Source organism: Erythrolamprus reginae, chromosome 2 (genome assembly GCF_031021105.1).
Source record: "Erythrolamprus reginae isolate rEryReg1 chromosome 2, rEryReg1.hap1, whole genome shotgun sequence".
Taxonomy (NCBI): Eukaryota; Metazoa; Chordata; class Lepidosauria; order Squamata; family Dipsadidae; genus Erythrolamprus; species Erythrolamprus reginae.
Window position 1 is genome coordinate 153,401,755 of NC_091951.1, and position 576,716 is coordinate 153,978,470.

Sequence of the window (576,716 nt, forward strand, 5' to 3'; positions counted from 1 at the left end):
TGTGTGTTGAGAGGTTCTTTCCCATTAGATTCATTGCCTTCCTCAAAGGCTCTCTCATATTTCTCTTTTGAGGACCATATTACCATATATAAAATCACAACTTTATTTTGATTACATTTCTGCAGGTTTAACTCATTCACAAGGGCCTCTTTTCAATTTCAGATAAAGATACATTTGATTGTATGAATTCACACACACACAAAAACAACAACGGAACCTGGATTTAATACATTTGCTCATTTTTGCTCTTTATAGACTATTGCACTGTACAAATGCAACAAGGATAGAGGTGTTGGGGGGGGTTGTTTCCTTCTGTAACCTTGATTGTAACATTGTAGAAATCTGGTGTTTACAAGCTTGAAAACCTAGAGAAGTTTGTAATTGGATACGCCTGACAATTTTCTAAATCTAAAACTGGATAAATCATGGCTCCAGTTATGAAACTTCCTTCCTTCCTTCCTTCCTTCCTTCCTCCTTCCCTCCCTCTCTCCCTCTTTCCCTCCTTCCTCCCTTCCTCCCTCCCTCCCTCTCTCCCTCCCTCTTTCCCTCCTTCCTTCCTTCCTTCCTTCCTATCTGAGCTTTTGAAAGTTAGATGAGTTATATTACACCTCCACATCCCAGCTTTAAGTGAAATCAGTGTGTGTGTGGGTGTGTCTGTGTGTGTGCTACACATATATTCATATTAATAGCCAAATATGGCAAAGCCATATTTTGGGGACTGTTTCTGTTATAATGCAATTGTCAAATTTCCTTATGCCACAATCATACGTAAGGATTGAAAATGATGTCCAGATATGAAAAATGGAGTACAACACTCCTTAAACCACTTTATATCTAAGATGAATTTTAAAAGAAGAGCATGGAGAACAAGGACAACCTGACCCTGAAGAAGAGGAAGCTATCAAAACCTCTTTCTTGTTTGTCAAAAAATAGATGAGAAGCTCACATCGTCTTATCATTTGTCATCTTTAACAGATCTGCCACTATTCCTTGCTGCGGCGAAATGTTCACTTAAATCTGATAATAATGTGGGATGTGGGTGTTAAAATTCAGTACAGTATAGGACTATATCCTCTATAGCAGTTATGAGTTATGTGCACCTCTCTTGTTAGTTTGACAGCAGCATTCCAAAAGAATAGATTCCAAATTTAAAAAAAACCTATTTGACAATACAAGAGTTATAGGAAGGCAACTGAATGCACACTATGTAAGTATGCATTGCATTTAAATTTGCTGGAGGCAAACACTATACTCACAACTATGTGCCAGTAAAAAAAAAATCATGATGTACAGCTGGACACAGGAAGTTGTTTTTAAGAGAGTTGACACATTCTTCTATGAGGATGAACACAAGGACATAACAGAAGTAGGTCTCTTTCCTTCAAGCCACCTTTCAATCTTTTGGATGTCCTGGGCTAAGATGAGTATCTATCTCCAGCCAGCCTAACTATGGATGCTCCTGGTACATAGCAACTAATAATAGTCTTGCCAACCATTGTTCACATGCACCTAATGCTGCTGTCAGCAGTTGACAAAGAGCTGGAACAATGGGTTGCAGCCTGTTTTAATAAGGGATGAATGATTTAAAGGAACAGTTGCCTTGTGGAGTTGGTGTACAATCCAGGCCAATCTTCTTCAACCAGGATGGTTCTTGATGTAGTTGACTGCAGCCTTCCATTTTCAGACAGATTTCCCATTCCCTCACACATTTCAATGGCAGCATTTTATCTACCTATCTATCTATCCATCCATCCATCCATCTATCTATTTGACTTCTATGCTGCCCAATCCTGAAGAACTCAGGACGGTTTACAACAATATAAAAAAATACAGTTAACAATAAAAAAGTCAAGTACAAATTAAAACAATAACCCCAGTTAAAACCCACAACTCAGCAATCCAATCAAAACATGCATATAACCCACCTCTGCCGTCAGGCATGGGGGAACTGAAATATCTTCCCCAGGCCTATACTGTTTATGTATGGTATGTTGTGTGCATGTTTTTTTTTAATTATGGGTTTTTAGCTTTCTAATTATTGAATTTGTATTATATATTGTTTTCTGTTGCTGTTGTGAGCCGCCCCAAGTCTGCAGAGAGGGGTGGCATACAAATTTAATAAATAAACAAACAAACAAACAAACAAACAAACAAACAAATAAATAAATAAATATCATTCAATAAAATTTGGCCATTAAAGATGTACAATTCATGCCCTCCAGGCCTGCTAGTTATATGTATTAAAATATATGCATTTTAAGCAGTGGTGAAATTCAAATTTTTTTTACTACCAATTCTGTGGGTGTGGCTTAGTGGGTGTGGTATGGCTTGGTGGATGTAGCAGGAGAAGGATACTGCAAAATCTCCATTCACACCCCACTCCCGGGGAGGAATACTGCAAAATACTGCATGTATATTACATGTATCACCATCACTCTGTGAGCTGCATTGTCTACTGATTTGTCTCGGGAAACAATTTAAAATTATTATTACCTATAAAGCCCTACAAGGCTTAGGACCAGAGTATTTACAGGACCGTCTCCTGCCTCATATATCCCAGCAGCCTGTCAGATCTCACATGGTTGGCCTTCTCCAGGTCCCATCAGCCAATCAGTGTTGACAGGCGGGGCTGAGGGGAAGGGCCTTCTCCGTGGTGGCTCCGGCCCTCTGGAATCAGCTCCTCCTGGAGATTTGCGTTGTCCCCACCCTGCTGGCCTTTTGAAAGGCTTTAAAAACATCCCTTTGCTGGTGAACATTCTGCTGCAGCTGATAGTATGCTTGCGGTATGACTTTTGGTTGAATGGTTTTTTAATGTCCGGGATTTTTCAATTTGTATTGTTTTACTTTGAATGGCTTTTTCATGCTTAGGGTTTTGAAATTTTACATTGATTTACCTTGTACGCCACCCTGAGTCCACTGGAGAAGGGTGGCCAATAGAAAGCTAGATGGATGGATGGATGGATGGATGGATGGATGGATCGATCGATCGATCGATCGATCGATCGATCGATCGATCGATGGATAGATAAGCAAATAACAAACAAACAAATAAATCAATAAAATCTCCATTCTGGGGTAAGGATATTGCAAAATCTCCATTGCCACCCCACTCTTGGGGCAGCCAGAGGTGGTATTTGCCGGTTCTCCGAACTATTCAAAATTTCTGATGCCGGCTCTCCAGAACCTGTCAGAACCTGCTGGATTTCACAAATGTAGGTCTTTTTCACAAAACAATAGAGAAAAAATTCAGTCTATATTTTCCTTACTATTCTGTACGACTGGATCGTGGCCTTCAATTTTCTTGATGATTATCACTTGTATTATGCTGCGAGTCTTTGATTAAATTCTGCAATCTTGCAATAATGTTGTAAGTTGGTCCACATTATACAAAGCATGTAACATAGTCTATGATTTTATATTACTTATCTCAAAAAAATCAGTGCAGATAATTTATGACAGATGACAACATTGAATTACAGATTTTCTGACCCAGATCTTAGTATCATCATATCTTCCATCTCTACAGTATTTGCAGTTAGTGTCTTATTCCTAAATTCTACTTCTGTGATTTGAAATTTTAGTTTAAAAAAAAAAGTATATAGGATCTGAATCCAAATAATAGCAAACCCTAGATTACAACCTGAATTACATCAAAACACTGAATTCAACAGAATATTTCAATATTGTTGGTCAAAAGTAATCACTTATTTCCTCAGAGAGTTCTTAAAGGCATTCCCTCTGAAAACCTTAGTGAACTGTGACTAGCATTAAATAACCTTATTAATTCATAATCCACAGTTCATTAACTTATAATGTGTAATTAATTATTGACTTCTCAATTCATAATGTAACATTTATAAGAAGACTTACAATTTGCACATTTATGGCATTTATTTAACAAGACACAGTTCAAGATGAGGACTTTTTTATCCAGTCCACTAAGTACATCCTTTTGGTCTGCAACTTTACAAGACCTCTTAAAATATATAGAGTCTATTCTTGTGACATGCAGACTTTGTGTCTCTAACAGATATCTTTAATCTGCAGGACAAAGCTGATATGATTGAATGTTTTTTCCATTAAAGAAAGGCTGCATTTCTATGAAATTTGATGGGAAAGTTTTAATTTATTTTTCTCCCTGACAAATATCTGTGTATATTTGTGTATACAATTTTGTCTGAGTAGTATAGTGGGCTGGTCAGTATAGAGGAGCAATTCAATAATGTGAGCCTCTATAGGGCATCTTAAGTGGTAAATTTCAAACATACATTTAGAATAGAATAGAATAGAATAGAATAGAATTTTATTGGCCAAGTGATTGGACACACAAGGAATTTGTCTTGGTGCATATGGTCTTAGCGTACATAAAAGAAAACATTTATTTATTATTTATTTATTTATTAGATTTGTATGCCGCCCCTCTCCGTAGATATGTTTGTCAAGAATCATAAGGTACAACACTTAATGATAGTCCAGGTACAAATAAGCAATCAAATCATATTAGGAACCGGTCATTATAAATCATTATAAGTTACAGTCATACAATCTTTAGTAGGAGGAGATGGTCGATAGGAACAATGAGAAAATTAATAGTAGTGCAGACTTAATAAATAGTTTGATAGTGTTGAGGGAATTATTTGTTTAGCAGAGTGATGGTGTTTGGGAGAAAACTGCTCTTTTGTCTAGTTGTTCTGGTGTGCAGTGCTCTATAGCATTGTTTTGAGGGTAGGAGTTGAAGCAGTTTGTGTCCAGGATGTGAAGGGGGTCTGTAAATATTTTGACAGCCCTCTTTTTGACTCGTGCAGTATACAGGTTCTCAAAGGAAGGCAGATTGGTAGCAACTGCTTTTTCTGCAGATCTGCAGTTCTTGATTAGGCCACTATTAGTACCTAACAGCATTTGACACATATCACCTGATATTTACCTGCATCTTAGAACTACAGTTTATTCAGCAGCTATTTTTTAAATTATTATTTATTAGATTTGTATGCCGCCCCTCTCCGAAGACTCAGAGCGGAGAGTTATTTCTACTGAAATCCCTTACAGTCAAATCGGTTACCTTCAGCAGTGCTATCACAATAGTAGGAAAATCAAGAAGGGATCCAGTTTAACTTTGTCAGAGGAAAATTTAAAGCCCAAAGAAGATTTGCACACACAGTTATCCTTTTTCAAGGGTACAGCAAAGCCAATCTAAGAAAAGAAAAGTCGGTCACAGCAAGCATGTAGTGCAGAAGCCTTAGGATCTCATTTGGTAGCGAAATAAAGGCTCTTGGAATCTTGTGATCAGAATATTTTTAATTTTCAGATCCTTTTTCTTTCCTATCATGTAGCTTGCTGGCCCTTTTGAAGAGTGAGAAATGCAAATGAGAAAATCAAAGGACCATCATTGTTCTTTCTGGAAGCCCCAGAAATAATTTATTATTCTCCCAAAGCAGGAAGTCCAATAAAACTAAATTAGAGGAACCTAACTAGCATCTTCTTGGGTTTAAAGAAAGAGATAACCAGTCAATCCAAGAATTTGTGTTAGATTTTTTTTCCTCCTCGGTGTTTCTAAATCAACTATTCAACTTGGAGAAAGTTTGAGGTGCCATTTAGGTGGGGAAGGAAGAGTAAGCCTTGAGTAAGAGTAAGGAACTTGGACAAGAGAAACTGTAATACAGAAATAGGAGAAATGTAAGAAAGATAAAATCAAAATAACCTCATGTTGACTTTGTTTAGTGTAAGATGGGACAGAGAGACACTTTGACAGGCTTTCAAGGTTATATGATTGTATCCTACAACAATCAAGTACCATTGCTGAAATCCCCAGCCTGTCTGTTTTTTGACCTAGCTTATCTGAAGGGCTGACAGAAAGAGAGATGAGAAAAAAATATAATGTATGAATTGCTGAAAGCAAATACGGTTTGCAAGATTCAGAAAACATAGAAAGGCATGGTGTTCATGCAAACCAATGTAATCTGTCTTCTTGTCCTTATTTCTTGTAATTACTTTTAACTTTTTAAAAATTCCTTTTCTCTGTCGGAGTCGTTCAGAAGCTGCCCACCCAGATTTGTCTGCAAACTGGGCCAGCGATCATTTAAAAAAGAGGGTGGTGAGCGGTGAACTGTCCCTTTTATACCAGGAGTCACCGCCCCACCCCCTGGTCTCATCATGCTCACCTAGTGTGCTCTCCCCATGCCCGGATGTCCGCCGGCACTGACCGAGTGCCTCCGCCTCCACCGCAAACTCCGGCCCGCCTTTTATCAGCTGGCTGGTCCTTGCGGCAGATGCAGAATAAGCACACAGACCACAGAACTGTGATCAGTTTCCGGTCACAATTCAAAGTGTTGGTCATGACCTTTAAAGCCCTACATGGCATTGGACCAGAGTACCCCCGGGACCACCTTCTGCCGCATGAATCCCAGTGACCGATAAGGTCCCACAGAGTTGGCCTTCTCTGGGTCCCGTTGACTAAACAATACCATCTGGCTGGGCCCAAGGGAAGAGCTTTCTCTGTGGAGGCCCTGGCAATTTGAAGGAAGAAGGTGAGGTGAGGAGAATTTTAAAAATGCAAAACTTTAAGGCTTAAAAAAAAGGGGGGGACTCTGAGGTGGTGAAGAAGAGTACTTGCATACACCCAGCGTGAGGCTGCCTCCCATACACTGCGCCAGAGAAAGAAACCCAGGGGAAATGGCAGGAAACTGGCCGGGCCTTCATGCCACTCTCAAATTTCCTGGGAAATTTTTCCGGGCTCGGGTTCTTAAGTGGTTCTTAAGAAGAGGCAAAAAATTCTTGATGGGCCCAAAACAAAGTACTTACATCCCCACTCACGGTCACGTGTTTGCATTTCGAGGGCTTGGCAGCTGGTCTGCATTTACATCTGTTTGCAGCGTCCTGCAGTCATGTGATTGAAATTTTATGCTTTTTGAGGAAACCAATGTTTACTTCTGCTTCCCAGAAAAAAAAAAAGTCCACTGTGGATGATGGATTTGTTTAATGACTGCAGATCTGCTTAATGACCACCACAGAAAAGTTGTAAAATCAGGTTGGTCACGTGATGACTCATTTAATAACTGGCATGACTTACAAACTTACAAATTACAACTGTAATTCTGGGCTCAATTAGTCATAAGTGGAGGACTATCAGTAGTAGTTTCCCTCTTATTCAGAAATAATCCAAAGGTAACCCGAACATACATAAAACCTGTTATAATTTGAGCTGGTATCTTGGAGGAAAATGAAGAGAGAATCAGTGACTAGGATCAAAGAGCACAAAGGTCAGAGGTCAAATCTCAGCAGGTCTGGCATGAGGGGCATGTTGTGGGTTACATCAATCCAATTTGGCTGGATCCAGGAAAGAAGCCATTTCTGCAGAGGCATTTGCCCTCTGCGACATCATCCCCTACAAAGGGAGATTAGCCCCAACTCCATTAGCCCTGAGAAGTTTGTAATACAGTGGTACCTCGAGATACGAGTTTAATTCGTTCCGGACCTGGGCTCTTAAGTCGAGCAGCTCTTATCTCGAACGACTTTTCCCCATAGGAATTAATGTAAATAATTTTAATTGGTTCCAGCCCTCAAAAAACTCACAAAGTTAGTCTAAATTATGCAGAAAGACATGTTTTTAATGAAGAAATGTACATGTACATATAAATGAATAATGAAGTTTCTTTCACTTAACTTGTAAACTTTCTTAAACTTTTAAATTTACATATGTTCAACTTCTCTGCCACCCAATCCTGTAGGACAGAGGTCCCCAACCCTTTTTGCACCAGGGACCGGCTTTAAGCGATCAAGAGAGGAATGGGTGAATGAATGGACGGAGGGTGGGAAGGAAGGAAGGAAAGGGAAGGGACAGGAACAGAGGAAGGAAGGAAGGAAACTTATGAAAGGGGAGAGTAAGAGAGGAATGAGTGAAGGGAGGGAGGGAGGGAAGAAGGTGGGAAGGAGAAAGAAAAGAAGAAATAGAGGAAGGGAAGGTAAAAGAGAGAAAGAAAAAGAGCAAGAAAGAAAGCTGCAAGCACCCCCCCCCGAGCCCCCCAGGCCGGCTGCAACCTTTTAAAACACGTGCGCCGCTTCGCAGCTGTCTCCTGAAGCCGAACGCGGAAGTTAGCGTTTGGCTTCAGGAGACAGCTCCTTGGCGCTTGTATCTCGAATTTGGGCTTGTAAGTAGAACAAAAATATCTCTCCCCTCCCAGCTCTTATCTCGAGTTGCTCTTAAGTAGAGCAGCTCTTATGTCGGGGTTCCACTGTACTGTACTTAGTTCTGCCATTAGGCCTAGGAATCCCATAAGAGTATGAAGTCTGTTACATGGCTGCATTGTGAGTTTAGAGTTTTCCAGCTGTCTTTTTGTCATTGTGGTTTTTAACTGTTTAAACTGTTTACAGACTTGATTATCTTATTTGGCTTTGCTTTTAATTGTGTGAGAACCAATAAAATCATTGGAGGGGAAAAATCAGATGGGGAAGCTTCACAGGTGATAATTAAATAAAAACCAATATGTTGATAAGATGTTATTTATGATGCTACTAGAAACATAGTGCCAAAATGTAGCCTGCCAGGTTTCCTGTTATGGCCCCATAGTAATTTTAGAATTTGGGGAAATTTTACAGGGCAAGAGAAGTGTCTTAACTCTTGCCAATGACTAGAGTAAATTGGATTTAAATGAGCAGCTATAGAAATGGAATATATAAATAAAAATGCATCAGTTTCACCAGGGTGGATCCTACATGTTAAATGTTAAATTTAATTGATGACTTTTTCCTCTCTTTTCTAGTACACTATTTTTTTCTTTTGTTGCTGTTAGGCTTTTGTTAAATTTTGTTTGTTTGAATGTTTTGCATTTTATTTTCTATGGTAAAACAATAAACAATAAAAAATGCACCAATTTTACCCTAGGAAACTGCTGAAACTTTCCCTAAAGGGCCTAGTCCCTGTCATTTTAGGAATAAGGCCCTTTATAGACTGCACAAAAACTGTGGGGACCCTGACCTACTTTGAATCCTGCCTCCTCTAGGATGCAAAGCAGTTGACATGCTATTTCCCGTCACCATTTTCTTCCTTCCAGTTTTATTTTTCACAATATGCATTGACTTTGTAGGAGAGTGGTGACAAATTTATGTTGGCAATAATAATAATCATTATTATCATCACCACCACCACCATCATCACCATCATCAAAAGAAATCGAGTGGCATCTTTTCCAAGGTATTTTAATAAAAGGCAAATTATTTTTGTGAGCTGTGGGTAGGATTGACAAGGTTCCAACAGGAGAGATTGTCTATAGTTCAGAGTTTAACCGTGGGGTCCTTCCTGTTTTCTGAGCATAGTTATTGGCTTGCAGATGTTTCATTATCTAATTAGGTAATAACATCAATGCAAACTGAGTGTGGGGTTCACTCCCTGTTTATATACAGTAGCTGGCCCTACCAGTTTTCATGAGGGTATGTGTTTTCTGCTTTGTTGTTTGCCTGGTGTTAATCCCTCCTTATCTGAGTTTTGGCTGCTGGAAATGTTTTCTGCTATTTTTGTTTCTTATCTTTTGTATTGTCTCTCTTGAATGGTGTGTAAATATGATTTATTTCTACCTAACATAGCTATTGATGATTTCTCTAAATGTCAATCTTCCAGGAATTGGAACAGGAAGCAAACTCCCCACTCACTTATACTGGAGATGAGGGAGATTGTTAAGCAGATATTTAAACCATTTTTTAAATGTATGTTCACTGTGTTATTTTATACCTCTAACAAAAATAAACCTACCTTGCAAAATTATGGAAATGAAAAAAAACCACCTTGTAACAATGAGAACATTGAATATCTCACTGCTGTAGACCCTTTAATCACACCATACAGACATTTCCACAAACAAATCCATACATGAATAATATCAGAACTCTTGTACATAGTCTATTCACATAGTGTGTACCTTATGCAATTTATTTATTTGTTTGTTTTGTTTTGTCGAATAGGTATTGGTGGTATACAGAGATATAATATTTATGTACATTATACTAGTAAAAGAGAAACATTAGGACGGAATGGAAGGCACTCTGGTGCACTTATGAACTCCTATTGTCAAAACAACAGCAGAACAAGAAAACATATTGGTCCAAACAGCTTTGCAACTAAAAAAAAAGAAAAGTCATGCGTGTTTTAAAAGTGTCTCCTTCCTTTAATATACTGTTCAAAAAAATAAAGGGAACACTCAAATAACACGTCCTAGATGTGAATGAATATTCTCACTGGATATTTCATTTCCACAACTATTCCATTTACACAACAGCATGTGAAATTGATTGTGTGTTGCTTCCTAAGTGGACAGTTTGATTTCACAGAAGTTTGCTTTACTTGAAGTTATATTCTGTTTTTTAAGTGTTCCCTTTATTTTTTTGAGCAGTGTATTATATTTCCATTCTTCTTTTTTCTTCAAAGGATCTCAGAATAACTCGTTGCAGACCATTCGTATAGATTGGTCTACAATGTACAAGAGTTGCCGTCAAGGTCACCCAAATCCCGATTCGGCCGGAACAAGTTACTCGCTACTCCAGGAACAAAAATTTAGTCGCTACTCATAAATACTACAAATACCTTTGTATTTGTTATGAGTAGCTGAACGAAAACTGCGGTTTCCTAGTTTTAATTCTGCCTCCAATTTCCTTTTGAATCCCACTTCACGTATAAAAAAGGCCTGCTGCGGTTTGGGCGACCTACAGAAGCGAAGGTTGTGGTGGTTGTGGTGAAACCTTTGTAGTTTAAAGGGGAGAAGGGCGAGAGTTCTCCCTCCTCATGTACAAACCCTGCCGTATTTATTGTAAAAGCTTTGACCAGCCCTATTGGCAAGGATAAAAGGGGTGGAGGAGGAAGCGGCGGTGGGAGCTCGTCAGACGTTCAAGCAGCAAGTTCTTCTCCGTGCTTCATAGGACCCCTCCGTCTCCGTCCTTTGCTCCCTCTATCTTTCCCACCCAGAGATTTTTTTCTTTTACAAAGCACGCCGGCCTCGCTTCTCCTCACAACTTGTTCGCAGCCAGCGGGGCGGGGCGGCCATTGCAGGCCCCGCCCCTTTCCCCCGCCCGCCCCGCGCGCGCTCTCGCCGGCGTCCGCGCCGTGCGTGCTCGCGCCCGCGGTCTTTTGCAGGGTTCTCCGCTCCGCCCGCCCTCTTCTCCAGCGGGCTCTTTCCTCCGCTTCTCCCTCCCACGCCCTCCCCTCCTCCCCCTCCCTCCCCTCCCTCCCTCCCCATTTCGCCCGCCGCCTTGGAATGAAGATGGTGGCGAGCGTCCGAGTGCAGAAGCTGGTCCGCCGGTACAAGCTGGCGATCGCCGCGGCGCTGGCCATCCTGCTTATCCAGGGCCTGGTGGTGTGGAGTTTCAGCAGCCTGGAGGAGGACGAGCAGGGAGAGGTAAGTAAGGGAAGAAGGGGAAGGAGGGAACCTGCGGAGGGTTGCATCGCGCGGGAGAGCTGCTATCCCTGGCGGAGGACGCAGCGGGGACTGGGGGGGTGGAAGGAAGAGCCTGGCGCCTCCCGGGAAAGTGGGGGAGCGCTGGAGGGTCGCGGCGGGATCGGTGCCAAAGAGCAGCCGGATGGACTTTCCAGTCTCGGGGGGTTTGGGAGCTTAAGTGGCGGGGCGCATCGGCTCAACCTTGGTGCGCGGGGTAAATGGTGCTCTCTCGCTCTCTCCGGAGTGGTAAGGAAGGCATCCGTCCGCTCTTTGGGTGTTGATGATGATGATGATGCCTTCGGGGCTCAGGCGTCGCTGGTGCGTGAAGAACCGAACCGGGGTAAAAGGTGATGGACCGGGAGCCACTAGGGAATCGCACTGGGGGAATCGGGAGAGGGAGCCGCCTGGACGATGGAGTTGGGAGGGGGAGATGGATAGATGGGTGGCCAAGAGGAAATCCATGTAGTTTGGGGGAGTTGTGCTAAAAAGCAAGGCTGAATCTGGGAACTGGCCTTGGGGGAAAAGAACAAAAACAAAAACACAAAGAAAGAATAAGGCTTGTGACCCGGCGAAGGAAACGGCGAGGAGTCGCCTAATATCGCTGTTTAGGTTGAAAAGGAGGACCGGGAGCTCTTTTCCCAAAACCTCCCAATCTTATTGTGAAGTTTCCCTGCAATTGGAGCCTTGGAATTGAATGCAACTGCGGATGGGAGACCGCGCTTCTTTTGTGCTGCTCCTTCCCGAGCAAACTTGGTCGTTGGCGATCTAGACTAGAGGCACGTAAATAAGCGAGCGGTTGGCAAGATTCCCCTTAGGGATCCTTTTTGCAATTAAAGGACGTGGGATTTGAAGTCTCGGCTTCCCTTTGAATAAAGAGTGCCCGTCGGAAGCTCCCTGGTTTCTTTTTGGAACTAGTGGTCTGAAGATTTCCATGGGTTTGCTGAACGAAATGAAAGGCAGGAGGCTGGAATGTGAGATGGTGTTGCATCAGGGGAGGATTAAAAGGGATGCTAAGTGGTGTTAAATGAGCATTAAATACAGTACAGGAGGGAAAATGGGAAATATCTGGAAAATTTACAGCCTCCTCTAATTTCATCAGGAAATTAGATGGATATCTAAATATAGATGAATATAGATAGAACAGAATAGAATTTTATTGGCTAAGTGTGATTGGACACACAAGGAATTTGTCTTGGTGCATATACTCTCAGCGTACATAAAAGAAAAAGATACATTTGTCAAGAATCATGTGGTACAACACTTAATGATTGTCATTGGGGTCAAATAAGCAGTGAAGAAACAATCAATATTTATAAAAATCTTAGGATACAAGCAACAAGTTACAGTCATACAGTCCTAAGTGAGAGGAAAAGGATGATAGGAATGATGAGAAAAACTAGTAGAAATATCTAACTCATCTATCTTCAGATTTGAGATAGATAGATGAGTTTGAAGAATATCTAATTCGTCTATTTTCAAATAAATTTACAGCCTCCTGTAATTTCAAGACTAGGTTGCATTTCAAAATTGCTCGGAGTTGCTCTGTGATGCTGCTATATTGTGAGCTGTCTCTCTATATGGATTTTATTTTTGTCACTGTCGGATACAAAGAATCTCTTGGCTTGGTTATTTCCAGTGGGCATAGCAAAAATAATCTCACCCCAGGAGGTGAGCTGCTGCTAGATCTAGACAGTAATCAAGCTACTGAGAGCGAGCAGGGCCTGCGTGTGGGAGGCGGGCGAGTATCCTGAGCTGCAGAAAAGACAACTTAGTCCTACTATTCACGGTGTAGAAATATGGTGTAGAAATATAGTAGTAAGGGAAATATCTCAAGCAGGAGGGAAGGAAAATGGAATGCAATCCAAGCTAGGCCCTGGATAAAAGATTGTGCCTTGTTCTAGCTACATTACCTTGTTTATTGTTCTTCACCCAATTTTAAGAATAAAGTTGGTTTGGCATTTTTCTTTCAATCTCACTCAGGGGTATATATACTCATGTTCAGAGTGCTGAATGTATATTGAAAGATTCAAAGCAAAGGTCAACATAGCCACTTCAAGTTTACTGAAGAAGTAAAACAAAAATAGAAATAATGTATAGCATTTTTTGTTTGTTTCATTGATTTAATAAATGTTTACGGGGGTGGGGAACATCCCTAGATGTGAATTGAGAACCATCAACTTGGAATAACAGAAATGTTTGTTTTGTTACATATGAGGATTTGGAAATTGGCCACACTAAATCATTTCACAATTTTCAACATGCCTTAATCTGAACAGATGTGTGTCTGTAATGTATGTGCATATGTCTGCCTGTATAATCAAAACAGAGTAGTGATGATTGGAGTTTAATCCTTATAAAGACATTCAAGCACCAGAAGAATTTGAATTACTTGGTGCTGTGAAGTTCTCTATTATTCGTTCATGATTTGTGTTCTTCGGAATTTGCACTTTTCCCTTGATTTTCTTGCTATAGTTGGGTTTATCTTAGTATAACTTTTTCAAAACCGTATTGATTATGGAATATCCAATATATTGAGATACATGTACTATACAGGTTTTTTCCAGGCATATAAAATAGAAACATAGAAGATTGATGGCAGAAAAAGGCCTTATGGTCCGTCCAGTCTGCCTTTATACTATTTCCTGTATTTTATCTTAAGAAATAATAGCCTGGTTGTTTGAGATGTACTTGATCCTTGTGCCAACCACAGAAATTGTTGATGTGCCTCTGGCATCACATGTAGTACACTAATTGTGAAGAGATTTATGTTTTGCTTTTTTGTTTGGCAAGTCAAAGGTAAGAATACATAATACAAATAATAGTAATAATAATAATAATAACAACAATAATAACAACAACAGAGTTGGAAGGGACCTTGGAGTCTTCTAGTCCAACCCCCTGCCTGGGCAGGAAACCTTACACTACTTCGGACAAATGGTTATCCAACATCATCTTAAAAACTTCCAGTGTTGGAGCATTCACAACTTCTGGAAGCAAGCTGTTCCACTGATTAATTGTTCTAACATCTTCTAAAAGCCAAGGGAAAAGTTTCCAAATCTTCTTAACATAGTTGAGCACATTCCTGCTGGATGTAGTCCTTGACTTACAGCCATAAATGAAATTAGAATTTCTATTGTTTCTTCATTGCTTATTTGACCCCTAGGACAATCATTAAGTGTTGTACCTCATAATTTTTGACAAATGTATTTTTCTTTTATTTACACTGAGAGCATATGCACTAAGATAAATTCCTTGTATGTCCAATCACACTTGGCCAAAAAAGAATTCTATTGTATATTGATAAGCAAGTCACACCTGATTTTATGACTTTTAAATCCATTGGCTTTGCTTGTTGGAAGCCAGCTGGGAAGGCTGAAAATACTATCATGTGACCCCTGTGATGCTGCAACAGTTTTAAATACCTGCCAGTTGCCAACCTCCTGAATTTTGTTCACATAACAGTAGGGATGCTGCAATGGTCATAAGTGCGAGGATCAGTTGTAAGTCAATTTGTTCACTACCTTTGTAACTTGGAACAGTCGCTAAAGGGATGGTTGTACGTCGAGCGCTACCTATACTTGTCTTCAGCTTCTCTGACCTTCAGAAGCACAATGTTTACCCAAAGTAATCTACCACATGCTTGGTAGTTAAATTATCACTGTAGATGAAGAAGGAACAAGTATTGTTTCTCAATTCAATGCAACCAAAGAAAAATCAAACTTCTTGACATGAATTTCTGCCATTGTGACAGCCACCATCTATGGATGCAGTCAGGTAGCAATCAACAAAATTTTTGCCCTTTGCTCCATGAGCAGCTTTGCCCTCACTGGCACTCTCCATATGGTTTTTTTTACTACAAATTGCATCTCGATGTGCCAATTATGAGAGTTGAAGTCTAGCACATCTGGAGAGCAAAAGCTGGACAAGGATCTTCCAATTAGAGAACAAGTTAAGTAGATTATGCAAAAGGTAAATCAGTCATATTGGCTGGGGCCTGAAAAGGCAGTCTTGGGGAATATATGTTTCACACTTGGGGTTTAATTAATTGACTTCAGACTAAATAATCATATGGTAAAGTTACCCTAAAACTGTTATTGAAGAAGGACACGCTAAAAAGTTATATTCAACCTGGTAACTTTTGGGCTAAAGTTTCATCAAAACTAGCAAGCGTGGGTATAAGAGCTACATCTGTAATATGCTAGCTTTCTCAATTAAATTCATCGAGTCTGTCTGTTATTTTAAAATCTTGGTGCTGCCCAAATATTAGAGAGCTTTTTTAGAAGTCCAATTTGATGTCTTGTTATCTGCTGTGCTAGAGAGGGCACTTTCAGCATTCTACCAAATAAGGAACAACTTTTGCCCTATACAGTGTTTCTCAACCATGACAACTTGAAGATATCTAGACTTCAACTCCCAGAAGTCCCCAGCCAGCGAATGCTGGCTGGGGAATTCTGAGAGTTGAAGTCCAAATATCTTCAAGTTTGCCAAGGTTGGGAAACACTGCCCTATAGAACTATTAAAATGGTTGGACAAATCCCTCCGTGGGAATCTTTTTTAATAGAATTTCATGTTTGCTAACTCTCCTTCTTAGATGCTTAGGAGCTTTCCAGGTTGTTGCTTTTCCATTTTAGTATACTCTTAATAACAAAATTACTTACGTTGTGATTCATCTTGTAAAACACTTCAGAATATTCTAAAGTAGTGTTTCTCAATCTTGATAACTAAAAGTTGTGCGGACTTAAGATGTTGGCCTAAGTAACAGGAGACTGTGACTGTGATTTTAGGCCAGCCTACTTCACAGGGTTGTTGTGGAAGGAGGCGGCGGAAGTATTGTGTGTGTATATTCGCTGCCTTGAGTTATTTATAAAGGTGGGAAATAAAGAGTAAATAAACAAACATTTTAGATTGTGGCATAGTTTATTTTTGTTATCTGAATGTATCTGTCTTCTCAGTCAAGTGAAGACATGGAAGCCATCCTTCCTAAGATTTCTATTTAGCATATTTTTCAGAGTATAAAATGCACCTTCCCACTCTAAAAGAAGCTGAAAATTTGGTTGCATCTTATACTCCAAATGTAGCTTTTACTAAGCATCTTTTCATCCCTAATGAGGTGCTAATGAGTAAAGTGATCTTCCCTTTGCCTGCTTTTCCCATTGTTTGGGAATGAAGAGAAAGAGAAGTGAAGTGTATTTTATCCCCAACTAGTGGGTAAAAACCAAGCACATGGGCTCAAAACCAGCAAACTAATGTGCTGAAGCTGACCAGACTAAAGTCTAGCTAGATGAATACCTGGTAGGCAAATTATTTTTTTCCTATTTTCCTCCCCAAAACCTAAGGCACATCTTATACTCCGAAAAATATGGTAGTCTCTGATCTCTTCATTGACCAGCCCAGTATTTTTTTTTTTTTTGCAAAAACGCAGTAGCTACATTATCATGCAGATTAAAGCGAGCTAAAAAAAGAAAAAGTGTGTATAGATTTAATTGAGCCAATATAGAACTGTGATTCACAGTGCATATGAAATAATCAAGGCAAAATAATTGTACGTTTCTTTGGGGTGGGGAGCGGGGGATATGTGAATAAATTAGAGGCTTATCTTTGATCTGTTCTGATTTGATCAGGTTTGGATTGGATGGCTCCTCAAGGGACTTCTGTCAAAAAATAAACTCACAGCATTGAGTTACTGCTTCTCTGAAAAATATCCATTAAGCCAATTACGCACCTAAGATGTAATTTTAGTCAATTGCAAGCAAGATAACCTATTGATTTTGGGGCTGTTGGATAGTAGTTGGGGAACTGATACTACAGTCCTAAGTGCGTCTGCTCTTGAACTTAATGGAGTTCACTATTGTACTTGACGGAGGAGCGCAGCTTGAATTAACAGCGAGGAATTCAAAGGCTTTCCTAGTCATGCTCCAAACGCCTATTGCCAGTTGAAACTGAACTCCGATTCATGCTTCCTTGATTTCAGGAGAAATCCCACTGTTTGATTGTATGGTAGTCTTTGTGCATTTCGATATTAAAATATTAAAAAAAAAGAAATCAGCCTTTCCCAACACACCTTTTATCTCTTCGTGATATACGAAAGCACCAATGGTTGCCTGCAGCTCTTAGGCGACTTCCCTAAAGAGACAATTAGTTGCAGAATGGGTTGTTAAATCACGCCATTAAAGCAACAGTTTTGGGTTTTTTGTTTTCTGAAAACTCTTCCTGCCCTTCCGGATTTCTTCAAGTCCTGTTTGAAGACAAAGGCTTTCGCTAAGCATGGTGTTTGCGTGACATACTTTGAGAGAAGAATTTGATGCTGTTGTGGGCTGCGTGGATCAGGAATTGGGAGTTCTGGAGGAGAAAGAAAAGAAGACAGGCTTTTAAAAACAACCCTTTAAAGCAGTGGAAGGCCCCCGAGGCCATACCTTGGGTGGGGCCTCGGCAATATCATGGGTGGGGCTGAGTTTCTAGAAGTTTTCTTTAGTTTTATTTTAAAGCTGTTATGCTCCTGCTTTCATGTTTTCCTGGGCAGTAGGAAAAGCAAGTAGGAAAAGCAAGTAGGATGCTTGGCTGCACAGCTAGAGGTATAACAAGCAGGAAGAGGGAGATTGTGATCCCCTTATATAGAGCGCTGGTGAGACCACATTTGGAATACTGTGTTCAGTTCTGGAGACCTCACCTACAAAAAGATATTGACAAAATTGAACGGATCCAAAGACGGGTTACAAGAATGGTGGAAGGTCTTAAGCATAAAGCGTATCAGGAAAGACTTAATGAACTCAATCTGTATAGTCTGGAGGACAGAAGGAAAAGCGGGGACATGATCGAAACATTTAAATATGTTAAAGGGTTAAATAAGGTTCGGGAGGGAAGTGTTTTTAATAGGAAAGTGAACACAAGAACAAGGGGACACAATCTGAAGTTAGTTGGGGGAAAGATCAAAAGCAACGTGAGGAAATATTATTTCACTGAAAGAGTAGTAGATCCTTGGAACAAACTTCCAGCAGACGTGGTTGGTAAATCCACAGTAACTGAATTTAAACATGCCTGGGATAAACATATATCCATCCTAAGATAAAACACAGGAAATAGTATAAGGGCAGACTAGATGGACCATGAGGTCTTTTTCCGCCGTCAGTCTTCTATGTTTCTATGTTTCTATTTCAATATACAGAAATTATGTAAACAATACAATTTATTTATTTTATTTATTCATTAGATTTGTATGCCGCCCCTCTCCAAAGACTCTGTTGCTGTGGGAGAGATACTTGTGGAGTGAATTCTGCTCCATTTTACGACCTCTCTTGCCACAGCAACCAAGTGAATCCCAGCAGTTGTTAAATTGGTGACAGCGTTATTAGGTGAACCCGACTTTCCTATTGACTTTGCTTGTCAGAAGCTCGAAAAAGTTGATCACATGATCTGGAACCGTCATAAATAAACAGCAGTTGCCAAGTATCTGAATTTTGATCATGTGACCATGCTGTAGATGCTGCAAGTCACTTTTTTCAATTCCGTTGTAACTTCGAATTAAACAAATTGTTGTAAGTCGAGGACTACCCGTAGCAGTAAATTAGGGTCAGCATTCAGCATTAGCAGCAGGGGTGGCTCTTTCCCTGCTGCCAGCAATGATAGTGGAGGGGGCATGGAAGTTCAGGAGCGGAGAGTGGGAGCTCATATTTCTCATCCCTGTTCCAGAATGTTGCATTTAACAAATATGTAAGAGTCCAAATTTCATCATGGTGGGTTGTGGGTGGGATGGTAAGAGATAGGATGATAAGAAGTGTCTTTCTCCTAGATAAAAGTCGCAGCCTACAGGCAGAATGCATTCTGCATTGGCCACACCCACTCCCCGTTTAGCGAAGGGTGGAAAAACCATGACACGTCATGTGACACCATTGTGATGACGCGAACTTGACACCACTAGATTGTACAAGTTTGCAGCATTAAAAAAAGAGACATAGTTCATGCAATGGTTCTCAACCTGAGGGTTGGGACCCCCTTGGGGATCGAACAACCATTTCACAGTGGTCACCTAAGACCATGGGAAAAGACAAATTTCCCATGGTGTTAGGAACTAAAACTTCTATTCTGGCGCCTTGGAACATATTTTTACAATCCGACCAATCAGGCGTTTACAGTGGGAATGTCCCTCTGACCTTTCTTTCCAATCAGCTTAAAGTTCTGTTGGGAGAATTGGCTCTAGAATTATGGTTGCAGGTCACCACCACATGAGGAACTGTATTAAGTGGTCGTGGCATTAGAAAGGTTGAGAACCACTGAAGGAACTACTAGGAGATGTATTATCTACAAAAAAACATAACTTCTAAGTCATAATAACATATATGTGTATGTGTAGCTCCATTGTTGGAACAAGAGGATGTTCTTTTAAAAAGCAACATGAAATAGAATGTAAACCACATTGCGTATTATGGCTTAGAAGTAAGAGGCATGAGGGATAATAAATATTTTTGAAGGTAAGCTATAGTGGTTAATTTGGGAATAGAATTAAAATTAATTGATGGTTGACCAGGAGACAAAACGAGGTTTGGAAGAGGCAGCATCAAATGAGTAACATATACCTAGAGCAAATAATTATATACACAGAAAAGATATAAACATAATGATTATACGAGAGGCACCGTTAGTCTAAAATGTATGGCATTTGTCTGTTGAATATGAGATGAATTGAGATAAGAAGCACTCAGGGAGAGGTAAAGAGGTAGAAAGAGGAAGTAGAGAGGTGAAGAGAGGGAAGAAGGAGTGGAGGGAAACAGGAAGGGTAGAAGGAGGAGATGGAAATAGAAGGAGGGGAGTGTAATATAATGAAAGAAAACAGACTGGTGAACAGGGTAAAAATAGGTGCAAAACAGGATATTGATTTTTGATTGAATGAATAAAAATGTATGAATGTTTATGTAATTGATATTTTAAGGTATATGTATTGACATAGAAATGGAAATTGTGGATTTCTTTTTTTAAAAAAATACAAATAAAAGAGAGAAAGAAATAGAATGTAAACAGTCTTCATTCTAAAGCATACATCCAAGAAATAAAGTCCTTTAAATTCTTGTGGCACTTCAAAGTGAACATGGCTACATTCCAGCTGTGGGGTCCTCAGATGCTTGAAATATCTCTTGGTTGCGCTATTTGCTTTATTTAAAACATGCACTGAGAATTCAAATCAGAGAGATAAGAAACACCTCTATGAATACTTTATGCTAATTTTATTTATATGTACTGTAGATCAGTGAATGTCACCTAAAAGAAAATAAGAAAATTGCATTGATTTTACAACTCGAGATGTTGAACGGAGAGCATTCCAAAAGGAGTGGGGAGCAATTCAGTCTTAACAAAGTATCTCCACATTGGTCATCTAAAAACAACAGTTAAATGCTTACGACAGTTCACTTAGTGACCGTTCAAAATTACAATGGAACTGCGGGGGGAAATGACATTTGATTTGCGTTTCACTCGAATGTTGTGGCATCCCATGGTCATGTGATCAAAATCCAGACTCTTGGCAACCGATTCATGTTTGCAATATATATGTATGTATGTTTGTTTGTTTGTTTGTTTGTTTGTTTGTTTATTTATTTATTAGATTTGTATGCTGCCTCTCTCCGTAGACTCGGGGCGGCTCAAAATAACAATAAAACAGTTCAAGACAAATCTAATAATTTAAAAACATTTTTAAAAAAACGTTATTAAAGCAGACATACACACAAACATACCATACATGAATTGTATAGGCCCGGGAGAGATGTCACAATTCCCCCATGCCTGATGGCAGAGGTGGGTTTTAAGGAGTTTACGAAAGGCAAGGGGGGTGGGGGCAGTTCTAATCTCAGGAGGGAGCTTGTTCCAGAGGGTCGGGGCCGCCACAGAGAAGGCTCTTCCCCTGGGACCTGCCAAACGGCATTGTTTAGTCGACGGGACCCGGAGAAGGCCAACTCTGTGGGACCTAATCGGTCGCTGGGATTCATGCGGCAGAAGGCGGTCCCGGAGATATTCTGGTCCGATGCCATGAAGGGCTTTATAGGTCATAACCAACACTTTGAATTGTGACCGGAAATTGATCGGCAACCAATGCCGACTGCGGAGTGTTGGTGTAACATGGGCATACTTAGGGAAGCCCATGATTGCTCTCGCAGCTGCATTCTGCAGTCTGAAATTCATGTGATCACCTTTTGTAACCTTCTGGCAAGCAACTGCAGTGGTTCTTTTAATTAACTGTGGCAAAAAAAGGTTGTAAATAGAGCAAAATTCACTTAACAAATGTCTTGTTTGTTTGTTTATTTATTCGGATTTGTATGACGCCCAATTCCCAAGAGACTCTAGGCGGCAACAGAATTTTGGGGTCAATTGTGGCCATAAGTCACAGTCTATCTGTACTTTGTTAATTATTTTGGTTTATATATATTTGAGGCAGACCTGGAATATTTGTGCCCCTGGTACCTCCAGACTAAAGCGGAGAAGGCAGCAGGAAGGAATTTCCTAAAGGATCAAAACTCTCCTTAGATTTGTGAGTGCCTGACATCATGTGCAGGGATAATCATGTACTGGTGAAGAGTGTTGCTCTTCGTTCTATACAATTTGAGTAAAAACTGTTTCCACCCCCCAGAAAAGGATTTTTTTTTAAAGACCCTTACATTTCGATTTAGAATTTAGATAACTTCTCATCCACTCTGTAACTCAACAAAAGCAGCTTATGTGCTGTTTCAGAACATAATCTGTGACTCAGAGAAGTCTCTTTTTTCCCCAGTCTTCATGGCTGAGGATAATAATTCCTAATGCGTCAAAAATCAGAAGCGAAGGGTCTTTACGTTTTCGGGTCGCCAGGGTGTGGAACAGTCACAATTTGTATGCTTTATTTATTTTTCCCAGTGTTTTGTAGTTGGGCAGGGGTGGATGTCAGAATTGAGGCTTCAGAGAGATGTGTGATGACTGGGGTGAGAATTGACTTAATTATCTGAAGTGGAGTTTCCAGGTTGAAACTTCCTTTCAGGCACAGAAAGGAATAGCCAGAGAAGGGATTAACAGTCCTTTGATTGTTAGATAGTGTGACATCTCTGTGGAAAGAAATACAAATTCTAGGAGTCAGGCTTCCTGCATTTTTTAAATAATCTTTAGATTCCAGTTGATCTAGAATAGCTGTTGATCTCAGGATCCCTGCTTGAGGACTGGATTATTAGCCAGTGCCTTTTTTGTGCATAAAACCTTCTTTTGTACATGTTTCAGTTTCTCTTCTAGCAAAGTAAATGTTGAATCCAAAAAGAAAACCCCAAATAATATCTGAATGAATCTGTTGGTGGTTGTACAGTGATACCTCGTCTTACAAACGCCTCGTCATACAAACTTTTCGAGATACAAACCCGGGGTTTAAGATTTTTTTGCCTCTTCTTACAAACTATTTTCACCTTACAAACCCACCGCCGCCTCTTGGATGCCCCGCCTCCACACTTCCGTTGCCAGCAAAGCACCCGTTTTTTCACTGCTGGGATTCCTATGAGGCTCCCCACCATGGGAAACCCCACCTCCGGACTTCCGTGTTTTTGTGATGCTGCAGGGGCATCCCAGCAGGGGAATCCCAGCAGTGCAAAAACGGGTGTTTTGCTGGCAACGGAAGTCCAGAGGATGGGTTTCCCAGTGAAGGGAGCATCAGTGAAATCTCAGCATCGCAAAAACACCAAAGTCCTCAAAACCCCACCTCCGGACCTCTGTGTTTTTGTGATGCTGCAATCAGGGGAATCCCAGCAGTGCAAAAACGGGCGCTTCGGCTGGCAAAAGGGGTGAATTTTGGGCTTGCACGCATTAATCGCTTTTCCATTGATTCCTATGGGAAACATTGTTTCGTCTTACAAACTTTTCACCTTAAGAACCTCGTCCTGGAACCAATTAAGTTTGTAAGACAAGGTATCACTGTATTGGTTTTTCAAAGTATCCTTAAAGCCCAATCACCTAAAAATTGTGGATATTGTAAAAGAAATCATTCTGTACCATTATTCGGTGGTATGTGTTCTTAGATCCCAGTTAAGAGTTCATTTAAAGTAGGATAGGATAGGATAGATTAGAATAGAATAGAATAGAATTCTTATTGACCAACTGTGATTGGACACAAAGAAGGAATTTGTCTTTGGTGCATATGCTCTCAGTGTACATAAAATAAAAGATACATTTGTCAAGAAAATTAAGTGTGATGTGGATCAAAATACCAAGGAATATATGTTGCTGCTGCGTGATAGAATTTCATTTTCAGCTTCTTCTGTTTGCATTCAAATAGGTCAACATGAGACTAGGGACAGAGGCAGGAGCGTGGAAAGCCATGGTCGCAGCAAGGGGATTGGGTCAACGAATGAGCTGAGTAGAACATAAGAGAGCAAAAGTAATTGCTGCAAAAATTATTGCTTACTGGATGGAGCCTGGAAGGCTCACGGTGTGGAGTTTAAAGCCTCAGACACTATACATTGCATACCTCAAGTGCCTAATTGTACAAGCAAAAGATAAAAAGGGGAGGGGTGCTTTTTTATTATGAGCCTATGAATGAAACAATAAAAAGTTGATTAATTAGGAATAAGGTATAAGCCATATTTTGTTGGTTATATATAAGATTACCATCATCTCTTTGTCTCAGATACTAAACCCTCTTAGTCCCATCCAAAGTCAAGTGAATTCTGTATTTTAAAAAGTATCGCCTTGTCTTATTGTATGCGAAAAGCTGAAAAAGCAATGAAATACAGGACTTAAAGTAAAAGAGTAGATTATAAACTTACCTGTACTTGCACAAATAAAGTCAGTTTGGTCAGAGAAAAAATGATAAAAGACTTTTCGGAAACATTAGAAATCTTATGTGGACTTTTGGTTGAAAGAAGAATAATTATTGAATTAATAATTTGTGGATTTAAAAGGACAAAGAGATTGGGGGAAGGTTTAAGGTCATACCTTCCCTTCACACTTCTCCCCTTCCCCCCTTTCCTTATATTTAAAATTCAATAAACTTTTTTTTTAAAAGATCATACGAGTATTTACTTGATAGACATGAGGGCAAAAAGCATTATATGTATGTATGTATGTATGTATGTATGTATGTATGTATGTATGTATGTATGTATGTATGTATTACTGTGGATAGTAGGCGTCTTGCACAATCTCAGGTCCTCTACCAGAGGCCTAGGAGTTTGAAGGTTGTGCCCATTACCTTAGCGGCTTAGCCATTCCTAGCATTCTTCTGGACAGATAGAAGCGTCATTCCTGGAATCTGTTGGCACTACTCTCCCAGCTTAGAAGTCATTGCCTCTAATATTCTTGCCATCACTGGGATCATTTTGATCTTTAATTTATGCACCAAAGACAAATTCCTTGTGTGTCAAATCACACTTAACCAATAAAGAATTCAATTCAATTCTATTCTGTTCTGTTCTGTTCTGTTCTGTCCCGTCTTGTCCTGTCCTATCCTATTCAAATGCTGGTATGTCTCCAGTTACTCCTTCCCAATGTAGTCACTTGGAACGGCTACATCTATCACCATTGCTGTTTCTGATCCTTGACTACTATCATAATATCTGGTTGATGGTCAGGATCTGCCTGTCATGATTTTAGTTCTGTTATCCTCCATGACCTCCTCTGCGCCCTCCCTCTAAACATGCCCATACACTGTTCATGTGTGCTTGTATGTAATTCCAACTCAGTTGGATTGTACTGCTATTTCTGCCTCCGTCTCACACCCCGCCACGATGTCTCGGAGACCTCACTGTACAATCTGTAATTCAGGTCCTATCTAGTGTGGTAGAATCCCAATTTTAATGGTTCTGGCGCTTAGTGCCTCTTCTTCTTCTGCTAATGATCAGTGCATCGGTGCTGTCTTTTAGTCTGGCCCTTTCCAGCCACTGGTAGAATTTCCCAATGTCTGCCACCGTAGCTACCTGTCGATGGTACCTCCCACGCAGTGTTATGTTTTGCCGCGGCAATTCCTCTGCCTCTGTTTGATCTTCTTCTCATGTCTGCTGCTGCCTCAGGCATTCTCTTGGCAGCTCATCTCTCGGTGCCATTTTACTGATCCGCACCTGGATGCTCTGGATTTCATTCAGGAAAATGGCTTTGATACTCACTAGACCCCACCTGCTCTCTTTCCTGCTGGTGCACAGTCTTTGGGCATTGGACTTGGGATGAAAACCTCTGTACATTGCGAGGAGCTCACACCAGCAGGCCTCCTTTGGCCAGCTCACTATATTGGCAGTCTGTCTGATGATTGACAGGGTATAGGTGTTGATGGCATGGATCTTTTCCCCACTGAAATGGCTCTCCAGGACCTTTGATATTTTTGATGTTGTTATCTTCTTGCCTGCTCCTCATGGTTTCCATGTCTGCTATGCAGCCCGCTGGTAGTTCCACTTCATTATCTAATTACTAACTACTTTATTTATTTATTCAATTTTTATGCCGCCCTTCTCCTTAGACTCAGGGCGGCTTACAACATGTTAGCAATAACTCTTCTTAACAGAGCCAGGCTATTGCCCCCACAATCCAGGTTCCTCATTTTACCCACCTCGGAAGGATTGAAGGCTGAGTCAACCTTGAGCCGGTGATGAGATTTGAACCGCTAACCTTCAGATCTACAGTCAGCTTCAGTGGCCTGCAGTACAGCACTCTACCTGCTGTGCCACCCCAGCTCTTTATCATCATCGAGCCACATCTGTAGTATGAATGACAATGTCCACACCAAGGATTCATGTTAGATGGATCAGCAAAGTCAATGCGTAGCGTACAGCTCACTGTCATTTATCTACAGAAGGTGCTGATGGTGGTTCTACTCTTGAACTCATATCCATAACTGGTCCTTGCATTAATGTGAGTGAGGAGGGCTATGCAGAACCGCAGTGGAAACAGCAGTGCATCACGTTGGTACATGCTGCATTTGATGGCTATTGGTGCAAGCTGTTTGGAGTTGACCTCTGGTGTTGTCTTCCACAATCCCATTAAGTTCTTGAGGAAGGTCCTTAGTATGGTGCCGGGTATTCACAGACCTGTGCGCATGGCGTTGAGCCATAGGATTTCCTGTAGTCTATCCAGGTTGATCTGACTAGACTTGAATCTTGGGCGACTGCTGTATCTGTGAGCAATTGATGTTTTGAGCCTCTGCTGTTACTCCAAGGTCCTTCTGATCTGTTCTCATGGACTGTCCCATACGGGAGCTATGATGCCCACGAAGGACTTTCCATGTTGTGGGGAAACAGGTTATTGGCTGGTAGTTAGAAGGTGATGTTCCCTTGTAGGGTTTTTTTCATGAATAGCACTGTCCTTCCTTGTTTTAGAAGCCTGCTGCTGGCAACTGGCTTGTCTATGCCAGTGTTTCCCAACCTTGGCAACTTGAAGATATCTGGACTTCAACTCCCAGAAGTCCCCAGCCAGCATTCGCTGGCTGGGGAATTCTGGGAGTTGAAGTCCAAATATCTTCAAGTTGCCAAGGTTGGGAAACACTGGTCAATGCTACTAAATATTCATGACTGCTGTTAGTTTCTTTTGCCCACAGGTGTCAAAGTCATGGTGTCACGTTGCTGTCATGTGATGTTTCACGACCTTTTTCCCATTCACAGAGCTGGGGTGAGTGTGACCTGTGCGTGACGCATCCTGCCTGCGGGCCACCAGTTTGACACCCCTGCTTTAGCCAGTCAGTGTGGATGATGTCCAGGCCAGGTATTGTCCATCTTTTCATGTTCCTGGCTCATGTTAGATGTCTACTAATGTGATGGTGACTAGTTCCTAATTCTGGAGGATAGGTATATAAGCATGCAGGTAGCCCCTTACGCTTTACCAAGAAATGTGTCTTTTAACAAATGGCCAAGCAAATCCGCAGTGCACCTGTTCTTCAAGGTGTAGGAATTTGAGCTGTGGCAGATGGTAGAGCAGAACCACCTGGGTAGAAGTAATAGCATTTTTTTCTTGCTCCTTGCCAAGATTGGAGGCGCTGGATGCCTTCAGTTTGTGTGAGATGTTCTGTTCCTTTTGCTTTTGAAGAATTTGTGGCTGCCCCTTTGGTGCACTGGGCGGAGGTGATGCAAAAAGAAGCAAGCGGGGGATTTAGAGGTGGGGGTGGACATTTAATCTGGATTCTGGACACAGGCAGCGTTAGCCACGAAGTCTGCAGTACTCTTATTTCCTCTCTTTTATGATTCAAGCAGAAGAGATGGCTTTGGCATATTGTAGGTAGCAATTAAGAACCACAGAATTCCTTAAACTGGCAGCCGGTAGCAAGTGTAAAACCTGAACGGATGTGCTTTTGCCAGTCATGGTTCACATGAAGAACTTCTGAGTAAACGATCAGCATTTGTCTGTCTGTCTGTCTGTCTGTCTGTCTGTCTGTCTATCAAATCTGTCTATCTATCAATAATCTGTCTATCAATCAATCTATCTATCTATCAAATCTCTATCATCTGTCTGTCTATCTATCATCTATCTATCTCATTGTCTGTCTGTCTGTTATCTATCTATATCTATCTATAATCTATCTATCTATTATCTATCTATCTATCGTCTGTCTGTATCTATCTATCTGTCTATCAAATCTGTCTATCAATAATCTGTTAATCAATCTATGTATCAAATCTATCATCTGTCTGTCTATCTATCTATCATCTGTCTGTCTGTCTATCATCTGTCTATCTATCTATCATCTATTTATCATCTATCTATCATCTGTATGTCTGTCTGTCTGTCTGTCTATCATCTATCTATCATCTATCTATCATCATCTGTTTATCTATCTATCGTCTGTCTGTCCATCTGTCTGTCTGTCTGTCTGTCTGTCTGTCTATCTATCTATCTATCTATCTATCTATCTATCATCTATCTATCTATCTATCTATCTATCTATCTATCTATCTATCTATCTATCTATCTATCTATCTATCTGATTTCTATGTTACCCTTCTCCTGAGACTCAGGGTGGCTTACAACATATTAGAAATCTACATAAAACTGCATTCTAAAAACCCCAGTGTTAAAAACTAAACAAACAGATTCATACGTCATAATCCTACATTCATTCATTGGGTGGGGCAAGATATCAAAGTTTCAATGGCCCCAAGCCCGCCGGCAGAGGTAGGTCTTCAGAGCTTTGTGGAAGGCAGGGAGGGTGGAAGCAGTACACATCTCTGGGGGAAGCTCATTCCAAAGGGCCAGGGCAGCCCCAAAGAAGGCTCTGCCCCCATTGTCTGGCTGATGGGACCTGGAGAAGGCCAACTCTGTGGGACCTGACCGGTCGTTGGGATGTATGAAGCAGAATATAGCTTCTGTTTGAAGGCACTATTTAGAAGGACCAGCTTTAATGCTTAGCAGGGCACGGGAACAAGCGGAAGAACAGGAAACAGGTGTTTTTACAGCTGGTATTTCCTTGTCTTGTCTGTTGTTTGCCTTGCATTGAAGGCTGCTGTTGGAGAGCACTTCTCTTTGAAAAGAAGATCACAGAAAGGCAGAGGAGAATACAGGAAAGCTTTGAAGCATAGATCCTACCGGGGATTTAAATATTTAAATAAAACGATATTGTTTTGGAAAGAAATTAAGGTGAATTCATTCTGTGGTGTAGTAGGGCAGAGGCCTCCAACCTCTGCTGGCTGAGGAATTCTGGGAGTTGAAGTCCACACGTCTTAAAGTTGCCCAGGTTGAAGGCCTCGGGTGTAGGGTCCTTGCTTGCCCCAGGCTGAAAGGGAAGCTGTGTTCCTTACTTTCCAAAAGGATGGAAAGTGTCTCTTTCCTAGCCAGGATGCCTGTCAGGATGTTTGGTTTTAAAGGGGGGGGCAAGACTTCCGTTGGCTGTTTGTTTGCCAGCCTCCTTTGGCTTTCACCTCCAGAATGGAGAAAACAGGCTTGCAAATCCCTGAACAGATGGCTCCGGCTGGTGACTAATGAACTGTTATCTCTGCCTGTTCTAGCATCTCTCTGGGATGCACGTTTGAAGTAGAAACCTGAGGAAGTTTTTGATCTTTGTTTTGTGTTAAAGCTTGTTTGGAAAACAGAACTTGCTGATTTTTTAAAATTTATTATTTTTTTATTATTTTTTTATTTATTTATTTTAAATCTTCTGCAGGACAAGGTTGACCGGTCTGATCACTTGAAATGTTAAAAATATGGCAGGGGTGAGAATCAGAAAGGTGCAAACGCTAATTTGGCTTTTAGTGCATTGTTTTCCATAGATCAGAAGTGCCACTTCGCAGTATGTATGTCTCATTGGGTCGGCATTTATTTTCATCCTTCCATATTTGATCTTGGTGTTTCTGGGATCCACAACAGTTGTAGAAATCAACCCATGAGTAAGACTGAGCATCCATCCATGCATCCATCCATCCATCCATCCATCCATCCATCCATCCATCCATCCATTATATCTCTCTATATCTCTCTCTTTCTCTCTCCAATTTAATTTAATTTAATTTAATTTAATCTGCCACACATCTCAACCACAAGGTGACTCTGGGCAATTTACAGTGTTAAAAAAAATAAAACAATTTCAATTTAATAAGAATAAAACACTATAAAATGTCATAGGTTCCCCATCTGATAATTTGTATAAAATACAAATTATCAGATGGGGAACCTATGACACGCGTGCCATGGAGCCATATCTGAGGGCACGCCAGTCATTACCCTATGTCAGCTCCAGCAAACAGGTGTGCCCTGGCCTGCTGATTTTTGGCCTTCCAGAGGGCAGGGGAAGCCATTTTAGCTCTCCTCAGGCTTCAGGAAAGCATCCAGAGACTGTGGATGATGAAAAATGGACCCAAAATGGCTACCAGAAGTTTGGGCCGTTGGGCCATTTTTCGCCCTCTCCAGGCTTCAGGAAAGAATGTGCAGGGGGGTAGCACAGGAGAGGGTTGTGCGCTAATGCGCAGGGGGAGGACATTGCCTTATGGGTGTGGGCATGGATGTGCATGCTATCTTGCGTGTGTGCGCCCTTTTGGCACCTGAGGGTGGGGGAAAGGTTCACTCGTATGATGGTCTTCTGTGACAGCCCAAGTTGCTCAACCTCAGTGACCTGGTACCAGGCCATGGTGTTAGTACTATGCCCAAAACTGGTTGGGTTTGGCAATATATAAACAAGCTAACAATGAATGCTTGTATGTATTGAAGAACTAAAGCTTTATGAGTTAGTGGTAGAGATTGTTATAAGAGGGAGCCAGAAGCGTGATTCTCTCTCTATGTGTCTCTGTTATTTCTCTATTTGGTATTGCTGATTGTTAAATTGGAACTGTGTGTTCCAATTTCCTGTGTATTTGTAATTTGTACAAGTAATGCTTATTAACATATTGAGAGTTATTGATTGATTTGACTGTGTATCACTGGACTGTATAACTTGACTACGATACAGTGGTACCTCTACCTACAAACGCCTCTACTTATGAACCTTTCTAGATAAGAACCGGGTACATGTATTCAAGATTTTTTTGCCTCTTCCCAAGAATCATTTTTCACTTACAAACCCCAGCCTCCGAAACTGTAAGCGGAAAAGGCAGGGAGAAGCCTCCGTGGGGCCTCTCTAGGAATCTCCTGGGAGGAAACAGGGCCTCCACCCTCCCTGTGGTTTCTCCAATCGCACACATTATTTGCTTTTACATTGATACCTATGGGGAAAATTGCTTCTTACAAACTTTTCTACTTAAGAACCTGGTCACGGAACAAATTAAGTTTGTAAGTAGAGGTACCACTGTATTTGCTAAGGTAAATACTATTTATTTTAATGGTTTGTATGACTGAACCATTACTCATATCTCCTGACTATCTACTGGATATCTGCAAGGATTCTACGTTTCTTTTGTGCAGGTGCATCCTTGATAACTCAGGGATCACTCTGCCTTCTCCTAAACAAAGGGCTTTAAAGGTAGCTTTCCACACTGTGGCAGTGTGGCGTCTGTGAAGAGCAGTGCAGTGGGACGTCTGTAGTGGAGAAGGTTTCACATATACTGTTATACATGTGAAGACTTCAATATAAGTCCAAATTAGCAGGAATCAAGTTATTGTGTGATTGCTTTCTTGCACTGTACAGGTAATCCTCAACTTACAACAGTTCACTTAGTGAATACAGCACTGAATAAAGTGACATGATCATTTTTTTACAGTGATTACTTTTGCAGCATCCCCATGGTTAGGGCGATCAAAATTCAGACTCTTGGCAACTAGTTCATACTTATGACCATTGCTTTGCCCCAAGGTCATGTGATAGCTTTTGGTGACCTCTGACAAGCAACGCTAATGGGAAAACCAGGTTCATCTAACAATTGTGTTACTAATTTATCAACTACAGCGATTCACTTAACAAATGAGGCAAGAAAGAACATAAAATGGGGCAAAACTGACTTAACGAATGTCTCACTCAACAACAGAAATTTTGGGCCCAATTGTCATAAATCGAGGACCACCTGTAATACTAAAAGTTTAACTAAAAGACTTAATTCTCTGGCTATGCTTCTTATAGAAAAGACTCTGTTTCTATCACTTGGTAGATAAGCATATCACAGTTAAAGAATCTGTTAAGCAATAGATATAGAGTGACTGACTGGAGTCAATGTCAATTGGCCAAGGCCATTGATTCAATGGCCTTGGCCAATTTTCATGTCTTCCAGATTAAATGAAGTCTTTCCTTGCTTTGCCTGAGGAACTGCCCATTCAGATTGAGGGAAATTAGTTTTTCATGCTTAATGAGAAGATAATACATTATAACTTTTTAATTTTCGGATTGTGTGGGTTTCTGTAATGTTCTTATGACCAGAGTATCCAGATTTAAGATTTAATTATTGTCCTTCACTTTTACTAGGGTGATTTTTTAAAAACAAAATCAGTTTAGCTTGAATCAGAGGTAAGTACACCCTTTGGATATTTTTTTGAAATGGGAACTGTAAATTTAAAGCTAAACCTAGGATTGCCACAAAATTATAACATAGGAGTCATATCCCAGGAGACAGAAGTACGAATAGAATGAGTTTGTCATAGCAATGGTGTGTGCTTGGACAAGAGACAATAAAGCATTGTCTCCTGTTCAAATCCACCTTTTAGGTGGACAAGCACGTAGTTAAAATGATATTTTACAAAATGATGCAATTTTCCCCAAATATGCATTTTCCTTTCAGCTGTCCACTTAGAAGGGGAAGCTTCAAAGTAGTTTATATGTGAACTGACCTAATTTTCCATTAGTTTGTGTATGGTGGTAGATAAGAAATGGCCACTTCTGACTGTTATATCATGGTGAGTATATGGATGTTGATTTTTAAGTTGGTAATTCAAAAATATTGAGCTGGGGTGGCGCAGCAGGTAGATTGCTGTACTGCAGGCCACTGAAGCTGACTTGTAGATCTGAAGGTCAGCGGTTCAAATCTCATCACCGGCTCAAGGTTGGCTCAGCCTTCCATCCTTCCAAGGTGGGTAAAATGAGGACCCGGATTCTGGGGGCAATAGCCTAGCTCTGTTAAAAAAGTGCTATTGCTAACATGTTGTAAGCCGCCCTGAGTCTAAGGAGAAGGGCGGCATAAAAATTGAATGAATGAATGAATGAAATGAAATGAAATGAAATGAAATGAAATGAAATGAAATAAATAAATAAAATATTTAGAGCTAACGTATATCCAACCATCCATGGTGGTTCACATGTTAGCATGTGAATTCTCTTGACTTGTCGAGCAGTCTGCTTTGTTTGGCGATGCCTTCTTCCTTGGTTTTTAATACTTGCCTATACACTAAGTAATAACAAACTCCAGCATAATGTTACGATACCCATATTTAAGTAATCGGCTCGAAAAGAAGCAAAGAGTGGGAGAGGTGAAAAGACCACAATAGTAGAGGGAGTAGATATATTTTCTTCAACAGCCTTTCTTAAGTAAAGCACTTTCCCTTGAGGGGGCATCAGGCAAGATAATGATGACTTTTAATTATAAAGGTGGATAATAAAGCAGATTATATTTCAAATCCTGTATAAGCGTGGGTGCCAATGTTTGTACAAGAATGTGTTAACTGAGCAGATTTTTTTTTTGACACATCCACTTTATATTGAAACTTATTCCAGAGTGCTCTCATTTCTCAAATCTATGGTTAAACCAGTTGGGTAACTTTGCCCCTTCAATTACATTACAAGTCTGATCTTGTGAATCAAACTGAACAAAACCAGAGAAACAGTAGAGTAGCTTTCCCCTCTCTGTGGTGTCTACTATGCAGGTTGAGATCAGGAGTCTCTTGGACATAAGTAGTTGGCAATTCTGGGAGGTACATCCATACATCCCTGGAGGAACAACAAGTTCAGAGAAGATGCAGAATTGCTTCTTAACGACAGAATAGAATAGAATAGAATAGAATTTTATTGGCCAAGTGTGATTGGACACACAAGGAATTTGTCTTGGTGCAGATGCTCTCAGAGTACATAAAAGAAAAAGATACATTTGTCAAGAATCATGTGGTACAACACTTAATGATTGTCATAGGGGTCAAATAAGCTATGAAGAAACAATCAATGAAACGGGAATAATTGTATTTGTAGGAAGCTGTTCAGATGCTAGCTTAGTGTAGAAATACTAAATGCTTAGTATACAAAAATAGTGCAGAGAAGGTTGACATGGAGATTGGAGAGCCCTTTTACCCCTCTAGTACAATTTAATAATTGCCTTTGTATCCTTGATGGAGTAGTTCAGGGGTGTCAAACTCGATTTCATCGAGGGCCGCATCAGGGTTGTGTTTGATCTTGGATAGCCAGGAGATGTGTAGCCAACTCAAAGTCACTCGTGTCGGGGGTGCCTGTGGTGACCCAAGTGAAAACGGGCTCCTGAACTCCGTTTTGGGTTGTGACAGCACCCTACAACCCTCTGGTGGCAAAATTGGAGCACGGGAGCGACACCTGCGCCCCCTGAGAGCTCTATTTTCGATTGTGACGGTCTTCTGCAAACCTCTGCCAGCAAAAACGGAGCTCGCACGAGTGGCCCTCCCGAGCTTCATTTTCCCTGGCAAAGGCACCGCGGACTGGTCCTTTGCTGTTTCCCGTGAGTCAGATCTAAGCATCCCACAGGCAGGCAGGATCTGGTCCCCAGGCCTCGAGTTTGACACCCCTGGAATAGTGCATTTGGTTATAGACAGAGATGGGCTGCTAAGGTGGAACGGTGACATGTTCTCGCCCCCGTGGTTCTGAGTGGTAGTGGAGTCCAGAGCAATTACGCTTCTGCACCTGGGCAGTAGCAAAAAACTTCGCCAAAACACGGGTGAACCTGCTTGTCCATGCACGATTTTGCTACCTGCCCAGGTGCAGCAGCATAATTGCACTGGACTCAACTAGCACTCAGAGCCACGGGGGCTGAGCACACGTCACCGTTCCACCTTAATAGCCTATAACCTCTGGTTATAGATCAGCTTTCCAAACTGCCTCAGATTCAGTCATTTTCAGCGTTGGGCAGGTACTCTTGTGGGTTGAAGCATGTTCAGTGTGAACAGCCTGATCCTTCCCCCATTCCTCCTTCTTCCAGTTGCTGCATAAGGAGAACTGCATGTAAGCCAAATGAAAAACAAATTGTGAAAAGTGGGAATAGAAATGGTGGAATGTTGCTTTTGGGGGGAGCCAGCACACTTTTATTTTTTCCCTTTGTAGTAGCTCTCAGAGTTGTAAGCCTAAGTAACCATCTTCCCACAGACTAAAAAAACATTGAGTGGGAGGGACTGTATGAAAAGCTTTGCAGTCAGTTGTTATTTAAAATGAATTCAAATCTAATCATCTTTCTTCCTAATAGCAAAGTCAGCTGATGAGCATCAACAAGATTGTAGCCAGAATGGGGCCACTGAGAAATAAGAGGAGTATATCACTGTGCTCCGGGGAACCTTTGATGATTGCAAAAGTAGGGAAAAATATTTGCAGGATAGGAAAGGAGGAAAAATAAACCCAGACATCTAAAGATGGCTGTGAGGCTACAATAGGATGGGAATGAGAAGCAGAAAGGGGGAGAAAAGAAAATAGAAAACTTTGAATAGATTCACTCTTTTTTTTTTGTACATTCCAATTTATCAATTATCTATAAAGCCGACAATTATCAAAATGCCGCCCCAAGTTTTCGGAGAGAGGCGGCATACAAATCTAATAAATTAATAATAATAATAATAATAATAATAATAATAATAATAATAATAATAATAATAATAATAATAATAAAACCACAATTGTCCCAGACTGTTAGGAATAAGGAGAAAATGGGCTACAAGAATGGTGGGAGGTCTTAAGCATAAAACTTATCAGGAAAGACTTAATGAACTCAATCTGTATAGTCTGGAGGACAGAAGGAAAAGGGGGGACATGATCGAAACATTTAAATATGTTAAAGGGTTAAATAAGGTTCAGGAGGGAAGTGTTTTTAATAGGAAAGTGAACACAAGAACAAGGGGGCACAATCTGAGGTTAGTTGGGGGAAAGATCAGAAGCAATGTGAGAAAATATTATTTTACTGGAAGAGTAGTAGATGCTTGGAACAAACTTCCAGCAGATGTGGCTGGCAAATCCACAGTAACTGAATTTAAACATGCCTTAGATAAACATATATCCATCCTAAGTTAAAATACAAGAAATAGTATAAGGGCGGACTAGATGGACCATGAGGTCTTTTTCTGCCGTCAATCTTCTATGTTTATATGTAGTGCTGGTAGGAGGATTTTTGTGATGGACATTATAGCAATAGCACTTAGATTTATATACCACATCATAGTGCTTTACAGCACTCTCTGGGTGATTTACAACATCAGCATATTGTCCCCCTTCTATCCGGGCACCTCATTTCACCAACCTGGGAAGGATAGAGGGCTGAGTCAATCTCGAGTCCCCATCAGGATTGAACTCCAGGCTATGGACAGAGTTTGCTTGCAGTATTGCATTAAAACCACTGCGCCATTGGGGCTGAGTATCCAATAATGATACTGAATCTTGAGAGACCTGTTTCAGAAATACCAATTAAATTATTGTGCAAATTATTCAGAGGGTTGCACAGAAGACATTTGAGATAAAGTTAGTGCCTTGGTAAATGCTTTGTGGAGCCCTAGATCTAGTTTGAGAACCCCCCTGGTGTAATAGTTAAAGTCACTGGGCTAGATACTGAGAGACCATGGTTCGAGATCTGCCTTTCGCACAGACACCTGGGGGTGACATTCGGCCAGTTGCTCTTTCTCAACCTTAGGAGAGAGGCAGTCGTAATTCACTTCTGTCATGAACGCTGCATAGATTTGTCCGGGCAGTCATCCGTGTTCAAGGTTGATTTGAAGGCACATAATCCTAAAAACTAATTTAGGCTACTTGGAGCTATCCTTTGACCTTTCGTTATGAGCAGAATGAAGGACACAGGTACAAGATCAAGTAGAAGATTACACTGGTGCAAGCTAAAATTATCTGAGAATTGGATATCAGATCAAAAAAATCAATGGACTCTTAGCCCTTCCATTTGGTCCATACAAGAAGATGGACTGATTACTAGCTCTCCTATTCTTATAAGGTTGCATTAATAGAATCATTACCACATACTGTTACACAGGGCAGAGAAGATAGCCTTCCATAATCTGGTACCTTCCACTTATGTAAAGAATGTAAATCTCATGAAATCAGTGAAATAAATTGCTTTGACAGAGAGAGGGGAAGGGAGAGAGATTTTGTGCTTGGTAAATACACCGGACAAGGGTCAGTGAAACCTGATATCTAATCCTGCATTAAATAGTGGCTTTGGACTACTTGCTGTCTCTCGATTTGGGAAGAAGATACAGTGCTAGGAAACCACTTCCAAAACGTTGGCAAGAAAACAGCATAAGCCTTCCATAAAGTCATAGCAAATCGGTAAATTTGAAGGACTATCACCATAACAAGAAAGCCAATGGCCCCTGGGTTGGAAAAGGCAGATCTATGGTATGAATCACTGTCAATTCCCAATTAAATTGAATGGTATTCATTGGACCTACCAATTGATAAACCCATTCATTTATTTCATGAATGTAATTTGCAAAGTCAGTTTAGACCAGTGTTTCTCAACCTTGGCCACTGGAAGATGTGTGAACTTCAACTCCCAGAATTCCCCAGCCAGCAGAGCTGGCTGGGGAATTCTGGGAGTGGAAGTCCACACATCTTCCAGCGGCCAAGGTTGAGAAACACTGGTTTAGACTTTTATAGGAGTGTATTAAAAGAGAGAGAGAGAAAGAAATGGTTCATCTGGAGACTCCAGTAAAGCAAAGCACAGAAAATGAACACTATCCAAAACAGGGGTTCTATGCTTTCAGCCTCTGAAAAAAAATATTTGATAAAAATTGTAAGGACACATAATTTTGAACAGGTGTATCATTGGAAAGTGATGTGTTCTGTTTAGTCCATCTCATCCGCACAGCCTTTTTGCCCCTCTTATTGTTCACTGAGAAGGCGTCCTCCTAGTACAGTCTCCATCTTGGTGCCAACCAACTGCTTAGGCAGGTTGAAGCTGGATCAAGGTGACCCAACAGAAACATGTTATTTTCTATTGAAGGTGGGGGTGGGGGAATACTCACACTTTAACTTTCTGGAGTACATGAAGAGTAGCCATCAGAACTCCAATTGAACCACTGAAGAACTGCCTTCTCCTACTTAATTGGTGGACACTGAATATCGTATTTTTGGAGTATAAGACGCACTGGAGTATAAGATGCATCTTAGTTTTTGGGGAGGAAAACAGGTAAAGGAATCTGCTTACCAGACACTCATCTGGCTAGCATCCTTAGTCGGGTCAGCTTCAGCATATTATATTATCCCCTGGTTAGGGCTTTAAAAAAAACTTTATTCAGAGAGAGTAACAATGAAAGAGCTTGCAAGCCAGTAAGAGCTGAGAACATCATTAGCACATGGAAAGAAACATTCGGAGCAAGTTAGAGCAATGAGAAAAAAAACCTGCAAAGACTTAGGGCTTGGAAAACATTCTTTGCAGAGAGAAACAATTAAAGAGCCTGCAAGGGAAGAGCTGGGAAGATTGTTAGCAGCTAGTTAGGGCTGGGGGGAGGGGGGGAAAAGCTACATTCAGAGTATAAGACGCACCCAAATTATCGCCCTCTTTTAGGGAGGGAAAAGGTGCATCTTATACTCTGAAAAATACGGTAGTTATATTGTGGTTGTCTAATTGTCAGCTGCAGGCTGATTGTGGTTGACACTTTGTCAGCTGCAGGCTGATTCTGGCTTTGTTTTGTTTCACTCATGGGGATTCCTCTTTTATGGAAGACAACTCCATGCCTACCAAGAGGTCAAGATTCCCATCACCACCCAAATCAAAAGGCTTTGCAGGACCTGGGTGGGAGGAGGAAGAAAGGAAAGCTGGGGAGGTGGAGAAAAGCTACCCAGCAAAGGGAAAGGGTTGGATTCTAGCCCAAGAGATGTACAGTGATACCTTGTCTTAGGAACTTAATTGGTTCCGGGACGAGGTTTGTAAGGTGAAAAGTTTGTAAGACGAAACAATGTTTCCCATAGGAATAAATGGAAAAGCGATTAATGCATGCAAGCCCAAAACTCACCCCTTTTGCCAACCGAAGCGCCCATTTTTGCACTGCTGGGATTCCCCTCAGGCTCTCCTCCATGGGAAACCCCACCTCCAGACTTCCATGTTTTTGTGATGCTGCAGGGGAATCTCAGCAGGAAAATCCCAGCAGCGCAAAAACGGGTGCTTCGCTGGCAATGGAAGTCCGGAGGTGGGGTTTCCCAGCGATAGGAGCCTCAGTGAAATTGCAGCATCACAAAAACACAGAAGTCCTCAAAACCCCACCTCCGGACTTCCATGTTTTTGTGATGCTGCAATTTCGCTGAGGCTCCCCTCGCTGGGAAACCCCACCTCCGGACTTCCGTTGCCAGTGAAGCACCCGTTTTTGTGCTGCTGGGATTCCCCTGTAGCATCGCAAAAACACGGAAGTCCGGAGGTGGTGTTTCCCATGGAGGGGAGCCTCAGGGGAATCCCAGCAGCGCAAAAACGGGCACTTCACTGGCAACAGAAGTCCAGAGGCGGGGCATCCTAGTGGCGGCGGCTTGGGTTTGTAAGGTGAAAAGAGTTTGGAAGAAGAGGCAAAAAAATCTTAAACCCCAGGTTTGTATCTCGAAAAGTTTGTATGACGAGGGGTTTGTAAGACGAGGTATTCACTTTGTCAATGGTTTCACCTTTCCCTTATTTGGAAAGAATGCAAAGATTTTGGAGCTGTTATGGTAGGAGTCTTTTAATGGGAATTGGCAAGTTTGAAGATGGCAATGAAGACGGAAGATGACCAGCAGACAATGTGCTCACATGAGCAGAGACAATTCCCACTCCTGCTGTGCAAGTGAGGGATATAAATGGGTGGGGGGAGGCTCCATACAGAAGAACTAAATGCTCCCCATTACTTTGTATGCAGGCAGCAATGCTACCTGAGTCATCCTTGAGGACACCCATATTTAAAGCCACATGCTTTTCTCCTCTCTCAACATTTTTTTTTTTTTTGGTATGAAGATGAGCCCTTCCATTCTGAAATATCAAAACAGATACGGTTCAGCAAATAAGCACTTAAGCTTGATGGTTTTGATTCAGGTTTTGGACTGATTGTTATCTTCTCAGGGCTATGCAGTTCAAGAAGATAGGACACATTTATAAATCATATGTTCTAGAATTAGAACGTAATCCTTTGTGTGGCATAAATGCTATTGCTTTATTCATCTGAACGGAACTTGTTTTGGAGGGAACGCGCAAAGCATCTGGTCGTAGACCATAAATCCCTCATTCGGTAGTTCTAAATCCGAATAAAATTGTGATTGGTTTATATCAAAATGCCTTGCATTTTTATCCATTTTCACCGCAAACCCACTTTTGTCCTTCATATCCTCCTTTATCTGCATAAACCCAAGGCCACAAGGTCTTTCTGCCTCATTTTACTCTATGTAAAATGGGGATAATGGTCACTTACCTTAGAGAGCAATTCCAGAACTGGAATGCCAGTTGTGAGCTGTCTGTTCGTGTCATGAATAGCTAAGGATGTACTGCATTTATTCATGGCTAAAGGGGGGGATTTTAAAATGGGCTTATCTAGACTGAAAATAGATGCAAATGGCTATATTTTTTAATCCTGGCTTATTCTACGGACGCAATTAACAAATTCATATTGGTTACTAAACAGGGTGCATTATACATGAGGTTTGTGAAACTTTCCAAAGAAATATTTATCCAGAAAAATAAAATGTTGCTTGAAAACAACACAGCAGAGTAGCTAAGTGAGCAGTCTCCATGCTAATTCTTTCTCCATCCTGTCTGTTTTGTGTTTCTCTCCCCCCCCCCCTTCTTTCCCTGTCTCTCTCTCTCTCTCTGTGTCTCTCTCTCTCTCTTTCCCTGTCTCTTTCTCTCTCTCTCTCTTTCTCTCTGGAACTGGAGCAGATTCAGCAAAGGAAGCCCCAGCTTCTTGAAAACAGTGATGGCTCAAAGGATTCAGACAGCTCTGCAGGCCGGCGAGGCAGCTTAAGCAGGAAGCACGAAAGGTGGAAGAATCGCCTGGATAATCCTGGCGTGCTCGTTGCCAAAGTGGTGAGGGCCGTCACGGCGAAGCATGAACCGAGCCTCAAGCTGCCAGTCTACTTGGATGCCTCTAGCCGAAGGAACCGGACGCAGCTCAGGAGGGATGCCCAACTGGCCATGTTCCAGCACGGAGACACCGGCAGTGTGGAAGGGGCCCCGCAGCCAACCGAGAACAACTTCACTCCCAAGTGTGAAATCACGGGCAAAGACGCACTGTCTGCCTTAGCCAGAGCTAGCAGTAAGCAGTGTCAGCAGGAGATTGCCAATGTGGTGTGCCTGCACCAAGCTGGGAACCTGATGCCACGGTCAGTACCCCGGCAGTGCCAGCTCTCAGGTGAGAATGGAAGGACCCTGGGGAATTGTCCCCCCATGAACTGAGTGATACCGTTGAGAGAATGCGACCCTTGAATTGGGGATGAGCTTCCTTTGCATGTGCACCAGTGGGGGGGCTGCTGCTGGTGTGGGTCACTATAGAGTGGTAGTAAAATCGAGGATGCGTGCGCTGTTGCGCGTGACTGGCATACATGCTCAGGAAGTGTGAGGTCGCTCAGCCATGCGAGATTCCAGCAATATTTATTTACTTGCTTACTTACTTACTTACTTACTTACTTAATTTATTTGACTTATATGCCACCCCTCTCCATGGACTGGAGGCGGCTCACAACATTTCAATAAAAAATACAATATATAAAACAATTCTAATCCAATTAAAAGAAATAATTAATTTTAAATTTTAAATAATTTAAAAATTATCATTATTTGTTTATTTATTTATTTATTTATTTATTTATTTATTTATTTATTTATTCAATTTTTATGCCGCCCTTCTCCTTAGACTCAGGGCTGCTTACAACAACAACAACAACATAATAATAATAATAATAATAATAATAATAATAATAATGTATTAGATTTGTATGCTGCCTCTCTCTGAAGACTCGGAGTGGCCCACAACAGTAATACCAAGTACAAATCCAATGTTAAAAGCAAAAACAGTTTTAAAACCCTCAATTAAAAACAATCATACAACCCAATCAAACTATACATAAAATGGAGCAGCCAAGGGGAATCAATTTCCCCATGCCTGGTGACAAAGGTGCGTTTTTAGGAGTTTGCAAGGAGGGTGGGGGCAGTCCTGATCTCCAGGAGGAGTTGATTCCAGAGGGTCAGGCCACCACAGAGAAGGCTCTTCCCCTGGGTCCCGCCAAACGGCATTGTTTTGTCGACGGGACCCGGAGAAGACCAACTCTGTGGGACCTAATCGGTCGCTGGGATTCGTGCGGCAGAAGGGGGTCCCGAAGGTATTCTGGTCCGATGCCATGAAGGGCTTTATAGGTCAAACGTTCATATGTATATTACCATATCCTATACTACCACATATATACTACCACATTGCAGTTTTTATGCTTCTGTGCATGCGTAGAAACAAAGAAATCGGTGAAAATTGCCCAAATCTCGTGCAGCAAGCATCCTTGTGCGGGATTTGGCTCATCGCATGCACAGGAAGCCGAATCTTGCAGCCGCCCACACCCATCGCCAGGACTGCACCAGTAGTGCTGGCGGCGGGCAGCCTTCCGCCGATGTGCACAGTATTAAGGAGTGCAGCTGCCTCTTGGCTTAGGCCCATTTACTGACACCTGAAGTCATTCCGGGGTGGCGCAGCAGGTACAGTGCTGTACTGCAGGCCACTGAAGCTGTAAATCTGTAGGTCAGTGGTTCAAATCTCAAGGTTGACTCAACCTTCCATCCTTCAGAGGTGGGTAAAATGAGAACCCGGACTATGGGGGCAATATGCTGGCACTGTTAAAAAGTGCTATTGCTAACGTGTTGTAAGCCGCCCTGAGTCTAAGGAGAAGGGGAGCATAAAAATTGAATAAATAAATAAATAAAATAAATTCCTCTTGGGATGCCAACCCACAGTCCTGTCCCAGCCTTGCTGATTGGGAACCTTCACCTCCTCCTGCACAGGCCTTCCCTTGGAGTGCAGACCTCTTGCGTTTCAGACCATCTGCGATGCCATAGAGCTGTGGCCACCAACATCATAACCTGTGGCAGACACCTTGATTAAACCGTCTTCTGCCGCACGAATCCCAGCGACCAGTTAGGTCCCACAGAGTTGGCCTTCTCCAGGTCCCGTCGACTAAACAATGTCGTTTGGCGGGACCCTGGGGAAGAGCCTTCTCTGTGGCGGCCCTGACCCTCTGGAGCCAACTCCCCCCAGATATCAGAGTTGCCCCCACCCTCCTTGCCTTTCACAAGCTCCTTAAAACCCACCTCTGTCATCAGGCATGGGGGAATTGAGATATTCCCTTCCCCCTAGGCTTATAAAATTTATGCATGGTATGTCTGTATGTATGATTGGTTTCTTAAATTGGGGTTTTTTACATTATTTTTAATATTAGATTTGTACATATTGCCTTTTTACTGTAGTTAGCCGCCCCGAGTCTACAGAGAGGGTCTGCATACAAATCAAATAAGTAAATAAAATTAATTAATTAATTAATTAATTAATAAAGAAATAAAGAAGACACAGACAGTCCAACTAAGGCAGTTCTGTTGACTAAGTGAATCATAACTTGTAATGAGGTTGGTTGCTCCACTGATATTACCTCAGCGTCTGAGACGTTGCCAAACTAGCCAAATTGAGAGAGAAAAGGAGTAAGGTGTAGTCTGGATATCGCAAGATTTTTAATCAGGAAAGCTTATCTTTCTGAGGAAAGTAAAGGTAGTCCTCGACTTACAGCCATTCATTTAGTTGTTCAAAGTTAAAACAGAACGGAAAAAAGTGATTTATGGCTGTTTTCACACTTAGAACCCCTGCAGCATCCCTATGGCCCCATGATTCAAAATTCAGACACTTGGTAACTGGTTCATCTTTATTTAACGATTGCAGTGTCCCCTGGTCGTGTGATCACTTTATGCAACCTTCTGACAAGAAAAATCCATGGGGAATCTAGATTCACTCAACAACTGTGTTGGTAACAACTGTAGTGACTCATTTAACAACTGTGATAAAAAGGTCATAAAATTGAGGGGAGGGGGGACTCACTTAACAGCTACCTTGCTTAACAACAGAAATGTGGGGCTCAATTGTTGTGGTTATAAGCCGAGGACTATCTGTAGCGGTATGTGAGAAAAGGCAGTGATGTGATGGCTTATGACAGGATTACATTCTTTCACATAAACACACACACACACACACACACACACTTGCTGCTGCTGTTTCTGCCAGCTCATCTATCATGCTGCTGAAAAAAGGGACAGACAGATCCTAAGGAATTGCTTGCGGAGGAATTTGAAATTCGTTGGAAGATTTTCCATCTCCACTAGGAATGGTTCAGATGTCAGTAATCCCCAAGATGTGTCACCAAAACAAATCAAAATGGCTTTCTACAACATGATTTCCTTTACCCTTCTCCTGCCTTTTTTTCCCAGTGAGTAGAAATTGCTGTGAGGCCTCCTTTCTCAGACCTCTTGCTGAACTTAAGCCTGTTCCTTAAGCCCCAATATTTGCATTGAGATAAGGGCCCAATGCACCAAATTTGATGATTAAAAATTAAAGGCGGAACTCTCTAAACTTTATATTTGGCAAAAATAAATAAATAAATAAATAAATAAATAAATAAATAAATAAATAAAAATTGTATCAAAGTGACAGTCTCTGAGCCCCCAAAATTGAGTTTCTTTCGTCATCCTGGGTTCTGAATTTCATGAGGCCCATACGTTTTTGAACCCATGTTTGCAAATGTGTGTGGACTACGGTAGCAGAAGGGTGAGAGATGGGAGTTCTTAAACCCCAAATCCCTGCCTGTCCTGCCTTGCCTTAGAACAGAATAGGAATACACTACACTACACTATACTACACTACACCACACCACACCACACAATTCTTTATTGACCAAGTGTGCTAGGGCATACAATAATTTGTCTCCTGTGCATAAGCTCACAATGTACTTATGAACAGCAAGTAATAGGTCATGGATGATGATGATGATGATAATAATAATAATAATAATAATAATAATAATAATAATAATAATAATTTATTAGATTTGTATGCGGCCCCTCTCCGAGGACTCGGAGCGGCTCACAAGAATAATACAACATGTACAAATCTAATGTTAAAAAATAATTAAAAACCCATTATTATAAAAAAGAAAACAATCACACAACCTAACAAACCATACATAAAAACATAGTAGCTGAAGGTATATTAATTTCCCCATGCCTGGCGACATAGGTGGGTCTTCAGGAGCTTTCGAAAGGCAAGGAGGGTGGGGGCAGTCCTAATCTCTGGGAGGAGTTGATTCCAGAGGGCCGGGGCCGCCACAGAGAAGGCTGTTCCCCTGGGTCCCGCCAGAAGGCATTGTTTAGTCGATGGGACCCGGAGAAGGCCAACTCTGTGAGACCTAATCATAATCATAGTTACCATCAATCATAAGTTACAAACAACAATTGATAAATCACAAGAAATCCATAGGAGAAGTTAATAGGAAAGATGAGCAGGTGAGAAATGAAACTGCTGTGGTAATTAAGTGTTCAGCAGAATGTTCTTTGTGTCTGGTTGTTTTGGCATGCAACGCTCTATAGAGGCATCCTGAGGGCGAAGTAGAAGTAGAACTCAAAGACTTGACTTCAGTCCTAGCATGATGGCTGTCACTCAAAACGGCAGCCTGACTGCTGTTACTTAAAGTGCAATTGTCCCTGAAATCCTGCATGCCACAGGAATGGCTATCTTCTCTTTCTGTTGATAGGCCTTTCCGGCCTACTCAAGGCTGTTCCAGATCGCACCAGGCCTTAGTTATTGAAGTGGCATCGGAGAATGCTGTGCAACCCCTGCGGCCTTCTGAAAACTACACCAAAACGCACCCCACTCCAACATGATTTTTGGAGACTACAGGGTTATCCCTTTCACACATTTTCCGAAGGGTCCAAAGGTTACACGAGAGCACCCACCACATTCTGGCACAGCTTCTGAAAATTGCACAAGAACAGTAGTTAGTGCCAGGTGTTGGTGGAGGCCAAAATATCCTGGCGTGTCACTTTTGATACGCGATTGACAAGTTCACAATCACTGGCCTGGGTGCATGACTTGGCAAACTGAAATATAAAAAGATGGGAGACAAGGAATGAAATAGGTTAAATGCATTCTGTGGCTTCTGGTAAATGTCTGACTCGGGAAATCACTCTTCTCCTAGGATCAAAAGCGCAAAGTATAATTTAAAATTTTAAAAAAAGTTTTATGAGGAACAAAGGAAATGTAAGCCTCTCTTTTTAACTGTATGCCGTTAAACATTCTGTGGCCAAAGAGATAAAAATAGAGAGCTGCTAAAAATAAAGATGGGAATCGCCCATAAAAAGCTGTCACGGCAGATATAAAATTGGGAGAGATCCAAGGTGTAAAGGGCTCTGCTGCTCACAGGGCCCAGGGTATAATAACTGCCATGCACAGATAGAGTAATCCTCAGAGACAGGACAGTAGTTATCATAGGCAAAGACTGGAGCAAGCTTACACTTTACAGTAAATCAAAGATCCAATCACAGATTCTTGACAAAAAACATTTACCTATACAGTGGTACCCCGTGATACGAACGCCTCGTGATACAAATTTTTCGAGATACGAACCTGGGGTTCGGAATTTTTTTGCCTCTTCTTATGAACTTTTTTCGCCTTACGAACCCGCTGCCAATTGCAAAAATGGCACTCTGCTGGGCGGCGCTGTGGCTGTAACCTTCTGAAACAGCTGGGCGCTTCTTGGCGGCCTCCAGAACCCGAACCCAAACCCAAACTTTTGCCAAACTTCCGGGTTCGGCGTTTGGGAGAAGCACCGCCGCCCGTCTGTCACCTTCTGAAACAGCCAGGCGCTTCTGGGCGTTCTCCCAAACACCAAACCCGGAAGTTCGGCAAAAGTTTGGGTTCGGGTTCAGGTTCCGGAGGCCGCCAAGAAGCACCCGGCTGTTTCCCCTTGCACGAAACATTGTTTCGTCTTACGAACTTTTCGCCTTACGAACCTCCTCCCGGAACCAATTAAGTTCGTAAGACGAGGTATTACTGTACTACCTTAGAGACAAATGGAGTCCCTGAACTGAAGGATTTTTCTTTGCTTCCCTAGAGTTCCCCAGTTGGGACATTTAATCAGGGTCTCAGGAGCATTCTCTCCATTTAGCTCCTTTCTCCTGGCCTTGCTATGCTCCTCCTTTCGCCTTTTCTTTTCTCTCTCTCTCTCTTTTTTTAAGCGGCCTTGTTAACCCAAAAAAGGGAGGTATTAGAAGGAATGTTTTCTGGACTTTGTGAGCAAGAGCGTGTCACTCTTAGGAAGACGCTGCTTGGCCACTTGTGATGGGGATTTCCTCCTACCAGCTAGATAGATGGTGCACTGAGGATATAGCCTTTGCTCACCGCTCTTGGGGTTTCTAGCACAGCGCAAGCTTTCCAGCAGCTGCAAGTTGGATCAAAATAGGAAGCTGCCATTTGTGTTGTTCCTTACAGTGTGTGCGGATCAGGACAAGTTTTGCTTGAAATCTAAAGTTCACTTACATACAGTGGCTCTCCTATTTTTGTTTTTCCATTCAGACCATATTGATCCTAAAGTTGACCCTTTTTAAAAATCTCTGCAGGGAAGGTTAGTCCTGTGATCCAATGGGATGAGAGCAAAATGGTCCAGGCCTCCGTGGACAAGCCGGTTCGAATTGCATACATGCTTGTGGTTCACGGGAGAGCCATCCGCCAACTGAAGCGCCTCATTAAGGCTGTGTATCACCAGCAGCATTTCTTCTACATACACGTGGACAAGGTAAGGCAAGTAGTGGCATTTCAAGAGGGGAGTGATAGCATGAAATGAGCCATGGTCCACAGATCTCTTGACCATGCTACCCAAAGCATCTGTCTCTCGGCTATGGAGATCTCATTTGTATTATTTGTATTTGTATATTTATTAGATTTGTATGCCGCCCCTCTCCGAAGACTCGGGGCCACCGTTCCCCGTAGGCTGCGCGCCTGCACGCCCGCGCACCCCAAAATACCCCCCCTGCGCGCCCTTTTCCATGGGCGCGCAGTCCCCATCCCCCTGCCAGCCCGTGGGCGGGCGGGGAGGCGCCGGCAGCAGAAGGGAAGGGAGCCGCGGCCGCCCCTGCCTCCCCATGTTGCCTCCGGCCCCCTCGGCCTTTCGTCACTGCCTCCCGCCCGATCCGCCCCCTCTGCTCCTCCGCCGGATGCCAGGGATGCATGGCTGCTTCCTCTTCACTGCAGAGCCGCGCGGAGGCGAAGACACGGCGCATGGCCACGCTCCGCCTCCCGGTAGCCCGGCCGACTTTTGGAGCCGTTTTGTTTTCATGGTGCAAAGCCACATAGTCCCGGACTCCGAAATCGCTCTCTTCTCCGGTCAGCAAAGCCATCTGCCCAGGAAAGCGCCACACGTTGAAAAAGCGCGATGCTTTCCTGGGCAGCCGGCTTGCTGGCCAGAGAAGCGAGCGATCTGGGATTCGGGACTGTGTGGCTTTGCACCATGAAGACAAACGGCTCCAGAGCAGGTAAAAGTCGGCTGGGCGGAGGCGGCGTGTGGCTACTTCCTCTTCGCTACAGAGCCGCGCGGAGGTGAAGACACGGCGCCCGGCCATGCTCCGCCTCCCGGTATCCCGGCCGACTTTTGGAGCTGTTTTGTTTTCGGCTGGGCGGAGGCGGCATGCGGAGGCGAAGACACGGTGCCCGGCCATGCTCCGCCTCCCGGTAGCCCGGCTGAAAACAAAACGGCTCCAAACGTCGGCCGGGATACCGGGAGCGAGGCGGAGCGTGGCCGGGCGCCGGGGATGCCTGAGAGAGCGAGGGGGTGCATGGCTGCTTCCTCTTCGCTGCAGAGCCGCCGGGCGGAGGTGAAGACAACGGCACCCTCCACTCTCTCTCCGGCTCTCTCTCTCTCTCTTTTTCTCTCTTGCTGGCGTGGTGAACGAGAGAGAAAGAGAGAGAGAGAAAAAGGAGGGGAGAGAGAATGAGAGAGAAAGAAAGAAAGAGAGGGAAAGAAAGCAAGAGAGAGAGAAAGAGAGGGGGGAAGGAGGGAGAGGGAAAGACATAGAGGGAGGGAAGAAGGGAGAGAGAAAGAGCAAAAAAGAGAGGAAGGAAGGAAGAGAGAAAGGAAGAGGGATGGAGAGAGAGAGGGAAAGAAAGATGAAGGGAGAGAGAAAGGGGGAGGGAGAGATAGAAAGGAGGGAGAGGGGGTAGTTAGATAGGGAGAGGGAAAAGGAAGGGCTTGGAGAAAGGCAGGGGGTGAGAAAGATAGAAAGGAAAGAGGGAGGGAGAGATAGAAAGGAAAGAGGGAGGGAGAGATAGAAAGGAAAGAGGGAGGAAGACATAGAAAGGATAGAATTATGGATGCAAGAACTTGCTCATGTGTGATAGCGCACGCCCACACTTTATTTATTTATTTATTTATACATACATACATACATACATACATACATACATACATACATACATACATACTTATATGCCGCCCAGTGGCAAAGGGACTGCCGCTCAGACACTATACTTTTCCGCTCACCCCGAAAAAAAATTAGAGGGAACACTGCTCGGGGCGGCTAACAACAATATAAAAAGACAATGTAAACAAATCTAATATTAAAAACAATCTAAAAAACCCCAATTTAAAGAACCACTCATACATACAAGCATACCATGTGTAAATTCTATAAACCTAGGGGGAAGGGAAATTTCAATTCCCCCATGCCTGACGACAGAGGTGGGTTTTAAGGAGCTTGCGAAAGGCAAGGAGGCAGCTGGTTCCAGAGGGTCGGGGCCGCCACAGAGAAGGCTCTTCTCCTGGGTCCCGCCAAACGACATTGCTTAGTCGACGGGACCCGGAGAAGGCCAACTCTGTGGGACCTAACCGGTGGCTGGAATTCGTGTGGCAGAAGGCGGTCCCGGAGATATTCTGGTCCAATGCCATGAAGGGCTATATAGGTCATAACCAACACTTTGAATTGTGACCAGAAATTGATCGGCAACCAATGCAGATTGCGGAGTGTTGGTATAACATGGGCATACCTAGGGAAGCCCATGATTGCTCTCGCAGCTGCATTCTGCACAATCTGAGGTTTCCGAACACTTTTCAAAGGTAGCCCCATGTAGAGAGCGTTACAGTAGTCAAACCTCGAGGTGATTTCCTGTTTATAAGAGCTTTGGGCAGCAAAAAGGAAGAGGGGATATTTGCTTACCCACACCTTTCTTACATGAATAGTCAAGATTTGATTATGAATAAATGAATGGCTGGATAAAACAGACTTTGTGGGTCTACGGTCTTCTGGAAAGATGGACACAAAATCCCAAGCTATCTGGCACAAGCAGGGCGGGTTGGCACTGAGAATATCTAGGGGCAGCCGATGTCCACTTTTGTCCCTTAATGTCTTCTTGCAACCAGACAAAAGCAGACTAAAAATTGTGATATTATCTATGGCACTGGATGCCCTATTGCACTGGCAAGAACCTCTGGGATCCTTGCAGACCCCCCTTTTTTAAAAAAAACTGAATAGTTTTCCAAAAGGAAAAGTTTATTTTATAATATAACCCCTAAAGAGAGGACTTGAATCATTCATTTTAATTTTTCTTTATATTAGTATTTGATTAAAGCCAGAAGCTACAGTCTTTCTTTTGGGTCCCTGAGAGAGTTAGTACAATGACTCAACGATAGGTACCGGTAGTCTTTCTGTACACTGATAAAACCAACTTTTATTATCAGTATTGTGTTTTGCCTTCATCCACACTTCGTTTCCTATGTTGTCTGAAAAGCCCCACTGTTGCAAAAGTCAATGAACAAATGCTCAACAGCAGTGAACAAAATAGTTTATCTCTAGAGTATGCTGGGCATGTTTATTTCAAGGAATCCCAAAGGATGTATTTTAAATCTAAGCCTGCTTTCATGTATATATATATATATGCATTAATTCCCTAGAGTTTTTCATCAGTCTTACTCAGAACACATAAGATTCAACCTCAAGTGGAAATGTAGAGTTCCTTCTTTTTAATATTATGAAATACAGTCAAGAGGTAATGTTTTTTACCTCTGTAATTTTTTACAAATGTCAGAGAATTTAGGGAAGTGGAAGAATTTGTTGTCCTTCTGGAAATCAGCATTGCTAGGCCTCTGAGGGGGAGAATAGGATTGAGGGCTCCTTATACAAGGAACACACAGAGAAGTGCAACATAGACAGAGAAAACTAAAAGGAGGATATAGGAACTGGGTTTGTGTAGTTTAATAAAAAGTAGGACTAGAGGAGACACGATAGCAGAGTTCCAAAATCTCAGGAGCTGCCATGAAGAAGAGCGTGTCAAGCTATTCTCCAAAGCACCAAGTCTTCGGAGAGGGGCGGCATACAAATCTAATAAATTATTATTTATTATTATTATTATTACTTGAGGATAGAACCAGAAGCAATGGGTGGAAACTAATCAAAGAGAGAAGCAACTTAGAACTAAGGAGAAATTTCCTGACAGTTAGAACAATTAATCAGTGGAATGATTTGCCTCCAGAATGTGAATGCTCCAACACTGGAAGCTTTTAAGATGATGTTGGATAACCATTTGTCTGAAGTGGTGTAGGGTTTCCTGCCTAAACAGGCAGTTGGATTAGAGCAGAGGTCTCCAACCTTGGCAACTTTATGAGGCGTGGACTTCAATTCCCAGAATTCCTCAGTCAGCATAGCTGGCTGAGGAATTCTGGGAGTTGAAGTCCATGCCTCATAAAGTTGCCAAGGTTGGAGACCTCTGGACTAGAGGACATCCAAAGTCCCTTCCAACTGTATTATTCTATTTTAAATAGGTGTTCTACCTGTCATCTAGGTTAATGTTTCTCAACCTCAGCAATCATCATACTGGCTGGGGGATTCTGGGAGTTAAAGTCCACACACCTTTAAAATTGCTGAGGTTAAAAATAGGGATCTAGACAGTTGTATGCATGGGCTTCTCTTTTCTAAAGGAAAACCAGCCTCTCTTACTACTACTCTCTGTAATAGTAAAACGGTTCAAATGCTGGTTAAGAACTTTGGCAAAAATTTCCAAGACATCTTGTGGTGCATATTCAGTGGTGGGCTACTAGGCGGAACGCTAAATTGTGCTCACCGCCATGGCTCGTAATTGCTTGCGTGGCCAGCACAATTTTGCTTCTGCGCCTGAGGAGGTAGCAAAATCGCACACGGAGCTGCAGGTGTGTGTGGTTTTCAGTGAGTTTTTTTGCTTCTGCACATGCCAAAACATGGGCGCACCTGCGGCTCCGTGCGCAATTTTGCTACCTCCACAGGTGCAGAAGCAAAATCGCGCTGGCCCCGCAAGCACATACGAGTCGCGGTGGCGAGCACAATTTAGCGTCCCGGCTAGTAGCCCACCTCTGTGCATATTAATATAAAACACCAGTTTAAATATGCAAGTTTAGAGCAAGGCGTGTTTAAAATAACAAGGCCAACGTTTTGGATAGATACAGTTTCCTGATTTGCTTCCTAGTAGTCTCTGTTTGATTTGGACACAGGGAAAACCTTTGTGGAAAGCAAGACAAATCCTAAAATGTAATGCATAATCAGTGGGAGTCTTGCACTTCAGATGGTTTAGAGTACCAGTATTTACCATGCTGTTTAAGTTAATTGGCTTAATTAACCTAATTAATTAGGTCAATTACAGTGGAAGGCCTGAAGAACTTGAAAAAGGGTAAAGCAGAGACGAGGGCAGTGCAGGAAGCAGCTATTTGCATAGTTAATAGAACAACACCTTTCAAGCAAAGGATTAAAATAAAGTGGTGTCAGTTATAAGAAATTCTGTCTTTTTCTAGTAGATGTGGGGTTTTATTTTGGAGTTCCTTTTTTAAAAATAAAATGTAGATATTGTCAATGTGTTGCTAACTTTATTTTTAATGTGAAAGCCAAACATCTCAGGGTTAACCTATTCTCCAAAGCAATGTAGGCAGGTCAAAAAGCAGTGGGTGCATTAAAGGCAAGAACCAACCTAGAACTAAGGAGAAATTTCCTGACTTAGAACAATTAATCAGTGGAACGACTTGCCTCCAGAAGTTGTGGGTGCTCCATCACCGGAGCCTTTCAAGAAGAGAGTGGATAGACATTTGTCTGAAATGGTGTAGGGTTTTCTGCTTTTACATGGAGTTGGACTAGAAGACCTCTATGATCCCTTCCAATTTTGTTATTTTTTTATCTTGCAAATGAAACCTAACATGAAATTTCTGCCAAAGCCAGCATTTTTATGTTTATTTCTACCCACCCATCCATTTATGGTCTTCAATCAATCAGGTTACTCTAGGCAACTTACATAAAAGAAGATTTAAAATAAGTATCGGAATAAGAAAAAGATAAGAAGCAAAAAACCCTTGAATTTATATATATTATATATTTAATATAATATATATAATTTATATATACTGCTCAAAAAAATAAAGGGAACACTTAAAAAACAGAATATAACTTCAAGTAAATTAAACTTCTGTGAAATCAAACTGTCCACTTAGGAAGCAACATTGATTGGAAATCAATTTCACATGCTGTTGTGCAAATGGAATAGTTGTGCAAATGAAATATTCAGTGAGAATATTTCATCCATTCAGATCTAGGATGTGTTATTTGAGTGTTCCCTTTATTTTGTTTGAGCAGTATATGTTGTTCCCTTATATGTTGTAAGCTGCCCCGAGTCCTCTGAGAGGGGCGGCATAAAAGTCCAATAAATAAATAAATTATACATCTGGGGAATAATAAATGCAATGGTTGAAACAATAAAATAAACTACAATACCAGGGAGGCAAGTCTCTGTGCCACACCCCAGTATTAAGAATTCAAACTCTCAGTATAAAAGTTGAAAAGAAACAGTTTTTAATCAAAGGCAAGCCCATAAAATACATATTACCTTTCTGGTTCAACACCAAAGTAACTGTGCAAAGAAAAGGGTTCCTTTCCTAACAATAAAAACATTATAAACAAATGGGCACCTAACACGCCATCAGTGTGTGCAGTAAGAAAGAGAAGAAAAGGGAAAGAAAGAAAGTGAAGACAGCAAACTGAACTTAAATACAGTAATCACAGGTGAGAGGGATTTAGCTAGAAAAGGCAACCATTGAAACAGACATAACACCTTTCCTCAAAGTCCATACCGAGGTGATTATTCCAACACCCAGGACTTGCTGGAGCTTCCTTACACATTTGCGCAACCTCTACTATCACCCAACTTTTCCTGGGAATGAAGGAGCCAAAGAGAGAGAAGTGATCCTCATGGTATCCTAAGCCCTGGCATTCAATTTCCTCTCCCTGTTGGCATCTTCCCCTGCAGCGTTCTACGTATCTGCACCGCGAAGTGATGGACCTGGCCCAGCATTATCCTAACATCTTGGTTACCCCCTGGCGCATGGTCACCATTTGGGGTGGGGCCAGCTTGCTGAAGATGTACCTGCGGAGCATGAAGGACCTGCTGCAGGTGACAGATTGGGCCTGGGACTATTTCATCAATTTGAGTGCCACCGACTACCCCACCAGGTCAGTCTTAAAGAAAGTTGCCCAGCAGGCAGCAGAGGGTTGTAATATTGAGGTCACATGAGACAAGCTGGGATGATTTGAACAGAAGGGGTCAGAGAGTTCTCTTTCTTCCTCCCCAGTCTAATTTAATGCAGAAATGCAGGTAGGAAAATCAGAGGGAACTTCAGAGTACAGTAGAACTTCTGCTGGTGTTGGATGAAGGTGGTGCCGTGGATATTGCCTACCTGGACTTCAGCAAAGCCTTTGATATGGTTCCACATAAAGAGCTGATAGATAAATTAGTGAAAATTGGACTTAATCCCTGGATAGTTCAGTGGATTTGCAGCTGACTGAAGCGTAGAAATCAGAGAGTTATTGTTAATGACGAGTATTCTGAGCAGAGACAGGTTACAAGCGGTGTGCCACAAGGGTCTGTTCTGGGTCCTATTCTTTTTCATATGTTTGTGAGTGACATAGAGGAAGGTTTGGTAGGGAAGGTTTGCCTATTTGCCGATGACTCTAAAGTGTGCAATAGGGTTGATATTCCTGGAGGCGTCTGTAATATGGTAAATTATTTAGCTTTACTAGATAAATGGTCAAAGCAATGGAAACTGCAGTTTAATGTTTCCAAATGTAAAATAATGCACTTGGGGAAAAGGAATCCTCAATCTGAGTATTGTATTGGCAGTTCTGTGTTAGAAAAAACTTCAGAAGAAAAGGATTTAGGGGTAGTGATTTCTGACAGTCTCAAAATGGGTGAACAGTGCAGTCAGGCGGTAGGGAAAGCAAGCAGGATGCTTGGCTGCATATCTAGAGGTATAACAAGCAGGAAGAGGGAGATTATGATCCCCTTATATAGAGCGCTGGTGAGACCACATTTGGAATACTGTGTTCAGTTCTGGAGACCTCACCTACAAAAAGATATTGACAAAATTGAACGGGTCCAAAGACGGGCTACAAGAATGGTGGAAGGTCTTAAGCATAAAACGTATCAGGAAAGACTTCATGAACTCAATCTGTATAGTCTGGAGGGCAGAAGGAAAAGGGGGGACATGATCGAAACATTTAAATATGTTAAAGGGTTAAATAAGGTCCAGGAGGGAAGTGTTTTTAATAGGAAAGTGAACACAAGAACAAGGGAACACAATCTGAAGTTAGTTGGGGGAAAGATCAAAAGCAACATGAGAAAATATTATTTTACTGAAAGAGTAGTAGATCCTTGGAACAAACTTCCAGCAGACGTGGTAGATAAATCCATAGTAACTGAATTTAAACATGCCTGGGATAAACATATATCCATCCTAAGATAAAATACAGAAAATAGTATAAGGGCAGACTAGATGGACCATGAGGTCTTTTTCTGCCCTCAGACTTCTATGTTTCTATGCTCGCAACTATAATTTGTTCCATAATTTTGGTCACAACCCTATTAAGTCGTGACCTGAACCTAACCAAAATTAATGCAGTGGCCACACATGGATCACTGTTGTTTGTAAACAAACAACAGGAAATTTGGCACTTACAAACAAATCCCGATTTGATTGTGGTCAGAAGCATTCGTGATCAGAGTTCTACTGTGAGGCCATAGCCTATCCGAAGTTTTGGGGTTGAGTGGCTTGAATAATAACTGAAGAACCTTCTTAGATAAGAAGTGAAACATTTTCAAAGAAATCAAGAAAGTCCAGATGCCCTTTGGAAAAGGACTTTTGGGGCAATCATGATTTGGAAATTGAGAATCTCCATAGACACAAGAGGTTTGTCCTGTTTTGTTTTTGTTCTTTTGCCAAGGTCACTCAGTAACTAGATAACTATTGTTTGGAAGATACAGGAGACAAGGAAAACAATTACTAAAAGGTTGGGAAACATGTTGGATGCGGTTAATTGGAAATCTGCATCGATGAGAACATATTAATTTTGTTCTGTTTGCATCTGTTCTCTGCCTGCTTTTCCTGGTTTCTTCCTTCTCATCTTCCATCCCTCTTTTCCTTTTGCTTCCTTGTCCTAGAAACATAGAAACATAGAAGACTGACGGCAGAAAAAGACCTCATGGTCCATCTAGTCTGCCCTTATACTATTTTCTGTATTTTATCTTAGGATGGATATATATTTATCCCAGGCATGTTTAAATTCAGTTACTGTGGATTTATCTACCAGGTCTGCTGGAAGTTTGTTCCAAGGATCTACTACTCTTTCAGTAAAATAATATTTTCTCACGTTGCTTTTGATCTTTCCCCCAACTAACTTCAGATTGTGTCCCCTTGTTCTTGTGTTCACTTTCCTATTAAAAACACTTCCCTCCTGAACCTTATTTAACCCTTTAATATATTTAAATGTTTCGATCATGTCCCCCCTTTTCCTTCTGTCCTCCAGACTATACAGATTGAGTTCATTAAGTCTTTCCTGATACGTTTTATGCTTAAGACCTTCCACCATTCTTGTAGCCCATCTTTGGACCCGTTCAATTTTGTCAATATCTTTTTGTAGGTGAGGTCTCCAGAACTGAACACAGTATTCCAAATGTGGTCTCACCAGCATTCTATATAGCGGGATCATAATCTCCCTCTTCCTGCTTTTTATACCTCTAGCTATGCAGCCAAGCACCCTACTTGCTTTCCCTACCGCCTGACTGCACTGTTCACCCATTTTGAGACTGTCAGAAATCATTACCCCTAAATCCTTTTCTTTTGAAGTATTTGCTAACACAGAACTGTCAATACAATACTCAAGATTGAGGATTCCTTTTCCCCAAGTGCATTATTTTACATTTGGAAACATTAAACTGCAGTTTCCATTGCTTTGACCATTTATCTAGTAAAGCTAAATCATTTACCATATTACAGACCCCTCCAGGAATATCAACCCTATTGCACACTTTAGAGTCATCGGCAAATAGGCAAACTTTCCCTACCAAACCTTCCCCTATGTCACTCACAAACATATTAAAAATATGTCCTCAAGCTCAGTCTTAGTTTGATTCTTCTCAGAGTGGGACAGTCCTGCAGAAATATTTATAGAATGTCATCCTACTAGGAAGGTTCCACACATTTGGAGGACACCCAAATTGGAAAGATTGCCTTAAAGTCTAGACTTGTTTACTATGCATTTGATAGGTGCAAATTCTCCTTTTTCCAAAGAACTCTTCTGCAATCTCCAAAAAATTTCCTCTTTAAATAAATTTGTTCTAGCATTTGTCTATCCAAGAACCAGTTCACACCCCTGATAAAGTGTTTGGTGCTGCATTTCCTCTTCTGTTGTTTAAAAGATTAGTAGTGATTTCCTTAATTGAATGATTGCTTATCTATGTGCTAGTGCAGTGTTTCCCAACCTTGGCAACTTGGAGACATCTGGACTTCAACTCCCAGAATTCCCCAGACAGCATTTGCTGGCTGGGGAATTCTGGGAGTTGAAGTCCAAATATCTTCAAGTTGCCAAGGTTGGGAAACACTGTGCTAGTGTATAAACAATGTACAGTGAGAATCCTGACAAAATATAATTTCCAGTAATATGGATACAGCTTTATATCTGGTCTTCTCCAGACCTTCAAAAATGTGCATGAGTTGGAATTCCATTTTACCTCTCTCCTGATCATGATTAAAGTTTGAAGGTGTGTTGGACTAACTATCACATGACCTATCTAGCCTAAGTATTGGTGAAAGATGGTGGGTTTTGTAATCCAAAACATTTGGAGGTACTTCAGATTGCTTTTCCCAGAAAGCTTACTAGTGTCCTGTCTGTTTTCTGCTTTTTCTAATTTTTCCTTTTGATTTGCTGCCCCCTGCAGGACCAATGAGGAGCTGGTGACATTCCTAACAAAATATCGGGACAAGAATTTTTTGAAGTCTCATGGACGAGATAATGCTAGGTAATTTGGAGAGCTTTGGCATTGGAGAATAGATTAAAAATGACAAAAAAAGCCCAGGTAATCTCAGATAAATTGCTGTTCGACAGAGGACATTCTTGCCTGTGGTGCCTCAGTTGTAAATACCCTGCCTAGATCACCTGACAATTTCTGTTTTATCACTTCAGACTAAGATAGACATTTTAATATTCATTATACTATCTTTTAATTTATTGTTCTCTACATATTTATGAACATTTGAAATGCATAGAAACCATTTCTGCTGCTGTTAACCTTGTTTTCATTTTATCCTGTGCAGCCATTTTTTATTTTCTATTTAGATTTTATCACTATAATTTTAAAATGTTTGTTTTTTTAACATATTTTTGTCAGCCAGAGATTTTTTGCTATTAAGTGCTATCTATAAAAAGAGAAGAAATGAATAGCTAAAAAATGGCTAATAAGATGCCATTGGGTGCAGACTTATTACATTCCTGTCGTAGGGCAAATTCATGGAAATTGAATAGATTCTGTTGTTTTATTCATCTGAAACTGAATATAATTGAAACCTATATCTGAATCCCATTTACAAATAATAGCATTTTTCTTTGTTGTCATTTTGTTTTTTATTGAACCAAATCTTCAAAAAGAACTCCAAATGTCATAATTGTAAAAAGAAGAAAAACATTCCAAAATGTGGGAAGCTTTGGAGCTACTTTTTATTAAAGGCTCTGATTTATAGGAGTCTGCTGTTGTTGTTGGGGCAAAAATCATATGTTCACCGTATAATTTCTACTCCCAGTAATATTTTTTTAAAAAGATCTTTCAGCATCTTCCACAACTGGCTTCATTTAATAATAATAATAATTATTATTATTTTTATTATTATTATTATTATTATTATTTATTGGATTTGTATGCTTTTGTATGCATTTGTTCTTGCTCAAATAAACTGTTATAACTTGGCAGTTTTTGAAGCCTCCAAAGATTAATCAGACCAAATGGAATTTTTGCAAACAATTCAATTCAATTTATTGGATTTAAAAGCCGGTTTTCAAAATTTAGGCTGAAAGATCTAAAGGCTGTGAATCAATATGATTATGCCACTTGCCTCGAACTCTCAGGCTATGAAATCCAAAGTTTTCAAAGTGTGGTGTACTAGAGCTCTCCTTGTTTGAAATGCAATCCCTAAAATTCGACGTGGCTTCCTAGTGAATCTGAGGCATTCATCTCCACATAGGTTCATCAAGAAGCAGGGCCTAGACAGGCTTTTCCATGAATGTGACACACATATGTGGCGACTGGGTGAACGGCAGATCCCAGAGGGTATCGTGGTGGATGGTGGCTCAGACTGGTTTGCCCTAACGCGCAGTTTTGTGGAGTATGTGGTGTACACCAGCGATCAGTTGGTCTCCCAGCTGCAACAGTTCTACACATACACACTTCTCCCAGCAGAGGTAAGTCCATCAGTTGTAGAGGCTTCAGAGTGACTGGTGAATGGGTAATATTTTTGTATAAGATGGAAAGTTTGTTCCTGGTACAATCAATAACAGGCTGAGTAGTAGGCTGCCCTGTAAGTGTTATTATTCCAACATATGTAAGTAAGGAAATAATTAAGGTTTCTAATAGCATTCCTCCGCTGCTTCTCAAGTCACCATTTAATTGGTGAGATAAATGCATATAGTCCTGTTTGCATCTATTTACTTAACCGAGATAACTGCATATAGTCCTGTTTGCATCTATTTGTTTTCTTAGTGATTCTTCATTGTACTTCTCTTTGGGCTGGGACCTAGGCTCTCATATTCTGCAAACTCTGATGTTACTTAAGTAGTAATCCTTTCTAAGAAAGAATGTATTCCTTGGTTAGAAGAAAGGGACCAACCTGGTATGAAAAGCAGAACCAAATGTTGCATGCTCCGAGCAATTTTGGGATCTCACAGTTGTAATTTGGCATTAATGAAGGATTAAACAGATCTGCTTCTGATCTAGATGTGATAAGATATAACAAATACTGCTGAACGAGGATCTTTCTAACTACAGTAATTTGATATTTCTTTGCACCTGCTTTGCACAGTACTACTAGTAGTAGTAGTTGTAGTAGTTGCCAGTACTGAATGCTGTGAGGAAAAAAATGTCCATGTGGTGATTGCTCCCATTTCGATACGGTTATGGAATTAATAATAACAAAAATTTCTAAGAGGTATTTGGAGGACATAAATCAGATTTGTTTGGGGGGGTTGTTTTTTTTTGTTACTTTAAGTTGTTGACTTTCATTCATACAGTTGAGAAAATAAATTGGCTTTTAATACGCTCGCACATGCTTCTCACTTACCTTTTCTAATGAGTGAAGGATTCCTACACCAGACTTTATAAGTGCAGAAGGTGAGGCCTGAGATCCAGGTAGATCCTTCTTTGAGGAGATTGCTAATAATGTCATTGTCCTGTTATTTTGGCCACTCTCCACAGCTTTTAACCTCTTGCAAAGTGAATACAGTAAAAAGTCAAGGCCAACATCTGCTCACTGATTGAGAGATTAGGCTGGGCAGCAAGCGGCTGGCTTGCTGCCTGACTGGTTCATTATTTTCAAAATAGTAGTAGTAGTAGTAGTAGTAGTAGTAGTAGTAGTATAGTAATAATAACAGTAATAATAATAATAATAATAATAATAATACACATAGTCCTAGACGCTTGAGAAGTGTTCGACTTGTGATATTGTGATTCGAAATGCAGCATATAAATCTTGTTTGCTGTGTACAGTTTTCCCTCAGTTTTCGCGGGGGATGCGTTCCGAGACCACCCGCGAAAGTCGAATTTCCGCAAAGTAGAGATGCAGAAGTAAATACACTATTTTTGGCTATGAACAGTATCCCAAGCCTTCCCTTAACACTTTAAACCCCTAAATTACAATTTCCCATTCCCTTAGCAACCATTCAGATTATTACTTACCTTGTTAATTTATTAAAGTTTATTTCAAAAAATATTTATTAAAGGTGGACGAAAGTTTGGCAATGACATATGACGTCATCGGGCGGGAAAACCCGTGGTATAGGAAAAAAACATGCGAAGTACTTTTTAATTAACATTTTTAAAAAACCGTGGTATAGACTTTTTGTGAAGTTCGAAGCAGTGAAAATCAAGGGAACACTGTATTACTGTTTTTTTGTGAATAAAATACTAATAATTCAATCCCTTCCATTTGAGGTGCATTCTGCAGCCTGCGGCTTTTCTTTCAGAGTGAGGAAGTGGTTTTCAGAATGCGAAGTCCTTTTGGACTGGCCCTTTAAATAACGTTCCAAGTTTAGAATGAGTGTCTTGTAGGCATGTGGGCCGCGGTAATTTCTCCCTTGACCGAGCCGTATTTCTCAGGATGCTTCTCCTCTCCTCCTACAGTCCTTTTTCCACACTGTCTTGGAGAACAGCCATGCCTGTGACACCTTGGTAGACAACAACCTCCGGGTGACAAACTGGAACCGCAAACTGGGCTGCAAGTGCCAATATAAGCACATAGTTGATTGGTGCGGATGTTCCCCAAATGACTTCAAACCACAGGACTTCTTGAGACTGCAGGTACCCCCGGCATTTTCCATTTTTGGTACAGTCCAACTTTTATTTCTGCTCTCAGGAAGTTATTCGTCCTTCTTTGTTTCATTTGCACAAACCATAGTAACTCAGTACTGGCAAAATGGCGTAACAATAACAAGAATATGCTCTTAAGTCAAACTCAACTCCTGGAGACTTTTATCAATTCATCCACACAGATTTCATGGCAGCAGTATTGAAATAGTTTGCCGTTCTTTCCTTCAGGGTGTATTTTTGTTACTTTTCAATTTAGCTCACGCCCTATGTTCTGCCTGACTGGGCTCAGGCAATGCGTAACAGTCCAAGGAAAAGAAATCAAACACACACGTGCTCTGCTAATCAGCAAACTTGTATTAAATAAACAAAAAAGGGTTACTCAAAACAGTCCTTAGTGTCCAGAAAAAATGATAGTGCAAGGCTTACTTCAGCCACATACAAAAACACAGGAAAAAACAAACAAAAACAACCTGGAATGAGCAAAGACGTTTCAGGAGTCCTTTTGAATCTTTGGGAGCAAACAGCAAATCCCAGAGGTTTCACCTCCCACGTTTCTGAAAAAGCTGGGTTGAAAACTCCAAAGGCACAGAACAGAAACTTCAGAGCAGGAACTACAAAATAACACAGATAAACAGCCACAGTTTGCCTTGTGCCTTTGTTCCCTTTTATACCTTTAGCCCTCATTAAGGGAACCACACCCAGCCCTCAGTATAAGAACCACACCCAGCCAGGTGCTACTCTGATGACTTGTAATACTCCTTCAATCGTTTCCTTCTTTGCATAGCTCTTCAGCTATGCAGATCAATATATTGATTTGCAGAAGAATCCAAGGACGAAAGACTGTCTGAGGGACTGCCTGCCAAATCCCCTGGGCTGTCTGCTGAATCCTGCGAACCAGTGACCTCATCCTCCTGGCTGTCTGCCACATCTTCCTGGCTGTCAGCCAGGCTTTCGCACTCACTTTGTGCCACATCTCTCCCATCTGTGGGAGCAACGGCTGGCCCAGGCCCAAACACAACACCCTGTAATACCTTGATATTCTCCCGTCATCAAAATCCCAGCCAGATTCAGCTCGACTTCATTTCAAACCTCACGCCACGTCAGCCAGGTTGAGTCACCCATCTCCTCTTTGCTGAGCAGCTGTAGTACTTCAGGTCCGCCCCAACTATAACCTGGAATAAGATGTTGCCATTTAGCCTTTTATTTCATTTCTACATAGCTAGCATTCAGCAGTGAACTCTTTAGCACTGGGATGGAATCAAGAGATTGTTTTCATTCTTTAACTCTTCTACTGGTGGTCTTTCTCCCTCTCTCTTCCATAAAAGCAAATAAAATGCAATAACTAAGTTTAAACATGCATGAGCTGTACATGTGTCCATCATCTGACAGCAAATAATAACAATAATAATGATAATAATTAATTAACTAGAAGACAACAAAAAACAAACTCAAAGGGCAGACTCGAAAAAGACAATTTTCTATGTTTCTAAGTTCAGACTAAAGAACAAAGCCCACAATTACTATTATAATATTCATCCATATAATTCTTTTTCTTATCCTGAAGTTTTATACACCAATAGTTTGTAATTAATAAATGTGTTTATTATTATTATTATTATTTTATTATTATTTATTAGATTTGTATGCTGCCCCTCTCCGTAGACTCGGGGCGGCTCACAACAGTGATAAAAACAATACATAATGACAAATCTAATAATTAGAATCTAAAATAACAATAGTACATTTTAAAAGTCTAAAAAGCAAGGAACCCCAATATAAAAACATACATACAGTCATATCATGCACAAAAACTACATAGGCAGGGGGAGATGTCTCAGAAGAGACGTCTAGAGAAGCGATGGAGGAAGAGTAAGTCCGAATCCGATCGAACACTTGTAAGAGCTTTTATTAAGACTTACAAAGTGGCGCTCAAGGCGGCAAGATGCGCGTATCATTCCGCCTTGATTGCATCAGCGGAATCCCGCCCGGCCGCTCTGTTTAGGGTGACCCGCTCCCTTCTTAACCAGGGGGGAGTTGGGGAGCCCTTACAGAGTAGTGCCGAGGACTTTAACACGTTTTTCGCTGATAAAATCGCTCGGATCCGGGCCGATCTCAACTCCAATTGTAAAACAGAGTCGACTGACAACGAGTCAGTCGAGGTGACTGGGGCTAAACGTCTTTGCCCATCTGTCTGGGAGGAGTTTGACTTGGTGACACCTGATGAAGTGGACAAGGCCATTGGAGCTGTGAGTTCTGCCACCTGTTCACTGGATCCGTGTCCCTCTTGGTTGGTTTCGGCCAGTCGAGAGGTGACACGGAGCTGGGCCCAGGAGATTACCAACGCTTCCTTGGGGAGGGGAGTTTTTCCAACACTCTATAAAGAAGCGCTCGTGCGCCCCCTCCTCAAGAAGCCCTCCCTGGACCCAGCCGTACTCAATAACTACCGTCCAGTCTCCAACCTTCCCTTCATGGGGAAGGTTGTCGAGAAGGTGGTGGCACTCCAGCTCCAGCGGTCCTTGGAAGAAGCCGATTATCTAGGTCCCCAGAAGTCGGGTTTCAGGCCCGGTTACAGCACGGAAACTGCTTTGGTCGCGTTGATGGATGATCTCTGGCGGGCCCGGGACAGGGGCTTGTCCTCTGTCCTGGTGCTTCTTGACCTCTCAGCGGCTTTCGATACCATCGACCATGGTATCCTTCTGCGCCGGCTGGAGGGGTTGGGAGTGGGAGGCACTGTTCTCCAGTGGTTCTCCTCCTACCTCTCCGGTCGGTCGCAGTCGGTGTTAGTGGGGGGTCAGAGGTCGACCTCTAGGTTTCTCCCTTGTGGGGTGCCTCAGGGGTCGGTCCTCTCCCCCCTGCTATTTAACATCTACATGAAACCGCTGGGTGAGATCATCCAAGGGCATGGGGTGAGGTATCATCAATACGCCGATGATACCCAGCTTTACATCTCCACCCCATGTCCAGTCAACGAAGCAGCGGAAGTGATGTGCCGGTGCCTGGAGGCTGTTGGGGCCTGGATGGGTGTCAACAAACTCAAACTCAATCCAGACAAGACGGAGTGGCTGTGGGTCTTGCCTCCCAAGGACAATTCCATCTGTCCGTCCATTACCCTGGGGGGAGAAACATTGACCCCCTCAGAGAGGGTTCGCAACTTGGGCGTCCTCCTCGATCCACAGCTCACATTAGAGAAACATCTTTCAGCTGTGGCGAGGGGGGCGTTTGCCCAGGTTCGCCTGGTGCATCAGTTGCGACCCTATTTGGACCGGGAGTCACTGCTCACAGTCACTCATGCCCTCATCACCTCGAGGCTCGACTACTGTAACGCTCTCTACATGGGGCTACCTTTGAAAAGTGTTCGGAAACTTCAGATCGTGCAGAATGCAGCTGCGAGAGCAATCATGGGCTTTCCTAAATATGCCCATGTCACACCAACACTCCGCAGTCTGCATTGGTTGCCGATCAGTTTCCGGTCACAATTCAAAGTGTTGGTTATGACCTATAAAGCCCTTCATGGCACCGGACCAGATTATCTCAGGAACCGCCTTCTGCCGCACGAATCCCAGCGGCCAGTTAGGTCCCACAGAGTGGGTCTTCTCCGGGTCCCGTCAACGAAACAATGCCACTTGGCGGGACCCAGGAGAAGAGCCTTCTCTGTGGCGGCCCCGGCCCTCTGGAACCAACTCCCCCCAGAGATTAGAACTGCCCCTACCCTCCTTGCCTTTCGTAAGCTACTCAAAACCCACCTCTGCCGCCAGGCATGGGGGAATTAAGACTTCTTCTCCCCCTAGGCTGATACAATTGTATGTATGGTATGTTTGTACGTATGCTGGTTTTATATATTAAGGGGTTTTAAGTTAGTTTTTAGTATTGGATTTTTACTGTACATTGTTCATGACTGTTGTTAGCCGCCCCGAGTTTTCGGAGAGGGGCGGCATATAAATCCAATAAATGAAATAAATGAAATGAGTTCCCCCACGCTTGACGACAAAGGTGGGTTTTAAGGAGTTTACGAAAGGCAAGGAGGGTGGGGGCAGTTCTAATCTCTGGAGGGAGCTGATTCCAGAGGGTCGGAGCCGCCACAGAGAAGGCTCTTCCCCTGGGTCCCGCCAGACAACATTGTTTAGTCGACGGGACCCGGAGAAGACCAACTCTGTGGGACCTAACCGGCCACTGGGATTTATTGTTATCAAAGATCTATCAGCAAACATAAGTTAATTTTCAAAGTGCTGCTAATTCATTTTCATATGCAAATATGTGGGTTTGGGAGCTATAATTAAATTTCCAGGATTTTGCAAGAGATATTTTAGAACAAATTATTATATTGGAAAGTTTTAGATTCCAAGTGCCACACACTGCTTTCTGGTTACACTTCTGTGTTTAGTGCTAAAGATTTAGCATTGCATCCTGTTATGAAACTCTTCCCTCTGCTTCTCTCTTTGTCCCATTTTCCAAATGTCTTTTTCTTTCCAGCAACTCTCCAGACCTACATTTTTTGCCAGGAAGTTTGAGTCCACCATCAACCAGGAGGTGCTGGAAATCTTGGACACTCATCTCTATGGTAACTACCCACCTAACACGCCAGCCCTCAAGGCCTATTGGGAGAGTGTCTATGACCGTGTGGATGGGCTGAGTGGGTTCAGCGACGTCACCCTGACTGTGTACACATCCTTCTCCAGGCTGGGGCTACAGAAACTGACCTCTGCGCCAACCCAGAAAAAAGACAGGCTATGCAGGTAGCGCAAGCGTGTGACAGAGCCTGGGGTTGCTTTGAGAGGTGGGAGAGTTTGGTCTGGATTTCTGGGCCATGGGTCATTTGGCCTGAGGGGGAAAGGCATGTCCTATCCTGCTTGAGAGTTCACTACCTGATTCTTCAGTTCACCCTTATTGACAGCGGGACAGGGTGCTTTATCCTTGGAGAAAGACCAAGCCTCGTGGGATGTAGGTTTTACAAACTGGCAATCATAAGGACATAAGAAGAGCCATGCTGAATCAGGCCAAATCCCATCGAGTCCAGCATTCTGTGTCACTCTGTGGCCCACCAATTGTCCATGGGGATCTTGAGCAGAAAGAGAAGGCAAAACCCTCCCTTTCCCTTGACCCCCAACAAATGATACTCAAGGGAATCCTGCCTGCCTCAACCAACATAGAGGCGGCACAGGGACATCCGTTTCAATAACCACCGATATACTTGGCATCCATGAATCTGTCTAATCCTGCCTTGAAGCTATCAAGGCTGACAGCTGCCACAAACCCTTCTGGAAAAGAATTCCATAAACCAACGACCCTCTGGGTGAAGAAATATTTCCCTTGATTTGTCCTCGCTTTCCTACCTATGAGCTTTCGGGGGTGCCCCCACGTCCTAGTATTGTGTGATAGAGAAAAGAATTTTTCTCTATCCACCTTTTCTATCCCATGCATGATTTTATACACTTCGATCAAGTCACCTCTTAAATGCCGTCTTTCAAGGCTGAAGAGACCAAGGCGTTGCAACCTGCAATCCAAGTTTTGCTTCTGGTCTTTGCATGTAGAGGTTGCTGTCATTTGAGATACCTTAGGTGAGATGGTGGACTTACCGGCATAAAATAACTTCAATTTTTCCATGGCATTAAATGCTTAAAGTAAATAGTCAGAATTTTGAACATGACAACTCAACTTCAAATCTATCTTTAGTCATGGAAACTCACTGAATGACTTTGGTTGAGTTACTCATGATGTATCTTATTTTAAGAGTTGATTGTGGGGTTAACCTTGGAAGAGGAAGGAACTGTTATGGATATCACCTTTAGCTAATGGGAAAAGACTAGACCAAATTACTGATAGGTCTCCTTGATCTTGAAAAAGTCTATAGATGGCTCATAGATGTAGATGTGTCTGGATGTGTGATTTTAAGAACTATCATGTTGGCTAAGAGAACTGATCTTTTAGACTGGTTAAAATACTAAAACCTCAATGAAGGATAAATAGCAATAGCATTTAAGAATAGCATTTAGACTTATATATTGCTCCACAGTGCTTTAAAGCCCTTCTAAGCGGTTTACAGAGAGTAAGCATATATTGCCCCCAACAATCTGGGTCCTTATTTTACCGACTTTGGAAGGATGGAAAGCTGAGACAATCTTGACTCTATTGAGATTCGATCTGCCAAACTGCTGGCAGCCGGTGATCAGCAGAAGTAGCTTGCAGTATTGCACTCTAACCACTGCATCACCAAGGCTCCATTGAACTCACTGGGACTCAGAACATATAAGATATTGTTGTGAGTTTCAAATCTGGAAGTTGGTGGGTTGGATCTCTACTGTTAAGGTGGGCCAAAGCAAGCAACTTATCTGCCTATCTCAGTTTCCCCATCTGCTGTATGAAGGATAACAACAATGAACTTTTCAAAGCTACTCCTAATTATGCATATGAAATGTTCTTACCATTTGGAAGTGTTTTCAGGACTGTTATTACTATTGCTATTCTACTACTATGATTAATATTATTGTAATTGTTATCATATTTCTCTAGGTTTGAGCCACAGGGTTTTCCATCCAGTGTCCACTTGTATTTTTATGACGACCATTTCCAGGGCTATTTGGTGACTCAGGAAGTTCAGAACTCTGCAACTCAACAGGTGGAGTCTCTGGAAATATGGATGATGCCCCGTGGGACTCTCAAATTGGCGGCTAGTGGCAAATCAGCCAACCGTTTGCAGAATCTTGAGGTGGGATTCCCGTTTGTTCTCTCCTGGCTTTAATTAATCAAAATGCTCTCTCTGCTTCAATCAATGTATCCTCTCCCCCCCCCAACACCCCCCCCCCCACACACATTTTATCAATATGCAGCCCCGAGTCTACGGAGAGGGGCGGCATACAAATCTGATAGATAGATAGATAGATAGATAGATAGATAGATAGATAGATAGATAGATAGATAGATAGATAGATAGATAGATAGATAGATAGATAGATAGATAGATGACACCCAGAAGATGCAATAATTAATTCAGCTTCTTGAAAGAAATCATAGTGACTATGCATGGACTTCACATTGCTGAGCAAGCACTGACTCAACAATAATACGTAACAATTTCACTTGATCTGCATTTCTGTTGTATGAGAAGTCCTTTTTTTCCAGTATTTCGCAGCTTCCTCCAACTATTCTGTCTATTCCCGGCTGTGACATCCAGCAGGCCAGCAAGTGTAGACAGAGATTAGTTTTGACTCCTTGATCTTGCATGAAGCTTATGAAAAGTATGAGACGAAAGCAAAGATGACCTCCTCCACTCCAAATAAGGTCATTCAGGAATGCTTGGGCAAGAAAAGAATTACGTGGTTGAGAATGTGATCTGTGAAGAAAAGCCCAAAAGCAATATTGTAGGAGTGGGAACTGAAATAGACGTCTCTGCAACTGCAAAACTTCACTTTTTTCATATGTGGCTGTGAAGTATTGCAATATAATTAATAGGGAGGTATGATGTGTGAGGGAGCATGGTGGCATAGCGGTTAAAGGCACTGAAGTTGTCTGTTAGGAAGCTGACAATCTGGGTTCAAGGGCCAAGTGCTGCACGATGAGGTTAGCTCTTGTTTCTTGCCCAGCTCCTACCCAGCTAGCAGTTCGAAAGCATGTGAGTAGATAAATACCACAGTAGGAAGGCAACACTACTCCATGGGCCTCCGCATACAGACATGTGTCTGGATATATATGCAGAGTAATGCAGGAGAACTAGATATCAAAATATATTGTAGCAATTAATGAACCAGATAAATGACGGAAGACACATGTGTAGTAAACAATAGTTTTACTCTTCAGTGCAAAATATCTTCTGCTTCATTCTTCTATATGCAGGAACTTTACATCAGCTATATTCAGCTTACTTACAAGTAGATACTAAAAATCCAGGTTTCTAGCAGATACTAAAACAATCCAGGTTTCTTCATATCACTACTCTACTCAGTAAAACTACATGACCACAGAAATGTCTTCAGACAATGTTGGTTTCCTCAGCTAAGATAGAACAGAACAGAACAGAATTATTTGTAATCCAAGTGTGATTGGACACACAAGGGATTTGTCTTTGGTGCCTATGCTCTCAGTGTACATAAAAGAAAACAAAATACATTTGTCAAGAATCATGAAGTTCAACATTTAATGATTGACATAGGGGTCAAATAAGCAATCAGAAAGCAGTCAATATTAATATAAATCATAAGGATACAAGCAACAAATTACAGTCATACAGCCACCAGTGGGAGGAGATAGGGTGATAAGATAGAGAGATGAGCACTGTCCCCTAAAGTCAAAGACAAATAGTAAGGGGACACTTTTGTCTTTATGGTGAGTGAATTTTTCTGTCCAGATGGATCATCTTAAAAAGAATGCTGTCAACCTAGATTGAATTTCCTTGTTCGTGCTGCCCATATGGAGTATTTCCAGAGAAACATGAGCCCTCTTGTGGACCACTGAATTAAGAAAATCTTTGACAAGGCAGATTCTAAATCTTTTTCTCCACAGACAGGAGAAAGGGTTTTTTCCTAACAGCATTTGAAATAGAAATGCACAGGGCAAATGTAGTCTACCTTTGTGTAGGAATACAAGTAGCCCTCAACTTACAACCGTTTGTTTGGTTGCCATTTAACAGCACTTTTTAAAAAGTGACTTGTGAATGTTTTTCATACTTAAATGACCGTCACAACATTTTCATGGTCATATGATCAAAATTCAGACACTTGACAAACTGACTTGTAGTTATGACAGTTGCAGTGTCCCAGGGTCATCTAATCACTTTTTGAAATCTTCTAGCAAGTGAAGTCAATGAGGAAGGCAAATTCACTTAACAATTGTTTGAAAAACTTCAGTGATTCATTTAACAACTGTGGCAAGGAAGGTCGCAAAATGGGGCAAAACCAGGGGTGGGCTACTGCCCGGATGGGGGGGACGCAGTGGGGTAGCAAAAATGGAGCTCCACCCCAAAGCACCCAATTTGCACTGAAAGATGTTGAAAGAAAATGCATAAACCACGCCCACGGTGTGGTAGTAAAAATTTTGGTAGCCCTTCACTGGACAAAACTCAATAAGTGTCTTGCTTAGCAACATAAATTTTGGGCTCAACTGTGGTCGTAAGTCGAGGACTGCCTGCATTTTTCCCAAGTGCTTACTCGATGAAATGTTATGAATGTTCAAACTGTGTCTTGCCTATTGAAGAGCACGATTACCATGCCGTAGGTGGGTATTCTGCCCCCTTGCAAACGCCTCTTTTCCACTTTTACAGGTAGGTACTGAGTGGGACCCCAAAGAGAGGATCTTCCGCAATTTTGGTGGCCTGATCGGGCCTTTCGACGAACCAGTGGCTATGCAGAAATGGGCACGGGGACCCAACCTCACAGCCACCGTAGTTTGGATTGACCCCAGCTACATCATTGCCACGTCCTATGACATCACAGTAGATGCCGACGCAGAGTACACCCAGTACAAACCACCTCTCAATCGGCCCCTCCGCCCAGGTGCCTGGACCATCCGCCTTTTCCATTTCTGGGAGCCCTTGGGAGAGAGCCAATTCTTAGTGGTCCCCCAGACCTTCAATCACAAGCAGCCTCTCCGGAAAGGTAAGTGGCCTAAAGTGAGAATGCCTGAAACATATAAGGAGTGTGAACTCGGGAGAAAGATTCAGATAACAAAAGGGATCTCTACTCTCTCTGTGTGTTTCTTTCTGTGTGTGTATGAACTAGAGCAGAGGTCTTCAAACTTGGCAACTTTAAGACTTGTGGAATTCAGTATGGCTGGCAGGGAATTGAATTCTGGGAGTTGAAGTATACAAGTCTTTAAAGTTTGGGGACCTCTGTACTAGCGAGAGAGAGATCCCACTTCTCTTATTTCAAAACAGCTAAACACAAGTTACCTGGTCACCAGATGGGCAACAAATTTTATAAATAAAAAAATGAGCAACGATTAAGGCTTATAAATAATTGGATGCATTGAAAAGAAAAACCCAAAGTGAGCAAACAGAAGTTACAAAAAAAGGCAGGCACAATATTTAAGTGCAACAAGGGATATAGGTACTCTTCCTGGGGAACAAGCATCTTCCAAAAATGAGAAGGCCTTGAGAACAGGCGACGACCCAAGAAGGTACCAATTCTGGGAGACGCAGTTCCATAGTTAATGTGAGGTCAGTCTGAAGGCCTTCCTTGTTCCACTTAATCACACTTCCATTATGGGACATGGAGAAGGGCTTCTCTATCAGAGGACACTATGGATAACCTATTATAGCATTTAGCAATAGCATTTAGACATATATATACAGTGGTACCTCAAGATACGAACCCCTCGTCTTACGAACAACTCGTGATACGAACCCGGGGTTCAGAAAAATTTTGCCTCTTCTTACGAACTTTTTTCGAGTTACGAACCGGCGTTCAGAGACTGCTGGGAAGCCGCGCGGCTGTTTTAAAAGGTGACAGCCGGGCGGCGGGGCTTCCCAGAAGCCTCCCGAACGCCGGTTCGTAACTCGAACAAAGTTCGTAAGAAGAGGCAAAATTTTTCTGAACCCCGGGTTCGGTTCGGGAGGTTGCTGGGAAGCCCCCCAGCCCGGCTGTCACCTTTTAAAACAGCCGCGCCGCTTCCCAGCTGTCTCCCAAAGCCGAACACGGAAGTTCGGCTTTAGCGTTCGGCTTCAGGAGACAGCTGGGAAGCGGCGCGGCTGTTTTAAAAGGTCGCAGCCGGCCTGGGGGGCTTCGGGGGGGTGCTGGGAAGCCCCCCAGGCCGGCTGCGACCTTTTAAAACAGCCGCGCCGCTTCCCAGCTGTCGCCGAAAGCCGGTTTTTTGCGGGGGGGGTTTTGGTTGCACGGATTAATTGACTTTACATTGTTTCCTATGGGAAACAATGTTTCGTCTTACGAACCTTTCGTATTACGAACCTCCTCCTTGCACCAATTAAGTTCGTATCATGAGGTATTACTGTATATACCGCTTCATAGTGCTTTTACAGCCCTCTCTAAGTGGTTTACAGCAGTGTTTCCAAACATTGGCAACTTGAAGAGATCTGGACTTCAACTCCCAGAATTCCACAGCCAGCATTCGCTGGCTGGGGGATTCTAGGAGTTGAAGTCCAGATCTCTTCAAGTTGCCAAGGTTGGGAAACACTGGTTTACAGAATCAGCCTATTGCCCCCAACAATCTTGGTCCTTATTTTACCCACCTCGGAAGGGTGGAAGGTTGAGTCAACCTTGAGCTGGTGGTGAGATTTGAACTGCTGAACTACAGCTAGCAGTTAGCTGAAGTAGCCCACAGTGCTGCACTCTAACCGCTGTGCCATCCTGGCTCTATTATGGGACAAGGCATTTCCAAAGGTAACCCTGTTCTAGCCTGCAGTTCTAATGGGCCAAAGCACTTTGATATGTATAACACAGGGCTAGGCAAAGTTGGCTCTTCTTTGACTTGTCTGACTTCAACTCCCAGAATTCCTAACCCAATCATTCTAACTCAGGAATTCTGGGAGTTGAAGTCCACAGGTCATAGAAGAGCCAACTTTGCCTACCTCTGTGTTATACACATCATCAACCTTCAGTTCCATCCTGTGGCAGCCAATTATTTTGCCCAAAGGCCACCAGCAGTAAGGGCATGGCACGGGAGGGATTCAAGACTACAGTAGTACCTCTAGATACGAGCTGCTCCACATGCGAGTATTCCAAGTTACGAGCCACGAGGGGAGAGAAATTTCTGTTCCAGACCAGAGCTCAAATTCGGGATACGAGCCGAGCGTCCACTAGGTGGCGAAAGAATCCTTGCTTCTGGTTACCTCGGAGGGGAAAAACAAAGTCTAAAGCCATTTGTTCCAGGTACGAGTTGTTCGACATACAAGCTCCCTTCTGGAACGAATTAAACTCGTATCTAGAGGTACTACTGTAATCACTTGAATTGATTCCAGTAGAATTATACAAAATGTTCCATCATGGAATCTTCTCAAAAAAAGGTTCGCCATCACTGACCTAAACTATGGGCAGGTTTATAGGAGCCCTTTGTCTCGCTTATCTCCTCTCTTTCTGTGTTCTGACTCAGATGACGGCAAGTGGCTCCACGCGGGCCCTCCCCGCAATGAGTACATGGAGCAGAATTTCCAGGGCCTGGCTGGGATCCTGAACCTTCCCCGTGTGGACGAGATGGGGCGAGCTTCCCAGCAGCAGGCACAGCTCTTTGGCCATGCTCTAGAGAACTGGACAGACAGCAGCTGCAGCATTTTCTGGTCGGTAGCTGGACTCTGCACGGCGAGCCCTTCTAGCTGCTCGCCCTTGGAGCTTTGTAACAAAACCTCTTGGAGTTCACTGTCCCCGGACCCCAAATCAGAACTGGGGGCTACCAAGCCTGACGGACGGCTGAGGTAGCAGGGGCAGCCGGCAGCACATTCTTGGGATCAAGGAAGCGATGCCCCATGGAGGGCATGGGGTGAGGGGGGGATATGAGCCCCTCCTCTCTGCAGGGAAAACTCTTTTATGACTTCAGCCTGCGAAAATGCGCCAATGTCACAAGGGACGAACAGGAGGACAGAAACCTTTTTCCGTGGCGGGCCTAGAGGTGCAAAATGCGGTGGAGCAGAATTCCCCAACCACCGTTCTCAGGATTTGCTGGAAAGAACCGAAGGCAAGGAAGAGGAGGAGCGACATATTTATAAAGCGAAGCAACGGAAACGTTCTTGAACCAACAGACACTTAGCTCCCTGGCTCCAGCGCACCTAGGCCAGCGGGACCTCATCCATCATGGAGTACGCTTTGCAAGATCAGGACTTTGTTCCCAAATGGTTGCTGGCAAAGCATTCTGGGAAACGACAGGATGGAGTTGAGGAACACAGGAAGCCAGCTGCTTTGACAGACCTGTTTTCCATCTTCTTCTTCCTCCGCCCTTTGGGTTCTTCTTTTCTTTTCTTTTTTATAAAAGTGCATGTGTATATATAAGACAAAAGTGCAATATAGACCACAGTCATCTTACCTCTCTCCCTCTTCTGCATCAGTGTTTCCATTCTCTTCTCCAACCTGTTGTCTTGATGTTTTAATAGGGTATAAAACAAAATTGAGCCCCCTCCCAGGCGTGCCGGTTGGTTGGATCTTGCTGCTAAGATTTGAAAGTTTTCCTTCTTCTTGGGGGTTTGTGGGTGGGGGCAAAATGGAAATGAAATCCCCCTTTCTAGCCTTACAAGCAAAACAGGAGCTGGGCCCTTCTGGCCAATGTGCCAAGCTCCTCATTTAATGGAATTGCCAGTGGTGCCAAATCCAATGTACCCGCTAATGCCTGTTGTGAGGTATCTCAAGCCTTACCATCCCACCTGTCCTTCCTCTTCCAGTGTGAATTTGGGCTATAGCTATGTATTGGTAGAGCTAGGCTAATGGCACTGAGTGTTCTTTCTAAAGGGTCTCAAGCCATCTGAAGCCAAGTTTTATGTATATAGGAGCTGTGACGTTCCTTCAATATATACCAGAAAAAACATATAGCCCCTCCCTGGTACAAAGCTGAAGGGATCAGATCCTGTGGCCTAGAGGTTAATTCTCTGCCTTACAAGGTAGAAACCCCAGGATCAAATCCCAGTAAGGGTATGGCTAGCTAATGAGTCCAGAACAAGGCCGAAATAGATCACTGGACATGTGCTATCTCCTTTTACCTCTCCCTTGGATTCCCCTAACCCAGGGGTAGGCAAAGTTGGCTCTTCTGTGACATGTGGACTTCAGCTCTCAGAATTCCTGAGCTAGCATGATTGGCTTAGGAATTCTGGGAGTTGAAGTCCATAAGTCATAGAAGAGCCAACTTTGCCTACTCCTGCGGACTAACCTGTTTGCTCTCATCCTTTTCATGGTTATTTCTGTGTTGTTTCCTCTTTCCTTAATTTTCCGTTAACACTTAAGCTGGTCAGGTTCAGACAATACTGTGTCCTGCACACGTTTACATGTCCTCACCCTGTCCTCTGCTGGGAGAGCTGTCCCTTTAAGAGCTGTAGCCCCTTCAGCCAAAAACAGACTTCCCATCCTCAGAGAGTGATACCGTTCTGTACTGAATGTTGTCCAATGTCTAAACTTATTTCTTAGTCTGATCTGTTTTCTGATGCATCCCAGAAAACTGAGTGAACCACCCCCAGTTGAACTGGGGCCAACAGTGTCTGAGCTTGTCTTTTTCCTAATGGTTATTGGAGGGGAGGGAGGAAGTATTAAGAAATTATTATTTGGAATATTTTTAATGTGTGCCATGTCAGAATATACTTATCAGGGGTGGAAAGCTGACATCTTCCCAAATTGTTGAGTTCCAGCTTTCAAAAGACACTGCTAGCATAACCAGGGGTTAAAAATGATGGAAGCTGTAATCTGGAGAGCAACATGGGGGACTTAAATGATTTCATGTAGAATGGAATTATTGTGAAAAGGGATTTTAGAATGGGTCTAGCCCCGAATCTCTCATCTCCAGCTGAAACTCTGAAGCAACTTCAGAAAAATTTTAAAAGGACTCTGGTCTCAGGTTTTGATCCAAGCTTTTCAAAAACTGTTAAGTGGTTAACTTCTTGGATCAAAGGCGTAGATGACCAGAGTTGTCTGGTTTTGTTTTGTTTTTTTAAATACCCTTCCGTTTTATGGTCTGCACTGATCTAAGAAGAAACGAAACAAATGGGAATGCTCGTTGATGAGGTATGGCAGAACGCAATTGGTTAGGATCAGTTCCACCACCCATAGCATAGACCATGTTGCTGGGGAAAGAGTAGTACCTCCACCTACTCGCCAAGCTCCTTCTGTATACTGTGCTGAGAGGAATAACTAGGCAGAGTGTCAGCTGCAACCCTTTCCAAAGACTGAGTGCTGAAAAATGTGGTATCAGAGTATTATGTAAAGTTGTCTTATATATGCAACACAAATATATCTATATCTCTACCGTGTGAAGAGTGTGAATTCTTGCAGTTGATTTCCTTGACTCACTCAAGAAATATCAGACTGTGTTTTGCAGGGACGCTGGGGATCCGTAGCAAAACAACCTGCTCTAATAAGGGTATTAGAAGGCTAACACTGGGAGAGCAGGAAAAAGGTGACTGTGTTCCAGGGGCTAAAAAATGGCTTCCAAAAAATTCTATTCACCTTTGCTGCAAGGAAGAATTACTGTATTTTTCAGACTATAAGACACACCAGAGTATAAGACATGCCTTAATTTGGGGGGAGGAAAATAAGGGGGGGAAATTCTACCTACCAGCATCCATCTGGCTAACATCCTTAGCAAACAGCTTGGAACAGGTATATTAGCCTTGCAAAGTTCTCTGTTTTGCAACCTTGTAAAGCTCCATTTGAGAGGTGGTTTTCAGCCTTGCAAAACTCCTTTTTAGAGGCTGCTTTTTCAGCTTTGCAAAGCTCCATTTGAGAGCCTGGGCACATTCGGTGTATACGATGCACCCAGATTTTCACCCTCTTTTAGGAGGGAAAATAATATTCCAAAAAAGGATGGTAATCTAGCACCCGTTGACTGTTGCCATCTTAAACTCTGAACACCAGACAAACTTTGTGCTTCTAGAATGAGGATGGGATGTGTCACTCTTTCCTCCCCTTTCTCCGAGTTGTCCATACAGTTCTTCACTAGCATTATAAAGATCCCCAAATCCAGGATACATTTTTAAAAACCTGGATAATCACTGAATGACACTCAGAATACTATAGTTTTCCTGCAATCTGTGCTGCCAATGAGCGATTGTCCATATTTTTGCAATCTGGATTTAGCAGGCCTAATTTAATCATCTTTAAACAGGTAATCTAGTCCTCAGCAATTTGGTTACCTTCAGATGAGTAAACGTCAAGTCTCTGGATTTTGAAGAATCGCCAAAGTAACTTTGAACTTTGGGAAGTAATGCCCACTTATCTGAAAAATGCTAGGCTGGGGAAGATTGGAATATTAAGTTTAGTAAATTATGCTATTTAAACTCTCAATCTGCACTTTATTTACAAATCTGGATTACTTTGTAAGATTTAGACAACCCATTAAGCCCTAAACATACTGTGGTGAAATTCATTAGGCTGGATCAGAAGTTTTGAAATTATGTAGGTAATTCTTCCAGATTATCTGATCATCATATATTTCTAAATGTCTGCGAAGATTCTCATTCACCCAGGTCATGGTTGTCCCAAAGGTGCTTTATCAAGAGGCAACTGGATTTACTGGGTTTTCTTTGAAGACATTTTGCTTCTCATCCAAGAAAAGTTAATTTGCAGCTGAAGAAACTTCTTGGCTGAGAAGTGAAATGTCTTCAAAGAAAAACCAAAAAGTCCAGGGACCTTTTAGAGAAAAAAGCACCTTTGGAATGATCATATATTCCTATTCAAAAATTAATTTTATCCAAAGCAAGATTCTAGAGTGCACATTGTATGGAACAATTTGACACAGAAGCTGATTTTTTTAAAAAAATTATGCTTTTCCCTTTTTAAAGTTTCCAATTCTCATGGTTATGGGCCAGATGATTTCATCAGCAATGTGGCTAAATTTGAGCAAAGTTTTTAGCAATCAGATTCGAATGGATCGCAGCATCTGTTTTTAATTTCATTACATATCTTCCAAGTTGTTGCAAGTAAGCAGACTTGGGATAGGATTCAGGTTCATTTAAAGCAACAATTGCTTATATTGGATGCCAAATAAAATCCAAGTCAGTAATTATGGCAGTGGAGAGCTATGCAGAAAATGAAGTATTTGCAGAATCTGCTGATAAAAGTATATCAATAATTTGAAGGGGGTCTTTGTTGGATTGCAAACTTAACAGTGTTTGCAGAGTCTGAATGACTTCATTATCCTTCCATTGCAAAGGAGATGAATGAACTAATCTTTGTGGAGTGTTTAAAGGCCACTTGCATAAAAGCTGATATAGAGCTGTCAGGTGCGATTAAGCTCACCATCTCTCTTTTTGCTATCATACATCGAGGCTTTCTACCTTCTGATATTATCAGGTTCTTTTAATGAACCTAATGAGAGCTGATTGAATAAATATGGCATTGTTCCAAACCATTCAGTAAGTAGACTTTGAAACAGCATCAGGGAGATTTATTTTCAATGGCTGGCTAATTGTATGGAAAGGAGGGAAAGGAATGTTAAAAACAGGTGAGTTTGTAGCCTCCATTTGCTGTGTATATGCTCATGCCTTTAAATTGTGGCACTGACCTGTGAGAGTTGAAAGAGTTCTGGCTCTAATCTCAATGGTTTTGTTCCTTAGGGCAGTGATTTTCAACCTTTTTTGAGCCGCGGCACATTTTTTACATTTACGAAACCCTGGGGCATATTGAGGGGGGGACAAAAAAAATTATTTCTCTCTCTTCCTCCCCTTCGCTCTATTTCTTTCTCCCTCCATCTTTCTCTCCCTTCCTTCCTCTTTCTCTCTCCACCCCTCTTTCTTTCTCTTTCTTCCTTCCTCTCTTTTTTGCTCTCTTTCTCTCCCTCCCTACGTCCCTCTATGTCTTTCTCTCTCTCCTTCCCTCCCTCTCTTTCTCTCTCTCTTTCTCTTCTCTTTCTCTCTCTCTTGCTTTCTTTCTCTCTTGTTCTCTTTCTCTCTCGCTCTTTCTCTCTCTTGCTTTCTTTTTCTCTCTCTCTTGCTTTCTTTCTCTCTGAGCTTCGCGGCACACCTGACCATGTCTCACGGCACACTGGTTGAAAAACACTGCCTTAGGGCACATATAGCAAAAGTGCCCTCCGATCTCTGGGATGATTTCAGTGGACCTTGCGAAGACCCAATGCTTGAATTTGATCACATGTGGCTCTTTACTGGATTCTTCATACGGCACGGAAAACCAGTGCTTCTCCCGTTCATTGGTTCATTGCCCGCAAACTCCTAGAAGTCCCAAAGCAGGGGTGAAATGCTCCCATGCTCATGACGGCTCTCCCCCCACCGCCCGCGCTGCTACCGTTCGCCCTGAGAGTGAGAGGCAAACAGAGGCGAATGGCGGCAGTGAAGGCGTCCACTTACCTTATTTTTGTCTGTTTCCGGGGGGTTTTTTTGCTTCTGTGCATGCGCAGAAGCGGAAAAAAACCAGAAATCTCACAGGCACGTATCCTCGTGCAAGATTTGCCTTCTGCATTCTAGTAGGGCCAAAAATGGTGGCCCGCCCCTGCCCCTAGTCCTTCTTTTCATTAAATTAGACATGCCCAATTCCAGCAACCGTTCTTTATGTTTTTACATCCAATCCTCTAATCCAGTGTTTCCCAACCTTGGCAACTTGAAGACATTTGGACTTCAACTCCCAGAATTCCCCGACCAGTGAATGCTGGCTGGGGAATTCTGGGAGTTGAAGTCCAGATATCTCCAAGTTGCCAAGGTTGGGAAACACTGCTCTAATCATCTTTGTTGCTTCTCTCTACTCTTTCTGGGTTGTCAACATCTTTTCTTATATGGTGGCAACCAAAGCTGATTAGTACATTACATAATGTAAATAGCCTTTTTTCTTCCCCGTTTGTGCCTCCTACCTACTAGGCCCAACTCCCTTTTTCAAGTCATTATCTTCCGTTCTCTTCATCTTCCCTGCCCTGTATTAGCTCTCCTGCCAACCATGAGTTAGTCATGGTCAGCATCTGTAACTCTGTTATCACAGTATTGCTGTAACCTTTCCTCCCCCTCTTATCAGAAGGCTTCTGACGTTGATAACATTCAGTTTAAGTGCAACTGCCTCGTGTACGTTTAGACCTTTGATCTATCAAACTCAGTGTACAGTAATCACGGGAGATGCGTTCCAAGACCACCCGTGAAAAACGAATTTCCGTGAAGTAGAGGAAAGATTTTTTTTTTAATGTATTTAACGAGTATTTGGACTTTTAAACCCCACTGCATTAGTCATTCTGTAATGTTTCTCAGCTGGAACTACATGTGATATCCTACCGGTTTCTTTAATAGAGTACAGAAGTACTGTAGAAGAATTTTATGAATTTTTAATGGATTTAAAATTTTCAATGGATTCAATGGATTTAAGCCCCCTTTGAAAACCCGTGAAGTAGCGAATCCGCAAAAGATGAACCGCGAAGTGGCGAGGGATTACTATATATGAGATCAGTGCTCTCCAGTCTTTCCACGAGGTAGCTAGTAATCAATGTATGTGGGTAAACTAAACTACAATAGTAGTTTAACAGCAAGTTGGGAGTTTGTAACATATTTTTGCTGATAATGAAAACGAAAGGTTCCATATTGGTATACCAGGGTGACTATATATTTTCATTTTCAATTCAGCAAAAATATGTTTTACACATACACACACACACACACACCTGCCTCTAGTTTGTATCAGCCTGTTTTTCCCAAACCGGGAATATATAGAGAGAGCACTCTGCTAGCTAGTACAATCTTTTCCTTATAAAGCAAATGAATAGAAAGTTGTTTGCTTTGCCAGGCTGTTCTTATGCCTTTGAATTAGGCTCCTCTGCTCCTCTGCTATGAGCAAAGAACAGGAAGCACCGAGATGTAGTATTGACTCATCTTCAATAAGCAAACTACGTTTCTTTACTAAGAGCAAGGTCAAGGAAATGTTCACAACGTTATGCTGTCTTACTGAAGAATCTTGAAAATATCATTTTTTTTCTGTAAATAAACCTGAAGACATAATGTTCTGTATGCTTAGTAGACATTTTTTAAAAATTATTGAGTAAATTGAAGATGCTGAACTTGGATAGTTCTGTTTGGATCACCAAACTACTAATAATAGCACTTGGATCAGGCCTATTGAACAGAATCAGGTCTACACTGAGAGCATATGCACTTCAGACAAATTCCTTGTGTATCCAATCACACTTGGCCAATAAAGAATTCTATTCTATTCTATTCTATGTCCAGATATACAGTACATAAGCAGAGTAACGCATGAGAACTAGATAAGATATTAGAATCTGTTGTAGCAATTTAATGAACCAGATAAATGAATGAAGACACATTTGTATAAAACAGTAGCTTACTCTTCAGTGAAAAATATCTTCAGTCTTCTATCTACAGGAACTTTACATCAGCTATATTCAGCTTACTTACCAATAGATATTCAACCAATTCAGGTTACAAGTAGATACAAAACCAATTCAGGTTTCTAGTAGATACTAAACCCAACCAGGTTTCTTTCTATCACTATCTCAATTCTACTCAATAGGTGAAGTTGATCTGCATATTATAATGCTCTGGCCCAATCACATTGCAGTTCACACCCAATGACTCAGCATTAGCATACTTTACATTCTATTTTACCTTATATACATTTCAACATTTACCTTATATGGTCCTACAATGAAATATCACTCAGGATTGCTATTCCTAACATTCTCTTCTCTTCTACAGTTGTAGACTAGATTAAGAACTTTGGAGAAGCATTCCAAAATGCAGCGACAAACCACATTGGTACAAGTAGTCCTTGACTTACAACAGTTCATTTAATTCAAAGTTAGAGTGGCCCTGCAGGGGGAAAAAAACTGTGATCACTTTTCACATGTACAACCATTGCTGCATCCCACTAGACCAGTGTTTCCCAAATGCTGGCTGGGGAATTCTGGGAGTTGAAGTCCAGATATCTTCAAGTTGCCAAGGTTGGGAAACACTGCACAGGACAACCGGCATGTATTTATGACAGCTGCAGTGTTCCAGGGTCTTGTGATCACCTTTTGCGACCTTCTGACAAAGAAAAGTCAATAGAGGGGCCAGATTCACTTAACAGTCATGTGACTAACTTAATAACTGCAATGATTCCCTTGACAACTGTGGCAGGAAAGGTGGTAAAACGGGCAAAACCCACATAATAAATGTCTCACTTAGCAACAGAAATGTTGGGCTCCAACATGCTGGAGGCGAAGAAGATTAACAGTTAGGAGATCAGCTTCTTGGATACATGCTATAAAAATGATCTTTACTGATGGAAAAGCATCATCATGAGGAACGGCTAAAGGTCTTAGTCTTCGGAGAAGGGCGGCATACAAATCTAAATAATAATAATAATAATAATAATAATAATAATAATAATAATAATAATGCAAGATCGTGCTTTAGATCAGGGATCTCCAAGCTTGGCAATTTTAAAACTTGTGGACTTCAACTCCCAGAATTCCTCAGCCAGCAAAGCAAAGCTGGCTGAGGAACTCTGGGAGTTGAAGTCCACAACATCTAGTGCAAACATTGACTCGTGACCTTTTGCTGATGGAAGCAAATTTAAACCTTTGCTATCTATTCAGCTTTCTTTCAAACCATAATCGGCCTCTGTATCAATTATCCATCTCTGCAAAGACTGTTCCTGATCAGCAATTTTCAATCTGACAAAAGTTCTAATTTTGGTTATGATTATTTTAGCAATATATTATACTGGAGCTATTCATGATCTGCAGCTCTGAAGTCGGCTCTGAACACTCATTAATTCTATCAGGTAAATTGGAATTGATTATGTGTATCCAAGCAAGTCAGGTCAGAGAACAGAATATATTTAAATCTCTTAATTTGTTAGGGACTGATTATTTTGGAATTTTTTATATTATTTTTCTACACCATAAAAACATGCTTACAACATCATATGCCTTCGATACAATTTACAATCTTGAAAAAGAAAAAAAATCACATACCAAAGGGACTGATTATTTCAAGGACTCCTTCTATCCTTATGAAATTCTCCAGAAATTTTAGACCCCTTTAAATATGCCATTGCTTATAGATGGCCAACTGTCAGAAAACGTGAACCTTGGAATCACTTCCAAGCTATGGAGCACATGCCCTTGGAAGTTGCTTTTAGACCCAGGCCTCCTCTTTTGCTTTGATTAAATTTTAATATATCCTGTTTCCCCCAAAATAAGACATCCCCTGATAATAAGCCCAATTGGGCTTTTGAGTGAATGGCAATAAGGCCAGAGTTCAAAAAAATATAAGACAAGGTCTTATTTTCAGGAGAAAACGGTATTAATTTTGACTTGTTCCCTATGTAGTTTCGGATGGATCAGTTGGGTTCTTGGAGTTGCAGATGTTTAATTATTAATCTAGGCACCATCATCAGTATGAGAAAGAATGAGGTTTCCTGGCTGTTTATAGATAGCAGCCTGTCCTGCCAGATTAAGTGGCAGTGTGGCTTTTTCGATGGATCACTCTTGATTAAGGTATAGTTTCTTCCTTGACTCTTAGTACTTTTTCCTGCTTATCTGGGTATTGGATGCTGGAGGAATCCTATTCTAAGCTCTTTGTTTTATTTCTAGGTTTTTTACTGTAATGAGATTTATGTGTCTATTGACATTTTATGTACCCTGTTTTTCCCAAAATAAGACATCCCCTGATAATGAACCCAATTCGGCTTTTGAGTGCATGGCAATAAGGCCAAGCGCTTATTTCAGGGTTCAAAAATATATATAAGATAGGGTCTTATTTTGGGGAAAACATGGTATGTCCATTCATCTTGCAACAGATGAAGAGACCCAACCAGTTTCATGTGGGAAACGATATTTTAGATCAAGTTGAATAAAAAAATATCAGGAATTCCTGAAAACTTGGTATTCAGACAAATCAGCCATCAGTAAGACCCATAAAGCTAATCGCCACACTCTCTCACACTGATGTAACCTTGACTGGTAATGAAAGAGCAGAGCTCAGAGAGCACCAAGAACCCAACAATTGGTTTTCACTTATAGTTCATAATTCTAATTAATGTGTCTGAAGGTTTTGTGAGTCAGTAGTTCAACTAATATGAAGAATGCACCATTAGCAGATACTGATTATGTAACACTTGTTATTCTCTCCTCACTAAAAACTCAAAGTCTACCATCTCCAACACTTTGTGGGTCCAGAAAGAGTTTTAATTGTAAAAGGTAAAAGGACAAAAGTTATTTCCATTCTTAAGGATTGCAGAGCAATGATAAACAAAGTTTCAGTTGGCTTTCCATAGCTGCATTTCAGAAAACAGGCAAAGCAACGGTAAAAAGTTATCTGGACAACAAGGGGAAAACTTTTTTTTATTTATTTAAATGTAATTACAATTACAATTTAATTTTCAACTCTTATAAAGAATCTCCAAAAAACCATGGAAGGAGCTTTTTAAATTTCATACGTTTATCAAAACCTCATCTCTCTCTTTTTTAATCCCCCAAATATTGGTATGCGAAATCGATGACCTGAAGGTCACTTTCAATATGCAGCACTGTGAAAAAAGGCTGTAATTCAGACCACAGGGAAAGCTCCGTTCCTGGGTTTTTTCAATGGGGAAAATTCCTCTCTTAAATTTGGAGACTACCTTACGCTTTGTAATAACATGACCGTTGTCACTGGTTATGAACTGCATAATTAACACCAAAGACTTAATAAGACTTTCATATGTTCTGGGTTATCAATGCCAAATAAAAGTATCCCCCACTTCACATTTTTTAATTTATTTTTATTGATTTTCATATTTTTCATATCTCAGTATTCCTAAACAGATCTACATCCATACATGTTCATTAATATTAATACTTATAGAATTTATACACTGTGCATTGCTTTTCCTTTTTGCCAATTCTTATGTTTCCATCCCACATTGTCTGATCATCCTTCTTTGTCCATTCATATCGTTTAATCCATATACAGTGGTATCTCTACTTACAAACTTAATTCGTTAAGTAGAAAAGTTTGTAAGAAGCAATTTTTCCCATTGGAATCAATGTAAAAGCAAATGATGTGTGTGATTGGGAAAACCACAGGGGGGGTGGAGGCCCTGTTTCCTCCCAGGAGATTCCTAAAGAGGCCCCACAGAGGCTTCTCCCCGCCTTTTCCAGCCCTGTTTCCTCCCAGGAGATTCCTAGAGAGGCCCCAGGGAGGCTTCTCCCTGCCTTTTCCAGTTACAGTTTTGGAGGTCTGGGTTTGTAAGTGGAAAATGGTTCTTGAGAAGAGGCAAAAAAATCTTGAACGCCGAGCTCTTATCTACAAAAGTTGGTAAGTGGAGGCTTTTCTAGGTAGAAGTACCACTGTATTATGAGACTCAGTCTTTTTGTCCATTTAACTCCATCATCAATCTGTCCATTTCAGCACAATCATAAATTTTCTTTATAATTTCCTTCTCCAGAGGTATCTGAGGGTCTTTCCATCCTTGCGCATACATGATCCTTGGAGCTGTCCAGTACCAGGTTCCTACCAGTACGGTCAACGCCACCATACCGGTATAAAAAATTGAGCCGCGTGTGCAGTTCTGTGTCTCTGTCATGCGCGCACATGCGTCTGAGTGAGATTTTGCTTCTGCGCATGTGCAGGAAATAAAATCTTGTGAGGGGATAAACACATGCATGAGATTTTGGCGAATGTAATCATTGAAATCTCTCACATATTTGCAGAAGCAAAATCTTGCTCCATTGCACAGCGCAGCAGGAGCAGCAGCCCCCACCTGCCACTGTCCCAATGTGTAGTATTAGATATTTAATGTCTTTAAAGTATTATTTCCCAATGATTTCTAGCAGAAAGAATTCAGGTGGATACTCCACACACTCTTCACATTTTACACATCATTTTAACCAAACTCCCTAACCGCGTAGCAATTAGCCCACATATTACACTTTGCATTCCCCACCCCGGATAATTGTAGATACTAAAACGTTCTCCCAACTGCCCCGTTAAAGTTTCTATTTCTGCTTGGTTTGGGTACCGCCAGAAAGCCAATAACCCGGGGGAGTGAGAAATTACGTTGCACGTGAGGGGGGGGGAGATAATGGAGTGCCGGAGGAGGAGGCGAGGGAGAACGTTCCTTTGGCTTCCCCTCTCCGGGTCCACAGTTTCTATGGCGACCGCCGACACAATGTTCTATCCCGAGAATGCAAGCGATCCTCACTTTGAACCAATCCGGAGGGAGAGCGTTCCACCAGCGACCAATCAGGAGCGAAGCCTAGAAGATAGGCGCAATAAGGCGATAGTGCTAAGATCTCTCGGCGAGTCGTGCATCCCAGAGTCTAGGGCAGCGGGGGGAGGGGAGGTGCGACGGTGGGGGTTTTTTTTGGGGGGGGGGTGTAATTCCTACCTGAGCCTCTGAAATACAGTATTTGCCTTTGGGGAACACCGCTTCTCACCAATAAAAGCTTTTGATCCTCGCCTGGGAATGCCGGGCGGCCCAGGAGGTTTTAAAGCATTTGGAGTGATTTCAATGGAGATGAGTTGCACCGAACGTGATCGGAAGGCGTCGTATAAATAGAATAGAATAAAATAGAATTTTTTATTGGCCAAGTGTGATTGGACACACATGGAATTTATCTTGGTGCATTTATTTATCTAGGATCTTAACCGAATGTGAAAACTGAACTATACAATCCGTAAAAGTATCCGCGGTAGTTTGTGCCCCCCCCCCTGCTTCCACGGAAAGCAACCGAACCGGCTTGTAAAAAAGGAAACGACTGCGATGCCTTCGGGACAACCTAACCTTTTGACAGAGAAGACCAAATAACCGCTCGTTCCAAGAGAGATCCGATCCAGATGTTCTGCTATCGGGTCCGCTCCGGAGGAACCGGCCTTCAGCTTGCCAGGAATCTCCTTATCAGAAGAAGAAGCGGAGCATGCCAATAGTAGGAGAGGCGAGCGGGATCACCAGGCACAATAGGAGAGGCGGAGGTGGCGCCCAGCCGCTCCTGAACTGCACTGATCCGAGGAGCAGCCTGAGGGAAAGGGGGGGGGGGGGGGGGAACCACACACACACACACTCACAACGGAGCTAGAAGGAACTAAGGACGGACTGAAAAGACCGTAGCCGGCCGCGGTTGTTGGAAAGACAAGGCGGCGACTCGATCCGCGGGGTCCGGCAGGTGGGTCCTCCATGTGGAGCCTCCAACCTAGAAGAGAGCTCGGCGAAGGCGGAGGGGTCCGGCGATGACCGAGCAAAGCGAGGTCCAGACTTACACACCTGCCAACACGGCTTCTATGGACAGTAATATAGTGGCCATTATTATAGCTACCAGTGAGTATTTGCGCGCCTGTCCCTCGCCCTCTTTTTTTTTAAACCCCCCCCCCCTTGGGGATCGATGGATATTTGCCTTTAGGAATGTAGGAAACTCCATTGCCTTTCCCTCCCGCTTCGTTGTGTTGCCAAAAGCCATGCTGGTTCTTCTCTTCTCCCTCTCTGTGCATGCACATGGTTAGTTTAAAAGCTGTGCTCTTCTGTTGCTGCGGTGCTTGTGACTTTAAAAAACATTTTTGTTTTAGAAAAGTGGCCTCAGTAAATGCTCTCCAGGGTTATTAGGACTACAAGTCCCAACATTCCCAGGTTCCTGGTTAAAGGAATCAAGATGGAGGGGCGGGGGAGCTGAATTGCAGATACTGTATAATATTCTGTTTATCTTGGTTCCAGAAGCAAACCCAGATTTCAGAAGTAAGGCTGTAGTAAGCCATTGTATATTTGATCCTGGTTTGCTCACTAACCACAGTCTGCTGGATATTTACATGGTGTGAAGATGTTGACTGTGGCTGTTTGGCACTGAATCCAAAATCAGACCAAGCCACATTGAGGCATAGTTAGTATAATGTGTGAATTAGCTGGTATCTTTGTGCAAGGTGCTCTCTTGTGTCTCGTGTGAATAGATGGGGATAAATTTTTGTAGCTCCTTGACAGGGAATTCTAATTTCTCATATGTGACTCTGAGCAGAGTACAAAGTTAATAACACAAAAACAATGCAACAAAGCAACCAAAAGCATGAGAAAAACCTTTTGAAAAACAAGAAAAATCATTAGAAGCCATAAACGGTTTATAATATGCCATGTGATTCATTATCAAACTGTTGACTTCAGGAATTGTCTCAGCCTTTGGACAAACTGATTAGGAATCATGGAGCCATGTGTTGCTGACATATTTGCCATTGGAACAGGCTGTGCTGTATCATTTATTAAGAAAAATACCAAAATCAAATTATTTAGGGCTGCAATTAGAGCAGCCAATTTTCTTTTTTCTTTTATATTTTCTTTGCATACAAATGTATCGATGGAGACTAAGCCAAAATCAAAATAGATGCATTTATATTTTGAAAACCACCAAAATATTTCTGATTAATGGGTAGACATATTTGAAATTCAGTCTTGCACACTTCTATAGTTCCATGAGAGGAAGGAACAGGGGCAGTCGGACGGCCAATGGGATGCAGGATGTAAAAACTTGTGCTTCAGTAATCTCTTGAAGCCATACATTTATACCTCTGCTGTAACACATTGTGTTTTTATCTACACTAATTTAAAAAATATAAAGACATTTTAAAGCAAATAACAGTTAGATATTCTTCCAGTATCTAAATAATTCTGGGATCTCTAATTGTAGATAGTCACTTGCATCCTTTTTTATTGTGCCTTTTTGTTTTAGAAAGTAGAATGAAAATAAATTGATCACATTCTATTTTTTAAAAAAAGTTGGATTTTTAAAGTGTGACAGGGTCCTGTGATACTTACTCACCTAACCACAAATATTGACAAATTATCCATTCTTAGAGGTGGGTTTTCTTTGGGTTTTTTTTGTTTTTTTAGGATCCTTTCATGATTGTTCAGAGAGAAAGTATAGCTACCTTTCAATCAAAAAATGCTTCAAAATGCATAAGTCCACGGAAAGGGGCGGCATACAAATCTAATAAATAAATAAATAAATAATAAATAAAATAAATAAATAAGGTAGAAGAGCTAAGAACAGTGTTAAACACACATAATTCTCATGAAATGTTATTTTTTAAAATTTGTGCTTACTTATAAATAAAAACAAAAGGCACAGCATTAAAAATAACAATTCAAAGAAATCGATAGATAAATTGGAGAAACCTAACATGCCCAATAAATAAAGGCAAGGTAGTGATGACAGCTGGTATTAAATGTATTTCCCAGGATAAAGAGTTCCACTGTTTGAATATAGCTACTTAAAAACAGCCTGTCCTCCATTGGCACCAAATGTATTGAAATAACACTTTCTGCAGAATTTGTTTCAGAACATTTCTTACCTCAAAAACTGTCCAGAGGCCAAAAGCTGCATTAGATAGATAGATAGATAGATAGATAGATAGATAGATAGATAGATAGATAGATAATACATGGATAGATAGATCTAAGGGGCGTACATAAGTGCACCAGAGTGCCTTTCACCCCCCTGTCCTAATGTTTCTCTTTTACTAGTATCATGTACAGTATATGAATATTATTATATCTTTGTATACTACCAATATGTACTTGACAAAACAAACAAACAAATAAATAAATATTTGCCCTGTCTCCTGTCCCAGGTGTGTCCTGCAAGGCTCCCTTGTTTATTTTGTTTTATTAATCAATAATAATTCCTATTGCATCCTAAACCATCAGCTTTGAAGCCTGGGTTTGTAGAACACATGAAGCTGAAATTGAACCAGCTACATCAGAATTGAATGTGATGTGTGAATCACACTTGTGTAGCAAACAAACTAGAGGGTTGGAAGAGACCTCAAAGGTCATCTTGTCCAATGTTTTGTCGACCCGGGAAGTCTACTTCTACAGCACTTCCTGATTGGTAGACATCTATTCATAAACAGTGTCTTCGATGAAGACATTCTTTCTTGTGTTTACCTTGATGCTTTCCCTTATCATTTGAGCTGATTAAAGTTCAGACCTTTTAGGTGTAGGAAAACATTTTTCTACTTATTATTTATGTAAAACATACTTTAGAATATCTTTTCCTGGCTAAGCATTAATTCTCCCTTATTTTTTCTTAAGTCAATAGGGCCCTTGTCATGTTAGACTTCAAGCCCCAATTTTCTCCTGAAGCTCAATAGGGGATGATCTTGCTTTTGCTATTTGGAGATAATTTATTTTATTTATTTATTTATTTTGTCCAATACACAATGAGGGTTTTAGTGGGTATATATCTATATACACATAGTAAAATACATGATGAAGGTTATAGAGGAGATACTCATAGTAAAATATATCTAAGAAAGAATAGAAAAGAAGATATAGTAATAGAGCATATCAATGAAAGAATAGAAGAAGAGATATAGGAATAGACGAAAGGAATAGGAGATATAGGAGAGCAATAGGACAGGGGACGGAAGGCACTCTAGTGCACTTGTACTCGCCCCTTACTGACCTCTTAGGAATCTGGATAGGTCAACCGTGGATAATCTAAGGGTAAAGTGTTGGGGGTTTGGGGATGACACTATGGAGTCCAGTAATGAGTTCCACGCTTCGACAACTCGGTTACTGAAGTCATATTTTTTACAGTCAAGTTTGGAGCGGTTAATATTAAGTTTAAATCTGTTGTGTGCTCTTGTGTTGTTAATGTTGATAATGTTGGTTGGATGAATTGATGGATGGATGGATGGATGAATAGCATATTCTTAAACTTTGGTGCCCGAAATTGGACATAGTACTTTAGGGTCAATTGGCCAAATCCTCCAAGTGCTCTAGTTGTGATGGTACAATATAGATTTGCTCAAGTATTTTGACCACTGTATTTTCCCAGATGCATGGATGTCAATCCAGGGGCTATTGCTTCCAGACTTGGGTATCTGTTTTATCTTAAAGCAGAAATTTAATCTTGGTTGAGTTTCATGTTGATAGTCTTGGAATTGGCTTTTTGAAATAAAATTATTTGGGGACATAATTTAATTTGATCCTGCTTGCAACATGAACATAGTGCTGAGCAATCAAGTTTAAACTAATAAAATACCAATAAATACAAAGCAGGTGAGAATTCTGCTGACTCCACTGGCTCTAAATAAATACCGGGTTGTTTTTTCTTATTAACTTCCTTGATCTAGCCATATTTGATGCAGGTTATTTAAAATCAGTTTTCTTCATATGACGTCCCTAATCAGGATGCTTAAATTAACCTTTTTAATTAGAAAAACAGCCAAAAAATATAAATACTTTTTGAAAATGTTCAATTCATTCTTTTTGGACATTTGCCTCAACTGGCAAATCCAAAATTTAACATTAATTTATGAGCAATATTATTTCTGACACTACAGAGAAAAGCATAGGGGAGTTAGGATATTTATTATTTATTTATTTATTATTTAGATTTGTATGCCGCCCCTCTCCGCGAACTCGGGGCGGCTCACAACAAAGCATAAACAGATCGTACAAATCCAAATAGATTCAAATAAATTTAAATATTTAAAAACGTTTTTAAAAAGAACCCCAATATACAGTGATCCCCCGATTATCGCGAGGGTTCCGTTCCAAGACCCCTCGTAATAATCGATTTTTCGGGATGTAGTGGTGCGGAAGTAAAAACACCATCTGCGCATGCGCGCCCCTTTTTCCATGGCCGCACATGCGCAGATGGTGGAGTTTGCGTGTGGGCAACGGGGAAACCCCATCTTCGGCTCCTCGCTGCTGCCGCGCTGCGGAGCAGATCAGCTGTTGGGCGGCCGAAGGAACCTTCCCTGGGTCTTCCCGCCGCCCAGGCAAAGGGGAAACCCCAAGATCGCTTGCCGCTTGCCCGTTCACCCGCCCGCCCGGCTGCTCGCTTGCCCATTCACCCGCCCGCCCGGCCGCTCCGCTTGCCCATTCGCCCGCCCGCCCGGCTGCTCGCTTGCCCGTTCACCCGCCCGCCCGGCCACTCCGCTTGCCCGTTCGCCCGCCCGCCCGGCTGCTCGCTTGCCCGTTCACCCGTTCACCCGCCCGCCCGGCCGCTCGCTTGCCCGTTCACCCGCCCGCCCGGCTGCTCGCTTGCCCGTTCGCCCGCCCGCCCGCTCCGCTTGCCCGTTCACCCCGCCCGCCCGGCTGCTCGCTTGCCGCTCGAGAGCAAGAGGGGGAGAGATAGAGAAAGAGAGAGAAGGAAAGAAAGAGATGAGAGAGGGAGGAAGAGAGTGTGAGAGAGGAAGAAGCAAGATAGAGAAAGAGAGAGAGAAAGAAAGATGAGAAAGGAAGGGAGTGACGTCACCGGGTGGAAAAATCGCGATATAGCGTTTCGCAAAGATCGAGATCGCGAAACTCGGGGGATCACTGTACTAACAAGCACACACACAAACATACCAAACATAAATTGTACATGCCCGGGGGAGATGTTTCAGTTCCCCCATGCCTGACGGCAAAGGTGGGTTTTAAGAACTTTACGGAAGGCAGGGAGAGTAGGGGCAGTTCTAATCTCCGGGAGGAGTTGGTTCCAGAGAGTCGGGGCCGCCACAGAGAAGGCTCTTCCCTTGGGGCCCGCCAACCGACATTGTTTAGTTGACGGGACCCGGAGAAGGCCCACTCTGTGGGACCTAATCGGTCACTGGGATTCGTGCGGCAGCAGGCGGTCTCGGAGGTATTCTGGTCCAATGCCATGAAGGGCTTTAAAGGTCATAACCAACCACTTTGAATTGTGACCGGAAATTGATTGGCAACCAATGCAGACTGCGGAGTGATGGCGAAACATGGGCATACCTAGGTAAGCCCATGACTGCTCTCGCAGCTGCATTCTGCACGATCTGAAGTTTCCGAACACTTTTCAAAGGTAGTCCCATGTAGAGAGCATTACAGTAGTCGAACCTCGAGGTGATGAGGGCATGAGTGACTGTGAGCAATGAGTCCCGGTCCAGATAGGGCCGCAACTGGTGCACCAGGCGAACCTGGGCAAACACCCCCCTCGCCACAGCTGAATGGTGGTTTTCTAATGTGAGCTGTGGATCGAGGAGGACGCCCAAGTTGTGGACCCTCTCCGAGGGGGTCAATAGTTCCCCCCCCCAGGGTGATGGACGGACAGATGGAATTGTCCTTGGGAGGCAGGACCCACAGCCACTCCGTCTTATCCGGGTTGAGTTTGAGTCTGTTGACACCCATCCAGGCCCCAACAGCCTCCAGACACCGGCACATCACTTCCACTGCTTCGTTGACTGGACATGGGGTGGAGATGTAAAGCTGGGTATCATCAGCGTACTGATGATACCTCACCCCATGCCCTCGAATGATCTCACCCAGCGGTTTCATGTAGATGTTAAATAGCAGGGGGGAGAGGACCGACCCCTGAGGCACCCCACAACGGAGAGACCTCGGAGTCGACCTCTGACCCCCCACTAACACCCACTGCGATATTCCTTCCCCTAGGCCATTACAAGTTATGTATGGTATGTTTGTGTGTATGTTTGGTTTTTATAATAAGGGTTTTTAGTTGTCTTATTAAATTGAATTGTTACATGTTGTTTTTTATCATTGTTGTTAGCCGCCCCGAGTGTGCGGAGATGGGCGGCATACAAATCCAATAAATAAATAATAATAATAATAGTGCAGCAACCTCCTGTATTTTTTAAACTGTATTCACCCAAAGTCTTTATACAGTATTTCCCAACTCTCCAGAAGTGATGGACTATATCTTCCAGAATTCCTAGGAGATAGTCGTCAACTTACAACCACAATTGAGGCCAAAAATTATGCTGCTAAGTGAGAAATTTGTTAAGTGATTTTAGTCGCATTTTACAACTTTTCTTGCCATCTTAAGAGAATCACTGTAGTTGTTAAATTAGTAACCCTGTTGTTAAGCGAATCTGGCTGCCCCATTTACTTCGCTTGTCAAAATGTTGCAAAAGATAACCGTGTGACTCTGGGACACTGCAACCGTCATAAATGTGAGTCGGTTGTCAAACATCTGAATGTCAATGTGAATGTGATCATGTGGATGCTGCAACAGTAGTACGTGTGCAAAATGGTCATAAGTCACTTTTTTTTTAGTGCCATTGTAACTTCAAAAAGTCACTGAACGAATTGTTGTAATTTGAGGATTACCTGTAGAAATATTGAGAGACATACATAGACCAATAAAATGTGAAGACATCAGATTGTGAAAATGACACCAAATAGAATTTAGCTAACGTGAAACTGCTGGATTAATCTTAGTGCTTATTTTAATGAACTTCTACAAAAACAGATGACAGTTGAGAACTTAATACTGTTCCTTGTGCAGGAAGGAAATGTTATCATCTGATCTTTACAGGTGGTAGAAATCTGAGCATGCAAAAATAAAGAGAGGAAGACCACCATCCAGGCCTTTAAAAGCGAATGGGACTGCTGGGAAGTAAACATTCGGTAGAATTACAGGTTCCAAAAGCTGGAAGCTTGGTCTTCTGTGTTCAACAACCATTTAATTGCTGGTATTTTCAGTTCATTATGTGAGATACAGAAATTTCACTCAATTATTTGTCAAATGCTTCCCTCTTACTGAGCACTATGTAGAGTAGAATAAAGAAAGGCCTGCCCACGGATTTATTCTAAGAATAAGGAAAAGGGAGAGGCAGGGATTAAGGAGGGAGGAAATTGGTAAAGCAAAACCTGGTAAAAGAATTTCTTTTCTTTTCCTTTATTTTCTTCTCTCTCTCTTTCTCTCTCTCCCCCTTCCTTCCTTTCTTCTTTTTCTTTCTACATTAGAATCCAGGAATGAAGAAATAATTTGGGAGGAGGGTCAAAACCAGAGGTGTGTGTCACATACTGTAACAACCAGTTCGCCCAGCACCGGAAATGTGAGCGCTTGTGCCATTTGCACATGCCTCAAAACACATGGCAGTTCGCTCGTGCCGTCTGTGTAGGCGTGCAGTGTCAATTATCAGGGCAATTTACTCACACTTGCTTTCTGCACATGTGTGATATAGGATGGGATTGTGCCCAGACAGGTAGGCGGGGTCACCCGCAGGCAGGGGTGGGCTACTGCCTGGACGGGGTGGAACGCAGTGGGGTAGCAAAAATGGAGCTCCACCCCAGAGCACCCAATTTGCACTGAAAGATGTTGAAAGAAAATGCAGGGCGTCCTGCATACACAACGCCCACAGTGTGGTAGTAAAAAAATTGGTAGCCTTTGACTGACCGCAGATCACAACTGCCGGTTCTCCCGAACCAGTCCGAACTGGCAGCAGCCCACCCCTGGTCAAACATTGCAAACAGCAGAAATAATTTTACATTTAAGAAGAACAGTTTGGTCTCACAATGCAAACATTTTGACTGCAATCTCCCCATATATCTATCAGTAGACCTAAACCCCTAGGGCAGTGTTTCCCAACCGTGGCAACTTGAAGATATCAGGACTTCAACTCCCAGAATTCCCCAGCCAGCATTTGCTGGCTGGGGAATTCTGGGAATTGAAGTCCTGATATTTTCAAGTTGCCAAGGTTGAGAAACACTGCCCTAGGACAATGATGGCGAACCTTTCTTGGTTTACGTGCCAAAAGAGGTGTGGATGTGCTAGTATGTGCCCATATCCCTTGCCTCCCACCCACACATGCACACACACATACCTACGCTGCCCCCAAGTGCATGCGCACAGGCCTTTCTGAAGCCTGACAGGTGAAAAAAAATGCCCAAATGAGCAAACCAGAGGTTCAGGAAAACGCACTTCCGGTTTGCCCATTGCGCTATTTTTTGCACTCCGGCGCTTCAGGGAGCTTCCCTGAACCCTCCGAAGTGCAAAAAAACAGCACAACGGCAAACCAGAAGTGCATTTTTTCCAACTTCTGGAAGGCATCGGACCAGAATACCTCCAAGATCGCCTTCTGCCACACGAATCCCAGTGTCTGATTAGTTCCCACAGAGTTGGCCTTCTCCGGGTCCCGTCGACTAAACAATGTCGTCTGGCGGGACCTAGGGAAAAGCCTTCTCTGTGGTGTCCCCGGCCCTCTGGAACCAACTCCCCCCAGAGATTAGGACTGCCCCCACCCTCCTCACCTTTCGTAAGTTATTAAAAACTAAACTTTGCCGCCAGGCATGAGGAAATTAACACACACCTCAATTGTCAAGGTTGGTGTATGGTTTGATTGTATTGTGTGATTATTTTATTATAAGGGGTTTATTTATTTATTTATTTATTTATTTATTTATTTATTTATTTATTGATTGATTGATTGATTGATTGATTTTGATTTGATTTGATTTGATTTGTATGCCGCCCCTCTCCGTAGACTTGGGGCGGCTAACGCCATTGGTAAAAACAACATGTGACAATCCAATACTAAAACAGCTAAAAACCCTTATTTTAAAAACCAATCATACATACAAACATACCATACATAAATTGTAGAAGCCTAGGGGGAAAGAATATCTCAAATTCCCCATGCCTGACGGCAGAGGTGGATTTTAAGGAGCTTACAAAATGCAAGAAGGGTGGGGGCTATTCTAATCTCTGGGGGGAGTTGGTTCCAGAGGGCCGGGGCCGCCACAGAGAAGGCTCTTCCCCTGGGTCCCGCCAAACGACATTGTTTAGTTGACGGGACCCGGAGAAGGCCAACTCTGTGGGACCTAACTGGTCGCTGGGATTTGTGTGGCAGAAGGCGGTCCCGGAGATAATCTGGTCCGGTGCCATGAAGGGCTTTATAGGTCATACCCAACACTTTGAATTGTGACCGGAAACTGATCGGCAACCAATGCAGACTGCGGAGTGTTGGTGTAACATGGGCATACCTATGGACGCCCATGATTGCTCTCGCAGCTGCATTCTGCACGATCTGAAGTTTCCGAACACTTTTCAAAATACAAATTTCAAAATACAACTTTTCAAATTGTATTTTTTTTTTAAAAATGATTTGTAAAATGGTTTATGTCGTTGTGAGCCACCCCAAGTCCTCGGAGAGAGGCAGCATACAAATCTAATAAATTATTATTATTATTATTGTTGTTGTCCATTGGAGGAATTTTTTTTGCCTCTGGAGCTTCAGGGAAGCTTCCACGAAGCATTTAGAGGACGATACAGCCTTTCCCAAGGCCGAATATCAGCTAGAGGGGATATAGGGCAAATTCTCATGTGCTCTCTGATATGGGCCTGAGGATGTCCAACTCCAACCTGATGCAGTCTATATTGTTGATATCATCTGCAGCCAGCACTGGCGAAATTAATAGGCGTTATAATTTGCCATAACTAGAGGTCATCAGTTCAAAGAGAAATGTTAAAGGATATCTCTAAAATCCTATCTTCACTAAGAAGATCCTTATATCTGGATTATAGTAGGGATGTACTTGACTAATGTACAGCTGTGTACCCGTAGCTGCATTAAAGGAAGAAAAAACCCTAGTGTGACAGAGAGAGAGCTATGCCTGATTGTAGATTTTTAAGGTGGAGGATTATTTATTTGGCGGTGCATTCAGTATGACGTCTAAAGATGCAAGGCTGCATTTCGTGGTGGTCAGCTGATACAACCGGATCTCCCAGTATGTTTTGTTGGATATAGAACAGCTGGAAAAAGGAATAAAACTCGAAGTTGAATAAGAACCATAACTCTTATTTACAGACCATTACCTCAGATGACCCAACTCATATTGTGTTACAAGCAAACCTCTGAAAAAGTATGGGGTATGGAAGGGGTGCCTAGAAATGGACTATGTCCACCAAAACAGTGTGTCCCACCTGATTAACCCCACCCGTTAGACAATGAACAAGAGCAAATTCTTTTGAGATCTTAAGAAATAAAGGTCAAGAGTGAGGAAACTATGACTGTCTGGGGAAACAACTTTATTTTTTGTATCAGCCGTAAGAAAGATAGAGTTTCTGACCCCCAGGTTTTCCAGTCTCATGACTTTCTATGCAGAGCAAAACTAAATTCCTTGTTGAACCTAATGACTTCTGTTGAGTACCTGGAGATAAATTGGTCACAACATTCTTATCCTGTTTTTTTTTTTAGTACAGCAGCTCTCTGAAAATGTAGAGAAGTTTCTCTGGATGCTTAGGACATTTATTATGTCTGAGCAATTGAGTAATGGTCTGAGATTAAGGGGCTTAGAAGTGTTGCCTTTGTCATGGTCGGACCATTTTCTATTGCGGCTTGACTTCCTGGCTCCAATCCTTCCCCGCAGGGAGGCGGAACCGACTAGGTGATTCTGCCCCAGATGCCTGATGGACCCAGAGGGCTTTCAGAAGGCGCTTGGGGTTATTCCAGATACACTCGTCCACAGTTTGGCAGAGTCTCCTGCTGAGGCCTGGAACAAGGCTGCAGCGGAGGCTCTCAACCGGATTGCACCGTTGCGACCTCTCCATGGCACTAGACCCCTTAGAGCTCCATGGTTCAACGAGGAGCTCCAGGAGTTGAAACGCCAGAAGAGACGTCTAGAGAAGCAATGGAGGAAGAGTAAGTCCGAATCCGATCGAACACTTGTAAGAGCTCATATTAAGACTTACAAAGTGGCGCTCAAGGTGGCAAGATGCGTGTATCATGCCGCCTTGATTGCATCAGAGGAATCCCGTCCGGCCGCTCTGTTTAGGGTGACTCGCTCCCTTCTTAACCAGGGGGGAGTTAGGGAGCCCTTGCAGAGTAGTGCCGAGGACTTTAACACATTTTTCACTGATAAAATTGCTCAGATCCAAGTGGACCTTGACTCCAATTGGATAACAGATTCGACTGACAACGAGTCAGTCGAGGTGACTGGGGCCCGTACTTGTCCATCTGTCTGGGAAGAGTTTGATCTGGTGACACCTGATGAAGTGGACAAGGCCATTGGAGCTGTGAGTTCCGTCACCTGTTTACTGGATCCGTGTCCCTCCTGGCTGGTCTCGGCCAGCAAGGAGGTGACACGGAGCTGGGTCCAGGAGATTATCAATGCTTCTTTGGGGAGGGGGTCCTTCCCGGATCCCTACAAGGAGGCACTTGTGCGCCCCCTCCTCAAGAAGCCTTCCCTGGACCCAGCCATTCTCAACAACTATTGTCCAGTCTCCAACCTTCCCTTTATGGGGAAGGTTGTTGAGAAGGTTGTGGTGCTCCAGGGGTCCTTGGAAGAAGCCAATTATCTAGGCCCTCAGCAGTCAGTATTCAGGCCCAGCTACAGCACGGAAACTGCTTTGGTCGCATTGATGGATGATCTCTGGTGGGCCCGGGACAGGGGTTTATCCTCTGGCCTGGTGCTTCTCGACCTCTCAGCGGCTTTCGATACCATCGACCATGGTATCCTTCTGCACCAGCTGGAGGGGTTGGGAGTGGGAGGCACTGTTCTTCAGTGGTTCTCCTCCTACCTCTCTGGTCGGTCGCAGTCGGTGTTAATGGGGGGTCAGAGGTTGACCTCTAGGCCCTTGTGGAGTGACTCAGGGGTCGGTCCTCTCCCCCCTGCTATTTAATATCTACATGAAACCGCTGGACGAGATTATCCAGGGGCATGGGGTGAGGTATCATCAGTATGCTGATGATACCCAGCTGTACATCTCAACCCCATGTCCCATCAACGAAGCAGTGGATGTGATGTGCCAGTGCCTGGAGGCTGTTGGGGTCTGGATGGGTGTCAACAGACTCAAACTCAACCCTGATAAGACAGAGTAGCTGTGGGTTTTGCCTCCCAGGGACAATTCTATCTGTCCGTCCATCACCCTGGGGGGGGGGGAAATCATTTACCCCCTCAGAGAGGGTCTGCAACTTGGGCATCCTCCTCAATCCACAGCTCACATTAGAGAAACATCTTTCAGCTGTGGCGAGGAGGTGCACCAGTTGTGGCCCTATTTGGACCAGGAGTCACTGTTCACGGTCACTCATGCCCTCATCACCTCGAGGCTCAACTACTGTTACGCTCTCTACATGGGGCTACCTTTGAAAAGTGTTCGGAAACTTCAGATCGTGCAGAATGCAGCTGCGAGAGCAATCATGAGCTTCCCTAAGTATGCCCATGTTACACCAACACTCCGCAGTCTGCATTGGTTGCCGATCAGTTTCTGGTCACAATTCAAAGTGTTTGTTATGACCTATAAAGCCCTTCATGGCATTGTACCAGAATATCTCCGGGACCGCCTTCTGCCGCACGAATCCCAGCGACCAGTTAGGTCCCACAGAGTTGGCCTTCTCCGGGTCCCGTCGACTAAACAATGTGGTTTGGCGGGACCTAGGGAAAGAGCCTTCTCTGTGGCGGCCCCGACCCTCTGGAATCAGCTCCCCCCAGAGATCAGAATTGCCCCCACCCTCCTCACCTTTCGTAAGCTCCTTAAAACCCACCTCTGTCGTCAGGCATGGGGGAACTGAGATATTCCTTTCCCCCTAGGCCTATACAATTTATGCATGGTATATTTGTGTGTATGTTTGGTTTTTAATAAGGGTTTTTTAATTATTTTAAATATTAGATTTGTCATATGCCGTTTTATTATTGTTGTTAGCCGCCCTGAGTCTTCAGAGAGGGGTGGCATACAAATCAAATCAAATCAAATCAAATAAATAAATAAATAAATAAATAAATAAATAAATAAATAAATAAATAAATAAATGTTTGTATAATATTGGTTTCGTGAATAGTCTCTTACCGATAGATAGATAGATAGAGAGAGAGAGAGACAGAGAGAGACAGAGAGATATAGAGATATGATTGGATATGTGTCTTCTCCAAAGATTTACAGTCAAAAGCCAGATTATGATTTCAAAGATGAAATGTTAGCACTGTTCATCATGATATAACATAAAACTGAACTATGGAGACTGATTGATGATTTTTCTGAGCTGTGCAATGAAGTCGTTGTTGATTAGGAAGATCCAGGTTCAAGTCTCCTTTTATCATGGAAGCTTGTTGGGTGTCCGTGGACCAATCTCTTTAACTTTTTTTTCAACCTATCTCATAAGATTGTGGTGGTGGAGAATTTGGAGAAGGGAATGGTTTATCCACCACCATCAGCTCCTGGAGAAAAGGCAAGATATAAATGAAAAAAAAATCACAAATAATTTTATTTAAGGAAGCTTGCATATTTATCAGTATGAAAAAATTAGCACATCTGCTTGTTTTGTTTGAAAGATTTGTATTCCACCTTTCTCCAATAGGAGAAATCCAGGATTGGAAGACACTCAATTGTTTCAGGACTTCATGATCATTATTCCATTGGAAATTGGAAGACACTGAAATCCAGATTGAAGCCCTGAGTTGTTTCAGGACTTCATGATCATTATTCCAACCATGTGCCTATCTCAGGTCCTTGTCAATCCATGACATCTTGGATTGCTATTCATATAATTGGCTAAAGAAAAGAACCAATAGAACCAATAGTTCTGTAATCTCTTTGTCATAAACAAATGACTTCCTTCTAGTATTTAGATTTGTTAAGATATTCATAAAATGGGAGAGCCAATAGTAACTAGATCAGCCAATGAACAGGCTTAGCAACTAAATCAGTCAATGGGAGCTAAGCACTTCTGAATCTGTGCAGAGAATCAAAATTGAAGCTTAAGCTTAAAGCTGGGTGTGGCTCCAATCCCCTCTGCTCTCTGTCCTCTCTGTACTGCTCTGCTGAAATAAAGCTAAGTTCTGCTTGTATTTACTTGAAGAAATAATCTACTAATGGTATTGTAAATTCATCTGTTATGTTTATAAAGAAGTTATTGAATCAATCATCTGTGCGTGCTTCTACTTTTGATTTTGCAGCAAACTCTAATAAGATTGCTGGTGACAGATACATTCTAGAGGTATAAATTCATAATTGGAGTAGCCTCCTCTAGAGAAATAGCCTATAGAGAAAAGCCAAGGGATTCCTGGTTAGCAGCCCTGGTATCATATCAAATATCACACTATGGAAGGATGAGATGGAAAGAGCCATAAATTCCCTCGTCAGCGATGGGGAAACAGAAATGCACCTTGGGCTGTAATACACTGGGATAATGCAAATAGTGCAAATCTAAAATCAAATATAAGTAATTCTTTTGGGATGCTGCAGAGCAACTGGATAGGACTTGATAGTGATAGCCTTTACATCTCGGGTTATTTTGTGACGAATTTGCTAAGTTCTTTGAGAACGCAGCTTCAAAGTAATGCATGAGTTTCCAACTGCAACAGATGTAGACAGAAAGATGGTGGTAGTTCTGACTAGTCATGGTTTAAAGGATTAATGTAAGTTTCCAAAACCTGCAGATACAGAGGGGATGGTTGTCTCCGTTCAATTTACCTCTTGTACCATTGCATCTATTAGCATCTAGCAAAGGAGGTCTGGGTGAGTGGGTTCAAAACATAGTAACATAGTCTATTTGTATCGGGGGCAGATATTCCTGTATTGGGGAGGGGGGAAACTATCAGTGGTGAAGACTCCTCATAAAGTCATAATCTTTGGAATCTTTGCGGGTAGAAGGAGGTATTAAAAAAACTCAAGGAATGAAGACAGCAGAACAAGAAGTATTAAGGACTATGATAAAAGCTGCTCATGCAACTATAGTATATGGATGGAAGGATAAAAGTAAACGGATACTAAAACGATGGGACGATTGTATATTTGAACAAGTACAAATGGAAATAACTCATATTATCTCACTGAACTGTTCATGGGATGAAAAAGCTGAAAGGATAAGAAAAAAACTGGAAACTTTATTTTGCATGGGTGGAAAGGGCCAATGAAGACATAAAGAAGAAATTGTCTAGAACTCTGACCTGGCTGGGCCTATGAATAAGAAAGAACTAAGGGAAGGGAGGGGGAGGGCTATGGGTGAAAAGCAAGAAAATTAAAATAAAGCAAGAAAATTAAAATATGGATTATCAAACTGATTGCATTCCTATTGCGGCCTTGCAACATTTCCTATTTCAGCTGTGGGCCTTTCAACGTCCCTGCTTTTCTCGTTGACATTAGAGGTATCTTTAACCATCTTCTAGCACAGAAGTATCAAGCCCAGAGGCCAGATCTGGCCCATGGGGTACTTAGATTTGGCCTGTAAGGCTGCCCTGGAAATAGCAAAGGATTGGCTCATAGTGCTTCTGCCAGAGAAAACTGAGCTCGGGAGAGCCGCTTGAGATCCCACGGAGCTCTGTTTTCACTGGCAGAGGGTTGCAGGCGGTCACGGCAGCCGAAAACAGAGCTTGGATGCCTGTTTTTTACTGGCAGAGTGATGTCAAATTGGCCAAGCCCACCCCGGCCTCCCAATGCAACCCTCACTGAACACAACCCTAATGCAGCCCTCAGTGAAATCCAAGTTTGACACCCCTGCTCTAGGACAACAACTCTTCTCATTTCTGTTAGCAGGTCATGCTGGCTGGAGATGACAAGTGTTGCAGACCAGTATTGGGTTCCTACCAGTGTGCTTGACGCCATCACACCGGTAGCGAAAATGGAGTTGCGCCCGCCCACGCGAGATTTGGCTTCTGCCAATGAAACTTCCGCGGGCAAAATAATGCCAAAAATTGGCAACATCTCTTGTGCGTGTATGTCCCCATGCGAGATTTGGCTTCTTGCAGATGCGCAGAAGACAAATCTCGCGCGAGCATCCACCCACCAATCACCCCCACCAGTAGCAGCAGTGATGATGAGGAACCCCTGCCTGTTGTAGAACTCGGGGAAGTCTAAGCTGAAGTTGAGTCCCTACTTTGTAGAGATTTGATGGTATTTGGAAGCTGTACAAGATCATTTCATTGCATTTCCCCCTTTCCCCCCCCCTCTTCTTCTTCATTAGCAGTTTCTTCCTCGGTATTCATCGTGGCTATTTTGGTGCTGCTGCTCCTTTTGTACCACCGGGACCCTCTGTGCTGCCAATTTCTGTGCTCTTGTCGACTCTTCCAGAGCCCTAGTCAATATGTGAGTATCTCGCCCGGTTCGCCTGCTTCTTTGGGTTCGATCAGCTTCCCTTGCCCACCAGGCCTCGCTGCTCCCCCCCACCCCCCCTGCCGCCCGTTTTGTAAAGAGCCTTGCCTCTTTGTGTTCTGTAAAGCCTGGAGGCCACATGCTGCTCCCCTGCACGGTTTCTTTGGCAAGCCTCCCTTTGCATGGCTGTCATCTTGCCCTTGGAATAGCGGAGCCCGATTTTCCCTTTCTGCTGGCTGAATAGCAACTCGAGGTCTATTTACAGTTCTCTCCTGCCAAGTTAACAGCGTTGCGCACCCAGGAGCGCCTGTTTACTTCCCACTCTGTCTACAAACAAAGCCTTTTCACCTGAGCCTGTCCACGGTTGGCTGCCTTTGAGAGTGGGTGGTACTACCCAGGAGCGGGTATTGAAGCATGAGAACAGATGGGAAGGTAACACGGAGAGCAGCGAGTCCTCTCCAGGGGTAATGACGGTGCTGGGAGAACTGGGCCCCTCCTTACCTTTCTGGGCCTTTCAGCCCCAGGCCTCCTCTTCCCCCGTACAGGGATGCCAAACAACCGGGAGTGCTCCTGTAAAGAACTCGTCAATGCAGGCAACCCCATTCTCCCGTTGCCAGTATCCCGGCAACCAGCATTATACCTTTCATAGTTCACAACTGGGGACAGCCAGAAAGAGAACATTCTCCCCTTTCTCTCTTTTGCGGAGGCACAACTCGTGTGTGTGTGTGTGTGTGTGTGTGTGTGTGTGCTTTTTAAAATAATGCTCCCTTTTTTATTTTTTTTATTTTATTTTAAAGGGCATTTATTATGGAAGAGGGTTTAAAACATACATGAAAATTGATATGGAGAAGATGCTGAGAAAATTGAAGTATTATGATCTAATTAATTAGATTTGATTAAGAGTAGGAACAGCCTAAAATGGATATTGGCTAATAGCCTTTTTGTCGTTATATAAGAAATTGGAGTAATTATTTTTTGTTCAGATCTCAAATGTTAAGGAGGTAGCATTGGTTAAACTAGGTATACCGAAATCGTAAAATTGTAATATAATTAATGGTATTTTCTTTTTCTGTACACGTGATTGGAGAGGGGGGGGAAATTACCCGAAAAAAAATAAAAAAATGCTTGCTTGCAAGCCCTGAAAAGGTGGAACCAAAAGGTTTCCAGAATGAGGGGATTCATTAAACCTCCTTCCCATTCCCCCATCCCACCCCCACTGCCCCCCTCCACCTGAACCGTTAGAAACCCAAAGCTCTCGGACGGTCTATAGTCTGAAGTCTATTCTGACTTGCAATACTGTACTTATGTATTTCTATATCCAGAAGTACCTTTATATAATGTAACTTGTTCAGTTGTAGGATTGACCTTTAAAATATTTCATTTCATTTATTTGTCAAATACCTATTGGTAGTATATATATATAATTACTGTTTTTATACATGAGATGGGTACTAATAATAAGGAAACATTGGGACTGGGATGGTAGGCACGTTGGTGCACTTATGCACGCCCCTTACTAACCGTTTAGGAATCGGGTGAGGTCAACAATGTCGTTTGGCGGGACCCAGGGGAAGAGCCTTCTCTGTGGCGGCCCCGACCCTCTGGAACCAGCTTCCCCCAGAGATTAGAATTGCCCCCACCCTCCTTGCCTTTCGTAAAGTTCTTAAGACCCATCTCTGCCATCAGGCATGGGGGAACTGAGACATCTCCCCCAGGCCTATACAGTTTATACACGGTATGTTTGTGTGTATGCTTGCTTTTAATAATGGAGTTTTATTGTTTTTTAAATTATTAGATTTGTTCTTACATTGTCTTTGTTATTGTTGTGAGCCGCCCCAAGTCTATGGAGTGGGGCGGCATACAAATCTAATAAATAAACAAACAAACAAACAAACAAACAGTGGGTAGTCTAAGGATAAAGTTTTGGGGTTTGGTGATAAAATACCAGAGTCCAGTAGTGAGTTCCAGGCATTAACAACTCAGTTGCTGAAGTCGTATTTTCTACAGTCAAGTTTGGAATGGTTTAACTTTTCTGTTTGTATCGGTTGTGTGCTCCTGTATTGTTGTGGTTGAAGCTGAAGTAGTCGCTGAAAGGAAGGACGTTGTAGCAGATGATTTTATGGGCTGTGCTTAGGTCAAGTTTAAGGCGACGTAGTTCTAAGCTTTCTAAGCCTAGGATTTCAAGTCTGGTTGCATAAGATACTCTGTTGCGAGTAGAAGAACCTCTTCTGCTCTATTCCACAAAATGCCATGCGTCTTGGCAAACTACTGGGGAGTTTTCCATAATTCACATTGAAAGTCCAAAGAGGCTGCTTTTCAAAGATGTTGCTAAGATGATTGTGATGCAAGTAGAGTCTGCGGCTATTCTCTTTGTTGCCTCTACTATACTCCCCCATTTATTGCAGCAAGAATCCCTTGTAGATTTCCAGTTTAACGTAAGTCGCTTTCTCCCATAGCTATAGTAAGTGTAGAGTAGTGTTTGTTTGTTTGTTTATTGGATTTATATGCTGCCCCTCTCCAAGGACTCCGGGCGGCTTACAACATATAAAAGGAAACAATTGTTTTTAATTATTCCCTCTGTGTTGAGAACAATGGAATCATTATGTACCAAATCTAAATCACATGGAATTATGGAAGTTAGGCATAATTCTGTGTAGAAACTCCTCGAGAATAGCTGACATCTGTCTCATCTATGATTCATCCCGAGTGTTTTGTGATAAGGCTTTCTTGGGACAGCTTTTTCTCAGGAAGTTCTTTATTACCAAATGTCCCCAGGGTGAGTAAAAAGGTTGCCTTCACGCAACATTTGTTTTTCTTAAGCCCACCCCTGTTCAATAAGGCAAGACATCTTCCAGGGTGAAAGTATGACAATTAGCCTGGTCATTCTAGCTGATTTTATAGGCGAAGGCATGTCAAGGTCCCACGGTGGTTCTTGCTGTTGTTTCTTAGAAGTGCATCAGCCTAAGAACCACATTTATCTCTGTTTAGAGCTTTCAGAGTTTACAGGTTTTGTTTCAAAAGCTGAGGCCTGGTCAAACCATCTTGGTTTGGAGAGCACGTCCTGTGAGTTGATAGTTGTCCCCAAGGATTTAGTTCTGATGGTGGTTCTTGCATCAGCCTAATTGCTATGCTTGTCCTATGTTTAGAGCTTTCAAAATTCACCCATTTTATTTCAAAAGCTGAGGTCGAGTCAAAGTGTCTTGGCTTGTATGCCCTGTGATTAGAATAGATGTCTCCAAGGACTCAGTCCTCTTCTTCTCTTTGAAAATCAATTGCCTGGAAAGAAATCACCCCTGGCTTCCAACCCATCCTTGGATAAGAAATGAAATGGCTGGACAATTTCAGGGGAAACATACTGATACTTAACCATACGATTAAACCTTGCCACTATTTTAAATAAATGCATAAAACTATTACTGGTTTAGCCATTGTTTGTTGAGTTAACTACAGTTGACTGGCTTTGATCTGTTTCTAAAAACAAACGAACCACATTGAAGCAGACCAGCATAAAAAATATATATCCTAGTAACTTTTTCTTTAACCTATTGTCCTTTGTGTGCATTGGAATTTTTAGCTACCAATCGAGCAGGAATTCTTAAAGGAAAGGAAAGAGACATGGGGTGGATCCTTTAAGTTATTGCCTGATTTGGAATTATCTGGCCAACTATACTTTTGGGCCAGCAATGGGCTACGAGCCTGAATGCTAAATTGCGCTCGCCGCCGTGGCTCATAGGTTCTTGCAGGACCAGCATGATTTTTTTGCTGCACCTGTGGAGATAGCAAAATTGCACCTGTGTTTCAGTGAGGTTTTACCTGCAGCCCCGTGCGCAATTTTACTACCTTCACAGGTGCAGCAGCAAAATTGCACCGGTCCCGCAAGAACTTATGAGCCGCGGTGGCAAGTGCAATTTAGCATTCCAGCTCATAGTCCACCGCAGTTTGGGGCATGCAAACATTGGAGGGTGTGTGTGGATAGGATCTGTGTACCTATCCACACATACCCTCCAATGTTTGCATGCCCATTTACAAAGGTTTCTGAAAAATTTGGTTAGCTGAGGAAAGTAAGATTATCTTGAAAATGTTGGTCTATGGCAGTGTTTCCCAACCTTGGCCACTTGAAGATATTTGGACTTCAACTCCCAGAATTCCCCAGCCAGCATTTGCTGGCTGGGGAATTCTGGGAGTTGAAGTCCAAATATCTTCAAGTGGCCAAGGTTGGGAAACACTGGTCTATGGTGATCCTAAAGCAGTCGTGCTGAGCTGAGGTCCTGTGAATCTATGCCATGTGTCAGTTAAACTCGCAAAATCTAAAGCAGTGTTTAAGATACTGACTTTGGCTCCCTCCCAGTAGATCTTAAAGTGGCAACATCTAGTTCTTGCTTCTGACTTAAGAAGTTGTGGGAGATTCATCACTGGAAACTTTCTCAAGAGACTGCACTGCCATTTGTCAGAAACAGCAGTGGAAATAAAATTCAATAGCAGGTAGAATGGAATTTAGAAGAGAAGAGAATTTAGCCTGAAATAGAATAGAATGTAGAGTAGAATGTAGAATCGGATGAAATAGAATTGGGGTCACCCCGGAGGTCCTCTAGTCCAGCCCCGGCTGAGAGACAAGATCCAGGCAGAACAGAGTGGAGTGAGATACAAGATGGAAGATAGACCGCAACATAGAACACAACACATGGAACGCAGCACATTGTACATAGCACATGTTGTGTAGTATATAGTAGGTACAGTAGAAATTAGCACAGACTGTAGAATCGCAAAGGGAATGCAACACAACGCATGAAGTGCAACCAAACAGAATAGAAGGGACCTTGGAGGCCTTCTAGTCCAACCCACCTGCGGGGGTCTCTGCCGTTCCCCGGCTGTCCTGGGGGCGCTCTGCTTCTCACAACGCAGAGCCGTCGCTTTCCTGGCTGGTACGGTACAGTTCTATGAACTGGTAGCAGCGGTGGTGGGAGGCTCCGCCCACCTGCCCTGGATGCTTCTGCACACGTGAGAACTGGTAGCAGTGGGATTTAGAACCATCGTTGGTCAGAAATGGTGTAGGGCAGTGAGGGCGAACCTTTTTTGGTTTGCATGCCAAACGGGTGTTTGTGCATGTGCTATTACATGCACACGTGCCCACACCCATTTTCTTTCCCCTGTGCATGCGTGCCTCCCCCCCCCCGCACTGCACTTGCTCACAATCCCCCCCCATGCCCCACGCATGCATACAGGCCTCACTGAAGCCTGAGGGGGTGAAAAAATGACCAAAGAGGCAAACCAGAGGTTTGGAAAAATGGACTTCCGGTTTGCCTGTAGTTCTGTTTTTTTTGCACACCGGAGGCTTCAGGGAAGCTTCCTGAAGCCCCGGAGAACAAAAAAACCCAGCACAATGGGCAAACTGAAAGTCTGTTTTCCAAAATTGCCCGTTTGCCCGTTGTTCTGGTTTTTGCACTCGGGGCAACTTCCCTGAAGCCTCCGGAGGGCGAAACGGCCTTCCGCAAGGCCGAAAATCAGCTGGCTAACGCTGACATATGCTATGGCACCACATGCCACCTGTGGCACATGTGCCATAAGTTCGCCATTATGGGTGTAGGGTCTCCTGCTTGGCGGGGGGGGTGTTGGACTACATGACTGACAAGGTCCCCTCCAACTCTGTTATTCTGTTATTATTCTGCTTATTTTTCAAGTCCCAGATTCAGATTTCAGACCAAACTTGAAACCGTCTGATGGGTGCAGATGGTGGTTTTTGTTATGTTGCGGGTGGGTGGGGTTTTTTTGGTTCATTTGGCTGGCCTTAGCCATTGGATTAATTGGCAAAGCAATATTCCTTTCTGATAGTTCCACTTGACAAGGCTTCTCTTCAAACAGTAGGCCTCCGCACTCAAATTATGTATTTTAGGAAAAAGGGGGGAAATGCAAAATGGGGGCTTTGACCTCTATTAGTCATTCAAGCTAGTGCTTTATATTTCTTTAAAACCATGCCTGGTCCCACATGGACTACAGTACTATGTCTAATTACAATTTCCTGTGCCTTCTCCAGAGAGGGCTGCCCCATTGTTAATAATAAAGGGCTTTCAACTGCAATCAAGTGAAAACTCCTCCTCCTCAAAGGAGTAGTGGAAAAACTCTGGGAAGGACCAGTAGTAGGGATTTTACTAGGTGACTCACTTTTCTTTCCACTGTGGCTCCTTTAGTCATAGCTCCGCATGGGATCATTGTTCTTCGGATATAAGAAGTAAATATTGAAACCACATGAAGCAGGATTTGAAAACTTCTTCCTTTCCTAATTTTGACTCTCTCTTTCTTTCTTTCTTTCTTTCTCTCCCTCTCTCTCTTTCTCTCCCTCTCTCTTTCTCTCCCTCTCTCTCTTTCTCTCCCTCTCTCTCTTTCTCTCCCTCTCTCTCTTTCTCTCCCTCTCTCTCTTTCTCTCCCTCTCTCTCTTTCTCTCCCTCTCTCTCTTTCTCTCCCTCTCTCTCTTTCTCTCCCTCTCTCTCTTTCTCTCCCTCTCTCTCTTTCTCTCCCTCTCTCTCTTTCTCTCCCTCTCTCTCTTTCTCTCCCTCTCTCTCTTTCTCTCCCTCTCTCTCTTTCTCTCCCTCTCTCTCTTTCTCTCCCTCTCTCTTTCTCTCCCTCTCTCTCTTTCTCTCCCTCTCTCTCTTTCTCTCTCTCTTTCTCTCCCTCTCTCTCTTTCTCTCCCTCTCTCTCTTTCTCTCCCTCTCTCTCTTTCTCTCCCTCTCTCTCTTTCTCTCCCCCTCTCTCTTTCTCTCCCTCTCTCTCTTTCTCTCCCTCTCTCTCTTTCTCTCCCTCTCTCTCTTTCTCTCCCTCTCTCTCTTTCTCTCCCTCTCTCTCTTTCTCTCCCTCTCTCTCTTTCTCTCCCTCTCTCTCTTTCTCTCCCTCTCTCTCTTTCTCTCCCTCTCTCTCTTTCTCTCCCTCTCTCTCTTTCTCTCCCTCTCTCTCTTTCTCTCCCTCTCTCTCTGTCTCTCCCTCTCTCTCTTTCTCTCCCTCTCTCTCTTTCTCTCCCTCTCTCTCTTTCTCTCCCTCTCTCTCTTTCTCTCCCTCTCTCTCTTTCTCTCCCTCTCTCTCTTTCTCTCCCTCTCTCTCTTTCTCTCCCTCTCTCTCTTTCTCTCCCTCTCTCTCTTTCTCTCCCTCTCTCTCTTTCTCTCCCTCTCTCTCTCTCTCTTTCTCTCCCTCTCTCTCTTTCTCTCCCTCTCTCTCTCCCTCTCTCTCTTTCTCTCCCTCTCTCTCTTTCTCTCCCTCTCTCTCTTTCTCTCCCTCTCTCTCTTTCTCTCCCTCTCTCTCTTTCTCTCCCTCTCTCTTTCTCTCCCTCTCTCTCTTTCTCTCCCTCTCTCTCTTTCTCTCCCTCTCTCTCTGTCTCTCCCTCTCTCTCTTTCTCTCCCTCTCTCTCTTTCTCTCCCTCTCTCTCTTTCTCTCCCTCTCTCTCTTTCTCTCCCTCTCTCTCTGTCTCTCCCTCCCCCCTTCTGTATTCTTTGAAACTGTCAAATTCTGCTTCATGTGGTTTAAATATTTACTTCTTATATTAATTTTGCCTCTTTTTACACAAGCTTTTATGTTTTCCAAATGTAAATACATTTCTATTGACTATTTCTACTTATTTTTCTATTAGGTTTTGCCTAATAATTTTTAAAAATTATTTTCCTAATAGAATATGTTTTTTTTTAAAATCTAGCATCCTTTTTTTTTTGAACCACAGCATTGGTTGGAGTATAATTGTATTTTAGTTCATTTTATTATGCAAATTTGGCAAAGTTACATCAAACAGAACTAAATTTAAAAATAATTCTCCCACATACTTATTTAAGGCTATATTTAAGTATCCTGAAAACAACACGCCCAGATTAAAAGCAGTTGCTTTAGTGTGTTACCCAATCAAAGCCCTGTTTTTGTTCTCTCCTTTTTCTAGGAAGTAGATTACTGTAATATCATATGGCCAGGTGGAACTATCCAGACAGGTATAGTTTTACTCAAAACCACAAAAAATGTTCCCCTCAGTGAGTGAGTGAAGAGAAGTTGCTGTCTGAAAAAGAAAAGTTCCTTGCTTTTAGATTTTTAAATGTGTAATTGTTATCTTAGATTTTAATTATTAGATTTGTCAATATATATTGTTTTTATCACTGTTGTGAGCAGCCCCGAGTCTGCGGAGAGGGGCGGCATACAAATCTAATTAATAATAATAATAATAATAATAATAATAATAATAATAATAATAATAAAGTGGCCTTGCAGAGGCATAACATTTCAGCTGGTGCTGGTCTCAAGAACAATGGCACTTTGCACAGTTATAAGGAGGATCAATAGCAATAGCATTTAGACTTATATACCACTTCACAGAGCTTTATAGCCTTCTTTAAGCAGTTTACAGAGAGTAAGCATATTGCCCCCAACAATCTGGGTCCTCATTTTACTAAACTTGGAAGGATGGGAGGCTGAGTCAACTTAGAACCTACTGAGATTCGATCTGCCAAACTGCTGGCTGCCAGTGATCTGCAAAAGTAGATTGCAGTACTGCACTCTGACCACTGCACCACCGAGGCTCAGAGGAAGACAATAAGCATTTTGGTTGGTTGGGGGCTGCCTGTGAACATGCCTCCCTATATGTGAGAGGACAAATATTCTCTGGACATCTTTTCTTATCACTGTTGTATTTGAGATCAGTGTTGACCAATGCTGCTGCATTTAGACTGTTTTTTTTCCCAATATATAAATGATGTGTAGGTGCTCACAGAAGTATGCATACATCTCTAACAATCCAATCAGTTTGGGGCATTTCTCTACCCAAGCATAATGCCTCCCACTCATCCTTGAGCCAGCAGGAAATAATACCAGCTATGAAATTCATCCCCTCCTTGTGATCTTTCTCCTACCTCATTTCAAACTCACTGCAGTCACTTCATTTCACTCTTGAGTAATGAGTGGCAGAACCTAAAGGGTTTTACCGACCTGAAGTTTCCCTTAGATCAGTGGCTCTCAACCTGGGGGTCGTGATCATAGTTCCCTCTAAGCTGAGCAGTGAGCAATCGCTCACTTAAAAATCATCATCAACTCAGAGTTTTTCAAACCTGCCCAGAAGCCGAGAAGGAAAGAGTGAGAGGGAAGGAGAGAGAGAGGAAGAGAAACAGATAGAAAAAAGAGAGGAAGGAAAAGAGAAAGAAAAAGAATGGGAGTAAGGAAGAGAGAAAGAAAATCAAAATCTAGTTTGAAACTAGCTCAACTATTTAAGTGGCATTTTGATATTGATAGAGTTGCCCTATTATGAGCTCACTGTTATAGACACACAGTACAGTATTTTATTTTGAAATTCTCTGAGGCAAAACAGGGTGGGTTTTTTATTTGTTTATTTGTTTGTTTGTTTGTTTGTTTGTTTATTTATTTATTTAATATTTCTGTGCCACCCAGTCCCTGGTCGTGACCCCTTTGGGGGTCGAATAACCATTTCACAGGGGTCACCCAAGATCATGGGAGAAGATAAATTTCCCATGGTGTTAGGAACTGAAGCTTCTATTCTGGAGCCTTGGAACATATTTTTACAATCCGACCAATCAGGCTTTTACAGTGGGAGTGTCCCTCGGACCTTCCTGCCAATCAGCTTAAAGCTCTGTTGGGAGAATTGGCACTAGACTTATGGTTGGAGTTCACCACAACAGGAGAAACTGTATTAAGGGGTCGTGGCATTAGAAAGGTTGAGAACCGCTGCTTTAGAGAGATGTGAGAGAGCGGTGAAGTCTACTTACTTTCCCTACTGGTTCGGAAGCACGTACTTTGTATATGTGCCATCATCACATGCACATTTTCACCCTTTGCACATGCGCAGAAGGCTTTGCACATACACAGAGGGTTAAAAACAAGAAAATGGAGATGTCCAGGCAGGTGAATGGAGCCTCGTGCTGCCATTGCTACTGGTTCTCCAAACCATCGTCAGCCACCGCTACCAGTGCTCCTGAACCTGGTAGGATTTCACCACTGTTGTGGGAGCATAACTCCAGGGGGCTTCCATGATCAAGACCAGCCTTATGACTCTCAGTGATGGGACTACTTATCAGCTCATTGAGAGCTGCTGCTAGTTGGGACAGAAAGAAACTCAAGAGAACCAAGAGTTGGTTTGGGATGCTGCCTTAATTTAGTAGCTGTTGTTTGGGAATTTTGCGATGGTGTCCCTGCCTTGAATGTTTCTGTTAAATATGCAGAGTTGCTAAGGGCAGGATTTGAATGTTGTCTCCTGATTGGCTGTTCGTCTGGCGGGAGAATTTGTTACTATGTCAAATAAGGTTTGTTACTTTGTGAAGCCTATAAATAGGGGAAAAGACGCCACACTTTCTCTGAGAGAGAAATAGTGACTACTGTATACCCTAATTGATCTGTTTAACCTGCCTGTTCTGACTGAGAGAAAAATAAAGAAACTGCTAATCCACCAGTTGCCTTCCTCTGAGTATTTTTCAGATTCCATTTGAGGAAAGCAAAGTCAATTCTTTCCTTCCCACCTCATACGCCACACAATTTAGTGAAATATACAGTATGGGCTCCACAGAGATGATTCAGTAGACTTAGTATTTCTTGTGGACCACTTGCTCGCTTGTGTTGAGTAAAAGGTTTGCTTTTCCTATCTGAAATTTCCAAAAGGAAAATACAGCTTTTGTTTTTAATATTCTCCTCCCATCCTACAGGAATGCCCTCCTTCCTACTTCAATAGCAACCAGAGGCTTGTGGGATCCCAGTCTGGAGCACAGCGAATGGAGACAGGTGCTGCTGAAAACCCTGGTGTTCAGGTGGGAGAGCCTTTTTTAACAAAAATAGATGCATGGATCATCTGGAAAATGCGATAAGCATACATAGGGAAAAGTATGGTTGGGTTGAGCATAGCAGTGGAACTTTGCAATGGGGCCTGAAAGGAAGTGATTATGTATGTGACTAACCATATGAATGGGGTAAAATGAGTTATTTTTAAACCCCTTTGTTATTTGTATTAGTAACTCAAGACAGCAAATACAGTAATACCTCTACTTATGAACTTAATTCGTTCCGTGACCAGGTTCTTAAGTAGAAAAGTTTGTAAGAAGAAGCAATTTTTCCCATAGGAATCAATGTAAAACCAAATAATGTGTGTGATTGGGGAAACCACAGGGAGGGTGGAGGCCCTGTTTCCTCCCAGGAGATTCCTAGAGAGGCCCCATGGAGGCTTCTCCCCGCCTTTTCCGGCCCTGTTTCCTCCCAGGAGATTCCTAGAGAGGCCCCACGGAGGCTTCTCCCTGCCTTTTCCAGCCCTGTTTCCTCCCAGGAGATTCCTAGAGAGGCCCCACAGAGGCTTCTCCCTGCCTTTTCCAGCCCTGTTTCCTCCCAGGAGATTCCTAGAGAGGCCCCACAGAGGCTTCTCCCTGCCTTTTCCAGCCCTGTTTCCTCCCAGGAGATTCCTAGAGAGGCCCCACAGAGGCTTCTCCCTGCCTTTTCCTGTCCTATTTCCTCCCAGGAGATTCCTAGAGAGGCCCCACAGAGGCTTCTCCCCTCCTTTTCCGGCCCTGTTTCCTCCCAGGAGATTTCTAGAGAGGCTCCACAGAGGCTTCTCCCCACCTTTTCCAGCCCTGTTTCCTCCCAGGAGAATCCTAGAGAGGCCCCACAGAGGCTTCTCCCTGCCTTTTCCGGTTACAGTTTCGGGGGCTCGGGTTTGTAAGTGGAAAATGGTTCTTGAGAAGAGGCAAAAAAAAATCTTGAACACCCAGTTCTTATCTAGAAAAGTTTGTAAGTAGAGACGTTCTTAGGTAGAGGTACCACTGTATACCCAAGTACTCCTTCTTCCTCTTCCTATTTTCCCCATAACCAAAACCCTGTTAGGTGAATTGGGCTGAGTGAGTATGACTGGCTAAAAGTCACCCAACCTGTTTTCATGCCCAAAGTGGGTTTAGAACTTGTTCGGTGCCTTAACCACTAAACTGGTCTTAGTAGGAATTTGGATATGTTTGTGAAATTGCCAATTATCTAAATGGCACATTTAATGTAATCATCAGATAATCATTGTTCAGTATGGATCTGCAGAAATGCCACCTGCCATTATAGTATAGAATCTTTCACTAGGTAGTAAGAGAAGAATATAATAGAGTTAACATGGCTTTGAATGTAAAGATGATAGAAGATTGCCTCCTCAGTAGTACTGTGTGGTTAAGACACATTATTAAAGACTGGGCCATTTCAACTATAAAAGAACAGACTATTTAATTGGGTAGCAAGTGGCCAGATTGTTCCCTTAATATAGAACATTGCAAAGCATTTCAGTGGTTCTGTACAGAAAAGGATAGAAGGCTTACGACAGCCGTTCCTAAATCAACCTACTACCGTACCAGACAGGTTGGTTGGGCAACAGATCCAGTTACCTGCAATCTTCATAGCTACAGATCACGATTTCTGACAATTATGGGAATTATAGTGTGGTGCGGGTAAGCCTCGACTTACGATCACAATTAAGCCAAAAATTTATTTATTTATTGGATTTGTCTTTGTGGACTCCTCCTATGTTGCTAAGCAAGGTGGTTGTTAAGTGAGTTTTGCCCCATTTTATGACCTTTCTTGCCATAGTTGTTGTTATGCTGGGCTTCACGTTACAAGCCCCCAATTAAGTCCGAAGGAGAAATTCAAACACACACGTTTGTAAAGTAAACAAAGTTGGTTTATGAAAAGGAAAATACTGTCCAAAACGCACTTTTAATCAGCCAAAGTATTCTCCCACACACAACAAGCCGTTAGTGCTGTGAAAAACATAAAACAAAAGCAAAGCAGATAAAAAGCAGCTGTGAAGACGTCACAGCCACCCCCTTTCAAGAGTCCTCATGCTTAAACTTAACTGTGAATTGTTCCACAAGGTCCTTGAAAATTCTGAAGCCGTTCACAAAAGTCTTCGTAAATTTCTGAAGCAAACCACAAGTCTCTTTCTCTCAAAACGAATAAACTCCCACGCCAAGAGGCAACAACGCTGGCAATTTATCAGCAGCCCCATTAGCCTAATTGCCCCAGCCACAGGTGTTCTCCCTTATTTCCTATAATACTTGCGCAGTTGTTCCTTCCTTGACATCAACCTGCATCTGTGAACATCTATGAATGCCTCCTCTTCTGAACCTAATGATGATGATCATGATGGTTCACTAATGGGGTAATTAGCTAATGGGCTGCCTATAATTACCTCCTCCTACTTCACTAGAATCTTCCCATGACACAGACACTTCGCTGTCGGAAGTTGTTGTCAGTAAAACCGGCCTCTGATAATGTGAGGATTCTCCCACATCAACCCCCATAGTCCTTGGAGCAGGAGTTGGCCCAGAGCCAACCACAACAGTTGTTAAGTGAATTAAGTTAAATTAAGTAATCCAGTTGTGAAGCTAAGTAATCCAGTTCCTTATTGGCTTTGCTTCCCAAAAGATGATCCCATGATCTCAGGACACTGCAAATGTCATAAATATTTGCCAGTTGCCAAATGTCTGATTTTTTTTATCACGTGGCCATGGGAATGCAAGGCTTGTTAAGTATGAAAATGGTCATAAGTAATTTCTATCAGTGCTATTTTTAACTTTGAAGCGTCACTAAATGAATGATTGAAAATCGAATATTGCCTATACATACATACATTCATACATACATACATACATACATACATACACACACACACACACACACACACACACACACACACATATTAGTAGATTTTTCACGGGTATAGGTATGTAGGTCTTGGTGTATTTGGGTCTTTCCCATGTGTATATACACACCCACACACTCACATACATACATACTGCTTCTTCAAAAATAAGACATCCCCTGATAACAAGCCCAATCAGGCTTTTGAGTGCACGGCAATAAGGCCAAGCACTTATTTCAGGGTTCAAAAAAATATAAGACAAGGTCTTATTTTCGGGGAAACACGGTATATATGGAGGTGCTAGATTAAGAAAATTTAGCTTCAATGCAGTTAACTGTGATAAATGTATGGTGCAAATTGAAAGGATTCCTTTCTTGACTTAAAATTAAATATTAGATGCTTTAATGGAGTGTTATAACTACAGTACTATTATTTTGTTTTTAACTGTTGTTGGTTGTGTGCCACCCACAGTCATGTTTAGTGAAAGGGGCGGTTATATAAATCCCCTAAATAGTGTTGGGCGAACCGAACCTACATCGTTCGGGTTCGTACCAAACTTTGCGCGGTTCGGTATACCAAACCCGAACCCGAATTTTTGCAAAAGTTCGGGTTCGGGAGAGCGCCAGGAAGTGCCGCCACCCAGCTGTCACCTTCTGAAACTGCCAGCCAGTCGGGAGGCGAAAAAGGAGGTGGGGAATCCCACAAGGAGATTCCAGGGGTAGAGCTTTGACGTCAGTGAGATGTCCTTCCTGGCCGGCTGAAAAGGGGACTCCAGGAAGGACGTCTCAGTGACATCAAAGCTCCTCCCCTAGAATCCCCTCGTGGGATTCCCCACCTCCTTTTGCGCCTCCCGACCGGCCGACAGCTCCCCGGCTGTTCTGGGAAGTGCTGCCGCCCAGCTGTCACCTTCAGAAACAGCCGGGGTGCTTCTCGGCGGTCTCCCGAACGCCAAACCCGGAGGTTCGGCAAACGTTTGGGTTCGGGCAAGCGCTGGGCAGTGCCCCGGCTGTTCTGGAAGGTGATAGCTGGGCGGAGGCGCTTCCTGGCGCTTTCCCAAACACCAAACTCAAAAGTTTGGCAAAAGTTTGGGTTCGGGTTCGGGTGCCGAACCTAAACTTTTTTTAAAATTTGGGTGCCAAACCCGAACTTCGTTGGGTTCGCCCAACACTACCCCTAAATAAAAATTACATACAGCATTTTAACATGACAGCCATTCTCCACATTCATCTGAATTAGTTGGCCGTTGAACAATGAGATACAATATATATCGTCTTCATAGATACGATGGCAGTCAGGCCCAGAATTTCTGTTGCTCACTGATGCAATTGTAAATTGTGACCCACCACTTAATGATGGCAAATCCCTGCGGTTGTAAGCTTTAACTGAATCCCATGGTCATTAGTTGAGGCAACTTCCTGCCAGTTTCTCACAGCTAAGTCAGTGGAAAAGCTGACAGGAAGTCCCAAGTTCCAGGCGTCTTGCAAGCAGGCAGATGGGCTGTTGCTGAGTGGGGGAAGACATGAGGGAGGCATAGCCATGTTCAGAGAGGGTGCAAGGGAGATGCATCAAGGCTCAGTGATGGTACACAAAGGGAGAGGTGGTGAGGACCTGTGAGGGTGTGCAGAGGTACATAAGATGGACTCAATCTGTATAGTCTGGAAGACAGAAGGGAAAGGGGGGACATGATCGAAACATTTAAATATGTCAAAGGGTGAAATAGGTTCAGGAGGGAAGTGTTTTTAATAGGAAAGTGAACACAAGAACAAGGGGACACAATCTGAGGTTAGTTGGGGGAAAGATCAGAAGCAACGTAAGAAAATATTATTTTACTGAAAGAGTAGTAGATGCTTGGAACAAACTTCCAGCAGACGTGGTTGGTAAATCCACAGTAACTGAATTTAAACATGCCTGGGATAAACATAGATCCATACTAAGATAAAATACAGGAAATAGTATAAGGGCAGACTAGATGGACCATGAGGTCTTTTTCTGCTGTCAATCTTCATTGTTTCTATAAGAGTGAGAGGAGGTGAAGCTCAAGGATGCATGGGGATGTGCAAGGAAGGTGGAGTGAGGGTTGGAGACAACACACAAGGATGTGGGGCGGTGAGGCTACAAGGGAAGCACAGCAAAGACTGGAGCAGTGTTTCCCAACCTTAGCTACTTGAAGATATCTGGACTTCAACTCCCAGAATTCCCCAGCCAGCAAATGCTGGCTGGGGAATTCTGGGAGTTGAAGTCCAGATATCTTCAAGTGGCCAAGGTTGGGAAACACTGGACTGGAGTGTGTGTGCAGGGGTTCAGTAGGGTGACTCAGGCAGGGTGCAGGGAGGCGCATGAGTGGCTGGCACAGAGAAACTGGGGGAAGATATGTGGTGGTGGGGAGACTTATGCCAGCAGTCTACAGACTTCTGTGCTGGCTTTCCCATTGGTTTTCTGGGGAAGCCGGCAGAAAATTGCAAATGGAAATCATGTGATTGCGGGGTGTTGTAATGGTTGTGTCAACCAGTTGATAATTACTCGGATCGTGATCATGTGACCATAAGGGTACTGAGATTGTCAGAACTCTGAGAACTGATTGTAACCACCATTTGTTCAATGCAATCCTAATTTCAAATAAAGCTGCTGCTTCCTGAATAAATCATGGTCTATAAGTCAAGGACTATCTGTAATTGTCTGAATGCTGTTGCATAACAAAAATTCAGGTTGGACAAATTTAATTTAATCAATAAACCACTACTAATAACTGGCTTAGTAGTGGAAACACGCACACACAAATCTAAAAGCAATCTTTTCTTACCAAAAAAAAAAATCAACTGCTAATTAATCTTTATTAGCAGCTGGGGTAAGTTCAGCAAAGTCTTAAATCAAAGAACAAGGCAATTATTTCTTGTAATCTCACGAAGTTTCAAAGGCTTGGCAAAATGCCTAGAAGTCTTTCTAGATAAATAATCCGAAGCAGGAAAGCAGAGTAGAGAGTTTCTTAGACAGGAGGAACTCAGGACAGATAGACAAATACACAATTCTAAAACCTTGTTTCCTGCAGCCTTTCAGCTGCCTCTGCTGTCCTTAAGTAGTCTAGGGGAGTGGCCAATTAGCCTCCAGTCTTACTCCTGAGGAGACCTCCTCTGGAGTAACCACTCCTGCCTCTTGGCAGCTCTTCGCACTCTTGCATTAAGAAGAGGAGAACCCTCTTTTTCTTCATCACTGCCAAGAGGTGCTGGAGGTTCCAAAGTCCCCGGCTGAACCTCTGCCTCTGGCACCGAGTCCTCGCCAGCCGCCTCACTGTCCGACTCGGGTGCCAGCTGCACAGGTTGCTGGCGAACACCAAGTCAAACTTCTCGCAAACGAGATCCGCTATCAGCTGCACCGGCTGCTGGCAGGTCACAACAAATGCCTCCTTGTGTCCAGCCACCCTCCCCAAAGTCTTCCATGCACACATATTCTTTCCCTGCAATCTGAAATACAGCTCAAGAATAATTTTATTTGATGTGCATGGGGAAGATTGGCTCTAAAACTTCTTCCTTGCTTTTTTTCCTCCCTTGAAGCTGATCATTATTTGCCACAATATATATATATTGTGGCAAATATATATCAGAGTTTTTAAATCCGTACAGAAAAATGGCAACTTATAGCTGGTATACAAGTAGCCCTGAACTTTCAATCATTTGTTTAGTGACGGTTTGAAGTTAGAGCAGCACTGAAAAAAATGACTTAAGACCATTTTTCACACTTATGACTGTTGCAGAACCTCCATGGTCCCATGATTAAAATTTGGATGCTTGGCAGCTGGCTGATATTTATGATGGTTGCAATGCCCTGAGGTTGTGCGATCACCTTTTGCAATCAGCAGCCAGATTCATTCCCCCTTAGTAACATGTTACTAAATTAACAACTTCAGTGATTCACTTAACAATCACTTGGCAATAAATGCAAAACGGGGCAAAGTTCACTTAACCTCTCTCTCAACTAGCAGCCAAAATTTTGGCCTTAACTGTGGTCGCCTTTGCAAGACTACCTCTATGGAAAGAAAATTATCCTGTCTCATAAATTAGCACCAATCTTCTTGCTGCATATTGTTGGGAGCACGCCAAATACTTGCTTAGTTTAATGGATTATGCTGGTTTATAGACTCTGAAAGGAAGAGAACAATAGAGTTAGATTAGCCTTGGTTCTGGTCTTATATCAGCTTGATAAAAAACCAGTGTAAACCTAATGGGGATGCTTGCCTTCAACAGAGGTCTCCAACCTTGGCAACTTTAAGACTTGTGGACTTCAACTCCCAGAATTCCTCAGCCAACTTTGCTGGCTGGGACTTGTGGACTTCAACTCCCAGAATTCTTCAGCCAACTTTGCTGGCTGGGACTTGTGGACTTCAACTCCCAGAATTCCTCAGCCAACTTTGCTGGCTGTGACTTGTGGACTTCAACTCCCAGAATTCTTCAGCCAACTTTGCTGGCTGAGGAATTCTGGGAGTTGAAGTCCACAAGTCTTAAAGTTGCCAAGGTTGGAGACCCCTGGCGTACACGTATGTACACTAAATGTGGGGGGAAACATAGACCTACCAAATGTTTGAAAGACGACCTTTGTTCCTTTGCCTACCTAGGGAGATGAATTGTTCTGTGTTGGTAGCCCCGGTAGCTATCAGCTTCCACAATGGGAGCAGTCTCACCTACCAAGCTATGAGAGTGTACGAAAAAAGGACCGGCAACGGGAAATCCACCAGATGATTGCTGATAGATTTGGATTATGGGCGGAAGTCTCTCCAGAGGTGAGCATTCAGTAGAAATGATCTCTCGGGATGAAAAAAAAAATCTAGTTCTATAAAAATTATTCCCCTGATGAGGTATTTATAGGATTTGTTCTAAGTCCATTTTTATTGAGATAACTTGGGACTCTGCCTCATTTTTTTTTTCAAAACAATTTTTTTAAAAAAAATCTTAAAGGAAGGAACAGAGTGTTCCAGGAGTCTCCAGTGCTTGCCACTTGTTTATATTCTTTCTGGTTAATGATTCATCTTGAATCTTTTGAAAAGAAGTCATTCTGTCTTCTGAAAGGAGGTACGGCGGGCAAGAAGGCAATCGTGCATAAGAGATCTGTCCATTTAAAACCATAAGTGAGTGGGTTGGTTTGTGAATATAGGCCCGGGCCAGTGGTGAAATCTACTTACCTTCCCTACTGGTTCAGAAGTGCGCACTTTAAGTGCTTGGGGAAAGATCAGAAACAACGTGAGAAAATTTTACTGAAAGAGTAGTAGATGCTTGGAACAAACCTCCAGCAGACGTGGTTGGTAAATTCACAATAACTGAATGTAAACATGCCTGAGATAAACATATATCCATCCTAAGATAAAATACAGGAAATAGTATAAGGGCAGACTAGATGGACCAGGAGGTCTTTTTCTGCCGTCAATCTTCTATGTTTCTATTGTTCTGCTCATGCGCACACTTTTTAATAATAATAATAATAACAGCAACAACAACAACAGAGTTGGAAGGGACCTTGTAGGTCTTCTAGTCCAACCCCCTGCTTGGGCTGGAAACCCAACACTACTTCAGACAAATGGTTATCCAACATTTTCTTTAAAACTTCCAGTGTTGGAGCATTCACAACTTCTGGAGGCAAGCTGTTCCACTGATGAACTGTTCTAACTGTCAGGAAATTTCTCCTTAGTTCTAAGTGGCTTCTCCCATTTAGTTTCCACCTCTTTACTTTTTCAATCTCTGCATGCACAGAATGCCTTGCACATGTGCAAAGGCTTAAAAAGAACAAAATGGAGACATCCAAGCGGGTGGGCGGAGCCTCATTCTCCAATTCACTGGCCACCACTGCTACTGGTACACACTGATCGGGCCAAACCCCTGCCCTGGGGGTTTCAATAGAGGCATATGGTTTTATTTTCAGCTTCTCTCACTACCTTGTGCAGGGCAACAGGCCATGAAGCTTTTGCTTTTTTGCTTGTTCTCATCGCGATACAGTACTCCTTGCGGTATTTCTGAATATCTGAAATAGTGTTTTTTTCAACTTTGTCTCTGCCTGTTATCAGTCCCTGTCTTTTTTAAATTTCAAGATAAAAGATAAGTAATGCAAAATAACGGGTGAGTACAAGTGCAGTAGAGTGCCTTCCGTCCCCCGTCCTATTGCTCTCCTATATCTCCTATTCCCTTCTTCTATTCCTATATCTCTTCTTCTATTCTTTCATTGATATGGTCTATTCCTATATCTTCTCTTCTATTCCTTCTTAGATATATTTTACTATGAGTATCTTCTCTATAACCTTCATCATGTATTTTACTATGTGTATATAGATATATACCCACTAAAACCCTCATTGTGTATTGGACAAAATAAATAATAAAATAAAATAAATAAAGTAAAGCATGTGAGTCCACATTAAATTTGCAGTGTTTCTGCTGTGTTGGACCAAGTCTACCTAGCTATCCAGCCTGTATCAAAGACCTAAATTTAAGCAAGGCCCTCTCCCACTTTTACCTGAGCTCACTTTACTGCAAGGATGTGGGACCTGAAAGACATTTTCTACAAGCAGAACTGTCGCTGGACATGTGGCTCCTCTCAGCTTGCAACCACTCATCAAAGTACAGATCGGAAATTTGTGACTCTTCAGAGCTTATTAGATGATTAACTCCCTCCAGGTCGAGTTGACATGCTAGCATTAGTAGACGATGCAGCCTTTAGTCCATCATCTGGACAGCTGCATCTTCTTCATTCATCCATGCTAACGGGAGTGATTTATCAATTTTTCCAAATCCATCCTCTTCACTTATGTTGATATTCAGATACCCAGACCATCCTCAGTCAAGAGAAATTGCAATAAATGTGTAAACTGTGTGGGTTTTCCTTGACACTGAATCCAGTTTGCTTTTATTGTAGTTCTTTCCCAATTATTTAAAAGTCTTGTTGACACCAGTAAGAGTTCCAGCCTTGAGATATGTATGCAGGATGCAGCTGCCCTATGTCGTGTTATAAGCCAGAGGCTACGGGCAGGATTTGGCCTATGGGGTGTTTAAATCTGGCTCATTGGGCCAGCTTGCAAATAGTAAAGGGCTGGCCCACGTGTCTCTGCTAACAACATACCCCCCCATACCCCGTTTTCAGCCTGGATGGCCTCCTGCAGCACCCTGCTGGCCGAACCCCAACTCCTTCCCACCCCAGCTGGCCCACTGAGGAGAACTACAGTACTGATCAGGTCCTTGAACAAAATCCAGTTTAACACCCCTGTCATAGGCAGACATAGCATTAGGAATAGCATTTAGACTTATTTACCGCTTCTTAGTGCTTTTACAGCCCTCTCTAAGCGGTTTACAAAATCAGCCTATTGCCCCCAACAATCTGGGTCCTCATTTTACCCACCTCGGAAGGAGGGAAGGCTGAGTCAAACTTGAGCAGTTGGTGAGATTTGAACTGCTGAACTACAGCTACAGCTAACTACAGTTAGCTGAAGTAGCTTGCAGTGCTGCATTCTAACTACTGCACCATATGAGACTCCTTCAGCCCCCATTCAAAACCCCTATTTGGAGTTCTCACTAGTTTTAAATGAGTGTGTTAATAAACCCTCTGGTTAAGATAACGGAGCAAGAAATTGAAGGAGTGGTGGAGTGGTTCAGATGTTTGTCAGGTTACGGTTACCTTTAGCCATGGAAGTTTGCTTAGTGATTTTTGACTGCTCTCTCTCACACACACACATACACACACAAACACACACACACACCCAATATCATAAGGTGATTGTGGAGAAAGTAGAAGAAGGGTATCCTCTGTATGTCTTCTTATGTCTCTAAAGGAAAGATGAGATGTAGACAAAATAAATAATAACATTGATAAGGGATACTTTTTTAAAAAGAGCCATTATTATTATTATTATTATTATTATTATTATTATTATTAATTAGATTTGTATGCCGCCCCTCTCCAAAGACTCGGGGCATCTCACAACAGTAATAAGAAAGAGTGTAACAATGGGACAAATCTAATAATAAAAAATATATAAAAACCCCAACAATTAAAAACCATACAGCACATACATGGTGGCACAATGGTTAGAATGCAGTATTGCACACTAATTCCGCTGACTGCTGGCTGCCAGCAGTTCAGCAGATTGATCCTAAAACTTGACTCAGTCTTCCATCCTTCCGAGGTTGGTAAAATGAGGACCCAGATTGTTGGGGGCAATGTGCTGACTCTGTAAACTGTTTCGAGAGGGCTGTAAAGCACTGTAAAGCGGTATATAAGTCTAAGTGCTATTGCTATAATACAGAAAGGGAATTCTGGAAGAGGGAAGTTTTATTTCTGGCGTGTTTTTGAGAGAAGGTGGGAAAAGCTGAAGATGGAGGGTATTGCTGTGGTCTCAACCTGTCAGTAGGTCACCTGTGACATGTATTCTGCCTGCTCTTTACCCAGTACTCTAACCCAGTGTTTCCCAACCTTGGCAACTTGAAGATATCTGGACTTCAACTCCCAGAATTCCCCAGCCAGCATTTGCTGGCTGGGAGTTGAAGTCCAAATATCTTCAAGTTGCCAAGATTGGGAAAAACTGCTCTAACCCATTCAAGACATCAGGGTCTTTACTATGCCTTATAATAGTGGTGTGAGAAAGTAAACTAGAAACAAAACTAATCTTGCCTGTTCTAGCAACTGGCAGTGGGCAAAATGTTTTGTGTCTAAAATGTTTCAAAACAGGTGTAGTACAGTAGTCCCTCACCTATCGCTGGTGTTACGTTCCAGACCTGGCCGCGATAGGTGAAATCCGCGATGGGGAATTTATCGACTGATAGTACTTATTTAAGTATTTATATTGTAATTGTTTGGTAAGTTTTCATTATTTTAATGGTTTATAAACCCTTCCCACACAGTATTTATTTTAGATACAGTATTTAAATACAGTATTTACAATTTTAGATTTTTATTTTTATTTTGAAAAACCTGCCGATCGAGTTCAGCGGGCTGTTTAAATCTGCCGATCGACTTCCTCAGAAACCCGCGATGAAGTGAAGCCGCAGTAGGTGAAGCGCGGTATAGCGAGGGACTACTGTACAATTACTGGTACAAAATGTGACATTTGGAGTTCAAAATGATTGTCCCAAGCATTTTGGAAACGTTCTGGTACTACTTAGGCTATTGTGAAAATGTTCTGGCCTTGAAAACTGACCCCGAGAGGAGTGGAGCAAGATCTGAAAACCTTTAGGAGAGCTGGAACAACTCTTTTTGAACTGATCAGCCTTTAAAAAAGCCTTGCACATTTTAAATTATACTTTGGAAACATTATGTAAAACCTTCAGTGCTCACCGAAATCAAAAGTCTATTAGAAGGTGATTTTCTCCTGTATTTTAGTCAAAGAATAATGATTTGTTTCTAGCCCCAGTGAACTATGATTAAATGAAAGGCTTATCCTACTGCTGCTTCTTCCAGGGTTTCAAAATCCGACAGAGTTTGTTTGGCAGGATAATAGAAGAAAAGGAAAAAGTGCATGGCCACTTTGCAAATATGACTCCATCATATTACTGGCATTTCTTTAAAATTGTAGCCTCATAGAAATGCTTTGAAGCCCCATTTCAAATAATTTTCAGTTTGTCCTGTGCTGTGGTGAAAGAGTTAATAATCAGGGTGAAAGATATTGATCTTTCAAGGAAATAATTGCTTAGAGCTGAATACTTAACGGAGATGAAATAGCACCGGCTTCTCTATTAGGAATGTAATCTCATATATAATTATTAGGGAGCTCATTCAATTGATCTCCGTGGAATTTACAACCTGGATCTTTTAACTGAAAGTAAATGCTTTTGTAAGCACAACCTGGAGCTCTATGCTGGGATTTCTAACGGCCTTGAGCCTTAAAACTTTCATATCAATAAATAATAAGGGCAGTCAGCATCTTGAACTCTAATTACAACTTAGATTACACACTTAAAGCACTTTCTACAGATATATAAGCCCTTTTATAGTAGCACGTAATCTAGATAGCCAAACAGTAGATAAGTAAGAACTCACGTTGGAACATACATCTAGCTTCAAATCCTTGTACGCAGATCACAATTCTGTCCTCAAAATTGAGCACTTCTTTCTTCTCACCCTACCTTTTCCCTGTAATATGTTGAGTTTTATTTTCTCCATGTTGCCAAACCTGAAGTTATGAGCTTTAGAAAGGGAGAGTTCATTCTGAGACATCAATGGATTGCTTTGAATATAAATATTTGCCAAAACTTACAAGCTGAAGTGAGAAAAAAAAAAAAGAGCAGATATTTCTTAGTGGTATCTCTTGATAGATCTAGCCACCTTAACAGGAATGAACAATGCCAGGAACTGAAATTCTGTAATCTGGTATTGTGTAGTGCAGTGTTTCCCAACCTTGGCAACTTGAAGATATCTGAACTTCAACTCCCAGAATTCCCCAGCCAGCATTCGCTGGCTAGGGAATTCTGGGAATTGAAGTCCAAATATCTTCAAGTTGCCAAGGTTGGGAAACACTGGTGTAGTGGGCTTCAGTAGGCAAGAAGCAGATCAGCATAGCTACAACAGCATTTAACTCAAAACTGGAACAGCAGGCAAATAAATGCCTATAATTTATACTCTGGTCCACAGGGATTTAACCAAACATAGTACTAGAAAAAGCCCGCCCAAATATGAATGTTCTACGTTTTCCTCCAAAACAGTTTCAGTTAACAATTAGGGTCGTTTAAATATTAGTTTCACTTTATCTGGGCTTAACACAACTATATACAGAGTGAGTTCCAAAAGTAATGCAATTGTTATTTTTAAAGTAATTTAAACAGATTTGCACAAACACTTCAAAATTCTTCAAAGTACTGTCCTTGGGCCTCTACACATTTTTTCCAGTGACTCTGCCATGACCGGTACACATCCTGGAAGGCATCTTCAGGGACCTCTCACAAAGTCTTCGTCACAGCTGATTGGATTGCTTCTATGGACAAAAAATGGATTCCTTGCTTTAATCCAAGGGAACAAAAAGAAGTCTGCTGGGGCGACATCAGGACTATAGGGGGAGTGGGGCAGCATTGGCAACTGGTGTTTGGCCAGGAACTCGTGGACTCATAGCACGTTGTGGCAAGCCACGTTGTCGTGATGGAGTTGCCAGGTAGCGGAGATGTCTTTTTTCGTCCTGATGACCATTTTTCGGAGTCTTTCCAGCACATCCACGTAGTAGGCAGCATTAACTGTCTGTCCTTGAGGAACAAACTCCTTATGGACCACTCCTTTACTGTCGAAAAAGACAATGAGCATCGTTTTTACTTTTGATTTGCTCATTCTTGCTTTTTGGTGTTTGGTGGACTGGTCGGTGTGCCACTCAGAGCTTTGGCATTTTGTTTCTGGGTCATATTCAAAAACCCAGGTTTCATCACCAATGATGACATTGTCCAAATAATCAAGTTCAATTTCTATACATTGCAAAAGTTCACTTTAAATTTTCACTCGGTTGGTCTTTTGGTCGTCTGACAACACCTTGGGCACGAGCTTGGCGCACACTTTCCTCATCGCTAAATCTTTAGTAACAATGCGAAACACAACAGTAGACGACAAATTCAGTTCATTGGCAACCATCTTGATACTCAATCGACGGTCAGAGTCTAACAATTATCGAACACAAGCCACATTGTTGTCGGTTTTGCTGGTTGACGGCCGCCCAGAGCGTTGTTCGTCGTGAACCTCTTCCCGACCCTCCTTAAAGGCCTTTGATCACCTTGAAACTTGTGAGTAGGATAGAGCAGAGTGCCCGTAAGCCTCACGAATCATTTTGTTAGTCTCCTCAAGAGATTTTTTTCAGTTTAGCACAAAACTTAATGGCATAACGTTGCTCAATTGTCAATTCCATTTTTTCCATGACACGGCCGGCACGCAAAGGTTTACAATAACTGACGTCCTGCCGCTTCCACAGCATGGAAAAGAGCACTGAGACCGGTTTTGTGGCAAAGCTTAGCATCCCCCACACCTACTCCAAGTGCTTCGGTCCCACTCCGACCAATAGGAGTGGCGTGGGAAATTCAATTGCATTACTTTTGGAACGCACCTGGATACTCAATATATATCACTTGGGATATAAAAAAGGATGTTCTTCCTTTTCTTTCTTAGAAAAGATATATCCTCTGAATTAAATCGGTTGAATATGGTTGTAGGAAAAAATTTGCCCTAAACAAAGTCAGGACAGTTCATGTTTAATGTGGGTACCATTTCTTTGGAACTATGTATTAGAATTACTGCAGAAATCCAACCTAGCATGCTTATTCAATTCCAAAAATTATAGCCAGATGTACGGTAAGTTCAGCAACCATAGCATATTTGCAGTGGCCTCTCTCTCTGGTTTCTTATTAACCTTTTGACTTACAGATTCTTTTAATCTTTAGGGCATGTTTTCACAATTATATGGATTAATATATTAGACATTATCCTGAAAAGGTCACATTCTATCTCAGTGCCAAGATACCCAGAGTGGACTATATAGTTAGGAGAAAGATAGGAAAATTTAAGGCAGATGTAGCTTTTATGATCCTTGCACAAAAACAAGACAAAACTTCCCTATCCCAATGTAGTTGTGGAATATTGTATGTGCGTATCTTTGATGCAATAGATGACAATCAATTATTTCTACTTGTCTTCTTTTGTCCTATGACTGAAATGGATATTCCTTATCAAATTCCTCCCATCCTAAGGCAAAGGGGATTCATGATAGAATTCTATGGGTTACAGGACTTCTTCCAGAAATCTGTAAAATCATGTAAAAACCTATCCCGGAAAGCCTTTGGGACCTCATTGATGGGGAATTATTGTTGCCAAATATGTATCTGTGAATTACAATGTTCCATTTTTAAAATACATTAGTTGTTATTAACACTGATTCGTTGCTTTTGCTGCTATGCAAAACAGTTCTTTTAAAAATACAAATGAAATTACTTTTGAAATCTCTCACGTAGCCCGAAAACCCTCTGATTAATCAACTATTTCCTAGAGAAAAGGGCAAAGGATTATACAAGAATCACCTCTTCTCCCCTCCACCCCAAACACTAAAATTGTCACATAAATTGTTAGTTAAAATATAGCTAATAATATTTGTCAGTCCCTTCTGTTTATGGAGGGCTATAGAGCTGAAATCCCAGTGAATTAATTAATTTTGATAGGGTTTTTAGTTATTTTTAATATTAGATTTGTGCCATTATAATATTGTTTTTATCGTTGTTGTGAGCCGCCCCGAGTCTTCGGAGAGGGGCGGCATACAAATCTAATAAATTGAATTGAATTGAATTGAATCCATGCTCTTGCTGCTGACATCAGCTGGGCATTGGCCTTGCCTCTTTAAAAAAAATCAACAGTTTTTCCTTTAAGAGGGGGAAAAAAGCTGATTACGCTAACCTAAACTCTATCTTAGGTCAGAAGCTCTTTGGATGTATGGGTGAAGGCAAAGAAGTCTTAAGTTCTCTTGATCCAAAGCTTCTCCTCCCTCAGAAAAATAAGATTTGTGGGAAGAGGTGAGGGGAACAATGAAGGGTTATGTCTGGGGATATTGGTCCCTCTAACAGCAATTCTCTTTTTCCCTGGAGGTGGGGAGCAGCTTATTTTATCAGAAGGCTCCTATGGTAGATTTCCAGGAACCACAATATAAAAAACATGTCAGTCAGTTCCATTAGCGGGTTTAAAACCTTTAATCAGTAATAAAGGAGTTTATTTTTATCCACTACTACAGTGTTTCCCAACCTTGGCATCTTGAAGAGATCTGGACTTCAACTCCCAGAATTCCCCAGCCAGCATTTGCTGGCTGGGGAATTCTGGGAGTTGAAGTCCAGATCTCTTCAAGATGCCACGGTTGGGAAACACTGCACTACTATATATATATATATACTGGTACCCTCTAAAAACTAAGAATGATTCTAGCTTCAGAACTATTGTTCTTTTCTGCATGCCAAGGCACATATATTTAATTAACCGACTACATTACAGCCCTACCTGTTTACTAGAATTGCCCTTGGATTCAGTACTGTAATGTTACTCCCAGATAAATGGGTGTCGGTTTGCGGTTTAAGTCTAATTAAAGCATTGGATGACAATCCTAGTTTACATAACAAGTGTTTAAACACAACATTGACATGCCAACGGAAGACTATAGACAAGCTTCTTCTAGCAGATTGTATTACAAGCTAGATGTTTATCGTATTGCACTGCTATGCAGTTTACTTCCTTGGCTTCAGAGCAGTGTATCACTTGCTCAGCTGCTCAGAAATTTAACGGCAACAGCTAAGGAAAAATTCTATCACAATTCTTTGAAACACTTGGCGTGTTTACAAACACCCACTTCACACATAAGACATATGCATTTCCAGTGCTTGAAATATGTATCCATATCTATATATGGGACCAACCAGTTCTTTCCCCACATCTTTCCTTCCTGTTTCTAGTAAGTGTGACTTATTGCATTACACCATGTCATATTTTTATTGAAAACGTTTTTCTAGCGTAGTAAAAAAACGTAAAATAAAAACAAATCGTAAACAGTGAAAAGAGAAAAAGAAAGGGGAAAAAATAATTTATTTTAAAAGTTACAAAGAAGTATATAGGTCATCCTCAACTTCCGGCCACCATTGAGCCCAAAATTTATGTCGCTAAGTGAGATATTTGTTAGGTGGGTTTTTGCCCCGTTTTGTGATTTTTCTTGCCACATTTGTTAAGTGCACGAATCCCAGTGACCAGTTAGGTCCCACAGAGTGGGTCTTCTCCGGGTCCCGTCAACTAAACAATGCCGCTTGGCGGGACCCAGGGGAAGAGCCTTCTCTGTGGCGGCCCCGGCCCTCTGGAACCAACTCCCCCCCGAGATTAGAATTGCCCCCACCCTCCTTGCCTTTCGTAAGCTACTTAAAACCCACCTCCGCCGCCAGGCATGGGGGAACTGAAATACTTTCCCCCTAGGCCATTACAATTTTATGCATGGTATGTCTGTATGTATGTTTGGTTTTATAATAAGGGTTTTTAACTGTTTTAGTATTGGATTATTATTATATGCTGTCTTATTATTGTTGTTAGCCGCCCCAAGTCTTCCGAGAGGGGCGGCATACAAATCCAATAAATAAAATAAATAAATAATAATAATAGTAACATGGTTGTTAAGGGAATTTGGTTTCTCCATTGACTTTGCTTGTCAGAAGCCCACAAAAGGGGAGCACATGAACCCCAGTTGCTGCAATCGTCGTGAGTCATTTGCTGAGCATCCAAATGAAAATCACATGACCTTGAGGATATTGCAATAGTCGTGTGAAAAACAGTCATAATAAAACTTTAAAGTGCTGTTTTAACTTCAAAGGGTCATCAAATGAACTGTTTTAAGAGGTAGAGGACTACCTCTAAAGAGGTTGCTAGCGTGATTATAGGCCTCTGTTCTACAGAAAGTTGACCAAAAAAATGGAAATGAAAGCTCCCTCCAAAGGAAGAACGTCAAAAGTCATTGCACTGGTTTGCATTGTCCTTGTATAAAATCGTAAAGATTGAGATCCCCCATCGTTCCAAACCAGGGGTGGGTTCCTCCCAGTTGGGACCAGGTTGCCCGAACTGTTAGCGACCCACTGGTGTTGTAATTTTAACGTCACGGTTCCAGTTCTGTTTGTGACAGTCCGTGCTCACTACCATCTTTTTTCCTGACTTTTTGGCTAATTTTCCTATGTTTTGATGGCTTCTGCTCAATCTGTGCTTTGAAAAAAGCCCTCCCGTCTGCCCCCAGGTTAATCCTGACCTTTATTTCTTGGCCTGAAGCACAGCTGATCAACTCCTCAGCTGTGTTTTGTGCTAAATCCACCATCTGACCCTGCGCGGAAGTGAAATCGCTCATAAGGAAACATCGCGATGCAAACTGGTGGCGAAGGTAAATGGAACCCACCCCTGCTCCAAACTATAAACCACAAATTATTAGACATAATGAGAGGGTCTGTACAATATATGTTGAAAAAGGTCAGGCTTGTTTTAAGAGAATTGTATCAGCTTGCAGTAGTAACCAAAAAACCAGGAGGACTCGTTTCAGACTAACCTGTCTTATTCAAAGGCTTTTGTGAATTACAGCTCACTTTTTTCAGAGTGAGTCTAAATCAGTGGTTCCCAATGTGGGGCCCATGCCCCACAGGGGAGAAAGTTAATTTTTAATGGGGGCAATTGGAACCTTGTTTAAACCTAGTTAATGGCCTTTTAGGCTTTCTCCACCTGAGTAGGAGTTCACTTTTTGAATAGTAAGACTCAAATGTCATGAAGGGGTGGCATGAGGATTTTAGAGATGCTTAGGTGGTGCATGGCCAAAAAAAGGTTGGGAACCACTGGTGTAAATGTTTGCAGGATTTAAATTGGAGTGCAATGGAAGGGTGCAGGGGAGGAAACTGGGTGATTAAACACATACAGATTATTTGTGAGACAAATTACAGAAAACCCAAAGGTGCTTTTTCAAGAGGCAATTGGACTTTCTTGTTGTTCCTTGAAGACAAGAAAAATCCAGTTGTCCCAAAGCACCTTTGGGACAACTATGATAGCTGAGAATCTCCATAGACAAATGATAGAAAACTGGTTTGTTTGTCTTTTTAAATCCATTGGGCGGATTGAGGTTTTCTGAGATGACCTGAAGCCTTTTGAGGCAAGCGAGTTCAGCAGCTGCTCAGCCAATTGTGCTGGCAAAAATAGCTGGTCTGAGACGTGTAATGGAGTATCCTGGGAAGTTAAAACAGTCTTAATACCGTTTTGTTCTTGTACTGAGGTCCTGGCATCAAACCTGCGCCTATTAATTCTTTTGGCTTCGCACAATATGTGCGGGCCCCAGTCCATGAAACCTGTATTTACAAACCATCTTTTTAATAGAATCCATTCCATAATTGCCAGAGGTTTTCTTCATATCTAACTTGGCCTCCACTTTTATTATCCAGCCACGTATGCAACTGCGGACTGGACGTCCACCCGTGTAAGATTTGTTTGTAGTGGCTGGTGAATATGTTTCCCCTCTACTGATTCTTTAATGGAGTGCGAAGCTCAATTGGCAGGAAATAATCCTGTGTTCCTGATCTTCTCTCCACAGTTGCCGCCCCCTTATGAACAGGCCTTGAGATATCCTGCCACCTTGTCGAGAACCGGCGCCGGCTCAGAGCTGTCAACCAGGCAGAGCCTGCCAGATATGCTGCAAGCTTCTCCCACTTACCAGACTCAGAGGAACACTTCGGTGTAGGCTGGGAGTGAGTCCTCCGCACTCCAGGCACAGACTGGGCAACGCTTTTGTTTCTGCAGGGCGGTTGGCCAAACCTGGACGCAGAGGAAGTGGAAATGAAACTCTCTGGCATTGTTGCAAAGCCAGCCATGTCCTCTCTCTCTCCCTCCCTTACAACAATTACAGCTTTCTTGAACTAAAGGCAGAAATTGACTCATCCTAATGGAACAAATTGCCCTAGAGAAGTTCTGATCAGCTTCTCTCCACTTCGTTTATTTTTATACTTCGGACCCCAAATAAACTTCCACCAAGGACAGCCTAGAACAGCCGTTGCTCAACCTTGGTTGGCTCTGTTGTGTGGATTTCAAATCCCAGAATTCCCCAGCCTGGCAAACGTTGCCACTCTTTGGTCTAGAAGAGACTATTTCCACGATATCTCCAGATGATCTTCTTGCTGCAGGAGCAAGTCAAGCAGACACACCATTGGAATTTTAGTTTGATCCCCAGGAGCTAAACAGCAAAGTCACTGAACCTTCCCTGATTGTTATTTTAAAGAGTGGTCTGGTTCAAAGACCACCCTTGGAAAACGTACAGCAGCTCTTACACTTTTCTTTTCTTTTAAATACCTCTGTTAGAGCTGCCAAATTTTCAAGATATTTACCTGAACATTTTATTTTATTTTAGCCATCCTAGAACTATATCCCCAAGATACCATTCGGGGCTTCAAGTGACATAATGAATGTATTTTACCCTCTGGCTATTTTCATCAATCTATAACCAGTGAATGAACTCTTCGGACAAATTCTGGTGGGGTTTTTCTCCTTCTGAAGAGTGGGAGACGTTTTGCAGATCTGGACAAGTTCAGAGATTAAGTAGAAGACAAGTCTGGTACTTTTGTCTCATGTCTCCCCAATTGAAATATAAATACAAAAAGCCAAGCCATAACTGATTTTAAAAAGTGTTACCTGTCAAAATGTAGAAATCTCCCTGGAAGGGATGTTAGCTATTTTCATGTATATCAGAATTGTTTATTCTGCTTGCCAGCTGGAGCTCAGACAATCTTGATAAGTTTAAATGTAATTTGCTGTTTGGATGGAGGGGTGGGTGGGTGTTTGTTTGTGTTTGACTAATAATCACTCCAAATGTTCCTAATGCCATTATTGAAAATTAATCCAATTGGGAAATGCTTGGGATCACAGTCTTAACATGTGTTACCAGAATTTACAGTCTTAACATGTAAATTACCAGAATGAGGTTACTTATCTACCCTTTCCTGTCTGTGAGATTGAAAAGAACGAATGTGAATTTAGATATATTTGTATTCAGGTTTAATTTTAAAGACAATTGATGTAACACTCAATATGGCTAACACATAGAGATAGTTGTAGTAAATTTATGTTTCTTTGCTCCTATCCCCGTTAGAATGCTAAGGAATTATTTGTAATATTCCTAAAACAAACTTAATACCTTACTTGCGCTACTGTATTTCATGCTTAAAGGTAAGCAGGCTTTCCTTTAACAGCTAGAGTCATGCATTGCATAAACCCTGCTTTATCCATGGTTTGTTGAACAGGCCATGACCCAGTTAGCCAAAACCAAAGAAATCACACTGCTGCTTAGCATGCTGTATTTATACAGCTAATTACTGTTTTGATTTCCATAGCCTGTTGAATGATTTACATAAACTTTATTTAGAACTATGGCTACGTATTTGCAGATTTAAAAAAACCAGAAGGAAAGGATGGTGATTAGGAAGTGCTCTGTTGCTAGTACCAGTGAGCTTCCAGTTTGCTGGTTTCACACATTGCATTAAGATGTAAGAGTTTCAACTAGATTGCAGTAGGAAGCCAAGCCACCGTGATCTATTGAATAATCACTTTTTGGCTTGGTGGGATATGTGAAGTCAAGTCAGATTCATTTTTACATCAGACCTTAAAAAAGAGAAGCAAATCTGCTAAGATAACTCACTTCATCTTGGGTTAGCTGTGGCATTCATTGAGTAGAGTAGAGTACCCAAAGTCAAAGTGCAGGATTGTTTGCTTTGGGATCAGTGGGATATGTGAATCTGTTGGTTCTGCATTTGTCAATGAAATGTGAAAAAATCCATGCCTGTAATGCACATGAAAGCTAGCACTATTGGATTTCATATTCTAATGGTGTACGGACTTATTTCCCCAGTGAAGACAAGCCCTAAATTTACAATATTTTTTCAAGGAAGGAAGGAGGGAGGGAGGGAGGGAAGGGAGGAAGGAAAGAAGGAGGGAAGGAAGCTAACGAAGTATGAGACTGGCTGAGTAATACTGTATATGTTATTTAGAAAGGAACACTCTTGCACTCTTCAGATGTTTAAACTTCTTAGGTCCCAGGAAATGTAGCTAGTGGTCAAGGAAGGTTGTCACCTGTGCACTAGAACTGTATGTGGCTACCTGAAGGCACAGGCATTCTAAGTTTTCAGATTTCGTGGGTGAAAGCAAGCTGAAACACAGACCTCACCATGGAATTGCACCCCACCCCATCTATAACCTTGATTGCCTATATAGTATATTATGCTGTGGCCTGCGTCCCAGATCACCTGCTTTTTCCTTCTTCAGTAGGTCTATGACAAAAGAAATGTATTCAAGGACTGGAATTTCAATGTTGTACATTAAGGGTGTAACTTTTTTAATAGTGGCAAAAACCAGTCACCACTGTAAAATAATATCAAAGTAATGAGTCTTTAACAGAAAAATTATCTAGAATTGAAAAGTTCTACACAGGTACCATAAAAGTCAAGTTTGTAGTCTAAAGCAATCAGGTTACCTTGCTTCCTCCTTTTGTTGCAATAAAGTTTGAATTATGTATTGTTATAAAGGCTTCCCAAATAGTCATATGCTGTATAACTGGAACTGAAATTATACTTGGTTCCAAAGATTATCTATAGTTCACATGCAATGCCATACTCTGTGGTTTTCATACCACCAGGCTGGATCCACACCATGCTCTAAGCTAGGATGTCAAATTCCTATTTCATTGAGGGCCACCTCAGGGTTGGAGTTGACTTTGGAAGACTGGGGTGAGTGTGGCAAGAGTCACTCAAGTTGGGGGGCATCTGTGGTGGCCCGAGCGCTCTTGACATCCCGGCACTAAGCCAAACAAACACCAAAGAAATTAATTTTTATCAAAACTGATCAGTGCTTGATACATTGGATAAGCAATAAACTGGGATGGAATAGGAACTTCCTACTAAACAGCATCTATAGCAGCTGCACATATGTTTGGTACCTAGCAGACAACACTGCAAAAGTTTACTGTGTGCATACATTGATACAATGTGCAAATCATGACATTGCAGTGTGTACATTCTGTACCCAAATTGTGATGTGCTGAAGTTGGGAAGAAATAATTTCTGCAGGTTGACATAATTACTGGTGTATGAAATGTGTTGAGAATACTTAAAGACAGTCTTAAATTGGAAACCCACCTCCAGCATCAGCTTTTACCCCAAAAATAAAGAATTCGCTTGAGATGGTTCCTCTGAAATGAGCAGCAGTAGTACTACTGTTGTGTTTTGGGGAAAAAATGCTATCGATCTTTATTTCAGCAGCAGCACCTCAAAGGTGTATGTTAAGAGCATGTCTCTGTGTGATATGCTGTAGATGCTCCAAATATTGCTTTGTTCCCAGCTGCAGAAGAAATGTATCCAAAGTCATTCAGAAAGTAGCTCTCAGATCATGGTGATCAACTTAAAACTTCCCACATCTTCTGTAGGAACAACATTGATGAAAGTTTTATACAGCACAGCTCCTTTGGGCAGTTGGCAGATGACTTCTCGGCTTTCCTGGCCACAGGCAGGCGGTACGTAGACTTCTTTCGTGAACCTCACAATTCCATCTTCAAGAGCATACAACCATTTGTTGTGTCCCATCCCCACCTGGGTCAATAAGACAGAATCATAATTTATTAAAGTTCGTTGTGAAATAAAATCAGAAGGGCACACAGATGACTGATCCAGCTGGATTCAATAACCCTTTTTATAAACAATCAAGGAATTCACAATACCATTCCACAGAGTTCTTCAATGTAGCAACAGTTATAGGTAAACACAAGGAGGAATTACAGTGATCCCTCGATTTTCGCGGGTTCAATCTTCGCGAAACGGCTATACCACGGTTTTTCAAAAAATATTAATTAAAAAATACTCCACGGTTTTTCCCACCCGATGACGTCATATGTCATCACCAAGAGTCACTTCTCTCTCTCTTTCTCTTTCTTTCCTGTCATTCTCTGCTTCAATCATTTTCTCATTTCTCTTTTTTTCTCCCTTTTTCTATAATTTTTCTCTCTCTCTCTACCTTCCACTCTCCCCCCTCTTGCTCTCTCTCTCTTTCTCCCTCTCTCTCTCCCTCTCTGTGAGAACGCCTGCCCCCACCTCTCCTGCAGCCCCCTCGCTGATAGCTGGGACGAAAGCGCTCTCAGCTAAGGGACTGTGAGAGGGGCGGGGCGGGCATTCTCAAAGCGCTCAGAGCGGCTACCGGCCGAATGAGGAGGACGAGAAGCCGTAGCCGCCAGCGCTGCTGCAGGAGGACCCGTGTCCCAAGAAAGCCGGTGAGAGGGGTGGATCGGGCGGGCGGGCGGGCGGTAGCGGCGAGGGGGCCCGAGGCGCTGGGGGGGGCGGGGGCAGCCGACATTCAAAGCAATCTTTGCCGGCCTCCGCACTTTCGTCGCTCCCTGCCCTAATTTCAAGCCTGGCTCCTTGCGCTGCCTTGAAAAAGGGTGCGTGGGGGTAGTTTTTGGCTGTCCATAGCCAAAAATTGTGTTTTTACTTCCGCACCGCTACTTCGCGGAAAATCGACTTTCGCGGGAGGTCTTGGAACGTAACCCCCGCGAAAATCGAGGGAACACTGTAGTTTCATTTCAGCAGATTTCAGAGTGGAAGAATACAGAGTGTAGAGTATAGAGAGCAGAGTGGAGACTGAGGACTAAAGCCACATCCAGCCTGAAGCGTAAATTCAGTTTTGATTCTCTACACAGACTCAGAAGTAGTTAGCTCCTATTGGCTGACTGAATTGCTATGCCTATTCATTGGCTGACCTTGTTACCATTGGCTCTCCCAGTTCATGAATATCTTAACATAATTAAAGAAGGGAAGAAGCAGCCCCTGGAGCAGAGCACAGGCCGTGCCTATCATTGGGACTGCCAGCAGTTCTCAAACTCTGGTATAGTTGGCCAATCATGATCTAAATTAAAGCACAACTGCTTGTGCAAGAAAGACATCCCTATCACCAGAATGACACAATAAAAGTACAGATGTCAAATTGAGACTGCAGGAGTCAAGTTACTAGCAGAAATAAAAGACATTTCAGCAAATTAAAGGCAGAATCCCTGCTCCGGTAGAATTTATATTTGTAACCCAGGATGCCTGGCTTTATGGGATGTAGCAAGTAATTTGTTTCTTTGCAAGCCAATTGCTCCTTGTCCCTAGCTTTTGTGGGCACCTGCTCCTGGTGGTGTGTTTTGGAAGTCTAATAACATCATAGTTGAACCCAATCAGCCTGAATCTGGTTCCATACCCGCTGAAATAAGACATCAACCTGTGAGCCTAAAATGTTGAGTGACAGCTGATATCTTCATGTTCAAAAGTGGCTGAAGATAATTTAGGTCTTAAAGGTGGTATTCTTTAAAGGGGGGCGTTTGCACCAGTTGCGGCCCTACCTGGACTGGGAGTCACTGCTCAGTCACTCATGCCCTCATCACCTCGAGGCTCGACTACTGTAATGCTCTCTACATGGGGCTACCTTTGAAGAGTGTTCGGAAACTCCAGATCGTGCAGAATGCAACTGCAAGAGCAGTCATGGGCTTTCCCAGATACGCTCATGTCACACCAACACTCCCAGTCTGCATTGGTTGCCCATCAGTTTCCGGTCACAATTCAAAGTGTTGGTTATGACCTATAAAGCCCTTCATGGCATCGGACTAGAATACCTCCGGGACCGCCTTCTGCCGCATGACCGGTTAGGTCCCACAGTGTTGGCCTTTTCCGGGTCCCGTCGACTAAACAATGTTGTCTGGCGGGACCCACGGGAAGAGCCTTCTCTGTGGTGGCCCTGACCCTCTGGAATCAACTCCCCCCGGAGATCAGGACTGCCCCCACCCTCCTTGCCTTTCGCAAACTCCTTAAAACCCCACCTTTGCCGCCTGGCATGGGGAAATTGACTCCCCCTGGCCGTTTCGTTTTATGTATGGTTTGTTTGGGGTGTATGATTGTTTTTATACTAAGGGTTTTAACTATTTTTTAATTATTGGATTTGTACTGTGTTTTGTTGTTGTGAGCCGCTCCGAGTCTCCGGAGAGGGGCGGCATACAAATCTAATAAATAATAATAATAATAATAAATACTCCAGGAAGCCCATCTTTATATGATACCATTCTGCCCAGATGCTTCTGAGTAAGCAAGCATTTCTCATTAGAAGGCTGATTACAAAAAATATATACAAATATGTACTGTGGATCAATGTAAAGAAATGCCTAATTATTTTCCTTTTCCCACAACTTGATTTTTTCCTCCCCTCCGATGCTCAGTCATCCAATGCACCATTTTCCTATGTTCTTCTTTCTTTACCTCAGGGTATTCTACTGTGTGTGGGGGTCCTAGCTATGAGGATGGGTTTCCAGAGTATCTTGTATTTCATATTTTAACTACCGTATATTGGATCTGAATTTTTACTAAATATACAGAGGTGGTTCAATGTGAAACTCTAATCAGGGTGAGAGAGAGGTTCCAGTTACTGGTTATTAATGTCAGCACTTTTATAGCAAGAGACATAAAAAAAAGAACTTTATTCTGGCCTCGAAAGAATCTTGAAAAATGATAAAAATAATAAAAATGAGGCCAAAAGGCTTGACAGACCATAATGAAAAATGTTTAATTCCAGGATAATTTAGAGAAAGACAAGGAAACAGATGCTTTGATAAAAATGGAATGAAGCCTTAATTAAATGGTATTTGAAATAACAAAGAGAACATCTTACATGAGCTCCCGGATGCCACCGAATCACACGCTGGGTGGCCAATATGTTGCCTGCATGAACAAATTGTCCTGCAAATGAGTTAAAGAAAGTAATTAAAACCTCTTGAAACAGCTTGAATGCATTTTAGAGGAATACCAATTGAGCATAGCAGAGCAACTTTCTTTAACATTCCTTGTCACGAAATAGGACCCATTGCAGAAGAAGTCAAAGGTGAAAGATCTGAGACTCAAGCCTTGAGAGTCGTACCCCTAATTTTACTTAGTCTGATTGGCTGAGGCTGTCTAGCAATAAGATCGTTTGCACATATCAAAACTATTTTCTTGATGGATTATCAGAATACCCTCAATTTGTTAGGGATTTCCTAATTCAAACATTAATTTACATAATTACACTCCGTTTAGTGTAGATTGCCATCTTGAGATAACTAGGAAGAAAAGAAGGGAAAATGCTCCATGCATCCTGAGTCCACATTCAAGCACAGGTAGTCCATGCGCCCACAATTGGGACAAGTTACCAAGACAGTTGTTAAGTGATTTGTGCCTCGATTTCACAACCTTGTTGCCATTTTTATTAACATATTACTACCTTACTGAATAGAATAGAATATAATTCTTTATTGGCCAAGTGTGATTAGACACACAAGGAATTTGTCTTTGGTGCAGATGCTCTCATAAAATAAAATATATATTTGTCAAGAATCATGAGGTATAACACGATGATACAACACGATACCTCCAGAACCGCCTTCTACTGCACGAATCCCAGCGGCCGATAAAGTCCCACAGAGTTGGCCTTCTCCGGGTCCCGTCGACCAAACAATGTCGTTTGGTGGGCCCCAGGGGAAGAACCTTCTCTGTGGTGGCCCCGGCCCTCTGGAATCAACTCCCCCCGGAGATTAGAACAGCCCCCACCCTCCTTGTCTTTCGCAAGTTACTCAAGACCCACCTATATCGCCAGGCATGGGGGAATTAAGACATCTCCCCCAGGCTTTCTTATATTTTATGTTTGGTATGTATGTGTTGTATGGTTTTTAAATTGTTGGGGGGTTTTTAATGTAATTTTATTATTAGATTTGTTCCATTGTTATAGTGTTTTTATTGTTGAGAGCCGCCCCGAGTCTTCGGAGAGGGGCGGCATACAAATCTAATAAATTGAATTGAATTGAATTGATAGGGGTCAAATAAGCAATGAGAAAATAATATAAATAAAAATCTTAAGGATACAAGCAACAAGTTACAGTCATACAGTCATAAGTGGGAGGAAATGCGTGATATTATTGTCATGGTACGTATATTAAGCAAATCTCTGCAGTTATTAAGTGAATCATTTGGTTGTTTAGCTAATTCAGCTTCCCCCATTGACTTTGCTTGTTGGAAGCCAGCTGGAAAGGTCACAAATGGCGATCACAAGCTCGTAAACTGTTCTTGAGTCACATCTACCATCTACACCAGATCTGGGCAAGATGTGGCCCAAGGGCCGGATGCGGCCTGCCCACTGTCTGTGACCGGCCCGCAGAGGTCGGTCCAACTTTTCTAGATAAGAACTGGGTGTTCAAGATACAATATATAATAATATATATAATATATAATTATAATTATGATATAATTAACTCAATTCTACCCAATAATATACAGTATTGGATAGAACTGAGTTAATTATATTAGTCTGGCCCTCCTTGCCTTTCGCAAGCTCCTTAAAACCCACCTCTGTCGTCAGGCATGGGGGAATTGAAATTTTCCCTTCCCCCTAGGCCAGTGATGGCGAACCCATGACACGCGTGTCAGCACTGACACGCGTAGCCACTTTCAGTGACACGCGGCTGAAGGAAGAAAAGCCACGCCGGCACCTCACCTCTCCTAGCAGCCCTGGCATTTCACTTGCATGGGCACCAACTGGCTGAAGAGGTTCTCCGCGCCATCTTGCACTTTGAGTTTGGCACCCTGCTCCCGCGGGGGGCGGAGAGCAGGGGGGCGGGGGAGAGCCAGGAAAGAGCAAGAGCCGGAAGGGCGGGGAAGGAGCAAGCAAAGCGCAGTCCAGTGGGAGGCGGGGCGGGGTAGGGGTGAATGGGAGAGGAGGAGGAGGAGAAAGGGGGAGGAGCCACGACAGTGACACCTATAGATAAGATGGCGGTGCATGCCGTTGAGGTGGCATCTCTTCCTCAGCCGGGGCGATGCGCCTATTTCGTGGAGAGGAAGAAGCGCTTTTGGCAAGATGGTCCCGGCCCTAGGCAGGCGCTTCTGTGGTGAGCACAGTGCTGAAGAGGTAGCAGTAGGGGGGAAGAGCTAGGCAAACTCACTGGGCTGGACGGAACGAGCCGTTTTGTTTGTAAAATAAGGCTCCGCTGGGTTTGGTTTCAAGAAGCTTCCAGTATATTTTTTTCCGACACAGGCAGAGGGAGGGAGGAAACGCACCCTGATCAGATCGCCAACATTTCATATATGAAGAATCCACACACGCCGAGAGAGAGAGAAACAAGCATGCACACAAGTGTGCACACATGCTTTGTGAAAAAATACACTGGTAAAAAAAAATAAAGGGAACACTCAAAAAATATATCCTAAATCTGAATGAATGACATATTCTCATTGAATACTTTGTTCTGTACAAAGTTGAATGTGCTGACAACATGTGAAATTGATTGTCAATCAGTGTTGCTTCCTAAGTGGGCAGTTTGATTTCACAGAAGTTTAATTTACTTGGAGTTATATTGTGTTGTTTAAGTGTTCCCTTTATTTTCTTGAGCAGTATATTTGAGTTTCTGGTTCATCCCGTTTCACCTCGTATTTCCCATCCTAGTGTAATCCAGTGTCAGAAACTATCGTGATTATGAATGTCATTAGGTAGTCCTCGAATTGCAATTACAATTGAGCCCCAAATTTAGGTTGCTGTGAAATTTAGGTCGCAGTTGAAACCAACTGACAGATTAACAAAGAAGTCACTAAGCAGGTAAGTTAAATAATTATACATATTTATTATTTAAACTATAAGTATCACAAAATTATGGGTTTTTTCTCAAGGTGACACACCACCCGAGTTATGCTCGGTTTTTTAGCGAATTTTGACACACCAAGCTCAAAAGGTTGCCCATCACTGCCCTAGGCTTATAGAATTTATACATGGTATGCTTGTATGTATGATTGGTTCTTTAAATTGGGGATTTTTAGATTATTTGTAATATTAGATTTGTTTACATTGTCTTTTTTATTGTTGTTAGCCGCCCTGAGTCTTCGGAGAGGGGCGGCATACAAATAGATAGATAGATAGATAGATAGATAGATAGATAGATAGATAGATAGATAGATAGATAGATTTAAAAAAAACCATCCCAATTTCTCATGTGGCCCTGCGGCAAAATTAATTGCCCACCCCTGATCTACACGGAGTGCCAAGGAGGATCATATCAGATCAAGGAATCCAGTTCACAGCGACGTTCTGGAGGGAGTTCATTAGATCAATTGGTTCCACCCTCGGGTTTCCATCTGAGTACAAATGGCGCTGCGGAACGAGCTAATGCCATAGTGGAGCAGTATTTGAGGTGCTACGACACCTATCAGCGCATGAGTTAAAGGTAAAGGGGAGCCGCCTGGTCAACTTCGAAACTACTTCAGCCAAAGTCATATTTCCTTTTGCTTCGTTTCTTAGTTGCCACTCTTGGGAGTATGGGTGGAGTTAGAAAGGACTGGAATGCGGTGCTTGAGCCCAGTAGACAAAACATCGACCAGACATAGCATGTGAACCAAGATCACAGCAATGAACATCTGCGGAGGCTGTGGGGGAACTACTGCTGGACTGATAGGTTAACTTGATCCAAGACAACTATGGGGGGCGGGAAGAGTTTTTATTATTTTTATTACTCTGAAGTGTGGGAAAGTGTACGCTGAAGTCAGAGCTAGCTTCATTTTTCCAAGTCTTGATACGATGTATAGAGCCGAGTTGCCGCAATGGGTAGAGTGCAGTACTGCAGGCCAGTAAAGCTGACTGCTAGATCTGCAGATCAGCGGTTCGAATCTCATCACCGGCTCAAGGTTGACTCAGCCTTCCATCCTTCCAAGGTGAGTAAAATGAGGACCCAGATTGTTGAGGGCAATTTGCCGGCTCTGTTGAAAAGTGCTACTGCTAACATGCTGTTATGCCCTTTGTTAAAAGGGCATTATAAATAAACATTTATTATTATTATTATATTACTCAATAAAAGATCTTTCAAGCCTGAATGGAGCTTCTGAGTCCTGATTCAATTGGGTTTGTTACGTGAAACCATGACAAAGACCTTGAGATGCTGCAACCATTGTAAATAGATGCCAGTTCCCAATCATCCAAATTTGACTATGGAGATATTTAGGAGGCCGTATGAGAAAGTGTCATAAATCACTTTTTTTCAGGGCCAATTGTAATTTCAAACAATTACAGTGATCCCCCGGTTATTGCGTTCCCGACCATTGCGAACAGGATAATTTGCGATTTTTCAACCTGGAAGTCAAAACACCATCTGCGCATGCGTGCCCTTTTTTCTATGGGCACGCATGCGTAGATGGCGCCGGGCAGATCAGCTGCTGGGCAGCTTCCCTGGGTATTCCCCCTCTTGCTGGCGGGAGGGCGAAGCCCCCCCAGCACCCGCTCGCCCGCCGTTCACCCGGCCACCCGCCGTTCGCCCGCCCTTCGCCCGGCCACCTGCTGTTCGCCCGCCGTTCGCCGCTCGCCCGCCCTTCGCCCGGGAAGTTCGCCAGGAGTCAGCGGAGAAGCCACGCGCCTGTTTTAAAACGATCGGAGCCGGCCTGGGGGGGGGCTTTCCAGCAACCCCCGAGCCCCCAACCCGGGCTCGGGGGTTGCTGGAAAGCCCCCCCCAGGCCTGCTGCGACGTTTTAAAACACGCGCGCCGCTTCGCAGCTGTCTCCTGAAGCCGAACGCTAACTTCCGCGTTCGGCTTCAGGAGACAGCTGCGAAGCGGCGCACGTGTTTTAAAACGTCGCAGCCGGCCTGGGGGGCCCCCCCAGGCCAGCTCCGATCGTTTTAAAACAGGTGCGCCGCTTCTCCGCTGACTCCTAAAGCGGGGAAGTTCGCCAGGAGTCAGCGGAGAAGCCTCGCTGCTGCGGCGGAAGTAAAAACACCATCTGCACATGCGCAGATGGTGTTTTTACTTCCGCAGCGCTACTTCGCGAAAACCCGCTCATTGCGGGGGGTCCTGGAACGGAACCCTCGCAATGATCGGGGGATCACTGTACTAAACAAATGGTTTTCAGCCAACAACTATTTTTAACCCAACATATTCTGGTTTAATTTACAAGGACTCATGGGGACATCTTTGCTTTCTTTAAAGGAGAATTATGTAGAAGATAAAATTAGGAGGACTGCTAAACTAAGTGGGAAAATAGGAAGTGGGTTTTAAGACAGCACTGAATTGTTTTGTATTTATGTGAGAAGGATGAAGAACTCTGGCTGTACAACGGAATGATTATGTTGAGTAGGATGACACAAGGAAAGAGTCCACTCTGCATCCTTGCAGGGCCAGAATATATTCATGTCCTGAGGCATATTAACGACTCATGCACTTTGGAAAACACTGTAACTTGATGGTTTGGAGAGTCTTTTTTTGTTTGGGTTTGGAAATTTACGAGGGCGTAGTTTGGTTAGACCTAAAATGTTCACCTTACATCAAAAACGTCATCAAAAAAGCATGACAAAAATGTTCTTTCTGCGCCAACTCAGGAAGCTCAAACTGCCCAAGGAGCTGCTGATACAGTTCTACAGAGGAATCACTGAGTCTGTCAACTGCACCTCTATAACTGTCTGGTTTGGTGCTGCAACCCAACAAGATCGACACAGACTTCAGAGGAGAATCAGAACTGCAGAAAAACAATTGCTGTCAACCTGCCTTCCATTGAGGACCTGTATACTGCAGGAGTCAAAAAGAGGGCAGTAAAAATATGTACTGACCCCTCGCATCCTGGACATAAACTGTTTCAACTCCTACTCTCAAAACGTCGCTACAGAGCACTGCACACCAAGACAACTAGACACAAGAACAGTTTTTTCCCAAATGCCATCACTCTACTAAACAAATAATTCCCTCAACACGGTCAGACTATTTACTAAATCTGCACTACTACTAGTATTGTTTTTTTTTTAATTCATTCCTATCCCCCATTTCATCCAACCTATGACTGTAACATGTTGCTTGTACCCTTAAGATTTTTATTAACATTGTTTCCTCATTGCTTATGTGACCCCATGACAATCATTAAGTGTTGTACCTCATGATTCTTGACAAATGTATCTTTTTCTTTTATGTGCACTGAGAGCATATGCACCAAGACAAATTCCTTGTGTGTGCAATCACACTTGGCCAATAAAGAAGTCTATTCCATTCCAGTGTTTGGGAATGTAGTTCACCAGGAAATGTCAGGTGTGTAGAAAAATGTGGACTTTGGCAAACATCCTGGAGGGAGGAAAACTGACAAATCCCTTCAGTACTATTGTCAAGAGAATGATTTAGATGTTTGCCTAGCTCTACAAAAGCAACCCACCAAAAAGGCATAAAATTATTCTCCCTCCACCCTTCCACATCTCGGCTCTGCTTCAACATCTTACTGTTAGAGCAATGGTTCTCCCCCCCCCCCCCCCCCAAATCTGGACATCAGTCTTCAACATCTGACTGTTAGAATAATATTTCTCAACCTCAGACATTTTAAAGTTGTGTGGACTTCAAATCCCAAAATTCCCCAGGCAATGTACACAGTTTAAGAAGCTGAGGTTGAGAAGCACCACTTGAGAGAGAGAAAAAAGGGACTGGAGCCAAGCTTTGCTAATTTTTTTCCCCTCTTTTCATTTCCTTTCCTCCCACACTGTTCCTTCTCTCAATAAACACATGTTCTAATTTTTATGGCCATGCATATGCTACAAGGGAACCTTGCAGTAAGATAAAAGAGTAAGAAAATGTATCCTTGCACACTGGACTTTACAAAAGGCACTCTGGACATGATCAGAGAATGATAGAAACATAGGGCTGTAAAGTAAATTTTTGTCTCCTAAGGGCTTTTGGCTTGAAAGTTATTTTTGCTATCAGGGGTGCTTTTGGAGGGATACTTCTTCAAAATATGTAGTAGACAGTGTTCCCTCGATTTTTGCAGGTTCGAACTTCGCGGAACGTCTATACCACGGTTTTTCAAAAATATTAATTAAAAAATACTTTGCGGTTTCCCCCCCCTATACCACGGTTTTTCCCGCCCGATGATGTCATGTGTCATTGCCAAACTTTCATCTGCCTTTAAAAAACATTTTTTTAAAATAACTTTAATAAATAAACATGGTGAGTAATAATCTAAATGGTTGCTAAGGGAATGGGGAATTGTAAATTTAGGAGTTTAAAGTGTTAAGGGAAGGCTTGGGATACTGTTCATAGCCAAAAATAGTGTATTTACTTCCGCATCTCTACTTCGCGGAAATTCGACTTTCGCGGGCGGTCTCGGAACACATCTCCCGCGAAAATCGAGGGAACACTGTACTATATATCCTTATCTTTCCTCTGGTTTCCCAGTAACTTACCACTGGCTACAATTTTGACACAATTTACCAGTCAGGTTTACTCACCAGCAAGCAAGGGTGGCATAAAGGAAGAATCAGCAACATTTTACAGGATTATATCAATCTGATAAGACAGCTCAGTACATTTCACTTAATTTATTTAGACTCTCCCTATTGTATTTCTCCCCCAAGTTATATTCTAAAGAAATATGTACAGAATATAAGCACTAAATTTAAACAGTGGACCTACATTCTGCAATAAATAGCAGTATTCTACAGTAAACTACTGCAGTCCTACCACCTACTGGCTGTCTCATAGTTGACAGGCGTAACACAGGAATATCCAGGTGGCCGAATAATATTCATCAATGGCAAAAGACAACTTTACCTGAAACAGCTTACATCATCTTCCTATTCCAGATCCTTGGGAATCAATAGATGGCTAAAAATTATTATTATTTAATATTTAAAAATATCTAAAAACCCATTATTTTTTTAAAAAAAACATACACTCAAGCATACCATACATAAACTATATAGGCCTGGGGGAGATGTCTCAATTCAACCATGCCTGACGGCAGAGGTGGGTTTTAAGGAGTTTATGAAAGGCACCTCTGCCGATAGGCCTGGGACCACTGAATTTTAACATCTACCCCAGCCTATGATTGAATATGAAAGTATGAATGTGGATGATTGGTTTTTAAATGAATTGGGGTTTTAGAATATAAATTAAATTGGATTTTTATATGCTTTTTGTATTCAGCTTTTTAGAGTACAGTGGTACCCTTGTCTTACAAACTTAATTCATTCTGTGACGAGGTTCGTAAGTAGAAAAGTTTGTAAGATGAAACAATGTTTCCCATAGGAATCAATGTAAAAGCAAATAATATGTGCAACCCCATCCCAAAATTCACCCTTTTTGCCTTGTGCCGCTGGAAATCCCTACCTCCGGACTTCCATTGCCAGCCGAAGCGCCTGTTCTTGCGCTGCTGGGATTTCCCTGAGGCTTCCCTCACTGGGATTTAAAGCAGTGCCGGCAAAAATTAAGGGAATCCCAGCGAGGGGAGCCTCAGGGAAATCCCAGCAGCACAAGAACGGGCGCTTCGGCTGACAACAGAGGTCCGGAGGCAGGGATTCCCAGTGAAAGGAGGCTCAGGGGAATCCTAGTGCTTGGGCTGGCAACGAAAGTCCGGAGGTGGGGCATCCCAGCGGTGGCGGCTTGGGTTCGTAAGGTGAAAATAGTTTGGAAGAAGAGGCAAAAAAATCTTAAATATCGGGTTCGTATGTCGAAAAGTTCATTAGAAGAGGCTTCGTAAGACGAGGTACCACTGTATTTTAATATTAGAGTTCTTGTATGTTTTGTATTTGCTTTGTTGTGAGCTGCTCTGAGTCTCAGGAGAAGCAGAGCATAGAAATCAAATCAAATCAAATCAAATAAATAAATAAATAACACAATGATTCACTTAACTACTGTGGAAAGAAAGATTGTAAAATGGGGCAAAACTTACTTAACAATTTTTTTAATTAGCAACATAAATTTTGGGCTCAATTGTGTTTGTAAGTTGAGGACTGATACATTAGAACAGTCTAGGTCAGTGATGGAGGAAGAAACTTTTCAGCACCGAGTGCTCAAACTGGAACGCGCATGCATCTGCACATGCCGGAATGCCAGAAACCCAAAGCCCATGTTCAGGCCGTTTTCTAGCCATTTTTGATATTTTAGCTTGGCCTAAGTCATTGATCACGAATCTCTGGCATGCATGCCCCCAGAGAAACTAGAAAAGCAGCTGGCGACGGCACATGGCCACTGAGAGAGCTCTGTGTGCCACCTCTGGCACACGTGCCATAGGTTCACCATCACTGACCTAAGTTCTTGAGAAGGATTCAATGCAAATGAAGGCCAACACTAGCTAAAGAACTGGCAGCTAGGACCTCCCATTATTGTTAACAGATGAAAATAATAATCAATTAAACGTACACGTGCAACTCCCACCCACTTTAGGTCACTTTACAAATTGGTAGCAAATATTCAAAAATAAAGGGAAAAAACCAAAAAATAAATGAAGAAGAATAAAAATGGCTGTGGTGGCCGGTCCATGTCCTACTCGGCTGATCACAGATTTCAAAGATCGAGAGACGGATGCATTTTGGTATCCTAGGCCAGGAGTAGGCAAAGTTGGCTCTTCTATGACTTGTGGACTTCAACTCCCAGAATTCCTGAGCCAATCATGCCAGCTCAGGAATTCTGGGAGTTGAAGTCTACATGTCATAGAAGAGCCAACTTTGCCTACCCCAGTCCTAGGTCATAGTTCTTGGCACCCAAGTCTGAGAGTGGAGAGGATGAAGAGTTAGAGACTGAAAGCCAACCAGAGACTGTGGAAACCCCAGAGGTGTTAGTGAATGACTCAGCAGATGATGAAGAACCATTTATAGATGCAAGAGTGCGCAGAACTATGACCGGACAAGATTATTTGAGAAGAAAGAGGTTTCGGTTTAAATAGCTCTATAGAATACTTGGCCACTCCTGGTGACTATATAAGAGGAGGTCTCGCGAGGAATCCGTGCAAAGAACTCCGTGCTGGAGAGATCTGGTTTGCTTCAAGATAGCTTTAAAATGCCACAGACTGTCATCCAGGACTTCTGCCAAAATGCTGTGCGTTTTGAGTGATTAATACTTAATACATTACGTGATAAAACTTTTAATGAGTTCTTGAACTCTGGCCTGAAAAGGTCATTAGCCATGGACCACTGCCCAGTTCCTGATAACACCCCTTGCACTTTTAACTATTTAATGCTATGAACAATTTCTACCAATATATTTGGTCATTTTATACCTTTCCAACTAGTCGGGTGTGTGAACTCATTTTCTGGGGTTTCCTCACTCTTAGACAGAATAATGGCTCATGGCTTCACGGCCCTTCAAAGACTATAATCCATCTTTGATAGCAAAGAGCAAGAAAATTAAACTTTTTTTTTCATTTGGTTTTGTTGATGGGCTGTTAATAATAACATAATACACATAACAATAATAATAACAATAATAAGCAGGAAACGGAATTAAAGTGAGAAACTTACCATCAATTTTTTTGAAGCCGTACCTTTTCCCAGTTCTGTTCCCTCCACGATTTTTGGTGCTGCCTCCACTTTTTTTGGATGCAAATCTCACCACAGCTGCACTGAACGTGGGAACAGGCAAAACTGTTACAGGAACGGGGAAGAAAACAAGAGTTTCAATAATTAGTTTCATAAAAACCATGCAGTATGAGCCAGCAGCTCCCAGTCCAAAATGTGAATCAATTCTGCCATCTTCAAGACAATCTGAAATAACTACAACTTAAGTTTAGTAACTCAAACTCAAACAAAACAAAACACTAGGAGAGTTCAGTGTTCCAGATTTCAGGTGGGAAGGAGGCTGACATCCACAAATAAAAAGCACCAAATGCCAGCAAACCCTTTCTGAACCTTTCCAAGATAGCAACCCTCAGCATCCTGTTTAGGACATGGATGCTTGGACAGGTAGATTTTTACAGTATTTGATGCAAGAAATCATGCAACGACGTAGCAAAGTGTCAAACCACAGAGCTGCCATCAAACACTCAGAATTATTAATTTATAAGTTAATCAATGATTCAGTCAAATTGTTCCTAAAGTTGGCTCCATGACTCTGGGACACTGCAAACATCATACATAAATAAGAGCTTTCTAGGTTCTATCATATCTCAAGACATAAAATGGTCACCTAACATCAAAAACGTCATCAAAAAAGCACAGCAAAGAATGTCCTTTCTGCACCAGCTCAGGAATCTCAAACTGCCCAAGGAGCTGCTGATACAGTTCTACGGAGGAATCACTGAGTCTGTCATCTGCACTTCTATAACTGTCTGGTTTGGTGCTGCAACCCAACAAGACCAACACAGAATTCAGAGGATAATCAGAACTGCAGAAAAAACAATTGCTGCCAACCTGCCTTCCATTGAGGACCTGTATACTGCATGAGCCAAAAAGAGGTTGGTGAAAATATTTACTGACCCCTCGCATCCTGGACACAAACTGTTTCAACTCCTACCCTCAAAAAGTCGCTACAGAGAACTGCACACCAAGAAAACTAGATACAAAAATAGTTCCCCCCCCCCCCCAACGCCATCACTCTACTAAACAAATAATTCCCTCAATACTGTCAGACTTTTTACTAAGTCTGCACTTCTATTTCTACTAGTTTTTCTTATCATTCCTATCATCCTTTTCCTCCCATTTATGACTATACTGTATGGCTATAACTTGTTGCTTGTATCCTAAGATTTGTATTAATATTGATTGTTTCTTCATTGCTTATTTGACCCCTATGACAATCATTAAGTGTTGAACCATATGATTCTTGACAAATGTATCTTTTTCTTTTATGTACGCTGAGAGCATAGGCACCAAGACAAATTCCTTGTGTGTCCAATCCCACTTGGCCAATAAGAGATAGATAGGTAGGTAGATAGGTAGGCAGGCAGGCAGGCAGGCAGACTGAGACAGAGAGGGAGAGGCAGACAGACAGATCTCTGCAAAGGATCGGCGGCCCATTTGATTGCAGACCTCGTGCATTGAACCCCAGGAACATATTCCCCTCTGACCCAATTGCAGGCAAAGGGTGGATAGGTAAATCTTTCTCCCCACTTCTTAATTTTTGCTCGTAACTTCACACCTTGGAAGATCCACCTTCCAAACCTCCCCAGTCCCACCACTTGGCGTTGCCCGCTTTCATTCCCCCCAGAGTTCACCATCGACCCAGTCAGGCTTCCGCCCTTCCCAACCGTTCCGACTCACGTTGCCGGCCGGCCGCGGACCTTAAGAAAACACTCAGCCCGCCCAGCAGAGCCGCCATTTGACCTTGCCTCGGCCGCCCCGCCGAGCGCCCCCTCCCTGCGCTGCGACACTTCCGGGTCCGGTGAGCGCGAGATTTGAACGAATGAATGGATGGCTTCGGAGGCGCAGCGTCTGGCTGCAAAAAGATCGAAAGCGATGGCGTGATTGCCGAAGCGTTTCGTATGGTTTTGTAAACGAAGAACTCCAGACCACGAGCACCCGAGTTCATGTGATGAAAGCCGGGGTAATATTTTAAGGCGGTTTGCGTAAACGGAAAATTCCTTCCCTCCCTCCCTCCCCCCTTCCTTCCTTCCCTCCCCCCTTCCTTCCGTCCGTCCGTCTACTAATTAGGGCAGTGTTTCCCAATCGTGGCAACTTGAAGATATCTGGACTTCAACTCCCAGAATTCCCCAGCCAGCATTTGCTGGCTGGGGAATTCTGGGAGTTGAAGTCCAGATATCTTCAAGTTGCCAAGGTTGGGAAACACTGAATTAGGGCATAAAGCTGGCAAGCTGAATTCGAAGCTGGTTCTGACTTGGTTTTAATATAATAGTGCAGTATTTTATTTATCTATTTGTCAAACATGTTATAGGATAGTAGGTAGTAGTTTGTAAAAACATAAGTAAAAAGTAACGATAAAAGAGGACAGTAGGACAGGGACAGTAGGCACTGCGCTGCACTTATGTACCACCGTGTATAAGAACAAATATTAACACCATGTATAAAAAAAACACTGGATATAGGGAAAAAAAACTCTATAAGAACAAAAGTAGTTCTTTTTCTTTATTTAAAGAAAAAGAATCTGATATTTTATGTTATCGTAAGATTTAATTTAGATGAATCATTCCGTAATAGTTTCAAGATTTTAAAAAAGTTAGGATATACTTGGAATTCCATGGCATATTTTATAAATATTTATACAGTCGGGCAGATATGTTACCATAGGACAATGCTGTAAACTTTCTCTGATAACTTCTTTATTTTGTTAATAAAGAAGTTATTAACAAAATGTTGCACAACATTTTTTAAAGTCTTTTAACTGTTATTAATTGGATCAAATTGTTTTATTATGTTTGTTGTGAGCCGCACTGAGTCCACGGAGAGGGGCGGCATACAAATCCAATCAATCAATCAATATATCAACCAATAATAAATAAATCAATAAATTTCCTTAATCTTTGCAATTGCCCCATCAGTGAGAGAGATTAAGTCATCATTCTAGCTCAGTGATTCTCAACCTTTCTAATGCCACGGCCCCTTAAAACAGTTCCTCATGTTGTGGTGACCCCCAACCATAAGTCTAGCACCAATTCTCCCAAAAGAGCTTTAAGCTGATTCACAGGAAAGTCAGAGGGACACCCCCCACTGTAAACGCCTGATTGGTTGGATTGTAAAAATATGTTCCAAGGTGCCAGAATAGAAGCTTTAGTTCCCAACACCATGGAAATTTTTTCCCCCATGGTTTTAGGCGACCCCTGTGAAACGGTCATTTGACCCCCAAAGGGGTCTCGACCCCCAGGTTGAGAACCACTGTTCTAGCTGTTTTGTTTTGCTTTAAAAGTGTTATTATTGCCAACAGCAAATTGAAACAGTTAATCCTGTGTGTATGTATACTGAGCAGATCCACTTCCCTGCACTTGGCTGTGGCTGGATATGCCTCCCACTGCAATGCAGTCTATCTGTCTAGTCAGAAATGGACCTTATTCAGTTTCAATAGAGTTTATTCACCATCCAGTGTTTACAGGTTGCAGCCATAAGTTTTACATTCAAAAAGACAGCACACACGTACTTTTACTATAGACCAGTGTAACTCAACCTTAGCAATTTTAAGATAGGGGACTTAAACTCCCAGAATTCCCCAACCTTTCATCTTAAATCAGGCATTATGGGAGAGGGCGTATTCAAGGGGGGGAGTCTTTTGTTTTTTTAAAAAAAGTCAAAACCTTTAACAATCAGAAACAGCATGTGCAATGGCTCATAAAAAAGATGGAAATTCTTCAAAAAGGCAGGGATTAAGAATATAAGAAGGGCCATGCTGAATCAGTCCAAAGCCCATCGAGTCCAGCATTCTGTGTCACACGGTGGCCCACCAATTGTCCATGGGGATCTTGAGCAGAAGAGAAGACCCTCCCTTTCCCCGGACCCCCAACAAATGGTACTCAAGGGAATCCTGCCTGCCTCAACCAACATAGAGGCGGCACATGGACATCCATTTCAATAATCACCGATACACTTGGCATCCATGAATCTGTCTAATCCTATTCCCACACTTCCGAAACAAACTGTATCTTCCTTGTGTGTGTGTGTGTGTTGATTGGCCCTTTTAATGTAGGATTGCTTTTAAATTATATAAATAGAGAAGACAATACTAGCAAAGCAATACAAAATCAATATTACATGATACTAAGGTGTAGTTTCAGTGCAGTTGAATTTGCTCTGGTTCTCCAATTTTAATTGTTCCATATCCATCTTTATCACTTTTCTGACACTCAGAAGTGTCATTCTATGCTGTTTGGGAATAAATTAGATTATACAATTAAAGTTGCAGGTGACACAATTCATTTCATAATGGGTATTCTCTTTCCCTAGGAGAAATATACATAATTGGTGACAGAATCCTGCTTGTTTCACATCAAAGAAATTGTAGTTTATGAAACTTTCTCTTGTAAGTAAATTTGGAGTATATCTTAACATAAAGAGCTAGAATATATGGAGATCAATATTGTGCATGTAAAAATACAATTACAGCATGTTGATTTTGTCTGGCCAGAAATACAGGAAAAAGAAGAGGTAGATGTTGATGGCATTTGAGATCTTGGAATCTGAAGTTTCTGATCCTCGGGTAGACAAATGACTGTGGGAAAAGTGGGCAAAAGGACTGTTATGGCCCTTTATTGTAATTGATTTTTGGAATTCCCCCAAAAATGGAATTTTGGAGTTCCCCTGAAAACTTGATTCTCTCACTTTGATGTGGGCTCTATAGACCTTCCTTTTCTGCCAATTCAGTTGCTGACTTTAATTTTTTATTTTATAATCCCTGAGAACAGATGAGTAAATAATATGAATTAAAATGATAAACTATCGTCCCTTTGAAAGCGTAGAGGGAAGACATCAATGATGAGTTATTAAATTCTTGGCAGGATAATGGTGGAAATAGCCCACTCTACAGACTTTTGACTTTGCTTCTGTTGCTGATGTTTTTTGGAAGATTCCAGAATTGACCATAAGGAGGAATAATGATGATGATGATGATGATAATAATAATAATAATAATTATTATTATTATTATCATCATCATCATTATCATTATTATTATTAATTAGATTTGTATGCCGCCCCTCTCCGAGAATACTGGTGTTCCTCCCTTTCCCACATGAACTGTTTAACAACCAGTGCTGGATAACTAATTGCTCAGTTCCTGGAGACACACCACCTTTTCACTTGGGTAGCCAGACCATCTGCAACTCCTGGGAACTAGCAGGGGAGCCCACAGAAGGCTTTGAATTAATAAGTGTTGGAAAGTGTCTTCTTCCTGTTCCTCAGATCAGACCTCTTCAGTAGCATCCTCCAAATGTGTTTTTTCCGCAGCATCCAGAATTCCCATGCCACATGATCAGTTACCTTCTGAGATGAACAGTCTTCAGGTCCCAAAACTCTTAAAACTTGGACATTGTTTGTGCTGGTTGGAAATTTTAGGGACTATATCATAAACACACATGGAGAAGAATCACTTGGGGGCAACTGTACTGAATATTGTTCCTTTGATATTGCATTAGCTAAGCCCAATGTGGACACTTACACTCCTTATCCTGACTTCAGCAGTGTAGGCAGAATGAGTTTGTTCCTCATGCAGGAGTACTGACAAAATTGAACGGGTCCAAAGACGGGCTACAAGAATGGTGGAAGGTCTTAAGCATAAAACGTATCAGGAAAGACTTAATGAACTCAATCTGTATAATCTGGAGGACAGAAGGAAAAGGGGGGACACGATCGAAACATTTAAATATGTTAAAGGATTAAATAAGGTCCAGGAGGGAAGTATTTTTAATAGGAAAGTGAACACAAGAACAAGGGGACACAATCTGGAGTTAGTTGGGGGAAAGATCAAAAGCAACATGAGAAAATATTATTTTACTGAAAGAGTAGTAGATCCTTGGAACAAACTTCCAGCAGACGTGGTTGGTAAATCCACAGTAACTGAATTTAAACATGCTTGGGATAAACATATATCCATCCTAAGATAAAATACAGAAAGTAGTACAAGGGCAGACTAGAGGGACCATGAGGTCTTTTTCTGCCGTCAGTCTTCTATGTTTCTATGTTACACCGGGCAATAGAACAGAAGGGACAAATAAATGCTGAGGTCTGGTGACTTGGTTTTGATTGATCTCTCCCACAGTTGGCTTTGCCTCTTTTCTCTTCTAGCATTAGACCCTGACCAAGCATCCTTGAGGGAATGTGACTTTTGAAGAGGGAGAACTTTCTGTTGTTGAATTCAATGATTGGCTTCTTTTCCTCAGATGCCACTCCAACCCAGCGAAGTCTCTTCAGTGCATAAAGCTGAACATCATGTTCTCAGAACTGGATGAGAGTGACTGTGAGGAATTACCAGTTTTCCTTTCAGTAAACAAACCTCCTCCTGTTCCACAAAATGGCATCCGGCCTTCTTCTGAGAAACAAGTAGTTATCCTCTCCAGCTCAGACTCAGAAGATTCATTCCTTTGCTCACCTGCCAGGAAAAAGCCCTATGGAGATCTGAGCCAGCAAGTTGGCTGGCTCAGATGCAATTCGGTCAAGATGGCTGCTTCTACAGAAGTGAGACTGCAGCTCAGTAGCGAGAGTGAGGAGGAGGAGGACGAGGAAATGCTTGTCCCCTTGGCTGAAAGGCTCCAAAGGAAATTGCTGGTAGCTGGACCTTCTACCACTGCTCCTTCATTTACTAGGATCCAAACAAAGAGTGGTCAAGAGTCCACTAGGCGAAATAAGCCCTCTGTTAGTGATGAAGAATTGGTGCTTGCTTGCTGGCAGGAGCCACTACTTGCTGGCTCAGATCTCCAAGAAAATGTGGTACCCAACACTTGGGAACTTTCAGACAGTGATCAGGAGCTATCTTCATGGGATGCTAAGCCACAGTCCTTGCCCCAGCTTCCAGTTTGCATCCCTGATAACAAGATGCAGGATGCTACCCGCCAAATATGCCTGAAGTCCTTTCCTCTTCAGACAAGTACAAAACAGAACCATCAGGATTTGGACAAAGCTTGTCAGGCTGCCCTGAAGAAGAGCAAGGAACAAGGAGCTCAGAAGCAGCTGCAGGAGCAAGAGAAACAGAGGAAAGCGGCTTTAGCCCAACTTCGCAAAGCGCAAAGACCAGAGCAGTGTCTGAAACACATTCAAATGGTGTTAGACCCAGGTACGTCCCCCCCCCCCCCCGGCTTTCTTATCTGTTCTTCGCCTTCTTAGGGATCCATCTTGAATTGCAGCCTCCAATAGGTCTCTTACAGGTTAAGGGTGCGAATGAGATCCTTGCTCCTTTGCAGTCAATGGAGAGTAGCTATGTGATTGAGAGCCAAACGGTGCCCTACAGCATCACCTGGAGAAGGAAAACTGGCCTAACACAGGTAGGATAGTCTTTCCCTGCAATCTTTTGTTTGGTCATTTTGATCAAAATTAAAATTGTTTAATCTTATGAATGAATCGTGGCCACGACCTAATTGTTGTTTCTTTTTACTAGCAGTAACAGTCCTTATACCTATTTTAAATTTATGCTTTGTCTTGAAGGCTGAAGAAGACAACTGGATGGAAGAACCCAATGTCCTAGTGCTGGTGCTGCTCCCAGACTTCATTGAAATGATCCATAACAGCAAGCAGGTAAGATCACCCTAACGATGTCCAACTTAAAGCGCAAAACAAAAAGGGCTTCCGGTGATGACGTCACTGTGTAGAGAAGCGAGGGAACAGGGCTCTGTTTCCAAAGCTTGTATTTCCTCATTGGGAGGGGTGTGGGCTGATACGGCATGTTAGGTCTCGGAGGGATCGACCGGAGGAGAGGGGAAGATCCGTAGACCTCAAGGTAACTCATAATTGCTTCAAAAGGATAGGAGAAACCCCTAAACTTTGATTCTGACTGGCCTTGGCAGTGACAGCCATATAGAAGGATGAAGAAGCTTGATCGGTGAATGAAAAAGTTACCTGAAAATGAGGTGAAATTGGAAATCAATTTGAAGGAGCAACAGGATTAAAGCTCAGAACTTACAGACGCGGTGATTGGGAAGAAGGAGTAGAAATTAAAAGCAATAGAGTCACAATGACAGTGACAGTGCAAAAACACACAAAAAAAGACTGACGGCAAGATTGAAAGCTCCAAGATCCAGCGGTGGAAATAGGCAGTGAAAATCTAAAGGATGTAAAGGAGAAAAATACTTGTTTTTCTTTTCTTGCTTTTTTCTTGTGGGTAGAGAAGCAGAGATAATTGAAACAATCGGAAAATACTGCACAGTTTGAAAAGCTTCCATTAGGTCATGGTTAAAAAAAGATAATAAAAGAAGATATAAATGGGAAACCTGAATTATTTTTATTAGGCGTATTTGATCAAAAAATATAAAAGAATTACAGTATCAATTACAGTATCAATTACAATGATGTGTATGATGTGTATCAATTATAATGATGTGTTTCAATTACAATGATGTGTACAGTATACACATCATTGGCAGCAAGAATAACCTATGCACAATTTTGGAAAAATGAGGAAATTCCAAAAAATGAGAACATAAAATATTGGAATGTGCTGAAATGGACAAATTACCCTGTTTCCCCGATAGTAAGACACCCCCGATTGTAAGACGTATCGGGGGTTTCAGGGGAGTCGGCTAATATAAGCCGTACCCCGAAAGTAAGACATATGTCTTACTTTCGGGGAAACACGAGGGTATTGCCGCCTCCCTCTCATCTAGCTGCGCGCCGCCTCCTGCCTACGTCCGCACCGTCCCCCTCTCCATACGTCGCCGCATCTGCCACCTCCCTCTGATCTTAATGAGCGCCGCCTCCTGCCCACTTCCGCGCCGCCCCCCTCCATACGTCACCGCGTCTGCCGCCTCCGTCTGATCCAAATGAGCGCCGCCTCCTGCCCACGCCTGCGCCGTCCCCCTCTCCATACGTCGCCACGTCTGCCACCTCCCTCTGATCTTAATGAGCGCCGCCTCCTGCCCACTTCCGCGCCACCCCCCCTCCATACGTCACCGCGTCTAAATGTTAATTTTATGGTTAAAACAAAAAATTCGACAATTTTTTTCCAATATAAGACATACCCTGAAAGTAAGACATAGTGGGGCTTTTGGGGATAAAAAGAAAGTAAGACACTGTCTTACTTTCGGGGAAACACGGTAACAAAGAAAATAAGAGAAAAATAAGAATCCGAATATTACGTAGTATGGAATAAATCCGTGATGGCAAACCTATGGCACACATGCCACAGGCAGCACGCAGAGCCATATCGGAGGGCATGCGAGATGTCGTCCTATGTCAGCTCCAGCGCATGTGCGCACTGGTCAGCTGATTTTTGGACTTGGGAAAGGCCATTTCACCCTCCGGACGCTTCAGGGAAGCTTCCTCTACGTCCCAGAGTACAAAAACACTTCCCAATGGATAAACTGGAAGTACAGAAAACAGACTTCCTGTTTGCCTGTTCTGTTGTTTTTTGCACTCCGAAGGGTTTAGGGAAGCTTCCTGAAATCCCCAAAAACCAACAAAACCGCCCAATGGACAAACTAGAAGTTCAGAAAACGGACTTCCGGTTTGCCCATTGTGCTGTTTTTTGCACTCCAGAAGGTTCGGGGAAGTTTCAAGTAAACAAGTAAATTTTAAAACGTAAATATACATATAAGGGATAATATGGTTGTGGATATTGGCCAATACTAGGTTATTGTAAATATGGGGACGCTGTACCCCTACTGGTTTGTTTGTTTGTATGTGTTTGTGTTTTATGTGTATTTAATAAAAATGTTTTTTTTTTAAAAAGCACAGAAAGAAACCCTTGTTCTAAAATAAAACGCACAACATGTGTTTTTAAAATAATTATTCAGATTTCACACGGTGAAATAGGGTAGGGTGACTCGGAGGCAATGATTGTTCTCATTCATTATGAAAAATTGATGACTGCAAAAGTGACCAGCCTTCCTTATAGGTGTATCAGTCACCACGCTTTTTCCTGACAAATTTAGGGAGCAGCATGGAGAAAATCAGTTTTCACTAGAATGGAAAGGATTTAAAAGAAAAAGACTGTGACCTTGCAACATTTAGCTTTACAGTGGCCCATTGTAAGTTTTTATCAGTAGATTCCATTGCAACCCTTGAATTTCAAGATGCAAACGTGTTTGGGATTTTTTTCCCCCTAACTAAGACAATTATTCCTTGTAGGAAGTAATCTTAGGAAAGTCAGGAAGTAATCTAAAATATATTTATAGATAGCAGAAGAGCAAGAAGTAACCTTGGGGTTTATTATGCTATTATTTAGGGACATGTATACATGCAGCATTTTCGTCTTCTTTCTGACCTGTATAAATATTGTTCTGCCTGGTAGGAGCCTCCCAAAATATTGTTCTGCCTGGTAGGAGCCTCCCAAAAATTCAAGGGTACAAATTTCATACACACACACGTTTGAAAATTCAAAACTATGTTCTTTATCACAAAATTCAAAAGAAACAAAGCACCCTTTTTGTATTGCAAAGAGCACTCGTCCCAAAACATCCTTGTAGGCTGTACAATCCCCTTAATCAGTCCTTAAGTATTTAGCTAGCAGCTGTGAAGAAACGTCACAGCCCTCCTTCTTCCAAGGAAGTGAGACACACACACTTTGTTCTGCTTTGGTTTCAAAGGTGTGAAAAATCAACAAACAAAGTCCGGAAAACAGCAAAACACGGTCCTGAAGAACTGCGATCAAATAATCTTCCACAACGGCCAAACCAACACGCTGCTGTTTGTATCAGCAGCTCTAATTACTAGAGCCCCACCCAAACACAGGTGGCCTCTCTTATCTCTTGTAATATGTCCTCAATTGGTCTCTTCTATGCATAACTCTGCGCCTGCGTGGGTCCAAGACTTCCACATCCGAATCGGCTGAAGATAATGGAGATTGGCTTCCTGGGCTGTGTGCCAAGCCCCCCTCTTCCAAGTCACCCCCACCTTCTTCTTCGTCTGAGGAAACTGCACTGCCTGCCTCTGTCGGCAATAAAACAGGCCTATGACATGTTGATGTTTCCCCTGCATCCACCTCCACATTCCTTGGGGCAGGAGCTGGGCCAGAGCCAACCACAACAAATATGAATGAATATTTTTGTCTCCTTTTGGAGGAGACTCCTTTCAGAATGTACTGTCTAATACAGTGTTTCACAACCTTGGCCACTTGAAGATATTTGGACTGCAACTCCCAGAATTCCCCAGCCAGCGAATGCTGGCTGGGGAATCCTGGGAGTTGAAGTCCAGATATCTTCAAGTGGCCAAGGTTGGGAAACTCTGGTCTAATAAAATATTGCTATGTGCCTTCATTATTCCCTTTGGCCATTGCATTTGGTTTCCACAGGAGTGGGCTCTCAGTGGCCACCAGGCCCAGGGACTCAATATTTCCTGAATCGCACTTTTAATGTCTCCTGCTGGGAAGCCACAGTAAGAACAAATTCTAGTTCTCAGGATGGGCCAGTCAAATGCATTGGGTCAACACTGCGCAATGGAAAATACTGTACTGGATAAGAGGATCCTTTGGAGTAGTTCACCAAGGCATTTCTTGTGTTTTAGCTGGATAAATCTCATCTGAACTATGTCTAAATGGCTGGAGTGACTATGCATATTTGCTTCTAGCTAAAGGCTCTCCTTTCTGTCATGTTTTGCAGGCTAGGATGGAAGGTTCTACTGAAACACTGCAGAGTTTTGTGGCGAAAATCACAGAGAAAATTCCTGGGAAAATGTTGTCGTTGGCGGTAACAGAACTAGAAAAACACTTCAGGTTAACATTTACTTTTCGTTGCAGAGAGGGGTGGGGGGGAATGATCCTTTAAATTAGATACTTTCTGTTCTTGACAGGCCACACCACTCCAAGGTAAATTACAATGTCAGTGTTCCAAATAACATCTGAGAAATAAATCAGAGTCCAAACCTTGCCCTTCTTCCAAGTTCCAATTTATTGACAGCCATGTTGGATACGAACTGTAGTCAAACCGATATTAACTTTTCCTACAATTCTCCATTAAGGTTAAGATTCATCCCTTGTCCCCACATCCACAAGTTCATCACATGGACTACTCTGGTTCTCTCGACATCCACGATCCTCCCCTGTACCTCTGGCTGGTGCTGAACAAAGGATGACCTTGAATCATTGGAAATAATTTATTGTGGCTAGTATCTTTCCCTCTCATGCAACCACCCATCCCTAATTCCCACAGTACTTTTCTACTTGTGGCAGGCCAAAGTCTCTAACTCAAAAATGATGGCTTTGGCCTGACATACTACTGAAAACACTGAAGAAACGCCTACCCAGTCTCTGAAATCTCACAAATCGATCGTCAAGGCCCTGGGAAACACCTATAGGGTGAGGGAATCTCATTTCAGAAGATACAGTCCTGGGTTCCCATTAGATGGCATTGTTTAACTAAAGTAATCTGGAGCATACCCACCCTGCAGATTGGATTGCCTAGGCAGATACTATGATTAACCTCTCAGAGGAGGCCCAGATAAAAAGTTGCAGCTTCAACAGCAGCTGGCATTAAAATATTGGGAATCCACTTCTATTAACTAGGAAGCAGTTCTAGAGCAGTGTTTCCCAACCTTGGCAACTTGAAGATATTTGGACTTCAACTCCCAGAATTCCCCAGCCAGCGTTTGCTGGCTGGGGAATTCTGGGAGTTGAAGTCCAAATATCTTCAAGTTGCCAAGGTTGGGAAACACTGTTCTAGAGCACAGTACCACAACCCAAAAGGCCAGGGTTTGAGTATCTCCTAATCAGTAGTGAGTTCTAACACCCGTTACTACTGGTTCACACTCGCATGGACATGCAACACACATGCCCAGAAGTATCCTGGGTGGGCAGGGCCTCCTGCTATTGGCGTTACCAGTTCACAGTTTAGTTTAGTTTAATTGGATTTGCATGCCGCCCCTCTCCGAGGACTCGGGGCGGCTCACAGAATCGGGAGCAACCCACCATTGCTCCTAACACCTCCCCAGACATTGTCCATCCACAAAAGCTGAGATGGCGTCCCCGTTCCCTTGAAATGAACCCAAGGTTTATATATCAATGAATTGGCTTGTGTGTCCTCAGTTTTCAGAAACCCAAGTCACAAAAGAAGCTGCAACAAGCAGAGCAAAGTAGCAGCAAGGCCCAGGAGGAAGGCAAGCCAAGGAAGCGGAAAGAAAACACAAATCCAGTTTCTCAGTTGTCTAGACTGGATGTGGAAGAAGTAAGTCCACCTGGTGCAAAGGGTTGTGTGGCTGGCTTTCTCAGCTGTGTATGAGATTCTTCCTTGGGATTGCTTCTTCTAGTACAGTAGTACCCCTAGATACGAGCATAATTCGTTCCATAAGGGAGCTTGTATCTCGAGGCAACTCGTATCTGGAACAAGTTGTTTTTCCCCTCCGAGATAACCAAAAGCAAGAATTCTTGCGCCACCTAGTGGACGCTCAGCTCGTATCCCGAATTTGAGCTCGGAACTAGAACAGAAATGTCTCTCCCCTCGTGGCTCGTATCTTGAAATACTCGCATGTAGAGCAGCTCGTATCTAAAGGTACTACTGTAATGATGTTTTTCTGCTACCAAATCAGGCTTCAATCTCCGAGGGAGGCTAATGGTGAACCCTGAAAAGTCTCTCTTTGCGATGACATACAAACATTAAACTAAATAAGGTAGGACGTCTGATGCACAGGTTGAATGAGGTGGCTGAGGATGCAGTCAGCAAGGAGGACAGGATGAGTGGAGGATAGTTATGGAGTGGAAGCCAAGCATAGGGGATAAAAAGGAGACCGATTTTTATTTTATTTTTTTATTTTTTTTATTTTATTTTTTTAATGCCGCCCTTCTCCTTAGACTCAGGGCGGCTTACAACATGGAACATGCGTTCGGCCAGGTTTGCCTGGTGCACCAGTTGCGACCCCATTTGGACCGGGACTCACTGCTCACAGTCACTCATGCCCTCATCACCTCGAGGCTCGACTACTGTAACGCTCTCTACATGGGGCTACCTTTGAAAAATGTTTGGAAACTTCAGATCGTGCAGAATGCAGCTGCGAGAGCAATCATGGGCTTTTCCAAATATGCCGATGTTACACCAACACTCCGCAGTCTGCATTGGTTGCCAATCAGTTTCCAGTCACAATTCAAAGTGTTGGTTATGACCTATAAAGCCCTTCATGGCACCGGACCAGATTATCTCAGGATCGCCTTCTGCTGCACGAATCCCAGCGACCAGTTAGGTCCCACAGAGTGGGTCTTCTCCGGGTCCCGTCAACTAAACAATGCCGCTTGGTGGGACCCAGGGGAAGAGCCTTCTCTGTGGCGGCCCCAGCCCTCTGGAACCAACTCCCCCCAGAGATTAGAATTGCCCCCACCCTCCTTGCCTTTCGTAAGCTACTTAAAACCCACCTCTGCCGCCAGGCATGGGGAAATTGAGATACAGTGATCCCCCGATCATTGCGAGGGTTCAGTTCCAGGATCCCTCGCAATGATCGGTTTTTCGCGAAGTAGCGCTGCGGAAGTAAAAACACCATCTGCGCATGCGCAGATGGTGTTTTTACTTCCGCCGCAGCAGCGAGGAGCCGAAGATTGGGGTTTCCCCGCCGCCCACGCAAACTCCTCGCTGCCAATTCGCTTCAGGACTCAGCTGGGAAGCGGCGCGAGCGAACGGCGTGGGCGGGCGAAGGGCGGGCGAAGGGCGGGCGAGCGGCGCGCGGGCAGGCAGGCGGCGGACAAGCCGTTCGCTCGCGCCGCTCGCTCGCGCCACTTCCCAGCTGAGTCCTGAAGCCAATTCGCTTCAGGACTCAGCTGGGAAGAGGCGCGAGCGAACGGCGTGGGTGGGCAAAGAGCGGGCAGGCGCGCGGGCAGGCAGGCGGCGGACAAGCCGTTCGCTCGTGCCGTTCGCTCGCGCCGCTTCCCAGCTGAGTCCTGAAGCCAATTCGCTTCAGGACTCAGCTGGGAAGCCGCGCAGCTGTTTTAAAACGTCGCCGCCGGCATGGGGGGCTTGCCAGCACCCCCCCGAACCCGGGTGGCCGGGCGAGCAGCGAGCGAACGGCGGGTGGCCGGGCGAAGGGCGGGCGAGCGGCGAACGGCGGGCGAGCGGGTGCTGGGGGGGCTTCTCGCCCTCCCGCCAGCAAGAGGGGGAAGACCCAGGGAAGCCGCCCAGCAGCTATTCTGCCCGGCGCCATCTACGCATGCGTGGCCATAAAAAAAGGGCGCGCATGCGACGATGGTGTTTTTACTTCCGGGTTGAAAAATCGCGATTTAGCCCGTTCGCAATGATCGGGATCGCAATACCCGGGGGATCACTGTACTCTTTCCCCCTAGGCCTTTACAATTTTATGCATGGTATGTGTGTATGTATGTTTGGTTTTTTTTATAATACAGTAATGGGTTTTTAATTGTTTTTAGTATTGGATTATTATATGCCGTCTTATTATTGCTCTCCGGATAGGGGCGGCATACAAATCCAATAAATAAATGTTAGCAATAGCACTTTTTAACAGAGCCAGCATATTTCCCCCACAATCCGGGTCCTCAATTTACCCACCTCGGAAGGATAGAAGGCTGAGTCAACCTTGAGATGTGCCGGAGATCATGACATTTAGACACTAGAGAAGCAACCCTGTCCAAATAGTAATTTAATGGGTTTCAAAGTCTGCTTTTGCTTAGCATTAAAATGCCCTGCTTAGATGATAAAAGAATACTGCTTATACAGGTATATTTCTAGATTCCAGGAAATTTTTAATTCCATCCCCATTCATCCTAATCACAGAATTGTTTATTCTGATCTGGTGCTCTCTCTACTGGCCATGCTAGCTTGGAATTTGGAGAGTTGTGGTCTGAACACAACTGACAGACACGAGATTGGAAAAGTCCGCTTAATAAAACCATACTCAAAATAATATGCGGGCCAAAAAGAGAGATAACTACGTTCTGAGCTACTGTGGGTGGCGGGAAATGTTTTTGGGTCAAATGAGCTGGAAGGGTGACCATCCTGAAAGAGATAGTGCTACCCATTATGAAATAGTAACTTATATTTAGTGTCTGTCTTTTTTTAAAAAAAAGATAAGCCTCTTTTCATCTTTGCTTTTTCAGGCTCTGGTCGAGCTGCAGCTTCACACAGGTGTCCAGGTTCAAGTGCTTGCGAGTTGGAAAGCATTTGGAGAATTTGCTAGTATGTTCACTAAAGCTGTGGCTGAAGCTCCATTCAAGTGAGTGAGTTAACAAAGAGTGCATGTATGGTATCCAAGGCTATCTTGTGTGTATCAGTTGCATACATTCCTGGACAGGATTTGCCCATGGTCACTTGTACTTCAATCATTCCTGATTGGACTGTTTGTTTGTTTGTTTGTTTGTTTGTTTGTTTGTTTATTTATTTATTTATTTATTTATTTATTTATTAGATTTGTATGCCGCCCCTTTCCATGGACTTAGGGCGGCTCATAACATACAATAAAACAATTCAAAACAAATCTAATAATTCTTTTTAAAAAACCCATTATTAAACCAGACATACACACAGACATACCATACACAAATTGTATAGGCCCGAGGGGGGGGGATGCCTCAATTCCCCCATCCCTGACGGCAGAGGTGAGTTTTAAGGAGTTACAGCATCTGTATGTGTTGCTCCACTAGTAGAGCACCTGGAAGCTTCGGTTGGTCCAGAATCAGCAGTGGGTTGCTTCCGGTTTGGCCTGGTTCTGTGAACCGCTAGTGGCGGTGGCGGGAAGCTCCGCCCACCTGCCTGGGACACTCCGGCCACCCACCGGGACAGAAGTGTTGCATACACACACGAATTTAGAAACCACCACTGGCCAGAATGCAAAGATGATGATGATGATGATGATGATTATTATTATTATTATTATTTATATTTGTATGCCGCCCCTCTCCAAAGACTTGGAGCGGCTGCAGGGAGTGATTAGTGCAGCTTATTAGATCTCTGTGAATGGCTACTCCATGAGCAGCCATGACTCCCAAGAGGCTTCCAAGCACAATTCAAAGCTCTGTTTAAAGCCCTACTTGACCTAAAACCTTCTCCCAAGAGCATCTGCTCACCCATATACGCCCCTGAGGTGGCCATGCTCCAAAGACCCAAGTATGATTACTTTTAGAAAAGCCATTAAGGGCTACATTTTCCCCATTTGTGACCAGTTGAGTAGCTTCTCTTTCTGTGTTTCATTGTCGTGCTTGGTTTTTATTTTATGTTTTGGGTTGCTTTTTTAATGTAATCGGGTTTTTTATGTTTATTCTCTTTGTTGTATACTGCCTACTCAATGTTTGAGTTGGCAGCCTTAAAATAATCCATTAAGTAAATACATTCTGTGAATTCCTGGCACATTTGCCGAAATCTGCAGCTCATATCCATTTTATTTCATTTCCGATTTTCTACCGCAATCATCTTTGTCCATTTCCCAAGGAAAGTCTTGATGCAACTCGGCATTGCAGATAGATGCCTTAAGAAAGGGGTTATTGTACCTCAAAATATAGTGATTAACATATAAGGCAAATGAAGCATGCGTTTGCCAGATGTTTTAGAAAAGAGACAAGTTTGGCCCATATTGGAAATCTATCTTGTACTTAAATCTTGAAGCAATCCGATTTGTTGAAATATCGTTCTGTCATAGTACCCGACTTCAAATGTTGTACAGTGATACCTTGTCTTACAAACTTAATCGGTTCCGGGACGAGGTTCTTAAGGTGAAAAGTTTGTAAGACGAAACAATGCTTCCCATAGGAGTCAATGGAAAAGCAATTAATGCGTGCAAGCCCAAAATTCACCCCTTTTGCCAGCCGAAGTGCCTATTTTTGCGCTGCTGGGATTCCCCTGAGGCTCCCCTCCATAGGAAACCCCACCTCCGGACTTCTGTGTTTTTGCGATGCTGCAGGGGAATCCCAGCATCGCAAAAACAAGCGCTTCGCTGGCAACGGAAGTCCGGAGGTGGGGTTTCCCATGGAGGGGAGCCTCAGGGGAATCCCAGCAGCACAAAAACGGGTGCTTCGCTGGCAACGGGAGTCCGGAGGTGGGACATCCCAGCGGCGGTGGTGGGTTTGTAAGGTGAAAATAGTTTGTAAGAAGAAGCAAAAAAATCTTAAACCCCAGGTTTGTGTCTCGAAAAGTTTGTATGATGAGGCGTTTGTAAGATGAGGTATCACTGTATTTGTAGGAAGATCCCCTCTTATAGCTTCTGATTTCTATACAGAGCAACCGAAACAGATGGTTTGTTTCAATAATTTTCCACATTTCTTCCTTGTCCTTTTTTGTAGAAAGGAAAAAAATAAAACCAGCTTCTCCTTCTGCCTTGAGGGAGACTGGTGTAGAGGTGCGAAGGTGGATCGTACTGGAAAGGGATTGCTTCAGGTCTGGAAGAGACAGATTCAGCAATTCAACCGAGTCAGTCTGGAGATGGCCAATGCCATTGTAGCCCGGTACCCTTCTCCTCTGCTTCTGATGCAGGCAAGGCTTTGCATTCCTATAATAAGTTGTATTCAATGTGTGCGTGCCAATTCATATCCAGCTAGCAAAGAAAGGTAAAAATCTCATGCTGAAATTCTCAGATGCTGCAAGGAAAAACAAAGACTCTTTCACATAGCAAACCTAATTCTGGAAGTAAATTGATGTTCATTTTTAATATATTTTGCTGGATGATATTCCACTACTTCGGAACCATTGGCAAAACTATAGTCCTCAAAATACGACAATTGAGCCCAATCGTTAAGCGATACAATTATTGAGTTTTGCTTCCCTTTACATTTTTTCTTGCCACAGTTGTTTAAGAGAATCACTGTTTAGTTAGTTAACAATCTGAGGTTAGTTGGGGGAAAGATCAGAAGCAATGTGAGAAAATATTATTTGACTGAAAGAGTAGTAGATGCTTGGAACGAACGTCCAGCAGACGTGGTTGGTAAATCCACAGTAACTGAATTTAAACATGCCTGAGTTAAACATATATCCATTCTAAGATAAAATACAAGAAATAGTAGAAACATAGAAGATTGACGGCAGAAAAAGATCTCATGGTCCATCTAGTCTGCCCTTATACTATTTCCTGTATTTTATCTTACAATGGATATATGTTTATCCCAGGCATGTTTAAATTCAGTTACTGTGGATTTACCAACCACGACTGCTGGAGGTTTGTTCCAAGCATCTACTACTCTTTTAGTAAAATAATATTTTCTCACGCTGCTTCTGATCTTTCTCCCAATTAACCTCAGATTGTGCCCCATTGTTCTTGTGTTCACTTTCCTATTAAAAACACTTCCCTCCTGAATCTTATTTTAACCCTTTAACATATTTAAATGTTTCGACCATGTCCCCACTTTCCCTTCTGTCCTCCAGGGCAGACTAGATGGACCATGAGGTCTTTTTCTGCCGTCACTCTTCTATGTTTCTAGGTTAACACAGTTTCCAAATTCCCCATCGACTTTGCTTGTCAGATGGTCACAAAAGGTGGTTTACGTGACTTTGGGGCATCGCGACCCTCATAAATATGAACCCCAGTTGCCAAGCATCCAAATTTTGATTACATATGAGCATGAGGATCCTGCAACAGTTGTGTGAAAAGTGGTCGTAAGCCATTTTTTTCAGTGCTAGTGTAATTTTGAACAGTCACTAAATGGCTGTTAAGTCTCAGATGTAATTACTAAGATGTGACATTTGATTGTGCTTAATAAAGAGAGCTTATTCCCTAAACAAGCAGATACAGTATCATGCTAAAAAGATGACCTAACTTATTGGCCCCATTATTTTAATCAGCTATGCATATGTGATTCCACTACATGTCACCAGTTTCCATGGAATGGCTGAAGTTGGAAAAATTGCTGCTTCTGAGCTAGGAATTGAATTTCACACTATTTTCCTTTTCCATCTTCTGCCCGAGACATTCATCGTACGTGTCAAAACAATGATGAGGCATCCAACAGAATTTGTGTGTTTACTTATAGAAATAAATGTTTTGTGTTCCGGCTGCATCCAGGCTTATGACGGTCAGACTTCAGAGCAGGAGCGACACAACCTTCTTGCGGAGGTTCCCGTCCGCCGTGGCGATGGAGTGACGACGACAATGAGGCGAGTGGGTCCAGACCTCTCCAAACGGATTTATTTGCAGATGACTTCTCGTAACCCTGACCTTTCCCTGGACGTTACTGGTTGAACTTAAAAGCATGGTTCTCTGTAGAAGAACTCTGCTCAAGCAACTTTTAAAAACTACTTTCTCTAAAATTAAACTTTTCTGACGCTACTGCTTGGATCTCAACCCAAACTCTGATTCTTTTATCCTGCAGAAATCGTCCTAAAACCCATTTATGAAGATAAACAATTTGATGCAAAATCAAGAGTTGAAGTTCTTAATTTTGAAGTCAGCCTGGATAGCTTCAAGGCAGGATTAGACAGATTCATGGATGCCAAGTGTATCAGTGGTTATTGAAACGGATGTCCATGTGCCGCCTCTATGTTGGTTGAAGCAGGCAGGATTTCCTTGGGTACCATTTGTTGGGGGTCAGGGGAAAGGGAGGGTCTTGCCTTCTCTTTTTACTCAAGATCCCCATGTACCATTGATGGGCCACTGTGTGACACAGAATGCTGGACTCGATGGGCTTTGGCCTGATTCAGCATGGCTCTTCTTATGTTCTTTCCCTGTGTAATGTTATAAATTTTAGACAGCTCTTTTAAAAAGTCAAAATTACTTTTTAAAAGAGCTGTCTAAATTTTATAAATTTCACATAATTTATATAAAAAATATGTGAAACCTATGAGCTGGTTTCCAATAAACAAGCAAAATATTTCATTTCCTTAACGTACCATTATTTACTATTGTTTTAGAAAGTGTATTTGAAGATAAATTTGTACACTTCAGAACATAATAAGTATAGCCTATAAAGAATTCAATAAAGTGCTTTTGTCAGATAAAAGTTTTTGAACTGAAGCTCTGCTAAGTGATTCTGGAATGCCTCATCCAACAAACTGACTTATCTGCTTTACATGCGTTTTCCTCATTTTGAACCAAGTTACCAACTCTGCATTCTTCTCGCACACATTACTCTTGAAATGGATATTAAAACTATATAGTTTCTCAATGCAGGAACCTGTACTCTGTAGAAGTCTATATAAATGGAAATTACCAAAAAAAAAAGTCTGTAGGGTAGTGTTTCTAAAGTGATAGGTGACACAGGTACCATTTTAATGCTATGGTTCTCATTATAGACGTTATGGTAGTTTTTCTAACCTGCATTTATGCTCTTAAATTCCCACCATTTATCTTATTAATTCACATCTAGAAGCTTCAATGGCTTTAATGTTATCCTAAATCGACTGCTTCAGAGCAAAATGAAGTTCTGCTTCAGAGCTGAACATCAAGTAGCAAAAGGAACATTGTTGTAAGAACAGCATATAAGTTTTTGCCAAGTTCAGCCATTATATAGTTTTCATTTACCGTGTTGAGGCAGCCTAGTCAAATGTTACTCGTTCAGTAATTTAGAGATGTATCTAATAGAAATATAGAAACATAGAAGTCTGACGGCAGAAAAAGATCTCATGGTCCATCTAGTCTGCCTTTATACTATTTTCTGTATTTTATCTTAGGATGGATATATGTTTATCCCAGGCATGTTTAAATTCAGTTACTGTGGTCCGTTAACATCTAATCTTTGGGTACCATTGATAAAACTTGCCAATTTATTCTTCAACAAAATCAGAGAATGTAGATGTCTACCAAAAGATTATATTTGGGCAGATGCAGAAGTATATATTTGTTTCTATCTAGAACAGTGGTGTCAAACCCAATTTCATTGACAGCTGCATCAGGAATGTGATTGACCGGAGGGGGGGGGGGGATAACTGGGGTGTGTGGCCATTTTGACACCACTACTCAAAAGTGATGGCATGTTTCTGCTTTGTATTGGGTAGACCCAGACGAAGCCATGCTGACCTTATCTTTCCTCTTCGCATTGGATAGATCAGGACAGCCCCACAGGCTGGATCTGACCATATCGTGAGCCAGATGTGGCCCGCGGGACTTGAGTTTGACACCCCTGATCTAGAGCAATGTTTCTCATCCTAATAACTTTAGATATGTGAACTGCAGTTCCAGACATAGCTAGAATCTGGGAATTGAAATCTACACATTTTAAATGTTGCTAGGTTGAGAAACATTGCTCTAAAAGACTTTCATACCACCTCATTTTCACAGCAGTGCAAAATATATTAAATGCTATAATATGTAGGTTTAAGGTTTTGGAAGTGAAACATCACATTTTGATGTACAGTGATCCCTCTATTATCGCGAGGGTTCCGTTCCAAGACCCCTTGCGATAATCGATTTTTTGCGATGTAGGGTTGCGGAAGTAAAAACACCATCTGCGCATGCGCACCCTTTTTTTTCCTATGGCCGCGCATGCGTAGATGGTGGAGTTTGCGTTCCCCGCCGCCCACGCAAAGGGGAAACCCCGATTCGGCTCCTCGCTGCTGCTGTGCTACCGAGTAGCTCGAACCTTCCCTGGGTCTTCCCCCTCTTGCTGGCGGGCGGGCGAGCGGCGGGCATCAGCGAGGAGCTGGGGTTTCCCCTTTGCGTGGGCGGCCGGGAAGACCCAGGTTGGGGGTTCAGGGGGCTGCTGGGAAGCCCCCCAGGCCGGCTGCGACCTTTTAAAACAGCCGCGCCGCTTCCCAGCTGAGTCCTGAAGCCAAACGCCAAAGGCGAACTTCCGCGTTTGGCTTCAGGACTCAGCTGGGAAGCGGCGCGGCTGTTTTAAAAGGTCGCAGCCGGCCTGGGGGGCTTCCCAGCACCCTCCCGAACCCGGGGTTCGCTGGCTGGGGAATTCTGGGAGTTGAAGTCCAGATCTCTCCAAGTTGCCAAGGTTGGGAAACACTGCTCTAGGAGTATTTCAAAACCTCATCCACTTTTAAGATATGTGGACTTCAACAACTAGCATGCTGACTAGTAAATTGTAGGAGCTGAAGACTATTTTAAAGTAGCTGAGAAACTCTAGAGCAGGGGTCCCCAACCTTGGTCCATGTACCAACACCAGTCCGCGGCATGCCAGTAACCAGTCCACGCAAATAAGCAGAGCCCCATCCGTGGGATGAAGGCAGCATATGGAGGGGAAAAGCTCTCTGCCCGTGGAAAAAACTCTCTCCATGGAACTTGGTTCCTGGTGCCAAAAAGGTTGGGGGCCTCTGCACTAGAGAATATTAAGATCGTAGCTATAGCAGTAAGTGGGGAAACATTCTGAAAGGAGGCACTGGCAAATCATGTTGATATTCATGAAGTCACCAGGAGACAAACTGGATCTGAAGGAGTCTTTATGTAACCATAGAATTTTCTCTCAACTGTATGGATGATTTAGCCATCTGGTATAATGGTTTCCACAATGAGCATCTTTGCTAGAATGGTAATATGCAAAGGCTGTGCGTAGTAAAGCTTTTTATAACGACACATTAGCTTCACTTGATAAGCAGTTTTTTCTACAGACCAGAAGTCTTATGGTTTGCAGCCTAAGAAAGGCTCCACTCTAGAGGAAGAAGACGTTTATCAAAAAGAACTGCAAGAAAGATACAGTAAGGAAGATCTGGGCCGTATTTCTGCTGCTTAAAGGTGCCATTGCTAAACAACTGAAAGTGATTTTCACCAGAGTTTTAATTCCATAGGAATTCTGGCTATGTTAATGGAAGGAAAAAAAGCAGGAGGCAAGAGTCCTTCAGTGCTCAAACAGCATTATTGCTGTGAGTTTGGCTGCAGTATATTTTGAAAGATGTCACGACTTGGTAAAAAGGTTAATGCATCTTCATACAATGTGTTCACACTGACACAGAGTGGCTGGTGCTGTAGCTCTGTAACCCTGCAAACAGCCAGAGTGCTCAAGGCCCCTAACAGGAGAAGCAGAAACATCTTCAGCAACATTCTGGACCAAGAGCGTTCCTTTTTCAGTGGATGCGACGGACGGGAAACAGAGGGTTCTGTAAAAAGACAAACAATGGGAACAAGAATGCGGTATTAACTGGCCACCAAATAAAAATAATAATTTCCATACTAAGCAGCAAAATTAATCTCAGATCTAACTCCATAAATTCAAGGTACATCCAGTGTGAAATCATCTTGGCTATTTAAGCAATGCAAAGCATAACAAGTAAATTAATTGAACTCTTCATATTTAATTGATCCCATCAAGGCAAACACATGAGGGTTGTTAAACTCAACCCAAATGGTTCAGGGAACCTTCATATCCAGCCAAGTTCTTTCTGAACTTTAAGGCTTCTGCTGCCCAGAGAATGAGTGCTTTGATGTCAGATAAATTGGCATTTTTTCCTAATGGCTAACATATTAGCCTTGCCGATGTAAAAAATAAGAGGCTACTAATATGGCTAAATTATATAACCACAATCTACTTCTCAGTTCTGACATCAGAAAGTGATGGGGCAAATAAGTAGTAGACATGTGGATTGCTGTCTCCTTTTTTTCTTTTTTGGCCATTTTTTTATTTATCCCCCCATGGATTTCCAGCTATCTGTGGACTATTGAAGACATATAAGTGCTGGGTCGGCATATTTATCAAACTTAGCCATGATAATTTCTTCCCTATTTCAGATTATTCTTCTCTTTCTTTACACGCTATTTTCTTACTTTGATTTTCACCCGTTTCTCTTCTTTGTTGCTTTGTCATTTTCTGCTTTGCAATTCTAAGGGCATCGTACTCTCTTCTCCGACGTTCTTTCTCTTCGGCCTTCTCCCGCTTACGTAGTTCTCTCTCTTGAGCCTCTCTCGCTTGCCTCTCTGCTTCGCGCTTCTTCTCCAGCTCTGCACACCAGCATAAAACCAAAATATTTGCTTTAGAAGACTGCTCTATCCAATGAGGAGAAACAGGCGCTGCAAATTTATCTCAATGACGTAAGTTGCATTTACCAAACAGGCTCTCCTGTATTTGTATCCAGCACAATTGCAAGGCCAGTCTATCAATTTCTATGCTGTAACTTAGGAAGTATTGAGAACCACAGAGTAGCAGTGATGGCTTCTCTTCACCAGTCATAGCCAGCCAAATCAACTCTTCAATATATAGCCGTTTTGTAATATATAAATATAGGTAGACTTCAACTTACGACCACAACTGAGAAATTGGTTAAGTGAGTTTTGTCCCATTTGCCACATTTGTTAAGTGAATTACTGCAGTTGCTAAATTAGTAACACTGTTGTTAAGTGAATCCGGTTTTGCATTGAATGCGTGTCAGGTCGCAAAATGAGATCACATAACTGCGGGACACTGCAACTGGCATAAGTATGAACCAATTGTTAAGCATCCAAATGTAATTTAGGTGACTATAGGGATGCTGCAGTAACTGAAAAACAGCCATAAGTCACTTTTTTTCCAGTGCTGTTGTAACTTTGAACTGTCACTAAATGAATTGTTGTAAATCGAGGATTACCTGTACGGCATACTATCAATATATGCTGAAATGGTTGGGTCAATATTCTGCAAAAATGTTATCTGTAACGTTTATCTTTCCACAAGGCACGAAAGCCTCATTCGTCTAGCTGCTTCTTGTTCCTCTGTCTTGAGGATGTGCTACCCACAGCTTGACATTTACAGCTTTCAAACCCCCACACAATTCACACCACTGAAACTCAGGAGCAAAATGGCTGGATTTTGAGGTATAATTTTGACCTGACGAAAAGACAAAAATGGCAAGAGTTTGCCAGGAGAAGCCTTCTGCTTCCATTGTTAACTTTTTGCAAAAGCAACAGCAGTTAGATTGAAGACAAAAATTTGTCAATTCAGAATGGTAACTGGAAAGTTAATAAATATAATGGGGGCAACCATGAAGAGAACCCCTCAAATCTCTTCTGGAATAGAAAGGACATATAAGGCAATAAAATGAGCCATTTGAAACAGTCCTTCATCTGGACTATTAATGGGTAGGCATATTAATGAGTTCCCTTCTGAACAACCTGGTACATTTATTATGTCAAGGAGTTCCATTTCTGTACATTAAACACGTAAGTTCCCTATTTAGGAATGATTTAATAATGGGAGAGGCAGGAATATTTTACCCAGCACAATCATAACTAGATTCGGGTGCATTCCCCACCCCCCCAATAAGCTAAGAAGTAAAAAGGCTGCTAATTCAACAGAAAAGCCTATAAAAATAGCACTAATAACCAAAAGTAGTTATTATTTCTTTCTTTCTTTTTTAAAGCATGTACCAAATTTTGCTCTGGAACAGAAGGCTGTTTTAAGGGGGTGCTTTTAATCTCAGCTTGAATTGTTTAAGAATTGCGTAAGACTGTTAATCTCTTCTTGTGACTAATCATTACCTACTAAAGAAGTGGGAGGGAGGGAGGGATTGTGTAAGAAAATTAATTTTATTCAAGAACTTGATAACAGATTTCATTCTTAAGCATGAGAATGACCTGGATGGTGCCAGTGAAAGTCATATGAGTGCCCTCTCTGACAAGACTGGGTGAACTAGTCAATAGCTTACTGAAAGGCACTAAGCCCTTACAGGTAGCAGTCCACCACTGGTGTAATATTAGATTGGGTGGAATAGTAGCCGATGCGGAAATGGACAGACTAATGCTAAAAATAAAAGATAAAGAAGATACAGAATACTATGCTACATAGAATAGATTCTATCAATGGTTAGAAACACGAGGTAGACGTTGGAATGTAAAACAATTGGGTTAGGTGGACATGTAAAGAGATAGTATGTATTAGAATGCAGATATTGGAATGATAGATAAGTTGACATACTAGAATATGATGATCAGAAACTACTGTACAATACTAGCTATTGGAGAGAGACCCCGGGTGGGGGGGGGGCAAGGTGGCACAAAAATATCAATATTATGCTGCCAATAATGTTATGACTATACCTTATGAAAAGTGTCGTGTTCGTGGCAGACTGAGATTCTTCCGTTTCATATAAAATGATTAGATCTAAAGGGATTTACAATTGAATCATGCTAATATTTTGTCACAGTCAAATATCTTTCAGCTTGGGGGGGGGGGGAGTAATGCATTTTATAGACATTCTATTTCTGGCGGGCTCCAGGGGAAGAGCCTTCTCTGTGGCGGCCCCGGTCCTCTGGAATCAACTCCCCCCAAAGATCAGAACTGCCCCCACACTCCTTGTCTTTCATAAATTGCTTAAGACCCACCTATATCGCCAGGCATGGGGGAATTGACACACATCCCCCAGGCTTATATTATTATTATTATTGTTGTTGTTGTTGTTGTTGTTTTGTTGTTGTTGTTGTTATTGTTATTATTATTAATTAGATTTGTATGCCGCCCCTCTTTGCCGACTCGGGGCGGCATACATATAGTTTTATGTATGGTATGCTTGTGTTGTATGTTTTTTAAATAATGGGTTTTTAGATATTTTCTTTTAAATATTAGATTTGTTGTTGTACACTGTTTATTATTGTTGTGAGCCGCCCCGAGTCTGAAGAGAGGGGCGGCATACAAATCTAATAAATAAAATAAATAAAATAAGTAAAATAAAAAATAAATAACAATAGCACTCTTTCATAATGCTTTTACAGCCCTCTCTAAGCAGTTTACAGAATCAGTCTCTTGCCCCCAACAATCTGGGTCCTCATTTTACCCACCTCCGAAGGATGGAAGGCCGAGTCAACCTTGATCTGTTGGTGAGATTTGAACTGCTGAACTACAGATAGCAGTTAGCTGAAGTAGCCTGCAGTACTGCACTCTAACCATTAAGCCACCCCAGCTATATCCACAATCTTAACTCTGTGAGTGTGTGCATGTGTCTGTATCAGCTTGGAAAAAATACTGTATCTTGGAGGATGTAGCTGCCCTTTGTACTCCAGCAAACAGACTGCACCAACCACCTCTACTTTTTTTCTCTGTATATCTGTCAGCAACTGAATATAATCCTTTATATATATTATTATTATTATTTTATTTATTTGTTGGATTTATATGCTGCCCCTCTCCTAGCCACACTAGATTTGAACAAATATCAACTGCCTATCAGGTGTACTCCATTTTCCTACCAATTAGTCCAACTCAAAAGGCAGAATGACCTCAAGGACAACATAACCTGACTTCCCAATTCATGTTCTTCTCACTGATTACATAATAATGGCTTAAATTAAAGCTGCAATACCGAGGGAACTGGAAAGCAACACAAAAAGAAGAAATGTGTATCATGTTCTTTAGACATTTGCTTCAGTTACATCATTTAATTTATACAGTGCCAAGGAACTGATCCCTGATACCGGTTTTGAGATGATTCATCACAGGGTGAATTGCAACACTCCACATGTGAACACTTGATAAAATTGTTCAGCGTGGGATATGAAAGAAACTATTCTCTCAAACAGGGCAATCATCCTGGATAATCTCCATTCTATATACTGATGTAAAAAAAAATCTCCCCTTCTCAAATGCAATCAAAATAACTTTCTTTAAACTGCATATATTAATTAGCTTGCAGAGGAAAAAAATATGGTGCAGAGGAAAAAATGCCTGTTTTACCTTCCTAACCTTTGGAAGGGCAACTCTGTCATCTGGCATGGAAACACACACACCCCACACACACACAAAATATCACCCCACATTCGATCCACATTTACAAGCAAGTCAAAGAGTTAATTTGTTAAGGGACGTGCGGAAGATAGATCTAATTTGAAGTACAGATATAAGCATATTAGAAATTAAGAATGTAGCATAAGTCACAATTAATAGGAAATAATGAGCTGTAACCCAGAAAACAAATATGTATCAAAGAGCCTGGTGTTAACTCAACTTTGTGAGAAAATGCTGGCTTCACTGGTAACGAGCCCCATTTGAGTTAAAAACCTATCCTGTGTAAATGTGTCATTCCCCAAAGAAAGCCCACATCACAGAAGGAAATAGAATTATTAAATTTACCTTGTTCTTTCTGTAACTTTCGTTGCCTTTCACGATCTAATTCAGACTGGAGGACACTCATATGCTGCAGTACCTTTGAGATACACATATATTAGATTTTACAGATATATTAGGTGGTACATGTAAGTTAGTTTTTACATTTACTGAACTAGGAGCAAAAGATAGCCTCCTTTTCTTTACACACATAGAAACTAGTCTTAGGAAAGATGCTTACAAAAGAGAAGGTTAATTTGGCCAGTCCCAAAGTATTTCTTAGACCAAGACGACTTGAGAAGCTAAATGCCATTTAATCCAATTCCTCATTTCTCCACCCAAAGGCATAATCCATTAGTGGACACTCCCACATGGAGCTACATATATAGTGCAGAGTACAATGTACCTCTAATAAAGAACAAACACATGGAATAATGCCCACAGAGCAAATAATTTCCCTTAATGAAGCAAATGAACAAAATCACATATTACAGAATGGAAGGGGAGAGGAACAAAGCCCTCAACCTTGGTGAGAAATTCAATTCCAACTGAAATGTGAAGAAATTCATTTGATTCATGAGCATTTAATATTGAATTATTCTCTGGTACACAAACTTTCAGCAATAATTTACAATAGATATCTTGATTTTTGTTCTTGAATGCCAAGAAAATAAAAAGAAAGATATATGATTAAGTCTTAAGCACTTCCTTCCAATGAACACGTACTGTGTTTTCATTTCTGAAGCATTATTTAAGGATCGGAATCAAAGCCATAATACATCACATGAGCCCTCAAAGAAGGGTGGCATAAAAGATAGATAGATAGATAGGTAGGTAGGTAGGTAGGTAGGTAGGTAGGTAGGTAAACAATAATATAAAACTGTATTAGAGAACATCTAGAACAGGCGTGTCAAACTGGATTTACTTTGAGGGCCAGATCAACATTGTAGTTCTCCTCTGTGGGTCTTCTGCACTGTTTTGGCTGGCAGGGTCTGCAGGCAGCCGTCCAGGCCAAAAATGGGCTGTAGGTGGTTGCACACCAACAGTACCGTGCCCCATTTTTCCTAACAGAGGCACTGCAGACTAGTCCTTTGCTATTTTCAAGCTGGTCCCATGGGCCAGTTTAAAGCACCCCATGAGCCAAATCCAGCCTGTGTGCCTTGATGCTCCTGATCTAGAATATTAATTGAGGTATATGCTATGGCAAACACCTTTGCTTCAAAACAGATTAAATTGGTCACCTTAAAAATCAATGTATATTAAATGTAGTTTGGACACAATGGGCCCAGATGGAGAGGAACTGGAGTAAGCTCAACCTGTTTGACTGGTATCTGTCATTAACTGTTCTTGTTTAGATTCTTTAAGTGTATCCCTCTGGCAGGCTGCCAACCCCAGCAATCCCTGTAGATCCTGGAGTAAGGCTGGAATGACAGCAGGAACCATTGAGGTTATGAACTCGAATGAAAGGATGTCCAAAACATTGCATAAATGTTTGCTAGCATCATTCCCTGTACTTTTTCCAATGTCACAAGGGGTTATTTCCCAAACTCCAGCATCCCTCTTAAAGTTCTCTGCAGATGGAATGACTGATGGAATGACAGACATAGAAAACTGGTATCAGCTGCAATACCTGTGCAGAAAGAATGAGGGAACCTGTTGTTCCCTGCTAAGCCACGATTTCTGAGGAACTGAAATCGTCACTGCCCTCTCCCTTGAGGGCAACCTGGTGAGCAGGTGTCAAGACAGTTGTAAGTATGGATGAACTGAATTCTCAAGTGTCCTAGCCACATCGTCTCCTGGATGCCAAAACAGACTGAAGGGGAAAGGGCCCAGACTTGTGGAATTGCTCCTTCCCATATGCAAATATGAGGAACATCCATCGAGCCTGCTTAATGGGAGCATGCAATTCTGCTCAGCCTTACCAGCTGGCACGTGAGCCGTTGCCCTACCTCAGCTCCAGCGCACATGTGTGCCCTCCCAGGTGATTTTCAGCTCGCATGGAGGCTCTGGCAGGGCATTTTCAACTTCCAGAGGGCCTCCAAGGGGGGCAGGGGAGGGCGTTTTCACCCTCCTCAGGCTCCAAGTAAATGTCTGGAGCCTTGGGAGGGCAAAAAACAGGCCTATCGGGCCTACCAGAACAGGCCATTTGTGGCCTCCAGAGGGCTTGGGGGGGGGGGGGGAGTTATGGATCAATTACAAGCTCAATTGATTTCCCTAAAGCAGTGTTTCCCAACCTTGGCAACTTGAAGATATTTGGACTTCAACTCCCATTTGCTGGCTGGGGAATTCTGGGAGTTGAAGTCCAAATATCTTCAAGTTGCCAAGGTTGGGAAACACTGCCCTAAAGGATACTAATTCTACTATAGCGGTCCATCTGCCCATGATTGATTTCTAAGTTATAACTTTATAAGCTGTGTCACACTGCTATGTCTAGCCATATATGGCAGACTGCCTAGAGTTGTGTCTCCTGTTGTTACATTGCATAGATTTTGGTTGCATCCTCTCTCTCTCTCTTTCTGTCTCTGAATTGGGACATTTCGCACCTTAGAGTGGATTAAAAAGAAGCGAGAAAATGACCCAGAATATTAAAAAAAAGAACATTGCACCAAAAGGATAAAGTGAATTAACTTACTCTGACAGCTGCCAGTTTACACTGTTTTTCATCCAAGCAATCTCCAGCGACTTTCGCTAGTGTGGGATCCAAAGGGTTGTCTTTCAGATCAAGCCATTTCAGGTTCTAAGAAGGAAATGCATGGAAAACTAGACCCAGATCATGATCGTGATTTTCAGTTTTACTCTTTGGAAGTACAGTGGTACCTCAAGATACGAACCCCTCATCTTACGAACAACTCGTGATACGAACCCGGGGTTCAGAAAAATGTTGCCTCTTCTTACGAACTTTTTTCGAGTTATGAACCGGCGTTCGGAAGACAGCTGGGAAGCCACGCGGCTGTTTTAAAAGGTGACAGCCGGGCGGCGGGCCTTCCCAGCAGCCTCCCGAACACCGGTTCGTAACTCGAAAAAAGTTCGTAAGAAGAGGCAAAATTTTTCTGAACCCCGGGTTCAGTTCGGGAGGTTGCTGGGAAGCCCTCCAGCCCGGCTGTGACCTTTTAAAACAGCCGTGCAGCTTCCCAGCTGTCTCCGAATGCCGAACGCGGAAGTTCGGGTTTGGCGTTCGGCTTCGGGAGACAGCTGGGAAGCCGCGCGGCTGTTTTAAAAGGTCACAGCCGGGCTGGGGCCTTCCCAGCACCCCCCCCCCGAACCCTGAACTTTTGCCAAACTTCCGGGTTCGGGGGGGTGCTGGGAAGCCCCCCAGCCCGGCTGTGACCTTTTAAAACATCCCCGCGGCTTCCCAGCAGTCGCCGAACGCCGAACGCGGAAGTTCGGGTTTGGCGTTCGGCTTCGGGAAGCTGCTGGGAAGCCGCGCAGCTGTTTTAAAAGGTGACAGCTGGCCTGGGGGGCTTCCCAGCAACCTCCCGAACCCCGAACTTTTGCCGAACCTCCGGGTTCGGGGGTTTGCTGGGCAGATCCCCAGGCCGGCTGTCACCTTTTAAAATAGCCGCGCGGCTTCCCAGCAGTCGCCCAACGCCGTTTTTTTTGCGGGGGGGGGGGGTTTGGTTGCACGGATTAATTGACTTTACATTGCTTCCTATGGGAAACAATGTTTCATCTTACGAACCTTTCGTCTTACGAACCTCCCCCTGGAACCAATTAGGTTCGTAAGACGAGGTATGACTGTATTCTGAACTGTGGTGGCGCGGTGGTTAAAATGCAGTACTGCAGACTTCTTCTGCAGTTCAGCAGTTCAATTCTGACCCAGCTCAAAGTTGACTCGGTCTTCCATCAATCCAGGTTCAGTGAAATGAAAACCCACATTGTTGGGGGCAATATGCTAACTTTGTAAAATGCTTATATAGGAAGATGAAGAGGTACAGTGATACCTCATCTACAAACTTAATTGGTTCTGGGATGAGGATTGTAAGGTGAAAAGTTTGTAAGACGAAACAATGTTTCCCATAGGAATCAATGGAAAAGCGATTAATGCATGCAAGCCCAAAACTCACCCCTTTTGCCAGCCAAAGCGCTCATTTTTGCGCTTCTGGGATTCCCGAGGCTCCCCTCCATGGGAAACCTCACCTCCGGACTTCCGTGTTTTTGTGATGCTGCAGGGGAATCCCAGCAGCGCAAAAATGGGTCATTCACTGGCAACGGAAGTCTGGAGGTGGGGGTTTCCCAGCGAGGGGAGCCTCAGCAAAATTGCAGCATCGCAAAAACACAGAAGTCCTCAAAACCCCACCTCCGAACTTCCGCGTTTTTGTGATGCTGCGATTTCGCTGAGGCTCCCATCGCTGGGAAACCCCACCTCCGGACTTCCGCTGCCAGCGAAGCGCCCGTTTTTGCACTGCGGGGATTCCCCTGTAGCATCGCAAAAACACGGAAGTCCGGAGGTGGTGTTTTCCATGGAGGGGAGCCTCAGGGGAATCTCAGCAGTGCAAAAACGGGCGCTTCGCTGGCAACAGAAGTCCGGAGGTGGGGCATCCCAGTGGCAGCGGCTTGGGTTTGTAAGGTGAAAATAGTTTGGAAGAAGCGCCAAAAAAATCTTAAACCCCGGGTTTGTATCTCGAAAAGTTTGTATGACGAGGGGTTTGTAAGACGAGGTATCACTGTATATACCATATTTTTCAGAGTATAAAGCACACTTTTTTCCCTCCTAAAAAATAGGCTGAAAATTTGGGTGTGTTTTATACTTCAAAGTTACCCATGGCCACCTGCCGGCCCCTACTCTTTGCCTCTCCACATGTCCTCTTCCTGGCTACAGAGATTAGCACTGACAATGGCTTTTGTTTTAGGGCTATGGGCGTTGTATTTTCAACCTCCAAACGCTCAATGCCCAGTGCCCAAATAGGCTACCCCAGCAACTGCTGCCTTCTCTTACCCCTTCCCCACTTTGCCTACTTTAGTCACTGGAGCTCCCTCCAGAGGGTCAGCTGTGCTTTTGAAGCTGTTTTTCAGCCCAAACACAAGCTAAGCAATATTCCGTACTTTGCCTGCTTTTCTAATTGCTGCTCCCTCCAACAATCACCTGTGCTTTAGAAGCATAGCCCCAGCCATCCCCAACCTCAAAACCAGCAAGCAAATGAACGAATGTGCTGAAGCTGACCAGGCTAAGGACTAGCCAGATGAATACCTAGTAAGCAGAATTCCCCCACCCATTTTCCTCCCCAAAAACTAAGGTGCATCTTATACTCCAGTGCGTCTTATACTCCGAAAAATATGGTAAGTCTAAATGCTATTTTAATTAGTGCTGCACTCAGTGTTTCGGAGAAAGAACACTAAGAACAGATACACTAAATGCACCCTTATTTCTGGACAATAGTAAAAAAAAATCTCCAATATATTGTAGGTTAGTCTCAATCCAAGAATTATAAAAGAACATAATTACCTTGAGTTGGGCAAAACTAACAGGCAAAGTAACCAATCGATTGTTCAACAGATCCAAGTGTTGCAAGCTGATCAAGCGCCCAAAGTCTGATGGTAGATTCTGAAGCCGATTTTTGCTTAAATCCAATTTTACCAGATGGATCAAGCTGCAAAACTCTGACTGGAACCCAAGCATAAGTAAAACATGAAACCATGCAATTTCTAGGAATAAGCCTAACTAAATTATTTCTGAGCAATGATACAGAGAACTGAGCTGTTAGAGAACTGAGAAGTGATATCCAAGGCTGGAGGTTCAGACTTTAAAAGCCAGTTCCTTTCGTAAGCTATTTATAAAAGGGGAACACAAACGTTCTTATCGTGGTGTAGGGTTTCCTGCCTAAGCAGGCAGCTGGACCTGTAGACCTCCAACGTCCCTTCCAACTCTGTTATTCTACTTCTATTTCAATTATTGTATTTCTATTCTAGTCTCTTTAAAAATTGTGCTACATGTGTAGTACTGTATACTAGAAGATTAAGTAAATGGAGTAGCAATATGAATGGAATGCATATTTATTATATGTATTATTTCCTGTTCCCTCTTAGATCACAACTGGGACACATATTTCCCCACCAGGAGATGTGTCAGAATATAGTGTAGAGTCGCAGGAGGAAAGGGCTTTTTCCCAGAGGGCAAAGAGGCACCGAAGTTTGGAAAGTCTAATAGGCAGGAAGAGGGCTAAGATGGCCCTTCCCTAGCAGTTCACAGAGTGTATCTCTGGCTATGCAGATAGTTGCTTTAGTCTGGGAACACTCTATCTGTAGGTGATAAAGAAACTACTGAGAAGTAACTCCACGTGTTCTTCTTAGGACCTCACGTGGAAAAACACAATCCACTAAGCATGCTCTGAGAAACAAAAATGTCATATAAAAAGACTATTATTCTAAGATCATAGGATATCAGTTGCAAATCTACATGAAGAACAAGTTTGGTGCTGCCAAATGTCACCTTTAGATTAATATCTGCTGGCATATGATAAAACTGTATATCATTACTCTTCATCTTAAAATGAAAGCGTATACATTAAAAAAAAGATTAACTGTACGTCCTTCCAACTTATTTGATATATGGGTTTGCACCCCATTTTAAGGCACATAAGCATCTTTAATTTGCTTAGTGTATTGCATGTATCCGCCGACTGTGATTTATAACCACAATTTATGGCTTAGAAACTCAATCTGTAAATTGTTTAACACTCTCTTTTTCAGTGCTTCTTGCATCCAATAATCAATGGTCTTATCTCAGAAGGTAACAGCTAAAGCTCCTTTGGTTTTAAAACAGAAGTCCTATGTGTAACATCAATAATGAAACGTTCCTCCAAGATATAAGGTTGAAACTCACCGGTAAAGTAGCAAGATTATTACAGGACAAATCCAAAACTGTTGCCTTTGGAAGTCCTGCCTGAAGAAGAGCCAAAAAAAATTAGAATTAAAAATTGTACATTGTACATTTAGGACAATAAATCACTGTAACCTTAGTATTACATTGCGATACCAAAAACCTTCAGAATTCAATATTTTCTCTAATATGGGCAAGTTTTCATTAGATAACAACATCTCAAAAATACTCATTTCCCAGACAGGCGGTTCTCACTTAACCTCTATCCAACAATACTACCCTTTGTTCTCAAAGTTACAACTGCCATACCATCACCATCATCACCCCTGTGATGTGAGATCATATGTGATCACATTTTAGGCATTTGGCAAGCAGCTTGCTTTCCAACCAGTTGCAGCATCACACAACCATTTTCAACATTTTTTTTTTGCCAGTTTCTGGTGTTGCAGAAAATGCCCATTCAGGAGAATGGATTTACACATATTTGCTTAATGACTGTGGTGACTTGCTTTACGACCACCATAAAAAAAGCTGCAAAATTGAGTCAGATCACATGGTGACCACTTAATGGCTAACATGACTGAGCACCAAAATTCTAGGCTTAATTATGACAAGTAAGGACTACCTGTATTATAGTTAATTTCAATTTAGAATTCGATTATATTATTTAAATCCCATGAGATTTGCCACTGAGTTAGAAATGGGACTTTTGGGTTGTTTTTTTAAAACTGAACAATACGAAGCAATGGAAATCAGAAGTTGCTCAGATAATTGGAAATGTTTGCATATACTATTGTTCCTACATGCCCTACCTGATCACAAATATTTTCTTTTCACCCACTATGCTTTCATATCCCTTTTTCCATTACCCCACCACCAGCCTGTTTAAAGACTGCTGTTTCCCATGGAAGGAAACAGGAATTTCAAGACAAACTGCTGAGAAAGAGATGGGAAGCTTCATTCATCCAGTCTACTCCTATGAACTTGAGCACAGCTTTAGAGATCACAAAATTTTACAAGATGGCAAAGCCACAGAGTTTATGGATTTCTGTTTGTATTATCTGGAATTCCATAACCAGCTGAAAGATATGAAGCTTTGAGAAAATTAAAACTTTTCTGAAGTTTGACAATCTACTTTCTACAAAATAAAAGACAGCAATACCTGAACAAGAAGACACTTTCCCACAATCTACTTACAAAAGATGCACAAGATGGAATCAGGTCGAGAGATTTCAGGGGAAAATTGAAACCTCTTAACCTGTTTCCATTATGTGCATCTTTTGTATGTGTGCCGTCTCAGACAACAGCCACTGAACAACTCATGATGCTGGGATGTTGGCTACAGAAAACAAAACAGCAACAGGGCTTTGAATGTTTATTTGAAGAAAATGTTTGTGGATTGTGGGAAAGTTTCTTCTTGTTCAGGTATTGTCGTGTTTTATTTGTGATCCCCTGCTGTTAAGTATGGTTAATATCAAGAATAAATGGAAACCCTATACTTTAATTAAATCTACTTAGTATTTCAGCAGTGCAATGGCTCAACAGTTAAGATGCTGAAGCCTGTTGTCTGCAAAGCCGACAGCCCATATTTGAGAGCTGAGCATTGCACAATGGGGTGAGCTCACATGCTCAACCCAACTCCTGCCAACCTAGCAATTGGTAGGCATGAAATGTGAGTAGATAAATAGGTATTACTTTGGTGGGAAGGTAACAACACTCTACGATGTCATGCCGGCCACATGACCACAGAAATGTGTTCAGATAGCGCAGGCTCAATGGCCCTTGAAATGGAGATGAGCCCTGCAGCAATGACTTGCAAAGTAAAATCCACAGAAACTGTTTTAATGTGTTTTATAATTATGTCACAATTATGTTATACACCTGTTATTCTACAGGCCATAAAAACAGTTACCTACCAGCTCCTTAACTGGAACTTCATTCAGATCACATAAACTTAAATCCAATTCATTGCCATCAAGTTTGTCCTTCAAATTAATTCCTTTTCCTCCGGATTTTGCCATAATTTCCAATGAAGCAAAATCATCCAGTCAATCTGATAAATATACTTATGTTCCTAAGGAAATAGATTCAGGTTTCACATATTAGTGCTGTAGACAAATACCGGTATTATTAGCTGGGTACTTTATTGAAATGTTGTTGTATCTTTCATGTACGTTAATAATAAACATTATCTGTCCTGGTTAAATTAAAAAGCAAACCCTATAGAATATAGCAACCATAAGCAATTACAACTGCTTTGAAGCTAAGATGAGTCAATCCTGGTTAAAACCTGAAAGTGTGGCTACTAGGAAATGTGGGGGGGGGGAGCACCCTAGAAGGAGGCTGTGGCAAATAACTTCTCTACTATTGTTAAAAAAAACCCTGCATGAAACAGAAAGTCACCAGAGGCAAAGCTCTATTCCAAGGTGGTATGTACCATATCGACCCATAAAGCTCTATATGCATTCCAGAAATGAGAGATTTCAATTCTATTTAGAAATAGAATTCTATTCTAGAACTGTTATGGATTACACTAGTAGAAGCTAAACCAATTTCATTGAATACATGATGTACAATGACAGTAAAGGCTATTATTATTAAATTAATTCTAATTTCTAAGGGAAAAATAACATTATTACTTATGTGGGAAGCTGGTAGGTGACTCTCCAGAATCCTAGGGTCTTCAAACTGAAAAAGCTCAGGTCACTTATAACCACCCACCCTCAGGGAATTAAAGTCAGCACCAAGAGTCTGAAACTGGGCTGGAACTATATAGTGAAAAGATAAGGCATCTAGCGCCCTTTTCTTGAAAATGAGTGATCACTTGAGCAGGAAAAAGAAGTCAAGCTTAAATAAAGAGTATCTTTTACTATATCCCAGAGACAACCCTGGGATGGAACCAAAGGCAGCTTGGTTTGGCTTTGGAATTAAGTTCGCCAGAAATATTTGGTATGTCATCCCTTGCGAATTTTCAGAGCTGGTGTTGGAAAACTAAAAAGAACTGTAAAATTAACAGTTATAACTTGCAGATAAGGTTATAATCCGTTATTTTAAAAAAAGAGCAGAAGCCCAGTGCTTTTCATCAGGTGATACAAACAGGCATTTCCCCCCCCAAATGATAATTTCCAGTGGGGGAAACTCTGCAGCTGCTGATCTGTCAAGGCAGGATAAGGATAAGGAAGGAAACAGTGTGAAATCATCAAGAGTGAATCGGATATTTTTTTGAAACTAACATGATAACAAAGTTGGAAGGGATCTTAAGAGATCTTCTAGTCATGTAATGGCATGAGTGCTACAGGTGGAAAACAGTCATATCAGCCAGCATGCAAGCCTTTGCCTTTTGCTCAGCTCCATCATGCATGTGTGTACCAGCCAGCTGCTTTACAGCTAATGTGGAGGCTCTGTGAGGGCATTTTCAGCCTCTGGAGGGCCTCCAGGCAGTGGGAGAAGGAATTTTTGCCCACCCCAGGCTCCAAGAATGCCCCTGGAGCCTGAGGAGGGTGAAAAACTGGGCTACTGGGCCCACCAGATGTTGGGACGGAGGGTTGTGTGTGCATGCGACAGGGCACATGGGGAATATTGAATTATGGGTGCAGGAACACACATGCATGCAATAGTGCCTGTACTCGCACTTTCGGCACCTGAGGAAAAAAGGTTCACCATCACTGTTCTGGTCAGTGAAGGGCTACCAAAATTTTTACTACCACACTGTGGGCGTGGCTTATGCAGGTCGCTCAGAGAGGGGCGGCATACAACTCTAATAAATTATTATTGTTGTTGTTATTATTATTATTATTATTATTATTATTTTCTTTCAACATCTTTCAGTGCAAATTGGGTGCTCTGGGGTGGAGCTCAATTTTCACTACCCCACTGCATGTCCCCCCCCCCCCATTTGGGCAGTAGCCCATCCCTGGTTCTAGTCCAACCCTCTGCTCAGGCAGGAAATCCTAATACCATTTCAGGCAGAGTTTTCCAAATCTCCTCTTAAAAACTTTCAGTGTTGGAAGTTTTTGGAGGCAACTTCTGGAGGAGGCAAAGTTGCTCCACTGATTGTTCTCCCTGTTGTAAGTTCCTCCTTAATTCCAGGTTCCGTTTTCACATGTTTTGTGGCATGCAATTCTTAGCCCAGTTTAGCTAAAGTTTCCGAGATTGACGACAAAATCAGAGCACGGGCTAAGCTCACAGGCAGCAAGACCCGCGTGACGTTAGTATCAGGATGAAACGGGGTTGACAACTAGAGGGGCGCCCCCTCCAAGACGTGCGTGTCCCGGAGTCAACAGGACGAAAACGAAGCACGGAGAGCGCGATTCCCCCGCGGCCAAACAACCCGGGTGGACTTTGGACTTCTTTGCGGCGGAGGTTCGCCGCTCACGAGCAACCCTCGTCCCTCCCTCTCTCTCCGGTGCCAGAGTGGAATCCCGTCCTGTGCAGCCATTCAAAAATATGAACGAACTTTTTTGGGGGGTGGGGGGGTTAAAATGTCATTATGTCGTTTTAAACTGTTGTGCACCGCCCAGAGTCCGTAAGGAGTCGGGCGGCTTATAAATCAAATGAATTAAAAATTAAATTTTAAAAGGCCCGGTAGCAGCAGCAGCTACACCCCCTTCCGCCCACGCTGGCTAGTGCTACCTACCCACCCATCCGCCTTGCCACGCCGCGCTAGCCCATGGGGGCTGCAACGGCAGCAGGCAAGCAGAAAACCAACCGAGACGGTGGGCGTGAAACAGACAGACAGAGAAACACAGACGCCCCCACCCGCCGCAACGTGCCCCTCTGGACGCCAAAGACGGGAGGGGGGGTATACCCTCTCCGTCGAAGGAGACCCGCGCGCGGAGACGCCCCACTCACTTACGCGCTACTGCCGCGCCCGCCGGGGCCAACAGCTTCCGGACCTCTCTCTCTCTCTCTCTTTCTCTATCTTCAGGTGCCCCTCCCAAGTTTGAGAACAACCAGCGAGAGAAGCCACGTAGCAGCGAGAGCGCCCAGCGGAAATCAGGAAATGTCCTCGTAGCGTCCTCCGGAGGCTTAGTTTAAACTGGCGCTCAGTTTAACCCTATTAAACCGGATTGCTGGGAGGAATAGAGTTACCCTCGGGAAAGTGCTATTAATTAGGATCTGTTAGATCCTCATCTCAGCGAAACGTGTCCGCAAGCGGCAGTTTCTTTTTTCTTTTAATCTTAAAAGCGGAATAGAAAGTTTAGCACTCGGAAGTGTGCATAATTGTGCGTGTGTAAGTGCACCAGCGTGCCTACCGTCCCTGTGCTAATGTTCCCTTCTTATTTGTACCCATCCCATGTATATAAACAGCGTTATATCTATTCATACTGCTACCAATAGGTACTTGACGAAATAAAATAAATAAATAAAAATAAAGTGAAATCCACAGTTCGTTTTAAGATTTTTCAGGATACTTAAGCGTTAAGCTGGACCTGTTGGTGACAAGAAGCACAATAGGTATAATTTTTGATAGTGTAGATTGGAAGTGCTTTGACACTTCCTTCTACTGATCTTTTTGCAATTCTGCAAGTCTACTCGACACCCTCACGGGAGTCCCAATTAAGCCGACCTTTGTCTAGCCCAGCTCTTAACTGGCTTCTGTTAACAATGCTCTGTGTCCCTTTGTTTTTGAGCATGTATTGATTTTTGCCAGAAAGAAGAAGCGGCAGCAACAGCAGTGTGAACATTACAAACATAGATTATCCATCTATCTATCATCTATCTATCTACCTACCTACCTACCTACCTATTTGTCAAGCAGGTACAAGTTAGTAGATATTGGTATAAACATAAACATTAGTAAAGTAGGTACGGATAAATTAGGCAATAGGACAATAGGACATAGATGGTAGGCACAACAATACCCTTATGCACGCCCTTACAGACTTCTTAGGAACAGGGTGAGGTTGACTGTAGATAGTCTAAAGTTTTTGGGGTTTGGGGAAGGAACCACAGAGTCAGGAAGTGCATTCCAGGCATTGATCACTGTATTGCTAAAGTCGTATTCCTTCTAACTCCTCCACATCCCCCGCCTCTTCTTTCTCCACCTCTTCCTCCTCTTCTTCCTCCCCTTCCTCCTCCTCCACCTGGTATTGAACAGAGTGTCTCTCTTTAATCCACTGACCGGAACTTATTTTCTCTGGTCCTTTGTTTTCTGAAGTGCTGAGATACAGCCATTCTTATACAAACATGGCTTATGGCGTTTCCTAACTTTTCATAGATACAGGAAGAAAGAGCTAAAGGATGCACTAGACCTAATCATAAACTGCTGGAGTTTTCTTTCTTTTCTTTAATGTGTTTCTTTTTCATACCAACAGCATAACTTTTATTTAGAAGTGTACAAGTGTTGTATTTGAGGAATATAAAATATTAATGATTTTGACCTCTAGTAAATTCCTGAAAATACCATACATAGTTTTAAACAAAGGATCATTGAACAAGTCAACTCGGAATCCTCACTCAAGTCACAAATAACCAGGCACAAATTATCCTACTTTGGACACTTTGTACAGGTAATTCTTGACTTACAACAGTTTGTTTAGTGACCATTTGAAGTTACAGCAAGGTGACTCATGACCATTTTTCACACTTATGACTGTTGCAGCATCCCTCCATGGTCACAGGGATCAAAATTCAGATGCCTGGCAATTGACCAGTGACGGCTGCAGTGTCCCGGTGTCATGATCAGCTTTTGCAACTTTCTAACAAGCAAAGTCCGTGGGGAAGCCAGTTTGACTTAGCAATTGTGTTATTAACTTAACAACTGCAGTGACTCACTTAACAATGGCAAGAAAGGTCATAATAATGTGGCAAAACTTCATTAACAAATGTCTCACTTAGGAACAGAAATTTGGGGCTCAGTTGTGGTTGTAAAGCTAACAACAACCTTTGTGAGAAAATTTTAATTGCCTGGCAAGGTGGATAGAGAAAGAGGACAACCAGCAACAACGTGGATGGACCTAGGTTTTGACTACAAGCAGTTAAGGGCCGCTTGTCATAGGTACTACCTGTATGGCTTCCAAGGCTGTCGCAGGCGCAGGTGTGTATGAAGAGTACGCATGCGCCCATCAGTATGAGATTTGGCTTCTGTACATGTGCAGCAAGCGAAATCTAGTGTGAGGACACATGCAAGAGCGAGATTTTGGCGATTTTCACCAACATTTTTGCTTCCGCGCATGCGCAGAGGCAAAAAATCGGTGAAAATCACTGAAATCTCACTCGCGCGAGCGTCCTCACACAGGATTTCATTTGCTGCACATGCGCAGAAGCCAAATCTCATGCAGGGCCACGCATGCATATGTCAGGAGCACGCAGCTGCGCAGGCACCCCAGAATTTGCTACCGGGACAGAACACCTGACTGAACCGGCTGCTGCCCATCACTAGCTACAAGTAGTCTTCGATTTACAACCATTTGAAATTATAAAAGCACTGAAAAAAGTGACTTATGGAAAGTTCACATTTCTGACCGCTGCAGCATCCCTGTGGTTGCATGATCAAAATTCAAGCACTTGGCAACTGGCCGATATTTGTGCCTGTTGCAGTGTCCTGTGGTCATGTCATTATATTTTGCAGCCATCGGCAATCAAAGTCAATGGGGAAGCGTATTCACTTTATAGCCGTGTTACTAATTTAACAACTGTAGTGATTCACTTAACCGTGGCAAGAAAGGTTGTAAAATGGGGCAAAATTTACTTAACAGTTATCTTGCTTAGCAATGTAAATTTTGAGCTTAACTCTGACCATTAATCAAGGACTATCTATGAGTGCACCATTGGAAGGATCAAGTTGGGGATAGATTGTCGCAATCTATGTGGTCACTAAGAATCAACCCAATTTGACACATAATATATATTACTGTAGATTTTTTTCAGTGTAGTTTATGTCTTCCTAAAATTATCAGTAGACCACTTCTGGAAGTTAATTCAAATAAATACATATGCAATCATATCCCTTGTATATTGGTTTTCTGACTCATTGCTTCCTTGGATCTATGCCATAAAATCAATGTTCAGATCTTTAGAATTATGCAATAGTAAGGTCTGGTACTTATTGTAAGAGAAACTTTAGTTCATTGCCTTCTAAAGTGCAAACATTATGACATTTCTTTGAATTTCCTTTTACAGCCTGGCAGTGTAAGAGTTCTCTAAGGTTAAAAGCTACCTAAATCATTCCTCTTTACAATATCAGAAATTTTCTGCCCAAATTGCATAATCAGATCTAAGCAGAAGAAACAAATGAGAAATGCCAATAACAGAATAATAAAGTTGATTTTAGAAAGGTTCAGAAGGGACCAAATGGGAGAGAAGGACTAGTGTTGAGGGGAATGAATTGGTGGTAGCTGGGGAGAAAAAAGAACCCACAAGATTTAATCTCAATTTTGGAAATATTTTTAAACCATTCCTTGTAAAGGAAGGGATGGTAGAATATGGGAAGTCCCTGACTTATGACTGGTCATTTAGTGACTGTTCAAAGTTCAAAAGACCTTGTCAAAAAGTATGTATAACCTTGTTTTTCAACCCAGATTTTGGAAAGTTTTAAATTCATGCTGGTCAGAAATTCCAAAAGTGGAAATCCCAACACAATTTGAGGTCACCAAGTTGAAGGAAACTGAATTAGACAATTTATATGGATTCTATCAATGGGTAGTTATACTGAGCTTTTAGAGGGATTAGGCTGTTTTTTCCCCCAGCCTGAGAAATGTGAGCTTCCTTTTTCATATTTCTCCACAATGTTTATGCCAGCTGGACGATCCTGGGAATTAAAGTCCACGTTTGAAGATTCTCCCGCTTCACAAAAGCTAGTATACATCCCTTGGTATCTAAAGAAAGCTCTTTTGTTAATTTAGGAAAAATCATATTCCATCATATAATTGAAGCATATTTTTTTGATTTTGGTTTTTGAAAAGGGAACAGTATCTCAAAAGATCCTGCTTTATAATTATAGGAGTCATACCCTTCCAAACAAATTAGAAGGCACCACTTCTTTTTCTTGGTTGCCAAGATACTAAAACGTTTAAGAAACGCACACCTAAGATAAACCCATTGGTTAACCCATTACAACAAAAATTCTGTAAACATTGACAAAGCATCTTGAAGACACAACTTGCAAGAAATTATGCATATGTTCATTATGAAGCAGAACATAGACTGTCAGAGGTATAGGCTGTGTTAGGGCATGTACTCATGCTTTTCATATTCATTCAGACAAGGAATAAAAACCAGTGGTGGGGGAAGCGCCTTGTTTCTTGCAAGGATTTAGACAACAACAACACGTGCTGCCTTCTTTCTGGGTTTGGCGCCTGTTCTTCTCAGTGGAGTTTCTCTTTCCACTTTTTAGAGCCTGCGAGAGCAAGCGGGCGCTCAGCAAGTGGGAGGACACCCCGGCCTTAGGAAGCAACTTGTCCCAGGTTCTAAAGCGGAGGTTTCCAACCAGACGGGGCGACCAACCCCAGACACCCCCCTCCCCTCCAAAAAAGTACTGTCTTGTCCGGGGAGACTGCGTGGCTGGTCCCAAAGAAGGAAATGGCCGCTCAGTTTCACTTTTCGCGCTGAGCCGAGCCAGAACTTGGCCCAAAAAGAGCGAAAGCGCAACGCAGCGCCCGCCCCTTCGCCCGCCCCGCCTCAGGCTATCTCTGCGCTCCGGCTGCAGCTCCAGCCTCTTTCCCTTCCGCCAGTGTCCCGAGTCAGCACGGGGGATCTGACTGCTGCTTCTACCGCTTTTGCACCTGTAGTAGCGCGAAAGAGGGGATCGCATGGCTACCGCCACCGCCGCCTCGCTCAGAAGAGCCGCCCGGGAGCTTTTGGCCACCCTGGGGGTGGCTCGAAGCAGCCGCCGGGGCGTGCAGCGACTCAGGTACCAGCCGGGCCGTGACCCGTGAGCTCTTTGGGAAGTCCGAAGTTGAGGGGCAAAGGCAGAGGGCGGGGCGGCAGGTGGAAAGGGGACCAAAGAGATGGAGATGGGGAGGGGAGCAGAGATGTGAGGAAAAGTATTATTGGAATGTTTTGAGCGGTATATTTGGGAGGGGGAGGGGGGCACCTGAGAAGATATAAGAAAATGGCCAGCCAAGTAGCCTCACATAGAATTGCCAAGAAAAGTTTATTTTATTTTATTTATTTTATTTATATATTTCTCAAACAATTATAGAATGGTAATTTGTACAAATAAAACATTAGATGAGTAAGGATTAAAAGTAATGATAGAAGACAATAGGACAGGGACTGTAGGCACAATGATGTGCTTATGCATGCTCCTTACAGACCTCTTAGAAAGGGGGATTGGTCAATTGTAGATAGTCTAAAGTTGAAGGTTTTGGGGTTAAGAGTAGAAACCAAGAGTCAGGTAGTGCATTCTGGGCATTGATTACTCTATTGCTGAAGTCCTATTTTTTGCAGTCTAGTTTAGAGTGGTTGACATTTAGTTTAAATCTATTTTGTGGTTGTGGTGGGGGTGAAAAACAGCCTTCAGGAGGAGGAAGCAAACTGGGGTATTGAGGGGATGTCTATTCAGGAAAAGGAAGGAATGTCCTGACCTATTTGGACAGCGTTGGCAACCTCTGGCAACTGCCAAGAAGCTATCGGCATTTAATTCAGTGGCAGGTTAGGAAATGCCCAGTGTACGGAAAGAACAGTAAATAAAATACGTTTGAATTCAGTGCATGACACTTCATCCAGGATTACAGAAAATTCCCTTTGCCCCTTTTATAGCCCTGTATCAGTTGGTCCTACTGTAGATACTATAACAAGAGCAAGAGCATTTAATCTTATACAATATACTGCTTCACAGTGCTTTTACATCCCTCTCTAGGTAGTTTACAGAGAGTAAGCATATTGTCCCCAACAATCTGGGTCCTCATTTTACCCACCTTGGAAGGATGGAAGGCTGGAAGGCTTGAGCCTGGTGAGATTTGAACTGGAGAAGTACAGCCAACAGTCAGCTGAAGCAGCTTGCAGTACTGCACCACCAAGGCTCATTGGTGTTGATTATGTTCATTATGAAGCAGAACATAGACTCTCAAAGGTATAGGCTGTGTTAGAGTATGTATTCATATTGCTGCCACACTTTTCATATTCCTTCAGACAAGGAATAATGGATGGAATATACTCATATACTCTTCTAGTTGTCCTCAGGTTCTGGTGACCTCAGTGAAACATCCTGGTAGTTCTCTTGGCAGCAGTACCAAAGTAGCTTATCATCTCTTCTGGGATTTTTTTCCCCCAGCGTCCCAAACCAGTGTGAAATTTTAGGATGCCCTGTTGATCTTCCTTTCAAGGACTGTAATTCTATTTAAACTTTTTGACCTGCCAACTTTAGCTGAGGGCTGCCACCTAACTGGGGTGACTCATATTTAACCAAACTGGTGCTTATAATTGAGTCCCCGAGATATAGAACATCTCTATCCATTTTTGCCTACGGTGTAGCAAAAAGTTTGTCTCCCTTTTATCCACATCCCCAACTCATAGTGGTTAAAACGATCTAAAATTGGGTCTCTAATATATTATGGATGATAATATTGAAAGATTAGTGGTTCTACATTTTATAATGAAGAGAGAACATAAAATAATTCAAATGGAGAAATAAATAGATAGTAAGTCTGTGTAAGAATGTATTTTGCAGTCTTCCCCTGACTGCAAATCTCTTGTCTCTCTCTCTCTCTCTCTCTCTCTCTTTCTTTCTTTCTTTCCTCCTTCCTTCCTTTCTTTCTTCCTTCCTTCTTTCTTTCTCTCTCTCTCTCTTTCTCTCTTTCTTTCTTTCTCTTTTTCTCTCTCTGCCTCCTCCCCTCACTCACTCGCTCTCCCCACCAGCTCCCCTTCTCTACTTTTTAAATACTTTTACCTATTTCATTTCTATGGTCCAAGTAATGAATGTTGCTTTTAAAAATCCCATGTGCATTAGCAATCAGCCAATTTTTAATAGCTATATAGGCAGGCAGCTTGAAACAGCAAATTCTTCATGACCTTGAATTCTGCCTTCTTTCACACGCTAAATGTTTTAGGAACAGGTTGCTGCTGATTTCTCAAAGTGCTATTTGAAATTATAGTGTCATGAGGTGACAAAATCATGTTGCTGTGGAATGCAAGATAATTGCTTGGGCTGAATTTGCTTCAGGATAAGATACTGCTGGCAAAATGCCACTTGACTTCTGGCCCAAACAGCCAAGGACATTTTATGAAGTCATTGCAGGATGCTTATTTAACCGGTGTCAAGATCAGCTGAGATAGTTCAAGTATTATTTGAATCAGGGATTCCTAAACTTTCTCAGATCATGGTCCCCTGAGTAATTTTTACACATTATCCTTAAGTTTGCAGTTCACGTGGTATCTGACTAGTTCCAGCTTTCACTGTTATCACCTGGCACACTGGTAAATTTGCTGCAGTGCTCTGGAGTGGTCGCAAATTAATGCATACTTTGTGAACCACAGTTTTATAATCTAATTAATATACTGAATCCACGTCCTCTTCATCACAATTTGGACCACCACAAAAGTACAGTAACCAAGTTATAGGCGTTACACAAACATACTTGTTCAGAAACAGAAAACTGTCAAGGAAAAAAAATGCAACTTTAGTATTTGCCTCTGTGAAGAAAACGGTGCATAGGTATCACTATCAGAGGCTAAGTCTAATGAAATATTTGAAGATTACATTTGGGTTACTCATAGAGAACCTTCAAGGAAGGGACCATAATTGGGTCTCTACATGGGGCTACCTTTGAAAAGTGTTCAGAAACTTCAGATCGTGCAGAATGCAGCTGCAAGAGCTATCATGGGCTTTCCAAAAAATGCCCATGTAACACCAACACTCCGCGGTCTGCATTGGTTGCCGATCAGTTTCCGGTCACAATTCAAAGTGTTGGTTATGACCTATAAAGCCCTTCATGGCACTGGACCAGATTATCTCAGGGACCGCCTTCTGCTGCATGAATCCCAATGACCAGTTAAGTCCCACAGAGTGGGCCTTCTTTGGGTCCCGTCAACTAAACAATGTCGTTTGGCGGGGCCCAGGGTAAGAACCTTCTCTGTGGTGGCCCCGGCCCTCTGGAACCAACTCCCCCCGGAGATTAGAATTGCCCCCACCCTCCTCGCCTTTCGTAAGCTCCTTAAAACCCACCTCTGCCATCAGGCATGGGGGAACTGAGATGTTCTTTCCCCCTAGGCCTTTACAATTTATGCATGGTATGTTTGTTTGTATGTATGTTTGGTTTTACAATAAGTTTTTTTTTAGTTGTTTTAGTATTGGATTTACATGCTGTTTTTTATTACTGTTGTTAGCCGTCCCGAGTCTACGGAGAGGGGCGGCATACAAATCCAATAAATAAATAAATAAATAAATAAATGGATGGATGGATGGATGGATGGATGGATGGATGGATGAATGAATGAATGAATGAATGAATAAATAAATAAAAATTACAAAGAGTTATTGTGTGGCAAGATGGACAGCCAATTTAATTTGACAAACAAGATAGATAAAGATGAAGGCAAAGGTTTCCCTTGCCCAGTCATTTCTGACTCTACGGAATGGTGCTTGTCTCCATTTCTTACCCAAGGAAGCCAGTGTTTTCTGAAGACCCTTTCCATGGTCATGGGGTCAACATAACTATACATTGAGGCTATTATCTTCCCATTGAAGTGCTACCTATTTATCTACTTGCATTTACATGCTTTCGAACTGCTACAAGTTGGTGGGCAGGAGCTGGAGCAAGTAACAGGAGCTCATCCCAAGGCGCAATGTTCAGGTCTTGAATCCAGGCAGTCAACTGTCGAATTAACAAGCTTGCCTCCTTTAACTGCTGAGTCATTGTGTCCACACAAATAAAGGGATTCTCATCCTATTATTATTCTCAATCCCAATCTGTTAGGTAGAATTTGGAAGCACTTCTTTTGCTACTAAAAATGGAGAACTCACGCAAACATAGTTTGACTAGTAGATAGCTAATGGGATTTACAATTATATATATTCCTGTCAATCCTGAAGCTGACCTGACTGGGGACATTTTGAGACATCAGGGTTACAACAACTGGAGCTAAAGGACAGGGTAGGAGTGGAGGAGAGATAGCTGGGGTTTATAGCCAAAACCAAACCAAAGATGTTTCAACTGGCACTTGGAAGGAGGGGACTGAGGTCACCTAGCAACTGGACTGTATCCTGATTGGACCATGTGACTGATTGTTTTGAGAAAGTGAAAACTTACTTTTAATTAGGTTAAAACCACAGGAACCTTTAGAATTGGTTTTCATCAGCCCCTGCCAAATATGGTTTATCCAATAAACTTAGTCTTTGAGGAATCTACCTACCTCGGAGTTTTGTTTGCTCTGGGTATGTTACTTGGAATCCTGATAATTCTATTATATGAGTTTAGTGGTATAATGATTTTTAACATATACTTTGCTATTATTCTCATGCTAGCTATACCCGGCCACGCATTGCTATGGCTCAGTCTGGTTTGTCTGGTTTGCTGATTCTAGAACATGCGACATATAATTGTCCATGTGAGAAGCAATCTGTGTGTAGATTTAAACTGCACATGCGTATTCAAATGAAGCGTTGTGTCAAAATTTCAAAGCAATGGGTGAAGAAGGTCCTGTTTTAAGCACCTTATGTTTTTACCTGTCACAGGTATGACTTCTATATAATATAGGTATATAAAAACATGTGCATATTTGAATGCAATGTTGTGTCAAAATTTCAAAGCAATCGGTGAAGAACCTTTGGAGATTTAAGATTTTGAACAAACAAACATTTACATTTTTATTTATATAGATAGATATTCCTTTTAAAAAGCCATAAAAATATTTTAGCACTGTGGAAAAGCTAATAGCAATAGCATTTAGACTTATATACCACTTCATAATGCTTTACAGCCCTCTTTACAGAGTCAGCATATTGCTCCCAACAATCTAGGTCAGGGGTCCCCAAACTTGACAACTTTAAGACTTATGGACTTCAACTCCCAGAATTCTCCAGCCATAATAGATGGAAGGATGGAAGTTTGAGTCAATCCTGAGCTAGTTAGGATCGAACTACTGATAGATGGCAGAGCTAGCCTGCAATACTACATTCTAATCACTGCACCACCATGGCTGGAAGTAATACATCATAGTGAAGTAACACATGAGTAACAAAAATCTACTACAAAGATTATGTAATGTTTTATCAAAGCCACATTTGGTAGTTCTGCTACAAGTTGCCGTCCCATTTCCAAAGAATTTAATTTTCTATATAACAAAGACCCTCTTGCAAATTAGACATAGAGCTATCTGAATGTGTCAACTGTCTATATAACATATTCAATAAATTACCATCTAAAATCAGCTCTATAGCAAAAGAAGGATGGTATTCTGTACATTTAGGAAGCAATATCAGTCAGTCCAGCCTTTTGCATCTATTAAAAATCTTTTTTCAGCATCTTTATAACTGCAGTTTTTACTTTCTCTTGAGAATACCCGTCGATTTCTATACACTTTACAAATTAAGAAAAATAGGAGAACATTTAGTGAAATGCACATTTCTTTGGAAATAACAGATTCCTTTTTCATCCATGTTGTCATCATCTATATGCAACTTTCCTTGGGCCTCTTCAGTTTAAAAATTCGGTTACTGTGCCAAGTCAAAGTACTGCCAGTTCCTAGTTGCTTGCAATCAAGATCCCAAACTGGGAGAAAATGTGAATACAGTAGTCCCTCGATTATCGCGAGGGTTCCGTTCCAGGACCCCTTGCGATAATCGAAATTTCGCGATATAGCGGTGCGGAAGTAAAAACACCATCTGCGCATGCGTGCCACTTTTCCATGGTGTTTTTACTTCCGCACCGCCAGCCCGCTGCCCGCCACTTGTCCGCTGCCCGCCCGCTCACCTCGCCAGCAAGAGGGGAAGACCCATGAAAGATTCCTTGGGCCGCCTAGCAGCTGATCTGCTCGGCAGCGCAGCAGCAGCCTGCGCTGCCGAGCAGATCAGCTGCTAGGCGGCCCAAGGAACCTTCCATGGGTCTTCCCCCTCTTGCTTGTGAGGGCGCTTCAACGTTTCCGGACGGCAAGCTCGGACTCTTTCTTTTTCCCTCAGAGGACGCTTATGACAGGCGGCTGAGGCTTCGAGTGTGTCCCCTTCCACCGCCAAGGTCTCCCAGGAGTCCACACCCCCTTTTAAGGCGCCCGCAGATCAAGCGCTCTAGCCAGGCCCGGGCGCACGCCCCCTCTTCCCGCTTCGGTGGGCCTGCCCGGCGCGGGGGTCTCTTCCCCCTCATGGACACTCTTCGTGCCTGGCTTCCTTCTCTCTCCTCCCTTCCCCCCGCTTTCCTCCGGGCGTGTTGGAGAAGAGGGTCTTCTTCCGCTCTTATTGTCTTGGGTGGGCGGGAGGCAGGAGCTGCAGAAAGGGAAACTTTTTGTTTTCCTTCGCTCCGCCACCCAAGAGAGCGGAGAGGCAGCGGGGGCGCAAGGAAGAAGAAGCGGTGGTGGCGGCGGCTTCCTTCGGGGGCAACGCCAGCAAGAGGGAAGATGACGCGCGGGCGGCACAGGGGGGGGAGGCAAAGCTCTGCGGCTCCAGCCACTTTCAGCCAAGCCTCCCCGGCCACGGAGCCAGGGAAGCCGAGCCGGGCGTGGAACATCGGCGCAGGAGGCAGGACACGATCGGGCGACCGGAGCAGCAGCGCCGCCGCCGTCACGCCCGGCTCGGCTTCCCTGGCTGCGTGGCCGGGGAGGCTTGGCTGAAAGTGGCTGGAGCCGCAGAGCTTTGCCTCCCCCCCCCTGTGCCGCCCGCGCGTCATCTTCCCTCTTGCTGGCGTTGCCCCCGAAGGAAGCCGCCGCCACCACCGCTTCTTCTTCCTTGCGCCCCCGCTGCCTCTCCGCTCTCTTGGGTGGCGGAGCGAAGGAAAACAAAAAGTTTCCCTTTCTGCAGCTCCTGCCTCCCGCCCACCCAAGACAATAAGAGCGGAAGAAGACCCTCTTCTCCAACACGCCCGGAGGAAAGCGGGGGGAAGGGAGGAGAGGTCTTCCCCCTCTTGCTGGCGTGCGTGGGCGGTGGGGAAGACCCATGGGAGATTCCTTGGGCCGCCTAGCAGCTGAGGGTCTTCCCCACCGCCCACGCACGCCAGCAAGAGGGACACTCTTCGTGCCTGGCTTCCTTCTCTCTCCTCCCTTCCCCCCGCTTTCCTCGGGGCGTGTTGGAGAAGAGGGTCTTCTTCCGCTCTTATTGTCTTGGGTGGGCGGGAGGCAGGAGCTGCAGAAAGGGAAACTTTTTGTTTTCCTTCGCTCCGCCACCCAAGAGAGCGGAGAGGCAGCGGGGGCGCAAGGAAGAAGAAGCGGTGGTGGCGGCGGCTTCCTTGGGGGCAACGCCAGCAAGAGGGTCTTCCCCCTCTTGCTGGCGTGCGTGGGCGGTGGGGAAGACCCATGGGAGATTCCTTGGGCCGCCTAGCAGCTGAGGGTCTTCCCCACCGCCCACGCACGCCAGCAAGAGGGCGAAGACCCTCTTGCTGGCGTTGCCCCCGAAGGAAGCCGCCGCCGCCACGCCCGGCTCGGCTTCCCTGGCTCCTTGGCCGGGTGGGCTCGGCCGAAAGGGGCTGGAACTGCAGAGCCGAAGGGTGGCCTTTTTGTCTGGGAGGGAAGATGACGCGCGGGCGGCACACGGGGGGGGGGGGGAGGCAAAGCTCTGCGGCTCCAGCCACTTTCAGCCAAGCCTCCCCGGCCACGGAGCCAGGGAAGCCGAGCCGGGCGTGGAACATCGGCGCAGGAGGCAGGACACGATCGGGCGACCGGAGCAGCAGCGCCGCCGCCGTCACGCCCGGCTCGGCTTCCCTGGCTGCTTGGCGGGGGGGGGGGAGGCTTGGCCGAAAGGGGCTGTACCCGCAGAGCTTTGCCTCCCACCCCTCGCCCCTGTGCTGCCGGCGCGTCATCTTCCCTCCCAGACTCCCCCGGCAAAGTGACGTGGAGGAATGGAAAGCTGAAACCGGGCGGTTTGAGTTTCCCATTCCTTCAAGTCACTTCGCCGCTGCTCTCCTGGCTAAACTGTGTGGCAGGAGACAGGCTTTGAGTTTTTGGCTGGGGGGGAGAAGTAGAACCTTCCTAACTCCCCCCCCCCACCAGCCAGAAGGAGCGGCGAAGTGACGTGGAGGAATGGAAAGCTGAAACTGGGCGGTTTGAGTTTCCCATTCCTCCAAGTCACTTTGCCGCTCCTCTCCTGGCTAAACCGGCGGCAGGAGACAGGGTTGGGGGGGGGTACTGGGAAGCCCCCCAGGCCGACTGCCACCTTTTCAAACAGCCGCGCCCTTCCCAGCTGAGTCCTGAAGCCAAGCGCCTTTGGAACTTCTGCGCTTGGCTTCAGGACTCAGCTGGGAAGCGGCACGGGTGTTTTAAAAGGTCTCCCCCGGCATGGGGGGCTTCCTAGCACCCCCCCAAACCCGGGTTGGGGGTTCGGGGGGGTGCTAGGAAGCCTCCCATGCCGGCGGGAAGACCCAGGGAAGGTTCCTTTGGCCGCCTAGCAGCTGATCTGCCCGGCGGTAATGCAAACTCCACCATCTACGCATGCGTGCAGATGGTGGTGTTACTTCCGGGTAGAAAACTCGCGATATAGCGTTTCGCGAAGCTCGAGATCGCGAAACTCGAGGGATCACTGTATCGACTTTCCAGTATCTGCTTTGGGCCTAATAGTGAAGGGATACTAAATGTCTTTTTATATGAGGTAAGAAAGTAGGAGAACATGTATTTGGCAACAAATGTATTTATTCAGATAGATTCAAGAATGCCATGAGGTGGACCAAATAGAACAGAATCAGTTTCTAATAAAGCAGGAGACAAAATTATACATATCAGCTAGTGGATGATAAAAGAAGCAATACAGTGTTCCCTCGATTTTCGCAGGTCCGAACTTCACGAACAGTCTATACCACGGTTTTTCAAAGAATATTATTAAAAAAATACTCCGTGATTTTTTTGCACACCAAGGGTTTTCTGGGGCTGCCCGATGTACAATACTGTGCGTTTTAACTCTCCTCCCCCCCTCCACCTCAGCCGTCCTGCTTCTTTAAATAAAAGCTCTGTTTCCGCCCCAGCCTTCCAATCCCACCCCTTTAATTCTCAGAGCGTTGGTACGCTCCAATTGAAGCTGAGCCTTACTGCCGCCCGCCACCGTAGCGAGCGCAGCAAAGCCGCCTTCTTGCGGGAACACTGTAACTGAAGTTGCTGTTTGACATTTCAGGTGCAATACCATGTTTTCCCCAAAATAAGACCCTGTCTTTTTTTTTTTGAATCCCGAAATACGTACTTGGCCATATTTTGAGGAGGTCTTATTATTTGGGGGCGTTTCAAGCAAGATGGGGCTTCTTTTTCCTTCTTACCTGATTTCTAGCTCTATCTCCCTAACCCTAACCAGAGGAAATGTTAGGGACTGGCTGCGCATGCGGTTAAATATTTTGGGGGAGGGCTTAGTTTCAGAGGAGGGCTTATTTTGGGGGGGATGGCCTATTTTGGGGGAATTTGCTTAACAACTGTGGCAAAATAAAGTCATAAAATTGGGCATGGCTCACTAAGCAACTTCTGTTGCTTCGCAAAAAAAATTCTGGTCTCAATTTTGGTTGTAAGTTGAGGATTACCCATCTGAAATCTAACATATATATTTTCAACAGTGCAGCTTGGTACTGGGTTAGGAATACCCAATTCTTCTAATATTATAGGCACCACTAAATAAAATTTACAAACTTCATAAAATGAATCTAGAAGGTTTACATCAGATCTCTTCGAACTTGGCAACTTTAAGACTTGTGGACTTTAATTCCCAGAATTCTCCAGCCAGCATAGCTGGATGGAGAGTTCTGGGAGTTGAAATTCACAAGTCTTAAAGTTGCCAAGTTTTGGTGCTGCTAGTTTATATGCTATGGAAGATGTTTCTGAAAGTTTTACTTAAAGTAGACTAAAGAATTCAGCTTTAGAATGAAAGAATTCCTAAAGTTTATGGTGGCACTTTGCTCCAATGAGTAGATAAATTTATTATTATCACCTAAAAGTCAAGTATTTAAAACATTACTTATTACATCTAGCCAAAAGAAACAAGTATGCTATTTTTAAACAGAATCTAGCAAACACCAGTGTTCATTTCCTCCCCTCGTGAAGCTTGAGGCAAATGCAGTAGACTGGTCTGCCACTAGGGGGAGATTTTGGATTTCATAGAGAGAGAAGAAGGGTGGGAATACCAAATGAGGATTTGCCTGGTTATGTCATCTAAATTTATGAATGTCTGATTAATAAGATATTTGATAAGATTAGATCATTGCTTATAGGTGATCCTAGTCATCAAGTAAAATAAACAATGCTCCTTAACATTTTATTCATTTCTTTAATTTTTGACCATAATGTTTGACCATAAGAGCCGGGGTGGCGCAGCAGGTAGAATCAGTCCACTGAAGCTAACTGTAGATCTGTAGGTCAGCGGTTTAAATCTCATCACCGGCTCAAGGTTGACTCAGTCTTCCATCCTTCCAAGATGGGTAAAATGAGGACTAGGATTGTGGGAGCAATATTTATTTATTTATTTATTTATTACTTAGATTTGTATGCCGCCCCTCTCCGAAGACTCGGGGCGGCTCACAACATGTAGAAACAAATCATAAGTAAACAGACAAATTTTAAAATATTAAATATTTAAAAAAACCCATATACTAACAGACGCACACACAGGCGTACCATGCATAAATTAGACATGCCCGGGGGGAGATGTTTCAGTTCCCCCATGCCTGACGGCAAAGGTGGGTTTTAAGGAGCTTACGGAAGGCAGGAAGAGTAGGGGCAGTCCTAATCTCTGGGTGGAGTTGGTTCCAGAGGGCCGGTGCCGCCACAGAGAAGGCTCTTCCCCTGGGGCCCGCCAACCGACATTGTTTAGTTGACGGGACCCGGAGAAGGCCCACTCTGTGGGACCTAATCGGTCGCTGGGATTCGTGCGGCAGGAGGCGGTCTCGGAGATATTCTGGTCCAATGCCATGAAGGGCTTTAAAGGTCATAACCAACACTTTGAATTGTGACCGGAAACCGATCGGCAGCCAATGCAGACTGCGGAGTGATGGTGAAATATGGGCATACCTAGGTAAGCCCATGACTGCTCTCGCAGCTGCATTCTGCACGATCTGAAGTTTCCGAACACTTTTCAAAGGTAGCCCCATGTAGAGAGCATTACAGTAGTCGAACCTCGAGGTGATGAGGGCATGAGTGACTGTGAGCAATGAGTCCCGGTCCAGATAGGGCCGCAACTGGTGCACCAGGCGAACCTGGGCAAACGCCCCCCTCGCCACAGCTGAAAGATGTTGTTCTAATGTGAGCTGTGGATCGAGGAGGACGCCCAAGTTGCGGACCCTCTCTGAGGGGGTCAGTAATTCCCCCCCCAGGGTAATGGACGGACAGATGGGATTGTCCTTGGGAGGCAAAACCCACAGCCACTCCGTCTTATCCGGGTTGAGCTTGAGTCTGTTGACACCCATCCAGGCCCCAACAGCCTCCAGGCACCGGCACATCACTTCCACCGCTTCGTTGACTGGGCATGGGGTGGAGATGTAAAGCTGGGTATCATCGGCATATTGATGATACCTCACCCCATGTCCTTGGATGATCTCGCCCAGCGGTTTCATGTAGATATTGAATAGCAGGGGGGAGAGGACCGACCCCTGAGGCACCCCACAAGGGAGAAACCTCGGAGCCGACCTCTGACCCCCCACTAACACCGACTGCGACCGACCGGAGAGGTAGGAGGAGAACCACTGGAGAACAGTGCCTCCCACTCCCAACCCCTCCAGTCGGCGCAGAAGGATACCATGGTCGATGGTATCGAAAGCCGCTGAGAGGTGAAGGAGCACCAGGACAGAGGATAAACCCCTGTCCCGGGCCCGCCAGAGATCATCCATCAATGCGACCAAAGCGGTTTCCGTGCTGTAACCGGGCCTGAAACCCGACTGCCGGGGACCTAGATAATCGGCTTCTTCCAAGGACCGCTGGAGCTGGAGTGCCACCACCTTCTCAACAACCTTCCCCATAAAGGGAAGGTTGGAGACTGGACGGTAGTTATTAAGCACGGCTGGGTCCAGGGAGGGCTTCTTGAGGAGGGGGCGCACAAGCGCTTCTTTATAGAGTGATGGAAAAACTCCCCTCCCCAAGGAAGCGTTGGTAATCTCCTGGGCCCAGCTCCGTGTCACCTCCCTGCTGGCCGAAACCAACCAGGAGGGACACGGATCCAGTAAACAGGTGGCGGAACTCACAGCTCCAATGGCCTTGTCCACTTCATCTATTTATTCTGGCTCTGTTAAAAAAAAGTGCTATTGCTAACATGTTGTAAGCCGCCCTGAGTCTAAGGAGAAGGGCGGCATAAAAATTGAATAAATAAATAAATAAATGATCGATAGAGGGGCAATTTCTCACTAGATGTATGTTTTAGTTATTTAAGTAGTACAGTGGTACCCCGACATAAGAGCTGCTCTACTTAAGAGCAACTCGAGATAAGAGCTGGGAGGGGAGAGATATTTTTGTTCTACTTACAAGCCCAAATTCGAGATACAAGCGCCAAGGAGCTGTCTCCTGAAGCCAAACGCTAACTTCTGCGTTCGGCTTCAGGAGACAGCTGCGAAGCGGCGCGCGTGTTTTAAAAGGTTGCAGCTGGCCTGGGGGGCTCGGGGGGGTGCTTGCAGCTTTCTTTCTTGCTCTTTTTCTTTCTCTCTTTTACCTTCCCTTCCTCTATTTCTTCTTTTCTTTCTCCTTCCCACCTTCTTCCCTCCCTCCCTCCCTTCACTCATTCCTCTCTTACTCTCCCCTTTCATAAGTTTCCTTGCTTCCTTCCTCTGTTCCTGTCCCTTCCCTCTTTCCTTCCTTCCTTCCCACCCTCCGTCCATTCATTCACCCATTCCTCTCTTGATCGCTTAAAGCCGGTCCCTGGTGCAAAAAGGGTTGGGGACCTCTGTCCTACAGGATTGGGTGGCAGAGAAGTTGAACATATGTAAATTTAAAAGTTTAAGAAAGTTTACAAGTTAAGTGAAAGAAACTTCATTATTCATTTATATGTACATGTACATTTCTTCATTAAAAACATGTCTTTCTGCATAATTTAGACTAACTTTGTGAGTTTTTTGAGGGCTGGAACCAATTAAAATTATTTACATTAATTCCTATGGGGAAAAGTCGTTCGAGATAAGAGCTGCTCGACTTAAGAGCCCAGGTCCGGAACGAATTAAACTCGTATCTCGAGGTACCACTGTATTCAGCCTTTGTACATCTTAAACCACTCTTTCAAAGGATATGAGTTTCATAAAGACAGAAACGGAGCAGCCTCCTTTTTCCAAGAAAGATACTGTGTACTATATACAGGATACTATACTGTATGGTATCAAAGTTATGCTTCTGCCTTACATTTATTGCTTGGGGCAGGTTTTAAGAACATAAAATCTTCCAACGTTGTTAAGCTTTAATTGAAGCTGAAGCAATCTTTTTCACTGCATGTAAACCAAAAATGTAAACTAATAAGCAGGGAGAGAGCAAGAGTCCGGCACAATTTTATATTACTTTCTTTGAGCTCAGCCCAGACCAGGTTTCTGAGAAATGCTTTGTAAGATATTCAATTCCTTTGCTGTGCTATAATCGACTGGAAAGAGCAGCACTGCCTTTCCTCGCTGGATTCTTTCCCAATTCAGCAGGGGTGTCATGTTCCCTCTTAACTTCTTGTTCAATCATGTTTTGTGGGATTGCAAAACACTATTTAGTTGTCCCATCTTGGGAGCCACCCACTGTTTGGTATTAGATGAATGACTATATAAATGTTTTAAATAAATAAATATGTAGTTAACAAGCATCCCACTCAAATAGAGACAGACACAAATGTTTTTCTCCTTAAATTTTCTTCTCTGTTCCCTGAGATACAATATTGAAGGGGGAGGGGGGATATAAAGACACTCCAGAAGATTGTGCAACATAGTTGTAGCAGATACTGTACATCATGTCTATTAATCCAAGGATATTTTGTGTTTTAAATGTATATTAATTTTATTTGATATGTACATTTCAAAAGTGTACATGAAGCTGAAAAAAAGTAATTTTAAAGTGTCCATAATTTTTTATACAAAATGTTGCCAAAATTCTTGTCCCTTATAACAACAATAAAATTTCACCATTCCTTGTCAAATAATAATGGATTATTAAACTGTGTCCTGCAACAAAATTTAAGCCAGGCTATAGATGCTACTAGATCATATTATGTCATCTGTCCACATGAGTTATGGTCTCATATTTCCATTGTTTACCAATATCTAATATCTTTGCTAGAAATTTTCTGTTCATCATATATGACATTAGATTGGGGAGTTTTCTATTTTCTATTTAATTATATATAAAATATTATGAAACAGCATTTTCTAAAAATATGTGAAAAAATTAACATTAAAATTTTTGAAATAAAGATACTATTTGCAATTTCCATCATTTGCTTTGTAATATTGAATTAATTACTAGAATTACTTTTTAGAATGTGGCATTTCTTCTACATTTGGCCATGAATTTAGAACAGAATTCTTGTGGAAACTTAGACAAAAAGATTTAAGGAAAGAAAGAAGAAGCTTATATCTGTTTGAATCTCTAAAACAATTGCAAAACAAACAATTATGAATCTATACAGCAATGTATAGTACTGTAATAAATTCCAGATTCTCCAATTTTGGTATTTACTGAATATGCAATGTGCATTTTGTTTAGTACTATTCTTTGACCCTTTTCTGAATTTATGCTTTGTGTAGTATCTCACACACAAAGAATGTGAGACTGAGATAATTGTTGAGTCACATGAAACAGAGGCAGAGAAGACATGTTGTTTATGATATTCCACATAGTAGATTAGATGCAGGCATGCCATAATTAACGGCTTTCATTTATATAACTTGTAAAAACCTTACCTTTCTTTGCAAGCATCAATTCCTTTTAGCTACTTCACAGATTTCCCTTTAGCCCATACAAATTGAAGACATTTCCTGAGAACAATTGCTGTCACCTGTTGCATTTAGAGTCTGATAAGAGTTTTATTATGCAATTGCCACGTTTCATTGAGTTTTCCATATTTGTTTTTCCACAGTAGTTTCCTACTTCTTTTCAAATCACAAACTTCTATTAGAATGGATTCTTCACTGGTAACTTCTTTTTTAAAAAAAATATTTTTAGTGACATTTTCCAATTTAAAAAAACAACAATAAAACCAACAAATAATACTACATACAAAACAAACATGTACATCACATATATAGTTTTATGTATGGTATGCTTCTGTTGTATGGTTTTTAAATGATCGGTTTTTAGATGCTTTCTTTTAAATATTAGATTTCTTACATTGTCACATTGTTATTATTATTGTTGTGAGCCGCCCCGAGTCTGCGGAGAGGGGTGGCATACAAATCTAATAAATTATTATTATTATTATTAGTAGTAGTAGTAGTAGTAGTAAAATATAATTCCATTAATACAGCTTTACGCCATCGTAATTTTCTTCTCATTTCCATAACTTTTAAATAATTTCTAAGCAAGTGTATAACAACCTTGAAATATATTTATACTTTAATCCCCAGAATTCCTCAGCTAGCCTTTCTGGCTGAGGTATTCTGGCAATTGAAGTTATAGATTTTAAAATTCCCAAGGTGGAGAAACACTGTTTTAAGCGATATCTCTTGAACGGTCTTGCTTGTGTACCATGTAAGAACACATAGTAGGTGTTGTATCCTGTAATGGCTACCTTGTAACTCTGTAAATAGTTTGTTCCTCTTTCAGCGCTGTCTGAGCCCAAGCAGGAAGTCGCTCCTGATTGGCTCAGACGCGGCCGGCTCTAGCTTTGGCGGGAACCGCAAATATATAAAAGGAGCGGTTTCTCCAGGCAGAGTCAGTCGGTACTCGCTGAATTGTCACTTTACCTTGCTGAGCTGTCACTTGTTCTCTGAGCTGAATAAAAGTACCGATTGCTCAAAACCCTGTCTCTGGGTCTACTTCACTGGCGACGAACGGACGGAAGAAACTTCGCGTGCAACATGGACAAAATCCAGATCGGCCAGGCTCCGGAACTCTTCGATCCCGAGAAATCGACATGGGACGAGTACATGGCCACCTTCGAGATCTTCCTCGAGGCGGCGGGAATGCAGGACGCCGAAGCCGATCGCAGACGGGCTATTTTCCTAAACTACTGCGGCGCAGAAATCCGTAGACTTGCCCAAACTCTCACCGAACCGGAACAAGCAAGAGCCACAGCGTGGGACGTCCTACAACAAAAACTGGCGAGCCATTTCAAGCCGACCAAACCAGCCATGGTCTTTCGGCATCAATTCCACATGATGGCTCAGAGGGAAACCGAGTCGATCAGCCAGTTTACAACGCGGCTTCGAACGGTACTTGCTCAATGCAAGTTTAAAGACCCGGAAGCTCGCCTCACCGACGCCTTGGTTTTCGGCATGAAAAGCAGCACGGTGAGAAATAAACTCCTCATCGAAGAAGCCGAGCCTACAAACCGTGATTAAACTGGCGCAAACCGCAGAAGCAGCCGACGCAGCGGCGAGAGAATTGAAAGAGCACGGGAGGCGAGAACTCATTGCAAAAATCGACTCCGCGTCTCCCAGCGCCGTGGAAACAGACAACAGCCAACAAATTCCCAGCGGAGACAACTGCCTCCTGGTGCAAGACCAGCCGAGACACCTGAGAGCTACTCACCCAGCCCCCTGCGCGGGCTGCCGGGGAAATCACCAGCGCCATCGATGCCCCTTCCGAGACGCTACATGCCGCCGTTGCAACCGGAGAGGCCACATCGCCATCGCATGCAGAGCAACAGCGCCAGAGGAAACATTTGCCACACCACAATACCAGCGACCTCAAAACCAGACCCCCCAAGCGCGAGAAAGGAGACCATTCCGCAACGCGGGTCAAAGGAACTACTCAACCGCTAACCGCGACTACTATAGAGGTAACTCTCAATTTTCCGTGAATAACACGGCAACCAAAAAAGGGGCTAAAATTGTTATATCACTGTTACTCAATAACCAACCTTGCTCAATGGAGCTGGATACGGGCTCTAGATATACCATCATGCCCTGGGAGAAATTTAAACTGTATATGCCTAATGTATCTAAGGCTGACCTAAATCAAACCTCTTTGGTGATTAGAGACTTTCAGGGGGGAGTAATCTCGGTCTTGGGAACAGCAAATGTACCTATCGCATTCAAGAATGTTAAATGTACCCTTCCCATGCTTATTGTAACAGGGGCCAAGCACTCTCTTCTGGGTTTAGCATGGATGGAACCACTGGGGATCGAGATTTCGGGTGTGTGTAATGTAAACTGTTATGATATGCCTAACTTTGTGAAAGAGTTCCCTGAAGTGTTCAGCCCCACACTGGGATTGTATAAGGGGCCCCCTATATCTTTCTCTATTGACCCCAAGGTCCCACCGATCAGACTAAAACCTCGCAGGGTCCCCCTGCCGCTCCTCCCCAAACTAGACATACAGCTGGACAAACTCATTAGCCAAGGTATTTTGGTCCCTGTGGAACAGGGGCCATGGGAAACTCCCATAGTTACCCCTCTGAAGCCAGATGGCTCTTTAAGAGTTTGCGCTGATTACAAATCGACCCTAAACAGGGCACTCCAACACCACCCCTACCCCATCCCGGTTGTGCAACAACTACTACACTCCCTGGGGGAGGGAAAAAGGTTCGCAAAGATCGACCTGGCGCAAGCTTACCAGCAACTTCCGGTCGATGAACAAACAGCAAACGCTCAAACAATTGTAACGCACAGGGGGGCTTTCAAATGCACGAGGTTACAGTTTGGGGTAAGCATAGCCCCAGGAATATTCCAGAGCATTATGGAACGCCTATTGTCAGGGGTAAATGGGGCCATTCCATACTTTGATGACATCTTAATTGCAGGGGAAAACCAGGAACAAGTAAACAAAAGAATAAGGGAAGTACTTAAGAGGTTACAGGACAAAGGGTTAAGAATCAAGCCTGATAAATGTGTCTGGGGAACCAACAGTATAGAATTCCTAGGATATAAAATAGATAAGGAAGGTATCCACCCCACAACAGAGAAGCTGAGAGCAATTAGAGAAGCCCCAGAGCCACGAGATAAGAATGAGTTGCAGGCATTTTTGGGCCTCCTTAATTTTTATTCCGTTTTTTTAAAGCAGAAGGCAACAGTAGCAGAGCCTCTCCATCGTTTACTCCAGAAGGAAGCCCGCTGGACATGGGGGAAAACTGAACGTGAAGCTTTTTCTCAAATAAAAAATTTATTAACTTCTAAAAGTGTAGTAGTCCAATATAGTGCTTCACTACCCATTAGGCTCACGTGCGACGCTTCGCCGTACGGCATAGGAGGAGTCCTAGCTCACGTTCTACCTAATAAGACAGAGGCCCCAATAGCATTTTTTTCAAGAACCATGACCAGCACAGAAAGGAATTATAGCCAGTTAGACAAGGAGGCTCTAGCATTAGTGGCAGGGGTAAAGAAGTTTCACAATTACATTTTTGGAAGAAGCTTTGAGCTAGTCACTGACCACAAACCCCTACTAGGCCTGCTAGCCCCCAACAAGCCCACTCCACCTTTTATGTCTCCAAGACTAATCAGATGGGCTCTTTTCCTATCAGGGTATCAGTATGAGCTCACCCACAAGGGGGGGAAGGAAATCAATCATGCAGACGGTCTCAGCAGATGCCCCATAACAGACTTAGTGGAAGACCCTGTTCCTTCCACAGATGTGTTAATGATAGAACTCGAGGAAAACCCACTAACCACAGCAAAAGAGGTAGCTGCACACACGCAGCAAGATCAAATCCTGAAACAAGTGGTGAACTGTGTTCTAAAGGGATGGCAAAATGATGTTGTGAAACCTGAATTGTGTGATTTTAAAAACAAAAGACTTGAGTTATCGTATGTAAAAGGTTGTTTGCTGTGGGGGGATAGAGTGATCATCCCCAAAAGCCTAAGGGGAAAGGTACTCAAAATGTTACATGTGGGTCATCCTGGGATTGTCAGGATGAAGAGCCTGGCAAGGGGGCATTTATGGTGGCCAGGGCTGGATGCTGATATTGAAAGTTGGGTTTCAAAGTGTGATCCGTGCCAAGAGTCACGGCCCAGTCCCCCCAAAACAACTCCGGCTGAGTGGGAACAGCCTGCTGGTCCTTGGTCTAGAATCCACATTGATTTTGCTGGCCCAGTGGGGTCTCAGTATTTTTTAATAGTGGTTGATGCCTTCTCCAAATGGTTGGAAATAATAGCAATGAACAACATAACCACAAGTGCCACTATCAAAGTATTGAGCAGACTGTTTGCATCCCATGGTTGCCCAGATCTCTTAGTGTCTGACAATGGGCCACAGCTAACAGCCAGGCAATTCGAATTGTTCCTAGATGGCCTAGGGGTCAGGCATGCCCTCATCTCGCCTTATTCGCCCTGGGCTAACGGATTGGCAGAACGTTACGTACGGGTGGCAAAGGAGGCATTGCGCAGGTCAGGCCCTGGGGATGTGCAACAGAACTTGGACCAATTCTTACTCACCCAACACATTACCCCTAACTCGCACACACATGTAAGCCCTGCAGAGTTATTGATGGGAAGGAAGTTGAGGTCACCACTAGACAGGTTAAACCCAAGGTTCTGTGTTAATAATAACCAAATGTGTACAAAACCTGAAAGAGAAATGTATTTGGGACAAAATGTATATGTAAAAAGTTTTGATGGAAATGTAAACTGGAAGAAGGGAATTATTGTTAAACAAAATGCACCTAAGACCTATGTTGTTAAACTAGAGGATGGTCGTTTGTGGAAACGACACATAGACCACATTCGGAAGCGATCAGAAAATCAATTGCCACAAACCGCTGACATGGACTCTCCCCCTTCAACAGACTTTAGTACATTGCCCGAAATAAGAGACACGCAAAGAGACTTATCGGGCCAGGGGGAACCATCCAGCGACGCCGAACCATCCTCGTCCTCCGAAGCCTTCGTTGGGCCCGCCAGGCCAAGTCCGCCACACCGGGAGAACAGCGGCGAGCCATCCTCCACCGTCAGTGGCGAAGGAGAAATTGAACTGCGCAGGTCAGCGCGAGCTCCTCAGAGGCCCCACCGATTGGACGACTTTGTCACATGGCTTTCTTGATGGATGTGTCCAACTATGAGGGGAGGGGTGTTGTATCCTGTAATGGCTACCTTGTAACTCTGTAAATAGTTTGTTCCTCTTTCAGCGCTGTCTGAGCCCAAGCAGGAAGTCGCTCCTGATTGGCTCAGACGCGGCCGGCTCTAGCTTTGGCGGGAACCGCAAATATATAAAAGGAGCGGTTTCTCCAGGCAGAGTCAGTCGGTACTCGCTGAATTGTCACTTTACCTTGCTGAGCTGTCACTTGTTCTCTGAGCTGAATAAAAGTACCGATTGCTCAAAACCCTGTCTCTGGGTCTACTTCAGTAGGTATGTTCATGAAACTTTTCTCTCTAGTGTTGCTATCACGACTTGCTGGAACTGTGGTAAGTTCTCCTTGCTCACTAACAAAACACATTGTCCCCATTGGTGGAAGAGTACTTTGAAGATCCCAATTAGCTGATGAAAATTCAGTGGCATGTGGTTTTATGTGAATTTAGAAATGACTCTTCAACCTGCACTGTTTTACCAAAAGGAAAGGAGAAATATGATAATGTTTATAGCCATAATCCTGTGTCAACAGGAAAGACCTTGATTTGCTTTTCCTAATTCGAATGAAGGTGTTTAAATAACGAGTAAGGATAAAGTAAGACTCTGGGAATCACAGTATTCTATACCAAAGAGTCCTCGGAGAGGGGCGGCATATAAATCCAATTAAATAAATAAATAAATAAACTGCCAGAACTTTATCTAAGCTGAGTAATATATAGTGATTCAGTTCTCTCATTTATCAATATTGGTATATTGATAAATATATATATACACAGTAGTATGGAATATTATTCATTTTTTCCTCCAAATAATTTGGGTTGCCAGTATGTTCAAGAATTTAATAAACAAACAAGCAAACAAACAAACAAACAAATGAACAAACAAACAAACAAATAAATAAGATATTGAATGAAAAACGATACATGATATTGTTTTTGAGAAAGATAAACTGGAGGTTTGCTTTGTCTTTAGGGAAGGATAAATGTGGTTTCTTAACACAATTTTGCCTCCCTAGTTTTCACCTGACTATATCTTGGCTGAACTATGATTTACGGTACATTTGAGGTTGCAAATAAATAACTTATTTGAATACATCAAGTGAGAATCCATCCATAAATCAAATGGGGCCATAACCCCATTTTGCCAAACAAAGCATCTCCAACATTTGCCGCTAAAATTTAGCAGTGTAATTTCCTACCACCACCACCCTTTTTTTTTGGAACAATGAGCCTCACACTTTGAAATACCTTTAGCCATCCTTCTGTCACTGTTTCCCTAGAAATAGAACTTTGGCTCCCTTACAAAAGCAACAAAATCTTATTGAAATACTGTACTGTGCTCATTAACTAAATACAGTCCTACAGGAAATCAACTCAGACTGTCCTTTGGAAGGGCAGATACTGAAGTTGAAGCTCAAATACTTTGGCCACCAAGTGAGAAGAGAGGACTCATTGGAAAAGAGTCTGATGTTGAAATCTTCTTCATCATCATCATCATCATCATCATCATTCATTCGACTTGTATGCCACCCCTCTCTGAAGACTCGTGGTGGCTCACAGAACAAAATACAAAAACAATATGTGTACAAATCTAATAATTAAAAACTATAAACTAAAATCCCATTACATTAAAAAGCAGTCAATAACTCAATCACATCCACACATAACATTTAATGGTCAGAAAGGGGGGGGCATAATCTAACTGCCCCATGCCTGGCGACATAGATGGGTCTTGAGGCTCTTGCGAAAGGCGAGGAGGGTGGGGGCAGTGCGAATCTCCGGAGGGAGCTGATTCCAGAAATAGATTGAAGGGAAAAGGAGAAGGGGAAGCAGAGGAGGAGGATGGTTAGATGGTGTCATTGATGCAATGAACATGAATTTGAGCAAACTCTGGGAGGCAGTAGATGACAGGGGTCCTATCATACAATGGCCCATGGAGTCACATGGGCCATTGACACCGTTTAGTGACTGGGTAATAACAACAAACACACCAATGTCAATCAGAACAGCCAGTTGCACATCAACATTTAATTGTGAGATATATCCATTTGCAAATTAACTTGCCGATGAAGACAAATGGAAAATCAGATACAGGGTCGCACTGATAATGATAGTGGAACATTATATCTTTGTATAATTTCTCACATTTTTATTGGTTAGTTTGCTGTAGTTCTGTTGATCTCATGCAATAAAATCTTTGTTTTCTTTCCAGTGTGAATGATTTTGCTGCTTATAACGTCTGGTTCTTTTTTGCTGCTTTTACAGTGCTCTACCACTTGATATTCGCCCTGATACACCTGTAACAAAAAAAAGTTATCTGAATGGGCCTTCAGACATCCCGCTTATTTCCAAAACTGTGGATCAGTGCCTAGAGGAGACTACCCACCGGTATCCAGAAAGAGAAGCATTGGTATTCTTAACTGAAGGGATCCGAAAAACTTTTTCTCAGTTTAAGCAAGATGTAGGTAACTGTTACAGATTCTGTACCGCAGGTGCTGACAATTTGCTATTCAGTAAACATTGTATGTAAATAAAATAATTTAAAAGGATAGAAGGGGCAAATAAAAGTAACAGGCTGAACTTGCTGCATTTTAAAGTCAAATGAAAAAATGAATAAATAAAATAATTAGAAAAGCTGTCCACGCTCCCAGGGAAATGCATTTCAAAATGTTACAGAAGTTCTGGCCTTTGGAAACTGCAGTCTGAAATGTTGTCGTAATATGTTATCCAATAATTTCTGCTCCCACCCCCATAGTGCAATTCAGCAGAATGGACAGACAGCAGTCCCTTTCAATCAAAGAATGTCATTTGTCAGGACTGAAACAGACACCTTTTCTGTTGTGGCACCTGCCCTCTGGAATAGCATCCTCCCAGAGTTCTCTAGGGTTCCCACCTACAGCTGTAGTAGTTAAAAACATGGCTCTACCCCCAGTCCTGGGGTTAGATTGGATGCCAAGCAAAGTTTGCAGTTTTGTTGGTTTTTAAGCATGTTCGGACCTGCATGATTTTTATTGCTTCATTTTATTTTCCCTTGTATATACTGTATCAGAATCTTTGGGGGAATCAAGTAGTTATTAAAATGAAAGATAAATAAAGCCATAAATTTCAAGCTTGGTTGCTCAGGGGTACCAAGCTTTAGAGCTAAAAACAAAATATGGAAGTAAAGAGACCTTATTTAAAATAAGACCCTACTGTATCTATTAAATGCCCAAATTACTATTTCAATTCCTAATTCAATATTCAATCAGAGACTTAAATACTGTGATAAAGGCCCTGATGTGACACAGATCACATCGGTCTTCCTTCGGTTGCATGTTTTCTATCTGAATATGAACCTAAGAACATTTTCAGAAATGTAAGAATGCTGGAGATTTCCATTCAGTGATATTTTCAAATCTGGAGTAGGGATGCCAATTTCTTTTCTTTAAACACTGACAGAGGCTGCTTTATTGCATAGCACAAAGTATATTATTATAATATTATTATTGTTGTTGTTGTTATTATTATTGTTATTATTATTATTATTATTATTATTATTATTATTATTATTTAGATTAGAAGATTTGGGGTGGCATACAAAAATAATATATTCTATTATTCCTTACCTTTGGAGTTTAGTTTGCTGAGATTCCTGTTCTTTTGCAAATTGCAGGTGGAGAAAGCTGCCACTGGGCTTCTGGCCCTGGGTTTGAAAAGGGGTGACCGATTAGGAATGTGGGGTCCTAACAATTATGAATGGGTCCTCATGCAATTTGCTACAGCCGAGGCAGGAATCGTTTTGGTAAGTCCATCTCCTTTGTAAGCAGTTAGCGGAGGGCGGGAGGTTAAGTGAGGACTCCGCATAAGGCTGTCATACTAAAGAAGGGACCACACAAATCTAAATCATGTTCATCATGCACCAGGTGTAATTTTGCATAGGGTTTGAAGATCATTGAACTTGCTGCAAAGCTGAAACCAATCTAGCCTTCTGGTGTAGAATCCTGTCATCTGAAGTGTATTACTTGACCAATGTTCACTGCTTCAAAAAAGGGGGGAGGCAATTTGCTGATTCTGTAGCAGTGTTTAGAGTTCAGCACTGCAAGCTACTGCAACTAACTGCTAGCTGTAGTTCAGCAGTTCAAATCTCGCCACCGGCTCAAGGTTGACTCAGCCTTCTCTCCTTCCGAGGCGGATAAAATGAGGATCCAGATTGTTGGGGGCAATAGGCTGATTCTGTAAACCGCTTAGAGAGGGCTGTAAAAGCACCATGAAGTCTAAATGCTAAATTCTATAAGTCTAAATGCTAAATGCCATTGCTATTTAAACAGCTTGCCCCAGTACATATATTGACCATGATAATTTCTCAAGGGTAGAAGGAACACACAATGAACTGTACTTACCTCCAACGCAGCAGGAAAACAATCCACACCCATCTTTATTCTGCGCAATAAAAGTCAGCATTTTCTGACTTTTGATAGCTTGTGGTGCATGTGCTATCCAGGTGGCTTGGGTGCACCATTTTTTCTACGCAAATCCCTTCACTCTTGCTGCCTATTGTGCCCTTTGGCAAGGAACTTCCTTCCCTCTGGTTATTGCTTGCTGCCCTTTATGGCCGTGGTTTATTTACTTTTGCAGTTTACCGATACAACTATAAAATAATTTATGCATCCCACCTTAAGGTTAAAATGACTTCCCACTTCTCGCATTCCCACTGTGGCGTCTTGGGCCAGGTGTCAGATGCAACTAACAGTCAAAGTCCTGGTTCTTTTTTTTTACAAGGGATTGTACATGCAACTTGAAAAGAAGAGGAAGAGTTCTAATTACATAGCCATGGCTATACTCTTGAATATTTTTATATTCCCCCCGCCACCATTCCTTGCTGATGCCCTTCTCCTAGCCTAAGAAATAGGAAAAGTTGTATAAGTACGATGTCTTCTTCTGCTTCTTTTTAAAAGACAGTCCAGAAGGGATAAAGCAACAATTTACTCTACCAATTGAGGGCTTTGGTAGTTTGAAGTCCAGGTAGAATATCAGGCTAAAGCAGAGGAAGGAACTGAAGTCTGGAAAAATATTCCTTAAACTTCTTTGTTTCTAAATATTCACACCTTGGTGACCAGCAGCTGAAGTTCTAAAACTAATTTCATGTATGTCATTTATGGTGTTTTTGAGCCTCTTCCTAATATTGTGAAAGACAAAAAACAGGATTTTCATATGCTTGCGGCAGATTATTTTACATCAATAAATGGTTAAGTAGAAAAGTGTATAACATTGCATTGAAAATAACTGTGATTTTTGTGATACTTGTGTACTCTAGTAACATAGGTGCACAGATTTCTATTTTTAAAATGTTTTACATCTTTCATCAACCTTGGGGTAAAATTGGCAAGAATGCTTGCATTGTAGGAAACAGTTGCTTTATGTTGCAAAAGATAGAGATTGTGAAGCTAAATAATGTAGACAAGAGTACCACAGATTTGAAAAGGGTACACTTTCTATTTGTACAATATTACTGACCATATTACAACAGATACTAAAGAGGACTTACTTCATAGGAATATAGAATGTCAGAGTTGGAAACAACTTCAGGTATCATTAAATGCAGGATCATCTTTCCCCACTCCTTCTCCTCCTCCTCCTCCTCCTCCATCATCATATATTATGGTGAAATTTCCACATTGGGAAGCAGAGCTAGAGCAATAATACATATAGATAAAAGCAAAAGTTTCCTAAGTGAGAAGATAAATACTTTAAAATGCATACTACGTATGTTGTTAATTTACCTTCATGATTCTCCAAAGCCAATATTACCATAAGTTGTTTGACCTTTTGCCTTTGTTAATACTGGGCTAAATGAAGAATTGCACTTCAAGGACCTCTGCTTGCTCTGGATCAAGGCCCAGGAAACCAATTTGCATTTATTCTGTCTATTCTGAACTGGCAATCTGGGTCTTACTTAGTTCCTTATAAGTCTTCATGGCAGACTGATTTTACTTTTGATGCATTTCCAGGTGTCGGTCAACCCAGCATACCAGTCCCACGAGCTGGAGTTTGTTCTGAGAAAGGTATTAAGACTTGTTACGTCATTTCCGCTTAATTTTATCCCTAGCATTTTTGATGGAATTTTCTGTTCTAGAAATAAAATTCTTGAGATAATAGTAAAGTATGGGGGGGGAAGGACGGAGGGAAAAAATAACTATCCCCATTGTATGGGGAGAAATTGAAGTATTTAAAAGTGTTTAGCTAGGTGGTGGGAAAGACTTCCCTCTACCTCCTTATAGCATAACACTTACCATTAATGATTGGCAATAATTAATCAGGATGCTTAAATTTTATATATCCATTTTATAAGTAGAGCAGTTGTGAATGTTAGATTCTGGGAGTACTCAATAGAGAACAGTGTCACACTCACAGTTTGCTTATGAATGTCTAGCTAGAAATTTATAAATTCGGAATACCAGATTTAACACTTCTCTGTCCAGATCCAACTTAAGGGGTTCTTTTGTTCTTATTTCTTTGTGGCAGTTAATTATACCAAAGAATGGTCTTATCTTTGCATATGCTAGTGCTCTGATGCCAGTCCACAGAGAAAGTCTAGTGGATCTCCATAGAAAATCACGGTTATTGTCTGATGTAGAAAAATAAGGAGCATCAAACAATAAGAGTGTAGCATTGAAATGTAAAGCAGTCTCTATTATATAAAGTGTTAATGTTTGCTGTTCAATGTGCAATTAGCTAGTGCTTAAGGGTATTTACTTAACTCTGGTGTTTAATGTGGGAGTCAGGTGCTTTCCAATATTTCGTAATAATATACATCCTAGCTGGGCAACTCCTCGTGATCCTTGATCACAAAAGTTTAGCTGATGGAGCCAGGGGAACCATTTTTCCCAGTCAGCTGATCAGAACTGCTTCTTTCCTGCTTCAGTTAGACTACCACTGTGCAGGGAGGCCACTCCTAACTATGCCATTCAACTTTCTTATCCTTAATAGTAGAGGATTAAAACAGTTAAGGGGTTTATAAATGAAATTAATCCTGCAAGGATTAAGAAGCCTTTGGGACTTGCCTATCTTATTTAGTTTTCCAACTAAATGGCTGTAATTCATATCACACACATAATTTAAAGTAGCATTTTAATGCCAGGGCATCTCTGAATTTGCCCTGATGTCCACAGCATTATCCCTAATCCTTCTGCGCCTGCTGGAGGGATTGGGAGTGGGAGGCACTGTTATTCAGTGGTTCTCCTCTTACCTCTCCAGACGGTCGCAGTCGGTGTTAGTGGGGGGTTCGGAGGTCGACTTCTAGGTTGCTCCCTTGTGGGGTGCCTCAGGGGTCGGTCCTCTCCCCCCCTGCTATTCAATATCTACATGAAAACACTGGGTGAGATCATCCAGGGGCATGGGGTGAGGTATCATCAGTACGCTGATGATACCCAGCTGTACATCTCCACCCCATGTCCAATCAACGAAGCAGTGGAAGTGATGTGCCGGTGCCTGGAGGCTGTTGGGGTCTGGATGGGTGTCAACAGACTCAAACTCAACCCTGATAAGACGGAGTGGCTGTGGGTTTTGCCTCCCAGGGACAATTCCATCTGTCCGTCCATAACCCTGGGGGGGGATTATTGACCCCCTCAGAGAGGGTCCGCAACTTGGGCATCCTCCTCGATCCACAGCTCACATTAGAGAACCATCTTTCAGCTGTGGCGAAGGGGGCGTTTGCCCAGGTTCTCCTGGTGCACCAGTTGCAGCCCTATCTGGACCGGGACTCACTGCTCACAGTCAGTCATGCCCTCATCACCTCGAGGTTCAACTACTGTAATGCTCTCTACATGGGGCTACCTCTGAAGAATGTTCAGAAACTTCAGATCGTGCAGAATGCAGCTGCAAGAGCAATCATGGGCTTCCCTAAGTATGCCCATGTTACACCAACACTCCGCAGTCTGCATTGGTTGCCGATCAGTTTCCGGTCACAATTCAAAGTGTTGGTTATGACCTATAAAACCCTTCATGGCATCGGACCAGAATATCTCCGGGACTGCGTTCTGCCGCACGAATCCCAGCGACTGGTTAGGTCCCACAGAGTTGGCCTTCTCCAGGTCACGTCAACTAAACAATGTTGTTTTGCGGGACCCAGGAGAAGAGCCTTCTCTGTGGTGGCCCCGACCCTCTGGAACCAGCTCCTCCCAGAGATTAGAACTGCCCCCACCCTCCTTGCCTTTCGTAAACTCCTTAAAACCCACCTCTGCTGTCAGGCATGGGGGAATTGAGACATCTCCCCCGGGCCTGTACATTTTATGCATGGTAAGTTTGTGTGTATGTTTGCTTTTAATAAGGGTTTTTTAGTGATTTTTAAATTATTAGATTTGTTGTACATTGTTTTATTGTTGTTGTGAGCCGCCCCGAGTCTGCGGAGAGGGGCGGCAGACAAATCTAATTAACAACAACAACAACAACAATAATAATAATAAATAAATAAAATAGAAATAAATAAACAAACAAACTTATTCCTGTGCTGCTTAGCATAATCATAAAAATTGCTGTTACTTTTGTAGTCCAAAAACTACTTTTACACTCTAATAAATTTTGCAGGGAGCTAACTTACTGACCAATTTAATTGTGGGAGGTTCCAATCCTCTGATCTTGCACTATAAGCTTACATAGCAGTTAATTTAATTTAATTCATTGGGGCATATTTTAAAGGAACCATAGGACAAAATCTATACATACACATTGGATAGTGAGTACCATTCAAGTAAAACTGGCTCTACCATGGTGGCAAAAGAGATCATTCCTGACCATGCCAAATCTCTAAGAATACCTCAGACTTACATTTAGAGGGGATAAAAAACAACTAGCATTTGGGATGGGACACAAATGTATAGACACTGGATTCATATAGTTTTCATTTAAGGTGAGTTGTTTGCAACACAACGCATCCAATGCACTAGAGTGGAAAATGTCTATGCACATTCCCAAATGAGACTAATCCTATTTGTCTGAATAATTACTCTTGAATAAATTTCCATAGGGCCCAATTCTAGAAATAAAATTTTATTGAATAATGAGAAAGACTTCACAAAATGGAAGCTTCTTTTAATACCTATAACATTAATGCTTTCTTCTGGCCAATGAACTTGAATCATGAACTAAATATTTTGTGCACTTTAGTCTGTAGCAAGGATTTCAAACTTCTGGCCTCACAGTGGTGTCACATATTGCAGCTTTTCTCCCTTTGCTAACTGGGTGTGGGTATGGCCAGCATATGGATGCATCTAGCCCACAGCTTGACAACCCTGGTCTATATCATACGCCATGACTGCTTTTTATATGGACCAGTCTGAATTTGGTGAAGTGCCAAATTTGGTTCCACTCCATGAACTAAATTATTCTTCTAGATCACAGGTGTCAAACTGAAGGCCCATGGGTTGGATCGCGCTTGTATCCAGCCTATGGAAATATCAAAGGACCAGCCTGCAGTGCCTCTGCTGGCCAAAATGGGCCCCGTCTGGGCCCTCATGGCCTGTTTTCAGCCTCCATGGCTTCCTTCAGCACTGCTGGCTGAAAACAGGCCACACGGGGGCCTTGTGAGGCCTCCCTATGGCCCATTTTTGGCTGGCAGAGTGTGCCGGAGGCTGGGGAGCCCAAAAATGTGCTGCATGAGGATCTCGTGGGGCCTCTGCGGGGCCTGTTTTTGGCCAGCAGGATGCTGCAGGAGGTGTCTGTCCCCTCTCTCCCACAGTCCCCAGCCCGCCAGCCTGCAGAGGAGAACTTCAATGCTGATCCGGCCTTCGAAGAAATCCAGTTTGACACCCCTGTTCTAGATCAAGGGTTCTCTATTTTAATTAATATTTTAATTAATATTTCAAGAAAGTGGCCTTGCCTAGCGAATCAAACTTTGGTCTATCCAAGACAGTAGTCTACATTGACTAGCAGCTGCTCTCCATTGTTTCTACTGAAAGATGACACAAACTGAACATTACTATTCATTGAGCAGTGACCTACAATAGGAAATCCAGGGAGACACTGGTGAGTGTGTGAGTGTGAATGTTCAGGTTCTGTGTGTCTTTCTTACAATTTAGTGTGTGTACACTATACAGTGATCTCTCGATTAGCGCGGGGGTTACGTTCCAAGACCTCCCGCGCTAATCGATTTCCGCGTTATAGTGGTGCGGAAGTAAAAAACACCATCTACGCATGCGCGCCATTTTTTTTCATGGCCGCACATGCGCAGATGGTGGAGTTTGCGTGTGGGCGGCGGGGAAGACCAAGGGAAGGTTCCTTCAGCCGCCCAACAGCTGATCTGCTCCGCAGCGCGGAAGCAGCGAGGAGCCGAAGATGGGGTAAAGGCAAAGGGGAAACCCCATCTTCGGCTCCTCGCTGCTGCCGCGCTGCGGAGCGGATCAGGTGTTGGGCGGCTGAAGGAACCTTCCCTTGGTCTTCCCGCCGCCCAGGCAAAGGGGAAACCCCAAGATCGCTTGCCGCTTGCCGTATTGCAGCTTGGAGCCTTGCTTCGCCTCCTTCGCTGCAATACGGCAAGCGGCAAGCGATCTTGGGGTTTCCCCTTTGCCTGGGCGGCGCTGGGGCCATGCGGAGCCGCTCATCTAGGGGGGCGTGGACCGGCAAGGTGCCCTCCGCTCTCTCTCTTTCTCTCCCTGTTACCGGTGTGGTATAAGAGAGAGAAAGAAAGAGAAAGGAGGGCGACTTGCCAGTCCACGCCCCCCTGGATGAGCGGCCCCGCATGGCCCCAGTGCCGGACTCCGCCGTTGCCTCCGCCCTTGTTCGGCTCTGCAGCTGAGAGGCCACGTCCACCCCCTCCTCGGTGTCCCCGGCACCCAGCGTCCCCACGCCGCCTCCACCTCCCGGTAATGCGCCCGACCTCTGCCTCTCTCTTTCTCTCTCATATACCACGCCGGCAACAGGGAGAGAAAGAGAGAGAGAACTAGCGCGGACTTATAGAAACATAGAAACATAGAAGACTGATTATTATTTTGATTATTTTATTATTAATTATTTTTTAATTAATATTTTTTGAAAAACCGCGTTGCAGCGTTTCGTGCTAATCGAGACCGTGCTAATCGAGGGATCACTGTACTGTTTCCAGTGAATCTCTTCCTTCATTGTTTTCTGTGCATTGTGATTTTGTTGTATAGGCTGATCTAAAAACTATTTTCTTTCTTATGTGTATTTCTCTAGGTTGGCTGCAAAGCCCTTGTGTTCCCTACCCAATTTAAAACGCAGAAATACTATGAGATCTTGAAAAATATATGCCCAGAATTGGAACATTCTAATCCAGGAGTATTGAAGAACAAGAAGTATGTTTATATATTGTACCTTAGAGCAGTGTTTTTCAACCAGTGTGCCGCGGCACACTAGTGTACCGTGAGACATAGTCAGGTGTGCCGCGAAGCTCAGCAAGAGAGAGAAAGAAAGCAAGAGAGAGAGAGAAAGAAAGCAAGAGAGAGAGAAAGAAAGCGAGAGAGAGAAAGAAAGAAAGCAAGAGAGAGAGAGAGAAAGCAAGAGAGAGAAAGAAAGCAAGAGAGAGAAAGAAAGAGAGAGAAAGAAAGAGAGAGAGAGAGATAAAGAGAGAGAAAGAGAGAGAGAAAGAGAGAGAGATAAAGAGAGAGAGAGAAAGCAAGCAAGAGAGAGAAAGAAAGCAAGAGAGAGAAAGCAAGAGAGAGAGAAAGAAAGCGAGAGAGAGAAAGAAAGCGAGAGAGAAAGAGAAAAAGAAAGAAAGAGAGAGAAAGAGGCAGGGAAGGAGGGAGAGATAGAAAGAGCAAAAAAGAGGAAGGAAGGAAGAGAGAAAGAAAGAGGGATGGAGATTGAGAGGAAAGAAGGAAGAGAAAGAGGAAGAGAGATAGAGAGAAAGGGAGGAAGAGAGAGAGAGAGAATTTTTTTGTCCAAACCTTTTTAGCCCCCCCTCCCCCTCTCCCCTTCCCCCCCGCTCAATGTGCCCCATGATTTTGTATATGTAAACAATGTGCCACAGCTCAAAAAAGGTTGAAAATCACTGCCTTAGAGTGTCATTCCATTCCAGGATTTAGCAGTCTGATGGAAATTAATGTTGCCAGAGCATGTGTTCGCTATGACACTACAAACACTTCTGCCGCTGGTATGCATAGTGTACCACAGGTCAGAGACCCAGGCTTGTTTCAAGTGAGAGAAAACCTCTATCATGTCTTTCTTGTTTGTAAGGCATTAATTCAGGACATAGAAAAACTTTGATTGGATTCACACATGGTGCTAAACTATAAAGTATGTTTGTGTTATTGTTGGTTTTGCTTTAATGGTATGGTTTGTTATGGGATCTTAGTCTATACTAGTGATGGCGAATCTATGGCACAGATGCCACAGGTGACACATGGAGACATATCTGCTGGCACGCGAGCCATTGCCCAGCTCAGCTCCAACATGCTTGTGTGTGCTGGCCAGCTGAGTTTTGGCTTGCGCAGAGGCTCTGGGAGGGTGTTTTTGGCTTCCAGAGAGCCTCTGGGGGGGATGTGGGAGGGAAGCCTTTGGAGCCCGGGGAGGGAGAAACATGAGCCAACTGGGCCCACAAGAAGTTGGGAAACAGGCGCAGAGAGGGGCAGGGGAAGCTGTTTTTGCCCTCCTCAGGCATTGTGTTATTATGGGTGTGGGCACTTGCATCTGCATGATAGCGTGCACGCACGCTCTTTTGGCACCCGAGGAAAAAAAGGTTTGCCATCACTTTGCATTTAACTTTGGATCTCCACAGGTTCAGCCTCAATATTTATGTGAATATATACTATGCTCTTTTCAATCTAATTATGATTGAAATTTAATTCAGTTTAATTTAATTATGGTTAAATACATGTTAATACCAGTACTTCAAAAATGCTTAATGTGAATAATAAGCAAGTCAATGTTCATTTTTTGCCATTTTTTTCCCTTGAACATTTTGTCTGGATATAATAATGGGCAGAGGTCATAAATGCGCAATCCTGGTTCACTTGGTCTCTCTCATATACATTTATAATGATCGATGTATTCATTAACTGGTTCAGTTAACACACATTGACACAGCCACTCCTTTGACCTGAGGAATATTCATTTTTTCCTGGAAGGAATGCTTGTGGCCATTGCTTGTGGCTAGGGATTCCTGTTTCTTTTCTCCAAATATATTTATTTTCTTCTAATCTATTCTCTAAAGCAGTGTTTCCCAACCTTGGCAACTTGAAGGTAATCTGGACTTCAACTCCCAGAATTCCCCAGCCAGCATTCACTGGCTGGGGAATTCTGGGAGTTGAAGTCCAAATATCTTCAAGTTGCCAAGGTTGAGAAACACTGCTCTAAAGCACCTGAGGGCAGGAGAAGATGAAATGGATGGAAAATAATCAAGGAGCGAAGTAACCTAGAACTAAGGAGAAATTTCCTGACAGTTAGAACAATTAATCAGTGGAACAGCTTGCCTCCAGAAGTTGTAGGTGCTCCAACACTGGAAATTTTTAAGAAGAGATTGGATAACCATTTGTCTGAAGTAGTATAGGGTTTTCTTGCCTGAGCAGGGGATTGGACTAGAACCGTGATGGCGAACCTATGGTACGCGTGCCACAGGTAGCACGCAAAGCCATATCTGCCGGCTCATGAACCATTGCCCTAATTTAGCTCCAGGGAGGCAGGAAAAGCTGTTTTCCCCCTCCCCAGGCTGCAAAAAAAGCCTCTGGCGCCTGGAGAGGGTGAAAAACGGGCCTACCGGGCATACTGGAAGTCAGGAAACAGGAGAGCCGAGGGTGTCATGTGGGTGGGGAGCAGTTTGTGGGGGATCACATGCGCAGTGTGGGGCGTGAGCAGCAGGGGCATTGAATTATGGGTGTGGGCACACACATGTGTGCAATAGCGCATGGGCCCACATTTTTGGCCCCTGAAGAAAAAAAGGTTTGCCATTACTGGACTAGATGATCTCCAAGGCCCCTTCCAACTTTGTTATTCTTTTAATTGCCATGCAAATAATGCAACTCTTATTTTTTCCATAAAGGATAATCATAATCTCATTATGTCATATAATTCATTATCAGAAAACAATTGTATACAGGAAGTCTTCGACTTGCAACCATTCATTTAATGACCATTCAAAATAAGAGCAGTAGTAAGAAAAGTGACTTATGACCATTTTTCATATTTAAAGCCATTGCAACATCTTTATAGTCACACAATCATAATTTGGACACATGGCAACTGGCTCATATTTATAAATAGCGCAATATCCCAGGATTATGTGATCCATTTTTGCAAACTTCAGACAAACAAAGTTAATGTGGAAGCTGGAGTCGCTTAATATCTGTGTTACTCACTTAACAACTGCAATGATTCACTCAGCAACTGTGTCAAGAAAGGATAAATGGGGCAAAATTCTGCTAACAAATGTCTTGCTTAGTAAGATAAATTTTGGGCTACCCGTATTTGATTTGACCTACAGTTATTCTATGAGCTTCTTTTTATATTATGAGAGGTGGAAGAACTCTCTCATTTGTCATATAAGTGACTGAGTGTTCTTTTTCATCAGATTACCAGAGCTTTCTGTTATAATCTGTGCGGATGCCAAGCTCCCTGGCACATTCTCAATGCAGGAAGTGATGCAAGCTGGAGAGAGCAGCCACATGAAGGAGCTACACGGGATACGGAAGATGCTGATCAACAAAGAACCAATTAATATTCAGTTTACTTCAGTAAGTACTATATCAATTATTCTATATCTTCTCCAGTATTTTTTTAAAAATGCAATCCATGATGATCCAAGATAAGAAGCCTATTTTGTTGTTGCCAAGCAAACTAAGCTGCAGTAAGAATTTACTGCAAATAATTGTCAATTTTTTGTCATATGGCTCTTTATAAAACATAGCTGTTGTATATCAAGGATATGCAAACCCTCTGAAATGGGTATTTTGGGACAGGTGTGTGAGTGCAGGTAATCCTTGATTATTGTAATGCCTCCTTTATGGTAATGGTTCTGAACCTGGGGATAAGGACCCCCTTGGGGTCAAATGACCATTTCACAGAGGTCGCCTAAGATCACGGGAAAAGACAAATTTCCCATGGTGTTAGGAACTAAAACTTCTATTCTGGCGCCTTGGAACATATTTTTACAATCCTGCCAATCAGGCGTTTACAGTGGGGGTGTCCTTCTGACCTTACTGCCAATCATCTTAAAGCTCTGTTGGGAGAATTGGTGCTAGACTTATGGTTGGGGGTCACCACAACATGAGGAATTGTATTTAGGGATTGTGACATTAGAAAGGTTGAGAAATACTGCTTTATGGTCACATATCAGGGTAGTCATTGGGTTACTCTCCATTGTTGTTCTCCCCAATGAAATGTTAAGCGAATAGGCCAGTTATTAAAGGGAGTGTTGGGTGTTTCCTGGGTGGGAGGGGAACCATTGGAGGTCTAATAAGGGCCAAGCCCACCTACCTTGGCCCATCTAAGGCCTCTCTCCATCCCAAAGATGCCCCCTGCCACCTCCTGAGCCTGGAGTCCCAACAGGCCTTTACAAATGTCCTCCCAGGTCATAGGCCTGATTCCCACCCTATCGGGCCAAATATCGTTCTCACTTGCCTTTTGAAGAACTCCAAGGTTTTCCAGACCACTGAATGACTTGCTTCTTTGCCCAGATGCATAGCATGATTCTGAAAAGAGCTGCCATTTTATCCCGCCCAGAAAATGGCAGCTGCATTGGGGTTGCTGCCCCACGCCTTGGGGACAAACAACTTCATTTTGCTGCCCTAACAAAGTCTGCCCCTTGCTTCAAAAAGCTTCTGAATGCTTCATTCTGCTGCCTCAGAAAGATCTTCGCAGCATTGTAGAAGTTGTATGCGGGGAGGGACAAAATGGTGGCTGCTCTGTGGCCTCAAGAAAACTGCTTTGTTTTGCTGCCTTAACAGGGTTGATCTCTCTAAGGCAGAAAATGAAGCAGTTTGTCTGTTGGCTGCTCTTTTGTCCCTACTCACAAGGGCAGGACAAAATGGCAACTGCATTTGGATTATTGCCAGGTGACCTGGAAATACATGGCCTGTCCTCCTTCCACAATGTGCATTCCTAGAGCTTCACCAGTTAAGTGTGGTGCATAATGGACATTTGGGAAGGAGGCCCAAGTGCTGCATGGGAGGAGAGAGGCAGGGGTTACTGCAGTGACCCTGTCGTGGGTGATAAGGGTATAAGGCTGTAGGGCTGCTACTGCTCTCATAGCTTTGAAATGGGCTCATATGTAGCTTAGGTGAGACCCATTTCCTCAAAACCTCTTACCCTGAAGTTCAAAGGTAATTTAGAAGTTAGGAATCATTCCATCTATTTTGTTTCATCTGCCTCATTCAACTTTCTTCCCCCTCCCAAATTACTTGTCCCTCCTCCCTTATTCCAAAAGGCCCTCAGATTTGCTAAGCTAGGGCTTCCACCAAACCGGAGGCTTGTCCAGATAATTTCATTGTTTAGAAGGCCATTTTTAATTCTCCTTTCACCAATGATTGTATTTTGGGTTTTTAGGATATTACTACTTTTTGTTTTGCCTATTGTTGGTGCATCACCTGGAGTCATCTTCAGTGAGATGGATAGCTATATAAATTTGATTACTTATTTATTTATTTCATAATAATGCCCTAATATTTGAGAAGACTCTAGGTAATTTGTAACTTGATCAGTAGAGAATCCCAACCGAATAAAAGAAGCATTTGTAGACAAAAATCGAGTTGGGACATCATTATAACATTCTATTTTAAAGCAATTGATCTCTTACAACTTGTATAATGTGCTAGGATCATCCTTATTTGTAAATGAGTTCTCTCTTTCTTTCAGGGAACGACAGGAAGTCCCAAAGGAGCAACACTTTCTCACAGTAATATCTTGAATAATGCAAATTTTATTGGTATAAGACTGGGAGTAAATAAGCTGGTAAGTCTTATCTGCTTGCTGTACTCTTTATGTATAGAATGGAAACTCTTCAAATGCTATCAATTTGAAAATTGGTAGCCTAGCTGTTTTTCAAAGAATTTTAGAAGACTTAATCTTCTTACACACCACCAATGTGAATTTTTAATAAGATATTCTATCCTGTAAATCAGAGTATCATTGATTTCATTGAGCCCACATCAGGGTTGTGTTTGACCTCAGGGGGGCCAGGATGGGCATGGCCAGCTTGATGTCACTTGTGTCTGGGTCGCCTGTGGCCTGAGTGCTCTATCAGCAAAAACAGAGCTTGGGGGGAGCTGCGCGCAGCACTCCATTTTTGACTGGAATGGCCTCCTGCAACCCTCTGCCAGTAAAAACGGACCCCACCACCACCACCAAGCTTTGTTTTTTCTGATAGAGGGCTGCAAGAAACTGTTGTGGCCAAAAACATACATCATATATCAGAAGATGTTTCCAGGTTGGCCCCGTGGGCCATATATAAGCACTCCATGGGCCGGAACTGGCCGGTGGCCCTTGAGTTTGATACCCCTGCTGTAAATGTTTCTGTCTTTTCAATTATAGGGAACTTTTAACATGGAAATTCCCATTTTAAAATGAAACTAATATTCTGTAGAAGACTAGGAACTGAAGAAGTCCAGCCTTGCCTTCCCTACTTCAGTCACTATCCCATTCGTAACCCTCCAACTCTCTCTCCGTAAATCTCCAGTAGGGATTCTTCTTGCTTATGGAGTAAAAGATTATAAATATGATGAAGGCTTATATTGGAAGATGACTCACTTGTATCTTGTTTGTTATGACCCTAGGATGCTCGATGCTGTACCCCCGTTCCTCTCTACCACTGCCTAGGATCTGTGGGAGGCTGTATGGTGATGGCTGTGCATGGTGTCTCCCTTATTTTCCCAAGTCTCAGCTTCAATTCCAAAGCCACTCTGACAGCTCTCGAACATGAAAAGTAAGAATCTGGCTGAAGCTATATTCTGGAAAGAATATTAATATTACAGTTATTTGTATTATTATTATTTTTTATTTATTTATTTTGTCCAATACATAATACACATTGAAGAGAAAGATGTAATAATATAAGTAAAAAAAAGAATAGAAGAAAAGATATAAAAGTATAGGTGAACATATTTGAAAGGAAGAAAAGATAAATGAGATAAGGAGAGACAATTGGACAGGGGACAGAAGGCACACTGGTGCACTTATGCACGCCCATTACTGACCTCTAAGGAACCTGGAGAGGTCAATCGTGGATAGTCTTAGGGAAAAATGTTTGGGGTTAGGGGTTGACACTACTGAGTCAGGTAATGAGTTCCACGCTTCGACAATTTGGTTGCTAAAGTCATATTTTTTACAGTCAAGTTTGGAGCGGTTAATATTAAGTTTGAATTTGTTGCCTGCTCTTGTGTTGTTGCGATTGAAGCTGAAGTAGTCATTGACAGGTAGAACGTTGCAGCATATGATCTTGTGGGCAATACTTAGATCGTGTTTTAGGCGACGTAGTTCTAAGCTTTCTAGACCTAGGATTGATAGTCTGCTTTCATAGGGTATTCTGTTTCGAGTGGAGGAGTGAAGGGTTCTTCTGGTGAAGTATCTTTGAACATTTTCAAGGGTGTTGATGTCCGAGATGTGGTATGGGTTCCAGACAGATGAACTGTATTCAAGGATGGGTCTGTCAAAAGTTTTGTAGGCTCTGGTGAGTAGCGTGAGATTGGCAGAGCAGAAGCAGCGTAGGATCAGGTTAACAACTCTAGAAGCCTTTTTGGCGATATTGTTGCAGTGGGCTTTGGCACTTAGATCATTTGATATTAGTATTCCAAGATCTTTAATTGAGTGGGGGTTGGCTGTGAGATTTTGTTTATTCAGTTTATATATGAGGTTCGGATTCTTTTTGCTGACGTGGAGGGTAGAACATTTGCTGGTTGATATTTGAAGTTGCCATGTGCTAGACCAATGTGAGAAAAAGTCGAGGTCTTTTTGGAGAGTAGATGTGTTGTCCGTGGTGTTGAAAAGTTTTACATCGTCGGCAAAAAGAACACAGTTGCTTGTGATATGATCACATAGGTCGTTGATATAGAGAATAAATAGAGTAGGTCCTAGTACGCTGCCTTGGGGAACGCCACTTTTAACTGGGACAGGGGTGGAAATGGCGCTTCCAATTTTGACAACTTGTTGCCTGTTTGACAGGAATGCAGTAATCCAGCTGTGGAGGAATCCATAGATGCCATAGGATTTGAGTTTTAGGAGTACAGTGATCCCTCCATTATCGCGAGGGTTCCGTTCCAGGACCCCTCGCGATAATCGATTTTTCGCGATGTAGGGTTCCGGAAGAAAAAACACCATCTGCGCATGCGCGCCCTTTTTTTTCATGGCCGCGCATGCACAGATGGTGGGGTTTGCGTGTGGGCGGCGGGGAAGACCCAGGGAAGGTTCCTTCGGCCGCCCAGCAGCTGATCTGCTCGGTAGCGCAGCAGCAGCGAGGAGCCGAAGATCGGGGTTTCCCAGCCGCCCACGCAAAGGGGAAACCCCAATCTTCAGCTCCTCGCTGCTGCTGCGCTACCGAGCAGATCAGCTGCTGGGCGGCCGAAGGAACCTTCCCTGGGTCTTCCCCGCCGCCTCGGCTCCTCGCTGATGCCTGCCCGCCGTTTGCCGCTCGCCCGTTCACCCGCTGTTTGCCGCTCGCCCGTTCACCCGCCCGCCCGCCGCTCGAGAGCAAGAGGAAGGAAGAGAGTGACGTCATCGTGGGAAAAATCGCAATATAGCGTTTCGCGAAGATCGAGATCGCGAACATCGAGGGATCACTGTAGTTGGTCAAGGACCATTGAATCGAAGGCTTTGCAAAAGTCAATATAAATTGCATCAATGGATTTTCCTTGATCTAGGTGGGTAGTCCATATGTTTTTGCAGTGAAGTAGTTGAAGGTTGCAGGATAATTTCTTTCTGAATCCAAATTGTTTGTTAGAGAGTAGGTTATTAGATTCTAAGTAAAGGGTGATTGATTGATTTATAATTGATTCCATGACTTTACATGAGATGCAGCATAGCGAAATTGGTGTGTAGTTGTCAACGAGAGAAAGGTCTCCTTTTTTGAAGATAGGAATGACTACTGCTTTTGACCATAGCTTGGGGAGTGTGCTGGTCCTGAAGGAATTTTGAAAGATGGTGCTTAGTGGTTCGGCTAAAGCTGAAGAAAGTTTTTTTTAGGAAGTATGCGCAAAGACCATCTGGTCCGACTGATAGAGAAGGTTTAAGGTCTTGGATTGCTTTTTCAACATGGTCTATAGTGAAGTCTACTTGGGTTAGGTCGTTGAGAGAGTTTGAGGTGCAATTTGTGAAGACGGGGGATGAACCGTTACTGTTAACGAAGACAGAGCCATTCTTTGTTGTTGAGTCCAACGAGAGGTGGAATAGATCTAGAATCTTTGAGTTTGTTGTTGACAAAGTTGTAGAAGGCTCGGTTAGATTTGGTGCGAAGGAGATTTTCTTCTTGTTTGCTGTGGTAGTTGAGACATTCTGCTTTTATTTCTTGGCAAATGCTTTTGTAGCATCTTTTGAAGTTGGTTACTTGGCCTTTTTTATTTTTATGCCAGAGAGATCTTTTTTTGGTTTGTGGTTTCCTTATTGAGACAGGTAAGTTATTCTTTGTTTTTCTTCTGGTTGAAGTTAGTGGTACTTGTAGTCTGATAAGTCTTTTAACTTGTAGTAAGAATGTGTTGTAGAAATCATCAATAGTGTTGCAGCTAGAAAGTATAGTTTGCTAGTCAAGTATTGAGAGATTGGCATCTATGAGTTCGTAGTTGGCTTTCCTAAAATTGTACTTAGATGGCACATTATACAGGTGAAAGTTATCCGGGTGTAGATTGAGATTGAAGTTATTCATACTATGATCACTGTTGGAAAAAGGTTCTTTTACATGCAGACCATAGATTGCGCTTTTGCTATTACAGAATATGAGGTCAAGACAGCTGTTAAGTCTAGTATTGTTTAATACTAATTGGTCAAGTCCCAGGCTGGTGACGGCATTGTATAAGGTAGTGTGAATTGGTTCCGTGCTGCATTCATTTAAGGTCTAGTTAATGTGAGGTAGGTTGAGGTCACCAAGGAAGATAATGGGGTAAGGGCAGGAGGTTGCGCATGTTAGCAGTGAGGTTAATTTGGTTGCATGAGTGATGTCGGAGTCAGGAGCTCTGTAGCATAGTAGGAAGCGAAGTGTGGTATTGAGGGAAAGATCACATATAATGGTTTCTGGGAGGATAACATCATGTGCAACTTGGATGTTTTTTAGATTGAGTGATTTTTTGTAGAATATGGCTACACTGCCTCCTCTGCGGGATTCACGGTCAGACCGAAGGACAAGGTAGTTACTTGATGTGATGATGGAGTCAGGATAGGAATTATTTAGCCATGTTTCACAGACAAAGATCAAATCAAATAAGTTGGTGTAAAGAAGGAGGAGGAATTCAGACAACTTGTTAATTATACTTCTTGCATTGATTAGTTTACATTTCAGATTGAGTTTGGGTTCTGGGTTAAAGTTGGGCTGAGTTGAGTTGAATTTAAATTGGAATGGATTGAGGTTGGATTGAACTGAGGAAGTAAGGGGTGCACTTTCCTATTCTTGGTTGGAAGTACTAGGGATGACAATTTGTTGATGAGGGGTGGTGGGTTGGGAAGTGTGGGATGGTTGAGGAGGGATGGGATTTTTGAAGAGAGGGTTATAGGTCTTGGTTTTGATGCATTCATTGCGGTAGTCTACATATAGGTTGGTTTCACCAAGCTCAAGACGTCTCTTGAGTTCGGCCCGTAGTTCACGAGAGCAGATGTGTTGAAGTAGAGTTAGATCTGGTATGGATCTGAGTTTGTTGTAGTTGTCATTATTTCTGGAGATGGAGTTCATGGTTTTGATGAACAGTTGTTTGGCAGTTTCATTTTTGCAGACTATCCTACAGAAACGAGGGGCCTTTGATCCATCGCTGTACTTAAGTGCAGGGCCGTTTCTAGTAACCTCTAGGATGTCATCAGGGGCAAAGGTTTGTGGATGTAGACGGCATATGATGTTGCGTATATTTGTTAAATCAGATTCCCCATTTTCCTCAAGGCCAAAAAGGATGGCCTTCTGTCGCTTTTGTTTGCGCTCCATGACATCTTTTACAAGAGTGGGGATGTCAGTAGTTGAGCTTGCAGGTAAAGATTGTAAGGGTTTAGTAACTAGTTAGTGCTAATTATAGTTACCCTTAGTGTTACATACAGAAGTACAGTGATCCCTCGATTATCGTGAGAGTTCCGTTCCAAGACCCCTCGCGATAATCGATTTTTCGCGATGTAGGGTTGCGGAAGTAAAAACATCATCTGCGCATGCGCACCCTTTTTCCATGGCCGCGCATGCGCAGATGGTGGCGTTTGCGTGGGCGGCGGGGAAGACCCAGGGAAGGTTTCTTCGGCCGCCCAGCAGCTGATCTGCTCGGCAGCGCAGCAGCAGCGAGGAGCCGAAGATCAGGGTTTCCCTGCCGCCCACGCAAAGGGGAAACCCCGATCTTCGGCTCCTCGCTGCTGCCGCGCAGATCAGCTGCTGGGCGGCCGAAGAAACCTTCCCTGGGTCTTCCCCGCCGCCCACGCAAAGGGGAAACCCCGATCTTCGGCTCCTCGCTGCTGCCGCGCAGATCAGCTGCTGGGCGGCCGAAGAAACCTTCCCTGGGTCTTCCCCGCCGCCCACGCAAAGGGGAAACCCCGATCTTCGGCTCCTCGCTGATGCCCACCCGCCGCCCGCCCGCCGCTCGCCGCCCGCCCGCCCGCCGCCCGCCGCTCGAGAGCAAGAGGGGGAGAGATAGAGAAAGAGAGAGAAGGAAAGAAAGAGATGAGAGAGGGAGGAAGAGAGTGTGAGAGAGGAAAAAGCAAGATAGAGAAAGAGAGAGAGAAATAAAGATGAGAAAGGTAGGAAGAGAGTGACGTCATCGGGTGGGAAAAATTGCGATATAGCGTTTCGCGAAGACCGAGATCGCGAAAATCGAGGGATCACTGTATGTAGAAATATTTGCATGATGGCCGCTGATTGGCTAATTATGTGGCGGGAGTTTTAAACTCCCTGGCTGGCTGTCTCCAGGCAAGCCCTTAAAAGCAGCTTCCCTGCAGCCTGCCGGCATTCCATATTAACTACAGCTAGGAGAAAAATAAAGTGCTGAACTGTTGCTGTGACTTGCCTCCTCATTTATGTGTGAATCTAACACTTAATTTAGAGTAGACCTTTGCTATGCCTTTCCCCCACCCTGTCCCCACTTTCGCACCCTTTTTTCTTTTTCTGAGACAGAACTGGAATGTCTCGATCTCTTTCTTGTGTGGACCAAGCATATAACATGTGCAGGTAGTTTTTGGATACCTCTTTCCATCTTCCCTTTATTCCCTGAAATATGAATATTGATTTGAAATATTGATTTGATCTTGGAGGCCTAAGGAATAATCACTTAAATATGAGCCAGCAGTGTGCTGCAGGTTCTAAAAAAGCCAATGTAGTCTTAGGCTGCATTAACAGTGGGATAGAATCAAGTGTTAGTACTGCTTTATAAGGCCTTGGTATGACCGCACTTGGAATATTGCATCCAGTTTTAGAATAGGATGAAGCTAGAAGGGACCTTGGAGGTCATCTAGTACAGCACCCCGCTCAAGCAGGAGACCCTATAACAATTTAGACAAGTGGCTGTCCAGTCTCTTCTTAAAAACCTCCACAACTTCTGGAGGCAAACTATTCCACTGGTCAATTGTTTTGGTTGCCACAATATGAAAAAGGTGCAGAGATTCTAGAAAGAATGCAGATAAGAGTGACAAAGATGATTAGGGAATTGGAGGCTAAAACATGTGAAGAACGGTTGCAGGAATTGGGTATGTCTAGTCTAATGAAAAGAAGGACTAGAGGTGACATGATAGCAGCGTTCCAATATCTCAGGGGTTGCCACAAAAAAAGAGGGAGTCAACCTATTCTCCAAAGGACCAGAAGCCAAAACAAGAAGCAATGGAATGGAAACTAATCAAGGAAGGAAACAAGTTAGAAATAAGGAGAATTTTTTTGACTGTGAGACCAATGGAACAGCTTGCCTTCTAAGATTGAGGGAGCTCCATCACTGGAGGCTTTTTAAAAAGATATTAGACAGCCACTTGTCTGGAATAGTATAGTAACCCTGCAGAGGGTTGGACTCTGTTACTCCCTTCTGTTCCAAAACTCATGCCAATTACACGATGCCAGTTTTTAAAATTAAAATGTAGGATTTGAGATGCATGCCTCATTTTCCTTTTAATGGGAAAACAGTTTCCTATAACTACATAGGAAGGACACTTAGCCCTGTAGCAAAGTCTGATTGGAAAGATAAGTTGTGTTGATTTCACCAGCCTGTGATTCTTTGGGTTTTTCTTTGCAGATGCACCCATGTGAGTGGCACTCCAACAATGTTCATAGATATGTTAGGCCAGCCTGATTTTGACAGCTATGATCTCTCAAGCCTTCAAGGTGGTGAGTAAAGGAACCCAAATATTGCAAAGCAAATAATTAATGCCTTTTCATTCATTAATAACTTACATTTAAAGAAATGTATTTGCATATTGCACAGCCTTTGCTTAAACTCCTCAGACATGCATATTGCTAAATTCCTATATGTGCAGGCATTGTATGAGCTAAACTCTCGCTTGTCAGCCTTTGCTACTACTGAAAGAAATACATCTTTGCTATTACTGAAAGAAATGTGATTTGGCTTAATACGCATCTTATTGACTGCATTTTTCCAGCAACATTTCCTAAACTGGACTTTTACACATGAATATCTGAGCCTGACCAGAAATAAACTCTCAGGTAGAGGTGCATAAGTCATTCCCAGATCAAAGCATTCTGGGTTTCTGTTCTTGTCTGGAACAGTTCAAGTATAATAATGGGTCATTCCGACCCATCCAGAAGCATTTTAGTCTCCATCTTAAATCTTAAAACTGATCATTCCAATTAGAAACCAAATATCAAAACATTGTTGCTGGAATGTAGAAAAATTGGAACACACCCATATTCTAGGGGTTCTTAAAAGCCCAAATACCAGATAGACATGCTATTTCTTCAGGTCCACATGCAATATCACACATTGGAATATTCTAGTTTATGGGTGAAATTTTATGACTGGATAGAAAATGAATATCTATAGAAATCAAATTAGAATAAAAGAAAAGGAAATGGAGAATAAATGGTGGTAGAACCAGGTGACAAAACTAGATTTTGAGGAGGCATCATATACCTAAAATAAAGAATTATATGAAATGAGTACAGAAAAAATAATGATTTTAGAAGAGACACCAAAGTTTAAAGATGTACAGGAATATATTATCAGTCTGTTAAATATAAGATGAAAGAGGATTAGGATCACTCAGGGAATGGTTAAGAGGGAGAAAGAGGAAGTAGGAAGGGAAGGGAGAAGAGAAAGAGTGAGGGACGTAGGAAGAGGGAGGGAAAGAGTAAGAAGGTAGATGGAGGAGATAAAGATAGTGGGAGTGGAATGTAAACAAAAGGTGGACAACAGACTGGTAAATAACAGCACAGAATAAGTGCAAAATAGGATATTATTTTATGATCATCTAGATAAAAATGTATACATTGTATTCGCTTCCTTCAGTCTTGAAAGACCATGGTATCATGCTCTGGATTCCCCAGAGCATGAAGCCTGGGTAAGTATATATGGAAACTGTGGGGAAAAAATAAAGAAAAACTTTAGAAAAAGAAAAATTCAGCCAATCAGATGAACAGGTATGCGAGTTGGACTCAACAATGCAGCCTTAGGGAGCCCAAGTGGCATTTTCCATGGAAGATTTACCTTGTTTTGTTTCTGTGTTACAGTAATCCCTGGCTATTTCGGGGTTCATCTTTTGCAGATTCGCTACTTCACAGGTTTTCAAAGGGGGCTTAAATCCATTAAATCCATTGAAAATTTTAAATCCATTAGAAATTCATAAAATTCTTCTACAGCACTACTGTACTCTATTAAAGAAACTGGTAGGATATCACCTATAGTTCCAGCTGAGAAACATTATAGAATGACTTTTTAATGCAAAGGGTGGGTTTTAAAATATCTTTCCTCTACTTCACGGAAATTCATTTTTCACGGATGGTCTTGGAACGCACCCCCGTGAAAAACGAGGGATCACTGTACTTTATTTTGTTATTTCTGTTAGTGAAACAGCAAGGAGCAACACATTGGTTTAAGGAACTGTATTTATTTTTGTATTCACCAGTGTGTGGCAGTATATGCTAGGCATTTGTTGCACCTACAGTATATTCTCTATCCCTAGAAATTAAAGTGCATGGAAGCATCTCAAAGCAAATTTTTGCAAAAACAAATCTTATTTGGGAGTCTTAACTAGTTTCCCCTTCAAATAAGTTGAGTCTGCCTACTTTGTATGTGTAATCCGGCTCTAATTCCAACTCCAATGGGAAATACTATATTAGGGATACTGTGGAAACTATAAAGAATGTTTGTATTTTTAAAATCTGCAGTAATCTTGGAAGATTCCTTGAAGAAGTTTCTACTTTTTTCCCGTCCTTCCAGGGGCTATTGGAGGTTCATCTGTGCCTCCCGAAGTCATGAAGAACATTATTAAAAAAATGAATATGCGGGAGATATGCGTGAGTCACTTTTTATTCTTGTGTAGTTTCCTTCTGTATATATTGTAGATAAGCACAGGGTGTTGAGCTTGACCTCACAAAAAGCATTGCACTTTGCTGCATGTCAAGATAAAGAGATAACACGGTTTGCTTTGACAAGGTCACATTCCCTGCCTCTAGGGATAACTGCAAAAGCCAGAAGAAACTTCCTCATTTGTGCTCATACAGTATATGCAGAGAACCATCTATGGCAGTGATGGCGAACCTATGGTACGGGTGCCACAGGTAGCACGCGGAGCCATATCTGCTGGCACACAAGCCATTGCCCTACCTTAGCTCAAATGTGCACGTTTGTGCCGGCCAGCTGATTTTTGGCTCACACAGAAGCTCTGGAAGGGCATTTTTGGCTTCCAGGGAAGCCTTTGGAGCCTGGAGAGGGTGAAACACGAGCCTACTGGGCCCACAAGAAGTTGGGAAACAGGCCATTTCCGGCCTCCAGAAGGACTCTGGGAGGTGGGGGAAGCTATTTTGTTCTCCCCAAGCATTGAATTATGTGTGTGGGCACTCGCCCATGTGCGATAGCATGCGCATATGTTCTTTTGGCACCCGAGGGGAAAAAGGTTCGCCATCACTGATCTATGACCTAGAGGTGGAGCTCTTGCCTCACAATCAGGAGGTTGTGAGTTCAATCCTAGGTAGAGGCAGATGTAGGGTCTCCTGCAGGGCAGCGGGTTGGACTAGATGACCTGCAAGGTCCCATCCAACTCTATTTAAAGAACTTGAAGTTTTGGAAGTTGAGGCAGATGGCTTCTTTGGTTTGTTCTTGGCAGCCAAGCGGGGGCAGTATTGCTTCATAAAGCATTTTGGGAAGAAGGAAAATATTTGGCTGGTGCTTTCATTGAAGCAAAGCATCCTTTTAAAAAACCTACACAACTCTCCCACCAACATTACTATCTTTCTGCATAAGTGTTTTTCATTAGCTTTTTCAACTCCTATTAAATACAATCAACAGTACAACTAAACAAGGAACAGAAGATGTAGCAGGATTCTAGAGGAAAGAAGCCATCTGTGTAAATAGCTACAGGGGCCTAGGTGGGCAAGCCCCAAGAGAAAGATTCATTTGCATTAAAACATCTTGAACCTCTGGACTGATTTTAAGCTTAGTTTGAGCACTATGAGTTTGCTCCCACTTTCTCCAAAATCCATGGTCCAAACTAAGGCCAGGAATGCACATAATTTGGTAAGTGCTGATCACAACCCCAATCAAGTTGCTTCCTTTGGATTTTACACTTCCACTCTCATAGAAGTTTTTTAGAATCTGTGGGCTTATGGGATAGCACAGGGCTGCTTTTGGAAAAAGCCCTCTAATTTCTCTCTCTGTTTCTCTTCTTGGCAAGAAAGAGTTGCTCCTACTTTCTCTATAAGGGCTAGAAAGCCCATTTCTACTATTGTATTGAAAGTAGAGGGACCAAGCCTTGATAAAATAGTGGGAAGTGGTGAGATGTTGCCTTTCTCGGGGCAATTGTATAAGGAAGAAAGGGGACTCTGCTAGGATCCTTGGTTAAACTGGTGTGTAATCAGAATGTATCTTTTCTTGCTTGTACACATTAAGCCTTCCCTCTTTAACACTAAGGGTATGGATTGCAGTATAATGTATACATATTTTTCTCCTCTCAGATGAACAATGAGACTCTTTGAACTAGACTAGGGGTCATCAAACTTGGCAACTTTAAGACTTGTGGACTTAAGCGTAGAGAATTCCAGTTGAAGTGCAAAAGGCTTAAAGTTGCCAAGTTTGAAGACCTCTGGACCAGACAATCATTATAAACTCTAAATTTCAGTTATCTGACAACCAGATATTTTTCTGTGTCTACTAAATATGAGAGACAAATATAAAGAGAGATTTTGCTTCATAATATTTATACTTCTCTACAAGAATAATTTTATACAATTGGGAAGTGCTATAAATACGGGGATCATCGGGAATACAGTACAGTATAGTATTTTTTTATTGTCAGAATTAGCAGATAATTTTTCTTTACACTGCATGAAAACTTGATCACTTTGTCTTTGCAGCAAAAGCTTTATACAGAAATTGTACATAAGAAAATATATAATTTGCTTTCTACATAGGAATGAGGGGATAAAATCCCCTTGGGTGTCATTTACAATTAAACTGAAATGATATTATTGTAAAATGCATGATGATAAATCACAGTCACCTTGCCAACTATAACAATATTTCTGAGATAAATAGTCAAGGTATCATTTTCTAATGTGGCATGTCTCTGCTCTCTTCCATTCTTTAAAGGAAAAGACTTCTCTGCATCAGCCTGTTAAGATACCCTTTATAAATGGGCTGAAAATCTTATGTGGATACAGAAAGGGTGCTGGCTAATATATCTGATTTTACATTGGGCCAGTTACTGTAGCTAACTAAAGAATACAGGAAGAGTGAGTGAAGGTCAAGTTGTCTTGAAAGGCTGCTATATCATTTGTGATTGTTAAAGAAGTCTTATTCCCAAGTTGTTGTTTTTTTTTAATTTGGGAGTGGGGATTGGTTTTCTCTGTATAATGGAATTAAATTGAAATTAAATCTAATTCCATTTAATCAATCTTTCTCATCATAAGAATGAGTAGTAGTACAAACCTAATGTATTTATTTATTTATTTATTTATTATTTATTTATTTTGTCCAATACATAATACACATTTAAGAGAAAGATATGTAATAATATAAGTAAAGAACAGAAGAAAAGATATAAAAGTATAGGTGAACATATTTGAAAAGAAGAAAAGATAAATGAGATAAGGAGAGACAATTAGACAGGGGACGGAAGGCACACTGGTGCACTTATGCACGCCCCTTACTGACCTCTAAGGAACCTGCAGAGGTCAATCGTGGATAGTCTAAGGGAAAAATGTTGGGGGTTAGGGGTTGACACTACTGAGTCAGGTAATGAGTTCCACACTTCGACAACTCGGTTGCTGAAGTCATATTTTTTACAGTCAAGTTTGGAGCGGTTAATATTAAGTTTGAATCTGTTGTGTGCTCTTGTGTTGTTGCGATTGAAGCTGAAGTAGTCATTGACAGGTAGAACGTTGCAGCATATGATCTGGTGAGCAATACTTAGATCGTGTTTTAGGCGACGTAGTTCTAAGCTTTCTAGACATAGGATTGATAGTCTGCTTTCGTAGGGTATTCTGTTTCGAGTGGAGGAGTGGAGGGCTCTTCTGGTAAAGTATCTTTGGACATTTTCAAGGGTGTTGATGTCCGAGATGTGGTATGGATTCCAGACAGATGATTCCATTTTTAGGTTTTTCTTTCCATAAGATACCCTGATTCTCTTTTATTCAGTTCAATTCTTCTATTGTAAATCTCCAACTCCCTCTTTTCTTATGACTAGATCACTTTACAAAATACAGAGCCATCATTTAACTTCCTCAAGTGAAGAAATACTCTATTCAATTATTTGACCTTAGGAATAATACAGCATAAGTTACTTAAGTATATCAGGACAAAACCTCCTCATATGTCTATTTTTAGTTCTTGTAACATGGTCGATGGATTTGAAATACAAGTCTAATTTTGTTAGCCATTGAGTAACGTATAACTACTTTGCTATATACACAGCAAATCTGAACATGTAAGGCAATACCTAGCATTATTTATTAAAATGCATTTATTTTTATTTTCCCTATCAGTTTTTTTTAATAATTTGAAGATTCAGGATTGTCCTAGGACTGTTCTCTTAATTTGCTTCCAATCAAATGGCTCCCAGTAGAAATCCTTTGTACTGCTGCTCTATACATTTAAAGCTTGGGTTTCAAAAATATAGAAAGTCTTAATGAAAAAACACAGAAGGGTCACAAATGGAAGACAACAATAAGATAATGAAGCCATTTCTTAGATTAACTAACAATTAGATAATTCATCTGTTATCCAAATAATTAGAAGCACTGTAGATCAGTTTCTAGAAATGAAGTGAGCTGTGAAACTGATCATTGCTAAGATCAGAGTCACTATCTTCATGGTTTCAGGCAAATCCTGTTTAAAATTGGTTTGTGGGAAGTGAAAAAGCTATGCTTTTAAAGTCTGTGTTTTAGCTTCTAAATTGAGACTTCCGTAATATTCTTCTTTTCTCATCCTTTCATCCTCAATACAATGCCTGCTTTCCTGAGCTCAGAGACCTAAATTTTAAATTATATTTTCCCCGTAGTATAAGATGCTTCTGCAAATAACTTATACACTGCCATCTGGCTCCTATTTATCTCATTTAGCATACACTCATTGCTTTTTCAATGTTGACAATCTCTAGAAATGAACTAAACTAAACTAATGCCATTTTTTCAATTAGAATACTGACATGCTCTAACATATAAGGAGACCTTTTTAATTCTTTCTGTTCATTTCTTGGTTGTTGGAAAGCAAATCCTGGAGATCAAGTTGCTGACTGAATGACAGCAAGGAAGATGGCTATATTTTATGGGCAAGATCTCATTTGGTTTGTTGTAGCTCTGCCATGCATAGATGTATGTTTCTAAAAAGTATCATTTAAAATAATATTTATAATATGGGGGGGCGGGGAGACTGTATGGTAGATTCCACCTGAAATTTGCCTGTTGCAAGATATAAATATGTTTGAGCTTTACTGTTTCTGATGGAAGGGAGTTTTTTAGGATGAAGGATTTGGAAGGCATCAGTACTTTTCTGGTTGGTTGGTTGGTTAGTTGATTGAAGTGAAGAGTTACTTGGAGTTACTTTTCTGGATCCTGTTCATTGGAAAAAGAGACCTTCTAAGCAAGAGAAATAACAATGATGATAGTTTAGCACCTTCAGTGATTCAAGGAAGTTCACATCCTTTATCTAATCTTTAACCTTTCTAAATAATGCGAGGAAATAATTCATAAATACTGTAGATGAAGAAAAAATGAGGCTGAAGAAAGTTCCTTATTTCATGATGGGAAGTTTTGCCTTCAACCTTTCACTGATTATGGTATTCTATGCTCACAACTCCTATACAAGTAAAAAATACATTGGCATTCTAAACAGGGCGAGGTATTGAAATGGTTTGTGAGAATGTTTTTGAGAGATAGGAGAAAGAGGAGAAGGAGGAGGAAGAGATTAAGTAACCATCAAATAAGAGACAGCTTAGCCCACAGAAGAAATGGGGCAGGGGAAATATCTCAGAAGGGACCCTCCCTGGTTTCCTGGACTGTAAAAATTTTAGATTTGCAAGATTTGTACTTTAGATAATGTTAGTCATAATTGGCACTTCTTGTCTAGACCAGTGTTTCCCAATCTTGGCAACTTGAAGATATCTGGACTTCAACTCCCAGAATTCCCCAGCCAGCATTTGCTGGCTGGGGAATTCTGGGAATTGAAGTCCAAATATCTTCAAGTTGCCAAGGTTGGGAAACACTGGTCTAGACCACCTCTAAGGGTTGACAGGTGTTTAACTGAACATTCCTCAAAAACTGAATTGCCTGCTTAATGGCGATTTCCTTTTTTGGATCTCTTAGAGGGAAGTTTGCAACTACGGAGCGCAGCACTGTCTCGGATCTGCTGTCCTCGAGTCTGAGGAGGTGATGCACAGGCTGCCTCTGGGCGAGTACGAGTAGATCCCAGCCACCTAAAGAAAAAGAAAAATCCTCAGAATCACCCAAGGAGAACATGGTTAAGCAGATTTTCAGTTGACCATTCATGTCCTTCCTTTATTAATTCACTAAGTACCATCCTTCCCATCTCCCCGCCCCAACATACTTTTGAGGAATTTAGCAAGATGGGTGAGATCGGTACTCTTACCTGCGCAAAGGTGCTAACCGACAAGAACAGTGCCAAGGGTTGTTGGACAGGGAGAGTGTCTCGAGACGGGTGAATGGAAAGCTCCTGGGAAGACTGGAAATTTTGTTCTGCTCTATATGAATGTTCTTCAGTGCAGTCGTCCCAACGAATGCTTTATCTGAAAACTGAAGCAGAGGAGCAGGTAGTAATAAGGGTACATAAATCAAAATCATGCTTATTCCCTAGTTGTAGTTAAACAATCAATTTTGGGTAATGGTCCAAAATTATAGAAATTAAGGAGAGGGAAGGCAAAACCGTAGTGCAATGTCCAGTGGTCATTCTTCCTGATTTCTGTCTTGCTTGGTATTCTGTTCAAATGTTGTCAAAATATTTAGGGGATGGGAATCAGAAGAAGTAGTAGAATGGAACACTCTTTCCACCGTCTGCAACTTTACACAACTCACTCCTTGATGTATTTACTGACCCCTCACATCCTGGACACAAACTGTTTCAACTCCTACCCTCAAAACGTCGCTACAGAGCACTGCACACGAAGACAACTAGACACAAGAACAGTTTTTTTCCGAACGCCATCACTCTACTAAACAAATAATTCCCTCAACACTGTCAGACTTTCTACTAAATCTGCACTTCTATTCTACTAGTTTTTCTCATCATTCCTATCACCCATTTCCTCCCATGTTGACTGTATGACTGTAACTTGTTGCTTCTATCCTAAGATTTTTATTGATACTGCTTCTTCATTGCTTATTTGACCCCTATGACAATCATTAAGTGTCGTACCACATGATTCTTGACAAATGTATATTTTATTTTATGTACGTTGAGAGCATATGCACCAAGACAAATTCCTTGTGTGTCCAATCACACTTGGCCAATAAAATTCTATTCTATTCTACTATAAATACATTAAAAATTAATATATGCCAAGGAATAATGGCAGATCCTGATAGTTACTTTCCTAACCATGGGAAATGTTCCACATTTCCATCCTTTTGACAACAAGCACTCTTAAGAAATAAAACACCATAATATTGAATTGTATGAGGTGTTTTCTACTGTGCTAAAAAAGAAACAAGCATGGATAGAAATGTGTTAAAAGGCTAATACTTGGCAGTTTGTTAAATTCTTTACTTTGGTCATAAGTCCTTTACTGTTTTAAAGGAAAGGTGTTCTTCAACTTCTCCCATTTGTTTTTAGACATTGCTTCATCCTAAACCAGCAAAAAGGTTTTTTGGCTTCTAGAACTGAAATTCTTTCTGGCATCCTGTTGCCACATATATAGAGAGGAAAATTTGTGGAGACTCAAAAGGGCTGCAGACTTGGTCAGTATCCAGTGAACTCCCAATGGAAAGTTACACTTGGCGTTCACATAGAAGCAGCAAGGCAAATTTCCAGATGCTCAGATTCCTCTTGGTCATTCATTAGTGCTGAAGAATCAAAATGTTTACATCCTAAAGTCTTGCTTTCAAAAATTTAACTCTCCTGTGGAATTAGGATGGCAAAAATAAGGGAGTTAATACAGCTATTCCTACTCTTTTTCTTTAAGCCTATCTCTCAGTATATTTTTAGTTTGCAATAATTGTTAGAAAGATAGCACACACTCTCTTGTAAGATACACACACACACACAAACACACATACTGTATATAAACTTATTGATAATGACTTCCATAATACTTTTTATTCTGCCCACTTGATGTTTTTCCAAGGAAATGAAAATATACACAAAAGTTCTTCCAGAAGAGATTTTTAAAAAATCTTATAATCTTTCTTCCTATATGGAAATTTATCAAGGATTAGCAGACTCTAAGCTTCATAGTCTTCCATGGGCGTCCCTTGTATTTTCCTATTGCTGCTTCAGTCCTTTATCTTTTCACAAAAATTCCGATCAGGGAGGAAAGAAAATGATTGTACCGTTGATCAAGAAACAGCTTAATGAAACAGATTTCCAGAAACTCCTCTACGTTTCTGTCCCATTTTTCAAAGCACACGTCTTTAAAATATTTGGATGTAATAGAGCATTTCTCCCATTCCAGCATTTTAACAATAAAATATTCATCCCTTCCAATCTGATAGTATTGTAAAATCAAATTATTCAAAATACTGGTTTTCTGTAAAATTGAATAATGTACTCCCTGGCAATGACTACTTCACCTTTAACAACAACAACACAAGAGCACGTAATAGATATAAACTGAATGTAAATCGCTCCAAACTTGACTGCAGAAAATACGATTTCAGCAATAGAGTGGTCACCGCCTGGAACTCATTACCTGATTCTGTTGTTGCTTCCCCACCCCCAAAATCTTCAACCTTACATTATCTACAATTGACCTCTCCCCTTTTCTAAGAGGTCTGTAAGGGGCGTGCATAAGTGCACCTTTGTGCCTAATGTCCCTGTCCTACTGTCTTATTATCCTTTCTATTACTACGTTTTACTTATGTTATGTTATGTTAATATCTACTATAATACAGTGGAACCCCGACATACGAGCTGCTCTACTTACGAGCAACTCGAGATAAGAGCTGGGAGGGGAGAGATATTTTTGTTCTACTTACAAGCCCAAATTCGGGATACGAGCGCCAAGGAGCTGTCTCCTGAAGCCGAACGCTAACTTCCGCGTTCGGCTTCAGGAGACAGCTGCGAAGCGGCGCGCGTGTTTTAAAAGGTTGCAGCCGGCCTGGGGGGCTCGGGGGGTGCTTGCAGCCGGTCTGGGGGGCTTGCCAGCACCCCCCCGAGCCCCCCAGGCCGGCTGCAACCTTTTAAAACACGCGCGCGGCTTCGCAGCTGTCTCCTGAAGCTGAACGTGGAAGTTAGCTCTTTTTCTTTCTCTCTTTTACCTTCCCTTCCTCTATTTCTTCTTTTCTTTCTCCTTCCCACCTTCTTCCCTCCCTCCCTCCCTTCACTCATTCCTCTCTTACTCTCCCCTTTCATAAGTTTCCTTGCTTCCTTCCTCTGTTCCTGTCCCTTCCCTCTTTCCTTCCTTCCTTCCCACCCTCCGTCCATTCATTTATCCCATTCCTCTCTTGATCGCTTAAAGCCGGTCCCTGGTGCAAAAAGGGTTGGGGACCTCTGTCCTACAGGATTGGGTGGCAGAGAAGTTGAACATATGTAAATTTAAAAGTTTAAGAAAGTTTACAAGTTAAGTGAAAGAAACTTCATTATTCATTTATATGTACATGTACATTTCTTCATTAAAAACTTGTCTTTCTGCATAATTTAGACTAACTTTGTGAGTTTTTTGAGGGCTGGAACCAATTAAAATTATTTACATTAATTCCTATGGGGAAAAGTCGTTCGAGATAAGAGCTGCTCGACTTAAGAGCCCAGGTCCGGAACGAATTAAACTCGTATCTCGAGGTACCACTGTACTATACTTGTTTGACAAACAAACAAATAAATAAATAAAATAATAAAATAAAATAAAATAAATTATAGGGCTGCCCAAATTAGGAAATCGCAGTTTGGTTAAAATATTTTTTTAAAAAAACATTAAAATATATAGAAAAAATATAAGATGGAATTAATTTGTCACAGATCTCTCAGAAACTCCAGATATATAGTGGGAAAAGAATCCAAATGGTTATTAGAATGCAGTACTGCAGGCTACTTCTGCTGCCTACCAGCTGCCTGCAATTGGCAGTTTTAATCTCACCAGGGTCAAGGTTGACTTTTCAGGTTGGTAAAATGAGGAGCAAGATAGTTGTGGGCAATATATTTGTTATGTATTGGTTCTCAACCTTTCTAATGCCGTGACCCCTTAATACAGTTCTTCATGTTGTGTGACACCCCCCCCAACCATATGTCTAGTGCCAATTCTCCCAACAGAGCTTTAAGCTGATTGGCTGGAAGGTTAGAGGGACACCCCCACTGTAAACGCCTGATTGGTCGGATTATAAAAATATGTTCCAAGGCGCCAGAATAGAAGCTTTAGTAAGAACTGAAGCATCTATTCTGGCGCCTTGGAACATATTAGGAAACACCATGGAAAAAATTGTCTTTTCCCATAGTCTTAGGTGACCCTTGTGAAACAGTCGTTCAACCCCCAAAGGGGTCCCGACCCCCAAGTTAAGAACCACTGGATATAATGTTAAAACCTGCTACAGTGAAACTAGCCTTTAGATGATCATAACTGTCAACTCCAACTGTTTTGGAAGGAAACTTAGAACATTTATATTTGGGTGGGCTTTTTCAAAGATTATGATTGGTTATGGCCCTGTCCTTTCCCTTGGAGTATTGGTTTAGACTACTGTGTATTGGATAGCTTCACAAACCTGTTTTGATGATATTCTACTTCATTTTTTAAAAATATTTCCATTTTTTAAAAATATACCAAAAATGTGTGGAATATGATAGTGAATCCCTTTAATGGGCATCTTGGTAGATTGGATTAATAACTTTGTACAAGATCATAACCATATTTGCTAAAATCTGTCAAAATTAATCTATTGGCAGTAGAATTAATAATTAAAGAAAACTTTCTAGCTTGACTATTGTCTTGGGGCTAATTCGGACTAATTTACTGTGCTGTAGAATTCTTTCCATGTTATGCATAAAACATACCACTTAAGCTCCTAATAATTGTTTTAAGTGATTACTCCATTCTTTTTCATTAGGTCTGTCATCCACTTGTAAAATGTTGTCATGTGAAGGAAAATTCAGCTTGCTACTGACTATATGCATTGAGAACAGATACTTAGTGATAAAAAAATTGCTGCCAGAAATAGGTACTCCTTTGTGGAGTTTCTTATTGCTACCAGTTTGTCATGGAAAACTGTATATAATTGCTAAGGCAAAATAGAATAAGAGTGCAAGTTTGAAGATTAATCCTGCAGGGTAATCTAAGAGGAAGTAGTTATTTCGTATGTTATTGTAAAAATATGGATATTGTTTTATTTGTTTGCTTATATACAAATTTTATTATTTTGACAAATAACTTAAGTCAATGAACCTACTCAACATACCTTCCTCCTATTTCCCCCATAATTAAAACCCTGTGAGATGGCTTGAACTGGCTTTCATAGCCAAGGCAGAATCTGAACTCATGGTCTCTTACTTTCTAGCCCAGTGCCTTAAATACTAGATCAAACTGGCTTTTCATCCTACTGTAGTGGCCTGGAAGGTAGTACATCTTGCAGACTTCCAACACACTTAGAGGTTTCTAGGATAATGTGACCATATGTGGCTAGTACCCCCAAAAAATCCAGAGGTTTTGAGTACTCCATTACTGGAAGTTTTTAATAAAGAGATGGATAGCCATTTATCTAGAATGATATAGTGTCTCTTGCTTGAGTAGGGGATAGGAGTAGAAGGTCCCTTCCAATTCCGGTATTCTGTGCTTTGCAACTACTGTATAATAAGATTGGATGGAGGAAACAATAATAAAATGTCTTTACAGATAGAATAGGGTACTGCTTGTTGAAATCACCATATTGGGAAATGAAACAATAAAATACCTGTGAATTGCAACTCCATATTGCAACTCAGTGGTCATAATCTCACTAAACTAACTTTTGCTTCCCCATGGGTCTGCCTTGTATCTCATTCCTTTAAAAGAAAGAGGGAAATCATAATGAGATACTGAAAAAGGCAAAAGTGCTTATGATATTATGGACAGCTCCTATGTGAATTTCTTTGGTGTGCCTTTTTAAAAAAAGCTAAAAACCTATGGGGTCGTTAAGTAGCAATCTTATTGGTATACAGTGAAGTTGAAAATGTGATAAATGATTCTGTATTGGAAGAAGTCATTAGTGCGTTGCACATTTCTTAATTCTTGAGTATCTTTTTTTTTAGAATAATACTTTTGCTTCATTTTCTTTATTTTATTGTGCACTGCGCCTTTTCCCACAAAAGTCTTTTGGAAATGCTTTATTCCTTCATATATCTCTGTTATGAGAGAACTTTTTAATGATTATACTCAGATTCTCATGAATTCTATTCCAAAATTCCCACACAGTTTTCCAAAATGCACAGAATTATGAGCAAGTTTTTAAGATTTTGTAAATGAAGAAAGGGCTAGCAGCAACAACAACAATAACTTATGTTTTTGGCCTTACTATATGATAGATTAGGATGAATGTGTGTGACTGCATAGTTAGGGGTTTTATTATATTATTAATGTCTTTTTAAATGGATTTAATTTTTTATTATTAGTTTTGTAATGTATTGTATTACTTCTATGTTGTGAGCCGCCCCAAGTCTTCGGAGAGGGGCGGCATACAAATCTAATAAGCTAAACTATTATTATTATTATTATTATTATTATTATTATTATTATTATGTCAAGCATATACATTATATAAGATTACAGAGAAAGTATAAACATGGTTACGAATCATGGACATTAGGACAGGGACAGTAGGCACATTGGTGAGCTTATGCACGCCCCTTACAAACCTCTTAGGAACTTATACATAGTATAAGTTTTGGGGATTTGGGAAAGAAACCACAGAGTTAGAGAGTAGGTTGTTTGTCTCTAAGTGGAGGGTAATGGATTGGTTAATGATTGATTCCATGACCTTGCAGTTGGAGAGATATAAAGAGATTGGTCTGTAATTTTCAACTAGCTGGGGTCTCTCTTTTTGAAGATAGGGATGATTGTGGCTAGTAACCTTTAACTAGCTTTAACATCTATCATCCTACGTATGTCTGTACTTTATTTTCCTTCTGAGTATTCTAATTTACTAAGCTTTTCATTCTGTCTTCACATTATGTTCCTTGAGCTTCTGGGGGATGATTGTTTTGCTGGTTTAGTGCACTTGGACAAATTCATCATGGCACTAAAGCCATTGGAAATAGTGCTTCTTATTTACCTGGAAAGCTTCCATCCTGCCGCTTCTCTTTAGTGTGGTTTCTTGTTCCATCCGGGACATGGTATATCTGACATGAGGTCATCCTGTTTCCTATTTACAACCAGATTCTCATATATCATCCTTCTGCACGAGGGACATGATTCATTCGTTGAGAAGAAGGGGAGTATTTTCTTGCTTACCTGAATGTCCCACTAACTTTCCAGAGAGAACAGGACTTCTTTGTGAAGTGCTGTAAGAGTTTCCTTTGAGAGATGATCAATAAACAAATCCCTCTTAATAAAGTGTAAGATTGGGGAGGAGGAGAAAAAGAAGACGTGCATCCCTGTGGGTGCTCAGTTTATCTGCCTCCAGTGTTCTCCAGGTAGTACTATCATCCACCTCTGTTTGAAAGTCACTACATTTTACCAACAAGTGATCAGCCCAGTATTTCAAGAACGGAGCCCAACTCTCCACACAACCTCACAACCTCCGAGTCTTCGGAGAGGGGCGGCATGCAAATCTAATTAATAATAATAATAATAACAATAACAACAACAACAACAACAATAATAATATTTGTCTCTTTTTCCTTCCTTCCTTCCTTCCTTCCTTCCTTCCTTCCTTCCTTCCTTCCCTCCCTCCCTCCCTGCCTCCCTCCCTCCCTGCCTCCCTCCCTCCCTCCCTCCTTCCCTCCCTCCCTCCTTTCTCTTTCAATACATGTCTGTGTATTGTACAGTGTGTGTGTGTGTGTGTGTGTGTGTGTGTGTGTATTGATGGAACTTATATATTAAACTAAAACAAACCACAATGTTTAGGTCCGTTTTAGTACGTTATATGAGTTTACCCACGGTAGTTTTTAAAAAGTGATTTAAGGTTTTACATGTTGAGTCAATCTAGCCAATTGTAGCTTAGTGAAAACCCAAAAGACACTTAGGGCTCATCCTCATGTCACCCTAACTGCAGCATGAGCCAAATTCTGGTGGGGTTGCCTTCGGTTTTTTAAGGTAAGAGCACTAGGCTTGTGTCAGTTTAAACTGGGAAAAAGAGCTGGGCTCTGTCAGCTGGGCAATGCTAGTTGTATATAAATACACACACACACATACATACATACATACATACAGATGGACTCTACATATTCTCTGTATCTATTTATACATATACACATGTTCTTATACGAAGTACTGTATAAGAGAGAAAAGGAGTAAATGGAACAGCATTGAGGAGCAAAAGATAAAAAGTTATCAGGTTCTATTTCTAGATACTGTACTAAATTTATCACCTGCTAGTAAGATTTGAGCTCATGAGGACATCACAGAAAGGCTATCAGATATATTCATGCACCAATTCTAGGAATGTGAGGAAGAGCCCTTAAATAATAAATCATGATTAAACAATCTCATCTAAGACTGTAATAAAATATTTGCTTATTACAGTTAAATAAATTATACGGGGCATTAAATATAAACTCGGTCCATTTCTCTTTTTCTCCCCTCCCTCTCTCCCCCCTTCTCTCTCTGTAATTTGTTCAGAGTATATAATAATTTCCTTTATCTAGGTCAGTAGTATGCCAGCTAATATCTAAAACAAAACTGATGGATGAATGCTCACAAACAATATTTCCCAGATGGGTTAAAGACAGTAAGGAAAAGAGGAGATGAAATGAGTAGCAAGTATGGAGGCAAGTAAGAAGTTCTGAAAATGAAGGGGAAAAAACAGAATTTGTTTAGCTTCTCTTACAGCGAAATAAAAAGCCCCTGTCATTTGACTACGGAGACAGGTGGCAATATTAATCTGATAAGTAAAATAAATAGAGTAAACAAGCAAACAAGCACAATGCAAGACTACTCTATTTGCTGTTTTTTCTCTGATCAGATTACTTTAATTCCTTAGACTCTAAATGCCGAGAACCACTTTTATTGAATAAAATTCCATGTAACCCAGCAAAACCTGACTGCCAATTTGGTAATTATAAGCACTTTTCTCTGACAGAGATTAAAGGTCTTATGTACATCTCATTAAATGATCAACAACTAATACCTGTGTGACAGTAGCCTTTTGCTCCAAAAAAGACATTTCTTTTACTTTCTATCGTCTTCGTACTGTTATCTGATTACTGTTTTCAGACTGCTGGGCTAGAGAATTTTGGGAGCTAAAGTCTACAACACCTTAAAGTGGCTAAGGTTGGGAGACAATGATTTAAGGTCATCTATCCTTTTGCTTCCATCTTTCATCTCTAAAATTAGCAGAGGCTGTGCTATTGAAAAGTGATGGTCCCTTAGTCTTTCAGCTCTGATATTACAAGACCAAGGGTGAATGGAAAGGAAAGAAGCAGCCCCCCCCCCCTCCTTTTCTCAGTTCCAGTCTTCTGGGTCTCCTCACCACAAGTGTGACCAGGCATAATCAACCAGTTTGGTCCCATTCTCTTTGCTCATCAGGAGATGTCCCCAGTCTCTGAAGACAAGTACCGGTAAATAACTATTTCAAGAGAGACACAGACTTATCTGTGGGGGGAGGAAATGTGGAGTTCCTTTCTTTGTAGTTTAACTTCTGTTTTGAAAGACTCCCCTGCCCCTTTCGATTGAGAGCTATATATTTTGTACCAGTCAAAGGTCCATTTTTTAGGACTCTAACCTAAATGTAAAGTTTTAATACTTTGCTTTTCCTAATTGTACTATTCTATTTCCTCTGCCACCCTCCCATCACCCCCAAATTAGATTATAAGGAAAAACTCAAAATAATGATAGTAGTATTGATTCCGGTCAGAGAAAGTAAAACGTTGTGCTTGAAAGTTTCCCTTCGAGGCATGGACTGAATCTTTCCCACCTGTATAGAATTCATCCTTAATTATTGATTTGACAAATGGACAAATGAGTTGACTCAGCCTTCCATCCTTCCAAGGTGGGTAACACGAGGACCCAGATTGTTGGGGGCAATATGCTGATTCTGTAAACCACTTAGAGAGGGCTGTAAAAGCACTATGGAGCAGTATATAAATCTAAATGCTATTGCTATTGATACATTGCAAATTCTAGAAAGAAAGAAAAAGAAGGCAAAAAACTCTGAGACATTCTTACCTTTTCTAATCCCATGTTGTCCATGCTGAGAGTCTCCATGTACCGCCCAAAAGATTGGAAGGCTAAATCTGGAATGGACTTTATTGGGTTGTTTGAGAGCTTCAGATCTTCCACCACCCTTAATTTGCTCATGGCAGCCACAGGGTAGGTGCTTAGCTGGTTCCTATCTAAGTGGAATATGGCTAAGTTTTCCACATCATCCAAGGCCCCAGGTTGGATGGAGGAGATTGAGTTATTAGAGAGATAGAGCCAGCGAAGGTTCATAGCACCATGGAAGGTTCCTGATCTCAGCTCTCGGAGCCTGTTGTTACCCAGCTGCAGGATGAAAAGATTGATCAGTGGAGAGAGGAGCCCCTTGGGCAGGTCAGATATCTTGTTATGATCTAGGTAGAGGTAAGTAAGTTCTGTCAGGTCATCAAAGGCTCCCATCTTTATGGCACTGATGTCATTATTGGACAGATAAAGGTAGACCAGCTGCTTCAGGCCGCGGAAAGCTCCACTGGATATTTCTTTGATGTGGGAATGTTGGAGGTGAAGAGATACAAGATTTTTCATCTCTTTGAAACCGTTGGTTGGCAGCACAGGGAAATTGTTCCTCTGCAGATTGAGAAGTCGGGTCTGCTCCGCTACTTTGGGAATCCTTCTCAATCCAACATTGTCGCATATGACGTGGTGGAGGTCTCCTCCATGACAGTGACAATTCTGAGGACAGGCCTGAAGGACGGGAAGAAGGCATATAAGCAAGGCGATGAATTTGAGCAAGATGTTTGACGGGCCCATGCCAACAGAGCTGTGGTGGACCTGCAGGAGGAGGGAGAAGGTTGAATGAAAGTAAGTCTACAGCATGTTGAACACAGCCCTATTTATAATGCTATTAAAGAGCAAAATCCTTCCCACTAACCACAGAAGTAGTCAGATGCTGACTTGGAAGTAACTGTTTTCAAGAACCTGGTGTGGCTTTAACCCTTTGACACCAAGCAGAGAGAGAGAGAGAGAGGATGCCTGATTTTCTCTTTTCGCAGCTTTAGTTTTCAAGCAAATCACACACAAAACCCCCCCAATGCTCTCTATATCACTTGCAGGAATTTAACTTTTCCTTAGCTATGTGCACAGAAAATAAGGGCTGTCCCCAGCTCCTTGATTTTTTAGTTATTGTGAGATTTCTTGTTCAGTTTAAAGTGACTGATATAAGAACCATGCCTTCTGGAGAGAAAATGTTTGAATTCCCTCACCGTGCAAAGCACATTGAGGGGGAAATGTCACAATATGTTTCATCTTACAAGTTTATTGGCTTCTATGAGTGCAATTCCCCATGAATGCAATGCACATAAAGATCATGTATCCTTTATGCACTATATGTCTGCTTTTGGGGTTTGGGGGGTTGTTGTTTTTTCTGATTAGAGTAACTTCATTAATATTTTTTTCTATCCTGCCTTTATAATTTTTACAAATAACTCAAGGCAGCAAATATACAGCATCCCTTCCTCCTCCTATTTTCCCCACAACAACATTCCTGTGAGGTGAGTTGGGTTGAGGGAAAGTTACTCAAGGTCATTCAGCTGGCTTGTACGGCTAAGGCCAGAATAGAACTCACAATCTTCCACTTTCTGGCCTGCCTGTTGCCTTAACCCATCAGTCCAAACTGGCTCTCTATCGATTACCGTGTTTTTCTCGAAAACAAGACCCTGTCTTACATTTTTTTGAACCCTGAATAAGCGCTTGGCCTTATTGCCATGCACTCAGAAGCCCGATTGGGCTTATTATCAAGGGGATGTCTTATTTTGGGGAAAACAGGCTACTTAATATTGGCTACTAAAATGTATTTTTCTAGTAGAATAGCTTCAACCTGCAGAATGAATGATTCCCCTTTCCTATTGCCCCTATATGTTTTAACCTTTGGTCTGTAGAGTAGGAAATTTCTCCTGAACAAGTTGTAGGGAAGGGGGAAGATCAGAAAGCTTGTAAGAAACATTACTTCATTTTCTTCATATTGTATTGTAAGGTCTGGCTAGACACTTAAGCCCATGATGAGCCAAAAGAAGAACTTAAGCGGAAGCTTGTGAGAAAGAATCAATATTTAAATTGCACAAAGCAAAAGCTGGGTAAACCATTCCAAACATATATAAAGGAGACATGTAAGGAATAGCCACACCTTGGAGAATGTATGGCATCCTTTTATACCTTCAAAGTACCCAATTTTGGCCCCTGCTCCATGCCTTCCTTGTAGCCCTGCATTGGCTGTGCAGAAAGGAACAGGAATTGAGGGCTTAGCAACAGAGGTATTTACCTGATGTAACTGCACCAGGCGCTAATTTGTACACAAAAACAAGATAAGAGAAGTGAGCAAATGGCAAAGGCAATTCTAATTCTTAGCAAAGCAATTCATACAGAAGCAAAACAGCAAGTTTTTATTATGTCCCAGTAATTCCACCTATTATTATATCCTTATTACTATTCCCCTTCAGTATGCAAGCCATTCCAATACAACTGCTTCGTCAGATTTCCAGATGAACTTAGTTTTCTTTTCTTACATGACAGTTTTATTAAGAATTTTGACAAGAATAAGAGTTATCATAAAGTGAAATTTTAAAAAAATCAAGAAAAAGGGAATAAGCGAGAAGCTATTGGTAGAAACAGGAAAAAAACATGACTTGCAGGTTTTCTTACAGCAGATACACACAAACAAATAATCCCAATCATCTCTTTAGGATTAAACCATAACATCCTTTTTCCTATATCCATCTTTCTTAGTTCTCATATACCTGTATTATCTTTTTCCTTTTCCTTTTTTTAATCTTTTGGTGTAAAAGAAAAGTTTTTTTAGAATAGTTCATTGTCAAAATATTTACAATAGGAAATTGTGGTCCCAGATTTTTCCTATTTTAATCTTTTTTATGGCCTGACAGCCTTCCCTTATTGTTAGAGATCCATTCATCTTCTCTTTTCATTTATCCATTTACATTGATAAATGTTTCTTTAAATATTCCTCCCGCTTCTGTTGGGTAATGTTGTCTTCTTTGTATCATTTTGCATTATATTGATCTTCTCTTTCCATCTATTTCCATTTCTTTTATCATTAATATAGGCAGCTGTTGTTGTAATAATAATTTTATTTTCTTACTGTAAAATATTTCTTTTTTCAGAATGTTCTAATGCCTTTCAATGTGAATAGAATATTGAAATATCTTTAGACTGCAATACTTCTTCATAAGTGCAGTGGTACCTCTACTTAAGAACTTAATTCATTCCGTGACCAGGTTCTTAAGTAGAAAAGTTTGTAAGTAGAAGCAATTTTTCCCATAGGAATCAATGTAAAAGCAAATAATGCGTGCAAACCCTTTAGGAAAGAAATAAAAGCTCGGGATTTGGGTGGGAGGAGGAGGAGGAGGAAGAAGAAGAGGAGGAGGACAGTCGTTGCCCAGAGCGAATGGAGCATTTCTTTTCTCTGGGTGCTGGCAGAGGTTTATTCCCTCTCCAAGCGCTCAGTGAAAGGAAAATGCTTTGTTTGCTCTGAACTGCCAAAGTCTCCTTAAGTGCCACCAAAAGGCTCCTCTGGCAGCCCAGAAAAGCCCGAGATGGCTGGGATTAAAGGAGGAATGGTGGGAAACTGGCCAGGCCTTCATGCCACTCTCAAATTTCCTGGGAATTTTTTCTGGGCTTGAGTTCTTAAGTAGAAAATGGTTCTTATGAAGAGGCAAAAAAAATCTTGAACACCCGGTTCTTATCTAGAAAAGTTCTTACGTAGAGGCATTCTTAGGCAGAGGTACCACTGTATTAACTATTAGAAGTTAATCCATACTGTTGCTCTAATTTTGAGAGAAAGGTAAATGCAGATAACATATTTTACTGCTTCACTCCAAACAAATTACATTTTAAGTGTATTATTTTGATTTAAAATTTATAGAAATAAAGGGGATACTTAAGAAAACACTTGTTAAATAAGTAGTTGATGAAAATTAAATGATGTCATCAAATTTAAGCATTAGAAACAGTGTAATATAGAAATATATGTGTGATTTTCTGAAGTTACTACCGTAAATATTGTCTTTATTAAACCTTCAGAAAGAATGGCCATCAGAGAGCATGGGTCAGAACATCTGGAGACATAGTTGGTCTATCCTGCCATTATGTAATATATAAAAGTCTGTTCTTCTTTAAGATGACCAGATTATAACTTCGGTAAAGCCAGACACCAATGGGGGGGGGGGGGAGACAGACGACGGACGACTGAAAAATCTCTACAGACTTTTACCTAAATGTTTGTTTTTGTATATTGCTTCCCAGTCCGGCACTTATCAATTTATTATCTTTACCGTTTTTGAAAAGCATAAAAACAGTAAGACAAGAGAAGAGAGCAAAATAGCGTGCGTATTCTGCTTTCAGGCTGCTTCTTATACTGGAAGCAGCAGTCTTTTCTCCCCAACGCTGGAGAGGTGTGTGCTCGGTCTCTTCTCCAACCCTCCGATCTGGACTTTACTCGCTCTGGACTGTCCAGAGCAGCGTTTCCCAACCGGTGTGCCGCGGCGAGAGGCGGCGGAGGAGAGTGGGCGGATCGGGCGGGCAATGGGGCAGGGGGGAGAAGCCAGGGGCGCGTTTGGCCGGGAGTCCGGGACTGTGTGGCTTTGCGCCATGAAGAGAAAACGGCCGACTTTTCCCTGCTGCCGTTTTCTCTTCATGGCGCAAAGCCACACAGTCCCGGACTCCTCGCCCCAAGGCAGGAGGCGGCGGCGGAGGAGAGTGGGCGGGCAATGGGGCAGGGCGGAGAAGCCAGAGGCGCGTTTGGCCGGAGGCACCGTGGGGAGGCAGGGGCAGGGAGGTGCGGCAGTAGGAGTAAAGGGAGCCGCGGCTGCCCCTGCCTCCCCACGGTGGCAATGGCATCGGGAGTGCTAATAGCGGCGGCGGCGGGAATAGCGGGGGGGGGCTGCAAGTGGAAGCCTCAGCCCTGGAGCCCCCTCGCACCCATGGCTTCTCATCGATGCCTCTGCCTGCCCGATCCGCGGGAGTGCTAATAGCGGTGGCGGCGGTGGGAATAGCAGGGGGGGCGCCTGCCCGCCGCTGCTATTAGCACTCCAGCGGATTGGGCAGGCAGAGACATCGACGAGAAGCCATGGGCGCGAGGGGGCTCCAGGGCTGAGGCTTCCACTTGTGGCTGTCCCCGCCAGCCCGATCCTTCCTTCTCTCAAGCTTTTATGGGGTGCGGCTTCTTCCACAGCGGTGGCTGCAGCGGCGCTGGCGATCCGGCCGCTAGCCGCTCCAAGCGCTGTGGGAACGCCCACCCCTCTCACAGTCCTGTCCCGGGCTGTCAGTAAAGGGGCTGCTTGCTTGGAACATTCAAACTAAGGGAAACCTTCGCTGGCCTCCACAGAGAAGAAAGGAAGAGAGAGAACGAGAGAGAGCAACAGAGAGAGAGAGAGAGAGAGAGTGATAAAGAACAAGAGAGAGAAAGCATGAAAGAGAGAGAAAGAAAATAAGAGAGAACAAGAGAGAGAGAGACTAAGAGAGAGAGAAAGAAAAGAGAGAGAGAGAAAATAAGAGAATGAGAGAGAGCAACAGAGAGAGAGAAAGAACAAGAAAAAGCACGAGAGAAGAAAAGCAAGAGAGAAAAAGAGATAGCAAGAGATACTGAAAGAAAGCAAGAGAGAGAGAGAAAAAAAGATAGCAAGAGAGACAGGAAGAGGAAAGGAGAGAGAGAGAGAAATGAGAACAAAAAGGGGAGGAGAAATGAGAAAATGATTGAGGCAGAGAATGAGAGGAGAGAGAAACAAAAGAGAGAGAGAGGGGTGATTCTTGAAGCATATGGTAAAAAGCACCCAAATAATAAGAAAAAAACCCCAGCCCTCACCTGTTTTTGAAAAGAATAAAAGAGAATTAAACCCCAGCCCTCACCTGGTTTTGGAAATGGTTGGAGTGTGTATATACACACACATAAGGGGGGGAGAGAGACAGGGATGGAAAAAGAGGAGAAGTGAAAGGGAGAAGGAATGAGGGAAAAAGGGAGGAAGAGAGAGAAATGAGAAATATGAGAGAGAAAAGGGGGAAAGACAGGAGAAGTACCCATAAATGAGACAGCGGTATAAATTTCAGGAGGGATGATTGATGATTGACTGTATTTATAAGGGGATGTTACATGGGATTATATATATGAGGGGGTTATTTATGTATGTATGTATGTATGTATGTATGTATGTATGTATGTATGTATGTATGTATTTATTTATTTATTAGATTTGTGTCATTTTGGTTGGTGGTGTGCCCCAGGATTTTGTAAATGTAAAAAGTGTGCCGCGGCTCAAAAAAGGTTGAAAATCACTGGCCCAGAGAGAATAAAGTGTTTTCTTTCTCTGGGCTCCGGGAGGAGGAAGCTTCTCCCAGCACCCATAGAAAGGAAATGCTTTATTCACTCTGGGCAGTCCAGAGAAAGGAAAACGAGACTTTTTAAAAACCCTGCAGGACTCCAGACAAATTATTAAAAATAGAGACTGTCCCGCCAAAAGTGAGATGTCTGGTCACCTTATTCTACTTGCAAAGTCAATCATTTGTATTATCTGATAGCAGTTGAATTTGTAGAGCATTTTCAACAAACTATGTTCCCACCTTGAATTCTCTGTAATAAAATTAGTCTACTCCTTATAGTGTGGATACAAGAATTAGTATAACAATGTTTTTGTAAAGTACTGTGAAATGTGCTTAGTGTTCCTGTGTAACAAGGTTTTGGAAATCAGCAGATGGGAATGTAACTTTATTCTAACCTGTAAAAGGAACATAGATTGATAATACAACTACAGTTGTCTTTCAGGAGAACTCCTGAATTTTGATGGTAATTTGTAAGGAGGCTTAATTCCATTATTTTCCCTTCCTTTCCCTTTTAATCTATTTTACTTCTTCTTTTGCTTTATGATTTTAGAGTTTCTTGTCATTTTTTTCATATGTGTCCAGAATAATATAGGCTCTCCTGCCTGCTCAGGGGCTTGAGTAGGAAAACCCCCAAGGTCCCTTCCAACTACAGAGTAACACTCTGTAATCTGCCTACTGATTAGCATTAGTAATTCTCCCCTATTGATTGACCTTAGTTTGCTCTCTGCACCAAGAGGAGAGAGAAGTATGTTTTCCTTATTCATGAATCAATCTTGTATGTTGCCCATCTTGCCCAAGGCGACTTATATTTCCTTATTCCCATAGAAGTACGATTTCCGTATATCCATTTATTTTATATACAGATTATCTAAAAGCAAAGAATGGGGCATAGTATGCTTTGGCTAATGTTTCCCCCATATTTTGCCCCATATTAAAAGGCGCACAGTTAATATATGAGGCTGTTTTCAGTCTAGTGAGCAGGCATTAAAAACAGAAATATAGTAGAGAGGAATGGATGTGAAGCCTATTAGAGATGAGTAACGTTGGTATAGACAAAATGAAGAAATTAAAGTCCCCTGGTTTTTATCCCTTTTGGGATTTGTAGGTGTTGGCAGGGAAAGAAAAAGAGAGACTAAGGAAACAGCAGAGGCTGGAGACTGTAGATGGAACATTTTGGGCGGGTCTCCAGCCAAAGATTGACTGCAGCAAACTGCTGGCCACTGTTCACATACAACTGTGCGCTTGTTGAGGCTTCCCTACCAAAGCAGGCTACAAAAGCCCAGCTGATTGAGTTGTTTACGAAGGTGAAACAGGCTCAAGAAAGGGAGAGAATCCAAGGATTGGCTTGGGACACAGAGGAGAGATTATGTGCAAGAATGTCTGGGTTTTTTCCATTGTTGAGTGATGTCACTGAGGCCACCTTGTGTACTATTAGTCAGAGTGATAGCCAAGGTTGTTTTGCACAGGTACAATTCAAAGGATACTTTGAATAGGAAGGTATTTCATTTGGGATGTGTTTGTGAATCTAGGGGCATAATTCTGGGCTGCCTGGGCTGGTGGTAGAAAGAAGCTATATAACATTTCTAAAACTCTCAGAAGTCAAGTCTCACTCCCAGAGGCAGAGAGCTGGGGAGGCGAAAGACCCACAGCTTGGATGCCATCTCTATCAATTACCTCCATGTGTAGCTAAACTATCCCAAGCTACTTAGCCTCTTGCTTGCTCTAAACCTCATCCCTGTGGCATCTGTTTTTTTCTTCTTCTTCCCTTTTTGAAACCATTAATTCTTATGGTCTGTTTATTGTTTTTCTGCCAGCTTTTGGTTTGCAATCTGTGGTGTACTTCCTTACTGTCTCCCAGTCTGGAATATCCTTCGCTTGAACTGAGTTTCTGGACTTGCTGTGCTTTTAAACTCATTATTGATGGTTCTTTGAGCTCCAGCTCTCTGATATCATAGTTTCCACGCTTTGTACTTCATAGCTAATCCTCATAAGGTCTAACTCAGCATCCAGCTGGTTGGTTTTCTTTCAAGCATCTCATATTGTTTATTGTGCTGAATTTCAGTATCTGGGTCTTTGTGCTACCTGATTGCTCAGGTGAAAGATGCAAGCTACGCCCCGATACCTTGTGAAGGTTGATGTGACAAGAACAAACTCCTTCTCCTCTTCAGTCTGGCAATTCTTTACATCTTCAGAATGAGGAGAATCTTTATTCCCATGCAAATGCCTTTTGATTGAGTGGATGGTGTAAGAGTAGATCAAATGGCCTATTTTCTTTATAGATTAATACATAAAGGCAAGCCCAAATATCATTCCTTATAAAGCCAAATTGATTGACTCTGCCACGGGTGAAACTGCTAGACCTGAAGCCCAAACGTTCAGTCTTCCATGTGGTCTTCCTGTCCATGTCCTTCAGAAGGGGGGCAGTCAACCCAGTGAACATTGGAAAGCTAAGCAGTTTTCATTCACTAATGGTGGTTTGATATTTTTTTTCTTCCTCCAAGGTAAAAACTACAAGCAAAGATTCTGTTGTGACTCTCCAGAGCTCAAATAATTAATTTTTACCTTCCACTCAGAATGTATCTATTAAGGACTATGAGCCAAAACAAGATAACCACGAGAATTCAGCTAGCTGTCAATATACAGTGATACCTCATCTTACAAACTTAATTGGTTCCGGGACGAGGTTCTTAAGGTGAAAAGTTTGTAAGATGAAACAGTGTTTCCCATAGGAATCAGTGGAAAAGCGATTAATGCGTACAAGCCCAAAATTCACCCCTTTTGCCAGCCAAAGTGTCCATTTCTGTGCTGCTGGGATTCCCCTGAGGCTACCCTCTATGGGAAACCCCACCTCCAGACTTCCGTTGTCAGCAAAGCACCCGTTTTGCGCTGCTGGGATTCATCTGCTGGGATTCCCCTGCAGCATCACAAAAACCCGGAAGTCCAGAGGTGGGGTTTCCCATGGAGGGTAGCCTCAGGGGAATCCCAGCACCGCAAAAACGGGTGCTTCGCTGGCAACAGAAGTCCGGAGGCGGGGCATCCAAGCAGCAGCGGTGGGTTTGTAAGGTGAAAATAGTTTGTAAGAAGAGGCAAAAAAATCTTAAACCCCAGGTTTGTATCTTGAAAAGTTTGTATGACGAGGCGTTTGTAAGACGAGGTATCACTGTATATATATATGTGGCACTCAAAAAGACATTATTTTTCTGAGTTCTCCTTTTATCTCAGGAGCATGCTTAGCAGAGGGTTGGGCTTCAGAGTTGGTTTGGACTTGAGGGAGAGCCTTTGAACTCTTTTATGTTTGTGTCTGAACTCCTCAGTGGCATGTTGGCAGATTTAAGTTTGCACACCACCCATTATGCAGTTATTTACTGGTGATGAGTAAGAACTGGAAAGAGAAGAGTCAGTGATTCTCACATCATAGTTTTTATAATTCCTGCCAGAACTTTTCAGGTAGCATGGGGTCAGTAAGAGACAATGACTTCATTGTCCGTGAACCCTCTTCTCCACATCAACAAATCCCACACTTTCCTGGATCCCTGTTCAGTCCTTTAATTTAGACCTCCAAAGGGCCCAAAGCAGGAGGACATCTCAGGATACGTAGGATTATACACAAACTTCTCTTATTTAATCAATGGGCATTTTGTAAACATCTATTACTCTACAAAATATAAATCAAATTACTAATAATTTATGAAGATTGAATTTCCATTTGCCTCTCTACGGTATTCCTCATGGAATAAACAGATGGCCACATCAAAAATACAAAAATAGAGTATAGTGGCACTGAAGCTCAAGAATGTTTTGGAGTTACTAGTTTAGCTGTTGGTTGTCCTTATTACTTCATCTTTTTTAAAATAACTTTCATCAGTGTTAGCAGGAACAGTGCATATTTTTGCCCAACAGACGATTAATATTATCTGTATGGCTATATTATCCAGCTTTAATGACATTTTTTTCATTGTTTCACTATTATGGAACACTAGAAACTGAAATTATTCACATTCTAGTTCAAATATCCTCACCTTGGTGCCTTTGAGATGTGGACCCCACATAAGGAGGGGAAGAAGTTATCATAGATAGACGAGAATATTTGTAACTCAGGTTTGCACTATGCTAGGGGTGTCAAACTGGTGGCCCACGGGCCAGATCTGTCACATGCAGGCTGTGCCCACCCCAGTTCCCTGAAGGAGGAAAATGTTGTAAAACTTCACACGTCGACAACAAGGTGCAGTGAGTTTGACACCTGCGAACTATGGGGTCTTAGTTCTCTCTGAGCTTGGGGGTTTCCTTGCAGACGTTTTATTACCAAACTAGGTGACATCTGATATTATCTAGTTGGATAATCAAACATCTGCAAAGAAACCCCCAAGCTCTGAGAGCACCAAGTTCCCCAAAGAAGTGTATGACACACAAAAGGTTTCAAGTTTTATTCTGTCTTCTGCAAGTATGGATTGTAAGACTCTGACTTGAAAAACTAGGAAGCTACTTCCAGAATGTTAAACAATAAAAAAAGAAAAGAATGGACAATTTGGGGATGGCCATAATTCAAAAGAGATTTTGGGGGAGTAAGGACCCTTTCGGGCAGCAGAACAATGCAACAAGGGTGGGGATCTTCTCTTGGTACAAGCCAAGAACTTCAAGGGCTCCTCATTCTGCGAGTTGTAGACTCACAAAGGCAGAAAATCAATGGGGATGAAGAAATCCTGGAAGTAGAGCAACTTTACCCTAACTTATGGTAAGGTAATTGAGGGTAAAGTTGCTCTACTTCCAAAACTTCTTCCACTAAGTTGATTTTTCTGCCTTTGTGAGCTTTATTGCCCATTTGGCAAAGAGGTTTTCCTGTCCTCCCTTCCCCATAAACTGCCTATCTTCCTCCCAGTTATATACAGGTTGGTTCATTATTAGGAAAAACATTTGGAAACCCTTGATAAAATAGCTAGTCAATGTCACATGCCTCTCTGTGTCAGCTGCCAGACAACATTTCTAAAACTCAAGCAGTACGGAGAAAGATTGATGTACCACAGGAATGCTACTCATTCTGGAAATAAGTTTATACTCCAAGCCACCAAGACAGAAAAATAGCAGGAGGTTGGTTTTCAGTGGTCTGGACCTGGCTGGATGGGGAAGAAGATCCCAATTTGTGGGAGCTTGGCTCATGCAACATCCCGAGTCTTAAATCCAAGCTAAGAAAACCCACTTGCTGTGTTCACATGCTGTACGTAGGATGGCTTGGGTCATATACCTGGATAATAACTGGGTTTTCAATAAATCCTTTACGACAAACCACTTTAGTCTAGTCTAAAGTGTCGTATGAACCTAGCCGGTGTTAAGAACTGGTTCTGCAGACTCCATTGCTCCTCCTGCTATGCCACAGAACAGCTGATCAGCACACCAAGTATCAGGCTCAGCTCTGTTTTTAAAGAGTTTGCAAAGTTCTTGTAAATTCAACAATCAATATGAGCCAGCTCTAGAACACCACTGAACCCAGTCAACAAAATATGATGCTTCTAGGTGAAGTTGCATTGCCTTTACCTCTGAGGAAGGGCAAAATATTACAATGGAGAGGAAAGCTCTCTATCTAGAATCTATCAAACACCTGCATGGAACAGAAGTAAGCAGGTGGAAGGAGGAAATCCATTTCCTCTCTAGTGGTACTACAAATATAAGTCACCTGTTGAAAAGGAGCATTTTCGGAGGATACAAAAAATATTTACAGTGGTACCTCGGTTCTCGACCACAATTCGTTCCAGAAGTATGATCGAGAACCGATTTGGTCAAGTACCGAATTAATTTATCCCATAGGAAATAATGGAAATGGGTTTAATTGGTTTCCAGCCCCTATTTCCTTTATTTCCTATGGGATAAAGATATGAGGTCTAAGCACTCCAAGCTGTAGTAAGGGTGCGGGCAGTTTCGGGGAGCGGGCTCCTTTCCTCAGTGGTTCGTCTTCTTCCCTTTAAGCAGTTACACCAACTTTCTCTTTCCCGAGAGTAGCGACGGCAGCAGAGGCTTTCCTTAGAGCAGCAGCAGCACCGGGAACGTGAGATGAGAAAGGGAAGCCGCTGATGTTCCCGGCGCTGCTACTGCTCTAAGGAAAGCCTCTGCTGCCGTCGCTACTCTCGGGAAAGAGAAAGTTGGTGTAACTGCTTAAAGGGAAGACGAACCACTGAGGAAAGGAGCTCCCCCGAAACTGCCGGTATTGCAGCCGCCCCCCCACTCCCTACAGCTTGGAGCACGACTGGGAGGCTGTTTAGTGGGCGGCCAGGATGGGCGTGTCGGATTCCGACTCCCATTCCTTCTCACCCCGTCCCCTCATTTCGGATAATAAACAAAATTTTCTGTGGCTGTTCGGTATCCGAATTTTTGTTCAGATACCGAAGCAAATTTTTGCCGAAAATTTTGTTCGATATCCGAAATGTACGAGAACCAAAGCGTTCGAGTACTGAGGTACCACTGTATTCCTATAAACCTGAACTAACTCGTAACATTTATCTGCCACAAGACATGGAGATAATTACTTTCAAGATGGTTTTCACAGGAGACTAAGAAGAGATTGTGCAGGATTCATTTGATGATGGAACACCATATTGCAGCGTTTGCTCTACTTCTTAGATTCTTTCTGCAGCTCAGATTTTACAATTAGATTTTACAATTAGACACATGATGTAATTCTTTGCTTTTTTTCTTTCTTTCTAGAGCATGTTAATATGCAAACTTCAGATAAACAAAAATACTATAATGCAGTGAAGGGCTACCAAAATTTTTAAAACCACACTGTGGGCGTGGCTTATGCAGGACGCCCTGCATTTTCTTTCAACATCTTTCAGTGCAAATTGGATGCTCTGGGGTAGAGCTCCATTTTCACTACCCCACTGCGTCCCCCCTCCCCACCCCTGCCCCATCCGGGTAGTAGCCCAACTCTGTTATAGTGTTACTTTGATTTCAGATTTACTCCTTGAGTGATAACTACAATTGAGCCCACAATTTATGTTGCTAAACAAAACATTTGTTGAATGAGTGTGCTCCATTTTATGACTTGTTTGTTAAGTGAATCACCGCAGTTTTTAAGTTAGTAACACAGTTGTTGAGTGAATCTGGATTCCCCACTGACTTTGCTTGTCAGAAGGTCACAAAAGGGCATCACAGGACCCCAGGATACTGCAACAGTCATAAATACAAACTAGTTGCCAAGAATATGAATTTGTATTATGTGACCTTGGGAATGCTTCAACAGTCATACCTGTGAAAAATGGTTGTAAGTCACTTTTTCAGTGCCATTGTAACTTTGAACAGTCACTAAATGAAGTGTTGTAAGTATCCCATATCATTGAATGAATAGACATATCTGAAAAGTATTGATAATTACATATGTCTAGTCTTCAGGATCCAACGATGCTCAAATGCTGACTCTGAGCTTGGGTTCAGTTACAGATCATATAAAGAAACAACAATAAAAATGGAAAATTCCCCTGAACTTGTGTAATGGATTTTTCCTTATAATGCAGTGTCTAGTATGTTTTTTCCCAGTGATGCAGTAGAGCGAAGGGTTTTTCTTGAAGATGGAATATCTTCACCCCTGCAGGTTTGGGCCCTGCTACTTTTACCTTGCAGAAACTGAGCACAGTTGTGCCTAAAAGGCATTTACCCTCAACATTAACTTGGTCCTTCCAAATTTGGAGCAAAAGGAGACTGGTCCTTAGGGACCTGGCACATCGTCCCAAAGAACAGACTGTAAGCCAGTTGATTTTAAACAAATGAGGGCAAGATTGTTGGGGAAAGTGAGAGGAGATTGCCAGGAGACGACTGGAAAGAACATTGGTGTTTCAAGTCTAGACAAATACCCAATGTTATTAGAGGGGATAATTAAATCCTTCCCAAAGCTCAAAATGAGACCAGTTTTGGTAGCTGGCTCCATCTCTTTTAAATACTTCCTTTGGTTTATTATTTTATTCCCCTCTGTTTTTTACATAGACATTGAAGTTCAAACATTATTCTTGCTTTCTGGCCAGTATCTACTCTTTTCTCTTAAGCCAATGTTGCTTCGTTTTCCCTAGTTTTTTTTTAATTGAACTTAAGCATGGCTTTAAATATAAATATCATTTGTATCAAAGTGGCAGGCAGGCTAGTACCGTAATAAAACTTGCCTTCTCCTTTGTATCCAATAGAAGTAGCACAAGTCTTTGTAATATAAACAGAAACTGTGCCACGTTACTGCTGATGACTTTGCTAGTGCTATGATAGAAATATTTCCCTCCAATAATTTATCTCGGTTCCATTTTGAACAAACTTCAGTGAAATTACCACTTTCTTTTATCACTTTAATTCACATCTTGATCCAGGTCTTCACTCCATTATTGAACAGTGGCGCTCTCTGTCTCTATAGAAAAGTGGACCTACAGGTAATCCTTGATACTCAACACATTCATTTAGTGAGAGCTCAAAGTTACAATGTCACTGAAGACAGTGATTTATGACCAGTTCTTATACTTACAACAATCCTAGAATTTGCACACACACAAACACACAACACGTGATCAAAATTTGGGCACTTGACAACTGCTATGTATTTGTGATGGTTGCAGCATTCCAGAGTTATAGGACCAACATTTACAACTTTTCTAGCCATCTTCCAGCAAGCAAAATGAATGGCAAAATGGATTTGTTTAATGACTGCATGACTCACTTAAGTGCAGCGATTCACGTAACAACTGTGACCAAAAAAAAGGTAGTAAATACTGGGCATGACTCATTTAACAAGCACTTTGCTTAACAGTGGAAATCCTGGTCCCAATCGTGGTTGTTAGTTGAGGACTACCTATCCATCCTTAAAACTTCTGAATGCCATTTTGTCTATGGCAGAAGCTTGGGCTAAAACACTTTGCTCCTGATGGGTGTAGGACAGTGATGGTGAACCTATGGCATGTGTGCCACAGGTGGAACACAGAGCCATATCTGAGGGCATGCAAGACATTGCCCTATGTCAGCCTCAATGCACATGCACGCACTGGCCAGCAAATTTCTGGCCTTCTTTTCAGCCATTTTCACTCTCCCCAGGCTTCAGGAAAGCCCGTTGATGGCAAAAAACGGTCCAACAGCTCAGATCCAAGTTTTGTTTCTGATAATCATTTCTCTGAAGTGGTATAGGATTTCCTGCCTAAGCAGGGGGTTGGACTAGAAGACCTCCAAGGTCCCTTCCAACTCTGTTATTGTTATTACTTCTGGTTGGTCCATTAAGCTGTTTTAGGCTTTGTCCAGGCTTCAAGAGACTTTCCTGAACCCTGGGGATGGTGAAAAATAGCCCAACAGGTCTACTGGAGGTCTGGAGGCTTCAGCAAGGCCTATGTGCATGCGTGGGGGGGAGTGCAGGGGGGTTGTGTGCATCATGGGGGCAATGTGGCAGATGTGCACATGCGTGGGGGAGGGCATTGTATTATGGGTGTGGGCACGTGCACACCCTTTTGGCACCCAAGCCAAAAAACGGTTCACCATCACTGGTCTAGGACAACTCATTGCTGGACAGGAGTTACACTAATATTGTTGTAATGGTGGAATAGAATCATTAAAGAAAAGAGTCCAAAGGAGGGACAAATGAAATGTGAATGAGAAAAATTAAAATAATTATTAAATTGTCTTGTAGCAAGTTGTCCTGTGGCGAGTTTGCCATGGCAAGATGTTCCAAGATGAGTTGATTGTGGTGGGCTGGCTATTGCAAGTTGGCCTTGGCAAGTTATCCCATTCTGGCTCTTAATAGTCCTCTGCCTTCCATTGCACCCATGGTTTTCTGTTGCTATATTATGCCAATTCTGCCAACCCATCCAAAACAGACAAATTCTTGCACTGAGTTCCACAGAGAGCTTATGATTCCCTTGGCAGCACTTCCCCATCCATTCCTATTTACCTCAGGCCAAACACACCTAAATTTCTCTCTAGTCTGTAATTTCATTTCCCATCGTAGACAATCTAGCGTGTCTCATGAGTTCCAAAGCAAAGAGCGGCAGCTGTAACCCTCTTTATATTCTCCAAATCCTTAATCCTGTGGCACCCTCAAACTCCTTTTTAGTCCTTGCAAAAAATTACATCCTGCATCGATCCAAACAAGGGTGGCACCATGAAAAGCACAAATTAAGCCAATGTTTTATTTACTTTTGTTTCAATCGTATTTTGATTTGTTTCCATCCTTAAGAAACTTCAGATAAGACTCAGTTCACTGAGATGATAAATAATGCAAACTTAGATATCTTAACTAACTAAGATAGGTGGAACCTTAGATTTTGACCATTTTCCAGAAGGCTATAAAAGCGAGGACCATTCTTGCTTCCTGAGGAGGGGGTTATTCCATGGGAGCAGAGCCCCTACAGAGAATGCTTGCCATTGAGCATAAGAACAGATAAAAAAGCACGCAAATCCTGCTCATTTGCTGCCTTATATTTTTAATAAAGCAGCTATATTACTTAAACAAATCCCAAGGTTGTTCTGTCTGGGTCACTCCGGAAGCTATGACCAACCCAAAAAGATAAGCCGGTAAAATTCAAATACAGTTTTATAATGTTCAAGAGAAACGAAGCTAACAGAAAATGTCCTTACAAAGCAGGAAAACACTGGAACTCCAAATATATACACGAAGGCAATTGTCCATGCATCAATATAGGATTCTTGCTGCCAAGACGAGGCTGTAGATAACAGACATACACCTCCCACGGTTCTTCAAGACTGCTGGGCCACGAGCCAGGAACAGAAACGCCGAGAAAACAATGCAGGTTACAGCAACTCCAAACTGATAACACTCCACATGGCTTCAAGAGCTTGCCTGCCTTATAAACCCTTTCCTGCTAATGGGGACCACACCCAAGCCCTGGTGTTCCTTATTCAATGCTGATAATATTTCTTCAATTGATCCTTCCTTTGATCTAAATGTCTCTGTCGCATGTTAATGACAGCTTGTGCTTCGTTACCTAATGACTCCAAAGACTCCAAGCTACTGGCTGGGGAGAGCCCCTCCCCGGGGCTCCCATGCTGTTCTTCCTCGTCACATTCCTGACTGGACTCTCCCCCATCTGACTGCCCAGCCCCCTCCTCTTCGCTGTCAGCCTCCTCCGGGCATGGAGCCAGCAGAGACGCAGCTGGTCTTTGATCTGCCTCAGGCTGAACCATAACAAAGGTTTAGAGGTTTTCTGGGATCCCCAAATGTACCTATGGACTGTGAACAAAAGTAATGAAGTTATTTCCTATTCTAAGTGGCTAAATTGCATACCCTATGCAGATTGTACCTACAGCACTGGTATTGCAAAGCATGTTCTCTACAAAAAACATTGTCTAATTTGACTGATTAGTCAAAAACACGTCTACGTATCAGGACCATATGTCAGGTTCTTAGATGATTAAGGATAAACTTCTGTGGTGGCATTTTTCAGTAGCTAATCCCCTCAGTATTAAAATGCTTTTAAGTTTCAAAACAATTTCTCCTTTCATATTGTATCTGATGTATATGCTTCATATATCATATGACATGCATTGAGGCGAGAATGAAGCGTAACAGCTCCAGTAAGTTTTTATAGTACATCTGCTTTAGTTTGTTTCTGATTTGGGGGGAATTTCCTCCTGGTTGCCTTTGTTCCTCAATCTCATCAGTGTTTCCTTCTTTTATGGTTTGCAGACTGTGTATGGAACAACGGAAAATAGCCCAGTCACTTTCATGGGCTTCCCTCAAGACAACCTTGCACAGAAAACAGAGACCGTAGGATATATTTTCCCCCACACAGAGGTGATTGAACTCTTTGCCACAAGTTTTGGTATCACTCCTTCATAGTTTCCATTTGGATTGCTCCCAAGGCTATGCTGTACCCCAGAGAGACATGGCTGGTTGGGAAATTCTGGGAGTTGAAATTCAGAGGTCTTAAAATTGCCAAGGTTGGCCACCCGCCTTGTGCGCTTTGTCTTCCTAATCATCTCAGTTATTTTCCCTTCTCCTATCATATACATGTTGTAAGCCGCCCTGAGTCTAAGGAGAAGGGCGGCATAAAAATTGAATGAATGAATGAATGAACGAATGAATGAATGAATGAATATCATTATTGTAAGATTGTGCTTTTCTCTGCATTACAGGCAAAAATTGAGCATCCTGACACAGGGGAAATCCTCCCAGTAAACAACTCTGGAGAACTTCAGATTCGAGGCTACTGTGTCATGTTGGGATATTGGGCAGACCCAAACAAAACCAAGGAAGTGTTGGATGATGAGCAGTGGTACAAGACTGGGTAAGTTCACAGGGACTACTGGTTCACTGGAGTAAGTCAGTGATTCTGATAGTGTCATCCACAGAGATCCATCCAGTTGTTTACCATGGATTCCCCACATTCACCAGTCAAAACTTACTCCCTGTCTCATCCCCACTACAAATAGAAAATAAATACTTAATTTTTTTGTTAGTTTTTTAGTTAAGGGAGGCCTTTTTAGATGGAAGGAATGGGAAATAGACACACAAAACTATAATCATTATATTATTTACTAAAAATGGGAGCACTAAGCATTGATAGATAGATAGATAGATAGATAGATAGATAGATAGATAGATAGATAGATAGATAGATCAGTGTTTTTCAACCAGTGTGCTGTGGCACACTAGTGTGCCGCGAGACATGGTCAGGTGTGCCGCGAAGCTCAGAGAGAGAAAGAAAGGGAAAGAAAGAAAGCAAGAGAGAGAGAGCAAGAGAACAAGAGAAAGAAAGCAAGAGAGAGAGAGCAAGAGAACAAGAGAAAGAAAGCAAGAGAGAGAGCAAGAGAGAGAGAGCAAGAGAGAGAGAGCAAGAGAGAGAAAGAAAGCAAGAGAGAGAGAGAGAGGGAGGGAAGGAGAAAGAGAGAAAGACATAGAGGGAGGTAAGGAGGGAGAGAAAGAGAGCAAAAAAGAGAGGAAGGAAGGAAGAGAAAGAAAGAGGGATGGAGAGAGAGAAAGAAAGAGGAAGGAAGGGAGAGAGAGAGAGAATTTTTTTGTCCAAACTTTTTTTAGCCCCCCCCCCCGCCCCCGCCCCGCTCAATGTGCCCCAGGGTTTCGTAAATGTAAAAAATGTGCCGTGGCTCAAAAAAGGTTGAAAATCACTGAGATAGATAGATAGATAGATAGATAGATAGATAGATAGATAGATAGATAGATAGATAGATAGATAGATAGATAGATGCAAATCTGCTTAGGAATGTTAAGTTGTAAATATATGAAAACTAATAAAAATATTGCAAAAACAAAACTAAAGGGGAGCACTCATGTTTTTTTAGAAACAAAAATTTTCAAAAATCTACATAAACAGTGAGCTCATTCAGCAATGGGACTACATGCTAATTTTTTTTTCAGACACAAGGTTGGCATTGTTCCTAAATTCTGCATTGCTTCTGATGCCCAGGGGCTGCTATAGTTGGGTATCTCTTTGTCCACTTTGGCTGGTGTTCAAGCTGATATACCTTTCTGGAAAGATAAATTGATTTACAATCTACATTACAACTGTCTCACATCTTATGTTCTGGGCTTCCATTCCTTTCCATCCAAAATGCTGCATTTAAATCTATCTATCTATCTATCTATCTATCTATCTATCTATCTATCTATCTATCTATCTATCTATCTATCTATCTATCTAACTATCTAGTCCAATACACGATAATACACAATGAAGGTTATAGAGGATATAGTAGAATAGAATAGAATAGAATTTTATTGGCCAAGTGTGATTGGACACACAAGGAATTTGTCTTGGTGCATATGCTCTCAACGTACATAAAATAAAATATACATTTGTCAAGAATCATGTGGTACAACACTTAATGATTGTCATAGGGGTCAAATAAGCAATGAAGAAGCAATATTAATAAAAATCTTAGGATATACGCAACAAGTTATAGTCATACAGTCAACATGGGAGGAAATGGGTGATAGGAATGATGAGAAAAACTAGTAGAATAGAAGTGCAGATTTAGTAGAAAGTCTGACAGTGTTGAGGGAATTATTTGTTTAGTAGAGTAATGGCGTTCGGGAAAAAACTGTTCTTGTGTCTAGTTGTCTTGGTGTGCAGTGCTCTGTAGCGACGTTTTGAGGGTAGGAGTTGAAACAATTTGTGTCCAGGATGTGAGGGGTCAGTAAATATTTTACCCACCCTCTTTTTGACTCGTGCAGTATACAGGTCCTCAATGGAAGGCAGATTGGCAGCAATTGTTTTTTCTGCAATTCTGATTATCCTCTGAAGTCTGTGTCGGTCCTGTTGGGTTGCAGCACCAAACCAGACAGTTATAGAGGTGCAGATGACAGACTCAATGATTCCTCTATAGAACTGAATCAGCAGCTCCTTGGGCAGTTTGAGCTTCCTGAGCTGGCGCAGAAAGAACATTCTTTGTTGTGCTTTTTTGATGATGTTTTTGATGTTAGGTGACCATTTTAGGTCTTGAGATATGATAGAACCTAGAAATTTGAAGGTCTCTACTGTTGATACTGTGTTGTCTAGTACTGTGAGAGGGGGAAGGGTGGAAGGGTTTCTCTTAAAGTCTACCACCATTTCTACGGTTTTGAGTGTGTTCAGTTCTAGATTGTTCTGGTCACATCACAAGGATAGTTGTTCAACTTCCCGTCTGTATGCAGATTCATCATTGTCTCGAATGAGTCCGATCACTGTTGTATCATCTGCAAACTTCAGTAGTTTAACAGATGGATCGTATGAGATGCAGTCATTAGTGTATAGAGAGAAGAGAAGTGGTGAGAGTACACAGCCTTGGGGGGCACCTGTGCTAATTGTACATATATCTGATGTGATTTTTCCTAGCTTCACCTGCACTCTAGTGCACTTATGTACGCCCCTTACTGACCTCTTAGGAATCTGGAGAGGCCAACCGTGGATAGTCTAAGGGTAACATGTTGGGGGTTAGGGGATGATACTACAGAGTCCGGTAATGAGTTCCATGCTTCGACAACCCAATTACTAAAGTCGTATTTTTTACAGTCAAGTTTGGAGCAGTTAATATTAAGCTTGAATCTGTTGTGTGCTCTTGTGTTGTTGTGGTTGAAGCTGAAGTAGTCTTTGACAGGCAGGACATTGCAGCATATGATCTTGTGGGCAATACGTAGATCATGTTTAAGTCGTCGTAGTTCTAAGCTTTCAAGATGCAGGATTGTAAGTCTAGTGTTACAGGTAGAAGAGTGAAGGGCTCTTCTGGTGAAGTATCTTTAGACATTTTCGAGGGTGTTAATGTCAGAAATGAGGTATGGGTTCCAAACAGATGAGCTGTATTCTATGATGGGTCTGGCAAAAGTTTTGTAAGCTCTGGTAAGTAATATGAGATTTCCAGAGCAGAAGCTCTGTAGGATTAGATTAACCACTCTTGAGGCCTTCTTGGCGATTTTGTTGCAGTGGGCTTTGGCACTTAGATCTTTAGTTATTAGTATTCCGAGGTCCTTGACCGAGTGGGGATTATCTGTGATAATTTGTTCATTCAGTTTGTATTTGAAGTTCTGATTCTTTTTGCCGATGTGTAGGACAGAGCATTTGCTGGTTGAGATTTGGAGTTGCCATGTGTTGGACCAGTCAGAAACCGAGTCTAGGTCTTTTTGTAGAGTAGTTGTGTTATCAGTGGTGTTGAAGAGTTTTACATCGTCTGCAAAAAGAACACAGTTGCTTGTGATGAGATCGCAAAGGTCATTGATGTAGAGAAAGAAGAACGTAGTTCCCAGTAAGCTATCTTGGGGGACACCGTTTTTAACAGGGACGGGTGTGGATATGGAGCTTTCTAATTTGACCACTTGTTGCCTGTTAGACAGGAATGCAGTAATCCAGCTGTGGAGGGATCCTGAGATGCCATAGGATTTGAGTTTTAGAAGTAGTTTGTCTTAGACCACTGAATCAAAAGCTTTGGAGAAGTCAATATAAATTGTATATATAGATTTGCCTTGATCAAGATGAGTTGTCCATATGTTTTTGCATATTGGCCCCAACCCAGATTATGTAGAGGGTGGACCACATTTTTAAGTGTTTTATTACCAAAAGGGTAGCCCACAAAGCCAAGATTAAGTCCCACCTATGTTTTTTTCACTGTCAACCCAATTCTTGCTGGCAGGCAACATAGAACTGGTTTCCTGTTCTCATTGTTGGCAAGTAACAAGCAACTGCTGACAACCAGACTATTGGCTTTCAGTTCTTAAAGGCAGAAGGAAATCAACAATCTGCAATGGGTCCATGAATGGAAGGAGAAAGATCACTTTGCTTAGGAATACAAGGAAGTGCAAGGGGTAAAATCTCAGTGTGCCTGTAAGGCCTTGGATGTGTTTCAATCGATATAGTTGCAACCCCCTATCATGTGACTTTCTCTTCGACCTGAGTTATGTTCGCTCCATCCCTGCTAATGTTCCAGAGATCCCTCAAGGTCTGGTTATGTCACTAGGCTTGGGGATCCCAGGGAACTGATAACATCTTAAGATGGCTATATTATTGATATATTCATTCTCTAAGTGCCTTATGGCTTTTTATTACATTTCAGTGTTAATTGATTTATACTTTTACAATTATTGTTGTTTTTATTTGATTGTTTTATGCCATCCAGAGTCACTTCCTATGACACGGATGGCAAAATTGATAATAAACAAACAAACAAATAAGTGCCTTGTAGGGTTAAAATGATTCTTCACGTATCTGAAATAGAATCCACAGAGATCTATTCACTGCCTCCCATCTGTGTGAGACTTTGCAATATAATAAATATTTGTGATATAAAAATCTAAGTAGAAAATCTCCAGAATTATGATGGAATAACTATAATTTTCATTTCAGGGACATTGCTGTCATCGATGAGTATGGCTATTGCAAGATTGTAGGTCGCTGCAAAGACATGATCATTCGAGGAGGGGAGAACATATATCCGGTAGAGCTTGAACAATTTCTACACACGCATCCTAAAATTCAAGAAGTTCAGGTGAGAAAAGCCATCAAACTTGTTTCGATATTTAGCATCTAAAATTACATCCTTAATAGGCACCACATATGTGCCTAGGTTCCAAATAGCATCCAAAATCAAATCAGAGTCCGAGGCAAAATATTCCTCAAAGTTCCAATTTATTAGCAGAGCCTTGTTGGCACATTTGGGAGAAACCCAAATCTGAGGTTCTCAGGGTTTCTCCACCCAGTTGAAAGTCCAATTGCTTGTCCCCACACCCCCAAGTCTATCATGTTGACCAATCTTCAATTGCCATTTTGGTAGCATCCACCCATCTCCTATGCAGCTGCAGGAGTACGAAACTCTCTAGAAAGAATTTGTTATGGCTACATGCATATAACTGTCATGCAATTTCCCCCTCCCAGCTTCCCACAGTAAAGAATGCACATTAAAAGACTATAAAGTGTGGCAGGACAAAGACCCCAATTGAATTGGCTTCAGATTGACAATATGTCCTTCAGAGAAACAGTGGATAAGTCTCAAGAAAAGAAACTTAATCAATAGCCCTCTGAAGCTCAATGTCTCCCTCCATCTATTCAGGTAGTTGGTGTAAAGGATGAGCGATTTGGAGAAGAGATCTGTGCTGCCATCAGAGTGAAAGCTGGAGAGGAATGCACAGAAGATGAAATCAAGGCATTTTGCAAAGGAAAGGTAAGAACAATCAGAGGGATGGATTTCAATTGTCTTCCTCCTCTATTCCTTCTCCCTGCAACTAAAAGAAGAGAGAGATCAAATCTCAGATGGAATCAGTAGTTAAGTAGTAGCTAACCCTAACTCGATGGCAAAAGAGGTCTTCTGTACTCCCAATCCAGTCCCCACTATCTCCTCTGAGTTTTTGAAAATGCTGGATACCATGGAAAGCAGCTGCTAATCAACCTCAGTAATAGCAGCAAGATGATTGGAGCAGCTCTGAAATAAAAGGGATGCCAAAAGATTGTCATCTTCTAAGTATAAAAACATGAGTCCTCGGAGATACAAATCTAATTAATAAATTAATTAATAATTAATAATTAATGGTATGCTTGTATGTATGAGTGGTTCTTTAAATTGGTTTTTTTTAGATTATTTTTAATATTAGATTTGTTTACATTGTCTTTTCATTGTTGTTAGCCGCCCCGAGTCTTCGGAGAGGGGCGGCATACAAATCTAATAAAAGAAAGAAAGAAAGAAAGAAAGAAAGAAAGAAAGAAAGAAAGAAAGAAAGAAAGAAAAAAAGAAGGAGATTAGCCCTGCTGGATCAAATCTGGGTCCATCTAGCGAACATTGGTCTCACAGATACATCCGAGAAGACCACAAATAGGATATCAAAGTAGCTGTCCTCTCCCATCGTTGCCCTATAGAGGCAATTGTTCCTGTGCCTGGAAATGTCGCAACTCATTGGTAGATTCTTTCATAGGGATTTGTCTAGCCACCTAAATTAGAGCCAATCTATCATGTGGCAACATATTCCAATAGTTGATACGCTGCTTAAAGAAACATTCATTCTTACTAGTTTTACTAGTGAATTTCCTTAGATAACTTCTATGGGAGAGAGAGAAGAGTCTTCCCGTTGGCTGTTTCCTTACCATGCTTAATTTCATAAACCTGAATTATATTTCCTCTCTAAATTAAATAGCTCCTAAAGTTGCCTTTTATTGTCACAGGATTGGTGTCCATGCTCTCTGACCACTTTGGTTGTTCTTTGTTGCACCTTCTCTAACTTCATGATACCCATCTTGAAATGGAATGGCTAAATAAACATCCTCGCAGGCTAAAAGTCAGCTCCACAGGGTCTCTCCTTCCCCGAGGAGTCTTTCTGTATTTTTTGAAGACAAAGTCAGAAGTGGCAGTGCAAAAGACTTTCCTCCTTGCATTGCTCCCTCGTGTTGCCTCTGCTTGGTTTCCAGAATAAGGTAGCACAGTCCCAATTATTCTCTCTCGTACACTGAGCAGTGGTTGATCAGGCAGTCCAAGCAGAAATTCATGTTAAGCATCAAGTGCTATTCCGACACAATTTGGTTGAGGGTTTACTTTAGAAATACCCTAGTAAGCACCTCCCCCCACCAAACTGGTCCCAGATTAGTTTGGGGGACCATGATGGGCTTCTCATGAACGCCTCCCTGGGAGGAGAAATGGGTGTTCAATAAACAGGATTCAAGGCTTGGTCTTTCGCCAGACCAATCCTTCAATACAGCTCATCTGTCTGGAACCCACACCCCGTTTTGGACATAAACACTCTAGAAAATGTCCAGAGATACTTTACCAGAAGAGCCCCCCACTCCTCCACACGCAACAGAATTCCCTACGCAACCAGACTTACAATCCTAGGCTTAGAAAGTTAGAACTACATTACCTTAAACATGACCTAAGCATAGCCCATAAAATCAATGTCCTGTCTGTCAATGACTATTTCAGCTTCAACCACAGCAAAACACAAGCACATAACAGATACAAACTTAAAGTAAACCGCTCTAAACTCAACTGCAGGAAATACGACTTTAGTAACCAAGTAGTTAATGCATGGAGCTCACTACCAGACTTTGTAGCATCATCACCAAACCCCCAAAACTTTTCCCTTAGAGCTGTCCACTGTTGACCTCTCCTGATTCCTAAGAGGTCAGTAAGGGGCGTGCATAAGTGCACCAGAGTGCCTTCCATCTCATCCTTATGTGTTGTGGTTCCGTCTGAGGCCCCTCAGGGAACGGCTGATCTTCTGTCGGTTTCCAGCTCAGAGGGGGAGGCTGAGGAACAGGAGGTGCAGGCAGACGAGGAGGAGGAATCCCAGGCTGAAGAAGAGGGAGGACAGTCAGAGTTCCACCAGAGGGAGCTCTCCCCAGCAAGCAGCCTGGATTCCTTAGAGGAAAATGCACAAGCCATAATTGATCTGCGACAGAGAAGAGCTACTCAGAGAAGGAATCAAATGGCTAGGTACTTTCAGCATTAAAGAGGCAACAGCTGGGTTTGGGTGTGGTGCTCTTTGGAAAGGCTAAAAGGCAGACCCACCCTTCCTGGCTTGTGGAGTTTTATCTTTGAGAGTCTTGGGACCTGGCTGTGAACTTTGGCGTCTTGGAATCCTGGTTTGTGCCTTTGACTATTGAAACCTTGGGGTGGGTGTGCCAGCAAGAAGCTTGCTGTATTGTCTGGACATCAGGACTCTGCTGTAACGTATTATAGCCTGTCTGTTGGGAAGAACAGGTTTTCCTCTGTGTTTATTTTTTCCAGCTATAAAATACTTTTGGCTTTTACCAGAGTGTCTGGCTGTTTTTTCCAGTTGGTGTTGAGGTCTGGGGGAACCCAGACAGAACACTTATGTTTCTTTTTTTTCTCTTTACATATACATAAATATTATTATATCTTTGTATACCACCAATACATACTTGACAAAAAATAATAAATAAATAATAAATAAGTTGCCAGCAAGAGTTGCTTGTGGCATTTGGGCTCTGTAAGATGTGTGAAAGAACATGGGCTGCAGCAGGAATATCGGTAAGAAGCTTTATCAACCATGACAGCTGAGCTTTCACTGACGTTTCCATCTCTTAACCACATGGAATAACAGACAAGCAAAACAGATCCTGATATTCTGAGCTTTTTTTTTTTTAAAATCACAGATTGCTCATTTCAAGATTCCTCGATACGTAGTATTTGTGAAGAAGTACCCACTCACTGTCTCAGGCAAGGTGAGTAAAGGCCTTCCTTTTTTGACGCACAGTACTCTGCTGAGTATGGTGGGATATACTCTTTACCTCTCTCAACATGCTTAATTCTAGAATTTGATGCCAGGCAAAAATAGGGGAAAGTGAGACAACTACAAGCAGAAATCCATAGGTAAAAACAGTAATAGGTTTAATTACAGGGAAAGTAAGCTACACTATGAAGAAGTTTGAAATCCATGAAGAGGTGGGCTTGAAGAGTGATTGGAAAGAAGCAAAAGAGGTGAGGACTTTGTGTTTTGGAAAAGGCAGTTTGAAGCACACGAAGCCACAAGGGAGAAAAACAAAGGAAGTAGAAACAAGTGGAGATGGAGGAACAAAATGTATTGGCAAATATGAAAGGATAACGGGTAGGGAGGGGCTGCCCATTGCTGGTGCTGCTGGTGTGCTTCCGGCAGAGCGATTTGCTCCATTCCCAAGCATCTGACAGACGACCAAACACTTTTCGCCCGAACGAAGAAATGAGAGAGACTCAAAACTGGAAGTGCTTCCAAAAGGGACAGTTTGAAATGAAACATTTAGGTCCATTTCAACGTGTCCCCTTTGCAAGCAGACAGTTTCGTCTTCCGCTGAGCAAAAAGCGTGCAGCAGAACCAGTCGGAGGCAGAGGCGATCCCAATGTGCTGCCCATTCTGTCCAACCACCTCTCCTTTTCCCTGCGGCCGCACCAGACAGGCACCCACACGGGGTGTCAGGATTGCCTGCTTCCCCCACAGCCCCATTCCCCTGCTTGCTACCGGTGCAGAACAAGCTTCCCACGAGCCCACATGTGACAGGCAGCCACGCAGCATGTCCAGATCATGTGTCTTCTCCCCCCACCTCTGTCTTCACACTCAGAATTAACGGTATTTGTGTGGTGCCAAGGGGCAGTGGGCTGCAGCTGCTGCCAGACCCCAATTTGCCCTCATGCTGGCCACGCGCATCCCCCGGGGCTTATTTTCACGGTAGGGCTTATATTAGGCCCACCCCCCAAAAATTAGGTTTTCAGGGTAAGTTTTATTTTTGGGGAAACCCGGTAGGTGTAAAACAGGAAAAAAGACTAACTCTTTGTTGCCACCTGCTGGTGAACTGGGTCATTTAGATTTGATATTAGAAACATGGAAACAGAAGACTAACGGCAGAAAAAGACCTCATGGTCCATCTAGTCTGCCCTTGTACTATTTCCTGTATTTTATCTTAGGATGGATATATGTTTATCCCAGGCATGTTTAAATTCAGTTACTGTGGATTTATCTACCACATCTGCTGGAAGTTTGTTCCAAGGATCTACTACTCTTTCAGTCAAATATTTTCTCATGTTGCTACTGATCTTTCCCCCAACTAACATCAGATTGTGCCCCCTTGTTCTTGTGTTCACTTTCCTATTAAAAGCACTTCCCTCCTGAACCTTATTTATCTCTTTAACATATTTAAATGTTTCGATCATTTCCCCCATTTCCCTTCTGTCCTCCAGACTATACAGATTGATAGAGATATTCCTAATGAAATCATGGCTCTGTTTGTGCAACAGAGTGATTGATAGAGTTATCAATGGTCCTCAGCAAGCCAAGTTACCTGTAGCTGTTTGGACTGACTCAGAATTTGTAATCTAGTCTGAGCTATCCATCTTAGATCATAGAGTAATAGAGTTGGGACTTTGGAGGTTTTAGAGCACAGAATATAAAGGTTGGTCCTGTCACATAATTCAGAGGCTGTCCCCTCAGGGATGGGTTGGAAGGTACATTGAAACAAATACATTTGCCTGACAGTTCCCAACACTCTTAAGACTCAAGCCACATGTGAAGTAACAGAGTTTTCCCAGCCTCATTGCAAATGACACTTTGAATCCAATGCAATAGATAATATGGGACCGGTAGTGATGATGAAGACATAGGACGACAGACATTTTGGTGTTTAGAATCAAACAAGAGCTTAGCTACTGCTTTAAAATGTTACCACTGTTTTAATCAGGTGATACTGATGGGAAGAATTACAAACTACAAGCACTCCAGCAAGACTGATGAAAAGGGCTGTCGTTTGTATGCCACTCCGAGTCTTCCGAGAGGGGCAGCATACAAATCTAATAAATAAATAAATAAAACTGTTTATCTACGTCAGAGAGTGTTTGCTTTGTGTCAGAGTTGAAGACTGACAAGAATAATGTATGAAGAGAGAAATCTTGAAAATAAATACATGAATATTTGTTTTGCTATTTAAGTCTTTAATTATATATGTCCTTTTTTTATTCCATCCCTGGTGTTGCCAATGTAGATTCAAAAATACAAACTGAGAGAGCAGATGGAGAAACATCTTCAACTTGCATAGGAGGCGGCAGCTTAAGAGACCTCCAAATGAACATGCTGTCCACCGCCTTCTTTCAGTTCCAAACATTTAAAGAAGCTGGAAGGGATCACTGGCCTGCCTTAAGAAGCAACAAGTCTGCTGGTTAACAAATTAAGTTTGCTTAAAATAATATGCCTTTTCTAAAATAAAAATTTAGAAAAATTAAAATGCAGTATTTTTTTACTGGAGTAAAAAAAAAAAAGTACTTTGTGTAATGAACTCTTTGCAAAGATCCAAAGAAAGGATGGGTTCTACCTAATAGTGATCATAAGAATCTGTCCATACAATAAAATTCCACCAAATCACAGAGTCCTCCATCCTGTTCATTCCTACATTTTGAGAGCAACGATTATCAACCATCACATTATGTAATAAATTGTCAAGAGCTAAAATGGAAGCAGGATGGATGGATGAATGAATAAATGATACATTTACAAATGTGTCCCTAACAACATGTACAAATACAATTTGAACTATAGATCTTTCCAACTATAGATAGTCAACCTCACCCCATTCCTAAGAGATCTGTGGCGTGCGTAATAGCACCATCATGCCTACTGACCCTGTCCTACTGTTCTATTGTCCAAATTTACCTATACCTACTTTGCTTTTGTTTATGTTTGTACCATACATATATTACACCATACATAAAAAACAATTGCTGCCAACCTGCCTTTAATTGCTGACCTGTATACTACACAAGTCAAAAAGAGGGTGGTGAAAATATTTACGGACCCCTCACATCCTGGACACAAATTGTTTCAACTCCTACCCTCAAAACCTCGCTACAGAGCACTGCACACTAGGACAACTAAACACAAGAACAGTCCCCCCCCCCGAAATGCCTTCACTCTACTAAACAAATAATTCCCTCAACTCTGTCAAACATTTTACTAAGTCTGCACGTCTATTTCTACTAGTTTTTCCTCATCATTCCTATCATCCTTTTCCTCCCACTTAGGATTGTATGACTGTAACTTATTGCTTGTATCCTTAAGCTTTTTATTAATATTGGTTGTTTCTTCATTGTTTATTTGACCCCTATGACAATCCTTAAGTGTTGTACCTCATGATTCTTGACAAATGTATCTTTTTCCTTTATGTACTCTGAGAACACCAAGACGAATTCCTTGTGTGTCCAATCACACTTGGCCAATAAAGAATTCTATTCTATTCTACCATACATATTATCTTGTTCACGTTTGATATAGATAGATAGATAGATAGATAGATAGATAGATAGATAGATAGATAGATAGATAGATAGATGATAGATAGATAGAGGATAGATAGATAGATGATAGATAGATAGATAGATAGATAGATAGATAGATAGATAGATAGATGATAGATAGATAGAGGATAGATAGATGATAGATAGATAGATGATAGATAGATAGATAGATAGATAGATAGATAGATAGATAGAGGATAGATAGATAGATAGATAGATAGATAGATAGATAGATAGATAGATGATAGATAGATGGATGGATGGATGGATAGATAGATAGATAGATAGATAGATAGATAGATAGATGCAGCCAAGAGACTTTCCTATGACAGAATGCCAGGCTCAGAAGGAGGCAGAGATTGAACTGTTTCATCCCTTACTGTTACTAAGGAGAGGAAGTCATTTCTGTTCCCAGTTCATGTTAGAGCAATAAAATGCAAAGCAAAATATTTTCAAAGACTAGATTTCTCAATTGTTTATTTGTCAATTAAAAAACAGATACTACAGAAATTTACAATTGGAATATTAGAAATAAAAGTGCACCTGATTTGGCAAGGGTTCTCTTTTATTTTACGAGAGGATTGAGCATCTCCCAACCATGACACACTGAACTGCAGAGATTGAAAAGCACATTTTCATTTTCTTCAGCTACAGTGCTCCACGTCAGCTGAATTGTTAATCTTTGTTTATAAGATTGCTATGGACTTTCTTCTGTGTCTTACTCCAAATGAATGTTTCTCTTCTCTTATTCAGCAGAATACTCCAACAAAGAAATAAATCTTTAATTTGAATTTCTAAGCTACCTTGTATGCTTGTATTACCTGTATACCAAGCATACTGTACATATGCTTTGTATTATAAATCTTTAATATAAAAATCTTTTATTTTAAAAAATTGCTTATATCTACATATTAATAGGATATATATAAATGTATTCCAAGCATAAATATAATGTATGTATGGGTGTAGGTATGCATGTCTAAATCTGCTTCATGTTAAAATGGAATTGGATTCTAGACATGTAAACATTCTTAATGGAACTGAGATCCAATATTTATGTGGTGGGCTTTCTCTTCCTTGCACAAATATTGCTGTGTTTAATCGAATGAAATTCCTTGGACCGTCCTGATTCCATTTCAGAGAAGAAATCTATAATAGCTCATCAGAGGAAAATGTTGATTTCAAAATTAATCGCTTTGCACTCCTTTTTCCTGAATTATTTTTGGGAGAACCATCAGACCGATGGTATTCAGGTATACAATGAACAGTTGGAGAAGACCAGCAAAATGAAGGGAATCGGAGCATGTGTGCCTGTGGCATTGTAATGTCTACACTTTGGTCCTTCAGCTGAGAGTGGTCTCTACCCATGGGAGCAGAATGTTGACTAGCAAGATTCAGAAGAATCGCTTTGTATCTGAAATACAAAATAGATAGTATATGAAGAAAGCATATCAAAACATTTTTTAGTATCTTAACCAGTGCATTTTTGAACGTTAATATAGTATTGTTATTAAACATATAACATTTCTGGAACTCTTTAATATTTACTTACCAGAGATGATGCTTTTTTAGTACATTCTACAGCAGTAAAAAAATTCCTTGACATGGAACTGACCCTGGGCAGATAAATTGTTAAATTTCCAGCCTTGGACAAAAGGGTGCTTCCTTTGCACATTGGTTTCGCTGCTCTTCCAGCCTTCTGGATGCGTCTCCTTTAGGAGGTGAGGTTTCCAAGGAACGAGGAAGGGGTTTACTATAGAGACAAGGAGTTGATGCTCCCAAGAGCTTATGCAGGAAGGTGAAGTACTGTGGGGTTGGTCAGTCTGTGGGCAAAAGTGAGAGGGGCGAAAAATGAATTTGGCAGCACGATCAAAGCTGAGCCCAATGCAGGGGAGACTGCGGGGTTAGTTTGGCCAGGCAAATTATTCCCCCTAACTCACCCCACTATCAAAGCAGATGCTGGGAGCTGCGCTGCAACGGACAAATGGGGCTGGCATGAAGGAAGGAGGAGGAGCAGGGAGAAGGGACAGAAAGCAGCCTCCTGCTTTCCTTATGCCTGTCGCTCCATTGCCTGTTTCTCCATAACTTAGTCAAAAGAAATCTTAGAATACACTAAACCTAAGTGCCAAAACCCACTGCAACAACATCGCCTAAAAGGCTTCGAGAGATGTTAACCTAATCCTATGTAGCTTCTGCTCTGGTAATCTCACACTAACCAGAGCATACGAAACTTTCACCAGACCAATCCTTGAATACAGCTCATCTTTCTGGAACCCACACTGCATTTCGGACATAAATACATTAGAAAACGTCCAGAGATACATTGCGAGAAGAGCCTCCATTCCTCCACTCGCAACAGAATACCTTACGCATCTAGACTTACAATCCTAGGTTTAGAAAGCTTAGAACTACGTAGCCTTAAACACAACCTAAGCATAGCCCATAAAATAATCTGCTACAACGTCCTTCCTGTCAACAACTACTTCAGCTTCAATCACAACAACACATGAGCACACAACAGATACAAACGTAAAGTAAACTGCTCTAAACTCGACTGCAGGAAATACGACTTTAGTAATGGAGTAGTTGATGCCTGGAACTCACTACCAGACTCTGTAGTATCGTCACCTAACCCCCAAAACTTTACCTTTAGACTATCCACTCTTGACCTCCCGATTCCTAAGAGGTCAGTAAGGGGTTTGCATATGTGCACCAGAGTGCCTTCCGTTCCCTGTCCTAATGTTTCTCTCTTACTAGTATCATGTATACAAATATTATTTTATCTTTGTATACCACCAATACATACTTGGGAAAACAAACTAATAATAAATAAATAAATAACCAAAATTAAATAAACAATAATGTTTTAATAATTTCCAGTGTTAGCAATTGTGTCGCTTTCCCTCCATATGGATACTTAATGTAAGTCAAGGTTTCTCAAACATTGCAGAATTGTTTGAGAACAATCACCACCTAACATTATAAAATAATTTCTCCCATGAATGAAATTAATGTTTTGATAAGGGTTCCAGCCTGGTAGGAAATAAAACTACAATATCACCTACTTTTAATCACTACACTTTAAATGTGTTCATCCCAGACTTTCTCAAACTGCAGTACTCCATTTGCACAGCAATGTGAGGAGCTAAGCCTGAAAGTGAGTACAAATGGTCTTCGCATTTCCTGTGCAGGCCTGATCTCATTTTTATAATTTTTGATCCTATTCTCTTAAGTAGCTGGAGGTTCAGCACAGATCACAAGCTGCAGACTAAGATAGGCAAATAATAACAACCAGGATGCTGACGATTTTACATAGTATGCCACCTTTCCTATGGGAAGTCAAGCAGCATGCCTCTTTTTCGATTTCCACAATTTTGTAAGATAGGATGGGAACTAAAATTACATAGTTCACACTGCACTACTGCAGGCTTAATATTAAATTAAATCCAATCTTCCCCTTAAATTTAAACTCCCTCCTCCCATCCAAGAAAAACTTCTCGTATTGCTCCAATTCATCACACATGTCCCCTTGTACATCATTGCAGCCTTCACCAGTCTCCTTCCCTTACAAATTGATATTGATTTTGAAACTTACCTGAAGAAACAGGATGGAAATCCTTTGCATGCGCTACGTACTGTGTAAGAATAATCTGACTCGCTGCTGCTGTGGTTGCAGCATCCTCTTTTATAACCCTGGTCCAGAAAAAAAGGAATCTCCAGGCACTCCTACATCTGCACGATTCCAATATGTGTCAGCAATTAATCACTCCTGTATATCAAATCAGAAGTCAAATATATGACAAGTTTATATCCTGAAAACCCCCCAAATATTTTTCTCTAGTTATTCCATATAAGGTCATATATACACTTTCTGTTCCCTGTAACGGAATGACATCTGCTCTCAATGTGATTATGGCAGGATGTGATTTACATGCAAGCCATATTTTCTCTTCCCGATTTGAGGGTTACGCAAGAAGGCACCGTTGAGAATGAGAATATTGTGGGCCTTTCATGACTACAAGAAAAATGCAGCCGCATGAACAGTCATGGGCCTTCCAAGATACGCCCATGTTTCTCCAGCACTCCGAGAGCTGCATTGGCTGCCAATTGGTCTCTGAACGCAATTCAAAGTGTTGGTTATGACCTATAAAGCCCTACATGGCATTGGACCAGATTGCCTCAGGTATCCTAGCACCTGGTCAGATCCCACAAAGTTGGCCTTCTCCAGCTAGGCCATATTGCCAGGCAGGGCCTAGGAGAAAGGCCTTCTCTGTGGTGGCCCCAGCCCTATGGCATCAACTCCCTCCAGAGATTCGTACCACCCCCACCCTCCCTGCCTTCCGTAAGGTTTTAAAGACCCATCTCTTTAAAGGCAGGCTTGGGGGTCTCTACGTTTAACATCTAGCCCTGGCCGATGAATGAATTTATATGTATGATTGGGTGAATGTGAGTGATTGGTTTTAAAAAAATGGGGTTTTACGGGGTTTTTTAGATTTAGATTTCTAGATGTTTTGTATTTTTCTTGTTGTGAGCCGCCCTGAGTCTGAGGAGAAGGGTGACATAGAAGTCTAATAAACACACAAACAAAGAATGGAATGTTAAATCATCGAAAGTTCCCTCTAGCTTTGAGCTGTAGATTCAATTCTACAATACTGTAAAAAGCTATTGGCATCTCAGCACTTAAGGCGGTGCTTCAGATGAAAAGAGCTCTGGAACGTTAACGCAACATCTCTCAACCATGCTTGCTTTAAAACAGCCTCATCCTTTCTTGGGAAGAGCTATCCAAGGAAGAGAAATAGCTGTTTTTAAAAGCTGTAGAATTGGAATAGAACCCAAAGCTCTGCCCAGCCCTATTACAGAGAGCATCAGAGCTGGGGGCCTTTGCAGGGGCCTGGGAAGGAGAGTGTGAAAGATATCAAGGTGGCCATGACCTTGCAATCAAAGCCTGTATTTTTTTAAAAAGGTGAGGTTTCCATTTCCTGGCAGGGGTCATCATCTTGACCTTTGTTAACCTTTTGTTAACCTTAGAACATTACATGGATATGTGGTTCTTCCTTAAAGTAATTCCCGTACCTATGACACAAACATGTCAAAGAAATCTCTTTTTTCTACCAAGTTTACATTCCCTTTGGGCCATTTCCAGCCCACATCCGAGGCTGCTTAAATTGTGCTTACTGTAGCTGTTTCACTTCTGAAATACTGTTTCCTCTTATCCCGGTAGCAATGGCCCCTTTATGTAGAGATGGGGAATCAGACAAGCAGTTTCAGGCATCTGTAGGCAAACCTTGGGCCCAATAAAGGAGTAGATTTGTTTATATATTCCTACTTGCCCTTTTAAGTTCAGGGACCAAACTTTAAAATCAACATATTAGTTTCCTTTGAAGCTTCAGCCTGTCAAAACTATTAAATCAAATTATTCACCAACAACTGTAGAAATAAGCCTCTTATCTTTAGCACAATTTTCAACGAATGCTACCTTCCTCTTCAGATACAGTCCAGTAAGTAAGAAACACAGAAAAGTTATTGCAAACAGAGGCATCTCAGAGACTCAGTCCCCTCAACTCCTGTTCTTAATCCGCCAACTTCAGTGAGGTGAGACAAACACCTCGAAGCATCATCTAAACTTGTCCCTTATGTTTTAAGAACAGTTGTAAGAAACTGATGGAGATAATGTTGTTTTTCCAAAGAAAGCAATTTTTAAGAATTATGGGTCAGTAGGATATTGGGACATTAAAGTTCAAGACTGGAAAACAGGAAGAAATTGTTATTTTGTTAAGTGAGTCAGTTTAGTCAAGCAGATTAGTTACGTTTTAACCCCGCAGTCCAGTAATATAATGAAGAAATCAATTAATCATTTGCCTCAATTTATTATGCTTATGCTGCAAGGATTGTAAGGAAACAAGAAATATAGGTTAAGAAATTTTTAAAAAGGGACAAAAAGTAATATGGAAACAGAGGAACAGTGCAAAGATGGGGAAACAGATATAAGCATGGATAAATTCATGGAGAAACAGGTATTCTGTGAAGATTGCAACTCTGTGGTCATTGTCAAAGGGGACTACAGGAAGGGATTTGTGGTTCAGGTGGAGGGAATGAAAAGTTAAAGCAATGTATTCCTCTCTCTGCCTACCTGTTAGCAACCCGCTCTTGCAAGAACTTATTTTTCATGTGATAAACTGCTTGCTGCTTCACTTTTTCACATTTCTGACTGATGAGCCTGTTTCTCACAGAGTGATTGTTGATTGCTTTTCTGCCAGAGGTGAAACTAAGATAATCTTCTCTACTATAACTTAGCCTGCAATAAATAAGTAAAAACAGAACATATTTAAGCCAGGACAAGAACCTTAAAATTACGTGTAATGAATGTGAAAGGGACACCCCACAGCAGCTGAGAACTTGTGATGTGCTTAGAAAAATGAGCAATATATACAGTACTAAGTTGTAGATCATAATGTGTGAAAGTAAATTGCCATTGTGTGTCTGGTTTACAATGAAGCATATTAAACTATGCAGCCTCATATTTGAAATATGTAACACCATACTCTATTGCATTTTTGCTCTCAGAGTTCAATTTCTATCTAGTCTATTACCTGTTGTTTCCCCTTTTACCTTAAAAACCCTTACAGTAAATATTACAATTCAGTGAGAGTTCTATCAGCCAACCTTACTTCCTTCAGCTGGTATCAGGTTATCAGTTGCCATCTAGTGCCTAGGTGGTGTAACTGCAACCTTGATTCAAGAGCTCAATTCTTTATACTCAAACATCAATTTCATTTCCATGCATGCTCAGTGGCAGGATTCAGCCCCAAACACAGCTGAGGAGCTGATCACCTGTGCTTGGGGTAGAGAAATAAAGGTCAGTATTAACCCAGGAGCAGGCAGGAGGGTTCTTTCTCAAGCAGCGGAAGAGGAGAAGTCATCCAAACCCAGAAAAATTGGCCAACCCCCACCCCCAAAGATGGTGGTGCCCATGGTCCGGCATCAACCGAACCGGATCCGTGACCCCATCGTCAAATCACCAGTGGGTCACTACCAGTTCCATCAATCTGGTCCGAACCGGGAGAAACCCATCCCTGGTCTGGTATCACCGTTTCTGACCTGTATATCTCAGGGAATGCCTTCTGCTGCACGAATCCCAGCAACCAGTTAGGTCCCAAAGAGTGGGTCTTCTCCAGGTCCCGTCAACTAAACAATGCCGCTTGGCGGGACCCAGGGGAAGAGCCTTCTCTATGGCGGCCCCGGCCCTCTGGAACCAACTCCCCCCAGAGATTAGAATTGCCCCCACCCTCCTTGCCTTTCGTAAGCTACTTAAAACCCACCTCTGCCGCCAGGCATGGGGGAATTAAGATACTCTTTCTCCCTAGGCCTTTACAATTTTATGCATGGTATGTCTGTATGTATGTTTGGTTTTTTATATTAATGGGTTTTTAATCGTTTTTAGTATTGGATTATTATTGTACGCTGTTTTACTATTGCTGTTAGCCGCCCCGAGTCCTCGGACAGGGGCGGCATACAAATCCAATAAATAAATAAATAAATAAATAAATAAATAAATAAATAAATAAATAAATAAATAAATAAATAAATAAATAAATAAATATTTTATGAAAAGGCACATTTTCAGTTATAGCTCACTTCATCATATGCACAGATGGCTTTTAATAAAATGTTAGTGGAAAAAAGTGTTACAAGAATTTTTATTTTATTTTTTTTGCCACCAGAGAATAACAGGGCTCTCTTAATATCAAGATAGCTGAATCCAATTCAATGCGTTACAAAGGTGTCAAACTTGCATTGTTGCATGACGTATGATGTATTTTTCCCTCTTTGCTAAACCGGGTTTGGACAGCACATGACACATCTGGCCTGCAAGCTGTGCGTTTCACCCCCCTGCATTACTATCAGAGTGGGCAGCCAACAAATGTAATAAATAAATAAGGCTGTCACAAACATACCTTATATTCATCCACTTTGACATATGCATGAAATAAAAACCATGGATGCTGTTTTTCAAACTTTTTTTTTATACTAGTACTACTGTTTTCTATCTTCTATTTCATTGAGTTCTTTGTGACCAAGGAGCAACCAATAGTTGGTCCCTCTAATCTGAAAAGCAAATGGGTACCAGTGACAGACACCTGTTGACACAAGGAATTTCAACTCCACCTCACAAAGAAAACTGGTCTGCAAATCACACAGGCTGAAAATAACTGACCAGGGGTGTTATTTAATCTCCTTCCCCCCACCCCACCCCCATTTTCTGGTGCCTAAATTCTGAAAATTAAAAACAAAAATACCTTTGTGTCAATGAAGAAATTAGATTATCAATTTAGAGGGGTTTTCCTCTCCCCAATAGATCAACTTGGCACCCCAGTGCTTTATTGGTTAAGTGGTACTACAGCTTACAACCACAACTGAGCCCAACATTTATGTTGCTAAGTGAGAAATATGCTGTCAGTTTTTCCCCATTTTACAACTTTTCTTTGCCACAACTGTTAGGTGAATCGCCACATTGATCAAATTAGTAACCCAGTTGGTTAAGCAAATCTGGCTTCTCCATTGACTTTGCTTTGTCAGAAGGTGCCAAAGGCAACAAAGCAAGGCTGCCAAGCAGCTGAATTTTGATCACATGATCAGGTCGTTAAGGGTGAAAACCCGGCATAAATCATTTATTTTCCTTTGTTTTGAAGTATATATGGAAATTGTGGAGAAAAAAAACCTTTATAAGTCACATTTTTCTCTTTTTTTGAACTATATGTGGAAATTATGGAGAAAAAATAAAAACTTTATAAGTCACATTTTCTTTTTTTTTTTGGAAGTATATATGGAAATTGTGGAGAGAAAAAATAAAAACTTTGATAAAGTCACATTTTTCGGTGTCACTGTGTAACTTTGAACGGTCACTAAGCGAACCGTTGTTATAAATCGAGGGCGACCTATCCTGGTAGGCTTAGAAGAGAAGCTGGTTAGGAACTCAAAAGTTCAGAAGAAACACGCGTGGGCTCCAAACGGAACCGAAGCCTCTCCCCCAAAGAGGCGGGTCTTATCCCCCCCCCCCCCATCCCTGACGGTGCCACACAGCTGCAACTGCCGAGGTGGAAGCGGCGAGAGTCTCATGGAGACGCTGCTAGAGAAACTGCGGACAGGGTTTCCCGCAAGGCTTCGTCAGATTGCACCGCTGGGAAAGGCCCGCGGTACCCACTCCCAGAACCGCCCTCCGGAAGCGCAAGCCTCGCTCTATGTCCACGTGAGTTAGATTTAAGGAACCGGGAGAACGCGGGCCGAACCCATTGCGCATGCGCCAATTGGGCGTGAGGGTGGCGGAAGTTTCAAGGGATACGCGCGGCGGTGCACGTAACCCTCTGTAGCCGGGCTCGTGAGCTGTGGTTCCGGTAGCTGCTTTCTGCTCGGTTGTGAGGAGGCTTAGAGCAAGGGGTCTCCAATCAGGGCAATGTTAAGCCTGGCGGACTTCAATTTCCAGAATTCCCCAGCCAGCTTTGCTAGGAATTCTGGAAGTTGAAATCCACCAGGCTTTACTTTGCCGAGGTTGGAGATCCCGGATTAGAGGACCTGGGACTGTTCTGGGCATGCGCCTCTACAAACCGTGCATTGTTGGTTCCACTAGTTGCCGATGGGTGGAAAAGTTGCTCGAATTTTGGCGGGGTGACGGTCCTGTTTTTGTTTGCTCGGTGTTGTGAGCCAGATGTTTTAGTTACTTGAAGCAGTTTTGAGAAGACCGCTTAAGCAGAGGTCCCCAAACTTGGCAATTTTAAGACGTGTGGACTTTAACTCCCAGAATTCTCCAGCCAGCTGTACTGGCTGGAGAATTCTGGGAGTTGAAGTCCACAAGTCTTAAAGTTGCCAACTTTGAAGACCTTTGGCTTAAGTGTCAGACAGCGATAGGGGTCCGAAAAAGTTAATTTTGTAAAAAAATATTCTTAAAATATTTTTTTAAAAGCAACCCATAATTGTAAAAAGCACACTGAGGTTACAAATCTTGTAAATTGCGTTTTAATCTGATGGCTGTCAATCCCAAAGGTGATTTTTCAGAAGGCAATTGGACTTTCTTTTTTTCTGGAAGATGTTTCGCTGATCATCCAAGAGGTTTCTTCAGTTCATCAGCGAAGAAACCTCTTCAAGGAAAAACCAAGTCGAGTTGCCTTTTGAAAAAGATCGTTTGGGACAACCATGACCTGAATTGATTGAGAATCTCCATAGACATGAAGGCTGTCAAAGTTTTAATCATTTTAGTGCAGGTCAACTGCCATTGTTAAAAATGGGGCTAGGAGCACAGTGGAAACTTGCCACACACCTGCCTTGTAATCTCTTAATTAGTACTGCACAAATTAATGGGAGCATGGTAATTTCTAAATGTGTATTGAGCACATAGGAATTTCCAGATGAGTATCAACCACAAAGGAAATGCTGCAATTTCCCAAACAAAAGTTGATTCCAAAAATAGAACTCATCCTGACCCAGCTATATTTTTAACAAAAAAATACTCAAAACCTCATTGAGGAAATACTGTAAAAGAGGAAACAAATAAGGAAATTGAGAATCAGAAACCTGGATGCTGGCAACCCACTGTCAGTTTTGGCAGACTAACATTTGAAAAATTCTGCAAAATAGTGGAGTTGGCTTATGTCAATATCATGTATATTTGAGAATGAGCAATATTTTCAAAGATATACAGTATGCTCAAAGCTGTAATGCCTCCCTAGAATTTCAAGCTTTTGTTAGTCAAACAAATTCGTTTGTCAATGAAATTCAAGATCTCAACAGGCTGGGTTTCAAAAAGGTTCTTGACTAATGTAGACCCTCTTAATGGATACCAATGAAGATCTTTCAGTGAAGTTATGGGCACTCCAACAAGAAGAGATTGGACAATCATTTGTCTGAAATGTTATTAGGGGTTCCTGCCTGAGCAGGGGATTGGATAAGGTCCCCTCCAACTCCTATTCAACTTCCATGAAGAAACTTTTAAGATCAGTGAGGTCATTTCTATTAAGAGTAATCAGTAACTAATTATATTCCAAGTAAGACAATTTTCCCAACAGATTCCCATATTTTCTCTTCCAAAGCCATGGGATTTGTCTTCAGCTGTCCAGATAGCTGCATCTGTTGTGTTTGTTACACTTTCATTATAACGATGATAACTCTTTTAAAGAACAAGTACTGTCAGTTACAGTAATACACATTTATTTAATTATGGATTGAACTTCATGAGAATTAATATAGAATAGAATAGAATAGAATTTTATTGGCCAAGTGTGATTGGACACACAAGGAATTTGTCTTGGTGCATATGCTCTCAGTGTACATAAAAGAAAAAGATACATTTGTCAAGATTCATGTGGTACAACACTTAATGATTGTCATAGGGGTCAAATAAGCAATGAAGAAACAATATTAATAAAAATCTTAGGATACAAGCAACAAGTTACAGTCATGCAGCCCTAAGTGTGAGGAAAAGGATGATAGGAATGGTGAGGAAAAACTAGTAGAATAGAAATGCAGAGTTAGTAAAAAGTCTGACAGTGTTGAGGGAATTATTTTTTAGCAGAGTGATGGCGTTCGGGGGGAAAAACTGTTCTTGTGTCTAGTTGTCTTGGTGTGCAGTGCTCTATATAGCATCATTTTGAGGGTAGGAGTTGAAACAGTTTATGTCCAGGATGTGAGGGGTCAGTAAATATTTTCCCTGCCCTCTTTTTGACTTGTGCAATATACAGGTCCTCAATGGAAGGCAGGTTGGCAGTAATTGTTTTTTATGCAGTTTCTGCAGTTCTGATTATCCTCTGAAGTCTGTGTCGGTCTTGTTGGATTGCAGAACCAAACCAGACAGTTATAGAGCTGCAGAGGACAGACTCAATAATTCCTCTGTAGATTCCTCTAATATGTAGCTTCCCTGAGTTGCTGTATTAGTGAGATGGCTGCATCAAAAAAAAAGTTACTTCATTCCATAATACAATTTATATGAGCTGGAGATATAAGTGACAAAAACAAATTCTTGGAGTAAAGGAATTAACAAAGAATTAACAAAATAGAAATTGAAGTGTCAGGTTGACAGTAAGTTTTATGAAAATGATTGGCAACACATCTGATATGTTTCTATTAAGACAACTCTTGAAGACAGTAACAGTAGAAGGGTAGGGAAGTAAGTTTAGATTTGCTAATTATGAATATGATTGCATCATCAATTATCTATGCATTTGCATGACTGTATCATTTTCTCCTTTCCTGAAATATGAATGTATTTTTTATCTGTAGGAGTCCCTCTCATTATTTTCTTGAGGGAATTACTCTATTTATTAAACAGTGTGCACCATTAAATAAATAAATACTGCATTAAGTTTTGGGTCCTGCATTTGATTCCACAAAATAATAATAATAATAATAATAATAATAATAATAATAATAATAATTATTATTATTATTATTATTATTATTATTATTTATTAGATTTATATGCCGCCCCTCTCCGAAGACTCTTAATAGAAAGAAACGTATCAGTTATGTTACCATAGAGATTTTGATAAAGTTTGTTGAGAACCAGCCATTTCAAAGGTGCCATAATTAGCACATTTTAACACACCCCTATGTTTCTATTTTGCTAACATATTCCCACTCCTCTTAGATTTTGTTTTCCTCAAAAATAACAAGTTGTAAGTTTTGTGTTGAGGAAAAGAAATCAGTAGCAAGCTCTAGAGGGCATTGTAATCTAGCATTTTATTTCAAGCTCTTAGGAACAAATCTTTCAGTTGGCTGTTTTCCTTTTCTCTTATTATCAAGGTTATACCTCTGTGGGGAGTTTTTAGTTAAGCATCAAATTATAATATACACCAGTGATGGGCTCCTATGGGTAGGGTCAGGTATGTAGAACCGGTAGAAAAATTTTGACTTTATTTCTTTTTTTCCCTTCTGGGCTCTGGATATGTTTTTCCTATCACAGTAAATGAGTTTGAATGTGTATAATTTTAGAAGAGCTGTGTGTATGTATATGTATATACATACACATACAGTTTATATAGTAGATAATGCATATTTTTGTGTGCCTGTATGTAATATGTATGTACACATATGGCATATATACATAGAATTAAATAGTTTATTTTGGATGTTCAGTAATAGTAAATAGATAGGCAAATTGTATCTCTTTGAGGCAAGGAGAGACCAGGCATCCTAACCCAAACCCTTGGCGTGAGTGATGTCAAGTTGGCCACCTTTAAGCCAGTGACATGACCTTTAAGCCACCCCTCTGGTCACATGATTGTCAAACCACTCCCACCTGGTCACATGGCTGACAAGCCACACCCACAAAATAAGCCACACCCAGTGTGGTAGTAAAAATTTTTGCAGTCCTTCACTGATATACATGATATACAGTACAGTATTTTCTATGATTGATTCATATTATTTTTCCCCATTTTAAAGCAAATAATATACTAGGGAGATCAATTTGGGCTCAGTTCTCAATGTTTGGTTTTAGGGTTAGGATTAGGGTTAGAAAGTTTTTTCCAGTAGCTCATGCTATAGTTGAACGGAAACGTAGAATTGGCTTTCTGATAATTGTTGGAGGTTGAGGCAATCTTTTTCTTTATGTGAGTGTTCCTAAAAGCAGAAATCTGACCTGAGCAATGATGAACGAAGCGGATGCTGCAACTATAACAGAAAGAAGCTGGAAACATGCTAGGAAACACACCAACTAACTCATCCGAGTGAGGAGAGTTAAAAGAATGTGTCCTCTGTGTATCCATGTGGCAATGAAGAAAAGCAAAAGGGAATAATAACAGTGTAATAGGCAAAGAGCATGCAGGCACTGAGGCCATAAATTTTTGCAGCCCAACATTAACTGGCTCTGTTTCAAAAGGCAATAAAACACCTTGACACCTTTAAAAATTTTTCAAGACCATCTCACACTGCACACTTCTTTCATTCTAGGTCAAACATCTAGGAGCATATTGCAGATGGAAACAGCTTGGCTAGTGTTCAAGACGTCTATATAATTTAATTATTAAGCCATTACTAGATGCTTATGAACTTGTGGCACACATGAAGAATGTTCCATGACTGAGACATACTCACATAAATTATGTCACACACTTGCCCAGTATTTGGGAGATGCCTACTGTTGATGTTTTTCAGGTGCTCGTTAAATCTTTTCTACCGAATTCTCTCTCTAAATTGGTTCTTAACCTTTCCTTCGCCACAGACCCCCTTTAAATAACATTTCATGGCTATGCACCCTGGCTACAATCCACCAAGGTTTAACTCAAGATTTAAATCATAAATTTTCTTCAAACATTTGTGCATCCTGTGATGACATCGCAGCCACCAGGAGTCCACAGACCACAGGTTGAGAACCACTGTGTCTCTACATTTTTCTATGTGTGTACTGTAATGGATATGCAAAATATTCCAGTTCAACTTTGAAATATTAACATAAAAGAGTGAAAAAATTAAAAAATTGAAATAGTAGGTATGAAGATGTAGCATGGTACTGAGTATTACTATTCCGATGGAAAGCCTCGCTAAAGGCAGACTATTTTAATGCTTGGATGGCATTTATCAACTGAAACTAATTTATTGTGAAGCTGAGATTTTATATAATACAGTTAGCATTTTGAATTGTTATCACAATGTTGTAAAATTCTAGGCATCAGGCTGTCTTGCTTATTTTTAATTTATTTATTTGTCAAAACGTACAAGGGAGCAGGTATTGGTATGAACATAAACAAAAGCAAAGTCAGTAGAGGTAAATTTGGACAATAGGACAGTAAGACAGGGATGGTAGACACAATGGTAGCTTATGCACGCCCCTTACAGACCTCTTAGAAACCAGGAGAGGTCGACTGTAGACAGTCTAAGGTTAAAGTTTTGGGGGTTTGGGGAAGAAGCCACAGAGTCAGGTAATGCATTCCAGGCATTGAGCACTGTTGCTGAAGTCGCTATCTAAGCTCAAAATGTCGAGTCTGGTGGAATAAGGTACAGTATTCTGTTGCAAGTAGAGGAGTGGAGGACTCTTCTTGTAAAATATTTCTGGACTCTCTCAATTGTATTAATATCCGATATGTAGTATGGGTTCCAGACAGGTGAGTTGTATTAGAGAATTGGTGTAGCAAATGTTTTGTATGCTCTGGTTAGCAGTGTAAATATTGCCAGAGAAGAAGCTACGCAAGATTAGTTTAACAACTCTTAGTGCCTTTTTGGCAATGTTGTTACAATGGGTTCTGGCACTTAGGTCATTAGATATGAGTATTTCAAGGTCCTTGATAGAGTGAGGGCCATCTACAAGGTCATGTCCTCCAAGCTTGTATTTTATGTTCTGATTCTTTTTGCCATTGTGTTAAGACAGCATTTGTTGGTTGAGATTTGAAGTTGCCAGTTATCAGATCATTGTGATATATGGTCGAGGTATTTTTGAAGAGTAGAAGTATTGTCAGTGGGGTTAAATAGTTTAACATCTTCAGCAAAGAGAACACAGTTGCTTATAATATGATCACAAAGGTCATTTATGTAAAGAATGAATAGTGTTGGTCCTAGAACGCTGCCTTGAGGGACACCGCTGTTGACAGGTCCAGGGTTTGATAGGGCATTCCCTATTTTAACTATTTGGTGTCTGTTTGACAAGAACGCAGTATCCAATCATGAAGGGAAGAGAAAGCGATTTAAATCTTCACATATCAGGGTCGCTTTAAATAATTTCTTTTTGTGTGGATCTTTCTTGACGGTAACTAATGACCGCATAATACTGTTGGCTAAGGATATAAGAAGGCTCCTCTAAAAATGTTTGAATAAAATCCCTTTTGTCATTTTGGTTCCTTAGTGGCCTTATTGTGAGAAACGCTGCAGTTACTGCAACTTCAACAAATATATTCCCCGAAATTTGGATGAGCTTAGAATGAAGAACTGCCTCATTCAAGAGGCGAAGACTTTGATCCAGCTAAGCAAAGTTCAGAGGTAAATGATACAACAAGGACTAAAAAGGATTTGGAAGTCTCCAAATCTATCTTTTAGATTTTTAATTAAATGAAACCCCACCCCCCTATCTGCATCATTCATCTGTAAACACGCTGCAATTCCCCAAAATTCTTAAATGTAGCACCAAGAAGACTTAGTTATTTACTTATCAAATTTATATAACCACATATCTCACAAATATGACAATGAAACCAACAATTAAAAACAACTCAAAAATAACATCTAAAAACAATTAAACATATTTGCTCCTTTTCTTTCCGCTTAAGGTTCTCTTTTTTTTCCTTTTATTTTAAAGGGCATTTATTATGGAAAAGGGTTTAAAGTACAGTAATGCCTCGTCTTACGAACTTAATTGGTTCCGGGAGGAGGTTCGTAAGGTGAAAAGTTCGTAAGATGAAACAATGTTTCCCATAGGAAACAATGTAAAAGCAATTAATGCGTGCAAGGGGGAAAAAAGTTGCAAAATGGTGCTCCGCTGGGTGCCGCCGCCCGGCTGTCATCTTTTGAAACAGCCGGGGGGCTTCTCGGCGTTCTCCCGAACCTGAACTTTTGCCAAACTTTTCAGGTTCGGGTTTGGGAAACCACCGAGAAGCGCCGCCGCCCGGCTGTCACCTTTTGAAACAGCCGGGGGCTTCTTGGCATTCTCCCCAACACCGAACCCGAAGGTTCGGCAAAGGTTTGGGTTCAGGTTCGGGTTCCGGAGGCTGCAGAGAAGCGCCCGGCTGTTTCAGAAGGTTACAGCCGGGCGCTGGTGCCGGGCGGAGCGCCGTTTTTGCGATCAGCAGTGGCATTTTCGGCCAATCTGGAGGCTCAAACGGAGGTGGGGAATCCCAATAGAGAATTACATGGGCGGAGCTTTGACATCACGAAGACGTCCTTCCTGGTCGGCCGAAACAGCCTGGTACTTATATTTATTCCTCATTCTCAATATGCCATTCTTAACATAATGATATTTAAAATCTACATTAATCAGGTTTCGAGAGTATTACAGTAATCCAGTGTAGATATTAAGTAAAGTATGTATCAGCCATGTTTGATCTCATCTGGAATTCAAATAGAGTTAATATGACCAAAGCCACATGTCATCTTCCTGATACAAAGCTAAATCCAGAAGTAGCCCAGATTGATTTACCTTGATTATTCAGTGAGAGTTCTTCCCCATTGAAGGTAATTGAAATTCTATTCCCAAATCCATCTGTTCAAAAGCACATCTGTTTTGTTTGGATTGAGTTTAAATGTATTTGTCTTCATCCAGATGATTATTGCCACCTGACATCTATTCAGGATATTGATAAGTTCCCAATAACAATAAGTTATTGATAGAGGAAAAAGAGAAATAATCTTATTTACTTGCTGATGACAATGGAGCCCAAACATCCTTTCTCTCCCTACAATTTTGATATTTATTCATGCAGCCCAGTGTCCACTGGGCTAAACACATTTCTTTATCCTATCTTCACTTCCTGAAACCGACTTCAAGGAAAGGCTGGAACTATGATAAAATTGTGCCAAGGACGCACAAATATTACAAGTAGATTATTAGCATCTGCTATAACCAAAGAATACAAATCACAACAAATTTAAGGAATGTTATTCACAAAATGTCTTAACAGTCTTCAGTAGCAATCAAGTTATTTTTCTTAGCATTATTAGATCCTTAAAATGCTGATAATAGACTTCTTACATCTTTAAACAAATGCCTAAGAGGTTTATTTGATCCTTGTATACTATTTCTTTGCTATTGTCAAACTGAGGACACAGCCTTAATAATGCTAACCTGTGCTTATTTGGATTTGTTTCACATTGAGATGAATCCAAAGAAACCCCTTGTTTCTGAACTTGAAACAGAATTTCACATTCAAAACGATGGCTCAGTTTCAAAGACTTCCAAAATAATCAGAACATCCCATTTTAAAATTTAAGATTAGCATTTGTCTTTGAAATAGTTAAGAGTGTTTTTCCATACACCTATACAAAATATACACAGAATATTAGAGGACAGAATAATTTCTACCACTTCCTCTCATGAGAGGCTGAGAAAATAGGGAGAGGACCATTAGTTCAAATAATCTTCTCTTCTTTTTTGGCTCTAGAATCACTTCAGTATTTTTTGGTGGGGGAACACCAAGCTTAGCTAGCCCTCTCACCATCAGTGGTATCCTGGACACTGTCTCCCAATGCGCACATTTAGCAGAAGGCATTGAAGTTACTTTGGAAGCAAACCCCGCTTCAGCAGATGCCCTCCGCCTATCCGAGTTCCAGAAAGCTGGTGTGAACCGCCTCTCCATTGGTATTCAGGTGAGAGGTCAGGAACATTGCTTTAAGGACTGTATTAGCCATCATCCACTTACAATACTAGAATAATAAAGTTAAAAACATACTTAATCTGGACTAACGTTAAGCAAATTTAGTTACATGGGATTGCAGAAAGGGACCGTAATATACAGAAATACACAGTACCATGTTTTTCTGCTACACTGATCACTTTCTTCTTTCCTTCCTCTCTCCCTCTCTCCAACCCTTATGTGTTTTTAGACTACAATGTGATAAGCAGAAAGTAAGAACTGACAACTACTTCAGAGTTATAAACTCAAAAAAGCCAATTGATATGCTGTAGGGGTTAAACCCAAGAGTAGGGCAAGTCTGACCTATGGGAAATTGCTTCCTAGTTTTAATGAGTTTTTATAATTAAAGTACCGGTATGTAGAATTGTTTTGTAAATTTGACACGAAGCATAATAAACAGTGGCTTGATTGAGTGTTTTTGCTGGAATAGCAGTATGGAAGAAAGATTTAGGTATATTATTCTATTGCTCTTCTGGTCAGCATATTAATAGGTTACTCTTTTCTATGTAAAGTGTAACTTGGTTAACAATTTATTCTTTATAATCCTCAACACACACATCTTTTTTTTACTTGCTACTTACAAAGATTTATACATTATATGTATCATATATATATGCATTATATGCAGATATTTGCATTTTGAGCATCTGTCAGTACACTGTGTGTACCACTGAGTTAGTAGTGGGACATTGATAGTACGTAGTCTTTGGGCTTGCAAGGTAATTTCTAGATTACAGTCCTCGATTTATGACCTGTTGTTTAATGGCCATTCTGTTCACAGTCACAACAGCCTCGGAACAGATGATTTACTTTTTGAACGTGCATGGGGCTGATGTAAATCAGATTATTTTTCTTTTTTTATACCTTCGATTTCTTTGCCTTCCTATTTCTAGTCCCTCTTGTGCTTTGCATAACAACAAAAGGGAACCACATATTATGTATGCTTTTTACAAGAGTTTATTTCTTTTTTTTTCTCACTCACCGTAATCATAATTCTCTCGCAACATACTTTTTCCCTTTTACTTCAGTTGTAAAGAGTCAAGCGTATTCATGATTTTTATTTCCTTCTGTGCAGTCGTTTGACAATGCAGAACTCAAACTTCTTGGAAGGAACCACACAGCTTGTGATGCTTTCGGAACTTTAGAAGAAGCCAAGAAACTCTTTCCAGGGCGCACATCTATTGACTTAATATTTGGTCTCCCGGGACAGACTGTTGCTTCCTGGATCCAGGGTTTGGAGAAAGCGCTTGCAGTATGCGATGACCATATATCCCTTTACCAGTTGACTCTAGAAAGAGGCACATCTCTCTTCAAGCAGGTCCATCAGGGCTTTCTGCCCACAACCAATGTGGATATAGTATCAGAGATGTATGAGTGTGCACGACATGTTCTACAAAATTCAGGTTTTCACCAGTATGAAGTATCCAATTTTTCAAAGAATGTAAGTCTTTTCCTTTAATTAAACCTTGTGCCATACAACTCAGTAAAAGGAAGTAGGCCAAAGAAATTCAAATGGTTCTGATAATGAAAAAAGATTCCCCCTCCCCCTACTCTCTTGTTGTATTTATTTATTTATTTATTAGATTTGTGTGCCGCCCCTCTCCGTAGACTCGGGGCGGCTAACAACAGTAAAAAGACAATATGAACAAATCTAATATTAAAAGTAATGTAAAAAACCCCAATTTAAGAAACCAATCATACATACAGACATACCATGCATAAATTTTATAAGCCTAGGGGGAAGGGAATATCTCAATTCCCCCATGCCTGATGACAGAGGTGGGTTTTAAGGAGCTTATGAAAGGCAAGGAGGGTGGGGGCAACTCTGATATCTGGGGGGAGTTGGTTCCAGAGGGTTGGGGCTGCCACAGAGAAGGCTCTTCCCCTGGGTCCCGCCAAACGACATTGTTTAGTCGACGGGACCCGGAAAAGGCCAACTCTGTGGGACCTAACTGGTTGCTGGGATTCGTGAAAGATAATACAGATGTGTTCCTTCTGCCAAGTGGAAAGGAATATGATTTTAAGAACTTTTCACAATGCCATAGTATTACCTGTCCAACAGAATAAGATCCAAGTCTTACTCTGCTTAAGGCAGAGAGAATGGTGAAAAAGCTGCTACTAGAAACAAAAAAAGGGCCATGCTTAAATAAAAATTATGTATTCTGTATTCTATTCTGCATTAAATTACGGTGGAGGCTTCTGAGAAAACTTTCCTTCCTTCCCCCTGGCCTTCCCCCTTTTTATTCCAAGCAAGAAAAATCTCCTAAATGACTGTTAAGATCAATAAGGTGCTATAGGGTTTTTAAAAAGCCATTCCTTAAAGGTTGTTCTCTAATATAATGTAACAATTGTGTGCAGACTTCTATAACATTTTTGTTTGTTTGTTTGTTTATACAGGGGGCATTTAGTACTCACAACCTCTCCTATTGGCAAGGGAGCCAATATATTGGCATTGGACCAGGTAAATCTATTTGGGGAGATGATGGGCCAAGCACTGCAGCTCTCTTCTTGAGTTGGTTCCAGTACAAAGTACTGAAGTACCATTTCAACTATGACTTGTTATTTTTGTTTTAATAAATAAGGGGAAATTGGAAAGTAAGCACTCCTCAGTTAAAAATGATGCTGCTAAGTAGCTGCCTAATGATTCCTTTTCATAAACACTAAATAGCACCGTAGGTTGGTCAGAACAATCTCCTTCTTTCTCAGGAGCCCATGGACGATTTGTAGTACGGGGAGATGGTAAGAACCATCGAGAGGCAAGAATACAGACTTTGGAACCAGATGTATGGATGAAAGAAGTATTGGCCTTTGGGCATGGGACTCGGAAACGGACTCCACTCAGGGAATTGGATATGTATGTAAGAAGAAATGCAGAGAGGCTCATCCTTATCATTTCCTTTCTTTAAACATATGTGGTATTCCTGAAAACTCAGCCTTATTAATAAGCACATGAGCTACCATTATACAGTGTTCCCTCGAGTTTCGCGGGGGGATGCGTTCCGAGACCGCCCGTGAAGGTCGAATTTCCGTGAAGTAGAGATGCGGAAGTAAATACACTATTTTTGGCTAGGAACAGTATCACAAGCCTTCCCTTAACACTTTAAACCCCTAAATTACAATTTCCCATTCCCTTAGCAACCATTTAGATTATTACTCACCATGTTTATTTATTAAAGTTTATTAAAAAAATATTTATTAAAGGCAGACAAAAGTTTGGTGATGACATATGATGTCATTGGGCGGGGAAAAACCGTGGTATAGGAAAAAAACCCGCGAAGTATTTTTTAATTAATATTTTTGAAAAACCGCGGTATAGACTTTTCGCGAAGTTCGAACCCGCGAAAATTGAGGGAATACTGTATATCCTACATTGCATTCATAATATTGGTGCAGTGGTTAAAATGCAGTATTGCGAGCTAACTCTCCGCATGGCCAGGAATTTGATCCTGTTGGGTTCAAGGTTGACTCAGCCTTCCGTCCTTCCGAGGTCAGTAAAATGAGGAGCCAGATTATTGGGGGCAAGTAAACCACTCAAAGAGTGCTGTGATGCACTATGGAGCAGTATATAAGCCTAAGTGCTATTGTTACTGAATCTGGAACCTATTATATAATTAACTTACAGTTTTCATAAATCCAAAGTGCTAAATTATAAATCTTAGTCTGCTTTTTGGAGCTATGTAAAATGTAACTTTCTCTGATCTACTTTTTGCATGGCTTTTTACTTTACAACTCTGATTATATTAGTGAAATCTTGTGAAGAAATGCTGTAGAAAGAACACTTCCCTGAAAAGTTTAATAAAAATATGATTGCTACTAGATTGCACCTAATGAGACATGCCACACCTACTTAATCTCTAATTTAGAGACAATTAAAAAGAATTGTTGTAAACATACACACACACATACATTTTTTGAAAGTAGATAATGTATGAATACAAGTGCTACCCTGGTTAATATGTTAAAATCATTGACTAGTTTCCTTTCCCCGCTGTTGTTGGCACAAATATTTGTTTATCAAAATTCTAATGGCTATGTTGCTTCAAAATTTGGGATCTTCCATCTGTTCCTTTTGTAGACTGGAGGAGGTTTTGATGCTGGGACTCCGTATGGATATAGGAATCACACATCAGGTATAGATCTCATATTTCTGTGTTTGAAATAAGTTTGCATTTGAAATGTTTGAAACATTTATTGCATTTGAAATGTTTGAAACATTTATTGCCATAATTCCAGAGTGCTTGGATGGAATGATTTTGCAGAAATTGTTCATTTATCTCTATTGTATGCCTGTTTATTTAATTAATGTTGTGCTTTGTGATTGTGCTTAGTAATGGTAATTCCAGTTCCAATTGCTATCATAACTCAAGGACTGCTTGTAATTAATGCTAGAAATAGCAGAGGAATATATAGCAAAACTAGTTCTCAATCCTTGTTTTAGAAACATGACCTGTGATTACTAAATGCACAGAGAATGGAAGAGATCTTCCTGAGATTTCCAGTAAACATTGAAATTGGATTTTAAGACCTATATATCTGCTCAATTTTTTTAATGCTAGTTTATTTTTGTAAAATAGGAATTTTTCAATGATTTATGAAAGATGGGACCAAAAGTGAGGATTGACTTAAGGCTGTTATTTTAAAAAAAGATCATTTCAAGCATTTGCAGTATTTCAAGTGATGTTCTGCTAAGCCTATCTTGCAAAAATTACACGAAACTTTCAACTGAAAACCATTTGTTTAGTGACTGTTTAAAGTTATAACGGAACTGAAAAGTGACTTATGATCATTTTTCATACTTCAGGACCATTGAGGCATCCCCGTGGTCATGTGATCCAAATTTGAATGCATGGTAACTGGCATATATTTATGATGGTGTCCCGGAGTCATGTGATCAGCTTTTGTGGCCTTCTGACAAGTAAAATCAATGGAGGAGCCAGATTCACCTAACAACAATTGCAGTGATTAATGAATGTGGCAAGCAAGGCTGTGGTTAAAACTGAACAACTGCCTTGCTTAGCAACCAAAATTTGGGGCTCAATTGTGGTCTTAAGACGAGGACTACATCTATAGCAAAATATGAAGGTTTTATATAGACAGCAATCCAAATTGTGGTGATGGGACCAAAAGTGATGATTGACTTAAGTCAATCATAGTTAAATTTGAGATTTAATAATAATAATAATAATAATAATAATAATAATAATAATAATTTATTAGATTTGTATGCCGCCCCTCTCCGAAGACTCAGGGCGGCTCACAACAATGATAAAATCAATATTATAATGGCACAAATCTAATATTAAAAAACTAAAAACCCTATCATAATTAAAAACCAAACAGCACATACATACCAAACATAAATTATAATAAGCCTGGGGGAAAGATGTCTCAAATCCCCCATGCCTATTCTAAATTTGAGAATAGTTAAATTTGTGATCAATATACCTTTATTTTCGAAAGAGGTGAAGATTATTCTGAGAAATTTATCAGGGTGATATTTTATGAAACTTCTCCTAGCATCATTTGTGTTTTTTCTAGATTAGCCCTCAAATCAGTTCTTAAACTGAAAAAGAAAAAAAGAAAACAATCAGTTTTAAGGGTAGGTTTTCTCTTTATAGCACTGGTTGCAGTTTGCCCCCTATCTTAGTCTGTGGGATGTGTTTGGTGAAGCAGAAGAAGTCCAAGAGCTGGCAGAGCATGGGTTGCTTATTCTGGATGACAGGTAAGGGGATGGGTGTTTCCAATTGCATTTTGCTACTGGTGTGCATCTGCGCACATACACATATCCCACCACACAATTTCATTTCTGCACATGCTCAGAACGACCTTACGACCCGAAACATAGCTGAGGAACTTCTCAGCTGTGCTTGGGATGAAAAATAAAGGTCAGCATTAATACAAGGGCAGGTGGAAGGGCTTTTTTCGATGTGGAGAAGCCATCTAAACCAAGAAAAAATAGTGAAAAATTACATAATCGCCTGGCTCCTACAGCGCCCAACCGCATTGGTAAGAACTTACCAGTGGTAAGGACACTGAAGATTCATGTGTGTTAGCAAGAGGATACTGGTATATCTGGAGGAGGATTCAGCAATGTCATTTTTAGTGACAATTATTTCTTTTTGTAGGGGACTTAGGTGTTCTTGGAAGGGCTTGGCGGTGCTTGATTCTCTCCTGCTGATACTCCTGAAGCAGCTCCAACAAGCATGGATGGATTGGAGACCGCAATCTACCACATATTAACTTTTTTTTGTAATTTTTTTGATAAATATTTTGTAATGTATTGGTTTTATTATGTAGGTCGCCCTGAGTCCTCAGGAAAAGGGCAGCCTAGAAATCCAATTAAATAAATAAATAAAGTAAATATCTGGACCCTAAATGAATTCACAACTGAACCCAACAATACAACCCTATATAACGCTGTTACCAATCATGGACTCAACCAACTAGTAACGAACAACATTAGAATCAACATCTGCCTAGACCTCATATTCTGCGACAGCAAAAGCACAATTTATGGACTACAAATAAAAGAACCCTTTTCCAACAGTGACCACAGCACGATAGACTTCAGCCTCAATCTACAGTGTTGCATGAATCACCTTAAAAATGGTGATAATATAATTATAAACCAATCCATTACCCTCCACCTAAAAATTAACAACCCACTCTCTAACAAACAATTTGGTTTCAGGAAAAAAATATCCTGTAACCTGCAACTCCTAAATTGCAAAAACATATGGAATACACATCTCGATCAGGGCAAATCAATGGATGCAATTTAAATATATATTTCATAAAGCATTTTGACTATAGCATCTCTGGATGCCTACATCACTGGATAACTGTGTTCCTATCAAACAGACAACTAGTGGTCAAAATAGGGAGTGCCCTATCTAATCCTGTTAACAGCAGTGTATCCCAAGGAAGCGTACTAGGACCAATACTCTATATAAATGACCGTTGTGATCATATTACAAGCAACTCCGTTCTCTTTGCCAAAGTTGTAAGACTCTTCAATGCCACCAGTAACACTGCTACTCTCCAAAAAGATCTTGACTTTGTGTCAGAATGCTCAAACATATCTTCGGAGAGGGCGGCATACAAATCTAATAAATTCAATTCAATTCAACTCCAAATCTCAATCAACAAATACTCTGTCCTACACATTGAAAAAAGGAATCGGGACACCAAATACAAGCTGAATAGACAAGACCTTGCAAACAACCCCCACTCTGTAAAAGACCTTGGAATACTCGTATTAAAGGACCTAAGTGCCAAAGCCCACTACAACAACATTGCCAAAAAGGCTTCAAGAGTTGTTAACCTCATCTTATGTAGCTTCTTCTCTGGTAATATCACACTACTAACCAGAGCATACAAAACTTTTGCCAGACCAATCCTTGAATACAGCTTATCTGTCTGGAACCCACACTGCATTTCAGACATAAATACATTGGAAAGTGTCTAGAGAGACTTTACAAGAAGATCCCTCCACTTCTCTACTCGCAACATAATATTTTACACAACTACACTTGAAATCCTAGGTTTAGAAAGTATCGCCTTCAATGTCACCTTCGACATGATCTAAGCATAGCTCATAAAATCATCTGCTATAACGTCTTTCCTGTCAACGATTACTTCATCTCCCAACACCACAATACATGAGCATACAACACATACAAACCATTCCAAACTTGACTGTAAAAAATACGACTTCAGCAACTGAGTAGTTAATGCCTGGAACTCACTGCTTGACTCTGTAGTTTCGTCACCAACCTCCAAAACTTTACTCTTAGACTATCCACTGTTGACCTCACCCGATTACTAAGAGGTCAGTAAGGGGCATGCATAAGTGCACCAGCGTGCCTACCATCCCGGTCCTAATGTTTCCCTCTTATTAGTACCCATCTCATGTATATAAACAGCGTTATACTGTATCTATGTATACTAACCAATATGTAGACAAAATAAAGTAAATAAAGGGAAAATTTTCATATTGGAAGTTAAAGAGATTTCAGAGAAAGTTTATAGTCTGGAAAATAGTTCCAATGCAAAGGTCACATCCCAAGAAATGAATGCGTCTTCAGTGAAGCCAATGAGCTGATTGTGTTGTCATGCTACTGAATGCAGGGTTTGCTCTGAACTAAACAATTACTGCATCCCTGGCTTTTGTCTCTTTATACTGGGATGAAAAATGATCTATTATTCTAGTGTCACTGTGGCTTGTACTAGAAATAAACGAAGCATGAAATATCTTTACGCTGCATAAATAAATGGATTATACAGGAACTGGTTTTCATTAACTAGAATCTTCCACTTTTGTAAGTACTGAACAAAGGAATGTTCCTGAGGGAAGAATTGACCGTGAAGATAATAAAAGATTTGTACGTTGTGAATACAGGGGCACTTCTCATACATTCAACTCAGTACAGCTGGAATGTCTTTGGGCTGTTGCTTACACACAAAAGCTACTAATGCTTCTAGCACAATAACTTGCCATACAACATTCCACTGTATTCATAATCCCAAATTTTCATTTACATTTGACCTATTATGCTCCCTATTGAAATTCCAAACTCTACCATAGGAGCAGTCTGAATTAGTTCAAGCAGCCTACTGTGCTGCTTCTGTTTATGACTGATTCCATGCAACTCATTCTTGATAATGCATTTATTGGAATTACTGGAATACGGGAACTCCTTGGGTTACAATGGCAATTGAAAGTGGAATTTCAGTTGCTAAATGATGTGGTCAGAAAAACACAATGTCACATGACCATATCATTTAGCGATGGCAATTGCTACAGTCCTCATTATCATTCTTAAGTAAGGATTGGGTCTTCAGCTGAGCATCTTGCAACGTACATCACCCGGGGGGGGGGAGTCATTGACCCCCTTAGAGAGGGTCCGCAACTTGGGTGTCCTCCTCGATCCACAGCTCACATTAGAGAAACATCTTTCAGCTGTGGCAATGGGGGCGTTTGCCCAGGTTCGCCTGGTGCACCAGTTGCGGCCCTATCTGGACCGGGAGTCACTGCTCACAGTTACTCATGCCCTCATCACCTCGAGGCTTGACTACTGTAACGCTCTCTACATGGGGCTACCTTTGAAGAATGTTCAGAAACTTCAGATCGTGCAGAATGCAGCTGCGAGAGCAATCATGGGCTTCCCCAAATATGCACATATTACACCAACACTCCGCAGTCTGCATTGGTTGCCGATCAGTTTCCGGTCACAATTCAAAGTGTTGGTTATGACCTATAAAGCCCTTCATGGCACCGGACCAGATTATCTCAGGAACCGCCTTCTGCTGCACGAATCCCAGCGACCAATTAGGTCCCACAGAGTGGGTCTTCTCCGGGTCCGGTCAACTAAACAATGTCGTTTGGCAGGACCCAGGGGAAGAGCCTTCTCTGTGGCAGCCCCGGCCCTCTGGAACCAACTCCCCCCAGAGATCAGAATTGCCCCCACCCTCCTCGCCTTTCATAAGCTTCTTAAAACCCACCTCTGCTGTCAGGCATGGGGGAACTGAGATACTCTTTCCCCCTAGGCCTTTACAATTTATGCATGGTATGTATGTATGTTTGGTTTTATAATAAGGGTTTTTTAGTTGTTTTAGTATTAGATTGTTACATGCTGTTTTTTATCACTGTTGTTAGCCGCCACGAGTCTACGGAGAGGGGCGGCATACAAATCCAATGAATAAATAAAATAAAAATAAATAAATAAATAAACTAAATTAGTGGGAAAGCCAGCATAAAGTTGAATGTCCTAGGTGGTTTGTAACTGGCTGCTGCTATGTGGGAGAGGGAGTTAAAAGGTGTATGCATGTGGTCAATGAGGCATGGTGCAAGTCTGGCTTGGGGTGGCTACTACTGGATGGGGGAGAGTGGGCAGGGATGCATAAGTATCAGGGAGAGAGTGCAAGTGGCCAGGGAAGTGCAGCAAAAGTGCAATGAGGCTCAAGGGATTGCACATGAGGGTTTATCAGCAGCATGCAGGAAACATAAATGCAATTAATGAGTGCCTTCTAATACTTTTGCTAATTGCTACGTTTTCATCTGAAAACTAGGCTGAACTAGCATTGCAAATTCATTGACTTTTTTATTCATTTTACTGTACCAATTGAGTTCTATGACCTCTTTTCCCTTCTCTGATTTTAATAAAACTTTATAAGTTGGATACTGAAATATGAATGAAAAACATTTTCTCTGTGGTAGAATGCTTGGTCTCCAGAAAGGGAAACAATAGATGAATATTGCATATTGCCATCTGTGGAATCGTAGATAGCATTTAGTTTGATTATCTTTACAGTTTTTCAACCTCAGGTAAGGGCGGTGACACAGACTGAAAAGTTGGTTTCAAACATTGGGTTAAGTCATGGTTTTCTTAACAGACTGTAGCCAAAAGTAAACAAATTATGTCATATTGTGAACAAGGCCAAGATGCAGTGTGCAGAAACCTCTAAGGAGTGATGCACAGAATCTATCACTTAGAATTAATGGAGCTCTGCATCAGTAGTGGGTTCTAAAACCCTTTACTTCTAGTTTGCATCGCACTCGCGCATGCACAGAAACGTTCCTGGCAGGTGGGCGGAGCTTCCCACTATGGGCCGGGCATTACCGATTCTTAAAACCAGGCCGAACCAGGAGCAGCCCACCGCTGCTCTGCATATATTCTGCCGGATAATTTTCAGAAACTCAGTTTAAGAAATTAAAGAGACTGTAATATGGTTAATAATAATAGCTGTGGAACAATTTGGTAATATTTCATTCATGTAATATTGCACAGAACTTTATTTTTCCCTTCCCTCTCCTTCCCTTCCCCTTCCAAACAACTCATTATCATTCTTTCTGTGAAGACCTACAGTTCTCTTAGGGAAGCCAACACACTCTTATGGAATGACTGGGATTGATCACAACAGGAAGCAATATCCTATGAAACCTCAGGAACATTGTCATGCACCTAATCTTGTTTCAATTCATATAATGCCTACTCCAATTAATCTCTGATGACAACAGTGGCATTTGCCCTATATAGAATTGTTAGGTCAAAATTACAAAAAGAAAATATGGAACAAAATGATGTTACTCACAAAAATAATCCCAATATGAAACATAAAAGAGATAATCTGTCCCGCAAAATTAAGCTTTGATAAAATAAATTAGCATTTCCTTATATTAAAATAAAACATTTAAAATCACAAGAGCAAATACAGTATATTGCAAACTACAATACTTCAAGGAAGGTTCATAATTTATATGCAGTATTTGCTAGCAAATGTCCACCTTAAATTATGTAATAATTACAGATAGTATAGAATATTGATGCATTATGTCATTAAATTAGTAATTTCCCTACTGTTAACAATTGAGAAAGGTACAGAAAAGAAAAGTTGGCTAAAAATAAAGCAAGCTAATATTAAGTACGTCCTCAGTTACAATGCCATGTAAAGTTTAACATTTTAAGATGATCGTGTATACATAATCTCAAGGAGACAACAAAAATTAATTTTTAGCTACACTTATTTTTGGAACTTAGTAAGAAAAATGGTAAACCCATCTCTCTAAGGAGAAGAGGGAATTTTGCTAATATTAAAAATAATAAAATATCTGATTTTAAGAATCTGTTTTGTGTGTGGAACATACTATATTACAAATTTTCTAATGTTCAGTTTTTAATTCCATGTATTTATTACTACAAATTCATTCCAGTCAGTTAGTTCTCTAATACGTTATGTAAGTGTGTGTATGGCCTAGATAAAATATTGCAAAATTAAGGTTTTTTTCCCCATAGGTGCCACTCAGTCTTAGTAATTTATATTTAGTTTCTTAATACAGTTTTATTTTCACAGTGTAATCAAGTCATGTTTTGCATCAGTATTTAAATGGGGAGTAAAAAAGGTAGGGAACAGAAACATGCATAAATTATGCATATTTGTTTTCAGAACTGAATGGATTTTTAGGACTGAACATTAGGGAAAGAGAACTCATAGAAAGAAAGGGATGCAGGGAATCTGCTCATTGGGAAGAAAAATATAAAATGAAGTCACATTTTATTGGGTAAGGCAAAACCTGGAAATTAGAAATATTCTAGCTGACTCACTGCATCAACTCAGCCTTATAGTATAAGATTTTTATTGGTTTCATTTTCTCCAGATATTAAAAGAGAGATAATGAACAGTAAGTCTGCAGATGGAAGTTGAATTACAAAACACCATCATAGCATTATTACCATGGAAGAAAAATTAAGGCAACTAAGTGCAACAAGTTTAATTGATTTCACCTGAAACAAGACTCAACTGTCCTCAGATGGCATAACAGGATGTGTGAGTAATTGCAGATCCAACCAGACGAACAAGTATTGTTCATTACTGGATAAAAAGATAGCTGTTGTTACAGTCTGAGGGAAATATATATATATATATATAGATCAAATTTAACCCTAGATTTAAAGAAACTAAGAATAATCCTGCCCTTTAACTCTGTACTTCAATTTCTTTCTTTTTTTCTTCCTCCACTTAATGAAATTTCAGTGAGGGGTTAAGGTAGTTCTGGAATACAGTCTATTAAGTGGGGTTGATTGTGGAGGCAGGACTCAGTATTGTGACTTTAGCTCTTTATTTAGAAGAATCAGTATAAAACACATGTGGCTGTCCGACAGCTCCCTCTATTAAAAGGACCTGTCAGGCAGCCCAGTCACTGACCTTGTTTTCTTTTCCTGCCGCTCAAATGGACCAATGAGTGGCAGGTATGTTAATTCCCTGTTTGATGCCGGACCAGAGTGAAGCCTCTATTCAATGCTTCACAACTTATTTACATATGTAATACAGTCCTCTATGCTTTCCTGCTTTATAAAGTCTCATCCACATATTACTACAAATATAGGAAAAGGATAAAATTTGCTTATATCTGAATAAGGTGATTAAATTCAGTGAATAAATGGAGCCAATTGCAACTGGGGGGGGGAGTAAATTATTAGGATAGAAACAAAACTTGAAGTGGAGTAATTATATGTCCTTTAATTATAGCAATCTTAATCTTTACATCACTGAATTTGTACTTTTCAGTTTGATACAGATTCTTAAAGCAATAATCTTGCTTTATCTATTAAAAATTCGGTTGTGTTTAATATTTATAATGTTGCCACAGTAGCCAAGGTGTTTATGGAATATCCAGCAACTTTATCTTAAGCAGGCACAAGTTAAGGAAGGAAAGGGAAGAAAAGGAATGGCCAATAAAACATTCACCATATAGAATAGAGCTGGAAGGGGGGGGAGAGGAAAATGTGCAATAAGAAATGGACATTTCAAAGAACTGGAAAATAGATTCCTGTGGTTAAAAGTGGGTAGACAATTTCATAGAAAATGGGCAGAGGTAAAAAAACAAACAAACTGAAAGACATTTAATAATAATAATAATAATAATAATAATAATAATAATAATAATAATAACAACAACAACAACAACAATTTATTAGATTTGTATGCCGCCCCTCTCCGAAGAGTTAGATGGTTAAATTTTGTAGAAATAACTAAAAATAAAGAGGGGAGGAAACACCTGGAAAAAACACCTTAAAGATATACGGTATGTGTTTAATTTTTCTAACCCTTGAATTGTTTTATACTGTTTATACAGTTTATATATCTTATTATTTTATACGATTCAGGGTGACATCCATTCGATGGCCAGCTGTAACATTTGATAAAATATGTTTTAAAATAATGATACTTTAGGTGTTTTTGCAAGAATAAAGAGTCTGAAAAAAAAAGCAAAAGGTAGCATGGCGCATCAAACCTGAGGACAAACACAATGCAAATGAAATATTTTCACAATTCAGCTATGTTGCATGGCACATCAACATTTACATTCAAGATTGGCTTTATCCCATGTTAGATTTCTACTATCTAATTAAATAAGGCAAATTAATATTAAACTGGCAAATATCATAGTTTTACTGTTCACTTTTAGGGGAAAAATATTTTAGGAGAGAAGGCAATAAAATTGAGAATTAACAGTATGACTCTGAAATAATAACTTCTGGGTATTACATAGAAATTGAGAAATAATTTTAAAATGCAACAACAATATTACTAATATAAATAAGCATGGGTTCTCATTCATAAAGCAGCACAGTGCTTAAGAAAATATTTTTATTTAAATGCAACAATATGGCTGTGTGACAAACACTTTATTCACATCCTTCCAAAGCAGGTTCATAACCTGTTGAGACAGTAGTGGCTTAGTAGCAGAATAAATAGCTATGATTTCTAACCTTAATTATATAAGCTGACATGCATACACAGACCAGTAGTTAACTTTGACATTCAACCCAAATGTCAAAAGATATAGAAATATCATATCTGTATAATCAAAATGACATTTCAATGCCAATTCCAAATACAAACACATTTTAAAAAAAATAAACGTCACTGATTCTTTGAAATGAAATTCAATAAAGAAGTCCTTACTCAGTAAACATTAGTCATAACTGAAACGAGTGAGATTTAATATTGACAAGTTATTTGCTCTACTGACCACAGGGGAAAGATTAAAAAAAACCAACCTAAATATCTGAAGAGGTAAGCATGCATAATAAATCAGTGAACTTCAATTCCTCTAGGTCTGCATATGATTGGGCTACAATTTTCTCTAGATTAAGTATAATATTTGTTAATGTAAATAATACTTAGTTTCAACTGTTCTTTTTAATTGGCATCATTGAAAACAGAGACTGCTATTGATAAAAATATACAACGGAGTCTTCTCCCAATCCCTTGAAAACAATCTTTTATTATACAGGCTTGGAAATGCTTATATAAGTCAAACAAATAAAACAGGATTTTATTATTAAATAAATACGTAAAGATTGGCGATGAAGCTGCATTCGTCACAGCCTCACAAAACATGGCAAAGCATGTACATCAATGTACGGAGTACTATGAGATGGTCAATTATTGAGAGGGGAAAAATATTGATATAGTGTAAATTTTTGAAAATTAAAATACAATTTTCATAATTTGCAATTATTTCTGTCTAATTAGATATGTCTCGACTCTTTTCCTAGTTTGGGGTGCTTATAAATATACCCCTTCATGAATTTGGATCCGTTCTTTACATATGTGTAACATTTTGAAATTTCTAGTCCTTGAAATCAGGACAAGGTGCACTTTTAACACAGACATGATGTATTTCTTGAACCTCAAAAGTCACATTTTTTTCTGGTATTCTTCCCAGGATGGTGCTTTATATTCCCCAATTCATGAGTGAAGCAACCTTAAGTTGTGTTATTAGTAACAATTCTAAAACAGTATTCCTTGATTATTAAATAATCAGGAAGAATCAGATTTCTATAAAATTTGGGAAAGGATTTATATATGGTTGAATAAAAATAATACTAAATGAATGGAATAAAAAGAAATATATATATGAATTGATTCTCTTACAAAAGTTTTAATATATGAAAATTTTAAACATTTCCCCCCCTCTTTTTTATATTCTCTGTATGGATCTTACAAATTCTAGTGTTTTCTTTTCTGTACTAGAAAGACTTTTGAGCGGGGCAATTGTAGCCCCTGTATATGTTTGATGTTTGTTTGTTTTGTTTGTCTTTTTATGAAAAATTAATAAAATATAATTTAAAAAAAATAAAAATAAAACAAAACAGTATTCCATAGGCAACCTCAAGAGCTGTGCAATGTATTGGGCTTTGTCTCCCCCTATTTCCCCCTTTGGAGGGAAGTGAGGGGGTTGCAATGATCTGGAAAGAACATTAAAGTAGTAAGATGGGAGTTGGCAACACTGCAGGGCTGCACAATCCCTAATGTTTTCTAGTTTCCTGCTAACTCGAGTAGGGGCTGAACACTTCAATTCAGTGGAATTGTGGAAGGACCTTAGTAGCATGTTTTCACCTCATCTGTAAAAAAGAAAATGGCTACCTCCAAGCCAAAGAAGCCTTCAGTTGACAGCAAAGGTGGGAAAATAAAAGACAGCATCTCTCTCTCACACACACACGGGCTAATACTTCAACATTTGTGGGAGCTTTGTAGGAACAGTTTAAACATCTTAAGTGAAGCTTGTGTGAAGCTTTTGAAGAATTTGTAAGTAAAAAAACCCTGCAAATAAAAGTCTCTCTGAGGCAATAGGTGAATTGGCATAATACCGGGATGTACATAAAGAAAGCTGGATGCCTGCGAAAAATTCTCTTGGGAAGTTGTATGTCAGTAGAAATATATAAAATAGAACTTGAGTTCAGTTAGATGTGTGTTTGTAAGTGTTGGCCTCTGTCAGAGAGTTTAGCTTTGCAAAGTTCGGCCTAGGCTGGCTGGGCCGGGATTATACTGTATAAAGATGTTTTGTTATTAAGTGAAGTAGTCAAACTTATTCTGCATCCAGTGCTTTACATAATAGTTCATGTTCTTCAAATATAGCAGCTCAGCCATGATTGTATTCGATTTAACGGTACTGGTTGATAATATCTGTAGAGTTAACTCAGTTAAAATTTAATTTAATTTATTCAATTTATAGGCCGCCCAACTTCTTATGGACTCTGGGCGACATACAACAAAAAATAAGATAGAGAGCCCTGTAACACCTGGATGTGTTGTCCTAGTAGCTTTTGTACATCTTGTACATTGTAGGCAAGCCAGATGAAGGAAAAATATTTATACACAACTGTTGTGCGTGGGGCAGAATAATATTTTAAAAAGAGTAAAATTTTCCTATGCATAGTGAAACTTAACAAAACACTAGCTAGATCTGACAGATGACCTTGCATTAATGTACTGGTTAATTTGTGTGGTGCTTAATCCGAGTGGTATTAAATCACCCAATTTGTCTTTGTTCCATACAGTACCAGTCTTTGCCGCCTTATATTTATTTGTGTTTATTCATGTTTGTATACTGGCCACTTTCTCTAAAATAAAATGGAGTGGAATGTTGCTCACAGATTACAATATATATCTCATTGGAAAATTAATATGGCCCTGGTTACCTTTGCCAAACAAAGGAGCAAAAATGGCATGTGATTTTCTGCATAGATTTATTTTGATAACTGTATCACTACAGTACAGTTCTCAACAATTTGTAAACCTCACCAGCTTGTAAATACAGTATGCTGTCAGGGCCCAGGAGAACAGCCTTTTTGGCTATGACTCCCACCCTTGGGATAATCATGCATCTTGATGGGAGATTGCCACTTATTCTCTTGGCCTTCCAAAAGAGCCTGAAATCCTGGCTTTGCCAAATGCCTTGGGGACCTAATGGGAGTGTGTCATACTGGGATTGACTAATGGATTAAAAATAAATTCCTGCCTCTCCACCCTATGTATGTCCTTTGCTTCCTTCCTCACCATTTTTCACATTTTTAAGGTTAATTTTAATGCTCAATATTTATTACTCTACTGTTTCAATGTTTTATTTTGTTTCTTTTACTTGTTGTGAGGCATCCAGTGTTGACTCTTAGTGAGATGGGTGGCATATAAATTTCACAATATATAAATAAAATAAATATAAAGGAAACATTTAAGAGTCAGTTTGGTGTAGTAGTTAAAGCACTGTCCTAGAAAGCAGGAAACTGTGATTTCTTAGGCCTGCCTTAGGCATGAAAACTGGCTGGGTCATTTCAGCCAGTCATTCTCTCTCAGCCCAACCCACCTTACATGGTTTTTGTTGTGGGAAGAATAGGAAGCAGGAGTTATAGATAAAAAGGTGCATATAATAATAATAATATTGTCCAGGCATGGCTGTAGCTCATAGTGATACTTTTCACTAGTTATTTGCAAAAATAAAGGACAAATCACATTCTGTTGTTATCTCTCCTGGGTTTATTTTCTAATACAGTAATACCTCATGATACGAACTTAATTGGTGCAAGGAGGAGGTTCGTATGATGAAAGGTTCGTAAGACGAAACATTGTTTCCCATAGGAAACAATGTAAAGTCAATTAATCCGTGCAACCAAAAAACCCCCGCAAAAAAACGGCTTTCGGCGACTGCTGGGAAGCCGCGCGGCTGTTTTAAAAGGTGACAGCCGGCCTGGGGGGCTTCCCAGCACCCCCCCGAACCCGGGTTCGGGGTTTGGGGGGGTGCTGGGAAGCCCCCCAGGCTGGCTGCGACCTTTTAAAACAGCCACGCCGCTTCCCAGCTGTCTCCTGAAGCCAAACGCCAAAGCCGAACTTCTGCGTTCGGCTTCGGGAGACAGCTGGGAAGCGGCGCAACTGTTTTAAAAGGTGACAGCCGGGCTGGGGGGCTTCCCAGCAACCTCCCGAACCGAACCCGGGGTTCAGAAAAATTTTGCCTCTTCTTACGAACTTTGTTCGAGTTACGAACCGGTGTTCGGGAGGCTTCTGGGAAGCCCCGCTGCCCGGCTGTCACCTTTTAAAACAGCCGCGCAGCTTCCCAGCAGTCTCCGAACGCCGGTTCGTAACTCGAAAAAAGTTCGTAAGAAGCGGCAAAATTTTTCTGAACCCCGGGTTCGTATCATGAGTTGTTCGTAAGACGAGGGGTTCGTATCTTGAGGTACCACTGTATAATGAATTATTCTTAGGAACTTAGATTCCTTTTTATCTGACTTTATTGGGTATAGTTTGAGAAATGGACTGATTTAAACCCCTTAGCTGTCTGTGTTGAATGGATATGAAGAGATGCAGTGGTGTACTGTAGGGCTTAAATGTAAACAATGCATTTGTGGTATATTCTCAATAGAAACTGGACATAATAAACATGTCTCTTTCATATATGATTCTTCTTCTTCTTCTTCTTCTTCTTATTATTATTATTATTATTATTATTATTATTATTATTAATTAGATTTGTATGCCGCCCTTTTCCGAAGACTCGGGGCGGCAATGTTTATACAGGCAATTCTCATTATTCACAGTAGCTACATTTTGTAAAAATGCCACAAATACAGTACTGAATTAATGAATGATGAAATCTCAGCTGCGAATGTGTACATTAGGTGATTCCAATGTTTTGCTGTTTGACATGCTTGTTAGTAAGTGCAACAGTGCCATGAGAACAGATTTGGGGATTATGAAAACATTTTTGCAAATAAGCAAATTCACAATTACCAAGCCCACAATCATGAGGATTGCTTATATAGTGCTCATGTAGTCTTTCAGAACTATCCAGAAACTTGCTGCATAGTCTCATTGATGTTGTAGTAAAAGCTATTGAAATCTTAATGGAATTTAATGAGGGTTTAATGTTCATCAATCTAGATAATAATTACATTTTTATTGCAGCGTGTTGTTTTGTAAATGCTTTAACATGATTTATGAAATGAAATACTGCATTCAAGCTGACCAAGTGGTAGGAAGCAAGAGGGCAGGATGAAGTAGGAAGAATTGTTCCCAACATTTCTGCTTGGGGCAATCTCTCCTTTGGATCTGTTACATATCAGATGGGCTTTTTTATTTTTAGCAAAAGGGTAAGGGCGATATTGTCTGTGGAGAAACCAGTGCTAAATCTATATTCCAAATTAGCTTGGCTGACAAGAAGGCACAGGAAGGAATGGGAGGACATGATTGATAACAAACATGTTCCATCCTCAGTCTGGCTACTGCAGGAAATGCCAATATGTGAATAAGCAATCCAGTCCAGTTATGAACTTCTGGCCATCCACATCTAAAAATAGCCAGACAATAGCCATAGAAAATATGTGTCCTAGTTGATACTTCTTGGAATTGCACAATACTTATTGTCCTGAAGGTACCTGTAACAGGTCATTACCATAGCACCTAGGGCAAAATGGCACTTGATGACCCCCCCCCAAGGGTACATAAATAACTCTGTGTACTGTATTGCATAAACCACTGTAGAAACTGCAGCTGGGTGAGACAAAATTCCTTGTCATGGCAGGGGAAACCCTGTACTGCACACTATGGCAACAATATTAGCAACACACAACACTCTTTCCTAGTTTAATCAAACTTGCAGTATTCTGATTGTGCTCTTTTGACAACATCTATCCTTTTTTAAAAAAATAGAGATCTGGTGCTTTTTCAAAAAAGTGCTAAGCATATGCACATAAGGAGTACTGTTAAAACCCAGCCAGGGTTTGGAAAGGGCCACCTGGGCATTGTATGGACAGATGCCTCTGAGTAATTCAGATGGTTAATCTTTCTTCCATTCTCATAGAGGGCTGTGCCAGCAACTGTAGAAAAAGATAGCATGCCCACAACAGTCTGAAATGTTCAGTAGAAGCTAGTATTGCCTAGAAACTCAGGTACCCCAAATTTGGAGAGAAGCTGATAACAGCTTGATTTGAATCTGAGAAACACTTTTACCTTTCCAAAGGGGCTTGTTCACTCATTCAAAAATATGAATCCGGGCTTCCGGTTTGGTGGAGATCGCGGCGGGACGTGTCTGGCAGGGCTCTGCCAGGCGAATCCTTTCTACCCCCTCCGAAGGTCGCATTTGCGATCGGATCGGGCCCGGATGGCCCGATCCATGAACAGGGGGCTCTCCTCTGCCCGAGGACCCATCGCCAGGACTCCGGAGGCAGCGGTTCGCCCCGCAGCTTCGGAGACGGGAGAACCGCTCCTCCTCGACTAGGAGGACCGGCCAGCGCTTTCTCCCCTCACTCAGCGGGAAGAACAGAATCAAAGAAGCGAAAGTATAAATATCTACATCTACATTGAAAAAGAATATAGCAGAGAAAGGACCTAAGGTAAAAATCTCCATTGTGTTTCGTGTTTAAAGCCAGAAGATCGTAAAAGTTCCAAGTAAAAGTTTTTTTTTTCTCTAGGGCGAAAGTGAAAGTTTTTTCTTGTTTAAACCCATCCGCAAATAACAGCCGGATCTAATTCTTTTTTTCACTTTTACTTTTCCATCTTGAACGTGAATTTTGGAACCTATAAAATAATTTTCTGACTTTATGGTTTAATAAAATAGTTTAAATTTGATATGACTATTTAGAAAATTTTAACTGCAAAAGGAAATTCCTAGGGATGACCAGAATTTGTTGCTGATAGATTTTTAAAATCATAATGTTCTGGACTTAATTTCTGAAGCGGAGGAATACAGTCTTGCTGCCTTTTTTTTTTTTCCTTCTGCTGCTCCTTTTTACAATATGAAATAACTTAATAACTATGAACTAAATGGAATCTAGAAGAGATTGAAATCACTTCTTTTTTGGATTACTTATTGTTGGATTAACCTATTTGGAATACTTGCTGAGCCCTTTGGATTATTTGCTGACACCTTTTGGATTATTTGCTGAGAACTCTTTGGTTTAACATCTGCCTGCTGCACCGAAATAAACTTGACTCCATCTTGGGATCTGTTTCTTTGTTCTTTGTTCCTGTCTTGAACTTGGAAAATAAACTGACTTCATTTTGAATACAAGCAAGCTTTGGATTTGTTTTACTCTTTGAATTTTGAATTGACATCAAATATAACTTTATCCTTTGAGATTTGGATTTTCATTTTTACTTCCTAGCAAAACTACAGGATTTATAAGAAGAACTTAAGTATACAATACTGTTATTGTGTCTTTGAATAATTATCTGTTATTTTTCCCCCTGATTTCTCTTTGACTTTCTTCTCTATTTTTGGATATTTTTATTACTAGAAGAAGCTTGGTTTGAACTATATGCATTGTTAAAAAACCTTGGGTTCCTGCTCTATTCTAAATAGCTGAATTAAAATACTACCCCCCTTCCTTCTCTTTTTGAACAACTCTTTTTACTTCATTTTTTTTCCCTTCCCTTTTTTCTTTCCTCCTCCTAAAGTTTCCTTTCCAATTCCTTTTCTTTTGTTTTTTATATATAGTTGATATTCCTTCCCTTTTTTTTTACTTTTTGTCTTCTTTTTACTTGAAAAGGCACTTGTTCTTCTGTTCTGTGGCATTAAATAATAATATTTCTTTTTCCTTCTTTTTTCTCTCCTTTCCTTTCTTGAATTCTGTTACTAATTGAATTGTTATTGAATTGGTATAGTCATATTATAAGGGAAACAAAATATATTGAACAGATTTGGAATTTATAGTAATTTTTTTTCCTTTTCACTACATATAAAATTGAAACTAACCTTAAAATTTGAAATAGTGGATTCTAATTTGATAATGTCCCACACCTCAACCCTTGTTAAAACAACAAAAAAACAAACTACACCAACTACTCTATCTCCACAAGTCTCACCGCACTCTTCTCCTTCGCATCAAGTGTTAACTATGTCTACCAAAGACAAAGACAAAGACAAAACAATGCAGTCCAATCTTGCAACTATACATGAGACTTTGAATACTTTGAAGGACTTCATGGTCAAATCACAAGAAGACGCTACTCAACAAAGAGAGGCCATAAAGGAGGAGGCAACACAACAAAGAGAAGCCATAAAGGAGGAGGCAACACAACAAAGAGAAGCTATAAAAGCTGACTTGGCAGAATTTAAAGTGGAGATGGCCCAAATGAAAGCTGATATGGGTGAGATGAAAGACCAGATAAAGCAGATCCAACAAACACTTCAAGAAAGTGACGACCGTGTTAAAAAAGTTGAAGAACAATCTGATAAAAATGAGAAAAGAATGGAATATCTTGAAGGGAGAGCCGATGAGAGATACAGAAGATATGATGAATCTATTATCCAACTGGAGATGCAACGAGCTTCGTACGGACTTCGATTTCAGAATATAAAAGAGGAAAAAGATGAAGACTTAAAAGTGACTATGGCGGAAATTATTGGAGGCATACCTCAAGAGGACCCCATAGCTTTACAGAGAGAAATCGATGAAGTTTACAGAATCTCGAATAGCTATATCCGTCGGCACAACCTTCCAAGAGAGATACATATTAAATTTACAAGAAAGGCGTTGCGAGATCAGATACTTCACTATTCAAGAAACTCCCCGCCCCAACGCCACGGAGTAGAAATAAAGATACTAAAGCAAGTTCCAAGAAGTGTCAGAGAAAACAGAAGAGATTATCACTTTCTAACAAAAATTTTGATCAAAGAAAACATTACTTACCGTTGGCTTATTCCACAAGGACTTTCTCTGACATGGCGGTCTACAAGGTACAAACTGGAAAATGTAGAACAAGCCATGTACTTTCTTGAACAGAGTGGTCTGGGCCACTCCGACTACGCAAGTAAGCAACAAGTGGTCCAACTACAACTAGTTCAACAGCAACCAGGGGAAAAATTACCAACTCAGCAAGAAGAAAACTTGGGGGCAACCGCTCAAGTAATAGAGCAGGACCAAGGTGCTAGAAGAGTTCAACCTCAGCGAGAAACCAAAAAACCTATTAAATGACAACGAATAAAGACTTAAAAATCTTTTCCGTAAATGTTAATGGACTTAATGAACCAAGAAAAAGGAAGCAAATTTTTTCTAAAATTAGAAACCAAAATGCCCAGATTGCAATACTACAAGAAGTTCATATTAAAAAAGATAACCAAAAATTACTGTTGAATCCCAAAATTGGAAAAATGTATGCTGCATTAGCAGACCAAAAAAAAAGAGGTGTAGTGATGTATGTCAAGAATTCTATAAATTCCAAACAAATATATAAGGATAAAGAGGGTATGATATTGATTGTACAAGTAGATATTGAACCTAGACCTCTAGTGGTTGTTTCTATTTATGCTCCCAATGAAGACCAAATGACATTTTATAAAAATTTACACCAAACAATAATAGATTTAGCTATTGATAATTTATTGATAATAGGTGATTTCAATGCTATCGCGAATAGACAATTAGACCACTCAGGAGGGGGAGGTAATAAAAAAAGGGGAAAAGGTAAAAAAACAAGAAGAAATTTGTTACCTAGTACTTTTCAAAAAATGAAAGCGGAATTATTACTAAGCGACATTTGGAGGGAAAGACACCCTCACAAAAGGCAATTTACCTTTTATTCCAATCCTCATAAAATTTGGACGAGAATTGACATGTTATGGGCACCAAAAACGGTGGCAGAACAAATAAGAGAGGTCGAGATAGACGTTAATACATGGGCTGATCATAACCCAATAGTGGTCTATATGACGATGAACAACAAACAGAACAACTGGCGGATGAATAGGTATATATTAAATGATAAGAAATATAAGGATTGGATTGAAAAGGAATTAAAAATATTTTTTGAAATTAATAAAACATCAGACACTTCTCCACAGAACTTATGGGATACAGTTAAAGCGTATATAAGAGGTTTAACAATATCCTATACAGCAAAACACAATAAGGAAAAGAAATTAGAGTACTTACAATTAACAAATGAACTAAAACAATTAGAATCCTTATCGCAGCAACATATTAAGAACAGAGATCTAAAGACAGAAATAAATGTAATTAAACATAAAATCAGAGTTATAGAACAAAACCAACTAACTGAAAAGATCAAAAGAGCAAAGCAACATTATTTTGAACATGCAAATAAACCTGGCAGATGGCTAGCGTATAAACTTAGAAAACAGAGTCAATCAAAATTAATCCAAAAATTAGAAGATAAAGATGGTAAAATAAAATATGACACAGAAGGTAAGGCAGACATTGTGTATAATTTTTATAAAGAATTATATGCTAAAGATCATGTTATCGAAGATGAAGTTTTTAATTATTTAGAGGCTTCAAATTTACCACAAATAACAGAAGATCAACAGGCCACCATGGATGGACCAATAACAATGGAGGAACTCTTAATAACAATTAAAAAACAGAAAAGTAACAAGGCTACAGGCCCAGATGCCATACCTGCAGAATGGTACAAGATAGACAACGAAACAATAAGAAACCATATGTTAGAAACTTTTAATTTATGTAGACTTGAGGGAAAAATTCCCAAATCTTGGTCAGAATCACTGACAACCTTAATACATAAACAGGGTACAGAACCAGAAAAGATTAAAAACTATAGGCCTATATCACTATTAAATGTAGATTATAAGATCTTTATTGCCATTTATGCAGAGAGACTCAAAAGAGTTATAAATGGAATAATACACCAAGACCAAAATGGGTTTCTTCCAGGGAGACAAATTAAAAACAATATTAGAACTGTAATAAATATACTAGAGTACTATGAACAACACCCAGACAAGACGGCATCTTTGATGTTCTTGGACGCTCAAAAAGCCTTCGACAACGTTAATTGGATATTTATAAAAATGCAATTAAATAAAATGAGATTTGGCCCAAAATTTGTTAATCTAATAGATACCATATATTCAAAACAAACAACGAATATAATATTGAATAACAGTCAATTACCAATACTTGACATAAATAAGGGAGTTCGCCAAGGATGTCCTATATCACCATTGCTATTTATTATGACCCTTGAAACCTTACTAATTAAAATAAGAGCGGACCCCAAAATAAAAGGTTTAACTGTAGGAGATGAAACCTACAAACTCCAGGCCTTTGCAGATGATCTAATGTTTATAATTGAAGAGCCGATTACAACAGTTCCTACCTTACTACAAACCATTGAACAATATGGAAACGTAGTAGGTTTAAAGATAAACAAAAGCAAAACACATTACTTGACCAAAAATATGAATAAAACACTAGAAACGAAATTAGAAAGTATTTCTGGAATAAAGATTGTAAAAAAGGTAAAATATTTAGGAATAAATTTAACAGCGAAAACAATAACATTAAAAAATGATAATTATATGAAATTACTAGCAGAAATTAAAAATGACTTAGTAATGTGGAATAATTTGAAAATATCTTTCTTAGGAAGAATTGCAACAATCAAGATGAACATTTTACCCAAGGTCTTATTTCTTTTTCAGACAATACCAATAAACCCAGGGGGTATCTTTTTAAAAACTTTAACAAACTTAGTTAAAAAATTTATATGGCAAGGTAAAAAAGCAAGGATAAAAATGAATTGTTTAGAAGATATTAAAGAAAGAGGCGGATTTGGCCTTCCAAATTGGAAACTATATTATCAGGCCGCTGCATTAACATGGCTTAGAGATTGGATAATTTTAGATAACAAAAGAATACTTGACCTAGAAGGACATGATTTAATGCTTGGATGGCACGCATTTTTATGGTATGATAAGGACAAAAACCATTCATATTTCAAAAGGCATACGTTGAGGAAATACTTATTAGAAGCATGGAAAGACATAAAGAAAAATCATTTTTTAAGTATTCCAGACTGGCTAGCTCCTTTAGAAGCAATAATACATCCAAAGTCTATAAAGGATAAGAAAATAACCTATAGATATAAAGAACTATTAAATGATCAGATGAAGCTTAAATCTAGAATTGAATTACAAGAAGAAGGGATAATAATAGATTGGTGGCACTATGCCCAGATCCGATCTAGATATCAGAAGGATAAAACTCTTTACATTTTTAATAAAAGTAAGAATCCTTTAACTACTTTAATTACCACTAATTCAACAAAAATGATAGGGAAAATATATAAACTACTTATCGCTCATAAAAATATAGAGTTGACTTTAAAAGATACTATGATAAGATGGTGTAGAAATATTGGCAAGGAAATAGATATAGACACATGGGAGAAAGTATGGATTAACAATTGGAAAATGACTAAATCAGTTTCTCTAAAAGAAAATCAAATCAAAATGTTTTATAGATGGCATCTCCCACCAAATAGGATAGCAAAAATGTTTCCCAAAACATCCCCAATATGCTGGAAATGTAAGAAGGATATAGGAACCTACTATCATCAATGGTGGACATGTGGTAAAGCAAAAATATATTGGAAAATGATTGAAAAAATATTAAAAGAAATAATAAAGCAAGATATAGATAATACCCCGGAATTTTACTTACTAGGTGTTACAAACCAGACCTATAAGAAAGAAATCTTTTATTTAATTATACACATATTAACTGCGGCTAGAATAATATATGCGCAAAACTGGAAAGGGGAGGAAATCCCCAAGGAAGAAGAGGTCATAGCTAAAATATTAGATTGCGCTGAAATGGATATGATGACAAGAAGATTAAACGATCAAGAGGATACTAAATTTTATGAAACATGGAACAATGTTTATAAATGGATAGATAAGACAAAATAAGATATATCTTTAGTTGTTTTTCTTTGTATTAGTTTTTACCTAGGTGATAATAATATTAATATTAGTTTAAAAGGACTTTTTGATGATTATGATATAGTAGTGTATGTATGTATAAGTATAAGCAATATACCAAGATGTATAATAGTTGAATTTAGCTTTATTGTTTGACTTGAAGGTTTGATACTATTTTACTATAGTAATTAAGATTATATCAAAGGTATTTTTTGGTAATTATGTTATACTAACCCTACTTAACACTCACATCGAGATCTGTAAAACTTCATCTCAAATTTATTAACTTTTTTTTTTTACTATAATAGTTAACATATATTTAATTATGTATTCTTTTTCTATATTTGAATGTATACTTTCATAAGAAGCGGGGGAAATATACCCCCACTTTATGTTTATTGTTTGTATGTATTTGTCTGTTTTTATGAAAAAAATAATTTAAAAAATTGAAAAAACAAAACAAAAATATGAATCCCCAGTAATTCAGACAAAGCAAATAGCATTTATTAAAGGGGGTTAAGTCTTTTGATAGGATACAGAAATGATAGATACGTTCAGTTCAGTATATGCCATACCTCAGAAAAAAATGATCAAACAATAAAAGGCACTGATTACATGTGAGAATCATACAACAGAAATTATTGATCCTAGATAACATTCCACAAGCAGCAAATTTATTGATTACATTGCCCCCTTTCCCAGCTGAGTTTGTATCTTCCTTAAAACTTGCAATGACTTTCAGAATATTGTTTAGTTGTTGAAAAGACAAGTTATGTCATACCAAAACAAATGGCTAAGGAGAAAAAATAATTTCCTGAAGTCAGAAAAGAAGTCTAGATTGAAATGCTAAAATGCTACTACTACATTTAGTGCATTAGCATCCTTCAGTCTTGAAAGACCATGGTATTATGCTTTGGACTCCCGAGAGCACGAAGCCTGGGTAAGTTAGTATGGAGGATAGACTGTTACCCAAGCAGCAGATCCCCACCCCCACTCCATGACTCTGAAATAATCCAGTGGAATGGCAAAGGCCAATATGACTGGTTCCAGCTACATCTCAGGAGTTATCAGAATGTGGCTGTAGACAGTCACAAACTGCTTCCGGGACTTCAGCTCTGTATTTTGCCTCAAGGTTTCCTCCTGAAGCCTTTTCCAATGATGGATTGGAATGACAGGGGAGGTTTGCAGTCAGTTTTCTTTTTTCTAGTAGTTGACCAAGGCATCTTTTGGGTCTTGCAATGCTCTTAGTGTACCACATCGCTTGCAGAGACTGCCTTCATGACCGTTGACCTAATCTAGTAGGTTTCATCCACTCAGTTTGTCGGAATCTGTCTTCTTTTTACTTTCAGTAAAAAGTTAATAATTAGTCTAAAATTACAGGCAACATGGGCAGATCCCATCTTTGAGTCCATTTCAATAACAATGCCATGGATAGAGAGCTGGATTGTATGGCTTACAAGAACGGATACCAGCTCTGGATGACCAAAGTAACAACCATGGCAGAAAAAAATAAAAATAAAAGGGAATCAAAACACATTTATACTATAGTCAGTAGAAAACGCGTATTAGACCTGCTGCAAGTTGTGAGAATACTGCACTACTGAGGAAACAGCCTTTCCTATAAAGAATAGAATAGAATAGAATATTGGCCAAGTGTGATTGGACACACAAGGAATTTGTCTTGGTGCATATGCTCTCAGTGTACATAAAAGAAAAAGATACATTTGTCAAGAATCATGTGGTACAACACTTAATGATTGTCATAGGGGCCAAATAAGCAATGAAGAAACAATATTAATAAAAATCTTAGGATATTTGATTTCTGAAAGCTTCATTTCCCTGTGAGCAAAACCATATACGAACCAGGAAAAAAGAAAGTCAGCCAGAAAAATAGCAATCATCCTGGGCCACTTTATTCAGAAAAAACAAAATTAGTATAAGCGGAGCCAATAGCATTTGCACTTCCTGCTCGCGGAGCCAGGCGAATGAAGTTCAAAGAGTTTCGCTTGCATCTTTAATGAAAAAATAACAGCAACAACTCTAGAAGCTGTGCGCAATGAAGCGCGTGCACAATAGCGGGGGACGGGGCGGGTGGGGGGCTTGACGGACCGGAGCCGGATTCCCTCCTGCAGGCGCTCCCGTCCCTGTGCACGTGGGATTGGGGGAGCACAAGGAGGGAAGGAGTGGATCCCGAGGCTAGAGCTTGGGGGAAGCGATTGCCATGGAAACCAGAACGCGGAAGCTTGCGCGCGCTCTCGGGCTTCTGGAACCCGCAGCAGCAAGCCTGGGATAATAAGTCGGGCTCTTTCCGGAGCTTGGCGCTCATCCACGATGAACAAGATGTCAAAGAAGGAATCGCGCAACAGTAGATCGCCCTTCGGTAGGCTAGTAAAGAGCGCCCACGGGGCTTCGGAGCGGGGAAGGGGAGGCGTTCTAAAAGCCCTCCAGTTTTTGCAGCAGGTGCAATATACATCCTAAGTATGCGTTGGAGGATTCCAGCATGTTTATAAAAGAGGTGACATTAGAAATAAACATTTCATACCAGAGAAATAAACATTTGAAAATGCATCTCTCCGTTTAATAAATTTCATGTTAGAATTTAGCTTGTCGGATCACTTTCGGTATAAGCTTAGTGTTGTTACAGTGACGAGCAGTAGTAGTGGAGAAAACAGAGATAGTGCTTTGTGGGTTGCCTGTAATTGTCCCGATACTCTCAGAGATAAGGGATTATTATAAACAGCTTTAATTAAAACGTTTACCATGCTGAACTGGATCTTTCCTCTTCAATTCCATGGGAGTGGCTGCACTGCAGCAGGCTTTTTTGAACTCTTGAGATTAATGAGCTCTTGTGTGACTGCATATATATATACACTGCTCAAAAAAAATAAAGGGAACACTTAAACAACACAATATAACTCCAAGTACTGTAAATCAAACTTCTGTGAAATAAAACTGGCCACATAGGAAGCAACACTGATTGACAATCAATTTCACATGCTGTTGTGCACATTAAATTTTGTACAGAACAAAGTATTCAATGAGAATATTTCATTCATTCAGATCTAGGATGTGTTATTTGAGTGTTCCCTTTATTTACTTATTTTGAGCAATATACTTTACTCTCAGTCTTCGGAGAGGGGCGGCATACAAATCTAAGTAATAAATAAATAAAATAAATAAATGTACTTCAGTCTCTAAAATTCATTGGATTAAAAACATTTCAAATTATTTAAATCATTTTATAAGGTTGAGTGTTTGCTCAATTTAATAGTTAGAGATGGGCATTAGGCTGGCTAAAGAAAGTATAAGGAATGGTTTTGATTAGACACTGAATTCCTAGAAAAACAGATAGGAGCAACAAGAGGGGCTTTGAGCATCCTAGTTTGGATGCTTTAATGTGGACAGAGCACAGCATGTGGGTGCAAAATGAAGAGAGAAGACAGAGTGAATGGGCAACATGGTAGCAATAGATTCCAGGACTAACAGTGTTTAATGTAAAAGAATATAATTATGGTCTTAAATAAATTTAAAATGTGGTTAATGAATGAATGAATGAACAGACCATATTGTCTACATTATAAGAACAACAAATGAACAACTGAAGTTCAGAAAAATCAGGCTATGTATTTCAGTTTCTGTGGTCACTTGTAATATCTAGCCACTACTAAAAACATGGTTTGAGTTTGCCATTTGTGACCTTCCCAGAAAAAAAAGTTATTTTTCTTCCTTTAGTCAAAGAGAAGCAGTTAATTAAAAATAGCTTATGAATAACGATCCTGCAAATGTGCTTTAACAAAAGGTATGGGGGGGGGGCAATGAAGGGCTACCAAAATTTTTACTACCACACTGTGGACGTGGCTTCTACATTTTTTCCCCAATAACTTTCAGTGCAAATTGGGTGCTCTGGGGTGGAGCTCCATTTTCACTACACTGCTGCGTCCCCCACCCCCTGTCTAGGCAGCAGCCCACCCCTGGGGAGGGGGGGAATGAACAGATAATCTAATAATCTAAAGCAAAAGATAGAATAAAAATAATATTCAATTTCTGTTTGATCAGTGTGTAGAAAGACTTGCAGGAAAGCACCAGAATGAAGAAATCGTGACTAATTATATTGGAAGTACCAAAGGAAATGTCTTGAGCCCATCAACACTATTCTTTTAGACAGTGGTCAAGACTACCCCCACCATAGGCATTTTCCATTTTTTTAAAAAATGGACAATTTGAATTGTACCATTTAACTGAATTTCAAATGTATGCTATTTTAATGCTCAATTTTAATCTGATAGTTTGGAGGCATTATTGATTCAGGTTTCTTATACCAAGAAGTACCATAGGATTAGAAAAGAATGATAGAGAATAGAGGAAATATTCGTACAAGGAAACAGAAACACATCTCATTAGAGATCAGGGCTGATAGGGACCTGCTTCAGTTATCATAATGCAAGTTTAGGTCATTTGGAAAACAACTGTTTGACAAGTCCTATCTCCCTCTTTTGTGTAGTCTGCTTTCTTCAATTTAGGAAGAGAATGTTTGTGACTATATTATGCATGTGTGTGATCTCTGATGAACTACCATTTAGCTTTGCGAGCTTCTATTTGGACCTCAAAATATGACATCTTTCATTTAGAACAGAGGGCTCATTTTCACCCGAAGACTTGGCTATGGCCCTCGTAATCTCTTCAGAAGTTACCATTTCTAACTGAATTTGTAATAAGTAGCATAATGTTGAATTAATTGTATTCTTAATGCATACATAATACAATTAATTAAATGTGAAAAGTGATTTGGTCAGGCTAAAAACACCATATATATTGGAATTACTATATGACTGAGAAAATGTTAAGATGTGAGGCATTTGTAATGCATTTTTACATTATAGACTAATAAAAATTCTAATGATGATCATGCCTACTTGCAGTTATGACCCTAACTGCCTACCAAAAAAGAGGAATGCTTCCTGAATTATTTTTAATTGCATGCAGACAATATGGGTATATTCTCTCTCTTTCTCTCCCTCCCTTTCTCTCATTTCTCTGTCTCTTTTATGTGTGTACAGTACACACACACACACACACACACACACACACACACACACACACACATGCATCTATATATATGCCATAGAGAAAATTAGTCCTTTTTTTCAGAAAAAAAAAGAGTCAAGCCATTTGAGCAGCCTTCTTCGCCACTTCAAGAAGAGCCAGAACCTGTGAGCTGTGTACTGCAAGGAGATGAAATCCAGGCTCTTGCGATAAAGCCAGAAGATCTGGCAAAGGTGAGCATTAAATTTCCCCCTCTACTTCAGGTAATTTCATGGTGTTGCTTTCATGGCCTTTATCTGTGTTTCAGTGTTTGGTAACCATGGTCTAGACAGAAAATGTATTTATGTTTTGATAGCCTCTGTGGCTGGCATCTTCAGAAGCCAGGGATTGGCTGGGTTTGGTTGCCTCTGAAGATGTCAGCCACGTTTGCTAGTAAAATGACAGGAAATCTGCTGCTAGACCAGTGATGGCAAACCTTTTTTTCCTTGGGTACCGAAAGAGCGTGTGCACATACTATCGCACATACGCAAGTGTCCACACCTATAATTGAATGCCTGGGGAGAGCAAAAACAGCTTCCCCTGCCTCCCCGGAGGCCCTCTGGAGGCCTGAAGCAACTGTTTTCTACCTTCTGGTGGGCCCAGTAAGCTCATTTTTGCCCTCCTCAGGCTCCAAAGGCTTCCCTGGAGCTGGGGGAGGGTAAAAACACCCTCCCCCATGCCCCTGAAGACTCTCTGGAAGCCAAAAATGCCCTCTCAGAGCCTCTGTGAGAGCCAAAAATCAGCTGGCCAGCACACACACGAGCTAGGGCAACGGCTCGCTTGCCAATAGATATGGCTCCGCGTGCCATTTGTGGCACCAGTGCCATAGGTTTGCCATCACTGTGCTAGACTGGTCACTAAACACTCTCTGCTATCATCTCTTGGGGTGGTGGGGTTGGGCACCTTCCATCACTTGAATGTGTAAAATAATAATTGTGGGTCATTGTTTCTCACTTCAATTTTGTTAACAGTTTATCTTTGTAGTCATCTCTTCCTATAGCTCTGTCTCCAGTCAGGCTTTGCACTACAGGCAGGGGCCAAAGAGACAAGATCACAAGAATCCAAGAACTTCCAATATATGACCTAGTATGACCTGTACTAGAGCCATCTCTCCCTTGACTGGAGAAAAAAGTGAAGGCACTGTAATGAAAACATGTCAGAAAAAGTATGTTGCCAAGGCATGTTTGTGGCTAGGCACAAGTAGGAAAATTACCGTAGGCTCTTTTAGAGTCATCCAATCATAATTGTGCCAATGGAACAGTAATGACGATATGACATTAGAAGAGTGTAGGTGACTGGTATGGAAATGGCCTTTCTGTATGTCACATTGTTATAATATTTCCGATTCTTTTTTATCCATATGGGAAACATAGTACCTTCTTTGTGGGTAAGAATGGGTAACATCCTGGGAAATACTTATTTATATACGCTTTATGTTAAATAAATACCGTTATTCCAATTTATATTAAAAGCTTAAATGATAATAGGGTACTGTGTATGCAATTTAATGTATTCATGCCACGAAAAGGAAGGGGTGCCTGTGGTGTGGTGTCAGCCAGAAATGTTGTAAGGGAGATTAGAGAACCCTGGAAAATATGTGTATACCTAGATTCTGACACGAAGGGCGGGAAAATTATATCTCATTCATGAAAAGGGACAGAAATGCACATCAAGCTTCATTCCATCTTTTGCATAAATTTGGTAGCTCCTATTATTGGCAGTATAATGAGATTTGCAACAGTAGAACTATTGTAAATATTGTTTAATTGAATATGTGTTTGTTATGTAGCTTCGGGCTGTAAAACCTCCTCAAGAAGAGAAACCTGTTGTTATCAAGAAGTACCTTGTACGCAAAACTAGGCCACAAGAAATTGGGAAAAAAGCTAATTTTCTGGTTGCTTATCCAACTCTCCCAGATGAATCAAAGAAAACACTGAATTATTCTGGTACAGTTGTCTCCATTATTTTCATATTGTGGTCCTGATGTTAAAATGTGAAATAATTTAGTGCTAAAAGAGCCATTTGTCCATCTTTTGATAAGCAGAAAACAAAATTGGCATGAAATTTGGCTTCTCTATTGCAGTCCCTATTGTGCCCTGACTGCTTCTTTCCATTGCAGCTATCTGTCTTCAGATAATGAGTGACAGAACTAAAAAGTATGCACACTGACAGAAAACCTTGCACATGAGAAAAATGTTACTTTACTAACAGTAGAGTTAGTCAGGACTTATGCCACAGGTGTCAACATTGCCACGTCATGTTGCTATGTGACATTTTATTACTTTTTCCCCTTTGCGGGGCTGGGGTGGGCATGGCCTTCACATGATGCATCCAGTCCATGGCCCGCCAGTTTGACATACCTGGCTGTCTCACTGATGATCATATGATGAAGATAGAATTATGGAGACAGAACAGAAAAAAAATGTCATAGTTATAGATAATTTGGGAAATCTGCTAAGTATCAGAAATTCCTGAACAGATTTTTAAATTCAGAATTATTGGGGTTTTAATTAATTCTGGATAGAATGAAGATAGATCAATCTGTATTTATTTTGAATCACTATATTCCTTTGTTGTTTTATTTCATCACAGTGTCTCATCATTTTGTAATTCTTTACGATCAGTCTATTTATTTTGTAAATACAGATCAGTCTGCATTTATTTTGAATCACTATAATCCTTTGTTATTTTATTTCATCAAATCTTTCATCATTTTGCAATCCTTAAAAAAAAAATTAAAACCAACAGTTACAAGAAAAACCTACATTTCTTGATGTATACATTTTGTACATATTGTATCTTGTATGGAAAGCTTTCTTAATACATATTTTCTTTCACATTTTTCTACAATATGTCCAAATTTGCATGGAGGTTTTTTGAGGAGACAAATATATGAGATCAATGTTAAGGGATTTCATGGATTTATGTCATGACAGATTCCATTTTATGACAATTAGTTATAAAATCAGAAGAAATCCGTGATTTCAAGTTATGGATAAATAATTAAGAAAAGGCAATTGAGCAACAGTTTAGCAAAATATCAATTGCTCCATTTTTGACCTGGGATGAAACACAGCCTAACTTTGAATTTTGCATTCGTACTTCACCATAAAAATTCACAAATGAATCACACAGCACATAAGCTTTCACTTTGATTAGAAATTCGCATATCTATATGTACGAACAACATAGACAATTCATGGAGACATCATCTTGATTATTCCCTGTGAAAAATTTGAGTACTTGGCAACCAGCATGTATTTATGATGGTTCCACACTCTGGGGTCATGTGATTACCATTTGTGACCTTCCCTGCCTGATTCTGACAACCAGTTAATAGAGGAAGCCAGATTTGCTGAACAACTGTGTGGTTCACTAACAACTGCCTGTGATTTGCTTAACTACTATGCAAAGAAGGTCATAAAGTTGGACATGACTTATTTAACAACTGTCTTGCTTAGCAGCAGCAATTCTGGTTCCAATTGTAGGTAGTTGTGACTCAAAGATTACCTGTACAGTGATCCCCCGTTTATTGCGTCCCCAACCATTGCGAACAGGGTACTTCGCTATTTTTCAACCCGGAAGTCAAAAATACCATCTACGCATGCGTGCCGGGCACGCATGCGTAGATGGCAGCGGCTTCCCTGGGTCTTCCCCCTCTTGCTGGCGTCAGCGAGGAGTTTCCCCACCGCCCACGCAAACTCCTCGCTGCCGCCCGCCCTTCGCCCGCCCACGCCGTTCATTCTCGCCGCTTTTGAGCTGAGTCCGGGAGCGAATTCGCTTCCGGACTCAGCTCAAAACCGCCGATAGCAAGCGGCAAGGAACGGCTTGTCTCGGCGCTTTCGAGCTGTCAGCTCGAAAGCGCCGAGACAAGCCGTTCCTTGCCGCTTGCTATCGCCGGTTTTGAGCTCAAAACCGCCGGTTTTGAGCTCAAAACCGCCGATAGCAAGCGGCAAGGAACGGCTTGTCTCGGCGCTTTCGAGCTGACAGCTCGAAAGCGCCGAGACAAGCCGTTCCTTGCCGCTTGCTATCGGCGGTTTTGAGCTGAAAACCGGCGGTTTTGAGCTCAAAACCGGCGATACCAAGCGGCAAGGAACGGCTTGTCTCGGCGCTTTCGAGCTGACAGCTCGAAAGCGCCGAGACAAGCCGTTCCTTGCCGCTTGCTATCGGCGGTTTTGAGCTGAGTCCGGAAGCGAATTCGCTTCCGGGCTCAGCTCAAAACCGGCGATACCAAGCGCCCCCCGGACCCCCAACCCGGGTTTGGGGGGCTGCTAGGAAGCCCTCCATGCCGGCGGCAAACAGCCGCCCCGCCCCGCCCCCAATCTTCGGCTCCTCGCTAGCGCTGTGGGAGTAAAAACACCATCTGCACATGCGCAGACGGTGTTTTTACTTCCGCATCGCTACTTCGCGAAAACCCGCTCGTTGCGGGGGCTCCTGGAACGGAACCCTCGCAACGAGCGGGGGATCACTGTACTACATTCTAAGTCTCCTCGCCACCCCCCTTGGTCATGGGTCCTAGACCAAAGCCCTGTACTTCCTTGTATGCACATGCAAACAAATACTACTGCAAAAGGGTTGGAAAGAATTCCAGAAGTCAGCCTTTGCATACTTTCCTTTCCTTGTTTATATGGAGGGACTGTGAACAATTAGAACAATTCTCAGGTTTCAGAATTTTAAAATTCTAAGTGCATGCCATTTTTGGCTACATTCTGAATGGTGGATCCTCAATTGTAAGCCAGAAATAGAACAATTTGCATGTCTTAGAATGTGTATGGTGCATGATTTATTTAACATTTCTAATATATTAAGTATTAATATTATTATAGGTGTAGAAGGACCTGTAGTTGATACCTTTGGATATATCACCCAATATAGCATTTTAGGAACTCTTCAGGAATTCAAGAAAGAAGCCATAAAAAAGGGTCACTCTCAGGTTTGTATTATTGTTATTTGCAAATCAACTAAATATTTCCTTTAATATGTGATTATTTAACAAATTCTCATAATTTAGCTGCAGCTTTACTAAAATGCAAAAGTATTGTGAATATATTAATCCAAATCAACATTTCCATAGTATTTTTTAAAAAATTGGTGGTTTACTAAATGCCATCCTTCTTGTTTTGAAGTGATTCTGGGCCTGCATTAGTCTTTTGGTCTGTTTTTCATAATGTATCAAATTTATATAATGAGGGCTTATGCTACTTTTTCATTATTTCAGTCTTGCATTTTCAGCTATTGCTTTACGTTTATATGATTTTTCCACTGTTCTTCCTCTCTGTGCCAAAGCAGCCCATTTTTGAACAATGTTAGCATGTTTATCCATATGTTGGCTAATTGATTTAGTATGGAATGAAGCTATTAAAAGAACATCATCACCCAATCTCATCAATATGTCTGAAGGACATCTCAACAGCAATTCAGGAGCCCTCCTTCAAGAGCAGTGCCATGGATCATGCTGTTCTGACTAGGCTTCCTGATAAATAATGAAGCACAGAATCCTAAAAACCTCTTTTTATTTTAATGGCTGTGAATTATGTTCATTCCCAGCTGTAATAACTCCCAAACAATGTTAATTAGTCCAACATTAGACTTTCAGAAGAAGGCTGAAATCACCAACCTTTATCTCTCTTGACATAATGCCAAAGACCTACTTGGCAAGTAGCTTTGCTAGGCCAAACACAAACACAGAGTCAGAAATGCTGAGGCATGAAGTGAACCAAGTTACTTCCTGCAGTGAGCACATCCGTTTGCTCCACTTTTATAGCCCATGGGAGGGGCCAATCATCTCTAAGCCTTACCCACAAGTAGTCATTTTCCTCTGTAACTGTTATTGCCTTCCTCTGTAACTGTTAGTGCCTTCTGCACATGGGCATATTGGGAACAGGCCCCCCCCTGTTCCTGCCTCACTCGTATCAGGCTCTGGAGTCAGCACAGATCTCGCAGATGGCCAGGCTGGAACTCTACCTCTGACACTGAGCCTTCTCCAGACTCCAGGCCTGGCCCAAGTTCCTCCACAGCCTCCTCACTGCCTTGACTCTGTTACGAGCTCCACAGGCCACTAGCAGACCACAACACATACAGACAGCATGAAAAGATAACATAATTAGCTAGGCTACCTATCAGGACATTGTCATGCCTTTCTGAATTTGTCATTGTTTCCTTTCAGATAGTGCGAATGATTCCTGAGGAATCACAGCTTTCTTGTGCAATCTCAGTTTTTGGCACTTACAGAAAGAAGCATGAGGAAGAAAAGAAAGTAATCCAGGACTCTCCGTCTCAGCACCAGGCCCTTCAGAACTGGCAGCGCAACATGACACTCAGGAGGAAGCAACAAAAAAGGCTGTGTGGTATATGTGTGATATAAGATCTACTACTGTGCCTGTGGCAGATACATCTTATTGTTAGCAATGATCTCTGGAGGGAAGTTCTGGGCAATTTTGAAAATAAAACTGTCAGTCTTCAAGGGTGAAAAGATCGATATGAGGTTGATTCAGTGGTGGGATTCAAATAATTTAATAACCGGTTCTCTGCCATAATGATCAGCTGGATAGATTTGGCTGGGTGGGCATGTGGCTGGGTGGGAATGGCCAACTCAATGTCACTCATGTAGAGGGTGCTTCACCTCACCTGGCCTCTCATGACTGGGATACCACAATAGTCATAGGTGTGAAAAATAGTCATAAGTCACTTTTTTTTCATTGCCATTGTAACTGACTGGTCACTAATTGAACTGTTGTAAGTCAAGAACTACCTGTACAAAAATACAAAAAGCTGCTTTTCTTGTACAAAACTGCCCTAAATGACAAATTAGATTAGAAATGGGGGAATATACACTGAAGATCGATGACAGTCACAGCAAACATCAAAACCTTAACCATTCTGTTTGAATAACTTCCTTTTGATCAGCAATACCTTCAACCCGGAATTACAAATCAGGCAGGGTGATTTCTAAATCACAGATATCTAAATAAACTTCAAGCCTAGTGCCATGTTACTAAGCCTTATAATTATTATTATTTAATCTTATTATCAGTGAGAAATCATGTGCCTTGGCCACTCTGAGGCAATGAAAGAGACTCCTATTACAAAGGTGCTTTTTCAAGACACAACTAGAAACCAAGAAAGTCCAGTTGCCTCTATAAAAAAAGCACCTTTGGGACAACCATGACCTGGATGACTGAAGAATCCCCATAGACAGGAGACAGTGAACTGACAGAGCACCCTTTCCCACCCTAGAGAAGCAATCCTTAGATCCATTTGCACCACATAGCTGGCCTCACTCACCTCACAAGATATTCTAAGGAAATCATCCAGATTTAATGAAAAATCACATGCCCCCAGAAAGGCAATAAAAAAATCAGAGTGTTGCATACTACCTCTTGGAAATACACCCAAAAGGACAATGCCAGGAACCACTAAAGCAGTGTAAAAAGCTTTTTTTTTAAAAAAAAGTCAAACCCCTAATAAAAAAAAGCCTCCAGAGAAGTGGCTTTAGCTAGTCTGGTATACTGCCAAGAACCATTAACTGCATTACAATGTAACAAGGCTTAACTCAGAGGCAGTTTCTGAAAATGGTTAAGCAGGGCAATAAAGATAACGATTAGGCTAGAAACAACAGAAAGAGGCACACCAAAATGTCTCCTTGCTGCCTTCCTGACAGGATTAGCCCTATAAAGTGGAAAAAACAAAAGGCTGTTGGAAGAAGATTTCGCTGAACTGCTCACAAAGTTAACTAATGTTTCTCCTGAACCAAGTGCGAACTGGCTGAATCTCACCACTGGATTCCCTGGGAATTATGATATTTCGAATGCATGGTGTTGTGATATTGTTTCATTTCTTATTTTTGTTCTCTTCAGAACATCTTCAGAAATCAGAAAGTCAGTTGCTGATGAACTTTTCAGAACATTATAGGAGAATCCAGGAACAGCGAAGTTTAATTGATCGTAGTATCCCAGCTATGTATTTTGGAAAGGTGATAATTCTGCAAATAAATTTTTTAGGTCAGACGTTCATGCTATAGTCATTTTATATTGGAAAAAACCCTGCAATATTTTGATGCCCTTGCATGAGATCTCATAAGATTTTAGTTTAGAAAGTGCATGATTGTTAGATTCTCAGGAGATGTGATGATTTTTGGGATTTCAGCCACTAAAAAAAAATCTGTTAATTTTTTATTGTGAAGGCCCGTTGTGCCTGAATGAGATGTTGATTTTTTACTTTTCAAAATAGTTAATATTGCATATATACATCCATAGTGTCCATAAAAGTATTTACTATAGGAAAAGTCTGCGGAGAGGGGCGGCATACAAATCTAAATAATAAATAAAATAAATAAATAAAATCTAGGCATTGGTCAATTGTACTGGAAAAGGAAGTGCAAAGCATCTATGTGGTTCAGGGTTGAATTGTGGAGTGCACTGATGATGTTACCTAGTTAGATAATGAAACATCTGTAAGCAAAGAACCAAACACGGAGACCATCAAGAATTCTCTACCTATATATGATCACATTCACAAACTGTAAAACTGAGGTCAAAGTACTGTAAAAATGTGGTTGTAGATGTTCAGTGTGAAGTCTTTGTTGGTTGTAGGCAAATAATACTGTATAACATAATTGGAAGAGAGCCATTAATGCTGTTGAATACACAGGAATACACATTAAAACATTTCACATAGAGGTATGTCTAGCCACCATTTGAACACATCTGGTGAGTAAATTTTGTGCTATCAAACTGTTTTACTGTGATAATTTTTTTAAAAAACCTTTCACTTGGAATTTGCATCTTTGTAACTCAAGACTCTGTTCTGTTAATATTGTTTTGCTTTAAATGTATCCATTTGCTTAACGCTTCATATTTCCTGAGTTTTCCAGTGGAAGACAACATGGATTCTTTTTCTTTTTCAATAGATGAGTAGGGCATTAAATATATAAGTTATCAAAACAGGATAGGGAAGACAGTAATTACAGAGAGCAGGAACAAATTTGGATATAACTTTTGTCATCTTTTGGTGAGCCATTATATAACAATTAGAATAATTTTATCATCCCAGCACCATTCCCTAGAGTCAGATATGACTGGAAAGGGGAAATCTTTACATCCACCTTACCCTCTTTCTGTTGTTGTTTTTTCATTGGTCTCCCTGCCAAATGTTATTTTATATTCTTTGTCTCTGAAAACTAAGCTTAAATCTGTATGGCTTTGGCTTTCTTCATTATTAATAGGGCTATTCAGGAAATGAGTTCTGGAATCAGCCTGTGCATGTTGGGGATGAAAACAAGGGTCTAACCACGACATTGGGTCAGACAGATCTGGGATTTCCAGAAGAGGTCACTCATGTTGGGAAGCCACGTAGCATCTGGAGAGAAATGGGTGAGGCACTATAAGCACTGGATGTCTATACAAGATTGTGCCACTAGAGAAAAAGAAGAACTGAAATCATCCTGATGGCAGTATTCAGCTACGGAGAAACTTGGCAATCATAGTGGAGTTTGGCAGTAGCTATGCATCAACTTAGTAAAGTTATTAATGTATTGATAAAGCTATTAAATACACTGGTGTGTACATGCCTGGGTGATTGTCAGATATTCCTACAGGTACCAATCCACCAAAATACCTGCCTTTTCATCGTCCCTGGGAAAAAAGTCTCTTCCTGCAGCATCGGAGAACTGAGTTAAAGGAGGTTTTAGAAACACTGGATTTTCATAGCCCGGTATGATACTTTCAACGCATAAAGCCATTTATATATTAGAAAATTGTCATATAACAATTCCTGTAAGATTCTATTACTCATTGCATATATACATAATGATTCTTTTTTTTTTTTTAACGATAGAAGAAAACCAAATGAAAATAGTGCTTTTTCTTATTATTCTCCCTTCTTGAGGAAGGATCTGGATGGGCTGGAAGTCATAGGCAGAAACCGACCTTTCACCAGTGTGTCAGCAGACAGTCTTTCAGTTTGTGATGATGATGGCGATAAAGAATCTGAAGAAACAATCTCGTATGTTGCAGTATTTCATTAATGCATCTTTAAGGCCTTTTGCAGTGGATCGGATTTCATTCGAAAGAGTTGTTAAAAATGCATATGCATGAATATTCTATTTGTTTGTGTCTTTAAAATAGCCATATCTGTTTTCATGCGGCTGTAACAGAAGCCAGATTGAACTGAAAATATACCTGGATATGGGTTGGCAAGTTTAAATGCCTCAGTTTGAATCTCTAGCACAATTAATTCAACAGCGATATTATTTTGCATATATTAAACAGCCTTTTGGGAAGAAACATTGGTTTAATTAATTGTTGGAAATGTGGTGGTCCATATACACCACCGGTTTATGCAATGTGGTCATGGACTGTGGGGGGGAGGGACACACACATATTTCATACATGCACTTACATTATCTGGGAAGGCACATGTACAAGCACTCTGTGCCTAAATATATGGAATGACAGTCCTTAGATTTTATCATATAAAAATCTGTACTGTAGCAGACTTAAACAAATATGGTATAAGGTAAAAGTTATACCTTGACATTTTTTTATTATTATCATTATTATTATTAATTAGATTTGTATGCCGCCCCTCTCCATAGACTCGGGGCGGCTCACAACAGTGATAAAAAACAATACATGGTAACAAATCTAATATTTAAAATAACAATTTTACATTAAAAAGTCTAAAAAACCCCCTAATACAGTGGTACCTCAAGATACGAACCCCTCGTCTTACGAACAACTCATGATACGAACCCGGGGTTCAGAAAATTTTTGCCTCTTCTTACGAACTTTTTTCGAGTTACGAACCGGCGTTCGGAGACTGCTGGGAAGCCGCGCAGCTGTTTTAAAAAGTGACAGCCGGGCGGCGGGGCTTCCCAGCAGCCTCCCGAACGCCGGTTCGTAACTCAAAAAAAGTTCGTAAGAAGAGGCAAAATTTTTCTGAACCCCGGGTTCGGTTCGGGAGGTTGTTGGGAAGCCCCCCAGCCCGGCTGTCACCTTTTAAAACAGCCGCGCGGCTTCCCAGCTGTCTCTGAACGCTGAACGCGGAAGATTGGGTTTGGCGTTCGGCTTCGGGAGACAGCTGGGAAGCCGCGCGGCTGTTTTAAAAGGTCACAGCCGGACTGGGGGGCTTCCCAGCATCCCCCCGAACCCCGAACTTTTGCCGAACTTCCGGGTTCGGGGTTCGGGAGGTTGCTGGGAAGCCCCCCAGGCTGGCTGTCACCTTTTAAAACAGCCGCGCGGCTTCCCAGCAGTTGCCGAACGCCGAACACGGAAGTTCGGGTTTGCCGTTCGGCTTCGGGAAGCTGCTGGGAAGCCACGCAGCTGTTTTAAAAGGTGACAGCCAGCCTGGGGGGCTTCCCAGCAACCTCCTGAACCCCGAACCTTTGCCGAACTTCCGGGTTCGGGGTTCGGGAGGTTGCTGGGAAGCCCCCCAGGCCGGCTGTCACCTTTTGAAACAGCCGCGCGGCTTCCCAGCAGTCGCCAAACGCCGTTTTTTTGTGTTTTTTTTTTTTGGTTGCACGGATTAATTGTTGATTAATTAATGGGAAACAATGTTTTGTCTTACGAACCTTTCGTCTTACGAACCTCCCCCTGGAACCAATTAGGTTCGTAAGACGAGGTATGACTGTATATAAAAACATACACACAATCATATCATACACAAAAACTACATGGGCAAGGGGGAGATGTCTCAGTTCCCCCATGACTGACGGCAGAGGTGGGTTTTAAGGAGTTTACGAAAGGCAAGGAGGGTGGGGGCAATCCTAATCTCTGGGGGAGCTGGTTCCAGAGGGTCAGAGCCACCACAGAGAAGGCTCTTGCCCTGGGTCCCACCAGCCGACATTGTTTATATATATTGTACTATACTATTGTATAGTATTCAAATGTTCACTATCAGTGGTCTGAGGAATTTATCTCAACAAGTACTTTACTAGTCGGGGGACTATTTAGAAATTTATATTGGAAATGTCAGAGTATACATTTAATTTTCTTATTAGCTAGTATATTTTAATATTTTTTTAAAAAGCATCCAATTGAAAATTTGATGTAAAAGTGGTTTTTGCTAATTCTTCTTCTTATCATTTTAATTATGGATTGTGGGGAAAATATGCTGGCTCTGTTAAAAAGTGCTATTGCTAACATGTTGTAAGCTGCCCTGAGTCTAAGTAGAAGGGCGGCATAAAAAAAATCAAATAAATACATAAACAAACAAACAAACAAACAAACAAACAGATAAACAAACAAACAAACAAACAAACAAACAAACAAACAAACAAACAAACAGAATGTGGGTTGAGGGAATGGGATAATAGAGCCTGGAGACCACTTTTGCCACTTTTTAACAAAAGTGGTGAAATAAGCAGATGGCAGTTTCTACTTGCATTGTCAAGTGAGTTGTTCTTTACCTTTATTGATGTAATGTGGTATTTTTATATTTAGTTTAATCTTACAATATTGCACTTCCATTAGAAACTGGCTTGGATTCTTCCCTCAAGTGAACTCTGATTCGGCAAGTCTTTAAGTCATTAGCTGTTTCGATGTCAGCAATATACAAAAGCTGAAGCCTAAATCTGTCTTCAAATACTTATTTAAGTATCTGACTTTTGCTTTGCTTCACAGTGACCTATTGGACGAGTATCCAGATATATTTTCAGAACCAGTACTTGGTCCCGCTCTGATGTTCTGTGGACAACCAGCACGTTGGATCAATACTTCTCATGTGGTAGAGTTGTAAAGAATGCTCAAAATAAAGACTCCCATGTCTTACTTTTGGGTGGGATGGGTAATTTGGCAAAATCATTTTTATAATATTAAACAAATTAACAAAACGTTATGGCATCATATTAAAATTTGAAGAAAAGGAAAAAAATGTAGAAAATTACCAAAAAACAAACAACCCCCAGCTTTTGTTGGTGGAGGAAATAATTTAATTCAGATGCTATCAAGCAATATATAGGCTGCAAATGAGATGTGGATTTGTTTTGGGCTTTATCCATCCAAGTCAGAACGATCTATAATTCTTTCTTTATGTACTGATTTTATTAAAGATTATGATTACAACCATAAAAACTACTGCAAATTAAAAAATAAAAGAATAAATAGAAAAAATAGAAAGTGCAGAAAAGAAAGGAAAAATAGTAAGAGGAATTAAGAAAGGAAAATAATATAGTGAAGGAAAAGAAAAGAAGTGACTTGCCTCTTTGTCATAACAAGCATAGGCAATTTTAATAAGTTGTCACTTCTTAAAATACAACAAATGTAGACCTGATGTAGGTAAAATCCATTAAGTATTACCAGAAATATCAACATATATAATTGAACCTTAAATAAACCAATTTTATATTTGTGCCTTTTATTTTTAAAAATCTTCAGTTCCTTCCAGTAATGTTCTTGTCATTTTTTCTTTGTCTCTCTTCTCATTTCCCCCCCCCCCCCCAAACTTTAACATCTCTTTGTAAATCCAATATAGGAAAATAATGCAGATCGTTCTCTTGGTTTATTATTTGCATATCCCTGTTAATTATTAAGACTTCAGACTTTGTATGTCCAGTTTAACCTTCTTTCCCCATGTTATTCTTTCATCCTATCATTTTAAATCCATTTTCAAATCAATCTCAATATTGTCATGCAAAACCTGTTCCTCTTCATAATGTATTTTAAACATTATCTATAGGAGCAGTGAAATGTCTTTTCAAAGATGCAACCAAGAATGGAATGCAATTCTTTATTGGCCTTTATAAAACTGCTGGGGATCACTGTCTTGCAGTCTTGCAGAAATTGCACAGCTTCTGGAGCCTTTGAAAACCTTGAGAACTTCCTGCACTTTGTTGGGAGTTGCAGAAGTTACAGGAGAATGTAGGCTACTTTCATGCAACCTCCAGGTCCTCCGGAAGTCACTTAGGAGGATCCTGCTCACATTTGATCTTTGGAGCTTCCAAAAAAATGAGTGAGAACAGTTCATGCGTACCTGATTTTTTTGGAAGCTGCAAAACCATGAAGCTTCCAGGTCTCCTGCGATCCAGAGCTGCCTCAGATAGGTAATTCTTTTCTAAGAAAAAAAACAAATTAAAAATTCTTTACAATTATGTTACGTTTTTAAATTATTATTTATTTATTAAAATTATATGTTGCCAGTCTTACTATCTGAAACAATAGCAATAAGGTTTAGACTTTATTAAAATTATATGTTGCCTACCACATTATCTTAAGCAATAGCAGCAAGCAATAGCCCTTAAACTTATATTCTACCTTATAGCGTTGTGCAGCATTCTATAAATGGTTTGCAGAGTCAGCCTATTGCCTTCAACAGTCTGGGTCGTCATTTTACTGGCCTTGAAAGGCTGGAAGACTGAGTCAGCCTCGAGCCAACGAAAATTGAACACCTGGCAGTGGGCAGAGTTAGCCTGCAATATTGCATACTAACCACTGCACTATCAGGCTCATATACTTTTTATGACTCTTTTTATGAATTGTCTCTTTTCTCCATGTATCTATTTGTGTGTGCATATGCACGTGTGTGTATGTGTGTGCTACAGCAGCACAGTCAAGTTAGGCATTTTCCGAATTTTTGACATGTCAGCTCGAAAGGTTCATCGTCCACTGGTGTTGCTTAATTTTTTAGATAAGGTAATTGCTCATTAGATTTGAATCGTTGTCTGATATAGTAGAATGGGAAAAAATGGGTAGTGTAAAATTTGTTGAATTCACATTCAGCAGAAAGCAGAGATCCATATAATGATGATCTATTATTACCATCCATATAATAATTATTTAAGTAATATAATGAAATACTTCAATGAACCGTCATTTACTTTTAGCTCTTTGTTTGGCAAAGCCAAGGGGAAAAAAAGTAAATATCCTGGCAGTTTGTTTCCTTTTATTCCAATAGGGTGAAGTTGGCATTGCAGCCAGGGTCACCTTTGAAATTCTTGTTGGTGATAATGCTGAATCTCGCCTCACAGTGAGCAATGACGGCACAACAGCCATCTGGTATGACTGGCGGAGGCTCCCTCCACCTTTTACTTTTCAGGAGAAAAAAAAAAGAGGAATACAGAATTTTTACTTTAATACTAGATCAGGTAAGTGTTATTTTTTTAAAGTCAAGTTTCATTCATTCATTCATTCATTCATTCATTCATTCATTCATTCATTCATTCATTCATTCATTTGTACACCGCCCTGCATTACACTCTGCAAACAACTCTGGGCAGTTCACAATTTAAATCATAAATATTAACAATAGTAAACGAAAACTAAGGGAATGAAAGACAAGAATGGTATGGTAGTGGCATCTTCTCTATGCATCCACCAGGGACCTCCAGCATCAAATCCCCAAACCAATTGACAGTCAGATTTTAACAATCTTCCAGAAGGCCAAAAGATTGCAGGCTCAAGTAGCAACATGTTCCAAAGAGGGTGTACCATAGCAGAAAAGGCATATTACTCTTAAACACCAAAACACTTTGATTCACGGGGTCTACAGCGTGCCGTTTCTGCTTTATTGAATGGGATGGGCCAGTTCTATTGAGGCAAGACTGTGCACTATTCCAGGGGCAGCCCAAACTGTTTATACTGGGGTACTTGGGTTCTCTGAATTTTTTCATGTTTGTGACTTAAAATGTTATTAAACCTTGATGAGCATCCTCTTGTGTTCCCAATGGGCAGTCTGAGGGAACAAGCAATCACAAAGTCCAGTGCTTTTTCCTTGTATTTCATAAACAATATAATATAGTGTGATATGTCAGGGTGAAAAAAAACCCCATTACCTTAAATAGCATTCCCAATAAAAAGTAAGTTGTTTAGGTTAAAGTTGGGACTCCCAAGCAGAATTGTCTATTTTTCTTTGTATTATTATCAAAGCCTTTAGAAGTACAGAAAGCTATGCAGTACAGTGTGTGATTATTATAATGTATATAATTTTAATGAATTTTAATGTTTTTATCGTACACACTCATTGCTTTCATTGGTTGGCTTTAACATTGTGAGGTATCATACAAAAAAGGGGAAAAGAGAGCTGATAATATCTTTACTGGAAAGCAATGAATTGTCTATTTTTCATTAATTTTTTATAGTTCCATTTTGTTTACTGCAACAATAACCTAAAGTTGTAAAGATGTTGATGAATTTGATTGCTCTATTTACCTTTTTATGTCCAAGATCCATCTTTTGCTTATGTAAAAAATAATGCAAATGAAACAAGCCCATAAAATTCTGCATTAATTTCTTTACATAGTAGCAATCTAATTTTACAAACTCATTTCTTATCATAAAACAATTTAACTTATGAGGTTTCTGCTAATTTAAATTCTTTTTGAAACATTTTAAGGATACTTGAATCTTGGGCTTATTATATTTAGGAGCACTCTTAAAACCTGGCTGATAAAGGAATTCCTGAGAGAAAAAATGTAATATAAAATAGAATTCTCATCTTTGAATTATGCTTTGGTGCATTGTTCTTGGTGGCCTTATTATTTTTCTTAGTAAATTTTGTTATTTTTAATATGTATTATTGTTTCTTCTTTTATTATATTGTGTTTGTATTTTAATTGGGGGTTTTTATGATTGGGGGGAAATAGGTAATGTCAATACAATGAACAAACTCAGGTGTCCTGTGAGAAAAAGTAACCCTCTTTCCTTCCCAGTATGTGCTTTCTGTTCCCACAGGTGTTATCCTACCTAGAGAAACCATACATTTTTCCTTCATCTTTAAATCATTGAGTGCAGGCATTTTCAATGAGTCCTGGGAGTTTAGTACTCATCCACAGTTATTAGGAGGAGCTATGCTACAAGTGACTCTTTGGGGTATTGCACTCTATGAAGATACTACAGTTAAACTCAGGGAGCATCTGGAGGTAACCAAACCTATTTTCATGAGATACTGTACATGGTTGAAGAAGTTCACGTTGCTCTAATTTCATATTGCTTCCAAGATTGGATGTTGTGGAAGATGAGTAGATTTACACTGCAAGTAATATTTAATTGGCTGTACAAAAAATGAACTTTTCAGTCAGGTTTCTATAGAGGGGTATGTGGAAGTATTACTAAATTACGATTCTGTATGTTAATACGAATCCTAGTTTCTGGGCATCCAAAATGGCAACTTCTTTGAGTTTAAATTACAACTACTATAAAGCCTGGTACAATGCAGTTTGTGATGGGGCAAAATTAATGAATTAACCAGGTTTTCTAGCTTAGTGTGTCATATGAACATGGTCTACATTTTATACATAGACAGGCAGTGTTCATATGACACATTAAGCTAAAAGCTCTTTGCTGTTATTTTTGCTTGAAATTTCAGAAAGGCTTAGAGGCTCGAGAAATTGCTGTTATGATAGAAGAAAATCTCGAAGAGTTACTCAATCGGGTTCGAACACCCACGCGAGTAAGATCCCCAGTTGATGCTTATGTCACTGAAGAAGAATTATTTTACAGGAAGAATCCAGAGGTATAGTTTGTCCTTTATAGGGAATGTGCGGGCTGCAGGTGGGGAGGGAGAATAAATAATAAGGACTGATATTGCTCAGAGCATTGGGAGCTAGTGAAGGAACAACCTTACCTTCTTTTTTAAAAAAATTAATTTTGATTTAAATTTTTTATGTAAGTAAAAGGAAAATACAAAAATATATGAAGACAAGAATAAAAAAAGAAAAGAAAAGTACAGCATACAGTTAAAGAGGAAAAACAATTGATTTTCACTCTATACAGCAGTTACAAATATACCCCGCTTCCTCTTTAACATTACAATAATCCCATCAGCTCCATATTCAATATTTTTTCAACCATCAAATCCATAAATCATTTCATTTTTTTCCCATTCTCAGCTAAAAGTCCATAAAAGGTTCCCAGCCTTTTAAAAAATATTTATTATCTTGTCCTTGATAAACCAGGTGAACTTTGCCATCCCTCTACTTCTGCCATCTTCACAATCTATTCTTTCATTGTGGGTATTCAGTATTTCTCCATCTTTGTGTATATGTTATTCTTGCTAATTTTCCATAATTCTTTTTTAATTGACTATTCCTAAATTCCAAAAAAGAGTTATCATTTCATCTCAATATTAATATTAATCTCTCTCCCCCTTCCCTCCTTCCCTCTTTCTCTTTTTCACAAATCCACTTGCATAGTATAAAGTCCCTTCATGCTTTTTGCATTTCTAAATATTGACTAGAAGTATTTTTATACATCTCTGATCATTTATTTGATGTCAGAGAAAATATCTTAAAACTTATCTCTTAAATTTTAACACAATCTGAATGTCACTTTCTTTATCCATATTCTTACTTGTGTATATAATATATGTAGTCCTTCACTAATAATGGTAATTGGACTGTAACTTCTGTTGCTAAGCGATGCAGTCGTATATGTTATGATGTTACACAACCACTTTGTTTAGAACCACAATTCCTGCAATCTCCCTTACCATTATTAACTAAATTCCACCTCGCCTTCTTAGGGAAGGATCCATTCCTCCTCAAGCCAGCCCAGACCCAAGCCTTGGTAAGATCACCTCCTCTACCTCTTCTTGAATTCCCTCTAGCTCCCTGTCTCCTGCCCATCTCTGCCTTTTTGGCTGCTCACATACCCCTGCTTCCTGCCAGGGGCCTTATTTTGTGCTGCCCTTTCTCACACTGATGCAGCTATGGTTTCTCTTGTTGGCTGCCTAGGATCTCTTTTTAAACATGCCAGCCAATTTTCTGGGGTGTTGGCTATTCCTGTCAGCTTAGTGTCATCTGCAAATTTCAGTTTTGAATTTGAGCAAAAAAAAATATACATCTTTTTTGCAATGAGATATTTATCATAGGTACACTATTGATTTCCAATTTCTGTCTTATATTATTCAATCCCCATTACTGTTTATATGAAACCACTGAAAATCAATTCCCTCTGCTGTTAATTTATTGACTTCATCTTGAGCTGTTATGTTAATGATTTCTCTTTGTCTGCTCTTTCTTTTTTATAAATTGCTTTCTGTGCTGAGACCAGTAAAATTATTTTTGGGCCCAATCTGGGTTACATTTATTCCACATCTTTAATATGGCACTTCTCATATAATGATTTTTGAAATCTACATTAACTTTATCATATCACAAAAACTCAGATTATACTCTTCTAATTCTAGCATTTTATTTTTCAGTAAAACCCACTCTTTCATTCAAATTAAATTTGCAGAATGCAAAATAAATTTAAAATCAGGCAAACTAGTCCTCTTCTTTCTTCTGCATCTTAAATAATTTTATATGTAATACTTAGTTTTTCACCTTGCCATATAAATCTAGATATGCATTTTGGCATCGCCATTTTTCAAAACAGGTATTGTTTGAAATTTAAAAAAATCATCCTAGATAACATTCATTTTTGCCACAAGAATTCTTCCAAACAATGATAATTGTAACTTTTGATCTTTCCTAATTGTAGTAAATTTCTATTAACATAGAGTCAGGGACTGGAATGAGAAGGGCTCAGTTGCGTGCCCCTTGTCACACTGACAAAGGAAATAGGCATCCTCAATCAGCAGGCAATTTGTGAGAACTTTTGTTGTACTGCCAGATTGGGACAACTTCTTTGGTCAAGGAGCATCCTAACTGGCCCTTGAGACAGGATTTCTAGATGTAGAAAGAAAGACCAAAACATAATTCAGGTCTGTTTTTAAAGCATATGAAGAAGCATATGTGTCAATTTAGCCATTAGGTTGCTGGTTTCCCCCTCCCACATTCCCAATTTCAGCTGGATTAATTGCTATGGGCACTGGGAAGAATTTTAGAAGAATCATATTCTTATACACAGCCATTTTCCTTTAGCTAGCAATATTTTTTTTTCTTTACAACAGATTACATACTAACTTTCCATGAGCATTTTTATGCCTTAAAATTGTCTTCATCTGTTTCCCCATCTTTCGTTGGCATTGTACCAATAGGCACAAATTCACCTATTTGCTCAATTTTTCTGTCATTTATACATATCTTGTATATGTTTTCTTTTGAGACATTAAATTTCAAATACAAAGTGTTTAGCTAATTTTGCTGTAAATATTAACAGGTTTTCACCTTTGTATCTTGAAAGTATTTTGCTTTGGGACTCATGTTTTACAATGCTGGGTATCTCTGTTCATGCTTGCTGAGTTTATTTATTTATATACTGCTCAAAAAAATAAAGGAAACACTCAAATAACACATCCTAGATCTGAATGAATGAAATATTCCCATTGAATATTTCATTTGCACAACTATTCCATTTGCACAACAGCATGTGAAATTGACTGTCAATCAGTGTTGCTTCCCAAGTGGACAGTTTGATTTCACAGAAGTTTGATTTACTTGAACTTATATTCTGTTTTTTAAGTGTTCCCTTTATTTTTTTGAGCAGAACTATGGATAGAGTAAAATAATGGATTATAAAACAGTATATATAAAAAACCCATTACTGTTAACATTTTGAGTTAAAAACACACTCTCAATATATATATACAGTGATCCCTCGATTTTCGCGATCTCGATCTTCGCGAAACGCTATATTGCGATTTTTCAAAAAATATTAATTAAAAATATTTTCCCACCCGATGACGTCACTCTCTTCCTTTCTCATCTTTCTTTCTCTCTCTCTTTCTCTATCTTGCTTCTTCCTCTCTCACACTCTCTTCCTCCCTCTCTCATCTCTTTCTTTCCTTCTCTCTCTTTCTCTATCTCTCCCCCTCTTGCTCTTGAGCGGCGCGTGGGCGGCGGGGAAGACCCAGGGAAGGTTCCTTCGGCCGCCCAGCAGCTGATCTGCTCGGCAGCGCCGCAGCAGCGAGGAACCGAAGATCCGGGTTTCCCCTTTGCGTGGGCGGCGGGGAAACCCGGATCTTCGGCTCCTCGCTGCTGCGGCGCTGCCGAGCAGATCAGCTGCTGGGCGGCCGAAGGAACCTTCCCTGGGTCTTCCCCGCCGCCCACGCAAAGGGGAAACCCCGATCTTCGGCTCCTCGCTGCTGCGGCGCTGCCGAGCAGATCAGCTGCTGGGCGGCGGAAGGAACCTTCCCTGGGTCTTCCCAGGTGCGGAAGTAAAAACACCATCTGCGCATGCGCGGCCATGGAAAAAAGGGCACGCATGCGCAGATGGTGTTTTTACTTCCGCACCACTATATCGCGAAAAATCGATTATCGCGAGGGGTCTTGGAACGGAACCCTCGCGATAATCGAGGGATCACTGTATATCATATGTTTTTTATATATTATATATATATATATAAAAATAAATAAAATAATTTAATTTAATTTTAAATATTTTAAATATTAATTTTAAAATGTAAAATTTAAATTTTAAAATTTAAAATTTATTTTTTTTTAAATTTAAATTTTAAATATTCAGCAAAAACATGTGATATATATATATATTTGTTTTCGTAGATTTTCACGGGTATATGTATGTAGATTGTTCTGAGTTTGGGTTTTGCCCCGTGTAATATTTTGAATGTCTATGCGACGTTTCGGTGAAATCACATTCACCATCATCAGGCTGAAGTTGTAAGCTTCATGCTGCTGTGAATATTCACAGCAGCACGAAGCTTACAACTTCAGCCTGATGATGGTGAATGTGATTTCACCGAAACGTCGCATAGACATTCAAAATTTTACACGGAGCAAAACCCAAACTCAGAACAATCTACATCTCTCTCTCTCTCTCTCTCTCTCTCTCTCTCTCTCTCTCTCTCTCTCTCTATCTATCTATCTCTTTAAGGAGACAAGATTAATTAACCCTGCTCAAAATTGGTTGACAAAGGGAGGGTTGTCATGGCACTAATCAACCAAGCAAATCTATACAGGGCCATAGACCCATATTTTAATCCCTTGTTCAGAAGTTAGGAAATTAGGAATCCACCTCATCCTCAGGGGAAGATATTCCATAAGGCAGGAGAATGCTGCCCTATCAGTTGGAGTTCTTTAACTCACAGAGTCTGCAATATAACATCCCAGCCTGACAAGGTGGAATCAGCTGATGTATTGGGACGAAGTCGATTCGATAGGTAGCCTGGCCTTATGCTATGTAGGTTTTTATAAGTCATAACCAACAACTTGAAATTAGAGTTCAGTGGGCCTTGTTCCTTTTCATTGGGACTTCAATTCAATTTCAATTCAATTTATTAGATTTGTATGCCGCCCCTCTCCGAAGACTTATTCCAGGGATGGATAATCCATAGACATGTATGTCCTTTTCATCCCATTTTTGTGGCCCAACAGCTTCCAGCAACACAGTATCAAAATTCATTGCTAAATTAATAAATACCATAATGGCTGTGAGAGTTAGATTTGGAAGATCTAAACCAAACAGCCTGCAATCAGACTCAGTAATAATTGTTATTATTAGAAGAACAACAATTAAGAGGTTTTTCTTGGCTCACCCATCCAAAAGCAGAAAAGTCATATCAGTCCATCATACCATCTTCATGTGAGATTCGACTTCTGCAAATGCGCAGAAGCTGAATCTCATGCCCCCCGTGTGCGCACCTGCACTCCCGACCTGTTCCGCTGGCGCCAGGAATTGGTGGCCCATCGCTGAACTGCACATATGCTAGTCCAGCCAACTGCTCCTTTTAAACATTTGCAGCATAAAGTAAAATTCTGAAGAACCATTTCTATGTACGTGTGCTTAGTGTAGAACTGGAAAATACCAAGAAACTTTATAATAGTAAAATAAAATGTGAAATACAATGACTGCCATAAAGTTGCTCTTCCTAGAATTACAGACTCAAATTATATGCTGAGATGTCTTAATATTTTTCCTACATATTGGTAAGAAAACATTTCTGACTTACAATGTACATAAAAAGTGTGCCTTTTACTCTGGGTAGGAAAGGTAAAAGAAGGGGTAATGCTAAAACACATTTCTAAATTGTGGATGGTAAAAAGGAAGTAGTGTTTATTTTAGAATTCTACCATACTTATTTTTAAAAGGTGTATGAATAGATATAGTAAGTCCTAGTGTAACAGGAAAGAATGCATTCAGAGTCCTAAAAAGAGAAATGGTAAAAGTTCCACCGCAGATGTTAAAGTCCCACTACTTCCCAATCACATAGATGAAAAGAATCAACCACCAAAGCACATCAATTTATTCTATAGTACTTTGTGGATATGGATACCTATTCTTGCTCGTTCCTTTATTAAATAAGTTTAAATTAAAAGAAAATAAACCAGTAAGAAACAAAACACAAGTGTTGGCTGAAGCATATTAACACCTGATGCTCCATGAAATTAACATAATAAACTGTTGCCAATGTATCTGATTTTTAAAAATAATAAATTAGTATACTCCCAGAGAATATATTCAGTCACTTTTTGTTTTTTATATATAGATTGAAGTATCAAGAAACATTCAAATTCAGAAAATTCAAAAAGAAGAAACTGATGAGAGTTTAATTTAGTTTATTTTAGTTTATTTAGATTTGTATGCTGCCCCTCTCCGAAGACTTGGGGCGGCTAACAACAATAAAAAACAATGTAACAAATCTAATATTAAAAAGTAATCTAAAAACCCCAATTTAAGAGACCAATCATACCAACAAACATACCATGTATAAATTCTATAAGCCTAGGGGGAAGGGAGAAAAAATTTTCAGTTCCCCCATGCCTGACGACAGAGGTGGGTTTTAAGGAGCTTGCGAAAGGCAAGGAGGGTGGGGGCAACTCTGATATCTGGGGGGAGCTGGTTCCAGAGGGTCGGGGCTGCCACAGAGAAGGCTCTTCTCCTGGGTCCCGCCAAATGACATTGTTTACTCGACGGGACCCGGAGAAAGCCAACTCTGTGGGACCTAACCGGTCGCTGGGATTCGTGCGGCAGAAGGCGGTCCCGGAGATATTCTGGTCCGATGCCATGAAGGGCTTTATAGGTCATAACCAACACTTTGAATTGTGACTGGAAACTGATCGGCAACCAATGCAGACTTTGGAGTGTTGGTGTGACATGGGCATACCTTGGGAAGCCCATGATTGCTCTCGCAGCTGCATTCTGCATGATCTGAAGTTTCCGAACGCTTTTCAAAGGTAGCCCCATGTAGAGAGCATTACAGTAGTCGAGCCTCGAGGTGATGAGGGCATGAGTGATAGGGCTGCAACTGGTGCACCAGATGAACTTGGGCAAACGCCCCACTCGCCACAGCTGAAAGATGTTTCTCTAATGTGAGCTGTGGATCGAGGAGGATGCCCAGGTTGCGGACCCTCTCTGAGGGGGTCAGTAATTCCTCCCCCAGGGTTATGGACGGACAGATGGCATTGTCCTTGGGAGGCAGAACCCACAGCCACTCCGTCTTATCTGGGTTGAGCTTGAGTCTGTTGACACCCATCCAGACCCCAACAGCCTCCAGGCACCGGCACATCACTTCCACTGCTTCATTGACTGGACATGGGGTGGAGATGTATAACTGGGTATCATCCGCATACTGATGATACCTCACCCCATGCCCCTGGATGATCTCACCCAGCGGTTTCATGTAGATATTAAATAGCAGGGGAGAGAGGATCGACCCCTGAGGCACCCCACAAGGGAATAACCTCGAGGTCGACCTCTGGTCCTCCACTAACACCGAGTGCGACTGACCAGAGAGGTAGGAGGAGAACCACTGGAGAACAGTGCCTCCCACTCCCAACCCCTCCAGTCGGCACAGAAGGATACCATGGTCGATGATATCGAAAGCCGCTGAGAGGTCAAGAAGCACCAGGACAGAGGACAAGCCCCTGTCCCGGGCCCGCCAGAGATCATCCATCAACGCGACCAAAGCAGTTTCCATGCTGTAGCCGGGCCTGAATCCAGACTGCCGGGGACCTAGATAATTGGCTTCTTCCAAGGACCGCTGGAGTTGGAGCGCCACTACCTTCTTGACAACCTTCCCCATAAAGGGAAGGTTGGAGACTGGACGGTAGTTATTAAGCACGGCTGGGTCCAGGGAAGGCTTCTTGAGGAGGGGGCGCACAAGCGCATCTTTATAGGGTGATGGAAAAGACCCCCTCCCCAAGGAAGCGTTGACAATCTCCTGGACCCAGCTCCGTGTCACCTCCCTGCTGGCCGAAACCAGCCAGTAGGGACATGGATCCAGTAAACAGGTGGCGGAACTCACAGCTCCAATGGCCCTGTCCACTTCATCAGATGTCACCAGATCAAACTCTTCCCAGACAGGTGGACAAGTACGTGCCCCAGTCACCTCGACTGACTCGTTGTCAGTTGACTCTGTTATCCAATTGGAGTCGAGGTCAGCCCGGATCCGAGTGATTTTATCAGCGAAAAACGTGTTAAAATCCTCGGCACTACTCTGCAAGGGCTCCCCAACTCCCCCCTGGCTAAGAAGGGAGCGGGTTACCCTAAACAGAGCGGCCGGGCGAGATTCCGCTGATGCAATCAAGGCGGCATGATACGCGCATCTTGCCGCCTTGAGCGCCACTTTGTAAGTCTTAATATGAGCTCTTACAAGTGCTTGATCGGATTCGGACTTACTCTTCCTCCATCGCTTCTCTAGACGTCTCTTCTGGCGTTTCAACTCCCGGAGATCCTTGTTGAACCATGGAGCTCTACGGGGTCTAGCGCCACGGAGAGGTCGCAATGGCGCAATTCGGTCCAGAGCCTCTGCTGCAGCCTTGTTCCAGGCCTCAGCCAGAGACTGCCGAGCTGTGAATGAGTGTATCTGGAATAACCCCAAGCACCATCTGAAAACTTTCTGGATCCATCAGGCGCCTGGGGCAGAACAACCTAATCGGTTCCGCCTCCCTGCGGGGAAGGATTGGAGCCAGGAAGTCAAGCCGCAGTAGAAAATGGTCCGACCATGACAAAGGCAATGCTTCTAAGCCCCTTAGTCTCAGACCATTACTCAGTTGCTCAGAGAGGAATACCATGTCGGGTGCGTGCCCTCCCTCGTGAGTCGGACCCTGTACTACTTGGGTCAGGTCCATGGCTGTCATGGTGGCCAGGAACTCCTGTGCCAGTCCAGAGGTTTCGCCGAGTGATGGCAGATTGAAGTCCCCCAAGACAATAAGTCTGGGGAACTCCACCGCCAACCCGGCTACCTCCTCGAGTAGCACAGGCAGGGCCTGTGACACGCAGCTGGGAGGCAGGTACGTGAGAAACAGGCCCACCTGAACTCCTAAGTCGAACTTCACAAGGAGGGACTCACAACCCGCAATCTCTGGAGCAATGAATCTACGCAGGCCAAGGCTCTCCCTGGCTATAATAGCCACTCCTCCCCCCCCTTCCCTGGGGTCGAGGCTGATGCCATATCTGAAACCCGGCTGGGCAAATTTCAGAGAGAGGCACTCCTCCCTCCGGGCCCAGCCAGGTTTCAGTTACACAAGCCAGGTTGGACTCCTCATCCAGGATTAAATCCCGGATGAGGAGAGCTTTATTTACCACCGACCTGGCATTGAGTAGTAGCAGCTTGAGCCCAGGGCCAGAATTACACTCATGACCAGTACCCAAGGTTGGGTTCACAGAGCCGGAACAAGGGATCAATATTAAGTAACGATCCCTCGTTCCCCTGGAACGGCTAGCTCTGTGGCCCCCGCCATACCTGCCTCTCCCCAGCAAGACCGGGATATTCTGACCCTCCGCCACCCCAGACATCGGTGCCCCCTCCCCTCCTGCCTCTCCAGTGTCAGGTAGACTAATTAAATCATTCATAGCATTTTCATTTGTTTCAAAAAAACTCCATATACATTCCTATTAATAATTAATCAATTAATCTAAACTAAAATACCAAATTGCATTAAGTTACTCTTAAAATCTTAAAGGAACATTAATTATTAAAATTGGTAAAGTGCAAAGTTCTAAAGTGCTAAAAAATATAGGAAATAATTAAAAATCAATTATCCATCAAATCAGCAATACTGACACCAGTTCTTAAAGGTGAGTTTTGGGGGGAAAATGTTCAGGGGAAAGATGTTCAGGGAGAAGTCCTAGCATATTGTTCTTCAGGTTTTTCAAGAGGATGTGTGGAAATTGGTTGATTCCTTATATGCCACTTTATTTGTCATCTCTCTCCTTACAGCTGCATTACAAACACCAAGTTGTAAAGGGACTTCATGAATTGTGGAATAAAGTTATGAATCCTCAACCTGTAGAGGTGTATGTAGAAGAAGGACCAAGAAAAAGCATGGCCAGTGAGTCTTCTCCATCCAAGAGTACGGCGGACTCTCAGAAGAGTCCTGAGGATATCCGTCAGAGTATTTCGCCTACTTCCATAACAAAGAGGCTTGGATTGGAAGAACTGCTAGATGAAACGAGTAAGATTGACATAGAAGAAGTGGCCCAAGTAGAGGAGCCCCTTCGTATGGAATGGAATCTTTCTGTTGCTGATTTTAGGCAGGTATGTGAATGAGGTTCCTTATTCCTCAGTCTGAAAATACTCAGAGAAAATCCCATCCTTGTGCTGATCCAATATTTTCTAATATGGAAAATGGCAAGATTTGAACCTTGTCCATAGGCATCTTTTTTCATTCAAGTAGTCTCCCTGTTGGTGAGTGTAGGAAGAGATACTTGCAAGCCTCACTAACTGTGCCTAATTTCACCAGCGATACTATTGACTGAAATAAAGGGAGGTTGGCGCATCTCTTTTGCTCAGGCTGCCACTTTATTATTTCAGGCATTATGATGTCAGACTGACTGTAAATATTTGTGGTTCTGCTTGTGTTTATGTGTGCATTTTAGAGAGAGAGAGAGTTTGATATTGATTTATATTTCGTTAGACGTTGCTGACAGTCCCTGAAGAAGAAGAACGGGAAGTTGCCCTAGCTCAGCTCAATAAAGCAGCGTTGGAACTTTGTATCACTCCCCTGACAACTCAGGAAGATCTCTTCTACCAGATATGGTATGGTGTACAGGAGTAGGCTGCTCCACCCAATGCTTTGCATACATAATATTGGCAGCAAAAAAATCTCAAAATGAACCCATTGTACAGTTGGTGAGCAAACAGACAGCAAGCAGGGTCGCTAACTGACCTCATTTATTTTCTCTAGATAGCTCAGAATAATATCCATTTGTTGTTTTGTTCCATCTTCCTTTATGACCTGACATCAACACATCAACCAATCAATCCATGGTTGCCACTTTAGGTTCTAAGATGACTGGCACTGATATTTTTTAAAGGGATTGGTTGGCCAATCAGATTCTCCCACTGGAATTTTTGTGTATAAAACTTGTTCACAAATTTCTTTTCCTTATATACTGCTCAAAAAAAAATAAAGGGAACACTTAAACAACACAATATAACTCCAAGTAAATCAAACTTCTGTGAAATCAAACTGTCCACTTAGGAAGCAACACTGATTGACTATAAATTTCACATGTTGTCAGCACATTCAACTTTGTACAGAACAAAGTATTCAGTGAAAATATTTTATTCATTCAGATCTAGGATGTATTCTTTGAGTGTTCTCTTTATTTATTTTTTTGAGCAGTGTATATGGATTATTACTTAAGGAACAGAGTGAATAATCTTATCTCATGCAACTGGTATCTATTTTTAATTATTCTGAAAACAAAAACTTTGTGCTAAAGATCGCACATATTTAGGAAATAGTGCCTTGGGAGAATAACTCAAAAATGTTTTACTTAAATTAGCCACAGCTCATGTAAATTTCAGTCTGCTTTGATTTATAGAAAGCCATAAAAAGCAATGATAGAATTTTGGCTTGCTATCTGTCCTTTGTCTCTCTTTTCAAAGAGAAATAAAATCAGATTTCTTTCCCATATTAGTTTCCAGTTGTGGAGGGAAGTAATTGATGGACTGGTGAACTGCTCGTTAGTGCTCAGGTCTCTGCTTGGTATGCCTGAGAAAGACATTTATGTTGAAACTGCTGCAGAAGATCTAGGTAAGTTTGCCCATCAATTCAACAGCTCTGACTCTAAGAAAATGTACAAGTAGGCAACATTAAGGATGGTGATCAGTCCCTGCTTGATTCAGGTATATCATCCCTCTTTCCTAAATTGCATTAAAACTTTTAGAATGGATTGGAATGGAATAGAACAGAACAGAACTTTAGTGGTGAAGTGTGATTGGACACGCAAGGAACATGTTTTGGTGCTTATGCTCTCAATGTACATAAAAGAAAAGATACATTAATCAAGAACCATGAGGTGTAACACTTAATGATAGTCTGGGTACAAATAAGTACAAATCATATTTGTATGCATTTGCTCCCATAAATTCTGTGCAGAACTCAAAAGTCAACTAGATCTAGGCGAAACAAACCTATACATAGATTACTATGCCGACTGCATCAAAAACAAGACCCGCAATCCACCCCATAACATCCAACCCACCATCCCTCAACAACAAAACAACATCCCACACACCACCAACCAAGATTAGGTAAGCGTACCCCTTACTTCCTCAATCCAATTCAATACTAATCCCAAATGTAAACTAATCAATGCAAGAAGTGTAGTTAACAAAATGTCTGTATTCTTCCTCCTACTAAATACTGACACGTTCAACATTATTTTTGTCTGTGAAACATGGCTAAATGCATCCCTCCCTGACTCTATCATCACAGCAAGAAACTACCTTGTCTTCTGGTCCGACTTTGAAACCCATAGCGGAGTAGTAGTAGCTATATTCTATAAAAACACACTAAACCTAAAAAATATCCAAGTTACGCATGATCTCACCCTTCCTGAAACCATCATCTGTGATCTGTCCTTGAATACCACACTTCGCTTTCTACAGAGCTGCAGACTATGAACTCACACATGCGAACAAGTTAATCTCCTGTCCATACCCCATTATCTTTCTTGGAGACCTCAATCTACCTTTCATTAACTGGATCCTAAATGAATGCATGACTGAACCCATCCATACAACCCTATATAATGCTGTTACCAATTTAGGGCTTGACCATCTACTAACGAACAATACTAGACTCAGCAACTGCCTTGACCTAATATTCTACAACAGCAAAAGCACAATTTATGAACTAAAAATAAAAGAACTGTTTTCCAACAATGACCACAGCATGATAGACTTCAGCCTCAATCTACACAATTGCAAGAATCACTTTAATAATGGGACACCCAAGTACAACTTTTAAAAAGCCAACTATGAACTCATAGACACCAACCTCTCAACCCTTGACTGGCAAACTCTACTCTCTGGCTGTAACACTCCCGATGATCTCTATAACATCTTCTTGCTCGAACTCAAAAGAACTATCAGACTACATGTACCACTAGTAACCACCATAACCAAGGAAAGCAAACTACCCATATCAAGCTACAATCCAAAAAAAATCCCTCTGGCAAAAAACCAAAACAGACTATGTAGTTAACTTCAAAAACCCCTACAAAAATATATGCCATCAAATAAAGACAGAATGCTCCAACTATCACAGCAAACAAGAGGAAAACCTTCTGTGCACACAATCCAACCGCGCCTTTTACAACTTTGTAAATAACAAACTCAAGGACTCGAGATCCCTCCCACCACTAAAAGGACGCAACAACAAAGAATGCTATGATGAAACAGTCAAAGCTAACCTCTTCAACACATTCTTTGTCTAAGTCTTTGTAAACAGCAATTGTTCATGCCCCTAGACTTACAACAAATACAACAATTTAGCAGAAATAGACTTTACTGAAGACAACGTTGAAAAAACATTGCACAGCCTAAAACCTTCTCTGTCAATTGGACCTGATGGACTGTATGCATACTTCCTAAAAAAGCTCTCCATAGCCAAAGCTGAACCACTAAGCATAATCTTTAAAAATCCTACAGGACCAGTTCCCTACCAAACCTATGGTCACTAGCCATGGTCATCCCGATCTTCAAAAAGGGAGATCACAGTCTAGTAAAAAACTACAGCCAATGTCTCTATCTTTCATCACATGCAAAGTCATGTAATCAATCCCTTACTCTCCAACAAGAAACTAACAACTTACTTTCAAACAAGCAATTTGGTTTCAGGAAAAAAAATTATCCTGCAATCTACAACTACTAAACTGCAAAAACATATGGACCTCAAAACTTGACCAGGGCAAAACAATACATGTAATTTATATAGACTTCTGTAAAGCCTTTGACTCAATAGTTCATGATAAACTACTTCTGAAAGTGAAATCCTATGGAATCTCTGGACCCCTACATGACTGGATAACTGCATTCCTGTCAGACAGACAACAAGTGGTCAAAATAGGGAGACAGACAACAAGTGGTCAAAATAGGGAGCGCCCTAATCCCATTCCTGTTAACAGCGGTGTACCCCAAGGCAGGACCAACACTCTTTATACTCTATACACTCTTTATACTTTATACTCTATATAAATGACCTTTGCAATCACATTACAGGCAACTGTGTTTTCTTCGTCGATGATGTAAAATTATTTAACACCACCGACAACACTGCTACCCTCCAAAAAGACCTTGACTCTTTATCAGAATGGTCAAACATCTGGCAACTCTAAATTTCAACCAAAAAATGTTCTGTTCTGCACATTGGCAAAAAGAATCAGATCACCAAATACAATCTGAATAAAGAAGACCTTGCAGATGACTCACTCTGTCAAAGATCTTGAAATATTCATATCAAATGACCTCAATATGACTTTAGCAACAGAGTGGTTAATGCCTGGAACTCACTACCTGACTCTGTGGTTTCATTATCAAAGCCCCAAAATGTTACCCTTAGACTTTTCACTGTTGACCTCACCCAATTCCTAAGAGGTCAGTAAGGGGCATGGATAAGCGCTCCAGCGTGCCTACTGTCATTGTGTAATTGTTCCCTCTTATCAGTACGCATCTTGTGAATATAAACAATATTATATCAATGTATATTACAAATATGTACTTGACTAAATAAATAAATAAAATAAAAATAAATATTAGGAACCAGTCAATATAAATTGTAAGGATATAAGCAACAACATTATAGTCATATAGTCATTAGTTGGAGGAGATGGGTGATGGGAACAATGAGAAAATTAATAGTAGTTTTACTAGTGTTTCCAGCTTACTGCTTACCAGAAGGTGGTTTCACTAATCACAAAAGTCAGTAAAATAATTGTCAATCCTAAATGGAATAAATTTATTTTGCTTATTTTTTGCAGCTGATGGAAAATCAGCTGTTGCAAAGGCTGTCAAAGATGATCGGAAAGTTCAGAAAGAAGATAAGAAAACTGCTTCTAAGGAAAAGGAAAAAGGAAAGGCAACCAAAGAGGTAGATATATGATTAGTACTTTCAAAATTAATATAGAAAATGAAGCTTGATCAGATAAAACTGCATTATGCAATCTATTTCAGGTTGAAGACTACATTTGGCCTGTGGGTGGTAAACAAAGAACTTCAATGCAAAAAATAAGCAAAATTGAATTGAAAAGTGGGTGGAAGCATGAAAAAACACTTTATTTGATTTCATTTGAATTTAATACACATTATATTAAATAGATTAAAGTATTAGTATGATTACTTTCAACGTATAATTCCAGTTTCCCTTTTCTCACATTAGAAATTACAGGGTAATAGCAATTTGGGGGTGACATTCTGGAGATATTAGATAAGGTTCTGAGAGTTCAGATTTCACATAGTTTTTATAGTCTTATAGGGTTTTTTTCATCTGAGTTAACCCTTTACTGAAGATACTTTTGGTTTCAGATATACACAGGGATGGGCTACTATCCGAAATGGCAGGAACGCCGTTCCATTGGTGGAAATGGAGCACGTAGGCTTGCTCCATTGTCGCCGGGATGCACATGCCATGCACGCGCAACCAGTGCAAAAATGGTGCAATTCCGGTAAAAATTACCAGGCTTTTTGCTTCTGCGCATGCACAAAAGCAAACAAATCGGCAATTTTTCCCCAAATCTCTCTGCCGCAAGGATGTACGCACGAGATTTTGGCTGCTGCACGTGCGCAACAGCCGAATCTTGCTGCGGTGCCTAAAGTGGCAGCTGGGACCAGCAACAACAGCAGCCTGTCCAAACTCTGGCTGCGTGTCCTGCTATCTGCTCTCCTGTGGCACAGGCACCCCTCAGCGCACAAGAGAGAGCACATAGCAAGCTGCATTGCTGGAGGTCAGGGTCTCCCCGCCTGCTCCCCGCGCCATGGCCCATCAACCTGCAGGAGATCGAGAGCAAGGTAAGGGCCATGGCACGGTGGAGGGGTGAGCGGACAGAGCTGCTGCTTGCGGTAGCACCAGGGGGCGACGGCCATGGCACGGCAGGGGTGGTGCGGCAGGAGCAGCGGAGGCTCACAGAGGCTTGCAGTGTGGTGGAGGGACGAGCCGATAGAGCTGCCGCTCGCAACAGAGCTGATAGGCCGCTAGTGGCAGCGGAGGGGGCTTGCAGCACGGTGAAGGGCCTCACAAACAGCTGCTCCCTCAGCTCACCCCTCCACTGCACCGCGAGCCCCTGCTACTGTCACTTGCGGCCTATCAGCTCTGTTGCGAGTGGCAGCTCCGTTGGCCCACCCCTCCACCGCACCGCCAGCACCCGCTACTCCCCGTGGTGCCACCATGAGCAGTCCTTAACTCGTTTTGCCAGTCATGTCAGAGCGACTGGCAGCTCTTCTGCCCATTTTCCGAGTCTTTTTGCTTCCGTGCATGCGTGGAAGCAAAACCCCCGGAAATCGTGCACGTGTTTTCACGTGAGATTCGGCTTCTGCGCATGTGCAGAAGTTGAAACTTGCGGTGGGCATGTGCGCATGCTCCCGGCCCATTCTAGTAGGACTGGGAATGGTAGCCTGCCACTGGATATACACCATGGTATTTAAAGTGATACAAATTAGATTGTTCTGATCTCCATTTGGTATAATTGCATCTTTTTTAGCAAGAACGCACAAATAGCCGAAAAGGCAAGGGAAAGGAAGAGAAGAAAGTAAGGACTCTCACAAAGGAAGCAAAGGATGCTATACCTTATTCAATAGAATCTTCAGAAGCAGAACTACAGTTACGCCGGGAACAAATCGATCCAATTGTGCAGGAAAAATACCGTGAAAAACTCTACGTTGAAGTAAGTTTGTATATACATGTTAAGTATTTTCAGGAAAATACTGAACCACAAAATGAAACACACAGTAAACTAAATAAAACTTATAGCAGCCCCAAATTTACAAGAGCAAGAAGCCTGAATGAGCAGTAAAGCCTTTATTTGATACCAAAAGATCACAGCTTCTTGGTGGTGGGCAAAAATCACTGGAAACATTTCAGTGATTATAACCCTTTGTTCAACTGGCTGTTCCCCTTGTCACGTGTTACATCAGAAGAGATAGCAGGATGCTTCATAGCAGATTGCTTCATAGCAGGGGTGAAATCCAGCAGGTTCTGAAAGGTTCTGCAGAACTGGTAGCGGAAATTTTGAGTAGTTTGGTGAACTGGCAAATGCCACCTCTGGCTGGATCCAGAGTGGGGAGGGAATGGGGATTTTGCAGTATCCTTCTCCAGCTATGTCCACAGAACCAGTAGTAAAAAAACTGAATTTCACCCCTGCTTCATGTAGTTATTAAATAGCATCGGCAAGACTAGAATCCTACAGTAGCCATATACTATATATGATTATTGAGAGGTTGAATATTAGTTTATCTGTAATTATTAATATTAGGCCACGCTCTGGAAATTCCTGTTGAGACAAAGTAAAACAGCCACTATCAAGTATTGCCTCCATGCAAACTTGGATGACTAATCTAAAAGGATAATGGTTGCTGAACCCAAACATTGCTCAGAAATAAGGCAAATGAATCATGTAATGCAGACATTGTACCAATATATTACAAAATAGGGAGTAATATAGTCACTCCTTCTGGCTATAGTTGTTTTAAACTGCCAGAGTTGCTTAAGATGGGCAGCCATATAAACCTTTTAAATAAATACAATATCCCCCTTTCTGTTTTCATTAAAAAAACAATGCTTCCTACAGTTAACTAGTATTTTATTATTAAATATTCCTAACTAAAATACATACCATATTTTTCGGTGTATAAGACGTACTGATGTATAAGACGCACCAAATTTTAGAGGAGGAAAACAAGGAAAAACATACCATATTTTTCGGTGTATAAGACGCACTGATGTATAAGATGCACCAAATTTTAGAGGAGGAAAACAAGGAAAAAAGTATTCTGAACTAAATGGTGTAGTATTATATTGTTTAATAAAATACCAGTGTAGCAGTATGCTTTTTACAACCATGTATACTGTTTCAAACCATGTACACTCAGAGAGAAGCTGCTTCCTGTAGTCCGGCAAATTCAGCAGCGATTTCTCCCAGCAAGCTGTGGGCTAGTTAGGACTGCAGGTGAGGATAGGCAGCGTCTTCCACTCCTCACCCTCCAAAAGATCCTCAATGGTGTGTTTTTACATGCGCTGAGCTTCTCTGTTCAAAGGGGAAGTGTGGTAAAAAAGCCCATTTTATTTGCAGAGTGGCCTCTGGCAGACCCCTAAACGGATAAAATCCATTTATGCGTGTGTGAATAAAAATCATCCAAATCTGCTCGGAAAGAAAAGTTCCATATGGGTGAAGGCCGGGCCGATCCATCTGCTCGCTGTTTGTCCCTCGGCGGCATCCTTATACCAAACCCTGCACGAGAAATAGCCCATGGAGAGGAGCCACTGCACCGGCAGTGGCAGCAGCCTTCCTGTAGTCTGGTGTTAGGCAGCTTCTCACGCAGTTTGGCAGTACTGGCCGGCGCCACCTGCCAAACCATGTGAAAATCCGCCACCGCAGGATTATGGGAATGCTGCTGCTCCCGCTGCTGACCACCTCCCAACACCCCCCACACCACGTAACCTTTGTTGTATAAGATGCACCCAGTTTTTGGCATACTTGTTGGAGGTGAAATGGTTCATCTTATGCACCGAAAAATATGGTATACAGTGATACCTTGTCTTACAAACTTAATTGGTTCCGGGAGGAGGTTCGTAAGGTGAAAAGTTCGTAAGATGAAACAATGTTTCCCATAGGAAACAATGGAAAACTGATTAATGCATGCAAGCCCCCCCCCAAAAAATCGCAAAAACGGCACTCTGCTGGGTGCTGCCGCCTGGCGCCAATGCCCGACAGTCACCTTCTGAATCAGCCGGGCGCTTCTCAGCATTCTCCCGAACACTGAACCCGAAAAGTTTGGCAAAAGTTCGGGTTCGGTGTTCAGGTTCGGGAGAATGCCGAGAAGCGCCGCCCCCCGGCTGTCACCTTCCCAGAAGAGCCATGGAGCTGTCAGCCGGTCGGGAGGCTCAAACAGAGGTGGGGAATCCCAATAGGGAATTCCAGGGGCGGAGCTTTGATGTCACAGAGACATCCTTCCTGGAGTCCACGTTTCGGCTGACCAGGAAGGACATCTCCGTGATGTCAAAGGTCCTGGGAGGTGGGGTTTCCCATGGAGGGGAGCCTCGGGGGAATCCCAGGATTGCAAAAACGGTTGCTTCGCTTGCAACGGAAATCCGGAGGTGGGGCATCCCGGTGGCGGTGGCGGGTTTGTAAGGCGAAAAAAGTTCATAAGAAGAGGCAAAAAAATTCCGAACCCCAGGTTCGTTTCTCGAAAAGTTCGTATGATGAGGGGTTCATATCATGAGGTACTACTGTATATGCTTTTGTTTCTTTTGTAATATAGTAATGAAATGGATGTATTAAAGGGGGGGGGGGGAAATCCTTGACCAAAGGGGTTTAGTAACAGCATGTAGCAACTTTCCCTGGTTAGGGACTCCCAAATGTGCTGTACTTGTGCTCTCAAAATCCCTAGCTAGTGTGAAGTTATGCTATGAGCTGACTTCAGTTCCTAAGAGATAGTATACAAACTAGGCTGCAAAGCCTCAACTCCAGGGCAAGTATGTAGAAATAGTAATTGATTCCCACTACACAATACCCTTAATAGCATAAGGAAGAGATATAATACACACTCATTTTATATCAGGCATATGGGACAGATTATTACAGCTACATAATGCTTTCCAGGCATATGTTATCTAGATGACTTCTCTAATTTGGCACCTTCAGAAGTATTATTTATTGGATTTCAGTGTCAATAATTTTAAGATTAGAACTGTACATTACATTCAGGTAGGGAGCAACAAAGTAGGTATGTGGGACAAATTATTACATAATACCCTCCCTGGCAATGTTTGTTCTGGAAGAGTAAAATGATTTGTAAAAATATATAGGCTTGGTTCATTGTATGTCCACATAGAATAGACCCAATATTTATTTCTAAATAAACAAAAGCTTATTTGAATTTGATCTTTCATTCAGGTTTATGGACTGCTGAATTCAATGGTGAACAAAATGGTTTCCCTCTTTCAGGCGGTAAAAAAGAATGCTGCATAGAAAACTAAAGTATCCTTTATCTAATTGGTAGTTTTATAACAAAATAAATTATATATGTACACACATATAAATAGTGTCAGAGAAGGTTTTTTTAATGAAAGATTAGAGATTAATTGTCTCTCTCCCGCAGGCTTTTGTATAGACAAATATATCTGAATACAGTAAGTTCTCTCGCCAGCTGAAAAATATTTACTAGGTATATGAAGCCAAAGTTTTACCATATTGATGATATATGGAGGTGGACTTTGGTAACCACATTAGCCCAGTGGAAATTTTTAAGAGCTGTGCAAGTGAGTGGAATTTATTTATTCTGGGCTCATTCTCTCTCCTCTCCTCTTTCTCATAAGGTTAAGACCTCTATTCAGTAGTCCTTATCAAATTCATAGTTCCACTTGTGTTAACAGCAATAGAAACATCATTGTCACTAAGGAGCACTGAGGTATGGGAACAGAGACGTTAACTGCTTCAATGTCTTTACTGAGCTTGCTGTTATCCTGGTCTGATTGCATTCAGAAACAATCTATTCCTGGCAGTCCACCGTTTGGCTGAACTGCTGGATGATGGAGAAAAAGTAAGTGGAGTGATGATGGACCACAAAGAGAGCAATTGAGAGCCATGTGCGATCTGTAGCTTGCCCATATGTGTTGTGTGGGAATATCTAGTTTCTACAATCACCATCACATTACTGCAAGGGTACTTTAAGATTTATATTTGGATTGATTATTGGGTGCCTACCAGCCAGATACAATTCTCAAGTGCTACTTTGCCATGCTGATAGATCCATTGTTGTCATGGAAGTCAATAAATGTCTCAGCCACTTTGTCTTAGAAAGATATAATATGAACAGAGAAGAGGTTTTTATAAGCTCCTTTCCTCTTTCTGCTGTATACTTTTCAACCAACTTCAAAAATAAGTAACCTCAATGAGTGCTTTGAAGGGAAACAGCCATTCTACCATTCAGTCATGCACTGTATGAGGCAACCTCCTTGTGACTTCCCTATAGATGATTGTACGGAAGCTCTGTTCACAGCCTTTGCCTTTATGGTATGTTTACTGGTGATTGGCTGGGGGATGAGAGTAAGGCATATGTTTCCTTATATGGTAAGTTAACTCTACGTTATCCTTAATTATTTTCCACGTGGTCATGGATTCTGCAACTTGTCATTCAGCCTGGACTTGCTGCCTTTCCAAAGAGGAGGAATAAGATTTTATACAGCACCCATTAGGCTAAAACACCACCCTTCGGTGATATCTTATCCCAGCGTTCAGTGCCTAAGAACCTATGATTACAACAGTGCTTTATCTTAATCACCCAGATATAGAATTGGAAGGGGCCATTTATGTCATCATCTCCAACTTTCTGCTCCATCCAGGAATGATTAAAATATCACTGAAAGATTATATTTAACCCCTGCTCAAACACAGATAGCCAAAGAAAAACCATCACTTCAGTGTGTAATTTGTTCCATTTTCAAAGTGATATTTCTGTTGGATTCAAACAAGATTTGCCTTCTTGCAGCTTCAATCCATTTTTTCCCCAGATTTCCACTCTGCAAGGAAAAGAGGGAAGTCCTAACCCTTAATTAGTCTTCTCTCAACCTGTTCCAGTTTGTCTGAATCCCTAAAGTGTGACATCCAGAACTGGAAACAGTACTTGAGATGGTATCTGACCAAATCCCATGTGACTGAAAATTATAAGTCTATTAATACAACATAAAATCACATTTGTCTTTTTGAAGTTCTAACTGCTGCAAATAATTTTCTTTTGTAGAATAGGTGTTAGAAACTCCCACAAATCTTGAGTTCCATTTTCCATTAGCATTTTCTGTACTGGAATCCTATTTTTTATTTATTATTAAAATTATTTGCTACTGATCTCATTTCATTTTGAAATGACTATTTTTCATTGCTCTGAAAGTATAAAAATCTGCTTTTTTATACTTTCAGTGTTTCAAATCTAACCACACTCAACTATAATTCCTTATTATCAAGAATTCCAGCATGCACCAATCACGCTCCCTCACTGTTCCTGCAACATCCACTTCCTTGACCAATGGCATATCAATAGATCATGATATTAGCTTGAAGTTATATTGAAGGACATATGTTTCCTCTTCTCCCTTGCCTATAGCCAAATGTTATAAAGTGGTGTTTTCTATCTTCTTTGAACACAGACCTTGAAATGTACCATATGTGCTGGTTCAGAACTGATTGTGATGATGATAATGCAACAGTAACTAAAATCTGCCTAGCCTGTGATTTCATTTTGTGGTTGTGGATATGCTCTTCTTTTCCAGTTGCTTCTGCCTTCCTTCCCCTGATCACTGATTACATTTAGGGGAAAACAAACTAGGGAATATTGGGAGAAGGAAATCACAACCTGATTTGGTCTGGAGGATATTCTCGCCCACTCTTAATCAGCTGCTTTTGCATCTTGGACTTTTTACAGTAATAATGAAACCATTACTAAAATCTACAAAAGCTCCAGGACCAGAATGGATCAGGGTCGCTATATGATAGAGCTAGTAAAATGAAGAAGCCTTGACCAATTATCTTGATGGATGAAAAAAGCTTTAGAACAGGGCTATCAAACTCATAGCCCATGGGCCAGATGCATCCTGTGCTGGCCACGCCCAGCCCTGGTTTAGCGAAGGGAGCGAAAATTGCAATACATCATGTGACAAGAACATGATGCTGTGAGTTTGACACTTCTGCTCTAGAAAGAAATTGGTATCTTTCTAGAAGAGCATGTCATCCTAACAGCAGCAGAGTTATGGATTGGAGCATCACTGCAGGAAAAGGAGGGAAACACCATCAAAGTGCTCCCAACCAGATACATCTTACAACTATTGGCAAGGACCATAATTTCACAGAAAGGAGAGCTTGAGTGACCTGCTATTCACCTACCAAATTCTGCTTGGATGAGTAACGTCCTGCTTTGAAAGTTAGCAAGCTTGCTCCCCACTCTTCAGAGAGGAATCCCTCACCCTTCCTATTATGAAGGCAGTTGGTGCTGTTTTTCCTGCCTGGCATGTGGGAAGGAAAAATAGGGTACAAATCACTGTACCTTAATTTGACTTAAAACTGAGAATAACATCACCAATCTGTCTTGTTAACAGGGCAGACTAGAGACTGGCTATCAATACAGAGCAAACTGATGCTGACATCCTTTGTGTTGCCTCACAGGCTGGTGGAAAACACATTAAACCATCTCTCTCTATATTCTCTTAGTTTTTATTTTATTTTATTTATATTTATTTATTTATTTAATTGATTGATTTGTATGCCGCCCCTCTCCGAAGACTTATTGATTAGGATCTAAAGGATGTGCTCTTGTGTCTTCCTTTACCTTTTGAAAGAAAATAGTTGTTTTATATACAGTATACATTTCCTGGAAAAACCATATTTGCCAAAGTTTCTCTCCCAAAAACATTGGGGTAATTAAAATGCCTCCTTACTACTTCACCTTTCCTTGCAAAAATGAAGGAATGGAAATCTTGGTAAGAATCTGAAGCGATGGGGTGTTGGGAGAGCTATAACCTGTTTCTGTTTTGTGTTTTCAAGCTTCTTGCTTTGAAAGAAAATCTTTGAAAAGTACAAATACAGCCTTTTAATTTTTCTGTGCAAATAACAGGTATCGGATACCTAGATGCAAATTCATACATTTATAAATTTAGGACCATATTCAAACATTTAGGCATAAAAACCTGTTTTTCAAGGAATTTAACTAATTGCCAACCTGGATTGTTCTATAATTCCAGGTATGTCATGAATTCGCCTTATAATATTTTAAATAAAATTTCTTAAGTCTCAGGATTTCTATTCTGACATGTCTCTATTAAACAATATGCCCATTGCTAATTGCAGAACTGGCATCACAATTAATAAGCACATGCCATGTTCAAGCCAAGGGATGGAAAATGGAGATCAGCCATGACATGTACAGTATCCCAAAATCTTTGCCAAAATCATTTGTTTGGGGAGAATGGGTCAAATGGCTTTTCCCTGTACTTGGAGAGAGACAATGTGTTACTGAGCATGCCCTCCCCCCTCGGTAAAACATATTGTTTTCAATCAGTTGAAAAGAAACAGCCTTCATTAAAAACCAGGGAACAGAATTTTGGTATTCTTCTAGCTATGAATCTGGTTATTTTGCCTTCAACTTCTACAACACTCTAGTCAGCACTGCGTGGAATATATTAAAAGAAAATCTGGGCTATGGAACGAAAACTTTTCAATAGAAACTCCGAGATCTCTGCAGAGAAAAAGTGAGATAAATGTAGCCATAATGTTAAAGCTTCTTTCTTCGCCTTGGTAGAGGGAAATAATCTTTGCAAAGTCAGTGAGCTATACTTTCCTGTGAGCAACCTATCCTGCCCCCTTATTAATCAAATTGTGGCATTGCTACACTTAAGTGGTAACATTTCTGCGTTTGATGGCCCCTATAATCCACCTCTCTAGTGCCCTCTGCATTTGGCCATTTGCTGAATCGCTGCAATGTCCGGGAAAAGCCCAGATGAATTCTCAGCAGCCTGACCAACTTTTCCCGAAAGATCCAGGACACCACCACCACCATCAGCATCATTATAATCATAGATTGCATCCTGATGGGTCTCTATAAGACACCTGCCATCCTTAAGGAGGTCTCAAATCCAGCCCCTCGACTAAGTGGACTTCTTGCTCCTTTGGCAATCTTACTTCCCTGGGCCCATCCCACCCCACCTCCCAATTGACCAGCCCCAGATGAATTGCAACCGGCTTCAGAAGGATTTCTCCAGACTTGCTGCACCCTCATAACTTTCCCTAGTGTGGAAAGGGAAAGCTAAGTAAGGACCTTCCTACGCAATAGGGCCCTGGGGGTGGGTGGGAGATGAGGACGCTTCTTTACACTGGCGCCTTGACCACCCTTGTATTCTATTGGGCGTTTCAACAACGCAGATAAGTCTTCACCTCTTGAGTTTTGGTGAGGAAAAAGGGAACCAGCCCGAAGGCTTAGTGTGTGCACAGAAAGGTGAAGCTTTATTTTCACTTCGGAGAACACGGGGAAGAGATTACCCGTTTATGAGGAAACAAGAGTGAGCACAATGGGTTAAGTGCGCGCGCGCGCACGAAAATTACCCGCCTTTTTTATTTTAGGAAGACACCGGTGTAAGACCTATGTAAAATAAAATGTACATAGTATTAGAAATCTTAAATGATTGTAATGTTGAAATATCAGCATAGGAAATAAGAAACAGGACCGCCACACACCGTCCAATGTTTTCATAATGTTTTGTTTATATTTGTTTATGTACATACTTTTTTTGTAAAAAAAAAATTACCCGCCTCCGATTCATACATGAAAAGGCAAGAGACCATTGAGAGCTTTGAGGGCAGGCGGCAAGGGACGGGAAGGCTCTATGTAGTGGTAAAGTCGTTCTCTCGCTCCGTGGGATCGGCTTCACCTCCCCATTTCGGTGCAGCTCCAGATGAAAGAGGCTCGACAAAGCGTCCCAAGCGCACGGCGGGCGACCTCGCGTGCAGCTTTGGGTTTATGGCGACAGAAAAGACCTCCCTCACAGCTCCGGCGCCTGCTTGAAAAACACCGCCGAAACACGCGAGTCCCCGGCTCCTCTTTTTTATATAATATCTCGGTCAAATCCCGTTTCCAGATTCCCAGAGAGAAGGCGCGAAAGTAGTACTAAGGCGGGTTCAGTCAAAGGGGAAAGAAAGGGGGCCGTCGCCAAGCAGCGACCTTGTAGCCACAGGATAGGACTCCTCGCACGAGGGTCCCAGCAGCCCCGATGAAGCGGCGAAGCGAGCAACTTTCCACGCGCGGCGGGCGGAACCGAGCTCCCTCCCAGCCAGAACGCGCGCGCACCTGGCCTGCCTGAGGCGGCGGTGTGGAAACGCCAGGTGCTCCGCGGGGCGGGTTTAGGCTGCGCTGAGGGACGGACGGATCCGGGTTGGGGCGCGCTCTGGGGCGCGCCCAGGCTGCGGTTGGTAGCAGCTGAGGGAAACCTCGCCACCTGCCGCTCATAGCACCGGCCTTCCCCCCACCCATCCCCCGGGCCCCGGAGCGCGCGGCGAAAAGCCCGAGGTAAGAAGGCCCCTCCTCCTTGCCGCAGCTCCTCCTCCTCCTGGGTTGGTGATCGCTTTGCATCTCTCTCGCTCGCTGGCAAACCCGCTCCATCCCAGCTCGCTCTTTTTTGCCCGATGGCGCTGCCGAACCGAGCCCCGGCGAAGAGCAGGAACCCGAGGCGGCAGGTATTGGCGGCGGCGGCTGGGAAAAAGTGGGCCGGGAAGGGAGGGAGGAGGGAGCGCGAGGAGGAAAGTTCTGGACGCCGAGAGTTTCTCTTGACTGCGGCGAAGCCCGCTCGGAGGATCGGCGGTACTTTGGGGAACGCTCAGCCGCAGGGACCGCTCTCTCTCCCCCCCTCCACCTCTCCGCAGTACGGCGCTTGAAGTTTTCAGCCGCGTCAGGAGAGCCTCGTTTCTTTCTTTCCCGCCCTAAAAGCAGGGAGCAAGGGAGAGGAGGCGGTGGTTTTGCGGTTGGCGCCGACCAGACAGCTCCCCCACCCCACCCGCTTGGTGCCGGAATGACGGCGGCGCGGCGGATAGAAGCGGTCGCCTTCCTCCCGGCTCTTGTGGGCTCTTGCTGCCGCTGCGGCCGCTGGTTCGCTACGGTCCCCGGCCGCTTACCCCCTCACCCCCACCCCGGCGCATTGATCAGAAAGATCGGGCCTCTCTGCTAGGCAGCGCCTGCCTCCAGCAACTCCTCTGGATATTTTCCCCCCTTCCTAGGTGCGTACGTGTGTTCCCCGCGCTGGTAGGCAAGGTGGTGCGCGTGTATGTGTGTGTGTGTTCCTAATCAAACTACCTCCCCCCCCCCGGCTCCCCACGCCCCTAGTTGGTTTGCCTGTGGCTTCCCTCTGGCTTTGAGACCAGATCGAGATCGCGGCAAGATTATGTAATGTTCCGGCTGCTCCGGCTGGGCTGCCAGGCCGCCTCGTCGCATGCACGCACAAGAGGGACCGAGCGGTGGATGTCAGCCGAGGGTCCCGGTTCCGCGTGGCAGCCCGTTGGTGCTCCTGACCGGAGGGGACGCCTCGCCATCAACCCGAGTTTCCCCCCTCGGTGCCTCTGCTGGGGATGAAGGTCCCTCTTTCCAGAGGCGCCCTCGGAGGTGCCATCGGTGTAGGTAGGAGTCCTTGGGGGCAGGGAGAAGCCCAGAGCCCCCACTGGCAGAATGAGCGCATCTAATTGCAGCAGGGCTGGTTTGCTCGCTTGCCTTATGAAACAATAACAGTAGCATTTTTTAAAGTCCCTCCAGTCCCTTCCAGTCAATGGAAGGGTTTGCCGGTGTAGCAGCTTCCTTGGAAAAGCAGGAAGTCTATTCTTGCCTTGATTTCTCAGAGAAGTGATGGGGACAAACAAAATAAAAGAAGAGGAAAAGTCCTTCAAACAGGAATCTCCCTGGAGAAATTTGTTTCTCAGAAACCTTGAATTTCTTGGGGGAGTTTTAAAGAGGACTGCTTGATGTGTTAAGGTAGCCTTCCCTTCCTGCTTTATCTCTAGAGCTTGAGGATTGTACTCTGCTCGAAATGACTTCCACCACCCTACATGGCCATTTGCCTCCATCGTTTACTACCACATCTGAGCAAAATAAATGGCTTCTTTCCATCCTTGGTTTTACAGTGTTGTCAATGCTGTAAAATAAAAAGTCCTTTATTCTGAGAAACATGCAGTTTATCATCCTTTCCCCTCAACTGAGACCAACAAAGGAAGGAAAAAGGAGGGGAGCAAAGTTTCACCTCTTCTCTGTGTCCTTTCCCATCCATATTTTCTTCCTGTTGGTATGTTTTCCCTGGATTTATCCAGTTCTGAAGGTAGGACTATTCTCCTTTCTCCGATTAGGACTAAAATATAGATAATGCTTCAAAATATTAAGACAGGATATTATTGGGCATCTCAGAAATGATGAGCCACTCCACCAGGAAACCTTTCCAAACCTTGCATGTTAAAAAAGAAAAGAAAAGCTGGAGCCCTATGAGAAGGGATGCCTTCTCTGGTTTGTTGCAGCTGAGAAAATCTGGCATCAGGATACAGGAGAGTTTGCCCTGCCATTCCCCATTGACTGGGCGGCAGCTCTTCTTCTGGAATGTGTCACGAACATAAGGAATTCTTGGCAGTCTGGAATGATTGCTTGCTTATCCTCTTCACTGCCTCCTGTTCCCTTCTCGATGGCTCTTTTATTCAAGGTCACTGCAGTAATTTCATATGTGGCTGCCTGGTGCTGCTGTCTTATCTGCCACACCATTTCTGTTTCTCTCTCTTTGTGTTCTGGGAATATTGTGTTCAATAAAACATGCTGCTTTTAAACACCCTTGGCAGCCCTCCATAGGCAGATCCGTTCTATCTTTTCTACCTCTTCTTTCTAGAGCTAAAAATGACAAGTTAACGAGGCTCCTGCTGGCCTGGAAGGCAATGAGTTCTTAGGTGGAAATGTTATTCTCCCCTCCCTCCTCCTAAACCTTGGATTTATGCAAGCTAAAATTGCAAGATATTCTGCACAAGAAATCAACACTGCCCACGTTACAGTGCTCTGCTTTAGTCCATGCCAGTCCAAAGCAGTCCTTACAACTGGGGTAGTACCACATTAACACCTACATCATGGTACATTTGCTCTTACGTTGTCTTTATATTGTGAATGAAGCTCCCTAGAAGGTTTCCAAAATGGATGTTTACTCAATACTCTCTGTGCCTGGCACTCTTATATTGTCTAGACTAGAGTCTCTAACCTTGGCAATTTTGAGATTTGTGGACTTCAACTCCCAGCAAAGCTGGCTAAGGAACTCTGGAAATTGAAGTCCACAAGTCTTAAAGTTGCCAAGGTTGGAGACCCCTGGAAAGAAAAATTCTGACCCTATTCCTCAAGTTCTGTTTATCATAGCCTTTTAGAAACTCAGGATATCTCTGGAGTTAGTTGCTTATCCTCTTTGGTGGAATTCTGCTCAGCTTAAGCGCTGACCTACGTGGCAACCCACCTCTTCCCATTTGCTTTTTTCTGGGAGCCATCAATAACACTCATGAATCCAGTTTGCAACTTAGTTGGTTCTCAGGCCTCAAGCTTTCTTTTAAATGCTCCTCTTTGATTGGCCTTTCAGGTTCAAACTTCAATACTTCACTCCCTTTTCTTTCCCAGAATGCTCATAGCCAAGGCCTCATTTGGCCTCCAGCTTGTTCTTGCCAATATCTTTTGGAACTTCCTCCATGCTAGCAGGGAAGGAAGCACACATTTCGCATGTAGATTTCTGAAGGTTGGGATAAGCAACCTGTCACTTTCTAGGTGAAATGCCTCCACCATGGGCCTTGGTGGCTTGAAATTCCCATGAAGGCCAGCAATATCCTTGCTGTTTTTGTGGAGAAATCCTTAGCACTGACCATTTTTAAAAGAATAAAAGGTTGATTTATTTTATTTTATTTATTCATTTGTCCAATACACAAATACATAGGAAGAAAAATAGACATGTGGCAATATATATAAGGGTAAAAGTGAACTTAGAGGAGAGGATATATGAAAGGAAGAGAATATATATGATAGGTGAAAGAAAGGAAAGACAATTGGACAGGGGACGAAAGGCACACCAGTGCACTTATGTACGCCCCTTACTAGCCTCTTAGGAACCCGGAGAGGTCAATCGTGGAGAGTCTAAGGGAGAAGTGTTGGGAGTTAGGGGTTGACACAATTGAGTCCGGTAATGAGTTCCATGCTTCGATAATTCGATTGTTGAAATCATATTTTTTGCAGTCAAGTTTGGAGCGGTTCGTATTAAGTTTGAATCTGTTGCGTGTTCTTGTGTTGTTGCGGTTGAAGCTGAAGTAGTCATTGACCGGTAGGACGTTGCAGCATATGATCTTGTGGGCAATACTCAAATCGTGTTTTAGGCGCCGTAGTTCTAGGCTATCTAGGCCCAGGATTGTTAGTCTATTTTCGTAGGATATTCTGTTTCGAGTGGAGGAGTGAAGGGCTCTTCTGGTGAAATATCTTTGGACATGAAAGACATTCCTGAAAATCTGCTGGACCAGAAGGACAAATAACCTGACCATTATCATTTCCAACACAGTACATAAATCAGTCTGTATCCCACACAATTTTATATAGTATTTGATCCCTGTATTTATTTCCTCCTCCTTGTGCACTTCTTTATTTTCCTGCCTTGCATTTTTTTTAATAAGGAGCACTCCCCAAACCTTGCAATTTCTGTTCTTTTCTTTTTGGATTAGCTGACAATAACAATGGCACTAAATTATTAGCAAACACTGCTATGGCTACCATATAAATATCCAATGCTTCTCAGTCCCAGAGTTCTGTGTTCCATAAGGCTGCAGTCATACAACAACTTAGAAACTGTGACAACTTGCTGATGGCTTTCAACAGCTGAGTCATCATGGCTGCTTTGTGTGGCCTGTCATTAACTTTGCAGCTAATGCAAGTATGTTAGCTTTTGCTATGAGTTCTCCATTCTCCAGTGATTCTATAGCATGCTAAGTATATTAAGTTCTAACATCACTCAACTTAGTTGCATCATGTTATTTTACGAAAGTAGGTGGCTTTTTGTAAAAAAAAAACAACTTCTGGTGGTGTGTACCAATTCTGTACAATGCTGTGCTTGGCTTTGGTCATTTTTCCTGGCATCACTATGTTTTAAAAACAGTAAGTGGGTTGGATTGTGTATAGAAATCAATATAGGGAAATGACTTTTAAAAGACATTCTGCTAGCCATGTATTTCCAGATTCTGCATACCTGACTCACTGTCATTTCCTTTGGGTGGAGAAGGATATCTCATGTCTCACCTTGGGTTAGGATGGAGGTATATGCCTCGGTTGTAGGTTTTACAAAAGTTGGAGTTGCCCTAAAGAAAAATGGATATGACTCATTTTTGTTCTGCTTTTGGAGTCAAACATACTTCTCTGGGCTTTGTTTTATAACTAAAAGTATAAAATATTTCAGCCATGGAGAAAATAAAGTTATATATGAGGAAGTTTTATTCTGAGTAATTTAAGAAAGCAAATTGTGAAAACAAGGAGTTAAACTACTGAATTGCAATGAATTTCCTATAAGCTCCTCTAAGAGGTTACAATTAAGAGGTATACATAATTAAGATTTCAGATGAACCCCAGATACAGAATTGTAAATTCTTCTGTCCATAGTTTCATTATGGCCTGAAGAAATCCAGAGGAAGATGTTACTTGTTAGTCTCCCAACTATGAAAAAAGATTCAAACTTTTGAAAAATGTGACTATTTTCTAATCTTCCAAGTACAAACAAATATTACTTAGAAAATTTGAGACCTCATAACTGAAGATCAAATGGCAGCATCTGATTCTTGCTGGCTGACAATTAGATTTTACAATTAATATACTACTTGTTGCTTCAACAAAATTCAAGCTGCCCCAGTAACTATCATGTGACGATGCTTTTCAAAGAGTAATGATAGAGACATGAATCAGCTGATGGGCAATGCATTTCGAGAAAGATTTAACTTATTACCACTCAATTTATAATAAACTCTTGCTTTATTCTTTTAAAATCTGTTTTCTTTCCTTTTTTGGAATTTATGATGGTTGTATATATATATAATTTATATATTATATAAATATACAGTGGTGCCTCTATCTAAGAACGCCTCTACTTAATAACTTTTCTAGATAAGAACTGGGTGTTCAGGATTTATTTGCGTATTCTTAAGAACCATTTTCTTCTTAAGAACCCAAGCCCGGAAAAATTTCCCAGGAAATTTGAGAGTGGCATGAAGGCCCGGCCAGTTTCCTGTCATTCCCCCTGGGTAGCAGCCTTGCACCAGGTGTATGGGAGGCACGTGTCCGTTTCTTCATTTTTTAACCCTGCTGTTCTGCTCAAAAACACACCCTAAAGTTCTGTTCCCAAGTCTATTTGACCTGGATCGCAAATTGTTCATTTTAGGTACTTATACAGTGGTACCTCGTGATACGAACCCCTCGTGATACGAACCCCTCGTGATACGAACATCTCGAGATATGAACCCGGGGTTCGGAAATTTTTTGCCTCTTACAAACTTTTTCCGCCTTATGAACCCACCTCAGATCGCAAAATGGCGCTCCGGTGGCCGCCACCGCCCGGCTGTCATCTTTTAAAACAGCTGGGGGGCTTCTCAGGGTTCTCCTGAACGCCAAACCTGGAGGCCACGTTTTGGCCTCCAGGAAGGACGTCTTCGTGACGTCAAAGCTCCCCCCATGGAATTCCCTATTGGGATTCCCCACCTCCTTTCCAGCCTCCAGGTCAGCAAAAAACGCTGCTGCTGATCGCAAAAACGGCGCTCTGCCAGGCGCCGCCGCCCAGCTGTAACCTTCTGAAACAGCCAGGCGCTTCTCGGCGGCCTCCGGAACCCGAACCCGAAAAAAGTTAGCAATGTTAAATTTAGTAAATCAATGCCTAACATATTAAAAATATTTCTGATTTGGAGCCTAAAAAAATTTAAAGTGAAAATGGTTGCAAGCATTTTTGGGGGGGTGGGGGGTGAGGCCTTATTTCTGATTAAAAAAACCAATAAGCATATTTTTTTCAGTTCATTTATACTTTCCTTATGTTCAGAAATGTTCAAACTACCAATCCCACACCAACTTTAGTAAAATTGAACACATTTTGCAGGCTAAACTATCTATAAATTGAAAAAAAGTTCACAAAAAAGGGGGGCTGCCTTTTATGATCAAAATAAACCAATAAGCATTATTTTTTTCAGTTCAATTTTCATATCATTGTATGAAGAAATGTTCAGACTACTTTCCAAGTGAAAAAAGTTTTCAAATTGACCAAACATAAGCAACTCAAATGAAGAATTTTCAGGCCGGGTCAAGGTGACCCAGGAACAGAACTTTAGGCCTATTTTTTTTTCAGCAAGAAAGAAGCCCCCCCACCCCCCAAAAAAATTCTCATAGAGAGACCCCCTGAAATGATGCAAAGTCATGAAATTTCAAGTTTCAGATATGCAGGGAAAATTTTTTACAGGGTCTCAAACTTTGATTTTGAGTCTCACAGATTAAGCCTTAAAGTTTTGGATTTTTTGATTCCCCTCACCTCACCTTCTTCCTTCCGCAGCGACTGTCGTTCTCCTCTTCTTCCTCCTCATCCCACCCAAATTCCGAGCTTTTATTTCTTTCCTAATGGGTTTGCACACATTATTTGCTTTTACATTGATTCCTATGGGAAAAATTACTTCTACTTACAAACTTTTCTACTTAAGAACCTGGTAACTGAACGAATTAAGTTCTTAAGTAGAGGTGCCACTGTATATTACACACACACACACACACACACACACACACACACACACACTGGAATTGTCTGTTAACATGCATCAGTACAATAATGAGTCCCAGCGACCGGGTAGGTCCCACAGAGTTGGCCTTCTCCAGGTCCCGTCAACTTGACAATATCACTTGGCAGGACCTAGGGGAAGAACCTTAATTGTCGGGGGCCCGGCCCTCTGGAATCCGCTCCCCCCAGAGATTCGCACTGACCCCACCCTCCTCGCCTTCCATAAAAGTTTAAAGATCTATCTGCCATCAGGCTTGGGGCCATTAGATACTAGCCCCCTGGCTGACAAGTGTAGTATGCCTTGCTGTGTGAATAGAAATGAATGGTTTTAAATGTTATTAAGAGTTTTTAAAGTTTTTTAGCTATATTAATTGGATATTTTAGATATGTATATTGTATATTGTTTTGATATGTTGTGAGCCGCCCTGAGTCTTCGGAGGGGGGCAGCATACAAATCCAATAACTAAATAAGTAAACAAATGAATGAATGAATGAATCATCTGTTCAATAGTATGGGAGAATAAGCCCAGAAAACTGGCACTTTTTACTAAGCAACTAAGTAGGAGGTGAACCTACATTCTTACTAGGACAGTGGGCTACATTTTGGGGTAGAGGATATGCTTTTGTTTCTTAACTCCAAGGCTGCTAGGGTGTGGTAATACAGTACTGTAATGAGACTGTCACTAGACAACATGAAGATTGAAGAATTTCATTTTTTCAGGCTTTTTGTGTACAAGAAATGCATTACATTTACTGGGAATTTAGTGCATCAATTTCACAATCTCATTGTGAAATCTCATTGTTGGCTAACATAAAATTCAATGGGTAGCATGTTCCAGTGTACATGTAGTGTGTATGTACATGTGGAGAAACTGCACAGTTATCATCCTTATCTATTGATTTATGTAAGAATGGCAACTAAAGTTTCAGAAGTCAAATGTACAGAGAAAGAAATCAAGTCTTCTTATTTTAATAAGGTTCATAGGAAATTTAGAGCTTTTAACAATAAAAGATGATGTCAATTTTTAAATAAATGTTTTATCTGTATTGTATTTTGCAAGATTTTAGGAGTGTAAAATATGATCTTGATTTTGTAGACCATGGATCGTTAATTTGGCATGTAGCTCTCTTTTGGAGGATAATATAATTATTATTTTTGAGACTGCTTACTATGAAAGAAAGCTGTTATGTACAGTACAGTGGTCCCATGACTTTCACGGGCGATACGTTCCAAGACTGCCCACGAAAGTCAAATTTCCGCGAAGTAGAGACGCTCCCTTCCGTCCTTCCTTCCTCCCCCTCCCTCCTCCATTCCTGGTTTTACTTACCCCCAGAACCTGCAGGGGCAACAGGGCAGCAACCTGGGGGCTTTGCTGCGTGGCAGCGGGCAGCAGTAAGGCTCGGCTTCAAGTGGAGTGTACCAATGCTCTGAGAATTAAAGGGGAGCGATCGGGAGGCTGGGGCGGAAGCGGAGCTTTTATTTAAAGAAGCAGGACGGCTGGGGGGGGGCAGAGGAGGAGAGTTAAAACACACAGTATTGTACATAGGGCGACCGTGGGAAAACGTTCAAACGTAAAAAAAAAAAATGGAGTATTTTTTATTAATATTTTTTGAAAACCTGTGGTATAGCCTTTCCATAACAGTCAGACCCACGAAAGTCAAGGGACCACTGTACAGTGATGTGCCAATAAAGGTATAACATCCAGTTCTGGTCCATTGCTGCCACTTCCCCATCTTGCTAGCCACCAACAGCTAATCCATGTGTCTTGCAAAATCCCATAAAAATGTAACAATTGGCTATCATGAACTAGTATTGGCTGGCTTCGGAATATCACAGTACATATACAGTACAGTACTTGTCCTTGTTGAGATTCACAGTCCAGGATTTTCTGATACGTATTTCTGTAACAGCAAGGACTTGTTATTTTCTTATCTTCTTTCAGAAATATTTTCCCACTGTAGTTACTCATGAAATACAGCTCTATGATAATATGGCCCATCATGCTGATGGCCAGTGTAACATAATGGCTAAAGGGCTGAATCTGGGCTGGTGACATTCAGATTTGAGTCCTCAATTACTCAGTCTTGAAGGTATCTGGATAACTATGAACATCTCTCTTTCTCAGACTATGATGTAGGATTGTTATGGGAAGGAAGGAGAGACTACCATGTGAGTAGCTCTTGGGGAAAAAAACTGGGTGTTAAAAAACCCATAATCATGAGAGAATATATTACCAAAATTAACATGGGCTGCCTATTTCCTTTCTAACCATGCATTTTTGAAGGTTTTTACTGGGTGGAGATAAAAGGTAAAACAAATGCAGGGGCATAAAACATTCGTTTCCTCTTTAACACCCTTCAAATCTCTCCAGAACCGCAGGGCTTCGTCCCACCCATTTTTAGAGTACTGTATGGCTCTCAAGGTGAAAAAAAGTAAATTTAGAGGGCATTACAAAATGCCCACCATGCAGAATTGTACTCAGAAAAAATTAACATAGAGGTATTCCAAGAACAAAAGGAGTTTTCTATATAAATTCTGCCCAAGTACTCTCATGAATAATTCATGGCTGGCTTAGAACTATCTGGAATGGCTCTAGGTTTTGAAGACATAATATAAAGCAGAAGGGGTGGGATAGAAAGGAAGAAATGCATTTTTCCCCCCTGAGTGGATAAAATAAAACAACTGATCAGCTAAAATGGCTGAACTGAACCATCATTTTAATATATATTCCATTTCTTGTTTTCCAGCTCATTGTGGAAACTGAAGAATTAGCACTTCTTAACCAATCACTCTGAAATTTTGATTCTTCCCTGGGGCCTCTCAAGTTTTCTTCTTTGGATAATTTTTTTCTGCAAAGTGAGGTCTTTTTTCTGGTTCAGTCATGACGACCTCTGCCTTGCGTCGACAGGTGAAAAACATTGTGCACAATTATTCTGAAGCAGAAATCAAGGTGCGTGAGGCCACCTCCAATGACCCCTGGGGCCCCCCCAGCTCTTTAATGTCTGAGATTGCTGACCTGACCTTCAACACGGTGGCTTTTGCAGAGGTCATGGGCATGATCTGGAGACGGCTGAATGACAGTGGCAAGAACTGGCGTCATGTCTACAAGGCCCTGACTCTCCTGGACTACCTCATTAAAACGGGCTCGGAGAAGGTGGCTCATCAATGCCGGGAGAATCTATACACCATCCAGACTTTAAAGGAGTTCCAGTACATAGACCGTGATGGCAAAGATCAGGGCATCAATGTCCGTGAAAAGGTGAAGCAGGTGATGAGCCTGCTGAAGGATGAAGACAGGCTGAAGCAGGAAAGAACCTACGCCCTGAAAACCAAAGAGCGGATGTCCGTCGAAGGGATGGGCATCAGCAGCAGCAACAGCAACAGCCACCAGCTTGCCTATGGACGGCGGGCATCACAGTATGGCGATGATTACAACAGATCAAGAGGTTCTCCATCCTCCTTTAATTGTGAGTACTGCAGCGGTATGTGGCCCTGCCATTTTTCCTCTGGCAGATCTTTGCCAAAGGAAACTTTAAAACGCATGATCTAATTCGTGAATGCTTTCATGGGGGATAGTTTTTTGGGTTTTTTTAATAAATTTTTTAATTAAATTTTATCACAACAAACAAACAAACAAAAAACTTAAAGAAAAAGTGCCCAACACCAATAACCCCTCCACCATTTAGGGGGTTCAGTTATTTACAGTATATTCCAATTTCTTCCTTGGCTCCGGTTTACATTTCTTTACATTACAAAGAGTGATTGAAGCTTATTTTTCACATTGTCGTCATATATTCTATGTAAGATATAATCTTTCACCTTATTCCATGGTGCCATCAGCTTCTCCAATTTATTTTCATCACAGTTAATTAATCTTGATTCCGTAATTTCGAAGTGAATGTGGTCCACCATGTACCAGTACCAATTCTGGATTGTCCATTTATTGCTGTCCTTCCACCCTAATACCACTACTGCTTGTGCACTTTCCAAGGCCTTTCATGGGGGATAGTGATCCCATAATAACGTTCGTAGATGTCTTGACTGCCAGTTGCAATACACTGCAATGTAAAGATGTAAGCATATGCTTTGGGAGACAATTGTTTTCAACACTGCCTGAAATGTTTCCAAATTTCTACTATTTATCGCAATGGAGCTTGAGACATGAAACTTGGCAAGTATCAAGTAATATTTGAGGGTCACAGATTGCTGATAGTAGAAATAGGCGCAGATTCAAAAGGCTCGTGGATACAAAATGTTCCAAGTGCATAGATTTTTTTAATTCCTTGACATTTCCCCCAGTATCTTTTATGAAACTACAGCCAGACCTTCCCTGTTTCTACCATCCTTAAGCAGAATTTTATGGGTCTTTACATAGCTTTTACAACCTTGATATAAAGTATAGTTTCATTCAGTTGAATGCAATGAAGGAATCATAGACAAATCCTAATAAATTGGACTCTCTGATCCTATAGGGATCTAAAAGTATGTTTAGCTGAACAAAGTTACCTATATCCCAGAAGCTTCTTGGGGTACATGGAGAATATAAGGTTGAATGGGGAAGCGCCATGGTGTACAAACCTATAATTTTGCATTTTTTTTAAAGCTTTCAAGAGGACCAAATTGTAAGAAGGGTACATGGCCATCTAGATAGTATTTAACTAAAGTTCCCAGCATCTTTTACCATCCTTCATGATAGCTGGGTTTGCTGAAAATTCTATATATTCCCTCAACACTGTCAGACTTTCTACTAAATCTGCACTTCTATTCTACTAGTTTTTCTCATCATTCCTTTCACCCATTTCCTCCCATGTTGACTGTATGACTGTAACTTGTTGCTTATATCCTAAGATTTTTATTAATATTGCTTCTTCATTGCTTATCTGACCCCTATGACAATCATTAAGTGTTGTACCACATGATTCTTGACAAATGTATATTTTATTTTATGTACGCTGAGAGCATATGCACCAAGACAAATTCCTTGTGTGTCCAATCACACTTGGCCAATAAAAATTCTATTCTATTCTATTCTATTCTATATCTTGGGATCAGCATGTCAAAGGTTTAGAAAATGCCTAATCTGACTGGTATGTCACACCTTCTTGAGCAAAAGAGAAGCATCTCCTATCTCCCACCCCCATCCCACCCCTTCTAGACCAGTGATTTTCAACCTTTTTTGAGCCGCGGCACATTTTTTACATTTACAAAATCCTGGGGCACACCACCCACCAAAATGACACTCTAAGACACTCTCCTCTCTTTTTCCATCCCTGTCTCCTCCCCACCCTTGTGTGTGTGTGTGTGTGTGTGTGTGTGTGTGTGTGTATACACATTCTTGAACCATTTCCAAAAACAGGTGAGGGCTGGGTTTTTCTCTCTCTTATTCTTTGGGTGCTTTTTATCATATGCTTTAAATCAAGAGTCACTTCTCTCTCTCTTTTGTTTCTCTCTCTTTCCTCTCATTCTCTGTCTCAATCGTTTTCTCATTTCTCTTTTTTCCTCCCCTTTTTGCTCATTGCTCTCTCTCTCCCTTCCTCTCCTTTTCTCTATCTCTCTTTCTTTCTCTCTCTTTCTCTCTTTCTTTCTCACTCTTGCTTTCTCTCTCTTTCTTTTCTTTCTCTCTCTTGCTTTCTCTCTTTCTCTCTCTCTTGCTTTCTCTCTTTCTCTCTCTTTTTCTTTCTCTCACTCTCACTCTCTCTCTCAGCAAAAAGTTGCGAGGCCGGAATCTGAGCTTCCTTCTTCGCGGCACACCTGACCATGTCTCGCGGCACACTAGTGTGCCACGGCACACTGGTTGAAAAACACTGTTCTAGACCACCGTGAACAGCAGCACTTGGAGGCAGGGCTGATGCTGGGCTTGAAATAAAGGCCTGGGCCATGACTTTAGTCCTTGCAACACCATAGCTGCCACTCAAAAAGCCATTCCCTAAGATGCCATTGCCCCTGCAGCCTTGCACTCCCCAGGCTCTGCCATGCACTGCTTACCTTTGGGCAGTGTTCTCGTTCTATTCACAGGCTCCTGCAGCCTACCTGAGACACACAAGGATTTTATTGTTGAAGAGAATTTGAAGAATGCTCTTCTACAGCCTATGAAAACTATCCACAAGCACAGCCTGTTCTCACATGATTTTCAGAGCTTGTGTGACTTCCAGAGTCTCGAGTAGAGGTGAAATACTCCTGGTTCGGGCATGCCTGCCAGTGGTTGGGGAGCCGGTAGTGATGGCAGTGTGAGGCTTCGTCCACTCACCTGGATGCCTCCATTTTACCTTCTGTGCATGTGCAAAGCATTGTGCGCATGCGCAGAGGATAAAAAACTCAAATTTTGGGGGGTCTGGGCAGGTAAGGGAAGCCTCGCACTGTATCTACTGGCTCTCCGACCACCGACAGGCACACCCAAACTGGGAGGATTTCACCTCTGCTCTTCTCAGGCAACCTCCAGAGCCTTTGACAATCATGTGAGAATGGGCCATGCTTTTGAGAGTAGTTGTCAGGTGTTGGTAAACACTGGCATGTCACCCAAAATGTCCTGGCATTTTAGCCTATGACAGGTTTGGTGTCATAGATCTGGTGGGTGGGTGGGTGTCATAGATCTAAAGATGAAAATTAAGCAGGAGAGTTAGGGAAATGAAACAGAATTGGGTGGAAATTATATGTTCTGTCTTAAAAGGCACTTCTTAAAAGACACAAGTTTAAAAAAGAGCTATTAAATTAATATAAGAACACATGGGTTTCACATACCCATAAGGTCCCCCCCCCATATTCTTCTTACTAGCGAATGCTGAACCTATATACTCTTCAGAGCATATAAATCACATAGGTTTTGTCATCCTCTGCCCTATTATCTACATCAGTGATTTTCAACCTTTTTTGAGCCGCGGCACATTTTTTACATTTACAAAATCCTGGGGCACACCACCAACCAAAATGACACAAAATGACACCCTAAGACACTCTCCTCTCTTTTTCCATCCCTGTCTCCTTCCCCCTTGTGTGTGTGTGTGTGTATATACATATACACACTCTTGAACCATTTCCAAAAACAGGTGAGGGCTGGGGGTTTTCTCTCTCTTATTCTTTGGATGCTTTTTATCATATGCTTTAAATAAAGAGTCACTTCTCTCTCTCTTTTGTTTCTCTCTCTTTCCTCTCATTCTCTGTCTCAATCATTTTCTCATTTCTATTTTTTGCTCCCCTTTTTGCTCATTTCTCTCTCTCCCCCCCCTTCCTCTCCTTCTCTCTCTCTCTCTCTCTTGCTTTCTTTCTCTCTCTTTCTTGCTTTATTTCTCTCTCACTCTTGCCTTCTCTTTCTCTTTTCTTTCTCTCTCTTGCTTTCTTTCTCTCTCTCTCTCTCTCACTCTCTCTTTCTCTCTCAGCAAAAAGTTGCGAGACTGGAACCTGAGCTTCCTTCTTCGCGGCACACCTGACCATGTCTCACGGCACACTAGTGTGCCACGGCACACTGGTTGAAAAACACTGATCTACATTATCTATCAATTCTTACAAAGAATTGCTTTTTAAGAATGTTGTATGTTATGAAATGGGTTTTTTAGCTGTGATATACAGTATGTTCCAATGGCCAGTAAGGTTTTAATTCATACAATCAGCTTCTCTCCCCCCCAGTAAGTGATATAATAATGAAATGGCAATGGATGGCATATTTAGGCATCAAGAAATAGCCACAAAACTGTGTGGGGAAAACTGCCTAGACTTTTCTTTCTTGTCATTCTGTCTCTCTTTCCTTTCTGTTTTTTCCCAGTACTTTTCCCAGTTTTATTAATTGAAAATTAAACAAGACACTGGAACAGTGAATTTGAGCAGATGCTGATCTAGTCTTAAAATAAGCAAGGGACATATTCATCTTGCGGGACTGCAGCTGTTGAAATTTTGCAAGCTACATACTAAGTGTGAAAAATTTGTAATTTTTAAAAAGCTCAGTAGTATTTTTATATCATGTACAAAACTATCGATTTTATAAAGTGAACACAAGAACAAGGGGGCACAATCTGAAGTTAGTTGGGGGAAAGATCAAAAGCAACGTGAGAAAATATTATTTTACTGAAAGAGTAGTAGATCATTGGAACAAACTTCCAGCAGATGTGGTCGGTAAATCCACAGTAACTGAGTTTAAACATGCCTGGGATAAACATATATCCATCCTAAGATAAAATACAGGAAATAGTATAAGGGCAGACTAGATGGACCATGAGGTCTTTTTCTGCCGTCAGTCTTCTATGTTTCTATAATTAACCACTTCTACCATGTATCCTATAGAGCAGTGTTTCCCAACCTTGGCAACTTGAAGATATTTGGACTTCAACTCCCAGAATTCCCCAGCCAGCAAATCCAGATATCTTCATGTTGCCAAGGTTGGAAAACACTGCTATAGACAATTGTGGATGTTGAAATGTCTACATTCCTAGATTCCTTGAGTGGCTGTAACTGACAACAATTTCTTTTTGTTTAGAAGTCATTGTGAATATGTTCAGTGAGGCTTCTGAGCTAAAAGTCCATGACTCAAAGTAAGCCCTTAGAAGTGGGGTTGCCATCTGAATAAGCCAACAGAGCATTGCATTTTAATTCTATGATTTTTATGTGGATGTGGAAAAAAAATAGCGCTAGCAGTATTACCATGCCAGTTGTTGAGCCTCGGATAATACATTTTAGGCATACAATATGGGCCTTAAATCCTACATATTGCCAGTTTCTGACATAATTTTAGGAACAGCATCATCTGCATGAATGGGGAAAGGGGATTAGAATCCCTCAGCATTGTAACAAAGGCTTGTGCCTTTTATATGTGCCTCACAGCATCACAAATATGAATCAAAGGAGTGGAGCTTGTGCTGTGACTCTATAACACTGCAGACAAAAACAGCAATACCCTTCAGATACCACTGTTTCAAATATTAGTTTGGTACCAATGTACTTTTTTTTTGTTCCTCGTACCAAACTCAAGGAAAATGTTGCTATAGAAACACAAGTGGATTGGAGTTTTCAAAATAAAATATAACTGCATAAAATTCTCTTTTTTTTGCCCACCGCATGTGGGTTAGTCATAGTCTTCGACTGTTGGACATCATATGAAATTAAAATACAGAAGGTTGGTAGGCAGAAAATGGAGACAACCATCAGCACAGAAAGAGATTATTATTGTAAAAACATATTTAGAACAGTAGGAGGACTGCTTTTCTCTTGAGGGCAGCATTTCTTTGAAAAATAAAATTACAAATACCGTATTTTTCAGAGCATAAGACGCACTCCGTCCCACAAAAGAGGGTGGGACTGTTGATGCATCTTATATACAGAATACAGCCCTTTTTGGCTTCCTGAAACCCCACCCCATGTGAAAATGGGTGCACTAAGGGTTTGGGAAGTCTGCAGAGTGCTCTTGGGGGCAGAGGCAAAAACATCTCTCTTTTTTTGCAAAAAATTGCCTCTTTTTCACAAAAATGGGGTGCGTTTGGGAGGTCTGCAGAGCGCTCCTGTGGGCTGGCAAAACTCCCCCCCCCCTTTCTTACCTCTTCAAAATCTTGGTGTGCCTTATATTCCAAAATATGGTAATTCCTTCCTTTCTCTTGTGACCTGCCATCTTTCAATCCTGTACCTCCCACTCTTCTTTCTCTTAGTCTTTTTCTCTCCATCTCTTTCTCCCTATTCAGTGAGGCAGGATTCAGAGTGCTTATGCTAGACAATTCCACAGTCACTGGGAGTTGGGTAGCCTGCATATTTAATAAATTGTTATTAATAATTAACGGATATCTTTATGTTCATGTAGTGGAGGTGGTGACCCTTTGAGAGCTATATGCAACAAAATTTCATATTAATGTATGCCGATTAGTATAGGAGTGTAAATAAAGTTATTCTATTCTAAAAAAAAAAATTCTTACAGGGGAACATCTGTAGATCATCAATGACTGTGCACCCATTTTCTAAGAAAGCACTATGGAAACAACTGGACTTTCTTTCAGACCTCATTTGGGGTTATTTCATTCTACTTGTCCTACTAATTGGTTTTTGTCTTCGGATTCAGCTTCTTCATCATCACCCCGGTTCAGCTCTGACCTGGAGCAGGCAAGGCCACAGACCACTGGTGAAGAGGAACTCCAGCTGCAGCTTGCCATAGCAATGAGTCGAGAAGAAGCAGAAAAGGTAACAGCTTTTGTCCCAAACCAGCTTCCGTAGAGCTTGGGAAATACCAAGGGAGAGCACCAAGCACACTCACTGCCTCAAATGGTGAATGTGAGCTGGACCAAAAAGCCAAGCATAACAAAGTTGAAAATGGGAATAACGAAAATAATACAATGTCTTGCTTCATTCCCCAAGGAAGGTTTTGTTCGCTTGTTGGAACCAGGCGCAGGCACATCTTGATAAGGAAGCAACCTTATTTATTTATTTGTTTGTTAAATTTATTTGCTGCCTTCCTCACCAAGGGGCTGCTCTAGGCAGTCTACAAAAATTAAAAAGTGATAAAATGAAAGGTGTGTAAACAGAACCAAAGTAAAATAATAGAACCGTAAAATAAACAATGAAAAAGAGCACAACAAGAATACAGTACACCAATGTGGTGACCAAAAAGATGGACAGGTGGAGAACAAAGAGAGGAACTAGAATCTGTCATTAATACAGCTTTTGGCACTCGGCACATGGCTGAATTTACGACTGTTTGCATAGTTATGACTACAATTTTGCCCAAAACTGACACTTCTAGTTTTAAGCACTATGCACCGCAGCAAACGATTCTTTTATCATAAATGTCCTCTAGCAGTGTGTTTAAGAAAAATAAAGAACATATCAAGGTCTTCCCCTTCCCATTTTTCAAAATGCAATGACTACAGTGTTCACTTAACTGTAGTGCTCACACTTACAACCACCTGGTTTGTTTAACAACTGCTGCAAAAAAACCCATTGTAAAATCATGTGACCATCCCATTTTATGACCATTACGACTTATAATCATATTGCGTAGGCCCCATTATCATTGTTACTTGAGGACTATCTATAACAGAAAGTAGGGATGCAGTTACAGCAAGATATTATAGAAGCTATTATGCCTGATTTTAATTGTATTGATTTTATGCTTTGGATTTTGTGTATTTGGTTGTAGCTGCCATAAATCCTGATACAAGTAGGAAAATGGTTGATTAATTTAATTAAATAACTATTGTAAAATACACGAGGAAGGCAAATTTAATTCCAATATTGGCACCTGGAAGATGTAGTAAGTGCTACACAGAGCCATAGAAGATAACAATTTGAAGGGATCCTATAAGTCAGTGCTGAGTTCAGGATTACATTTGAAAATCTCTAGCAAGAGGAAGTCCAGTCATGATCTAGACTAATCCATTGCTTAATCATTCTTAATTCCAAACATTTTTCTTAAGTCCAGTGAGTCAGATGTGGTTGCTTTTTTAATCCCAGTGTCTTTTAGGCGTGGCCTTTGAGCATTTTGGGTAGGTAGTATGAGGACTGAAGGTAACAGAGCTTGAGGACAGCTAAAAGGCTTTTTTCAGAGCTAGAGGCATCTGGGTGGAGTGTTTGCCAGAAAAGTCAAGCTGGTATCACCCTATTTTGCATGCATGTGACACACATGAAGAAGGGACAAGGGTCCCATGGGTTCTTGCCATCTTGTGTTTTTAACCCTGTCCCAAGGATAACTGTATTTGGATCAACATTGAATGTGAACAATGCAGATAATTCTGGAATATCACTATGTGCAACCTTGTTGAATTGGGGCTTTTATTTTCTTATGACTGTTCCAGGTAAGGAAAAGAATTCCAGATATCATCAAGGGGCCGTAACACTTTGTTGATTTAACTATCTTTTGTCTTGTATACTAACACATGCAGAGTCACCTGGTAATAGTTGGTTACACTGTGCCTTAAATCAATAAGATAAGCTTTTGTAGTGGCTGCATGATCTACCTCCCTTTTATTTTTTTATCATAAATGTCCTCTAGCAGTGTATTTAAGAAAAATAAAGAACATATCAAGGTCTTCTCCTTTCCATTTTTCAAAATGCAATTTCTCTGAAGATAAGTCATAACAATAAGTGTTCTGTGAGTAGAAGGGAAGACTGTGGAACAGGCATTTCTTTCCTTCCTCCTGCATTTCTAAAAATCATTTTCAGAAGAAAGAGAGGTTATAAAATATTATTGGCTTTATTTTATAAGACTGTATTGAAAGCTTTGTTTAAAGAACTCCTATTTCTGGCAACTCCCCCTTTCCATTAAATATATCATAACCTCCAGAGTTTGTTTGGCTCACCCTGCGAAGAGATTTTGGAAGAGCCCAAGAATCACCTTGTGATTTTGTGCACATTGGATTATTGTCAGATTGCTTCACTGATGTCAGTAGGGTTTTCTTGTGAGTGCACATATGTATAATTGTATTGCACATTTCTATATCTGTGGCCTTAGATTTGCACAGTAGGCACTGAAATGAATTAAGATAAAACGGTACATTGTTTAGTGGGTCATTCTTTGTCAAGTGGACCAGGTGTCCACTGGACTGACTTTTGCAGCCTTATTTGAAAAGAAACCATCACAAAGACATCATATATGACAGAAAAAAACGTGCTCTTTCTAATGAAAAAAAAGGAAAATGATTGAACATGAGAAAACAGAGAGCTCTGTTTCATCACATTCAATTATCTTCATTTGAAAGAGCAAGTTTGTTTTATATCGCTCTCTGTTTTCTCACCTCCAATCATCTTCATTTTTATTTCATTGTAAAGAGCATGTTTTTTTCTATCATATATGTTGTTTTTGTGATGGTTTCTTTTCAAATAAGGCTTCAATTTCACCTGGTCCACTTGACAAAGAATGACCCTAGTGTATTTTTTTTCTTGTAACCTGATTATGTGCAGGCAGGATATTATGGGAGCTGAAGCACCCATATCTGGAAATAAATAAGTTTGGATAGCCTGAATTGTGGATTTCTTGGTAGAATTCTGTCATTTGTGTTTTTAAAACACTGAATTTGAAGTATGTCCAGGATTTACAGTACAGTATTTCTGGCAGTTATCAAGAAGAATCCTTGGATCTGATATTTTATAGAATTGAACATAGCTAAAACCAACAGTGTGTATAGGTTACTAGCTTAAATTCCTTGTTGTCCTTTAATGATGCAGGAACAGTTCCTTCTAGATAGTTCTAGACATGTCACCTATAATGCAGCATGTAGTCATATGCAATTTCCACACAAGTGATTTCCACTTGTGAAGCTATGGAGATGTAGTTAGTCACTAGTAGGAAAATGTGTTTCCTTTGTTTTGCAATGTTGAAGATGAGCCAAGAATGTTACAATTCTACTCTGTCACTTTGTAACCTACTAAACACAATACTGTATTTCCCCTTTTGATTGACAGCACTTTCAGACCATGCTTCAGAGCAGCGGTCCCCAAACTACGGCCCGGGGGCCGGATGCGGCCCACTGAGGCAATTTATCCTGCCCGCGGCAGCACACGATATTTTACATGGAGCTGGGCGTTGGAGTTGGGGGCGGGGAGCGACGAAAGTGCGATGCCGTCTAAAGTTTTTCTTTTTTTGAATGGCGAAGATTTTTCTTATTCTGAATGTTGCGCATGCGCGCGCACTCCCCATCCCCTTGTGGGCTGGCAGGGGGATGGGGGTGGAGAGGCCACAACCGAGAGGGTCGGCACCCGCCCATCCGCGGTGGGCAGGGGCGGCCGCAGCTCCCTTTCCTTCTCCCGCTGGCAGCCATCGCTGCAGGTTCCTTGGGTGGGAGCTGCCACTCCTTCTGGACAGCCCAGCCAGGTGGCCGTAGAAAGTGCAGAGATTATTAGAAAGTGGCAGAACCCATCCGAGGAACTTGCAGTGACTGCTGCCGGCTTGGCTGGAGGCGATGGCGGTGGGTGAAAGAAAGAGCCGCGCTCGCGTGCCGCGAATGCTGGTGTGAGAGAGTGAGAGAGAGAGAAAAAAAGGAGAGGAAGGAAGAGAGAGAGAAAGAAAGAAAGAAAGAGAAAACTTGGCAAGGAGTTGGGGACTTGCTCCACTTCACCTCCTCCTCCTCCCTCAAGGCGGCGGCATTAAGAAACCCGCAGGGTTTTTTTTATAGTCCGACCCTCCAACAGTCTGAGGGACAGTGAACTGGCCCCCTGTGTAAAAAGTTTGGGGGCCCCTGCTTCAGAGGAACTTGCAGAGTGCATCTGCATCCTATTGGCTGTGCAAAGGGTCTCCAACAGAAGTCCCAATAGACCTAGTGAAACAGCATCTGACAGGGCTTTTTAACGTCTCTGAAAATATTGCCAGAGCTATAGCACAGTAATTGGCATCCCATGGCTTCCTATTAGCACATCTCCTGCTCTCTTTCCAGGCAGTTAAAACATTTGCATACATATATAAACAAAGTTAATTCCAACTATCATTCTTGCCACAAATGGCACCACCAGTAACATTGAATAAGCAGGAAGCTGATTAAGACAGTCCCAGTCTAGAAATTTTGACTTCGTGCAGTGTTCCCCCACCTAGAGGTTTACATTCTTCTGAAAACTAGAACTACTTCTGAAAGTAGTTCACAAACTTATTTTTCTAAGAATCAACAGAATCCACTCATGTCTTTGTATAACAGGCTGATAAACCAGGTCAATGTTAGTCACTTGAGGAGATTGTCATGTAACCCCGACTGTTTACTTTAGATTTTTGCTTCAGGTGCCAAAATATTCAAGGCCAGCTTATGATCTCCTTGAATGAGCCTTGGAAGGTTGCTTATACAAACTAGTTTTGGATGTTGATCTTAATGTAATATCAGTCCTGAGGTGCACTGCACAGCAATATTGGTTTAATATGCCTATAATTTAAATTTTGTTTGGATAAAACCATCTGTCAGGCTACTTAAGAATGAAACACCATTCCATTCAATTACATTTTAATGTAGCGGGCTAGTTCCTGGCTTTGGTAAATATGTGTATATGTGTGTATTGTGACCAACTTTTCTGGTTGGTGATTATGAGGCAGGGGAGATTGGCCTGATGGCTTTTCCTTTCTGGGCTGTTACAAGAGTTAGCTCTTTGCTTCTTTTTGTTTACTATGTACATTAAAGCATCAGAAGAGGTAATTAACCCCCAATACTCGGGGTTAAGTATGTTCCCCAGGCCAGACAGGAAATACAGTTGGAGTCCTGTCCAAGTGACTGGTGGCTTGAAGGGCTGGATGAGTGAGAACTAACTTGAATGGAGTCCTAGTAAAAAGAGTTGCTGTTTGTTCATCTGAATTCTCTGCTTGCTCCAGTGGTGTCTCTTGACGAGATGTCCTTACTCCTGAAGAAGCAAGCCTATGATTGTGGTTCTTCTATCTAGACTGACTGCTTCTGTTGTGGCAGCTAATGGAGGCTTTTTTCCAGCCACATTAATATCCAGCTGCAATTCTACCTGAGTAGGATGATCTTGCTACAGTGACGCATGCCTTCATTACCGCTTAGACTACTGCAACATGCTATATGTGGAGCAACTTTTCAACCTCATATGAAAGCTGCAGTTGGTTCAGAGCACAATTTGTGTGATGAACATTTTCCAGAACAGAGCACTGTTGTAATGTGACTACTTGCCAATACTGTAGAGCCATAGATGCAATTTAAAGTTATGGTATTAACCTATAAAGTCTTAACAACGTTTTGTGCCTAATTATCTGGAAAATCACATTCTCCTATTGCAGAGGTGTCAAATTCGAGGCTTGTGGGCTGGATGCACCCCCGTTTTAGTGAAGGGGGAGAAAAGTCATGATATGCCATGTAACAGTAATGTGATGACGTGAGTTTGGCATCCCTGTCCTATTGGAATTGGCATAATCAATCTACCAGGAAGAAACTATTAGTGTCCCATTTTAGGAAGGTAAGAGGGAATGAGTCTCACTGTAGCTGTTTATTAGTTGCTGCATCATTTTTGGGAAGGACCTTGTAGTGAACATTTATCTGGCTCCTATCCTGTTATATTCAAAATATAGGTCTTCTGGAGACCATATAGGCCTGACTGCATCTTGCTTTTGTGTATAGTTGGTTTGGGTTTATTTTATTTTATTCCATATTTTTATTAATTTGTACACTATATTTTTGTATATATTTTATTTCTTATGTATTTTATCTATAAACCTCTGAAAGTCCCTAGAGGTTAGCGGTCTGCAGATATAAGAATTATACTTCCCGTAGCTTGTAACCACTTAGAAGACAGTTTTCATAGACAAATGAACTAGGCAAAATCAATGGCAAAATCAAATCTGATTAAAGCTGATTAAAAAGTTAACAAAGAATTAATGTTTAACTTTGCGAGAGAAAAATTCTTAAGTATCTAGACAGGCTTCAAGCTTTTGAAATGTTTTAAAATTCAAATCATGTCTATGTTCTTAAACTTTGTTCATAGTAAAGTTGTTCCTGCAACAATCTTATAACCCTTTATAGGACTCCTCAGTTGTGCATTAGCCATACTGAAGAAAATAGAGTCGGATGCTTCATGGGCAGCTTCCCAAAGGTTGAGTAGGATAAGGAAGAAAATGCTTTAAAAAAAAAATCCAGTTGGTAGTGAAGAAACTTTTAGGACATAATTGCAGTGAAGACTGATCCAAAATGTTTTGGAAAAATGAAAGAGGTCTTGGAAATCATTTCAGTACATTGATTAGAGGAGTGGGCCATACAGGCAGAATCCCCTTGCATGTTTTGGTGTGATGACCCATTTATAATTGCAAACGCAAACTATCTCTGAAAATAATTCTTCAGACCAGTTATGCTGCATTCTAGGTCAACGATGGGAAGGTTGCAATTTGTCATTTGTGTCCCCCAAACATAGGAGGAGCCATTTATTTGGCTCATTAGATAAGTTCTGTTGGCTCTTTCTAAGTTCAGCAGGCTGGAATAATCCCTTAAATAGACAGCACTGTAATATTATTATTTTCTTTCCAAGTGTAAGCTTCTGTCAAGAACAGATGTCAAGTCTTCCTAAATCTCCAAACTTTAACCAGGTGACATGCTAAACATTCTATCCTGCTGGCTACATCTGGCAGAGACCTACTAGAAAGTGGGGAAGCTCCAGCCATTGTTGAGCAAAAAGAGAAATGTGGGATTTAAAGCTGACATTTTGCTGAAGCAGCTTTCTAATACGGTGTTGTACATCCAGTGTAACATTTTAAAAACTCACAGTGACATCTTCTTTTTCTGGCCTCTCAGATGTCACAGCCTGAAACTGTTTCACTTTGCTGTATGCAGATTGCTTTGCCAAGAGAACCTGGGCATTTTTGTGTAAGGCCAAGACAGGCGTATGCATGAAGACATCAAATGCGCAAGTGGCATCTCTCAACCATGTAATCAGCAGAGTTTCCTAAGGCTTCTTCCCACTCCATATGTTGCCGTATGTTGCCAGGGCAAATTGCAGTAATTGCAGCACATATTAATTTTCCTTTGGGGTGTGTGTGTGTGAGCAGTCCCTATCTTATTTCTAAGATAGAAGTGGCCCAGTCAGTACAGATTAGAAAGTTAATTCCAGGGACTCCACCCTTCATCACCAGTCATCACAGAAAAGAGGGGCTGCTGGTAGAATAATTGAAATGAATATTATCCTTGCAGCTTAGGCATTGAGAAGTCCTTTGCTTGTTATAATGTCCAGGAGCAAGGAATCTAAAGAAGAGCCTTCCTATGTATTTAAATAGGCCACGACACATAAAATTATTTATTTATTTATTTATTCGTTCATTCTTTCATTTCATTTCATTATTTCAATTCATTCATTCATTGAATCATTCATTCATTCATTCATTCATTTATTTAATTTATATGCCGCCCCTCTCCGTAGACTCGGGGCGGCTCACAACAGTAATAGAAAAAACAATGTGCAATACAAATCTAATAATTAAAACTAAAAACCCATAATTTAAGAAACATACACACAACATACCATACATAAACAATATAGGCCTGGGGAAGTTATCTCAGTTCCTCCATGCCTGACGGCAGAGGTGGGTTTTAAGGAGTTTGCGAAAGGCAAGGAGGTTGGGGGCAGTTCTAATCTCAGGGGGGAGCTGGTTCCAGAGGGTTGGGGCCGCCACAGAGAAGGCTCTTCCCCTGGGACCCGCCAAACGACATTGTTTAGTCGACGGGACCCAGAGAAGGCCAACTCTGTGGGACCTAATCGGTCACTAGGATTCATGCGGCAGAAGGCAATCCTGGAGATATTCTGGTCTGATGCCATAAAGGGCTTTATAGGTCATAACCAACACTTTGAATTGTGACCGGAAATTGATCGGCAACCAAATTACAAACTCTTAACATTAATTACTGCAATATCTAGAAATTCAGACAAGGACAGTGTATGTATAGAATATTTTTAATGAATGTAGAGGCATAATAGGGTAAACAAAGAGAAGCAAGACTAAAGAGAGCATCTTTACTAGAAAACCAAACAACTTTTGGAGTTACAGGTGTCTGATTTTTCATAACTGAAGCAGAGAGGAGCCTCTGAATAAATGTATACAACTAATTAGAAAACACAACATTTGCAGCCCTTAAAAATACTATGCTGGGCCCTTCTCTAGTTCAGGCATTCCCAGGGGAAGCCACAATTGCTTTATAATATATCTTTATGCTTGGATACACTGGACTGCATTTTCATATTCCACCTTTTCAGTGGAGTACTGACTATGTAGTTCTCAAACTGCGATGCAAGCCAGGCTAAGGAGATCCAAAACAAAGCTGTTTGTCAATCTGGTAAACTTTATTTATTTTTTATTTATTTATTTATTTATTTTGTCCAATACAAATGGAAAGTTAAGGAGAATAAAAACATGAAGTAGTAAATATCAGGGAAGGGATAGAAGAAGAGATATGAGAATAGAATACATCAGTGAAGAGAAGAGGAAGGATATATGGATGGGAGAAAAGATATATAAAATATAGGAGAGACAATTGGACAGGGGACGGAAGGCACACTAGTGCACTTATGCTCACCCCTTACTGACCTCTAAGGAATCTGGAGAAGTCAATCATGGAAAGTCTAAGGGAAAAATGTTGGGGGTTGGGGGATGACACCACGGAGTCTGGTAATAAGTTCCACGCTTCAACAACTCGATTGCTAAAGTCATATTTTTTACAGTCAAGTTTGGAAATAAATACCAGAGATTACAATAATCAAATTCCCTATGCTCTTGTTAATTGAAACTTATTGTCTATATTTGTGCTTTGATCTTTGGCTGTCATTAAGATTGGCTTTTGATTCCTTCTACCAACATCTAGGGGACATTACCCAGATCCATCAAGCAATGTTCTTGTTTTAAGTCATTATTCTGAAGAAGGAGGTTCTTGAGCTATACTGACTTAAAGCAAGAAAACTACACTGCTCAAAAAAATAAAAATAAAGGGAACACTTAAAAAACAGAATATAATTCCAAGTAAATCAAACTTCTGTGCAATCAAACTGTCCACTTAGGAAGCAACACTGATTGACAGTCAATTTCACATGCTGTTATGCAAATGGAATAGTTGTGCAAATGAAGTATTCAATGAGAATATTTCATTCATTCAGATCTAGGATGTGTTATTTGAGTGTTCCCTTTATTTTTTTGAGCAGTATATTTGGAAAGCATGGCTTTTCTCATGTTAGGAGATGGCACCTCTGTGCTTATAGAAATCCAGGAGCAAAGGGATTCAAGGGCTGACTAAAGCAAAGAAAGAGTTATGGTGACAAGAACTAACCTTTCAACCTAGTGAAGACAGACAAACCTGCTCTTCAGCTGTGCATCAAAATAAGTAGAACATCAGGAGGTTTATTGAGCCCCAGCATAATCATGCCGATGTTGTCATATCCTTTCATTATTTTTAATTATTATGTCTAGAAAGCAGGTCAGAGGTACCTAATACTGTTTATAGCCCTCTATTCTGCTGCACAGCAACTTGTTATCAGCTGAGGGCATCTCAGACACCTACATATTCTATTTTTCCCCCTTCCCCTTCCAGCCCCTCCTCTAATTTTTCCTGAATACTGAATTTTTGAGATTCCCTGTGACATACCTATGTAACCATTCTCTCTCTTACAAAATAATTTAAAGCATTTTAAACTAATCAGAATTAAATGCTTTCATCATTGCAATATTCTAGAGTGGCTCCAGAAGAACAGACAGATTATATATAGAAAACTTACTTTTATTAGGACATGAAGTAAGTAGCCTAAGGTTTATTGCCTTTCTGTTGCTTATTGAGTTGAATTGTTTAAGGCTAAAGTAACTTACTTAACTGATGGAGCTTGCAATAAAGAGCAAAATAAGGCAGGATGCTTTGATGGTCTGGTTTTACAAGCGGCAGCTGGGCCCAAAATGTATAGTTTTCCTCATGGCTCAGGACCTGCTCTACTATTAGCTTTGAACTTACAACTTGACAGCAAAGTAGATACAGAAGCTATCATTTGAAATTACTATTTTTAAAGACCTGAAAGGTGGATGTATCCAAAGGATCATTCCTCATTTAATAACATTTTAAGTTTACATAAATACAGTAGCTGCTGATATTGTTCAGCTACATAGATGTCTGAGGAAACTTCAAAGATGTTTGAGCAAACCACTCTTGACTGAGGTTAGCTTGGGAGAGGAAAAAAGAGGACAAGGAAATTCTAGAGGCATTCTCTGTGGCTGAGTTCACACCTTGGTTTCAGTGGCAGTTTGTGGAACAAGTAATTGTGACCTGCTTTACACACTACACTAAGCCATAACCTCTGATTTACAAAGTATAGTGGGTCAATTTACACGTGCTAAGCAAAATCCCAAAAAGTCACATTGGCTGTCAACGCTGATTGACCATTATATCGGAGTGATTATTTTGTAAATTTATTCTATTTTGTTAATTCATTCAAATTTATCGTTTCCATTCCTTTCTAACAATATTATATCTGATTTGTGTACTATAAAGACTTCCCATCCTCTAATATATTTTGCATAATTCTCAAAGTTGCCCAAACTTGATCTAAATTTCAGCACTTAATAAAATATTCTAATCTTGAAAAGAGACAGAAAAAAAATGATACATATGGCAGAGTGACTAGCAACAAAATAGAACCAAACTTTATTTCTAAAGAACTGCGAAAATGAATATTTGCTATCCAAATATTGTACAATATTTGATGTGAATATTTTAAAACCTTGTCAGTCTTTGGGCTGCATTCAGGAACTTATAATGAAAAAATAGTACCTCAAATAAATACCAACCTTATTAATGAGTCAATTGCTGTAACAGAGGAAATGTTATGCACAATCTTGCTTAGCTTCTCATCCTAACTCAGACCTCAGATATTTTCATCTTTATTTATTCTGAAGCAGAGGTAAAATGCTCCTGATTCGCTCATGCCTGTCAGTCATCGGAGAGCCGGGGGTGAGGGCAGTGTGAGGCCCCGCCCACCTGCATGCATGGTGGGTAAAAGAACCCAAATGGTGGCATCAGGGCGGGTGGGTGGAGCCTCATATAGTGCCTTCACGATTGGCTCTCCAACGCCCAACAGGCACGAGCAAACCAGGAGCATTTCACCTCTGTATTAAAATGACTTAATACAGACACAACAGCCATTTCAACCTGCCAATCTTGCTATTTTAGGTGTTAAATTGTAAAAGGGGAACCCATGTTTGTCCATGAATAAATAAACACGCTTCCATTTTTTTTAAAAGGAGCAACTGTGCCCTTTTCCCACAACTAAAAGAAAAACACATTACGATTATAAAAAAGAAAGAAAACAATTGTGTGCTGTATAGGATTACAGTGTTCAAGTTCATCAAGTTCCTAGAAACATTGTTAACAATGAAACAATACATTGTGGAACAGATTCTTCTAGAAATATTTAATAGGGAGAATTCTGATACTATTTGACACAACCGAGGAAAACAGATAATTGGAAAGCAGGAATATCTGATGTGGGGAAGAAACTCACATTTGAAGTCAGCGGTATCTTTCTACCAATATTTGCTTTAATAATAGTAAATAAAATAAATACAGTAAGACCTCACCTATCGCTGGTGTTACGTTCCAGACTCGGCCGCGATAGGTGAAATCCGCGATGGGGAATTTATCGAATGATAGTACTTATTTAAGTATTTATATTGTAATTGTTTGGTAAGTTTTCATTGTTTTAAGTGTTTATAAACCCTTCCCACACAGTATTTATTTTAGATACAGTATTTAAATACAGTATTTACAATTTTAGATATTTTTTTTTGAAAAACCTGCCGATCGAGTTCGGTGGGCTGTTTAAATCTGCCGATCGACTTCCTCAGAAACCCGCGAACCAGCGAAGATCCGCTAATGATTTTTCTCATTAATATTTCTTGAAATGAAGTGAAGTGAAGCCACAGTAGGTGAAGCGCGATATAGCGAGGGACTACTGTAGTTCAGCAGATCTTCCTTCCTTCCTTCCTTCCTTCCTTCCTTCCTTCCTTCCTTCCTTCCTTCCTTCCTTCCTTCCTTCTTTCCTCCCTCCCTCCCTCCCTCCCTGTATTACTGTATTTTTCAGAGTATAAGACGCACCGGAGTATAAGACATACCTTAGTTTTGGGGGAGGAAAACAAGAGAAAAAAATTCTGCCTCCCAGCAATTTGCCTCCCAGCCAACAGTACAGATGATATACACTGTTTGCTGTGTATTTCTGTGTATATGTGTTTGACCCATAAAAATAGCAAAGAAATGTACATTATGGCAGTATATTAATGCCAGAAAGTTTTCTTAAATGTAGTCACACTAACTTCTCCCAAATATTTAAATAGATCAGAAAAGCCTGAGATGGCCGGGCTTAAAGAGGGAATGGTAAAAAACTGGCCAGGCCTTCGTGCTGCTCTCAAATTTCCTCGGAAATTTTTCCGGACTCAGGTTCTTAAGTAGAAAATGGTTCTTAAGAAGAGGCAAAAATCTTGAACACTCAGTTCTTATCTAGAAAAGTTCTTAAGTAGAGGCGTTCTTAAGTAGAGGTACCACTGTACTTTAAAAGTAACTCAGAGTAACAAACATACAAGATCCTCTTTCCTCTTCCTATTTTCCCCACAACAATCACCCTGTGAAGTGGATTAGGCTGAGTCATTTGCCCAAAATCACCCAGCAGATCCCAATTCAATGCTCAGAAAAGATAGAAAGCTCCACCCTGAAGCTCTAGGTCAGCGATTTTCAACCTTTTTTGAGCCGCGGCACATTTTTTACATTTACAAAATCCTGGGGCACACCACCAACCAAAAGGACAAAAAAACGACACTCTAAGACACTCTCCTCTCTTTTTCCATCCCTGTCTCCTCCCCCTCTTGTGTGTGTGTGTGTGTGTGTGTATACATACTCTTGAACCATTTCCAAAAACAGGTGAGGGCTGGGGGTTTTTCTCTCTTATTTTTTGGGTGCTTTTTATCATATGTTTTAAATCAAGAGTCACTTCTCTCTCATTCCCTCTTTTGTTTCTCTCTTTCCTCTCATTCTCTGTCTCAATCATTTCCTCATTTCTCTTTTTTCCTCCCCTCTTTGCTCATTTCTCTCTCTCCCTTCATCTCCTTTTTTCTCTCTCTTGCTTTCTTTCTATCTCTCTCTTGCTTGCTTTCTCTCTCACTCTTGCTTTCTCTCTCTTTCTCTCTCTCTCCTGCTTTCTCTCTCTTTCTCTCTCTCACTCTTTCTTTCTCGCTCTTTCTCTCTTTTCTTTTTCTTTCTTTCTTTCTCTCTTTCTCTCACTCTTTCTTTCTCTCTCTCACTCTCTTTCTCTCTCTCTCTCTCAGGAAAAATTTGTGAGACCAGAAGCTGAGCTTCCTTCTTCGCGGCACACCTGACCGTGTCTCGTGGCACACTAGTGTGCCACGGCACACTGGTTGAAAAACACTGCTCTAGGTAGTGGTTGCTGCTGAGTAGGGGCAATAGCTAGATTCAAATATTCCAAATAAGGCAGAGTTCCATGAATAAGATTTTAATGAATTTCCGGCTGTTGGGTAGTCTGGCAGTGACAAATTCTAGTGGTCTTCAGCAACGCGTTAGCATTGTGTCTTTTCTGAGGATCTGTTGATGGAGTAGCTGGCATTAGGCTGCATATTGGTCACACATTCCACTTTGGCCATCAATTAATGGCATGGTTATGTATAACTGTTTATATATAAATAGTTTTTTTGTAGCCTCAGTTGGAAGACACAGAGAGCTACTTCTCAAGGAGGCTAGCAGGCAACATAATAGAGCAGGGCTGTCAAACTCGTAGCCTGAGGGCCAGATGCATCACGAGATGGCCAGGCCAACACCCAGTTTAGTGAAGGAGAAAAAAAGTCGCTACACGTCACGTGACGATGCGAGTTTGACACCCCTGTAATAGAGGGAAAAGGAGACAGGAGTAATTTGTGTCGTAGTGGCAAGCCAGACAGATGAATCTCATCACTGTGCTGAAAACATAGATGGTGATTTTAGCATGTAACTGTTGAAGACATAAAAGTACCAGATATATAGCCCTTGGATAAATATTCCCATCTGTACCCCAACTTTGCCTTTTAATGCAAATGAAGTGTGTTCTACGTGGACTAACTTTGTGTTACCTTCAGCTAATTGTGTTACCTTCAGCATGAGAAAGAATAAAGTTACACTGGGTCAAAAATCTTGGCAGATTGATATAGTTCACTAAATAGTTTGTTATATCAGGCACATAATACTAAGTCATAAATAATAGTTTCTGAAGTAGAAAAGGTGATTCAAATGTCATCTTAAGTGAAAGCCAAGTATTTTTTTCTTTAGCAGGATGCAAGAATTGGGCAGACTTTTGTGAATTAAACATTTACACGAATGCTAGCGATTAGCAATAATTCTTCAGAAAATAAGGTTAATGGTGGTGTGTGACAATACTGTTTCTTTGGAATGAATGGGGACAATCTGTGTTTGTTCTTTTATGGCAACAGCACGATGATGCCTTGTTTGAAGTTAAGGGCAAAGCAGACTGTGCCTACTAGTGCTGAAGTCTGTTTGCTTGCTGTTTGGCCTTGTTACAGGCAACTGAGTTTTAGAACAACCTTTGATGAACTTCAAGCTTCAGAAAGGACGGTGAGGTCACAGCAGCCAGGAAAGAAAGCTCTCAGGTTACATTAGCTTGGCAAGCCAGCTACATTGCTCCAAGATGCAGCAATTCCCTCTCCTACCCCTGCTCAGGCAGGAAACCTTATACAATTTCAGATGAATGGTTGTCCAATCTCTTCTTAAACATTTACAGTATTGGCGCATTCACAACTTCTAGAGGCAAATTGTTCTGCTGATTAATTGTTCTAACTGTCAAGAAATTTCTTCTTAGTTCTAGGTTGCTTCTCTCCTTGATTAATTTCCACCTATTACTGTACTTCTTGTCCTGCCTTCAGGAGCTTTGGAGAATAGCTTGACTTCCTCTTCTTTGTGGCAACCCCTGAGATATTGCAAAACTGCTATCATGTGACCCCTTGTCCTTTTTTTCATTAGACATACCTAATTCCCATAACTGTTCTTCATATGTTTTATCCTCCAGTCCCCTAATCATCTTTGTTGCTCTTTTCAGCATTGTTTCCAGAGTTTTAAGTGTTTTTTTTTACATTGTGGCGACCAGAACTGGATGCAGCATTCCAAGTGTGGCCTTACCAAGGCCTTATAAAGTGGTATTGACACTTCACTTGATTTTGATTCTATCCCTCTGTTAAATGCAGTCTAGAATTGTGTTGGCTATTTTGGCAGCTGCAGTTCACTGCTGGCTCATATTTAAATGCTTGTCCACTAGGACTCCAAGATCCACCTTACAGTTATTACTATTGAACCAGGTACCGCCCAGGGGTTGGCTCCTCTTACCTTGATACATTGCGTGTGCATCGCCATGTTTCCCTGCATGTGCATGCTTGTTCCCTGCACATGCGTGAAAGCAAAAAAATGCCAAAATATCATGCACGCGAGCATCCCCTCATGAGATTTTGCTTCTGCGCATGTGCAGAAAGCAAAAAAAAGGGCAAAAAATTCAGGAAGAAAGATGGCGCACACAATGCAATTGGCGGGCTGCTACTAGAACGACAGAGTAGACCATATTGGTGGGCTCCCAACACTGGTACCGCCTATTCTTTACCTGTGCATTTGTTTTTTCTTGCCTAAATGTAGACTCTTACATTGATTACCATTGAATTTCATTTTGTTAGATAGTGTCCAATGTTCAAGTCTGTCAAGATCCTTGTGTATCTTAAGCCTATATTCTGGCGTGTTTTCTATTCACCAAATTTACATGTACCACAAATAAAAAGACGCCAAGTACAATAATACCAGAGCAGTTATCTTATAATTTTTTGCTTTTTTATTTCAAGTTTATAGATTTTAATAGGGATATTTCTTCATATGAAGCTTGTAACACTGGCCAAATGGGGCAAGAAGGATTTTTTTAAACTTGATGGAAAATACACAGATGTCTCTGTATCGTGTCGGGATATCACACATGCAATCATTTGTCTGTGAACTCTGGCAACTTATTTTCAAAATATTTAATTGTTCATATTTTTATGATTGAGGTGCCCTGTAGATTCTTGCTTAGGTGCCACCTGGTGTTCAAACTGGTTGACTGTCTAAATACTGCTATGCAGGGTTGCTTGCATCAGCTTTTGTTGATTTCCACTGAAGACAAAGCATCTGAGAAAATTCTGGAGCAGAATTAAAAGTTGTTCCCTCAATCCTTGTCCTTCTTGGCTGTTATCAGATAATGGGAGACTGGCCAACCTGCTTGGCTGGAGACTTAGTATTTCAGCTGCAGCAGCATATACACTTGCTGTCTCATGGAAGGCCTTATTACTTCTTTCACAAGAAGAATCTTTGTGAACTGTCTCCATTTTTTTCTGATTCTAAATTTCTGGGGATTTTGGATTGAAAAGCAGTGCAGATATATCTGCAATAACATCACCAGCAGCACAAGTGCTTTTGGAAGAAGTAGGTTATCTAGAGTTCTCTGTGAGCCTCTGATTCTCTTGGCATAAATGACTCCAGTACCAGAAAATAATTGATCAGAAGTTAATTGGCTTAAAGGACTGGATGAAAAGGCTTAGAAACCAAAGCAGTAAAGTGTGTATTTCTATATCTATCGCATGATTCTTGTATTCTGCAGTAGATTGTTTTATCTGTTACAATTATTCTGCAATAAAAAAAACTTAAAGTAAGTAGCCATATCAAATCTGTGAAACTTCTACAGACAGCTAGTTACTGAAAGTGAGATTGAATTCCTGGAGGGGTAACATTTGTTGCTGTACTTAATATGAAGTCTGCCACCCCTGGTCTTTTACACACACAAAATTTCAGACAAAAAAATACAGTTGTGGAAGATTACATGAAGATTTGGGCTGAATTGCTAGTACAAGGCTGATTACTTTAACTTTTCTTTGTTCCGTATCTAGGGGAAAGATCAATGCTTTTTTAATTACCGGTACAGGTTGTTCTCAACTTACAGCAGTTCACTTTGTTTACTTTCAAAGTTACAATGGCACTTACGACTGTTTTTCACACTTACGGCTGTTGCAGCATCCACATGGTCAGGTGATTTGGATGCTTGGCAACTGGCTCATATTTATGACAGTTGCTGTGTCCCAGGGTCATGTGATCACCTTTCGCGACCTTCTGGCAAGCAAAGTCAATAAGGCAGCCATATTCACTTAACAACTGTGTTACTAACTTAGCAACTGCAATACTTCACTTAACAACCATGGTAAGAACAGTCATAAAACAGGGCAAAGCTCACTTAACAATTTTCTCACTTAGCAACAGAAATCTGGGGCTCAGTTGTGGTCATAAGTTGAAGACTGCCTGTAACTTCAGTTGAATCCTGCTCAAATAGAATCCTGATAATAGAACTGGTGCTGTCAGTGGACGAACGTCAAACTTGATGAAAACCCAGGTCAGCCAATCTCACGCTTACTAGATGTGTTGGATCAATTCTTATAGCTCTGGATGGGCCTTACTCAAGTTGTATCCAACACTTCTGGAGTGCAGCAGTGCAGAGGAGGCTAAAAGAGGAATTAAGCTGCCTAGTTCAATGCTGAAATGATCAAAGAATAGATTAATTCAATACCAACTTGGTCTATGTCCACAAAGTATAAAAGGGTGACTGGGCGGGTGGACTGATTACCCAGAATAAATGATTGAGCAGAGAACTCTGAGCAAACTTTTACCCAATTCTCCTTCGTTATCAGCAGCCACCTCCTCCAGTCTCCAGCACAGATGAAGATTTGCAATTACAGATAGCGCTTACCCTGAGCAAACAAGAGCATGAGAAGGTACCCCAAGCCCAGGTGGTGAAAGGGCACTTTACCTTTCCTCTTCTTGAACTCACATCTCTTCAAGTGGGGCAGCTTTCTATTACCTTCACATCTTCTTTCCTGGGACAAGGCTGTTCTGTCCCCAGTGGTCTAGAAATTCTACACGGTCCTAACTTGCCAAAAACTTTGGAATCTCATTCATTTGCTGAGATTCTGAAATTATTAAGGTGACCAAAGTTGTTGGCCTTTATAAATATAAATCAAATATTGTATTAGAAATGTCAGAGCCCTAGACCCCAAGAATGGGTGTTATGGGTTCTTTCTCCTAATGGCAAGCATATTAAATATTGGAATTGCTCAAATTTAAGATTTGATCATCAGATCAGTCGGGCAAAGTGAAAATGGAGTAGCGTCTCTCTTTTCCTAATCAAATCCACTCCTGAGCTTATTTTATCTGGCACTAAGTCAGGTTGCCAAGCGTACTGGAAATTACTGCCCCAAAAGTGTGCATAAGATTGCTACAATCATATAATTTGCGACATTTTTAGGTGAGAGAATTCTCTAGACCTCTTCCTTCCTATCATCACTCTCTGCTGTGTCCATTTTCTTCTGTCTTCTGGTACTTTTCCAATTAATAACTTTAATTTTCATGGTTCTGAAGACTAACCTTATCGAGGAGTATCTTAACTTAGATGCTATTTGAAAACTAAAAGAGTGATTGCTGTGACAAATGCACGTAGTAATATCTGAATGATGATTGTTGACTTCAAGAAATAGTCATTCCACTTTCTGGCACTTGGCTCAGACATGTCTTCATTCTGATTGCAGGAAGTTAGGGCATGGAAAGGAGAAAATTCACTACTACAAAAGGCACTGGAAGAAAGTAACCTGGGTGTAGAGGAAGTTGAAGACGATGATAAGGGAAAGAAAACACAGGTATGAAAAACCAATCACAGGCATGCTATAATGCCAGCTCTGAATGATGCAAATGTATCCTCTTTGTGTGTTGTCTCTACATGGAATTGCAAACTGTATAGCTTGGAACTGGAGTTATTGATAGTGATTTTTGCTCAAATCCTTATTGGGCAAATGTTAGGTGAGCAAATATTGACTTAAATGCTGCATCCTGCCATGCTGCAAATTTTACAGACTTTGAACCCATAATTCTACAAAGGTTTATGAATCTTGTTTTATTTATGCCTGCCATTATAGTTGTATAGAATAACTGGGTTCAACCCCAAAGAACTTTAGAAAAGCAAATAATAAAGCCTTTGAATGGAATTTTTTGGAAGAGAGGGTAGTTGCAGAAATAAGGATGGTTACACTGTAGCATGAGGAAATACTCTTAGGCTTCATGCTTTTTGTTTCATTGGTATTTAGTGTTATTTTACTTCTTTTGTTTTCAATCCACATACACTGTGCTGGCAGAATAAAATACCAAATATATGGCAGGTGAATGTTTTGCTGCTACCTCCAATATTGTTAAGGTGATTATCAGACAATTTCCCTCTCTACAGGTGTATCTGTTCTTGAGCCAGACTTATTGTTCGTACTCATTTACTCCTACAAAGTTCAGACTGGCAATTTCTAGCCTTCAATAAGCCTAAACTGTTCTCATATTCCATAGCTTATTCAGCAAGCAGATCCCCTGCAGAAACCCCCATTGTTCAGACATATTAATGTCACCATCATTTCTATTCCACAGGAATTTGAGAGCAGGGTGAACCCACAAGGCTGAGATCACTGCATGAGCCAATCACTTCTTTCTTCCAGCTATGCATTAAGGAAATGCACATAATGGCATTTGGTCAATGCTCATAAGTTTAATGTCCACGTTTTGTGCATTTATTTAATGATTCCCTACCATCCGGCTGTGGACACAGATGACCCCATGGGAACATTTGAGTGTGGAGCTGATTCTGGTGCAATTCTCTGTGGCGGCCCTGACTCTCTGGAACCAGCTCCCCCCAGAGATTAGAGCTGCCCCTACCCTCCTTGCCTTTCGTAAACTTCTCAAAACCCACCTTTGTCGTCAGGCTTGGGGGAACTGAGATATTTCCCCCAGGCCTATATAATTTATGTACGGTATGTTTGTATGTATGTCTTTTTAATAATGGGGTTTTTAAAAAATATTTTTAAATTGTAAATTATTACATTTGTTATGAACTGTTTTATTGTATTGTGAGCCGCCCCGAGTCTACAGAGAGGGGCGGCATACAAATCTAATTAATAATAATAATAATAATAATAATAATAATAATAATAATAATCCACACCCGACAGAATATGCAGTTTAAGAGCCAAGGAATGCCAGCAACATGCCTAAGGAGAGGAAGGGGATCGTTCGATTTTCTTGATACTTGGCAAAAATGCTTATATTCTGTCTACCTGTTGAATTCCTCATATTTGTTTAAGCTCTATAGGAACTACGGGACAACAAGCTCTAATACACGGTATTTCCTTTGTCTCTTTCAAGTCTTCTGTGTTGGAGCTGGCAGACATTTTTGGACCAGCACCAGTCACCTCTACCCATACTTCTGCTGACCCATGGGATATTCCAGGTGGGGGCACTGTTCGATCTGTTGACACAGACTTCTCTCCTCCAGCTCTATCCTTGTCCAGTTCTTGGGACCACAATAGTAAGAAGTTTTGAACCTGTTCTCTTCTTTCTCTTTTCTGTTCTTCCACTCCATTCTTGCCATTGGGTCAATGTTAAACCATTGTCTTTGTTATTGTGTGACTCTGCCTTAAGTTGCGTATGGTATCTGGGTAATATCTAGATAATATATAGGTAATAAAAATACTTCCAATTCGGGGCTTCCGGTTTGGCGGTGATCGCGGCGGGACATCCTTGGCAGGGCTCTGCCAAGCGATCCCTTCTACCCCCTTCGAAGGTCGCATTTGCGATCGGATCGGGCTCGGATGGCCCGATCCCAGAACAGGGGGCTCCCCTCTGCCCGAGGAGCCATCGCTGAGACTCCAGAGGCAGCGGTTCGCCCCGCAGCTTCGAAGACGGGAGAACCGATCCTCTTTGCCTGAGAGGACCGGCCAGCGCTTTCTCCCCTCACCCAGCGGGAAGCTGAGAAAAAGCTCTAAATTGAAAGTTCTACATTTAACTAACTGAAAAAGAATACATCTGTTAAAGGACTCAAGGTAAAAAATTTCCTCTTTGTTTCAAGACCAAAATCTGAAGATTTGATCGTTCGCAAGCCTCAAGGGAAAGCTTTCTTTAACGAGGCGAAAGTGAAAGTTTTTTTTTCTGAGTCTCATCCGCAAATAACAGCCGAGACTAAACTCTTTCATTTTCATTGTTTCCATTTTGTATTTGAATTTCGGAATCTATAAAACATTTTTTTTACCCTATGCTTTAATAAAAGATCTTGAACTGGAAATGACTATTTAGAAGATTTCAATGTTTAAAAGAAATTAGTAAAGATCATTAAAATTTCTTTTTTATAGTCTGTCAAAACATTGTGTTCCGGGCTGATATCTTAACAGCGGAGGAATATAACTTTGTTGCCTTATTTTTTCTCATCCTGTTGTCTTTGCAACATAATAACATTATATAACAACTTGAAAATAAATGGGAAATAGAAGGAACTGATACCTTTCCTTTGGAATATTTACCTTCGGATTAACCTACTTGGATTACTTGCTGATTGCCTTTGAACTACTTTGGATTACTTGCTGATTGCTTTTTTTTTCCTTGGGATTATTTTTTCTTCTGAGAACTTTTTTACATCTGCCTGATCATATGAACTTCTGACTTCTAACCTGACTCCATCTTGGGATCTATTTTTTTTGCCTTTGTCTAGAATTTGGAAAAGAACATAGACTCCATTTTAACTACAAGAAAATTATTAATTTGACTTTTTTTTTCTTTTCGTGAGACCTGCAATTGGGATTAAGTACAATTGTATTTTCTGACATTGGGATTCACACTCTTTATTCATCTAATATAATTTCCTGATTATAAGAAGAACATAACTATACATATTGTGTTTTCTTTTTGATTAATTAACTCTTTTTTTGTTCTCCTTCTGATTTTCCTTCTTTTTATTCCTATTATTCTTATTTTTAAAAGAAGTTTGAATTGAAGACTATGCATTGTTAGCAAACCTTGGTTTCCTGCTCTATTCTAATTATTTGAATTGAAATACTCCCCATTTCTTTTCTCTCTCTCCCTTTTTCTCCCTCTTCTTGCTGCCTTATTAAGTCTTCTTTCTCTTCCTTTTTTTTTCCCTGTACTTTTTCAAAGTCTCCCTTTTTAAAATAGTTATTACTCTTTCTTTGTTGTCATTTATTTTGTCTTTTTATTAGACCATTTATTTTTAACTTTTATTGGTTTTCTATTCCTAAAAGTTTTATTTAAATTTTTAAATTTTTAAAATAATTAATAACAATATATATTGGATTTTGAATTTTGAATTTTTTTGATAATTGAATAGTTATAATTTAAGCGTAACCGCTAATAAAACAGATTGAATAGATTTGGAATTTATAGAAATTTTCTCCTTTTCACTATATACAAATTTAGATTGATTTAAATTAATTCAAATTCTAAACAGTGGATTCAAAATTGATAATGTCAACTTCTTCAACCGTTGTTAAAACAGTCAAAAAACAACCTACTGCAACAATCTCTTCTCCACAAGTGTCCCCACGTCCTTCCCCGACCCACCAGGCCTCAGCTATGTCTTCCAAGGATAAAGAAAAAGACAAAACAACGCAGCCCAACTTTGCAACATTACAAGAAACTTTAAACAATATGCAGGACTCTATCTTTAAATCTCTAGAGAATGCCACCCAACAAAGAGAGGCTATAAAAGAGGATGCAACACAACAAAGGGAAGCTATAAAAGCAGACTTGGCAGAATTTAAAAAGGAGATGGCCCAACTGAAAGCTGATATGGGCGAGGTGAAAGACCAGATAAAGGTGATCCAACAAGCTCTACAAGAAAGTGATGATCGAGTGAAAAAGGTTGAAGAGAAATCCGACAAAAACGCAAAAAGAATTGATTATCTTGAAGGGAGAGCTGATGCAAGACACAGAAGACATGATGAATCAATTATTCAGCTGGAGATGCAACGTGCTTCGTATGGACTACGATTTCAGAACATGAAAGAGGAAAAAGATGAAGATTTAAAAATGACTATGGCGGAAACGATTGGAGGAATACTCCAGGAGGATCCTGCTGCGCTAGTGAAAGAAATCGATGAAGTTTACAGGACTTCGAATAGTTACATCCGTCGCCACAATCTTCCAAGAGAGATTCATATCAAATTCACCAGGAAAACTTTGCGAGATGACATACTCCATTGGGCAAGAAACTCCAAACTCCAACATCAAGGAGTGGAAATAAAAATATTAAAACAAGTTCCAAGAAGTGTCAGAGAGAGCAGAAGAGATTACCAGTTTCTTACCAGAATTTTGATCAAAGAAAATATAACCTATCGTTGGTTAATTCCACAAGGTCTCTCTCTGACATGGCGTTCTACAAGATACAAGCTGGAAAATGTAGAACAAGCTAGGTATTTCTTTGAAAATAGTGGCATCAGCCACATGGACTTTTCAGATAAACAACAAGAGGCTCAACAACAACCAGCACAACACCAACCAGGGGAGATACTAGCAATCCAACAAGAGGAACTATTGGGGGCCACAGCTCAAGTAATAGAGCAGGACCAAGGTGCTATAAGAAGAGTTCAGCCTCAGCGAGAAACCAAAAAACTCACTAAATGACAACAACTAAAGATCTAAAGATCTTTTCGGTAAACGTTAACGGACTTAATGAACCAAGGAAAAGGAAACAAATCTTTTCTAAAATCAGAAATCAAAATGCTCAAATTGCAATATTACAAGAAGTACATATCAAAAAAGATAACCAAAAATTATTGTTGAATCCCAAAATTGGAAAAATGTATGCTGCATTAGCAGATCAAAAAAAAAGAGGTGTGGTGATGTACGTAGAGAATTCTATAAATTCCAAACAGATATATAAGGATAATGATGGTAGAATATTGATTGTACAAGTTGATATTGAACCTAGACCTATAGTGGTTGTTTCTATTTATGCTCCCAATGAAGACCAAATGACATTTTATAAAAATCTACATCAAATAATAATAGATTTAGCTATTGAGAATGTATTAATAATAGGTGATTTTAATGCTATTGTGAATAGGCAATTAGACCATTCAGGGGGTGGGAGTCATAATAAAAGGAAAAAAACAAAAAGAAATCTACTACCTAGTACTTTTCAAAAAATGAAAACAGAATTATTGCTAAATGACATATGGAGGGAAAGACACCCCCATAAAAGACAATTTACGTTTTATTCTAATCCCCACAAAATCTGGACAAGAATAGACATGGTATGGACATCAAAAATGGTCGCAGAAGAAATAAGGGAAGTAGAGATAGATGTTAATACATGGGCTGACCACAACCCAATAGTGGTTTATATAAGAAGGAACAACAAACAGAATATTTGGCGGATGAATAGAAATATACTAAATGATAAGAAATATAAAGATTGGATTGTAAAGGAATTAAAAATATTTCTTGAAATTAATAAAACCCCAGACACCACTCCACAGAATATATGGGATACACTCAAAGCTTATATAAGAGGGTTAACAATATCTTATACAGCAAAATACAATAAGGAAAATAAATCAAAGTACGTACAACTAATAAATGAATTAAAACAATTGGAATTTGCATCGCAGCAACACACCAAGAACAGAGACTTTAAAACAGAAATAAATGTAATTAAACATAAAATTAGAATTATAGAACAAAATCAAATAACTGAAAAAATTAAAAGAGCAAAACAACATTATTTTGAACATGCAAATAAACCAGGCAGATGGTTAGCATATAAACTTAGAAAGCAGAGTCAATCCAAATTGATAAAAAAATTAGAAGACAAAGATGGTACAATAAAATATGATACAGAAGGAAAGGCAGACATTGTTTATAATTTTTATAAAGATCTTTATGCCAAAGACAATGTTAGTGAAGATGAGGTTTTTAATTACTTACAGGCCTCAAAATTACCACAAATAACAGAAGATCAACAGATTATGTTGGATGGTCCAATAACAATGGAAGAACTCCTAACTATAATTAAAAAACAGAAAAACAATAAGGCCACTGGTCCGGATGCTATACCGGCAGAATGGTATAAGATAGACAATGAAACAATAAGAAACTATATGTTAGAAATTTTTAATTTATGTAGACTTGAGGGTAAAATTCCGAAATCTTGGTCAGAATCGCTGACAACTTTAATACATAAATCCGGCACTGACCCACTAAAAATCAAAAATTATAGACCCATATCTTTATTAAATGTAGATTATAAAATATTTATTGCCATTTATGCAGATAGACTTAAAAGAATTATAAATGGAATAATACATCAAGACCAAAATGGATTTCTACCAGGGCGACAAATTAAAAATAACCTTAGAACAGTAATAAACACATTAGAATACTATGAACAACACCCAGATAAGACAGCATCCTTAATGTTCTTAGATGCTCAAAAGGCCTTTGACAACGTTAACTGGACATTTATAAAAATGCAATTAAATAAAATGAGATTTGGCTCAAAATTTGTTAATTTAATAGATACTATATACTCAAAACAAACGACTAAAATAATATTAAATAATAACCAATTACAAGCACTTGATATAAACAAGGGAGTTCGTCAAGGATGTCCTATATCACCATTGTTATTTATTATGACACTTGAAACTTTATTAATTAAAATAAGAGCGGATTCCGAAATAAAAGGTTTAACTATAGGAGACGAAACTTACAAACTCCAAGCTTTTGCAGATGACTTAACGTTTATAATTGAAGAACCGATAACAACTGTTCCTTCCTTATTGCAAACTATTGAACAATACGGAAAGGTAGCAGGTTTAAAGATAAATAAAAGCAAAACTTCTTTCTTAACCAAAAATATGAATAAAATACAAGAAACTAAATTAGAAAATATTTCTGGAATAAAAACTGTAAAGAAAGTAAAATATTTAGGAATAAATTTAACAGCGAAAACAATAACTTTAAAAAATGATAATTACACAAAATTATTATCAGAAATTAAAAAAGATTTAGAAATATGGAATAACCTGAAAATATCATTTTTAGGAAGAATTGCCACAATCAAGATGAATATTCTGCCTAAGGTTTTATTTCTCTTTCAGGTAATTCCAATAAACCCAGGGGGAACTTTCTTTAAAACTTTGACAAACTTAGTTAAAAAATTTATATGGCAAGGGAAAAAAGCAAGGATAAAAATAAACTGTTTGGAAGACATTAAAGAAAGAGGAGGATTTGGTCTTCCAAACTGGAAATTATATTATCAGGCCGCCGCCTTAACATGGATTAAAGATTGGATAACCTTAGAGAATAAAAGAATATTAAATTTAGAAGGACATGATCTTATGCTGGGTTGGCATGCATTTATATGGTATGACAAGGAAAAAAATCACTCATATTTTAAAAGACACACATTAAGGAAGTATTTACTAGAGGTTTGGAAGGACATAAAGAAAAATCACTTCTTAAATGTTCCAGAATGGATAGCCCCCCTAGAAGCAATAACACACCCAAAATCTATAAAAGACACGAAAATATTTTATAGATATAAAGAATTATTAAATGATCAGATGAAGCTAAAGCCTAGGAATAAACTACAAGAAGAAGGGATAATAATAGATTGGTGGCATTATGCCCAGATTCGATCCAGATACCAGAAGGATATAACTCTTTACACTTTTAATAAAAGTAAGAATTTGCTAAGTCATTTAATTATTAATAATTCAGTAAAAATGATAGGGAAAATATATAAATTTCTTATCGCTCACAAAAATATAGAATTGACTCTAAAAGACACCATGATAAGATGGTGCAGAAATATAGGTAAGGAAATAGATATAGATACTTGGGAAAAAGTCTGGATTAATAATTGGAAAATGACCAAGTCAGTTTCATTAAAAGAAAACCAAATTAAAATGTTTTATAGATGGCACCTTCCACCAAACAGGATAGCTAAAATGTTTCCTAAAACATCCCCACTGTGTTGGAAATGCAAGAAAGATATAGGAACTTATTACCATCAATGGTGGACATGTAGCAAAGCTAAAACTTATTGGAAGATGATTGAGAAGATATTAAAAGAAATATTAAAATATGACATAGACAACACCCCGGAATTTTACTTATTAGGAATTACTAATCAGACTTATAAGAAGGAAACTCTTTACTTAATCATACACATATTAACTGCGGCTAGAATAATATATGCGCAAAACTGGAAGGGGGAGGAAATCCCCAAGAAAGAAGAAGTTATAGCTAAAATATTAGATTGCGCCGAAATGGATATGATGACAAGACGATTAAACGATCAAGAAGATACAAAATTTTATGAAACATGGAACAACATATATAAATGGTTAGATAAGGAAAAATAAGAGATAGATCTGTTTTTACTTAGGTAATAACAATATTAGATGTATTTGTTGATGATTTTGATATAGTAGTTTATTCACAAGCGATATATTAAAAATTTTGTTTTATGTATGTTTAGCAATTGAGATTTGTTTGAATGTTTGATTAGATGAATATATTACACATAAATAACATATTAAGCATCTTTACTTATACCGTACTAATATTGCATTTAAGATTTGAAAATTTTTTACTAGACTTTTTAACATTTAACAAATGTTTGATTATGTATTCTTTTTTCTATTTGAATGTATACTTTCAAAAGAAGCGGGGAAATACATCCCCATTTTATGTTTAATGTTTGTACGTCTGTATGTTTGTTTTATGAAAAATAATAAAAAAAATTGGAAAAAAAAAATACTTCCAATTCATTTTTGTAATTGCATATGCATTTTGTAATGTTATGTACATTTACATACATAAACACAAAGTAAGAGTTTTACAATCCTTTATTTAAAAAGGGGTTGTTATTAAAGTTATTTTAAGCACTTTAGTAAAAGAGTCCTGAGTAGCAACTACGATCTTTAAAAAGAAGATAAGCCTTTCTGTCTCATAGTGTAAATGAATTTCCCCTAAGATTATTTCTGTTGGACCGTTGTGTAGCGTCTAGTGACGGCAAACCTTTTTTGGTTCGCATGCCAAAAGGTGTATGTGTGTGTGTTTGTTAGCATGCGTGCACGTGCCCACACCCCTTCCCTTCCCCCCATTCATGTGCATTCCCCCCCCTACACTGCCCCACGCGCATACACATAGGCCTTTCTGAAGCCTGGTAGGCAGTGATGTGTTCATACCAGTGTGGTCCAGGGAGCCGCACTGGTATGAACCCCAAAATAATCCTAAGCCCCAGCATCCTAAGATTAGCATCCTAAGATATATGTGTGCGTATGTTTGGTTTTTAATGGTTTTAAGTAATTTAAATATTAGATTTGTTATATGCTGTTTTTACTATTGTTGTTAGCCGTCCCGAGTCTACGGAGAGGGGCGGCATACAAATCAAATCAAATCAAATCAAATCAAATCAAATCAAATCAAAGAATGAATGAAATAGTATAAGGGCAGATTAGATGGACCATGAGGTCTTTTTCTGCCAACAACCTTCTATGTTTCTATGTTTCTAAAAGTTTGGAGGGCAAAATAGCTTTTCCCAAGGACAAAAATTAGCTAGCCAGTGCATACTGGTGTGCTGGAGCTGAAACATAGAATATTCTCATGTGCCCTCCCATATGGCTCCGTGTGCCACCTGTGGCACCTGTGCCGTAGGTTCGCCCTCATGGATCTAGACATTGCTTTCCTCCGTTAGCATGCATTCTTATACATATATATGCAGATTTGATCAGTGAAATCGCATAGAACGAGACAGCTAAGATTTCTTTCCTTAAGGTTCAGCTTGCTCATTCATTCAATCCTGACTTCATCAAGTTACCTGCTTCTTAGTCGATCCATTTCCTATTTCTCTGGCAAATCAGATTCCACGTTGATAGACTCTTTTACGTTTGCTTGCTCCTTTCAGATACCAAATCTCCTGTAGAATCAACAGGAACATCCTGGGGTCCTGCTGCAGACCCTTGGGTGCCATTACCTTCGGAGGACGCTCTGACTCACTCTTCCGCCAATCAAGCTTCCCCCAGCCCCTGGAATCTTCCTCCTGCCTCTTCTGCCTCTGATCCATGGGGGATAAAAGCATTGCCTTCAGGTGTCTCATCCTCCACAGGGCCCTGGGGACAACAGTCACCACCTGCTCCACTCTCTGCAAGTGTCACTTCTGCTGCTGATCCTTGGGGAGGCTCTACTGATAACTCCTCTGCTCCTGGTAAGAGAGACAATGTGGTAGGTTGGCTGAGGTGATGGAAAAGAAACGGGGAGGCACAAGTTCTAGTTCACCCATAGCCACGTGCCAGACCAGTGATGGTTAACTTTTTGGGTGCCAAATGCCCAAAGCGTGTGTGTAAGAATTCACATGCCCTTGCCACAATCCCCAATGTGAGTGCCCCAAATAAACACCCCATGCATGCGCCCCAGCCCCCTATACATGCGCCCTTTCACCCCGTGCCCCGTTTTGGCTTGCAGGCTGGCGCAGGAGGATTTCCAGGCCCAAAACAGGGTGTAGGAGGGCCTCACACAGCCCCCCTGCATCCTGTTTTGGCTTCCAGGTTGGTGGGTGTGGCACAAATGGAGTAGAAAGGTAGGGTGTGCTGGGGGTGGGGGTGGAAGGAATCTGGAGATAGGGAAAGGCCCCACACCCGCATATGTGTGGCAGAGACCCAAAGACCAGCTGGCCGGCAGGAGGCACGCATGCGTGCGTGGTGGAGCTGAACTGGGGCGATGGCTGGCGTGCCCGCAGAGAGGCCTCTGTATGCCAACTGTGGCACATGTGCTATAGGCTCCCAAACACGGAACTAGATAGATTAAGCTAAGAAACCAATGCCATATAGGTCAAGACTACTTAGCCTGTATTGGCAATAGTACAATGTTACAAGTCTTAATGTGTTTGTGGTAGCAGCTCTTTGTCCTTTCCTTCCTCTCGATGCTTTCTTCAGTGGGCAACTTTGAGCAGCCTTTCTCAACATAGCCTACCTCATAGGGATGTTGTGGTGGTGGGAAATAGGACAGGGGAGCACCACTTGTGCCACCTCGAGCTTCTGTATAAAGATATAAATCAAATGCATCATTACAAAAAAAATAAAATAAATTCTCCCGCAGGTTTTGAGACTGCTCAATGTGATGAATTAATAGTATCCTTCCCCTAACGTCATAACTGCTGGCCATAATTTCTCTCCTGCTTTATGTGAGCCATGTAAGGTGTTTGATTGATTTGCAAGAGGAACTTGTGATTGTCCTAAGTGGCAAGATGTGTGACCTTCCTTGCTGTGAATAAAACGAAAGACACCTAGATACCTTTTTAGCTGTCTTCAGAAACAGAGATGAAACCACCAAGTGTCCTATGGGATTAAGCAAGCTTCTTTCTCTGCTTCCTTTTTAATGTAAGGAGGACTAGGTTTTTTAAGTGAATATAAAATAAGATATTCCATCCACAATCTCACTCCTCCAGTTAAGATTCCAAAATTCCACAAACTGGTAGCAGAGAAAGAAGAGAAATGTATGTCTTCCTCCCCCTAGGCTTCTTAGTGGAGTACTGAACAATAAATCTGTCTCTGTCCTTAAAATCCTTTGCATAGTATGCTAAGGATAAGCATAAATAATGGTGCTACTGCTTCTCCTGAGTTTCCATTCCTTCTCAAGGGTATTGGGAAGAGCTGAAATTCAACAAAGCATAGAGAGCCAGTTTTGTCTAGTGCAGGGGTAGGCAAAGTTGGCTCTCCTATGACTTGTGGACTTCAACTCCCAGAATTCCTGAGGCAGTCATGCTAGCTCAGGAATTCTGGGAGTTGTAATCCACATGTCATAGAAGAGCCAATTTTGCCTACCCCTGGAGATGTTAACGCACAATACTAGAAACCAAGACATTGTGAGTTCTAGTCTCGCCTTAAGCATGAAAGCCAGTTGGGGTGACTTGGGTCGGTCTTTCAGCCCACAACATCAGGCTTGAGCAACAAAACAATTAGTTAATTCTTGTCACAACCAAGGGATCGAAACTTGGTTGATCTAAAAAAGAGGACTGGAAAATATTAGGAAGAAGAGAGAGAGAGAGAGAAGCAAGAGGAGGTCTGTTAACTGAATATATTTTTCCCTGTCTTTACCTGTCTTGCAGACAATAATAAATTTGACTTATTTGCAAAATTACCTGAATCTGTGGATCAATCAGAATATGAAAGTTCTCAGGCTCCATCATCAGTGAAAGCCAACAGCTCTGGAGGTAAGCAAAGCTCTAATGTAGCCATCCCTGACCTATGTCCTTCCTTGGAAACAATGCGTATTAATCCCAGGCAACATGGCCACTGGACCATCCTGATAGGAGCTTTAAGGTGCAACATCTGGAAAAGAGAAGTATGATCATATGTATTTATGGAGAAATGTGATGAGCAAAAATAACCGTGGATGCTGATTCTTCCTGTATGTATTGATCTCAAAATTTTCACAGACCCTGTAGTTAAAAGCTAAAACCAACTGGACAATTGTCCTAGCAGAAATATGGAAGTGTTTTATATACAATTTCTTTTTTGATGATTTTTTTAACCTTCTCAGTTTAGCTGGAATTTTCTGGAGTCTTTCATTTAAACAGGTCCAGTCCTTTTTGAGGTCAGAGAAGAGGGATGGTATCACAACCAGAAATAGCTCCATTCTAGTTTTTATTTCACAAGATACAATATCTGCATATTCAGACAAGTATGCAGGAATCAGTCTTCAGTCACACTTCTCCCTCTACAACTAGTTTAGCTCTTATCTTCCTTCATGCTGCAAGAAGCTTTTTAAAAGCTCTCAGTGATGCATCTGCATGAATGGAATCTCATTCCTACTTGGGGAAAGGGGCCAAGTTACTGTTCTTTGTATAAAGAGAAATGATATGACTTCAGAACAGTTCTGGCAAAACAAGTGCTATATGGATTTTTCCATCAATGCATCTGCCACATATTTTGAGATAATAGGCAAATTCCTCCCTCCGTTTCCTATCAAGCAACCACGTTTAGATTGTCAGTAATAACAGATTATTTAATTAATTATTGTAAGGAATTGATGGACAGGCTCCAGTATTTATAAAAATCTGGGTAGTAGATCAATCTTTACATGTTGCTTGTTATATTAGGCACTTTGGCAAATGCTTTAAAGCAGAGTGACCTTAGGATCTTCCCAAATAAAAAGAAGTGGCCAGAGTCCAATAATAAATACAATCCATATGAAAAAAATATAGATTACCATCTATGGGCTGGCCTAAAAAGATAGTTTGGGCCAGATGGCATTCCATTCAGCTCCTTCTGTTCCTTTTTCTAAATTATATTCTCAAACTATTTTGATAAAGTTTGGAGCATCTGTTTCATAGTGTAAGGGAAACTGCTTTTAATTTTTTAAGACTTTAACCACATATGTTGCCTGAGCTTAATGTAAGTTCTGCAAAAGAGAAATGTTTAAATAAAAGTTCTGACTGGAACTATTTCAATATGAGAATAGAAGCAAATATTTTCCAGTTTCTATTTTGTAACATACAATACCTCATACAGTAGAATAAGCATTAATGATCATGTCTCCAAGTGTGCAAAATTATATATTTTAAGAAACATAGCAAAATGGACTTTGCCCAGGTGCTTATACTTTTTCTGTCCAAGCCAAAGAATTAACTTTGATTTTGGACAAAGAGTGATACAAGACAACATTTTTGCAGAATTAGTTAAGGATAGAATGGATTTATGTATGTCAAATATATAAATCAAAGGTAGGATTCAGCAGGTTCTGATCAGTTCTGGAGAACCAATAGCTGAAATTTTGAGTAGTTCGGAGAACTGGTAAATACCACCTCTGACTGGTTCCTCCCCCATCTATTCTCATTTCCTCGCAATCAGCTGGGGCTCAGGAGGCACCCTGAGCCCCAGCTGATCACGAGGTAATGGGGATTTTGCATTAACCTTCCCCTGGAGTGGGGAGGGAATGGAGATTTTATGGTATCCTTCCCCTGCCAAATCCCACAAGCTATGCCCACCAAGCCATGCTATGCCCACAGAACTGGTAGTAAAAATTTTGGAATATCATCATTGAAATACCCAGTAGCAATGTTTCTGTTAAATCATGAATTATTGGATGAATTTCTGATGATTCCAAAGCCAGCTTTATTTGAACCCATTGGACACAGAGGGGTAGTAATTGTGAGTATTAATTGAGGTAGCTTAACAATCATAAAACTGTACTATTTCAAGTTTATTATTCTCAGCCCTCTTCATCTTTATAGTTACACAATATTGCTTGCTGAAGCCTAGATTTCTTCCTCAAATGGATAGCTGTGATGAATTGTTTTGGCAACACTGGGACCAATGGGTCAGATGGGAAATTTCTAAAACAAAATAATTTTGATAATGTCACTTTGACAGCTGCAATTTTGCCAAACCAGAGTAACATTAGTGTGTTTTTTAAAGGATCTGGGTAGTGTTTATCAACAGTGGCTCATAATTTATTTTCCTTAGCTGGCCTACATTTTTGTAAGAACAATTTTCAAGAATCTCTCCCATAGGTCAGAAATCCTCAAGCATATTTGCACAATTATTGTTAGTGATGATTATTATAATTGCTGGACTTTCCATATTAAATTCTGCTTCTGCCACTTGGTTAAGTTGTTTTATTAACTGGGAATAACCAGCATGGTGATTGAAGAAAATTGCTATGGCATCAGTAAACATATTAAGCAAAAACCTTTTGGTTTTTAACCCTTAGTATTTGAACATCACTGTATTAATTAATATTATCTGCTAATAGTTCAATTATAAACAAGAATGAAAAGACATCCCAGTTTTATTCCTGCAATATTAATTAATATTACTTATTAAGAACTATCTTAGGAGACAAATATAGTTGTTTAGTTACCAATACAAAATTATAATCAGAACTACGATACATAAAAGTTTGTATGGAAACTTCCATTTCATTATATCAAATAAATTAGAACTGTTTATGTGAAATGTTGTAACTGAGATATTTTTGTACTTGGCATAATAGGTTTAAAAGTCTTCCAGTAAAGTCAACTAAATTTCTCTGAACCACAATTCCAGTTTGATGAGGCGATATAAAAGTGGAAAAAACCCTGTTTTAATTCAAACTTATTTGCTAAAAAAAGAATGTCTAGAATTAGTATTTTTTTTATTCATTGGCATTAATTGTGATAAAACAATAGATTGTTCTTGCTTATGTAAAAGGTTAAACAACATAATGTAAAACGTGGATGAAAGAGTAACTAGGAAGGAGGAGAAGATAAGAGAGGAGAAAGAAGAGATTTTACTTTATTGATAGTACAGTATACTCCCATTGCTTGTTCCGCATTTCCTTCATTATTTTATATATTTACCATTTCTGAAAGGATGGTTTTAGAATATATATATTCTGAATAGTTATGGATTCTGGATTTATATTCAGGATATGTTTTGTCTCTCTGTGTGTAAACCATATACACCCATTTCTTAAATGTATGGTTTACCAAAACAAACAAAACTCCAATCAAAGCTAAAAAGCCTAAGGGTTTTTTGGTTTTTTAAAGTAGCAGGTTTCACATAGAGCCATAGCAAAAATAAGTTTATTGGATCAGAAGGGGCACAATGTTTTAAGTGTCAGTTTCCTTCACTGTTATCAGCATATGTCACAGTGCACGTAAAGAAATATGTGTTCTAAATTGAAAATAGATTGGTTGCTGGAATTACTGTAACCTCTACCTTTCATCTTAATAAATCTTGCTAAAGAAAATTATTTTAAGACTCATACTTGGGAAAGAATCATGCTGGTTTTAGGAAGCTGGCAAAGAAATCTCCCCCCCCCCCAATGTAAAATTGCAGTGCCACCATTCAAAAATGGTGAACTTGGAGTTCTTACACTGTGGTTATCTGCTGTCTTACTCTTTTTTTCCTCTGATAATGTAATATTGTGGGTGTGTTTCTGTATTGTATTCCATCATTCATTCAGAAAACTAATGATTTACAAACAATAAAAATTAGATATGCTGCTTTTGTTTGTCAGTACATCAATAGAACAATGTTTATTTACAAAATAATATTTTATTATTTCACAATAGTGTCTTCTCTTATTTTGTCATCTCTTTTCAATATACAGTATTGGAAATGTTCCTTTTTCATATCATTCGTCTGCTACATTTTTCTCTCTTTCTCACTGGTAGATGTGGATCTGTTTGGTGACCTTATTCCAAGCAGCGCCGAGAATGGAATTCAAAATAAAGATTTGTTTGATATTGCAAGTTTAGGAGATCATTTACCTGATTCAAAGGACAACAAAACTCCAGAGACCTTTCTTGGTCCCAACGCATCTTCCTTGGTTAACTTGGACTCCTTGGTTACAGTACCCCAGAGTATGAAGTCACGTAATCCATTTCTGGCAGGTAGGTTGCATGGGATCTTGTACAGAAGTCTAAAGGAACTCTTGTTAGCAGGAGAATTTTGTGTGACTCAATCCTGTACCTAGGCCCTGCTACATCTTTCTTCTTTGTACCCCTTTTCATTGGGGCCATTTCTTCATAGGTTTCAATACTTGCCCACAAATTTAGAATATTGGTATTTGCCCTTGGATGACGCAGTGGTTGTGACTTCTGCTTTTGGTTGTGCCTATTGGTATTTAAGTTCTTGAAACCAAATATTATTGGAACCTGTGGAGAAATACTGCCCTTAGGAAATGGTGATGGGATGCCTTTTCACATATTTCTTATTTGACAATCAAGAAAATAGCAGGCTTTCTCTGGAACCTGTCAATTTCTTTTGCAGAATCCCTTGATGGTGGAGACAGGGATTAACGTCCTCAATTTCTCACAATAAATCAAGATGAGTCATGTTTCTCTTTTCTTTTCCAGGACTCAGTGCCCCTTCACCTACCAATCCATTTAATGTTGACCATCCCAAGCCAACTCTCAATCAGATGCGGACCAACTCCCCAGTGCCTAGTGTTCCTATGGGGATGCCAATGAACTCTATGACCTACAGTGCTTCTCTCCCTCTTCCACTCAGTAGCATCCCCTCATCGATGACTCTCCCAGCCTCTGTGAGTGCCTTCCCTCAGGCTGGAGCAGGGCCTTTCCCAGAGCTACCTAGCAACTTGCCTCAACCTCTTCTACCACTCTCTGGCTCGGTCCCACCACCACCATTAGCTTCACAAAGCGGCATGAATCCTTTTCTCTGAGAAGACTTGATTGGTAACATATGATGTATTCCTTACTTCCTTACCAACCGTTATGGAGAATCTCCCATGCAAAGCACATTTGTTATGAAGCAAGCATCTCCCTGGGAAGTTCTGATCAAAGAGACTCAGCATGAATCTCCTTGCTCAATGAGATATTGTACAAAAAAACACCCCCAACAACTGTCCCATCAGGTTGACCAATGCCTGTAGTCTGTTGCTGATGACAGTTGGGATCTCGGCTGGCATCGTTTTGATGGATTATAAAGGAGGGCAGTTCTGCAGAAGGGCGTTTCTTTTTCTAAGGATCTCTGCTCTTCTGCTTTTATGTTTGCACAAATAGTGACTAAATTGAAAACAAAACAAAAACTCAAGATCACTTCTTCAATGTGAAGGAAAGAAATTATTTTATAGTTTGCATGGAAATACACAAATAATTGCCAAGGCTTACAGCTCTACTTCCTGCATGGCAGGGGCACAGTCTCATTCCTGGGAATCTTGACAGCTCAGCAAATTTTGCAATGCCATATGCAAGGGGAGAAGATCTGATTTTTTTTTTTTTTTTTGGCTACAGTCACTTTTACTGGGTTGCTTAAAGGAAACCTCTTCTGTTTCCTGCTATTTCCACTGAGTCACATTTTCATCAATGGACTTCCGATGCATCTTTTAGTTTGCTTTTGAGCTTTGGATACTCTGAGATTTAGTGAGGGACCAGTATGAAGTTAGGAGCTACATAGAAGGAAATTATATATTTTTTAAAATGGGCAGTCAAACTCAATGCCTGCACTGTGTGGATACAGTGGTAAGAATGCTGATCCATGAAAGGGATGGAGAATAGAGTTATAAACTCCAGCTCTCTTGAAATAACTGACCAAACTCTGGCTTCCAAATCAAATGTCTGGGGGGCAAAGGTCCCAATCCCAGGCATTCCAAATTCTGAAGATGCTGCTACACTTTATGTTAAGAGCTGATAATTTTTCTTGTCCCTGTTTGCTATTCTACTACTGTTGTATTGAATCTGATATCACGGCTATTCTGCTTCTGATAGCTTTGATCCAAAGACTTACTTTGTCCACTTCTCCGTATTTATAGAGCAACATGATGGATGTTTTGATTTTGCTTTGGATGGTCCCTTAGCTACATATCTGATCACAGACTTTCGTTTTCTTAGTGCCTGCTTCTCAGTCTCAAATCTAGTCTGCAAAACGGTGGAACTCAGCAACATCAAACCCAGTCCAGAACACTTGAATGACTGTTTGAAGTGCATGAGAAAGCTTGGGTTACCTTACATGGTGCCAAAGGGCTTTGTTAATGTGTTTGGGAACTCTGTCTGTGAGAACCTTAATGTTGGGCTTGAGGGCCTTAGATGCCTTTCATTCAAGCTTAAAGTTGCTTTGAAAACATTAATATTTGTAAGCTTCTTTCAGTGAACTTTTCCCCTGCCCCAAGTCCTCCTAGGATTATTATTGAATGAATGTGGTATAAACCAGAATGCTAGAATACTGGCGGTACAGCATAAGCATCCCAGATACCAGCTGTGTCTTAATTGACAATTTCACTCAGCATGCCAATACAAGTTACATCTGCAGGGTATGATGACGGTTGAGCGCTGATTCAACTGCAGTGGGAGAGAAATCAGGGCCACCCATGGAGAGCAATGCAGGACAATCATTGGGGCTTTTTTTAGCCTGTATGTAAAGACAATGAAGTCATACCAATACATATTTTCAATCTATATAAAATAATAGGGGTGATGAGAGAGTAAGAGGCCAATAAAAAGCTCTAATGTACTTGATAATTTAGAATGTTTTATATGCTCCTTTTAAGTGTTTAGTTATAAGCAAGGAGAGGAGGTGTGAATGAGACTGCAAGAGTAAGCACGAATGTACACAAAACATTGATCCCCTCCCACATTTTACTTCTTTTATTTCTACATATTGCTCTGATTGGAATGGACTTTTGTGCCATCTTTGATCGTCGTGTATTCTGACTTAAAGTAATAATTTTGGTTTCCCTGCTCGAGGAGTAGAGTTTTTTTATTCTGTTTGGCCAATCCTACTTGAGAGGACGGAAATGTTTGGGGTGGAGGGAGAAGAAAAACATTCAGTGTAAACATCCACCAATGCAGTAGCATTTTCCAAAAGCCACAGCAATTGCAAAATGATACATGTTAAATGAATCTGGTTTCCCCATTGACTTTGCTTGTCAGAAAGTCACAAAAGGTGTTCACATAATCTGGGGACATTGCAACCGTCATAAATATGAACCAGTTGCTAAGCATCCAAATTTTGGTTGTGAGACCATGATGCTGCTGCAATGGTCATAAGTGTGAAATGTGGTCATAAATAACTTTTTTCACTGAAGTTGAAACTTCGAACTGTCACTAAATGAACTGTTGTAAGTTGAGAACTGCCTGCAGTGTGTTTTATTCTGTCGTGCTACCTATTCATGCAAGCACTGAAATAATTCCATGGGATTTAGCCTGAAAAGTGTGGAGATGGTCTTCATTTACTTGGAGGGAGGTTATTGCTGAATTATTTTGTCACCACCATTCAAAGAACTACCAGTCATTACTGACTTTTAACATAGGCTTGCAGAATTCCAGACTACAGAGATAATTCCGGTTTATCCTGTTAGAACAATAAGCAGTTAACATTTTTACTATAAAGAGAAATTTCTCCCTATATTAACTATTGTTTCTAGCAGCCTCAGTCTTGAATGACAAATTGCAAAGAATATTTGGCAGTATCAGACAGGCCACAGGTTCTCTAGATACTGTATGAGCATCACTGGGCTATTTAAGGATAGCTAAAATTGCTGGATGTCTTACCAAATTGTCAGCCGTAACATATGCAAAATTAATCATCAAGAATATAATTTATGAGCATATATGTTTAAGTCTTTAATAATCATGTCATAGCTAATCTCACCTCGTTAATGTAAATAACTGCTTTTACCAATTCAAAGAAAGAGTCACCTATCCTGCAAGTCTAATAACATGTATGTTATTAAGCTTGCCAGTACTATAAAAATAATTTGTTTTTCCAGTTCCCTATCTCATTATTGCTTGATAATGAATTTGATAGAATAGACATTTTTGTTGATAATCAATCATGACTGTGATATCCAACTAGCGGTTTGTAGGAGAATGTTTCTTATGCTCATTTGCTCTTTATCTGAATCTATTTTCAAAGTAACCTTTTGATTCGGTATAGTTTCTGATCCATAACAACATAAGATATGGATCTCCATGTGAGATATTGAGCATCCCATTTCCTTTTTAAGTCATTCATTCATCTGTGTGAAAGTACACATGACTGAATACTGACATAGCATATTTGCCTATTTATTTTTGCATTTTTATATTCTACTAGAAAGATATTTTCCACAAAATCTTGGAAAAGCATCCATCCACTTTGTAAACTAGGGTCTGGATTCCACTTAGAATTTACATTTGATGATATGAATTTGATAAGCCCAAATGAACAAACAAAGATGTAATTTATACAGTTTACTCAATTTTACAGTTGAGTAAAATATGGTTATTGCATAAAACATGAGCAAGGTGTGTGTGTGTGAATTTATTTGGTTCAGTGAACTAGTTCATTCTTTATAATGCTTTGTGACAATATATCTCAAATTGGCTCTTTGTTAAAGTTTTTATCACAAATGTTATTTAATGAGTGCTATTTTTGAGTGAAATTTCAATTTCAGTCAACAGTGGTTTGCAAAGAGCCAAATAAAACCTCTCTCCCTCTCTGCTGGATTGGAAGTTCTTAATATCTTGTAATAATTAGCTTGTCTTTTGCCCAGTTGTCAACCATATTCTAAATTCTTTATTCCAAGTGTCAGCAAACTTAATTCCAATCATTAAGAAGCTGGCTTTATTGTTGTCAGATTTCATACTGAGTATGACAATAAACATCTCCTCCCCAGAAAAGCAATCCCATATTCCCTGTAAACAGGGGAAGCTTCAGACTTGACACAACACAAAGATCACTTTAATGCAGAGTTAAGTAATACATAAACAAAGGATCTGTTTGTTGCAGAATTCAGCAAACTCTGTATATCAGTCTAAGGTTTAAACTACTTTGAGCCATTCCTTTTCTAGACTACCACTCTGGAGATATCTTTTTCATATTTATGCAACCCATGAGGTCTGAAAATCATTGGTTCCCAATTGGCAAGACATAGAAACAGCTTGCCATTGACTTTTATAATAATGTGGGGCTTTAAAAAAAACAACACTTTCCAGTCAATCCCACAGTCCTATTATTTTCTAAGACTCCCATCCAAGTACTAACTACCGTAGATCTGATGCTACTTAACTCCAGAGCCCGAAGTTACGTAGGTGCTGCAACCTAGCTGTGCAGCTAGATTTTCAAGTGTGTTGGTTTTTCTATGACAATAGGTAAAACTTAAGTTACATGCATTCTGTGTCCATTCTCTGAAACTTCACAAATATTATACAGTAGTTGGTTCTATTGGCATTCCTGCTTTCAATAAGTTACTAATGTCTAGTTAACTAATGGTATTTGCTGCCAAAAGATGAGATTTCATCACCAACCCAAATGGCCATAAAGGTAGATTCTGCTCTCTCATGCTTTGCTTGTGGGCTTTCCAGAGACACAGATATGTCGCTGGAAGAACTATGACATGAGAAGTATTTAATTTTCCTTACATTGCTTTGGTGATAACAATGTTGCACAATCTTGAGCCCTGAAGACATATTGAAATGTAATCCCAGTGGTCATGTGATTTGGAAAGCATGGTCTGTCATATCTGAGAGACAAATTAAGAGCAAAGTTTTGCTGTACGTAAGGAAGAGATGCTCATTCTGTTGAGAATAACTGGCAAATAAATTTTGTCAAGTGTTTTCAGAGTGTTAATAGCCATTTCTCCAGCCACTGTGTTTTCCTTTCCCATCCACTCTACGGTACTAAAAAACATTATTTTGAATCATTAAAAAATGTTTGAACCCAGCTTTTAGCACAATTTTAGTTAGCTTACAGAGAAAAAATGTATTAAAAACTAATTGTAAAAAGCTACCTAAATAAAATGAATTTATATCTATACAAACCAGTTGCCTCGGTATCTTAAACCTGCTCTCTTATGCTATTGAATGCACAAATATACTATTGAATATAATGGTGTATTCTGAAGCAGACATGCACATCAGTCATTTCAGCATTCAAACCTATTTGCTGGCAGGATTCTGGATCTGAAGCAGCAGAAGTTGACTGCCAAGCCAAATACAAGACTCTATATTTCTAATCATTCATTCCAGAGCAGACAGAAATTAAAGGTTTATAAAACCTGAAAAAAATGTGCATGAGAAGTGGATTGGGAAGGGCAAACTTGCAGTCCCCCAAAAGCTGTTTCAATTCAACTTTCAACATTCCTCATTACTTTGTAGCTGGCCATCAAAAGGATCTGGAATAATCTTGCTTTTCCATTACAGTTTATTCATTCAAGAGCCCAGTGCAGTCCAACTGAACATATTTCTAAATAAAAGCAAAGCTTTCTACTTCACCCAAGTTACATCTCAACAGTTTTGTCAGGAACGATAATCATGCAATTCATGCCATTTAATAAAAGTGTTACTAATTTATTTTCATGATTATCTTTCTGAAACTATTTTTTTTAATTTTAGAAGTAGGAAATCAATGTTCAAAATTAAGAACACACAACAAAATTTTGAATCACAGTATTTTTTAAATTAGATCATCTCTTGCACAATGAATATTAGATTTATTTAAGGAAATTTACATGGCTGACCAGCTCACTCACATTGACTCCAGGCAGTTTACAAAGATAAAAATCCAATATAAAAACAATAAAAAAGGAATAACCCCATCTCCCCCACTGACCACAGTCAAATGAGCCATTTGATGAGTTCTATCCCACTCTAGGTTCTCCAGACCCATTGGTAAAATTGGATCTTCAGGGGCCCAAGAAAGAGTATCGAAATGGAGGCCAATCTTATCTTCATAGGGATGATGTTCCACAAGGAGGCAGCCATCACGAATAAGGCCCTTCTGGGTCCTACTATGGACCTCCTGAGGGTATTCATAGCATTTCCTGACTTCCTGCTTTGGTGGGTCAGGTAACTTTGAGGGGCGGGATGGATGTGGGGGGAGATCCTTTAAGCTTTGAAAATGCTATGAGCCCCTTTTGACTGCATCAATTTCAAGCATTGTATGAGAATCTCATTTTAATGTAGTCTGGACTAATTACGTCAGTAGAAGTTGTTACTGAGTATGCCTTCTTTTCTTTTAGATTTTAACCTTAAGTTTAAACCAAAGTATATTTATGTAGAGAAACCAATTAGGGACTTGAACTTGATGAGATCAGCAGGCAACAGAGGTTTCTGTTTCTATAATTGTTGAGTGAAAGGGCAATAGCTTTTCCTGTTGGAATGAAAGGAAATATAGACTGGGTCTACACATTTGAAATTAATGGATTAATGCAACGAAATCTGTGTTTTAAATCTAGACAGGTGAAACACCACAGCTCAGTAACAGCTTTCCATTATGTATAGTATGGTTTCAGGTTTAGTCTAGTCACTCATCCGTCTCTCTAGTAAAAGATCAGAAAAATCAATTGTCAAAATTGGTGGGATGTAGCTAAAGCCTATATGAGAGGAGTTATAATAGCCTATATGGTTAGAGTTTATTGCTGTTGTGAGCTGCCCAGAATCTTTGGAGAGGGGCGTTATACAAGTCTAACAAATTATTATTATTATTATTATTATTATTATTATTATCATCATCATCATTATTATTATAGAAAATAAGTTTAGAAAACAATGACAAAGTGAATTAGAAGACTTAAGAGACCCTGAGATAAAATTACAAAAGGAACCTCAAAGACAGGAAGCAAAACAACAAATTGACCTTATTAAACACAAAATAAACAATACATAGGAAAAGAGGAACTGGCACAAAGCTATTATTTGGGGGAGTGGAATGCCAATAAGCCAAGGAGATGGCTTGCATATAAAATACAGCCTCATTAAGCAGCAGGATGAGACTTGTCTGACCTGGAGTGCTATTTTATTTATTTATTTATCATACAAATATAGTATTGTACAGTGGAACCCCGACATAAGAGCTGCTCTACTTAAGAGCAACTCGAGATAAGAGCTGGGAGGGGAGAGATATTTTTGTTCTACTTACAAGCCCAAATTCGAGATACAAGCGCCAAGGAGCTGTCTCCTGAAGCCAAACGCTAACTTCCGCATTCGGCTTCAGGAGACAGCTGCGAAGCGGCGCGCGTGTTTTAAAAGGTTGCAGCCGGCCTGGGGGGCTCGGGGGGGTGCTTGCAGCTTTCTTTCTTGCTCTTTTTCTTTCTCTCTTTTACCTTCCCTTCCTCTATTTCTTCTTTTCTTTCTCCTTCCCACCTTCTTCCCTCCCTCCCTCCCTTCACTCATTCCTCTCTTACTCTCCCCTTTCATAAGTTTCCTTGCTTCCTTCCTCTGTTCCTGTCCCTTCCCCCTTTCTTTCTTTCTTTCTTGCTCTTTTTCTTTCTCTCTTTTACCTTCCCTTCCTCTATTTCTTCTTTTCTTTCTCCTTCCCACCTTCTTCCCTCCCTCCCTCCCTTCACTCATTCCTCTCTTACTCTCCCCTTTCATAAGTTTCCTTGCTTCCTTCCTCTGTTCCTGTCCCTTCCCCCTTTCTTTCTTTTTCTTTCTTTCTTGCTCTTTTTCTTTCTCTCTTTTACCTTCCCTTCCTCTATTTCTTCTTTTCTTTCTCCTTCCCACCTTCTTCCCTCCCTCCCTCCCTTCACTCATTCCTCTCTTACTCTCCCCTTTCATAAGTTTCCTTGCTTCCTTCCTGTTCCTGTCCCTTCCCTCTTTCCTTCCTTCCTTCCCACCCTCCGTCCATTCATTCACCCATTCCTCTCTTGATCGCTTAAAGCCGGTCCCTGGTGCAAAAAGGGTTGGGGACCTCTGTCCTACAGGATTGGATGGCAGAGAAGTTGAACATATGTAAATTTAAAAGTTTAAGAAAGTTTACAAGTTAAGTGAAAGAAACTTCATTATTCATTTATATGTACATGTACATTTCTTCATTAAAAACATGTCTTTCTGCATAATTTAGACTAACTTTGTGAGTTTTTTGAGGGCTGGAACCAATTAAAATTATTTACATTAATTCCTATGGGGAAAAGTCGTTCGAGATAAGAGCTGCTCGACTTAAGAGCCCAGGTCCGGAACGAATTAAACTCGTATCTCGAGGTACCACTGTACTGTATGTTTAACATAATATAAGTATAAAGTAGAGATAGAAAACATAAAAAATGCATTAGGACAGGAACGGTAGGCACAAAGGTGCACTTATACATGCCCCTTACAGACCTCTTAGAAAAGGGTAGAGGTCTAAAAGTCAGGGTAGCTACTTGGATGAGGACTGCAGTTTGAACGAAGACTAATTGTGTGGCGATCTAGGCAAGTTAGCCTCCAAAAAGATACCTAGAACTGAGTACTGTACAGTATACCCAAAGGATCCTTGCATTCTTGCGGGAGACCAGCGGATCCTGCCTCGACATTCTCAAACCAACCTGTTAGGAAAAACGGCTCAGCCCACGTGCGCCACTTAGGGTGCCTCTCCAATATGCTTGGGCGCGCTTTCCACATGAGTTTTTGATTCCTGGTGGTGACCGCCTGGACCGGTCTCTGCAGTATTTTCCTGGTAATATTTTTTTTGGGGTGGGGGTGGGGAGAGTTGTTTGCCACGGCTTGCTGTCTAGGGCTGAAAAGGCCGACTAGCCTAGTTACCCAAGTGGCTCTCTCAGCCTAAGGCAGGACTAGATCTTCTCACCATCTCGCGGTTTCAAGCCACTACTACACCAAACTACCCCCTTAAATAGGAATCCAATGTACTTCAAATATAACGGCAGGGAGAGCCGATTGTTCACTTCCCGCTCAGCCTTTTTGTTTTCCTGTCGAAGCGATCCTCCTCTTTTCTCCTGTCAAAACAAGAGTTACACCCCTTTCGGTGACGCTAGAGCCCAGCGGGGGGAAATCTGGGGAGGGACACTCCTATGGCGCGGCCGGCTCTGACGAGACCCGGTGGCTCCTTCCCAGTAGGCCCCACTACTATCCCCCGACCCCACGCGTGCTTTTCGGCAACGCCCTTCGTTGCCCAGCAGCTTCTCCCGCCGCCGGCGGAGACCATGATCTCCGCCCCCGTCGCGCTTTGGCGCCGCACGACTTGTAGCCTGCTGCTGCTCCGCCGCCGGCTCGGGCAGAAGCGGACCCCCTGGACGCGCAGGTATCGGGGCCGCACCGCAGGACCAAAAAGAACGACCCTCTCCTCCGTTTTGCCCAAATGCCTCGGCCTCTTGGCGTTATCTGTTTTATTTTTGGTCCAGGAAGGTCACGTGCTGGCGGTGTTTACTTGCAGATCTCGCGGGGCGGCGGCGGAGGGGGTGGGGGGGAACCAAAACAGATCTTGGAGCAAAAGTGGGAGGAGGTCCCGGAAGGGAGCCATGTGACATTTTTTTTGACTCCGCTTTCATTTGGCGGGGGCAGCTTCTCCGTCGGTGCCTGCAGGTTCTTCTGAACGGCGTAACGTTAGCTCGACCTGGAAGAGATTCCATCTCTTCGGTTGCCGTTTAAGGGATCCTTGAGAAGGCGTGGCTTATTTTGATCCAACCCAGAGGTCTGGAAGACTGATCTTGGCCGTTTGCGTGTCCGCGCCAATGTCTAGGTCCTACTTCTGAAACCTCACTGATGAGGTTTATACCCGCGTGATGGTACGCATATATTCAGGGGGACGTGAAAAGCAAAAAAAGACCCGTGTGTATTCTGCAGGAGAAGTCTTATAGGACTCGAACTGGCAACTTCCTTTTTTCCGAGCACTGCTGATCCGGTAGGAAGCAGACTGGGAACTAACCTGTCTGTTCTGTGGCCCTGATACAAACTAGCCTTTTCAGGCCAGTGTTGATTTTTGAGAAGCAGTTAAATGGTTTTTCCATCCCATTGTTGATAATGACCTTTTTGCTACATCATTATTGGTGTTTACTCCTCAGATCTTCTTGGCCAACTTCCCATCCCTTTCTCAAAAAGCTATGTAAATTTAGTCTCACATTGAGCAAACCGTCCATTACAAAGATTGAAAGGTTGAGAATCTGTGTAATGTCTGAAAAGGTAATATTTGCCTTATATGTCTTAAAATTACAGAAGAAACCTGGGATATAAATGCTCTAAATACAAATCTATATTTCATATACTGATCTTTATTTAGAGCATGTACAGTGATCCCTTGTTTTTTGCGGAGATGCGTTCCAAGACCACCCGTGAAAAACAAATTTCCGTAAAGTAGAGGAAAGATATTTTTTTATGTATTTAATGAGTATTTGGACTTTTAAAACCCTCCCTGTATTGTTAACAACCCACCGCTGCTGACCACTGAGAGAGACTGGCTTCTCTCAGTGGTCAGCAGCGGTGGTAGTGACTTTCCTGTAGTCGGGTGATGGCGGACGATCTTCAGAGAGTTGAGAAACATCCACTAACAAGACAAGACAAGCTTTCCCCTGTGACATGCGGGCTGAAGGAAACCACCACTGCAGTTTCCCCCCCCCCCCAAACTGTCCCTGCACTGGCGTTCTAAGCCACAAGCCCCTTTTGAAAAAAACCGTGAAGTAGCGAATCCACGAAAGATGAATCGCGAAGTAGCGAGGGATTACTGTATATCCCAGATCATTCTGTCATGAATCCTAGTGATAACAGACATTATAGTGACTTAAAGCCCTGTATACATAATATTCATTATAATCAACTAGTATAATTATGTGGGCCGGAGAAAAATTGAAATTGTAACCAAACACATCTAGAAGGCGTCAGGTTGTGAAGACTGACATTATAAATTAAAAAGTATATTTGTGTAGAACATTGTATATCCCAGAACACCCTAAAAGAGAAATGAGTATTTTCTTTGGCGCTGAGGGATTCAGGGAGTCAGGCCTCACATGCAATGCATGCACACGTGCACTTAACCAAAGCTCTTTGCTTTGCTCAAATTGCAAGGGATGAAGGCTTAAAATGGCCCCTGTCCTCTTCCCAACCTTTATTTATTTATTTATCTATCTATCTATCTATCTATCATCTATCTATTTATTAGATTTGTATGCTGCCCCTCTCCGTAGATTCGGGGCGGCTCACAACAGTAACAAGAACAATGTAAAAACAAATCTAATAATTTAAAAAACACTAAAAACCCCATTATTAAAAGCAAACACACACACAAAAATTCCATGTATAAACTGTGTAGGCCCGGGGGAGATGTGTCAATTGCCCCATGCCTGACGGCAGAGATGGGTCTTAAGAACTTTACGAAAGGCAAGGAGGGTGGGGGCAGTTCTAATCTCCAGAGGGAGCTGGTTTATCTGTTGTCTCCTAATATCTAGCATTTTTTCTGATTTCTTTCTCCCTATAAGGTCCAGTAACTGAAACCCTAACATTAGGCCAGAGGTTTCCTATAATCTTATACATAAATTCAGTGGGACCTGAAGAGCAAAGGAAGCTGTGTGCATTCTGAGGAAAAATCTTACAGGACATGAACTGCCAATTTCTGTTTCTCTGGCACGCTGATCCACTAGAAGCAGACTAGAACTAACCTTTAGTTCTAACATTAGGCCAGAGCATCAAATACTTTGATTTCTGCACTGAAAATAATATTTGGTTCCTGGGCCTGAAGAACCAAGGATGCTAAATAAATTAGACAGTAGCAACATCAAGGGGTGAGTTGACCTCCCCCTTGACTTCCAGGGTATTTACCCAACAGGAGTGATGCATTCAAGGCTCTTGGATGACAACATTCAGTTCGAGGATTATAATTTGCACAACACTGCTAAAGAAACATCTCTGACATTTTGGGAGATCTGTGGTGAAAATTGAAATTTTTATTTCAAATCTATGGGCTCTAGACAAAGGTTGTATAATATGCCTCACAGATATACTATAAACATGATAAATAATTTATCTGAACAGGGCTGAAGAGAGGAACTCAGCCAACCAAGATTCCTAAGTCATATGTTTATGCAGCTGCAGCAGCAAAGAAAAAGGCAGATTCTATTATATAGTAAGAGGGAGGGAGGAAAAAAACAGAAATGGAAACAGTATACAGTAATGCTATGAGACCACCAATATGGAAAATCACAAGTTGATTTACAATATCTTAAAAAGATCTACTGGGTGTTTTCCAGAGGTCTTGGTTCAATACAGCGCTTCAGTGAATAATTACTGCTAGTGATCCAGGTTACATTCTGGAATGTGGGTGGAGTCAGTGCCAGTTTGAAAATCCTCAGCTTGAATATGTCAACTTTCCCAGGTAAATACAGACCAGAAACACAATTAGAAGAACTAATTTTACTTTATTGTAAGGCTACGTTAACAGAATCTTGCAGGAATCTGAAGGTACAAACTTTCCACTTTTAACCATCTGTTCAATTAGGGAGGGTCCACCCTAAGTTTCTTTCCCTGACTGTTAAACCACTGGGAGCTCCTGCCTCTCTTGTCTGATCGTTTCCTGGACAGCGCCTCTACTCCTCAAGCCCCAAGGTCATCCATGCGTTCCATTACAGATATGGATGGTAATGGTGGTAGCAACGGGCAAGGATCTTTGAAGAGGGTGCAGGAGAGGCTGTTTTATCCCAGTTTTGAACTGGTAGTTCTGAACTACTACTCTTTCCCCCCAAATAACACATCCCCTGATAATAAGCCCAATTGGGGTTTTGAGTGCATGGCATTAAGGCCAAGCAATTATTTCAAGGTTCAAAAAAAAGGGTCTTATTTTCGGGAAAATGCGGTATCTTAGAAAATATAAAGCATTTCATCTTTGGCTATATTTAATGAGGGATTCTTTTTTAAGTATTCAAAGGAGTGCTTAGAAATAACAGATATTTGAATATAAAAGACCCTCCAAAGGGGAAGGAAGGTTGATATTAGCATTGAGTTTAATTAAACATCTTTCTTTATTGTGCTGCTGATTGATTTCAGACCTCACTTACAGATTCATGAGATGTATATTTATTTACGGATATTTATATCCTGACTTTATTACTTTTTAAAATAACTTAAGGTGGCAAACACACATGATATTCCTCCCTCCTCCTATTTTCCAAACACAGCAACTCCTCTGAGGTGGACTGGGCTGAGAGAAGGACTGGGCCAAAGTCATCTATCCAGCTTTCATGTCTAAAATGAGATTAATCTTCTGATTTCTAGCCTAATGCTTAATGACTAGACTAAACTGGCTCTCAGGGAGCTAAACTGCTGCACATGATGGCATGTCACACACATGACAAGGTTTCCCTAGTTGCATCAGAAGTTGGGATACAAGTGGGTGGCATTTCTGTGCACTATATGTGCCATCAGCTTAGGTTACTAAGGGTTGCCATTGTACAACTTCAAACAGCTACTTCTATTATGCTGGTATTGTGCACATTAAAGATGTTCATTTCTTTCTTTTGCATAACTTCCCACACTATACAGAGGATTTTTACCTAATGTTCTCAAGTAGTTGAAGTTTTATATGCATTTTCTCCAAATATGTGCAATTTCTACTAAATATTTGAGCCAAGAATGATAGATTTCATGCATCAGAGGTACTATGCATTATTGTGAGCATATTGTGTTCATTTTTCTAAACAAGTGCATTAGAGGTGGTCCTCCACATGGCCATAATTGAGACTAAAATGCCTGGTGCTAAGTGAGTTTTAAGTGAATTTTACCCCATTTTATGAATTTTCTTGCCAGACTTGTTAAATGCTGCAGTTCTTAAGTAGTTGCCAATTGTCTGAATTTCGATCATGTGACCATGGGCATGCTGTAATGGTCATAATTGTGAAAAATTGTCATACGTCACTTTTTTCGGTGTCATTTTAACTTTGAGCAGTCACTAAATGAACTGTTGTAAGTTAAGACTACCTGTACAGTATAGCTGTTTGAAACTTTTATGAATATTAATGGATGGCAATACGGATATTTGTTGTTAGCTGCCCCGAGTCTGCGGAGAGGGGCGGCATACAAATCCAATAAATAATAGTAGTAGTAGTAGTAGTAATAATAATAATAATAATAATAATAATAATAATAATAATAATAATAATAATATTGTTTGGGGGCCATAACAGGCATATGGTCTATGTGTTGGCTGGTCACAAAGTTTATTTTAAAATTGACAATATTTCTTCTTACTTTGTACCTCTGTAGCATTTAGAAAGTTTTAGACCCTTAAGGAATGATCAGCAACCCCAGATAATAAGTGCAGATTACAAATATTCCAGAGAAGATTATGACAGCAAGGAAGCTGTTAGTATACCAGGCATAGAAAATGTTATTTATAAAGCAAACAACAGAGAAAAAAAGAGTAGAAAGTTTAGGAATTATGAGGTATAGCAAGGGAAATGCTTGAAACTAATGGGCACATTGGTAATTTTGAGAACCTCTCCTCAGCACTTGCATAAAATGGCTGCCAATGATAAAGCACCCATTTTTTTTCAATTGTAGGGACTGGCACTCAGTTTTATTGTATGGTAGCTTCTTTAAACAAACTGTATAGGTATAGGAAATGACAAAGTGTGCTGGGGGACAGGGCTGGAATATGATTTCTGTCCTCCCCAATGCCTTCTGCACATGGTTTGGGTTTCAAATCCTCACTTTCTTTCAACTCAGATACTGGCTGAGACCTGAGATGGTCTGAAGAGGCCTGAGGTAACTGAAGGCAGTAGTCGCAGAGCCAAAGGCCGCTTCTGCCTTCCTCGTAACCATGAATATGAATGTTGGAGATACGATACCCTTTATGGTTGTTCTGGAAAGGGAATCTTTTGTGTAGATTTCCCCCCCTTTCCCGTAGGCCCTCCTTCCTAGCTAATATGTGGTAACGTATAATAAATTTTACCATGGCCTCAGAAAGAAACAACCAAATGAAGGGGTAAAAGCCACTCCAGTAGTAGCATGACATCAAGAAGATAGTTGATAATCAGTCTTAGTAGGAGACGATATAATAATAATGGGAACAGCTTACATTCTGTGATAATATTTTTAAGATATCAGACAAAGACATTTGTCTGTCCCTTGGAAAGGACTCAGTAGTGAATAAAAATGCTAAATTCCAATGTAAAGAGTTATCTGACCATGCAGCTAACAACAACAACACATAACAACAACAGCAACAAATAATAATAATAATATAATATATATTATTATATATAATAATAATAATAATTATTATTATTATTATTATTTACCTTTAAATTACTTTGAAAAGCTCTTTGGTTCTTGGTTAGGACTTGAACTGTTAAGTTTTTGCCAGTCCCAAACTGTGAATCAAATTGAAGATTAAATCTTTAAAAACTACAGCAAAGTGAGTGTGTGTGTGAGAGAGAGAGGAACAAATGAATGAACTAGGAATTTTCCTACATTTTGAACGATGCATTGAAACTTTAGGCTAAAAAAATAACTTCCTTCTGTTATGTTTAATGTGTATAAAATCATGATTTATTCCCCGGAGCCTATGCAAGGAATTGCCTTGGAAGGAAGCCTGTTTAACTGAAATCCACATGCCTGCTGAGCCTAAAGTCTAGCAGTAAGCTCCTAAGTTCCTCTGTGATTTGAGTTTCCTTGCTTGCCTGTTTATTAATTGATCGATTCAGACAGGTCTGTTTGTTGGCTGTGCAATTTTAAGTTGGACAAAATGCCAATTTGTTTGTTTGTGAATTCAGACGGGTCTGTTTCCTGGCAATGCAGTTTTGAGTCTGATAAAATGCCCATTGAGGAAGTTTATGCTGTACATTGTCCTAGAAACCTAACCTGGAATCCAATCCATATCTAGCTGCTTGGGAAAGAAACTGACTAAATTGCCTTCTGTCTGTATTTGGCATTTCTTGTTTCAGGACGAACTTTCTGAGGATGACCTCAAGCATGGCCACAGGGGGGAAAGGCAGCCAGACCAGCAACAGTCCCTATATTAACCGGCTCATCCATGAGAAATCTCCTTACCTTCTTCAACATGCCCATAACCCTGTTGACTGGTAAGGAATTTTTTTTGCCTCTCTTACTAGACACAGGAGTGAAGTGAAATAGATAGGTTTTATTATTTGGGGATTTTACCGATGCTCTTCTTAAGAACCTATAATTTTCCTTTAACAATTCCAGCAGCCTCCAGATTTCCCATTCCCATCAAAACATTTTTCCTTCTGAAGCTCAGTCTCTACATGGCACTCTCAAGTTTCAAATCCAGATCCTAAGCTTAATTTCTCCTTTGTTTCTGATTTCCTGTTTGTAACTTGTTTCTGAGCTCTTCTGTCTCATCTGCAAAAGAGATAAATCTATGGTTTATATAATCATGTCTGTTTATACTTCTTCCTTCTTACCTTTGCCTCTCTCTTTTATTTCCATTCCTTGCTATCATTGAGATCTGGATTTCCCCTTCCTCCTTCTCCTTGCCTATTTTTATTTTATTTTCTTCAGCATATTAAGAGGTTATACGAGACTGCCTAAGCTCTACTATTAAGTGCTAGGACTCAAAATTGCTGAAGGTTGGACAGATGGTGGTTAGGGACAGTGACAGATCTCCCTTGGATAAGGTGCTCAGAGGTGACAAAGTGCTGGGTGTGAGGAGGTGTCAGTACCTCCTTAATTGGTATGTCTTTTTCAAGATTGCCTAGGTAATCTATGAGCCCAGGAAAACTTGCAGCACCTTTGTAGAAGGGCTAAGGGACTCCTTTTTTTTTCAGCTTTGGATTTGAAATGTATTCTGGTAAAGAACAAAAGGAATCTTAAAATTTATTATTCACTTAGTTGTTTTAGCAGCATAATTTTTCTTTCTTTTTAATTGTGTTGTTATTTGGTTACAGTTAATCTTGAGTTTTTAAAAAGTTGTACATTGTGACTGTTTTGTGACAGTCTTACTGTGAATGATTGATCTGAGTCTTTATTTCATTTATTTATGTATTTGTCAAACAATTATAGGATGGTAATTTGTACAAATAAAGCATTAGATAAGTAATGATAAAAAGTAATGATAGAAGACAATAGAACAGTAGGACAGGGACAGTAGGCACAATGGTGCACTTGTGGTAAAATCTAATATGTTTAACTTGGATTGTAAAGCTGAGACATCTATGTGATTGGTTTTAGATGTCTTTTATTCTCTAAAACCTAAATATCATATACAAAAGGTATCCTTTGTTAACATTTGAATTAGGATTTTGGTTAATTTTTTTGACAAAAGGGCAAGGAGAAAACTTGAATTGTCAAAGTTCTGAAATTGTTTTGCTTCTGATATTACTGTCCAAGGTTTTGTTTTCTTCCTTTTCTTTTTAGAATAAATTTACTTTTATGCTGTATCTCTGATGCAATCATACAGTGATTGGTTTATTTAATATAATGCCTTTTTGCTTTAGGACTATTTCAGTTAGGAACATTTTGCAAGCAAGATAGTTGTTAGATATCCAGACTGCCTGTTTCCAACCAGGTCCTCCATTCAGATGGGGAAACAGAGACCCCTGATTGGTTGAGCTACCTGAAAGCTCCCTATATAAGGGGGGCTAGCTGTGAGCCTGGCTTGTATATAGTTGCAATAAAGAACTGTTGTCTTGAAGCCTGTCTAAAGTCTCTTCTGTCCCACAACTCAACAATAGAAATAAATGGTACTACACAATTCACTTTCTGATCCGTGTGCATACTTACAACCACATTTATGCACCTGAAAATAATATATCGCAGAATGAAAGTGACAAAAGCATTGCTGCAGAAGAGAATTTTATCTGAATGAGACAGCAGCAATTAATGATATTTGCAACATCTCTTAAATGATGTGAATCATATGCTTCACTTAGTGACTTCTTTGCTCAATGATAAAATAACTGGAATGAAATGGATGTAAAACATTTTTAAAATATATATATATATTTAATATGAGATTAGAATCCTGAAATTTAATTCTCTGAACCTAACTTCCAAGAATGCTCACAGAACAATAAGATGTTTCCCACCCTATTAGATACATAGTCTGTTTTTCTTTCAACAGCTTAGGATAGTTAACATTCAGGTCTCGTTTTAATTTTATCTTCACAACAGCCAATTTACAAAGTACATTAGGTGAATAGTTTGAAACCATTCTGTGAATTTTCATGAAGATGGGTCTGCCAATCCCAGTCCAATACCTGACTGGCCAGAACACACTGATTGTTCACTACACAGAAAGCTACTTTTAATTAAAATTGTTTCATGGATAGTTAAAATCAACAGCAACAATGAGCTCAAATTCTAATTAAGTATACACTTGACACCTAACCTGTGCTAAATTGCTCTGCTCCCACTCCCTTTCAGACTGGAGACCATCCAGGAGAGTTACTTTGGCATAGTTCCAGATCTTATCGTGTATTATTTCCTGTGCAAATAATTCAGGCAGCACTTTTTTGAATGGTTTCTTCTGCTTGACAGGGAATGCTGTCTTATATCAAAATGCTTTTCAAGGAGTTAGAAACGGCAGTAGCCATTTACCTACATTTAGATATAGGTATATTAGAAACACTATAAAAAAATCCAGCTTCTTTCCTCAATTTTCCTCAGGTATCCATGGGGCCAGGAAGCCTTTGATAAGGCAAAGCGAGAGGACAAGTTAATATTTCTGTCAGGTAAAAATGAATGTATGATATGTGTCTGTGAGCTTACAGATAAAAACAATACTATACCTTTGAGAGCAGTTTGAATTCTAAAAGGATAAACTTGTGAATAAAGGAATAAATGTTGTTCAAAGCAGATTTTCACTTTCTCAATATTTTTATAAATCTTATTTTTTTTCTGGGGGCAAAATGAAAAGCCAATCTTTCTTTTCTTGTTCTAAAAATGGTATTTCGTGATACACAGTTTGCTTCTATAATAGGCAGGGCCCCCTCCAGTACCAGTACATGAACTCTGCCTGGGGGCAAGTTTTTTTCTGGAATTGCAGGAGATTGGGCACCACCTATATCTATGGGAGTGTGGATGCTGTTTGGAGAGCAGCGACAGTGACAGAGAAGGCGTGTTTCCTCAATCGCACAGGATGATAATATTTAATTGAGGCTACATGTAGCAAACAAGGAAACATTCAGCATTATCATTAATGATATTTCCAAGTTGCTGTCTTTGCTTTTCCTGGTTCTACAATTTTTACAATCTTTTTTTCAACATTTCACTATTATAGTTTTTTTCTTAAACATCCAAATCACATTTATTCAGCAACCTTTTACTATTATGCTAATATTATTATTTTTTAGGGGTAACATTTTCTCATTTTCAAAAACCTCTCTTGGGTTAGAATCACTAACGTTGCTTATGGTCAGCCATTCTTATTTGATCTGTAATTCTAGTGTTTTAAATGTGCTGAGGGAGATTGTGGTGGATCCCTTCTTAAATTCCCATTATGTTGCCTTCCCATGGAATTAAAGCCAACATTTTGGAAACCATGGCTTATCAATTTTCTCAAAAGTAATTCATACTTTTTCAGTTGGCTATTCAACTTGCCACTGGTGTCATGTTATGGAACAAGAATCCTTTCAAAATGAAGAAATTGGTCGGATTTTGAATGAGAATTTTGTGTGCATCAAGGTGGATCGTGAAGAGCGTCCAGATGTTGATAAAGTTTACATGACCTTTGTGCAGGTGAGGAGTTGAAACTTAGAGAAAACTTGGTTATTTCAAGAATGTATGTGAAGGGAATCTGATCCATCTCACTCTGTTTCACTGCAGGCAACCAGCAGTGGAGGTGGTTGGCCAATGAGTGTGTGGTTGACTCCTGATCTCAAACCATTTGTAGGTGGAACTTATTTCCCACCAGAGGATGGAATTTATCAGGTTGGCTTTCGGACTGTTCTGCTTCGCATCCTAGAGCAGGTATGAGATTCAGCATCCACAATTGTAATAAAATGAACATGTTCATTGCTTATTTGACCCCTATGACAATCATTAAGTGTTGTACCACATGATTCTTGACAAATCTATATTTTATTTTATGTACACTGAGAGCATATGCACCAAGACAAATTCCTTGTGTGTCCAATCACACTTGGCCAATAAAGAATTCTATCTAGTCTATCTAGCTATCTTATTGGAATAACACATGACAGATTAAGCCACATAACGGTGCCAATTTTGAGCTTTTACTTGAAGGTTTTATAAGAGAAAATGTAATGAATGAGAAATTTTAGCTTAAGCCCCGGGACAACAGGATTTAAGGAAAGAGAAACTGAGTTATAGATAGAACTTTCTAATGGAAAATATCCCATGGATAATTATCAGTTTTGGTTAAAAACACATATTTTAAATATTTTTCACAATGTTGCATGTCTGAAGAAAGGTAATACAGTAATACCTCATGATACGAACTTAATTGGTGCAAAGAGGAGGTTCGTAAGATGAAAGGTTCGTAAGACGAAACATTGTTTCCCATACGAAACAATGTAACGTCAATTAATCCGTGCAACCAAAAAACCCCCCCGCAAAAAAACGGCGTTCCGCGACTGCTGGGAAGCTGCGCGGCTGTTTTAAAAGGTCACAGCCGCGCTGGGGGGCTTCCCAGCAACCTCCCGAACCAAACCCGGGGTTCAGAAAATTTTTGCCTCTTCTTACGAACTTTTTTGGAGTTACGAACCAGCGTTCGGGAGGCTTCTGGGAAGCCCCGCTGCCCGGCTGTCACCTTTTAAAACAGCCGCGCCGCTTCCCAGCTGTCTCCCGAAGCCAAACGCCAAACCCGAACTTCCACGTTTGGCTTCGGGAGACAGCTGGGAAGCCGCGCGGCTGTTTTAAAAGGTGACAGCCGGGTGGCGGGGCTTCCCAGAAGCCTCCCGAACGCCGGTTTGTAACTCCAAAAAAGTTCGTAAGAAGAGGCAACATTTTTCTGAACCCCGGGTTCGGTTTGGGAGGTTGCTGGGAAGCTCCGCCGCCCGGCTGTCACCTTTTAAAACAGCCGCGCCGCTTCCCAGCTGTATCCCGAAGCCAAACGCGGAAGTTCGGGTTTGGCGTTTGGCTTCGGGAGACAGCTGGGAAGCGGCGCGGCTGTTTTAAAAGGTGACAGCCGGGCGGCGGGGCTTCCCAGCAACCTCCCGAACCGAACCCGGGGTTCAGAAAAATGTTGCCTCTTCTTACGAACTTTTTTCGAGTTACGAACCGGCGTTCGGGAGGCTTCTGGGAAGCCCTGCCGCCCGGCTGTCACCTTTTAAAACAGCCGCGCGGCTTCCCAGCTGTCTCCGAACGCCGGTTCGTAACTCGAAAAAAGTTCGTAAGAAGAGGCAACATTTTTCTGAACCCCGGGTTCGTATCACGAGTTGTTTGTAAGACGAGGGGTTGGTATCTTGAGGTACCACTGTACATTAAAAAAAACCTGTCAGCAATCAAACATTTTTGTGGATTAAAAATTCATGCAACTTAGAGTGTCTCATTAACTGGGCTTATACATTAGCTTGTTTAATCTGTATTTATTGAAGGAACTATAGGTTGAGTTCGTATGATGTTCTAACCCAGACGTTATGACATATAACTGTAATGGTTCAGTTTACATGAGAACAAAACATATACAGTATATATAACAACTCAGTTAGATTGCCCCTAATGCATTGATATCTCATTTTTAAATTTATATGTGAGAAGGAACATCTATGATGTCAAACCATTTTCTGAAGCAACTTGAAAAGATAAGTATCTACACGAGGCACCGACAAAGATCAGCAATATTCTCTTCACTCCACAGTGGAAACGGAACAAAAGTACCCTTTTGGAAAACAGCCAGAAAATCTTATCTGCACTATTAGCTCGGACTGATGTTGGCGTTCGAGGGGAGGAAGCACCCCCATCCTTAAAAGAAGTGACAACACGATGTTTCCAACAACTATCAGAGACTTATGATGAAGAATATGGTGGATTCTCAGAATCTCCCAAATTCCCTACCCCAGGTAAGTTCAAGATTGTTTAGCTATTTCTGTAGGAAGAGCTACTATTACATAAACATCTGACTAATGTTCATTACTTTACTATTTCCTTTTATTCCAGTTAATTTGAATTTTCTCTTCTCATATTGGGCTCTTCAGCGATCAAATACTGAAGGAGCACGAGCACTTCATATGGCCCTGCATACACTCAAGATGATGGCATATGGTGGTATTCATGATCATATTGCACAGGTAAGATCGTAATTTGAAACTTCATTAAAGGATTCAGAAATTATGTTTGTCATGGTCTGGTGGTAGCCTCTACTGTTTGTCTGCCTGTCATTCCCTTTACATTTGTGATTTCATAAATCTATTTTCCATTTTGAGAAGATAGATAAAAATATAATCAATAAATATAAAACTACCTTTAATTCTTAAAAATTATGGCACACTTTTAAATTCTAAAAATGCTCAAAAATGCAGGTTTTTTAAAGCATATTGTTTGCCTACTCTACTTTGATAGAATCCTCTCCTTGAGTCCTACTCATTTTTTCTTATGGGGAATGAAGAGTTTAATCAATCTTCCCTTTCCAGTGAAATCATATTATACATAGCTTGCTAAATAGTTGGGTTGGTGGTGTTTGTAATTGGAAGAATATTGCAAAGGCAGAACTGTCTAAAGATAGTCTAACTAGTTTCCCCCACCACATTTTAATTTTGATTGATTGAGTTGAAATCTTTTCTTAGTGATCATAATTTCTTCCAAGATGATCTCTCCAAAAACGGACCCTTCAGGTGTTTTAGTTGCACATCCATCTTCACTGTAATTTCTGCTGGCCATCCTTTTATTCCCTACCACCATTCATAATCATTATAGCTTTCTCAATAGAGCTAGGTCTTCACACAATGAGTCCCAAATGTGATAACTGGAATCTGGTCATTTATACTGTGAATGTGAGAACTCTGGATTGAATTGTTCTATGATCTGGGTTATGAGCCTCGCAGAGTTGCTTGAGGTTGAGATAGGTGGCATATATGCTAAATGAACGAATGAACTTTTTTCTTTCTTTCTCTGTCCAAGGTATCATCAAGAATTGATTTCAACTCCAAAATTCAAAAGCATCAGTATTGTAATTCTTCAATGGCTAACTTTGTTTCTATAGAATATCATAGGGAAAGAAGTCTGCACATTTCTGAATTTTGTAGAAATAGACAAGCTGAGGCATCCAAATATCTCTTCAAATGCCTTCATTGCTGTTAGGACTCTGTCCATAAGGGTTGGGTTGGCAATACATTGCCTGCAGGTGTTGCAGACTATCACAAGAGGGAGTTTATTTCTCTGAGTCACTCTATTTTTCTTTGTCTGGCTACTCAATGTTAATGGCTAGTCACTGTTAGGTTTGCTCTGCATTTTCTCTGCAATCTCCTTGTATTGCAGTCATATATTATAGCTAAAATGTGTTTAGGCTTGATATCTTTATTTACTGATTATAAGAAAGACAACTGGTAAAAATACTATGTACTTGGTAATATTTGGATTGTTATTCTCACTTACTATGTGTATGACTTTAGACTGTTTATCTGAATATGATTTCTCAAAGCAAACTTTAATTCAAGTTAGTATATATGTTTGTGGCTGAGTAGTTATTCATAACTAATCTCAATCTAAACATTTTTGTGTGTGCCCAATCTTGGTAAACAAAGATTACTCTGCTCATACATTAACAATTGCTACCTACCAAGTGATAGCCTGTGATATCTTTTTTTTCCTTTTGATTCCTTTACTAATAGTTAATCCCAAACTTTGAGGACTCCTATAGTAGATCATTTTAGTATGCAAATGAATCAATATGTTCCTCCCTAATTATATTAAAATCTTCTCTTTTGATTTCTGTGGCAATGTTCACTTTGTCCATGGAGATCTTTCCCTAATACCATTTATACTTAACAGTATAATTCAGGAAATAATCTAAAATAGCCTAAAATAGTTTAAAAAAACCCTGTACTCCTATCCCCTTTCTCAGTTGCTCCATTAGTCCCGGCTTTTAATTGTTATGAGAAATGACTTTTAGATTATTGATTTGCTTTGTTAAAGTGGCAGATTCTAGAAAAATAAGCAGAAAGCAAAGAAGTGTATTTCCTAAAACTTTCACTGCATTTGCCAGTCATCATATTGTGGTTGGACAAATCTGATGTTTATTATGCTTTTACTGTGTATAACCAGTGTATTGGTTAGTGTTCTGTGCCAGGCATAATCAGATTGGAGATGCTCACCACTTCTTTAAACAAACTTTATTTACAGCACATTCTTTCAAAGTAAAACACACCATCTCATCCCGAAGCAGCTTGTTAAATTGGTTGCCGGTCACAATTCAAAGTGTTGGTTATGACCTATAAAGCCCTTCATGGCACCGGACCAGAATATCTCCGGGACCGCCTTCTGCCGCACGAATCCCAGCGACCAGTTAGGTCCCACAGAGTTGGCCTTCTCCGGGTCCCGTCAACTAAACAATGTTGTTTGGCGGGGGCCAGGAGAAGAGCCTTCTCTGTGGTTGTCCTGGCCCTCTGGAACCAACTCCCCCCAGATATCAGAGTTGCCCCCACCCTCCTTGCCTTTCGCAAGCTCCTTAAAACCCACCTCTGTCATCAGGCATGGGGGAATTGACATTTTCCCTTCCCCTAGGCTTATAAAATTTATGTATGGTATGCTAGTATGTATGATTGGTTTCTAAATTGGGGTTTTATAAATTAATTAAATATTAGATTTGTTACATTGTATCATTATTGCTGTGAGCCGCCCCGAGTCTGCGGAGAGGGGCGACATACAAATCTGATAAATAAATAAATAAATAAATAAATAAATAAATAAATAAATTCTCTGTAGCATGGCATTCCAAACTGAAGCCTCTGAATAATTACTTTGGGAGCCACACCAAAGATTAAATCGTTGCAGTCCCCTTTTAGATAAGTCCTACATACATCAAATTAGCACTGGCAGCTTACCAAATATCCAGGCATGTCAGCATTTCAGGCGAAGGGCCTTTTAGAGCAGAAGGCCGAGATTTTCTGAGCAGATCCAGGAATCAACCAACATGATGAAATAATTGCAACTCCATAAACATTTACCCAGATTCCCACTCTTTTATACCCCTTGTGACGAGTCAGCAACTCTAGAGATACACAGTACAGATTACTTCCTTTTCCTGTACAATTTCTCATGTCTACTCTGAAGTCTTCTAAGTCTAGGATCTAACAATGGGTCATTGTCTTTAACATCCCCCTCCTCCTCTTCAGACTCGGAAATACCCTCTGCATCGGCTTGGCAAGGCCATGGGCCTAGTGTACGCAGATGGGCCTGGTTCATCTTCTTCATCATCTGACATTATCAAAATTGATCTAGGCTCACTCACAATAGTCAGTAGATATTTGCATTCTGTGAATGAATTAAATCATTGCAGATTGTGATGAGACTGACTTGCACTGACAGTCTCCGTATTATCATTAGGCCACTTATCCACCAAATTATCGTGATCATTTTTGACTAGTGAAGCAGTTGGCTTGATTAGTAAGCTCTCAAAATTTTTCAACTTCCTGTTTTGTATTGTCTGTGTAGAAAATTGAATCCTAATTCTTACATGACAAAAACAATGAAAATATTTTTTCCACTCCCCTGTTCCCAATTCTTCTACAGGGGTTTCATCGCTACTCAACTGATCAACGTTGGCATGTCCCTCATTTTGAAAAGATGCTGTATGATCAGGGTCAGCTGGCAGTAGTTTATGCCAAGGCATTTCAGGTATTCCTTAGCAAAACCTTTTGGCTACCATATTAAGGTCCAAAATAACTGATGAATTAACTCAAGAAGTCAAAAGTAAATTGTAATGGTGCCCAGGAAAAAAACAAATTGGGTGACTCTCATGTTTTCATTACATTTGTTTCTTGCTTATTTAGATAAATGGCAAAGTGAAAGTTACAGTTTTACTCAAGAATAAATCTTGGGATGCCTAGCAGCTGCACATTTGTGGAACAGTAATATTGGGGTGAATAGAAAACCTACTGTTCAATGTGACAAAGTTGATCAATCTTGGGGGAAGTTTATTTCCTTGTACCTAAAGCAACAGTTGAGATTCTTTACTTCAGTTCTTGCATCCAGAATTCATTTAGTTAGCTACAGATAGAACAGAGAAGAAAGGTTTCTTCTTTTCTTTGTTCCTTTTATGACATAAATGACAACTAAGGGGAAAACTGATACAGTTGATCATTTTTAACAATAATTTTGGCACCCCAGTGTGATATGAAAAGTAACATTTATACGTATCACTTGGAACCTTACAGAATAGGCAGTATTTACATATTGTTGTTGAGAGAAGGAAAAAAGCAGTTCACTGATGTGGAGAATATTGCCCTTTATGGCAAATGGGTTCTGGGATTACATGAATTTGCTTAGTACAGTGGTAGAAGATTATTATTTTTTCATCCAAAGAGAATCTAAATCAGAATTAAATAATACAAGACAACACTTATTGGGTCATTCCCACCCCCATTTCCTTACTAGTTTCTTCAAAGCCTTGAATAATGATAGAGCTTCTAAGGTACCTTTTTCTTCAGCTGGAAAAGTTGGGATACTTTCAGATATGCAGTATATATTTTCAAGGAAGATAATAATATAATGACATTTTATACTATGACATAAATAGCTTAACCCATGCTGAACTGCATAGCACAAAGATGAGCAGAAGAAATGTTTTGTAGCATTGTTTTGCCCTGTAAAAGTTTTACAGAAATCAGTTTTAGTAGTATATAGATCTTTATGTTACCAATGTGGCAGGATAACTTTTGGTTTGTAGCTTTTACAAGAGAGCCCACATAATTTCCCTTTGTTCTTTGAAGTTTCTTTCCAGATTCTATTTGTCCTTCATAACTAGTTTACTTTTCAGAAACATCCTATGTTAATTCTACTATTTATAATGCCATTCCTTCTCTTGAAGCAATGCAAATATCTACAAATAAAAATGCACTTGAGTTGTTAGATCCTGTAGAAATCCTGAAATGCTTTAAAATAGACAATACTAGAATTTTACTAGAGGATATATCGAATATATGATAGGATTGCACTTGTTTAGATTTTGTAAAAATAAATTGAAGTAATCAGGTTTCAAATCTATGATCACCATGATATTTACAATATGTACGAAAGGGGATTTTTACTTGTTTGTTTTTACTTCATACTGCTTAAAATAACAAGAACGATGGTTTTGAAAGCTGACTATTCCTCATTTTAAATGAAAATGGTAATGTCAGTTCACAAATATTCTGTCTTTTTTAATGCTTAAATAGGGATTTTAATCCATCCAAGTTAAATACAGAAGAAGAAACAACAATTTTGTTTCTTCAAAAATATTAAATATTTTTTAAAACAAAAATATTCTGTCTTTTGTGGTTCACATTGTATATTTCAAAGATAGGTCTGTAACCATTACTGTTTGTTTATATAAAACGCAAGGCCTTTTCTGTAGCAGTATTTTTTAAAAATAATCTCCCATAAAAGGTGTATCAAACAGGTTCCCTTAAAATCTTCTGAACAGCTGTATTTTTGTTATTCACTCTTAGATTTTGTGTGAAAGAGAAATTGAGGCATAACTCTTGTTTAAGTCGATGTCAGTTTACAATTTTGTTTCATTATGGGCTAATAAATACTAATATTTTATTATATTTATATTCTGGTATTATGGAAATCTATGGAGTGTATCAGGCCTACTCCACAATCTGCAGAGGCTTAAGCATCCTGCATATTTTTCCTTACTGTCAGCTGATCAGATAAACATGGGAACAGATTGCTGTGGTGAAGGATGCAAGTTCAGAAGCTTATAATTATTTGGAGTTCTTTATCAAAATGTCTGTTTTCCATATAATTGGTATCAGCAGAACATAGTGATCATTTAATTATTTCTATTTATTTATTTGTAAAATGTATTGGCTTCCCCTGGTACATCAGGGTAACTACTGTACAAATTAATACATGAATATATAACTATTGATGTAATGCTGTTGTATTGATGAATTTTAATTATAAGTTGTGTGATAGCCCTTTTAAGACAAATAGGTTGGATATCCATCCAGTGATCGACTGTACATATGACACTTTTGTTAGCATTTTGGGTGAAGAATTATGGCTGAAATGATCAGGAGTAGAGAAGAGATCTTAAGGATAAGCCATTTTGCTTTCTCCTACTCTGTTTTTAATTGGTCTTTATCAAGTTCTGCAGATGGAGTTCAAAAAAATTTCCAGCTGTGAAATTCACAAGAATCTACAATTGGCTGAATCTCAGAACTGAATTTAATCAGGAAGCTTTTCTACGTTTATTTAAATAGTAATATTTGTGAAGTATATTCTTATGGATTTGACATTATAATCATGGAACCTGATTAAATGATTCGATGGTTGTCTGTATACTTAGAATTCCCAGCGTGGTTTCCATCTGGTTTTGCCCCAAGCTGACATATTTTTTAAATATAACTTTTTATGTATTTAATTTTAAGGAAGCAGGCAAGCTGCAAAGCAAAGCATTGGCCTTTAATAATATCTTTCTTTCAAATATTGTTTTGCTCCATATGGGCTGTGTTCTTAGAAAACAAAAATGGGTATTGGTGATTCCAGCCTATTACGTTATTGGAAATTTGCTACCTGTTCAGGAAACAAAAAGACAACTATAAAAACAGCAAAATTAAGGAATAGAGTAGGAGTAGGCATAATCACATTGTCTTCTAGGAGATGGGAATATTGGGTCTGGTTGTTTTTCATCTTAATAGGAATTGTCAAGCCCTGTCTCCTTGAAGCTCTTTGATATTAATCCTACAGCAGTTTTTCAATGTTCTAAATATGCTTATTGGCTCAATTTCATATCATGTATTAACTGGTTTTTTAAAAAATAATTGTGAGATATTACAGCTGTAAGAGCTATTAGTAAATTTCTCAGGTATGAAATAAGAATACTAAACATCATCTCAGGATGTGGTTGAATTGTGTAACACTGCAACATGTTAATGATTTCTTTTCAAACTTAATATTCTGGCTTAGATATTAGACAACCTGTGGTTTCATGGTTTTGTATAAAACTTTTCCTTACTCCCAATTTGGCTTTTATACATTGTTTATTCCAAGAACGTAATTATTGCATAGTGTTTTCCTTCCAATTTCATTTTTCAGGAATAATGTTTTCTTGTATTTTATGCAGATTTCTGGTGATGAATTCTTTGCAGACACGGCAGCAGACATTCTACTTTATGTTTCTCGGGATCTGAGTGACAATGTAAGGTTTACTGCTACTAGATGACAATAAGCTGCTGAATTGCCAGCAACACCTGGAATAAATGCATCTAGAAGTTGACTATACAATTTGGCTATAGTTTATGAAAGTAGTATGGAGGTTCAGAAATGGTCAGTCCTACTTAGCCAACTTGCAGTTCACCAAACTAAACACCTGGCAGTTAACCCAATTGTCAGCTATTTCCTTTGCTTTTCTGATGGCTAAAATGGGTTGTCAAGAGCAAGGCCGAGTGTGCTATATTCACCCAGCTAAGGATCACCAGTTCTGCAGGCATGTTCAAGAACAGAAAACTAAAAAATGTTAAAGTATGATAGAGATTGGTGGTCTAAAGCAGAGATTCTTTGTTTAGGAATGTGTCAATTTTAAGTTCAGAAATGTGAAAGAATTTTATTCCTCATACTTATACATGATTAAAGGGACAAATACTGTAGAAAGTTCCTAATTTTTAAGGAAAATGACAATCCCCCCCCCCCCTCAGGCAACATTCTTTATTTTTGCCTTTAAAGAATACAAGTAGATTAACATCTGGGCCTATTGCAGACATCACTCACTCATTTTGCTACTACCATGCTTAGCGACTATTTGCAAATACAATAGTAATTTTTAAAACTCTCTTTCTGACAGATGCACATGTTAAAACTAAATTTCTTATGCCTGATGACAATTCGTGCTGAGTGAGAGTAACCAGGATGTGCAGCAAACCTGGAAAACGGAAATCAGGGAATTCGTGAAAAAAACCAGAATAAATTGGGGAAAAAACCAAATTCTATTAAAATGTTTAAAAGTCAAGGGAAAATCATGTTTAAAAAGAAGAATTGCGCTGCTTGGCAGATTCAAGCAAAAATGAGCATAACTGGCAACAACTTGCTTCCTCAGCTACCAATATTTCTCCATGGCTTAGCTGTTTGGTATTATGTCATCTACAACCGCACCTTAACTAGATTGCAAATTACAAGGAAATGTCAGGGAAATATCAGGGAATTTCAAAATGCTTTCTCCCTGGACACCCTGAGTAACGGTGGCATAACTGTATAAAATAACTTTATCTAAATAAGATGCCACCATCTCTCTGTCTCTCAATCAATCACCTGCTCTTAGAAAATATTTCACTTAATAACATGGCCATTGGAACAGAACTGGATTACTCAACAAGGAGTGGGTATATTAGGCAGTCTCAGGAGTGAAAAAAGGAGACCTCAATCAGTCCCATTTCTTAGGCAGATCTTACAACCTTGCCTATATGTTTTAAAAATTGGGTCTCTGATATTATTAATTCTTTGGTTTTCAGTCAGGGGGGTTCTACAGTGCAGAGGATGCTGATTCATACCCTACAGTCCAATCAGAGAAAAAGCAAGAGGGTGCATTTTGCGTATGGGCAGCTGAAGAGATTCGGCAGCTCCTGCCAGACCCTGTTGAAGGGATCCCAGAGAACAAAATTGTGGCAGATGTTTTCATGCATCACTATGGAATGAAGGAAGATGGCAATGTGAATCCAATGAAGGTAAAATTGGGAAGGGTCGGCTTAGAGAGCCTCTAAGGGTGGGAAAGTTGAGTCCTTTACTAGTGACAACATGTGTGCTAGCCCAGGGGTCCCCCCAAACACCAGGCCAGAACCATGTGGCAGAAGTGTTGGTTGAGCATATGCATACATCCTTACTTTCACAAGTAGCAGGTGAGTGTGTGCGCATGTATTCCATTTGCACAAGTGGGTGTGCATGCCTGGCACTTGCACAAATGAAGCTGGGCACACATGTGCACTTGCCTGCTGCCTGCATATAACTCTTCCTTATTTCCCCACTCCCTTTCCCCACCACCACTCTGCAAAGCAGAAAAGATTAGCCAACAGGTGCCTGTGTCTTGCAGGGCCCAGGATTCTCAGTTCTGATGAGAATACACTTTCTATTTTTTTTTAAATTTTTTTATTACAAATATATACACATTTACATACAATATATGTTTTATATTAATACAAGGCTAAATCAACGCGTAACAAATAAACGAACAAACAAACATGACAAACAAACAAACAAAAATATTCTTTAAAAAAAGATCTAATTGCTTATTTAAGTACATTAATAACAATAACTATTCACTTAGCATATTTTATAATATTTGTACTTGTATTCCCTTCAGGAGGTAAGTTTTGAATGATTTTTGATTTTAAATTATTTTCTGGTGAAGCATGTTGTGTCCTCAGCGTATACCATTTTCTCTTGTAGGTTGTCACTGTTCTTTAAATCATTTAATTCTTTCTTATCCGCCTTCTTTTATTCATATTCAATTTCCTTAATGTCATACAGATCTTTTTTTTTATAAAAAAGTTTTTTGTATATATGTCTTTTGTATTTTTTTTTTCTATGTAATGAAAAGGATATAAAGTATTGTTAATTTGATTTTTTCTTTTGAATTTTATTTCTTTTCTTAAACCAGTTATAAAGATGTATCCAGGTTTTATCGTGTTCGGAATCCTCTTTATTTTTTAATTTAATTGTTAGTGCGTCAAATTCAGCACAGTCTAATATTTTTTTAATTATCAAATCGTCTTCAGGTGGTTCGGGTTGCTTCCAATTTTGAGCTATCGTTATTCTAATTGCTGTCAATATATGAATTAATAAGTAGTGTTTGTTTTTTTCAATTTTTTGATCTATAATTCCCAGGAGAAAGGCTTCAGGTTTTTTATTTATCTTCATTTGTAAAATCTCTTCTATCCAATTCTGCATTTTGTTCCAGAATTTTTTCATTTTTGAGCAGGTCCACCAAATGTGGTAGTATGTCCCCATTTTTTTACACCTCCAACATTTTGGGCTTGTTCCTTTATACATTTTGGCTAATGTTGCCGGTGGAAGGTGCCACCTATAATACATTTTGTATATGTTTTCCTTATAAGCTGTAGATTTTGTTAATTTATAGTTTTTGGTCCAAATTGATTCCCACTTATCTAAATTTATGCTATAACCAAAATTTTTGCCCCAACTATGTATACTATTTTTAACGATGTGTTCCTCCATTTTATAGTGTAGCATATATTTATATATTTTGGAAATCATTTTTTTTTCTTGGCCTAAAATTATCTTATCTAATTCTATCTCTTTTATTTGTATTTCCTTCTTTTTCCCTTCTTGATATTTTGATTTAATTACGTTATACGCCCACCAGTCGATTTTGATTCCAATTTCTTCTAATTGTTCCCTAGTTTTTAATTCCCCATTTTTTTCTAATGTTTGATAATAATTTAACATTTTGTTTAGTTCTCTTGAGTTTGGATATACCGTCGCCTCTAAGCTCAAGTACCATTTGGGAGTTTGGTGATAGTACATTTTTTTGATTTTTTTCCAAGTTGTGTATAACGAGTTTCTTATTATATGTTGTTTGAAATAACTATGTGTTTGTTCTTTATTTTCCCACAGGATAGCATGCCACCCTATTCTCATATCGTGTCCTTCCAGTATTAAAAGTCTTTTATTTTCCAATTTAAACCAATCTTTCAACCAATCCATAATTGCTGCATTATAATATAATTCGAAATCTGGTAGTGCAAATCCTCCTTGTTTAATATTATCTTGCAGATATTGTATTCTAATTCTAGGTTTTTTTCCGGCCCAGACGAATTTTGTAATCATTTTATTTAATTTTTGAAAAAAGTCTTTTCTTAATATAATTGGAATCGTCCTAAATAGATATAGAATCTTGGGTAAGATGGACATTTTTATTGTTGAGATTCTACCTATGAGCGAAATAGGCAATTTGTTCCATTTTTCTAATTTCTTTTTTATTTCTTTTATTAAAACCGTGTAATTATCTTCCTTTATTGTGATCGCTTTTGCTGTTAATTTTATTCCCAAATACTTAACTGTTTTTACTATTTGTAGGCCTAATCTGTCTTCTAATATTTTCTTCTCTGTATTTGTTAAATTTTTTGTCAGTATTTTGGTTTTTTGTTTATTAATTTTAAGTCCTGCTACTTTTCCGAATTCAGTAATCTCCTTTAATAAAACTTCCCCTGATTCAATTGGATCTTCTATATTGAATACTAGATCATCGGCAAATGCCTGAATTTGAGAATACACTTTCTAATATCTCAGAATTCAGGATCACTAGTTCTTCTCAAAGCTGATAGGATACTAGAAGTATTCATTATTGAAATAAATATCCAGTTGTCTGGCCCTTTTTAAAATTCTCTTGTATACTAAATACAGGTAACCCTTATTTAATAACTGTGTTGTGGTTTAGCTAATTCATTGAGGCTATCCATTTTTTTTGTTTTGCCCAACAACTTATCAAGGGAAACTGACATATATAGATGATCCCACAGAGAGAGTGATCAGACTAGATCATTCTAGGAAAGAAGAAAATGGTAGGGGAAAACTGCATGATATTCAAAGGGTTCTTTGTTCAAAAAAAGATTCAGACAGCAGTTGCTATATAAAATAAAGCAATACTGATTGATTAAAAAGTTGAAGTTGGACTTGAAAACAAATTTCACTATTTGAAAACAAATTTCACTATTTGATGCTCCCAAAGTAATGGAAAGTCTTTATAGATAATTTAGTCTTTTGACAGAAGAGAATAATTGCTCAGGAAGTCCAGGAAGGACTATTTTCTTTTGTTAAGGTCATGACGGTATTGTGATAGATGAAGTAATTAGTGGTATTAAACCCTTTTCCAACGGCAAAACCTTTGCAATATTTAACAAATGTTTTAAGCACCTCCCCCAACAGGAGAAATATTCAGTTACATAATGCAGATGTTTAAATAAATCAAATAAACACATACAAACACAGAGAGAGACAAAAAACAATATTGGATGAAGTCAGTAAAATTTCCCATCTGAGAATATGCCATTGATGGGTCACATTGTATATATCATTCTAAACACCATGTGAGGGCTTAAGGAGGCTTTCTTTATTTTCTTATACTGATCTTCTGTTTCAGGACCCTCACAATGAATTAAAAAGAAAAAATGTTCTGATAACGCAATATTCCCTGGAACTTACAGCTGCCCGATTTGGACTGGGGCTGGAAGAGCTGAAGACGTTGCTGGCTAAAAGTCGGCAGAAACTATATAAGGCACGAACTCAGAGGCCACGGCCCAATCTGGATACCAAGATGCTGACATCCTGGAATGGTGAGGTTTGTTCTTTTGCATGACTCTCAGTAGCAAACACCCCTTATCAAACTGCACTGACAACTGGAAGACTTCTGTGAGGGGAGAGCAGTATATTCGTTGCAGTAAATTCTTCCATTGTGCGGCCATTCAAGGGAAATAATTTGGTGAGCAGACTTAACCACATCTAATAACCCTGCTTCTGTGGTGTTAGAAGAATAGTTTATAAATGCAATAAAACCAACTAGTTCTTTTTATCTCTTTCTCCTGGTTTTTAAATTTTTTTGCTCTTTTTCCTTCTGGTCAAAAGTACTCTGGAGCATTATTTATTGAAAATGTTTTGGCAGCAGGGGGCAGTAGCACCTTTTTCCTATTCCCTTACAGCCAAAAAAATAAAAATAAAAACCCTTCCTTAATCCACGAAGGTGTTTATGTTATTGTAGCTTTTCACATTATATAAATATAAAGGGAGCCCTTCTCTCCTTTATGAAATGAAGATACTTGAACATACTGTATAATGAAAAAATAATAGACAAGCTCACTTGCTTTCTGTCCTGGCAATGTATATGCTATCCAAATGGTTCCAGAATTCTCAGCTAACTTTTCAGAAATCTTCCATTTAAGTGTCTAAGTTTTATTTTAAAATAGTGGAAGAAAAACTTTTCAGAACCACGGAGACCTATTGATTGTTGATCTTCGCAGGCAATTATTTTATGAAGCCCTAACTTCTATGAGTGAATCATTGAGCCATGAGTTATGAAGATACTGTCCACTTTGCTTTTTTTCTGAATCACTGATTAAGAGCAAAAGAAAGCATATAAAATAATGCTCTGGACATGTGACAAGTGAAGCATTTGAGAAATGATAATCTGCTTTTTCCTGTCTTCAGCATATGTTAAAAGAGCCATTTTAAGGAAAAACTGACTTAAACTGATTACCGTATTTTTCGGAGTACAGTGGTCCCTCGACTTGCGCGTTCTCGATTAGCGCGAAACGCTGCAACGCGGTTTTTCAAAAAATATTATTTAAAAAAATAAAATATTAAAAAATAATTTTTTTTTTATTCTGTTCCCTGAATGGAGACCGCCGGCCGCTCAATCGGGCCGGCAGGGAACAGAATGGAGCCTTCCGCGGCGGGGCTGGTAAGGGGGGGGAGCCGAGGGGGGAGCCGAGCCCAGCCCCGTGGCATTCGCTTTCCTCCCGCTGGCAGCCGACTGATCGTGGGCTCCTTCGCAACCTCGGAGAGCTTCCTGGTTTTCGTGAGCTTTCATGCCCCGGAAGCTCTCCGAGGTTGCGAAGGAGCCCACAATCAGTCTCGGCTGCGGGTGGGAGGAAGGCGAATCCCCCGTGGGCTCCGTTACATCTTCCGCTGCCAGCCAGGCCATGCTGGCGGCAGCGGAACAATCGCTGGCTGTCAACTTTTCTTTTTAAAACTGGGCAGGAGCTGACTTGCCTCCCCAGTGCTAAAAAGAAAAGTTGACAGCCAGCGCTACGACTGACGGAATGCTGAGCCTCCCGGTGGAAGGCTGCCGCTTGGCCGGGGAGGCTCGGCCGAAAGGGGCTGGAGCGGCAGAGCCGAGCACGCCTTCCGCCCGGGAAGTCCTGCCCCTTCATCCCCACCCCTCGCCCCTGTGGTCGGCGGGGATGAAAGGGCAGGACTCCCTGGGTGGAAGGCGTGCTCGGCTCTGCCGCTCCAGCCCCTTTCGGCCGAGCCTCCCCGGCCAAGCAGCCAGGGAAGTCGAGCCAGGCGTGGCGGCGGCAGCGCTGCTTCTCCGGTCGCCCGGTCCTCTCCTGCCTCCTGCGCCGATGTTCCCCGCTGCGACGGAAGGCAGTCGCTTGGCTAGGGAGGCTCGGCCGAAAGGGGCTGGAGCGGCAGAGCCGAGCACGCCTTCCACCCAGGGAGTCCTGCCCTTTCATCCCCGCCGACCACAGGGGCGAGGGGTGGGGATGAAGGGGCAGGACTTCCCGGGCGGAAGGCGTGCTCGGCTCTGCCGCTCCAGCCCCTTTCGGCCGAGCCTCCCTAGCCAAGCGACTGCCTTCCGTCGCAGCGGGGAACATCGGCGCAGGAGGCAGGAGAGGACCGGCGACCGGAGAAGCAGCGCTGCCGCCGCCACGCCTGGCTCGACTTCCCTGGCTGCTTGGCCGGGGAGGCTCGGCCGAAAGGGGCTGGAGCGGCAGAGCCGAGCATGCCTTCCGCCCGGGAAGTCCTGCCCCTTCATCCCCACCCCTCGCCCCTGTGGCCGGCTCATCCAGGGGGGGCGTGTGTGGACTGGCAAGCGGCAAGCGGGAAGACCAAGGGAAGGTTCCTTCAGCCGCCCAACACCTGATCCGCTCCGCAGCGCGGCAGCAGCGAGGAGCCGAAGATGGGGTTTCCCCTTTGCCTTTACCCCATCTTCGGCTCCTCGCTGCTTCCGCGCTGCGGAGCAGATCAGCTGTTGGGCGGCTGAAGGAATCTTCCCTTGGTCTTCCCCGCCGCCCACACGCAAACTCCACCATCTGCGCATGTGTGGCCATGAAAAAAATGGCGCACATGCGCAGATGGTGGTTTTACTTCCGCATCCAATATAACGCGGAAATCGGTTAGCGCGGGAGGTCTTGGAACGTAACCCCCGCGCTAACCGAGAGATCACTGTATAACACACACCTTTTTACCCCCCAAAAGAGGGTGAAAACTTGGCTGTGTCTTATACACCGAATGTAGCCTCATCCAGCCACCCTCGCCCTTTGGTCTCTGCCTCCCAGCAATTTACCTCCTTGTAGCAAACAGCGCACAGCCTGATTAGCACAAGCCATTGTTTATCAGCCTCCTGACCCACAGCTGATTCAGCACAGGTAGGCCACATGCTAGAAGTGAAAGTGAAACTAGCTGCAAAGAGGCAAATTGCTGGGAGATGGACTGCTGGCAATGCTGGACTGCTTAAACTGCAAGGAGGTAAGTCAATAACTATAAATGTCTATAGAATGTTCAAATTATTAGACTTATTTTTGAAAGATTGTTTTACTATTGTTCTAGCAACTTAACAAAATGAAGAAGCTTTTTAAAATAAATACTTGATCTGTACAGTTTGCTGTTTAGCAAATTGCTGGGAGGCAGAGGCCTTTTTTCCTTGTCTTCCTCCCTCCAAAACTAAGGTGTGTCTTATACTCCAAAAAATATGGTAACCTATGAGGAGACTTGTTCAGGGACAAAAGTAATATAGGTTGAATATTCTGAGGGTATAAATTTAAAGGAGCACTCTCCCACTAATTTGCCTTCTAGGACTGATGATCTCTGGCTTTGCTCAGTGTGGAGCCATCTTAGGCAAGGAAGAATACATTGACCGAGCTGTATGTGCAGCTTCCTTCGTGCAAAACCACATGTTTAATGCCTTCAGTGGAAATCTGCTAAGAACTTGTTATCAAGGACAGAACAACACAGTGGCCCACAGGTAAGTAATAGGCAATCCCAGGCACTACAATACCACCAAACAAGAACATTTGGACCGAGGGAGAATGGGAATTTCTTTAGGGATGGACTGCCTGCTGTAAATGCTGAGGTTCTGATACACCCTCCTGGATCCAGTTAAAAGCATTAGCTAATAGGCAAGGAGAAAGATTTCTATGCAGATCTATGCAGAATTTTTGCCAACTGAAAGCAAAACTCTACTGGGATGCATGAATAAATATATTGGCCTGAAGAAAAAAAATCACAATTCTTTCTTACACAAATACGTGGCCACTGTATTTTTGTTTCTGTGATATGAAAAAAGTGTGGATGAGAAGAGCAGTTAGTATTGGAGAATGGTAGATCTAGAGTTTTTCTGAGAAGAGAAACCAGTGAAGCTTGCAAGTTAAAATATCTAAGGCCATGCTAAGCAGATCCCGGTAGATAGCTGTATTGACCCTGGACTTAATGAAGCACAGTGGACCAACACCCACAAATGACATGGTTCCCCAAATCAACACAGACTCTGGAAACTTTTGCATCTCATTTGGAAACCAAGGATCCAGCGTATGGAGGAAGAATGGAGAGGCACACACTGAAAGATGCTTGAAGTCTACTGTGAAGTTTCCACAGTCTGTGTTGATTTGGGGAGCCATGTCATCCGCTGGTGTTGGTCCACTGTGCTTCATTAATTCCAGGGTTAACATAGCCGTCTACCAGGAGATTTTGGAGCACTTCATGCTTCCTTCCACAGACGAGCTTTATGGGGATGCTGACTTGAATTTTCCAGCAGGACTTGGCACCTGCCCACACTGCCAAAAGCACCAAAACCTGGTTCAATGACCGTAGGATTACTGTGCTTGATTAGCCAGCAAACTTGCCTGACCTGAACCCCATAGAGAATCTATGGGGCATTGCCAAGAGAAAGATGAGAGACATGAGACCGATTTGCCGAAGACTGATGGCTGCTATTGAAGCATCCTGGTCTTCCATAACATCTCAGCAGTTGATAGCTTCCATGACAGGTTGATAGCTTCCCTGCCATGCCCCATTGAGGCAGTAATTGCTGCAAAAGGGGCTCAAACCAAGTTCTAATACATATGCATGCTTATACTTTTCAGAGATCCGATATTGTTCTATGTACAATTTTTGTTTTATTGAACATATGTAATATTCTAATTTTCTAAGATGGTGGATTTGGGGTTTTCATGAGCTGTACCCCATAATCATCACAATTATGACAAATCATGGCTTGAACTATCTTGCCTTGCACGTAATAAGTCTCTCTCATATATTAAGTTTCATCTTTTAAGTTGCATTACTGAAATAAATGAACTTTTGCACGATATTCTAATTTTTCAAGTTTCATCTGTGCAATAGCCACTGTTTCCTTTTAAGAAGGTAGAAAACATTTATACTGAATTTCAGAACTGTCTATGCTGTTTTTTCCAAACACCCAGGGCAAAAGAAGAAATTTTAAAACGGTATATCTTTTAGTATTTTATAAATTAGAATGGTGGGAGAAAATGCTGGTCTAAGAGTAGGGATAGAATGTGTGTATATCCACATACATATATTTGTATATACCCACACAAAAATATTACAACACCCCCCACCCCCATTGTATGAGATGCTGCTAGACTATCCAGCAGTAGGGTACCAATCTCCTATAGCAGTGAGAGTGACAGTAAATTCTCAGAACAAACATAGTTTCTCAATTCTCATTCTCACATTGGAGAAGACAAAAACAAAGTCATTGCCACAAAGCAAAAGAAATAGAGTTCTGTCTGGATATTAGAGAATTTCGTTTAAACAGTCAGAATCTTGGATCTTCGCTTGGAATATCAGAAATGGCTAGAAATATTTCACATACAATTCTCTATAGGGCTCAGCAATAATTAGATTTAATAATGATAGCTATGAACTCCTATTATGAGACTGGATTTTTTTTCTTCCTTTGTTTTTTTTCAGTTCTGTGCCTATCCATGGATTCTTAGAGGACTATGTCTTTGTAATCCAAGCACTCTTCGATCTATATGAAGCCACACTGAACCCTAGCTGGTTGGAATGGGCTGTGCAGCTACAGCATAAACAAGATGAACTCTTTTGGGATCCAAAAGGTTTTGCCTATTTCTCCACAGAAGCTGCTGATCCTTCCTTGCTCTTTCGTATGAAGGATGGTATGTATTCCTTCAGTTTCTAGTGGTGATTAAATGACAGTCTATCGTCTGGGTACTGCATTAGTAGTACAGCTCACCTAGAACAGAGTTATTCAACAGTTATTGCAGTTTAAAAAAAAATCAATTTACAATTAATTAGAGTTTGGATTTTCTCCTGAGTTTATTTTAGAAACAAATTTCCAGGATACTTAAAAGATTACCTCAAAGGAAAAAAAATCCCAGTTTTTCAAGCTTGGATTAATATCTAAGCAAAATAGAATTTTCAACTTCTCGTTCATTACCATGTACAATCTCGAGAGGCCCACTTCACTTCAATCCATCCTTACTTAACCTCAGTTACAGATGTGGACAGCAGCAGAGGTATCAAAGATGAACAGGAAGATAATCAGACTTTTTATTGGCTAATGGAAAATCCTCAACTTGCCACCATTGATATTGCTCTCTCTTTGCAGTTGAAGCAAAATTAAGGAACAAATGTATTGGGGATTAAAGGACTGACATAACTGATTTTTTAAAAAACTCTATAGGCCCTCCTTGTTCTAATTTTTTATTTGTCTTTGATAATAAACTGGCTTGTCAAGGGAGGAATCAATCTGAAGATAACTATGAATTATCTTACAACCTTTTAGTCTTTTGCTATCTAAAAGTTAGAAGATGAATATGCAAGAATAACAGAAACTGCCCAGCTGGTTTTCTTGTCTAAAGCAGGACTAGAACTTAAAGTCTCCTGTTTTTTTGCCTGGTGATTTAACCAGCTCTTTGAAAGCTAGCTAAGCAAGTTAAGTTTTCTTTGGCAAAGAACACTATATGTAAGCATATTATATTTTTTCTTTAGTTGATTGACATTGTGATAGATGCTTATGAATTTGGATAAATTTAGGGTTCTTACCACCTTGTACCTCCCCAATATGAACCTGCAGGCCTCAGAATTCTCCAGCATTGCCTTAGTATAGATGATGCAGGTATCTTGTCCATTGGGAGAGTTCAGAGTAAGAATAGTTAGCACTCCTTTCCCGATTAGCACTGTAGTAGTCTAACACAGGGGTTCCCAACCCCTGTGGCCCAATGATGGGCCAGAGCCCATTTAGAACCAGGCCGTGCCAGTGGCAGTTAAGCATGTGTGCATGTTTAGCCCCACTCGCGCTCACACGAATGAAGCTGCGTGCATGCACGCCTTCCCCTCACACTAACCCCCCCCCCACACCTGGATGTCAATCCCGAAAGATTGGGGAATGCTGGTCTATACAACCATCTGCTAAAATTAATGCATGGCATCTGTTTAAGGGAAGACCCAGTTTATGATCTGTTTTTTAGCCTTGGTAGATACAAGTGGTGGGATGGTAAGTATAGAACACTAATGTGTTTTGCAAGTATGAATAAGACAAGCATCTCTCTTGGCACATAGTTTGAGAAAATAGAAAAAATGCATTTTTGCAGCAAGCTTGTTATTGCTTATACATTTATTGCACTTTAATATTTTTATATTATTTAACATGTTCTCAATAACGTTGGCTGCATTTGTTGGTATTAAGTAGAACAGTCTAGTTGGCATAATGTCAGTGTATATGTAGACTATAGTGTGACTTAAATGCTCTTTGGCTATTGTCCTAGATAGCCTGGTGTTAGGTAGGAATTGGGTAGGCCCCCTGAGAGCAATTGGCTGGCTGCAGTCATACATGGGAGAGCACACAGTGTGAATGCTAAGACTGAAAAGCAAATCCCTGATAAATATAAAGTGTAACAGTTCTCACCTATTCCTATTTTATTGGGATTTGCCCCCACTTAATTTAATGGGATTAAAAGAAATTGCACCTCTTAAGGCTGAAACATTGAAGAACCTGACAGTTGAGAAAGAAACTGACTTTGTAAGAAAACTGAGAAAACAAGTGTCATGAAAGTGAAATGCAAGCTGCACTCCCTTTGTATTTGCATGCAAGTCACAATGTCCATTCAAAAAGGGACTGTGCTTCTATTGTGATGGCACAATGTTAATTGGTTCCTGTTTGCACCCCTATTTCCCATTTCTGCTTTACATTGTAAGATGTCAGAGCATTAAAAAACCCTTTCTTTAAAAAGTGTGTAAATTCTTTTGTGTTCAAAAAAGTAGTTGATTTACTGACCTTTGTTATAGATCAAGATGGTGCAGAACCCAGCCCCAACTCTGTTGCAGTTTTTAATCTTCTCCGGGCTGCGAGCTATACTGACCATGAAGAATGGGTGAAGAAAGCTGGGCAGATCCTAACTGTTTTTTCGGAGCGACTTCTGAAGATTCCTGTTGTCCTCCCTGAAATGGCTCGAGCCACTGCTACATTTTATTTGACATTCAAACAGGTACTGTGCTGGACAGAGTAAGATTTGATATGCAGTGTTTTGAGCAATGTTCCCCAATCTAATGGTTTCCTAAGATAATTGAGAGATAATTCCTCTATTCCCAGTGATTATTAACTATTGATTCTAGGAGTTGCGGTAAAACAAATCTGAATGGCAACAAAAAGCAGAAGGCTAATTTAGAGAGAGAGAAGTACTGTATTTTTCGGAGTATAAGAAGCACCTTAGTTTTGGGGGAGCAAAATAAGGGGGGGGGGAATCTGCCTCTACCTCCCAGCAATTTGTCTCCCAGAAAACAGCAAACAGTACAGATTATATACACTGTTTGATATGTATTTTTGTGCATGTGTGCCTGATCCATAAAAATAAATAATTGGAGAAATGTACATTATGGCAATGTATTAATGCCAGAAAGATTTTTTAAATGTAGTCACACTACATTTTATTTAAATAGATTTACCCAATTATTAATTAGGTATCTTGTCCATTGGGAGGGTTCGGAGTAAGAATAGTTAGCATTCCTTTTCCGATTAGCACTGTAGTAGTCTAGCACAGGGGTCCCCCCCAGTGAAGGGCTACCAAAATATTTACTACCATACTGTGGCTGTGGCTTATGCAGGACACCCTGCATTTTCTTTCAACATCTTTCAGTGCAAATTGGGTGCTCTGGGATGGAGCTCCATTTTCGCTACCCTACTACGTTCCTCCTGTCCAGGCAGTAGCCCACCCCTGGTCCATCCCCCCTCCCCCCTGGCTGTGTCCCACTATGGGGCCACAGCCCATTTAGAACCATAGGACAATGAAGACTTTACATAGACAGACTTGAGACAGACCCATAACCGACTGAGACTGGAAACCACACCCAGCTCCAAGCCTAGTTCTTTGCACATGCTCAATAGCACTTTATTCTCATTGGCTGACTGAGCTACCATATGACTTTTCCAACACATAAATATTCCAACATTGGCTGGCAAGCAGCCAATCACATGGCTGCAGGGATAATGTGATGATCATAATGTCAAGGATAGGTTGTAAGCTACTTTTTCTGAGGCTGTCATAGCTTTGAACTATTGTTAAATGAATGGTTGTAAATTGGGGACTAGAGGGAAGATTTGAGATTTTCACAGTAGAATTATTAAAGTCCTGCCCTTTTATTTCTTAAGTCTGCTCTGTATTTTCCTTAGCAATAGTGAGATATGTCTGTCCTTGGACAACCTCCACACTGGTTGCCTTGATGCCTGCTCTGAGCCCTCATTAACTGGTACAGTGTGAAACAAGGCTAATCTGCACATCTGCAGACTAGATGGACCATGAGGTCTTTTTCTGCCGTCAGTCTTCTATGTTTCTATGTTTCTATTTCAAGTTCTTTTTCAATTGTGTTTGAATAAGTTTAGTAAATAGTTTGCTATTACAACTTAGTTTCTTTAGAGATACTATTTGGTGGTTGATATCATTTTTTACTTGTTTACTTTCCCCCCTTTCTTTATGGTTATGAATTGTGACAATTTGTATGATATTCTCTTCTATCATTGCCAGCCTAAAAGCCAAGATCATATTTTGGTAAAGCTTAACTTCTATTTCTCTTCCGAACTCCAGGATTTGTGATACATTTTCAATAGCCTTAATTTAAAAAGTGGGTTAAACTGGAGCAAAAATCTCATAAGTCATAAGACAAGCTAAAAAATATTTCCAATTTCTAAGTTTGGAGGGAGACCAAAAAGAAAGAGCAAGCGGAAAAAAAACTTACACCTAATATGCTTGTTCCCAATAAAAGAAACTCAGTGAAAATGTCAGTGAATTCAATCTAGCATTCTTATACATTGTTACACATTGAGAATGTCCTGTTCAGTGCATCTAGAGAGAGCGAATATTTCTCCTAAGCCTAAGTCTGTTGTATTTTATTAGTAAGTCTCTACTGGACAATGTTCTTACTGAGTTACTTACCCTTTATAAAGGACTAAAAATGTACTACTTTATACTTTGAACAGGTTGTTATTTGTGGCGATCTAAAAAGAGAAGATACCCGAGAGCTACTGCACTGTTACTATTCTACTTACTCACCTAACAGGGTAAGAGCCATCAGTTAGACATTGGCTTTTCTGTTCTTTCTTTCTTTTTTTAGGTAGTCTGGCTTTTATTGTTTTCCTATGCAACATGAGATCAGAAATTTCTGGGCTGGGGAGTAAATTACTTTCATAAATTCAACGGCATAAAAAGGAACCAAATCATTCAAGCATGACTCTTTGGCCATCTCCCTTTCCCCTTAATAGTTTTTCACACTTTATGGGATGTATTTCAAGTCCTATAACCTCCTTTTAGCATGTACCTTATCACTAGCATGTACTACTGTATCCTTTTACATACAGTAAAGACTGCAGAATCTAAGTTGGTGGCGACTGTATCTAGAAATGGCAAAGCATAAGTTGATTTACCTGTGCCTCCTTTTGGGGAATGTAAGTCTTTACATGAGGTTTTTTAATGTTTTCTTCATGAGAAACTACTTTGATATACCTGGCCCAACTGTCATCTTTGGACTGCCCATGTAACGGTTCTTAAAATTGACAGAAATTCTATATGGAAATGTACAGTTTTCTTAGCAATGAATGAATTGGGTAACAGCAGGGAAAAAAGTTGATTGTGCCGTTTATTTAATTTTTATGCAGAGAGGCTAAATTAATGTGGCAGTTTAAATGGATTTAATTGCATTAAATGTTTAAGTTCTTAATCCTAAATGTGCTTTGATTTTTACCTAAATTCATGTACTGGTTTGCCATACCTATCTTTTTGTTACTTAAATTTAGCAGTGTTTAGGTGTTTTTTCTGTCTAAATTTAGCTTGAAAATATACCCCAGCAGCCCAGAATATTTAACATAATGAAATAGTTGAAAAAAACAGTTTGAGGTGGAGATGAGCTAGGGACTATAGCTGCCGTCCATATCTGTTAATTGACTTGTGCAGAAAGAGCTTTATTTGAGTTCAAATCAACAGCAAGGATGGGACCTGGCTTGCCTGATCCAGACAAGCACATGTTGTTTGTTACCTTATATAAAAGAATTACTTAAGAAAATTTCAAGGTAAAAGTGAATGCGATACCTGCCAGAGAATCTCTGCAATGGTGGTGGTGGTGGGGAGGTAGTAGGTTTTTTTGGGTTGGGAGAGGTAGCTTTTCTACTGGAAATAAAGTAGCTGTCTGAAAGCAGCTTTTAATAACAGTTCTGGCAATTGTTACATTTGCTATGATGCATCTGGTCTACTGATTGACACCTGGCTTTTTGGAGAATATATCCCATTGAATAAAATGGGGAGACAGATAAGAGAGGATAGAAGTAGCTGTCTGCATCTGGCCTAAGAGTATCTCTAAGAGGCTAGGAGTCTTGAAGCAATCTGTACAAATTTCTAAACTTATCTATAATGTACTACTCCATCTCTTAATGCACATTTCTCAAAGGCGGTGCCCTTTTTAGTTCAAAAAAGCACCAGTGAGGAAGGCTGGAATAGTGTAGTGCAAACACATCCAATCACTTGCACCAGGGTCACCAATTTCCATTTGGGCATACTCTGATAACCCTTATATGAACACATACTCTGTCTCCTTTCTGGACACTAGCTTCCTTGTATTTTCAGAAGGCAACAAGGGGTAGTAAAAAGAGGAAGAAGTCTTATAAAGTGGCAATACTTGCTAAACGCTGAACTATCATAAACAGGTTAAAACAATTTTTTTTGAAGGACCTGGCTTGAGCTGTTCTATGGGCCATATTGCATCAATTCTCAAGCTATCTCATCTCAAAAGTTGTTGAGAAGATGAAGTGTAATAAGCATACATCCACACATATTTTTATATGAAGAGCAATGTTTGAGTATGCATGTGTATGAAAAATAGTAGGTTGGAGAAGTGTGTGTGGGGGAGAGCATGTGTAAAACATGTAAGTAAAACATGTAAGAATTCCTCTAGAACTGTCCGGCACCATCAAAGAGATTTGCTACAGTAGATGATCTTTCAGTTAATGTTTGCTCTACAGGCATCTGTTAGAAGAAGAAGTGACTATCTGGCATCTTTTGAACTTGCTCATGGAGGAACTTGTTTTCATTGTGCTTTTCATTGCTCATGTCTCTTTTTGCTTGATCTCATCTCATGTTTTATCAAACGTTCTTCGAGAAGGACATAAAGCCAGTGACCCATTTTCCATATGTTGAAAACACCATATTAGCGGTAGGAAGCCAAGTCTGCCTATGTCAGTGTTAATAACCTGCTCTTTCTTCAAGAGCTGTATTAGCTTTTTTGTTCTGTGCAACCTTTATATGTTCTGGGATAAACTCCCAAATGAACCAAGGGGTAGAAAGCGTGATCAAATCAAACAGCCTGGAAATTAAATTCTATTCTCACAGTTTAATTCAATTTCCTCTTAACTGCAGTGAAGAACTTTGGAAGGAAATCTTTGCCTGACATGGAGATATGTTCACTGTAAAAAAATAAAAATCAATTCTTCCTTCCTAGATTTATTTGCAATTTCTTTCATTCTCTGGAGGACTAATATATTTTCATAATGGCCACTCAGTTTTAAATTTGGTCCATTTACTTCTCATTCTTTCCTAATCTCTTCCTGTATTATCATATGTATTTATTATCTAATCCCTTTCCATTGTACATTGCCTACTTTTATGTGACTTATTCCACTCTCAATTCTATATAAACAAAGTTAGCAGAAATACACTCTCAAACACAGGTGTTTTGGCTTGTCAAACTAACGTCAGAATTACCACTAGCTTTACTACAAAGTTACCAGATTTTGCCCAAATTAAGATTTTTCTACCTTTACTAACATTCTAACAAGGAATATTTTTGCCATTTATATGAAATTGGCAGTCACTTATCTCATTTTCTCTGTGAAACCCAAATACTAAGAGCCATGGTGGCAGAGTGGTTAGGGTGCAGTACTGCAGGCTACCTCTGCTGCTTGCTGGCTGCTTGCAATTTGACAGTTCAAATCTCACCAGGTTCAAGATTGACTCAGCCTTCCATTCTTCCGAGGTGGTAAAATGAGGGCCCAGATTTTTGGGGGCGATATGCTGACACTGTAAATAGCTTAGAGAGGGCTGTAAAGCACTGTGAAGCAGCATATAAGTCTAAGTACGATTTTTTAATATTATATCTTGTTACATCTTGTTGCAATGTCTCTGTAAAAACGTACAATATCACTACAAGTATTCCTTATGCTTTCATAAATAGGTATATTAAATAACCAAGGGGGTATATGGTTCTTAACTCATTGTTTGTTTTGAATCATTTGGTATTCCTTCTGCATGCTTCACTTTAGTGTAATTTTTGCCTTTCACGAAAAACATTATGTAATTCAAACCTGTTTACTATGTCATATGTTTTTTCTATATCAGCAAACATGGAATGAACTTTCTCACATTCATATGTCTTTCAGCAATCTGCTAAAAAACAAAAATATAATCTGCACATGACTCTGTTTGGCATAAACTCAAATAACAGAATTGCACTTCTTATCTTTGGCCTTTCTTATACTCTTTCAATCAGAATTCTTTCAGACACCTTCCTAAACACCTCCATTAAATAATTTGACAGATGATGGGCGAATTAATGTACAGTCATTCTACAAATACAATCTTCCATAGTTTAAGTCAGCATGCTTGACTTTCCTTTCATTCAGTTCTTCCAGCACGCTCTCATTATAACATTCATTTTAGTCTTGTTTATTGACGTATCACCACCATTCTCAAATTTCTAAAATGTTCCTTTAGCATTCCTTCTTTCATTTTAGGTTTTATCCTAAATAGTTTTATAATTTATACTTTCTAATTCTGTTTTATTTTGGAAGCTCCTGATGCAGTCCTCTTCATCCAATTCCATAGCATTTAAAAAATGTCAAGCAAAATTGCCGTGTGTTTTCTGTTTCTTTTTATTGTTCCTTCCTCTGTTTGATTACATTCTTTCACCTATCCTTGACTTCAAATACAATATTAAATAAATGTCTCTCTCTTTTGTATCAGTCACGCTTTAATTTGCATTTTTCTCATATACTCTTTTTCAGTCAAAAAAGTGTCTTTTTTTCATTTATCATTTGCATAATATGATACACTTTTCTTATATTTTCAATGTAACTTCAAGTAACTACTTCCAAGCAAATTCAATATTATCTTTCTCCATGTCTACTTTTCATATGAGACTACAGTATTTAATATTTTCTCATAAATGGCTTGTACTTTGTTTTCTTGGAATCATTCTACATCCACTCTAGATTATTTCTGCCTTTTTTATTCCATGACAATTTTTTCTATGATCCATTTTTGGCACCATTAAAAATGATTGTCCTACATTCAGAATCTCCAATTATCCTTGTATCTTTCACTGTTTCTTTCCATTTTTTGTTATAAACAATCAAAGCAATCATCTTTTTAGATCCTGTTTTTGGGTAGTGTTAACATTAACCCATGAAACAAAAAATAGCTTTTCTGAGTAGATACCTGACACTGTCATTTTTAGTTGCACTTGTGAATGGACAATAATTTTTGGTATACTTTTTCATCTCGTTTTAATCCATCCATTTATGTCACATAACAAAATGTCTTTTTCCTCAGATTCATTCAAAATGTTGCATTGCTCCCCACATTCATTCTTGGTTTTTTAATCACCCCACAACCAGAGTTTATCATGCACATGTCCCCAGTATAGGGATTTTTCATATATATTCATTACACTCCAGATGATACACATTTCAAACTTAGATACTAGGCCTTTCTATACATAATAAAACTTACATTTTTACTTTGTGGCATGTGTTCATCTACTTCAGGCCATAAAATAAAATACTACTTGCATTTAGAACTATTCCCCCCTTCCCCTTTCTCTTGGTTTCATAGGCACTATAGATATCTATTGTATTTCATTCATTACCATTTATTCCTTTTATATTTCATATCACATTCTTCTGTTCGCCATGATCTTCACCAGATGAGACCATAAATATGGGTTTCACTGCTCATCAAGCTTTCACATAATACACTTTATAAAGATAAAGACTAGATTATATTACCAGGTATAGTAATGGCATATTTAACAGGCCTGCCTAACAGTATTCTAATGCCCTCAAATTAAAATTATAAATGAAGATAGTGTAAATGTAACAAAAAAAGACAATGCTAAATCGTGTCAAAGCAGAGGGAATGGGAACAAAATAAGAATTTGTGGTTTGGTGCATGGGATCTGTTGAAGCTTATCTGCACTACGGGCTGCCTATATTCTAGCTGAGCAGAACTAGAAGTGTTCAGTCTATGGAAAAATCAAAAGGAAGTCTGAGGTTTGGAATTCAGATGAAATAGGATAGACAAGGTGGTATTTGCTAACTAGCCTGGAGAAGAATTAACTTCCTAAATTGTTTCATGGCCTTTTGCAAAAGGCATCTCTTAATTTTTTTTTGTAGCTTCTCTTTCCTATTCATTGATCCTCCTTCCTCTAGGTGATGAAATAACTTTAACTCATTTTATTATATAGATGAGATTGCTGCTCAGGCAAGCCAGATAACAGGTTTTTAAAAGAAAGTACTATTGTTTCACTTGAAACCTCTCTTTAGTCCATGGCAGCAAAGTATTGATAGCTAAATCTACTGGGGTGAATATAATGAATTTGATGCTCAGTAATTAATTTCTCCTGGAAGAATACAGTATAGTAAAGGTATCCTTGAAATGGAAACAAAAGAGTGACACAAGAAACCACCCTTACTTTGAATTTAGATGCTGGGCATGTTTTAACTTGCATCTATCTACAGCACAAATATACCTTGGCAACTTCATTTTTTATGCTGTGTATTTTTTATGCAATGTTGTTTTCATCTTATTCCCAGGCCATAAGTAATATAAGCTTAAATAGTCCTTAGCTATAGATAAAATGGCAGTTTCCCCTTTGTTTCCAAGCCTAAAGGTGTATAAAACCTCTTAAGATTTGTCACTTAATACGCAATAAAGAAATCAAGTGACTGCAGTGAATGGAAGCAGGATTGGGATCAGCACCAGGGCAACAAATCAATATTGTCAATGTTTTCTGCCCACTTAAGAATATTTAGGTAGCATTTCAACTCCATGGCAAAAGGCTCTAAGTTTGGAGGAGGTTACTGTTTGTACTGAGGTAAAAATCTCCTCAAGAGTTAGTTGCTCTTTTTCCACTGCAAACTGGCATCATAAATGGTACTTTTAGTCCTTTTCCATTTTTCTCCCCCCCCCCCCGACAAGTGACAAAATAAATAAATAAAGTAAAGTAAAGTAAATAAGCAGTAGCTAAGTTTTCAGGATTCCAAGATTTAATGTGTCCTTCATAGAATCGTCAGAAGTGCTGACCAAGGGGGTGGATATTTTCTGGAGAAAATGTTTCAGAATTAAAGTTGATATTGACTAGTGATTGTCAGAAATGCAAAATAATACAGAATCCATTAAAAAAAAAACCCACAGTATTCTGACATGATGATTCTTTGGACACTCTAGAACAGAATTGGTCAACATAAAGGTATTTGGATGAAATAACAATGAGTCAGGAGATGAAAGCAATGAGCCCAAATAAAGAAAATTTCAGTGAGAGGAAGCAATAGTGAAAGAAATAAAAAATATTGAACAATCTAAATATTCTGGATAAAAGTTAGCTATATTTGTTGTTTGCCCCAAAGGCAAACAACAACAGAGAAAAACCCAAATTTCTTCTAATTTAAGCAAGACACATCCCTTCTGTAAACTACAGTATCTTCTCAAGGCAAAAAGGAAGGTGGCATATCACTTTGTTCTGGCAGAGAATCAGAGAGCAATGTGGATAGACAGTGCAATGATTTGGGAATGGAGAGTTAACTTTCTGGTTTATTATTCCCTGCCCTATTAATAGCCAAAGGATAATTGTAAAGGATTTCATTATCTCTACTGTCCACTGAGTGCTAATCTTCTGTTTTTCGTTTATCCTGCCTGACCAAGAAGACCTCAGGGAGGCTGTAAAAAACCCCCAACAACACCAAATTAATGAATTTCAGATTGGACATGAATTGGTAATTAATCATTCCCAGAATTCAAGATAAGGCCAACATAAAAGAATGCCGGGGGGGGAAAAAAGTAAGAAACAAAATACATCACATGTTGATAGTGAGGAGGGCTTGTGTCTATCCTGAAGGAACCCTGAATATACTAAGTTGATTTCCTGGCAAAGAAAGTGGCCAATAGGAAGATTCTTAGTGTTTTGTGGTAAAATAGGTGGACAATATCAGTAGACTTGGAGTTTTTGGAAGGGAAATTATGGCAATTTATCTTCACAAAAGGAAGAGAGAACATACAGTAGGTAAGGTCAGGGGTTGACTTCTTAGACTGGGGAGAAAATAAGTAAACAAAGAATCCGGGCTAGGAAGTCTACAGAGAAAAGATAAAAACAGCCAAGTTTATGAACAGAATATTTGGGACATCTCACTGAGGAAGAAGAGAATTGGCAATACACTGCATTCTGCCTAGCACAGAAACAAGAAAAAAAATGATGTTGCTGAATGGATAAATATGATTGTGATTTTTTAAAAATTGCAGCAACTTACATGTACAGTAAATACTGGGGGTAAATAGAATTTGATATATTTGAGACAGAGTGGTGAAGATGTCCTTATTAAAATAGGTAATAATAGGTAATAAATACCTTAGCTGTGATTTTATTTGGAATGATATATGTGTGTTTGCTGCTTTCCCTTGCTTTCCTGTGTCTAAGTGACCTTGTTAGTGTTTCAGAGATGAATTATCACTACTTTCCAAGATAGTTGATGTGAGAAACACATTTCTGAATTTGATAGTTGCATTGTTGTTTTAGTTTGTTGAGCTTATTTTCTGAATTAGTTGCATTATTTTTTTTAATGTGTGGATATGTGTATGAGAATGTACATGTATAAGTTTAAAATCATATAGTTGATGCCAAAATATGCAGAATGAACCTGGTTGGAAAAGGCTAAGTTAAGAGATATTTACATTTGCTTTTGTGACCCAATAATTTTCTCTACCTTTGTAATTGCTCATAGCAGGAGGGTGGCCAATACATTTAAATTTTTTAAAAATGTTGATCACTGGGAATCCTTCAATGTAAGATGGAAGCACTAAAATAACAAACATGCTCGGTATATTTCCCCGTATTTTTTGTTTCAATAAGGCTAGTTTTGTTTTAGACCTTTGGTCCGTCTTGCAAGTTTCATGTCGGTGCTCTTTCCATTAGCTTCCAGGACCTATGAGAGCTAATAATAATTTCTGTATTGTAAAAATTAATTAATGCTGCAGTCATTCATTTCTCAGGCATGATTAAGGATGACCTAATGACACTGTAGCAGGAACTGCTGCAGTTTTGAACTGGCCAAGAAAACATTCTAGAGGCCCCAATTTGAACTGTGGTGGGAAAGATGAGAGACATTTTTCATAGGTATGTTGAATAACAGAAAATGGAGCCTAACGTGTCCTAAAGTTAAGTTCTGCCTAACAGAATAGCATTTAGAGAAGCAGTTGGATATAGTTCAATTACAATGCATGTAAAATTAAATTAACAAAATGAGTGGGCAAGAGGAAAACATAGAGGAATTTACAATTTAAATGCCCCTCTGGAGCAGGGTGCAGGTTTTGAGCAGGTGGGTAGGATACTTAAGAAAAAAGCCTTTTAAAAGCCAAGAAAAATGGACAACAAGCAGGAGTTGTTAGGATTCCCAAGTACTACCCTGTTTTGTCTGAAAGCAACCCAAAACATAAGATCTGACATTAAATTGATACAGGGACTCTGGAACTCTGGACATTGTGCTGTTAAGTAGAATTTTCTTATCAAGAGAATAAAGAACTTTTGGCTCTGCTTTTCACATCAACAGGAAAAGGGTCAATTTTCAACTGATTGCTCTAGTGCAGGGGTAGGCAAAGTTGGCTCTTCTATGACATGTTTTATTTATTTATTTTATTTATTTATTTTGTCCAATACACAATAATACACAATGAAGGTTATAGAGGATATAGTAGAGAAGATATATGAGATATAGGAGAGAGTATAGGACAGGGAATGGAAGGCACTCTAGTGCGCTTATGTACGCCCCTTACTGACCTCTTAGGAATCTGGAGAGGTCAACCGTGGATAGTCTAAGGGTAAAATGTTGGGGGTTAGGGGATGATACTACAGAGCCCGGTAATGAGTTCCACGCTTCGACAACCCAATTACTAAAGTCATATTTTTTACATTTAAGTTTGGAGCAGTTAATATTAAGCTTGAATCTGTTGTGTGCTCTTGTGTTGTTGTGGTTGAAGCTGAAGTAGTCTTTGACAGGCAGGACATTGCAGCATATGATCTTGTGGGCAATACTTAGATCATGTTTAAGGCGTCGTAGTTCTAAGCTTTCAAGACCCAGGAATGTAAGTCTAGTTTCGTAGGGTATTCTGTTACGGGTAGAGGAGTAAAGGGCTCTTCTGGTGAAGTATCTTTGGACATTTTCAAGGGTGTTAATGTCAGAAATGAGGTATGGGTTCCAAACAGCTGAGTTGTATTCTATGATGGGTCTGGCAAAAGTTTTGTAAGCTCTGGTAAGTAGTGTGAGATTTCCAGAGCAGAAGCTATGTAGGATTAGATTAACAACTCTTGAGGCCTTCTTGGCGATGTTGTTGCAGTGGGCGTTGGCACTTAGATCTTTAGTTATTAGTATTCCGAGGTCCTTGACCGAGTGGGGATTATCTGTGATAATTTGTTTATTAAGTTTGTATTTGAAGTTCTGATTCTTTTTGCCGATGTGTAGGACAGAGCATTTGCTGGTTGAGATTTGGAGTTGCCATGTGTTGGACCAGTCAGAAACCGAGTCTAGGTCTTTTTGCAGAGTAGTTGTGTTATCAGTGGTGTTGAAGAGTTTTACATCGTCTGCAAAAAGAACACAGTTGCTTGTGATGAGATCGCAAAGATCATTGATGTAGAGAATGAAGACCATAGGTCCCAGTACACTACCTTGGGGGACTTTAACTCCCGGAATGCTTGAGCTAGCATGATTGGCTCAGGAATTCTGGGAGTGGAAGTTTGCAAGTCATGGAAGAGCCAATTTTGCCTACCCCTGCTCCTAGTGCAAAGGAGCTGTTTTCCAAAACTATGAGGATAAGGCCATTTATCTAAGAGACGATGCTTTGACCCTCTTGTAGGAATGACTTCCCTGGCTGCCCCTTATATGGATCAGTAAAATACTTGCAAGTGTGTTTGGATAAAGTTGAGCTGGCATCCTTCTACCCCAAACATTGCTGATGAGAAACAAGGTTCAAATTTTCTGCAGAATATTGTCTTGTCAAGTTGAGAATAAAGGATCATCTGTTCTGTGACATATCTTCTGGAGATGAACCGAATCAGGATAGGAAACTTATTTTCTGACACTTATAAAAATGATTTGTCTACGGGAATGAATAATATTCAGGGAAGAAGGTAACTGTATGAATTGAGATGGAAGGTGACGTTGGCAATTCTGACCTCACATCAATAGAATTAAAATAGGAAAATGTGCGGGATATGTTTACATAGTAGAGCTGTTTAGTTATTAAGGGGCTGTCATTTCTGACTTGTTCCAAATAAAAAACATCTTCTGGGCTTTAATAGTTTGTTGAATTTGTCAACTTTTGTTCTCTTTACACAGTTTCATTTTTGTGGATTAACTAGGAAAGAGATTGAATTTATATTTTCATCTTTTAAAACAGAAAACCTGGCTGTGAATTTAAATGTTAGAATAGCCAAATGCATTCAAGATTGGTTTCTACCTGTTTCTTGAAGGGATGAGCAAAGTAGAAGAGAGAGATTTGTCTCTACTAACACAGTAGAGAAAACCAGGATTAATAGGGGTTTAGGACATTTTACCTCCGCCAGTTGGATGAAGCTCTTTCTTCCGCAGCAGCTGATCGGCCGCTGCATTATCTCCCTCGCCAAAAGGCCCCTAGCTATTCGCCCCAGTCCTTTCGTCACAAAAATCCACATTCAGCCACAGCCTTTTGGCCACTTGGGACATTTCGCCACCATCCAATCAGAACGGTCCTAACAAAATGCTACTTTGTGAAGGAAAGAATGGGACAGTTCGCTCTTTCACACACACACACACCAGTTCATCTTGAGGGTCCCCAAAATGGGGAGGGGGCTTTGGGAGCTCTTTCATATACACACACACCAGTTCTAGTCTGACCCCCTTCTCATTCAGGAGACTGTTACAGAATCAGAGAGATGGAGGGGACCTCAGAGGCTATCTAGTCTGACCCCCAGCTCAAGCAGGAGATTGAAACAGAATGATAGAGATGGAAGGGACATACATACAGAATATAAGCTACATACAGAATATAAGACACACCCAAATTTTCAGTCACTTTTAGGGAGGAAAAAGGTGTATCTTATACTCTGAAAAATACAGCATGCACAATGAGATTGGTTGAGCTCTTGCCTTTGCCGATGGGTTTCCAAAATAAAAGCCAAATGATTGGAGACAAGTGCCTTTTTGAAATATGTGAATACTCTTGGGGGAAGTGTGAGATAGTCCAGAAAAATGGGCTGAGAAAAACCACACAAGTATTCTTGATGTTTTGTTTCTTTTCTATTTTGCAATAGAATCCTCCTAGCTTTGCAAACAATTCTCCAAATGCAACCAATCTACCCATTAATATTAACATTAATGAGAAAGGCCTAACACATTATCTAGTTGATTTCTTTGACTGGAAACCATGCTTGTCATGTACTGCTCACTTCTTTTTATTGCTGAAGGGAAGGAATCAACTTTCCAGTGGGAATGACTTAGTGTGGATTAGGTCTTTTCGCCAGGCCATTCCTTCAGATAACGATTCTGTTGCTTATGCCAGCTTTGGACATAGAAACGTCTCATAAGTATAGTATTTATCTTCATTTTATTTTATCTTTAGCTTAATATTCAACTCTTCACATAATGTTGCATCAGTTCAATATTCAGGGCAGAAGCACAGGGATAGACAACTAGCTGAAACTTCAGATCCTACATACAGGAAGTTGGCATGCTGTAAAAAGTGACTAATGCAGTTTGAATTCAATTAGAGTGATGCTTTTGAAGACTGCTGGGCTAGTGGGGGTGGCAACAGTATGGCTATGTTGATTGCAGATTAGTTGTGGCACAGATGGATTAGAAGTGGAGAGGGCGGCAGGGAAATAGGAGCAGGAACACAAACTCCCTTCACCAAACTGCCACACAGATCAGAATCCCTGATCACAACTGTCAGGAATTGTGAAAAGACAAACTGTCTTGAATTAAGTCATAGTGCTATATCTCCTTAATCAGTATTGAACCAGAATAATATATGATATAGAGAGCTGGGCTACCTGATTGTTTCAGAGGCTCTTATTTATAGTTTCTTAATTTGAGTCACAACCTAGTAACTCTCCAGTTTTGTTACACAGGTCAAATTTATCAATTCAGTTGGACAACATTAGAATTCCTGAGTATCTGAAGTGGGAGGCAGTTAACATAAATTGTCCTTTACTAAAATCAAATTGTTGTGTTTTACCTTAGTCTATCCAGAATGCTGATCAGGACTTTCAGTGCATGTTCTCTTGCAATGAAAACAAAAGAGAGGAAGAAGTTGTTGATTGTTCCAAAAACTATCTGTGCTTTTTTGAATCTTATGACTGGAAAGGATCTGGATCTAGCTGAAATATATAGTGAGACAGATTCCTATCTCCCAAACCAATCCCATCACTATTTAGTTGAAAAATACAGGCTTTTTGGAAAGGGGTATGTTGTTGCTAACTAATTGCCTACATTATTTTTTATGGTCTTCTCAGTTTTTTGGGGGAATGTATTTGTAGTATACTGTATATTTCAATGTAAAGTTCAGTCACAATACATGAAAATAAAATATTATTGAGTCTTTTAAGAAGTGGTGAGAGTTTGATTAGAAGCTTTCTCCTTGTAGTTTCTATCATTAATATCTTTCTTTTGAGCATCTACACAGTCATACTAATTCAGTGCCTTGTTGTCAATTGCTGTTTTCTGCAGGGAGGGATGGACTTGAATTATCAATGTACTTTTCTTTTTAATTATGGCATAGGTAAACATTGCAATTAACAGAAACAATGATGAAAAACCATATTTTTTTGCTGAGCAGGAAGCAGCAGCTGATGCCATGAATAGGGTATTATTAGAAGTTGCAAAAGGAACCTCCAACTGAAGTTGCAGATCAGCTCCTCCCATTAAACTGAATTTAATTTAGAATAAATATGAAAAAAACATATATTGCTATATTGAATGACTTTTTAATTTTATTACTTTATTATGGGGAAAGAGTGCTTTAGTAGTGCTACATAGGATCTTAATCTGAAGATGGTAGAGGAATACAGTGAGAAATGAGTGCCAGGAAAAAGAGAGGAGTACAGAAAAATTATAGGAGAACAACTAGATTTTGAGCATTTGTCGGAAGACCATCAGAATCAGGGCCAGGGCCAGCCTTATTTTTGGTGGCATGATGGTTTATAAAAGCAACAAGTGCTCCATGTGTTTGGGGATGTGAAACATCAGCATTTTTTAAATGTTTTATAAGGTTGTCTCCATGTTAATCAAATCCATAGTGCTTGGAGGAAGAACAAATTGTATTATAACCATGGACCTAGCCCCTGATCTTGTTTGTGATAAATTTATTTCAGGTGCTGATTCTTGCTGATGGGGATAAAACAGGATTCCTCTACCAGCAGCTTGGTTTTCTCTCCTCTCTGGAAAAGAAAGATGGAAAAGCTACTGCTTATGTCTGTGAAAACTTTACCTGCTCACTACCTGTCACCTCTAGCCAGGAGCTACGTCGCATGTTGCTGTCCTAAGTTACTATCCTTGGTAGTCCTCAGATTGCAATAGATTTGAGAAGGAAGAGGCCAACATTAGCAATGTGGATCTTAACAATAAAATCATCTTCGGTATAAGCTGGCCCATGGTCAATTTAGTTTGCCTCCCTCCTGTTTTAATAGCATCCTCTTCCTTATCACAGGAATAGGCACATTCATTTGTCCTGGAATGTATTTATTATTTGTGGACAAGGCAGTGTGTCTTTAAGGGGATTTGCAACCTGAATTTTCAAGATCCTGAAGACTGAAGTTTAATTTAAAATAAGACAAGAGTTTGATTTCTGGGTAATCTCAGTTCTTGTGATGTGATACAGCTTTGAGAACAATGCTCATTTTCATATGTTGATCCTTAGTAATTTATACCACTACAATCTATTCTTTTAGATACAAAAATCAAGACCCAGGGTTTTTTGTTTCTTTATGTTTTGTTTTTCATTTGAAAAGGAAATAATAAGCGTCTCCTCTGCCTTTACTCCTCAGAGTAAAGATTCTAAGGATGAGGATCCTCTGCTTATTTGATGTTAAAGAAGAACTCCTTATTATCTTTGTATCTTTCTGTGGACATGTTATGAATAATTTTCATTGAAATAAGATTTTACAAAGATTTTTAAAAACTACAAAAAAAAAGAAGAAATAGAAAAAGGAAAGATTATAAAGGGGTAAAAAAAGAAAAAGTAAAAATAAAAAACATGAAGAAAAAGTAATCTAAAGCAGCAACTTCCAATCTTCTTTGCAGCAATTACAAAGCATAATAAAGTTCTCTTCTTCCTATAAAGAAACCTTTTAATCAATAAATCTCAAAATTGAGAACTTGGTTTTTTTTCCCATTTCCAATTGAAAAAAATCTACAAAGCATTTCAATATTTTTCCAGTAGTTGTAGTTCCCTTCTTAATCAAGTCAATATAGCCATTTTTGCACATTTACAAGGCAATCCTCAATTGTTGGTGTTTCTGTGGTCTTCTATCTTTGTGCATATAGCAACCTTGATGCGGTTGCTGTATGTGGTAGCAATCGTCCATGAGCCAATAGACATTGTGGGTATATGCTTTTGTGTATACATTAATAACCATGATTAAGAAAAGAGTCACCAACAAATATTGTATCAAATTAAGTTTACCACAAAATGACATCACACAAATGATACTATGATGCAAACTTTGCCTGTGTATACTTGTATCAGATGTTGGGATAAATAGTTCTACCTAGATTTGCTGGCTCACCCCTTGCAGACACCTCTGATTACCAGATATCTCCATCATGCTCTGTGGCATTAGCAGCAAGCCTGGATTGTATCAAAATGATCTCATGTAAAAAATGAAATGATGAAAAATCCCTCTCTATGTATTTTGATTGACACAAGAGCATATTGTGGGTTGTGCTTGATGGCAAACATCATATATCAGACACCCGTCAATTCCTGCCCTGTTTTAAACTTCCAGAAGTATCATCATTTCATAAGTGACTCTTATGAATGAAAATTTACCTGTGACAGACACCATATTTTTTTGGAGTATAAGATGTACCTTTTTCTCTCCTAAAAGTCTGAAAATTTGGGTGCATTTTATACTCTGAATATACTGTAGCTTAAGTTCCCCCCCCCCAGCCCTAATGAGGTGCTAATGATCTTCCCAGCTTGTAAGCTTTTTCATGGCTATTCTCTCCAAAGATTGGTTCCAACCGTAAGTCTTTGCAGGCTTTTTTTAATTGCCACTTGCTCCAAAAATGTTTTTTCCAGCCCTAACCAGGGTATAAAATAATGTGCTGAAGCTGACTAGAGACTAAGGACGCTAGCCAGATGAATACCTCGTAGGCAGATTTCCCCCCTATTTTCCTCCTCAAATACTAAGGCATTTGAGGAGGAACTGTATTCTGAATTCTGAAAAATACGGTACTTCTAAAAACATCTAAAACCCTCTGCAATGTCCTACCCTACTGTTGAAAAGGAAAGTTGAGTTTATATATATACTAGTGTACATGAAAAATGGGGATGTGAGATGAAAAGAATATATCTTTAAAGTATATAGCTATATCACTCAGGTTATTATACAGTTCAAGAAACAGGCATGAAAAATAATGTTTCCATTTTCAATTTTAGGAGAAAAACAAGTTTCATGTTTGAAAAAAAAGTAACTTGAAATGAAAAGTTCCACCCCGGTTTATTTTAATGAATAAATAGTAAAAAGTAGAATCTAATAAGTTTACAAGGCTCATAATAGCCACTAATTGCACAGCTACTATTATCATCCCAAAGTTCTAAACTTCCTAATGATCTCTCAAATACACTAAAAAGTACATTAAGACTTGTATTCATCTTATGTATAATTAGAATAATTAGAATATTTTTTATTAATGCAGGGCTTAAGAAATGGTTTTGGTATGTTCTGTGCATTTTAATATTACAAGATCAATCCTAGATGGTAAGAAGGACCAATTATTCAGGATAGTTGTTTCTGTGCAGCTAGGAAATATGTATTTTCACATAGCATCATTAATGATCTGCTCACTGGGGAGGTTAAGCCTACTTTTGCACTTCCTTTCTTTTTAATCTCCTTCATTGGATGGCAATGATAGAGTCCTCAAGGTATCATGGGATCAACTGCTCCCCAAATTTACACCCAGCAGCTTATGTCTACTTATGATCCAAGAAGTTGCCTCTTGATACACCAAGTCAGGATGTCAGGAAAGGGGGAATATGTACCAAGGTAATAAACTCTAATGAAAAATCAAGTCATTATTTCTTTGGATGAGGAATTGTGTTAAGTGCTGCCAAAGCCATTTCATGTTGCCAGTTCCTCACTGATGAGGAAGGAGACATTTCAACCAGAATTCAAGGAAAAAAGCCAGAATGAGTTGATGTGGAAGCCAAGAAACTTTGCTCTTGGGCAGACTTGCATTTACTGCTGCTCTGGCTGCTCCCTATTGCCATGTCACAGCAGTAGAAGCTTAATTATTCAACACTTGCCTATTATGGAGCTAAATCTTCCTCCATCCAAGCAGCACGCTCATTCCTTTTCATTTTCCTGTCTCAGGTACGCAAGGAGCTGTCAGGTATCAATCTGTTTTCCTGTGCCAAATGCCACAATGAGTGAAGAAGTGAGGCACTAAATGTTGCTTTCTGGAAGGAGAGGGGACTTTGGAATGCTACCAAGTCTCGCGAAACTGCTCCATATTAATTACTCGTAAATATGTTCGAAGGAGTGCATTTCCTACATTTAGGACATTTTCTTCTCAGTTTTAAGAGCGTGCGGTAAATACATAGCTAGCAGAGCAACCACACGTTTGGAAATATTTAGTGAATGCTAACCAGCTCCATGTTGAGTAGAGGAATAACTAAATTGAACCAATTATCTTCTGAAAACTCCCCTGTTTGGTATGACTTTGAACTTGGCTTTCTTGTCAGGCGTTGCAAAGAAACGTATGATGTAACAGTGTGGATGAAGTCTTTTGACACATAGGAAGAATGCAGCGGTAATACCCTCTTTGACTAAGTACATCCTGTGGTTCTGCTTACGACTGTCTGTTTCACAGACTGTTGGCTGTTACTAGAAAATCAGCAATAAAGAAAAATAGTGTCTTGGGGGATTGGGTTGATTTGGTTGTTAAATCCAGCTCCACCACACGTGTTAATGTCTGCAATATGGTGCATTTGGTGGATATCTGGTGTGGGAGTTCTGTCAGTCCTGTCATCGGATTGGCACTTTGACTTATGCCAATCTCTAGGTAGAGAGCTCCCAGCTAGCCAACACCAGAGAAGTCTTCGGGCAAGACCAAAAGAGCCATTTGGAACAAGGAGGTGTGATTGCGTAAAGCAGAAGTGCTGGCTGTGCACTGACAGTGATGGATAGATTTAGTTATGGGGTCGCTTAACCCTGCTGCTATTCCTAGCAGTAAATTAGATAATGGCATTTCCAGACCAGATAGGAACTGTTTCACTCTCTGCTGTGCAAGTTCTCTCATCAATTTTTCTTTTGACAAGAGGCTTCATCTTAGCTACAGAGTCAGTCTGTATACCTTCCTGTATATTCCCCGGCTTATGACACGATCAAGTGTTAAAATAGGAAGAATGGGAGGTTCACAGAGGTGGGTTCCTTTCGGTTCGCACCAGATCTATAGAACTGGTAATAAACCAGTGGTGACGTCACAGAGCCGGTTCTGTCGGTGCTGGCCCATAGGTGCTGCCGTCTTTTTTTGGGGGGGGGGGATTATTTTATTATTTATTCTGCAGGCTCAGAAACTGAGTTTCCGGCACTGCGCATGCGCCATTTGTTTTCAGTATTTTATTTTTTATTTTTGCTATTTTTTTGCTTTTTTTAGATATTGCGCACCCGCCGCCGCCATACGTGTGCATCCAAGTGGCATAGGAGGAAGCGAACTGGTGGCGAGGTAAGTTAGAACCCATCCCTAGACGTTCGGCATCATAAGCGGGGCCAGTGCTGGCGCTGTGGATGCCTCAACAATCGCAAATGCTCCCAGGAAGAAAAAGCACTTCCGATGGCCCTTGCAAATGCAAGGATGATTTCTTGTACAAGCATGGAGTGGGAAGAAGAGATCCGATAGCTACAGCTCACTGCACATTGCAGACACTTTAGAACAGCCAACAGGTAAATTAGCTACTTCAGCCAAGGAAGAAATACATTGGGATGCATTCAAATGAGAGGGGGCTGGATGAACCCGGGGAAAGGAAGTGCCATATTATGCAATTATTAGTTAAGGACCAGTAAGTGTGAATAAAACATTGTAGACTTGACCCAGGTCCGAGGTGACTGTGACTCTGGCAGGACAAATGCTTTGCATATGGGATTCAATCTCTGTCAGAAAGGACTGGCTATGTTAGGCTAATCTTAAACTTGATCTATTGCAGTTTCCTTTTTTCCCATGCAAGAGATTTACCGTTATCCCTGAGTAGGTTTTTGTGCGTCCACATCTATTTCCATTCTGTCGTAAAAATGAATAGCCCTTCTCTGGCTGACTTATCTGGCAGCCTGCAGGATACTGAAATGCATGTATGGCACCTCTTCTTCTTGGACTAATTGGTAGAATCCTACAAGGAGCGATCAAAAAGTGATACATTCTCTTGGGCCTGAGAAACCATGGTGTTCACTCCCCAAACCTTCCAATTTTATGCAGAATTGATTGCTGTGGAAGTTTTGTGTGTGTGTGTGTGTGTGTGTGTGTGTGTAGAGAGAGAGAGAGAGAGCACTAGAAAATCCTCAATTATATTTTGGACAATGGTACTAAGATATTGGCCTAGAGAAGTGATGGCGAACCTATAGCATGGGTGCCAGAGGTGGCACGCGGAGCCATATCTGCTGGCACCCAAGCTGTTGCCCTAGCTCAGCTCCAATGTACATGTGTGTGCCAGTCAGCTGATTTTTGGCTCACAGAGGCTCTAGGAGGGTGTTTTTGGCTTCCAGAGAGCCTCCAGAGGACTGGGGGAGAGTACTTTTATCCTCCCCCAGCTCCAGGGAAGCCTTTGAACCCTGGGAAGAGCCTACTGGCCCCATCAGAAGTTGGGAAACGGACCCTTTCCGGCCTTCAGAGAGCCTCTATGAGGCAGGGGAAGCTGTTTTCGCTTTCTCCAGGCATTGAATTATGGATGTGGGCACTTGTGCATACGCGATAGCACTCACCCACGCTCTTTTGGCACCCGAGGAAAAAAAGGTTCACCATCACTGGCCTAGAGCCAGCAAAATATCATTTGCATTAGTACATTCTGATTGGGATTTTATTCAACTTATGGGATCTCCACGAGTTGTTTCTAATAAGAGCATGTAAGACTGTTCACTAAAAATAGGCTTTCTTTTGCTTCCAGAAAGCTTAGTCAAATTATTTATAAACAATGACGTATATTTACCAACACCATTTTTTTTCCACAGTGTTGTTTTCTTCCGTTTTGTTCCCAACATTATTTTTTCATTTTGAGGTGGTATTTGCTATGGTGGTCCAAATTCATCGGAAACCACAGAACTCTTTTAAAAAAAAACCATTGGCATTTAGCAGTGTTTTTAATAAGAAGATAATAAGGACCAGATAGAGTGTACACATTTTATGATGTAACAAGCAAGTGTTAACTATGAAGCAAAACCAGTACTATAATGTAAAAGCTTAGACACTTTCATTTTTAACAAAAGCAAACATGGACGTGAATGCTGGGGAAGTCCTTGAAAGATTATATATTTTTAAATATTGCAACAAATACTGTATGTACAATATCCATTACAGTATACTTATTTAACAACATTTCTCTAAATACGCTTGCTAGTGACTTCAATTGAAATGCTTTGGTTACGCCTTTGACACCCCCCCCCCCCAAATTTTTAACACAATAAATTCATTGGTACATGAGATGTCCTCACTACTTTTTTCTGGTTCTCAATGCCCTTTGTCTGCCCCCCGCCCCGCCCCTCTATATTGTAAGCAATTTTATGGCAAGTGTAACTTGCTAAACTACACTGAAGTGTGTGTCAATACCTGGATGGACAACAGTTGCAAAACAATGGAAAAAGCATAGAATAACTTTATTGCCACTTTGAATGTACACTAATTGACATACATTAAAATGAAATTTTGATGCATACAACTCTCAAAGAGTCTCCATCTCCCATATACACTATATAAACATGACAAAACAAGCCAATACCAAATTATGCATATATCCACATATAGGACACAGAGAAACAATACAGTCTAGTTAGGATGTCTACAAGTACATGGTGAGAAAAACGAATCTTTCGAGTTTACCAAACGTATGGCATAGGGCAGTGATTTTCAACCTTTTTTGAGCTGCGGCACATTTTTTACATTTATGAAACTCTGAGGCACATTGAGCGGGGGGGAGGGTGGGGGCTAAAAAAAGTTTGGACAAAAAAATTGTCTCTCTCTCTTCCTCCCTTTCGCTCTATTTCTCTCTCCCTCCCTCTTTCTCTCCCTTCTTTCTCTCTCCATCCCTCTTTCTTTCTCTTCCTTCCTTCCTCTTTTTTGTTCTCTTTATCTCTCCCTCCCTCCCTCCCTCTATGTCTTTCTCTCCCTCTCCTTCCCTCCCTCTCTTTCTCTCTCTCTCTCTTGCTTTCTTTCTCTCTCTCTTTCTTTCTTTCTCTTGTTCTCTTTCTCTCTCTTTTGCTTTCTTTCTCTTGTTCTCTTTCTCTTGCTTTCTTTCTCTCTCTCTCTTGCTTTCTTTCTCTCTCTGAGCTTCGCGGCACACTTGACCATGTCTCGCGGCACACTAGTGTGCCGCGGCACACTGGTTGAAAAACACTGGCATAGGGAATGATGCTGTTACAGAATCTGTTAGTCCCGCTAGAAATATTTCAAAACCTCATCCCAAACAACGAATACTTGAGAATCCATCTTAATATACAATACAGTACATTCAGCATTGGAAAGAGACGCATGGTAGTGTGGATATCCATCCTGCAGTTTTTCCGAACTTATGCAGGGCCTGTAATAATAATAGCTCAGTGGCACTGAAAAGCAACTTCTCTGCTAACCCAAATGCTTGTGATTTCCACTCAGGAAAGAGATCTGATACAATTGGATATTACATACCAAACAGAGGAAAGCAGCTTAAACTTGCACATACAATGGAAGAGAGATTTCACGAAAGTGTTCTTGTATCAACAATGCAGTTCTTTATTAAGATTAGAAAAGTTAGTTTAACTCTGTGTAACATCCTTACTTTGGTGAAGATACAGTCGTCTCTCCAGTGATGGGATTTAGAAAAAATATTTTAAATATTATCCACTCCAGGATATTCTGCTTTGAAATGCTAGAAACAAATTGACTCTGATGTTTTGAAAAATTCCACACCTGCCCTATCACTTCCTATATCTCTCAGGCTTCATAATATCTGTTGCAACCTGAACAGAGCAGTGAAGATTCTGTGATGTGTGTGGATAGCTGGTTGTGTCCAGAACTTTCCAAAAGGGTGTTCCAGGAAACAAGGAGAGGCAGCCAGCAGAAATGCCTTTGGAACCAAAGTGGAATTTTTCACTTCGTTTCTTTGTTTTTACAAGAAAGTCTGGGTTGAGTGGAAGATGGTTCTTTTCAAAGTCACCATACCTTTATTTGTGTGTGTGTGTCTGGAGGGGGGAATCATACAACCATACTTGAGTTGTAATTTCCATTTTTTTAAAATAAATGTGGTAAGGCTTTGGAGAAACCTTTCAGGGGCACAGAGAAGGTAGCTCTTCTGCCAAGCTTTGACCATACCTGGATATATCTAGTCACTCTGTGAATGAGATAGGTGATCTAAATTTGGCAAAATTGGCACACTGTAGGTTCCTAGGTTAAATAATGCCATGATTCTTGACAAATGTAGCATATGCACCAAAACAAATTCCTTGTGTGTCCAATCACACTTGGCCAATAAAAATTCTATTCTATTCTATTCTATTTATTGTGGGATCATAGAAGTGTGCCTTTTTTGTAATGGTGCCTGCCCTCTAGAAAGAAGCTACTCTAAAATTTGAACAGCACCCATCCTATTGGTGTTTCTGTTAAATTGAGGGTTGAATGAAGAGGCAGGACTCTGAATAGTGATGTCACCTCTTTAATCAGATAAACTACTGAAACTGAAATCCTACGGCATCTCTGGACCCCGACAAAACTAGATAACTGCATTCCTATCAAACAGATAACAAGTGGTCAAAATAGGAAGCGCTCTATCTAATCCTGTTCCAGTTAACAGTGGTGTACCCCAAGGCAGCATACTAGGACCAACACTCTTTATATAAATGACCTTTGTGATCACATTACAAGCAACTGCGTTCTCTTTGCTGATGATGTAAAAATCTTCAACACCACCGACAACAATGCTACCCTCCAAAAAGACCTTGATTCTGTGTCAGAATGGTCAAACATATGGCAACTCCAAATCTCAACCAACAAATGCTCTGTCCTACAAATTGGCAAAAAGAATCAGAACACCAAATACAAGCTGAATAAACAAGACCTTTCAGACAATCCGCACTCTGTCAAAGACCTTGGAATACTCATATAAAATGACTTAAGTGCCAGTGCCCACTGCAACAACATCGGCAAAAAGTCTTCAAGAGTTATTAACCTAATCTTCTGTAGCTTCTTTTCCAGTAATGCCACACTACCACACTACAATGTTTTGTACATTGGTCTGGCCAATGTACAAAACATTGGCTAGACCAATCCTTGAATACAGCTCATCTGTTGGGAACCCATACTGCATATCAGACATAAATACATTAGAAAGTGTCCAGAGATACTTTACGAGAAGAGCCTTCTGCTCCTCTACCTGCAAAAGTATACCTTACACAACCAGATTTGAAATCCTGGGCTTAGAAAGCTTCGACCTATGTCACCTTTGGCATGACCTAAGCATAGCTCATAAAATTATCTGCTACAACGTCCTTCAGCCACAATAACATGAGCACACAACAGATAGAAACTCAGAGTGAACCGCTCCAAACTTGACTGTAGAAAATACGACTTTAGCAACAGAGTGGTTAATGCCTGGAACTCAATACTTGACTGTGGTTTCATCACCAAACTCACAAAACTTTACCCTTAGACTATCCACTGTTGACCTTACCCGATTCCTAAGAGGTAAACAGTGGATAGTCTAAAGATACCAGCGGGCCTACCATCCCCGTCCTAATGTTCCCTCTTATTAGTATCCATCTTATGTATATAAACTACAGTATGTTATATTTATGTATATTACCAATACATACTTGACAAATCAATCAAACTCTACTGGCTGGCCAACCATATCCTGTGAGGGTTGGTTTTCTTTGTTCCCATTCAGTTTTGCTATCCTTAATCTTCATTTTTGTATTTCGTTGTTTTTAATGTTTTAAAAATTTTGTCAACTATCCAATCATTGGGAATCAGGCAACATATAAATTTACTTGATGATGATGATGACAATGAAATATTAGTGCTGTAAGCCATCCAGAGTCATCTAAGGGTAAGTTGGGCAGCTATATACATTTATTTAATGAATAAATAAAATCATAAATGATGGGCAGAAAGCCCTTGTCCAGCTTCATCTGATTTATCCAGTTGCAGTTCTATATGCAATAAAAATATTTTCCAAGTGTACCTTATGTCCTATTACTATTCAGTTGGAATATGGCAACAAACTGTGTGGTACCGCAACAAAGATGGTCTTTTAGGATTACTTGAACTGCAATTGACCCAATATTCTGCAGCCCAATGCTTGCCACCATAAGTCTACACAACTGTTTTATGGTGCACTGGTTTCCAATAGGTTCTGAGTGTAATTCAAATGGTTGGTTTTAATTTATAAATCTCATTATGGCTTTGTGCCTTGGTAGTTTGCAAGATTCTTTCTCTAACAGGCCCATCCAATTTAATTTTTGTGGGGAAACACTGGTGGTAGTTCTGTATCTTTGGGAGGTGAAGGGAGCTGATTCTCTGAAATAACACCATGGACTAATCTTCTCTGGGTCAAATCCCTTTGTTTTGGGTTTTCTGTTGTTGTTTTGCTTAAATTGTAAGCCACCCAGAATTGTTGTGGAATTGTAAATTAAATTAAAGTCCAAGATAACGCTCATCAATCTCCTGTACCAGATGAAATGCTCCATATGAACTTTAGCAATGACTTTTGCTTCAAAACCAGAGGGACAAGCAAACAGGAACAAACAAGGGCTTTACCTGTCATTTTGCTGGATTTCTAAATGCCTTTATGATATTATGGGAAGACTCACAGGTCAGAAATACAGTGGAAAGTGCACAGTGGGTAAGCTCAGAACAAAGAACTTAGCTTCTCTCCAAAAATAGTTTGTCCCAGCATGCTGAGCTGTTTGTGTTCTCTCCATTTGTGTCCAGTTGCTGTCTGTCTCTTTCACACACACAGCCATTGAAAACGTGTTGTCAATTTTAATTGGACTGAGCTAAGGTGAAAAAAGATAGGGACAAGTCTTTTAAAGACCACTGCAAACAAAATCCTACAAGAGTGCTCAAATATTGAAAGAAATTTCACTGCATTTTTTCATGTAGGACATAGATTTTATTACAGTTCTCTTCTGTTCTCCCTGAGGAATATATCAAGCCAGGCTAAATAGTTCCCTGGTTTATATATATATATATAGGGTTTTTTTCAGCAAAAAAAAAAATCAGCAAAAAACATGATACACACACACAAACATTTTGTATTGACAAGTAATTCAGAAAAAAGGCCTAGATCATAATCCAGACATCATTTTAAAGTATTAGATTCTATTAAATAGTGAACCAAATTGAACAGATCCAAGAAACAAAACATTTAAGAAGCTTGGATCCAGGTTGTTATTTTTTAAAAAAAATCAGATTCATTTCAGATTCCAGGACAAAAGAGAGCTGTGGTGATTGCCCTATTTTCCTTCCTAGCTCAGTTACACAGAGCCCACTATTCCCATTAGTGATATCCTGAAGGGTTTCAGTAGGAACCAGATTTGTGGCTTACTTCGTTTCTTCGTGATTGGGAGCTCATAGCCGAAGGAAGGGGGAATCTATGCTACACTACTATTGCAAACTAGCTTGGCCTGGCCTGACTTGGGTAACTGGATACACACACACACACACACACACACACACACACACACACACACACACCTTCTTAAATTAAAGATAGATTTGATCAGCATATAAATAAAATAATGATAAATAGATGGTGAAATAAATAGATCTTGCTGAGGTGGATAAACAAACTAACCTCTTTGATCGGAGAAAAAATCAATGGAAAACCATTTATGGGCTTTTTGCATAAGAAGAAAAAGGAAACAAATCTTGTGAATTATGGCTTTGATGATTAGACAGATTAGACAATAGAAATAAGAGAATAATGAAGTAACTTTAAAGAGAAAGGTCCAAATATAGTTGTACACTTATTTATTTTACTTACTTAGATTTCCTTTATCCACCCGCTTTTATTTTTACAAATAACTCAAGGAGGTGAACATACTTAATATTCCTTTATCCTCCTGTTCCCTCCTCCCCTGCCACCCCCTCCCATGGAGTGAGTTCAGCTCAGGGAGAGTGAATATAGGCCTGGATGAAAGTCACCGATTTGGCTTTCATGCTATGAAAAATGTCAGGAGTCTTTATGCTTTTTCTTTCTTTTTGTCCTATTTTTCTTATCCTCTCTTCCACTTTTGCTTTTTCTTGGATTTCTTTCTTTTTTTCCTCCTCCTGTATCCACCTTCTGAAATTGATGCCTGGCCAAAGTTTGCACTAGTTGTTTCCCTTATTCTCAACCCTGGGAAAGATCACATATGAGATCTATTTCCTAAACAGACAGATTCATGGATGCCAAGTGTATCGGTGGTGATTGAAATGGATGTTTAAGGTGGTTGACGCAGGCAGGATTCCTTTGGGTACCATTTGTTGAGGGTCAAGGGAAAGGGAGGGTCTTGCCTTCTCCTTCTGCTCAAGATCCCCATGTACAATTGGTGGGCCGCTGTGTGACACAGAATGCTGGACTCGATGGTGTTATGCTGGGCTTCTCGTTAACAGCCCCCAGTGAGAGAGGAATGCAAAGTCAAACACACAAACAGCGGGTCAGAAGAAATAAAAGTAGTTAATCTGAAACAGTGTTAAAAGCACACACATTTAAGCAGAGTCAAATTTCTCTCACCCAGATAACAGTCTTGGAATGCAATCAAAAGCAGGAACAAAAGAGAACAATTGAGGCAGCTGTGATTCCACACAGCTCCCCCTTCTTTGAATCCACAAGAATTAACTGTGAATTGTCCAAATAGACAACAGAAGTCCTGGAATAGTCCAAACCTTGGCAATGATCCTTCTCCAAATGAATAAACGCGCACATGCGCACTCCCCAACGCCCATAATTTATCATCAACCCCATTAACCTAATTGCCTGAGCAACAGGTGTTCTCCCTTATCTCCGATGATACCTGCACAGTTGGTCCCTTCTAGCCATGAGCCTGCGCATACGGGCATCTATCCACCAATCCTCCGAGTCTGATGTCTCACTAATGGGGTCATTAACTAATGGGCTGGCTGCACCTATCTTTCCGCCTGCTTCTGCTTCTCCACTGTCTGACCTTGGCAATAAATCATCACTATCAGAAACTGTTGGCAATAATACAAGTCTCTGTGAACCTGAGGATTCCCCTAGACCAGGGGTAGGGAACGTTGGCTCTTCTGTGACTTGTGGACTTCAACTCCCAGAATTCCTGAGCTAGCATGATTGGCTCAGGAATTCTGGGAGTTGAAGTCCACAAGTCATAGAAGAGCCAACGTTCCCTACCCCTGCCCTAGACCAACATCCAAATTTCCTGTTGCAGGAGCTGGCCCAGAGCAACAGATGGGCTTTGGCCTGATTCAGTATGGCTCTTCTTATGTTCTAACAGAGATGATGCTGTTTTCAACAGCTGGGACCCATGAAGGTGAGCCTGTGGTACGCTTGTCACAAGTGGCACGTGGAACCCTCCCTGCAGGCATGTGAGCCGTCCACTGTGCATGTGCGAGTTGCTCCCACCGACCAGCTGATTCTCGGGTCAGATAAAGCTCTTGCTTTCTCCTCACTTTCTGTGGCCCGTGCCTTCCCAGATCTCTGGAGATTCCTCCCCAGCACTGTTTGGGCACGCAAGGCTTTTCTCCCCTCCCAGCTCCATTTGGGGAAAGAGGCTCCCCCCCTCCAGCTCTGTTTAGGAATGGGAGACTTTTCCCCTCTCCCGTCACTGTTTTGGGATGGGAGGCCAAAATGGGGGGGGGGGGGAGTTTGCACTTGCATATATGGTAGGTCCAGGTGGGGATTGTACTTACTGGGTGCTACTGGTGCGATCTCTGGGACCATCGCAGGCACACGTGCACCCATCGGCACAAGATTTAGCTTCTGCGTATGTGCAACAAGCGAAATCTCATGCGAGGACACTCTCATGTGCGAGATTTCACCAATTTTTAGTGATTTCTTTGCTTCTGTTCATGCACAGAAGCAAAAGATACCCCAAATCAGCAAAATCTCACTTGCAAGAGCGTCCTTGCGTGATATTTTACTTGTGCATGCGCAGAAGCCAAATTTTAGGTGGGCACACATGTCAGGAGTGCGGAGATGTGTGCACATCTGATCTGCTACCGGAACCACGATTCCAGCTGTGCCAGGTGCAACCCACTACTGTGTTGCTCACGTGTGCAAGTGCAGGGGGCGGGAAGGGCATTGGATTATGTGTGTGAGCACTTGCGCACATGTGACAGTGCGCCCACGCTTGGGGCGGGCTACCATTCCCAGCCCTACCGGAATGGGCTGGAAACACGTGTGCCCCCGCGCCCCCCGCCCCCCTGTGCCCTGCGTGCACACATCCCCATGTGGGATTTGGCTTCTGCGCATGTGCAGAAGCCTAATCTCGCATGAGGATGCAATTTCCGTGGTTTTCTTTGTTTCTGCGCATGCGGCAGCCGCCGGCTGCCTTTTACCCTGCCCGCCCCCTGCGCCTCTCATGGCAGTGGCTCCCTACCACCACCCACTCCTGCCCGCCGTGCCGCAAGCAGGCCGCCTGGTCCTTACCTTTCCTGCAGGAGCACCGCAGGCATGGTGCTCTCCTGCGCTGCAGGCATCTCTCCTGCGGCGTGAGAGAACATCGCGTGGCCGGAGATGAGCAGCAGCCGGAACGGGCAGGCTGGTTTTGGCAGCTGTTGCTTGCGGGCATCTTTCCGGCAGCACTCTGCTTTCTACAGCAGAATGACGGTTCCGTCGTTCCGGCTGGAGCCCATGACTGGCCCACACACACTTTCAGTCCCTGAGGGAAAAAAGGTTCGCCTGGACTCTTACTTAGAAGGCTTTCAGACTATTGGATTTCCAAGGGCAGCATATAATGTTCTTTCTTACTGCTATAGTAACGGAAGACGAGACACTTGCAATATTTTGTGGTGTTAAATCGACTTGGCTGGTCTTAAATGTTACATACTTTGACTTCTGAGGTTGCCATCATTTGCTGCTTTGCAAAAAGTAAAAAAATAGTTTGCCCAGTCCTGGTTTTCAGTATATCCGACAGACATCTGCCTCACAGTCTCTAAATGTATTTTAACGAGTTTCCTTCATCCAGGCCTGTATGGTTATCTAAAAGGAGAGTATAAAATTTCCTCCAAAGCACTTCTGACAATTTGTCAGGTTCCCTTTTTCAGTAAAGGTCCTCTCTAAAAAAAAATTGGTGGCAGGTATTAGAATATAGTACCAGTCACAGCAAGGATCTTATTAATCTACTGTGTTGAGATTGGGGATTGATCATCAAAAGAATCCAGATAATAATGCATTAAGCCAACTATATTTCTGAAAGAGAAATATAAACCTAGAAATAGATGTATTGAAAGTGTACCTGCTGCTGTAGGAAAACTCAGACAGGAAAACTCGGACAGAATGTATTGGTCAAAGGAATGTTTGTCTGCCATGATCACACCTATTCAGCAGCCACAACGAAGACACTAAGTTATCTTGAAGGACTTCAGATCTCAGGCTATATATTCCCTATCGTTCCTCTATTGAGTTGCACATAGCCTTTCTTTTGTTTGGCCTCACAATACATGCATGATAAACTGATGGCCACAGCCATTCACGATAAGTACAAGCCCTGGTGTTCACAACTGTTGTACCGAGCAAGATTGCACTTGATACTTACGCTGATTTGCTGAATTACTCTGAACCAAAACTAAACATGCTCACAGCTTCATTCATTTTGTATGGCAAACTAAGTTGGGTTCTGTTTCCTTTCAGCAATGAACGATGAGCCACTGAGCGAACATGCTAAACATCTTCTTCCTCTCAAGGCAAGAATGTTTTCGTTTGATGGTGTTTTCTTTTTCTTTAAAGGAATGTGTGCCCCAAAGTCACTGACAGGATAACACTTAAGCCTTTTTGGAACTGAGTGGACTATAAATTTCAGAAATAAATAAACTTTCTGTTTGTCTGATTTGGCATCCATACCAGACAGACTCCATGGCCTACTAGCAACAAAATTTCATGGCACCAGCATCTCTTTTTTCTGCCACATCCTGCTGCCTCATCTGTACAGAATAGGGTTTCCCAAGCTTGGCAACTTGACGTGTGGACTTAAACTCCCAGAATTCTCCACGTTGGTTGGGGAATTCTGGAAACTGAAGTCCACATCTGAAAATTGCCAAGTTTGAAAAACACTGGTATAGAAAAAGACATGTACAGAGCATAGTTCCCTCTAAGCTGAGCAGTGAGCAATCGCTCACTTAAAAATCATCATCAACTCAGAGTTTTCCAAACCTGCCCAGAAGCCGAGAGGGAAAGAGTGAGAGGGAAGGAGAGAGAGAGGAAGAGAGGAAGAGAGAGAAACAGATAGAAAAAAGAGAGGAAGGAAAAGAGAAAGAAAAAGAATGGGAGTAAGGAAGAGAGAAAGAAAATCAAAATCTAGTTTGAAACTAGCTCAACTATTTAAGTGGCATTTTGATATTGATAGAGTTGCCCTATTATGAGCTCACTGGTATAGACACACAGTACAGTATTTTATTTTGAAATTCTCTGAAGCAAAACAGGGTGGGTTTTTAATTTATTTATTTGTTTGTTTGTTTGTTTATTTATTTATTTAATATTTCTGTGCCGCCCAGTCCCGAAGAGACTGCCGCTCAGACACTATACTTTTCCGCACCCCCCCCCCCAAAAAATGAGAGGGAACACTGGTACAGAATATCTGAGACCATTTGCCCCTCATATAGTTAATGGGTACTTAATAAAATCTTTTTATAAAATCTTTTAACACAAAATATTATTTTATATGACATTCTATTAGTATACATTTATATTTAATTCACACTTTAATATATTTTAAATCTGAGGGATATTATAAGGAAAGAGGGTGTGAGAAAAAAAGTACAATAATTAGTTAAACAATTAATATTGGACTTACTTTTTGTTCGCTGTCCAATTTTAAAATATTTTTAATTGGCCCCACCATCTTTTGCAGTAGGGCTAACTATTTGAACACTCATTAGCAACCATAATTTAAGGCAGTGTTTCTCAATTATTTTCTATTACGCCCCCACCGGAAGAAATAAACATTTTGTGCACCCCCCCCTCTGCTGGGACAATTGTTTGAAATATTCAGAACATTTTTGCTGAAAAAACTCAAGTGGCTTATCAGAGTGATTGGGATGTAATGTGTTTAAGTGACACCTTAATTTATTTGTCTTCATGCTGTCCACTGCCAACATTTTTAGATACAGTAAACATACCGGCCTTTCCTTGTCTCCCACCGTAGTCAAAGTGAAGCCAAGCACTACATATACTTCATCATATTTCCTAGTCTTAGCTTTCAAGAGACTTACGTTAGTCTCAATATCTCCGTCTCTTTCTCCTCCTTTCTTTTCATCCCTATTAAATATTTTCCATGGTGTCTCTTAAGGGTTTGTTATCGGCACTTCATATCTCTTACTCTGTGCTGTGTGCTATTGTCCGGTGCAAAAAAAGCTGCGGCAAAAAAAAGCACGTTCCCTGGGGTCATGCATCCCCTGGCATCGCTCCATGCCCACCAAACATTTTGCTAAAAGTTTGCACCGGTTAGTGAACAAAATTTCGGATTGTGAACAGCTGACGTCACCACCACGTGTCCCTGCATCTCAAACCAAGCATCATTCGCGCTCGAAACACAGTTACGTCCGGTCAGTTGTTATCCTTATCGTGCTGCTTCCTTCTTTTTTAGTGACTTTAGTGCTTTATTTTAATAATATAGCCCTCAATCATGGCTCCAAAGAAGATTAAGAGCGATAGTAGCAGTGTACCTGTAGTGAAAAGGCAGCGGCCAACAATTGAATTGAAAAAGGAAATTATTTCCAAGTTTGAACGAGGCATGCGTGTATTGGATCTTGTGGCTGAATACGGCATGGCGAAGTCAACAATCTTGAATATTTTAAAGAAAAAGTTTTTTCCTTCAATCTCAAAGCGACAGAGAATTCACTACCGAATCCACAGTGCCAGTTATTCTCATGGAGGGGGATTCCCCCTCCTAGCAGTAATTCCACCCCTTCTACCCCACTCCTCCATCCACTCCCACCATCAAATTGCACTCAAAAAGGTTAGTTTTCTTATGTTTAGTTAAACGTTTTCTTATGCTTAAATGCTTTCTTTAGTGTTTTTATTTAACTCTTCATATACTGTATTATTTATTTATTTATTTATTTATTTATTGAATTTGTATGCCGCCCCTCTCCGCAGACTTGGGGCGGCTAACAACAATGATAAAAACAGCATGTAGCAATCCAATTAATAAAATAACTAAAAACCCTTATAATAAAACCAAACATACACACAAACATACCATGCATAACTTGTAATGGCCTAGGGGGAAGGAATATCTTAACTCCCCCATGCCTGGCAGCATAAGTGAGTCTTGAGTAGTTTACGAAAGACAGGGAGGGTGGGGGCAGTTCTAATCTCCGGGGGGAGTTGGTTCCAGAGGGCTGGGGCCGCCACAGAGAAGGCTCTTCCCCTGGGGCCTGCCAAACGACATTGCTTAGTCGACGGGACCCGGAGAAGGCCAACTATGTGGGACCTTATCGGTCGCTGGGATTTGTGCGGTGTAGCAGGCGGTTCCAGAGGTAATCTGGTCCAATGCCATGTATATAACTGTTCTCATTAAAGACATACCTATATAACGTGTAACATTTGTATATTAGCGAGTTAACAGGTGCTGGGAACCAATTATTTCTATTTACTTTATTTCTTATGGGGAAAATTATTTCAGACAGTGAACATTTCGGATTGGAACCAGCTTTCCGGAACGGATTGTGTTCACTAACTGAGGTTCCACTGTATTTGTTCAATTTCTATAGCCCCCCATCTTAGCCAAGTGACTTATATTGCCTGTTCTCATGCTCAGTGAGAGAAAAACCAGATCTAGGACTTTCAGAAGACAACTGTTAAGGGTACAGATCCTGCTAAAGTCCTAAGATCAGCTCACAGGATGGAATAATTTTATAATACCCTATACCTACCTCACTTGGTTCCATTAAATTCTGCTGCAGAACAATACAGCTAGAGGAGGTCAGGAACATTTTAGGGTAGCTATGTATGCCTATCAGTGGCTAGTGTGTTTGTGTCCATTATTATCTCACAATGAATGTGAGATGGGAACAGGCCAACTATTGTGGCTTTGGGAACAGAAAAACAGCTCATCAAATCCACTATGGGAGCTGGGGCTTTCATCTCGGCTTCTCACTGAGAATTTGCGAAAGTGAACTTTAGAGTGACAGACAGATCTGCCCTTACCAGAGTATAGAGATTTCCACTTAAATTTTAATTGCTTTTGCAGATTTAAAAGGGAAAGGAAATGTAGGTTAAGACAGAAAAGAGTTCCCGTCTCTTACTCAGTCACTGCAGTTGAGCAAAACTTCTATTTAAAGGAACAAAAGGTGGATTGCAAAATGGGAAAAGGAACAGGGAAGGAACATGCTATTCAGTAATGGATGGCCTATCTTAAACACACCGACTTAAAATACGCTCGCCTAGATTCAATCTGCCCCAAGCCTTTGGGATAACAATGCCTCACTTCAAATCAATTGTATGACATGCTTAGTGGGTTCTTCCCTCCCCACCCACCTTCCTTCTCCTCCAGGGAGATGGTAAAAGTATCCATATTGGAAACAGAAAGGTTACCCTTTTTTAAAGCTCGAGGTGTCCCGCTGTTAGGTACAGCATCCAGGAGATACTCCAGATCTTGTTGCTAAAGAAAGCGTGCAATTTCCACCTCCGGGCTCTGCTTTGCACCAAGACAAAGCTGTCTTGCTAGAGAAACTGCACCTGTGCAAAGCCACTGCTGTGCATGGTGGCCACAAGCAGAGACTGTTGCTCATGCTATTTGGAAACTTTCAAACAGGGAAGGTTTGTAGCATTCAAGGGGAGGAGGGTGAGCTGTAAAATTCTTCATTGCTTATTTGAATAAGCATTGCTTCTTATTCTTCATTGCTTATTTATTTCCTATTCTTCATTGCTTATTTGAACCCTACGACAATCATTAAGTGTTGTACTCATGATTCTTGACAAATGTATATTTTATTTTATGTACACAGAGCATATGCACCAAAGACAAATTCCTTTTGCGCCCAATCACACTTGGCCAATAATTTTTTTTAAATTTATTTATTTATTTATTTATTTTTATTTATTTATTTATTTATTTATTTATTTATTTATTTATTTATTTATTTATTTTGTCCAATACATAATGCACATTGAAGAGAAAGATATGTAATAATATAAGTAAAGAAAAGAATAGAAGAAAAGTTATAAAAGTATAGGTGAACATATTTGAAAGGAAGAAAAGATAAATGAGATAAGGAGAGACAATTGGACAGGGGACGGAAGGCACACTGGTGCACTTATGCACGCCCTTTACTGACCTCTAAGGAACCTGGAGAGGTCAATCGTGGATAGTCTAAGGGAAAAATGTTTGGGGTTAGGGGTTGACACTACTGAGTCAGGTAATGAGTTCCACGCTTCGACAACTCGGTTGCTGAAGTCATATTTTTTACAGTCAAGTTTGGAGCAGTAAATATTAAGTTTGAATCTGTTGCGTGCTGTTGTGTTGTTGCGATTGAAGCTGAAATAGTCATTGACAGGTAGAGCGTTGCAGCATATGATCTTGTGGGCAATACTTAGATCGTGTTTTAGGCGACGTAGTTCAAAGCTTTCTAGACCTAGGATTGATAGTCTGCTTTTGTAGGGTATTCTGTTTCGAGTGGAGGAGTGAAGGGCTCTTCTGGTGAAGTATCTTTGGACATTTTCAAGGGTGTTGATGTCCGAGATGTGGTATGGGTTCCAGACAGATGAACTGTATTCAAGGATGGGTCTGGCAAAAGTTTTGTAGGTTCTGGTGAGTAGCATGAGATTGCCAGAGCAGAAGCTGCGTAGGATCAGGTTAACAACTCTACAAACCTTTTTAGCGATATTGTTGCAGTGGGCTTTGGCACTTAGATCATTTGATATTAGTATTCCAAGGTCTTTTACTGATGTACAGTGATCCCTCGAGTTTCGCGAGGGTTCCGTTCCAAGACCCCTCGCGAAACTCGATTTTTCGCGATATAGCGGTGCGGAAGTAAAAACACCATCTGCGCATGTGCGGCCATATTTCATGGCCGCACATGCGCAGATGGTGAAGTTTGCGTGTGGGCGGTGGGGAAGACCAAGGGAAGGTTACAGCCGCCCAACAGCTGATCTGCTCGGTAGCGCGGCAGCAGCGAGGAGCCGAAGATGGGGTTTCCCCTTTGCCTGGGCAACGGGGAAACCTCATCTTCGGCTCCTCGCTGCTGCCGCGCTACGGAGCAGATCAGCTGTTGGGCGGCCGAAGGAACATTCCCTGGGTCTTCCCCGCCGCCTCGGATCCTCGCTGATGCCCGCCCGCCGTTTGCCGCTCGCCCCGTTCGGCGGCCGCACATCCCGTTCGCCCGCCGCTCGCCCCGTTCGCCCGCCGCTCCCCTCGTTCTCCCCCCATTCCCCTCGTTCGCCCGCCCGCTCCCCTCGTTCGCCCCCCCACTCCCCTCGTTCGCCCGCCGCTCGCCTCGTTCGCCCGCCGCTATCGAACTTGCTATCGAGCCTGCTAATGAAATCCAACCCGCAGCGGCCCTTTCCCTCTCCAGGCTGCGGGAGGGGTCCGGAGAACAATGCCTGGCGCCGCGCTCCCGGCTGGGCTTTTTTCCCCCATTTCCCCTCGGGTGGAATTTCAGACCCTCCGCCGGTTGGATTTCATTAGCAGGCTCCATAGCAAGTTCTTCCTCCCTTTAGAAAGCCCCGCAGCCTCCTCCGCCCGGCGAGGCCGCCAGCGAGGACCCGCAAAGCCGCCGCCGCCGCAGCGAGGCCAAGCCGCCCGCTCCCACGGCACGGGCTCCCAACACAGCGCCGCTCAGCCCGCCCTCGGCGATGCCTCCGCGGATCTGCAAACCCAGCCGAGCGATGCCTCTGGTCTGGGCGAAGGCAGTGGGCAGGCCCCGCCGCAGCAGTCCCCGCGGGCACCGCGCGCCAAGGGCCGGCCAGGCCGCCGGCCAACAAAGGGGCTCCCTCGCCTCCCTCGGGCAGGTTTACAAAGGCAGCGCGGCAACTTGGAGCCCGGCACGCCCCGCAGCCCTCGCCTCGCCCGCCCCCCGCCTGGCCGGCGCTCCGGCTACCCCCGGCTGAGGAAGAACCGAGTAGCCCCCGCCCTCCCCCGCCTGGCTCCCTTCAGCCCCCCGGGGCCAAGCGGGCGGGGGGCGGGCGGGACTTCGCCTGTCTCCGCCGCCAGCATCGCCCCTCCGGCGGGCCGGCCTCCCCCGCCCGCCTCTGCTGCAGCCGCCGCCGCCTCCCCGACTGGCACAAAAGGGCCCCGCCCGCCCCGCCCCGAACCTTACCTTGCGAGTTTTTGGCTGCGGGGGGAGAAGTAGGATTTTCCTAACTCCCTCCCCCTGCAGCCAAAAACTCAAAGCCTGTATCCTGCCGCCCGGTTTACCCAGGACACGAGCGGCGAAGTGACTTGGAGGAATGGAAAGTCCAAACCGCCCGGTTTCAGTGGGGTTTCCCCCGTTGCCCAGGGATTCCTTCGCCCGAACGGAGGTGGCTGTGGTGGGTTCAGGAATCCCTGGGCAACGGGGAAACCCCACTGAAACCGGGCGGGTTAAGCCTCCTTCGGCGACTGCGGAACTGCTTGCTGTCAACTTTGCACTGGGCAAAGAACTCTTCACCTCCCGCCAGGCACGGACGAAAGGCGTGGAAGTCTATTGTAGCAGCTGCTACAGCGGAGACATTTGGGGGGGGGGAGGCAGGAGGCAGGAGATCCGGCCCTTCACTTGCCCTCCCAGCAAAAGGCAAAGCCGCGCAGCTCCCCAGCCGCCAAAGGAGGCTTAACCCCACCCCTCTGTCCCACTCATCGCCCGTGGTCGGCATAACCTCCTCCTGCCTATCCCCGCTTTTCTGCCGGCCACGGGCGATGGGTGGGACAGAGGGGTGGGGTTAAGCCTCCTTTGGCGGCTGGGGAGCTGCGCGGCTTTGCCTTTTGCTGGGAGGGCAAGTGAAGGGCCAGATCTCCTGCCTCCTGCCTCCCCCCCAAAATGTCTCCGCTGTAGCAGCTGCTACAATAGACTTCCACGCCTTTCGTCCGTGCCTGGCGGGAGGTGAAGAGTTCTTTGCCCAGTGCAAAGTTGACAGCAAGCAGTTCCGCAGTCGCCGAAGGAGGCTTAACCCGCCCGGTTTCAGTGGGGTTTCCCCGTTGCCCAGGGATTCCTTCGCCCGAACGGAGGTGGCTGTGGTGGGTTCAGGAATCCCTGGGCAACGGGGAAACCCCACTGAAACCGGGCGGGTTAAGCCTCCTTTGGCGACTGCGGAACTGCTTGCTGTCAACTTTGCACTGGGCAAAGAACTCTTCACCTCCCGCCAGGCACGGACGAAAGGCGTGGAAGTCTATTGTAGCAGCTGCTACAGCGGAGACATTGGGGGGGGGGAGGCAGGAGGCAGGAGATCTGGCCCTTCACTTGCCCTCCCAGCAAAAGGCAAAGCCGCGCAGCTCCCCAGCCGCCAAAGGAGGCTTAACCCCACCCCTCTGTCCCACCCATCGCCCGTGGCCGGCAGAAAAGCGGGGATAGGCAGGAGGAGGTTATGCCGACCATGGGCGATGGGTGGGACAGAGGGGTGGGGTTAAGCCTCCTTTGGCGGCTGGGGAGCTGCGCGGCTTTGCCTTTTGCTGGGAGGGCAAGTGAAGGGCCGGATCTCCTGCCTCCTGCCTCCCCCCCCCCAAATGTCTCCGCTGTAGCAGCTGCTACAATAGACTTCCACGCCTTTCGTCCGTGCCTGGCGGGAGGTGAAGAGTTCTTTGCCCAGTGCAAAGTTGACAGCAAGCAGTTCCGCAGTCGCCGAAGGAGGCTTAACCCGCCCGGTTTCAGTGGGGTTTCCCCGTTGCCCAGGGATTCCTTCGCCCGAACGGAGGTGGCTGTGGTGGGTTCAGGAATCCCTGGGCAACGGGGAAACCCCACTGAAACCGGGCGGGTTAAGCCTCCTTCGGCGACTGCGGAACTGCTTGCTGTCAACTTTGCACTGGGCAAAGAACTCTTCACCTCCCGCCAGGCACGGACGAAAGGCGTGGAAGTCTATTGTAGCAGCTGCTACAGCGGAGACATTGGGGGGGGGGGAGGCAGGAGGCAGGAGATCTGGCCCTTCACTTGCCCTCCCAGCAAAAGGCAAAGCCGCGCAGCTCCCCAGCCGCCAAAGGAGGCTTAACCCCACCCCTCTGTCCCACCCATCGCCCGTGGCCGGCAGAAAAGCGGGGATAGGCAGGAGGAGGTTATGCCGACCACGGGCGATGAGTGGGACAGAGGGGTGGGGTTAAGCCTCCTTTGGCGGCTGGGGAGCTGCGCGGCTTTGCCTTTTGCTGGGAGGGCAAGTGAAGGGCCGGATCTCCTGCCTCCTGCCTCCCCCCCCCCAAATGTCTCCGCTGTAGCAGCTGCTACAATAGACTTCCACGCCTTTCGTCCGTGCCTGGCGGGAGGTGAAGAGTTCTTTGCCCAGTGCAAAGTTGACAGCAAGCAGTTCCGCAGTCGCCGAAGGAGGCTTAACCCCACCCCTCTGTCCCACCCATCGCCCGTGGCCAGCAGAAGAGCGGGGATAGGCAGGAGGAGGTTATGCCGACCACGGGCGATGGGTGGGACAGAGGGGTGTGGTTAAGCCTCCTTTGGCGGCTGGGGAGCTGCGCGGCTTTGCCTTTTGCTGGGAGGGCAAGTGAAGGGCCGGATCTCCTGCCTCCTGCCTCCCCCCCAAAATGTCTCCGCTGTAGCAGCTGCTACAATAGACTTCCACGCCTTTCGTCCGTGCCTGGCGGGAGGTGAAGAGTTCTTTGCCCAGTGCAAAGTTGACAGCAAGCAGTTCCGCAGTCGCCGAAGGAGGCTTAACCCGCCCGGTTTCAGTGGGGTTTCCCCGTTGCCCAGGGATTCCTTCGCCCGAACGGAGGTGGCTGTGGTGGGTTCAGGAATCCCTGGGCAACGGGGAAACCCCACTGAAACCGGGCGGGTTAAGCCTCCTTCGGCGACTGCGGAACTGCTTGCTGTCAACTTTGCACTGGGCAAAGAACTCTTCACCTCCCGCCAGGCACGGACGAAAGGCGTGGAAGTCTACTGTATTGTAGCAGCTGCTACAGCGGAGACATTGGGGGGGGGGAGGCAGGAGGCAGGAGATCTGGCCCTTTACTTGCCCTCCCAGCAAAAGGCAAAGCCGCGCAGCTCCCCAGCCGCCAAAGGAGGCTTAACCCCACCCCTCTGTCCCACCCATCGCCCGTGGCCGGCAGAAAAGCGGGGATAGGCAGGAGGAGGTTATGCCGACCACGGGCGATGAGTGGGACAGAGGGGTGGGGTTAAGCCTCCTTTGGCGGCTGGGGAGCTGCGCGGCTTTGCCTTTTGCTGGGAGGGCAAGTGAAGGGCCGGATCTCCATTCCTCCAAGTCACTTCGCCGCTCGTGTCCTGGGTAAACCGGGCGGCAGGATACAGGCTTTGAGTTTTTGGCTGCAGGGGGAGGGAGTTAGGAAAATCCTACTTCTCCCCCCGCAGCCAAAAACTCGCAAGGTAAGGTTCGGGGCGGGGCGGGCGGGGCCCTTTTGTGCCAGTCGGGGAGGCGGCGGCGGCTGCAGCAGAGGCGGGCGGGGGAGGCCGGCCCGCCGGAGGGGCGATGCTGGCGGCGGAGACAGGCGAAGTCCCGCCCGCCCCCCCGCCCGCTTGGCCCCGGGGGGCTGAAGGGAGCCAGGCGGGGGAGGGCGGGGGCTACTCGGTTCTTCCTCAGCCGGGGGTAGCCGGAGCGCCGGCCAGGCGGGGGGCGGGCGAGGCGAGGGCTGCGGGGCGTGCCGGGCTCCAAGTTGCCGCGCTGGAGGCGAGGGAGCCCCTTTGTTGGCCGGCGGCCTGGCCGGCCCTTGGCGCGCGGTGCCCGCGGGGACTGCTGCGGCGGGGCCTGCCCACTGCCTTCGCCCAGACCAGAGGCGTCGCTCGGCTGGGTTTGCAGATCCGCGGAGGCATCGCCGAGGGCGGGCTGAGCGGCGCTGTGTTGGGAGCCCGTGCCGTGTGAGCGGGTGGCTTGGCCTCGCTGCGGCGGCGGCGGCTTTGCGGGTCCTCGCTGGCGGCCTCGCCGGGCGGAGGAGGCTGCGGGGCTTTCTAAAGGGAGGAAGAACTTGCTATCGAGCCTGCTAATGAAATCCAACCGGCGGAGGGTCTGAAATTCCACCCGAGGGGAAATGGGGGGAAAAAGCCCAGCCGGGAGCGCGGCGCCAGGCATTGTTCTCCGGACCCCTCCCGCAGCCTGGAGAGGGAAAGGGCCGCTGCGGGTTGGATTTCATTAGCAGGCTCGATAGCAAGTTCGATAGCGGCGGGCGAACGAAGCGAGCGGCGGGCGAACGAGGGGAGTGGGGGGCGAACGAGGGGAGCGGCGGGCGAACGAGGGGAGTGGGGGGGCGAACGAGGGGAGCGGCGGGCGAATGAGGCAAGCGGCGGGCGAACGAGGGGAGTGGGGGGCGAACGAGGGGAGCAGCTGGCGAACGGGGCGAGCGGCGGGCGAACGGGACGTGCGGCCGCCGAACGGGGCGAGCGGCAAACGGCGGGCGGGCATCAGCGAGGATCCGAGGCGGCGGGGAAGACCCAGGGAACGTTCCTTCGGCCGCCTAGCAGTTGATCTGCTCGGCAGCGCAGCACCAGCGAGGAGCCGAAGATCTTCGGCTCCTCGCTGCTGCTGCGCTGCCGAGCAGATCAGCTGCTAGGCGGCCGCTCGAGAGCAAGAGGGGGAGAGAAAGAGAGAGAAGGAAAGAAAGAGATGAGAGAGGGAGGAAGAGAGTGTGAGAGAGGAAGAAGCAACATAGAGAGAGAGAAAGAAAGATGAGAAAGGAAGGAAGAGAGTGACCTGATCGGGTGGGGAAAATCGCGATATAGTGTTCGCGAAGATCGAGATGGTAACAATTGCTGAAAAATCGCGATATAGCGTTTTCGCGAAGATCGAGATCGCGAAACTCGAGGGATCACTGTATTCTATTCTGTTCTGTTCTATTCTGAGAAAGGATATCAGTAAAGGAGAATATTTGTAGCTTAGGGTTGCACAGAGGGGTGCTTGGTACTCTCTGAGCTTTCTTTCTTTCTTTCTTTCTTTCTTTCTTTCTTTCTTTCTTTCTTTCTTTCTTTTTATTTAGACTTATATACCGCTCCATAGTGCTTTTACAGCCCTCTCTAAGCGGTTTACAGAATTAACATATTGCCCCCGACAATCTGGGTCCTCATTTTACCCATCATGGAAGGATGGAAGGGTGAGTCAACCTTGAGCCTGGTGAGATTCGAACTGCCAAATTGCAGGCAACCAGCAGTCAGCAGAAGTAGCCTGCAGTACTTCACTCTAACCACTGTGCCACCCCGGCTCTTGTTCTGTCTGGGTCCCCCCAGACGCCAACACCAACCAAAAAGAGTAGACAGACACACTGGTAAAAAGCAAAGGCAGTTTATATACTGGAAAGCAAACACAGGTAACAAAAACTGTTCTTACAGACAGGAACACGACGCAGTTTCACAGAGGTTTCACGAAGGCCAGGAAATAAAACAGGATTCTTGCTGGCAAAAACAACTCTGGAGATAATAAAACCCACGCCTCCCCCAAGTCTTCCAGGCTTCTAGGCTACAAGCCAAGATCAGAGACGCCAAGAATCGAAGCAAGGTCACAGGACTCCCAGTTGATAACTCTCCACGAGACTGTAAGGGCGGGCCTGCGTTTTCAACCCTGCTGAGGAGAACCACACCCAAACCCAGCTGTTGCCAATTCAGGGATGGAAATATCTTTCTAATTGGCCCCTTCTTTGAGCTGCACGTCTCTGCCGCATGTCTATTATAGCCTGTGCGTCTTCATCCAATGAATCCAGGCTACTAGCTGGGGAGAGCCCACCCCGGGGGTCTCAGGCTGCTCTCCCTCCTCCTCCTCCTGATGTTCCTCTCCCCCATCTGCCTGGTCCTCCCCCTCCTGGTCACTGTCCTCCTCCTCTGGGCATGGATCCGGCAGAGCTCCAGCCGGTCCCTGAGGAGCCTCAGGCTGAATCACAACAGCTCTTAACATTCTTGCAGACATTTTCATTCCCCAAACTAGGTAACATTATCAGTGTGGAAAACAACCAAGCGCAGAAAGAGCACTAAGGAAAGGACATGTTCTTTCTTTACTGAACTCTGCCTAGCAGCTCTATTGCTGGCCTGATTGGTGTCTCCCATGTAATCAACCTCGAAGGGTCAGGCTATGCTGCTGCCAAGCATCCTTGACAGCTTCCAGATTTGTGGAATGGGGAGACCTGCCCAAGAAGCTACAATGTTCTGCACCATTATTAAAGCCTCTTCTCTCTTTATTACATTTCCTGCCAGCATCTCACCCGTTTCCAAGTAAATTACGCTGATTTGCTGAAACTATTGTTTTTCACCCCTTGTCTGCACAATTAAATTAAAGTTCTGTTGACAGCCGCAGTGCCCGGACATGACAAGGTGCAGTGAAGTGAAAGGTTTCCGCTTGATGTCTCACAAGCTGATTGCATTCTGTGTTTCAGGGGTCCCTGGCTCCTCCTTTTGGGCTCTAGAATCCCAGCACCCATATCTTGCCTGTGTGGTGGAAAAGCCATCAAGGCAAATCATCCATTGCGGATTTTACGTATCAGAGTGGAAACACAAGGCTGAAATGCTGCAGGCATGGCATGTACTTGTTCTCTGGGTTAACGTGGATCATTTTAAAAGCCACCATAAGATGTCAGTAATTATAGTTTTGTAAACTATAACTTTTAAATTCCTGAGAGGCTGTGCTTGGTGATTTCATAAAACTGGCAAATTTCTGTTACAAAATTGACTTGGTTTAGATTTGAGAACCCGTTTTGCAATTTGCATTAATATTACTTTATTTTCAAACTTTGCCTGTGAGTTCTGTTGACCAACTTATGAGATTTCCACCACAGTCACAAAAGAGGGTGGACATAGTCCTGATCTATTTGAGATGCTAAGTTACTAGACTTCAATGAGCTTTCTCCCATCCCTTTCTTCCTACACAGAAACTTCCCCATATTACGATCTTCTTGAACATTATCACTACAATAGATGGTATTTTCATACTCCATTAAACTATAGTTTACTGAATTAACCCAACTGCTTGCATCCGCACAAAACACACTGATTAACCTAACCACAATGGCTGGTTCACACATATGAAGAGAAAGAGAATCGTGTAACTTTGTAATCGATGAAAATAATTGACATAAAGAATCCTACAGTGGATGTGTACTTTTTCTTCAAGGTTTAAATCTCCTCCCACATCTTACTTTCCATGCAGTACCTTGAGTGATTATACTGGGTATCCAAATTAATCTACCTGCAAGCACAGGTAAATGTGGCACCCAGCAAATCAGGTGTATGCAGGTGATTCTTAAAGCCAATGCACTGTGGTAGATAGAGCTGTCTACTATATCCAGACTGCTTACTAATGATCATATGGGTAATATAGGCCAGGGGTCACCAACCTTGGCAACTTTAAGACTTGTAGACTTCCATCCCCAGAATTCCTCAGCCAAATCTTAAAGTTGCCAAGGTTGGAGACCCCTGATATAGGCAGTTAATTATGGCAATTCTGTTAAGCTGCCAGATGGTATAACAATCAGGCTAAACTCAATAAACTTTTTTAAACAATCAGGCTATATTTTCTTCCTTCTGTCTAACTTTTATCTGAGCAGAGATAATCTGTTTAGGCAGAAAAGCCTGAACCAGAAGTGCCATTTCTGAAAGTTGTGTGGGTATCTAAGGGGTCAGCATTTATTGTTATTTCTCTCACCCCATCCCTTTTGTTCACATTGTCACGTATTGCCCCTCTCGACACCTGTTGTGTGGTTTGCTATTCTCGCTATTTGTAGAATAAACAATATTTAGTCTAACAAGCAACTGTGTCCTCTTCGCCGACAATGTAAAATTCTTCAACACCACCAATAACACAACTACTCTCCAAAAAGACCTGAACTCTGTTTCTGAGTGGTCCAACACATGGCAACCCCAAATCTCAACTAGCAAATGCTCTGTCCTACACATTGGGAAGAAGAATCTGAACTCCAAATACGAACTGAATAATCAAATTATCACAGATAATCCCCACTCGATTAAAGACCTCGATATACTAACAACAAAAGATTTAAGTGACAAAGCTCACTGCAACAATATAGCCAAGAAGGCTTCAAGAGTTGTAAACCTAATCCTACGTAGCTTCTGCTCTGGCAATCTCACACTACTTACCAGAGCTTACAAAACTTGTGCCAGATCCATCCTCGAATACAGCTCATCCGTTTGGAACCCATATCGCATCTCAGACATCATCACCCTTGAAAATCTCCAAAGATACTTCACCAGAAGAGCCCTTCACTCCTCCACTCGAAACAGAATACCCTATGAGACTAGACTTTCAATCCTGGGCCTAGAAAGCCTAGAACTAAGACGCCTTAAACAAGATCTAAGTATTGCCCACAAGATCATATGCTGCAATGTCCTGCCTGTCGTCAACTACTTCAGCTTCAACCACAACAACACAAGAGCACACAACAGATTTAAACTTAATATTAACCGCTCCAAACTTGACTGTAAAAAATATGACTTCAGTAACTGAGTTGTCGAAGCGTGGAACTCATTACCGGACTCCATAGTGTCATCCCCAAACCCCCAACACTTTACCCTTAGATTATCTACGGTTGACCTATCCAGATTCCTAAGAGGTCAGTAAGGGGTGAGTACAAGTGCACTTGAGTGCCTTCCATCCCCTGTCCTATTGTTCTCCTATATCTCCTACACCTTTCTTCCATTCTCTTCTTCTATTCTTTCATTGATATGTTCTATTACTATATCTTCTTTTCTATTCTTTCTTAGATATATTTTACTATGTGTGTGTGTGTGTATATATATGTATGTATGTATGTATGCATGTATGTATATATATATATATATATATATATATATATATATATATATATATATATATGTTTTTCTTATGTCGGATCACCCTGGTATATTTTAAGGAACGTCACAGCAGAGTTCACCAGATCGAATCCCAGTAAGGAAAGGGTGTGGCTAGCTGATGAGGCCAGAACAAGGCCGAAATGGGACCATCCTAGTCTCCCTTAACTTAAAAAAATTCCAGCTAAAAAAAAAAACATTTAACATATATATATATATATATATATATATATATATATATATATATATATGTATATATATATATATATATCACTTGAGATCAAGGAGAGAAACACCAGCCTGAAGATGATGAGTGGGACCTCATCGAAACGTCGCCAGAAATTTCCAAATCCTACACGGGAAGAAACCCGAATATACCAAGACCATCATATATATATGATGGGTGTGTATGTATGTATATATGTGTATATCCCACTAAAACCCTCATTGTGTATTGGACAAAACGAACAAACAAACAAATAAATAAATATCTGGAGTCCCCATAAACAACAACAACAGCAACAACAACATAACAATGCATCAGTCAATTATTCGGCTCTGTGCATGCATGTTAAAATATACAAATTGGAAAAAAGGGAGGAACAATATTCAGAAGCAGTCAGGGGGGAAAAAACATAAATATTCCAACATGACCCACATAGATCAGGACAGAGATAGAACACATTTTTCAACAGTGAGATATAGAATAGCACTGAAATCAAATATGAAATAATACGTAGTAAATCTGTAGTTCTGATAGCCAGAGAAAATGGGGAAAAGAAGAAATATTTTGCATCTGCCTACAGGCCATTTTCGACTGCAAGAGGTATTAGTTCAGTTACCCCAAAATTATTTCTGAGTCAGTTTACGTGAGGGAATGAAGGAACAACATCATTGCCAACTTTAAGGAAAAAGCTTTACTGGGATATTTCCCAATATCTAAAGAGTATGTGAGCACAATGAGTTCTGTTGTCCTTTGTGATATGATATGATGTGATTTGATGTGTGTGTGTGTGTTCATATTTATACTCCCTGGAAAAGTCATTTTTTCTTAATTACCATCTGTTTCTGGGAATCCTGGCTTTTTATGGTGATTATATTGATGTTACACTAATAGGAGATAAAGCCTTTGAAATCTGTGAAGGTGCTGCCATGGAGGACAGCCCGTGAAACAACAGGAGATCCCACAAGGAGCAAGGCAAGCAAGCAGAGTGAAACATCTGGAAAACATGCCTGCAGTAATGGAAAATCGCAGGTACCACGTTGAGCTGATTACAGTCTGTAGGCTGTTTCTCTGCAGTTTCACAAGTATTGTGGCGGTTTTGATCAGCATTTCATTTGGTAGCAGGTGCCTCAAAAGATGCACTGCATCATCTCATTTTCTTCTACTGCAGGATCATTAGAAGCGCTGCATGAGTCTTAAGCCACACTCTCTATTTCTAGGTTTTGGAGCAGCCAGAGAAAATAGGTTAGATATGCCTGGATGTTGAATTTCTGCCTTGGTCTTCTTTGCCATAGACTGTTCTGGCAGATCATTCCACTATTGATTTACTAACACCCAAGGAAGTAGTAGGGGGAGGCTCTTCTTCATTTGATGGTGAAATGCATGCACTCTAACTCAGTATTTTGCAAGAAAGCATCGACTTTGGTGCAAGTATCCCACTCCTTCAGGAGGTGCTTTCTGTCACTTGAAAGCATCCCTCCTTACAATAGAAACATAGAAACATAGAAGACTGATGGTAGAAAAAGACCTCATGATCCATCTAGTCTGCCCTTATACTATTTCCTGTATTTTATCTTACAATGGATATACAGTGATCCCTCGAGTTTCGCGATCTCGATCTTCGCGAAACGCTATATCGTGATTTTAAAAAAAATATTAATTAAAAAAAAAACCACTTCCGGGTTTGGCTTCGGGAGTCAGCTGGGAAGCGGCGCGGCTGTTTTAAAAGGTCGCAGCCGGCCTGGGGGGCTTCCCAGCACCCCCCCCGAACCCCCAACCTGGGTCTTCCCGGCCGCCCACGCAAAGGGGAAACCCCGGCTCCTTGCTGATGCCCGCCGCTCGCCCGCCCACCAGCAAGAGGGGGAAGACCCAGGGAAGGTTCTTTCGGCCGCCCAGCAGCTGATCTGCACGATAGCGCAGCAGCAGCGAGGAGCTGAATCGGGGTTTCCCCTTTGCGTGGGCGGCGGGGAACGCAAACTCCACCATCTACGCATGCGCGGCCATAGAAAAAAAGGGTGCGCATGCGCAGATGGTGTTTTTATTTTTGCAACCCTACATCGCGAAAAATCGATTATCGCGAGCGGTCTTGGAACGGAACCCTTGCGATAATAGAGGGATCACTGTATGTTTATCCCAGGCATGTTTAAATTCAGTTACTGTGGATTTACCAACCACGTCTGCTGGAAGTTTGTTCCAAGGATCTACTACTCTTTCAGTAAAATAATATTTTCTCATGTTGCTTTTGATCTTTCCCCCAACTAACTTCAGATTGTGTCCCCTTGCTCTTGTGTTCACTTTCCTATTAAAAACACTTCCCTCCTGGACCTTATTTAACCCTTTAACATATTTAAATGTTTCAATCATGTCCCCCCTTTTCCTTCTGTCCTCCAGACTATACAGATTGAGTTCATTAAGTCTTTCCTGATACGTTTTATGCTTAAGACCTTCCACCATTCTTGTAGCCCGTCTTTGGACCCGTTCAATTTTGTCAATATCTTTTTGTAGGTGAGGTCTCCAGAACTGAACACAGTATTCCAAATAGCACTGTTCAAAGAAGTGTGTGAGAAGATAATCTGGAGTTTATGGAAGATTTTAACTTGAAATGCTGGGAATGGAGTTGATAGGTGATTATTTGTAGAAAGGGGAAAGTTTTTTTCTAGAAACTCATGAAGAATATTATAATTGGTGCCTGGCAGGATCACCAACTTTTCTTTTTTTAGGTGGAGGCTGTTTCCTCTCTGAGGCCATCCACCAGCACTGGCCAAGTCCTCTGCCCAATGACCTAGAACCATTTTAGCCCTGGGACATCACAAACAGAACCTTAACCCAGACATTAAAAAAAGGAAAACAATCGTTCTCTCTCATATGATATCCTTCTTGTTGACTTCCTGGAAGCTGGACTAAATGGCCAGACCCAGACATTTTTTCTGTATTCCTTTGATCTTGTTATTGTTGCCTCCAGTGGAAAATCTCTATTCACAAGAGGTACCCCCCCACTCCCAGTTTGGGCTAGGTAAACAAAACTGAGTTCAAGACATTATTTTCACTCAGTCCTAATATGCTTAGACACACATTCATTTACAAAGTGCTTGGGATCCACTAGGTCAGCTCCCCTCTCATGTTTAAAACATTTTAAAATGTGAAAGGGTTAAATAAGGTTCAGGAGGGAGGTGTTTTTAATAGGAAAGTGAACACAAGAACAAGGGGACACAATCTGAAGTTAGTCTACGGAGTCTACAGAGAGGGGCAGCATACAAATCTAATAGATAGATAGATAGATAGATAGATAGATAGATAGATAGATAGATAGATAGATAGATAGATAGATAGATAGATAGATAGTTGGGGGAAAGATCAGAAGCAACGTGTGAAAATATTATTTTACTGAAAGAGTAGTAGATCCTTGGAACAAACTTCCAGCAGACGTGGTTGGTAAATCCACAGTAACTGAATTTAAACATGCCTGGGATAAACATATATCCATCCTAAGATAAAATACAGGAAATAGTTGAAGGGCAGACTTGATGTCCCCCAAGATGGAAGGGGGGTGGGCAGTCCTGGGACTCTCATCCTGGTCTCCTTTATGCTTCTGTTGGTCCAAACTCAATAACTTCAATCAGTGGGGCCAAATACCGTAAGTAAAGTCTAATAGTCTACTCTCTAAGCAGGCTCTCTACTTATTTCAGAATCCAGAATGCAAGGAACAGCTAGATCCGTGATGGTGAATCTATGGCATGCATGCCGCAGGTGGCACTCGGAGTCATATGGGAGGGCACATGAGACTTTGCTAGGCGGCCGGGAAGGCTTCTTCTGGCACGGAGACCCTGGGGGGGAAATCGCCAAAAAACAGTGGGTTCAAAGTGGTACAGCTCTCCAGATCACACCGGTATGAGCCCACCACTGCCTACCAGTTGGTTATTGAAACAGATGTCCAAGTGCCGCCTCTATGTTGGTTGAGGCAGACACGATTCCTTTGGGTACCATTTGTTGGGGTCAAGGGAAAGGGAGGGTTTTGCCTTCTCCTTCTGCTCAAGATCCCCATGGACAATTGTGTGACACAGACTGTTGGACTCGATGGGCTTTGGCCTGATTCAGCATGGCTCTTCTTCTTATGTTCTTATGTTCCAGGCTTCAGAAAGGCATACATGCATAGGGGGCAGCATGGGAGGGGTGTGCATGCATGGGGGGGAGGGAAGCGGTTTGGCCATGTGCACGCATACTAGCACAGCCACACAGACCCTTTTGGCATGTGAACCAACAAAGGTTCGCCATCACGAGTCGGAACTTTTTGGCCAGACCATCCTGATGTACTCCTTTTTATAGCAGCAGATTCAGCTCATTTGCTGGGTCCGATAGGAATTGGGCAGCTTATACATGTAATAAATTAAATTAAATTTGACTTCTTTCAACTCCTCTGAGAAAGGGTGGACTATAACTGGATAGTCTCAAGTCCTCCCAGGACTTTTGTTTCCCCATCTCCCAGTGGATGAGGATTTCCTTCATTTTAAAAAGTAAGAGAAACATTTATTAAGTATTATTAAAGGGGTTCATCTTTAACTTGATGCCTTTATATTCCCTGTTTGGAATGTTTGTTTGTTTGTTTGGTTGATGGATTGATGGATGGATGGATGGATGGATGGATTGATGGAAGGATGGATGGAAGGATGGATGGATGGATGGATGGATGGATGGATTCATTCATTCATTCATTCATTCATTCATTCATTCATTCATTCATTCATTCATTAGAATTTCTAGGCCACCCTTATCCATGGGACTCAGGGTGGCTTACAAGATAAAATCAATACACAATACAGATATAAATTATAAGCCCCAACCATAAACCCCAAATCTTAAAATCCCATACATTTAGACCCATTCATCCAAAAGCATCACAATCAAAATCATATTATCAGCCGGAGCAAAATGTCAATTTTTAGTTTAAATGGAAAAGTTATGTTTTCCCTTTCTTTCCCTGGAGCATCACTTACAATCAGTTCGGATTAATAGGTTCTATGGAAGCATCATAACGAGGAATATTTAGATCCTGTTTTTAACATTAAAGCTGAAGATTGAAGCTGTGTCCAACACCCAGGATTTTTGTTGCCGGTCAGACCCTGGGTGGGAATCCACCAGATTTATGTCTCCCTGCCATCTAAATCTTGCTCGCTTTGCAAATGACCTTCCTCTACAAGGGATTTCTTTTGAATGCCTGGAAAACCATATTTAAAAAATCCTGATGGAACAGTTGCCTGAAAAATCTCTTAAAACTGTAAGTTTAACATAGTTTGCAATATAATAACCTTCCAGAAACAGGAACTTGAGACCTACTAAAGAATTTCTCTTTGCCTACTGCATCACTTGTCCCCTTAAATTAAGTTAAAATGCAGCCTCTGGCTCTTGAACTCTCTCTGCTTTGAGGTTGACATTCACCTAGTATAAAGCAGCTTTGTAAAGAATCAGTGACTTATACTTACTATAACTTTCCAAGTGGGAAAGTTATTTTACAAGCTCAAAAAATCATAGTCAAGCTATTTTGGATCAGGAATCTTGATTACCTAGGGTGATATGAATGAGGAATTCCTGTTTTCTGACTACAGTGGTACCTCTACTGAAGAACACCTCTACTTAAGAACTTTTCTAGATAAGAACCGGGTGTTCAAGATTTTTTTGCCTCTTCTTAAGAACCATTTTCTACTTAAGAACTTGAGCCTGGAAACATTTCCCAGGAAATTTGAGAGCAGCATGAAGACCCGGACAGTTTCCTGCCATTCCCCTTTAATCCCGGCCATCTCAGGCTTTTCTGGGCTGCCAGAGGAGCCTTTCGATGGCACTTAAGGAGGTTTTGGCAGCCCAGAGTGAATGAAGCATTTTCCTTTTTCTGGGCATTTGGAGAGGGAATAAACCTCTGCCAGGGCCCAAAGAAAAGAAATGCTCCCTTCGCTCTGGGCAGTGACTCTCCTCCTCCTCTTCTTCCTCCTCCTCCTCCCATCCACATTTCGAGCTTTTATTTCTTTCCCAATGGGTTTGCATGCATTACTTGCTTTTACATTGATTCCTATGGGAAAAATTGCTTCTACTTACAAACTTTTCTACCCTGCTGTTCTGTTCGGGTCGTATGTGACCCGAAACCAAGTTTGAGTCCCCTGTAAAACATTTTCCCTGCATATCTGAAACTTGAAATTTCATGACTTTTCATCATTTCAGGGGTTCTCTCTATGAGAATTTTTTTTTGGGGGGTGGGGGGCTTAGTTTTTGCTGGGCAAAAAAAGTTACAAATCTTCTGTTCGGGTCACATACGACCCGGACCGAAAACTCTTCATTTGAAGTGCTTATGTTTGGTCAATTTGAAAACTTTTTTCACTTGGAAAGTAGTCTGAACATTTCTGCACACAATGATATGAAAATTGAAATGAAAAAAGTAAATCTTATTGGTTTATTTTGCGGATATAATGCATGACCCCCCCGTTTTTGTGAAATTTTTTCAATTTATGGATAGTTTTGCTTGCAAAAACCATTCTATTTTTTCGAACAGAACAGCAGGGTTAAGAACCTGGTCATGGAACGAATTAAGTTTTTAAGTAGAGGTACCACTGTATTTGCTTTTCCAGTCTGTATGCCAGTGTCAGCGAACCTTTTCGGCACTGAGCTCTGAAACGGGAGTGTGCATGCGCACGCAGGAAACAAGAAGAGCATGCACACCCTGGGAAGATGATCTTCCAGTTTCCAGCATCTGCATATGCAGCCACCACCTGATCTTGTAGTTTCTGGCGCACATACGTGTGTGAAGACCAGCTAAATATATAAAAAATTAAAAACAATAAAATAAAATAAAATTTCTTCTGAGCATGTGCAGAAGCCATGCTTCCATCACTATGCATGCGATCGCCATCTTGTTTTCAGATTTTTTTAAAAAAATTCTGAGCATGTACAGAAACTGAATTTCCAGCACTATGCATGCGGTCGCCCTATTGTTTTCAGCTTTTAAAAAAATGCTTGTGGAGTTTTTGGCACTGTGCATGTGCAAAGCAGGCCCGCGCGGCACGGGAGTAAGTTAGAACCCACCCCTGCTTCTAACCCAAACTCCAAATAGTGCATATTTGAAATTACATCCAAGGCATTCCTCTCCTATCCTTGCAGCAGATTTTAGGGTGGGTGAAAAGGCAATGCGACTCTCAGGGCTAAATACCTCTTCCTTGTATAAGATACCTTTCAAAACCCTTGAGACAAACCACAGGAAACGGTAGCTCTTTTTATTCCCTGCTTCCAGAAGGATCCACTGGCAAAACAGGATTTTGCATTGGATGAGCCTTAGTCTGATCCAGCAACACAGATCATCTCTCCCTATGCCAGGTGCCTGGTGGGCGATTAGATGAGTACATGGAAAAATTAGGAGACTATTTGGCCACCCACCAGTTACACACACTATTTTGCATGGGTTTTCTCATTTGTTTTGGGCGAAAAGGACACAGCCTGCCTTCTTTCTCCCTGCTAACTCACATATACGTGTGCATAGTATATGATTAGCCCCTTCTATCTGCACTTGCACTTATTTCCCATTGTTCCTCTCCCCCCCCTTTCCAGGTGTTAAGGAGCTGAATCACAATGTTTCAAGAGGATGTCAGAGTAAAAGGGCTAGCCAAATATTTGCTTGTCATTTCTGTTCAAAATACTGTTTCATTGTTATGAGTCAGGGATGGGGATTTTTGATCCTCTAATCATGGGTGGGCTTCAAAAATTTTAGCAAGGGTTCCTCTGCCCAGTTGCTGGGTGGATGTGGCCATGTGGGCGTGGCCTAGTAGTCCTCCTGCACCACAGCGGCGGGTAGGGTGTATTTGCCTTCTCTGGGCTCTGGAGATTTTCCTCGGCCCTCTTGAAGGCCAAAAATGGCTTCCCCAAGCTCAGGAGGCCCTCTGGAGGCCAGAAACAGGAGGAAAACTCTGGGAGGGCAAAAACAGCCTCCTCAGGTTCTGAAGGCCCTCTGGAGGCCGGAAATGGGCCTGCTTCTGACCTTCCTGAACTTCCGGTAGGCCCATTTTTCACCTTCCCCTAGCCTCCACATGTGCTCTGCATTTACCTGCATCCAAAACGGTCCGTGTGGGGACTCCTGGGAGTGGGTGGAGTGGGTGGACCCAGCCAGGAGTGGAATGTGGGGCTTCTCTGAAATGCACAGAATCTTAGCTAGAGGTTCTCCAGAACTTCTGCAAATCCCCAGCAGCCCACCCCTGCTTCTAACAGACATAGGTTAAAAGGGAATGGGAAGTGCTAAAAAGCAAGGAACTGAAACAATTTTGTAACTACAGTCTCCTGGTATGTCGCTGATCTGTTGTTTAATATCTTCCTACAGTATGCAGCGGACTTAGTGTTGATATTAAATACTGCTGATATTTCACTTTAACAGCCATGCCAATTTTAAAAGGGACATCTCAGGATTTTAATTATTGTCTGTCCTACTACATGATTGATCTGGGACATAAAATGAGTCGTATCTAGGTTGAATGAGGAGGAGGATGACTCGGAGGACTCTTTTTCCTGATATGATCTAGATCAGGGGTGGGGAACTGTGGCCCTTTTATTGACTTGTGAACGTCAACTCCCAGAATTCCTGAGCCAGCCATACCAGGCCACAAGTGATAAAGGGGCCTTTGTTCTCCACCTCTGATTTAAATAGAGGCCAGTTCTTTCTAGATTAGGAATCATGTGGTTCTTCGGGGCCTCAGATGACAGTTAGGTGTCAAGACTAGTGCATCTTTTAAAGTTCCACTTTCATTGTCAAATAATATGATATATATATATATATATTTAAAACCCACCAATTTATTATTGTAAATAATTATGACTGTAACTTGTTGCTGCTATCCTTAAGATTTTTATTAATATTGATTGTTTCTTCAGTGCTTATTTGACCCCTATGACAATCCTTAAGTGTTGTACCTCATTATTCTTGACAAATGTATATATTTTTTTATGTACACTGAGAGTAGATGAACCAAAGACAAATTCCTTGTTGTGTCCAATCACACTTGGCCAATAAAGAATTCTATTATATTCCATTCAAAACATCTGCCTCCACAAGACACTTACTCGGGGCCCTTTCTCACTTTCTTTTCCATATACAGTGATACCTCGTCTTACAAACGCCTCGTCATACAAACTTTTTGAGATGCAAACCCAAGGTTTAAGATTTTTTTGTCTCTTCTTACAAACTATTTTCACCTTACAAACCTACCGCCGCAGCTGGGAAACCCCACCTCCGGACTTCCATGTTTTTGTGATGCTGCAGGGCAGCACAAAAACGGGCACTTCGCTGGCAATGGAAGTCCTAAGGTGGGGTTTCGCAGCATTGCAAAAACACAGAGGTCCAGAGGTGGGGTTTCGAGGACTTCAGTATTTTTGTGACACTGCGATTTCACTGATGCTCCCTTTGCTGGGAAACCCAGGGCCGCCGATAGGGCGGTACTACTGAGAGTGGTGTACCGGGCCCAGCCATGAGGGGGCCCGGTTTTGCCCGCCGTCGCACTTGCCCAGTACCAGCCCTCTCTTGCCGGCTGCCTGCCTCACCAACAAAAAAGGCGGGCCCTCTGGCCCTCGCGAGGCAGGACTCGAAGCCCCGACGGAGCCTTTGGCAGCGCGGGCCCGGCGAAATTGAAAAATTATTCAGTTGCAAAATTGTTACAGTCGGCACAGCACAGATCAGCAAAAATGCCTAGTTTTCTCTAATCTGCCTGAAGAGCTTCATAGCTGCTCAAGATAAAGTTTGGATCAGACTTAATTTGGTATACATTTTGTTTATGGCGTTAGATTTTTTTCGAAATTGTTCCCTTCTAAGTGTGAGGATAAGATGTGTTGCTTTGGAGTTGACATGTTTTTTGGAGCCGTCTCGCCATTTTAGATTTGAGAATCAAAAACACCGTACTGGATTCGAGAAGCAAGCATTGTGGGAAGTGGAATGATTTGAATATGCAAAGGAGAAGCTGGGTAATGCTATTATGGTCTTTTCAAAAAAACAAAACTACCATCATATTTTGACACTTGTACAGAGAAGATCTGAAGCGGGAGTTGGTTATTTTACATTGTACCTTCTAAATTATATTAAATGCATACAGAGTAATATCTCACCATATGTTTAATAGATATGATAACATCCTAGGAAAAAAAGAATAAATAATAAAGAGGGAAAAAAAGGTGTTGCTCTTAGAGCCACGGACATGCTATTTGTTAAGAGACATTATACATTACACATTTAAAAGCTTAAATATATTAAGTTATGGAACTCAATAGCAGGTACGTGTATGAGAAAAAAATCTTGGATTTTTGGCACACTTGCTTCATAATGTGGATTTGATGATACTTGAGGGTATGTTCTTTTTTATAAAGCAATTTTAAAATTTTGCAAACTTTGGAAAATGCTATAAGGAGATAGGTGGAGAGGTTAATGAGAAGAAGAGGGAAGGGTTTTTTGCTCTTCCCTCTTCTTTCTCTTCTTTTTTCTTGCACTGTGCTTTTTACACCTATGGTGGAGTTTACGTAGTTTTAAACGTTATTGCATATAATTTATCTTCTGGTTACCTATTATTTATTGGTATTATTGTGAAAACAAATATTTTTCTAGTGTGATGCAGGAGTATTTTGTCTTTATCCTTTGTGCCATCTTATTGCTGCTTTTAATATTGTTGATGGCAAAAATAATAATATTTTGTTAATTTGGTGTATTTGCACTGTTCTGGTTATTTATTTATTTATATGTATGTAATATGTTGATGTCACTTGAATATATTTTCTGCATTATTAACATATTATTAATCTGTCAAACAAGTGTACCTTGTAGTGGCAGGGTTTAAAATTTTTTTTTGAAAGGTAAATTTAATACATAATTGGTATGTCACAAAATAAAGTACTGTAGTTTTAAAATGGTGGGGGGGGGGGCCCAGACACTTCGGCTGTATGGGGCCCCAAAATTCCTGATGGCGGCCCTGGGGAAACCCCACCTTCGGACTTCCGTTGCCAGCAAAGCGCTCGTTTTTGCGATGCTGGGATTCCCCTGCAGCATCTCAAAAACACGGAAGTTTGGAGGTGTGGTTTCCCATGGAGGGGAGCTTCAGGGGAATTCCAGCAGTGCAAAAACGGGCGCTTCGGCTGGCAAAAGGGGTGAATTTTGGGCTTGCACACATTAATCGCTTTTCCATTGATTCCTATGGGAAACATCGTTTCGTCTTACAAACATTTCACCTTAAGAACCTCGTCCTGGAACCAGTTAAGTTTGTAAGACAAGGTATCACTGTATACTTGTTGTGATTCAGTCTGAGGCTCCTCAGGGAACGGCTGGAACTCTTCCGGCTCCATGCTCAGAGGGGGAGGACGAGGAACAGGAGGAGGAGGAGTACCAGGCAGACGGGGAAGAGGAATGTCAGGACGAGGAGGAGGGAGAACAGCCTGAGACCCCCGGGGGGGAGCTCTCCACAGCGAGTAGCCTGGAGTCATTAGATGAGAACGCACAAGCCATCATAGATATGAGGCAGAGAAGGGCAGCACAAAGAAGGGGACAATTAGCCAGGTATTTCCATCCCTAATAGGCAACAGCTGGGTTTGGGTGTGGTTCTCCTCAGAAAGGTTGAAAAGGCAGGCCCGCCCTTCCTGTATTGTGGAGAGTTATCTTTTGGGAGTCCTGTGACCTTGCTTCTATCCTTGGAGTCTCTGATTCTGGCTTGTGGCCTCGAAGGATGAAAACTTGGGGGAGGCGTGGTTTTTATTATCTACAGTGGTGTGTGTGCCAGCAAGAAGCCTGTTGTATTGTCTGGCCATCGTGACTGTTCTGTGAAGCTTCATAGCATTCCAGTTTGTAAGAACAGTTTTTGTTATCTGTGTTTGTTTTCAAAGATATAAAATGATTTTGCTTTTTACCAGTGTGTCTGACTACTCTTTTTAGTTGGTGTTGGCATCTGGGGGAACCCAGACAGAACAATACTTAGACCAGCAATAAAAATTTAATCTAGATGCTGCTTCAGAGAGGAAGAATGCAAAAATACTCGGAAGCAGTATGTGAGGTAGATATCTAGGATAAATTGAAAAATCAATATGGTTGAGTGGTTAAGGCGGCAGGCTAGAAACCAAGAGACTGTGATTTCTAGATCCACTTTAGGCATGAAAGCCAGCTGAGTGACTTTGAGCTGGTCACTCTCTCTCAGTCCAACCCAAATCCATCTCATAGGATTGTTGGTGTGGAGTAAATAGGAGGCAGAAATACTAGGTATGTTTTCCACTTTAAGTTATATATGAAAAAGGTGGATAACAACCACAATAACAACAACAACAACAGACTGACTGCAAAAAATAATATGACAAAGTTATAACAATAGTATATTGGAATATCCATGAGAAATACCAATGGCTGAAAACAAGAACTGTTGGGACCACAAAATAGAGAAAGGAATAAAAAATGAAGAAGCATCAGGAGTTTAGAATTCAAACAGACAAGTACCTGCCACATAACACCTCAGATGTAACAACTGTTGTTTAGAACAACAAAAAAGGCTGGATATTGGGCATTGTAGTACCCAGAGACAGCAGAACAGACGAGAAAGAACTGGAGAAGATCACAAAATACAATGACTTCCAATCAGGAATGGAACAACTATGGCAAAAGAAAGCTAATAGTAATAGACCCCTTGGGTGCAATCCCAAAACATCTGGAGCACCGCTTGAACACTATCAGCATTGACACAATTACCACTAACCAGTTGCAAAAAGCAGCTTTACAAGTTTTAGGACAGCTTACATCCTACCATGATATATTTAACACCATCAAACAACATCTGTCCATCCAAGTCCTTGGGAAGGACTTGATACACAGATAAAGATGCCAAATGCAGTCTAAAAACCTGGCTTTCCATGAGACCATCCATAATAATCCACCTGAGATCCAAGTGATACAACAAGTATCATTCCATTGCAAATATTCTTTGAATAGAATAGAATAGAATTCTTTAATGGCCAAGTGGGATTGGCCATTCAAGGAATTTGTCTTTGGTGCATATGCTCCTTTTCTTAATAAAAGACTTGATAATATTGGTCATTTGAATCTAGTATATAGTCCTTTAAATAGGGATTATTTGTTTATTTGTTTAGAGATGCAGGTGACCTTTGTAGTACAAAGTCCATGCATGTGACAAAATGTCCATGTCAAGCTCACATTTTACCGTATGGGGCATAGGTTCGGTATGCATAAAACAGTGGCATCTGCATGATGATTTTTTGATTGCTGTTTGCTGTGGATGCCACTGTTCAAGGAGGGCATCAGCTGAAACCTGTTTAAGACTGAAATGCTCTTGACCAATGGATGACCACAGCCACCCATCCTCTGATAAATATATATTTACATTATCCCCACATGCTTTATACAGAATGGCCTTCGGATATGGGACAAAGGCCTCACATTGTGCAAAATAAAGCGCCCAGGGCTTTGCATGGCACTCCTTATTTCAAGAATGTACACCTTACCAACTCAAGCTCCAGTTTCTGCCCAGCATATTTCAAGGGTCATGCTTTGAGAAAGGGTCTGGTGATTCCAATGCATTGTGTCAAATGTTTTCCTAATCCATCCAGTAGTTTTAAATTATTAGTTTACATTCTTGAATTTTTAATGGGACAATAATCTGCAAGTTTGACTTGATACGATTGTTGTATAGTATCCTATTGTCTTTCATAGACAGAAGTATTGAATATTTTCTACATATTATTTAAAAACGCCTTCGCTTTTATTCTTCCAAGAGTTAAAATATCAACCCATTTTTATTATACTTTTTGCCTTTAGCTTTTGATCAGTACCTTCAGAATAATCTTGCATCAAAATCCTAACGCTTAGCTCGATTCTTTCCAGATTAATTACTGTGCTTTCTCTCATATTGTACTTCGTTCTTGTTTCAACCTCTGTTGATTTTTCCGGTGCATGCCTCCACCTCCACTTCTAGTTAACCTACCATAATGAAGGTCTGAATTGGCAGGGAGGAAAAAAAGATTTCCATCCAGGCGTTTCAGTGCACATCCTGGCGCGTGACTGACACTTTGCTTTCTCCTGCCTGGCAGACTTCTGTTCTAATCCAAGTCTGCTGAATCCAGGGGACGTTGCTTTGGTTCACTAAGTGAATTTCTCTTGATTTCATTTCTATTCCTATCTGAAACGTCAACTACTCCTAAGGGGAAAGCTCACCCTTGTTTCCATGATTCTACATCTGCAAAACGTGTGCAAAAGATTCCATGTTTAACTCATGGCATCTCCAAGATAGAGGAATGTTAGTAGCCCTGTTATAGTCAGCTAGTGTAGATCACTCAACCTGGTAGATAAAATGGCCATTCTGTTGTGCTTGGAATGTTAGATTTGTGCCAGTTACAGAGATTGGGTCACGGTAGTAGTTCAGCACCTGTATTTAGTCCCGAGCTGTAGCGAGTACAGAATGCCAGCTGGCTCCAACCAAGCCACTTTTAAGGGATTGCTTTGGAGGCAGCCAGTTTCTGACCCCCATTCAACTTCCCCGCTGGCAGCTTACCCAATCAGTGAGCGCTATGTAAATTTGGAACGTACCTCTGTATATAATATGGAGTGTACCAGTTTGATCAAAATACAGTACTGGTGTGCAAACTGTCTACACTTGCTTAACTTTCAGAGTTGAAGGTATGTTACTGTCAGCCTGATTTCCCAAGGAAGACATCAGATCCCATGTAAAGCCAACTTGTTCTTTTTCTCCTCTTTCTGCCAGAAAGAATACTTAGATTCTAGTTGCTTCAAGATTGTGGAGTTCAAGGAATACGTTCAGGCCTCCTCCACCATCAAAAGGCCCCAAACTCAATACGGGGTTTGTGTATGAGTGCATCACTTTGATTACTTTGCAGGATCAAATCTGGGTGGGTCACCAGGACCAGAGGTTTAGTTTTCCAAGCTTGGTGTTGGAGGCCATCTTCAGGGAGCTTCTCTCTATAGGAATGTGATCACTTTTCACATTAATAATTAGTAGGCATGCAAAGGAACCAAGTTGGCATAAAGCACCTTTTTAGATTCCAAATAGGTGCCAAGTTGGAGATTGAAGTCCTGGCTGGCTCTTTGTGTGTGTGTGTGTGTGTGTGTGTGTGTGTGTGTGTGTGTGAACAAGCAATCCTCATGTGCACCTGAATCTTTCCTGACTTTTTTCTTTTTTTATATAACATTTTTAAATTATTTCTCCACAATTTCATGTATATACCTCAATATATACACTGTTCAAAAGAAATAAATAAAGGGAACACTTAAACTGAAAAGTCTGGACTCCGGTAGTCTTAAATCAAACTTGTTTATTCATGGCAAGAGAGAATACAAACACTGGAACGGTAGAATTGCCGGAATGAGGGCAACGGCTAACCCGTTGCCCTTTTATACTCTTTTTAACGCGGGCTTTTACCAACTGACACACATTTAACTTTCGCGGCTATTTTCTGAATAGCCGCGTCTTAACCAATCGCAGATTTTCTGCGAATATTTTTAAACAAACACAACACCCCTCCCTCTTCGGCTGAGACCATGATTACGTGTTGATCCACGTCACATAGTCCTGCAAGCGGATTGGTGGTTTCACAGATCTCTGGGACCTGCGCAGTTCATTTTGCTGGGAGCTGCTTGCCTGGATGGCTGGCTCCGTTGCTCCGCTAAGGCTAGTCTCTGACGGGCCTGGTTGCGATGATGCATTTTGATCTTCGCCGGCCGCCAGGGGCAACAAGCAGCCATCGCTGGAGTCTCGAGGTGGTTCTGGTAAGTCCTCTATTGGTTTGTCTACAGTAGGTAAAATGTCTGGGTTAGTCTTCATTCTTTTGCGTAGTTGGTCGACATGCCGATGCCAACTGCGCCCATCTGTTAATATTACAACGTATGTTTTTAAACCTGTTTTATCCAATACTGTGCCATCTTTCCATTTATCGTTTGAATCATAGTCTTTGGCATAAATTAAATCCCCGATGTTAAACTGTCTTTCACTTTGCATTTTTATTTCTTTTTGGTCATTCTGGTAATGTGGGTGAATTCTGTCTAATTTAGAACGAAGGTTTCTGCCCATTAAAAGTTCTGCCGGGCTTTTGTTTGTTGACGCTGACGGCGTAATATGCTGAATGGTTAAAAATTCATCAATTTGTTGTTGCCAATCTCCTAGTGGTGCTTTGTTTAATGCTTCCTTTGTGGTTCTAACCATTCGTTCTGCTTGCCCATTAGCTTGGGCAAAATGAGGTGGAGTGAGCACATGTTTTATGCCCTGGTCTGCAAGAAATAGTTCCATTTGACGGGCTGTTAACTGAGGCCCGTTGTCAGATACCAAAATGTCTGGAATACCATGTGTGGCAAACATTTTCCTTAATGCCTTTATAGTTGCACTAGTAGTTGTGGATGCCATGAGTTCAATTTCCAGCCACTTGGAGTATGCATCCACAACCAGTAAAAAGGATTGGCCCCTGATTGGTCCTGCAAAGTCAATATGTATTCTAGACCAGGGCCCTCTTGGTGTTGGCCACTCTGATGGTGTAACTTTTGGTGGGTTGGGTCTTGTTCTCTGGCAGGGTATACAACCACCCACCCATGACTCTATGTCCTTGTCCAACCCTGGCCACCATAAATGACTTCTGGCAATAGTTTTCATTTTGACTATTCCTGGGTGACCTATATGCAATAACTGCAATGCTTGCTTCTGTAAGGCTTTTGGAATAACAACCCTGTCTCCCCACAATATACAATCTTTTAACACATTTAATTCAAACTGTCTATTCTTAAAAGGTTGAAATTGGTTCGGTTGTTGTTCAATTGGCCATCCCTTTAGTATCCATTGTTTAATATATTTCAAAATTGGGTCTGCTTGTGTCTGATTGGCTATTTCTGTTGCTGTTAATAACGTTTGTTTACTAGATTCAATTAATAAAACGCTTGAGGCAGGGGCTGGATCATTGACTAATTCTGTTTGGGGGCACCTGCTTAATGCATCAGCATTTCCTATGTCTTTCCCCCCCCTGTGGATTAATGTATAATTGTAAGCGGCTAGAAAAATAGTCCAGCGAGTCATGCGAGGAGAAAGAAAGGCGGGAGTTTGTTTGTTTCCCGCCAAAATGCCTAAAAGCGGTTTATGGTCGGTGATTAACGTAAAGGGCCGACCACAAAGGTAATAATGAAAACGTTTAACTCCAGCGACAAGGGCTAACGCCTCCTTGTCGAGCTGGGAGTAATTCCTTTCAGCTGCCGAAAGAGTTTTAGAATAATAGGCTATTGGGGCTTCTGTGCCGTCCGGAAAGTTATGGCTGAGGACGGCTCCTATGCCGAACGGTGAAGCGTCGCAGGTTAGGGATAAGGGCATAGCTACATTATATTGCACTAGGACACTATTGGAGGAAAGTAAATTTTTTACTGCTTGGAAAGCGGCTTGTTCTTTTGGTCCCCACGTCCAGGCAGAGTCTTTCTTTAGGAGGTTATGAAGTGGTTCTGCCACCGTCGCTTTCTGTTTAAGAAAGACGGAATAAAAGTTAAGGAGTCCTAGGAATGCTTGTAAGTCTGTCTTATCTGAAGGGGTGGGGGCATTTCTTATGGCATCAACTTTGTCATTTGTAGGGTGAATCCCAAAACGATCTATTGTAAACCCCAAGAATTCAACTTTGGGCACAGCCCAAGAACATTTGTCTGCTTTCAAATGGAGTCCTGTTTCTTTAAATTTGGTTAAAACGCGCCTGATTCTGTCCCATAACTCAGATTTGGATGTGGCAGATATTAATACGTCGTCGAAATATGGAACGACCCCAGGAATATTATTTAAAATGCGTTCCATCAAACCCTGAAAGATACCTGGGGCGGTAGAGACTCCAAACTGGAGCCGGGTGCATTTAAAGGCACCTCTATGAGTTACGATTGTCTGGGCTTCAGAGGTGTCTTGATCTACGGTGAGCTGTTGATATGCCTGTGCCAGGTCCAACTTCGCGAAGATGGACCCATTTCCTAAGGTGTGCAAGAGTTGTTGCACTACTGGGATTGGATAGGCATTATGCTGTAGTGCTTTATTAATCGTGGCTTTATAATCTGCGCAAATTCTAATAGAGCCATCCGGTTTAACGGGCGTTACAATAGGAGTTTCCCATTTAGCGTGGTCAGTGGGAACTAAAATGCCCTGAGCTATTAATTTGTCCAATTGTTCATCCACTTTAGGCAAAAGTGGAATGGGGATTCTGCGGGGCTTTAATCGGATGGGCGAAATATTTGGGTCCAAATTAAACGAAATGGGGCTGCCTGTATATTTACCCAGAGCGCTAGAGAAAACTTCGGGAAATTCTTTCAATAAATCATTTGGGTCAAAAGAGTCACATACATTGTTAACCCCTGAAATTTCAATACCTAAAGGTTGTAACCATCGAAGTCCCAGTAATGAGTGTTTAGGACCGTCAACCACTAATAGAGGTAAAAACCCTTGAAATTTTTTAAACGCAATAGGAACATTTAAGCATCCTAACACTGGAATTGAATGGCCCTGAAAATCACTCAAACCCGGTTCCCACGGTTGCAAGTCAGTTTGTTTTACACGAGGTAAATATAATTTAAGTTTTTCCCAAGGCATTATGGAATGTCTGGACCCGGTGTCTAATTCCATTTGGCAGGGGTGGCCGTTGAGGAAAAGGGAAACAAATAGCTTGTTTTCCGCAGCGGGAGAATTGCAGTTTACGGAAGAAGGGGAGTTACCTCGTTGGTTAGAAGAGGGCGAGTTGTCAGCCGGGCGGGAAACGTTGCGCGAAAACGGTGGTCGTCGATTTCTCGGTGAAAAATAGGGTCGTTGGTTTTGTTGAGTTGCTGGAGTTGGGTTGGCGGCGCGGCAGACTTCGGCGATGTGGCCGCGGCGCTGGCAACGGCGGCAGTAGGCGTCCTTGAAATGGCAGCGAAAACGAGGGTGGTTTCCGTTGCAGCCGGCACATCTGTCTGCACGGGAGGCTTCTTTGGCGTCGTGGTCGGAGGCTCTTCGGATTTGGAGACAGGTGTCGTCTGGAGTAGCGGATTCTGAGTGTTTTTCATCAGAAGGGCAGGCGTGCCAAGGTGATTCATCAGGAATGTGATGAACGGTTGAGGTTGCGCGTTTAATTTCGGCAACAGATGTTTCAGATACCTCGGAGGCTTTTGCTGCCTTAAGAATGTCTTGGAGAGAGGCATCCTCATCAACTAAGTATTTCTTCTGGAGCGTGATATTGGTTAGACCGAAAATAAGGCGGTCCATGAGCTGTTCCTCTGGATCCTTGTATTTGCACTTCGGGAGGAGTGCGCGTAGGCAAGTTATAAAATCGTTGGTGGATTCTCCGTCCGCTTGCCTCATCTGAGCGAATTGATGGCGGTATACGCGGACAGGAGTCGTCGGCTGATAATGGGCGGCAAGTTTTGCTTGTAGAGTTGACCATGCGACGGTTTCCAGGGTGTCTGGGTCAACGAGTGTAGAGGCTAGGCTGTAGACTTCTGTGCCGCAATAAGCGAGGAATATAGCTTTCTTCCTCTCGTCATCGGCGTCATGTAGATTGCTCGCTTTCAAGAAAAATGTAAATTTGGACATATACGAGGTCCAAGCTTCCGTCTCGGAGTTGAATACGGGCGGCGGTGGAGCCATGGCCGAGTTCATGGCTGCGTTAGCGGGAGTTCGACCTCTTCGTCGCCACTGAAAAGTCTGGACTCCGGTAGTCTTAAATCAAACTTGTTTATTCATGGCAAGAGAGAATACAAACACTGGAACGGTAGAATTGCCGGAATGAGGGCAACGGCTAACCCGTTGCCCTTTTATACTCTTTTTAACGCGGGCTTTTACCAACTGACACACATTTAACTTTCGCGGCTATTTTCTGAATAGCCGCGTCTTAACCAATCGCAGATTTTCTGCGAATATTTTTAAACAAACACAACATAAACAATAGAATATAACTCCAAGTAAATCAAACTTCTGTGAAATCAAACTGTCCACTTAAGAAGCAACACTGATTGACAATCAATTTCACCTGGTGTTGTGCAAATGGAATAGTTGTGCAAATGAAATATTCAATGAGAATATTTCATTCATTCAAATCTAGGATGTGTTATTTGAGTGTTCCTTTTTTTTTGAGCAGTATATACACCTTAAGAATATATCAATAGTATACACATTTTCCAATCAATCATAATTCAATAGCCTATTTTAACACCTGATATTGCTGTTTCTTTATTTTCTTCACACTCCTCTCTCTCCTTCTCCTCTCCCTACCTTGTTTCTCCTTCTCTCCCCCTCCCTCCCTCTCCTCCTTCCTGTCTCCCTTCCTTTATACCTCCTCTTTCTCTTTCTAAACCCTTCCTTGAGTGGTTTTAATTCTAATACATATTACATTTAGCAGACCAAGAACATTTTCCCATCCTTCTTTGTCAAACATCACTTTTAAACTTCTTATTGTTTAACATCATATCTATATTGTTAACTTTATTTTAGATATATGTTATTTATGTAAACCTGTCTCCTTGGTCTAATTCTGTCATCTGGGTTTCCTCAATTACTTATCCATTTTCTTTTTCTTTTAATCATAATAATATTTCCCTTTTCTGAATTTATGACTAAAACAGAGTCCACGTTGCAGAAGTAAAGGCCACCTCTGGGGTGGTCCACAAAACAGCATTGGTGGCAGTCCCATTCTTTTCACCCGACTACCTGTCAGTGATGAAATGCTTTTGAAAAGCAGGTGTTTCTTGCAATTCTCTTTCCCTGGGAAATTTGTCCCAGTGTCATGACAAATAAAAACAAAACCAGGCACTTTTTAGTATGTGATTGCTATTACATAATACAGCTCAAATTCGGCAGAGCAGATGTGGTTCCAAAAACGCTCTAAGGAAAATGGCAAAGAATCATTTTAGTGCCTCAATCTGATATATACCCAGAAAATGCAAACATATCAAATGTAACCAACCCCCCCACCCCACCAGTTCCTTTCCTTTTATCCCTACCGTTTCATTTTGATCTGTGATACTGTTGTTTATCATGCCCTGTTAACGTAAGAGGCTTTTACAAAATTGGATCCAACTAAATCCGGTCTGAAAGTACAATTCCTTTGCTTTTCCAAAATACACTATCCTATTTCAGGTTTTTGAAAACCTTCTAGTTTCAGCAACTTGGACTAAGTAAGCAATTTGAACTGCTGGCTTGCAGAAAACAAGCACAGAAGCTGAAACAAAATCCCCTTTCCTTTGACACTTATCTCACCTGCTTCTCATCTTTTCCGTTCTTACTCCACCTGCTTCCTTCATTAGTTTCTTCCTATGAAATGCCTGCTCTCCCTCAGCTAGCTGACCCTCTCTGATAATGTCAGGCTGAGGTCCTAATGAATCTTTGCATATGTCTCTGGATGTTGCCTGACCTACTTATGGTTGCTCTTGGTACTTCTTGTTGAACATGGGTTGTTCATTATCTAGGCTTTCTCCTCCAGCTGATATTATCAGCTTGCAGTTTCTAGTAGTTGTTGTATTTCCTTAGATATGTCTCTATAATAGCATCCACTGTCTATAAATATATAAATGGAAACAGCTCCTTTTGTCACTTTTTATTTTTTAAAAATCCCTGATAATTTGTTTATTTGAGAAATTTAGACAAATTTGGTGATGTGGGGCCCAATTATGACTGTTACTTCTGTAATGGGTATTAGTTACTGTTCTGTGGGGCTCTCTGGTAGAATCCTCCCAAAAATTCACAGGTACAAATTTCAGACACGCACACGTTTGAAAATTCAAAACAATGTTCTTTATAATGACAATTCACTTAAACTAAGCCCTCTTTTGGTATAGCCAAGAGCACTCGTCTCCAAACAAACTGGTAATTTATACAAGTCCCTTATCAGTTCTGTGATACTTAGCTTGCAGCTGTGAGGCAATTCACAGTCCTTCTTTCACAAAGTGAAACACACTTTGCTCTGGTTTCGTTTCAAAGCAGGGAAAAATCAGCATACAAAAAGTCAGTCAGTAAAGCAGTCACGAAACACAACGATCAGATAATCCTCCACAATGGCCAAACCCACAGGCTGCTATTTATAGCAGCCTCACTAATTACCACAGCCCCACCCAACCACAGGTGGCCTCATTTTCTTTGATAATAATCTCTCAGTTGTTGTTGCCTATGCATTGCTCTCCGCATGTGTGGCTGTATCATTAACTCTTGTTCTGAATCCAAGGAGGAGCTAGATAATTGATCTCCTTCTGAGCTGTCTGCCACACTCTCCTCCTCCCTGTCACTCATGTCTTCTTGGTCAGAGGAGCCTTCATCATCAGATTCCACCGGGGGGGGGGCAAAACAGGCCTGCAGCATGTGGATGTCTCCCCCACATCCACAGTCCTTGGGGCAGGAGCTGGGCCAGAGCTAACCACAACAGTTACATGGCATTTTGCTCTGTAAAATTCAATATTTGACATTGTATTATATCTAGAAATCTGTTTCTACCTAGGTGTTGCCCTTCCTATAGGTGTATATCTATATGAAATATGTTTCTAGTTAATTGTTTTCTGAAATTCTTGTTTTGTTGACTAACTTTGAATTTGCAGAATGGATAGGGAAGCAGGAAGACCTTAAAGGGGATTCCAGGACTAAAATAAACAACACCATGTTAATTTAAATTGCCCCATTAATTGCATACAGTATCAGAGGCGCTCTTCTGTCTGCTATGATAAGCTTGAATGGTAAGCAGAGTCTCTGGAATTTGACTCACAAAGAGGTTGCATTTGTTGGCAAATCCTTACCTCTGCAAAAGCTCTTTCCCACTCTACCTCCAGAATCCCGACCTGCTGCTGTATTTAAGGTAAGGTATTATGAAGATTAAATGACTTGCAGGCATTGGATGCTGCTGTGACAAAAGAGGGAAATAGTTATTTGATTGCGCGGTTAAAATGGGATGCTTGCTATCTCACAGCTGGCAAAGAGTAAATAGGAAGAACAGACATCACACCACATCATTTTAACTGTTTTTTTAATTTACCAGTATATGAGTTTTTGTTGCTTTAACTTGTGAGCCATTCAGAGTCATATATGTTTAAAACTGAAAAAAATATGTGCATGCATGTATTTACATTTCTTATGCACCTTCTTTTAATATGGTAATCTGAAGAGCATTTATCAAGAACAGGTTGCGCTTCAGACACATCCTCTTAATTGTTATGCTTTCCAGTTCTGTCTCTGAAATTGGAAAGTAGGATATAGGACTTTGCACTGTAACTCCCTTCACCTTACCCAGCAAGGCTACGTTTTCTGGAGTTGAGGGGTGTTGTACTCTGAATAAATAAAGCCAGTGCAGGATTGGGGAAGACTGATATATAACCAGGGATGGGCAGCAGGCAGGACGGGGTGGAATGCAGTTCCACCAGCAGAAATGGAGCTGCATGCACAGTTCCAGCTGACCAAGGGCAGTAACTTCTTGGTCTGAGCTCGGGTGTCATTTCCCCCCCTGCTGCTGCTGCTGTGCGCTCCTTGCTTCTTTCCTCCTTCCCTCTTTCCTGCCCAGCTCCCCTCCAGCCTCCTGCAGCCACCTCCCAAGGCCAGGAGAGCCACACTGTGCCGAAGCACTCTGGACTGTGGTCTTTTCCCCCTCATGAAGCCCTCATTGTGCCCACAGCTGAGATGAAAAGGCATTGTGCGGCAATAACAATTAACTGTAGGTAGGGAAAGCAAGTAGGATGCTTGGCTGCATAGCTGGAGGTATAACAAGCAGGAAGAGGGAGATTGTGATCCCCTTATATAGAGTGCTGGTGAGACCACATTTGGAATACTGTGTTCAGTTCTGGAGACCTCGCCTACAAAAAGATATTGACAAAATTGAACGGGTCCAAAGATGGGCTACAAGAATGGTGGAAGGTCTTATTAAGCAAAAAACATATCAGGAAAGGCTTAATGAACTCAATCTGTATAGTCTGGAGGACAGAAGGAAAAGGGGGGACATGATCGAAACTTTAAATATGTTAAAGGGTTAAATAAGGTCTAGGAGGGAAGTGTTTTTAACAGGAAAGTGAACACAAGAACAAGGGGACACAATCTGAAGTTAGTTGGGGGAAAGATCAAAAGCAACATGAGAAAATATTATTTTACTGAAAGAGTAGTAGATCCTTGGAACAAACTTCCAGCAGACGTGGTTGGTAAATGCACAGTAACTGAATTTAAACATGCCTGGGATAAACATATATCCATCCTAAGATAAAATACAGAAAATAGTGTAAGGGCAGACTAGATGAACCATGAGGTCTTTTTCTGCAGTCAGCCTTTTATGTTTCTATGTTTCTAACTTGAACAATGATGATTGTTCAAGCCACTCCCACCTGGTCACATGGCCGGCAAGCCACTCCTATCCAGTCACATGACCATCAAGCCATACCCACAAAATATGCCACACACACAGTATGGCAGTAAAACATTTGGCTACCCATTATTGTATATCACCTATGCTTTGCCCAGTTGTTAGGAGTGGTACTGCATAGCATGATTTTGTCCTCATCTTTAGGGGCAAAAGTCAGGAGTGGGTGAGGAAAAGATAACAGTGAGGCTGAAATTGGCCCATGGACCAATTTTCTCAGAGAAACCCCTCAGAGAGGTCCACAACTTGGGCATCCTGTTTGACCCACAGCTGACTTTACACCATCACCTTTCGGCTGTAGCGAGGAGGGCGTTTGCCCAGGTTCACCTGATGCAACAGTGGCAGGCCCTATTTGGACAGGGAGTCTCTGCTCACAGTCACTCTTATCACCTCGAGGTTCGACTACTGCAATCCTCTCTACATGGGGCTACCTCTGAAGAGTGTTTGGAAACTACAAATTGTGCAGAATGCAACCGCGTGAGCAATTATACGCCTGCCAAGGTATGCCCATGTTTTTCCAGCACTCTGCGGACTGCACTGGCTGGCAATTGGTTTCTGGACCCAATTCAAAGTGTTGGTAATGACCTATAAAGCCGTACATGCAGTGATGGGCTACCAGAAATTTTACTACCAAACTGTGGGCATGGCTTATGCATTTGGTTTCAACATCTTTTAGTGCAAATTGGGTGCTCTGGGGTAGAGTTCCAAATTTTGCTACTGGTACTGCATTTCTGACCGTACTCATAGGAGCCCATCACTGCCTACATGGCATGGGACCAGATTACTTATGGGACCTCCTTCTGCCGCACGAATCCCAGCGTCCGGTTAGGTCCCACAGAGTTGGCCTTCTCCAGGTCCCGCCAACTAGACAATGTCATTTGGCAGGTCCTAGGGGAAGAGCCTTCTCTCTGGAGGCCCCGGCCCTTTGGAATCAACTCCCTCCAGAGATTCATACTGCCCCCACGCTCCTTATCTTTCGTAAGAATTTGAAAATGTATTTATGCCGCCAGTCTTGGGGTCACTAGACCCCAGCCTAAGGCCAGTGAATGTGTAGAATGTTGTAGTGTGGAATGTTTGATTTTTAAATGTTTAGTTTTTAAAAATATTTTAAATTAATTATTTTGTTAATTGAATTTAGAAGTGTTTTATATATTGCATTTTTATTGAATTGTTATAAGCCACCCCGAGTCCACAGAGAGGGGTGGCGTATAAATCCAATAAATAAATAAATCTTCCCAGAAAAGCCTGGAAATGACCTATGGAAACTATGTTTAGCAACTAAGGGATCTCATAGGATTGCTAGGCATGGTGATGCTGTAAGAGGAAAAAGGGGGTCATGTTGGTATATTGTTGAATTGCATTTCAGCATAAGCAGGCAAGCTTTCCATGTGTGTCTGTGTGTATGAGAGAGAGAGAGAGAGAGAGAAGGAGGAGGAGGAGGAGGAGGAGGAGGAGGAGGGGAGTCTGTTTTCCTGATGTCTTGTTGCTTTCTGTCAGAAATGTATACAGCAAATTAATTAACCAACCAACAAAGATTACTCTTTATATTTACTTAAGTTATTATTCTATTAAGATTATGCTTCATGTTGTCTTTAGTTATTAGTGTCTTTAAGCCAATGAGATTTTTTTAGGACTTTACGTGCTACATTTAAATAGACTTGAACTTGTGCCTTTTCCGCAGTAGTACAGCTAGAGGGATTTGGTTCTTGAGATGTAAGAATTGTGAGGGTTTGTCCTCTATGATAAGCATCTCTTGAGGGAGACAGGGACAGAAGTAGCTGTAACTTTGAAACTCTGAAATGCTTAACGTAACTATGCCATGTCCATAATGCTGTGTGTATTTTGCACTCAGAAAAATGATTATTCTGCACCTAACCATCCACATTCTATTTCAAACAAAGCACATTGCTGTGATCTGCTTAAATTTTACCCTCCTTTGTCTACTACTTATATAACCTTCCCCTTGTAGAATACATTGGGGGAGAGCAAAGCATTTATGGAAAGCACCATATTCCAACTTCCAATTGCTGAAATCATAGTTCTCCAAGCCTTAGAGATTTGGGCAGGTGTTTTCTGCTTGCTCTTACATTCTGCCGTTTATTTGAAACCAGTGTTAAAGAAAGTTGCTTTAAAAAAACCCCCACATATATACTTTAGAAGCTATTTTCTATGTCTTGTATTATATTTTGTCTTCTATCTGGTGAATTGCTTAACATCAGTCAGACTACTGCAGGCAATTAAAAGCGAGTACAGTGATGCCTTGTCTTACAAACTTAATTGGTTCCCGGACGAGGTTCTTAAGGTGAAAAGTTTGTAAGACAAAACAATGTTTCCCATAGAAATCAATGGAAAAGCGATTAATGTGTGCAAGCCCCAAATTCACCCCTTTTGCCAGCCGAAGCGCCCGTTTTTTCGCTGCTGGGATTCCCCTGAGGCTCCCCTCCATGGGAAACCCCACCTCTGGACTTCTGTGTTTTTGCGAGGCTGCAGAGAAATCCCAGCATCGCAAAAACGAGCACGTCGCTGGCAATGGAAGTCCAGAGGTGGGGCATCCCAGGGTTTGTAAGATGAAAATAGTTTGTAAGAAGAGGCAAAAAAATCTTAAACCCCGGGTTTGTATCTCGAAAAGTTTGTATGACGAGGCGTTTGTAAGATGAGATATCACTGTATTCTGATTCTGCATTGTCTGCAGTAGAAGTAGCAATAATTTAGTCTTGAGCAAATTTAAAGGAATTGTTTTCTCAAGTAAAAACTGCACGAGTCAAAAAGAGGCCGGGTAAAATATTTACTGACCCCTCACATCCTGGACACAAATTGTTTCAACTCCTACACTCAAAACGTCGCTACAGAGCACTGCACACCAAGACAACTAGACACAAGAACAGTTTTTCCCCGAACGCCATTACTCTACTAAACAAATAATTCCCTCAACACTGTCAGACTTTCTACTAAATCTGCACTTCTATTCTACTAGTTTTTCTCATCATTCCTATCACCCATTTCCTCCCATGTTGACTGTATGACTATAACTTGTTGCGTATATCCTAAGATTTTTATTAATATTGCTTCTTCATTGCTTATTTGACCCCTATGACAATCATTAAGTGTTGTACCACATGAATCATGTGTTGTACCACATGATTCTTGACAAATGTATATTTTATGTTATGTACGTTGAGAGCATATGCACCAAGACAAATTCCTTGTGTGTCCAAACACACTTGGCCAATAAAATTCTATTCTATTCTATTCTATTCTATTCTAAACACATTCTTGAAGCCACCTCCCTGAACTGGGAAAGCAAGACCAGCAGCTAGACTTTTCCTTTTGTTCACATTTTGCATTGTATTACCTAGTTTGTGCAAAAGGTGATAGATACAGAGGTCTTTCTAATGTGCCTTGTGAGACAGCATCAATACTAATTATCTGGACAAAGATAAAATGCAGGCTGGAAATACACATAATGAACTAACAAGCAGTAGGAGCTTCTCTCTCATTTATTCAGCCTGGCACATGTTTCCTGACTTCCAAGTGCTAATAGTTTTTCTTAGGCTCAAATATACCTTGTGGCCTCTCCCGGGTGAGAAATTAGGTCTGCTCCAAGAGAAAAGAATGTTTGTAGCTCAGGGTTGAACTACGGGGTCTTTGGAGCTCTCTTATCTTATTCTCAGAGGCTCCACAGTCTATCTGACAAAGTTTACCTAAAGGCTGTTGACAGATACGGATTCCATTTCATATCTTTGATTCTAATTTGATTTACATCGAAGCATCGTCCAACTTGACCCAAAATATGGTTGCCAGGCCTTCCACTGGAAGATTGCTCCTTTCCCTTTAAAGATCAGAGTTGAGGTGAAGAGGTCATTGTATCCTCTCTTTTATTTCTCTACTGTTCTCCAAAACATGTTACGTTCTGCCGCACGAATCCCAGAGACCGGTTAGGTCCCAAATAGTTGGCCTTCTCCGGGTCCCGTCGACTAAGCAATGTCGTTTGGCGGGACCCAAGAGAAAAGCCTTCTCTGTGGCGGTCCCGGCCCTCTGGAACCAGCTCCCCTCAGATATCAGAGTTGCCCCCACCCTCCTTGCCTTTCGCAAGCTCCTTAAAACCCACCTCTGTCGTCAGGCATGGGGGAACTGAAATTTCCCTTCCCCCTAGGCTTATAGAATTTATACATGGTATGCTTGTATGTATGAGTGGTTCTTTAAATTGGGGATTTTTAGATTATTTTTAATATTAGATTTGTTTACATTATCTTTTTATATTGTTGTTAGACGCCCCGAGTCTTCGGAGAGGGGCGGCATACAAATCTAATAAATACAAATACATGGTTGTGTCCTTGGCATTCCCAGGAGTCAAGCTTGAGGGAATCTCTAACAGGACATCTTCACCATGATCCAAGACTATAAATGTTCAGAAAGGATCAAAACAAGAAACAAATAATAATAATCAGGCAACTAATTTTCCCTTCCCTACTTCTACCCTCTTATCAAAGATTGCAGCACTTGGGCCTCAGGAGGAATAGAATAGAATAGAATAGAATTCTTTATTGACCAAGTGTGATTGCACACCAGGAATTTGTCTTTGGTGCATATTCTCTCAGTGTACATAAAAGGAAAAGATACATTTGTCAAGAATCATGAGGTTCAACACTTAATTATTGTCATAGGGGTCAAATAAGCAATGAGGAAACAATCAATATTAATAAAAATCTTAAGGATGCAAGCCACAGGTTACAGTCATATAGTCAATAAGTGGGAGGAAAGGGATGATAGGAATGATGGGGAAAAAATTAATTGTCTCTCATGTAGGTCCTAATCACCTGCAATTGTGTTCAAGATACTGCCAGTGAATATGCTGAGTATAGGGTGTCAGAGTGAAACTGCATAACCAGGTTTGCAATTAGGACTTGCACACAGAAAGGCTGAATTAGAATACCAGGGTGATCCAAAGTAGCCTTCAGCTTGGCTACAATGGTGGTCTCCACCTTGTCACAAAGTTGTAGAACATCAAGATGCTTCCTTGCTTTCTTACTTTATCGATTTAGAAAATGCATATGGCTGTCCATCTTAAGCAAATAGCTCTGGGCAACTACGTGCTGTACTACAGTATATCATTGTAAGTGTTATACTAGAAGTGGTAGCATATGACAAAAAAAAAGTAAAACTATCTTGACGCTCACTGGTATCTGCTGTACTATATAGGCAGGGCAAATCCAAAGGCTCATGAGGTCCACTGACTCTTTCTTGTTATGGTGTTGATATGGCTAGGTTAGCGAATAGTAAGCCAATCATTTACTTACTTGCTATGCTTGTTCATTTGGTTGAAGGTGTGCCTTGACTTTAAATAGCTGACTCCATTGGCCTGTTAATTCATTTCTAGTGCTCCAAATTAGGGTTTTCAGACTTGCAGCCAGTAAGTTACTCCGAGTTCGGGATGCTGTAAATCGGCCTTTGTTTGCTTGCTTTGGAAAAGCCAGTTGCATAAACGTTGGACCTTAAAGTTTTGAAGGGCTGCATCAGCATTTGTGTGATCATAAACTCCAAGAGCTCAGTTTCTGACAGGTTAAAATTATTTTCTCTTCCAAAAGTGTTTCCACTACATCTGTGGACATTATGTGCCTGTGGACAGCAATAAGCATGTCCTTGCCCAAGGTGTCAAGCGGTGTTGATATTACTTGGCACCAGGGAGTAATCTTGAAGGATCTAATCCAACAGTCTTTGAGTTATTAGTTATTTGTCTGACTGTATCTCATTTTTCGTTCAGTCATTCAAAGCAGTGTATATGGCACTCACTCCTCTTCATTTCTTTCCTGCAACAGCAGCCGTAAAAGTTAGACTAAGCTTAGAGGCAGCTACTAATTCAAAGTCACCCAGGGTCTTTCCATGGCTAAAGCAGACTAGGACCTGCATTTTTCTGGTGCTTGTCTAATAACTTAACTTCACCACACTTGGTCCTAAAAAATAAAAAAGAGTTGATTGCTACCAAGAGCTTGCTTCCAAATCAAAATATTGTCAACATGCCAAATATACATCCAGGCTGCCCAGCAAATACAATAGGCAGGTGGTTGTTGTCAACTTGAGCCAACTTTTTCTTGGCTGGAGTTGACTAACTATCTTAAGGCTGTTGGTTGCATACTAGAAGGCAAGCCACACCTACCAGCTAAGAGAAGAGTGTGGTAACAACTGAGCTGGTTTCTTGAAGCAAGAGACCCAATTTATTACCCCACTGAATTTGTTGCTTGGAGTATCTGGGAACTCTAGTTTTGCAAAACTGAAGACTCTAAACATTGTGACTGGGGAACCAACTGCACAGGAAGACGAAAGCTCCTTTAATTGCGATTGGCTGTTAGTCCAATTCTGACTGTGTTGTGTCTCCTTTTCTTTATATTTCTCTGAATTAGGGATGTGCCTGTACAAACCACTTCCAGATGTTATCCGGATGATTTGGACTTTAAAAAATTACTTTAGCTCCTTTGGCTTAGACAACAGATTCTGCATTTCTGTGTCAAGGTCATCTTTCTCACTTTGTGCATACCCACAAGTTGTATATAAAATTAAAACTCCCATAATTGCTTGCAGAATGATCTGGAGGACATCTGGATGGGGAAGGTTAATACAGAAATAAGATTTTACTATCCTGGATTAGGAAGCTAACAGATTTTACTCAGTGGGTAAGTCCATTGTTCTGTTAGCATTAGTAATACAGTACTGGAATTATATATACTTAGACTTCAGATTTTCATTCCTTGTTATACTTAGTAGATTCTGCAATGTTCAACTTCTCTATTTGGTTCCTTCTTGTTGTTCTTCTTTTACTGCCCTGATGCTGTCACTCAATAAATGTTTTGCCTGCTTCATCACATTCTAAGTGATCGATTCCTTTAAGGATGCCAAAGAGTTCCAAGGTTATCTGCCATTTATCAATAATTTGGAATGGCTATGCACCCTTTGGGTGACTCCAATGTGATTTTCAGAGTAAACTGTGATGTGAGCCGTGATTCTGTTTGATGTGGTGTGATTGTCAACTTCTGCACACCATTGATATATTGATGGAAGTGGTGTGTAGAAGGAAATAACTTCTGAGAGTTTTAAGTGGCATCTGCATGCTGGATGCATGCAGAGAAGAGATGGGTAGTCATCTATTAAATTATCACTAGAAATTTCAAGTCTTTCCTCTTTTAACACTGTTCAGAGGAGGGTAAAAAATATCTCTGAACACCTGTTTTTAGCACAAAGAAAGCATGATGGACCGTAAGACATGGCTTTTGGGCTTAGCATCTGAATGTTAATCCATTTTATTGTTATGATTAGTTGCATAAGGTTTATTTGGAGAAGAGTTGTTATGTTAACTGTCCCAAAACTGTGTACCCATATTGGCAAGTAGTTATATGAAAAATTAATGCCATAATTGCTTAAATTATTATTGCCCCGGAAGCGGAGTAAAGATGCTGAGACATATTGTGGATTAAATAAGGGTCATTTTATTAAATTAGCATAAATTTAAATAACATAACTTTAAATACGTAAATTTAAATATTTAAATTCAACATAACTAAGGACCTGCAGAGGCCAAAACTAATGGGGCGGAAATTCCTACCAGAAACTTCCTTGGCAACATTGGGCAAAAACTCCTTGCTGAACCAGGTGAAGGTAGCCACCTTCACCTGGATCCAAGCCACGCCCCTTCATCGTGTGGGAGGAGTTCACCCTCTAATCCCCATGGGAAATTGGATCCGGTGATTCCCATGAACATCCTCTCTCCAATCCCTGACGTTGTTCCAACCTCTAGTTCCTGGAGAGAGGCGGTTCATCACCCTTTAAAGGATTCCCAAAGGAACATGCACAGTCGCTTCTAATGGCCCATTTCTGCCCCTAACCTGCCAAACCCCAATGACCAGAGGGAGGCCTATACTGACATCTAAGTGCACCGCACCCCCTAACCAATCCAGTCCGCACCGTCAGTGTGGAATAGGTGAAAAAACAGCCGCCTCTAAAGGGGAGGCCGCAAAAAATTCCTATTCGGCCCCGAGGCGACCTCCTTAAGACACACTGTTAATAGCGGAGGGTGGGCGGGTGTTCACTTCCCGAAAGCTGCAGGCAAGGAGGAGGTCCTGCTCGGATCGCCCTTAAATAGGGCGATCCAGGACCTCCCCTGTCTCCCAGGAGGCAGCGCGCTGACCTGGTGCACTGCCAAAGCCGAACTTCCGGGTTTTTCGTGCATTTAGTGACGTATATTAGCAATGGAGAAACACAATGCAGAACTAAGGCACCAATTGCAAGTCTCCAACCTGGCAAGATCTTGTTCCAAATATACTTCTTTCTGAATGCTCTCTAGTTAGTTGGTGAATTGTTGGCACTGCCCTTGTCAAATTTATATGAGGGTCGCCCAAAAAGTAACGTACCACAGGTTGTTTTTTATCTAGCATACAGTAATGGTATGAATGCGAAACTTTAGATATACATTATTTGAATTGTCAGGAATACGTGTGTAAATTTTGTTTTTTCAGACAGATAGCGTAGCTGCAGCAGTGATTCGAAATGGCGTATTTAAGTGATGTATGTCATTGAATTTCTCACTGCAGAGAAAGAAAGTATTGGGAACATTGACAAATGTTTGTGTACAGTTTATGGAGAATCTGCAATTGACAGAAGTATGGTTAGTTGCTGGGCACAGAGGGTGAGGCCCTTAGAAGAAGGTTTGGCAGAGCTCCAAGGCTTTGTGACCAGAACAAGGAGTGGTATCGACAGGGCATACATGCCCTTGTGTCTCGCTGGAGGAAGGCCATAGAATAGGACAGAGATTATGTGGAAAAATAGGGAGTGTAGAAGAAGCATAATTCTTTCTTGTGTGTAAGTTTCATTGTGTTCAATAAATAATAGTTGAAGAAAAAAAATGCGGTGCATTACTTTCTGGGCAACCCTCTGGGACACACTGTGGAATCACTTATTTTCTGGCTGCTTTTACAGGGCTGCGGTAACAAACCTCAAAATGAGCCACCCTTTAGCCTTGTAGCAAGAGAATGTTGACTTCATTAAATAAATTTAGTTTTCCTACCGTGTTTCCCCGATAGTAAGACCCCCCGGATTGTAAGACATATGGGGGGTTTCAGGGGGGTTGGCTAATATAAGCCATACCCCGAAAGTAAGACATATGTCTTACTTTCGGGGAAACACGGTACTAAAAGCGAGGGAGGCATCGGAGCAGTTCGTGGCGCTGGCGAGGGAGCTTCGCGCCCAGGAGAGTCTCCCAAACCCGGCGCAGATAAGGACTCCTCGGCCGGCAGAGGAAGCACGGCAGCGGCGGCAGGCTCCGGAGAAGAAAGAAGCGGTGGATAGCTGGCGAGGCGCCAGCCAGAGGGCTGGACCCCGCCGCTTTGCCGCTGCTCTCGCCGCCGGCTTTGCTCTCCCCGCCGCGCCTGGGGCTGCCTGCCTGCCTGCTGCCGTAGCCGGGGTGGGCGCGGGGCATCCTCGGTGTTGGGCAGCAGCGGGAGGAGCCGGAGCCGGCCAGCCGGGCGCCCCCAGGACGCGTATCGCCGACCGGCCCTGCCGCGGCGCAGGAGGGATGGAGGCCGGGCCCAACGGGCAGCCGCGCCTGCCGCGCAACGCCGCCTAACGCCGCCCGCCCAGAGGAGAAGAGGCCTCGCCCGGGCCGAAGCCCGAAGACGAGCCGCAGCCTCCGGAGCCGGCCAGCCGGGCGCCCCCAGGACGCGCATCGTGGACCGGCCCCGCCGCGGCGCAGGAGGGATGGAGGCCAGGCCTGACGGGCAGCCGCGCCTGCCACGCAACGCCACCTAACGCCGCCCGCCCGGAGGAGAAGAGGCCTCGCCCGGGCCGAAGCCCGAAGACGAGCCGCAGCCTCCGGAGCCGGCCAGCCGGGCGCCCCCAGGACGCGCATCGTGGACCGGCCCCGCCGCGGCGCAGGAGGGATGGAGGCCAGGCCCAATGGGCAGGCCCCGCCCCGCCCGCCCGGAGGAGAAGAGGCCTCGCCCGGGCCGAAGCCTGAAGACGAGCCAGCCCCGGTGCCCGGGACAATATAAGACATACCCCCAAAGTAAGACACAGTGGGGCTTTTGGGGGTAAAAAGATAGTAAGACACTGCCTTACTATCGGGGAAACATGGTAGCAGTCTGATTGAGAATGATGGGAAGTGGAATCAAGTATGTCCAGAAGGCATCAGGTAGGAAGAGTTGTACTAATACTCTCTATTGTTACAGACTTCCTCTGCCTTGCTTTCTCTTTCTGTCTCTCACTCTCTTTTCAGTTTGGATATTTTATAAGAACAGATCTTGAATTGATTATTACATTTCATCTACTGTCCTTAGTAAAAAAAACGATGAAAGGAAATTGCTTTTCTACTGGGAAGAGAGCTGAACAGAGGCTTCTCTAAACTAGAAAATAAGCAATCTTCTAACCAACGGGCCATTTTGTTCAAAAAAATAACACAAGGGTCTTAGTGGCATATAACATTCTGCTATAGGAAGATGACCATTTTCAGGCTGCAAGTATCTGTTGCTGGAGAAATGTGCTGGCAATACAACCTGGTGTAGATTTAGTTGGAAACTTTTACCCTGGCAACATCAGTTTTGTTTTGCATTTAAAGAGTTAAGGTTTGTAAAAACAAAGCCCTGTAAAGCAACACTAGCTGAGTAACAATGTTGAGTTTAAAACTCAATCATAGGAAGAGAGATTGTGCCAAGGGCAACACATACTACCGGCGGAATCAGCAATTACCATTCAACTGTATTTAACTAAAAGGAACATGACCCTGAATGTTAGATGATTGGCACACCCAAGGGGAAGGACAGACACACATTATGAACACAATTTAAAAATCCTATGCAGTGCCTGCCTTTTCCACCTCGTCAGCTTAGGGATTCCCACTCTAAGTGAAATCCGCACTGGCGATTCCTCCCATCCCTTGCAGAAAATGTGTGGATGAGATACAGTAAACTTGTTTATGGTATACATCGAAGAATAAAAGCAGTTATATATTTGTTTTCATAACCCCCCCCCCACATGCTGATCCAAGATAAAGTATATTAGTTGAAGGTACCACTACTAATTAAAGTTAATTGCCTGCAAAGTAAGTTGCTCCATTTATAAAAGGTCTCCCACTTGCACATACAAACAAATTATTTTTCTCACATGCGCAGACAGGCAGATAAACACAGACGTTCCTGTCCAAGGAAAAACAGACCAAGGTCTTCCTTACCCCCACTCCTGGTCCTTCAGAACAGAATGTGGTAGAAAACAGCAGAAAGAAGGAAAGGGAAGAGGAAGAGAGAAAAGAAAACTGGCTAGAGGTGAGATTAAGGGAGTCAATAACTGAACATGGAAGGCAAAACAAATGAGAGAAGACCTTAGCTACTACAAAAAGGGTTAGATCCATCAGATTCACCCTGCAAGCAACACATATTATTCAGGTTAATCTTTTCAGCAATCAGGTTTGTATCTCTTAGCCCTTCCTTCCTTCCTTCCTTCCTTCCTTCCTTCCTTCCTTCCTTCTTTCCTTCCTTCTTTCCTTCCTCCCTTCCTTCCTCCCTTCCTCCCTCCCTTCTTCCTTCCTTCTTTCCTTCCTTCCTTCCTCCCTCCCTTCCTCCCTCCCTCCCTCCCTTCTTCCTTCCTTCCTTCTTTCCTTCCTTCCTTCCTCCCTCCCTCCCTTCTTCCTTCCTTCTTTCCTTCCTTCCTTCCTTTGTCCCTCCCTCCCATCCATCCATCCATTCCATTCCATTCCATCCCATCCCATTCCATCCATCCATCCATCCATCCATCCATCCATCCATCCATCCATCCATCCACCTGTCCTCAAATATAAGATGAGGCACCAATCCACAACTACTGTATATGGAAAGAAAATCTCATGTTGGAAAATGCAACACAAACATTCTAAGAGTTAAAAATCAGAACTTTTCCACCAGTGAAATGATGTCCCCATTCTGATTAACTAAAATAGAGATCAATTCCTCAGTAGGCATAAAGGCTAATTAAATGACCAAACTAAGTGCTAGTTTAGAAACAGAATAGCAGAGAGGTGCCACTAATCAGCCTGGAATTGATTTGGAAGTAAAATCAAATGTGTAGGAGTAGGAGCAACTGAGGGATTCAAAGTGGTATTTAAACTAGTCAATGGAAAACCCAAAAGAAAGAGGTCTAGGAGCCAAGGGGGAAAAATAGAACCAAATTCACTCTTATTATCAGAAGGCCAGCAAGAAGCCTGTCATTTAGGTATAGCAAAGTCCAGCATAGCAGACCAACGATGGGTTGCTCCCGGTTTGGACCGGTTCTTAGAACTGGTAGCACTGATGGCAGAAGGCTCCACCCACCAGCCCGAGACGCTTCTGCGCATGCGTGAACCGATAGCAAAACTATTTACAAACCATCACAGCAGCAGACTTTTGCTGTGGCAGGTGTATCCCAATGGTATAATGAGCAAATAATCTTGCTATACCAAGACCCTTCCATAATCCAGTTTTTACTTCATTTGGAGTTACAGGTGGTCCTCAATTTACACTTAACAACTATTCAAAGTTACAATGGATATGAAAAAACAGGACTTATAACCCAGATCTATATTCCACAGAATATATTAAGAAAGAGAAGATTGTAGAAGGATTCCTCCAAGATAAGAAAGTTAGGATTTCCCGATAAGTGTTCATCCATTTGCAGCATTAGAATCCCTAGCCCATATATTTATTTTTGTTTTGTAAAAAAAGCAAAATGACTTTCACAATCATTTCCTATGGAAATTGATTGCCACAAGCTTTCTTCTCTTTCACCAGTATAAATTTAAATGGTGGGTGATTTATACTGTTGTTGTTAATCAACCCAGTGACATGTTTGCAGGGCCTGAAAATGACAAAAGCCTGGTTTCACTACCTTTGTCCATGTGTGTGACATCCCCATGTGTGTAAAAAAGGGATAGGCTTATGCCTTGACAGTGTGATGCTGTTTTTGTTTATTCCCTCTGCCCCTCCCATGCCCAAATAACTTTCCAGGGATCAGAAAATCTTTCTATTTGGTTTATAATCTGCTTAGAATTGAGCTGCAGATTTGCGATATCCAAACTTTGATCTCTTGTGTGTAACTCCAGCAGAGTTACCTGGAGAGAAAATTTGGGACCATTATTTGTCAATAATTTAGATTATATAATCAAGCTCCGGTAAGTCGTTTCAGAAGCTTTCTAAATTTCTTCACTGCCTACTAGGCGGTTGTGCCTGAAGCTTAAAAATGACTTGGAGGATGTTCTGGAGTTCTTGTGTAAGCCCTCCTATTCATTAAACCTGCTGACCTTTTCCGGACTTTAGCACATGCCTGAAAAAAGCAGCTCAGAAACCCACTCATTAAAATTAAGGGGACTGTTAGAATAGTGGCACCTTTTTTTCGTGAGCTCTCCCAGAAGCCTGGAAAAAAGATTTGACTGTTTAACAAGTTAGCAGAGCAGTGTGGTACTCCCACCTTTTCTGAACCATTTTATTTCTTTTGAAATGGGCAGAATGCTAATCCCTGTTCCAAAGTTCAGACTGCAGTTTAAATCCACTTTCCTCTCAAAATGGCAAGAAGCAGCAGTGGCAGTTTTCAGCAGTCATGATTAGAAGCAGCTTCAAGGGTTGCCGGAAGAGGACTTGGTAGTGAATGCTGCAGCAGTGTGAGTAGGATGGAGGAATTAAGCTTTGCTTCTGATGAGTGCAGTCTTGGTTAGTAGAAAGCAGAAAGAAAGAATGTGCAAAGAAGGAAGCGCTGAATTAAGGTATAATTTTTGTAAGAAATGACTGCATATTCTCTCCACTCCAGAGGTGATATTCAGTTGGTTCAGATGAATTGGTAGTGCTGACCTGTGGATGGCCTCACCCAGGGGTGGGCAGCAGGCAGGACGGGGTGGAACGCAGTTCCACCGGCAGAAATGAAGATGCATGTGCAGCTCTAGCTGATTGACAGCTGTCACTTCCTGGATTACTGGTCTCGGTTTGGCTCTCCTTTCTCCCCCTGCTGCTGCTGCTGTGTCTGCGCTCCTTGCTTTTTTCCTCTTTCCTCCTTCCTGGCCTCGAACAAGCTTCCCTCTCTCCTGCCTGGCTCCCCTCCAGCCTCACACGGCCACCTCCCTCCCTCCTGAGGTGCAAGCAGAAGGCGTGGGTGGAAGCAGCGCTAGCAGCAATTATGCTTCTGGCAGCACCCATTTGCCTAGCTACCCAGCCTGAGTTGGGGGGGGGTGACCCAGGAAGAAGAGCGCGGGAAACGCGAAGCAAATTGTCACCCCAGCGAGTGACACTGGTAAGGGTGTAAGTCGAGGATTTAACAGTTCACTTGAATGATGATGATCGTTCAAGCCATTCCCACCTGATCACATGGCCAGCAAGCCACTCCTACCCAGTCACATGACCATTAAGCCACACCCGGAAAATAAGCCACACCCCACAGTGTGGCAGTAAAAATGTTGGCTGCCCATTACTGGCCTCGCCCCCACCTCCGCTGGTGGCTCACCCCCAGCCCAGTCCTTCTGCTATGCCATCCTATTTAGGCACGTTTTGAAGCAGCGTGCATGCGTGCAAGCTGTGTGTGCAAGCAAAACGCATGCAGGGAAGGAATACATGCATACATAGAAAGCGTGCGTATGACCAAAGCAAGCACGCGTATGCGCACGCTCACATTTGCGAACCAGAAGGGAAAGTCTGTGAATTACCTCCTCTGCTCTGTTCCATTCATGGCTTTCCTGGTCTATTTCAGGTGATTGCTTCCAAGGAGATTATAACATACAGAAGCTGCAATAAGTGAAACAGCAAGCAGCGATCTCAAAATGAAATTGATATCAAGGTAGCATTTTAAATAAAACTCATTCAACTGCAGATAGTTTGTTCCTGGGAAACATTTACAATTCTTGCACGCGCTTTCCACTCTCTTTTGGTCTTTTTGAAATGCCTTTCCTTCCTTCTGTTCCCCTTCTCCATTCCATGGATCCTATCATTTTTTGGCAACTATGCTTCCTTTTGTTGTGATTCAGTCTGAGGCTGCTCAGGGACCAGCTGTGTCTCTGCTAGCTCCATGCCCGGAGGAGGATGACAGCGCAGAGGAGGGGGCTGAACAGTCGGACAGGGGAGAGGAGAGTCAGGAATGGGATGAAGGAGAACAGCATGAGAGCCCCAGGGGGGGGCCCTCTCCCCAGCCAGTAGCTTGGAGTCATTAGGTGATGACGCACAAGCTGTCATTGACATGAGACAGAGACGTTCAGAGCAATGAAAGGAGCAGTTAAAGAAATATTTTCACCATTGAATTAGAAACAGCTGGGTTTGGGTGTGGTCCTCATCAGCAGGGTTTAAAAGGCAGGCAAGGCCTTGAAGCCATGTGGAGTGTTATCAATTGGAGTTGCGGTGACCTGTTTTGATTCTCAGCGTCTCTGATCTTGGCTTGTGGCCTCACAGTCTGGAAGACTCGTGGGAGGCGTCTGTTTGCTATCTACAGTTTCGTCTTGGCAGCAAGAATCTGGTATTGCTTCATGGACTAATCCCTTCATGTATATATTTGAAGTTCCAGTGTTTTTCCTGTTTGTAAGGACATTTTCTGTTACCTGTGTTTTCCTTGAATTATATAAACTGCCTTTGCCTTTTACCAGTGTGTCTGGCTTCTCTTTTTGGGTTGGTATTGGCTTCTGGAGTGACCCAGACAGAACATCTTTGAGTAGACTTATGGAGTGGAGAAGCTTTACTTTCATGGCCAGCATAAATGAGGCAATTTGCACAATCAAGGGCAGTGGAAAACTCCATTAGGTCTTTTTGTTGGAAGGATTCATCTTTAAGTACAATATGGTGATTATGCATTCGGAGTATTAAGAGAAAAAAAAGGCAATGCTGAATCTAACATTTTGGAACAAAAGAGCCCAATCTGAATGCCGAAAACTCTGCTTAGTGGTAATGGGGTTTTATTCCGAAGATCTGAGTTGTGTTAGCCATCTAGGGGCAGGTTTCCAGGGAAGGAGGTGGCGAATGCAAACAAGGTTGTTGAAGGATACGTTTATTTTGCTTAAAACAACACACGCCTGAATAACACCTTTATGACCGTATGTTTTGTCATTCTGTAGATGTATATGGAGACATAGGAAATCATCAGCTCCCTCGTGGATACCAACATCCTGAGGGATGAGTTAGCCTAGAAATCCTGAAAATTGCATGTGTCAGTTTTTCAGGAAATGATTTCTTTTTTCCAGAGGCAATAAAACCGTTTCATCCGAGCTTATATTCAGAGTCTGAGGAGAATAACCCTGAAATTGTTTGACTCATCTTGGGAAGGGATTGAGAGGTTTATGGCTTCTTAAAGGGATCAATTCTACTTGCCCTGTACTGTACAACAACCACAACAAAAATGGCTCAGCGGTTCTTCCAGGAGTCAGGAGAGCAGTTTTGCACTTGCTCTAAGATAGAGAGATGGACAGTTCCTGCCTTGAGATGCAAACATCGGGTTTGCCTCTTGTACAAGAGTTATCCGGAAAGTAAGGTTACAAGGCACGTAGCTCTCGCGGGGAATTTTCGCAGGGGAAGCTGGTATTATTATCCTGTAGTAGGAAACTACATGAAGACAGCGGAAGACAACGAGCAGTGCCAGTGGTCAGTAGATCATCGACTGGAGTTGTGGTGAAGGTTAGAGATGAGCGTCCTCATTCCGTTTCCCTCCAAGTGCAAAATGCACACTGCAATACGCTACCTGAATGCTAAGGGCATGAACGCTGCTGCGGTGGGTGCCCAGAATTTGTGTGTGATGGGTGCCTAAGATTTTTCTCACTGATTGCTGAGTTTTGAATTTTTTGGCTGAAGGAGAATGGGCATGGCGCCACTGCATTGATTGGCGTTTGCTCTCTGGAGAATGGTGATAATCCCAAGTTTCATCTCCTGTCACTATACAGTTGAGAAAAGCTTCGCCTTCAATCTGAAAATGGTCAAGAAATTCTTGACCACTGACTCTGTCGATGTTGTGCGCTTCAGTAACCATCTTGGGCACCCATCGTAGCAGTATACAGGTAGTGTATTACAGTACACACTTTGCACTTGGAGGGAAACGGAATGAGGACACTCATCTCTAACCTTCACCACAACGCCAGTCTATGATCTGCTGACCACTGGCACTGCTCGTTCTCTACCACTGGCTTCCCACTACATGCCTTGTAACCTTACTTTATGGATAACCCTTGCATTAAGGGATGCCTCCCCTACCTCCGGGACCGCCTTCTGCCCCACGAATCCCAGCGGCCAATCAGGTCCCACAGAGTTGGCCTTCTCCGGGTCCCGTCGACTAAACAATGCTGTTCGGTGGGACCCAGGGAAAGAGCCTTCTCTGTGGCGGCCCCTGCCCTCTGGAATCAACTCCTCCTGAAGATTCGAATTGCCCCTACCCTTCCCGCCTTCCGCAAGATGTTGAAGAGCTATCTGTGTTGCCAGGCATGGGGGGAATAACTATCTCTTCCACCACCACCACCTTTTTTTCCACTGACTGTAATATATGAGAATGGTGTGATTGTGCAGTAATGATTGCTTTTAATATCTATGCATTTTAAATCTCATTTTTAAAACTCTATTGGATTTGTATTTTATGTATTGTATTGTTGTGAGCCGCCCCGAGTCTTTGGAGAGGGGTGGCATACAAATCTAATAAATCGTATAATCTTATAATCTTACCATTTTAGGTTTCTTTCTTATTGGACTTTGCTGCTTCAAAGTATGCCTTATTTGTTTGTCCCTCTGCTTTGTTTGAGGGTGGGGGGGGATGCAGACTTCAGACCACCGCACACAGGCATTCCCCTGCCTTAGTAGATAAATGGTGCTGCAGGAAAAGGCCCTGCTAATCTGAGGATGGCTGAGCTTCGCCTGGAGGATTCCTCTCTGCAGCATAACATGGAGGCATCCAGCACTGCTGAGTGTGTTTCACAAACTACACACCTCTGTAAAAACCAGGCCGCAGAATCTCAGCCGTCCTCGGTGCCTGCTGCTGCCCTCCCCCTCCCCGTCCTCAGAGGGAGAGTGCCAGTCAGAGGATGCGTGGGTGTAGGAGACCGACCGAAGCGTTGGATACTGCTGGGCTGAAGTTTTTGTCTGCAACAATGAACGGCACAATGCATTTCTCCCAGAGAGCCAGGATTCAAAAGGAAGCCGAAGCGAATGGTACTCGCAGGTGTGTTTCCCTTATTCCTCCGAAGGCCGACTCTTTCCTTACCTGTGACAGCACCAGCAGAGAATGTGTTTTTTCCCCTCCACAAATGCTTCTGACAGCCCAATATTTGAAGGTGACACAACTGGCAGAATTCAATAAATGCGCTTTCCGTGCCGGCCGGCATTGTTTGGTGCTCAGGTGGTGTGCTGAAGGGGGTGAAGGGAACTGAACCGCTGGAGGTAACTTCTTTATCTCAGTGGCTATTATGATGGAGTTAAATTAAACAAGCCCATTGCTGAGAAGAAGCAGGCACTGAAGTCTCCCAGGAAGACTCTCTTGTTAATCAAAACAGAAAAGTCCCCCCCCCCCAATCCTTCTCCCCCCCACTTTCTTTTCTTCCATTTAAGGATCAGAAAGACTCCCGCAATTCTTTCGGCTGCAGAGAATTCAGGAGGAGGTGGAGGAAATGCCACACCAAATATGAAATCCACAGGACAGTGTTTGTGCGGCCTTTTTGTGTTTCTGAGTAAAAGGGGGTGAACCCCTGTGATATTGATGCTTATTCTTGACCATTTTGCAGACACTGCCTATGCGAACGTCCTATTTCCCCGGCGATGCTTAGGCCATTAAATGGTCACAGCAGCAGTTCTGAGGAATGTTATAATAATCCATGAAAACTTTTTGACACAGCGTTGTGACAAAGGCTGGTCCAGCTTTTTCCTTAAGGCATTTTACTTCCCCATTTCTGCGGGCTAAGTTTTTAAACATCTTTTGGATGGTTGGGTGCAATATTTTCAGCTGGATCTTGCAAACTGATTTGAGATGGAAGAGGCAGCGCTCAGAACAAATAAATCCTGTTTTCTGAATTCAGGGAGAAATCATAGCTTTATAACAGTAGCATTTTGACTTACAGGTGCTTTTACAGCCCTCTCTAAGCAGTGTATAGAATCAGCCTATTGCCCCCAACAATCTGGGTCTTCATTTTACCCACCTCAGAAGGATGGAAGGCTGAGAGTCAACCTTGAGCCAGTAGTGAGATTTGAACTTCTGAACTACAGCTAGCAGTTAATTAAAGTAGCCTGCAGTGCTGCACTCTAACCACTGCACCTCCCCGGCTCATCATGTTGTGATAACCGTGGTATTCTCTCTATATAGGCGATGCTTCTGTCTTGCATTTTGGCATTTGCACTTACTCACTTGTTTATTTAAAAAATATATATTTATTAAATTTTTCCGTTTTTTAAAAAAAACCAATACATAATCATATTTACAGATGAATCTACATCATATATACAGTCCTATCGACATTGTCTTTTAATTGCTTTTAGATTTCTTAATATTTTATTTCAATGCTTCTTTTTTTTGTCCATTGGTACCATTTTGTCCAGGTTTCATAATAGTCCGATTCTTTTCGATTTTTAAGCTCCATTGTCAATCTGTCCATCTCTGCACAGTCGTATATTTTCTTGATGATCTCATTGTCTTCAGGTATTTGCGGATTTTTCCAGTTCTGTGCAAATACAATCCTTCCAGCTGTTGTAATAGGCAAGCTTAAATATTTTACATTTTTAGAATAGGTACCTCTCATAATACCCAGTAGAAAAAACTCTGGTGTATACAGTGATCCCTCGAGTTTCGCGATCTCGATCTTCGCGAAACGCTATATCGCGATTTAAAAAAAAATATTAATTTAAAAAAAACCACTTCCGGGTTTGGCTTCGGGAGTCAGCTGGGAAGCGGCGTGGCTGTTTTAAAAGGTCGCAGCCGGCCTGGGGGGCTTCCCAGCACCCCCCCGAACCCCCAACCCGGGTTCGGGGGGGTGCTGGGAAGCCCCCCAGGCCGGCTGCGACCTTTTAAAACAGCCGCGCCACTTCCCAGCTGAGTCCTGAAGCCAAACGCCAAAGGCGAACTTCCGCGTTTGGCTTCAGGACTCAGCTGGGAAGCGGCGCGGCTGTTTTAAAAGGTCGCAGCCGGCCTGGGGGGCTTCCCAGCACCCCCCCGAACCCCCAACCTGGGTCTTCCCGGCCGCCCACGCAAAGGGGAAACCCCGGCTCCTCGCTGATGCCTGCTGCTCGCCCGCCCGCCAGCAAGAGGGGGAAGACCCAGGGAAGGTTCCTTCGGCCGCCCAGCAGCTGATCTGCTCGGTAGCGCAGCAGCAGCGAGGAGCCGAATCGGGGTTTCCCCTTTGCGTGGGCGGCGGGGAACGCAAACTCCACCATCTACGCATGTGCGGCCATAGAAAAAAGGGCGCGCATGTGCAGATGGTGTTTTTACTTCCGCAACCCTACATCGCGAAAAACCGATTATCGCGAGGGGTCTTGGAACGGAACCCTCGCGATAATAGAGGGATCACTGTATTCCATTTTTGTATTTGTTATTTGACACAACCAATTATTTATTTTTTTTTCAATATTTTCTTGTCTCTGGACATAACCACCATAGATGAACCACTGCACCTCCCTGGCTCATCATGTTGTGACAACCGTGGTATTCTCTGTATATAGGCGATGCTTCTGTCTTGCATTTTGGCATTTGCATTTACTCACTTGTTTTATTGAATCCCAACCTGGTACTTCGCTAAAAAATTCATTTTATTTATTTATTTATTATTTGGATTTGTATGCCGCCCCTCTCCGAAGACTCGGGGCGGCTCACAGCATTTTGTTCTAGATATGGTATCAGGAACCTTTCGGAATGTGATGCGATTGTAGATAAACTGGAGAGAACCCATTTCCCCATGTGGTTAATTTAAAGGAAACCAATCATTGATGGAATATATGCACCTGGAGAAGTTATGGAGGGGAGCCTTGGCAACCCAGAGTTTTCCCAGAAAAGAGGCAGCACATTCCAGAGAGAAGCCCAAATTAAGAGGTTTCACAGTCCCAAACCAGATGGAGGGACGGGAAAGAGATTCAGGGTAGCTACCACCCTCAAGCTATGTATCTACCAGAGTAGAGGGTTATAGCTTTAGCGTGACAAGATTCTGTCCATTAGATGTAAGCAAATGAAGGATTGGACTCCATTGGCTTTCACTGTGTCATCTTTGGGTTTGGGCTTGACATACTATATATGGGGAATACAGTGTTCCCTTGATTTTCGCGGGTTCAAACTTCGCGAATAGCCTATACCACGGTTTTTCAAAAAATATTAATTAAAAAATACTTCACAGGTTTTTTTCTATACCACGTTTTTTTCCTGCCTGATGACATCATCGCCAAACTACGATAATATTTTTTGCAAATGAATAACAAAAAAAAAATATTGTTAATAAATAATTATGTTTATGAATAAGTGTCTTATTCAATGGTGAGTACCAGTAATAATGGTGAGTAAATGGTTGCTAAGGGAATGGGAAATGGTAATTTAGAGGTTTAAAGTGTTAAGGGAAGGCTTGTGATACTGTCCATAGCCAAAAATGGTGTATTTACTTCCGCATCTCTACTTCGTGGAAATTTGACTTTCGCGGGTGGTCTCGGAACGCATCCCCTGCGAAAATCGAGGGAACACTGTATGTACAAATGCCTTCCTGGCTGTTAGTTCACTACCCAGACAGCTAATCATTAGTGACCTCTATAAACCAGCAAATATTGTAAACAGTCTTAGTGGGGAATATACCCTGATCCTGAGGAATATACCCTGATTCTCCAAATCAGGAGGTCTGATAGAACATCACCCCACTCTTCCATCTTGAGTTATATGCTTCTCATATTTCCCCCCCCCCCCGGAGGTTTTGCAGATTTGCATCCATTCATTTGTTCCAGTGAACAGCAAATGTGGAAAGTTGTCTTCCATTCCTTGCGGAATATTCCCCATGCACTCTAAGCAGCATGGACAGTGTGGTACAATGGCCTTTTATGACCTGGATGCAATGCATCTGTTTATGCAGTCGGATTTGCATCGGTCTTTTTGTTCATGCATCACACTGTTTGTGCATGTTCAGCTATTTGTCCATGAGTGTGCCTAGATTTTCATGCTCAGAGCTGCAAAGATAAGTTTCCTCAATCCTGTCTTTGTGAGAAGGTGGCTTTTGTGATGAGAATGGTTGTGCTACTTCCTCTCGTTTCATTTATCTTAAGGGCTTAAAACCCCTTCCCATTACTAGTGAGCTGGCTTTTTAAAAAAAGATTAACTAGGGCAATGAAAAGATGCGGACGAGACTTGACCGATGGCGTAAAAGAGAAATAGAGAAAAGGAACTGAAATGCTGAAAAGAAGATGGGAGAAAAAAAGCCAGAAAGAAGAAAGGGGGAGGAGGAGAGAAACAATGATGAATGGAAATGAAAAGTTAAGAAGAAAGAATGTGTTGAACTCCAAGTGACTGGCGGGGCATGGGAGCCATTCAGCATCCAGAGAGAGGTCTTCTCTGCCTCAGGAGCAATCCCAAGCCAGGAAAAAGAAAGAACCAAAATCAGGCACATCAGCTGCACAGTCATCCCACAGGAGTGATGGTGTAGGAGGCACAGGATGAAAGCAATAGTGATGGAAGGATTTGACAGCAAATTGGTCCTGGGAACAAGGGACAAGGGTTGCCTCATTATGCCAGGCTAAGGGTGACAGATGGGATAGGCTAGAGCAGTGATGGCTAACCTTTTCCGTACTGAGTGCCTAAAGTGCGCACGAACCACCAATGTGTTGTGGTTAGCTCTGGCCCAGCTCCTGCCCCAAGGACTGTGGATGTGGGGGAAACATCCACATGCTGCAGGCCTGTTTTGCCCCCGGTGGAATCTGCTGATGAAGGCTCTTCTGCCCAAGAAGACATGAGTGACAGGGAGGAGGAGAGTGTGGCAGACAGCTCAGAAGGAGATCAATTATCTAGCTCCTCCTTGGATTCAGAACAAGAGTTAATGATACAGCCACGCATGCGGAGAGCGATGCATAGGCAACAACAACTGAGAGATTATTATAACAGAAAATGAGGCCACCTGTGGTTGGGTGGGGCTGTGGTAATTCGTGAGGCTGCTATAAATAGCAGCCTGTGGGTTTGGCCATTGTGGAGGATTATCTGATCCTTGTGTTTCGTGACTGCTTTACTGACTTTGACCTTTTGTGTGCTGATTTTTCCCTGCTGTGAAACTAAACCAGGGCAAAGTGTGTGTCACTTTGTGAAAGAAGAAGGACTGTGAATTGCCTCACAGCTGCAAGCTAAGTATCACAGAACTGATAAGGGACTTGTACAAATGGTCCATCTTCTTCACATATAACAAACCTGAAGCTTCACTTTCCAGGAAAACTTGACGGTCCATCAGTCCTACCCAAGTTTAAGAAAGGGAGTTTTCCACTGCTAACTGCTTAATACTCCAGCCAGCATCCTGCTCTAGCTGCATTTAGTCCAACATGTTGGACTTTCCATGATTTCATTGCATCAGCCAACTAAAGTGAAAAGAAATCCAAGAAAATATCTGATGTCAATCCTCAAGTGCACGCATTGGTTTGCAATATGACTGTCATTGTTCAGGGGAAAATCTGAGAAAGAGGAGTCATGAAATATCTCAGATGCATCTTCTGCTCCCAAGAGAGGTCATCCAGATCATACTTTCCCACAAGATGAGATGGAGATGAGTGCTCTTTGCTATACCAAAAGAGGGCTTGGTTTAAGTGAATTTTCATTATAAAGAACATTGTTCTGAATTTTCAAACGTGTGTGTGTCTGAAATTTGTACCTGTGAATTTTTGGGAGGATTCTACCAGAGAGCCCGACAGAACACAATGCAATGCGCGTGTGACTTTCCACATGTGCATGCATGCACACACACCCTTCATGTACCCCAGTGGTGAAATCCAAAGTTTTTTTTACTACCGGTTCTGTGGGTGTGGCTTGGTAGAAATGACATGGGTTGGTGGGCATGGCAGGGGAAGGATACTGCAAACTCCCCATTTTCTCCCCACTCGTGGGGGAAGGTTATTGCAAAATCTCCATTCCCACCCCACTTTGGAGCCAGCCAGAGGTGGTATTTGCCAGCTGCCTGAACAACTCAAAATTTCTGCTACCGGTTCTCCAGAACCTGTCAGAACCTGCTGGATTTCACCCCTGATGCGCTCTGCCCCTGCACATGTGTGGAAGAGACCCGGAGACCATCTGATAACCAGCTGGTAACATATTCTATAATAAAAATATTTTCCAAAGGAAATTGATTTGTGTGTCTTATCTTGGAATGTATCATTCCCAAATCAAGAACCTGGTTAAGTATTTGATTTTTCTTGTCAGAGTTGAACACGATGTACTTGGATTCTGCCCAATATTCAGATAAGTCAAGGTTGTCTTCTACTATGATTTTATTCTCTTGGCCATTAG

General features: G+C 41.4%; 11 protein-coding genes and 2 long non-coding RNA genes across 27 annotated transcripts; 8 read left to right on the forward strand and 5 right to left on the reverse strand.

Moving 5' to 3' along the window:
• Window positions 1-11,110: 11,110 nt before the first annotated feature.
• Window positions 11,111-76,710, forward strand: XYLT2 (xylosyltransferase 2). The gene is made up of 11 exons (XM_070739977.1): window positions 11,111-11,378; window positions 40,790-41,261; window positions 47,546-47,721; window positions 54,234-54,436; window positions 58,197-58,277; window positions 59,494-59,710; window positions 61,644-61,820; window positions 66,300-66,562; window positions 68,337-68,532; window positions 71,080-71,413; window positions 73,863-76,710. The coding sequence occupies exons 1-11, from the start codon at window positions 11,238-11,240 to the stop codon at window positions 74,183-74,185; spliced, it is 2,583 nt and encodes an 860-aa protein (XP_070596078.1). The 5' UTR covers window positions 11,111-11,237; the 3' UTR covers window positions 74,186-76,710.
• Window positions 76,711-85,141: 8,431 nt separating this feature from the next.
• LOC139161193 (uncharacterized) lies at window positions 85,142-87,372 on the reverse strand. The gene is made up of 3 exons (XR_011558079.1): window positions 87,161-87,372; window positions 86,765-86,836; window positions 85,142-86,632 (listed from the first exon to the last, which is right to left on the reverse strand). It is a non-coding gene; the product is annotated as an uncharacterized lncRNA (long non-coding RNA).
• LOC139161192 (uncharacterized) lies at window positions 87,284-136,339 on the forward strand. Of its 2 annotated transcripts, none has more exons than XM_070739985.1 (5): window positions 87,284-87,691; window positions 104,017-104,135; window positions 114,809-114,910; window positions 122,369-122,533; window positions 134,822-136,339. In XM_070739985.1, exons 1-5 carry the CDS (start codon window positions 87,604-87,606, stop codon window positions 134,966-134,968), a joined length of 621 nt encoding a protein of 206 aa, XP_070596086.1. In that variant the 5' UTR covers window positions 87,284-87,603; the 3' UTR covers window positions 134,969-136,339. The 2 variants fall into 2 exon arrangements, with proteins under 2 accessions (XP_070596086.1, XP_070596085.1); XM_070739984.1 differs by having other exon boundaries at window positions 87,395-87,691; window positions 104,014-104,135.
• A 1,248-nt stretch (window positions 136,340-137,587) lies between these two features.
• On the reverse strand, window positions 137,588-154,528 carry MRPL27 (mitochondrial ribosomal protein L27). Its single transcript, XM_070739983.1, has 4 exons — window positions 154,285-154,528; window positions 152,548-152,670; window positions 141,955-142,022; window positions 137,588-138,857 (listed from the first exon to the last, which is right to left on the reverse strand). Exons 1-4 carry the CDS (start codon window positions 154,340-154,342, stop codon window positions 138,651-138,653), a joined length of 456 nt encoding a protein of 151 aa, XP_070596084.1. The 5' UTR covers window positions 154,343-154,528; the 3' UTR covers window positions 137,588-138,650.
• Window positions 154,335-172,800, forward strand: EME1 (essential meiotic structure-specific endonuclease 1). 4 transcript variants are annotated; one of them, XM_070739980.1, is made up of 10 exons: window positions 154,335-154,567; window positions 156,913-156,988; window positions 158,844-159,733; window positions 159,814-159,941; window positions 160,102-160,191; window positions 164,208-164,320; window positions 165,629-165,767; window positions 168,635-168,750; window positions 170,810-170,999; window positions 172,522-172,800. In XM_070739980.1, exons 3-10 carry the CDS (start codon window positions 158,893-158,895, stop codon window positions 172,696-172,698), a joined length of 1,794 nt encoding a protein of 597 aa, XP_070596081.1. In that variant the 5' UTR covers window positions 154,335-154,567; window positions 156,913-156,988; window positions 158,844-158,892; the 3' UTR covers window positions 172,699-172,800. The 4 variants fall into 4 exon arrangements, with proteins under 4 accessions (XP_070596081.1, XP_070596082.1, XP_070596083.1 ...); XM_070739979.1 differs by having other exon boundaries at window positions 154,414-154,567; window positions 158,749-159,733; XM_070739981.1 differs by lacking the exon at window positions 156,913-156,988 and having other exon boundaries at window positions 154,399-154,567; window positions 158,749-159,733.
• A 3,024-nt stretch (window positions 172,801-175,824) lies between these two features.
• Window positions 175,825-193,229, reverse strand: LRRC59 (leucine rich repeat containing 59). Of its 2 annotated transcripts, none has more exons than XM_070739987.1 (8): window positions 193,075-193,229; window positions 190,136-190,293; window positions 188,223-188,282; window positions 186,846-187,004; window positions 184,035-184,139; window positions 181,430-181,502; window positions 177,160-177,333; window positions 175,825-176,495 (listed from the first exon to the last, which is right to left on the reverse strand). In XM_070739987.1, the coding sequence occupies exons 2-8, from the start codon at window positions 190,238-190,240 to the stop codon at window positions 176,254-176,256; spliced, it is 918 nt and encodes a 305-aa protein (XP_070596088.1). In that variant the 5' UTR covers window positions 190,241-190,293; window positions 193,075-193,229; the 3' UTR covers window positions 175,825-176,253. The 2 variants fall into 2 exon arrangements, with proteins under 2 accessions (XP_070596088.1, XP_070596089.1); XM_070739988.1 differs by having other exon boundaries at window positions 192,177-193,091.
• Window positions 193,230-197,822: 4,593 nt separating this feature from the next.
• On the forward strand, window positions 197,823-290,055 carry ACSF2 (acyl-CoA synthetase family member 2). The gene is made up of 16 exons (XM_070739989.1): window positions 197,823-198,072; window positions 220,643-220,838; window positions 222,030-222,158; window positions 224,365-224,418; window positions 229,544-229,662; window positions 232,872-233,034; window positions 235,154-235,249; window positions 236,071-236,219; window positions 242,674-242,765; window positions 244,834-244,910; window positions 278,568-278,675; window positions 279,017-279,168; window positions 283,711-283,852; window positions 284,414-284,524; window positions 287,464-287,532; window positions 289,816-290,055. The coding sequence occupies exons 1-16, from the start codon at window positions 197,972-197,974 to the stop codon at window positions 289,867-289,869; spliced, it is 1,812 nt and encodes a 603-aa protein (XP_070596090.1). The 5' UTR covers window positions 197,823-197,971; the 3' UTR covers window positions 289,870-290,055.
• Window positions 250,381-261,343, reverse strand: CHAD (chondroadherin). The gene is made up of 3 exons (XM_070735957.1): window positions 260,564-261,343; window positions 250,696-250,859; window positions 250,381-250,522 (listed from the first exon to the last, which is right to left on the reverse strand). Exons 1-3 carry the CDS (start codon window positions 261,341-261,343, stop codon window positions 250,381-250,383), a joined length of 1,086 nt encoding a protein of 361 aa, XP_070592058.1.
• Window positions 290,056-291,581: 1,526 nt separating the features above from the next.
• On the reverse strand, window positions 291,582-297,416 carry LOC139161196 (uncharacterized). The gene is made up of 4 exons (XR_011558080.1): window positions 297,252-297,416; window positions 294,717-294,890; window positions 292,674-292,944; window positions 291,582-292,535 (listed from the first exon to the last, which is right to left on the reverse strand). It is a non-coding gene; the product is annotated as an uncharacterized lncRNA (long non-coding RNA).
• A 2,774-nt stretch (window positions 297,417-300,190) lies between these two features.
• On the forward strand, window positions 300,191-315,805 carry RSAD1 (radical S-adenosyl methionine domain containing 1). 2 transcript variants are annotated; one of them, XM_070739990.1, is made up of 9 exons: window positions 300,191-300,368; window positions 306,945-307,078; window positions 309,193-309,397; window positions 310,520-310,885; window positions 311,842-311,905; window positions 312,151-312,298; window positions 313,520-313,574; window positions 315,063-315,166; window positions 315,570-315,805. In XM_070739990.1, the coding sequence occupies exons 1-9, from the start codon at window positions 300,237-300,239 to the stop codon at window positions 315,682-315,684; spliced, it is 1,323 nt and encodes a 440-aa protein (XP_070596091.1). In that variant the 5' UTR covers window positions 300,191-300,236; the 3' UTR covers window positions 315,685-315,805. The 2 variants fall into 2 exon arrangements, with proteins under 2 accessions (XP_070596091.1, XP_070596092.1); XM_070739991.1 differs by lacking the exon at window positions 300,191-300,368 and adding an exon at window positions 305,369-305,473.
• A 22,772-nt stretch (window positions 315,806-338,577) lies between these two features.
• Window positions 338,578-382,019, forward strand: MYCBPAP (MYCBP associated protein). 4 transcript variants are annotated; one of them, XM_070739993.1, is made up of 20 exons: window positions 338,706-338,849; window positions 341,618-341,745; window positions 343,341-343,497; window positions 346,378-346,484; window positions 347,718-347,898; window positions 349,408-349,523; window positions 350,775-350,922; window positions 351,147-351,262; window positions 351,441-351,553; window positions 354,172-354,274; window positions 356,441-356,630; window positions 358,216-358,403; window positions 358,850-358,996; window positions 368,549-368,866; window positions 369,246-369,367; window positions 370,255-370,370; window positions 373,600-373,709; window positions 375,316-375,498; window positions 378,727-378,810; window positions 380,802-382,019. In XM_070739993.1, exons 1-19 carry the CDS (start codon window positions 338,801-338,803, stop codon window positions 378,799-378,801), a joined length of 2,667 nt encoding a protein of 888 aa, XP_070596094.1. In that variant the 5' UTR covers window positions 338,706-338,800; the 3' UTR covers window positions 378,802-378,810; window positions 380,802-382,019. The 4 variants fall into 4 exon arrangements, with proteins under 4 accessions (XP_070596093.1, XP_070596094.1, XP_070596096.1 ...); XM_070739995.1 differs by lacking the exon at window positions 380,802-382,019 and adding an exon at window positions 379,188-379,256; XM_070739992.1 differs by lacking the exon at window positions 380,802-382,019 and having other exon boundaries at window positions 338,578-338,849; window positions 378,727-378,866.
• Window positions 382,020-384,956: 2,937 nt separating this feature from the next.
• Window positions 384,957-443,723, forward strand: EPN3 (epsin 3). Of its 4 annotated transcripts, none has more exons than XM_070739999.1 (10): window positions 384,957-385,047; window positions 394,887-395,606; window positions 402,170-402,288; window positions 420,281-420,364; window positions 421,175-421,282; window positions 422,823-422,907; window positions 431,386-431,685; window positions 433,585-433,689; window positions 437,638-437,856; window positions 438,322-443,723. In XM_070739999.1, the coding sequence occupies exons 2-10, from the start codon at window positions 395,021-395,023 to the stop codon at window positions 438,645-438,647; spliced, it is 1,932 nt and encodes a 643-aa protein (XP_070596100.1). In that variant the 5' UTR covers window positions 384,957-385,047; window positions 394,887-395,020; the 3' UTR covers window positions 438,648-443,723. The 4 variants fall into 4 exon arrangements, with proteins under 4 accessions (XP_070596100.1, XP_070596101.1, XP_070596098.1 ...); XM_070740000.1 differs by having other exon boundaries at window positions 420,284-420,364; XM_070739997.1 differs by lacking the exon at window positions 384,957-385,047 and having other exon boundaries at window positions 422,823-422,985.
• Window positions 443,724-447,657: 3,934 nt separating this feature from the next.
• SPATA20 (spermatogenesis associated 20) lies at window positions 447,658-496,857 on the forward strand. Of its 3 annotated transcripts, none has more exons than XM_070740001.1 (16): window positions 447,658-447,919; window positions 454,545-454,682; window positions 457,228-457,292; window positions 458,144-458,298; window positions 458,386-458,529; window positions 460,382-460,583; window positions 460,681-460,811; window positions 464,251-464,355; window positions 467,795-467,869; window positions 469,176-469,388; window positions 472,820-473,012; window positions 476,251-476,419; window positions 478,387-478,595; window positions 480,727-480,926; window positions 482,912-482,992; window positions 496,588-496,857. In XM_070740001.1, the coding sequence occupies exons 1-16, from the start codon at window positions 447,690-447,692 to the stop codon at window positions 496,756-496,758; spliced, it is 2,481 nt and encodes an 826-aa protein (XP_070596102.1). In that variant the 5' UTR covers window positions 447,658-447,689; the 3' UTR covers window positions 496,759-496,857. The 3 variants fall into 3 exon arrangements, with proteins under 3 accessions (XP_070596102.1, XP_070596103.1, XP_070596104.1); XM_070740002.1 differs by lacking the exon at window positions 447,658-447,919 and adding an exon at window positions 448,145-448,403; XM_070740003.1 differs by lacking the exon at window positions 447,658-447,919 and adding an exon at window positions 448,392-448,519.
• Window positions 496,858-576,716: the final 79,859 nt, after the last annotated feature.

Coding starts and splice junctions, on each gene's coding strand:
- XYLT2 (XM_070739977.1), top strand. CDS start 11,238: ATGAAGATGGTGGCGAGCGTCCGAGTGCAGAAGCTGGTCCGCCGGTAC. Junction 11,379..40,789: donor AGGAGGACGAGCAGGGAGAG/GTAAGTAAGGGA, acceptor GAACTGGAGCAG/ATTCAGCAAAGGAAGCCCCA. Junction 66,563..68,336: donor AAAAAAGACAGGCTATGCAG/GTAGCGCAAGCG, acceptor ATATTTCTCTAG/GTTTGAGCCACAGGGTTTTC.
- LOC139161192 (XM_070739984.1), top strand. CDS start 87,604: ATGACCGAGCAAAGCGAGGTCCAGACTTACACACCTGCCAACACGGCT. Junction 87,692..104,013: donor GGCCATTATTATAGCTACCA/GTGAGTATTTGC, acceptor CTTCTTCATTAG/CAGTTTCTTCCTCGGTATTC. Junction 122,534..134,821: donor GGGCGGAAGTCTCTCCAGAG/GTGAGCATTCAG, acceptor TTCTCTCCACAG/TTGCCGCCCCCTTATGAACA.
- MRPL27 (XM_070739983.1), bottom strand. CDS start 154,342: ATGGCGGCTCTGCTGGGCGGGCTGAGTGTTTTCTTAAGGTCCGCGGCC. Junction 152,671..154,284: donor GTCCGCGGCCGGCCGGCAAC/GTGAGTCGGAAC, acceptor TTCCTGTAACAG/TTTTGCCTGTTCCCACGTTC. Junction 138,858..141,954: donor GGTGGCATCCGGGAGCTCAT/GTAAGATGTTCT, acceptor TTATTGACCCAG/GTGGGGATGGGACACAACAA.
- EME1 (XM_070739980.1), top strand. CDS start 158,893: ATGTTCTCAGAACTGGATGAGAGTGACTGTGAGGAATTACCAGTTTTC. Junction 159,734..159,813: donor TCAAATGGTGTTAGACCCAG/GTACGTCCCCCC, acceptor AGCCTCCAATAG/GTCTCTTACAGGTTAAGGGT. Junction 164,321..165,628: donor GAACTAGAAAAACACTTCAG/GTTAACATTTAC, acceptor GTGTGTCCTCAG/TTTTCAGAAACCCAAGTCAC.
- LRRC59 (XM_070739987.1), bottom strand. CDS start 190,240: ATGGCAAAATCCGGAGGAAAAGGAATTAATTTGAAGGACAAACTTGAT. Junction 184,140..186,845: donor TTAGTTTTGCCCAACTCAAG/GTAATTATGTTC, acceptor TTTCCTTCTTAG/AACCTGAAATGGCTTGATCT. Junction 176,496..177,159: donor AGAAACGGGTGAAAATCAAA/GTAAGAAAATAG, acceptor GTCTTTTTACAG/AACCCTCTGTTTCCCGTCCG.
- ACSF2 (XM_070739989.1), top strand. CDS start 197,972: ATGGCTACCGCCACCGCCGCCTCGCTCAGAAGAGCCGCCCGGGAGCTT. Junction 224,419..229,543: donor TGGAGTTTGTTCTGAGAAAG/GTATTAAGACTT, acceptor GTATTTCTCTAG/GTTGGCTGCAAAGCCCTTGT. Junction 233,035..235,153: donor TTAATATTCAGTTTACTTCA/GTAAGTACTATA, acceptor TCTTTCTTTCAG/GGAACGACAGGAAGTCCCAA.
- CHAD (XM_070735957.1), bottom strand. CDS start 261,343: ATGGGCCCGTCAAACATCTTGCTCAAATTCATCGCCTTGCTTATATGC. Junction 250,860..260,563: donor ACAACATGGGATTAGAAAAG/GTAAGAATGTCT, acceptor CCTCTGCTTCAG/TTTTCAGATAAAGCATTCGT. Junction 250,523..250,695: donor CGGTTAGCACCTTTGCGCAG/GTAAGAGTACCG, acceptor CTTTTTCTTTAG/GTGGCTGGGATCTACTCGTA.
- RSAD1 (XM_070739990.1), top strand. CDS start 300,237: ATGGAGACGCTGCTAGAGAAACTGCGGACAGGGTTTCCCGCAAGGCTT. Junction 309,398..310,519: donor GCCTCTCCATTGGTATTCAG/GTGAGAGGTCAG, acceptor CCTTCTGTGCAG/TCGTTTGACAATGCAGAACT. Junction 315,167..315,569: donor TTGCTTATTCTGGATGACAG/GTAAGGGGATGG, acceptor TTCTTTTTGTAG/GGGACTTAGGTGTTCTTGGA.
- MYCBPAP (XM_070739992.1), top strand. CDS start 338,801: ATGAACAAGATGTCAAAGAAGGAATCGCGCAACAGTAGATCGCCCTTC. Junction 354,275..356,440: donor GGATCAATACTTCTCATGTG/GTAGAGTTGTAA, acceptor TTATTCCAATAG/GGTGAAGTTGGCATTGCAGC. Junction 358,997..368,548: donor TTTACAGGAAGAATCCAGAG/GTATAGTTTGTC, acceptor CTCTCCTTACAG/CTGCATTACAAACACCAAGT.
- EPN3 (XM_070739997.1), top strand. CDS start 395,021: ATGACGACCTCTGCCTTGCGTCGACAGGTGAAAAACATTGTGCACAAT. Junction 421,283..422,822: donor ATAAGGGAAAGAAAACACAG/GTATGAAAAACC, acceptor GTCTCTTTCAAG/TCTTCTGTGTTGGAGCTGGC. Junction 433,690..437,637: donor GAAAGCCAACAGCTCTGGAG/GTAAGCAAAGCT, acceptor TCTCACTGGTAG/ATGTGGATCTGTTTGGTGAC.
- SPATA20 (XM_070740001.1), top strand. CDS start 447,690: ATGGCGCGGCCGGCTCTGACGAGACCCGGTGGCTCCTTCCCAGTAGGC. Junction 447,920..454,544: donor CGGACCCCCTGGACGCGCAG/GTATCGGGGCCG, acceptor TTCTTGTTTCAG/GACGAACTTTCTGAGGATGA. Junction 482,993..496,587: donor CTACTTACTCACCTAACAGG/GTAAGAGCCATC, acceptor AATTTATTTCAG/GTGCTGATTCTTGCTGATGG.